The sequence below is a fragment of the Phyllobates terribilis genome, unplaced genomic scaffold, assembly GCF_046119375.1.
Source record: "Phyllobates terribilis strain yellow unplaced genomic scaffold, ASM4611937v1 Scaffold_11__3_contigs__length_659146591, whole genome shotgun sequence".
In the NCBI taxonomy this organism is placed as follows: Eukaryota; Metazoa; Chordata; class Amphibia; order Anura; family Dendrobatidae; genus Phyllobates; species Phyllobates terribilis.
This window is the reverse complement of record NW_027362771.1, coordinates 178,435,487-179,012,202: the sequence shown is the minus strand read 5'-3', so window position 1 is coordinate 179,012,202 and position 576,716 is coordinate 178,435,487. Positions and strand designations below refer to the sequence as shown.

General features: G+C 45.3%; 1 protein-coding gene across 3 annotated transcripts; it reads left to right on the top strand.

Annotated features, from left to right (window-relative positions):
• Window positions 1-229,485: 229,485 nt before the first annotated feature.
• Window positions 229,486-484,008, top strand: SLC38A4 (solute carrier family 38 member 4). 3 transcript variants are annotated; one of them, XM_073651848.1, is made up of 17 exons: window positions 229,594-229,612; window positions 424,626-424,720; window positions 427,818-428,045; window positions 428,932-429,025; window positions 429,472-429,587; window positions 432,165-432,238; window positions 433,082-433,174; window positions 435,320-435,401; window positions 437,986-438,068; window positions 438,223-438,281; window positions 440,792-441,055; window positions 450,297-450,376; window positions 452,150-452,250; window positions 455,740-455,864; window positions 473,768-473,912; window positions 475,030-475,127; window positions 476,922-484,008. In XM_073651848.1, the coding sequence occupies exons 3-17, from the start codon at window positions 427,927-427,929 to the stop codon at window positions 477,021-477,023; spliced, it is 1,635 nt and encodes a 544-aa protein (XP_073507949.1). In that variant the 5' UTR covers window positions 229,594-229,612; window positions 424,626-424,720; window positions 427,818-427,926; the 3' UTR covers window positions 477,024-484,008. The 3 variants fall into 3 exon arrangements, with proteins under 3 accessions (XP_073507950.1, XP_073507949.1, XP_073507951.1); XM_073651850.1 differs by lacking the exon at window positions 424,626-424,720 and adding an exon at window positions 382,043-382,107 and having other exon boundaries at window positions 229,596-229,612; XM_073651849.1 differs by lacking the exon at window positions 424,626-424,720 and having other exon boundaries at window positions 229,486-229,612.
• Window positions 484,009-576,716: the final 92,708 nt, after the last annotated feature.

The window sequence follows — 576,716 nt, the reverse complement described above, 5'->3', positions numbered from 1 at the left end:
ACCACCTTTGGATCAAGGCAACCTAACATGTCCGCCTGCATCTTCCTCACAGACCGGCAGTTTGCCGGGGACACCCTTATCAACCCCGTCTAAGCACAATAGCCAGCCCTCGGTCCCTCAGATGTGGACAAGTAAAAGACCATTTCCTCCTAGCCATGAGAAAGCTAAGAGGTTGAATTTCACCATCTGCAAGCTCTTGGCTACAGAAATGCTGCCTTTCCGCCTGGTGGACACAGAGGATTTTCGAGACCTTATGTCCGTCGCAGTGCCCCAGTACCAGATGCCCAGTCGGCACTACTTCTCAAAGAAAGGTGTGCCTGCGCTCCACCAGCATGTCGCACACAACATCACCGCTTCTTTGAGAAACTCTGTGTGTGACAGGGTGCATTTCACCACAGACACTTGGACGAGTAGGCATGGACAGGGGCGTTACATGTCGCTGACTGGGCACTGGGTAACTATGGTGACAGCAGGACAAGGGGCTGCTGTCCAAGTCTTGCCGTCCCCACGAGTTGTGCGTCAATCCTCTTTATGTCATTTTTCCTCCACTGCTTCTGCCTCCTCAACCTCCTCTCGGTCTTCCACCTGCACCCAAAGCCTGTCTGGTCATGCCACAAGCTTTCTAACTGCGCAGAAGGGATCCTGCACACCTCCTTACTATGCTGGCAGTAGGGCTCAACGTCATCAGGCGGTTTTTACATTGAAATGTCTGGGAAATGTGAGTCACACAGCTGAGGAGTTGTGGTCAGCTCTGGAGAACCAATTTCATGAATGGTTGTCTCCACTGGACCTGAAACCAGGGAAGGCCGTGTGCGACAATGCTGCAAACCTGGGTGCGGCCCTTCGCCGGGGCAATGTCACACACGTGCCTTGTATGGCTCAGGTGTTGAACCTGGTTGTCCAGCAATTTTTAGCACACTATCCCAGACTAGATGGCCTTCTGCAGAGGGCACGGTCGCTGTGTGCTCACTTCCGCCGTTCGCATCCCGCAGCTCAGCGACTTACATCTCTACAGAAGTCGTTGGGCCTGCCACTTCACCGGCTAAAATGCGATGTGCCTACCCGGTGGAATTCAACCCTGCACATGTTGCAGCGACTGTGGCAGCACCGACAAGCCCTGGTGCAATACGTTCTGACGTATAGCCTGGGCCAACGAGATTCAGAGGTGGGGCAAATCACGCTGGAGGAGTGGTCTCAGATCAGGGACCTATGCACCCTTCTGCACAGTTTTGAAATGGCGACGAAGATGTTTAGTGCTGACGATGCCATTATCAGCATGACTATTCCGGTGATTTACATGCTGGAGCACATGTTAAACAGAATTCGGAGTCAGGTGGTGGCACAAGAGGAGGTGGAGGAAGTAGAGGAGGAGGAGTTGTATGCGGAAGGGCTAACATCTGCAAGGTCCAGACGGTCGGCAGCACCAGGGCGGCAGGCATGTGAGGGTGGGGGAGATGATTTTACCAGGGCGCATGGTAGCAGCCAAACTAGTGAGGAAGGTGCAGGAGCCCAGGAAGAAGTGGAGGATGAACTGATGGAAGACTCATCAGATGAGGGAGACCTTGATCACATTTCTGTTGTGCGAGGTTGGGGGGAGAGGACAGAGGAAGGAAGCATGATTGTTACCTCGCCACCAACACAACAGGGACTTGGTGCTCCTGGATGCGCAACACACATGAGTGCCTTCTTGCTGCACTACCTGCAACATGACCCTCGAATTGTGAGAATTAGAAATAATCCTGACTACTGGGTTGCCACACTGTTAGATCCCCGGTACAAAAGTAAATTTGCAGAAATTATTCCTGCCATAGAAAGGGATGCACGCATGCAGGAGTATCAGCAGAGACTGTTGCAGAATCTTACATGTACTTTTCCACAAAATACCAGTGGTGCACGTAGTGAATCTCACAGTTCCAACTTGCCAACCGTGGTCTGTATGGAATTGTTCAATAAAGGGCCCAAAATTAAGATAACATAGATGGGAGAGGTCTCTATGAATAGGAATTCCTAAGTATTTGATACCCTGTGAGGGCCAGGCAAAGGGAAAGTTGGACTGGATGGAATCCTATATGGATTTAGGGAGGGAGACATCGAGGGCCTCAGACTTCGCTGCATTGATTTTAAAATTTTACCATGTAACAAAGTGATCTATTTCAGCCATAACAGCAGGGATGGATATATGTGATTGAGTGATATATACTAGGACATCATCAGCAAATAGAGAGCACTTGTACTCGGTGCCTCCCACCTCAATCCACCTAATATTGGGGTTATGGCGAATTGATGAGAGCAGGTGCTCCGTCACTAGGATGTATAAGAGAGGGGACAGAGGACATCCCTGCCTTGTCCCATTGGTGATTGTGAAAGGTGATGAAAATGTTCTGACGCACCCCCTGGGCCTTGGGACACCCGGAGCCGGACCCTTTTTGGTGGATGCTGGTGGTTGTAGTCTTCGTGGCGGCGATCCGGTTCCGTGGCTCAGGGCGGTCAAACCAGTGGCGGAACTATTTATGTGGTTTTGATGTTTAAATGTCCGACTACGCCACCCGTGGATTGCGGTCAGAGTGAACCGCCGCTACAGGGCAGACCGCTAAGGCTGGTGTTGTGGGTGCAGCAGAGCGTAGCATAACTCCCCACGGGAGGAGTATAGCCTCAGGGCAGTGTATGCGGAGGATGGGGGTGATGGTGCAGGGCAGCAGCAGTAACGACACGGAGTCAGTGATGCAGTTCAGGGCCTTTACTCACAGTTCTTATTATCCAGACCACGTCTGCAGGTAACGGCTGCCCACGTCGTACTGTGCTCACCAGGTGAGGGGCTCAGACAACTCCCAGATAACTTTGGAGCGCTTCACAGGACCCCCTTTGTGTGTCCTTTGTCTGGCCTTTCTTACCAACACTTCTGTCCGGCTGCCTCGGGCCTCCTCTTGGTAAACTTGGCGCCAGTTTCCCTGACCCTATGTGGTGCCTTCCTAGCGGGTGGAGCAAGGGGCTGCGCCACATAAAATGTCAGAGCCTCCGGTTTCTAGCTGAGGGTCGTTTCCTGCCTCCACTAGTTCGGGGACCGGTCTCCCCCCTTGGCCTGACCCCTCCACGCAGGTGGATTCGGGCGTGCGGTGGCGACTCGCCCGTCCGCACCCCTGGGATCCCTTCATTCCTCGTTCCTGGAGCCTTCTCCGCTCCTCTTCCTTCCTTCTCCCTCTTGCAGGCCTGGGCCTCTGTTACTAGGCCCGCCTCCGGAGCAGAGCTCATGCAGAGCCCCTGCTCCCTGCCACTTCTGCTCAGACTTCTCTGCACTGAACTAAGATGGTGCCCACCTTTTATACTCCCTTCTCAATGCACCCAGGAACTGCTTCCTCCCTGCTCCTGCACTGCAGGGTTCCCCTTCCTCAGTGTTCCCTCCCCCCACTCCAGCCAGGGACAGGGACTGTCGTGCCCATCTCAGGGGCATATTGGTCGCCCTGCCCCACGGCAATGTGGTGTAATGCATGCAGGTGTCGGGTCCTGATCCACACTCCATCCTTATCTGAGAGTGAGATATCACACCTCTGGGTGAGGTGCAATACGTCTGTAGCAACCGAGCCCTCGGTGCTACAGTTCCATTTATCTTCAGCCTAGGTGACGTATTGTGATACAGGGCCGTGATTTTGGCTATAAAAGGGTCCCCTAGACCCCTACCCCAAGCTTTTTAAGAGAATCATATATGGCGTGCCAGGAGACTCTATGGAATGCTTTCTCAGCATCCAACGAGAGTATCTACTTACATATTTTTAACTGCATCTAGCCCAGGAAATACTTTGTGCCTAGTAGCAGTGTCTGCTAGTCAGCGGATTATCCCGGCTGTTAAGCAAGCTACACCACCTGTAGTTTGGACACTTAATTTTTTCAAAGGAAATGCTTCGGGACCACGGGATACTTAGTGAAGAGCATCAGGAGGCACCCCAAGGCATAGGGGCTGGGACTGGCACTAGGATGCCTTGCGGTGGACAGCCGAGCTCGATCCTTATAAAAGCTTTTTAACTGCAGCAGCTTTAGTGGACGCTACTGGAGCTGGAATTACGCGGCTGCTGGCATGAGACTTGCCCTCCAATAGATCCTTGTAAATGGATTTAAAGTGTATTCATTCAAATTAGAGGGACAATTTAAATTAAAAAGCTTAGAGCTGCCTCCACCACAGGGGGGCTCTCTCGACCCACCAGCGGACAGGCACCAGTATTGGGAGAGGGGGGCTGGCCGTCAGGGTTCACCGCGGCTCTGGCACAAACCCGGCGACACGGAGGTGGCACGGGCAGGAGCGGACTGGCCGTCTCGGCTTCTCACTTTTTGGATTTTAGAAGGGCATGACATGCCTATATCTGTGTCTCCCCCTCCTTTTACTCCTCCACCTCTTTTCTTTTCGCATGACTATATGTACTTGTCACTTTTCCATGTGTTAGTTGTGTCTTCTGAGCAGTTTGTCAGCTTTTGGACACCTTTGAAGGTGTTTTCTATGTGTTTCTATGTGTTTTTGTTTGCCTGCCATTGGTTTTAACGGTGTTCGAAGGTGTTCGACGAACAGTTCGACGAACAGTTCGGCGAACACACGGGTGTTCGACGAACCGAACCGAACTCGAACACTACGGGGGTGGCTCAACACTAGTAATGACATGTTCCCATTAGATAGGAGAGGGTCTGCTATACAGTTATAGGGTATGCATTGAGTATAACGGATGCCAAAATTAAGGAAAAACCCCAGCAACAATTTAAACACACAGAGAGCTGGGTTAAAGTAACAACATGTTCCCATTAGAAAGGAGAGGGTCTGCTATACAGTTATTATAGGGTATGCAGTGATTCCAACTACTGCAAACATTTAGGAAAAACCCTACTAACAATTTTAAGACACACAAAGCTTGGCCACAGTAACTACAGTCATGGCCAAAAGTATTGAGAATGAGACAAATAGTAATTTTTCCAAAGTTTGCTGCTTCATTTTTTGTAATGGCAATTTGCATATACTCCTGAATGTCAAAGAGTGATCAGCTTAACAGCAATTACTGTACTTGCAAAGTCAATATTTGCTCAGAAAATGAACTTTAACCCCCAAAACACATTTCAACATCATTGCAGTCCTGCCTTAAAAGGAGCAGCTAACATTGTTTTAGTGATTGATCCATTAACACAGGTGTGGGTGTTGATGAGGACAGGGCTGGCGATCAATCAGTCATGATTAAGTAAGAATGACATCACTGGACACTTTAAAAGGAGGCTGGTTCTTGGTATCATTGTTCCTCTTCAGTTAACCATGGTTATCTCTAAAGAAACACGTGCAGCAATCATTGCACTGCACAAAAATGGCCTAACAGGGAAGAGTATCGCAGCTACAAAGATTGCACCTCAGTCAACAATCTATCGCATCATCAAGAACTTCAAGGAGAGAGCTTCCATTGCTGTCAAAAAGGCTCCAGGGCGCCCAAGAAAGACCAGCAAGCGCCAGGACTGTATCTTAAAACTGTTTCAGCTGCGGGATCGGACAACCAGCAGTGCCGAGCTTGCTCAGGAATGGCAGCAGGCTGGTGTGAGTGCTTCTGCACGCACTGTGAGGCGGAGACTCTTTGAGCAAGGGCTGGTTTCAAGGAGGGCAGCAAAGAAGCCACTTCTCTCCAGAAAAAACATCAGGGACCGACTGATATTCTGCAAAAGGTACAGAAAGTGGACTGCTGAGGACTGGGGCAAAGTCATTTTCTCTGATGAATCCCCTTTTCGATTGTTTGGGACATCTGGAAAACAGCTTATTCGGAGAAGAAGAGGTGAGCGCTACCACCAGTCTTGTCTCATGCCAACTGTAAAGCATCCTGAAACCATTCATGTGTGGGGTTGCTTCTCAGCCAAGGGAATCGGCTCACTCACAGTCTTGCCTAAAAACACAGCCATGAATAAAGAATGGTACCAGAATGTCCTCCAAGAGCAACTTCTCCCAACCGTCCAAGAGCAGTTTGGCGCCCAACAATGCCTTTTCCAGCATGATGGAGCACCTTGCCATAAAGCAAAGGTGATAACTAAATGGCTCATGGAACATAACATAGAGATTTTGGGTCCATGGCCTGGAAACTCTCCAGATCTTAATCCCATTGAGAACTTGTGGTCAATCATCAAGAGACGGGTGGACAAACAAAAACAAACAAATTCTGGCAAAATGCAAGCATTGATTATGCAAGAATGGACTGCTATCAGTCAGGATTTGGTCCAAAAGTTGATTGAGAGCATGCCAGGGAGAATTACAGAGGTCTTGAAGAAGAAGGGGCAACACTGCAAATATTGACTTGCTGCATTAACTCTATCTAACTGTCAATATAACCTATTGGTACTCATAATATGATTGCAATTATATTTCTGTATGTGATATAAACATCAGACAAACACTAATAAAAACCAGAGGCCAGCAGATCATGTGAAAATATAATTTTGGTGTCATTCTCAAAACTTTTGGCCATGACTGTAGTACGACATGTTCCCATTCGAAAGGAGAGGGTCTGCTATTCAGTTATAGGGTATGCAGTGAGTCCAACGGCTGCCAAAATTTAGGAAAAACCCCACTAACAATCTAAAGACACATAGAGGTGGGTAACAACATATTCCCATTAGAAAGGAGAGGGTCTGCTATACAGTTATTATAGGGTATGCAGTGATTCCAACTACTGCAAACATTTAGGAAAAACCCTACTAACAATTTTAAGACACACAAAGCTTGGCCACAGTAACTAGTACGACATGTTCCCATTCGAAAGGAGAGGGTCTGCTATTCAGTTATAGGGTATGCAGTGAGTCCAACGGCTGCCAAAATTTAGGAAAAACCCCACTAACAATCTAAACACACATAGAGCTGGGCCACAGTAACGACATGTTCCCATTAGAAAGGAGAGAATCTGCTATACAGTTATAGGGTATACAGTGATTCCAATGGCTGCCAAAATTTAGGAAAAACCCCAATAACAATCTAAAGACACATAGAGGTGGGTAACAACATATTCCCATTAGAAAGGAGCGGGTCTCCCATGCTGTTTGCCTATGCTGTGACTTCAATGGCTGTCAAAAATTTGGAGGCACTCCAATGCGCCTTGCAAGAGACGTAGAAGTCAGAGGGTCTCCTGAAAACAATGTTCCCATTATTAGGAAGTGTGTCTTCCATACTGTTTGCCTATGCAGTGAATGCAACGGCTGCCAAAAATTTGGAGGAACTCCAATGCCCCTTGCAAGAGACGTATAGGCCGGATGGCCTCCTGAAAAAATGCTCCCATTATTAGGAAGTGGGACTCTCCTACTGTTTGTATATGCAGTGAAGCAATGGCTGCCAAAAATTTGGAGAAACTCCAATGTCCCTTGCAAGAGATATGGTACATATGGTGGTGATATGGTGGTGGTGGATGAGGGTGCGGAGAAGGAGGAGGACAAGAGCAAATATACAAAATCAGGAAGCATATACCCATGTCTGAGTGTGAAGACAGAGGTGTATGGGAATAGAGTTAGACCTCCCAAAAAAAGACACTGTATTTGACTTTACGTTACGGTGCTATCATTGGGGGTGTTGAGAAGTCTGGCCAATTCCAGCCTTTGTTCATTTTTATAAGAGTCAACCTGTCAGCATTTTCAGTTGACAGGCGGATGCGCCTATTGGCTATAATTCCACTGTCGGCACTAAAAACCCACTCTAACAAAACGCTAGCGGCAGGGCAGCCCAGGACCTCCAAGGCATAGAGAGCAAGTCCATGCCACGTGTCCAGCTTGGACACCCAATAATTATAAGGTACAGAGGAATCACGGAGGACGTTGGTACGGTCGGCAAGGTACTCCCTCACCATCTTCCGAAACTTTTCCCTCCTTGTGAGAGTACCCCGCGCCTCAGGGCCTGTGCAATGGGAGGGTCTGAGAAAACTGTTCCAGAACTTTGACAGTGTTTCCTTGCCTCTGCTGTATTGCATTTTTGTCTCTCTCGCTTGTACTCCTTGGTTGTCCAATGAACTGTGACCTCTGCCACCAGCATTTTTAGATGGGAATTTTTTTAATAATTCTGTACAAAGGGCCTTCTGGTACTACCCCATTTTATTAGGCCTATCCTGCGCAGGAATAAGAGACAGAAAGTTCTACTTGTAGCAGGGGTCTAGAAGTGTTACAAACCAATAATGACTGCCACCCAAAATTTGGACAACGCGAGAGTCACTGGAAAGGCTGCATAACATAAACTCAGCCATGTGTACCAGACTGCAGAGGCAAAACTTCCGTGTCCTCACCTAGAGGACGACTGACCATGCTCTCCTCCTCATCTTCCTCCTCTTCCTCCTCCCCCATGTCCTCAGACCATCCTGTCACGGGTGTGTCAGAGGTGACAGACAGTCGCCCTGCAGTGGGTTGCAGGAGATCTCTACGTTTGGCATTGCAGACAGCTGCTAAGATTGGAAGCTGTCTTTAGGACCGAGCGTTTATCTCTCTCTTGCTAATTGGCTCTCTGGCCTGGGTGTAAATATACCTGGTGTGTCTGAGAGGGCGTCGCCGGCTATATTCATTTCTACTTGTGAAGCTTAGCAGAAGTACCTCGTCCTCTCTGGAGCTTGAGGCCGTGTGCACATTTGGAGTTCATCTAAAGCTAAGCCATTTTCCCCTGTTTTGTCTACCCTTGTTGTCTTTAGAGTTTTAGTGGAGGTTGACTAGTGCTCATCTCCTTCCGTCCCTAGCCGTAGCCTTACGCCAGGGAAAGTAGGATGAGGCACGCGAGCAGCAATAGCTGAGGAGGCTATATAGGGACGTTAGTTGAGACAGGGTGACGATAGACCAGATTAGGAGGTCTCCACTTCCCCCCTTCCCTAGTGTCTTGGCTCCCTCTCCCTTTTTCCTCTGTGTTGCACTAACACCTGGCGTGACATTATAACCGGCCAAGCACGTTGTGGAAAAAAAAAAAAACTGACATTTTGTTTAGTTTTTTTCTTTATGTGCTTTTGGGCGTGCACCTTTTTTTTTCCTTTCTCACTTAGTATGGGATCAGTTGCAGAGCTCGCAGAGCAGTTCCGCTGTCTGTCTCTGGAGGTGAATGAATTCCGCTGTGAGGTTCAGCAGCAGAATCAGCGGTTACAGGCCGCCAATGTAGGGGTCTCTGCAGGAAGGCCTGTCCAGCTTGAACCAAAGGTTGCACTCCCGGACTGGTTTTCAGGAGGTAGGGACAAGTTTTTTGTATTTAAAGAGGCATCCAAATTGTATTTCAAACTTCGTCCCTACTCCTCGGATAATGAGGAGCAACGGGTTGGTATTGTGATCTCTCTATTGCAGGGTGATCCTCAGTAGTGTTGAGCCACCCCCGTAGTGTTCGAGTTCGGTTCGGTTCGTCGAACACCCGTGTGTTCGCCGAACTGTTCGTCGAACTGTTCGTCGAACACCTTCGAACACCGTTAAAACCAATGGCAGGCAAACAAAAACACATAGAAACACATAGAAAACACCTTCAAAGGTGTCCAAAAGCTGACAAACTGCTCAGAAGACATAACTAACACATGGAAAAGTGACAAGTACATATAGTCATGCGAAAATAAAAGAGGTGGAGGAGTAAAAGGAGGGGGAGACACAGATATAGGCATGTCATGCCCTTCTAAAATCCAAAAAGTGAGAAGCCGACACGGCCAGTCCGCTCCTGCCCGTGCCACCTCCGTGTCGCCGGGTTTGTGCCAGAGCCGCGGTGAACCCTGACGGCCAGCCCCCCTCTCCCAATACTGGTGCCTGTCCGCTGGTGGGTCGAGCGAGCCCCCCTGTGGTGGAGGCAGCTCTAAGCTTTTTAATTTAAATTGTCTCTCTAATTTGAATGAATACACTTTAAATCCATTTACAAGGATCTATTGGAGGGCAAGTCTCATGCCAGCAGCCGCGGTAATTCCAGCTCCAGTAGCGTACACTAAAGCTGCTGCAGTTAAAAAGCTTTTATAAGGATCGAGCTCGGCTGTCCACCGCAAGGCATCCTACTGCCAGTCCCAGCCCCTATGCCTTGGGGTGCCTCCTGATGCTCTTCACTAAGTATCCCATGGTCCCGAAGCATTTCCTTTGAAAAAATTAAGTGTCTAAACTACAGGTGGTGTAGCTTGCTTAACAGCCGGGATAATCCGCTGACTAGCAGACACTGCTACTAGGCACAAAGTATTTCCTGGGCTAGATGCAGTTAAAAATTTGTAATTAGATACTCTCGTTGGATGCTGAGAAAGCATTCCATAGAGTCTCCTGGCACGCCATATATGATTCTCTTAAAGAGCTTGGGGTAGGGGTCTAGGGGACCCTTTTATAGCCAAAATCACGGCCCTGTATCGCAATACGTCACCTAGGCTGAAGATAAATGGAACTGTAGCACCCTGAGGGCTCGGTTGCTACAGACGTATTGCACCTCACCCAGACGTGTGATATCTCACTCTCAGGTAAGGATGGAGTGTGGATCAGGACCCGACACCTGCATGCATTACACCACATTGCCGTGGGGCAGGGCGACCAATATGCCCCTGAGATGGGCACGACAGTCCCTGTCCCTGGCTGGAGTGGGGGGAGGGAACACTGAGGAAGGTGAACCCTGTAGTGCAGGAGCAGGGAGGAAGCAGTTCCTGGGTGCATTGAGAAGGGAGTATAAAAGGTGGGCACCATCTTAGTTCAGTGCACAGAAGTCTGAGCAGAAGTGGCAGGGAGCAGGGGCTCTGCATGAGCTCTGCTCCGGAGGCGGGCCTAGTAACAGAGGCCCAGGCCTGCAAGAGGGAGAAGGAAGGAAGAGGAGCGGAGAAGGCTCCAGGAACGAGGAATGAAGGGATCCCAGGGGTGCGGACGGGCGAGTCGCCACCGCACGCCCGAATCCACCTGCGTGGAGGGGTCAGGCCAAAGGGGGAGACCGGTCCCCGAACTAGTGGAGGCAGGAAACGACCCTCAGCTAGAAACCGGAGGCTCTGACATTTTATGTGGCGCAGCCCCTTGCTCCACCCGCTAGGAAGGCACCACATAGGGTCAGGGAAACTGGCGCCAAGTTTACCAAGAGGAGGCCCGAGGCAGCCGGACAGAAGTGTTGGTAAGAAAGGCCAGACAAAGGACACACAAAGGGGGTCCTGTGAAGCGCTCCAAAGTTATCTGGGAGTTGTCTGAGCCCCTCACCTGGTGAGCACAGTACGACGTGGGCAGCCGTTACCTGCAGACGTGGTCTGGATAATAAGAACTGTGAGTAAAGGCCCTGAACTGCATCACTGACTCCGTGTCGTTACTGCTGCTGCCCTGCACCATCACCCCCATCCTCCGCATACACTGCCCTGAGGCTATACTCCTCCCGTGGGGAGTTATGCTACGCTCTGCTGCACCCACAACACCAGCCTTAGCGGTCTGCCCTGTAGCGGCGGTTCACTCTGACCGCAATCCACGGGTGGCGTAGTCGGACATTTAAACATCAAAACCACATAAATAGTTCCGCCACTGGTTTGACCGCCCTGAGCCACGGAACCGGATCGCCGACACGAAGACTACAACCACCAGCATCCACCAAAAAGGGTCCGGCTCCGGGTGTCCCAAGGCCCAGGGGGTGCGTCAGAACATTTTCATCACCTTTCACAATCACCAATGGGACAAGGCAGGGATGTCCTCTGTCCCCTCTCTTATACATCCTAGTGACGGAGCACCTGCTCTCATCAATTCGCCATAACCCCAATATTAGGTGGATTGAGGTGGGAGGCACCGAGTACAAGTGCTCTCTATTTGCTGATGATGTCCTAGTATATATCACTCAATCACATATATCCATCCCTGCTGTTATGGCTGAAATAGATCACTTTGTTACATGGTAAAATTTTAAAATCAATGCAGCGAAGTCTGAGGCCCTAGATGTCTCCCTCCCTAAATCCATATAGGATTCCATCCAGTCCAACTTTCCCTTTGCCTGGCCCTCACAGGGTATCAAATACTTAGGAATTCCTATTCATAGAGACCTCTCCCATCTATGTTATCTTAATTTTGGGCCCTTTATTGAACAATTCCATACAGACCACGGTTGGCAAGTTAGAACTGTAAGATTCACTACGTGAACCACTGGTGTTTTGTGGAAAAGCACATGTACACCGCGTTCCAAATTATTATGCAAAAAGTGTTTAGGAGTGATAAGGGAAGAATTTGTTTGTTTGTCAGTTAAACTCATTGATGGTGATGTGTGTCAGGGCTCTTTATATCACTGTAAGCAATTGCAGACACCTGTGTTAATTAGTTTGGCAGGTGTGTCCAATGAAAGGCAAGACTACTTAAGAAGGCTCTCTCACATTATTAAGCAGCCTACATTTTCTGCCAAAATGGGAAAGAAAAAGGATGTGTCGGCTGCTGAGAAGCAACAAATTGTGGAGTGTTTAGGTCAAGGCATGACTACAATCAACATTGTGCGATGATCAGGATGAAGTGTCTTGGCAATCAAGAAGTATGTAGCTGATTCACAGTACACACGTGTGCGTGCTGATAAGGGCAAATTGAGGACTCTTTCCTACAGGCAATTACGTCAGGTTGAAAGAGCAGCGGCAAAAAAGCCTTGTCATAGCAGCAGACAAGTTTTTGAAGCTGCTTGTGCCTCCAACGTCCCCCGAACAACAAGATGCAGGGTCCTTCAGAGGTTTGCAGCTGTGCATACGCCATCCTGTCGACCTCCTCTATCCACTTCACACAAGCAGAAACGGCTCCAGTGGGCCAAACATTACATGAAGACTGATTTCAAAACTGTTTTGTTCACGGATGAGTGCCGTGCAGCGCTCGATGGTCCAGATGAATGGAGTGGAGGATGGCTGGTTGATGGACACCCCACGCAAACACGGCTACAGCGCCAACAAGGAGGAGGTGGAGTAATGTTTTGGGCTGGAATCATGGGGAGAGAGATTGTCGGCCCCTTTAGGATCCCTGAAGGCGCTAAAGATGAACTCCATAATGTATGTGGATTTTCTCAAACAGCACTTCCTGCCATGGTTCAAGAAGAAGAACCGTGTATTTCACAGCAAGATCATTTTTCTGCATGATAATGCACCATCTCATGCTGCACATAAAACATCTGCATCTCTGGCTGATATGGGCATAAAAGGGGACAAACTTATGGTGTGACCCCCATGCTCCCCTGACCTCTACCCCATTCAGAACCTTTGGAGCATCATTAAAAGGAGTGTCTATGATGGCGGGAGGCAGTTCACATCTAAGCAACAGCTCTGGGAGGGTATTCTGTCCTCATGCAAAACAATTGAAGCAGAAACCATCCAAAACCTGACAAATTCAATGGACGAGAGAGTTCAGAAGCTCCTTTCGAACAAGGGGTCCTATGTGAAAATGTAACATCACCTAGAATAAAGTTTTGAGTTGAAAACTGTTTGATTTCAGTTTCTAACAACCTGCTAATGCTTATAATTTCAAAAATGACCATTTTTTTGGTCTTTATTAAAATGAAAAGGTTGATCGAAAAGTTTGGGGGATCTAAGAGTGTGGCAACCCAGTAGTCATGATTACTTCGAATTCTGACAATATGAGGGTCATGCTGCAGGTAGTGCAGCAAGAAGGCACTTATGTGTCTTGCGCATCTCGGAGCCCCAAAATTATTTTCCGGGCTAGATGCAGCTAAAAATTATTTTTAATTTTAAATCTGGTGAAGCTTATTATAGATGGCCTAATAGGATCAGTGCTGCACACTGCTACAAAGCCCAAATTATTTTCCAGTCAAGATACAGATAAACATGATTAGTAATTTGAAAGCTTAAAACGGTTGGTAGGGTGATTTTAACCAATCATCAAGCTTTTACTCTCCCCAGGATGACACAGGGGTAGAAAAGTCGTTTCGGATCCATGATTTGTTCATCTTTATGAACGTGAGTCTGTCTACATTATCAGTGGAGAGCCGCGTGCGCTTATCTGTCAGCACACCACCAGCAGCGCTGAACACACGTTCAGACAGAACGCTGGCTGCGGGGCATGACAAGATCTCCAAGGCATAAGTGGCTAGCTCCGGCCATTTATCCAGATTGGAAGCCCAAAAAGAGCAAGGGTCCAGTGACACAGTCATGGCTTCAATGTTTACTTGGAGATACTCCTGTACCATCGTCTCTAGGCGTTGACTATGTGTCAGACTTCTTGTCTCCTGTGGCCTTGCAAAGGATGGGCTAAAAAAGTGGTGAAATGATTCCGCAAAATTGATGTTACCAGCAGATACTGTGGTTCTGTTACGGTTTGAGTGCTGAACACTTGACGGTCCCACGGTTGGCAAGTTGGAACTGTGAGATTCACTACGTGCACCACTGGTATTTTGTGGAAAAGCACATGTAAGATTCTGCAACAGTCTCTGCTGATACTCCTGCATGCGTGCATCCCTTTCTATGGCAGGAATAATTTCTGCAAATTTACTTTTGTACCGGGGATCTAACAGTGTGGCAACCCAGTAGTCAGGATTATTTCTAATTCTCACAATTCGAGGGTCATGTTGCAGGTAGTGCAGCAAGAAGGCACTCATGTGTGTTGCGCATCCAGGAGCACCAAGTCCCTGTTGTATTGGTGGCGAGGTAACAATCATGCTTCCTTCCTCTGTCCTCTCCCCCCAACCTCGCACAACAGAAATGTGATCAAGGTCTCCCTCATCTGATGAGTCTTCCATCAGTTCGTCCTCCACTTCTTCCTGGGCTCCTGCACCTTCCTCACTAGTTTGGCTGCTACCATGCACCCTGGTAAAATCATCTCCCCCACCCTCACATGCCTGCCGCCTTGGTGCTGCCGACCGTCTGGACCTTGCAGATGTTAGCCCTTCCGCATACAACTCCTCCTCCTCTACTTCCTCCACCTCCTCTTGTGCCACCACCTGACTCCGAATTCTGTTTAACATGTGCTCCAGCATGTAAATCACCGGAATAGTCATGCTGAGAATGGCATCGTCAGCACTAAACATCTTCGTCGCCATTTCAAAACTGTGCAGAAGGGTGCATAGGTCCCTGATCTGAGACCACTCCTCCAGCGTGATTTGCCCCACCTCTGAATCTCGTTGGCCCAGGCTATACGTCAGAACGTATTGCACCAGGGCTTGTCGGTGCTGCCACAGTCGCTGCAACATGTGCAGAGTTGAATTCCACCGGGTAGGCACATCGCATTTTAGCCGGTGAAGTGGCAGGCCCAACGACTTCTGTAGAGATGTAAGTCGCTGAGCTGCGGGATGCGAACGGCGGAAGTGAGCACACAGCGACCGTGCCCTCTGCAGAAGGCCATCTAGTCTGGGATAGTGGGCTAAAAATTGCTGGACAACCAGGTTCAACACGTGAGCCATACAAGGCACGTGTGTGACATTGCCCCGGCGAAGGGCCGCACCCAGGTTTGCAGCATTGTCGCACACGGCCTTCCCTGGTTTCAGGTCCAGTGGAGACAACCATTCATGAAATTGGTTCTCCAGAGCTGACCACAACTCCTCAGCTGTGTGACTCACATTTCCCAGACATTTCAATGTAAAAACCGCCTGATGACGTTGAGCCCTACTGCCAGCATAGTAAGGAGGTGTGCAGGATCCCTTCTGCGCAGTTAGAAAGCTTGTGGCATGACCAGACAGGCTTTGGGTGCAGGTGGAAGACCGAGAGGAGGTTGAGGAGGCAGAAGCAGTGGAGGAACTTTGACATAAAGAGGATTGACGCACAACTCGTGGGGACGGCAAGACTTGGACAGCAGCCCCTTGTCCTGCTGTCACCATAGTTACCCAGTGCCCAGTCAGCGACATGTAACGCCCCTGTCCATGCCTACTCGTCCAAGTGTCTGTGGTGAAATGCACCCTGTCACACACAGAGTTTCTCAAAGAAGCGGTGATGTTGTGTGCGACATGCTGGTGGAGCGCAGGCACACCTTTCTTTGAGAAGTAGTGCCGACTGGGCATCTGGTACTGGGGCACTGCGACGGACATAAGGTCTCGAAATTCCTCTGTGTCCACCAGGCGGAAAGGCAGCATTTCTGTAGCCAAGAGCTTGCAGATGGTGAAATTCAACCTCTTAGCTTTCTCATGGCTAGGAGGAAATGGTCTTTTACTTGTCCACATCTGAGGGACCGAGGGCTGGCTATTGTGCTTAGACGGGGTTGATAAGGGTGTCCCCGGCAAACTGCCGGTCTGTGAGGAAGATGCAGGCGGACATGTTAGGTTGCCTTGATCCAAAGGTGGTGCTATCGATGTCGGACAGCGCTCAAGACCAGCTGGTGTTACCACCTCCAAAGAAAATGATGACCTGCCAATCACGCTGGCTGTTGCGGGTAAAGAGGTGGCAGGTCTGCGCCCCAAAACAGGTGTGACTGCTGTCCCCCCAGTCACAGAGGATGAAGAGGCCGCGGATGCACAAGATATGGCAGACGGTGGTTGGCCCGGCCGGCTAGACCGCATTGTAGCACACTGAGCTTCCCACTGCAACTTATGCTTCATGTCCATGTGCCGGTTCATGCATGAAGTACTCAAACTATGTATTTTTTGGCCTCTACTTAGCTTTTGCTGACAAATGTTACAGATAACACGAGTTGGGTCATCTTTATCGATCTGAAAAAATGCCCAGGCTATGCAAGGCTTAGCACCCATGCGACCTGAAGAGCCACCACGACTTGTGGTGAGAGGCAGAGTTGTGTTTGAGGATGCAGTTGTTGACGTGCTTCCAGTACTACGTCTCTGTCCAGGAATGCGCAACCTGACCTCGTCGTCACTAGCATCTTCCTCCACCTCCTCTGCTGACCTCATCTCTTGGCTGACTGTGGGTTGACAGTAAGTGGGATCTCCGACCTCATCATCATCACCCTGTGCGTTATCACACCCGTCGTCCTCAGAGCCAACCTGTTCCTGCTCTGACAAAAAACTAAAGTTGTCGCTCCAATCAGGTATTTGAGTCTTATCATCGTCTTCCTCATTGTCTCCACCAACAGGAGTTACAGTTTGGGAATGAGGGTCTACATTATGGTCAGAACCTTCTGCGTCTGGTCCTGGATCCGACTCATAAAGATTCTGGGCATCAGTGCAGATCATTTCCTCGTCTGGATTCACAGAAGCGCTGGAGTCGACCTCTGATTCCCAGGCTATAGTATGAGTAAACAGCTCTGCAGACTCAACCATCTGTTCTACCTCATACTCAGACGGGCAGCTGGAGATTTGGGAGCTGTGAGGAAGCAAGTGCGATTTGGGTGACACCTTTGAGGACTGGAGTATTTGTGATGTTGAAGTTGATGTGGAGGAGAGCCCACTTAAAGGAGCACTTGATATCCGTTGAAGCACCTGCTGTTTTTGTGCCTCATCTGGAATTTGTAGCGATTGGCGTGGCCGTAAGAAAGGGATCTTATCACATTGTCCGCTAAAAGAAGTAGACATTTTAGTTTGGCTGGAAGATGGTCTTTCTTCTGCACCTACCCCACGGACACAACCTTTTTTCCCCTTCCCAACACGCCTATTCCCCTTTCCACCAGCAGCAGGCCTTTTTCCACTCATTTTGGTGGTTAACTAATTCACAACTCTGGAGTTGTTTGCAGAAAAAAACAATGGATGGTAACCGAGCAGAGCTGAGTGGCCAAACTGTGGTATTAGGCCAAAACTATTGGCTGGGTTAGATGCAGAAAAAAATTATTTTTAATTTGCAACCTGATGGAGGTCAGTATAGATGGACTAATAGACCAAGTCCCACACACCGCTAGAAGCCCAAATATTTTTTCAGAGCTAGATGCAGAAAATTTTTTTATTCAATTTGCAACCTGATGGAGGTCAGTATAGATGGACTAATAGACCAAGTCCCACACACTGCTAGAAGCCCAAATATTTTTTCAGAGCTAGATGCAGAAAAAAATTATTTTTAATTTGCAACCTGATGGAGGTCAGTATAGATGGACTAATAGACCAAGTCCCACACACCGCTAGAAGCCCAAATATTTTTTCAGAGCTAGATGCAGAAAATTTTTTTATTCAATTTGCAACCTGATGGAGGTCAGTATAGATGGACTAATAGACCAAGTCCCACACACCGCTAGAAGCCCAAATATTTTTTCAGAGCTAGATGCAGAAAAAAATTATATTCAATTTGCAACCTGCTGGAGGTCAGTATAGAAGGACTAATAGAACAAGTCCCACACACTGCTAGAAGCCCAAATATTTTTTCAGAGCTAAATGAAGAAAAAAATTATTTTTAATTTGCAACCTGATGGAGGTCAGTATAGATGGACTAATAGACCAAGTCCCACACACTGCTAGAAGCCCAAATATTTTTTCAGAGCTAGATGCAGAAAAAAATTATATTCAGTTTGCAACCTGATGGAGGTCAGTATAGATGGACTAATAGAATGATGCTATGCCCAAAAGATTTTACTTCACTAGGTGCAGTAAAAAAATTGGTATTCTATACACAGGTGGTATATCTTGCAACACAGATAGGCTACTCCACTGACTAACACACTCTGCAATAGGCCAAAAAGGATTAGCTTTGCTAAATTCAGCCAAATGCTGTGAAAAAAACTTGCACAGCACTGGCACAGACCTGCCTGGCAAAAACTGATAGGAACTGATGTAACCTAGTCCTGAAAAGGACTCCAATTACAATTAGTCTTTACTCCCACAATCTATCTATTTAAGAGCACAGACCTGCTTGATAAAAGTCGTAGGAAATGCTGTAACCTAGTCCTTAAAAGGACTGCAATCACAACTATTCCCTACTCCCAAGCTATCTGTATATTTGTGCGAAAATTGGCTTGAAATTAACAAGGTATAGCGCACACAGCAACAGCGGTGCCGTCTAACACGCAGCTGCAGCAGTGAGAAAATGGTGGCGACGGGGAAAATGGCTTGGTCTTATAGGGCAAGGACATGTGACATACACTGCCAATCACACATGCCCTTGCTTGTGTGAAAAAAAGCACTTCGCTCCGTGTGTGCGCTGCTGATAGGCTGACAGATTGCACCTCCCCACTGCAAATGCGGGAAAGAGAAAAAAAAATGGAGATCTTCATTGTTCCTGCAGAGATCCATCCCCTGCCCCTCCCCCCGCCCCGCTGTACACTCAAACTGCTTATTAACATTAATTTTCATCATTACTGAGAAAAAATCCAGTTATGATTTTGGTGCACGAACAGTTATCGAACATAACCTCGAACAGCCGAATTTTTCTCAAATTGTTCGTGTTCGCCGACCGGCTCGAACACCGCCCAAAACAGCTCGAATTTGAGATTGGCGAACAGTTCGAGTAGAACAACGCTCATCTCTAATCCTCAGTCATGGGCGTTTTCGTTACCGCAGGACTCGGTTTGTCTCCAATCTGTAGAGGTTTTTTTTTTTTTTAGCTCTGGCCCTCATCTATGATGACCCTGACTGAGTCATCTTGGCTGAATCTAGGCTATGTCGCCTTCAGCAGGGGATTCGGTCAGTGGAAATGTACAGCTTGGAATTCCGTAGATGGGCAATGGATTCCAAATGGAATGACTCAGCTCTTAGAAGTCAATTTTGTGAGGGGCTTGCTGAAAGGTTGAAAGATGTCTTGGCTGTATATGAAACCTCTCAGTCCTTGGAGGCTGCCATGTCTTTGGCCATATTTCTGGGTAGACGCCTTTGTGATTGACTGGTGTGACCACCTTCACCCGGGCCTTCTTGTCGGGGTTGTGTACCTTTACCAGGGGAGCGGTCTGGGGGTGAACCAGTGCTGGGGGAGGTGGAGGAATCCATGCAGTTAGGGGTTGTCTCTACATGATACATCTCCCCAGAGATTCGCAAGAGAAAAGGTGTATGTTTTTTTGTGGAAATAAGGGACACTTTGTTGGGACCTGTCCTTCAATTCTTAAACAAAAGGAGACTCGATTAACTCTTGGTAATCTGGAGTTGGATAAACAAGGGGTGTATTTGTGGCCAAACTGCAGTTCCCGCTTTGTCCTGACAGAAGAGATGATGCTAGAGCGCAAAACCGAAAAAATTTCTGTTTGTTGAGAGTGGAGCCGGGGTCAGTATGGTTGATGCTGAGTTTGTGAAAACTCATGGTCTTGCTTGCTGTGCTTTAGCTGAGCCTATTCCCATCTTTGCTATTGACTCGGCGCCACTTGCACAGAAAGCATTTACTCAGATTGTACATAATGTAAATCTGAGGGTGGGGTCAGTTCATTGTGAAATCATCCCTTGCTATGTTCTGGACAATGTTCCTACTCCGATTGTTTTGGGTATCCCTTGGCTTGTTAAACATAATCCATTGGTGGATTGGCAAACCGGGGAGATTATTGAATGGGGAGATTACTGCCATGAGAACTTTCTAGATATTTCCATTGCTACTGTCTCTACTGATATATTGCCTGCTTTTCCATCTGGTTCTGAGAATGCTTTTTCTGAGAAGGGGTGTCAGGATTTGCCTCCTCATCGTGCTTATGACTGTCCTATTAACCTGACCCCCGGAGCTAAACTACCGAAGTCCAGACTGTATAATCTTTCTGGCCCTGAGAGACAAGCCATGAAGGATTTCATTGCGGAAAGTCTGGAGAATGGACATTTTAGACCCTCATCTTAGCCCATGGCAGCAGGGTTCTTCTTTGTGAAGAAAAAAAGATGGCGGTCTACGTCCCTTTTTAGATTTCGGGAATTAAATCAAATGACCATCCGTGATCCATACCCTCTTCCTCTGATTCCTAATTTGTTCAGCCAAGTTGTGGGAGCTAAGGTATTCTCCAAGTTGGATTTAAGGGGAGCCTACAATCTGGTTAGAATCAGAGAAGGGGAAGAATGGAAGACATCGTTCAATATCCTGGAAGGACATTTCGAGAGTCTGGTTAAGCCTTTTGGTTTGACCAATGCACCTGCGGTATTCCACCATTTCATAAATGATATTTTCCATCATTTGGTGGGGAGGTTTGTGGTGGTCTATCTGTACGATATTTTGGTTTATTCACCTGATTTTGAGACTCATTGGGGGCATGTTAAGCAGGTGCTCCAGATATTAAGGGATAACAAACTTTATGCCAAACTAGAAAAATGTGTTTTCGCTGTTCAGGAGGTGCAGTTTTTGGGGTACTTGTTGTCATCTTCAAGTTTTCAGATGGATCCGGAGAAGATCTGTGCAGTCCTTGACTGGGAACGTCCCGAGAACCTGAAGGCCCTACAACGTTTTCTGGACTTTACTAATTTTTACAGGAAATTCATCCAAAATTACTCTGTTGTAGTGAAACCACTTACTGACATGACTAAGAAGGGGTCTGATTTTTCCAAATGGTAAGATGCTTCTGTAGCGCCCCGAGGGTTCGGCCGCTACAGGGGTATTGCACCTCAGACCAGAGGTGTGATATTCCACTCCCAGGTAAGGATGGAGTATGGACCAGGGCTCAGTTAGCTGCATACAGCACACACACCCCATTTCCGAGGGACAGCTCAACGGTGCTCCCACTAGACATAAGTGCAGGCACGACCGACCATGTCCCTGCTGGAGTGGGGAGGGAGGGGTGGAACACCCAATGCTGTAGGGGCAAATAGGGGGCGGTTCCTGAGCGTAGGAAGGAGCCCATTGGTTGCTGGTCACCTGGGCTCATGGCTAGAGGGAGGTATAAAAGGTGGGCACCATCTTAGATCTAGGTTCGTTCTGTGGAGAGGAGAAGACAGGGAGCAGCAGCTCAGGCTGAGTGCTGCTCCAGAGGCAGGCCTAGGGAAGAGGCCGGGGCCTGAGAGGAGAAGGAGAAGTGGGCCTGGAGAAGAGGCCGAGGAGGAGGTGAAGGGGAGCTGAGATTCTGGCTCATCTCAGCTCCAAGAGAAAGGAACAGAAACAGAAAGGAACTGCAAAGAAGGAGAGAGAAACAGAAGGGCTCAGGAACAAGAAGGTGGAAGGGACCCTAAGAACCCACGAGAATCCAGGGTGCAGGGTCAGGCAGATTAAGGGTACCGGATCCCAAGTTGGTGGAGGAGAAACAACCCTCAGCCAAAGACCGGTCGTCGTGATCATATACTGGTGCGACACCTCATCAAACCTGCTAGGAAGGCACCATATAGGACAGCGGAGGATGGGGCCCACGTTTAACCGCACAGGTCCGCGGCAGCTGGACAAAAGTGGGTCACTGGTGAGGCAGGCCAGAGAAAGGATAAAAGGGGGTCCTGTGCCATGCTCCTGAACTGCCTGGGAGTTGACCGAGCCCCTCACCTGGTGGACGCAGCACGACTCAGGCGGTCACTGCTGGCCGAAGTGACCTGGAACAAACGAACTGTGAGTAAAGACCCTGGACTGTAACTTGTTGTCTGTGTGCTCCTTCGCGCCACCAGCACTATTAGCACCGGGACTCGCACTACCATCACTCCCACCATCCACTACACTGCCCTGGGGCTGCACTCTTCCCGTGGGGAGTCACATCACCTCAGCTGCACCCATCATCAGCCCCAGCGGACTGCCTTGCAGCGGCGGTTCCTAATAACCGCAATCCACGGGTGGCGTAGTCGGACATTATCTGAAGCACTTAGCAGACTACCATTGGCCTGACCACCCTGAGCCGCGGGACCGGGCCGCCACTACTACTACCCCCATCGTTCCCCTATCGCCCGGATCCGCGTGCCCCATGGCCCTGGGGGCGAGTCAGCTTTGGCGTAGTCGGCAGGATCATTACCAACCCGCCACAAGCGGGTATTGCGTGCCTGAAGAAAATTGCACATGTACCTTAAAAAGAAGTTTCCCGCCGTCTGGAGTCGTTTCCCGCCATCCGGAGCCGATTCCCGCCATCAGACGCCATCTTGGACCGTTTCCCGCCATCTTCATCCGTCTTTCCCGCCCTGGCAGAGCGGACGCCATTATGTGCGCACCAAAAGACAGCAGGAAGCCACCTCCCATCCTGGGCCAGGTCCCAGAATGGCGCCAAAGAAGGAGCCCGCCCCCACCAGCCATGAATGCAGCAGTGGAGATGTCCATCAACATGGGGGGGCTGCCCCTGAAAGTGATTGTCAGCAGAATGCCCCAGGACCACCCCCTCTGGGGGCGGAGAGAGAAGAAAACTGTGGGGCAGGGCGCAGTCTGGATCAGTCTGGCCAGGCCGCACCCGGAGATGGAGGGAGAAACCAGTTCCGGTACCCTGGCAAAGGGCCTGCTGCAAGCTACACCACCATGCAGCCTCACCGAGCTGTTAGCCCATCTCCCCAAGGAGGACCCCGAATATACACTGGCGGCGTTGGAAGAGCTGGACCGGAGGATGGTCCGGGCACAGCAGGATGTGATCGCCGGATGGAAGAAGGAAGTGGCCCGGCGGGCTGTGATCCTGCAGCCGAAGGCGCCATCGACGAGCAGCGCACCAGCCACCGAGGGCAGTGAAGGCCGAGTGGAGGCCGAGGACGACGCCGCGAAGGAGGCCGCGACAGCAGAAGCAGGTAACGGAGACGCCCCTGCACTGAATCCTGAGGCCGCCGACCTGCCCCTGCACCCCGTCACGGAGCCCAACGCACCGGGACCCGCCGTCGACACCGTGCCCCCGCCGCCATCAACCGGCCCCCAGGCCGTCGACGCTGCCGGTGAGCCCCGCCCCACGCCGTGCCCTCTGACCCCGGGCAGGCTCAGCCAACCACCATCGCAGGCCCGGCCGCAAGGCCCTGCGCCCCCGGGCGCCGCTGCCCCGACGGAACCCCCTGCACCTGCTGTACCGCCCTTGGGAGCAACCAGGAAACAACCAGCACGGGCCTGGTCGCAAGGTCACGTGCCCCCGGGCTCCGCCAACCCACCTGCGCCCCCTGCTGCTGCAGTACCACCCCTGGGCGCGGATCTCTTCGCCCAATACACCACTCCGGATGGGCTGCCTTTCATCTGGCCCCCCGAGTTTGTCAACCCCCGCTTCCGGAGGAGCCCGTCCGCAGAGGTCGAAGTACCCTCTGAGCCCCTCATACCTGCTCCGGCGCCTCAGGAAATCCCCCAGCTGCCATTGGAAGATGCCCAGTTTGAATGGGACCCCACAGGGGAGGACCTGATGGGGTTCACGAAAGAAACGCGAGCGGGCGCAGCTGAGCGGCGGGAGGCCTGCAGCCAACAGCTGGAGATGTTCGAGAAGGAGCAGCGAGAGCGGCGGGTGAAGCAAGAGAAGCTGCAGGTCCAGAGCGCGGAGCAGAAAATGAAGGCGCGACGAGATCCCCGAACTGTCCGCAGACCCCGAGTCACCGGGACTGTGGTGAAGTTCCAGATGGAGCGCGGCTGGGGCTTCATCCGAGACCCCGAGACCATCAGTGACGTGTTTGTGACAAGGAGAGATGTGGAGAGTCACCTACCGGAAGGCCATTGTGGGCGGGATCTATTCCCAGGCGACGTGGTGTCTTACACCCGACACCAAGGCGTGAAGGGGTGGTACGCCCTACACGTCCGCCGAGTAGTACAGGAGGAGGAACAGCACTACTCGGACTCTGAGTACCAGGAGGGCCCGGACGGGCCTGAAGATCCGTATGAGGAGGAAGAAGGAGCGTCACGAAGACACCGTTACCAGTGAACGGTCAAGTGGCATTGTAAATAGTTACCCGTAAGGGTGCAAAGGAACTGTGTGGGACTGTTTCAAATTGCGTGTGGTCCCCGTTGGGACTGATATAGGACTGTGTGAACGTTATGCCCTATCCCCTAAGTAACCTGGCTGAGGACTGAGAGCAGCCACCCCTCTTCCCCTACCAGGCTGAGGACTGTGAGCAGCCATTCCCCTATCCCCACCGGCCGAGGACTGGGAACAGCCAATCCCATGTATGTAGTTGCGCTTCTTAAAGCGCCCCCTACTGGTTTTATACAAGAACCGCAACATCTACCTCAAAGTTAAAATGGACTGTTGCACCTTTAAAAAGAAAGAACGCCTGGTCCCAAGTTGCACTGCCTCCAGGATCCAAGAATGTGCTTTACTTAAAAAAATGTTTTATGTGAAAAGGTTTTATATGCTGCTAAATAGTCATGTGAAAGTTTTCTATAATGTTTTATACAAAAGAGTTCCGGAAGTATTGAAAAAGTTTTCTATAATGTCTAGTGAAAAGAAAAGTGTGTCCCATAAAGGGAGTTGAACCGTAATGTCTGTTTCTAATGTAAAAAGTTATTGAAAAAGTCTTTGCATGTCCTGTAATCAACTGTTTTTGCTCTTTTCCAGCCCGCGGACGTGCTGTGCTTTACCAGGGGGGAATGTAGCGCCCCGAGGGTTCGGCCGCTACAGGGGTATTGCACCTCAGACCAGAGGTGTGATATTCCACTCCCAGGTAAGGATGGAGTATGGACCAGGGCTCAGTTAGCTGCATACAGCACACACACCCCATTTCCGAGGGACAGCTCAACGGTGCTCCCACTAGACATAAGTGCAGGCACGACCGACCATGTCCCTGCTGGAGTGGGGAGGGAGGGGTGGAACACCCAGTGCTGTAGGGGCAGATAGGGGGCGGTTCCTGAGCGTAGGAAGGAGCCCATTGGTTGCTGGTCACCTGGGCTCATGGCTAGAGGGAGGTATAAAAGGTGGGCACCATCTTAGATCTAGGTTCGTTCTGTGGAGAGGAGAAGACAGGGAGCAGCAGCTCAGGCTGAGTGCTGCTCCAGAGGCAGGCCTAGGGAAGATGCCGGGGCCTGAGAGGAGAAGGAGAAGTGGGCCTGGAGAAGAGGCCGAGGAGGAGGTGAAGGGGAGCTGAGATTCTGGCTCATCTCAGCTCCAAGAGAAAGGAACAGAAACAGAAAGGAACTGCAAAGAAGGAGAGAGAAACAGAAGGGCTCAGGAACAAGAAGGTGGAAGGGACCCTAAGAACCCACGAGAATCCAGGGTGCAGGGTCAGGCAGATTAAGGGTACCGGATCCCAAGTTGGTGGAGGAGAAACAACCCTCAGCCAAAGACCGGTCGTCGTGATCATATACTCGTGCGACACCTCATCAAACCTGCTAGGAAGGCACCATATAGGACAGCGGAGGACGGGGCCCACGTTTAACCGCACAGGTCCGCGGCAGCTGGACAAAAGTGGGTCACTGGTGAGGCAGGCCAGAGAAAGGATAAAAGGGGGTCCTGTGCCATGCTCCTGAACTGCCTGGGAGTTGACCAAGCCCCTCACCTGGTGGACGCAGCACGGCTCAGGCGGTCACTGCTGGCCGAAGTGACCTGGAACAAACGAAATGTGAGTAAAGACCCTGGACTGTAACTTTTTGTCTGTGTGCTCCTTCGCGCCACCAGCACTATTAGCACCGGGACTCGCACTACCATCACTCCCACCATCCACTACACTGCCCTGGGGCTGCACTCTTCCTGTGGGGAGTCACATCACCTCAGCTGCACCCATCATCAGCCCCAGTGGACTGCCTTGCAGCGGCGGTTCCTAATAACCGCAATCCACGGGTGGCGTAGTCGGACATTATCTGAAGCACTTAGCAGACTACCATTGGCCTGACCACCCTGAGCCGCGGGACCGGGCCGCCACTACTACTACCCCCATCGTTCCCCTATCGCCCGGATCCGCGTGCCCCACGGCCCAGGGGGCGAGTCACTTCCCTCCAGGCTTTTTCTTCCTTAACGAATCATTTTGCCACCTCACCTATACTCAGTCAACCCGCTGTTTCTCAACCCTTTATTGTGGAGGTCGATGCTTCAGATGTCGGGGTTGGGGCAGTGTTGTCTCAGGGTTCGTCCACTAGTAACTGGCGTCCATGCACCTTTTTTTCTAAAAAATTGTCTTCGGCTGAGAGAAATTATGATGTGGGTAATAGGGAACTTTTGGCGATCAAATTGGCGTTCGACGAATGGCGACACTGTCACGCTGTCTCTGTATACTGGAGGTAGGGGGCCTAAGCTGACCCTAAGCTGGGGCCCTGACTAATCCCTCAACCTGGAGGTACTGTTAAAGGTACAGAGGTCCAGGCCGCCAGCGTAACCCCTACCTCCTGAGGATCCCTGCACCTAAGTAATCTAGTCCTGAGAAGGACCCCGATCACAACAAAAGGGGACAAGTAATAATATGCCCACACACAGTACTTAGACGAACGAGACAGTACAAGGGAAAAACCAAAACCACCTTGCATACAAAAACTACACAACTACAACAGAGGGAACACCAACGGGAAAGGAGATAAATGATAAAGCGAGGAAGGGAAAAAACTCTCCGAATACACTTATCTCTGAAACTCCAAATACCACGATCCGCTCTGTTAGTCTGCATGAAATGCTTTCACTGACACTTCCCTAACAGCCCAGCAGGCATTTGAAGGAGTCTCACTACAGCAGCATTGATTGCAGCTGGGCGAGGCTGGACCTCGCCTAGCACAGAGAGAGAGAGAATTAACTCCCTCACTGCCGAAAAACACAAAGCACCAAAAAGTCAGCTGCGAGAAGTCAAGCTGTGTAATCGTGACGATCTTCGTGGCGACACACCCGTGACAGACACTGGTTGGAGGGGGCTGTCCATCCTATTACTGACCATAAGAACCTGTCATATCTCCAGTCAGCTAAATGACTCATGGCAGATGGTCCCTGTTTTTTTACTAGGTTCAATCTTGTTGTCACTTTTCGTCCAGGGGTCAAAAATGTCAAGGCTGATGCTTTGTTCCGGAGCTTCCCTGGCGGCGGTGACCATGAGAACCCTGCCCCGATATTACAGAAAGGGGTAGCCATTTCGGCTCTTTATCCTGAACTGGAGGGTGACGTGTTGGAGGCTCAGGGGGACGCTCCTGCCTCCTGCCCTTCAGGAAAGTTATTTGTACCATCTGATCTGCGCCGCAAAGTAATTAAGGAGCATCATAACTCTGTGCTTGCTGGGCATCCAGGTGGTAAGGCAACCACGGACCTCCTCTTTCGTCGTTTTTGGTGGCTGGGGTTGCATCGGGATGTAATTGAACACATAGCTGCTTGTAGTATTTGCGCGAGTTCTAAGGCTTCGCATACTTATCCGTCTGGTACTCTTCTTCCGCTACCTATCCCTAGTAGGCCAAAGACACACTTTTCCATGGATTTTATTACTGACCTACCAGTTTCTGCAGGCAAAACGGTGGCTTTGGTGGTAGTAGATAGGTTCAGTAAAATGATTCACTTTGCCGCATTACCTGAACTTCCCAATGCCAAGACACTTGCTCAGGTGTTCATAAATGAGATTGTGAAGCTTCACGGGGTTCCCTCCAATGTGGTGTCTGATCGGAGGACCCAGTTTGTTTCCAAGTTCTGGAAGGCATTCTGTTCTCGACTGGGGGTGCAGCGGTCCTTTTCCTCTGCCTTCCACCCTCAGTCAAATGGTCAGACCGAGTGTGTCAATCAGAACTTGGAGACATACCTTAGGTGTTTCGTCTCCAAAAATCAGGAGGATTGGGCATCCTACTTACTGCTGGCAGAATTTGCTGTCAATAATCATCGTCAAGAATCCACTGGCAGTTCACCGTTCTTTGGTTATCATCCACAGTTTGGTACCTTCAGTGGGGGAGGAGCTTCAGGAGTTCCTTAGGAGGAACGGTTTGCTTCGTCACTCTCCTTGGTAAGGCAGGATTTTCTGTGTAATTTAAAGACCATGGGAGACAGGTATAAACGTATGGCTGACGGAAAATGCTTGCCAGGTCCGGACTTCCATGTGAACGACTTTGTGTGGTTGCCTACCAGGAATATAAGATTGAAAGTTCCTTCTTTGAAGCTAGAACCTAGGTTTATTGGTCGCTATTAGAGATGAGCGTTGTTCTACTCGAACTGTTCACCAATCTCAAATTCGAGCTGTTTTGGGCGGTGTTCGAGCCGTTCGGCGAACACGAACGATTTGAGAAAAATTCGGCTGTTCGAGGTTATGTTCGATAACTGTTCGTGCACCAAAATCATAACTGGATTTTTTCTCAGTAATGATGAAAATTAATGTTAATACGCAGTTTGAGTGTACAGCGGGGTGGGGGGAGGGGCAGGGGATGGATCTCTGCAGGAATAATGAAGATCTCCATTTTTTTTTCTCTTTCCCGCATTTACAGTGGGGAGGTGCAATCTGTGAGCCTATCAGCAGCGCACACACGGAGCGAAGTGCTTTTTTTCACACAAGCAAGTGCATGTGTCATTGGCAGTGTATGTCACATGTCCTTGTCCTATAAGACCAAGCCATTTTCCCCGTCGCCACCATTTTCTCACTGCTGCAGCTGCGTGTTAGACGGCACCGCTGTTGCTGTGTGCGCTATACCTTGTTAATTTCAAGCCAATTTTCGCACAAATCTACAGATAGCTTGGGAGTAGGGAATAGTTGTGATTGCAGTCCTTTTAAGGACTAGGTTACAGCATTTCCTACGACTTTTATCAGGCAGGTCTGTGCTCTTAAATAGATAGGTTGTGGGAGTAAAGACTAATTGTAATTGGAGTCCTTTTCAGGACTAGGTTACATCAGTTCCTATCAGTTTTTGCCAGGCAGGTCTGTGCCAGTGCTGTGCAAGTTTTTTTCACAGCATTTGGCTGAATCTAGCAAAGCTAATCCTTTTTGGCCTATTGCAGAGTGTGTTAGTCAGTGGAGTAGCCTATCTGTGTTGCAAGATATACCACCTGTGTATAGAATACCAATTTTTTTACTGCACCTAGTGAAGTAAAATCTTTTGGGCATAGCATAATTCTATTAGTCCATCTATACTGACCTCCATCAGGTTGCAAATTGAATATAATTTTTTTCTGCATCTAGCTCTGAAAAAATATTTGGCCTTCTAGCAGTGTGTGGGACTTTCTCTATTAGTCCATCTATACTGACCTCCATCAGGTTGCAAACTGAATATATTTTTTTCTGCATCTACCTCTGAAAAAATATTGGGCTTCTAGCTGTGTGTGGGACTTGTTCTATTAATCCATCTATACAGACCTCCATCAGGTTGCAAACTGAATATAATTTTTTTCTGCATCTAGCTCTGAAAAAATATTTGGCCTTCTAGCAGTGTGTGGGACTTTCTCTATTAGTCCATCTATACTGACCTCCATCAGGTTGCAAACTGAATATAATTTTTTTCTGCATCTAGCTCTGAAAAAATATTTGGCCTTCTAGCAGTGTGTGGGACTTTCTCTATTAGTCCATCTATACTGACCTCCATCAGGTTGCAAACTGAATATTTTTTTTTCTGCATCTAGCTCTGAAAAAATATTTGGCCTTCTAGCAGTGTGTGGGACTTGTTCTATTAGTCCACCTATACTGACCTCTATCAGGTTGCAAATTCAAAATAATTTTTTGTCTGCATCTAGCTCTGAAAAAATGTTTGGCCTTCTAGCAGTGTGTGGGACTTTCTCTATTAGTCCATCTATACTGACCTCCATCAGGTTGCAAACTGAATATTTTTTTTTCTGCATCTACCTCTGAAAAAATATTTGGGCTTCTAGCTGTGTGTGGGACTTGATCTATTAGTCCATCTATACTGACCTCCATCAGGTTGCAAATTGAATATAAATTTTTTCTGCATCTAACCCAGCCAATAGTTTTGGCCTAATACCACAGTTTGGCCACTCAGCTCTGCTCGGTTCCCATCCATTGTTTTTTTGTGCAAACAACTCCAGAGTTGTGAATTAGTTAACCACCAAAATGAGTGGAAAAAGGCCTGCTGCTGGTGGAAAGGGGAATAGGCATGTTGGGAAGGGGAAAAAAGGTTGTGTCCGTGAGGTAGGTGTTAAAGCAACAGTAACATCTGCAGAAGAAAGACCATCTTCCAGCCAAACTAAAATGTCTACTTCTTTTAGCGGACAATGTGATAAGATCCCTTTCTTACGGCCACGCCAATCGCTACAAATTCCAGATGAGGCACAAAAACAGCAGGTGCTTCAACGGATATCAAGTGCGCCTTTAAGTGGGCTCTCCTCCACATCAACTTCAACATCACAAATACTCCAGTCCTCAAAGGTGTCACCCCAATCGCACTTGCTTCCTCACAGCTCCCAAATCTCCAGCTGCCCATCTGAGTATGAGGTAGAACAGATGGTTGAGTCTGCAGAGCTGTTTACTCATACTATAGCCTGGGAATCAGAGGTCGACTCCAGCGCTTCTGTGAATCCAGACGAGGAAATGATCTGCACTGATGCCCAGAATCTTTATGAGTCGGATCCAGGACCAGACGTAGAAGGTTCTGACCATAATGTAGACCCTCATTCCCAAACTGTAACTCCTGTTGGTGGAGACAATGAGGAAGACGATGATGAGACTCAAATACCTGATTGGAGCGACAACTTTAGTTTTTTGTCAGGGCAGGAACAGGTTGGCTCTGAGGACGACGGGTGTGATAACGCACAGGGTGATGATGATGAGGTTGGAGATCCCACTTACTGTCAACCCACAGTCAGCCAAGAGATGAGGTCAGCAGAGGAGGTGGAGGAAGATGCTAGTAACGACGAGGTCAGGTTGCGCCTTCCTGGACAGAGACGTAGTACTGGAAGCACGTCAACAACTGCATCCTCAAACACAACTCTGCCTCTCACCACAAGTCGTGGTGGCCCTTCAGGTCGCATGGGTGCTAAGCCTTGCATAGCCTGGGCATTTTTTCAGATCGATAAAGATGACCCAACTCGTGTTATCTGTAACATTTGTCAGCAAAAGCTAAGTAGAGGCCAAAAAATACATAGTTTGAGTACTTCATGCATGAACCGGCACATGCACATGAAGCATAAGTTGCAGTGGGAAGCTCAGTGTGCTACAATGCGGCCTAGCCGGCCGGGCCAACCACCGTCTGCCATATCTTGTGCATCCGCGGCCTCTTCATCCTCTGTGACTGGGGGGATAGCAGTCACACCTGTTTTGGGGCGCAGACCTGCCACCTCTTTACCCGCAACAGCCAGCGTGATTGGCAGGTCATCATTTTCTTTGGAGGTGGTAACACCAGCTGGTGTTGAGCGCTGTCCGACATCGATAGCACCACCTTTGGATCAAGGCAACCTAACATGTCCGCCTGCATCTTCCTCACAGACCGGCAGTTTGCCGGGGACACCCTTATCAACCCCGTCTAAGCACAATAGCCAGCCCTCGGTACCTCAGATGTGGACAAGTAAAAGACCATTTCCTCCTAGCCATGAGAAAGCTAAGAGGTTGAATTTCACCATCTGCAAGCTCTTGGCTACAGAAATGCTGCCTTTCCGCCTGGTGGACACAGAGGATTTTCGAGACCTTATGTCCGTCGCAGTGCCCCAGTACCAGATGCCCAGTCGGCACTACTTCTCAAAGAAAGGTGTGCCTGCGCTCCACCAGCATGTCGCACACAACATCACCGCTTCTTTGAGAAACTCTGTGCGTGACAGGGTGCATTTCACCACAGACACTTGGACGAGTAGGCATGGACAGGGGCGTTACATGTCGCTGACTGGGCACTGGGTAACTATGGTGACAGCAGGACAAGGGGCTGCTGTCCAAGTCTTGCCGTCCCCACGAGTTGTGCGTCAATCCTCTTTATGTCAAAGTTCCTCCACTGCTTCTGCCTCCTCAACCTCCTCTAGGTCTTCCACCTGCACCCAAAGCCTGTCTGGTCATGCCACAAGCTTTCTAACTGCGCAGAAGGGATCCTGCACACCTCCTTACTATGCTGGCAGTAGGACTCAACGTCATCAGGCGGTTTTTACTTTGAAATGTCTGGGAAATGTGAGTCACACAGCTGAGGAGTTGTGGTCAGCTCTGGAGAACCAATTTCATGAATGGTTGTCTCCACTGGACCTGAAAACAGGGAAGGCCGTGTGCGACAATGCTGCAAACCTGGGTGCGGCCCTTTGCCGGGGCAATGTCACACACGTGCCTTGTATGGCTCACGTGTTGAACCTGGTTGTCCAGCAATTTTTAGCCCACTATCCCAGACTAGATGGCCTTCTGCAGAGGGCACGGTCGCTGTGTGCTCACTTCCGCCGTTCGCATCCCGCAGCTCAGCGACTTACATCTCTACAGAAGTCGTTGGGCCTGCCACTTCACCGGCTAAAATGCGATTTGCCTACACGGTGGAATTCAACTCTGCACATGTTGCAGCGACTGTGGCAGCACCGACAAGCCCTGGTGCAATACATTTTGACGTATAGCCTGGGCCAATGAGATCCAGACGTGGGGCAAATCACGCTGGAGGAGTGGTCTCAGATCAGGGACCTATGCACCCTTCTGCACAGTTTTGAAATGGCGACGAAGATGTTTAGTGCTGACGATGCCATTATCAGCATGACTATTCCGGTGATTTACATGCTGGAGCACATGTTAAACAGAATTCGGAGTCAGGTGGTGGCACAAGAGGAGGTGGAGGAAGTAGAGGAGGAGGAGTTGTATGCGGAAGGGCTAACATCTGCAAGGTCCAAACGGTCGGCAGCACCAAGGCGGCAGGCATGTGAGGGTGGGGGAGATGGTTTTACCAGGGCGCATGGTAGCAGCCAAACTAGTGAGGAAGGTGCAGGAGCCCAGGAAGAAGTGGAGGACGAACTGATGGAAGACTCATCAGATGAGGAAGACCTTGATCACATTTCTGTTGTGCGAGGTTGGGGGGAGAGGACAGAGGAAGGAAGCATGATTGTTACCTCGCCACCAACACAACAGGGACTTGGTGCTCCTGGATGCGCAACACACATGAGTGCCTTCTTGCTGCACTACCTGCAACATGACCCTCGAATTGGGAGAATTAGAAATAATCCTGACTACTGGGTTGCCACACTGTTAGATCCCCGGTACAAAAGTAAATTTGCAGAAATTATTCCTGCCATAGAAAGGGATGCACGCATGCAGGAGTATCAGCAGAGAATGTTGCAGAATCTTACATGTGCTTTTCCACAAAACACCAGTGGTGCACGTAGTGAATCTCACAGTTCCAACTTGCCAACCGTGGGACCGTCAAGTGTTCAGCACTCAAACCATAACAGAACCACAGTATCTGCTGGTAACATCAATTTTGCGCAATCATTTCACCACTTTTTTAGCCCATCCTTTGCAAGGCCACAGGAGACAAGAAGTCTGACACATAGTCAACGCCTAGAGACGATGGTACAGGAGTATCTCCAAGTAAACATTGAAGCCATGACTGTGTCACTGGACCCTTGCTCTTTTTGGGCTTCCAATTTGGATAAATGGCCGGAGCTAGCCACTTACGCCTTGGAGATCTTGTCATGCCCCGCAGCCAGCGTTCTGTCTGAACGTGTGTTCAGTGCTGCTGGTGGTGTGCTGACAGATAAGCGCACGCGGCTCTCCACTGATAATGTAGACAGACTCATGTTCATAAAGATGAACAAATCATAGATCCGAAACGACTTTTCTACCCCTGTGTCATCCTGGGGAGAGTAAAAGATGGATGATTGGTTAAAATCACCCTACCAACCGTTTTAAGCTTTCAAATTACTAATCATGTTTATCTGTATCTTGGCTGGAAAATAATTTGGGCTTTGTAGCAGTGTGCAGCACTGATTCTATTAGGCCATCTATAATAAGCTCCACCAGATTTAAAATTACTAATCATGTTTATCTGTATCTTGGCTGGAAAATAATTTGGGCTTTGTAGCAGTGTGCAGCACTGATCCTATTAGGCCATCTATACTAAGCTCCACCAGATTTAAAATTAATAATATTTTTTAGCTGCATCTAGCCCGGAAAATAATTTTGGGGCTGCGAGATGCGCAAGACACATAAGTGCCTTCTTGCTGCACTACCTGCAACATGACCCTCATATTGTCAGAATTCGAAGTAATCATGACTACTGGGTTGCCACACTCTTAGATCCGCCAAACTTTTCGATCAACCTTTTCATTTTAATAAAGACCAAAAAAATGGTCATTTTTGAAATTATAAGCATTAGCAGGTTATTAGAAACTGAAATCAAACAGTTTTCAACTCAAAACTTTATTCTAGGTGATGTTACATTTTCACATAGGACCCCTTGTTCGAAAGGAGCTTCTGAACTCTCTCGTCCATTGAATTTGTCAGGTTTTGGATGGTTTCTGCTTCAATTGTTTTGCATGAGGACAGAATACCCTCCCAGAGCTGTTGCTTAGATGTGAACTGCCTCCCGCCATCATAGACACTCCTTTTGATGATGCTCCAGAGGTTCTGAATGGGGTAGAGGTCAGGGGAGCATGGGGGTCACACCATAAGTTTGTCCCCTTTTATGCCCATATCAGCCAGAGATGCAGATGTTTTATGTGCAGCATGAGATGGTGCATTATCATGCAAAAAAATGATCTTGCTGTGAAATACACGGTTCTTCTTTTTGAACCATGGCAGGAAGTGCTGTTTGAGAAAATCCACATACATTATGGAGTTCATCTTTAGCGCCTTCAGGGATCCTAAAGGGGCCGACAATCTCTCTCCCCATGATTCCAGCCCAAAACATTACTCCACCTCCTCCTTGTTGGCGCTGTAGCCGTGTTTGCGTGGGGTGTCCATCAACCAGCCATCTTCCACTCCATCCATCTGGACCATCGAGCGCTGCACGGCACTCATCCATGAACAAAACAGTTTTGAAATCAGTCTTCATGTAATGTTTGGCCCACTGGAGCCGTTTCTGCTTGTGTGAAGTGGATAGAGGAGGTCGACAGGATGGCGTATGCACAGCTGCAAACCTCTGAAGGACCCTGCATCTTGTTGTTCGTGGGACGTTGGAGGCACCAGCAGCTTCAAAAACTTGTCTGCTGCTATGACAAGGCTTTTTTGCCGCTGCTCTTTTAACCTGACGTAATTGCTTGTAGGAAAGAGTCCTCAATTTGCCCTTATCAGCACGCACACGTGTGTACTGTGAATCAGCTACATACTTCTTGATTGCCAAGACACTTCATCCTGATCATCGCACAATGTTGATTGTAGTCATGCCTTGACCTAAACACTCCACAATTTGTTGCTTCTCAGCAGCCGACACATCCTTTTTCTTTCCCATTTTGGCAGAAAATGTAGGCTGCTTAATAATGTGAGACAGCCTTCTTAAGTAGTCTTGCCTTTCATTGGACACACCTGCCAAACTAATTAGCACAGGTGTCTGCAATTGCTTACAGTGATATAAAGAGCCCTGACACACATCACCATCAATGAGTTTAACTGACAAACAAATTCTTCCCTTATCACTCCTAAACACTTTTTGCATAATAATTTGGAACACAGTGTACATGTGCTTTTCCACAAAACACCAGTGGTTCACGTAGTGAATCTTACAGTTCAAACTTGCCAACCGTGGTCTGTATGGAGTTGTTCAATAAAGGGCCCAAAATTAAGATAACATAGATGGGAGAGGTCTCTATGAATAGGAATTCCTAAGTATTTGATACCCTGTGAGGGCCAGGCAAAGGGAAAGTTGGACTGGATGGAATCCTATATGGATTTGGGGAGGGAGACATCGAGGGCCTCAGACTTCGTTGCATTGATTTTAAAATTTGACCATGTAACAAAGTGATCTATTTCAGCCATAACAGCATGGATGGATATATGTGATTGAGTGATATATACTAGGACATCATCAGCAAATAGAGAGCACTTGTACTCGGTGCCTCCCACCTCAATCCACCTAATATTGGGGTTATGGCGAATTGATGAGAGCAGGTGCTCCGTCACTAGGATGTATAAGAGAGGGGACAGAGAACATCCCTGCCTTGTCCCATTGGTGATTGTGAAAGGTGATGAAAATGTTCTGACGCGCCCCCTGGGCCTTGGGACACCCGGAGCCGGACCCTTTTTGGTGGATGCTGGTGGTTGTAGTCTCCGTGGCGGCGACCCGGTTCCGTGGCTCAGGGCGGTCAAACCAGTGGCGGAACTATTTATGTGGTTTTGATGTTTAAATGTCCGACTACGCCACCCGTGGATTGCGGTCAGAGTGAACCGCCGCTCCAGGGCAGACCGCTGAGGCTGGTGTTGTGGGTGCAGCAGAGCATAGCATAACTCCCCACGGGAGGAGTATAGCCTCAGGGCAGTGTATGCGGAGGATGGGGGTGATGGTGCAGGGCAGCAGCAGTAACGACACGGAGTCAGTGATGCAGTCCAGGGCCTTTACTCACAGTTCTTATTATCCAGACCACGTCTGCAGGTAACGGCTGCCCACGTCGTACTGTGCTCACCAGGTGAGGGGCTCAGACAACTCCCAGATAACTTTGGAACGCTTCACAGGACCCCCTTTGTGTGTCCTTTGTCTGGCCTTTCTTACCAACCCTTCTGTCCGGCTGCCTCGGGCCTCCTCTTGGTAAACTTGGCGCCAGTTTCCCTGACCCTATGTGGTGCCTTCCTAGCGGGTGTAGCGAGGGGCTGCACCACATAAAATGTCACAGCCTCCGGTTTCTAGCTGAGGGTCGTTTCCTGCCTCCACTAGTTTCGGGGACCGGTCTCCCCCTTTGGCCTGACCCCTCCTCGCAGGTGGATTCGGGCGTGCGGTGGCGACTCGCCCGTCCGCACCCCTGGGATCCCTTCATTCCTCGTTTCTGGAGCCTTCTCCGCTCCTCTTCCTTCCTTCTCCCTCTTCCAGGCCTGGGCCTCTGTTACTAGGCCCGCCTCCGGAGCAGAGCTCATGCAGAGCCCCTGCTCCCTGCCACTTCTGCTCAGACTTCTCTGCACAGAACTAAGCTGGTGCCCACCTTTTATACTCCCTTCTCAATGCACCCAGGAACTGCTTCCTCACTGCTCCTGCACTACAGGGTTCCCCTTCCTCAGTGTTCCCTCCCCCCACTCCAGCCAGGGACAGGGACTGTCGTGCCCATCTCAGGGGCATATTGGTCGCCCTGCCCCACGGCAATGTGGTGTAATGCATGCAGGTGTCGGGTCCTGATCCACACTCCATCCTTACCTGAGAGTGAGATATCACACCTCTGGGTGAGGTGCAATACCTCTGTAGCAACCGAGCCCTCAGGGTAATACAGTTCCATTTATCTTCAGCCTAGGTGACGTATTGCGATACAGGGCCGTGATTTTGGCTATAAAAGGGTCCCCTAGACCCCTACCCCAAGCTTTTTAAGAGAATCATATATGGCGTGCCAGGAGACTCTATGGAATGCTTTCTCAGCATCCAACGAGAGTATCTAATTACAAATTTTTAACTGCATCTAGCCCAGGAAATACTTTGTGCCTAGTAGCAGTGTCTGCTAGTCAGCGGATTATCCCGGCTGTTAAGCAAGCTACACCACCTGTAGTTTTGACACTTAATTTTTTCAAAGGAAATGCTTCGGGACCACGGGATACTCAGTGAAGAGCATCATGAGGCACCCCAAGGCATAGGGGCTGGGACTGGCAGTAGGATGCCTTGCGGTGGACAGCCGAGCTCGATCCTTATAAAAGCTTTTTAACTGCAGCAGCTTTAGTGGACGCTACTGGAGCTGGAATTACGCGGCTGCTGGCATGAGACTTGCCCTCCAATAGATCCTTGTAAATGGATTTAAAGTGTATTCATTCAAATTAGAGAGACAATTTAAATTAAAAAGCTTAGAGCTGCCTCCACCACAGGGGGGCTCGCTCGACCCACCAGCGGACAGGCACCAGTATTGGGAGAGGGGGGCTGGCCGTCAGGGTTCACCGCGGCTCTGGCACAAACCCGGCGACACGGAGGTGGCACGGGCAGGAGCGGACTGAACGTGTCGGCTTCTCACTTTTTGGATTTTAGAAGGGCATGACATGCCTATATCTGTGTCTCCCCCTCCTTTTACTCCTCCACCTCTTTTCTTTTCGCATGACTATATGTACTTGTCACTTTTCCATGTGTTAGTTGTGTCTTCAGAGCAGTTTGTCAGCTTTTGGACACCTTTGAAGGTGTTTTCTATGTGTTTCTATGTGTTTTTGTTTGCCTGCCATTGGTTTTAACGGTGTTCGAAGGTGTTCGACGAACAGTTCGACGAACAGTTCGGCGAACACACGGGTGTTCGACGAACCGAACCGAACTCGAACACTACGGGGGTGGCTCAACACTAGTCCCTATAAAATAACCGCCATCATTAACCCAGCAGCGTTTCGTCTTGAACTTCCTCAGGCCCTTAAGGTCCACAATGTGCTCCACAGGTTCTTACTCAAAAGGTATGTGGAACCTCATGAGCCCTCACCTCTTCCATCAACCCCAGTAATGCTTGATGGTAATCTGGAGTTCCAGATTTCGAGGATTGTAGATTCTCATCTCCAATGTCATTCTCTACAATACTTGGTTCACTGGAAAGGCTATGGTCCTGAGGAGAGGATGTGGGTTTCAGCGTCAGAGGTGAACACTCCCAGATTGGTTCACTCATTCCACATCTCTTTTCCTGAGAAACCCAGTCCTGAGAGTCCGAAGGCCACTCGTAGAGGGGTACTGTCACAGGTGTGTCAGAGGTGACAGACAGTCGCCCTGCAGTGGGTTGCAGGAGATCTCTACTTTTGGCATTGCAGACAGCTGCTTAGATAGGAGGCTGTATTTAGGACCGAGAGGCTACCTCTCTCTTGCTAATTGGCTCTCTGGCCTGGGTGTAAATATACCTGGTGTGTCTGAAAGGGCGTTGCCAGTTATATTCATTTCTACTTGTGAAGGTTAGCAGGAGAAGTACCTCGCCCTCTCTGGAGCTTGAGGCCGTGTGCACATTTGGAGTTCATCTAAAGCTAAGCCATTTTCCCCTGTTTTGTCTACCCTTGTTGTCTTTAGAGTTTTAGTGGAGGTTGACTAGTGTTAATCTCCTTCCATCCCTAGCCGTAGCCTTACGCCAGGGAAAGTAGGGTGAAGCACGCGAGTAGCGATAGCTTAGGAGGCTATATAGGGACAATATGTGTTGCACTAACACCTGGCGTGACACATCCACGCTCAACAGACGGTATGACAGCTGTGCATGTAGTACCGTCTATAGCGCAGGAAGCTAGCTCCTGTTCTTCCTCCTCCTCTTCCTCTTCCTCATTGTCACCCAATCCACGTTGGGATGAGATGAGGCTGGACTGTGTAGAATCACCCTGTATGTTTCCTTGCTCCATCTCATCGTGCTCCGCCTGCAATGCCTCCTCTTTAATTGTGAGCAGAGACCGTTTCAGAAGACAGAGAAGCAGGATTGTGATGCTAATTATGGTGTCATCGCCGCTCACCATGTTGGTGGAGTCCTCAAAGTTTTGCAGGATGGTACATATGTCTGACATCCATGTCCATTCCTGAGGTCTTATGTGTGGAGTCTGTACTGAATATCGACGGCCTTGTTGATGCTGGTAGTCAACAACTGCCCTCTTCTGCTTGCAAATCCTTCCCAACATCTGCAATGTAGAGTTCCAATTCGTGGGGACATCGCAGATCAGGCGGTGAACTGGAAGCTGCAAATGCTGCTGAAGCATGGCAAGGGCGGCAGAAGTTGTATCTGACTTTCTAAAATGGGTACACAGGTAGCGTACTTTGACAAGCAGATCAAATAGATCCAGGAAGGTTTTGAGAAGCCGCTGAACCACGAGGTTAAGCACATGGGCCAGGCATGATACGTGTGTGAGCTTGCCTCACCTTAGAGCCACCACTAGGTTCTGGCCATTATCAAACACGACCATGACTGGCTGTAGGGTCAGCGTTGTCAGCCACAGATCTGCTTGCTCTTTCAGATCTGTCCACAACTCTTCAGCGTTGTGCGGTTTGTCACCTAAGCATATTAGCTTCAGCACAGCCTGTTGCCGCTTGGCCGAGGCAGTGATGCAGTGCTTCCAGCTTGGGACTGATGTGGTCATTTCGGAGATGGAGGCTGAAGAGGAGGAGGAGGCTGAGGACGATGAGGTGCAGGAGCTGTAGAATATGGGGGCAACCCTGACTGACCGAGGGCCCGCAATCCTCGGCGTCGGGAGGATGCGTTCCATCTAGTGTTGAGCGAGCACTAAAATGCTCAGGTGCTCGAAGCTCAGGCCGAGCTCACCGTGATACTCGGGTGCTCGACCCGAGCAACGAGCCCAATGTTAGTCTATGGGAGACTCGAGCATTTTTGCGGTGGCACCCCCGGCAGTCTTTTAAAAGCCTAACAAGTGCCCAAAATGATAGTGACAGTGCTCAAATGACATGGGGACAGCATGGGGATCGCCCCAGGAAGCATTTCTGACCCCCTGGTCACTGCTGTCAACAACGTGGTCAGAGGTATTAAGCCACTTTTATAGGCTCACAATAAAACGTTCAAAAACGAAAGTGAAACTTTTTTCCTGTGAAATATGTTAAGGAACATCCTTTCCAGGGTAAAGACTTGTGTATAAGTTAAAATAAATGACCAAAAACAAAAATACTCCTCCACACCTTCGGCTATGTTCACAAGTAGCATTTATTATGCGTTTTTGCACTTTTGTATTGCTTTCAACTATGACAAATGCATTCACCGTGAAATGTCATTTTAACATTTTACAACCTTATCTGGCCATGTGCTGTGTGACACATGCATAAAGTGCTGAAAAGACAAGGGAACAGCATGGGGAAGACCCCTGGAAGCATCTCTGACTCCCAGGTCACTGTCTAAAAGTGTGCCCATCATAAGTGATCCTTACTAGTGTTGAGCCACCCCCGTAGTGTTCGAGTTCGGTTCGGTTCGTCGAACACCCGTGTGTTCGCCGAACTGTTCGTCGAACTGTTCGTCGAACACCTTCGAACACCGTTAAAACCAATGGCAGGCAAACAAAAACACATAGAAACACATACAAAACACCTTCAAAGGTGTCCAAAAGCTGACAAACTGCTCAGAAGACATAACTAACACATGGAAAAGTGACAAGTACATATAGTCATGCGAAAATAAAAGAGGTGGAGGAGTAAAAGGAGGGGGAGACACAGATATAGGCATGTCATGCCCTTCTAAAATCCAAAAAGTGAGAAGCCGACACGGCCAGTCTGCTCCTGCCCGTGCCACCTCCGTGTCGCCGGGTTTGTGCCAGAGCCGCGGTGAACCCTGACGGCCAGCCCCCCTCTCCCAATACTGGTGCCTGTCCGCTGGTGGGTCGAGCGAGCCCCCCTGTGGTGGAGGCAGCTCTAAGCTTTTTAATTTAAATTGTCTCTCTAATTTGAATGAATACACTTTAAATCCATTTACAAGGATCTATTGGAGGGCAAGTGTAGTGCCGGCGTCCCTGCCCTCTGCTAGGCAGGGACGCTGCTCCCCTCACCGCTCTGCTCCGTGCCCGGCATCCTCCCCCCGCTCTGCTGTCAGCGCGCGCTCCGTCCCGGCGTCCTCCTCCTGCTCTGCTCTCAGCGCGCGCTCCTTCCCGGCCCCTGTGCTTAGGGCGCGCGCGCGCTCCCCTCCTCTTAAAGGGGCCGCGCGCGCCGCCCTAAAGAGTCCCCGGCCAATGGCCGGAGGACTTCATCATATATAAGGCACCTCCTCCAAAATGGAGGTGCCCGAGCAATGTTGTTTGCACCTGTGTCTCACCTGTGCTTCAGCCCTCAGGTCCCGTTGCCAGTTACCTGCCAGTTACCTGCCAGTTACCTGCCAGTTACCTGCCTGATTCCTGCCTGAATACTTGTTACCTGTCTGCCAGTCTGAGGTCCGACGGTCTGCCTTACTACTCCTGTCAGTCTGTCTAAAGGACCAGCCTGCCCGCTCACCTGGGAGCGCATATCAGCTACCTGCCTGCTTGCCTGAGGTCCGACGGTCTGCCTTACTACTCCGGTCAGTCTGTCTATGGACCGGCTTGCCCGCTCACCTGGGAGCGCTTCTCCGTTATCTGCCTGCTTGCCAGCCCGGAGGCTCCGTTGTCACGTGCTGTGACCACCAGCTATCTCAGAGACTCTTGCCCGCTCACCTGGGAGCGCATCTCCGTTACCTGCCTGCTTGCCAGCCCAGAGGTCCCGTTGTCACGTGCGGTGACCACCAGCTATTCCAGAGACTCTTGCCCGCTCACCTGGGAGCGCTTCTCCGTTACCTACCTGCCTGCCAGCCCGGAGGTTCCGCCGTCACGTGCCGTGACCACCTGCTATTCCAGAGACTCTCGCTTGCTCACCTGGGAGCACACATCTACCATCTGCCTGCTAGCCTACCCGGAGGCTCTGCCATCACAGGTCGTACCTACCACTTACCCTGAGACTGCCCTGATCACTTGCCGTAACTCCCTGTCCGTTCACCCAGAGACTGCCACCCGCTCCCTTACAAGGGCCGCCCCCTTGTATAGTAGCTCAGAGGTTCCGCCTCCCGGACCCGTTACAGTTTGCTCGTGCCATGGAACCCGGTGGCACCCAAGCTCCCTCGCTCACGGACCTGTGTCATGAACTGTCCCGTCAAAGGTCCCAACAGGAGTCCATCCTGGGTCACCTGCAGAATGTCAATACTCGCCTGGACACTCTGACTGCACCACCTGCAGCCACTGCCAGTACCATGACTCGCAACCCGGCAGCTCCGCTACCCACTAATACCATGGTAACCTATCCCGGTCCCCGGCTGTCTGCACCTCCTCGCTTCGGAGGCGACTCCGTCCAGGCTCGGGGCTTCATAAATCAGTGCACCCTGCACTTTGAACTTTTGTCCCATCAGTTTAATTCCGACCGGGCCAAAATTGCCTTTATCATGTCCCATCTCACCGGGGAGGCCCTGGCCTGGCTAAATCCTCTATGGGAGAGAGGAGACCCCCTGGTGTCCAACTTGCCTGCTTTTCTCTCGGCTTTCCGGAAAGTCTTCGACGAACCCGGACGGAAGACCTCATCCGCATCCTCTCTGCTACGCCTCCGTCAGGAGGGTCTCACCGTGGGCCAATATGCCATACGGTTCCGCACCCTTGCCTCGGAGCTGGCCTGGGATAACGACGCTCTGGTATCCGTCTTCTGGGAGGGTCTGTCCGGTCGTATTAAAGATGAACTTGCTGGTCGGGACATTCCTACCTCTCTCGATGATCTAATAACCCTTGCCACCCGGATTGACCTACCGTTCCAGGAGCGTGCCAAAGAGGTCACCCGTGAGAGAAGGATTCCACGTTTAGCTCCTACTTTCCAGAAACCCGTCATTCCCTCCATCTCTCCCCAGGTACACTCTCCTGAGCCTATGCAGGTCGACCAGACCAAGATGGTCAAAACCCGTCAGGACTCACGCCGTGCCGAGGGGAGCTGCTTCTACTGTGGCAGTAAGGAGCACCGGATCCGTGCCTGCCCGGAGAGGTCGGGAAACGCCTGTGTCTAGGTTCGCTCAGAGAGGTCCACCTAGACAAGAATAAATCCTCTCCATCCCTGCTGTTGTCAGTTTCGATCATCTACGGGGAGAACCGTTATTTCGAACTAGCCCAACTTGACTCTGGAGCAGCCGGGAACCTTATTTCACAGTCCCTGGTTGAGAAATACCGCATCCCCACCAAACCTCTGGCTGTACCCTTGTCTGTCGCTGCCGTGGATGGGGGCCTCTTACCTCGCCCCATTCAACTCATCACCGAATCCATTACCCTGCAGGTGGGAATGCTGCATTCTGAAAGTATCTCCTTTCATGTTCTGCCTGGACTCTCTCACGCCCTCTTGCTAGGTCTGCCCTGGCTCCAGAGACATGCACCCGTGCTAGACTGGCAAACCGGAGAGGTCCTTCGCTGGGGACAAGACTGTCATAAAACCTGCCTGGTTCCCGTCCATCCCGTCCGTCCCTCTCCTACCCCAGCTAATCTACCTGGACTTCCGATTCCTTATTGGTCTTATGCAGATGTCTTTAATAAAAAGGAGGCAGAGACATTACCACCACATAGACCATACGACTGTCCCATCGATCTGCTACCCGGTACTACTCCTCCCCGTGGGCGTATCTATCCTTTATCCGCTGCTGAGACCCGGTCAATGTCCGAATATATTGAGGAGAATCTGGCCAGAGGATTCATCCGGAAATCTACCTCCCCGGCGGGAGCAGGCTTCTTTTTCGTCAAAAAGAAGGACGGCTCTCTCCGTCCCTGTATAGACTATAGAGGCCTAAACCTGATCACGGTGAAGAATAAGTACCCCCTTCCGCTCATTCCAGAATTATTTGATCGTCTGAGGGGGGCTAGGATCTTCACCAAACTGGACCTTCGTGGGGCGTACAACCTGGTTCGTATTCGTCAGGGGGATGAATGGAAGACGGCATTCAACACCCGGGACGGCCACTATGAATACCTGGTAATGCCTTTTGGTCTCTGTAACGCTCCTGCCGTCTTTCAAGAGTTGGTCAATGACATCTTCCGGGACCTTCTCTACTCCTGCGTAGTGGTGTACCTGGACGACATCTTGGTCTTCTCTCCGGATCTCCAGACTCACCGGAGGGACGTTCGTCAGGTCCTGCTCAGGCTAAGGCAGAACCATCTCTACGCTAAATTTGAGAAGTGCCTCTTTGAGCAGACCTCGCTTCCGTTTCTGGGCTACATTATCTCTCAGACCGGCCTACAAATGGATCCTGAGAAACTGTCTGCCATCGAGAAATGGCCCCGACCGGAGGGGTTGAAGGCCATTCAGCGATTCCTGGGCTTCGCCAACTACTACCGCCTCTTCATACCACACTTCTCTTCCCGGACGGCCCCAATTTCTGCGCTCACCCGTAAAGGTACTAATCCCAAAGAGTGGCCACCCGAAGCAGAGGAGGCCTTTCTTTCCCTTAAACAGGCCTTCTCTTCCGCCCCGGTGCTGCATCGCCCAGATGGCAACAAGCAGTTCTTCCTGGAAGTTGACGCCTCCTCCTCTGGAGCCGGAGCGGTACTTACTCAAAAATCATCTTCCGGGAGGATGGTAACTTGTGGCTTCTTCTCTAAACTCTTCTCCTCCTCTGAGCGCAACTATTCCATAGGAGACCGAGAGTTATTGGCCATCAAACTGGCATTGGAGGAGTGGCGTTACCTGCTCGAGGGGGCTCTTCACCCGGTAATAATTTACACTGACCACAAGAACTTGGCTTACCTCCAGCATGCCCAGAGACTTAACCCGCGCCAAGCCCGGTGGTCCTTGTTTTTTGCTCGTTTTGATTTTGTCCTTCATTTTCGCCCGGCTGACAAAAACGTCAAGGCGGACGCCTTGTCTCGATCCTTTCTGGTGTCTGATCTCGAGGAGGATCCGAAACATATCATCGATCCCGCCAGAGTAATGCAGGTGGCTCCCGTGAGTCTAAATCGTCTTCCTCCTGGTAAGACGTTCGTACCAGTACCTGATCGGGAGAAGATCCTACACTGGGGTCATTCGTCTAAACTAGCTGGCCACGCCGGTCAGAAAAAGACCCTCCAGCTTATTACCCGGCACTACTGGTGGCCTAACCTGCACAAGGATGTAATAGACTTTGTTTCTGCCTGTGTGTCCTGCGCCCGCAACAAAGTTCCGAGACACCTGCCGGCCGGCCGCCTCCTACCTCTGCCAGTACCTGCTGCCCCCTGGCAGCATATAGCGATGGACTTCATTACTGATCTGCCCGTCTCTGCCGGTTGTACGGTCATTTGGGTGGTCGCTGACCACTTCTCCAAGATGGCTCACTTCATTCCACTGCCAGGTCTTCCGTCTGCACCCGAGCTGGCTAAAGACTTTATCCGCCACATCTTCCGTCTTCATGGCCTGCCCCGTCACATCGTGTCGGATCGTGGGGTACAGTTCACTTCCCGTTTCTGGAGAGCCACTTGTAAATTGCTGGACGTCACCCTGGACTTCTCCTCCGCTTACCACCCACAGTCTAATGGTCAAGTGGAGCGGATCAATCAGAACCTGACCAGTTACCTTCGGCACTTCGTTAATGCCCACCATTCTGACTGGGTGGATCTCCTGCCATGGGCCGAATTCTTGTACAACAATCACGAGAGCGAGTCTTCCTCCAAATCCCCGTTTTTTGTAGTCTACGGTCAGCATCCTCGGATCCCGTTTCCCGTCTCCACCTCGGCGGACAATCCGGCTGCGGAATCTCTTGTTAACAAATTTTCCTCCATATGGGAGAGTACCCGGTCCGCACTCCTTCTGTCATCCGAGTGTATGAAAAGACACGCTGACAAAAAACGTCTGGACCCTCCTCAATTCCGCCCTGGGGATAAAGTCTGGCTCTCGTCCAAATATGTCCGGCTCAAGATCCCTTCCTATAAGTTAGGGCCTCGGTTCATCGGCCCACTGGAGGTCATCAGTCAGATCAACCCGGTGGCCTATAAATTGAAACTCCCGGCCAACTTACGGATCCCTAACTCCTTCCATGTGTCTCTCCTCAAACCTGTGGTGCTTAACTCTTTTTCCAAGTCTACAGGTACGCCTCCTGCTCCGGTTTCTGCTGAGGACGAGTTTGAGGTAGAGAACATTCTTGCCACCAAAAGGGTAAGAGGAAAGACCTTTTTCCTGGTAGATTGGAGGGGGTTTGGTCCTGAGGAGAGAACGTGGGAGCCCCGGGAGAACATCCATGCCCCTCTCATCCTAGCTAAATTTCTGTCTGGCCTAAAAAAGGGGGGGCCTAAAGGGGGGGGTACTGTAGTGCCGGCGTCCCTGCCCTTTGCTAGGCAGGGACGCTGCTCCCCTCACCGCTCTGCTCCGTGCCCGGCATCCTCCCCCCACTCTGCTGTCAGCGCGCGCTCCGTCCCGGCGTCCTCCTCCTGCTCTGCTCTCAGCGCGCGCTCCTTCCCGGCCCCTGTGCTTAGGGCGCGCGCGCGCTCCCCTCCTCTTAAAGGGGCCGCGCGCGCCGCCCTAAAGAGTCCCCGGCCAATGGCCGGAGGACTTCATCATATATAAGGCACCTCCTCCAAAATGGAGGTGCCCGAGCAATGTTGTTTGCACCTGTGTCTCACCTGTGCTTCAGCCCTCAGGTCCCGTTGCCAGTTACCTGCCAGTTACCTGCCAGTTACCTGCCAGTTACCTGCCTGATTCCTGCCTGAATACTTGTTACCTGTCTGCCAGTCTGAGGTCCGACGGTCTGCCTTACTACTCCTGTCAGTCTGTCTAAAGGACCAGCCTGCCCGCTCACCTGGGAGCGCATATCAGCTACCTGCCTGCTTGCCTGAGGTCCGACGGTCTGCCTTACTACTCCGGTCAGTCTGTCTATGGACCGGCTTGCCCGCTCACCTGGGAGCGCTTCTCCGTTATCTGCCTGCTTGCCAGCCCGGAGGCTCCGTTGTCACGTGCTGTGACCACCAGCTATCTCAGAGACTCTTGCCCGCTCACCTGGGAGCGCATCTCCGTTACCTGCCTGCTTGCCAGCCCGGAGGTCCCGTTGTCACGTGCGGTGACCACCAGCTATTCCAGAGACTCTTGCCCGCTCACCTGGGAGCGCTTCTCCGTTACCTACCTGCCTGCCAGCCCGGAGGTTCCGCCGTCACGTGCCGTGACCACCTGCTATTCCAGAGACTCTCGCTTGCTCACCTGGGAGCACACATCTACCATCTGCCTGCTAGCCTACCCGGAGGCTCTGCCATCACAGGTCGTACCTACCACTTACCCTGAGACTGCCCTGATCACTTGCCGTAACTCCCTGTCCGTTCACCCAGAGACTGCCACCCGCTCCCTTACAAGGGCCGCCCCCTTGTATAGTAGCTCAGAGGTTCCGCCTCCCGGACCCGTTACAGCAAGTCTCATGCCAGCAGCCGCGGTAATTCCAGCTCCAGTAGCGTCCACTAAAGCTGCTGCAGTTAAAAAGCTTTTATAAGGATCGAGCTCGGCTGTCCACCGCAAAGCATCCTACTGCCAGTCCCAGCCCCTATGCCTTGGGGTGCCTCCTGATGCTCTTCACTAAGTATCCCATGGTCCCGAAGCATTTCCTTTGAAAAAATTAAGTGTCTAAACTACAGGTGGTGCAGCTTGCTTAACAGCCGGGATAATCCGCTGACTAGCAGACACTGCTACTAGGCACAAAGTATTTCCTGGGCTAGATGCAGTTAAAAATTTGTAATTAGATACTCTCGTTGGATGCTGAGAAAGCATTCCATAGAGTCTCCTGGCACGCCATATATGATTCTCTTAAAAAGCTTGGGGTAGGGGTCTAGGGGACCCTTTTATAGCCAAAATCACGGCCCTGTATCGCAATACGTCACCTAGGCTGAAGATAAATGGAACTGTAGCACCCTGAGGGCTCGGTTGCTAAAGACGTATTGCACCTCACCCAGAGGTGTGATATCTCACTCTCAGGTAAGGATGGAGTGTGGATCAGGACCCGACACCTGCATGCATTACACCACATTGCCGTGGGGAAGGGCGACCAATATGCCCCTGAGATGGGCACGACAGTCCCTGTCCCTGGCTGGAGTGGGGGGAGGGAACACTGAGGAAGGGGAACCCTGTAGTGCAGGAGCAGGGAGGAAGCAGTTCCTGGGTGCATTGAGAAGGGAGTATAAAAGGTGGGCACCATCTTAGTTCAGTGCAGAGAAGTCTGAGCAGAAGTGGCAGGGAGCAGGGGCTCTGCATGAGCTCTGCTCCGGAGGCGGGCCTAGTAACAGAGGCCCAGGCCTGGAAGAGGGAGAAGGAAGGAAGAGGAGCGGAGAAGGCTCCAGGAACGAGGAATGAAGGGATCCCAGGGGTGCGGACGGGCGAGTCGCCACCGCACGCCCGAATCCACCTGCGTGGAGGGGTCAGGCCAAAGGGGGAGACCGGTCCCCGAACTAGTGGAGGCAGGAAACGACCCTCAGCTAGAAACCGGAGGCTCTGACATTTTATGTGGCGCAGCCCCTCGCTACACCCGCTAGGAAGGCACCACATAGGGTCAGGGAAACTGGCGCCAAGTTTACCAAGAGGAGGCCCGAGGCAGCCGGACAGAAGTGTTGGTAAGAAAGGCCAGACAAAGGACACACAAAGGGGGTCCTGTGAAGTGCTCCAAAGTTATCTGGGAGTTGTCTGAGCCCCTCACCTGGTGAGCACAGTACGACGTGGGCAGCCGTTACCTGCGGACGTGGTCTGGATAATAAGAACTGTGAGTAAAGGCCCTGAACTGCATCACTGACTCCGTGTCGTTACTGCTGCTGCCCTGCACCATCACCCCCATCCTCCGCATACACTGCCCTGAGGCTATACTCCTCCCGTGGGGAGTTATGCTACGCTCTGCTGCACCCACAACACCAGCCTCAGTGGTCTGCCCTGTAGCGGCGGTTCACTCTGACCGCAATCCACGGGTGGCGTAGTCGGACATTTAAACATGAAAACCACATAAATAGTTCCGCCACTGGTTTGACCGCCCTGAGCCACGGAACTGGGTCGCCGCCACGAAGACTACAACCACCAGCATCCACCAAAAAGGGTCCGGCTCCGGGTGTCCCAAGGCCCAGGGGGTGCGTCAGAACATTTTCATCACCTTTCACAATCACCAATGGGACAAGGCAGTGATGTCCTCTGTCCCCTCTCTTATACATCCTAGTGACGGAGCACCTGCTCTCATCAATTCGCCATAACCCCAATATTAGGTGGATTGAGGTGGGAGGCACCAAGTACAAGTGCTCTCTATTTGCTGATGATGTCCTAGTATATATCACTCAATCACATATATCCATCCATGCTGTTATGGCTGAAATAGATCACTTTGTTACATGGTAAAATTTTAAAATCAATGCAGCGAAGTCTGAGGCCCTCGATGTCTCCCTCCCCAAATCCATATAGGATTCCATCCAGTCCAACTTTCCCTTTGCCTGGCCCTCACAGGGTATCAAATACTTAGGAATTCCTATTCATAGAGACCTCTCCCATCTATGTTATCTTAATTTTGGGCCCTTTATTGAACAACTCCATACAGACCACGGTTGGCAAGTTAGAACTGTAAGATTCACTACGTGAACCACTGGTGTTTTGTGGAAAAGCACATGTACACTGCGTTCCAAATTATTATACAAAAAGTGTTTAGGAGTGATAAGGGAAGAATTTGTTTGTTTGTCAGTTAAACTCATTGATGGTGATGTGTGTCAGGGCTCTTTATATCACTGTAAGCAATTGCAGACACCTGTGCTAATTAGTTTGGCAGGTGTGTCCAATGAAAGGCAAGACTACTTAAGAAGGCTCTCTCACATTATTAAGCAGCCTACATTTTCTGCCAAAATGGGAAAGAAAAAGGATGTGTCGGCTGCTGAGAAGCAACAAATTGTGGAGTGTTTAGGTCAAGGCATGACTACAATCAACATTGTGCGATGATCAGGATGAAGTGTCTTGGCAATCAAGAAGTATGTAGCTGATTCACAGTACACACGTGTGCGTGCTGATAAGGGCAAATTGAGGACTCTTTCCTACAGGCAATTACGTCAGGTTGAAAGAGCAGCGGCAAAAAAGCCTTGTCATAGCAGCAGACAAGTTTTTGAAGCTGCTTGTGCCTCCAACGTCCCCCGAACAACAAGATGCAGGGTCCTTCAGAGGTTTGCAGCTGTGCATGCGCCATCCTGTCGACCTCCTCTATCCACTTCACACAAGCAGAAACGGCTCCAGTGGGCCAAACATTACATGAAGACTGATTTCAAAACTGTTTTGTTCACGGATGAGTGCCGTGCAGCGCTCGATGGTCCAGATGGATGGAGTGGAGGATGGCTGGTTGATGGACACCCCACGCAAACACGGCTACAGCGCCAACAAGGAGGAGGTGGAGTAATGTTTTGGGCTGGAATCATGGGGAGAGAGATTGTCGGCCCCTTTAGGATCCCTGAAGGCGCTAAAGATGAACTCCATAATGTATGTGGATTTTCTCAAACAGCACTTCCTGCCATGGTTCAAGAAGAAGAACCGTGTATTTCACAGAAAGATCATTTTTCTGCATGATAATGCACCATCTCATGCTGCACATAAAACATCTGCATCTCTGGCTGATATGGGCATAAAAGGGGACAAACTTATGGTGTGACCCCCATGCTCCCCTGACCTCTACCCCATTCAGAACCTTTGGAGCATCATTAAAAGGAGTGTCTATGATGGCGGGAGGCAGTTCACATCTAAGCAACAGCTCTGGGAGGGTATTCTGTCCTCATGCAAAACAATTGAAGCAGAAACCATCCAAAACCTGACAAATTCAATGGACGAGAGAGTTCAGAAGCTCCTTTCGAACAAGGGGTCCTATGTGAAAATGTAACATCACCTAGAATAAAGTTTTGAGTTGAAAACTGTTTGATTTCAGTTTCTAACAACCTGCTAATGCTTATAATTTCAAAAATGACCATTTTTTTGGTCTTTATTAAAATGAAAAGGTTGATCGAAAAGTTTGGGGGATCTAAGAGTGTGGCAACCCAGTAGTCATGATTACTTCGAATTCTGACAATATGAGGGGCATGCTGCAGGTAGTGCAGCAAGAAGGCACTTATGTGCCTTGCGCATCTCGGAGCCCCAAAATTATTTTCCGGGCTAGATGCAGCTAAAAATTATTTTTAATTTTAAATCTGGGGAAGCTTTAGTATAGATGGCCTAATAGGATCAGTGCTGCACACTGCTACAAAGCCCAAATTATTTTCCAGTCAAGATACAGATAAACATGATTAGTAATTTGAAAGCTTAAAACGGTTGGTAGGGTGATTTTAACCAATCATCAAGCTTTTACTCTCCCCAGGATGACACAGGGGTAGAAAAGTCGTTTCGGATCCATGATTTGTTCATCTTTATGAACGTGAGTCTGTCTACATTATCAGTGGAGAGCCGCGTGCGCTTATCTGTCAGCACACCACCAGCAGCGCTGAACACACGTTCAGACAGAACGCTGGCTGCGGGGCTTGACAAGATCTCCAAGGCGTAAGTGGCTAGCTCCGGCCATTTATCCAGATTGGAAGCCCAAAAAGAGCAAGGGTCCAGTGACACAGTCGTGGCTTCAATGTTTACTTGGAGATACACCTGTACCATCGTCTCTAGGCGTTGACTATGTGTCAGACTTCTTGTCTCCTGTGGCCTTGCAAAGGATGGGCTAAAAAAGTGGTGAAATGATTCCGCAAAATTGATGTTACCAGCAGATACTGTGGTTCTGTCACGGTTTGAGTGCTGAACACTTGACGGTCCCACGGTTGGCAAGTTGGAACTGTGAGATTCACTACGTGCACCACTGGTATTTTGTGGAAAAGCACATGTAAGATTCTGCAACAGTCTCTGCTGATACTCCTGCATGCGTGCATCCCTTTCTATGGCAGGAATAATTTCTGCAAATTTACTTTTGTACCGGGGATCTAACAGTGTGGCAACCCAGTAGTCAGGATTATTTCTAATTCTCACAATTCGAGGGTCATGTTGCTGGTAGTGCAGCAAGAAGGCACTCATGTGTGTTGCGCATCCAGGAGCACCAAGTCCCTGTTGTGTTGGTGGCGAGGTAACAATCATGCTTCCTTCCTCTGTCCTCTCCCCCCAACCTCGCACAACAGAAATGTGATCAAGGTCTCCCTCATCTGATGAGTCTTCCATCAGTTCGTCCTCCACTTCTTCCTGGGCTCCTGCACCTTCCTCACTAGTTTGGCTGCTACCATGCGCCCTGGTAAAACCATCTCCCCCACCCTCACATGCCTGCCGCCTTGGTGCTGCCGACCGTCTGGACCTTGCAGATGTTAGCCCTTCCGCATGCAACTCCTCCTCCTCTACTTCCTCCACCTCCTCTTGTGCCACCACCTGACTCCGAATTCTGTTTAACATGTGCTCCAGCATGTAAATCACCGGAATAGTCATGCTGATAATGGCATCGTCAGCACTAAACATCTTCGTCGCCATTTCAAAACTGTGCAGAAGGGTGCATAGGTCCCTGATCTGAGACCACTCCTCCAGCGTGATTTGCCCCACCTCTGAATCTCGTTGGCCCAGGCTATACGTCAGAACGTATTGCACCAGGGCTTGTCGGTGCTGCCACAGTCGCTGCAACATGTGCAGAGTTGAATTCCACCGGGTAGGCACATTGCATTTTAGCCGGTGAAGTGGCAGGCCCAACGACTTCTGAAGAGATGTAAGTCGCTGAGCTGCGGGATGCGAACGGCGGAAGTGAGCACACAGCGACCGTGCCCTCTGCAGAAGGCCATCTAGTCTGGGATAGTGGGCTAAAAATTGCTGGACAACCAGGTTCAACACGTGAGCCATACAAGGCACGTGTGTGACATTGCCCCGGCGAAGGGCCGCACCCAGGTTTGCAGCATTGTCGCACACGGCCTTCCCTGGTTTCAGGTCCAGTGGAGACAACCATTCATGAAATTGGTTCTCCAGAGCTGACCACAACTCCTCAGCTGTGTGACTCACATTTCCCAGACATTTCAATGTAAAAACCGCCTGATGACGTTGAGCCCTACTGCCAGCATAGTAAGGAGGTGTGCAGGATCCCTTCTGCGCAGTTAGAAAGCTTGTGGCATGACCAGACAGGCTTTGGGTGCAGGTGGAAGACCGAGAGGAGGTTGAGGAGGCAGAAGCAGTGGTGGAACTTTGACATAAAGAGGATTGACGCACAACTCGTGGGGACGGCAAGACTTGGACAGCAGCCCCTTGTCCTGCTGTCACCATAGTTACCCAGTGCCCAGTCAGCGACATGTAACGCCCCTGTCCATGCCTACTCGTCCAAGTGTCTGTGGTGAAATGCACCCTGTCACACACAGAGTTTCTCAAAGAAGCGGTGATGTTGTGTGCGACATGCTGGTGGAGCGCAGGCACACCTTTCTTTGAGAAGTAGTGCCGACTGGGCATCTGGTACTGGGGCACTGCGACGGACATAAGGTCTCGAAAATCCTCTGTGTCCACCAGGCGGAAAGGCAGCATTTGTGTAGCCAAGAGCTTGCAGATGGTGAAATTCAACCTCTTAGCTTTCTCATGGCTAGGAGGAAATGGTCTTTTACTTGTCCACATCTGAGGGACCGAGGGCTGGCTATTGTGCTTAGACGGGGTTGATAAGGATGTCCCCGGCAAACTGCCGGTCTGTATGGAAGATGCAGGCGGACATGTTAGGTTGCCTTGATCCAAAGGTGGTGCTATCGATGTCGGACAGCGCTCAAGACCAGCTGGTGTTACCACCTCCAAAGAAAATGATGACCTGCCAATCACGCTGGCTGTTGCGGGTAAAGAGGTGGCAGGTCTGCGCCCCAAAACAGGTGTGACTGCTGTCCCCCCAGTCACAGAGGATGAAGAGGCCGCGGATGCACAAGATATGGCAGACGGTGGTTGGCCCGGCCGGCTAGACCGCATTGTAGCACACTGAGCTTCCCACTGCAACTTATGCTTCATGTCCATGTGCCGGTTCATGCATGAAGTACTCAAACTATGTATTTTTTGGCCTCTACTTAGCTTTTGCTGACAAATGTTACAGATAACACGAGTTGGGTCATCTTTATCGATCTGAAAAAATGCCCAGGCTATGCAAGGCTTAGCACCCATGCGACCTGAAGAGCCACCACGACTTGTGGTGAGAGGCAGAGTTGTGTTTGAGGATGCAGTTGTTGACGTGCTTCCAGTACTACGTCTCTGTCCAGGAAGGCGCAACCTGACCTCGTCGTCACTAGCATCTTCCTCCACCTCCTCTGCTGACCTCATCTCTTGGCTGACTGTGGGTTGACAGTAAGTGGGATCTCCGACCTCATCATCATCACCCTGTGCGTTATCACACCCGTCATCCTCAGAGCCAACCTGTTCCTGCCCTGACAAAAAACTAAAGTTGTCGCTCCAATCAGGTATTTGAGTCTTATCATCGTCTTCCTCATTGTCTCCACCAACAGGAGTTACAGTTTGGGAATGAGGGTCTACATTATGGTCAGAACCTTATGCGTCTGGTCCTGGATCCGACTCATAAAGATTCTGGGCATCAGTGCAGATCATTTCCTCGTCTGGATTCACAGAAGCGCTGGAGTCGACCTCTGATTCCCAGGCTATAGTATGAGTAAACAGCTCTGCAGACTCAACCATCTGTTCTACCTCATACTCAGACGGGCAGCTGGAGATTTGGGAGCTGTGAGGAAGCAAGTGCGATTTGGGTGACACCTTTGAGGACTGGAGTATTTGTGATGTTGAAGTTGATGTGGAGGAGAGCCCACTTAAAGGAGCACTTGATATCCGTTGAAGCACCTGCTGTTTTTGTGCCTCATCTGGAATTTGTAGCGATTGGCGTGGCCGTAAGAAAGGGATCTTATCACATTGTCCGCTAAAAGAAGTAGACATTTTAGTTTGGCTGGAAGATGGTCTTTCTTCTGCACCTACCCCACGGACACAACCTTTTTTCCCCTTCCCAACACGCCTATTCCTCTTTCCACCAGCAGCAGGCCTTTTTCCACTCATTTTGGTGGTTAACTAATTCACAACTCTGGAGTTGTTTGCACAAAAAAACAATGGATGGTAACCGAGCAGAGCTGAGTGGCCAAACTGTGGTATTAGGCCAAAACTATTGGCTGGGTTAGATGCAGAAAAAAATTATTTTTAATTTGCAACCTGATGGAGGTCAGTATAGATGGACTAATAGACCAAGTCCCACACACCGCTAGAAGCCCAAATATTTTTTCAGAGCTAGATGCAGAAAATTTTTTTATTCAATTTGCAACCTGATGGAGGTCAGTATAGATGGACTAATAGACCAAGTCCCACACACTGCTAGAAGCCCAAATATTTTTTCAGAGCTAGATGCAGAAAAAAAATATTTTTAATTTGCAACCTGATGGAGGTCAGTATAGATGGACTAATAGACCAAGTCCCACACACTGCTAGAAGCCCAAATATTTTTTCAGAGCTAGATGCAGAAAAAAAATATTTTTAATTTGCAACCTGATGGAGGTCAGTATAGATGGACTAATAGAACAAGTCCCACACGCTGCTAGAAGCCCAAATATTTTTTCAGAGATAAATGAAGAAAAAAATTATTTTTAATTTGCAACCTGATGGAGGTCAGTATAGATGGACTAATAGACCAAGTCCCACACACTGCTAGAAGCCCAAATATTTTTTCAGAGCTAGATGCAGAAAAAAATTATTTTTAATTTGCAACCTGATGGAGGTCAGTATAGATGGACTAATAGACCAAGTCCCACACACCGCTAGAAGCCCAAATATTTTTTCAGAGCTAGATGCAGAAAAAAATTATATTCAATTTGCAACCTGCTGGAGGTCAGTATAGAAGGACTAATAGAACAAGTCCCACACACTGCTAGAAGCCCAAATATTTTTTCAGAGCTAAATGAAGAAAAAAATTATTTTTAATTTGCAACCTGATGGAGGTCAGTATAGATGGACTAATAGACCAAGTCCCACACACCGCTAGAAGCCCAAATATTTTTTCAGAGCTAGATGCAGAAAATTTTTTTATTCAATTTGCAACCTGATGGAGGTCAGTATAGATGGACTAATAGACCAAGTCCCACACACTGCTAGAAGCCCAAATATTTTTTCAGAGCTAGATGCAGAAAAAAATTATTTTTAATTTGCAACCTGATGGAGGTCAGTATAGATGGACTAATAGACCAAGTCCCACACACTGCTAGAAGCCCAAATATTTTTTCAGAGCTAGATGCAGAAAAAAATTATTTTTAATTTGCAACCTGATGGAGGTCAGTATAGATGGACTAATAGAACAAGTCCCACACGCTGCTAGAAGCCCAAATATTTTTTCAGAGATAAATGAAGAAAAAAAATATTTTTAATTTGCAACCTGATGGAGGTCAGTATAGATGGACTAATAGACCAAGTCCCACACACTGCTAGAAGCCCAAATATTTTTTCAGAGCTAGATGCAGAAAAAAATTATATTCAGTTTGCAACCTGATGGAGGTCAGTATAGATGGACTAATAGAATGATGCTATGCCCAAAAGATTTTACTTCACTAGGTGCAGTAAAAAAATTGGTATTCTATACACAGGTGGTATATCTTGCAACACAGATAGGCTACTCCACTGACTAACACACTCTGCAATAGGCCAAAAAGGATTAGCTTTGCTAGATTCAGCCAAATGCTGTGAAAAAAACTTGCACAGCACTGGCACAGACCTGCCTGGCAAAAACTGATAGGAACTGATGTAACCTAGTCCTGAAAAGGACTCCAATTACAATTAGTCTTTACTCCCACAATCTATCTATTTAAGAGCACAGACCTGCCTGATAAAAGTCGTAGGAAATGCTGTAACCTAGTCCTTAAAAGGACTGCAATCACAACTATTCCCTACTCCCAAGCTATCTGTATATTTGTGCGAAAATTGGCTTGAAATTAACAAGGTATAGCACACACAGCAACAGCGGTGCCGTCTAACACGCAGCTGCAGCAGTGAGAAAATGGTGGCGACGGGGAAAATGGCTTGGTCTTATAGGGCAAGGACATGTGACATACACTGCCAATCACACATGCCCTTGCTTGTGTGAAAAAAAGCACTTCGCTCCGTGTGTGCGCTGCTGATAGGCTGACAGATTGCACCTCCCCACTGCAAATGCGGGAAAGAGAAAAAAAAATGGAGATCTTCATTGTTCCTGCAGAGATCCATCCCCTGCCCCTCCCCCCGCCCCGCTGTACACTCAAACTGCGTATTAACATTAATTTTCATCATTACTGAGAAAAAATTCAGTTATGATTTTGGTGCACGAACAGTTATCGAACATAACCTCGAACAGCCGAATTTTTCTCAAATTGTTCGTGTTCGCCGACCGGCTCGAACACCGCCCAAAACAGCTCGAATTTGAGATTGGCGAACAGTTCGAGTAGAACAACGCTCATCTCTAATCCTTACCGCATCAGAAGATGCAGACTTGCAACTATCCTGATGCAAGTTCTAGTCCCAGGGCAGTGTTCAATTGTACCTCCCCCATTCCTTGCAATACAAGCTCAAGTATGCAGCCTGCCACCCACCCACCCCCAGGCTGCAATACCATACTGCTTGCTTGCTTGAACTTGAAATTGGGCCTTTTAGGCATGTGGAGGCGGAATCTGGCCACCATGTCATGGCTGTGTTGGCGTCCTGGAATCCATACTCAGTCCCCAGCCGCCCGGCGGCCGGGTGTCCACACACGGTCCCCAGCCGCCTGGGGGCAGCCGGGTGTCCATAAACGGTCCCCAGCCGCCCCTATTTCTCCTTGGAACATCCCCCCACACACTTTTCTTAGCCCGGCCTGCTTTAGGCAGCATTGGACGAGCCCACCAGAGAGCCAGACTCCTCCGGTGGGCCCTAACTTCTCCATCGGTGGAGTTGAGAGTGCCAAGGTGAGGAGCATGATGATGATGACAGAAGTTAGCATCTGCTATGTTTTCTTTTAATGCAAGTGTAAGTGTGCAGCCTGCCACCCACCCACCCCCAGACTGCAATTCCATACTGCTAGCTTGCACTTGAAATGGGGCCTTTTAGTTTGGAGGAGGCCGAAGCTGGCCACTACCTCATGGCGGCTTCGGCAGTAAGGTATCCATACTCAGTCCCCAGCCGCCCATATTTGTCCTGGTGTGCCTTATACATAAGATTAAGCGCGTATACCAAAACATTACCTGTGCCCTCCCCAGTGCATTTAGTGGGAAGGAGAGCCTATTCCGCTGTAGTGTGTGCATGCCAAACCCCTGTTCATGGTACATGCGAAGATGCCTCCGACCTTGCACCTGTCGTTGCAGACTTGCAACTATCCCCATTCAAGTCCTTGTCCCAGGGCAGTGTTCAATTGTACCTCTCCCATTCCTTGCAATGCAAGCGCAAGTATGCAGCCTGCCACCCACCCACCCCCAGGCTGCAATACCATACTGCTTGCTTGCTTGCACTTGAAATTGGGCCTTTTAGGCATGTGGAGGCGGAATCTGGCCACCACGCCATGGCTGTGTCAGCGGCCTGGTATCCATACTCGGTCCCCAGCCACCCCTATTTGTCACGGTAACCTTTCCCACACTTTTCTTAGCCTGGCCTGCTTTAGGGCAGCATTGGCCGAGCCCACCGGACTATCAGACTCCTCCGGTGGGCCCTGGCTTCTCCATCAGGGGAGTTGAGAGTGCCAAGGTGAGGAGCATGATGAGGATGATAGAAGTTAGCATCTGCTTTGTTTTGTTGTAATGCAAGCGCATGTATGTAGTAGCGGCTAGGCCTGAGGTGGTCAGCGTTTTGGCGCATATCCTACCTCCTCCGAGGATTGCTGGATGTTTTCCTGCTACTATCCAAGTTCTATGACTGCCGTTAAAACAAAGCTTCAGGTGATAAATGATGGATGAGGTAGTGGCAAAGGAGAAAGAGCAGGAGGAACAGGGACCATTCACATCAATATCAGGCCAGTCAACCAGATATGTCTTGTAGGATATGTTTCTGTAACATTAGGAGCGGTTCGGCTACACAGTTATAGGGCATACAGTGAGTGCAATGCCTACCAAAAATTTCGAGCCACTCCAATGCCCCTTGGAAATGACATGGAGGTCAGAGGGCGTTAACTAAACCTTTTTTTCCATTTAGAGCAACTGGGTCTCCCGTGCACTGTTGGCCTAAGCAGTGAATGGAAGGCTTTCCAAAAATTATGAGGAACTGCAATGCCCCTTACAAGAGCCATGTGTGGCACCCCAGGGGTCTGGTCACCACAGTAATAGAGATATTACGTCGGAGAGCAAGTGGGAGGTTTCTTGGTCAGGATCCCTTAAACATGCAACATCCTCCTGCCCCAATCCTGGGAGGGGAGAATTCTGCCCTTATAAACTGGATCTGGGGCGGGGTTGAGTGAGTCAGAGAACAGTCAGAGTCAGAGTGAGAGCAAGGGAAAGTAACAGCAAGGAGCTCTGTAGGAGCTAGTAGCTAAAGACCAGGGGCTGGAAGCTGAGCAGAGCTCGTCCTGGCAGAAGACAATAGGAACCGGACACAGGAGTCCGAAGCTGTGAGGACTTATATATCCAGCAGCAGAAACCAGCCGGCAGGGGATTTCAGGTCCTATGGCCATAGAAGCCCGGAGGCTCAGTCACAAGCAAGGGACCAGCACCGCCGTCGTGGAGCGGAGGCTAACAGAAGGCCCCAAGTCACCAGCCATACGGGTGAGCACTACACGGTACACTCAGGGACGTGGGCTACTTCTACCCGCTTACAGCAAGGTAGCCAGGAAGAGTGCAGACAGACGGGGAGGCCTACAACTCCACCTGGCCAGGGGAACTCCTGCTTGCTCACAGACTGACCAGGCCTCTTATGCTAGCCAGTACTCCCGGGAGGGTCTACCTTATAATCATCAGTAAAGACCCTGAACTGCACTGCAAAGACTCTGAGTCATTCCTGCTGCGCTGGTGCACCATCACCCCCATCATCCACACTCACTGCCCTGAGGCTATACTCCTCCCGAGGGGAGTTATCCCATTCTATGCTGCGCACACAACACTAGCCTCAGCGGTCTGCCTCGCAGCGGTGGTACTCCCTGACCGTAATCCACGGGTGGCGCAGTCAGACAATTAACCTCGAAACCTAAGAAAGACTGCCACTGGTTTGACCAGCCTGAGCCACGGGACCGGGTCACCGCCACGGAGACTACAGACCCCAGAGACCCGGCACCGGGTATCCTACACACGTGTACACACGGCCCAGGGGGCGCGTCACATGCAGTACAGCATATTACAAACATAAGTCTCATTATTGGGGAGTGGGTGTCCCATGGTATTTGCTTATGCTTTCCAAGCAAAAGCAGCCAAAAATTAGGACGGAGCAACTTGCAATGCCCCTTACAAGAGCCATGCAGTACAGCATATTACAAACATAAGTCCCATTATTGGGGAGTGGGTGTCCCATAGTATTTGCTTATGCCTTGCAAGCAAAAGCTGACAAAAATAAGGACGGAGGAACTTGCAATGCTGGCACCCTGGTGGTATAGTGGTGGTGGAGGCTGAGGATAAGGAGAAGAAGATTAAACAGCCGAAACGAGGAAGCGTATACCCATGTGTGGGTGTGAAGCGGTGCATGTGAATACACCTCCCGAAATAACACAGTGGATTTGACTTTATGTTACTCTGCTGTCATTTGGTGGTAATGAGAAGTCTGGCCCAATCCAGCCCTTGTTCATTTTGATAAGGGTCAGCTTGTCAGCATTGTCAGTTGACAGGCGAGTGCGCTTATCAGTTATAATTCCCCCAGCGGCACTAAAAACACACTCCGATAACACGCTAGTGGCAGGGCAGGCCAGGACCTCCAAGGCGTACAGAGCGAATTCATTCCAAGTGTCCAGCTTGGATACCCAATAATTAAAAGGCACAGAGGAATCACAGAGGACTCTGGTACGATCGGCAAGGTACTCCCTCACCATCTTTTGAAACTTTCCACTCCTTGCGAGAGTACCCCACGCCTCAGGGCCTGTAAGCTGGGCGGGTGTCAGAAATCTGTCCCAGAACATTGACAGTGTTCCCCTGCCTCTGCTGGATTGGAGTTGCATCTCTCTCGCCTGTACGCCTTGGTTGGGCAACGAACTGTGACCTCTGCCGCTAGCGTGTTCAGATGGGAATTTTTTTAAGAGTTCTGCAGCAAGGGCCTTCTGGTATTGCCCCATTTTTGTAGACCTCTCCACCTCAGGAATAAGAGAGTGAAAGTTCTCCTTGTAGCGGGGGTCTACAAGTGTCACCAACCAGTAATGACTGTCACCCAACATTTTGACAACGCGAGGGTCACGGTTAAGGCAGCGTAACATAAAGTCAGCCATGCGTGCCAGACTGGTAACGGGCAAGATTTCCGTGTCCTCACCAAGATGACGACTGACCATGCTCTCCTCCTCCTCCTCCTCCTCCTCCTCTTCCTCCTCCCCCCTGTCCTCAGGCCACCCACGCTGAACCGACGGTATGACACTTGTACAGGTACTACCGTCTACAACGCATGATAGCAGCTCCTGTTCTTCCTCCTCCTCCTCCTCCTTCTCCTCCTCTCCCTCATTGTCCCCCAATGCACGTTGGGATGAGATGAGGCTGGGCTGTGAGTAATCGCCCGCTACGGCTTCTTGATCCATCTCATCATACTCTGGCTGCAATGCCTCCTCTTTAATTCTCTGCAGAGAGCGTTGCAAAAGACAGACAAGTGGGATGCTGACACTAATGATGGCGTCATCGCCATTCACCATCTTGGTGGCCTCCTCAAAGTTTGTCAGGATGGTACATATGTCAGACATCCAGGTCCACTCCTGAGGTCTTATGTGTGGAGTCTGACCTGAATATCGACGGCCTTGTTGCAGCTGGTACTCCACAACTGCTCTCTTCTGCTCACAAATCCTTTGCAACATGTGGAGGGTAGAGTTCCAATGTGTGGGGACATCACACACCAGTCGGTGTGCCGGAAGCTGCAAACGCTGCTGCAACACAGCAAGGGCGGCGGAAGCTGTAGCCGACTTGCGAAAATGAGCTGACAGGCGGCGTACTTTCACGAGCAGATCTGGCAACTCGGGGTACTATTATGAAACCGCTGAACCATGAGGTTAAGCACATGAGCCAGGCATGGTACGTGTGTGATCTCACCTCGCCTCAGAGCCACCACCAGGTTACGGCCATTGTCACACACGACCATGCCGGGATGTAGGTTCAGCGGTCTCAGCCACAGATCTGCCTGCTCTTTCACAGCTGTCCACAACTCACAAGCAGTGTGAGGTTTATCACCTAAGCTTATGAGTTTCAGCACAGCCTGTTGCCGCTTGGCGGAGGCAGTACTGCAATGCTTCCAGCTGATGATGTGGTGATATCTGAGATGGAGGCTGAACATGAGGAGGAGGAGGAGGATGCGCAGGAGCTGTACACTGTGGGGGCAACTCTGACTGACATAGGGCCCGAAATCCTCCGTGTGGGGAGGATGTGTTCCGTCTCAAGGTCCGACTGGGTCCCGGCTTCCACTATGTTTACCCAGTGTGCCGTCAGAGAGATGTACCATCCCTGGCCACAAGCACTTGTCCACGTGTCCGTTGTCAGGTGGACTCTCCCAGTAACTGCGTTGTTGAGGGCACGGCAGATGCTTTGGGACACGTGCTTGTGTAGTGCGGGGATGCCACACCGGGCAAAATAGTGTCGGCTGGGGACCGAGTACCGAGGGATGGCCACCGCCATAAGATTGCGGAAGGATTCCGTCTCCACCAGCCTAAAAGGCAGCATTTCCAATGCAAGCAGTCGTGAAATGTGCGAATTTAGGAATGTGGCCTGTGGGGCGTTAGCTGCGAATTTCCGCTTTCGTTCAAAGGTCTGGGATATGGACAATTGAACGCTGCGGTGGGATGTGGACGTGGACGTTGATGCTGTTTCTTGAGAAACTGCCATAACAAATGAAGACTGAAAGGAGGGGGCATCTCTACATGCAGTATGGACAGGGGATTGCCTTGCACACACAACAGGGGGTTCTATTGCACGCACAACAGTGGAAGAAGCAGTGGTGACACCCGCTGACACTGGTCGTGGACCCTGGATTTCGCCCCACAAAGTCGGGTGGTTTGCTGCCATGCGCCTGATCATGCTGGTGGTGGTCAGGCTGGTAGTTTTGTCACCCCTGTTGATGCTGGCATGGCAGGTGAAACATATGGCCTTTTTGGGGTTATCAGCAGAGTCTTTAAAAAAGTTCCAGACTCTGGAAGACCTACCGCTTGTACTGGCAACGTCCCTCGTGTTGGTGTTACGGGGAACGGTTGCCTGCCTTCTGTCTGCGGCCACCACACTGCTTCTTCCTGCCTGTTGGGGTACTCTGCCTTCCTCCCCCTGTGTGCTGCTGGCCTCACTCTGCATGTCCTCCTTCCACGTTGGGTCAGTTACTAGATCATCCAACACCTCCTCCTCTTCCACTTGCGCACCACGATCCTCCTCCTCACTTCCTGGCAATTGTGTCTCGTCATCGTCCACCTCTTGTGACAGATTGCCAACGTCGACTTCCTGTGGCCGTGGCTGTTCAAATATTTGGGCATCACAACATGGGATCTCCTCTTCCACCACTTCAAGCGTATCAGGCGAGGGGCCCAAATATGGAAATGGACCAGTGAACAGCTCTTCAGAGTGTCCAAGTGTGGGATCACTTGCTGTCTGACGACACTCGGCATGGTGGGAGGAAGGAGCATCAGGGTGAGGAGGAGTATGCGGTCGAGACTCACGGCTACTAAGAGTTGACCGTGTGGAAGACAGACCGGAGGTGGTGGTGCCCAGGTAACTGGAAGTATTATCTGCTATCCAATTAATAACCTGTTCACACTGATCAGTTCTCAATACTGGTGTTGTTCTGTGCTTCCCTAGTAATTTGGTCAAGAAGTGGGAGCGAGAAGATGTGGCTGTTGGTTGTGGCACATTTTCACCTTGGCCACGGCCCCGTCCTCTGCACGAACCATCACCAGAACGTCCACTTCCACGTCCCTTGCCACGCGCCTTGCCCATTGTAAATGAAGTAAAATAGCTTACACTTGCACTATCAATGGAAAAAGGGTAATAAAGAGTAGATTAGAACCGTGGAAGAGGAAAACCACAGTTATTATTTACTGGGGTATACCACACTTTTTTAAATAGAGATATTTGCGGCTGAACAGTGAGCGACACACTCAAACTGCTTTTTTTTTAGATACCAAAGGCCCAAAACTGGATAGTACAGCGATTTGACCCGTGGAACTGCGAAACCACACTAGGATGTCGGGCCTACACAAGACTATTTTCAACAGATATATTTTTGCGTCACAACAGTCAGGAGACACTACTGTTTTTCTTTACGGAAAAAACTACCAAAACCTGAATAATAGAGATTTTTTACCGTGGGATGGCAAAACCACAGTTATTGTTTACTGGGGTATACCACACTTTTTTAAATAGAGATATTTGCGGCTGAACAGTGAGCGACACACTCAAACTGTTATTTTTTTTAGATACAAATGGCCCAAAATGGATAATACAGAGGTTTGAACCGTGGAAGTGCAAAACAACACTTCTGTTTCTCTAGCCTACACCAGACTATTTTCAACAGTTATATTTGTGTCTGAAAAATCAGAGACACGCTTTTTTTTTGGGGGGGGGGGGGACACACCAAAAGGTTAATAAGACGGGTATTTGTACAGTGTGAAGGAGGAAAAAAAAAGGAGGATTTAAATGAAAAAAAAAGGATTCTTCCTGGCCCCCGACACCTGGTGCTAAGTCCAGCAATTTCAGCAACAGGAGCACACAGGACGGTAATGCAGCATTTGCTGGTATAACCACTGTGTCTCCTATACAGCCTGCCTGCCTGGTATCTGGGATGGATATTAGTCCTGAAAAGGACTGTTTGTTTCTTCTGGCAGCCTTTACAAACCCTACACTAACTATTTCGCAGTTTATATTTCTCCCTAAATCAGCAGCGCTGTCCCTATACTGTCTAATCCGGAGCGACTGTGTCCAAGATGGCGGCGCCCCGTTTTAAATACTCGAGGTGACGCTGTGCGGCCAGCCAATCACTGTAATGCCCACAACCAACATGGCTGCAGCATTACAGTGACTGGCTGGCAATCCCTGCATGTTCATTGGCTCTGTAAAGAGCGCCAAACATGCAGGGCGGAGACCCGAGCTCCCGCCCGAGTAACCCGGAAATGCTCGGTGCTCGCCGAACATCCCGAGTAGCGTGATGCTCGGGCGAGTACCGAGCAGTGTCGAGCATGTTCGCTCAACACTAGTTCCATCCCAAGGTTGTGACTGGGTCCCGGCTTCCACTATATTAACCCAGTGTGCCGTCAGCGAGATGTACCGTCCCTGCCCACAAGCACTTGTCCACGTGTCCATAATTAGGTGGACTTTCCCAGTAACTGCGTTGTTGAGGGCACAGCTAATGTTGTGGGACACGTACTTGTGTAATGCGGGAACGGCACACCGGGAGAAAAAGTGGTGCCTGGGGACCGAGTACTGAGAGATGGCCACTGCCATCAGGTTGCGGAAAGCTTATGCCTCCATGAGCCTAAAAGGCAACATTTTGAGCGCAAGCAATAGCGAAATGTGTGAATTTAGTAGTGTGGCCTGTGGGACGTTGGCTGCATATTTGCGCTTCCATTTTAAGGACTGGGGTAAAGACAACTGAACGCTGCGCTGGGACAAGGACGTGCTTTCTGATGGTGCTACTTGAGAGTGTGCAACGACAGGTGCAGGGAGGGAGGCATCTTGGCATGCGCCATGGACAGGGGATTGGCTTGCACGCACAACAGGGGAAGAAGCGATGGTGTCATCCGCAAACATTGTTGCTTGACCCTGGGGTTCCGCCCACTTAGTCGGGTGCTTTGCTGCCATGTGTCTGATCATGCTGGTGGTGGTCAGGCTGCTAGTTTTGCTACCCCTGCTGATGCTGGCATGGAAGGTGGTGCAAATGGCCTTTTTGGGGTTATCTGCAGAGACTTTGAAAAATCTCGGGAAGACCTAACAGTTGTACTGGCAACACCGTCGTGTTGGCGTTATGAGGAACGCTTTCCCGCCTTGTGTCTGTGGCCACAACACTGCTTCTTCGTCTCCCTCCCCCTGTGTGCTGCTGTCCTCGCTCTGTATGTCCCCCTGCCAGGTTGGGTCAGTTACTATATCATCTACTACCTAGTCTTCCACTTCCGCTCCCTAGTCCTCCTCCTGACCTGACTTTCTAGCAATTGTGCCTCATCATCATCATCCACCTCTTGTGACAGAAATTTCACTTTCCCAGTGTCGGCTTCTTGTGACCGTGGCTGCTCCAATATTTGGGCATCGCTACACGCGTTCTCCTCTTGACTCGCTTGAAGCTGGCTGGGCGAGAGGCCTGAATCTACAAATGGAAAAGTGAACAGCTCTTCTGAGTGTCCAATTGTGTGATTCGTTGTCTACAGGCACTCGGCATGGTGGGAGGAAGGAGGATCAGGGTGAAGAATATGTGGTCCAGACTCACGGCTACTGAGACTTGACCGTGTGGAAGACAGGGTGGTGGTAGTGGTGGCTAAGTGACTGGAAGCATTATCTGCTAACCAACCAACAACCTTTTGACACTGTTCTGGGTTCAATAGTGGTGTACTGCTGTCCCCTAGTAATTGAGACAGGAAGATCGAGTGACAAGATGTGGGTGTTTGTTGTGGCACAATTTCAGCTTGCCCACGGCTATGTCCTCGGCTTCTGCATGCATCATCACCATCATGTCCACTTCCCCGTGCCTTGCCATGCACCTTGCCCATTTTAAATGGAGGACAATATTTTCCACGTTCACGAGAAATGGCTGATTTTGGAACGCAGTTATATGTGATACGTCTGACAGAGAACCACGATTTTAAGTAGCAGGCCTGTAATTTACTAATATTATTCTACATAGAGACCTAGTGTGAATAGCTTGACCGACACACTGCAACAGAATGGAAATGGAAGAAATGGCTGATTTTGGAACACTCTTAAAGGCGTTATGTCTGACAGAGAACCACAGTTTTAAATAGCAGGCCTGTAATTTACTAATACTATTCTTCACAGACATCTAGTGTGAATAGCTTGACCGACACACTGCAACAGAATGGAAAAGGAGTTCTTTTCCACATTCAGTTCAAATTTCTGGATTTTCATTGCTGAAATAAGGAACAGATCTGGCTTTGTTCTGCAATGAGAACAAGCAAATGGAGCAGAAAAATGGTGTTCTCTGGATTGCTTTTTAAGCAAATAATCAGGATTAAGATAAAAAAAATTGTCCTGGCCCCTGATATCTCAGGCTATGTCTACAAATATCTGTAATTATTACAGCAGCAGCAGACAGGACGTTCAATGGACCCCCATGTACTGTACCATACACTGCAGTTTGCCACATACACTGCCTGCCTGCCTAGCAGTCATTATATGCAGCTGGATTAGTCCTCAGAAGGACTGTTAGTTCAGATGGATATATATGTTGTGAAATACCTATACTAACAGGACATTCAATGGACCCTCTTGTGCTGTATCATGCACTGCAGTCTGTCACATACCCTGCCTGCCTGACTAACTCATGCTATCACCACTGAATATGCAGCTGGATTAGTCCTCAGAACGACTGTTAGTTCAAATGGATATGACGCGCCCCCTGGGCCGTGGGGTACTCGGCAGCTGGGCCTCTGGTTGCTGGGCCCGGTCCATGACCCAGGGCGGTTAGTAAAAAGGGGGATATCTATAAGGGATTTAAGTGTTCATGACGCCACCTGTGGAATGCGGCTAAGGGGTGCCGCCGCTGCGGAGCAGTCCTCTGGAGCTGATGTTACGGCAGCAGGGATGGTGTGGCTCTCCACAGGTAGAGCTAGCTCCAGGGCAGCGTGGGGGTGTAATGGATGGTGGTGCAGGGGAGAGATGGCAGGACGGTCCCGGAGGAAAGACGGACACTCACACGGGTGTAAGCTTCAGTACCCTTACTGGTGATGTTGCAGGCACGGTCCAGGGTATTCCAGGCGAAGGGCGCACTTTTGGACTCTCTCCAGTGAGTGGGTATAGGGCCTCCTGATCTGTTGCTTTATTCTCTAAGCTTCTGACCTGCCTGGAGCTAGGCCTAGCTTGGTTACTGTCTCTCTTTGCACCTGCTGACCTGGTGGCAGGGCCTTCTCTTTGGAGATCACTCTCCCTGGACGCTGGGACCTCCGTGACTCCTAGCCCTTGTACTGTAATCAGCATTTGGTGAACCTGGGACTTGTAGTCCTCCATGGGTTCTGGTGGTTCCTACTGGGTGTAAAGTGTCCCTGTAGGCGTGGATCCGGTGTCCGGTATATATATCGGGGTGAGCCTGGTATGCTCCTCTGCACCCTCACTACTTCTTCCTTCTCCTCTCGCCTTCGGCCCCCTCAAGGCCCTCACTAGTCCTTCACACGTGCTGTAGGCCTTGGCTCGCCTAAGCACAGCAGCCTGCGCGCTGCGTCTTCGCTGCTCTCTGAGCGTCAGCACGCTCTCTGCTCAACTCTGAGCTGTGTTCCTCTCTGTCTCTGAACACTGACACTATCTGAGCTGCCTGGCTCCACCCTCCCTATATATGTCCCTAACTGGTTCCCTCTGCTGGTCTGAGGTGGTAGTGTGGCGCCTCTGAGGATTCAGTCGCCACAGGGGTACTGCACCTCAGCTTGAGGTGTGGTATCTCCTCTTCCAGGTAAGGATGGAGCATCTCTCAGGACACCACTTCACCGCTCAAAACTACACCACTCCTGTCCTGTAGGGGGTCTAAATGTACCAGAGTGCTGCCCCAGCCCGCGATATAGGAGATGGGGGGGAACCAAGGATAGGGGGAACCATGTAGTGGGTGAGGGTGGAGGACACACTTTTAGGGTACACTTACTAATTCATATTTAATCTACGGCCATCTTAAATTCAAGGTCTTTGATTGTGATCTTCATCGGTGATTGTGGTCTCCATCTTTGATTCTGATCTTCATCAGTGATTGTGGTCACCCACCAGAGTGCAGTAATAGGCCTCATCCGACTGAAGACACACGGTCCTCGTACTCTGGCCTTGAGGCTAGGAGCGGGTCAGAGTTAACCTCTGCCTCTACCCGGTCAAGGTCCCTACCTAAGAAGGCCTGGAGGGGAGCAGAGGAGGCAAGCTCCACAGGCAAAAGGATCCCCGGGGGATATGGACAGAGCGGCATACGCCACCTGTATTTCTTATTCTGGCCTAGTCAGAGGGACTCCTGCTGCAACAGGGGTGACTGGCCCCCGACATCTGACTTTGCTACTTCACTTCTCAGTCAGAAAAGCCCGGAGGCTTAGTGGATCCAAGGAGGGATACGGATGGAGCGGCATACGCCACCTGTATCTCTCTACCTGCGTTCATCCAGTGGGACCTGGCATTACACCTAGTTCTAACCACACAAACCGTCAAGTGTAGACTTAGTGGGAGAACTCACCAAGGAGAGGAACACACACCAGAGGGGTCTCGACAGGTGCTCCTGATCTACCTGGAAAGTGCTGGACCCCCTTCCTGGTGGCCGCATTACGCTGCGAGGAGCAGAGGGAAGCTTTGCGGCTAAAGTTCATCTGAATGTGAGTAAAAACCCTGGATGACTTCACACCCCACTTCAGCCTGTTATTTCCTGCGCGGCACTGCACCCACCATCCTTTCTCACACTGCTCTGAGGCCCGCTCCGCCTGCGGGGAGCCGTTCCATCTCAGCTGCCTGTAACACCGGCCTCAGTGGACTGAAGCAGCGCTGGTGTCCATCACCGGGAACCGTAGGTGGCGTAATCGTAAAATTACCACTCAACCCTGAAAGCCCATTAAATCTTTTATGTGACCGCCCTGGGCACGGACCGGGTCCGGGCCACGACTGCCTCCCCCGCTACCCCTTACACCGACCCGGTTCCGAGTAACCCCATTTTCCAGGGAGGGCTGTGAGCGTCACACAACTTGGCGTAGTCGGCAGGATTGCATGCCCGCAGCAACGGAAGAGAATAACCCCCATATCCGACGGGTACTGTGCGCCTTTTCGCTAAAAGACTGTCGTTTTACACTTAACGTGGCGCTGCCCAAGAAGAACGGACGACATTATGTGCCAAAGCAACAGCAACCAAAGTCCTCCCATCGTGGGCCTGGCTCCCCAATGGCGCCAAAAGTGCAGACCGCCCCCTCCAGCAAAGACAGTCCGCGCAGTGGTGTCCGTCAAGACGGATGGGACGTCCCTGGGAGTGCCCGTCAGCCAGCTGCCCTGGAGCCGCCCTAAAAGAAGGAGGAGAAACAGAACACACCTTGCAGCCAAGATGGACGCAGCAGAAGAGAAGTCCTCCGAGGCCTCCGACACTGTTCCACAAGCTGCCACCTTCCTCGGCATGAAGGGAATACACCTGACCCTGGAGGAGGCCGAGTTCCTCCGAGGAGAAACCCAGGACCTGACCCAGAGCAACGAAGAGGCCCAGCGATTGGTCGCCACGGAGTGGAGAGAGGCGGTGCTACAAAGGATCAGGGCCCGCCGCCAGAGCTTGTCATGTCGGTCCATGGAGGTCGCAGCCCAGGCGGAGGAAGCCCAGGAGGCCATGCGCAACCCAGGAGCGGGTAAGGCGGAAACCCTTATCCCGGGCGCAGGACTCACGGTACCGCTCCTAAGTATCCTGACGCCACCCCTGTCCCCAGGCGCCATCGTATGGGAGCAGCTATCGGCTCTGGAGGCCGAGGCCCATGCCACCGCCGTCACCAGAGACCTGCTATGCCTCCTGGTTCCTGGTCTAGAAAGTCCTGAGTTTCAAGGGGAATCCACCTGCCCCAACCCGGACTGGTCTGCATTAGTAGGGGGTCTGCAGCAGATTCCACTTCTGCCGCTCCCTGCACCTCCAGTCACCTGCCCGGCGGCAGACGAGTATGTCTGGGACAACCGGGGGGCGACATGATGGGCTTCCCCCAGGAGACCCGGGCTCAAGCGCAGAGGAGGGAGGAGACGTGCCGTGAGCAACTCCTCCAATTTGACAAGGAGCGACGCCAGAAGGAGGTCCGCTGCGAGCGCCTGGAGGTGCATACCAAGGCTGCAAAGTCGCGGGCCCGCCAGGTGGAGGCCATCCGTCCAAGCCCCCGGGAGGAAGGCCTCATTGTGTGATTCCACCAGCAGGCCGGATGGGGCTTTATTCGCAGCCCACAGTTCCACCGAGATGCTTTTGTAAACTGGAGGGACGTCGAGCCGCGGCTGGAGCAAGGTCACCCAGACCGGAACCTCTACCCGGGCGACTTGGTGTCCTACACCCGTCACCACGGGAAGCGTGGGTGGTACGCCCTGGATGTCCACAGGGTGTTTAAGGAGGATACCCCCACTCACCTGCCCACAGAGGACCGGTCAGGCTCCGTCAGCAAAAATGAGCCTTTTCCCAGGTGGGGATACCACTTCTAAGCAGCCCCGGGAGATGCATCTCCCTGTTGAGTGAACTGTTTTTGGTTTTCTTTTCTACACCCGGATTTCAGTTTGAAGAGACATTCGTCCCTGCGGACACTAGCAGTAGACAGACTCCCTATTGTATATCGTTTTGCATCTATTTAGGTGCTCCCTATTGGTTTTATGCAAAAACCACTTCTACTTCTACCTCAGACCTCAGAAGTAAAACCTGTCGGGAGTGGCTCTCCTGGAGGTCCAACTCAGGATCGCCATGCCCTGCAGCCACCCCAGGGCCTTCATTGAGGGTTTGGAACAGGTCTCTCATGATGCTGAACTGACACTTTTCTACAATGTTTTCTACTGATCTGTCTACATGCATAATGTCCCTTTACTGTTTTTCTACATTTATACTATATTATATTTATATATATATCATGCAACGTTAAAGTGTCCTTACTTCCCATAAAGGGAAGATTGTTATTGCTATACAAAAATTTGAAATGTCCGTACCACTTTTTACTCTTTTGCAGCCCGCGGAAGTGCTGTGTTTCACCAGGGGGGAATGTGGCGCCCCTGAGGGTTCAGTCGCCACATGGGTACTGCACCGCAGCTTGAGGTGTGGTATCTCCTCTTCCAGGTAAGGATGGAGCATCTCTCAGGACACCACTTCACCACTCAACACTACACCACTCCTGCCCTGTAGGGGGTCTAAATGCACCAGGGTGCTGCCCTGGCCCGGGATATAGGAGATGGGGGGGAACCAAAGATAGGGGGAACCATGTAGTGGGTGAGGGTGGAGGACACACTTTTAGGGTACTCTTACTAATTCATATTTAATCTATCGCCATCTTAGGTTCAAGGTTTTTGATTGTGATCTTCATCAGTGATTGTGGTCTCCGTCTTTGATTGTGATCTTCATCAGTGGTTGTGGTCACCCACCAGAGTGCAGTAATAGGCCTCATCCGACTGAAGATACACGGTCCTCGTACTCTGGCCTTGAGGCGAGGAGCGGGTCAGAGTTAACCACTGCCTCTACCCGGTCAAGGTCCCTACCTAAGAAGGCCTGGAGGGGAGCAGAGGAGGCAAGCTCCAAAGGCAAAATGATCCTCAGGGGATATGGACGGAGCGGCATACGCCACCTGTATTTCTTATTCTGACCTAGTCAGAGGGACTCCTGCTGCAACAGTGGTGACCGGCCCACGATATCTGACTTTTTTACTCCACGTTCCAGTCAGAAAAGCCCGGAGGCTTAGTGGATACCAGGAGGGATACGGACGGAGCGGCATACGCAACCTATATCTCTCTACCTGCGTTCATCCAGTGGGACCCGGCCTTACATCTAGTTCTAACCACACAAACCGTCAAGTGTAGACTTAGTGGGAGAACTCACCAAGGAGAGGAACACACACCAGAGGGGTCTCAACAGGTGCTCCTGATCTACCTGGAAAGTGCTGGACCCCCTTCCCGGTGGCCGCAGTACGCCGCGAGGAGCAGAGGGAAGCTTTGCGGCTAAAGTTCATCTGAATGTGAGAAAAAACCCTGGTTGACTTCACACCCCTCTTCAGCCTGTTATTTCCTGCGCGCAACTGCACCCACCATCCTTTCTCACACTGCCCTGAGGCCCGCTCCGCCTGTGGGGAGCCGTTCCATCTCAGCTGCCTGTAACACCGGCCTCAGTGGACTGAAGCAGCACTGGTGTCCATCACCGGGAACCGTAGGTGGCGTAGTCGGAAAATTAGCACTCAACCCTGAAAGCCCATTAAATCTTTTATGTGACCGCCCTGGGCACGGACCGGGTCCGGGCCACGACTGCCTCCCCCGCTACCCCTTACACCGACCCAGCTCTGAGTAACCCCATTTCCCAGGGAGGGCTGTGAGCATCACACAACTTGGCGTAGTCGGCAGGATTGCGTGCCCGCAGCAACGGAAGAGAATAACCCCCATTGCCGACAGGTACTGTGCGCCTTTACACTAAAAGACTGTCGTTTTACACTTATCGTGGCGCCGACCAAGAAAGACGTACGCCATTATGTGCCAAAACAACAGCAACCAAAGTCCTCCCATCGTGGGCCTGGCTCCCCAATGGCGCCAAAAGTGCAGACCGCCCCCTCCAGCAAAGACAGTCCACGCAGTGGTGTCCGTCAAGACGGATGGGACGTCCCTGGGAGTGCCCGTCAGCCAGCCGCCCTGGAGCCGCCCTAAAAGAAGGAGGAGAAACAGAACACACCTTGCAGCCAAGATGGACGCAGCAGAAGAGAAGTCCTCCGAGGCCTCCGACGCTGTTCCACGAGCTGCCACCTTCCTCGGCATGAAGGGAATACACCTGACCCTGGAGGAGGCCGAGTTCCTCCGAGGAGAAACCCAGGACCTGACCCGGAGCAACGAAGAGGCCCAGCGATTGGTCGCCACGGAGTGGAGAGAGGCGGTGCTACAAAGGATCAGGGCCCGCCGCCAGAGCTTGTCATGTCGGTCCATGGAGGTCGCAACCCAGGCGGAGGAAGCCCAGGTGGCCGTGAGCAACCCAGGAGCGGGTAAGGCGGAAACCCTTATCCCGGGCGCGGGACTCACGGTACCGCTCCTAAGTATCCTGCCGGCACCCCTGTCCTCGGGCGCCATCATATGGGAGCAGCTATCGGCTCTGGAGGCCGAGGACCAAGCCACCGCCGTCACCGGAGACCTGCTATGCCTCCCGGCTCCTTGTCCAGAAAGTCCTGAGTTTCAAGGGGAATCCACCTGCCCCAACCCGGACTGGTCCGCATTAGTAGGGGGTCTGCAGCAGCTTCCACTTCTGCCACTCTCTGCACCTCTAGTCACCTGCCCGGCGGCAGACGAATATGTCTGGGACAACCAGGGGCGGCGACCTGATGGGCTTCCCCCAGGAGACCCGGGCTCAAGCGCAGAGGAGGGAGGAGACGTGCAGTGAGCAACTCCTCCAATTTGACAAGGAGCGACGCCAGAAGGAGGTCCGCTGCGAGCGCCTGGAGGTGCGTACCAAGGGTGCAAAGTCACGGGCCCGCCAGGCGGAGGCCACCCGTCCAAGCCCCCGGGAGGAAGGCCTCATTGTGCGATTCTACCAGGAGGCCGGATGGGGCTTCATTCGCAGCCCACAGTTCCACCGAGATGTTTTTGTAAACTGGAGGGACGTCGAGCCGCAGCTGGAGCAAGGTCACCCAGACCGGAACCTCTACCCGGGCGACTTGGTGTCCTACACCCATCACCACGGGGAGCGTGGGTGGCACGCCTTGGATGTCCACAGGGTGCTTAAGGAGGATACCCCCACTCACCTGCCCACAGAGGACCGGTCAGGCTCCGTCGGCAAAAATGAGCCTTTTCCCAGGTGGGGATACCGCTTCTAAGCAGCCCCGGGAGATGCATCTCCCTGTTGAGTGAACAGTTTTTGGTTTTCTTTTCTACACCCGGATTTCAGTTTGAAGAGACATTTGTCCCTGCAGACACTAGCAGTAGACAGACTCCCTATTGTATATAGTTTTGCATCTATTTAGGTGCTCCCTATTGGTTTTATGCAAAAAACGCTTCTAGTTCTACCTCAGACCTCAGAAGTAAAACCTGTCGGGAGTGGCTCTCCTGGAGGTCCAACTCAGGATCTCCATGCCCTGCAGCCACCTCAGGGCCTTCATTGAGGGTTTGGGACAGGTCCCTCATGCTGCTGAACTGACACTTTTCTGCAATGTTTTCTACTGATCTGTCTACATGCATAATGTCTCTTTACTGTTTTTCTACATTTATACTATATTATATTTATATATACAGTACAGACCAAAAGTTTGGACACAACCTCTCCTTTAAAGATTTTTCTGTATTTTCATGACTATGAAAATCGTACATTCACACTGAAGGCATCAAAACTATGAATTAACACATGTGGAATTATATAGTTAACAAAAAGGTGTGAAACAACTGAAAATATATCTTATATTCTAGGTTCTTCAAAGTTGTGGCTTTTGCTTTGATGACTGCTTTGCACACTCTGGGCATTCTCTTGATGAGCTTCAGGAGGTAGTCACCGGAAATGGTTTTCACTTCACAGGTGTGCCCTGTCAGGTTGAATAAGTGGGATTTCTTGCCTTATAAATGGGGTTGGGACCATCAGTTGTGTTGTGCAAAAGTCAGGTGGATACACAGCTGATAGTCCTACTGAATAAACTGTTAGAATTTGTATTATGGCAAGAAAAAAGCAGCTAAGTAAAGAAAAACGAGTGGCCATCATCACTTTAAGAAATGAAGGTCAGTCAGTGCGAAAAATTGGGAAAGCTTTCAAGTGTCCCCAAGTGCAGTTGCAAAACCCATCAAGCGCTACAAAGAAACTGGCTCACATGAGGACCGCCCCAGGAAAGGAAGACCAAGAGTCACCTCTTTCTGAGGATAAGTTTATCCGAGTCACCAGCCTCAAAAACCGCAGGTTAACAGCACCTCAGATTAGAGACCAGGTCAATGCCACACAGAGTTCTAGCAGCAGACACATCTCTTCAACAACTGTTAAGAGGAGACTTTGTGCAGCAGGCCTTCATGGTAAAATAGCTGCTAGGAAACCACTGCTAAGGACAGGCAACAAGCAGAAGAGACTTGTTTGGGCTAAAGAACACAAGGAATGGACATTAGACCAGTGGAAATCTGTGCTTTGGTCTGATGAGTCCAAATTTGAGATCTTTGGTTCCAACCACCGTGTCTTTGTGCGACGCAGAAAAGGTGATAGGATGGACTCTACATGCCTGGCTCCCACCGTGAAGCATGGAGGAGGAGGTGTGATGGTGTGGGGGTGCTTTACTGTATACTGGTGACACTGTTGGGGATTTATTCAAAATTGAAGGAATACTGAACCAGCATGGCTACCACAGCATCTTGCAGCGGCATGCTATTCCATCCGGTTTGCGTTTAGTTGGACCATCATTTATTTTTCAATAGGACAATGACCCCAAACACACCTCCAGGCTGTGTAAGGGCTATTTGACCAAGATCGAGAGTGATGGGGTGCTACGCCAGATGACCTGGCCTCCACAGTCACCAGACCTGAACCCAATTGAGATGGTTTGGGGTGAGCTGGACCGCAGAGTGAAGGCAAAAGGGCCAACAAGTGCTAAGCATCTCTGGGAACTCCTTCAAGATTGTTGGAAGACCATTTCCGGTGACTATCTCTTGAAGCTCATCAAGAGAATGCCAAGAGCGTGCAAAGCAGTCATCAAAGCAAAAGGTGGCTACGTTGAAGAACCTAGAATATAAGACATATTTTCAGTTGTTTCACACCTTATTGTTAAGTATATAACTCCACATGTGTTAATTCATAGTTTTGATGCCTTCAGTGTGAATGTACAATTTTCATAGTAATGAAAATACAGAAAAATCTTTAAATGAGAAGGTGTGTCAAAACTTTTGGTCTGTACTGTATATCATGCAACGTTAAAGTGTCCTTACTTCCCATAAAGGGAAGATTGTTATTGTTATACAAAAATTTGAAATGTCTGTACCACTTTTTACTCTTTTGCAGCCTGCGGACGGGCTGTGTTTCACCAGGGGGGAATGTGGCGCCCCTGAGGGTTCAGTCGCCACAGGGGTACTGCACCTCAGCTTGATGTGTGGTATCTCCTCTTCCAGGTAAGGATGGAGCATCTCTCAGGACACCACTTCACCACTCAACACTACACCACTCCTGTCCAGTAGGGGGTCTAAATGCACTAGGATGCTGCCCCGGCCCGGGATATAGGAGATGGGGGGAACCAAAGATAGGGGGAACCATGTAGTGGGTGAGGGTGGAGGACACACTTTTAGGGTACACTTACTAATTCATATTTAATCTACGGCCATCTTAGGTTCAAGGTCTTTGATTGTGATCTTCATCAGTGATTGTGGTCTCCGTCTTTGACTGTGATCTTCATCAGTGATTGTGGTCACCCACCAGAGTTCAGTACTAAGCCTCATCCGACTGAAGATACACGGTCCTCGTACTCTGGCGTTGAGGTGAGGAGCGTTTCAGAGCTAACCACTGCCTCTACCCGGTCAAGGTCCCTACCTAAGAAGGCTTGGAGGGTAGCAGAGGAGGCAAGCTCAACAGGCAAAAGGATCCCCGGGGTATACGGACGGACCAGCATACGCCACCTGTATTTCTTATTCTGGCCTAGTCAGAGGGACTCCTGCTGCAACAGGGGTGACTGGCCCCCGACATCTGACTTTGTTACTTCACGTCTCAGTCAGAAAAGCCCGGAGGCTTAGTGGATCCCAGTAGTGGAGTGTAGACTTAGTGGGAGAACTCACCAAGGAGAGGAACACACACCAGAGGGGTCTCGACCGGTGCTCCTGATCTACCTGGAAAGTGCTGGACCCCCTTCCCGGTGGCCGCAGTACGCCGCGAGGAGCAGAGGGAAGCTTTGCGGCTAAAGTTCATCTGAATGTGAGAAAAAACCCTGGTTGACTTCACACCCCTCTTCAGCCTGTTATTTCCTGCGCGCAACTGCACCCACCATCCTTTCTCACACTGCCCTGAGGCCCGCTCCGCCTGCGGGGAGCCGTTCCATCTCAGCTGCCTGTAACACCGGCCTCAGTGGACTGAAGCAGCGCTGGTGTCCATCACCGGGAAACATAGGTGGTGTAGTCGGAAAATTACCACTCAACCCTGAAAGCCCATTAAATCTTTTATGTGACCGCCCTGGGCACAGACCGGGTCCGGGCCACGACTGCCTCCCCCGCTACCCCTTACACCGACCCGGCTCCGAGTAACCCCATTTCCCAGGGAGGGGTGTGAGCGTCACACAGTAGGGTGGAGGTGTGTGAATGTGTGAGGGCCTCTTGTGGAGAAGTCCATCCATGCACCCTTCTGGGTTCTGTGGTACCAATGCGCAGTAGGGCGCCACATTCCCCCCTAGTAAAACTCAGTACTCCTGGACTGAAGCATTTTTTTGCAAAACAGGTTAACAATAACATTTCTTCCCTTTATGGGAGGCACTTTTCTTGAACGTTACAGGAAACTTTATAATACAATAATAACAACAAGTATAATAATAACAATAAAGTTACAGCAAGTCCCGTAACCTGATGTCCATTTCACCGATGAAGGAACATGAGAGACCTGTCTGAAAACCCTCAACGTAGGCCCTGGGCGTGGCTACAGGGCATAGGTGATCCAGGTGCTGGACCACGTCTTCGGCCACGCCAAACGGGTTTTTGTTCCGTGGTCACTTAAGGGGCACTCCAGGGAGTGCAACTATGTATAGGAACAGTTTTTGGGCTGCTCACAGTCCTCAGCCTACGAGTCCTTGTACCCTTACGTGTAACTAAATAAACACAGTTTATTTCAGTTTATACAATAAACATTATGCAATACCCTACTGGGTAACTATTTACACTGTCAGTGTTTCTCTATTTACTCTCTATACCTGACAGGGGTCTGGCCTTTTGTGCTACACGATGACCTACATAGTACTGGAATGCGTGTAGTGTGGATGCTTGCGCTATTTTCCGCTCTATGTGTTTGTGGACTGCAAGACTGCCTTAACCTCTCTACGCGACTGGCAAGTTCACTGGTTACTGGGCCTTCTGGCTCTGCTGCTACCGGTGATCCTTCTTCCAGGGATTCTTCCTGAGCAGGCTCTTCTGGGGCACTTACAGGTCTTACTTGCAGTGGAGGGTCTTCTGGCTGTTGGTAGAAGTGTAGCACAGGTATTATTACCGCTCCATCCAGTTGAGGCCAATCTGCCGGGAAATCTCCTATTCAGTATGTAGTACTTCTTCTTTAGGCTCCTCCAGTACAGTGAGAGGCACTTCCTCCTGGGGCTTCAGCGGACTTCGGCACAACTTCAGATGGTCTCTTGATACCGTTGCAGTTGTTCTTCCTCCGTCTTTGCTAATTAGACAGGTTTTACAATTATCGAATCTGGAATTCAACACAGTGTAAGGTTCCCTTTCCCACTGGTCGTCCAGCTTGTGGCTTCTTCTCTTTAGTTTCAGCACAACTTCTCCTGGTGTCAAGGGTTCGGCTGGTGCACTCTTGTTGTACTGTGCTTCCTGCTTATCTCTCACCCTATTTAGACTGTCTTCGGCACAGGCCTGTACTCTCTTGTACTGCTCCTGTCGGGTCACATCCCAGTCTTCAGTGGACATCTCCAAGCTCCAGGTCCATGGGCAACTTTCCGTGTCTTGCTCTCATGAGGTACGCTGGAGTACAATTGGTGGAACTCACAGGTATGTGATTGTACAGATCTACCAGGTCAGGTAGTTTGTCCGGCCACTGGTTTCTTTCTTCGAGAGGTAAGGTCTTCAAAAGGTCGATGACTATGTTATTCATCTTTTCACATATCCCATTGGTTTGGGGGTGGTACGGTGTAGTCCGGATCTTCTTACACCCGTACAGATGGCAAAATTCTTTGAACAGCTCGGCTTCAAAGGCGGGGCCTTGATCCGTCAGTACCTTATCCAGGTATCCATGGGGCCTGCAGAAGTAGGCTTGAAACGTCCTTGCTGCAGTTTCTGCTGTCAGATCCTTGACGGGGGCTACCACCAGGAACCGGGAGTAGTGATCCACCATGGTCAGGGCATACGAGTAGCCTGACATGCTGGGTGACAGCTTGACGTGATCCAGAGCGACGATCTCCAGGGGCTGGGTTGTCTTGATGGACTGCTGGGGTGCCTTCTGGCTGCTGTAGTCTTTTCTTCTGAGGCTACAGGGTCCACAATCCCAGCACCACCTCTCTATGGAACTCCGCATTCCAACCCAATAAAACCGATTCCTCAGGAGGGTTTCCAGCTTCTTCCAGCCAAAGTGCCCTGCTTGATCGTGGTAAGCCTCTAATACCATCTGGATGTCTGTCCTGGGCACTACAATCTGCCATACCATCTCATGGGTCCTTGGGTTGACATACCTTCGGCACAGCTTCTCTCTATAGATGAACAGCCGGCTTCCCTCATTCCACAGTTGCTTGGCTTGCGGAGAAGCGTCCTTCTCCAGGGAGGAACCTTCCTGGGTTATCAGTTCCTTGATACGACTGACAACCAGGTCGCTGTCCTGGGTCTCCTTCCAACTGTGGTGAGGTAAAGGGTTGAGTGTCTTACCACGATACCTCCTGGAGGTGCGCTGCTCGTGGACCATCCCATTTCTGTGGAAGGCAGGTAGCTCAATCTCTTCCAGGTCATCCACTTCTTCTTCAGGGTCCGACTGGTGAAGCATTCTGGATAGGGCATCGGCGTTGGAGTTCTTGTGGCCTGCCCGGTACTTGATGGTGAACTGATAGTTTGACAGCCGAGCCCTCCAACGCTGTTCCATGTCTCCCAACTTGGCTGTCTCTAGATGTGTCAAGGGGTTGTTGTCAGTGTAAGCCGTGAACTTACTGGAGGCCAAGTAGTGCTAGAATCGTTCAGTGATGGCCCAGATCAAGGCCAGGAGCTCCAACTTGAAGAAGCTATAGTTTTCTGGATTCCTCTCGGTCGGACGAAGCTTCCTGCTAGCATAGGCAATCACCTTATCCTTGCTATACCGCTTCTGACTCAACACAGCTCCTTGTCCCTCGTTGCTGGCATCAGTGTACAGCAGGAATGGTTGGCTGTAGTCAGGGTAGGCCAGGATTTCTTCGCCGGTCAGGATCTCTTTCATCACTGCAAAGGACTCAGCCTGCTCTTTACCCCACTGGAAGAGAGGGTTCTTGCCTCTTTGGGACTGTCCTACCAGGAGATCTTGCAAAGGTGCTGCCTTCTTGGTGTAGTCCTTCACAAATCTCCGGTAATACCCGATCAGTCCCAGGAACTGACGTTCCTCCTTGAGATTCTTCGGTTCCGGCCATTTCTGGATGGCAGTGACTTTCTCCGGGTCTGTTGCTACTCCTTCTGGACTGACGATGTGCCCCAGGTACTGAACCTTCCGTTTGAGCAGGTGGCACTTGGAAGGCTTCAATTTCATCCCATACCGGGACAACGACTCAAATACCTCCGCCAGGTGCTTCAAATGGTCCCCGTACGTCTTGAAGTACACTATCACGTCATCCAGGTATAGCAGCACGGTCTCGAAGTTACGGTGTCACAAACAGCACTCCATCAATCTCTGGAACGTTCCAGGGGCGTTGCAGAGTTCGAACGGCATACTATTGCTGCAGATTTTAATCTTCCCAACAGAACTGGATCAATGACCATGTCAACAGTGTCTTACTTAAATTACATGCAAAGAAAAGTCTAATGTCATGTTTACACTCGCAAAAAAGCATTGCCAGATTGACATGCTTCATTTTAATGCAAAATACAACTATTCTTCCAATCAAACATATAATAACTGTATCTGAGATGGAAAATCCAAGCAGAACCTCTAATTTAGATGTGTTCAGAGCCTCAAAAGTGTGAAATATGGTTTCTAAATTGCAGGATGTGCATTCGGTTCAATAACAACTCAGTTCTTACTTGATTCAGTTATTTTTTTACTTTGAGATTAATATAATTCCAGTGTGTGTGACATCATTTCTTTAGGATATGTTCCATGATGTCCTTTGTTATTTGACGGTTAACTGTGGTACATTTGGAATGTTATAAAATGTTAGAACTTGTGGCTTTACAAGCAAAATTCACTGTGGGATCACCAGGCAGGATTACAACATGAAAGGAGATGGCTGCTGTTTACATGCGATATGACTAAGTAATAGTGATGAGCGAGCATGCTCGCCACCGTTCAGTACTCGCCCGAGCATCTCAGTACTCGAGATGCTCGGAGCTCGCCGAGTACTTTCGAGATGCTCGGGCGGGAGCTCGGATCCCCGTCCTGCATGTCTGGCGCTATTTAGAGCACCAATCATGCAGGGATTGTCTGCCACTCACTGTAATGCCGCAGCCATGGTGGTTGTGGCATTACAGTGATTGCCCAAATCGATGGGAACAGTGCTCAAAGTGAAACATGAAAAGCCGGCAATTCATCAGCGGCATACACCGGTACCCGACAATTTAGAAAAGAAAGAATAGAGCATCACACATAGATTAGATAAATAGAAACATGTCAGTCACATATATAATAAGTACAGTGACAGTGTTGGTTACTGTACTTGTCATTTAGTGTTAAAATAAAGGATTTATTAAAAAAAAATAATAGTGTTTTCATGCACCCGTCTCTTTAAAAAAGCTGGCCGGCAATTCATCATCGGTACCCGACAATTTAGAACAGAAAGAATAGAGCATCACACATAGATTAGATAGATAGAAACATGTCAGTCACATATATAATAAGTACAGTGACAGTGTTGGTTACTGTACATGTCATTTATTGTTAAAATAAAGGATTTATTAAAAAAAAATTGGCGTGTGGTTCCCCATAATTTTAGTCTCTAGCGGAGGTTAAGCAGACAGCTGGGGCAGATGTTTGAAGCCTGGGAAGGGGATAATACCCACGGAGCTTCCCAGGCTACTAATATCAGCCCCCAGCTGAACACCTAGCCTTTACTAGCTATTAAAATGGGGGACCCACAAAAAAATGACGTGGGGTCCCCCCTATTTTAATAGCTAGCAAAGGCCAGGCAGACAGCTTGGGGCTGATATTAATAGCCCAGGAAGGGTGCCATGAATATTGGCCCCCTTCCAAGATAGAAACACCAGCCATCAGCCGCCCCAGAAATGGCGCATCCATAGGATGTACCAATTCTGGCACTTAGCCTCGCTCTTCCCACTGCCCTGTAGCGGTGGCAGTGGGGTAATAGGGTTGGGGTTGATGTCAGCTTATAACGCCAGCTGACATCAAACCCAGGTTAGTAATGGAGAGGCGTCTATAAGACACCCCCATTACTAACCCCATAGTCAAAGTTAAAAAAACACAAACACCCAGAATAAAGTCCTTTAATTGAAATAAAGACACATTCCTTTAATGTTCTAAATTAAACCTTACTTACTGTATCACCCATTGCAGCTGAAGCCAACGATCTCCTGCAATAAAAATAAAATAATAAACCAACCTCATCCTTACCTTTCCATGGTTCCCAGGAAAGCTTCTGCTCTGCTACATTGACATGACAGGCTGGAGCGCAGCAGAACGCTGCCATCCAGCTTGCCATGCTGCAGACACTGAGAAGCTTCTCAGTGAAGCTTCTCAGTGTCTGGCTGTGATGGCATCCAGATGAGCCGAGTTCATATCCAATGAACTCAGCTCACCTCATGCACGTCACTGACAGCGTGGGAGAATTCTCCTGCGCTCACCGCTTGAGCAGGAGAATTCTCCCACGCTAGGATGGCATTGAGATGGCAAGCTGGATCGCAGCAGAGCTGCCATCCAGCTTGTCATCCTTCAGAGACACTGCAGAGCGCAGGCATGCTTGCGCTCTGCAGTGTCTCTGAAGCGCTACCTACAGTGTCTCTGAAGTGCTGGATCACAGCAGAGCGCTACCATCCAGCTTGTCATTCTTCAGAGACACTGCTTCAAATGGTCCTCGTACGTCTTGGGGTACACTATCACGTCATCCAGGTATAGCAGCACGGTCTCGAAGATACGGTGTCCCAAACAGCACTCCATCAATCTCTGGAATGTTCCAGGGGCGTTGCAGAGTCCGAACGGCATACTATTGAACTCGCAGAGTCCCATTGGGGTAGTGAAGGCCGTCTTCTCCCGGTCCTCCTCAGCAACTGCTACTTGCCAGTACCCACTAGTGAGATCAAGGGTAGAGAAGTAATTTGCAGACTTTAATGCAGCCAGGGATTCCTCTATACGGGGCAAAGGGTATGCATCTTTATGTGTTATGCGATTTACCTGTCTGTAATCTACACACATTCTCATGCTTCCATCCTTTTTCCTGACCAGGACCAGGGGAGCTGACCAGGGGCTACAGCTATCTCTTATTACCCCTGCCTTCCTCATGTCATGCAACATTTCCTTTGCTTTCTGGTAGTGTGCTGGTGGGATTGGCCTGTAACGTTCTTTGATGGGTGAAAGGTCACCTGTGGGAATATGGTGTTGCACCCCTTTAATCCTCCCAAAATCAAGTGGGTGTTTGCTGAATACCTGCTAGTATTCCTGGATCACCCTGTATACCCCTTGTTTTTGATGGACTGGAGTGGCGTCAGTTCCAACATGGAGCTGTTGACACCAATCCTCCAACTGAGCTTCGGAGTCATTGTCCTCCACTGTATCTGGTGGGGTCAAGGATTCCACTGTGTGTATGGCGTTGTTATCCACAGTATACAACCTGGCAACAGTGGCATATCTTGGTAATTTAACTTCATCCTCCCCATAATTTAGGAGTCGTACGGGTACCCTCCCATTGCGTACATCAGCCACCCCTCTGGCAGTTAAGAGTGTTGGTCTGTGCTCCGAACTAATGGGCTCCACTATCGCCTGATAGTTCTGTCCTTTGAGACCTATTGCTGCTCTACACCAAATCAGCATTTCACTTATCGGGGAAATCACAATGGGTATCGGGTCTGTCATCCATACATTACCAATTTCACCACCTCATAGCTTTACCTGTTGCTGGTACATAAGGGCTCGGATCTCTTTCTGGAGCACCCTCCTCTGCCCTGGTTTGGCGGTGTCAGCAATCTGTTGGAGCAAAAACAACACTTCTCCCAAACAGTTAACGACAATATTTGCACCAAGTATCATATACAAGTCTGTATCACCAGGATTAGGCTCCACTACAATCAGTATATGGGTATATCTATGCGTTTGTTCTAAAGTATATAAATCAATGTAAATCAGGCTTACCCATATCTGTTCACTGTGATCGCGCCCCGACGCGCGTTTCGCGTGGTGGGCTTCCTCGGGGGGCGCTGTAGCTGCAGGGTGCTCAGGACAGTGGCCAGGGTTTTACTTAACTGGTGCACTTCAGAGCGTAGGCTGTCCAGCTCGCTAGGAGGCACTGTTTGCATCTTTGTTTCAGCCGTTAGTGAAGGAGCAGTGGGTGCTGCGGGCACTGGGGTGGCCCCACCCTGGTAACGCTGGATAGCAGTATCTGATGTTTCCAGGGGTTGCAGACCCTTTATAGCCATGTCCTTAAGGGTGTCAAAGGTGGCATCTGGATGATCCAAGGCCCACCACCGTACAGTTCTGCTCTCCTCCTGAGACCTCAACCCCCAGATGAACTGTTCCGTCAGCATTTTATTTTCATTTTGTATGCTGGCTGGACTAACCTGTTTCAGGGCCCGCAGGGCTTCCTGTAAGCACCAGGCATAGTCCTGGACACTGTCCTCAGGTTTCTGGACACAGTTGTAGAACCTCATCCGGAGATCTGTCTCAGTGCGGTTTTCAAACACAGTTTGCAGTCTCTTAAAGATGATGGATACTGATTCCTGGTCTGCGGCTGGCCAGGTTTCAACTTCCCGCTCTGCGGCACCAGTCAATTGTCCCAGCACAATAGCAGCTCTCTGCTTACCATAGAATACATGTCTAGCACACAGCATATTTTTCTCTTGAATCCGGACAGGGTGTCTGGTTTGCCATTATACTGGGGAATCCATTTTGCTCCAGGGTTATACGGCAGGGCCATGGGTATCAACGGGGTCACGATCCCTGCTGGTGGAGCGGCCGCTCCGGCCTGTGCAGCGCCGGGCACAGGTTGGGCATCTGGTGCGTTAACCGGTGCTCCGGCGGCTTGCTGGTCATCGGCCATTGTTGCGCCCCCCTAGTGAACCGGAGCCTACCTTCTTCACTTTCTTTTTCAGGTAGGCCGCAGCTCAGCGGGCGACGGTCTTCTTCCAGGACCTTGCGTCGCTCGTGTCTGACGTCAGATCGTCCTCTGGGTTCCTTCCAGGACCTGACGCTTCCTGGTTCGACGTCAGGGGCGGGGCGTGTCCTGGGTTTCGCGCGCTTCCAGCGGTTACGCCTCTCCGATTCCCGCGGTTATGCCCCTTTTCTTCCCGTGCGGCGACAGGAAAGATGGCGGACAATGGCGGGAAATCTCAGGAATGGCAGGAAACCTTCACCACAGTGAGTACTACAGTCTTTCTAAGGTGCACAGTACCCGGTGGCAATGGGCACGGAATCCTGTTTGTGACGCCAAAAGCTGACACGCCCCCTGGGCCGTGGGGTACTCGGCAGCCGGGCCTCCGGTTGCTGGGGGATATCACGGTGGCTGGTACGGTCCGTGAGCCAGGGCGGTCAGTAAAAAGGGGGATATCTATAACGGATTTAAGTGTTCGTGACGCCACCTGTGGAATGTGGCTAAGGGGTGCCGCCACTGCGGAGCAGTCCTCTGGAGCTGGTGTTTTGGCAGCAGGGATGGTGTGGCACTCCACAGGTAGAGCTAGCTCCAGGGCAGCGTGGGGGTGTAATGGATGGTGGTTCAGGGGAGAGATGGCAGGACGGTCCCGGAGGAAAGACGGACACTCAAACGGGGGTAAGGTTCAGTAACTTTACTGGTGATGTTGCAGGCACGGTCCAGGGTACTCCAGGCGAAGGGTGCACTTTTGGAGTCTCCCCAGTGAGCGGGTATAGGGCCTCCTGATCCGTTGCTTTATTCTCTAAGCTTCTGACCTGCCTGGAGCTAGGCCTAGCTTGGTTACTGTCTCTCTTTGCACCTGCTGACCTGGTGGTAGGGCCTTCTCTCTGGAGATCACTCTCCTTGGACGCTGGGACCTCCGTGACTCCTAGCCCTGGTACTGTAATCAGCGTTTGGTGAACCTGGGACCTGTAGTCCTCCAGGGGTTCCGGTGGTTCCTACTGGGTGTAAAGGGTCCCTGTAGGCGCGGACCCGGTGTCCGGTATATATATCGGGGTGAGCCTGGTATGCTCCTCTGCCCCCTCGCTACTTCTTCCTTCTCCTCTCACCTTCGGCCCACTCAAGGCCCTCACTAGGCCTCACACGAGCTGTAGGCCTTGGCTCGCCTAAGCACAGCAGCCAGCGCGCTGCCTCTTCACTGCTCTCTGAGCATCAGCACGCTCTCTGCTCAACTCTGAGCTGTGTTCCTCTCTGTCTCTGAACACTGACACTAACTGAGCTGCATGGCTCCACCCTCCCTATATATGTCCCTAACGGGCTCCCTCTGCTGGTCTGAGGTGGTAGGGTGGAGGTGTGTGAATGTGTGAAGGCCTCTTGTAGAGAAGTCCATCCATGTACCCTTCTGGGTTCTGTGGCACCAATGCGCAGCATGTTGTGGACTACCTATACTAACTATAAAGAAGCAAATCTCTCCCTGACTCAGCAGCACCTCTCTCTACTCTGCCTGTTTTCGGGTTAGACTGTGACGAGCATAGCGGCGCCAGGTCTTATAAAAACCTGATGATGCTGTGCAGCCAGCCAATCACTTTAATGCCCACAACCAACATGGCTACGGCATTACAGTGCAAGGCAGGCAATCCCTGCAAGTTTATTGGCTCTCTAAAGAGTGCCAAACATGCAGGGAGGGGACCCGAGTTCCCGCCCGAGCAACCTGGAAATACTTGCCAAGCGCCGAGCTTGTCGAGCACAGTGATGCTCGGGCGAGTAATGAGCGGTGTCGAGCACATTCGTTCATCACTAATCTTCACCTCTCCAAAAAGTTGGTATTTCTAATGCGTTTCTGTTTTTTTAAATTCATTTTTAAAAGACACAGGGCAGTGCACCAAAGCTAACAACAAGTACCACATACTATTTCTGTATAGTGCACATTTTCTACAAATTTCTGCATCCAGTTTTAGCAAAAGTAACAACATTTGCAAATCTGAATTCTGGCCTTCTTGCCATTTTTCTAAAAAGTGTCAAGGGATTAATATACAAATTGGATTAGAGCTGGAAGAAAATGATAGCGCAATAATGTCTTAACCGATTTAAAGATAGGAAGGGTGGGTGAGGGAATTGCTCTCCTGGCTCGGGTTGTGTGACCACAACCACAGAAATCACTTAGATTGGCTGATGTAGACCCAGTTGAAAGTATAATGCAATGTGGTGGGAGGAGATGGGGTTAATCCTGCACTGCTTATGCAGATAAAGGATGATGGATAGAGCTAACAAAGGACCCAATAAAATGCAGTTTATTTGCCGACACTTTTCTAAATATATACACCTTCAAGACTAAACCACAGGTCTACTTTCTAAATTTTTTATGTTAGTTCCACGTTTTACAATGTGGAATTTATAACTTATTTTTAGAATATTTTTAAAGGAATTATCGCTGTACAGTTTAAGATTGGTAAATGCTTCTTGATAATATTAATCATTTGATAATATCTGTTACTGTATTGGGTGAAAAAAATATAGGTTGGTTTCCTATCTATAAATTGGGACATTTTTTTACTTTTTTTTGTTGTGAGAAATAATTTTTTTGTTTTAGAGTCAACATGTTTTTTGCTTGTTTTAATGTTTGTGCAGAATAACCCCATTTTTGAAAACGAGTATCTATCATAGAACATTCATGTATATATTTGTCCTCGGTGGTACAATATCTCTTAGCTCTCACATATTCCCCCACTGGTAAATTTTGAACAACATGTTTAGGGTGTCAGCTGGTGGCATACAGAAAGGAATTACCAGCCGTTGGTTTTCTAAAGATTGATTCTCTTATTGTGAGCATCTCCAGATAAAAGAATATCCAAAAATGAAATGTGTGTGTAATGAAAAAAATGAGAGAACACAATATTGTCAGAATTATCATTAATGTATCTGATGAATTCTGGTACGGACGCCTCTCAGCCACGCCAAATTATGAGGACATAGTCTATGAATCGCCCATACCAAAAGAATAAAATTAAGGGAAGGTATGATCTGGAGAAAACTAGATACCAGGCAGCCCCCTCTTCACTCTTCCCATTGAAAACACATGAACGATCATGCAAACCAAACATCCATGTGCATAGTGCAGTTGGAGAAGCAAGTCAGCCTAATGGCTATATAAAGGGTAGGGGCACCTTTTAAACCCCACCTAATTTGAATTCCTTAGTAGGTCCAGATAAGCCTTTGTAAAATCGAAATATTTTTATGCTCACAAATTTTTTATTTTTTGTTGCAGTAAGTTCTGCTTGTATATATCTTTTCCATTGTAATGTTTTCTTCCCAGACAATTATAAAATTTCTAGTGTTTATTATTACATATTCAGATCTTTAAACAATGGTTACTTAGTAGTGATGAGCGAGCACTAAAATGCTCGGGTGCTCGAAGCTCGGGTCGAGCACAATGGAATACTCGGGTGCTCGACCCGAGCAACGAGCCCAATGTAAGTCTATGGGAAACTCAAGCATTTTTCTGGCGGTCCCCCCCCGGCGGTCTGCAGAAGGTCAAAAATTGCCCAAATCGATGGAAACAGTGCTCAATTAAACGTCAGGCAGGCAAAATATATAGGCAGACAGGTAGGCAGGGTATATAGGAGGGTGCATGAAAAACATAGCAGGGCACTTGGAACACACTAGTGCCCTCCGATTTTCATGCACTCTTCTCTTTAAAAAAGCCGGCAATTCAGAAGCGGCATACACCGGTACCCGACAATTTAGAACAGAAAGAATAGAGCATCACACATAGATTAGATAGATAGAAACATGTCAGTCACACATATAATAAGTACAGTGACAATGTTGGTTAGTGTACTTGTCATTTAGTGTTAAAATAAAGGATTTATTAAAAAAAAAATAATAGTGTTTTCATGCACCCGTCTCTTGCATGCCTGCGCTCTGCAGTGTCTCTGAAGGATGACAAGCTGGATGGCAGCGCTCTGCTGCGATCCAGCCTGTCATCCCAATGCCATCCCAGCGTGGGAGAATTCTCCTGCTCAAGCGGTGAGTGCAGGAGAATTCTCCCACGCTGTCAGTGGCGTGCATGAGGTGAGCTGACTTCATTGGACATGAACTCAGCTCATCTGGATGCCGTCACAGCCAGACACTGAGAAGTAGTGTTGAGCCACCCCCGTAGTGTTCGAGTTCGGTTCGGTTAGTCGAACACCCGTATGTTCGCCGAACTGTTCGTCGAACTGTTCGTCGAATACCTTCGAACATCATTAAAACCAATGGCAGGTAAACAAAAACACATAGAAACACATAGAAAACACCTTCAAAGGTGTCCAAAAGCTGACAAACTGCTCAGAAGACACAACTAACACATGGAAAAGTGACAAGTGCATATAGTCATGCGAAAAGAAAAGAGGTGGAGGAGTAAAAGGAGGGAGAGACACAGATTTAGGCATGTCATGCCCTTCTAAAACCAAAAAAGTGCAAAGCCGACACGGCCAGTCCGTTTCTGCCCGTGAGACCTCAGTGTCGCCGGCTTTGTGCCAGAGCCGCGGTGGACCCTGACGGCCAGCCCCCCTCTCCCAATACTGGTGCCTGTCCGCTGGTGGGTCGAGCGAGCCCCCCTGCGGTGGAGGCAGGTCTAATATTTTTAATTTAAATTGTCTCTCTAATTTGAATGAGTACACTTTAAATCCTTTAACAAGGATCTATTGGAGGGCAAGTCTCATGCCAGCAACCGCGTAATTCCAGCTCCAGTAGCGTCCACTAAAACTGCTGCAGTTAAAAAGTTTTTATAAGGATCGAGCTCGGCGGTCCATTGAAAGGCGTCCTACCGCCAGTCCCAGTCCCTATGCCTTGGGGTGCCTCCCCGATGCTCTTCACTGAGTGTCCCGGGGGCCCGAACCATTTCCTTTGAAAAAATTAAGTGTCCAAACTACAGGTGGTATAGCTTGCTTAACAGCTGGGATAATCCGCTGACTAGCAGACACTGCTACTAGGCACAAAGTATTTCCTGGGCTAGATACAGTTAAAAATTTGTAATTAGATACTCTCGTTGGATGCTGAGAAAGCATTCCATAGAGTCTCCTGGCACGCCATATATTATTCTCTTAAAAAGCTTGGGGTAGGGGTCTAGGGGACCCTTTTATAGCCAAAATCACGGCCCTGTATCGCAATACGTCACCTAGGCTGAAGATAAATGGAACATTTTCATCACCTTTCATAATCACCAATGGGACAAGGCAGGGATGTCCTCTGTCCCCTCTCTTATACATCCTAGTGATGGAGCACCTGCTCTCATCAATTCGCCATAACCCCAATATTAGGTGGATTGAGATGGGAGGCACCGAGTACAAGTGCTCTGCATTTGCTGATGATGTCCTAGTATATATCACTCAATCACATATATCCATCCCTGCTGTTATGGCTGAAATAGATCACTTTGTTACGTGGTCAAATTTTAAAATCAATGCAGCGAAGTCTGAGGCCCTCGATGTCTCCCTCCCCAAATCCATACAGGATTCCATCCAGTCCTACTTTCCCTTTGCCTGGCGCTCACAGGGTATCAAATACTTAGGAATTCCTATTCATAGAGACCTCTCCCGTCTATGTTATCTTAATTTTGGGCCCTTTATTGAACAACTCCATACAGACCACGGTTGACAAGTTAGAACTGTAAGATTCACTACGTGAACCACTGGTGTTTTGTGGAAAAGCACATGTACACTGTGTTCCAAATTATTATGCAAAAAATGTTTAGGAGTGATAAGGTAAGAATTTTTTTGTTTGTCAGTTAAACTCATTGATGGTGACGTGTGTCAGGGCTCTTTATATCACTGTAAGCATTTGCAGACACCTGTGCTAATTAGTTTGGCAGGTGTGTCCAATGAAAGGCAGGACTACTTAGGAAGGCTGTCCCACATTATTAAGCAGCCTACATTTTCTGCCAAAATGGGAAAGAAAAAGGATGTGTCGGCTGCTGAGAAGCAACAAATTGTGGAGTGTTTAGGTTAAGGCATGACTACAATCAACATTGCCAAGACACTTCATCCTGATCATCGCACAATCAAGAAGTATGTAGCTGATTCACAGTACACACGTGTGCGTGCTGATAAGGGAAAATTGAGGACTCTTTCCTACAGGCAATTACGTCAGGTTAAAAGAGCAGCGGCAAAAAAGCCTTGTCATAGCAGCAGACAAGTTTTTGAAGCTGCTGGTGCCTCCAACGTCCCCCGAACAACAAGATGCAGAGTCCTTCAGAGGTTTGCAGCTGTGCGTAAGCCATCCTGTCGACCTCCTCTATCCACTGCACACAAGCAGAAACGGCTCCAGTGGGCCAAACAATACATGAAGACTGACTTCAAAACTGTTTTGTTCACCGATGAGTGCCGTGCAATGCTCGATGGTCCAGATGGATGGAGTGGAGGATAGCTGGTTGATGGACACCCCATGCAAACACGACTACGGCGCCAACAAGGAGGAGGTGGAGTAATGTTTTGGGCTGGAATCATGGGGAGAGAGATTGTCGGCCCCTTTAGGATCCCTGAAGGGGTAAAGATGGACTCCATAATATATGTGGAATTTCTCAAACAGCACTTCCTGCCATGGTTCAAGAAGAAGAACCATGTATTCCGCAGCAAGATCATTTTCATGCATGATAATGGACCGTCTCATGCTGCACATAACACATCTGCATCTCTGGCTTATATGGGCATAAAAGGGGACAAACGTATGGTGTGACCCCCATGCTCCCCTGACCTCAACCCCATTCAGAACCTCTGGAGCATCATCAAAAAGAGTGTCTATGATGGCGGGAGGCAGTTCACATCTAAGCAACAGCTCTGGGAGGGTATTCTGTCCTCATGCAAAACAATTGAAGCAGAAACCATCCAAAACCTGACAAATTCAATGGACGAGAGAGTTCAGAAGCTCCTTTTCAACAAGGGGTCCTATGTGCAAATGTAACACATTTTGAGTTGAAAACTGTTTGATTTCAGTTTCTAATAACCTGCTAATGCTTATAATTTCAAAAATGACCATTTTTTTGTTCTTTATTAAAATGAAAAGGTTGATCGAAGAGTGTGGGGGATCTAAGAGTGTGGCAACCCAGTAGTCAGGATTACTTCGAATTCTGACAATCTGAGGGTCATGTTGCAGGTAGTGCACAAGAAGGCACTCATGTGTCTTGCGCATCTAGGAGCCCCAAAATTATTTTCCGGGCTACATGCAGCTAAAAATTATTATTGATTTGAAAGCTGGTGGAGCTTAGTATAGATAGCCTAATAGAATCAGTACTGCAAACTGCTACAAAGCCCAAATTATTTTCCAGCCAAGATACAGATTAACATGATTAGTAATTTTAAATCTGGTGGAGTTTAGTATAGATGGCCTAATAGAATCAGTACTGCACACTGCTACAAGGCCCAACTTATTTTCCAGCCAAGATACAGATAAACATGATTAGTAATTTTAAATCTGGTGGAGATTAGTATAGATGGCCTAATAGAATCAGTACTGCAAACTGCTACAAGGCCCAAATAATTTTTCAGCCAAGATACAGATAAACATGATTAGTAATTTTAAATCTGGTGGAGTTTAGTATAGATGGCCTAATAGAATCAGTACTGCACACTGCTAAAAGGCCCAACTTATTTTCCAGCCAAGATACAGATAAACATGATTAGTAATTTTAAATCTGGTGGAGTTTAGTATAGATGGCCTAATAGAATCAGTACTGCAAACTGCTACAAGGCCCAAATTATTTTCCAGCCAAGATACAGATAAACATGATTAGTAATTTTAAATCTGGTGGAGTTTAGTATAGATGGCCTAATAGAATCAGTACTGCACACTGCTACAAGGCCCAAATTATTTTCCAGCCAAGATACAGATAAACATGATTAGTAATTTGAAAGCTTAAAACGGTTGGTGTGGTGATTTTAACAAATCATCAAGCTTTTACTCTCCCCAGGATGACACAGGGGTATAAAAGTCGTTTCGGATCCATGATTTGTTCATCTTTATGAACGTGAGTCTGTCTACATTATCAGTGGAGAGCCGCGTGCGCTTATCTGTCAGCACACCACCAGCAGTGCTGAACACACGTTCAGACAGAATGCTGGTTGCGGGGCATGACAAGATCTCCAAGGCGTAAGTGGCGAGCTCCGGCCATTTATCCAGATTGGAAGCCCAAAAAGAGCAAGGGTCCAGTGACACAGTCATGGCTTCAATGTTTACTTGGAGATACTCCTCTACCATCGTCTCTAGGTGTTGACTATGTGTCAGACTTCTTGTCTTCTGTGGCCTTGCAAAGGATGGGCTAAAAAAGTGGTGAAACGATTCCGCAAAATTGATGTTACCAGCAGATACTGTGTTTCTGTTACGTTTTGAGTGCTGAACACTCGATGGTCCCATGGTTGGCAAGTTGGAACTGTGAGATTCACTACGTGCACCACTAGTGTTTTGTGGAAAAGCACATGTAAGATTCTGCAACAGTCTCTGCTGATACTCCTGCATGCGTGCATCTCTTTCTATGGCAGGAATAATTTCTGCAAATTTACTTTTGTACCGGGGATCTAAGAGTGTGGCAACCCAGTAGTCAGGATTATTTCTAATTCTCACAATTCGAGAGTCATGTTGCTGGTAGTGCAGCAAGAAGGCACTCATGTGTCTTGGGCATCCAGGAGCACCAAGTCCCTGTTGTGTTGGTGGCGAGGTAACAATCATGCTTCCTTCCTCTGCCCTCTCCCCCCAACCTCGCACAACAGAAATGTGATCAATGTCTCTCACATCTGATGAGTCTTCCATCAGTTCGTCCTCCACTTCTTCCTGGGCTCCTGCACCTTCCTCACTAGTTTTGCTGCTACCATGCGCCCTGGTAAAACCATCTCCCCCACCCTCACATGCCTGCCGCCTTGGTGCTGCCGACCGTCTGGACCTTGCAGATGTTAGCCCTTCCGCATACAAATCCTCCTCCTCTACTTCCTCCACCTCCTCTTGTGCCACCACCTGACTCCGAATTCTGTTTAACGTGTGCTCCAGCATGTAAATCACCGGAATAGTCATGCTGATCATGGCATCGTCAGCACTAAACATCTTCGTCGCCATTTCAAAACTGTGCAGAAGGGTGCATAGGTCCCTGATCTGAGACCACTCCTCCAGCATGATTTGCCCCACCTCTGAATCTCGTTGGCCCAGGCTATACGTCACAACGTATTGCACCAGGGCTTCACGGTGCAGCCACAGTCGCTGCAACATGTGCAGAGTTGAATTCCACCAGGTAGGCACATAGCATTTTAGCCGGTGAAGTGGCAGGCCCTACGACTTCTGTAGAGATGCAAGTCGCTGAGCTGCGGGATGCGAACGGCGGAAGGGAGCACACAGCGACCGTGCCCTCTGCAGAAGGCCATCTAGTCCGGGATAGTGGGCTAAAAATTGCTGGACAACCAGGTTCAACACGTGAGCCATACAAGGCACGTGTGTGACATTGCCCCGGTGAAGGGCCGCACCGAGGTTTGCTGCATTGCTGCACACGGCCTTCCCTGGTTTCAGGTCCAGTGGAGACAACCATTCATGAAACTGGTTCTCCAGAGCTGACCACAACTCCTCAGCTGTGTGACTCACATTTCCCAGACATTTCAAAGTAAAAACCACCTGATGACGTTGAGCCCTGCTGCCAGCATAGTAAGGAGGTGTGCAGGATCCCTTCTGCGCAGTTAGAAAGCTTGTGGCATGACCAGACAGGCTTTGGGTGCAGGTGGAGGACCGAGAGGAGGTTGAGGAGGCAGAAGCAGTGGAGGAACTTTGAGATAAAGAGGATTGACGCACAACTCGTGGGGACGGCAAGACTAGGACAGCAGCCCCTTGTCCTGCTGTCACCATAGTTACCCAGTGCCCAGTCAGCGACATGTAACGCCCCTGTCCATGCCTACTCGTCCAAGTGTCTGTGGTGAAATGCACCCTGTCACACACAGAGTTTCTCAAAGAAGCAGTGATGTTGTGTGCGACATGCTGATGGAGCGCAGGCACACCTTTCTTTGAGAAGTAGTGCCGACTGGGCATCTGGTACTGGGGCACTGCGACGGACTTAAGGTCTCGAAAATCCTCTGTGTCCACCAGGCAGAAAGGAAGCATTTCTGTAGCCAAGAGCTTGCAGATGGTGAAATTCAACCTCTTAGCTTTCTCATGGCTAGGAGGAAATGGCCTTTTACTTGTCCACATCTGAGGGACCGAGGGCTGGCTGTTGTGCTTAGACGGGGTGGAGAAGGGTGTCCCCGGCAAACTGCCGGTCTGTGAGGAAGATGCAGGCGGACATGTTAGGTTGCCTTGATCCAAAGGTGGTGTTATCGGTGTCGGACAGCGCTGAACAACAGCAGGTGTTTCCACCTCCAAAGAAAATGATGACCTGCCAATCACGCTGGCTGTTGCAGGTAAAGAGCTGGCAGGTCTGCGTCCCAAAACAGGTGTGACTGCTGTCCCCCCAGTCACAGAGGATGAAGAGGCCGCGGATGCACAAGGTGTGTCAGACGGTGGTTGGCCCAGCCGGCTAGGCCGCATTGTAGCACAGTGAGCTTCCCACTGCAACTTATGCTTCATATCCATGTGCCGGTTCATGCATGAAGTACTCAAACTATGCATTTTTTGGCCTCTACTTAGCTTTTGCTGACAAATGTTACAGATAACACGAGTTGGGTCATCTTTATCGATCTGAAAAAATGCCCAGGCTATGCAAGGCTTAGCACCCATGCGACCTGAAGAGCAACCACGACTTGTGGTCAGAGGCAGAGTTGTGTTTGAGGATGCAGTTGTTGACGTGCTTCCATTACTACGTCTCAGTCCAGGAAGGCGCAACCTGACCTCGTCGTCACTAGCATCCTCCTCCACCTCCTCTGCTGACATCATCTCTTGGCTGACTGTGGGTTGACAGTAAGTGGGATCTCCAACCTCGTCATCATCACCCTGTGTGTTATCACACCCGTCGTCCTCAAAGCCAACCTCTTCCTGCCCTGACAAAAAACTAAAGTTGTCGCTCCAATCAGGTATTTGAGTCTGATCATCATCTTCCTCATTGTCTCCACCAACAGGAGTTACAGTTTGGGAACGAGGGTCTACATTATGGTCAGAACCTTCGGCGTCTGGTCCTGGATCCGACTCATAAAGATTCTGGGCATCAGTGCAGATCATTTCCTCATCTGGATTCACAGAAGCTCTGGAGCCAATCTCTGATTCCCAGGCTATAGTATGAGTAAACAGCTCTGCAGACTCAACCATCTGTTCTACCCCATACTCAGACGGGCAGCTGGAGACTAGGGAGCTGTGAGGAAGCAAGTGCGATTGGGGTGACACCTCTGAGGACTGGAGTATTTGTGAAGTTGAAGTTGAGGTGGAGGAGAGCCCACTTAAAGGAGCACTTGATATCCGTTGAAACACCTGCTGTTTTTGTGCCTCATCTGGAATTTGTAGTGATAGGCGTGGCCGTAAGAAAGGGATCTTATCACATTGTCCGCTAAAAGAAGTAGACATCTTAGTTTGGCTGGAAGATGGTCTTTCTTCTGAAGATGTTACTGTTGCTTTAACACCTACCCCACGGACACAACCTTTTTTTCCCTTCCCAACACGCCTATTCCCCTTTCCACCTGCAGCAGGCCCTTTTCCACTCATTTTGGTGGTTAACTAATTCACAACTCTGGAGTTGTTTGCACAAAAAACAATGGATGGGTACCGAGCAGAGCTGAGTGGCCAAACTGTGGTATTAGCCCAAAAGTATTGGCTGGGTTAGATGCAGATAAAAATTATATTGAATTTGCAACCTGGTGGAGGTTAGTATAGATGGACTAATAGAACAAGTCCCACACACTGCTACAAGCCGAAATATTTTTTCAGAGCTAGATGCAGATAAAAATTATATTGAATTTGCAACCTGGTGGAGGTTAGTATAGATGGACTAATAGAACAAGTCCCATACACTGCTACAAGCCGAAATATTTTTTCAGAGCTAGATGCAGATAAAAATTATATTGAATTTGCAACCTGGTGGAGGTTAGCATAGATGAGCTAATAGAACAAGTCCCACACACTGCTACAAGCTGAAATATTTTTTCAGAGCTAGATGCAGATAAAAATTATTTTGAATTTGCAACCTGGTGGAGGTTAGTATAGATGTACTAATAGAACAAGTCCCACACACTGCTACAAGCTGAAATATTTTTTCAGAGCTAGATGCAGAAAAAAATTAAATTGAATTTGCAATCTGGTGGAGGTTAGTATAGATGGATTAATAGAACAAGTCCCACACACTGCTACAAGCCGAAATATTTTTTCAGAGATAGATGCAGAAAAAATTTATATTGAATTTGCAACCTGCTGGAGGTTAGTATAGATGGACTAATAGAACAAGTCCCACACACTGCTACAAGCCGAAATATTTTTTCAGGGCTAGATGCAGAAAAAAATTAGATTGAATTTGCAACCTGATGGTGGTTAGTATAGATGGACTAATAGAACATGTCCCACACACTGCTACAAGCCAAAATATTTTTCAGAGCTAGATACAGAAAAAAATTAGATTGAATTTGCAACCTGATGGAGGTTAGTATAGATGGACTAATAGAACAAGTCCCACACACTGCTACAAGCCGAAATATTTTTTCAGAGCTAGATGCAGAAAAAAATTAGATTGAATTTGCAACCTTTTGGAGGTTAGTATAGATGGCCTAATAGAACAAGTCCCACACACTGCTACAAGCCGAAATATTTTTTCAGAGCTAGATGCAGAAAAAAATGATATTGAATTTGCAACCTGATGGAGGTTAGTATAGATGGACTAAAAGAACAAGTCCCACACACTGCTACAAGCCAAAGCCCAAATATTTTTTCAGAGCTAGATGCAGATAAAAATTATTTTGAATTTGCAACCTGCTGGAGGTTAGTATAGATGGACTAATAGAACAAGTCCCACACACTGCTACAAGCCAAAATATTTTTTCAGAGCTTGATGCAGAAAAAAATTATATTAAATTTGCAACCTGATGGAGGTTAGTATAGATGGACTAATAGAACAAGTCTCACACACTGCTACAAGCCGAAATATTTTTTCAGAGCTAGATGCAGAAAAAAATTTGATTGAATTTGCAACCTGGTGGAGGTTAGCATAGATGGATTAATAGAACAAGTCCCACACACTGCTACAAGCTGAAATATTTTTTCAGAGCTAGATGCAGAAAAAAATGATATTGAATTTGCAACCTGATGGAGGTTAGTATAGATGGACTAATAGAACAAGTCCCACACACTGCTACAAGCCGAAGCCCAAATATTTTTTCAGAGCTAGATGCAGGTAAAAATTATTTTGAATTTGCAACCTGCTGGAGGTTAGTATAGATGGACTAATAGAACAAGTCCCACACACTGCTACAAGCCAAAATATTTTTTCAGAGCTAGATGCAGAAAAAAATTATATTGAATTTGCAACCTGCTGGAGGTTAGTATAGATGGACTAATAGAACAAGTCCCACACACTGCTACAAGCCGAAGCCCAAATATTTTTTCAGAGCTATATGCAGATAAAAATTATTTTGAATTTGCAACATGGTGGAGGTTAGTATAGATGGAATAATAGAATGATGCTATGCCCAAAAGGTTTTACTTCACTAGGTGCAGTAAAAACATTTGTATTCTATACACAGGTGGTGTAGCTTGCAACACACATAGGCTTCTCCACTGACTAACACACACTGCAAGAGGACAAAAAGGATTTGCTTTGCTAGATTTAGCCAAATGCTGTGAAAAAAAACTTGCACAGCACTGGCACAGACCTGCCTGGCAAAAAGTGATAGGAACTGATGTAACCTAGCCCTGAAAAGGACCGCAATTACAATTAGTCTTTACTCCCAACCTATCTATTTAAGAGCACAGACCTGCCTGATAAAAGTGATAGGAACTGATGTAACCTAGCCCTGAAAAGGACTGCAATCACAACTATTCCCTACTCCCAAGCTATCTGTAGATTTGTGCGAAAATTGGCTTCAAATTAACAAAGTATAGCGCACACAGCAACAGCGGTGCCGTCTAACACGCAGCTGCAGCAGTGAGAAAATGGTGGCGACGGGGAAAATGTCTGAGTCTTATAGGGCAAGGACATGTGACATACACTGCCAATGACACATGCCCTTGCTTGTGTGAAAAAAAGCAGTTCGCTCCGTGTGTGCGCTGCTGATAGGCTGACAGATTGCACCTCCCCACTGTAAATGCGGGAAAGAGAAAAAAAAAGGAGATCTTCATTATTTCTGCAGAGATCCATCCCCTGCCCCTCCCCCCGCCCCGCTGTACACTCAAACTGCATATTAACATTAATTTTCAGCATTACTGAGAAAAAATCCAGTTATGATTTTGGTGCACGAACAGTTATCGAACATAACCTCGAACAGCCGAATTATTTTCAAATCGTTCGGGTTCGCCAAATGGCTCGAACACCGCCCAAAACAGCTTGAATTTGAGATTCAAGTTCAAGTCGAACACCGCTCATCTCTACTGAGGAGCTTCACTGAGGAGCTTCTCAGTGTCTGCGGTATGGCAAGCTCGATAGCAGCGTTCTGCTGCACTCCAGCCTGTCATGTCAATGTAGCAGAGCTGAAGTAGTCCTGGGAACCATGGAAAGGTAAGGATGAGGTTGGTTTATTATTTTATTTTTATTGCAGGAGATCGTTGGCTTCAGCTGCAATGGGCTATACGGTAAGTAGGGTTTAATTTAGAGCATTAAAGGAATGTGTCTTTATTTCAATTAAAGGACTTTATTCTGGGTGTTTGTGTTTTTTTTAACTTTGAATATGGGGTTAGTAATGAGGGTGTCTTATAGACGCCTCTCCATTACTAACCTGGGCTTGATGTCAGCTGGCATTATAAGCTGACATCAACCCCAACCCTATTACCCCACTGCCACTGCTACAGGGCAGTGGGAAGAGCGAGGCTAAGTGCCAGAATTGGCACATCCTATGGATGCGCCATTTCTGGGGCGGCTGACGGCTGGTGTTTCTAGCCTGGGAGGGAGCCAATATTCATGGCACCCTTCCTGGGCTATTAATATCAGCCCCCAGCTGTCTGCCTAGCCTTTGCTAGCTATTAAAATAAGGGGGACCCCACGTCATTTTTTTTTGGGTCCCCCATTTTAATAGCTAGTAAAGGCTAGGTATTCAGCTGGGGGCTGATATTAGTAGCCTGGGAAGCTCCGTGGCTATTACCCCCTTCCCAGGCTTCAAACATCTGCCTCAACCATCTGCTTAACCTCCACTATAGACTAAAATTACGGGGAACCCCACGCCAATTTTTTTTTTAATAAATCCTTTATTTTAACACTAAATGACTAGTACAGTAACCAACACTGTCACTGTACTTATTATATATGTGACTGACATGTTTCTATCTATCTAATCTATGTGTGATGCTCTATTTTTTCTGTTCTAAATTGTCGGGTACCGGTGTATGCCGCTGATGAATTGCCGGCTTTTCATGTTTCACTGTGAGCACTGTTCCCATCGATTTGGGCAATCACTGTAATGCCACAACCACCATGGCTGCGGCATTACAGTGAGTGGCAGACAATCCCTGCATGATTGGTGCTCTAAATAGCGTCAGACATGCAGGACGGGGTCCCGAGCTCCCACCCGAGCATCTCGAAAGTTCTCGGCGAGCTCCGAGCATCTCGAGTACTGAGATGCTCGGGCGAGTACTGAGCAGTGGCGAGCTTGCTCGCTCATCACTATTACTTAGTCATATCGCATGTAAACAGCAGCCATCTCCTTTCATGTTGTAATCCAGCCTGGTGATCCCACAGTGAATTTTGCTTTTAAAGCCACAGGTTCTAACATTTTATAACATTCCAAATGTACCACAGTTAACCATCAAATAACAAAGGACATCATGGAACATATCCTAAAGAAATGATGTCACACACACTGGAATTATCTTAATCTCAAAGTAGAAAATAACTGAATTAAGTAAGAACTGAGTTGTTATTGAACCGAATGCACATCCTGCAATTTAGAAACCATATTTCACACTTTTGAGGCTTTAAACACATCTAAATTAGAGGTTCTGCTTGGATCTTTCATCTCAGAAACAGTTATTATATGTTTGATTGGAAGAATAGTTGTATTTTGCATTAAAATGAAGCATGTCAATCTGGCAATGCTTATTTTGCGAGTGTAAACATGACATTAGACTTTTCTTTGCATGTAATTTAAGTAAGACCCTGTTGACATGGTCATTGATCAAGTTCTGTTGGGAAGATTAAAGTCTGCAGCATTATTCTTCAGAAGCACTGGAACGGTAACAGAAACCTTGCAAACGACGAGTATACTAATGGCTCATTCCTTAAAGCATATTCAAATTCATACCATGTAAATATTTCCACATTTTTTCATGTTACACCCCCAAACTTAAATGCATTTTATTGGCATTTTATGTTATACACCAACTCAAATCAGCAAGTATTTGTGTAGTGTAAAGGAAATAATACATGGTATTAAATTATTTTAACAATATAAATCTGAAAATTGTGATGTGCTTCTGTATTCGGGCCCGTGTAGTCTGACACCCCCAAAATAAAACCTTGAGTGACTAATTGCCTCCAGAAGTCATATAATTAGTAAATTGAGTCCACCATTACGTAATTTATTCTCAGTATAACTTCTGTGAAGGCCTTAGAGGTTTGTTTGAGAAGATTAGGGTCAAAAACCATCATGAAAATCAAGGAATACATCAAAGATGTCAGGGATAAAGTTGTGAAGAAGAGTAAAGCAGGGCTAGAAATTTAAAAAAATAACCCAACCTTCTCAGACATGACCGTCCACCTAAATTGACATCCCAAGCAAAAAGAGCACTAATTAGAGAAAGTGCCAAGAGGTCCATGGTCACTTTGGAGGAGTTGCAGAAATCCACAGCTCAGTTGGGAAAATCTGTGCACAGGACCACTACTAGAGACAGACCCCAAAAAGTAATTGCAGCAAAAGGTGGTCCCTTAAAATGTTGACTCAGGGGGCTAAATACAAAAGCACCTCACAATTTTCAGATTTATATTTTTAAAATAGTTTAGAAAACCATGTATTATTTCTTTTACACTACACAAATAGTTGCTTTTTGTTGGTATATCACATAAAGTCCAAATAAAATGCATTTAAGTTCGTGTGTGTAATGTGAAAAATGTAGAAAAGTTCACGGGGTATCAATACGTTTTCAAGGTACTGTTGTTGTGTGTCCTTGAATTATTTTTTCTTCCCCTATGTAATTATCTATATTGATAGTGTGAAGTTCATATTATTTATCAAATGTCAATTTGACAGTTGCCCCACTCTTATTAAGCCATATCAAACTATCTAAGTCTGCCCCATAATTTTCCAAATGTCCCCACCATTATCAATCCATATCAGATTGTCCAAGTCCACCCCTTAATTTGATAATACCATTCTTTTTCATAGCATTATTTTTCATACACTTATGAACAAGTATATAACTACAATTAAAGAACAATATATAAGCACTCACACTGTTTTTATTTCTATTCTTGTGCCCCAAGCTTGCTAATTTTTTTCAGCTCTTCATCCACTTTAGATCCATTAGTGTTTTCCGGCCAATGTAACTTTAAAAAGCGGAGCTTCTGTATAAGTATTTTTATTCAGTTTGATATCTAAATACATATAGTTAAAAAGTTCACGGGGTAGGAAGACTTTTTCAAAGCTATATATATATATATATATATATATATATATATATATATATATACAGGGTGGGCCATTTATATGGATGCACCTAAATAAAATGGGAATTGTTGGTAATATCAACTTCCTGTTTGTGGCACATTAGAATATGGGAGGGGGAAAACTTTTCCAGATGGGTGGTGACCATGGTGGCCATTTTGAAGTCGGCCATTTTGAATCCAACTTTATTTTTTTCAATGGGAAGAGAGTCATGTGACACATCAAAATTATTGAGAATTTCATAAGAAAAACAATGGTGTGCTTGGTTTTAACTTAACTTTATTCTTTCATGAGTTATTTACAAGTTTATGACCACTTATAAAATGTTCAAAGTGCTGCCCATTGTGTTGGATTTTCAATGCAACCCTCTTCTCCCACTCTTGACACACTGATAGCAACACTGCAGAAGAAATGCTAGCACAGGCTTCCAGTATCCGTTGTTTCAGATGCTGCACATCTCATATCTTCACAGCATAGACAATTGCCTTCAGATGAACCCAAAGATAAAAGTCTAAGGGGGTCAGATCGGGAGACCTTGGTGGCCATTCAACTGGCCCATGACGACCAATCCACTTTGCAGGAAACTGTTCATGTAGGAATGCTCGGACCTGACACCCATAGTCTATCCACTGTGGGTTAGTGTCAGACCAATAGCGGTGGTTTTGTTTGTTAACTTCACCATTTACAAAAAAGTTTGCCTCATCACTGAACATAATGTTCTGTGTAAACTGAGGGTCCTGTTCCAATTTTTGTTTTGCCCATTCTGCAAATTCAGTGCACCGATCTGGGTCATCCTCGTTGAGATGCTGCAGCAGCTGGATTTTGTAAGGGTGCCGTTTGGGAGTAGCTAATATCCGCCGAAGGGATGTTCGACTGATGCCACTCTCCAGTGACATGCGGCGAGTGCTGCGCTGTGGGCTCTTGCTGAATAAAGCTAGGACAGCCACTAATGTTTCTTCACTAGTGACAGTTTTCTTGCGTCCACATTTTGGCAAATCCAACACTGAACCTCTTTCACGAAATTTGGCAAGCAGTTTGCTAACTGTAGCATGGGAGATGGGTGGTCTGGTAGGGTGTCTTGCATTGAAATCTGCTGCAATGACCTGGGTACTGCGTTCACCAGAAATCAACACAATTTCAATCCGCTCCTCACCTGTTAACCTCTGCGACATGTCAATGGCTGTAAACAAAGAGAAACTTGTAAATAACTCATGAAAGAATAAAGTTACGTTAAAACCAAGCACACCATTGTTTTTCTTATGAAATTCTCAATAGGTTTGAAGTGTGACATGAACCGCTTCCCAATGAAAAAAATAAAGTTGGATCCAAAATGGCCGACTTCAAAATGGCAGCCATGGTCACCACCCATCAAAGTTTTCCCCCTCCCATATACTAATGTGCCACAAACAGGAAGTTGATATCACCAATAGTGTTGAGTGAGCATGCTCGACACTGCTCGGTACTCGCCCGAGCATCTCACTACTCGGGATGTTCGGCGAGCACCAAGCATTTCCGGGTTACTCGGACAGGAGCTCGGGTCTCCACCCTGCATGTTTGGAGCTCTTTACAGAGCCAATGAACATGCAGGGATTGCCAGCCAGTCACTGTAATGCCGCAGTCATGTTGGTTGTGGGCACTACAGTGATTGGCTGGCCGCACAGCGTCACCTCGAGTATTTAAAACCGGGCGCCGCCATCTTGGACACAGTCGCTCCGGATCACACAGTGTAGGGAGAGTGCTGCTGAGCTAGGGAGAGATTAATACTGCGAAATAGGTAGTGTTGGGTCTCTAAAGCCTGCAAAATCAAACAAAGAGTCCTTCTTAGGACTAATATCCATCCCAGATATCAGGCAGGCAGGCAGGCTGTATAGGAGACACAGTGGTTATACCAACAAGCACTGCATTACAGTCCTGTGTGCTGCCGCTGCTCAAATTGCTAGACTTAGCCCCAGGTCTCAGGGGCCAGGAAAAATGCTTTTTTTTTCATCTAAATCCTCTTTTTTTTTTCCTCAGTCAGACTGTACAAATACCTATCTTATTAACCTTTTGGTATTTTTTCCCCAAAAACAAAAAAAATGAGTGTGTCTATGAGTGTTCAGAGACACAGATATATCTGTTTAAAAGAGTCTGGTTTCGGCCAGATAGCTAGAACTGTGGTTTTGCAGTTCCACGGTTCAAATCTCTGTATTATCCACTTTTTTGCCTTTTTTCTATAAAAAAAATATTTTGACTGTCTCGCTGACTGTTCAGACACAAATGTATCTATTTAACAAAGTCTGGTATACGCCAGGAAATTAGAACTGTGGTTTTCCTCTTCCACAATTCATATCTGGGTGTTATCCACCTTTTTGCCTTTTTTACATAAAAAAAAAACAGTTTGAGTGTCTCGCTGACTGTTCAGACACAAATATATCTGCTTAAAAGATTCTGGTGTAGGCCAGTGTACTAGAACTGAGGTTTTCCTCTTCCACTGTTCAAATCTGGGTGTAATCCACCTTTTTGCCTTTTTTACATAAAAAAAAACAGTTTCAGTGTCTCGCTGACTGTTCAGACACAAATATATCTGTTTAAAAGATTCTGCTTTAGGCCAGAAAAATAGAACTGTGGTTTTCCTCTTCCACTGTACAAATCTGGGTGAAATCCACCTTTTTGCATAAAAAAAAAAACAGTTTGAGTGTCTCGCTGACTGTTCAGACACAAATATATCTGTCGACGGTTTTAATGCCACAGGAAGTCGGGGTATTAAAACCATCTAGTTAAACTACTGTGACCTCCACGTCATTGCCAAGGGGCATTAAAACCGACTTGATAAACCACTCTGAACTCCACTTCTCTTCCAAGGAACATTAAAATCGTCTTGTTAAGCTACTGTGACCTCCACGTCTCTTCCAAGGGGCATTAAAACAGTCTTGTTAAACCACTCTGAACTCCACGTCTCTTCCAAGGGGCATTAAAACCGTCTTGTTAAGCTGCTGTGACCTTCACGTCTCTTCCAAGGGGCATTAAAACCATCTTGTTAAACCACTCTGGACTTCATGTCTCTTCCAAGGGGCATTAAAACAGTCTTGTTAAGCTACTGTGACCTCCATGTCTCTTCCAAGGGGCATTAAAACCGTCTTGTTAAGCTACTGAGATGGCCACATCTCTTCCAAGGGGCATTAAAACGGTCTTGTTAAACCACTTTGAATTCCACGTCTCTTCCAAGGGGCATTAATACCGTCTTGTTAAGCTACTGTGACCTCCACGTCTCTTCCAAGGGGCATTAAAACCGTCTTGTTAAACCACTCTGAACTCCACATCTCTTCCAAGGGGCATTAAAATCGTGTTGATAAACCACTCTGAACTCCATGTCTCTTCCAAGGGGCATTAAAACCGTCTTGTTAACCTACTGAGACCTCGACGTCTCTTCCAAGGGGCATTAAAACCGTCCTGTTAAACCACTCTGAATTCCACGTCTCTTCCAAGGGGCATTAAAACCGTCTTGTTAAGCTGCTGTGACCTTCACGTCTCTTCCAAGGGGCATTAAAACCATCTTGTTAAACCACTCTGGACTTCATGTCTCTTCCAAGGGGCATTAAAACAGTCTTGTTAAGCTACTGTGACCTCCATGTCTCTTCCAAGGGGCATTAAAACCGTCTTGTTAAGCTACTGAGATGGCCACATCTCTTCCAAGGGGCATTAAAACGGTCTTGTTAAACCACTTTGAATTCCACGTCTCTTCCAAGGGGCATTAATACCGTCTTGTTAAGCTACTGTGACCTCCACGTCTCTTCCAAGGGGCATTAAAACCGTCTTGTTAAACCACTCTGAACTCCACATCTCTTCCAAGGGGCATTAAAATCGTGTTGATAAACCACTCTGAACTCCATGTCTCTTCCAAGGGGCATTAAAACCGTCTTGTTAACCTACTGAGACCTCCACGTCTCTTCCAAGGGGCATTAAAACCGTCCTGTTAAACCACTCTGAATTCCACGTCTCTTCCAAGGGGCATTAAAATCGTCTTGTTAAGCTACTGTGACCTCCACGTCTCTACCAACGGTCATTGATATTGTCAAATGATTCCACTGGGACCTCCACCACTCTTCCAAGGGGCATTGATATTGTCTTTTTATTCCACTGGGACCTCCACCACTCTTCCAAGGGGCATTGATATTGTCTTTTTATTCCACTGGGACCTCCGCGTCTCTTCCAAGGGGCATTAAAACCATCTTGTTAAACCACTCTGAACTCCATGACTCTTCCAAGGGGCATTAATATCATCTTGTTAAGCTACTGTGAACTCCACGTCTCTTCCAAGGGACATTGATATTGTCTTTTTATTCCACTGGGACCTCCACCACTCTTCCAAGGGGCATTGATATTGTCATTTTATTCCACTGGGACCTCCACGTCTCTTCCAAGGGGCATTAAAACCGTCTTGTTAAGCTACTGTGACCTCCACCTCTCTTCCAAGGGGCATTAAAACCGTCTTGTTAAACTCCTCTTAACTCCACGTCTCTTCAAAGGGGCATTAAAATCATCTTGTTAAGCTACTGTGACCTCCACCACTCTTCCAAGGGGTATTGATATTATCTTTTTATTCCACTGGGACCTCCACCACTCTTCCAAGGGGCATTGATATTGTCTTTTTATTCCACTGGGACCTCCACCACTCTTAGAAGGGGCATTGATATTGTCTTTTTATTCCACTGGGACCTTCACGTCTCTTCCAAGGGGCATTAAAACCGTCTTGTTAAACCACTCTGAACTCCATGTCTCTTCCAAGGGGCTTTAAAACCGTCTTGTTAAGCTACTGTGACCTCCACGTCTTTTCCAAGGGGCATTAAAACTGTCTTGTTAAACCACTCTGAACTCCACGTCTCTTCCAAGGGGCATTAAAACCATCTTGTTAAGCTACTGTGAACTCCACGTCTGTTCCAAGGGACATTAAAACAGTCTTGTTAAGCTACTGTGACCTCCACGTCTCTTCCAAGGGGCATTAAAACCGTCTTGTTAAACCACTCTGAATTCCACGTCTCTTCCAAGGGGCATTAAAATCGTCTTGTTAAGCTACTGTGACCTCCACGTCTCTACCAAGGGTCATTGATATTGTCAAATGATTCCACTGGGACCTCCATAACTCTTCCAAGGGGCATTGATATTGTCTTTTTATTCCACTGGGACCTCCACCACTCTTCCAAGGGGCATTGATATTGTCTTTTTATTCCACTGGGACCTCCACGTCTCTTCCAAGGGGCATTAAAACTGTCTTGTTAAACCACTCTGAACTCCACGTCTCTTCCAAGGGGTATTAAAACTGTTTTGTTAAACCACTCTGAATTCCAAGTCTCTTCCAAGGGGCATTAAAATCGTCTTATTAAGCTACTGTGACCTCCACGTCTATTCCAAGAGTCATTGATATTGTCTTTTTATTCCACTGGGACCTCCACCACTCTTCAAAGGGCTATTGATATTGTCTTTTTATTCTACTGGGACCTCCATGTCTCTTTCAAGGGACATTAAAACCGTCTTGTTAAACCACTGTGAACTCCACATCTCTTCCAAGGGGCATTAAAACCGTCTTGTTAAGCTACTATGACATCCATGTCTCTTCCAAGGGGCATTAAAACCGTCTGGTTAGACCACCCTTAACTCCACATCTCTTCCAAGGGGCATTAAAACCGTCTTGTTATGCTACTGTGACCTCCAAGTCTCTTCCAAGGGGCATTAAAACCGTCTTGTTAACCTACTGTGACCTCCACTTCTCTTCCAAGGGGCATTAAAACCGTCCTGTTAAACCACTCTGAATTCCACGTCTCTTCCAAGGGGCATTAAAATCGTCTTGTTAAGCTACTGTGACCTCCACGTCTCTACCAATGGTCATTGATATTGTCAAATGATTCCACTGGGACCTCCACCACTCTTCCAAGGGGCATTGATATTGTCTTTTTATTCCACTGGGACCTCCACCACTCTTCCAAGGGGCATTGATATTGTCTTTTTATTCCACTGGGACCGCCGCGTCTCTTCCAAGGGGCATTAAAACCATCTTGTTAAACCACTCTGAACTCCATGACTCTTCCAAGGGGCAATAATATCATCTTGTTAAGCTACTGTGAACTCCACGTCTCTTCCAAGGGACATTGATATTGTCTTTTTATTCCACTGGGACCTCCACGACTCTTCCAAGGGGCATTGATATTGTCTTTTTATTCCACTGGGACCTCCACCACTCTTCCAAGGGGCATTGATATTGTCTTTTTATTCCACTGGGACCTCCACGTCTCTTCCAAGGGGCATTAAAACTGTCTTGTTAAACCACTCTGAACTCCACGTCTCTTCCAAGGGGTATTAAAACTGTTTTGTTAAACCATTCTGAATTCCAAGTCTCTTCCAAGGGGCATTAAAATCGTCTTATTAAGCTACTGTGACCTCCACGTCTATTCCAAGAGTCCTTGATATTGTCTTTTTATTCCATTGGGACCTCCACCACTCTTCAAAGGGCTATTGATATTGTCTTTTTATTCTACTGGGACCTCCATGTCTCTTTCAAGGGGCATTAAAACCGTCTTCTTAAACCACTCTGAACTCCACATCTCTTCCAAGGGGCATTAAAACCGTATTGTTAAGCTACTATGACATCCACGTCTCTTCCAAGGGGCATTAAAACCGTCTGGTTAGACCACCCTGAACTCCACATCTCTTCCAAGGGGCATTAAAACCATCTTGTTATGCTACTGTGACCTCCAAGTCTCTTCCAAGGGGCATTAAAACCGTCTTGTTAAACCACTCTGAACTCCTCATCTCTTACAAGGGACAATAAAAATGTCTTGTTAAGCTATTGTGACCTCCGCGTCTCTTCCAAGGGGCATTAAAACCGTCTTGTTAAACCACTCTGAACTCCACGTCTCTTCCAAGGGGCAATAAAATTGTCTTGTTAAGCTACTGTGAACTCCACGTCTCTTCCAACGGTCATTGATATTGTCTTTTTATTCCACTGGGACCTCCACCACTCTTACAAGGGGCATTGATATTGTCTTTTTTTTCGACTGGGACCTCCGCGTCTCTTCCAAGGGGCATTAAAACCGTCTTGTTAAACCACTCTGAACTGCACGTGTCTTCCAAGGGGCATTAAAACCATCTTGTTGAGTTAATGTGACCTCCACGTCTCTTCCAAGGGGCATTAAAACCGTCTTGTTAAACCACTCTGAACTCATCGTATCTTCCAAGGGGCATTAATATCATCTTGTTAAGCTACTGTGACCTCCACGTCTCTTCCAAGAGTCATTGATATTGTCTTTTTATTCCACTGGGACCTCCACCACTCTTCCAAGGGGCATTGATATTGTCTTTTTATTCAACTGGGACCTCCACGTCTCTTGCAAGGGGCATTAAAACTGTCTTGTTAAGCTACTGTGACCTCCACCTCTCTTCCAAGGGGCATTAAAACCGTCTTGTTAAACCACTCCTAACTCCACGTCTCTTCCAAGGGGCATGAAAATCATCTTGTTAAGCTGCTGTGACCTCCACCACTCTTCCAAGGTGTATTGACATTATCTTTTTATTCCACTGGGACCTCCACCACTTTTCCAAGGGGCATTGATATTGTCTTTTTATTCCACTGGGACCTCCACCACTCTTCCAAGGGGCATTGATATTGTCTTTTTATTCCACTGGGACCTCCACGTCTCTTCCAAGGGGCATTAAAACCGTCTTGTTAAACCAGTCTGAACTCCAAGTCTCTTCCAAGGGGCTTTAAAACCGTCTTGTTAAGCCACTGTGACCTCCACGTCTTTTCCAAGGGGCATTGATATTGTCTTTTTATTCCACTGGGACCTCCACGTCTCTTCCAAGGGGCATTAAAACTGTCTTGTTAAACCACTATGAACTCCACATCTCTTCCAAGGGGCATTAAAACCGTCTTGTTAAAGCACTCTGAACTCAACGTATCTTCCAAGGGGCATTAATATCATCTTGTTAATCTACTGTGACCTCCACGTCTCTTCCAAGGGTCATTGATATTGTCTTATTATTCCACTGGAACCTCCACCACTCTTCCAAGGGGCATTAATATTGTCTTTTTATTCCACTGGGACCTCCACGTCTCTTCCAAGGGGCATTAAAACCGTCTTGTTAAGCTACTATGACCTCCACCTCTCTTCCAAGGGGCATTAAAACCGTCTTGTTAAACCACTCTTAACTCCGCTTCTCTTCAAAAGGGCATTAAAATCATCTTGTTAAGCTACTGTGACCTCCACCACTCTTCCAAGGGGTATTGATATTATCTTTTTATTCCACTGGGACCTCCACCACTCTTCCAAGGGGCATTGAAATTGTTTTTTATTCCACTGGGACCTCCACCACTCTTCCAAGGGGCATTGATATTGTCTTTTTATTCCACTGGGACCTCCACGTCTCTTCCAAGGGGCATTAAAACCGTCTTGTTAAACCACTCTGAACTCCACGTCTCTTGAAAAGGGCATTAAAACTGTCTTGTTAAGCCACTCTGAATTCCAAGTCTCTTCCAAGGGGCATTAAAATCGTCTTATTAAGCTACTGTGACCTCCATATCTCTTCCAAGAATCATTGATATTGTCTTTTTATTCCACTGGGACCTCCACCACTCTTCCAGGGGGTATTGATATTGTCTTTTTATTCCACTGGGACTTCCACCACTCTTCCAAGGGGCATTGATATTGTCTTTTTATTCTACTGGGACCTCCATGTCTCTTCCAAGGGGCATTAAAACCATCTTGTTAAACCACTCTGAACTCCACATCTCTTCCAAGGGCATTAAAACCGTCTTGTTAAGCTACTATGACATCCACGTCTCTTCCAGGGGCATTAAAACCGTCTTGTTAGACCACCCTGAACTGCACATCTCTTCCAAGGGGCATTAAAACCATCTTGTTAAGCTACTGTGACCTCCACGTCTCTTCCAAGGGGCATTAAAACCATCTTGTTAAACCACTCTGAACTCCTCATCTCTTCCAAGGGACATTAAAAACGTCTTGTTAAGCTACTGTGACCTCCGTGTCTCTTCCAAGGGGCATTAAAACCGTCCTGTTAAACCACTCTGAACTCCACGTCTCTTCCAAGGGGCATTAAAATCGTCTTGTTAAGCTACTGTGACCCCCACGTCTCTTCCAAGGGTCATTGATATTGTATTTTTATTTCACTGGGACCTCCACCACTCTTCCAAGGGGCATTGATATTGTCTTTTTATTCAAGTATGACCTCCACGTCTCTTCCAAGGGGCATTAAAACCGTCTTGTTAAGCTACTGTGACCTCCACGTCTCTTCCAAGGGGCATTAAAATCGTCTTGTTAAACCACTCTGAACTCCGCGTCTCTTCCAAGGGGCATTAAAACCGTCTTTTTAAACCACTCTGAACTGCACGTGTCTTCCAAGGGGCATTAAAACCATCTTGTTAAGCTAATGTGACCTCCACGTCTCTTCCAAGGGGCATTAAAACCGTCTTTTTGAACCACTCTGAACTCAACGTATCTTCCAAGGGGCATTAATATCATCTTGTTAAGCTACTGTGACCTCCACGTCTCTTCCAAGGGGCATTGATATTGTCTTTTCATTCCACTGGGACCTCCACGTCTCTTCCAAGGGGCATTAAAACCGTCTTGTTAAGCTACTGTGACCTCCACCTCTCTTCCAAGGGGCATTAAAACCGTCTTGTTAAACCACTCCTAACTCCACGTCTCTTCCAACGGGCATTAAAATCGTCTTATTAAGCTACTGTGACCTCCATATCTCTTCCAAGAATCATTGATATTGTCTTTTTATTCCACTGGGACCTCCACCACTCTTCCAGGGGGTATTGATATTGTCTTTTTATTCCACTGGGACTTCCACCACTCTTCCAAGGGGCATTGATATTGTCTTTTTATTCTACTGGGACCTCCATGTCTCTTCCAAGGGGCATTAAAACCATCTTGTTAAACCACTCTGAACTCCACATCTCTTCCAAGGGCATTAAAACCGTCTTGTTAAGCTACTATGACATCCACGTCTCTTCCAGGGGCATTAAAACCGTCTTGTTAGACCACCCTGAACTGCACATCTCTTCCAAGGGGCATTAAAACCATCTTGTTAAGCTACTGTGACCTCCACGTCTCTTCCAAGGGGCATTAAAACCATCTTGTTAAACCACTCTGAACTCCTCATCTCTTCCAAGGGACATTAAAAACGTCTTGTTAAGCTACTGTGACCTCCGTGTCTCTTCCAAGGGGCATTAAAACCGTCCTGTTAAACCACTCTGAACTCCACGTCTCTTCCAAGGGGCATTAAAATCGTCTTGTTAAGCTACTGTGACCCCCACGTCTCTTCCAAGGGTCATTGATATTGTATTTTTATTTCACTGGGACCTCCACCACTCTTCCAAGGGGCATTGATATTGTCTTTTTATTCAAGTATGACCTCCACGTCTCTTCCAAGGGGCATTAAAACCGTCTTGTTAAGCTACTGTGACCTCCACGTCTCTTCCAAGGGGCATTAAAATCGTCTTGTTAAACCACTCTGAACTCCGCGTCTCTTCCAAGGGGCATTAAAACCGTCTTTTTAAACCACTCTGAACTGCACGTGTCTTCCAAGGGGCATTAAAACCATCTTGTTAAGCTAATGTGACCTCCACGTCTCTTCCAAGGGGCATTAAAACCGTCTTTTTGAACCACTCTGAACTCAACGTATCTTCCAAGGGGCATTAATATCATCTTGTTAAGCTACTGTGACCTCCACGTCTCTTCCAAGGGGCATTGATATTGTCTTTTCATTCCACTGGGACCTCCACGTCTCTTCCAAGGGGCATTAAAACCGTCTTGTTAAGCTACTGTGACCTCCACCTCTCTTCCAAGGGGCATTAAAACCGTCTTGTTAAACCACTCCTAACTCCACGTCTCTTCCAACGGGCATTAAAATCGTCTTATTAAGCTACTGTGACCTCCATATCTCTTCCAAGAATCATTGATATTGTCTTTTTATTCCACTGGGACCTCCACCACTCTTCCAGGGGGTATTGATATTGTCTTTTTATTCCACTGGGACTTCCACCACTCTTCCAAGGGGCATTGATATTGTCTTTTTATTCTACTGGGACCTCCATGTCTCTTCCAAGGGGCATTAAAACCATCTTGTTAAACCACTCTGAACTCCACATCTCTTCCAAGGGCATTAAAACCGTCTTGTTAAGCTACTATGACATCCACGTCTCTTCCAGGGGCATTAAAACCGTCTTGTTAGACCACCCTGAACTGCACATCTCTTCCAAGGGGCATTAAAACCATCTTGTTAAGCTACTGTGACCTCCACGTCTCTTCCAAGGGGCATTAAAACCATCTTGTTAAACCACTCTGAACTCCTCATCTCTTCCAAGGGACATTAAAAACGTCTTGTTAAGCTACTGTGACCTCCGTGTCTCTTCCAAGGGGCATTAAAACCGTCCTGTTAAACCACTCTGAACTCCACGTCTCTTCCAAGGGGCATTAAAATCGTCTTGTTAAGCTACTGTGACCCCCACGTCTCTTCCAAGGGTCATTGATATTGTATTTTTATTTCACTGGGACCTCCACCACTCTTCCAAGGGGCATTGATATTGTCTTTTTATTCAAGTATGACCTCCACGTCTCTTCCAAGGGGCATTAAAACCGTCTTGTTAAGCTACTGTGACCTCCACGTCTCTTCCAAGGGGCATTAAAATCGTCTTGTTAAACCACTCTGAACTCCGCGTCTCTTCCAAGGGGCATTAAAACCGTCTTTTTAAACCACTCTGAACTGCACGTGTCTTCCAAGGGGCATTAAAACCATCTTGTTAAGCTAATGTGACCTCCACGTCTCTTCCAAGGGGCATTAAAACCGTCTTTTTAAACCACTCTGAACTCAACGTATCTTCCAAGGGGCATTAATATCATCTTGTTAAGCTACTGTGACCTCCACGTCTCTTCCAAGGGGCATTGATATTGTCTTTTCATTCCACTGGGACCTCCACGTCTCTTCCAAGGGGCATTAAAACCGTCTTGTTAAGCTACTGTGACCTCCACCTCTCTTCCAAGGGGCATTAAAACCGTCTTGTTAAACCACTCCTAACTCCACGTCTCTTCCAAGGGGCATTAAAATCATCTTGTTAAGCTACTGTGACCTCCACCACTCTTCCAAGGTGTATTGATATTATCTTTTTATTCCACTGGGACCTCCACCACTCTTCCAAGGGGCATTGATATTGTCTTTTTATTCAACTAGGACCTCCACCACTCTTCCAAGGGGCATTGATATTGACTTTTTATTCCACTGGGACCTCCACGTCTCTTCCAAGGGGCATTAAAACCGTCTTGTTAAACCAGTCTGAACTCCACGTCTCTTCCAAGGGGCTTTAAAACCGTCTTGTTAAGCTACTGTGACCTCCACGTCTCTTCCAAGGGGCATTGATATTGTCTTTTTATTCCACTGGGACCTTCACGTTTCTTCCAAGGGGCATTAAAACCATCTTGTTAAACAACTCTGAACTCCACGTCTCTTCCAACGGGCATTAAAACCGTCTTGTTAAGCTACTATGACCTCCACGTCTCTTCCAAGGGGCATTAAAACCGTCTTGTTAAACCACTCTGAACTCCACGTCTCTTCCAAGGGGCATTAAAACCGTCTTGTTAAACCACTCTGAACTCAACGTATCTTCCAAGGGGCATTAATATCATCTTGTTAAGCTACTGTGACCTCCACGTCTCTTCCAAGGGTCATTGATATTGTCTTTTTATTCCACTAGGACCTCCACCACACTTCCAAGGGGCATTGATATTGTCTTTTTATTCCACTGGGACATCCACGTCTCTTCCAAGGGGCATTAAAACCGTCTTGTTAAGCTACTGTGACCTCCACCTCTCTTCCGTGGGGCATTAAAACCGTCTTGTTAAACCACTCTTAACTCCACGTCTCTTCCAAGGGGCATTAAAATCATCTTGTTAAGCTACTGTGACCTCCACCACTCTTCCAAGGGGTATTGATATTATCTTTTTATTTCACTGGGACCTCCACCACTCTTCCAAGGGGCATTGATATTGTCTTTTTATTCCACTGGTACCTCTACCACTCTTTCAAGGGGCATTGATATTGTTTTTTATTCCACTGGGACCTCCACGTCTCTTCCAAGGGGCATTAAAACCGTCTTGTTAAACCACTCTGAACTCCACGTCTCTTCCAAGGAGCTTTAAAACCGTCTTGTTAAGCTACTGTGACCTCCACGTCTTTTCCAAGGGGCATTAAAACTGTCTTGTTAACCCACTCAGAACTCCATGTCTCTTCCAAGGGTCATTAAAACCGTCTTGTTAATCTACTGTGATCTCCACGTCTTTTCCAAGGGGCATTAAAACCATCTTGTTAAACCACTCTGAACTCCACGTCTATTCCAAGGGGCATTAAAACTGTCTTGTTAAGCTACTGTCACCGCCACGTCTTTTCCAAGGGGCATTAAAACCGTCTTGTTAAACCACTCTGAACTGCACGTCTCTTCCAAGGGGCATTGAAACCGTCTTGTTAAACCACTCTGAACTCCACGTCTCTTGCAAGGGGCATTAAAACCGTCTTGTTAAGCTACTGTGACCTCCACATCTCTTCCAAGGGGCATTAAAACCATCTTGTTAAACCACTTTGAACTCCACAGCTCTTCCAAGGGGCATTAAAATGTTGTTTTTAATTACCTCTAACCTCCACGACTCTTCCAACAGGCATTGCATTTCCTCCTAATTTTAGTCAGCTTTTGCTTTTCAATGCATAGGCGAACACTAAGGGAGACCCACTCTCCAATAATGGGTAGAAGGTATTTAGTACGCTGTAATCCACGTCTGTTTCAAGGGGCATTGCAGTTCCTCATAATTTTTGGAAAGCCTTCCATTCACTGCTTAGGCTAACAGTGTACAGGAGACCCAGTTGCTATAAATGGAAAAAACGGTTTAGTTAAGGCCCTCTGACCTCCATGTCACCTCCAAGGGGCATTGGGTTGCCTCGAAATTTTTGGTAGGCATTGCACTCACTGTATTCCCTATAACTGTGTAGCCGAACCGCTCCTTTTGGTACAGAAACATATCCTACAAGACATGTGTGATTGACTGGCCTGATATTGATGTGAATGGTCCCTGTTCCTCCTGCTCTTTCTCCTTTGCCACCACCTCATCCATCATTCATCACCTGAAGCTTTGTTTTAACGGGAGTCATAGAACTGGGATAGTAGCAGGCAAACATCCAGCAATCCTCGGAGGAAGTAGGATATGTGCCAAAACGCTGACCACCTCAGGCCTAGCCGCTGCTACATACATGCGCTTGCATTCCAAGGAACAGAAAGCTAAGGAGATGTATGGCCTCATGATCAAGAATAATTTACTCATTGTGTAGGAGGCCGACCACTGCTGCTGTCTACTTTTTGAACTTTGTGTTGAAGCCTGATTGATCCAGGACCCGCAATCCTCTATGTCTGGAGGACATTTTGCATCCCAGTGTCCAACTGTGTCCCGGCTTCCACAATATTAACCCAGTGTGAAGGCGTCAGTGAGATGGACCATCCCTGGCCACATTCACTTGTCCACGTGTTTGTGGTTAGACTGTCCTTCCCACTAAATGCACTGGGGAGGGCACAGGTAATGTTTTGGCATGCGCGCTTGTGTATAAGGCGCACCGGGACAAACAGGGGCGGCTGGGGACCGAGAATGGACACCCGGCCGCCCTCTGGTGGCTGGGGACCGAATGTGGACAACCGGCCGCCGGGCGGCTGGGGACTGAGTATGAATACCAGGCCGTCGACGCAGCCATGACATGGTGGCCGGCGTCTGTCTCCACAAGCCTAAAAGGCCTAATTTCAAGTGCAAGCAAGCTAGCAGTATGGTATTGCAGCCTGGGGGTGGGTGGGTGGCAGGCTACACACTTACGCTTGCATTCCAAGAAAACAAAGCAGATGCTAACTTCTATCATCATCATCATGCTCCTCACCTTGGCACTCTCAACTCCCCTGATGGAGAAGCCAGGGCCCACCGGAGGAGTCTGGTTGTCTGGTGGGCTCGTCCAATGCTGCCCTAAAGCAGGCCAGGCTAAGCAAAGTGTGGGGAAGGTTCCCGGGATAGTGGAGACTGGGGACTGAGTATGGAGACCTTGCCGCCGACGCAGCCATGAGGTAGTGGCCAGCTTCGGCCTCCTCCAAACTAAAAGGCCCCATTTCAAGTGCAAGCTAGCAGTATAGTATTGCAGCCTGCGGGTGGGTGGGTGGTTGGCTGCATATTTGCGCTTGCATTGCAAGAAAAGGGAGAGGTACAATTGAACACTGCCCTGGGACAAGGACTTGCACGGGGATAGTTGCAAGTCTGCATCTTCTGATGCGGCAAGGATCACTTCTGATGGGCACACTTTTAGGCAGTGACCTGGGTGTCAGAGATGCTTCCAGGGGTCTTCCCCATGCTGATCCCATGTCTTTTCAGCACTGTATGCATGTGTCACACAGCACATGGCCAGATAAGGTTGTAAAATGTTAAAATGACATTTCCCGGTGAATGCATTTATCACGGTTGAAAGCAATACAAAAGTGCAAAAACGCATAAAAAATGCTACTTGTGAACATAGCCCAAGGTGTGAAGGAGTATTTTTGTTTTTGGTTATTTATTTTACCTTATACACAGGTCTTTACCCTGGAAAGGATGTTCCTTAACATATTTCACAGGAAAACCGTTTCAGTTTAGTTTTCAAATGTTTTATTGTGACCCAGTAAAAGTGGCTTAATACCTCTGACCACATTGTTGACAGCAGTGACCTGGGGGTCAGAAATGCTTCCTGGGGCAATGCCCATGCTGTCTCCATGTCATTTGAGCACTGTCACTATCGTTTTGGGCACTTTTTAGGCTTTCTACAGACTGCCGGGGGTGCCGCCGCAAAAATGCTCGGGTCTCCCATCGACTAACATTGGGCTTGTTGCTCGGGACGAGCACCCGAGTATCATGGTGAGCTCGGCCTGAGCTTCGAGCACCCGAGCATTTTAGTGCTCGCTCAACACTAATCACCAACCATTCCCATTTTATTTAGGTGTGTCCATATAAATGGCCCACCCGGTATATATACAGTTGTGCTCAAAAGTTTATATACCCTGGCAGAATTTTTCCTTTCTTGGCCTTGTTTCAGAGAACATGAATGATAACAAAAAAACTTTTTCTCCACTCATGGTTATTGGTTGGGTGAAACCATTTATTGTCAAACTACTGTGTTTTCTCTTTTTAAATCTTAATGACAACCAAAAACATTCAAATGACCCTGATCAAAAGTTCACATACCCTGCTGATTTTGGCCTGATAACATGCACAGAATTTGACTCAAATAGATTTGAATGCCTACTTAAGGTAACATCCTCACTTGTGACCTGTTTGCTTGTAATCAGTGTGTGTGCATAAAAGCTGAGTGAGTTTCTGGGATCCAGACAGATTCTTGCATCTTTCATCCAGCTACTGACGTTTCTGGATTGTGAGTCATGGGGAAAGCAAAAGAATTGTCAATGGATCTACGGGAAAAGTTAGTTGAACTATATAACACAGGAAAGGGATACAAAAAAAATCCAAGGAATTGATAATGCCAGTCAGCAGCGTTCAAATTGTGATTAAAAAATGGAAAATCAGGGGCTCTGTAAAAACCAAACCACGGTCAGGTAGACCAACAAAGATTTCAGCCACAACTGCCAGGAAAATTATTCGGGATGCAAAGAAAAACCCACAACTAACATCAGCTGAAATTCAGGACTCTCTGAAAACTAGCAGTGTGGCTGTATCAAGATGCACAATAAGGAGGCACTTGAAGAATAATGGGCTGCATGGTCGAGTCGCCAGAAGAAAGCCATTATTGCGCAAATGTCACAAAGTATCTTGCCTACAATACACCAAACAGCACAGAGACAAGCCTCAAAACTTCTGGAACAAAGTAATTTGGAGTGATGAGACCAAAATTGAACTTTTTGGCCACAACCATAAACAATACATTTGGAGAGAGTTCATCAAGGCCTATGATGAAAGGAACACCATTCCTACAGTAAAGCACGGAGCTGGATCACTGATGTTTTGGGGATGTGTGAGCTACAAAGGCACAGGAAACTTGGTAAAAGTTGAAGGAAAGATGAATGCAGCACGTTATCAGCAAATACTGGAGGCAAATTTGCACTCATCAGCACGGAAGCTGTGCATGGGACGTACTTGGACGTTCCAACATGACAACGATCCAAAACACAAGGCCAAGTCGACCTGTCATTGGCAGCAGAAGAACAAAGTGAAGGTTCTGGAGTGGCCATCTCAGTCTCCTGACCGCAATATTATTGAGCCAATCTGGGGAGATCTTAAGCACGCAGTTCATGCTAGACAGCCAAGGAATTTACAGGAACTGGAGGCTTTTTGCCAAGAAAAATGGGCAGCTTTACCATCTGAGAAAATAAAGAACCTCATCCAAAACTACCACAAAAGACTTCAAGTTGTCAGTGATGTTAGAGGGGGCAAAACACAGTATTAAGAACTGGGGTATGTGAACTTTTGATCAGGGTCATTTGGATGCTTTTGGTTGTCATTAAGATTTAAAAAGAGAAAACACAGTAGTTTGACAATAAATGGCTTCACCTAACCAATAACCATGAGTGGAGAAAAAGTTTTTTTGTTATCATTCATATTCTCTAAAACAAGGCCAAGAAAGGAAAAATTCTGCTGGGGTATGTAAACTTTTGAACACAACTGTATATGTATATACAGGGTGGGCCATTTATATGGATACACCTAAATTAAATGGGAATGGTTGGTGATATCAACTTCCTGTTTGTGGCACATTAGTATATGGGAGGGGGAAACCTTTTCCAGATGGGTGGTGACCATGGTGGCTATTTTGAAGTCGGCCATTTTGGATCCAATTTTATTTTTTTCAATGGGAAGAAGGTCATGTGACACATTAAACTTATTGAGAATTTCATAAGAAAAACAATGGTATGCTTGGTTTTAACGTAACTTTATTCTTTCATGAGTTTTTTCAAGTTTATGACCACTTATCAAATGTGTTCAAATTGCTGCCCATTGTGTTGGATTGTCAATGCAACCCTCTTCTCCCACTCTTGACACACTGATAGCAACACCGTAGAAGAAATGCTAGCACAGGCTTCCAGTATCCGTTGTTTCAGATGCTGCACATATCGTATCTTGATGGTATGGTGTGGTATATGGGGTACAAAGATAGTGGGGCCATTCTTCATCAGTGGAAACTTCAATGCCACTGGATATCTGAAATTGCTACATTCACGTTCCCTGAGTTTTTCCAACAAGATGGTGCATCACAACATTATGGGTGTCAGGTCCGAGCATTCCTACATGAACAGTTTCCTGGAAAGTGGATTGGTTGTCGTGGGCCAGTTGAATGGCCACCAAGGTCTCCCAATCTGACCTCCTTAGACTTTTATCTTTGGGGTCATCTGTAGGCAATTGTCTATGCTGTGAAGATACGAGATGTGCAACATCTGAAACAACGGATACTGGAAGCCTGTGCTAGCATTTCTTCTGCGGTGTTGCTATCAGTGTGTCAAGAGTGGGAGAAGAGGGTTGCATTGACAATCCAACACAATGGGCAGCACTTTGAACACATTTTATACGTGGTCATAAACTTGAAAAAAATTCGTGAAAGAATAAAGTTACGTTAAAACCAAGCACACCATTGTTTTTCTTATGAAATTCTCAATAATTTTGATGTGTCACACGACCCTCTTCCCATTGAAAAAAATAAAGTTGGATCCAAAATGGCCAACTTCAAAATGGCCGCCATAGTCACCACCAATCTGGAAAAGTTTTCCCCCTTCTATATTCTAATGTGCCACAAACAGGAAGTTGATATCACCAACCATTCCCATTTAATTTAGGTGTATCCATATACAGTGCCTACAAGTAGTATTCAACCCCCTGCAGATTTAGCTGGTTGACACATGCGGAATTAACTTGGCATTGTGACATTTGTACTGTAGATCAGCCTGGAAGTGGGAAATGCACTGCAGCAAATTTTGTTTTTTTTTGTTTTTTTGTTTTTTTTTTTAAACGTAAAAAGTTAATTCAGAGTGTCATTTATTATTCAACCCCTCAAACCACAAGAATTCTGTTTGGTCCCCCTAAAGTATTAAGAAGTAGTTCAGGCACCAAGAATAATGAGCTTCACATGTGTGGATTAAAGATCTCTTTTGCCAGCCTTTTCTGACTATTTAAGACCCTCCCCAAACTTGTGAACAGCACTCAGACATGGTCAACATGGGAAAGACAAAGGAGCATTCCAAGGCCATCAGAGACAAGATCGTGGAGGGTCACAAGGCTGGCAAGGGGTACAAAACCCTTTCCAAGGAGTTGGGCCTACCTGTCTCCACTGTTGGGAGCATCATCCGTAAGTGGAAGGCTTATGGAACTACTGTTAGCCTTCCACGGCCAGGACAGCCTTTGAAAGTGTCCTCCCGTGCCGAGGCCAGGCTTGTCCGAAGAGTCAAGGCTAACCCAAGGACAACAAGGAAGGAGCTCCGGGAAGATCTCATGGCAGTGGGGACATTGGTTTCAGTCAATACCATAAGTAATGTACTCCACCGCAATGGTCTCCGTTCCAGACGAGCCCGTAAGGTACCTTTACTTTCAAAGCGTCATGTCAAGGCTCGTCTACAGTTTGCTCATGATCACTTGGAGGACTCTGAGACAGACAGGTTCAAGGTTCTATGGTCTGATGAGACCAAGATCGAGATCTTTGGTGCCAACCACACACGTGACGTTTGGATGGCACTGCATATGACCCCAAGAATACCATCCCTACAGTCAAGCATGATGGTGGCAGCATCATGCTGTGGGGCTGTTTCTCTGCCAAGGGGCCTGGCCATCTGGTCCGCATCCATGGGAAGATGGATAGCACGGCCTACCTGGAGATTTTGGCCAAGAACCTCCGCTCCTCCATCAAGGATCTTAAGATGGGTCGTAATTTCATCTTCCAACAAGACAACGACCCAAAGCACACAGCCAAGAAAACCAAGGCCTGGTTCAAGAGGGAAAAAGTCAAGGTGTTGGAGTGGCCTAGTCAGTCTCCTGACCTTAACCCAATTGAAAACTTGTGGAAGGAGCTCAAGAATAAAGTCCACATGAGACACCCAAAGAACCTAGATAACTTGGAGAAGATCTGCATGGAGGAGTGGGCCAAGATAACTCCACAGACCTGTGCCGGCCTGATCAGGTCTTATAAAAGACGATTATTAGCTGTACTTGCAAACAAGGGTTATTCCACAAAATATTAAACATAGGGGTTGAATAATAATTGACCCACACTTTTATTTAAAATGTAATAAAATTCAACTGAGCAACATAACTTTTTGGTTTGTAAGATTTATGCTTCTGTTCATAAAACCTACTCTCGTTTGCAGTTTGAAGGCTCTAACTTATTTGCATCTTATCAAACCAGCTAAATCTGCAGGGGGTTGAATACTACTTGTAGGCACTGTAAATGGCCCACCCTGTATATATATATACAGTTGAAACCAGAAGTTTACATACACTATATAAAAAGACACATATGCATGATTTTCTCAATATCTGACATGAAATCAGAATATACCTTTCCCGTGGTAGGTCAATTAGGATTACCATAATTTTTATTATTTGCCAAATGCCAGAATAATTAGAGAGAGAGAATGTTTTAAGGCATTTTCATTACTTACTGCAAAGTCAAAAGTTTACATACGCTAAGATTACTATGCCTTTAAAAAATTCTGGACTGCCCATATGATGATGTCATGTGTTTGGAAGCTTCTGATAGGTTTTTTTTTGCAACATTTTAGTTAATTAGAGACACACCTGTGGATGTATTTTAATGCACACCTGAAACACACTGCTTCTTTGTGTAGCATCATGGGAAAGTCTAAAGAAATCAACCAAGATATCAGGAAGAAAATTGTGGACTTGCACAAGTCTGACTTATCCTTGGGTACAATTTCAAGATGCCTGAAGGTGTCTCGTTCATCTGTACAAACAATTATATGCAAGTACAAACAAGATGGGAATGTCCAGCCATCATACCGCTGAGGAAGGAGATGGGTTCTGTGTCCCAGAGATGAACATGCTTTGGTCCGACATGTGCATATCAACCCAAGGACAAAACTAAAAGACCTTGTCAAGATGATGGTGGAAGCTGGTAAGATTGTGTCAATATCCACAGTGAAATGAGTACTGTATCAACATGGGCTGAAAGGCCACTCTGCCAGGGAGAAGCCATTACTCCAAAAGAAACATAAAAAAGCCAGATTAATGTTTGCAAATGCACACAGGAACAAAGACCTTAATTCTTGGAGACATGTCCTATGGACTGATGAAACAAAAATGGAACTTTTTGGGCACAATGACCATCATTACATGTGGAACAAAAAGGGAGAAGCTTGGAAACCTAAGAACACCATCCCAACTGTGAAACACAGGGGTGGCAGCATCATGTTGTGGGGCTGTTTTGTTGTAGGAGGGACTGGTGAACTTCACAAAATAGATGGCATTATGAGAAAAGAAGATTCTCATAGGCAATACTGAAGCAACATCTCAAGACATCAGCCAGGAAGTTAAAGATTGGGCGGAAATGGGTCTTCCAAATGGACAATGACCTGAAGCATACTGCCAAAATGGTAACAAAGTGGCTTAAGGATAACAAAGTCAATGTTTTGGAGTGGCCATCACAAAGCCCTGATCTCAATCCTATTGAAAAATTATGGTCAAAGCTGAAAAGGCAGGTGCGAGCAAGGTGAACTACAAACCTGGATCAGCTACACCAGTTTTGTCAGGCAGAATGGGCCCAAATTTCAACCAACTATTGTGAGAAGCTTGTGGAAGGATATCCCAAACATTTGACCCAAGTAAATCAGTTTAAGGGCAATGGCACCAAATATTAATGAAATGTATGTAAACTTTTGACTTTGCAGTAAGTAATAAAAATGCCTTTAAATATTCTCTCTCTCTCATTATTCTGGCATTTGGCAAATATTAAAAATTATGGTAATCCTAATTGACCTAAAACGGGAAAGGTTTATTGTGATTTCATGTCAGATATTGAAAAAAACATGCATATGTGTCTTTATATATAGTGTATGTAAACTTCTGGTTTCAACTGTATATACATATATGCACAGTGCCTTGAAAAAGTATTCATACCCCATGAACTTTTCCACATTTTTTCACTTAAATGTATTTTATTGGGATTTTATGTGATATACCAACATAATGTAGCAAGTATTTGTGAAGTGTTAAGGAAATGATACGTGGTTTTCTAATTATTTAAAAAAATAAAAATTGTGACATGCATTTGTATTGAACCTTATTATTTAAGGCACCTTCACCTGATGGGAGGTGCCTGAGCAATGTGGTTAATCTGTTCAGAGCACGCTTGCTAGTTCTATGGTCCCCAGTTTGTTAGTACCTGCCAGTACTTGCTAGTTCCCGCTAGTGTGTGCCTGTACCTGCCTGTACCCACTTGTTCTTGCCTCGTTCCTGCCTGTCCTTACTTGTGCCTTTCCATGTACCTACCTGTGCCCACCTGTATTCCAGCCGTATCCACCTGAACCTGCCTGTGCCCACCTGTATACCAGCCATACCTGCCTGCATATGTCTTTGCTCACCTGTATACCAGCTGTTGCCACTAGCACCCGCCTGCTCCCACCTGTAAATTACCATTAACTATGATTGGGCACAGCGGCAGGGGAGAGGACTCAAGAGGTTCTACATATTTCTTGAGCAGAGACCTGTGGAACACTTCGTGGATTTTAAGAGCCCGAGGTAACTCAAGATGAAAAGCTGCAGGGTTAATGACGGCGGTTATTTTATAGGGGCCAATAAACCTAGGTCCCAGATTCCAGGAAGGAATCTTCAACTTGATATTCCTGGTAGACAACCACACAAAGTCAATCACACTTAGGTCTAGACCTGGCGAGCGTTTCCTAGCAGCCATACACTTTTACTTTTCTCCCAAGATCTTCAAATTACTCTGAACCCCCCGCGACACAGAAGAGGGTGACAAAGAAAAACATTCCTCCTCAGGAACTCCCGAAGCCCCTCCCCACTAAAAGTACCAAATTGTGGATGGAAAGAATAGTGACCTGCCGGTAGATTCTTGGCGATGATTATTAATAGCAAACTCGGCCAACGGAAAGTAAGATTCCGAATACTCCTGGTTTTTGGAGACAAAACACCTGAGGCAAGTCTCTAAATTCTGATTAATGCGCTGGGTCTGTCCATTCGACTGAGGATGGAATGCAGAGGAAAAGGACAGTTGCACCCCCAGTCGAGTACAGAAAGCTTTTCAGATCTGACACCACATCGGAGGGAACCCCGTGAAGCTTCATGATCTCATTAATAAAAACCCAAGCAAGAGTCTTGGCATTCGGAAGTGCCAGAAATGTGATGAAATTAACCATTTTACTGAACCTATCTACAACCACCGGAACCACAGTCTTGCCAGCAGATACTCGTAGGTTAGTAATAAAATCCATGGACAAGTGAGTACATGGCCTGCTAGGAATAGGCAGTGGAAGAAGAGGACCAGACTTTAGAATACTTTAGAATGCGCACAAATACTGCAAGCAGACATCTGTTCAAACACATCCCGATGCAACCCCGGCCACCAAAAATGACGAGAAACGAGGTCCGCAGTTGCCTTACCACCTGGATGACCAGCAAGCACCGATTTATGTTGTTCCATAATTACCTTACGGCGCAAATTAGATGGTACAAATAACCTCCCCGAATGGCAGGAGGAAGGGACTTTTCCCTGAGCTTCCAACACCTCACCCTCCAAGTCAGGGTACAGCGCCGAAATGACTACCCACTTCTGCAGAATTGAGGCAGTGTTCTCATGGTCACCACCACCAGGGAAGCTCCGGGACAAAGCATCAGCCTTGATGTTTTTAACCCATGGACAGAAAGTGACAACAAAATTGAACCTAGTAAAAAACAGGGACCACCTAGCTTGCATGGGATTGAAACGTTTAGCAGACTGAAGATATAACAGGTTCTTATGGTCTGTTATAACAGTAATAGGATGGACTGTCCCCTCCAACCAATGTCGCCATACTTCTAAGCCAATTTAATCGCCAAAAGCTCCCTATTGCCCACGTCATAATTTCTCTTAGCCGAAGATAATTTTTTGGAATAGAAAGCGAATGGACGCCATTTACCAGGGGACGGACCCTGAGATAACGCAGCCCCAACCCCTAATTCCGACACATCAACTTCTATGATAAAAGGTTGAGAAACATCAGGTTGACTGAGTATAGGTGCTGTGGAAAAATAACTCTTTAGGGAGGAAAAAGCTTGCTGGGCGGCATTCAACCATTTAGAAAAATCAGACACCTTCCTTGTCATGTCAGTAAGGGGTTTCACAATTACCAAATAATTTTGAATAAATTTCCGGTAAAAATTAGTAAAACCCAGAAAGCTCTGTAATGCCTTCAGGTTCTCGGGACAGTCCCAATCAAGTACAGCATGGAACTTCTCTGGATCTATTTGAAAACCTGAAGATGACAACAGGTACTCCAAAAACTGCACCTCCTGGACGGCCAAAACACATTTCTCTTAACATGCCCCCAATGTGTCTCAAAATCAGATGAGTAAACCAAAATATCACTCAGATAGACCACCACAAACCAGCCCACCAGATAAAATATAATTTATGAAATGCTGGAACACCGCATGTGCATTGGTCAGACTGAAAGACATAACCAGACTCTTGAAATGTCCCTCAGGGGTATTGAACGCCATTTTCCATTCATCCCCCACTCTGATTCAAACCAGGTTTTATGCCCCCCTTAAATCCAAGTTGGAGAATGCCTTAGCTCCCACAACCTGGTTGAATAATTCTGGATTCAGAGGAAGAGGGTATGAATATCGGATGGTAATTTGATTCAATTCCCGGAAATCTAAACAGGTATGGAGATCGCCATCTTTCTTCTTCACGAAGAATAACCCTGCCACCACAGGCGAAAATGAGGGTCTGATATGTCCCTTCTCCAGACTCTCAGCAATAAAATCCTTTATGGCTTGTTTCTCAGGGACAGAAAGATTGTACAGTCTGGACTTTGGTTGTTTAGCTCCGGGGGTCAGGTTAATAGGACAGTCATATGTACGATGAGGAGGCAAATCCTGAGATCCCTTCTCAGAAAATACATCCTCAAAACCAGACAAAAACGCTGGTAAGGTATCTGTAGAGACTGCAGAAAGGCAAATGTTTAACCAGTTCTCATGGCAGTAATCTCCGCATTAAACAATCTCTCTGGATTGCCAATCCACTATCGGATTATGTTTCACCAACCAGGTTAAACCCAGTACAATTGGAGTGGGAAGGCCCTCTGGGACATAACAAGGAATTGCCTCATAATGAAAAGACCCCACCCTCAGTCTTATATTTTGTACAATCTGAGTCAAAGCTTTTTGTGCAAGTGCTCCTGAGTCAATGGCATAAATAGGAATGGGCTTATCTAAAGTACAGCAAGCAAGCCCATGAGTTCTCACAAACCCAGGATCAACCGTGCTGACTCCAGCACTCCTGTCTACAAACACAGAAATTTTCTCAGTCCTGCTCTCTAGCACCACCTCTGCCATCAGGACAAACCAAGAACTGCAGGTTGAAGACAAACATACCCCTTAATTATCTAACTCCAGACTCCCAACGGTTAATTGGGTCTCTTTTTGCTTAGGAATCGAGGGACAACCCCCAATAAAATGTCCCTTCTTTCCACAAAAAAACCACATGTCCTTTTTCTTGAGGATCTTAGGGGAAACATACAACGCAGAAGCACCCCCTAATTGCATGGGTTCCTCTAACTCCACAAGTATTGGTTCACCCCCAGATCGTCCACCCCCAGGCAAAGGGGCATTACCCCAGAAAGAGGGCTCAGGAGAAGGTGGTCTTACCCACCTATCCCGCAGACGTCTATCCACATGTATAGCCAATGACATGGCAGTCTCCCAGGACCCTGGGGTTTCGTACACTGCCAAAGCATCTTTCAACCTTTCTGTAAGGCCTTGACAAAATTGGCTTCTAAGAGCTGGGTCATTCCATTTGGTATCGGATGCCCACCTATGGAATTCAGAGCTATAAGTCTCCACTGATCGATTCCTCTGCTGAAGGCGACGCAACCTGGATTCAGCCAAGGATATTTGGTCAGAATCATCATAGATAAGGGCTAAAGCCCCAAAAAACCTTCTACTAACTGGAGACAAATAGAACCCTGTGGCAGAGAAAAAGCCCAGGAATGAGGATCACCTTGCAACAGTGAGATCACAATCCCCACTTGCTGCTTCTCATCTCCAGAGGAGTAAGGTCGAAGTTTGAAATACAATTTACAAGCTTCTTTGAATACAAAAAACTTGTCACTACCTCCAGAAAACCTATCTTTGGGTTCTAGCTGGTCCGGCCTACCATCAGAGTCCCCAACAATAAGAGTCTGCAGAAGCTACCGTTGCTGAGCCTCAGATTGAAGGTCAGTCACCACTAGTAACAACCTCCACAGATGTTCTGCTAGTACAGATACTGGATCCATGAACCAGAGGAGGAAAAAAAAAACACCAATAAAAAAAAAAAACACGTGTCAGTTTTTTTTTATATATATGTACGGCCGGTGATAATGTCACACAAGGTGAGAGAAAAAAATAAGTGCACAACAACAGGACGAAGGGGGGGAACTCAAGCACTAGGAAAAGGGGTAGTGGAGACCCCTAGGCAGATCTGACAACACCCTAGATAGGGAAAGGATGGGGTGAGCACTAGTCAGCCCCCACTGCAACTAAAGAAAAACAGGTAAACAGACAAGGGAATACACTTGAGAAGACACCAGAGAGAGCACGCCAACTCTCCTCCAAGGGAACTCCAAGAAGACACTAGCCGACTACTAGTACTTCAAGCCTGGACAGAGGAAAATAGAGCTATCACCGGCGACTCTCTGGAGAGACTGAAAGTATTTAAACATCCAGCAAGATGGTGTCTGCAGAGTCAAGTGCAATGACCTTCTACAGCTGGATCCAGAACGACTGTCTGTCTCACCTGACATACCCGTGACACGCATATTTCAAAGTAATGCTGAATGTTTAGACTCCGATTCCATGAAATTAATAGTTACAATTATTAAAATAGGAAGATGTGGTGCAAAAAGTTTCTTGAAATCTAAAGCTTACAGTCCTATTATTAAATTGACTCTGACAGCACAGAATGACTATTCAACTAAGTGCCGGTGCTAGGTGCTCCATGGTGGGGCCAATCATTTATACACACCTTCCCACCTGCTTGTTTTCCATCCATCTCTTCTCTGGCCCTATGAAACCAGAGCCGTCAATCAAATAAGGGACGAGTATGGAGATAAAGGGAAAACAAATAGGTGGGAAGGTGTATATAAATGTTTGGCCCGCCATGAAGCACCGGGCGGCGGGACTAAGTTTGAACAGTCATTCTGTGCTGACAGAGTCCCTATAAACAAAAGAAATGCTGGCTGTATGACTTTAACCCATTTACAGCCCATGACGTATTAATATGCGTCTGTACCCTGGGACTTAAGAGCCTGACCCGTATTAGTACGTCATGGCGATCACGCGCGCACACAGACTGTGCGGGCGCGATCGCCGCTGGGTGTCAGCTGATTGTCACAGCTGACATCCGGTACTATGTGCAGGGAGCAGTCCCGCACCGCTCCCGGCACATTAACCCCTGCAATGCTGCGATCGAAGTCGATCGCAGCATTGCGGTGGCTAAGGGGAGGTGACCGCAATACTCACCTCCTCTTCCGGCCTCCAGCGCTGTCTGCCGCGGCTTCCCGGGTGTTGCCATGACGACCCGATGTCGTCATGACAACATCCGGGTCACCAGACTGCAGGAAAATTGTTTGCTCATGCGCAGTGCATGAGCAAACAATCGTCTCGCTGTGCAGCACTGACTGCCTGCATAGCACAGGGATGATCCTCCATCCCTATGCTATGCAGGCGATCAGAATAAAAAAAGTGAAAGTCCCAGAGTGGGACAAAGTAAAAAAGTGTAAAAACTCTCAGAAAGTGAAAAAAATAAATAAAAAAAATAGTAAAAATATTTAAAAAAATTAAAAAAATAATCCACCAAAAATAAAAATATAATGTACCCATCAATAAATATTATGAAAAAAAACAAAACAATAAAAGTACACATATTTGGTATTGCCGCGTCCGGAACGACCCGACCTATAAAACTGTCCCACTAGTTAACCCCTTCAGTGAACACGGTAAAAAAATAAAATAAAAAACAAAGCAAAAAACAATGCTTTATCATCATTCCGCCAAACAAAAAATGGAATAACACGCGATCAAAAAGACGAATATAAATAAAAATGGTATCGCTGAAAACATCACCTTGTTCCGCAAAAAACAAGCCACCATACAGCTCCATCATCCGAAAAATCAAAAAGTTATAGCTCTCAGAATAAAGCGATGCAAAAAAAATATTTTTTTTATAAAATGGCTTTTATTGTGTAAAAGCGCCAAAACATAGAAAAACGATATAAATGTGGTACCACTGTAAACGTACTGACCCGAAGAATAAAGCTACCTTATCAATTTTACCACACGCGGAGTAGAATAAAAAAATAATAAAAAAAACAATTCCTGAATTCTTGGTTTTTGTTTATTCTGCCTCACAAAAGCTGGACTAGAAAGTGATCAAAAAATGTCACGTGCCTGAAAATGGCACCAATAAAAACGTCAACTTGTCCCGCAAAAAACAAGCCATCACATGACTCTGTCGGCCAAAATATGGAAAAATTATAGCTCTCAAAATATGGCGATGCAAAGACTAGATTTTACAAAATATGTGTCTTTTAGTGTGTGACAGCTGTCAGTCATAAAAACCCGATATGATTCTGGTATCTCTGTAGTCGCATCGACCCAAAGAATAAAGTAATCTCATCACTTATACCACACGAGGATCGGCGTAAAAAATAAACGCTAGGGCTGGGGTTGGGGTTAGGGTTGTGCTAATGTTAGGGTTGGGGTCAGGGTTGCGCTAGGGTAGGGGTAGGGTTGTTGTTTTTTATGAAAAAAAAAATGACGACATGGCAACTAGTGTTGAACGCAAGTGCTCGCTACTTGAGTTTGCATCGGGTGCTCGGGTATGCATTAAGTATCGCGGGTGCTCGAGTCTCCGCCCCATATGCTTCGCAGCCAAAAAAAACTCGCGGGGATTGATTGCCTGCCATGCTCGAGCGATCCCCGCATGTTTTTCTTGGGGTATTTAATAACCGTGAAACATGTGGGCGGGGACTCGAGCATTTCACTTGAGCATCCGTCATACATGGTGCATACCTGAGTACCCGATGTAAACTCAAGTAGCGAGCACTTGCGCTCAAGACTAATGACAACTTATTCAATATGATGACCTAATGTCATCAAATTCTGTGTCGTACCTCTGGGTTTAAAATGTTCACTATAACCCTTGATAAAATCCTTGAGGGGTGTAGTTTCCAAAATGGGGACACTTGTGGGGGGTTTCAACCATTTAGGCACACCAGGGGCTCTTCAAACGCGACATGGCGTCCGCTCTCGATTCCAGCCAATTTTGCGTTCAAAAAGTCACACAGTGCTACTTCCCTTCTGAACTCTGCCGTGCGCCCAAACACTGTGTTTTCCCCACATATGGGGTATTGGCGTACTCAGGAGAAATTGCACAACAGTTTTTGGGGTCCATTTTCTCCTCTTACCCTTGTGAAAATAAAAAAATTGGGGCTAAAACATCATTGTTGTGGAAAAAGTTTGATTTTTTTATTTTCACAGCTCCATGTTATAAACTTCTGTAAAGGACTTGGGGGTTCAGGGTGCTCACCACACATCTACATAAGTTCCCTGAGGGGTCTAGTTTCCAAAATGGTGTCACTTGTGGGGGTTTCCACTGTTTAGGCACATCAGGGGCACATCCGCAAATTATTCAAGCAAATTTTACATTCAAAAAGTCAAATGGCGCTCCTTCACTTCCGAACCCTGCCGTGCACCCAAACAGTGGTTTTCCCCCAAATATGGGGTATCTGCTTACTCAGGAGAAATTGAACAACAAACTGCATGGTGCAATTTCTCCTGTTACCCTTATGAAAATGCAAAAGTGGGGGCTGAAAAACATTTTTGTGGGAAAAATGTGAAAATTTTATTTTTACGGCTCAAAGTTATAAACTTCTGTGAAGCACCTGGGGGTTCAATGTGCTCACCACACATCTAGATAAGTTCCCTGAAGGGTCTAGTTTCCAAAATGGTGTCACTTGTGGGGGGTTTCCACTCTTTAGGCACATCAGGGGCTCCCCAAATACAACATGGCGTCCGCTAATTATTCAAGCAAATTTTACATTCAAAAAGTCAAATGGCGCTCCTTCACTTCCGAACCCTGCCGTGCGCCCAAACAGTGGTTTTCCCCCACATATGGGGTATCTGCTTACTCAGGAGAAATTGAAAAACAAACTGCATGGTGCAATTTCTCCTGTTACCCTTATGAAAATGCAAAAGTGGGGGCTGAAAAACATTTTTGTGGGAAAAATGTGAAAATTTTATTTTTACGGCTCAATGTTATAAACTTCTGTGAAGCACCTGGGGGTTCAAGGTGCTCACCACACATCTAGATAAGTTCTCTGGGGGGTCTAGTTTCCAAAATGGTGTCACTTGTGGGGGGTTTCCACTGTTTAGGCACATCAGGGCCTCTCCAAACGCAACAAGGCGTCCGCTAATTATTCAAGCAAATTTTACATTCAAAAAGTCAAATGGCGCTCCTTCCCTTCCGAACCCTGCCGTGCACCCAAACAGTGGTTTTCCCCCACATATGGGGTATCTGCTTACTCAGGATAAATTGCACAACAAATTTAGTGGTCCATTTTTTCCTGTTACCCCTGCAAAAAATAAAAAAAATTGGGTCTAAAGTAACATTTTTGTGAAAAAAGTTAAATGTTCATTTTTTTCTTCCACATTCCAAAAATTCCTGTGAAGCACCTGAAGGGTTAATAAAGTTGTTGAATGTGGTTTTGAGCACCTTGAGGGGTGCAGTTTTTAGAATGGTGTCACTTTTGGGTATTTTCTATCATAAAGACCTCTCAAAGTGACTTTAAATATGATGTGGTCCCTAAAAAAATGGTTTTGTAAATTTTTTTGGAAAAATTAGAAATCGCTGGTCAACTTTTAACCCTTATAGCGCCCCAATAAAAAAAAATTTTGGTTCCAAAATTGTGCTGATGTAAAGTAGACATGTGGGAAATGTTATTTTTTAACTATTTTGTGTAACATATCTCTCTGATTTAAGAGCATAAAAATTCAAATTTTGAAAATTGCTAAATTTTCTAACTTTTCGCCAAATTTCCATTTTTTTCACAAATAAACGCAAGTGATATCAAATAAATTTTACCACAATCATGAAGTACAATATGTTACGAAAAAACAATCTCAGAATCAGGGGGATCCGTTGAAGCATTCCAGAGTAATTAGCTCATAAAGTGACAGTGGTCAGAATTGTAACCCTCGGGGGTAAAGGGGTTAACAATTACAGCGCAAATCTGTGTTTCGCTACTAGTTTATACACCATGATATGCACCAGGTATACAGTATATAGATATAATTTTTAACCCCCCTCCCAACATCCCAGGTAAATGCATTGCACAGTAGGAGGAGACTTCCCACAAACCACCGTACATGTATGGTGCGATGATGACACTGACTCACAAGCAGAGCTGGAACTATCATAAGCAGGTATCATAACTGATACTCTGCTGCAAAGGCCATGATATTGGTATATACAACAATCTAACCCCTTGGATACAATTGTCAATAGTGACAACTGTATTTAAATGGTTATTTGAAGGAAAGCGCTCTCTTTTTTATCCTATCAGCAGCCCACAATAATGGGGTGTCGGTAGTTGCCATGGCAACCCGAGGCCAAGTGATGGCCTTCAGGTCAACCAGCTATGGTGGCCTGTAATGCCCTGTAATAAGCAGGGTGACATTTCAATGTAAAACTGTCAGATTTAATATCCTGCAGTACTGAAGTATTGCAGGATGTTAGATCAGTGATCAAACAAGTAAAATATAAAGTTCCATATAGATACTAACAAAAAATTAAAGGTATAAAAATGTATCACAAATTCACAACCCATATGATATACACCATAAAAAATAAATAAGAAATGTAGCTTTTTCATTATACTCACATGCAAAAAAGGGAAAAAAAGTGATCAAAAAAGTCATAGAAAAAAATATTGAAAATGTTATCTTGTCCAGTCAACTTTAATTTTTTTCTATGTGCAGCCCATTTACCCACCTGAGTTTGTGACCCCTGATCTATGCAGTCTGGAAAACCAGTACTGCAGTGTAAATATCCCTGAAAATAATCATGACTAGCAAAATAGAAATATCTATTGCTACAGCTCTTTGTACATTGAAATGAGACTAGTGTTGAGCATTCCGATACTGAAATATCGGGTATCGGCCGATATTCGCGGTATCGGAATTCCGATACTTAATTCCGATACTTTTACAATATCGAATACCGGAATCGGAAGTTCCCATAATGCCTGCGCTCTGCAGTGTCTGTGAAGGATGACAAGCTGGATGGCAGCGCGATCCAGCCTGTCATCAGAATGCCATCCCAGCGGGGGAGAATTCTCCTGATTGTTTAAAAGCCGTCGCGCGGTAAAAAGCCGCCGGCTTTTAAACAATCACACATCCCCATACTGCTTCCCCGCAGCCTCCCACCCCGATTCTCCGCTCCCCTCGCCACCTCCCATCCCGATCGTAAGTTAAGACCGGGCGGGGAGTGCAGCACAAAGGAGCGGGGAGCGAAGGACCCGGGCGGGGAAGCCGGCAGTGAAAAGACTTCACCGCCGGCTTTCCCGTTCTGTGCTGCGCTTTCCCGCCGGTTATTTCAAATGAACAGCTGAGGTATCAGCTGATGCCGATCAGCTGTTCATTTGAAGTCGCCGCGGTGCCCTCAGAGGGTTCATGTGAGTTCATGCTTGACTGCATGAACTCACATGAACTTTCCTATGGCCGCACAGGTCAGCCTCACCTCCCAGACCATCAGACCGGTCATGATTAGTGTGTGTGTGGGTGTCTGTGCATGTGTGTGCGGGGTGTGTGTGCGATGTCTGCGTGTGTGTGCGGGGTGTCTGTGCGATGTTTGTGCGGGTGTGCGCTGGCTTCGCCCTATATTTGTGTCCAGTCAGGTACAGCAGGCAGGAACGGGCTGCCCCCAACCACCAGCAGCCTATTTGTACCTAGCCGGACACAACAATATAGGGAAGCCCTTTTTTTCTTAAATATTCCATGAATTTCATGAATTTAAAAAAAAAATACGTGGAGCTTCGCCCTATTTTTGTGTCCAGCCAGGTACAACTAGGCAGCTGGGGGCTGGAATCTGCAGCACAGGGAGACCCAAGCTTTCTGGGCCCCACCCGCTGCAAATTGCAGTCCGCAACCGCCCCGGAAAATGGCGCGTTCATAGAAGCGCCATCTTCTGGCGCTGTACCCAACTCATCCAGGGTCCTGGTGCGGTGGCTCACTGGGTAATAAAGGGGTTAAGGCCAGCTTGGCATTATCAGCTGGCCCTAAGCCCGAAATTCATGGGGTCACGCCAATATTAGACATGACTAGAGATGAGCGGTGTTCGACTAGAACTGTTCGCCAATCTCAAATTCGAGCTGTTTTGGGCGGTGTTCGAGTTGTTCGACGAACCCGAACGATTTGCAAAAAATTCGGCTGTTCGAGGTTATGTTCGATAACTGTTCGTGCACCAAAAGCGTGTCCTGCATGTCTGGCGCTATTTAGAGCACCAATCATGCAGGGATTGTCTGCCACTCACTGTAATGCCACAGCCATGGAGGTTGTGGCATTACAGTGATTGCCCAAATCGATGGGAACAGTGCTCACAGTGAAACATGAAAAGCCGGCAATTCAGCAGCGGCATACACCGGTACCCGACAATTTAGAACAGAAAGAATAGAGCATCACACATAGATTAGATAGATAGAAACATGTCAGTCACACATATAAGAAGTACAGTGATAGTGTTGCTTACTGTACTTGTCATTTAGCGTAAAGGATTTATCAAAAAAAATAATAGTGTTTTCATGCACCGTCTCTTTAAAAAAGCCGGCCGGCAATTCAGCAGCGGTACCCGACAATTTAGAATAGAAGGAATAGAGAATCACACATAGATTAGATAGATAGAAACATGTCAGTCACATATATATGAAGTACAGTGACAGTGTTGCTTACTGTACTTGTCATTTAGTGTAAAGGATTTATTAAAAAAAATAATAGTGTTTTCATGCACCGTCTCTTTAAGAAAGCCGGCCGGCAATTCAGCATCTGTACCCGACAATTTATAACAGACAGAATAGAGCTTCACACATAGATTAGATAGATAGAAACATGTCAGTCACATATATATGAAGTACAGTGATAGTGTTGGTTACTGTACTTGTCATTTAGTATTAAAATAAAGGATTTATTATTAAAAAAATTGGCGTGGGGTTCCCCTTAATTTTAGGCTCTAGCGGAGGTTAAGCAGACAGCTGGGGCAGATGTTTGAAGCCTGGGAAGGGGGTAATACCCACGGAGCTTCCCATGCTACTAATATCAGCCCCCAGCTGAATACATAGCCTTTACTAGCTATTAAAATGGGGGACCCCCCCCAAAAAAATGACGTGGGGTCCCCCCTAATTTAATAGCTAGCAAAGGCTAGGCAGACAGCTGGGGGCTGATATTAATAGCCCAGGAAGGGAGCCATGAATATTGGCCCCCTCCCAGGCTAGAAACACCAGCCGTCAGCCGCCCCAGAAATGGCGCATTCATAGGATGCGCCAATTCTGGCACTTAGCCTCGCTCTTCCACGCTGCCCTGGTGCGGTGGCAGGGGGTAATAGGGCTGGGGTTGATGTCAGCTTATAATGCCAGCTGACATCAAGCCCAGGTTAGTAATGAAGAGGCGTCTATAAGACACCCCCATTACTAACCCCATAGTCAAAGTTAAAAAAAACACAAACACCCAGAATAAAGTCCTTTAATTGAAATAAAGACACAATTCTTTATTGTTCTAAATTAAACCATACTTACCGTCACGCCCATTGTAGCTGAAGCCAACGATCTCCTGTAATAAAAATAAAATAATAAAGCAACCTCATCCTTACCTTTCCATGGTTCCCACGACAGCTCCAGCTCTGCTACATCGAGATGACAGGCTGGACCGCAGCAGAACGCTGCCATCCAGCCTGTCATCCCGCGGACACTGAGAAGAGCAGGCTTGCTTGCGCTCCACATTGTCTCTCTGTGACGGCATAAAGATGAGCCGAGGTCATGTCCAATGAACTCAGCTCACCTCATGCACGTCACTGACAGCGTGGGAGAATTCTCACGCTGAAGCGCTGAGTGCAGGAGAATTTTCCCACGCTGTCAGTGACGTGCATGAGGTGAGCCGAGTTCATTGGACATGACCTCGGCTCATCTGGATGCCGTCACAGTCAGACACTGAGGAGCACAAGCATGCCTGCGCTTCTCAGTGTCTGCGGGATGACAGGCTGGATGGCAGCGTTCTGCTGCGGTCCAGCCTGTCATCTCGATGTAGCAGAGCTGAAGCTGTCGTGGGAACCATGGAAAGGTAAGGATGAGGTTGCTTTATTATTTTTCTTTTATTGCAGGAGATCGTTGGCTTCAGCTGGAATGGGCGTGATGGTAAGTATGGTTTAATTTAGAACAATAAAGAATTGTGTGTTTATTTCAATTAAAGGACTTTATTCTGGGTGTTGTGTTTTTTTTAAATACTTTACTAGAAATTCATGGCGGTCATGTCTAATACTGGCGTGACCCCATGAATTTTGGGCTTGGGGCCAGCTGATAATACCAAGCTGGCCCTAACCCCTTTATTACCCAGTGAGCCACCGCACCAGGGCCATGGATGAGTTGGGTACAGCGCCAGAAGATGGCGCTTCTATGAACGCGCCATTTTCCGGGGTGGCTGCGGACTGCGATTTGCAGCGGGGGGGGGGCCCAGAAAGCTTGGGCCTCCCTGCGCTGCAGATTCCATCCCCCAGCTGCCTAGTTGTACCTGCCTGGACACAAAAATAGGGCGAAGCCCCAGGTATTTTTTTTTTAATTATTTCATGAAATTCATGAAATAATTAAGAAAAAAAGGGCTTCCCTATATTGTTGTGTCCGGCCAGGTACAAATAGTCAGCTGGTGGTTGGGGGCAGCCCGTTCCTGCCTGCTGTACCTGGCTGGACACAAATATAGTGCGAAGCCCCACTTCAATTTTTTTTAATTATTTCATGAAATTCATGAAATAATTAAGAAAAAAAGGCCTTCCCTATATTGTTGTGTCCGGCCAGGTACAAATAGGCAGCTGGTGGTTGGGGGCAGCCCATTCCTGCCTGCTGTACCTGGCTGGACACAAATATAGTGCGAAGCCCCACTTCAATTTTTTTAAATTATTTCAGGAAATTCATGAAATAATTAAAAAAAAATTGACGTGGGGCTTCGCACTATATTTGTGTCCAGTCAGGTGCAGCAGGCAGGAACGCGCTGCCCCCAACCACCAGCTGCCTATTTGTACCTGGCCGGACACAACAATATAGGGAAGCCCTTTTTTCTTAATTATTTCATGAAATAATTTAAAGAAAATTGACGTGGGGCTTCGCCCTGTTTTTGTGTCCAGCCAGGTACAACTAGGCAGCTGGGGGCTGGAATCCGCAGCGCAGGGAGACCCAAGCTTTCTGGGCCACCCCCGCTGCAAACTGGAGTCCGCAGCCACCCCGGAAAATGGCGCGTTCATAGAAGCGCCATCTTCTGGCGCTGTACCCAACTCATCCAGGGCCCTGATGCGGTGGCTCACTGGGTAATAAAGGGGTTAGGGCCAGCTTGGCATTATCAGCTGGCCCTAAGCCCAAAATTCATGGGGTCACGCCAATATTAGACATGACCACCATGAATTTCTAGTAAAGTATTTAAAAAAACACAACACCCAGAAAAAAGTCCTTTAATTGAAATAAACACACAATTCTTTATTGTTCTAAATTAAACCATACTTACAGTCACGCCCATTCCAGCTGAAGCCAACGATCTCCTGCAATAAAAGTAAAATAATAAAGCAACCTCATCCTTACATTTCCATGGCTCCCACGACAGCTTCAGCTCTGCTACATCGAGATGACAGGCTGGACCGCAGCAGAACGCTGCCATCCAGCCTGTCATCCCGCAGACACTGAGAAGCGCAGGCATACTTGCGCTCCTCAGTGTCTGGCTGTGACGGCATAAAGATGAGCCGAGGTCATGTCCAATGAACTCAGCTCACCTCATGCACGTCACTGACAGCGTGGGAAAATTCTCACGCTGAAGCGCTGAGTGCAGGAGAATTTTCCCACGCTGTCAGTGACGTGCATGAGGTGAGGTCATGTCCAATGAATTCAGCTCACCTCATGCACGTCACTGACAGCGTGGGAAAATTCTCCTGCACTCAGCGCTTCAGCGTGAGAATTTTCCCACGCTGTCAGTGACGTGCATGAGGTGAGCTGAGTTCATTGGACATGACCTCACCTCATGTATGTCACTGACAGCGTGGGAGAATTCTCACGCTGAAGCGCTGAGTGCAGGAGAATTTTCCCATGCTGTCAGTGACGTGCATGAGGTGAGCTGAGTTCATTGGACATGAGCTCACCTCATGCACGTCACTGACAGCGTGGGAAAATTCTCCTGCACTCAGCGCTTCAGCGTGAGAATTTTCCCACGCTGTCAGTGACGTGCATGAGGTGAGCTGAGTTCATTGGACATGACCTCGGCTCATCTTTATGCCGTCACAGCCAGACACTGAGGAGTGCAAGCAAGCCTGCGCTTCTCAGTGTCTGCGGGATGACAGGCTGGATGGCAGCGTTCTGCTGCGGTCCAGCCTGTCATCTCGATGTAGCAGAGCTGAAGCTGTCGTGGGAACCATGGAAAGGTAAGGATGAGGTTGCTTTATTATTTTTCTTTTATTGCAGGAGATCGTTGGCTTCAGCTGGAATGGGCGTGACTGTAAGTATGGTTTAATTTAGAACAATTAAGAATTGTGTGTTTATTTCAATTAAAGGACTTTATTCTGGGTGTTTGTGTTTTTCTTTAACTTTGACTATGGGGTTAGTAATGGGGGTGTCTTATAGACGCCTCTCCAAAACTCATCTGGGCTTGATGTCAGCTGGCATTATAAGCTGACATCAACCCCAGCCCTATTACCCCATCCTATGGATGCGCCATTTCTGGGGCGGCTGACGGCTGGTGTTTCTAGCCTGGGAGGGGGCCAATATTCATGGCACCCTTCCTGGGCTATTAAAATCAGCCCCCAGCTGTCTGCCTAGCCTTTGCTAGCTATTAAATTAGGGGGGACCCCACGTTATTTTTTTGGGGGGGTTCCCCCATTTTAATAGCTAGTAAAGGCTAGGTATTCAGCTGTGGGCTGATATTAGTAGCCTGGGAAGCTCCGTGGGTATTACCCCCTTCCCAGGCTTCAAACATTTGCCCCAGCTGTCTGCTTAACCTCCGCTAGAGCCTAAAATTAAGGGGAACCCCACGCCAATTTTTTTTAAAATAAATCCTTTATTTTAACACTAAATGACAAGTATAGTAATCAACACTGTCACTGTACTTCATATATATGTGACTGACATGTTTCTATCTATCTAATCTATGTGTGATTCTCTATTCCTTCTATTCTAAATTGTCGGGTACCGCTGCTGAATTGCCGGCCGGCTTTCTTAAAGAGACGGTGCATGAAAACACTATTATTTTTTTAAATAAATCCTTTACACTAAATGACAAGTACAGTAATCAGCACTGTCACTGTACTTCATATATATGTGACTGACATGTTTCTATCTATCTAATCTATGTGTGATTCTCTATTCCTTCTATTCTAAATTGTCGGGTACCGATGCTGAATTGCTGGCCGGCTTTTTTAAAGAGACGGTGCACGAAAACACTAATATTTTTTTTAATAAATCCTTTACACTAAATGACAAGTACAGTAAGCAACACTGTCACTGTACTTCATATATATGTGACTGACATGTTTCTATCTATCTAATCTATGTGTGATTCTCTATTCCTTCTATTCTAAATTGTCGGGTACAGATGCTGAATTGCCGGCCGGCTTTTTTAAAGAGACGGTGCACGAAAACACTAATATTTTTTTAAATAAATCCTTTACACTAAATGACAAGTACAGTAAGCAACACTGTCACTGTACTTCATATATATGTGACTGACATGTTTCTATCTATCTAATCTATGTGTGAAGCTCTATTCTGTCTGTTATAAATTGTCGGGTACAGATGCTGAATTGCCGGCCGGCTTTTTTAAAGAGACGGTGCACGAAAACACTAATATTTTTTTAAATAAATCCTTTACACTAAATGACAAGTTCTGTAAGCAACACTGTCACTGTACTTCATATATATGTGACTGACATGGTTCTATCTACCTAATCTATGTGTGATGCTCTATTCTTTCTGTTGTAAATTGTCGGGTACCGGTGTATGCGCTGATGAATTGCCGGCTTTTCATGTCATTCTACATTATTCTTAGTTGTTTTACTTCATGTAGAATTAACCTACAAGGAAAGAAAGGGTTTATTTTCATTCCGATATTTGTGTCCCATTGACTTGCATTGGTTTCCGGTATCGGAATCGGCGATATCCGATACTTTTTGGGTATCGGCCCGATCCAATCCGATACGATATTTCCTGATATCGGAAGGTATCGCTCAACACTAAATGAGACACATTAAAGGGAATCTGTTAACAGGCTTTTGCTATGTAATCTGAGGACATCACTAGGTAGGGTTTAACATACAGAATTTAACAATGTGTCACATGTCAAGCTCTGTGCTGTTATTTACCTATTCTGAAGGTTTTATCACCTTGTGATTATCATTGCCTGGACTACATCAACTACATCAGCGTATGCTTGCTAGTGATAAGTAGCTCACTGTGTAAAAACGAATGGGAATCACTGAAAGCAAAAGTGGATAAGTGACGATGAATATTGAAGAGCATCGGATCACACTCCAGGAAAGAAAGAGAATCAAATTTCAAAGGGATTCAGAAGATTACCACGAAAACAGGGTCTACAGGTGGAACGAACAGTCTACATGTCTACACAGAAAATAACCCAAACATGGTGATAAATATCTCTTCATATACTTTATGCCCCTCCAAACTCACAGTACTTCGTCATGGACTTTCCTTCTGCCCCAGTCCACCCTGCGACCGCTTTAGAGTGGAACAAGATCTCCAGCGCTTTTACCGCAGAGTGAGACTGAAGACCCACTTTGGACTGCAGCTGATACAACTTGGAACAGAGCTCCTCTCTCCGAGGGCGTTTCTGCACCGGACTTATCCATCACACAATTAGGATTTCCCAACACAAGTACCTTTAATCCTCCACAAACATACCATGCAGCAGAGGCATGCATTAACTTAATACAAAGGGACATTAGCAATTTTTTAACACAGTATGAGAGAGGCTCTTTCCCTACTAGCAACAACATAACTAAAATAGGCCATAGACTCACTTAACCACTTCGCGCCAGAGCCTGTTTTTGCCTTCGTGACCCGGCCAATTTTTTCAATTCTGACCACTGTCAATTTATGAAGTAATTACTCTGGAACGCTTCAACGGATCCCCCTGATTCTGAGACTGTTTTTTCGTGACATATTGTACTTCATGATAGTGGTAAAATTTCTTCGATATCTCTTGCGATTATTTGTGAAAAAATCGGAAATTTGGCGAAAATTTTGAAAATTTTGCAATTTTCAAACTTTGAATTTTCATGCCCTTAAATCAGAGAGATATGTCACACAAAATAGTTAATAAATAACATTTCCCACATGTCTACTTTACATCAGCACAATTTTGGAACCAAAATTTTTTTTGTTAGGAAGCTATAAGGGTTTAAAGTTGACCAGCGATTTCTCATTTTTCCAACAAAATTTACAAAAACATTTTTTTAGGGACCACATCATATTTGAAGTCACTTTGAGGGGTCTTTATGACAGAAAATACCCAAAAGTTACACCATTCTAAAAACTGCACCCCTCAAGGTGCTCAAAACCACATTCAAGAACTTTATTAACCCTTCAGGAATTTTTGGAATGTGGAAGAAAAAAATTAACATTTAACTTTTTTCACAAAAATGTTACTTTAGACCCAATTTTTTTTATTTTCGCAGGGGTATCAGGAAAAAATAGACCCCAAAATTTTTTGTGCAATTTCTCTTGAGCGCGCTTATACCCCATATGTGAGGGAAAACCACTGTTTGGGCGCACTGCAGGGTTCGGTAGGGAAGGAGCGCCATTAGACTTTTTGAATGTAAAATTTGTTTGAATAATTAGCAGATGCCATGTTGCGTTTGGAGAGCTCCTGATGTTCCTAAACAGTGGAAACCCCCCACAAGTGACACCATTTTGGAAACTAGACCTCTCAGGGAACTTATCTAGATGTGTGGTGAGCACCTTGAACCCCAAGGTGCTTCACAGAAGTTTATAATATTGAGCTGTAAAAATAAAATTTTCACATTTTTCCCACAAAAACGTTTTTCATCCCTTAATTTTGCATTGTCATAAGGGTAATAGGATAAATTGCACCATGAAATTTGTTGTGCAATTTCTCCTGAACACGCTGATACCCCATATGTGGAGGCAAACCACTGTTTGGGCGCACGGCAGGGTTTGAAGGGGAAGGAGCGCCATTTGACTTTTTGAATGTAAAATTTGTTTGAATAATTAGCGGACGCCATATTGCATTTGGGGAGCCCCTGATGTGCCTAAACAGTGGAAACCGCCCACAAGTGACACCATTTTGGAAACTAGACCACTTAGGGAACTTATCTAGATGTGTGGTGAGCACCTTGCACCCCCAGCTGCTTCACAGAAGTTTATAATATTGAGCCGTAAAAATAAAATTTTCACATTTTTTCCACAAAAAATGTTTTTCATTCCCTAATTTTGCATTATCATAAGGGTAACAGGAGAAATTGCACCATGAAATTTGTTGTGCAATTTCTCCTGAGTACGATGATACCCCATATGTGGGGGAAAACCACTGCTTTGGTGTACGGCAGGGTTTGGAAGAGAAAGGAGCGCTATGTTGGCTGGGATAGGTTGCAGACACCATGTCACATTTGAAGAGTCGCTGACATGCTGAAACAGCAAAAAAACCCACAAGTGACCCCATTTTGTAAACTACACCTCTCATGGAATTCATCTAGGGAAGTAGTGAGTATTTTTTAATTTTTAAATTTATACCATTGGGTAGTGAAAAAAGCATAATTATATTTTTACCACAAAAAAATGTTTTACCCTCAGATTTTACATTTTCACACAGGGCAATGGATAAAAAAGGTGCCAAAATGTGTCACACAATTTCTTCTAAAAGTGGCAATACCCCATATGTGGCTGTATCATACCGCTCATCCATACGGCGAGATCTGGGGGGGACGGAGTGCTATTTGACAATTGGAGAACAAATTATTGTAGAATAGGCATTTGGATTTGGGAGCACAAAATTTTCTGAATTTCTTTTGGGGGGCAAGGGCCATTTTGCTTTTCCAGAGCCTTTCTGCTACCAGTAACTTGGAAGTCCCTTATATTTTTAACAGATGACGGACCTGAGTGGGGACCAGCTTTTTTTGAGGACTGAGTTGAAGCTTTTATTGGGAACATTTTACGTAACATTTATCTGGCGCTCTAGGCTGAGCACTTACATCGGGGTTTCCATCTAAATTTCCAAATGATGTAATTCAGATGAAACCCCTGCGGGATCCATTCACTGTAATGAGGCAGCAGAGTTACTCTGGACTCCGTCTGGCCTCTGTTTAGCGGTGTCCTTTTTTTCAGAAGTGCACAAAACTGTGGCCAACCGCACTTTTATGCACGCCTAAAAAGTCTGACACCGTGGGATCACAGGCCAGACGGCATCCACAGTGGCCTATATCTGCCTCATTACAGGGAATCTTCCGTCATGGATTCCGTCTGAATCACGTATTTCAGAGATTTACACGGAAACTCTGGTGTAAGCGCTTAGCGCAGAGCGCAGGATAAATGTGGGCAGAGCCTTACCGCGATGTTTGGGAGACATAATAAACAAATCAGTAGCAGGTGAAGAATTGGTTTTATTTATTTTTTACGCCGTTCCTCATGTGATATAACTGATTAGATTACTTTATTCTTCGGGTCGGTGCGATTACAGAGATACCAGATTTATATCGGGTTTTTATGACTGACAGCTGTCACACACTAAGACGCTTTTTTTTGCAAAATCTAGTTTTTGCATCGCCATATTTTGAGAGCTATAATTTTTCCATATTTCGGTCGACAGAGTTATGTGACAGCTTGTTTTTTGCGGGACGAGTTGACATTTTTATTGGTACCATTTTGGGGTACGTGACGTGTTTTGATCGCTTTCTATTCCGTTTTTTGGGAGGTAAAATTAACAAAAAACAACAATTCAGGAATTGTTTTTTGAGGGTTTTTTTTATGCCGTTCTGCGTGTGGTAAAAGTGATCAGGCAGCGTTATTCTTCGGGTCAGTACGTTTACAGCGATACTTACTTACCCTGGGGGTCCTGAGCGCTGTGGGACCACCCACCGTTTTTAAACGTTGGCGCTGCACAGAGCCCAGGCAGCGCTGACGTTTATCTACAGTGGGCGGTCGGGAACCGGTTAAAAACAACAAGGCAATCACTATTAAACCAGCTGACAAAGGGGAAGCCATAGTAATTATGGACCATACCAACTACCTGGGCGAGATCACACGTCAACTCTTGAACACGACAACATACAGAGAAATCACACAGGACCCAGTTTTGAACATTAAAAGAAAAATCAATGAGGTTATCGCCAGACACTTTTCACTCAACACCATTGATCAAAAAACGGCAACCTTTTTAACCAATATCCAACCATTAACTCCAGTCTTTTATATATTACTAAAGATTCACAAGTCCTTGATGATCCCCCATGGCCGCCCGATCATAGCCTCCACAGACTCTATCCTGTCCTCCCTATCAGTATTCCTAGAAAAAATGCTTACCCCGCTAATCAAGAATTCACATTCCTTTGTCCTTGATACAGGCAACTTTCTTCAAATCATAAAAAGATTATCTGACATTCCACCAAACAGTATACTTGTAACATTAGATGTAAAAACCCGATATACATCAATTAAACATGAATTAGGTCTCACAGCAGTAAATGACATGTTGACTACCTCTAACCTGAGTGAAATTTCCGGACGATTCTGTATATGGAACTTCTGACATTAGTTCTCAATGAGAATTACTTTTTATTTGGTAACAAATTTTACCTACAGGTACGCGGGACTGCCATGGGGTCAAATGTAGCACCAGCATACGCCAACTGCTACATGGACGCATTTGAACATCAGCACGTCTATACAAGTGACCTCTTTAGCAGATACTCTAAGTGCTGGATTAGATTTATAGATGACGTGTTTTGCATCTGGACGGGCCCATCGGAAACACTTAACACCTTTTTTAGTGATCTAAAGACTATCCAACAAGAACTACAATTCACACTTAATTACGACAGGTGTAGGATCTCCTTTTTGGATACACTGGTTCAAAAGGATAAGAAAGGTAAACTGAGTACAGACTCACACACAAAACCAACGGACTGTAATAGCTTATTACATTATACGAGTTGCCATCCAAAATCCACAAAGAATAGCTTACCCTACTCTCAATTTGAACAAATTTTCAGAATAGTATCCAATAAGGATCTGCTACCAATTTGCCTAGACGAGATGACACACAAATTCACAGAGAGGAACTATTCTTTCCATTAATTTTTTAAATTTTATTTATTTATTTTTTAATTTCATTCATTTTTTTCATTTCATTTTTCCATGTTGTCATTCTTTCATGTACATTTTATTCATTGTTTTATTTCATTGAAATTCATTTTCATTTTTTCACATTATAGTATTTTTCATCATAAATGTTTTTATCCATATTAGTCATTTATTCTCATTCTCCAGACAATCAACCCTGTTATACTAACTCAGTGTTATTCCAATCAGGTCAGTCCTTATAATAGTCTCTCCTAGCCAGTTCCAATCTTTTTCCCAACACATTCTCTCTTTCCCCCCTCTTTTCCATCCTTTTCCCGATCTATTCCACCATCATTTTAATAGAGGAGGACCTCCTTCCCCTAAAAATACCAATATCAATACATCAACACACACTTGGTTCCTTATGGCTTTCATCTGCCCAAAAACTACCTATCGTTACTCACTCACGCATTATCTCATTGCCCCATACATCTCCATATTATATCTCCACACAATGTCTGGATCACAGGAGCGCTCACTTAGCCACCAGCGTGCTATTATCCTAGTGCACATGCGCAAACATTGCACCGCAACCAAGCCTCCCTGAGGCGTGCGTACCATCACTGCTCAAGCCTCAGTATGGGCTTTCACTTCCGGTGTGACCACACCGGAAGAAACCATTCTCCTGTGCTCATAACCACCACTGACACCGATGACAGCACACTGCAAAGAGAGCATCAAAACGGACCAAGATCACCACACCACTGCCCAGAAAGGTCAGTAGCCCTAGAGGCTCTTTCATAAATAATATATGAAACCATATTTATGCGCCTATCTTCCACAGAACTTACCATTTGAAGGAAGAATTTGCCATTCGCCCTAAACAAAAACCCTCACTGAGGAGCCTCCATAGGTCAGTACCTCTGAACCCACTATTACCCACCAGAGCGTTTACCTCCATTTTCCTAGGCACTTAATCCTGGCATATCTACCTTAGCCACAAGTATACCTATTGGTTAATCACCATACACAACTGCTCACTGAGATACCAGGGTATAATAGGTTTCCACTTTTTTGATCTACTACCCCACTGTCTCTCATCCATTCTTGCTGGAAAGAATTTCAGAATTTGTAATTTATATATGCAAATATGTATAAAGATATTTTATTAAGTATCATGTATTATATTGTATAGCAATTGTCTTTGTTTTTCCTTGTATAGTAATGCATATACATTTCTCTTGTAGCGATGTTTGAAAAAGACCTCTAAGTTGGTCGAAACGTCATGACGTATCGCTTTATATTCCATTATGTATATTAATCAATGGTGTGGTGAATATATATAAATTGGAATAAAGTTTTTTCACTTTTCATAATATCCACGAGTGCAGCTGATTTTCATATACTATAAAATAAGTACATACAGAGCCTGGTGTGGCCATGGGTAGCTTTCTCAGTTCTGCTGCATTGCTAAATCGATAAAATCTGATTGTGTCAGAACCCCTGCATCCAGTAATCTAAGTGATGCATCGTTGGATTCAGGGTATATTTGCCTACATCAGGCTGCTCTCAGATGAGGTGCCAAAACCTGCTGATAGATTCCCTTTAAGAACCTGAATGTGTTATATAATATTTATAATTAGTGTTGAACGAGCATGCTCGACACTGCTCGGTACTCGCCCGAGTATCACGCTACTCGGGATGTTCGGCGAGCACCGAGCATTTCCGGTTTACTCGGGCGGGAGCTCGGGTCTCCGCCCTGCATATTTGGCGCTCTTTACAGAGCCAATGAACATGCAGGGATTGCCAGTCAGTCACGGTAATGCCGCAGCCATGTTGGTTGTGGGCATTACACTGATTGGCTGGCCGCACAGCGTCACCTCGAGTAATAAAAACCGGGCGCCGCCATCTTGGACACAGACGGCTGGGATCAGACAGTGTAGGGACAGCGCTGCTAATTTAGGGAGAGATATATACTGCGAAATAGTTAGTGTAGGGTCTGTAAAGGCTGCCAGATCAAACAAACAGTCCTTCTCAGGACTAATATCCATCCCAGATATCAGGCAGGCAGGCTGTATAGGAGACGCAGTGGTTATACCAGCTGCATTACAGTCCTGTGTGCTCCTGTTGCTGAAATTGCTGGACTTAGCTCCAGGTCTCGGGGGCCAGGAAAAATCAATTTTCTTTCATCTAAATCCTCTTTTTTTCCCTCCTTCACACTGTACAAATACCCGTCTTATTAACCTTTTGGTGTTCCCAACCACCCCCCCACAAAAAAAAAGTGTGGCTCTGATTTTTCAGACACAAATATATCTGTTGAAAATAGTCTGGTGTAGGCTAGAGAAACAGAAGTGTGGTTTTGCAGTTCCACGGTTCAAACCTCTGTATTATCCACTTTTGGGCCATTTGTATCTAAAAAAAAACAGTTTGAGTGTGTCGATCACTGTTCAGCCGCAAATATATATATTTAAAAAAGTCTGGTATACACCAGTAAATTATAACTGTTGTTTTGCTGTTCCACGGTAAAAAATCTCTATTATCCTGCTTTTGGGATTTTTTGCCCTAAAAAAAACCTAATAGTGTCTCCCTGATTTTTCAGACACAAATATATCTCTTGAAAATAGACTGGTGTAGGCCAAAAAACAGAAGTGTGGTTTTGCAGTTCCACGGTTCAAACCTCTGTATTATCCTGCTTTTGCCATTTTTTGCCGTAAAGAAAAACAGTAATAGTGTCTCCTGATTGTTCAGACACAAATATATCTGTTGAAAATAGTCTGGTGTAGGCCCGAGAAATAGAAGTGTGGTTTTGCAGTTCCATGAGTCAAATCTCTGTATTATCCTTCTTTTGGTATTTTTTGCCGTAAAAAAAAACTAATAGTGTCTCCCTGAATTTTCAGACAAAAATATATCTGTTGAAAATAGTCTGGTGTAGGCCAGAAAACAGAAGTGTGGTTTTGCAGTTCCACGGTTCAAACCTCTGTATTATCCACTTTTGGGCCATTTGTATCTAAAAAAAACAGTTTGAGTGTGTCGCTCACTGTTCAGCCGCAAATATATCTATTTAAAATTGTCTGGTATACTCCAGTAAACAATAACTGTGGTTTTGCCTTTCCACGGTAAAAAATCTCTATTTTTCAGCCTTTGGTATTTTTTCCGTAAAGAAAAACAGTAATAGTTTCTCCCTGATTGTTTAGATTGTTTAAAAGAGTCGGGTGTAGGCCAGAGAAATAGAACTGTGGTTTTCCTCTTCCACGGTTCTAATCTACTTTTTATTACCCTTTTTCCATTGATAGTGCGAGTGTAAGTAATTTTACTTACTTTACAATGGACAAGGCGCGTGGCAAGGGACGTGGAAGTGGACGTTCTGGTGATGGTGCGTGCAGAGGACGGGGCCGTGGCCAAGGTGATAATGTGCCACAACCAACCGCCACATCTTCTCGCTCCCACTTCTTGACTGAATTACTAGGGAAGCACAGAACAACACCAGTATTGCGAACTGATCAGTGTGAACAGGTTATTAATTGGATAGCAGATAATACTTCCAGTTACCTGGGCACCACCACCTCCGGTCTGTCTTCCACACGGTCAACTCTTAGTAGCCATGAGTCTCGACCGCATACTCCTCCTCACCCTGATGTTCCTCCCACCATGCTGAGTGTCGTCAGACAGCAACTGATCCCAAACTTGGACACTCTGAAGAGCTGTTCACTGGTCCATTTCCAGATTTGTGCCCCTCGCCTGCTCCGCTTGAAGTGGTGGAAGAGGAGATCCCATGTAGCGATGCACAAATATTTGAACAGCCACAACCACAGGAAGTCGACGCTGGAAATTTGTCACAAGAGGTGGACGATGACGAGACACAATTGCCAGGAAGTGAGGAGGAGAATCGTGGTGCGCAAGTGGAAGAGGAGGAGGTGGTGGATGATCTAGTAACTGACCCAACGTGGCAGGAGGACATGCAGAGCGAGGCCAGCAGCACACAGGGTGAGGGAGGCAGAGTACCACAACAGGCAGGAAGAAGCAGTGTGGTGGCCGCACACAGAAGGTAGGCAACAGTTCCCCGTAACACCAACACGAGGGACGTTGCCAGTACAACCTGTAAGTCTTCCAGAGTCTGGAATTTTTTTAAAGACTCTACTGATAACCCCAAAAAGGCCATTTGTACCAAATGCCATGCCAGCATCAGCAGGAGTGACAAAACTACCAGCCTGACCACCACCAGCATGATCAGGCACATGGCAGCAAAGCACCTGACTTTGTGGGGTGAACCACAGGGTCCACGACCAGTGTCAGCGGGTGTCTCCACTGCTTCTTCCACTGTTGTGCGTGCAATAGAACCCCCTGTTGTATGTGCAAGGCAATCTACTGTCCATACTGCATGCAAAGATGCCCCCTCCTCTCAGTCTTCACTTGTTCTGGCAGTTTCTCAAGAAACAGCATCAACGTCCATGTCCACGTCCCACCGCAGCGTTCAATTGTCCATATCCCAGACGTTTGAATGAAAGCGGAAATTCGCAACCAATGCCCCACAGGCCACAGTCCTAAATTCGCACATTTCACGACTGCTTGTGTTGGAAATGCTGCCTTTTAGGCTGGTGGAGACGGAATCCTGCCGCAACCTTATGGCGGTGGCCGGCCCTCGGTACTCGGTCCCCAGCCGACACTATTTTGCCCGGTGTGCCATGCCCGCACTACACAAGCACGTGTCCAAAAACATCTGCCATGCCCTCAACAACGCAGTTACTGGGAGAGTCCACCTGACAACAGACACGTGGACAAGTGCTTGTGGCCAGGGACGGTACATCTCCCTGATGGCACACTGGGTAAACAAAGTGGAAGCCAGGACCCAGTCGGACCTTGGGACGGAACAAATCCTCCCCACACCGATAATTGCGGGCCCTATGTCAGTCAGAGTTGCCCCCACAGTGTACAGCTCCTGCGCATCATCCTCCTCCTCCTCCTCATGTTCAGCCTCCATCTCAGATATCACCACATCAGTTAAAAGCTGGAAGCACTGCAGTACTGCCTCCGCCAAGCGGCAACAGGCTGTGCTGAAACTCATAAGCTTAGGTGAGAAACCTCACACTGCTTGTGAGTTGTGGACAGCTGTGAAAGAGCAGGCAGATCTGTGGCTGACACCACTGAACCTACATACAGACATGCTCGTGTGTGACAATGGCCGTAACCTGGTGGAAGCTCTGAGGCGAGGCGAGATCACACACGTACCATGCCTGGCTCATGTGCTTAACCTCGTGGTTCAGCGGTTTCTTAAATCGTACCCCGAGTTGCCAGATCTGCTCGTCAAAGTACGCCGCCTGTCAGCTCATTTTCGCAAGTCGGCTACAGCTTCCTCCGCCCTTGCTGTGTTGCAGCAGCATTTGCAGCTTCCGGCACACCGACTGGTGTGTGATGTCCCCACACATTGGAACCTGGATGTCTGACATATGTACCATCATGACGCCATCATTAGCATCAGCATTCCACTTGTCTGTCTTTTGCAACGCTCTCTGCAGAAAATTAAAGAGGAGGCATTGCAGCCAGAGTATGATGAGATGGATCAAGAAGCCGTAGCAGTCGATTACACACAGCCCAGCCTCATCTCATCCCAACGTGCATTGGGGGACAATGAGGGAGAGGAGGAGGAGAAAGAACAGGAGCTTGAATCATGCACTGTAGACGGTAGTACCTGTACGTCATACCGTCGGTTCAGCGTGGGTGGCCTGAGGACAGGGGGGAGGAGGAGGAGGAGGAGGAGAGCATGGTCAGTTGTCATCTTGGTGAGGACACGAAAGTCTTGCCCGTTACCAGTCTGGCTCGAATGGCTGACTTTATGTTACGCTGCCTTAACCATGACCCTCGCGTTGTCAAAATGTTGGGTGACATTACTGGCTGGTGACACTTTTAGACCCCCGCTACAAGGAGAACTTTCACTCTCTTATTCCTGAGGTGGAGAGGTCTACAAAAATGGGGCAGTACCAGAAGGTCCTTGCTGCAGAACTGTTAAAAAAATTCCCATCTGAACACGCTAGCGGCAGAGGTCACAGTTCGCTGCCCAACCAAGGCGTGCATGTGAGAGAGACGCAACTCCAATCCAGCAGAGGCAGGGGAACACTGTCAACGTTCTGGGACAGTTTTCTCAGACCCTCCCTTCGGACAGACCCTGAGGCACGGAGTACTCTCACAAGGAGTGGAAAGTTTCAAAAGATGGTGAGGGAGTACCTTGCCGACCGTACCAGCATCCTCCGTGATTCCTCTGTGCCTTTTAATTATTGGGTATCCAAGCTGGACACTTGGAATGAACTCGCTCTGTACGCCTTGGAGGTCCTGGCCTGCCCTGCCGCTAGCGTGTTATCGGACCGTGTTTTTAGTGCCACTGGGGGAATTATAACTGATAAGCGCACTCGCCTGTCAACTGACAATGCTGACAAGCTGACCCTTATCAAAATGAACAAGGGCTGGGTTGGGCCAGACTTCTCATCACCACAAAATTACAGCAGAGTAACATAAAGTCAAATCCACTGTGTTATTTCGGGAGGTGTATTCACATGCACCGCTTCACACCCACACATGGGTATACGCTTCCTCATTTCGACTGTTTAATGTTCTTCTCCTTATCCTCAGCCTCCACCACCACCATACCACCAGGGTGACCGTGGTCCATGTTGCCCTTATTGAAAGTTCCTCCGTCCTTATTTTTGTCAGCTTTTGCTTGGAAGGCATAAGCAAAGACTGTGGGAAACCCACTCCCTAATAATGGGAATAATATTTTTAAGATGCTGTACTGTATGGCTCTTGTAAGGGGCATTCAAACCGTCTTGTTAAGCTACTGTAACCTCCACCACTTTTCCAAGGGGCATTAAAACCGTCTTGTTAAGCTACTGGAACCTCCACGTCTCTTCCAAGGGGCATTCAAACCGTCTTGTTAAGCTACTGGGAACACCACGTCTCTTCCAAGGGGCATTCAAACCGTCTTGTTAAGCTACTGGGACCTCCACGTCTCTTCCAAGGGGCATTCAAACCATCTTGTTAAGCTACTGTGACCTCCACCACTTTTCCAAGGGGCATTAAAACCGTCTTGTTAAGCTACTGGGACCTCCACGTCTCTTCTGAGGGGCATTAAAAGCATCTTGTTAAGCTACTGGGACCTCCACCACTATTCCAAGGGGCATTAAATCCATCTTGTTAAGCTACTGGGACCTCCACGTCTCTTATGAGGGGCATTAAAAGCGTCTTGTTAAACTACTGCGACCTCCACCACTTTTTCGAGGGGCATTAAAACCATCTTGTTAAGCTACTGGGATCTCCACGTCTCTTCCAAGGGGCATTCAAACCGTCTTGTTAAGCTACTGTAACCTCCACCACTTTTCCAAGGGGCATTAAAACCGTCTTGTTAAGCTACTGGAACCTCCACGTCTCTTCCAAGGGGCATTCAAACCGTCTTGTTAAGCTACTGGGACCTCCACGTCTCTTCCAAGGGGCATTCAAACCATCTTGTTAAGCTACTGTGACCTCCACCACTTTTCCAAGGGGCATTAAAACCGTCTTGTTAAGCTACTGGGACCTCCACGTCTCTTCTGAGGGGCATTAAAAGCATCTTGTTAAGCTACTGGGACCTCCACCACTATTCCAAGGGGCATTAAAACCATCTTGTTAAGCTACTGGGACCTCCACGTCTCTTATGAGGGGCATTAAAAGCGTCTTGTTAAACTACTGCGACCTCCACCACTTTTTCGAGGGGCATTAAAACCATCTTGTTAAGCTACTGGGATCTCCACGTCTCTTCCAAGGGGCATTCAAACCGTCTTGTTAAGCTACTGGGACCTCCACGTCTCTTCCAAGGGGCATTCAAACCGTCTTGTTAAGCTACTGCGACCTCCACCACTTTTCCTAGGGGCATTCAAACAGTCTTGTTAAGCTACTGGGACCTCCACGTCTCTTCCAAGGGACATTCAAACCGTCTTGTTAAGCTACTGCGACCTCCACCACTTTTCCAAGGGGCATTCAAACCATCTTGTTAAGCTACTGTGACCTCCACCACTTTTCTAAGTGGCATTAAAACCGTCTTGTTAAGCTACTGGGACCTCCATGTCTCTTCTGAGGGGCATTAAAAGCGTCTTGTTAAACCACTCTGAACTCCACAGCTCTTCCAAGGGGCATTGAAATGTTGTTCTTAATTAACTCTAACCTCCACGACTTTTCAAACGGGCTTTGCACTTCCTCCTAATTTTTGGCAGCTTTAGCCTGGAAGGCATAAGCAAAGACTATGGGAGACCCACTCCCCAATAATGGGAATAATGTTTGTAATATGCTGTACTGCATGGCTCTTGTAAGGGGCATTGCAAGTTCCTCCATCCTAATTTTTGGCAGCTTTTGCTTGGAAGGCATAAGCAAAGACTGTGGGAGACCCACTCCCCAATAATGGAAATAATATTTGTAATATGCTGTACTGCATGGCTCTTGTAAGGGGCATTGCAAGTTCCTCCGTCCTAATTTTTGGCAGCTTTTGCTTGGAAGGCATAAGCAAAGACTATGGGAGACCCACTCCCCAATAATGGGAATAATGTTTGTAATATGCTGTACTGCATGGCTCTTGTAAGGGGCATTGCAAGTTTCTCCATCCTAATTTTTGGCAGCTTTTGCTTGGAAGGCATAAGCAAAGGCTATGGGAGACCCACTCCCCAATAATGGGAATAATGTTTTTAAAATGCTGTACTGCATGGCTCTTGTAAGGGGCATTGCAAGTTCCTCCGTCCTAATTTTTGGCAGCTTTTGCTTGGAAGGCATAAGCAAAGACTGTGGGAGACCCACTCCCCAAAAATGGGAATAATATTTTTAAGATGCTGTACTGTATGGCTCTTGTAAGGGGCATTAAAACTGTCTTGTTAAGCTACTGTGACCTCCACCACTTTTCCAAGGGGCATTAAAACCGTCTTGTTAGGCTATGTGCCCACGTTGCGGACCTGAAGCATATTTTTTACGCTTCTCCCTGGCGGGAAAATCGCATGCGGATATTACATGCGGTTTTCCCGCCAGGTAGAAGCGTTTGTGAGGCGTCTTTGCATGCATTTCCGCATGCGGGTTATCAAGCACTTCTCCAAGCATCACTTGGAAAAGTGCTTGACAAGTTGTTCAGCATGGTAAAAAATAAAAAAATAAACTTTATACTCACCTTCTGATGCATTTTCTGCCCCGTCCGGAGGCTTGAGCGGCTCACGCTGTTGTGTGCAGGACCTGCGGTGACGTCATTGAGTCATGTGGTGGGTCACATGACTCAATGACGTGCCAGGTCCTTCAGACAACAGCGCGACGGAGGGAAAACATCAGAAGATAAGTATAAACTTTATTTTATTCTTTTTTTTACAGGTTCTTTGGTACCCAGGTCTGGATGAGAGTCTCCTCTCATCCAGACTTCGGTACCATCCGCACATTGATTCCGCTGCGCTTCCGCAAAATTAATGAACATGCTGCGGATTTTTGACCGCAGCATATACGCTGCGGAAAAATCCGCAGCATGGGCATTGACATTGCGGAATGCCATTGGGGACCATGGGGTGCGGATATACATGCGTTTTTCAAGCGTTTACGCTGCGGAAATTCCTCAGCATATACGCTTGAAAAACGCTACGTGGGCACACAGCCTTGAGCTACTGGGACCTCCACGTCTCTTCTGAGGGGCATTAAAAGCGTCTTGTTAAGCTACTGCGACCTCCACCACTTTTCCGAGGGGCATTATAACCGTCTTGTTAAGCTATTGTGACCTCCACCACTTTTCCAAGGGGCACTAAGACCATCTTGTTAAGCTACTGGGACCTCCACGTCTCTTTCAAGGGGCATTCAAACCGTCTTGTTAAGCTACTGGGACCTCCACGTCTCTTCTGAGGGGCATTAAAAGCGTCTTGTTAAGCTACTGCAACCTCCACCACTTTTCCAAGGGGCATTAAAAACATTTTGTTAAGCTACTGTGACCTCCACCACTTTTCCAAGGGGCATTAAAACCGTCTTGTTAAGCTACTGGGACCTCCAAGTCTCTTCTGAGGGGCATTAAAAGCATCTTGTTAAGCTACTGCGACCTCCACCACTTTTCCGAGGGGCATTAAAACCGTTTTGTTAAACTACTGGGACCTCCACGTCTCTTCCAAGGGGCATTCAAACCGTCTTGTTAAGCTATTGCGACCTCCACCACTTTTCTAAGGGGCATTCAAACCGTCTTGTTAAGCTACTGTGACCTCCACCACTTTTCCAAAGGCATTAAAACCGTCTTGTTAAGCTACTGGGACCTCCACGTCTCTTCCGAGGGGCATTAAAACAGTCTTGTTAAGCTACTGTGACTTCCAGGTCTCTTCAAAGGGGCATAAAGAGCATCTTCTTAAGCCAATCTGAACTCCACAGCTCTTCCAAGGAGCATTGAAATCTTGTTTTTAATTACCTCTAATCTCCATGACTCTTCCACCAGTCATTGCATTTCCTCCTAATTTTAGTTAGCTTTTGCTTTTCAATGCAAAGGCGAAAACTAAGGGAGACCCACTCCCCAATAATGGGTAGAAGGTTTTTAGTACGCTGTAATCCACGTCTGTTTCAAGGGGTATTGCAGTTCCTCATAATTTTTGGAAAGACTTCCATTCACTGCTTAGGCCAACAGTGTACAGGAGACCCAGTTGCTATAAATGGAAAAAACTGTTTAGTTAAGGCCCTCTGACCCCCATGTCATTTCCAAGGGGCATTGGAGTGCCTCGAAATATTTGGTTGGCATTGCACTCACTGTATGCCCTATAACTGTGTAGCCGAACCGCTCCTTTTGTTACAGAAACATATCCTACAAGACATATGTGGTTGACTGGCCTGATATTGATGTGAATGGTCCCTGTTCCTCCTGCTCTTTCTCCTTTTCCACCACCTCATCCATCATTTATCACCTGAAGCTTTGTTTTAATGGGAGTCATAAAACTGGGATAGTAGCAGGAAAACATCCAGCAATCCTCGGAGGAGGTAGGATATGAGCCAAAACGCTGACAACCTCAGGCCTAGCCGTTACTACATACATGCGCTTGCATTCCAAGAAAACAAAGCAGATGCTAACTTCTATCATCATCATCATGCTCCTCACCTTAGCACTCTCAACTCCCCTGATGGAGAAGCCAGGGCCCACCGGAGGAGTCTGGTTCTCTGGTGGGCTCGTCCAATGCTGCCCTAAAGCAGGCCGGGCTTAGAAAAGTGTGTGGGGGGAAGTTGACAGGAGAAATAGGGGCGGCTGGAGACCGTTTACGGACACCCGGCTGCCCCCAGGCGGCTGGGGACCGTGTGTGGACACCCGGCCGCGGGGCGGCTGGGGACCGAGTATGAACACCCGGCCGCCCTCTGGCGGCTGGGGACCGAGTGTGGACACCCGGCCGCTGGGCGGCAGGGGACTGAGTATGGATACCAGGCCGCCAACGCAGCCATGATGTGTTGGCCAGATTCCGCCTCCACATGCCTAAAAGGCCCAATTTCAAGTGCAAGCAAGCAGTATGGTATTGCAGACTGGGGGTGGGTGGGTGGCAGGCTGCATACTTGCGCTTGCATTGCAAGGAATGGGAGAGGTACAATTGAACACTGCCCTGGGACAAAGACTTGAACGGGGATAGTTGCAAGTCTGCAACGACAGGTGCAGAGTGGGAGGTATCTGCGCATGTACCATGAACAGGGGTTTGGCATGCACACAGTACAGTGGAATAGGCTGTCCTTCCCACTAAATGCACTGGGGAGGTCACAGGTAATGTTTTGGTATGCGCGCTTAATCTTATGTATAAGGCACACCGGGACATATAGGGGCGGCTGGGGAGTGAGTATGGATACCTCGCTGGCGAAGCAGCCATGAGGTAGTGGCCAGCTTCGGCCTCCTCCAAACTAAAAGGCCCCATTTCAAGTGCAAGCTAGCAGTATGGTATTGCAGTCTGGGGGTGGGTGGGTGGCAGGCTGCACACTTACGCTTGCATTCCAACAAACAAAGCAGATGCTAACTTCTATCATCATCATCATGCTCCTGACCTTGGCACTCTCAACTCCCCTGATGGAGAAGCTAGGGCCTACCGGAGGAGTCTGGTTCTCTGGTGGGCTCGTCCAATGCCGCCCTCAAACAGGCCAGGCTAAGAAAAGTGTGTGGGAAGGTGATAGGAGAAATAGGGGTGGCTGGGGACCGTTTATGGACACCCGGCCGCCCCCAGGCGGCTGGGGACCATGTGTGGACACCCGGCCGCGGGGCGGCTGGGGACCGAGTATGGACACGCGGCCGCCCTCTGGCGGCTGGGGACCGAGTGTGGACACCAGGCCGCCGGGCGGCTGGGGACTGAGTATGGATACCAGGCCGCCAACAAAGCCATGATGTGGTGGCCAGATTCCGCCTCCACATGCCTAAAAGGCCCAATTTCAAGTGCAAGCAAGCAGTATGGTATTGCAGCCTGGGGGTGGATGGGTGGCATGCTGCATACTTGCGCTTGCATTGCAAGGAATGGGGGATGTACAATTGAACACTGCTCTGGGAGAAGGACTTGCACGGGGATAGTTGCAAGTCTGCATCTTCTGATGCGGCAAGGATCACTTCTGATGGGCACACTTTAACCAGTGACCTGGGTGTCAGAGATGCTTCCAGGGGTCTTCCCCATGCTGTTCCCATGTCTTTTCAGCACTGTATGCATGTGTCACACAGCACATGGCCAGATAAGGTTGTAAAATGTTAAAATGACATTTCTCGGTGAATGCATTTGTCACGGTTGAAAGCAATACAAAAGGGCAAAAACGCATAAAAAATGCTACTTGGAGGTGTGGAGGAGTATTTTTTTGGGGTGTTATTTATTTTACCTTATACACAAGTGTTTACCCTGGAAAGGAACTTCCTTAACATACTTCAAAGGAAAGCAGTTTCAGTTTCGTTTTTGAACTTTTTATTGTGAGCCCTTAAAAGTGGCTTAATACCTCTGACCACGTTGTTGACAGCAGTGACCTCGGGGTCTGAAATGCTTCCTGGGGCGATCCCCATGCTGTCCCCATGTCATTTGAGCACTGTCACTATCGTTTTGGGCACTTGTTAGGCTTTTAAAAGACTGCCGGGGGTGCCGCCGCAAAAATGCTCGGGTCTCCCATAGACTAACCTTGGGCTCGTTGCTCGGGTCGAGCACCCGAGTATCATGGTGAGCTCAGCCCGAGCTTCGAGCACCCAAGCATTTTAGTGCTCGCTCAACACTATTTATAATGTAATGTGTAAAAAAATTTTTTTTATAAAAATAACTTGCTCCTTAACTTTTTACTTATTCATACTAGCAATTCTTGTAAACAGCTTATGTAATAAGTCCGTATTCTGTGCCAGAGATATCAGCAGGTGTTTGCATAGAACAACAGATTCTTGAAGTTTCTTCAATTATTCTTTAAAAATCCAGAGGTTACAGTAACCTAATGAGCTTGGCGTCAGTCCCCAGCAGGCATTACTGGCAATGCACTCTCACTTGTTGATAACACAGACTTGTCTAGAATTCTGTCCTCGCAATGAATTAACAAAGCTGTATTTTGAATAATAAACATTTCATAAGCACGTCTAAGAAGTTCAAGTATTATGCTGTCTAGAATACATATAATTATATTAATATAGCAGTCTAGGACATATATAATTATGTGGATTGCATTTAAACCGTAGATCAAAACAGTCGTAGCCCCAGGTGTACAAACTCCAATTATTTTCATTGTTACTAGGTCATCTAATGTTCTACTGTATTAAATCAGCAGTGGTCAATAAATGTGTAATATGAAAAAAGAGAGTCTATATCACATTAATGACTTGCTGCGCTGCCCTAGACTATAACTCCCAGCAGACATTGCTCCTCTCTGCATCATAGGGGAGGAGGCGCAGCAGCGGAAGGGACTGATTGGCCAAGCAGGCTGGAGAAGAAGGGTAGAGTGTAACATACCTGGCGGCTTCCTTGCATAGTGGTCCATCTCCCACTGTGCAAGAGCGCGCACTTGATTTCCAGTCCAGACTACCACTCTGGCTTCTTTCCATACTGTCTGCTTTGCTCTGTTCTGGCTGCTTAGGGCGAAGCCCGCCAAACTTCCTGTTTCTTGTAGCTGCTGCAGACACAACCCTAATGCATCCTCAGCCTATTGCTGTCTGTCACCTGGTATTTAAACCAGCTCCTCCTTGGAATCCATGCCTGAGCATCTTGTTCTGTCAGTTGGCTTCTAGTCACTGATGTGCGAGGTCCTGTCTATGTTTCCTGCCTTGTGGTATCAGTTCCCGTGTCTGAACTGTGTCCTGTCTGTGTACTCTAGCCAGCTGTCTTTCTGCCTTTCCTGGAGGCTGTAATTCCAGGCCCGTGTGAACACGCTCTTAGCCTGTTCCTTCTGCCCTCTAGGGGCCGCATACCTAGATCTGTTGTCTGTGTCTTTTCCTAGTGTCTGTTCCTGCCCTAACTATCTTCCAGCCTGTTTCCGTTTCTCTCTACGCCCATATCTTCCCTTTTTCTGCAGAGTCTGAACTCATACCTAACTCCTGCTTGTTGTCACTGTACTTCCGTTTGTGAGTTTGTGGTCCACTCGCTACTTCACTGCAAGTACCCTGTGGGTATCTGGTTCTGCCTTTTCCTTCCTGTCTGTTCCGTGTGGACAAAGCCCTGTCCCCTCTGCCCTGCCTTGCTCGCCGCTTCGGCGGTTTCTGCTTGCTCCGCCTTGCTCACCGCTCCGGCGGTTCTTGCCTGCTCTGCCTTGCTCACCGCTCCTGCGGATCTTGCCTGCTCTGCCTTGCTCACCGCTCCGGCGGTTCTTGCCTGCTCTGCCTTTGCACACTGCTCCGGCAGTCTCGCTCTGCTCTGACCCTTTGCTCACTGCTCTGGCAGTTTCGCTCTGCTCTGACCCTTTGCTCACTGCTCTGGCAGTCTCGCTCTGCTCTGACCCTTTGCTCACTGCTCCAGCAGTCTCGCTCTGCTCTGACCCTTTGCTCACTGCTCCGGCAGTCTCGCTCTGACCCTTTGATCACTGCTCCGGCAGTCTCGCTCTGACCCTTTGCTCACTGCTCCGGCAGTCTCGCTCTGCTCTGACCCTTTGCTCACTGCTCCGGCAGTCTCGCTCTGACCCTTTGCTCACTGCTCCGGCAGTCTCGCTCTGACCCTTTGCTCACTGCTCCGGCAGTCTCGCTCTGACCCTTTGCTCACTGCTCCGGCAGTCTCGCTCTTGTCTGACCCTTTGCTCACTGCTCCGGCAGTCTCGCTCTGCTCTGACCCTTTGCTCACTGCTCCGGCAGTCTTGCTCTGCTCTGACCCTTTGCTCACTGCTCCGGCAGTCTCGCTCTGCTCTGACCCTTTGCTCACTGCTCCGTACTGGGACCTATCCACTCTGTGCTCCAACCTGTCGTACCTGCCAGTACCTCCCTGCCTGCATACCAGTCGTGCTTACCAGCATCCACCTGCCTGCATACCGGCCGTACCGGCCGTACCTGTCAGTACCTCCCTGTTTGCATACCAGTCGTGCTTGCCAGCATCCACCCGTCTGTGTGCCAGCCTAACCTGCCTGTTCCTGTATTCCCCGGTTTGGGTCAACAGCCGTGTCCGGGGTCTGACCTGGAGTAGCACCTGGTCTCTCTGCTCGGTTCCTCCTTGGTGCACTGGCGTCGTATGCCGTCGTGCGACCTTGGATGCTTAGTTACACCCCTCCGGGCATTCACTCTCCGGTACGGTCCAGTGGAATCACTACATATACACGCACGCGCCAGTCAGTCCGGGCGCGTGCATTACAGCGAGCTAGCAGTAGAGAGAGATGTATCCAGTCCTCCATGTCAGACATGTGAGAGTCTGATGCTGGAAAGCAGGGGACAGAGGCACAGAGTGAGTGCTAATCGCCCAGACACACAGTGTGTGAGGGGAGAAGATAATCCTACAGCCGAACCACATCTGCAGACCTTCCGGGTTACCAGGATATGTCCACCACCGCCTGGCTTAACTAAGGGAACAAGTCTACAATCCATCCCTTGTATTTTCGGCATCCGGACACAGCAGCCCCAAGCTGGATCCTTGTATGACCCCAAAGCTGTTACATCAAGGAGTAGATATTGCTGGGACTTGTGGTTCTACTGTTGAGGAGTTAATAAGAGAACTGTTGCTGAGGAGATTTTGTTGCGATTGTATTACGTGTACCAATGACTAGTGATGAGCGAGTACAGTAATATTCGTAATCGCTATACTTATAACGAGTACTTTGGAATAATTGCGTATTCGTTCCGAATAGTGAGTACAATGTAAGTCAATGGGAAATGCGAGTAATTTTCTGCTGAACCCTACAAAGGGGTCTGAGGGCCTGAGGAAAAGGCTGAAATGGATGGGAAAGTGATGAAACAGAATGAGAAGAGCCTGGAGAATATGCCTGCAAGCATTTCTTACTCACATATGGTTTCTGGGAATAAGTTTGTTGCAGTATTACGCCACTTTTACAGACACACAAGAACAACTACCAAACCTAACCTAAATTGCATTTGCACTTTACAAGCACAGCTAGAACGCACCAGTAGGTATATTGATCTTTGACCTGAGAGGCCTTAGGTGGCTCCGTAACATGAGTTTTGGAGGGACAGCTGTTACTTAGACATTTGGGCAGTCCCTCCATCATTGACACTCAGATAGTGGAATACATATTCCATAGCAGTTTACAATGTGCCCATTGTAGCATTGGGCTTAACCCTCCTCCTCCTCCTTCTCCTCCTCCACCACCATGTGATACTGCAGCCCTAAATTCAAATGTTCAGAGGGCCTGCAGGAGGCAGGAAAGCTGAGTTTTGTGAGAGCCCTCGTATGGCCCTGTAACATACATTTTGAAGTGCCCTCCTCTAGAAATTTTGGAGGTCCCTCTTGTGTACATTTGAGAGTGCCCTCACTTATTCATATTGTAGGGCCCTCACTCTATTATTTAACTCATTTAAGGGCAGAGACTACAGAGAAAAAGGCCAAGAGACATGGAGTACTAGGAGGTAGCAGTGAGTGCGGCCTGCGATCCTCAGGTATGGCTGAACTCTGTGAACCAGAAAAATAAAGCTGCACTAGTCAACTGGATGACGATCTCAAATATATCACTTGTGTAAGTCAATGGACAAAGGATATATGGTGCCCCCACTCCAGGATGGGTTGGAGAAGCTTCTCCAAATGACTCAGAGATTTTGATTGTCAATATTCCCCAGATTATATAGCAAGAGAAGACTCCGGCAAAAACGCTTGAATTTGCCAAGTCACTGACTCATTTGCGACCTGCCCACCCGGTGGAACTCAACCTATCATATGTTGGCGAGGATTAGTGAACAGCAGAGGGCAGTAGCTGAATACCAGCTTCAACATGCCCGTCAGAATGAGAGTCAGCCACCATAAATAACAACTGTCGAGTGGATGTGGATCGCTGACATTTGTGAGGTTCTTGAGAACTTTGAGTACTGCACCAACCTCGTGAGCCGTCATCAGGCTATTATCAGCGTAACCATCCCGCTGCTGTATCTCTTAAAACAATCACTGCATAATCTCAAAGAGGAAGCTTTGAGTGCCCAGCATGTTGGTATGGAGCCAGATTTCCTAATGGGTGATACTACCCAGCCCAGAGGAGGGAGAGGACTTGTTTTTCTGTGCTACCGAGGGGACTCGTAATGCTACAGAGGGGACACCCAACCCAAGCTTCATGTCTATCCAGCCTGGATGAGCTGGAGAGGAGGAGGTGGAGGAGGAGAAGGAGGCGAGTCAGTGTGAGGAGAGGATGGGTACTGTTTCTACTATTGATGACATTTGCCTTTTTGCAGCTTGGCCCACATGGCACAGTTCATGTGTAAGTGTCTGTGGTAAGACCCTCGCGTGATACACACTTTATCCAACAATAATAATAATTTTTATTTATATAGCGCCAACATATTCCGCAGCACTTTACAAATAAGCGGGGATATGTACATACAATAAATTCAATACAAGATAAGACAGTTTAAAAAGTTACATAAGGAGTGAGGTCCCTGCTCGCAAGTTTACGTTCTACAATGAAATGGGTGGACACAATAGGTGAAAAGTGCTTGTTATTTCAGGTCTGGCAATTATAATAAGTAGGGATTTTCATATAAAGCTGCATGATCTGGTAATCAGCAAGTATGCTTAAATGCAATAATCAAGTATTGAGTGCAGTTATCATGCATGGAGGGTGTGGAGACAGATGAATAGTAGGGTGCAGATTCTGAATAATATTTAGAAGGAGGGAACAGGGGAAACTTAGTTTACTGAGTAGTTGAGGTGGTAGGCTTGTTTAAAGAGATGGGTTTTTAAAGAGCGCTTGAAGACGTAGGGGCTAGGCATCAGTCGGATAGTCTGGGGTAGAGCATTCCAGAGAACTGGTGCAGCATGAGAGAAGTCTTGGAGATGGAGGTGCGAGGTTCGGATTATAGGGGATGTTAGTCTTAGGTCATTTGTAGAATGGAGGGTACGTGTAGGGCGATAGACAGAGATGAGAGAGGAGATATAAGGCGGTGCAGAACTGTGGATAGCTTTGTGGGTGAGAGTGATGAGTTTATATTGGACCCTGTAGCGAATGGGCAACCAGTGTAATGACTGGCACAAGATGGAGGCATCGGTGAAGCGGCTGGACATAAATACGACCCTGGCTGCCGCATTCAGGACGGATTGGAGAGGAGAAAGTTTGGTAAGAGGGAGACCCATCAGAAGAGAGTTGCAGTAGTCCAGACAAGAGTGAATAAGAGCGACAGTAAGAGTTTTAGCAGTTTCAAAGGTGAGAAAAGGTCGGATTCTGGAGATGTTTTTAAGGTACAGGTGACAAGAGCGACCTATACTGGTTGGTCACTTTTCTCGATCCACGGTACAAGGAGAAATTTCCTTCTTTCCTTTTGGAGTCACCAAAGAGTTTCATGGAATCATTCAAGAGGGCCGTTGTAGATCAGTTGCTGAAAACATCACCCTCAGACAATGCTGGTGGCAGAGGTACTGGCTCTTTTCAACACCAAGGGGTAATGGGGAGAGACACGAACACCACGTCCAACAGAGGTGGGGGGAAAATGTGCACAAATTGGGCAATTTTCAATAAACTAGCACAAGAGCAAGGGCTATCTGTGCCTGTAACAATGCCAAGGAGGGATAAGTTTCAGAACATGGTCAAGGGGTACTTAAGTGTCCTTTCTGACGCTTGAGTTCCCTTTAATTATTGGGTGTCTAAGCTGAACACTTGGCCCGACCTCTCCTTACATGCCTTGAAAGTGCTGGCCTGCCCGGCTGCTAGTGTGGTCTCAGAGCATGTTTTCAGTTCCACTGGGGCAATCATCACTGATAGGCGCATACGCCTCTCCACGGAAAATGTAGACAGACTTACTCTGATTAAATTCAACAAGAACTGGATATCTCCACAGTTTGTAATCCTTCCAGATGACAGCAAGCCAACCTAAATTCACCAAAAATGCTAATGCATGCTACTGCTGATACCGTCACCCCCTTTCCATAAAAACCCGTTTCCTTCTTTCGTCAACCATGACTCAGCCCATAGGGCTAATTTTTACAAACCCTATGCACATTGTGCAGTGGACAAACCAGAACAGTATTCCTACTCCAGCCTAACTACTCTTTGTGATTTGAGGTTCTTGGGATGGTGGCTTCCTGCGTCAACCTTGACTCAGCCCAAAGGGCTAATTTTTACAAACCCTATGCACACTGTGCAGTGAACAAACCAGGACAGTATTCCTATTCCAGCCAAATTACTATTTGTGATTGGGGGCCCTTGGGATGGTGGCTGCCAAAATAGTGGGTAAAATGGCCTGGTGCGTGCTTGGTAGCAGGCAGTAGAAAATGTTTGGACTACAGCTTTGCATAGGGCACTAAACACTTTTTTAAGTGGACTAATGTGGACAGAAGGCAGGCTGTCACCCCAAAAACAGTGGGGAAAATGGCCTGGTGCGTGCTTGGCAGCAGGCAGTAGGAAATGTTTGTACTACTGCTTTGTGTAGGGCACTAAATGCTTTTTTAAGTGGACTAATGTGGACAGAAGGCAGGCTGTCACCCCAAAAACAGTGGGGAAAATGGGCTGGTGCGTGCTTCGTAGCAGGCATTCGGAAATGTATGGACTACTGCATTGTGTAGCGCACTAAACGCTTTTTTAACCCCTTCGCAACCCTGGGATTTTTCATTTTTGCATTTTCGTTTTTTGCTCCCCTTGTTCCCAGAGCCATAGCGTTTTTATTTTTTGGTCAATATGGCCGTGTGAGGGCTTACTTTTTGCGGGACGAGTTGTACTTTTCAATGCCATTACTAGTTTTACCATATCGTGTACGGGAAAACAGTAAAAAAATTCCAAGAGCGGTGAAATTGCAAAAAAACTGCAATACCACAGATGTTTTTTTACATTTTTTTTTACCACGTTCACTGAATGCTAAAACTGACCTGCCATTATTATTCTCCAGGTCATTATGAGTTTGTAGATACCAAACATGTATAGGTTCTTTTTTATGTAAGTGGTGAAAAAAAATTCCAAAGTTTGTTAAAAAAAAAATAAAATGGCGCCATTTTCCAAGATCCGTAGCGTCTCATGTTTTGGGATCTGGGGCCGGATTAGGGCTTATTTTTTGTGCACCAAGCTGAAGTTTTTATTGATACCATTTTGGGGTAGATCCGATGTTTCGCCCGTTATCGCATTTTATTGCAATGTTGCGGCGACCAAAAAAACGCAATTCTGGCGTTTAGAATTTTTTTCTCGTTACGCCGTTTACCGATCGGATTAATTCTTTTTTTATGTTGATAGATCGGGCGATTGTGAACACGGTGATACCAAATATGTGTATGTGTTTTTGTTTTTTTTTTATTATTTTATTTTGAATGGGGCGAAAGGGGGGTGATTTAAACTTTTATATTTTTTTATTTTTTTAATATTGTTAAAAACATTTTTTTTTCACTTTTTGCTTGCTTCTATAGTCTCCATAGGAGACTAGAAGTAGCACTTGTCTGATCGCCTCTGATACATACAGATGATCAGGAGATCACCTGTATGTAGCAGAAATGGTCCTGTGCTATGAGCGCCGACCACTAGGTGGCGCTCATAGTGACTAGCTCATGAGAACCACTGGAATCTGCTGCAGACCCAGGGTGGTCATGCCCACCCATCGGTGACTGGGTCACCGATGGGCGTGATAAGTGACGCGCTTCCGGCGTGGCGCTGTTAAATGACTCTGTCAGAGATTGACAGCGGCATTTAACATGTTAACAGCCGTGAGTGGATCGCGATTTCCATACACAGGAAGTGGAAACATCATTGTTCAACCAACCACTGGACTGCTGCAGCTTGTAATTGGCTGCAACAGTTGAGTGACTTTGAGAAAAGTATCATCAGAAAAACATGACATGCTGCTCAAGTCACATAACGGCTGCAACCAATCACAGGCCGCAGAGGTCTGGTGGCTGGTTGCATGGTGACATGTCTATTTCCTGTGAAGGTACGGACCATGGAGTGGCCTGTACTGCATCCAGGTGGGTTCCGGTAGGTGAGTATTTGATAGTTTGTTATATTTTATACATTCATGTCCGTGGCCAAGATTTTCTATTGCCTTATCAACCCCTTTAAGTAGATTAACTTGTTCTCAATATTATGACTTAAATTTTTATTGTGATGTTATAAATGCCAAAGATTTGCTTTAGTAAAACCAGGCAGCAAGTGTCCAATTTTCCCGCAGGACCACCACATGTGAAGATCAAAATAGGCTTCAATGAATTAAAGATGCACTCCTCCAATCAAAATTTTTATCTTCTTAATATATTGCAATCATCATATTATATAGCACTGTGTACTTACAATTGCTCATTTTGCCTTTGTACCCTGTAAATTCTTCTGTTTTCTCTGCTCTATGTAGAACCATGTAGTCTCTTTTCCCTGCATTTATCATTTCCCTTTTCAACTCCTGACCCAGCTGCTCCCTCCTCCCCCCTGCCAGGGTCTTTTGCAGTGATTCATGACTCATACAGGAAAAATTGACTTCCTGTTTCTACATAGAGCTTATGATTCAGCTAGTCAGTTTTTGATCACGTGATGTCATAGACCTAGTAAAGAGAAGAATTAACTGGGTATAAGGAAAAATTAGCAATTGTAAGTACACAGTGCTATATAATATGATCATTACAATATATTAAGAGGATAAAAAGTCCAGAGATGATCTATGCAATGAAAGAATTGAAAACTGGTTTTCTAAATCGAATCCTCTTTCTGCATTTTATGAAATATGAGCCAAAATAGTACTTAAGATTTTCTACAGTCTTATGAAAACACATTATGTCAAAATGATCATAGTTGTCCTATCGTTACAACAGAATATCATACCTAACAAAAGATATATAATGGAATTACTGTATCTTAAATTGACTGAACTACAGTAATATCCATTTGCAACAAGCACTATAAGTAGGACAAACCAAGAATGTTTATATGCTGCACTTGTTCAGTGTGAGACCAGATGGAATGGAAAGTCTTAGGTTTTGATAAATAAACATGTAGAGAAAAAGGCACAGGTCTTTAGCCTTACTCTAGACTGTTTATTTTCCAATATTTTTACTCTTTTCATCAAAAATATGTAGTATGATCCTTTTTGCGCCCTACTGTTATTTTTGTTTGCAGAAATAAAATAAAAAACAACATACTGACGCAATATAACAGATGTTAGGCAGCAAGAGGCTACCAATATGAGGTAAAAGATCAGTCGTAAAGTCTTGCAACATTGTTTGGTGGCTGTCTCCCAGAGTTAGTTATCTAACAAACATCTCATCTGTACAATCATTATTGTCCAGTGTTTATTTTCTTAACTTTTTAATACATTATATTTAAATTTCAAATCATTTGCAATTTTTATTATTTTAATTCCTTTGCGTTACCTGCCTTACTGCTTCTAAAGTATCACTTACATTGCCAGTGGCATCATGAATTCAAAGTTTTGTTAAAGATTATCAGGGGACATGAGGTGTTAGCTAGATAGACATACCGTCCAAATTTGTAGACAGCTCTGTTTGATCTTTGGATCTTTAAGGTAGAGAGTATGGCTTTCAACAACCATGTACAGTAGAGGTGAGTTAATCTTTTTAAATTTGAATGTGCTAGACTCACCAAATTTTTCTCCAAAATATGATTCACTGCAAGTCGATTCACGATGAATGTAAAGTACTTTCGTAAATGCCTCCAGTTGCCCTGAAAACATGTGTGTAGTAGTGATGACCGAGCATGCTCATTACTCGAGATTTACTAGCATGCTCGGGTGCTTTCCGAGTATCTTCAGCTTGCTCGAGTGTTATGTATGAGTGACTCCATGCTCATGATTTGAGACTGTTTGACAGCTTTAATACATGTGAGGAATGCCTGTTTCTTAGGCATTCTTCACATATATTAAAGCTGTCAAACAGCGCACGAAGTGACTAAAACATAACGGCCGAGCATGCTAAAGATACTTGGTGAGCACCCGAGCATGCTCGCCAAAAGGGTTAACAGAACATACTTGCTCATCACTAGTGTGTAGCACTCTAAAGGGTCCTGAGACTGAATTCTACCCCTTTGAATCTTTTTGATGCAAACAGTGCCTTTTTATGTCAAAATGACCTCACCATAACATAATTCACTGAAAAAGAGACTAAAAAAAGCAATAAAAACAGCACTAAAAGAGAGAAAAAGCAGCCATACTTGCAATACCATGTCCAGTCACAAATACACAAACAGGATGCAGTAGGTTTCCCGTGATAAAGGCAGGGGCAGCACAGGTGTAAAATACTGAAACAACCACTTACTAACCCACCAAACATCCGTGGGGTGTCGGCCTAGTATTCTGATTGCACACAAGCTTGCATAGGGTGTCATTCTCACCATTACGTGAGATGAACCTCTATCCGTATAACAGCCCATTACCAACGCCACTAGTATTACATCAGGCATGAGCCAAACAGGAAAAGGGGTAACGACTGCCAATGTCAACACCAAAGTTAATATATATCTTGTAGAGCAGTGAGATGGCAGAGATCCCATAAAAAACAGGGGATAGAACAAATTGGTGATAATAAATATTTATTATTCCAAACAACAAATAATGTAACAATACAATATGCAATGGAACTTGTGGCAATAGATAAACAGTATAACAAGGAGCAGCAGGAGATGTAAGGAATACCTACAGAAAGAGACATAATAATCCCTAACAGGGGTCTCCCACAATGAACATATGTATAAAAAAGTATATATACAATCAGTCAGAAGTGGAACCGGGGGCTGCAACCCTGGAGGGGCGTAACTAAGTATCTGCTCGATCCGACCAAGGTCGCACGACGGCATACGACGCCAGTGCACCAGGGAGGAACCGAGCAGAGGGACCAGGGTCTACTCCAGGTCAGACTCCGGACACGGCTGTTGACCCACACCGGGGAATACATGAACAGGCAGGCTAGAGCGCAGGCTGGGTAGGGTCCAGTACAGACTGGGAGACGAGTTCAGAGCCGCAGATGCGGTAATCAAACAAAGTAAACCGAAACCGCAGGTGCGGTAGACAAGGCTGAACAGAGCGAAACCACAGATGCGGTAGACAGAGCTGAGCAGAGCGAAACCGCAGACGCGGTAGACAGGGCTGAGCAGAGCGAAACCGCAGACGCGGTAGACAAGGCTGAGCAGAGCAAAGCCGCAGACGCGGTAGACAAGGCTGAGCAGAGCACAACCGCAGACGCGGTGGACAAAGCTGAGCAGAGCAAAACCACAGACGCGGTAGACAAGGCTGAGCAGAGCAGAACCGCAGACGCGGTAGACAAGGCTGAGCAGAGCGAAACCGCAGACGCGGTGGACAAAGCTGAGCAGAGCAAAACCGCAGACGCGGTAGGCAAGGCTGAGCAGAGCAGAACCGCAGACGCGGTGGACAAGGCTGAGCAGAGCAAAACCGCAGACGCGGTGGACAAGACTGAGCAGAGCAAAACCGCAGACGCGGTGGACAAGACTGAGCAGAGCAAAACCGCAGACCCGGTGGACAAGACTGAGCAGAGCAAAACCGCAGATGCGGTAGACAAGGCTGAGCAGAGCAAAACCGCAGATGCGGTGAACAAGGCTGAGCAAAGCGAAATCGCAGACGCGGTGGACAGGGCTGAGCAAAGCGAAACCGCAGACGCGGTGGACAAGTCTGAGCAGAGCGAAACCGCAGACACGGTGGACAGGGCTGAGCAGAGCGAAACCGCAGACGCGGTGGACAAGGCTGAGCGAGCGAAACCGCAGACGCGGTGGACAAGGCTGAGCAGAGCGAAACCACAGACGCGGTGGACAGGGCTGAGCAGAGCAAAACCGCAGACGCGGTGGACAGGGCTGAGCAGAGCGAAACCGCAGACGCGGTGGACAAGGCTGAGCGAGCGAAACCGCAGACGCGGTGGACAAGGCTGAGCAGAGCGAAACCGCAGACTCGGTGGACAGGGCTGAGCAGAGCAAAACCGCAGACGCGGTGGACAGGGCTGAGATAAATCGCCAAAAAGGTAAACAAAGACAAAGCAAAAAGGACAGAGCTCTGTTCACACACGGAACAGACAGGAAAAGAAAGGCAGAAACAAATACACACAAAGAAGTAGCGAAAGGACTTCAACTCACAAACAGAAGTACAATGACAACGAGTAGAAGTTAGGTGCAGGTTCAGACTCTACAGAAAAAGGGAGCAAACTGACATAAAGACAAAACAGGTAAGAAGCTAGGAGACAGTTCAGACAAGAACAGTTACTGCAACAAAATGCAGGAACGAGCCTAGGTAAAGCCAAATGCTGGTTCAGACACTGCAGAAAAAGGAACAAACAGACAAAGAAAAAACAGGTAGGAAGCTAGGAGACAGTTCAGACAAGAACAGTTACTGCAACAAAATGCAGGAACGAGCCTAGGTAAAGCCAAGTGCTGGTTCAGACACTGCAGAAAAAAGGAACAAACGGACATAAAGACAAAACAGGTAGGAAGCTAGGAGACAGTTCAGACAGGAACTGTACTGCAACAAATACAGGAGCGAGTCTGGGTATGCGGCCCCCAGAGGGCGAGACGAACAGGCTAGGAGCGTGTTCAGACAGGCCTGGAAATACAGCCTCAGGAAGGCAGACAGACAGCTGGCTGGAATGCACAGACAGGACACAGTTCAGACACGGGAACTGATACCGATAGGCAGGAAACATAGACGGGACCTGGCATGTCAGCGCCCAGAAGCCAACTGACAGAACACAATGCTCATGCATGGATTCCAGGGAGCAGCTGGGTTAAATAACAGGTGACAGACAGCAATAGGCTGAGGACGCATTAGGGGTGTGTCTGCAGCAGCTACAAGAATCAGGAAGTTCGGCGGGCGTCGCCCTAAACAGCAAGAGCAAAGCAAAGCAGACAACATGGAAAGAAGCCAAAGTGGCAGTCTGGACTGGAGATCAAGTGCGCGCTCTTGCACAGTGGGAGATGGACCACTATGCAAGGACGCCGCCATGTATGTTACAATAGGCTACATTGGCCAGTCAGACACCCAATCTCAGAAAACCGGAATAATTAATTCAGAATGAGTTATAGTTAGGCCACACATTAATGTGAATAATACAAGCCGATCAGTTTCTCAGTGGCCATAGCATATCCACCATACAGCACTGATAGTCTGTATCAAAACATATGTTCTATTCACGGCGAATGATCACAATTCAAAATACATTGGTGATGAAGTATTTACCTTGTGGCATGATGTAAGCGGTGTGAGAGACCCTGGGAGGGAGATGCAAAAGCGGCTCAACGCGCGTTTCGCCTGCGTCGCTTCGTCAGGAGACGTGGGGATATCTTGTATAGTTTAACATATTACATCAGGCAGGCTGCCAATACCATATGTGAACCCTGATGTAATAGTAGGAGCGTTGGTGATACTAGGATATCACTCAAGTATCTGGGTGCTCAAATGTGCCAATTACTTGGTGAGCATTAGGCAGAGCTCAATTTCAAACTTGAATCCCCGCCCTGCATGTTTGGCGCCTGTTACACAGCCAGTTAGCATGCAGGGATTGCCTGTGAGTCATTGCAATGGCGTAGCCATCTTGAATATATGAAGATGGCTACAGCATGAAGATATGAAGCTTTGCATGTGGATCACGTGGAGATGGAGGAAGACATGAGACAGGGAGATACTACTCAGTTTCATCTCATCTGCTCAGCGCAGATTGGGTAACAATAAGGAGGTGGAGGCTGAGGAAGAGGAGGAGGAACCAGCTTGCCAAATCTCACTCGCAGAGCTCTTTACTACAACAGAAGGAGCGGAAGAATGACGGACAACTTTGTTTAACCACTGAGTACAACAACCAGTGAAGTAAGGTGAGAAATATTCTTCAGAAGCACTGGGAAATTTTGAGAATTGATGCGCAGACTAAGCAAATAATAGGTGACCGCCCACTATTAACAGCCAGGAGAGCCCCTAATCTGGGGGACCATTTAACAAGAAGCCACTTTCTGAGACCTACTCAGAAATTAAAGGGAGGCATCTCCCTAAATGGGTCCTTCCCATGCGGAGAATGTAATATCTGCCAATTCATGTCACCGGTGAGAACTTCTTTCACCAATCCTTTTGACTCCACGTGCTTTGCTTTAAAATCATACATAAATTGCAAAACTGTTAAAGAAGTTGCCCACCATTTTTTAAAATGCCCCCCAATGTATTCAACCTGTGGAGAGAAGGTTGTTTGTAAATACCTTGGTTGTACTTTATTACCTGTGAGCGGTGCTATCGCTGACTTCTCACAGGCATCACGTGACTCCCGGCTGCAGCCGACTCTTGTTTCCCCTGATGTCATGTCAAGTCAGACGTGACTCAGTGATGCGCTCCCCGTGGTGGATGCTGGGCTGTGGGCAGGGTTTCCCTGGGAAAGCTTGGGTGCTCGTTGCAAGTTGAGTCGAGCAAATTGGAATGCTCGAGTGCCCGACCCGAGCAACAAGCCCAATGTAAATTTACAGGAAACTCAAGCATCTTTCCAGTGGGCCCCCCCCCCACCCGGAAGGTCTGCAGAGGGCCTAAAAATTGCCCAAATCTATGGGAGCAGTGCTCAAATGACACTGGAACAGCATGGGGAAGACCCCTGGAAGCATCTCTGACTCCCAGGTCATTGCTTTGAAAAATGTTGTCAGAGTATTATGCCACTTTTAATGGCTCATAAGAAAACATACAAAAACTAAACCAAAATGGATATTCCTGAAAAAAAATGTTAAGGAACATCCTTTCCAGGATAATGACTTGCATATAAGGCAAAAAAAATAACCTTCCCAAAAAATGCTTCTCCACACCTTTCATGTAGCGTTTTTGATGCGTTTTTGCTAGTGTTGAGCGAGTATGTTCTATTAACCCTTTCGCCGAGTATGTTCGGGCCGAGCTCCGAGTATTTATAGCTGCTCGGTGATATGGTTGAATTGCTCCCGTGTGCATGATTTGCAACTGTTTGACAGTTTTATTACATGTGAGGAATGTCTATTTCTTACACATCCTCACATATAATAAAACTGTCAAACAGTTGCAAATCATGCACACAGGAGCGATTTAACCTTATCACCGAGCAGCTATAAATACTCGGAGCTCGGCCCGAGCATACTCAGACAGAACATACTCGCTCAACACTAGTTTTTGCACTTTGGCATTGTTTTCAACGGTGAAAAATACCTTCACCGGTAGTGTTGAGCGATACCTTCCGATATCGGGAAATATCGGATCGGATTGGATCGGACCGATACCGAAAAAGTATCGGATATCGCCGATTCCGATGCCGGAAACCAATGCAAGTCAATGGGACAGAAATATCGGAATGAAAATAAACCCTTTCTTTCTTTGTAGGTTAATTCTACATGAAGGAAAACAACTAAGAATAATGTAGAATGTATTGGGGGAGGTGGGGGAGACAATAAAGGCATAGAGGTTTAGCCCAATCAAATGGAATAGCAGGAATTAATATTTTTTTTAAGATGTTCTGAGTTACGGAAATATTGACTATGTTAAGTATTTTTATATTTTGTCAGATATTTATGTTTCACTACTTCCATGCTCTTCACCTTCTTTTTTACTTCTCCCACACTTTCTCCTTCATCATCCTCAGCATCTTTTTCATCCACTTCTTCTTCACCTTCTTCATCTTCTTCTTCTTCACCTTCTTCGTATTATTCTTTTTTTTTACATTCTTCATATTCTACTTCTTCATCTTCTTCATATTCTTCTTCTTCATCATATTCTTATTTGTGACAGGCATTCCTGTAGTTGTTATCTATAAAAGGTTGGACATTACACCTTTCGTTCTGCCCGTCACAAAAGATTTACAACAGGATTTGTCCACGTTCAGTTTGGCCTGCAGCAGCAGGTCTTTTCCAGACGAGGAGGAACGGACTCACCCCCATACACTGCTTAGTCATCTTCTGCTTATAATTTAGATATTATCTTTTGCTCTGATTTTTAGTCTTATGCTTAATGTTCTTCCGCTTTTTGTTCTGCAGCTTCTTGTATTTCTGCTTCTTGGTTTTCTGTCTCTTGTTCGTCTGTATCTTGGTGCTTGTCTTCTCTTCTTTGTCCTCTTGGTCAACTTCTGCAGGGTCATCTTCTTGGTCTTCTTCGGGGTGGTCTTCAGGGTCGTCGTCTTCGGGGGTCGTCGTCTTCGGGGTCCTCGTCTTCTTCGGGTTGGTCTTCTGGGTCCTCGTCTTCGGGGTCCTCGTCTTCTTCGGGGTGGTCTTCAGGGTCCTCGTCTTCTTCGGGGTGGTCTTCAGGGTCCTCGTCTTCTTTGGGGTGGTCTTCAGGGTCCTCGTCTTCAGGGTCATCGTCTTCGGGGTCCTCGTCTTCTTCGGGTTGGTCTTCAGGGTCCTCGTCTTCAGGGTCCTCGTCAGGGAGATCCAGAGTGATTACCAAGAACCATTTCAAAAAGCTTGAACTTAGAAATGTAGCAGAAGGTACAAGAAGGCTGAGGAACTACCGAGGACCAGCTGACAGTACTGGAACCCGGATGGGTAGCAGAAGGTACCCATGTAAAAAAAAGTTTCAAGGCCGCGAGCCGGCCGCTGTTACCAAAACCAACAGTCCTACAGGGGGTGCTTGTCCTATTGGCACTATGGAACCAGCCTTCATTGCCAGATCCCGCAGCCCACATAGGAGTCACCTAAACTGCAGGCACCATAGAGTCGGCTAACCCGACCGCAACACGACAGGACAACGCATTGGAGGCAAAGTGACGTTGACACTACCCGGAAACAGCTGGCGTGCTGGAACCAGGCTGGGCAGGAGGGAGTACCCGTGCCAAAGACACTGCCGAGAACCAGCTGACGGTACTGGAACCCGGATGGGTAGTAGAAGGTACAAGAGCAAATGGAACTACCGAGGACCAGCTGACGGTACTGGAACCCGGATGGGTAGCAGAAGGTACAAGAGCCAATGGAACTGCCGAAGACCAGCTGACGGTACTGGAACTCGGTTACTAAGCAGGAGGTACCTGTGCCAGAAAGCACTACTAAGGACCAGCAGACGTTGGTGAACTTGGATACCGAGAAGGAGGCACCTAATCCAAAAGCACTGCCGAGAACCAGCTGACGGTACTGGAACATGGGTAGCAGAAGGTACCCATGTAAAAAAAAGTTTCAAGGCCGCGAGCTGGCCGCAGTTTCCAAAACCCACAGTCCTACAGGGCGTGCTTGTCCTATTGGCACTATGTAACCAGCCTTCATTGCCAGATCCCGCAGCCCACATAGGAGTCACCTAAACTGCAGGCACCATAGAGTCGGCTAACCCGACCGCAACACGACAGGACAACGCATTGGAGGCAAAGTGACGTTGACACTACCCGGAAACAGCTGGCGTGCTGGAACCAGGCTGGGCAGGAGGGAGTACCCATGCCAAAGACACTGCTAGGAAACAGCTGGCGGTGCTGGAACCCAGGGTAAATACTAAAAACAGAGTGGAGCCAGAGGCGTAATTGGAGCAACTTTAAAATCTGTGGTAGTGTGAATGTGGACAGAGCAGGAGAATTTGCCGAACACACAGCTGGGGAACAGCTGACGTTACTGAACCCCAATAACACTGGAGCAAGCGTTGACTGTGCAGACGGCACTTCTGAGCAGCAACTAGCGGTATTGGAGCCCAGGGTAAATACTAAAAACAGAGGAGCCAGAGGTGTAATTGGAGAAAGTTTTAAATCAGTAGTATAGTGGATGTGGACAAAGCTGGAGAATTTGCCGGACACACAGCTGGGGAACAGCTGACGTTACTGAACCCCAATAACACTGGAGCAAGCGTTGACTGTGCAGACGGCACTTCTGAGCAGCAACTAGCGGTATTGGAGCCCAGGGTAAATACTAAAAACAGAGGAGCCAGAGGTGTAATTAGAGCAAGTTTTAAATCAGTAGTACAGTGGATGTGGACAAAGCTGGAGAATTTGCCGGACACACAGCTGGGGAACAGCTGACGTTACTGAACCCCAATAACACTGCAGCAAGCGTTGACTGTGCAGACGGCACTTCTGAGCAGCAACTAGCGGTATTGGAGCCCAGGGTAAATACTAAAAATAGAGGAACCAGAGGTGTAATTGGAGCAACTTTAAAATCTGTAGTAGTGAGAATGTGGACAGAGCAGGAGAAATTGCCGTCCGCACAGCAGGGGAACAGCTGACGTTACTGAACCCCAATAACACGGCAGCAAGTGTTGACTTTGCAGATGGCACTTCCGAGCGCCAACTGGCGGTGTTGGAGCTCAGGGATAATACTGAAAACAGAGGAGCCAGAGGTGTAATTGGAGCAACTTTAAAATCTGTAGTAGTGAGAATGTGGACAGAGCAGGAGAAATTGCAGTCCGCACAGCAGGGGAACAGCTGACGTTACTGAACCCCAATAACACGGCAGCAAGTGTTGACTGTGCAGACGGCACTTCCGAGCGCCAACTGGCGGTGTTGGAGCTCAGGGATTACAGTTCAGGTGGTAGAAACATGAACACAACAGGAGACCTGGATACTGTTGCCAACCAATTATTTATTCTGGAAGAGGACTGGCAAATTCATGAGAGATCCAGGCCTTGTTCATTTTGAGAAAAGTAAGCCGGTCAACGTTATCAGAGGATAGTCGCATGCGACGGTCTGTTAGTACACCACCTGCGGCACTAAAGACGCGTTCCGATAATACACTAGCAGCAGAAAAAGCTAGCACCTCCAATGCATACTGACTAAGCTCTGGCCATGTATCCAGCTTACAGACCCAAAACTTGAAGGGAGAAGAGCCGTCTGGGAGTACACTAAGAGGGAAAGACATGTAGTCTGTCACCATCTGACGGAAACGTTGCCTCCTGCTGACTGGAGTCGTCTGTGATGGTGTAGACATTTGTGGCGGCGGGGACACAAAACTTTGCCACATTTCGGCCATACTAGTCTTGCCTTGTGCTGAGGCGCTGCTTCTGCTCCCTCTTTGTGCAGAGCTTCCTCCACTGCCTCGACGCACTGGGCTGCTTTGTAAAGCACTAGCAGCACTGCTCTCAGTTGGAATGGAGAACATGATGGAATGCACCAGTGTGTCTTGGTACTCCCGCATTTTACGCTCCCGGTTCAACGGTGTTATGAGGCTTTGTAAGTTGTCCCGGTAGCGAGGATCTAGGAGCTTGGACACCCAATAATCAGCCGTGTTGAGAATGTGGGTGATTCGGCGGTCGTTTCTCAGGCACTGCAGCATGAAATCAACCATATGCTGCAGACTGCCAACTGGCCAAGAAACGCTGTCCCCTTCTTGAGGCGTGATCTCTGCCTGCTCTGCATCACCCCACCCTCGCCCTAGATACTGACTACTAGAGCATTGTGTACCTCCCTCCTCTGGACAGATGTCTTCCTCATCCATTGACTCCTCCTCATCCTCCTCACAAAGTGTCCCCTGCCTAGGCCTTTGTGAGAAACCATGTTGCGCAGACTGTAGAGAAGCAGATGGCATTTGTGACTCCTCATCCTCCACCTCTTCCAAAACCTCGTCCCTTAGTGCTTGCAGTGTTTTTTCAAGCAGGCAGATAAGGGGGATAGTCATGCTGACTAGTGCATCATCTGCACTCGCCATCCGCGTGGAATAATCGAAGGCACGCAAAACATGGCAAATGTCCTTCATAGAGGCCCACTCAGTGGTGGTGAAGTGTGAACGGCCCGCACTGCGACTTGTTTGCGCCTGCTGCAGCTGGTACTCCGTTACTGCTGCCTGCTGATCACACAACCTCTCCAACATATGTAACGTTGAATTCCACCTGGTGGGTAGGTCACATATGATGCGATGTTCCGGAAGACGTAATCGGCGCTACAGAGCTGCAATGCGTGATCTTGCGTTGCTGGAACGCCGCAAGTGAGCGCACTCTATGCGGACCTTGTGAAGCAGTGCATCAAGATCCGGATAGTCCCTCAAAAAACTCTGCACGACCAAGTTGAGCACATGTGCCAGACATGGGATGTGAGTGAGGTTGCCTAGGCCCAGAGCTGCCACCAGATTTCGGCCATTGTCACACACTACCATGCCTGGCTGGAGATTCGCTGGCACAAACCACACGTCGCTCTGCTGCTTGATGGCATTCCAGAGCTCCTGCACTGTGTGGCTTCGATTCCCCAAATAAATTAATTTTAATACGGCCTGTTGACGTTTGGCCACGGCTGTGCTCATATCGGTCATCATAACAGGTAACCGTTCACGGGTCGATGTGGAGGTAGACCGTGATGGCTCCTGCAGCGCTGATTCAGAGGAACTGGAGTATGAGGAGGAGTCAATGTGTACAGACTGGATTCCTGCAATCCTTGGAGTTGGCAGAACACGTACAGCGCCACTCTCAAGATCTGCACCCGGCTCCACAACATTTACCCAATGGGCAGTGAGGGAAAGGTATCGTCCCTGTCCATGCTTACTGGTCCACGCATCGGTGGTCAGGTGGACCTTGCTACTGATGGCGTTTTGTAGCGCATGTTTAATTTTTCCCACCACATGATGTTGCAGGGCAGGGACGGCTTGCCTGCTGAAATAAAAGCGGCTGGGCACGTTGTATTGTGGGACTGCCAATGCCATAAAGTTACTGAATGTGTCAGTCTCCACCAGCCTGAATGATAGCATTTCAAGGGCCAGTAGTTTAGCAATGCCAGCTTTCAGAGCCTGTGCTCGGGGGTGGTTTGCCGAGTATGGGCGCCTTTTCTCCCATGCCTGTGCTAACGATGGCTGTAGACTGGCCTGGGAGTGTGAGGATGACTGGGAAAGTGGTGCTGTGGGTGGAATTACACTGTGTCTCTGTACAACAGTGCCAGAGATTCTTCCATGGCGATCCTGTGAGGAAGCCGAACCAGCTGTGTGTGAGCTGGAGGAAGAGGCTACAACACGAGCTGAAGAGGTGGTAGGTGGTGCTGTAGGTTGGCCTAGGTCTTCAGTGTGTTTTTGTAACTCCACCACGTGCTTGGTCCGCACATGTTTCCACATATTTGTGGTATTGAGGTTGCTGACACTTTTCCCTCTTTTCACCTTCTGATTACACAGCTTGCACAAAGCAAATGTCATCTGCAACTGTGTCAAAAAAAGACCAGGCACTGCAAGTCTTGGGAGCGCCCGCTTTGGATTTTGGAAGAGCCATGCTCCTAATGGGTGCCGAAGTGGAGGCTACAGGCAACCAAGTATGCCCCCTCCCTCTCCCTCCTTTTTGGGCTGTTCGGGGAATCTCTTCCTCAGAGCTGCTCCCACCACCTTCCTGTCCCTCACGCCATGATGGGTCAAGGACCTCATCATCTACACCACCCTCTTCAAACAACTGCTTCTCCTCGGTAGTCTCGACAGCACAGTACGCACCAGAAAGTGGCACCTGAGTCTCATCATCAGATGCGTACTGAGGTGTGCTGCTGACCATAGACACTGGCCCACCCGCCTCTTCAGATTCAGAGAGACAAAACGGTTGCGCATCACTGCATACTACCTCTTCTTCAAATTCTCGAATTCTGCTTGGCTGGCCCCCTCTTTCCAAGCCAAGAGATTCAGAGAACAGAAGTAGAGATGACTCCTGTCCAGGGCTCTCTGACTGCCTGGGCAATTTGGCAGGTGGTGAAGACACAGATGGGTGCTCTTCAGTGCTCAGGACCTGAGAGGATCTGGAACTAATTGAAGTCGATGCGTTAGCTGCCATCCATCCGACAACGGCTTCAATTTGGTCCTCCCGCAGCAGTGGGGTACGGCTAGCTCCTACAAAGCTGCGCATAAAGGACTGTTCCCTAGTAAAACTGGGGGATGCTGAGTCACTGGTGCCCGCAGCAGGCACAGAATCCCCACGTCCTCTCCCTGCAGGCACAGAATCCTCACGCCCTCTCCCTGCAGAAACTCCACGCCCACGCCCACGCCCACGACCACATGCCTTACTCCCTGCCTTCTTCATCTTGGTAGACTGATAAAGATAGGCAGAAAAGTACTAAGGGCTTAGTGTGCTTATTCCTGAACAGCTGCTAACAGGTATAAGAAACACTAATTTTATAATGTGTGGACTAGACTTTAATATGAGCTAATGTGGCCTACACAACTGTAAAGTGGAGTGTTTGGTGAACTTTATTTAGGTTTTTTTTGTCACAAAAGACACTGGATGTGCCTAAAGATGTAATACCGATAGTATCACAAACTTTTTGTAGCTATTACAATGTAGGAAGGTAACCTACAATGCAATAGATGAGGCTACAAAAAATAGGCTAATACTAATCTGGCTGGGGCTGCAGGGCCCAATGCTGCAGAAAGGCTCCTCTAACTACTCCTATATAGTGTGTTTGGAACCAATTTAGCTGAATACGGATGGAACCACCACACTAATAGGAGAAATCAGGAAAAATTATGAATTGGCAAAAAAGGACAATGTATGAGGCAGTGACACACAATGAGTGCACTACAACCAGACGTGGTTGAAGCACACACTACAGGGTGAGCTGCACTCACACACACAGACCTTGCAGAAAGCGGTGAACAGCACAGAGAACTGTACACTAGCGCTGCAAGGCACAGCGATTTATAAAGTAGCTTGGGTAAAGCAGAATAGACCAAATAGGTAGCTAAAACTGTCCCTCAGAACAACAGCGTCCTATCCCTAACTGAATTCACAGCAGAGTGAGCTCAAAATGGCGGCGGCGGCTTTTATAGTGCATCATGACATCATTTCAGCAGCCAATCACAGCCATGCCATTAGTTAAGATGCCTACATGCCTAACAGGATGTGCCCACACTTCTTAGGATCCTCATTGGCTGAATAAAATGTAACTGGCTCATTGCATTATGGGAACTTCCGATTCCGGTATACGATATTGCAAAAGTATCGGAATTAAGTATCGGAATTCCGATACCGCGAATATCGGCCGATACCCGATATTTCAGTATCGGAATGCTCAACACTATTCACCGGTAAATGTCATTTTAACATTTTACTACCTTATCTGGCCATGTGGTGTGTGAGACATGATCAGACACATCCTGTTTAATTTATGAAAGAGAGACTCTGAAATTCACAAAGCCTTTTTTTATAGGACAATCAGGAGACCCTTATTATTCTTAAAGGGCCAGCAGTCGATCCTCACTATTGTCAGAGGGACCTCAGCTGGCTATGCTTTGTTGTTCCCATTATTAAGAAGTGGATCTCCTATACTGTTATTGCTTATGCAGTGAGTGGCATGGCTGCTAAAAATTTTGACGCACTCTAATACCCATTTGAAGAGACATAGAGGGCCTCAGTAACAAAATGTTCCCATTATAAAGGAGCAGTTCCTCTATACAGTTATTGCATATGCAGTGACTGCAATGGCTGCCTAAATGTAGGAAAAACCCCAATACCAATTTAAAGACACACAGAGGAGGGCCTCAGTAACAAAATGTTCCCATTATAAAGGAGCGGTTCTGCTATACAGTTATTGCTGATGCTTTGTCCCGGAGCTTCCCTGGTGGTGGTGACCATGAGAATCCTGCCCCGATATTACAGAAGGGGGTAGTCATTTCGGCATTATATCCTGAACTGGAAGATGAGGTATTGGAGGCTCAGGGGGACGCTCCTGCATCCTGCCCCCCAGGAAGGTTATTTGTACCATCTAATCTGTGCTGCAAAGTAATTAAGGAACATCATAACTATGTGCTTGCTGGTCATCCAGGTGGTAAGGCAACCGTGGACCTCCTCTCTCGTCGTTTTTGGTGGCCGGGGTTGCATCGGGATGTGATTGAACACGTATCTGCTTGTAGTATTTGCGCGTTCTAAGGTTTCACATACCCCTCCGTCTGGAACTCTTCTTCTGCTACCTATTCCTAGTGGGCCATGGACACACTTGTCCATGGATACCCGTTTCTGCAGGCAAAACAGTGATTTTGGTGGTTGTAGATAGGTTCAGTAAAATGGTTCACTTCATCGCATTACCTGCACTTTCAAATGCCAAGACACTTGCTCAGGTGTTTATAAATGAGATAGTGAAGCTTCATGGGGTTCCCTCCGATCTGGTGACAGATCAGGGGACCCAGTTTGTTTCCAAGTTCTGGAAAGCATTCTGTTCTCGACTGGGGATGCAGCTGTCCTTCTCCTCTGCCTTCCACCCACAGTTGAATGGCGAGACTGAGTGTGTCAATCAGAATTTGGAGACCTACCTTAAGTGTTTCCTCTCCGAAAATCAGGAGGATTGGGCATCCTACTTGCCGCTGGCAGAATTTGCCATTAATAATCATCGTCAAGAATCCACTGGCAGGTCATCGTTCTTTGGTAAATACGGTTACAATCCCCAGTTTGGTACCTTTAGTGGGGAGGAGCTTCGGGAGTTCCTGAGAAGGAACATTTTGCTTTGTTGCTCGCCTCGGTGTCGCGGGGGGTGCTGAGTAATTTAAAGATTATGGGAGACAGGTATAAACGCATGGCTGACAGAAAACGCTTGCCAGGTCCGGACCTCAATGTGAATGACTTTGTGTGGTTGTCCACCAGGAATATTAAGTTGAAAGTCTCTTCCTGGAAGCTGGGACCTAGGTTTATTTGTACCTATAAAATAACTGCCGTCATTAACCGAGCAGCGTTTTGTCTTGAGCTTCCTCAAGCCCTTAAAGTTTACAATGTTTTCCACAAGTTCTTACTCAAGAAATATGTGTAACTTCTTGAGCCCTCACCTCTACCGATGCCCCCCAGTAATGGTTGATGGTAATCTGGAGTTTTAGTTTTCGAGGATTGTAGATTCTCATCTCTACAATACTTGGTGCACTGGAAGGATTATAGTCCAGAGGAGAGGATGTGGGTTTCAGCCTCAGAAGTGAACGCTCTCAGGTTGGTTCGTTCATTCCACACCTCTTATCCTGAGAAACCTGGTCCTGAATGTCTGAAGGCCACTCGTAGAGGGGGATTACTGTCACGGGTGTGTCAGATGTGACAGACAGTCGCCCAGCAGTTGGTTGCAAAAGGTCACTTTGTTTGGCATTACAGACACCTTCTTAGCTGTTTCACTCTAGGACTTAGCGGCTACCTCCCTCCTGCTCTAATTGACACCCTTGCCTGGGTGTTTAAATAGTTTCACTTTGCTACAGGGAAGTGCCAGTGATGTCTCCTTGTGAAAGATTGGAGCGAGTGCAGTCTGTTTACTTCCTCTCTGGTGCTAAGAGGATGTGTGCTTTATCTCTCTGAAGTCGGCTCAAGCTAAGTTATCATTCCCCCGTGTCAGTCTACCTTGTTGTCTTTATTTGTTAGTGGGGATCGACTAGTGCTCATCCCTCCCTTCCTTATCCAGGGTCAAGAGCTAGGGAAATACACAGATAGGTTCCTGTGCTGTGATTGGTGAAGATGGTAGGGGATACAGGGTGATATCAGATCAGCCTAGGAAGTCTCCACTCCCCCCTTTCCCTAGAGTCTGGGCTCCTTTCCCCTCTTCCCTTTGTGTTGCACTTAGTCTTTCCCACACCTTACGTGACAAAATGTAAGAAAAACCCCAATACCAATTTGAAGACACATAGAGGTGGGCCTCAGTAACAAAATGTTCCAATTATAAAAGAGCGGTTCTGCTATTCAGTTATTGCATATGCAGTGAATACAATGGTTATCTAAATTTTGGAAATACCCAATACCAATTTAAAGGCACATAGAGGTGGGCCTCAGTAACAAAATATTCCCATTATAAAGGAGCGGGTCTCCTATACTGTTCTTGTGTATGCAGTGATTGCAAGGGCTGACAAAAATTTGGAGGCACTCCAATGGAAGAGTCGTAGAGGAGGACCTCATGAAAAAAAGTTCCCATTATAAAGGAGCGGGTCTGCCATACTTGTAATGCCCATGCACTAAGTGCATGGGCTGAAAAACATTTACCCCTTGGGGGTATACATGAACATACTGTATAACAAACATTTCTTACGGGCATCACAAACACCCTTAAAAAAATGATGTGGGTGTTACATCACAGTCACCCTGGTGATATGGTGGTGGAGGATGAGGATGAGGAGAAGGAGAAGGAGGAGGACAACAGAAAATAGACAAAATCAGGAAGCGTATACCCATGTCTGGATGTGAAAAGGTGCATGGAAATAGAGCTCCCAAAAAAAAAGACACTTGATTTGAGTTTATGTTACGCTGCTATCATTTGGAGGTGTTGAGAAGTCTGGCCCAATCCAGTCCTTGTTCATTTTTTATAAGAGTCAGCCTGTCATCATATTCAGTTGACAGGCAGATGCACCTATCAGTTATAATTCCCCCGGCGGCACTAAAAACTCGCTCTGGCAAAACGCTAGCGACAGGACAGGCCAGGACCTCCAAGGCATAGAGAGCCATTTCATGCCATGTGTCCAGCTTGGATACCCAATAATTATAAGGCACAGAGGAATCACGGAGGACGCTGGTACGGTCAGCAAGGTACTCCATCAGCATCTTTGTAAAATTAACCCTCCTTGTGAGAGTACCCCGTACATCAGGGCCTGTGTGATGGGAGGGTCTGAGAAAACACTCCCAGACCTTTGACAGTGTTCCCCTGTTTCTGCTGGATCGTATTCGTGTCTCTCTCGCTTGTACCCTTGGCTGTCCAACGAACTGTGACCTCTGCCGCCAGTGTTTTCAGATGGGAATTTTTTGAATAATTTTGCAACAAGGGCCTTCTGGTACTTCTCCATTTTACTAGACCTTTCTGCTGCGGGAATGAGAGATAGAAAGTTCTGCTTGAAGCATACGTGTAGAAGTGTCGCAAACCAGTAATGATTGTCACCCAAAATTTGGACAATGCGAGGGTCACGGGAAAGGCAGCGTAACATAAACTCAGCAACGTGTGCCACACTGCTACCAGGCAAGACTTCCGTGTCCTCACCAACAGGACGACTGACCATGCTCTCCTCCTCATCCTCCTCCCTCTCCTCAGGCCATCCATGCTGAATAGATGGTATGACAGTTGTGTGCGTAGTACCATCTATAGCGCAGGAAACTAGCTCCTCTTCTTCCTTCTCCTCCTCCTCTCCCTCATTGTCACCCAATCCATGTTGGGATGAGATGAGACTGGGCTGTGTGGAATCACCCTATATGGTTCCTTGCTCCATCTCATCATGCTCCGTCTGCAATGCCTCCTCTTTAATTGTGAACAGCGATCGTTCCAGAAGACAGAGAAGCGGGATGGTGATGCTAATTATGGTGTTATCGCCGTTTACCATGGCAGGAGATCGACGCACAGGCGTGGGATTACAGCTCCGCAACTGCACAGCACAGGACACTGTGACGTGCAGGGGAGTGGGGTACTATTATAATGAAGACAGGAGGTGGGGATTCTTTCTGGCCCAGGGACCTGAAGGGATCATTAACATAAAGATAAAATATAAGATTTTGACGCGTCCCCTGGGCCGTGGGGTACCCAGTGCTGGGCCGGTAGATGCTGGGGGTTGTAGTCACTGTGGCGGTGACCCAGGGCGGTCAATCCAAGGGGAATTTATATGTATAGGTGTGAATGTCCGACTACGCCACCTGTGGAATGCGGCCAATGGAGACCGCAGCTGCGGAACAGTCCTCTGAAGCTGGTGGTTTTGCAGCAAAGGTGGTATAACTCCCCACAGGAAGAGTTAGCTTCAGGGCAGTGTGTGGATGATGGTGGTTGTGCAGGGTGTCAGTAATAACCACAGAGTCAGTATAGTGCAGTCCCAGGGTCTTTACTGATGACAATTAGACAAACCTGGACTGGAGTACTGGCTAGAAGTAAGAGTCCGGTCAGCCTGGAAGCAAACATAGAGTCCTCCTTGCCAGATGGAGTTGTAGGCCAGCCCTTCTCACTATACTCCTTGGCTTTACTGCTTGTAGCTGTGTTGTAGCCCATGTCCCTGAATGTGACGTTCTGTGCTCACCCGTACGGCTGGCAGCTCGGCCTTGTGCATGCGTCGCTCCTCCGTGGCGGTGGTGGCCCCTCTGTGCTGCTGAGCCTCCTGGCGTCTGATGGGGCCAGGAGACCTGCAATCTCCTGCCCTACGGTATCTGCTGCTGGGCCTGCAGTGCCCCCACAGCCTCGGACTCCGGTGTCCGGTTCTCTGTGTAATTCAGCTAGGACGAGCTTCCTCAGCTCCAGTCCCTAGCTCCTCTCTCCTCGACATCCTAAACTCGACTCCTAACACTGAGACTAACTAACCCTGCCCCCAGATCCCAGTTGCCAAGGGGAGGGGACTCCCCTTGCTGGTCTGGAGTCAGGAAAGTGTTGCATGTGTAGTGTACCTGACTAAAAGGACCCCTGCTTGCTTCCAGACATGGCATTACCTCTTTTTAGGGAGGCAAAGCCACTGTGGCAACCGGACCCCTGGGGTGCCACATTCCCCCCTAGTTAATTTCAGTACTCCCGGACTGAGAATATTTTTCCAAAAGTAACAAATAACAACAACAAGGCATATAGAAAATTATAAATATTACAGTCTTTAACAGGTTACAGCATAATCTGCAACCAGGTGTCCATTCCACTGAGCAAGGTGCAATTTGAGGGACCCGTCTGAAAACCCTCAACATAGGCCCTGGGGTGGCTGCAGGGCATAGATGATCCAGGTGTTGGACCACGTATTTGGCCCCCGGGCTTTTGTTCGGTGGTCTTTTAATGTAGCACACAACAAGAAGGGGCACTTTAACAAGTGCAACTATTTACAATGGAGAGTTCTTTGGTTATTCACCGTCCATAACCTACAAGTCTCTGTACCCCTGTCGGGTAACTGGATAAACACACATATAAAACTTTTCAAATTTGGCAATGTCTCTGGCATACCCTTACGGGTAACTATATACAGCATACATTTTAATACTCTTATACTTTAAATTCTTTAGTTTCTCCAACGGGCAGGGAGCTGACCTTTTGTACTCCTGGTCGATCTACGTAGTTCATTGGTAGTTACTGCTCTACCCTGGTCCCTTGTGTCTACCCCTGGTGTGGTGGGCTCAGTGTGGACTACACTACGGGCAGTTTGAGGTAGCACTGGTAGGTTGGGCAATTTCCTACGAATTCTTTGGCTCACCATGGGTACGACAGGTTCACTATTAGCAGAGGGTAGATTCTCCTGGTCTGCTGATGGTGAGGCTTCTGTCTCTGGGGCCAACTGTTCTTCCAACTCTTCTGGGACTTCTGCAGCTTCCAGTGAGGCCGCTTGGAGAAAGGTAATGACTGGTACTACAATTGCATTGTTTACCTGTGTCCACGACCGGGGAAATTCTCAGAGTACTGTTTGGACCACTTCCTCCACTTCTTCTGTGGGCTGAGGGTTGTCTTGATTTTCTTTAGTGTGTTTCAACTGCTCAGGACATATCTTCAAGTGGTCTCTTGAGACTGCCGCTGAAGTTTCTCCTCCATCTTTGCTGATGAGGCACACTTTGGTGTTATCGTAACTCGAGGGTAGGATGGTGTACGGCTCTACCTCCCACTGATCATCTAGTTTGTGGAGTCGTCTCTTTCTCTTAAGGACTTGTTCTCCAGGTAACAAGAGGACAGCAGGTGCGTGTTGATTAGAAGTTTTCTCTTGCTTTTGTCTTGCCTGGGACAAGCTTCTTTCAACACTCTCTTGCACTTTGTGGTATTGTTGCTGCCGCTCGGTATCCCAATCCGCATCTGGTGAGGTTGTCTCTGGTGTTAGGACTCCCATGTCCAAGTCGATGGGCAGCTTACCAGGTCTTACCCTCATCAGATAAGCGGGTGTACAATTGGTGGAGTTCACCGGGATGTGATTATATAGATCCACCAGATCTGGCAACTTCTCTGGCCACAGGCTGCGTTCTTCCAGGGGCAACATCTTCAACCGTTCTATCACCACCTGGTTCATCTTCTCACACAACCCGTTGGTTTGGGGGTGATACGGCGTTGTCATGATTTTCTTGCAGCCGTACAGGTTGCAGAATTCCTGGAACACCTCCGCTTCGAAGGCTGGACCTTGGTCAGTAAGCACACGGTCAGGGTAATCGTGCGGGCGACAGAAGTGCTGTTGGAAAGCTTTGGCTGCTGTCTTAGCCGTCTGGTCTTTCACTGGCACTACTACCAGGAACCGGGAGTAGTGGTCTACGATGGTGAGAGCGTAGACATAGCCTGACCTGCTTGGGGCTAGCTTCATGTGGTCCAAGGCTACCAGTTCAAGTGGCTGTTTGGTGATGATGGGCTGCAGTGGAGCCCTCTGGCTGTCACGGTCTTTTCGTCTCAGGTTGCATGGTCCGCATTCTCGACACCATCTCTCGATTGCTTTCCTCATGCCAGCCCAGTAGAACCGCTCACGTAGCAGGACTTCCAACTTCTTCCATCCGAAGTGTCCTGCTCCATCGTGGTACGCTTCTAAGACCACTGACGCATCCTGCCTCGGGACTACCACCTGCCAGACCAGTTCATGTGTCCGGGGGTTGATACTCCTTCGACACAGCTTCCCTTCATAGATGAACAGCTTGCCCTTCTCCTTCCACAACTGTTTGGTGTCCCCTGGAGCATCTGGATCAGGGTGCGAGTCAGCTTGCGTCAGCAATAGTGTTGAGTAGTGTTGAGCCACCCCCGTAGTGTTCGAGTTCGGTTCGGTTCGTCGAACACCCGTGTGTTCACCGAACTGTTCGTCACACTGTTCGTCGAACACCATCGAACACCGTTAAAACCAATGGCAGGCAAACAAAAACACATAGAAACACATAGAAAACACCTTCAAAGGTGTCCAAAAGCTGACAAACTGCTCAGAAGACATAACTAACACATGGGAAAGTGACAAGTACATATAGTCATGCGAAAAGGAAAGAGGTGGAGGAGTAAAAGGAGGGGGAGACACAGATATAGGCATGTCATGCCCTTCTAAAATCCCAAAAGTGAGAAGCCGACACGGCCAGTCCGTTCCTGCCTGTGCCACCTCCGTGTCGCCGGGTTTGTGCCAGAGCCACGGTGGACCCTGATGGCCAGCCCCCTTCTCCCAATACTGGTGTCTGTCCGCTGGTGGGTCGAGCGAGCCCCCCTGTGGTGGAGGCAGCTCTAAGCTTTTTAATTTAAATTGTCTCTCTAATTTGAATGAATACACTTTAAATCCTTTTACAATGATCTATTGGAGGGCAAGTCTCATGCCAGCAGCCGCGTAATTCCAGCTCCAGTAGCGTCCACTAAAGCTGCTGCAGTTAAAAAGCTTTTATAAGGATCGAGCTCGGCTGTCCACCGCAAGGCATCCTACTGCCAGTCCCAGCCCCTATGCCTTGGGGTGCCTCCTGATGCTCTTCACTGAGTATCCCGTGGTCCCGAAGCATTTCCTTTGAAAAAATTAAGTGTCCAAACTACAGGTGGTGTAGCTTGCTTAACAGCCGGGATAATCCGCTGACTAGCAGACACTGCTACTAGGCACAAAGTATTTCCTGGGCTAGATGCAGTTAAAAATTTGTAATTAGATACTCTCGTTGGATGCTGAGAAAGCATTCCATAGAGTCTCCTGGCACGCCATATATTGTTCTCTTAAAAAGCTTGGGGTAGGGGTCTAGGGGACCCTTTTATAGCCCAAATCATGGCCCTGTATCGCAATACGTCACCTAGGCTGAAGATAAATGGAACTGTAGCACCCTGAGGGCTCGGTTGATACAGAGGTATTGCACCTCACCCAGAGGTGTGATATCTCACTCTCAGGAAAGGATGGAGTGTGGATCAGGACCCGACACCTGCATGCATTACACCACATTGCCATGGGGCAGGGCGACCAATATGCCCCTGAGATGGGCACGACAGTCCCTGTCCCTGGCTGGAGTGGGGGGAGGGAACACTGAGGAAGGGGAACCCTGTAGTGCAGGAGCAGGGAGGAAGCAGTTCCTGGGTGCATTGAGAAGGGAGTATAAAAGTTGGGCACCATCTTAGTTCAGTGCAGAGAAGTCTGAGCAGAAGTGACAGAGAGCAGGGGCTCTGCATGAGCTCTGCTCCGGAGGTGGGCCCAGTAACAGAGGCCCAGGCCTGGAAGAGGGAGAAGGAAGGAAGAGGAGCGGAGAAGGCTCCAGGAACGAGGAACGAAGGGATCCCAGGGGTGCGGACGGGCGAGTCGCCACCACACGCCCGAATCCACCTGCGTGGAGGGGTCAGGCCAAAGGGGGAGACCGGTCCCCGAAACTAGTGGAGGCGGGAAACGACCCTCAGCTAGAAAACGGAGACTGTGACATTTTATGTGGCGCAGCCCCTCGCTACACCCGCTAGGAAGGCACCACATAGGGTCAGGGAAACTGGCGCCAAGTTTACCAAGAGGAGGCCCGAGGCAGCCAGACAGAAGGGTTGGTAAGAAAGGCCAGACAAAGGACTCACAAAGGGGGTCCTGTGAAGCGCTCCAAAGTTATCTGGGAGTTGTCTGAGCCCCTCACCTGGTGAACACAGTACGACGTGGGCAGCCGTTACCTGCAGAAGTGGTCTGGATAATAAGAACTGTGAGTAAAGGCCCTGGACTGCATCACTAACTCCGTGTCGTTACTGCTGCTGCCCTGCACCATCACCCCCATCCTCCGCGGTCTGCCCTGCAGCGGCGGTTCACGCTGACCGCAATCCACGGGTGGCGTAGTCGGATGTTTAAACATCAAAACCACATAAATAGTTCCGCCACTGGTTTGACCGCCCTGAGCCACGGAACCGGGTCGCCGCCACGGAGACTACAACCACCAGCATCCACCAAAAAGGGTCCGGCTCTGGGTGTCCCAAGGCCCAGGGGGCGCGTCAGAACATTTTCATCACCTTTCATAATCACCAATGGGACAAGGCAGGGATGTCCTCTGTCCCCTCTCTTATACATCCTAGTGACGGAGCACCTGCTCTCATCAATTTGCCATAACCCCAATATTAGGTGGATTGAGGTGGGAGGCACCGAGTACAAGTGCTCTCTATTTGCTGATGATGTCCTAGTATATATCACTCAATCACATATATCCATCCCTGCTGTTATGGTTGAAATAGATCACTTTGTTACATGGTCAAATTTTAAAATCAATGCAGCGAAGTCTGAGGCCCTCGATGTCTCCCTCCCTAAATCCATACAGGATTCCATCCAGTCCAACTTTCCCTTTGCCTGGCCCTCACAGGGTATCAAATACTTAGCAATTCCTATTCATAGAGACCTCTCCCGTCTATGTTATCTTAATTTTGGGCCCTTTATTGAACAACTCCATACAGACCACGTTTGGCAAGTTAGAACTGTAAGATTCACTACGTGAACCACTGGTGTTTTGTGGAAAAGCACATGTACACTGTGTTCCAAATTATTATGCAAAAAGTGTTTAGGAGTGATAAGGGAAGAATTTGTTTGTTTGTCAGTTAAACTCATTGATGGTGATGTGTGTCAGGGCTCTTTATATCACTGTAAGCAATTGCAGACACCTGTGCTAATTAGTTTGGCAGGTGTGTCCAATGAAAGGCAAGACTACTTAAGAAGTCTGTCCCACATTATTAAGCAGCCTACATTTTCTGCCAAAATGGGAAAGAAAAAGGATGTGTCGGCTGCTGAAAAGCAACAAATTGTGGAGTGTTTAGGTCAAGGCATGACTACAATCAACATTGTGCGATGATCAGGATGAAGTGTCTTGGCAATCAAGAAGTATGTAGCTGATTCACAGTACACACGTGTGCGTGCTAATAAGGGAAAATTGAGGACTCTTTCCTACAGGCAATTACGTCAGGTTAAAAGAGCAGCGGCAAAAAAGCCTTGTCATAGCAGCAGACAAGTTTTTGAAGCTGCTGGTGCTTCCAACGTCCCCCGAACAACAAGATGCAGGGTCCTTCAGAGGTTTGCAGCTGTGCGTAAGCCATCCTGTCGACCTCCTCTGTCCACTGTACACAAGCAGAAACGGCTCCAGTGGGCCAAACAATACATGAAGACTGACTTCAAAACTATTTTGTTCACCGATGAGTGCCGTGCAACGCTCGATGGTCCAGATGGATGGAGTGGAGGATGGCTGGTTGATGGACACCCCTTGCAAACACGGCTACGGCGCTAACAAGGAGGAGGTGGAGTAATGTTTTGGGCTGGAATCATAGGGAGAGAGATTGTTGGCCCCTTTAGGATCCCTGAAAGGGTAAAGATGAACTCCATAATGTATGTGGAGTTTCTCAAACAGCACTTCCTGCCATGCTTCAAGAAGAAGAACCGTGTATTCCGCAGCAAGATCATTTTCATGCATGATAATGCACCGTCTCATGCTGCACATAACACATCTGCATCTCTGGCTGATATGGGCAGAAAAGTGGACAAACTTATGGTGTGACCCCCATGCTCCCCTGACCTCAACCCCATTGAGAACCTCTGGAGCATCATCAAAAGGAGTGTCTATGATGGCAGGAGGCAGTTCACATCTAAGCAACAGCTCTGGGAGGGTATTCTGTCCTCATGCAAAACAATTGAAGCAGAAACCATCCAAAACCTGACAAATTCAATGGACGAGAGAGTTCAGAAGCTCCTTTCGAACAAGGGGTCCTATGTGCAAATGTAACATCACCTAGAATAAAGTTTTGAGTTGAAAACTGTTTGATTTCAGTTTCTAATAACCTGCTAATGCTTATAATTTCAAAAATGACCATTTTTTTGTTCTTTATTAAAATGAAAAGGTTGATCGAAGAGTGTGAGGGATCTAAGAGTGTGGCAACCCAGTAGTAAGGATTATTTCGAATTCTGACAATCTGAGGGTCATGTTGCAGGTAGTGCAGCAAGAAGGCACTCGTGTCTAGCGCATCTAGGAACCCCAAAATTATTTTCCAGCCAAGATACAGATAAACATGATTAGTAATTTTAAATCTGGTGGAGTTTAGTATAGATAGCCTAATAGAACCAGTACTGCACACTGCTACAAGGCCCAAATTATTTTCCAGCCAAGATACACATAAACATGATTAATAATTTTAAATCTGGTGGAGTTTAGCATAGATGGCCTAATAGAATCATTACTGCACACTGCTACAAGGCCCAAATTATTTTCCAGCCAAGATACAGATAAACATGATTAGTAATTTGAAAGCTTAAAACGGTTGGTGAGGAGATTTTAACAAATCATCAAGCTTTTACTCTCCCCAGGATGACACAGTGGTAGAAAAGTCGTTTCGGATCCATGATTTGTTCATCTTTATGAACGTAAGTCTGTCTACATTATCAGTGGAGAGCTGCGTGCGCTTATCTGTCAGCACACCACCAGCAGCTGTGAACACACGTTCAGACAGAACGCTGGCTGCGGGGTATGACAAGATCTCCAAGGCGTAAGTGGCGAGCTCCGGCCATTTATCCAGATTGGAAGCCCAAATAGAGAAAGCGTCCAGTGACACAGTCATGGCTTCAATGTTTTCTTGGAGATACTCCTGTACCATCGTCTCTAGGCGTTGACTATGTGTCAGACTTCTTGTCTCCTGTGGCATTGCAAAGGATGGGCTAAAAAAGTGGGGAAATGATTCCGCAAAATTGATGTTAGCAGCAGATACTGTGTTTCTGTTACGTTTAGAGTGCTGAACACTTGACTGTCCCACGGTTGGCAAGTTGGAACTGTGAGATTCACTACGTGCACCACTAGTGTTTTGTGGAAAAGCACATGTAAGATTCTGCAACAGTCTCTGCTGATACTCCTGCATGCGTGCATCTCTTTCAATGGCAGGAATAATTTCTGCAAATTTACTTTTGTACCGGGGATCTAACAGTGTGGCAACCCAGTAGTCAGGATTATTTCTAATTCTCACAATTCAAGGGTCATGTTGCAGGTAGTGCAGCAAGAAGGCACTCATGTGTCTTGCGCATCCAGGAGCACCAAGTCCCTGTTGTGTTGGTGGCGAGGTAACAATCATGCTTCCTTCCTCTGCCCTCTCCCCCCAACCTCGCACAACAGAAATGTGATCAAGGTCTCACTCATCTGATGAGTCTTCCATCAGTTCGTCCTCCACTTCTTCCTGGGCTCCTGCACCTTCCTCACTAGTTTGGCTGCTACCATGCGCCCTGGTAAAACCATCTCCCCCTCCCTCACATGCCTGCCGCCTTTGTGCTGCCGACCGTCTGGACCTTGCAGATGTTAGCCCTTCCGCATACAACTCCTCCTCCTCTGCTTCCTCCACCTCCTCTTGTGCCACCACCTGACTCCGAATTCTGTTTAACATGTGCTCCAGCATGTAAATCACCGGAATAGTCATGGTGATAATGGCATCGTCAGCACTAAACATCTTCGTCGCCATTTCAAAACTGTGCAGAAGGGTGCATAGGCCCCTGATCTGAGACCACTCCTCCAGCGTGATTTGCCCCACCTCTGGATCTCGTTGGCCCAGGCTATACGTCAGAACGTATTCCACCAGGCCTTGTCGGTGCTGCCACAGTCGCTGCAACATGTGCAGAGTTGAATTCCACAGGGTAGGCACATCGCATTTTAGCTGGTGATGTGGCAGGCCCAACGACTTCTGTAGAGATGTAAGTCGCTGAGCTGCGGGATACAAACAGCGGAAGTGAGCACACAGCGACAGTGCCCTCTGCAGAAGGCCATCTAGTTCGGGATAGTGGGCTAAAAATTGCTGGACAACCAGGTTCAACACGTGAGCCATACAAGGCACGTGTGTGACATTGCCCCGGCGAAGGGCCGCACTCAGGTTTGCAGCATTGTCGCACACGGCCTTCCCTGGTTTCAGGTCCAGTGGAGACAACCATTCAGGAAACTGGTTCTCCAGAGCTGACCACAACTCCTCACCTGTGTGACTCACATTTCCCAGACATTTCAAAGTAAAAATTGCCTGATGACGTTGAGCCCTGCCGCCAGCATAGTAAGGAGGTGTGCAGGATCCCGTCTGCGCAGTTAGAAAGCTTGTGGCATGACCAGACAGGCTTTGGGTGCAGGTGGAGGACCGAGAGGAGGTTGAGGAGGCAGAAGCAGTGGAGGAACTTCAAGATAAAGAGGATTGACGCACAACTCGTGGGGACGGCAAGACTTGGACAGCACCCCCTTGTCCTGCTGTCACCATAGTTACCCAGTGCCCAGTCAGCGACATGTAACGCCCCTGTCCATGCCTACTTGTTCAAATGTCTGTGGTGAAATGTACCCTGTCACACACAGAGTTTCTCAAAGAAGCGGTGATGTTGTGTGCGACATGCTGGTGGAGCGCAGGCACACCTTTCTTTGAGAAGTAGTGCCCACTGGGCATCTGGTACTGGGGCACTGCGATGGACATAAGGTCTCGAAAATCCTCTGTGTCCACCAGGCAGAAAGGCAGCATTTCTGTAGCCAAGAGCTTGCAGATGGTGAAATTCAACCTCTTAGCTTTCTCATGGCTAGGAGGAAATGGTCTTTTACTTGTCCACATCTGAGGGACCGAGGGCTGGCTGTTGTGCTTAGACGGGGTTGAGAAGGGTGTCCCCGGCAAACTGCCGGTCTGTGAGGAAGATGCAGGCGGACATGTTAGGTTGCCTTGATCCAAAGGTGGTGCTATCGATGTCGGACAGCGCTGAACACCAGCTGGTGTTTCCACCTCCAAAGAAAATGATGACCTGCCAATCACGCGGGCTGTTGCGGATAAGAGGTGGCAGGTCTGCGTCCCAAAACAGGTGTGACTGCTGTCCCCTCAGTCACAGAGGATGAAGAGGCCGCGGATGCACAAGATGTGGCAGACGGTGGTTGGCCCGGCCGGCTAGGCCGCATTGTAGCACAGTGAGCTTCCCACTGCAACTTATGCTTCATATCCATGTTCCGGTGTAACATACCTGGTGGCGTCCTTGCATAGTGGTCCATCTCCCACTGTGCAAGAGCGCGCACTTGATCTCCAGTCCAGACTGCCACTTTGGCTTCTTTCCATGTTGTCTGCTTTGCTTTGCTCTTGCTGTTTAGGGCGACGCCCGCCGAACTTCCTGATTCTTGTAGCTGCTGCAGACACACCCCTAATGCGTCCTCAGCCTATTGCTGTCTGTCACCTGGTATTTAACCCAGCTGCTCCCTGGAATCCATGCCTGAGCATTGTGTTCTGTCAGTTGGCTTCTGGTCCCTGACATGCCAGGTCCCGTCTATGTTTCCTGCCTATCGGTATCAGTTCCCGTGTCTGAAGTGTGTCCTGTCTGTGCATTCTAGCCAGCTGTATGTCTGCCTTCTTGAGGCTGTATTTCCAGGCCTGTCTGAACACGCTCCTAGCCTGTTCGTCTCGCCCTCTGGGGGCCGCATACCCAGACTCGCTCCTGTTTTGTTGCAGTAACTGTTCTTGTCTGAACTGTTTTGTCTTTATGTCCGTTTGTTCCCTTTTTCTGCAGTGTCTGAACCAGCACTTGGCTTTACCTAGGCTCATTCTTGCATTTTGTTGCAGTAACTGTTCTTGTCTGAACTGTCTCCTAGTTTCTTATCTGTTTTGTCTTTATGTCCGTTTGATCCCTTTTTCTGCAGTGTCTGAACCAGCACTTGGCTTTACCTAGGCTCGTTCTTGCATTTTTGTTGCAGTAACTGTTCTTGTCTGAACTGTCTCCTACTTTTTTATCAGTTTTGCCTTTATGTCCGTTTGCTCCCTTTTTCTGTAGTGTCTGAACCTGCACCTAACTCCTTCTCGCTGTCGCTGTACTTCCGTTTGTGAGTTGGAGTCCTCTCGCTACTTCTTTGCAAGTATCAAATGCTTATCTGGTTCTGCCTTTCTTTCTGTTCCGTGTGAACAGAGCCCTGTCCCCTTTGCTTTGTCTTTGTTTACCTCTTCGGTGATTTATCTCAGCCCTGTCCACCGCGTCTGCGGTTTTGCTCTGCTCAGACTTGTTCACCGCGTCTGCGGTTCTGCTCTGCTCAGCCTTGTCTACCGCGTCTGCGGTTCTGCTCTGCTCAGCCTTGTCTACAGCGTCTGAGGTTTTGCTCTGCTCAGCCTTGTCCACCGCGTCTGCGGTTCTGCTCTGCTCCGCCTTGTCCACCGCATCTGCGGTTCTGCTCTTCTCAGCCTTGTCTACCGCGTCTGCGGTTCTGCTCTGCTCAGCTTTGTCTACCGCGTCTGTGGTTCTGCTGTGCTCAGCCTTGTCCACCGCGTCTGCGGTTTTGCTCTTCTCAGCCTTGTCTACCGCGTCTGCGGTTCTGCTCTGCTCAGCCTTGTCTACCGCGTCTGTGGTTTTGCTCTGCTCAGCTTTGTCCACCGCGTCTGCGGTTTTGCTCTTCTCAGCCTTGTCTACCGCGTCTGCGGTTCTGCTCTGCTCAGCCCTGTCTACCGCGTCTGCGGTTTCGCTCTGCTCAGCCCTGTCTACCGCATCTGCGGTTTTGCTCTGCTCAGCCTTGTCTACCGCACCTGCGGTTTCGCTTTACTTTGTTTGATTACCGCAACTGCGGCTCTGAATTCATCTCCCAGTCTGTACTGTACCCTACCCAGCCTGCGCCCTAGCCTGCCTGTTCCTGTATTCCCCGGTGTGGGTCAACAGCCGTGTCCGGAGTCTGACCTGGAGTAGACCCTGGTCACTCTGCTCGGTTCCTCCCTGGTGCACTGGCGTCGTATGCCGTCGTGCGACCTTGGTCGGATCGAGCAGATACTTAGTTACGCCCCTCCAGGCACTCTCTGGTTCATGGCACAGTGGAACCTCTAAACACGCACATGCCAGTCTGTCCGGGCGTGTGCACTACAGCCGGTTCATGCATGAAGTACTCAAACTATGTATTTTTTGGCCTCTACTTAGCTTTTGCTGACAAATGTTACAGATAACACGAGTTGGGTCATCTTTATCGATCTGAAAAAATGCCCAGGCTATGCAAGGCTTAGCACCCATGCGACCTGAAGAGCCACCACGACTTGTGGTCAAAGGCAGAGTTGTGTTTGAGGATACAGTTGGTGACGTGCTTCCAGTACTATGTCTCTGTCCAGGAAGGCGCAACCTGACCTCGTCGTCACTAGCATCCTCCTCCACCTCCTCTGCTGACCTCATCGACTGGCTGACTGTGGGTTGACAGTAAGTGGTATCTCCAACCTCGTCATCATCACCCTGTGTGTTATCACACCCGTCGTCCTCAGAGCCAACCTCTTCCTGCCCTGACAAAAAACTAAAGTTGTCGCTCCAATCAGGTATTTGAGTCTCATCATCGTCTTCCTCATTGTCTCCACCAACAGGAGTTACAGTTTGGGAACTTGGGTCGACATTATGGTCAGAACCTTCTGCGTCTGGTCCTGGATCCGACTCATAAAGATTCTGGGCATCATTGCAGATCATTTCCTCGTCTGGATTCACAGAAGCTCTGGAGCCGACCTCTGATTCCCAGGCTATAGTATGAGTAAACAGCTCTGCAGACTCAACCATCTGTTCTACCCCATACTCAGACGGGCAGCTGGAGACTTGAGAGCTGTGAGGAAGCAAGTGCGATTGGGGTGACACCTCTGAGGACTGGAGTATTTGTGATGTTGAAGTTGAGGTGGAGGAGAGCCCACTTAAAGGAGCACTTGATATCCGTTGAAGCACCTGCTGTTTTTGTGCCTCATCTGGAATTTGCAGCGATTGGCGTGGCCGTAAGAAAGGGATCTTATCACATTGTCCGCTAAAAGAAGTAGACATCTTAGTTTGGCTGGAAGATGGTCTTTCTTCTGCAGATGTTACTGTTGCTTTAACACCTACCCCACGGACACAACCTTTTTTTCCCTTCCCGACACGCCTATTCCCCTTTCCACCAGCAGCACGCCTTTTTTCACTCATTTTGGTGGTTAACTAATTCACAACTCTGGAGTTGTTTGCACAAAAAACAATGGATGGGAACCGAGCAGAGCTGAGTGGCCAAACTGTGGTATTAGCCGAAAAGTATTGGCTGGGTTAGATGCAGATAAAAATTATTTTGAATTTGCAACCTGGTGGAGGTTAGTATAGATGCACTAATAGAACAAGTCCCACACACTGCTACAAGCCTAAATATTTTTTCAGAGCTAGATGCAGAAAAAAATTATATTGAATTTGCAACCTGGTGGAGGTTAGTATAGATGGACTAATAGAACAAGTCCCACACACTGCTTCAAGCCGAAATATTTTTTCAGAGCTAGATGCAGATAAAAATTATTTTGAATTTGCAACCTGGTGGAGTTTAGTATAGATGGATTAATAGAACAAGTCGCACACACTGCTACAAGCCGAAGCCCAAATATTTTTTCAGAGTTAGATGCAGATAAAAATTATATTGAATTTGCAACCTGGTGGAGGTTAGTATAGATGGACTAATAGAACAAGTCCCACACACTGCTACAAGCCGAAATATTTTTTCAGAGCTAGATGCAGAAAAAACTTATATTGAATTTGCAACCTGGTGGAGGTTAGTATAGATGGACTAATAGAACAAGTCCCACACACTGCTACAAGCCGAAATATTTTTTCAGAGCTAGATGCAGAAAAAAATTATATTGAATTTGCAACCAGGTGGAGGTTAGTATAGATGGACTAATAGAACAAGTCCCACACACTGCTACAAGCCGAAATATTTTTTCAGAGCTAGATGCAGATAAAAATTATTTTGAATTTGCAACCTGGTGGAGGTTAGTATAGATGGACTAGTAGAACAAGTCCAACACACTGCTACAAGCCGAAATATTTTTTCAGAGCTAGATGCAGATAAAAATTATATTGAATTTGCAACCTGGTGGAGGCGAGTATAGATGGACTAATAGAACAAGTCCCACACACTGCTACAAGCCCAAATATTTTTTCAGAGCTAGATGCAGAAAAAAATTATATTGAATTTGCAACCTGGTGGAGGTTAGTATAGATGGACTAATAGAACAAGTCCCACACACTGCTACAAGCCCAAATATTTTTTCAGAGCTAGATGCAGAAAAAAATTATATTGAATTTGCAACCTGGTGGAGGTTAGTATAGATGGACTAATAGAACAAGTCCCACACACTGCTACAAGCCGAAATATTTTTTCAGAGCTAGATGCAGAAAAATATTATATTGAATTTGCAACCTGGTGGAGGTTAGTATAGATGGACTAATAGAACAAGTCCCACACACTGCTACAAGCCGAAATATTTTTTCAGAGCTAGATGCAGATAAAAATTATATTAAATTTGCAACCTGGTGGAGGTTAGTATAGATGGACTAATAGAACAAGTCCCACACACTGCTACAAGCCAAAATATTTTTTCAGAGCTAGATGCAGATAAAAATTATTTTGAATTTGCAACTTGGTGGAGGTTAGTATAGATGGACTGATAGAACAAGTCCCACACACTGCTACAAGCCGAAATATTTTTTCAGAGCTAGATGCAGATAAAAATTATATTGAATTTGCAACCTGGTGGAGGTTAGTATAGATGGACTAATAGAACAAGTCCCACAAACTGCTACAAGCCGAAATATTTTTTCAGAGCTAGATGCAGATAAAAATTATTTTGAATTTGCAACCTGGTGGAGGTTAGTATAGATGGACTAATAGAACAAGTCCCACACACTGCTACAAGCCAAAGCCGAAATATTTTTTCAGAGCTAGATGCAGATAAAAATTATATTGAATTTGCAACCTGGTGGAGATTAGTATAGATGGACTAATAGAACAAGTCCCACACACTGCTACAAGCCCAAATATTTTTTCAGAGCTAGATGCAGAAAAAATTATATTGAATTTGCAACCTGGTGGAGGTTAGTATAGATGGACTAATAGAACAAGTCCCACACACTGCTACAAGCCGAAATATTTTTTCAGAGCTAGATGCAGAAAAAAATTATATTGAATTTGCAACCTGGTGGAGGTTAGTATAGATGGACTAATAGAACAAGTCCCACACACTGCTACAAGCCGAAATATTTTTTCAGAGCTAGATGCAGAAAAATATTATTTTGAATTTGCAACCTGGTGGAGGTTAGTATAGATGGACTAATAGAACAAGTCCCACACACTGCTACAAGCCGAAATATTTTTTCAGAGCTAGGTGCAGATAAAAATTATTTTGAATTTGCAACCTGGTGGAGGTTAGTATAGATGGACTAATAGAACAAGTCCCACACACTGCTACAAGCCAAAGCCCAAATATTTTTTCAGAGCTAGATGCATATAAAAATTATATTGAATTTGCAACCTGGTGGAGATTAGTATAGATGGACTAATAGAACAAGTCCCACACACTGCTACAAGCCCAAATATTTTTTCAGAGCTAGATGCAGAAAAAAATTATATTGAATTTGCAACCTGGTGGAGGTTAGTATACATGGACTAATAGAACAAGTCCCACACACTGCTACAAGCCGAAATATTTTTTCAGAGCTAGATGCAGAAAAAAATTATATTGAATTTGCAACCTGGTGGAGGTTAGTATAGATGGACTAATAGAACAAGTCCCACACACTGCTACAAGCCAAAATATTTTTTTCAGAGCTAGATGCAGATAAAGATTATTTTGAATTTGCAACCTAGTGGAGGTTAGTATCGATGGACTAATAGAACAAGTCCCACACACTGCTACAAGCCGAAGCGCAAATATTTTTTCAGAGCTAGATGCAGATAAAAATTATATTGAATTTGCAACCTGGTGGAGGTTAGTATAGACGGACTAATAGAACAAGTCCCACACACTGCTACAAGCCCAAATATTTTTTCAGAGCTAGATGCAGAAAAAAATTATATTGAATTTGCAACCTGGTGGAGGTTAGTATAGATGGACTAATAGAACAAGTCCCACACACTGCTACAAGCCAAAATATTTTTTCAGAGCTAGATGCAGATAAAGATTATTTTGAATTTGCAACCTAGTGGAGGTTAGTATCGATGGACTAATAGAACAAGTCCCACACACTGCTACAAGCCGAAGCGCAAATATTTTTTCAGAGCTAGATGCAGATAAAAATTATATTGAATTTGCAACCTGGTGGAGGTTAGTATAGACGGACTAATAGAACAAGTCCCACACACTGCTACAAGCCCAAATATTTTTTCAGAGCTAGATGCAGAAAAAAATTATATTGAATTTGCAACCTGGTGGAGGTTAGTATAGATGGGCTAATAGAACAAGTCCCACACACTGCTACAAGCTGAAATATTTTTTCAGAGCAAGATGCAGAAAAAAATTATATTGAATTTGCAACCTGGTGGAGGTTAGTATAGATGGACTAATAGAATGATGCTATGCCCAAAAGGTTTTACTTCACTAGGTGCAGTAAAAAAATTGGTATTCTGTACACAGGTGGTGTAGCTTGCAACACAGATAGGCTACTCCACTGACTAACACACACTGCAAGAGGCCAAAAAGGATTTGCTTTGCTAGATTTAGCCAAATGCTGTGAAGAAAACTTGCACAGCACTAAAACAGACCTGCCTGGCAAAAAGTGATAGAAACTGATGTAACCTAGCCCTTAAAAGGACTGCAATTACAATTAGTCTTTACTCCCAACCTATCTATTTAAGAGCACAGACCTGCCTGATAAAAGTCGTAGGAAATGATGTAACCTAGTCCTTAAAAGGACTGCAATCACAACTATTCCCTACTCCCAATCTATCTGTAGATTTGTGCGAAAATTGGCTTGAAATTAACAAAGTATAGCGCACACAGCAACAGTGGTGCCGTCTAACACGAAGCTGCAGCAGTGAGAAAATGGTGGCGACGGGGAAAATGGCTGGGTCTTATAGGGCAAGGACATGTGACATACACTGCCAATGACACTTGCTCTTGCTTGTGTGAAAAAAAGCAGTTCGCTCCGTGTGTGTGCTGCTGATAGATTGCACCTCCCCACTGTAAATGCGGGAAAGAGAAAAAAAAATGGAGATCTTCATTATTTCTGCAGAGATCCATCCCCTGCCCCTCCCCCCGCCCCGCTGTACACTCAAACTGCGTATTAACATTAATTTTCAGCATTACTGGGAAAAAAATCCAGTTATGATTTTGGTGCACGAACAGTTATCGAACATAACCTCGAACAGCCGAATTTTTTTCAAATTGTTCGTCTTCGCCGAATGGCTCGAACACCGCCCAAAACAGCTCGAATTTGAGATTGGCGAACAGTTCGAGTCGAACACCGCTCATCTCTAGTCAGCAACTCCTTGACTAGGCGGACAGCTGGGTCACTATCCTATGTCTCTGCCCTTCCATGGTGGGGAAATGGGTTGAACGTCGCCTCTCTGTTGGCGGAGCACCTGTTCTTTACACAATGGGAGCACTGGGTCACCCCATGACAGTGGAAAGCGGGGATCTCTATCTCCTCCAGCTCTTCCGGGTCTTCCACTCCATCTGGCAAGTTGGGCATCCTGGACAGCGCATCAGCGTTTGCATTCTTGTGCCCCGCCCGATTCTTGATGGTGAACTCATAGTTAGACAGTCGGGCCATCCATCGCTGTTCCAGGGCACCAAGCTTCGCAGTCTCCAGGTGCGTCAGCGGGTTATTGTCCGTGAAGACGGTAAATTTGGAGAAGGCGAGATAGTGTTTGAAGCGCTCTGTCACAGCCCAGACTACGGCGAGGAACTCCAACTTGAGGGAACTGTAGTTATCGGGGTTCCTTTCCGTGGGCCGGAGCTTCCTGCTGGCATAGGCAATCACTCTATCTCTGCCCTGCTGTATCTGGGACAGCACCGCTCCCAATCCTACATTGCTCGCGTCTGTATGGAGTACGAAGGGTTGGCCATAGTCGGGGTAGGCCAGAACTTTGTCTCCCGAGAGAGCCACCTTCAGTCGGGTGAAGGATTCGTCTTCTGGCTTATCCCATTTGAACGGAGGCTTCGGGTTTTTGGCCTTCCTGGACTGGCCTACTAGGAGGTCCTGCATGGGTGCCGCTATCTTGTGAAGCCTTTGATAAACCTTCAGTAGTAGCCTACCAACCCGAGGAACTGCCACATTTCCTTGATAGTGGAGGGTCTTGGCCAGTCCTTGATTACGGTGACCTTTTCAGGGTCTGGTGCTACACCTTCGGCGCTTACCACATGACCTAGGTACTGTACTTTGGGCTTCAACAGGTGGCATTTGGATGGCTAGACCTTCAGGCCAAACCCAGCTAGGGCTTCAACCACCTCTGCCAGGTGCTTCAGGTGGTCTTCAAAGGACTTGGAGTAGACAATGACGTCATCCAGGTACAGCAGGACAGTCTCGAAGTTCTTGTGTCCCAGACAGCACTCCATCAACCGCTGGAAGGTTCCTGGGGCATTGCAGAGCCCGAATGGCATGCAGTTGAACTCGCTGAGGCCCATCGGCGTTGTAAATGCGGTCTTTTCTTTATCCGCCTCTGCTATGGGAACCTGCCAATACCCGCTGGTGAGATCCAAAGTAGAGAAATAATTAGTAGATCTTAATGCAGCTAGGGACCCCTCAATTCTGGGTAACGGGTAGGCATCCTTATGTGTAATGTAGTTAATTTGCCTGTAAACACACATTCTCATTGTACCATCCTTTTTCCTGACAAGAACTAATGGAGCTGCCCAGGGGCTACAACTATCTCTTATCACCCCAGCCTCCTTCATCTCCCGTAACATCCCTTTGGCACATTGATAGTGAGCTGGGGGTACAGTCGATACCGCTCTTTAATGGGTGGATGATCTCCCGTGGGGATATGGTGTTGTACCCCTTTTACCTTCCCGAAGTCTAATGGGTGTTTGCTGAAGACCCGCTCATACTCCTGGACCACCTGGTATACTCCATGTTTTTGGTGCTGAGGGGTGGAGTCAGTGCCCACGTGTAGCTTCTGACACCAGTACTCCATCTGTCCCTTGGAGCCATTATCCTCCGCCGGTTTGGATGGAGGTAAGGGTTCCACTGTCTTTATAGAGTTATTACTGACGGTGAATAATTTGGCAAGGGTAGCATATCGGGGCAAATGAACCTCTTTCTCCCCACAATTCAGGATACGGACTGGCACTCTCCCATGGCGGACATCAACCACCCCCCTGGCTGTCAAAATAGTGGGCCTACTGTCAGAGTATACAGGCTCTACCAGGGCCTGGTAATCTCGACCCCTGAGACTGATTGCTGCCCGACACCATATCAACATTTCACTTCTAGGGGGCATGGCAACTGGGAATGGGTCACTCATCCTGACACTGCCAATTTCACCACCAGACAGTTCTACCTGTTGTCTTCTCATCAGGGCTCTGATTTCTCTCTGCAAAACCCGCTGCTGACTGGAACTGGCAGTCTCCGCAACCTGCTGTAACAAGACAATAATTTCTGAAAGACAATTTTCAATGACATTAGTGCCTAAGGTTATCATGGGATGACTTTTTCGGCGATCAATGTCAACAATTATCATTCCTTGTGATGGCAACTCTACTCTGCCTATCTTTATGGTCACTTCTTTATACCCCACCTGAGGCAAGGGCTGACCATTGCTGGCATAGATGCTAAGATGTTCATCTGGACGACGGGTAATGTCCGAATCAGTCCAGTATCGTTTATAAAGAATGTATGGCATAGTGGTCACCTGGGATCCAGTGTCCAGCAACGCGCTCATTGGGATGCCATCAAGCACGACAGGTAGGACCGGCCGTCCTCACATGTACTTATCTCGCCAGCTTTGTAGGCCTGGTGGTCTTACTCCTGGGGGTTGGCCCTCTGCCCCAGGTTTTGCTCATTTAAATTACAGTACCTTGTATAGTGTACTGCCTTGTGACAGCGGCGGCAGATGGGTTGTCCGTCCTGGTCGTAGCGATCACTGTTCCTCCCTCTGATTGGTGGAATCCTTTTCTGTCGTCGCCACGGGACATCATCTGGACTGGAAGCCAGCTCGATCTTTTCCTGGGGAGACACTTGCAGGGCCTGCACGGTTTTGGTTAACGCGGCCACGCTTTTGGTCAGCTCTTGGACCTGAAGGCGCAGGTCGGCAGACGGGTCATTGTTCAGCGTCTGCACGTCAGCCTCCACAGGTGTTGGGGAAAAGGATGCCACCTCCTGGTGGTAGGTGATAGCTGGGTGACGGTGGGATGCAGCGCCTCCTTGTGTTGATTCCCGCAGCACCCTGATGGCTCTGTCTTTAAATTGCGCAAAGTCCAGATCAGGGTTTTGCAGAGCCATAATGCGCAGCTGTGTCCTGTGAGCGCTGGACAGGAGCCCCTCAATAAACTGCTCAGTTAGCAATCTGTTCTCATCTCGCACACTGTCGGGGTCTACTTGTTTGATGGCCCGCAGCACCTCCTGCAAGTTTAAAGCATAGTTCCGTACACTGTCCTGCACCCTTTGTTTGCACCCGTAAAACTTAATTTTTATTTCAACTGCAGTGCGGGTGTCAAAGGTGTCCTTTAGTCGGGCCAATATTTCCTTCACAGTACCTTTGTCTCTGCCCGGCCAGGACTTCACTTCTCTCTGGGCTGCACCGATTAACTGACCTATGAGGATGCTGACTTTCTGCTCCTCAGACAGGGGGTACACTTTAAACAAGCTGCGCAGTCTTTCTTCAAAGTCACTCAGGGTGTGTGACTCCCCTGAGTACTGGGGCAGCCACGCCACTCCCGGTATGTATGGCATTGATAATGGCATTACGGTGGCAGCGGCCGCGCCTGCGGCTGAACTTTCCTCTATGTTGCCCGTCTTCCTCCCCCCTAGTGAACCGTGGCCTACCTCCTTTTACTTTGCTCCTGGTAGGCCGCAGTTCCGCCGGTGACGGTCTGTAATTCAGCTAGGACGAGCTTCCTCAGCTCCAGTCCCTAGCTCCTCTCTCCTCGACATCCTAAACTCGACTCCTAACACTGAGACTAACTAACCCCGCCCCCAGATCCCAGTTGCCAAGTGGAGGGGACTCCACTTGCTGGTCTGGAGCCAGGAAAGTGTTGCATGTGTAGTGTACCTGACTAAAAGGACCCCTGCTTGCTTCCAGACATGGCATTACCTCTTTTTAGGGAGGCAAAGCCACTCTGGCAACCGGACCCCTGGGGTGCCACAATTTCACAAAACTAGACCATTAATATGAGGCATACAGGTAGTACTAGATTAACATTTCTATCACCTGTATGCCCATATTAATAGGTTAGATATGTCCCAGGGGGTGACAGATTCCCTTTAAGCTTATGTGGAGGCAAACCAGATGAGGAGTACAAAGACAAGTGTGTCTTGTCTATAGCCAACCATTGTGGTGGAAGTGCTGTGGTTTGGGGCTGCATGAGTGCTGCTTGCTATAGGGACCTACAGTTCATTGAAGAAACCATGAATGCCAACATGAGCTGTGACCTACTGAAGCAGAGCATGATTCCCTCCCTTTGGAAAGTGGGCCGCAGGGCAGTATTCCAACATGATAACGACCCAAAACACACTTCCAAAAGGACCACTGCCTTGCTAAAGAAACTAAATGTAAAGATGAAGGACTGGCCAAGCATGTCCATTACCTTGGCCAGTCTGTGAGACATCCTCAAACGGAAGGTGGAGGAGCGCAAGGTCTCTAACATCCACCAGCTTCGTGATGTCGTCATGCAGGAGTGGAAAAGGATTCCAATGGCAATATTTGAAGCTCTAGTGAACTCCATGCCCAAGAGAGTTAAGGCAATGCTTGAAAATAATGGTGATCACACAAAATATTGACAGTTTCGGCACAATTTGGCCTTTTTCACTTATAGGTGTACTCACTTTTTCGCCAGCGGTTTAGACTGTAATGGCTGTATGTTGAGTTATTTAGAGTGCACACCAAATTTACACTGTTATACAAGCTCAACACTGACTACTTTATGTTGTATCAAAGTGTCATATCTTCCGTGTTGTCCTATGAAAACATATAATAAAATATTTACAGAAATGTGAGGGGTGTACTCACTTTTGTGATATACTATATGCAGTGGAACCTATAGGGTATAAACACAAGGCACAATGATAATGATATTCAAATGAAACAAAAGTTTGCAAATGAGTACAATATAATTGGAACAAAACAGTCAACGCATTGAATAAAGTGCTGAGATGCAAATCACACAAAGTGTTTGTATATGTATCACTATTTAGGGGGCATGAAAGAGGTATATACATACATGATGTGGCAACCAAAAAGCTCACTCTAATTCAATGAATCATACAAAATATGTGTATAAACCCATAATGGCCAATCGATAATAGGGATACCATAGCACACTGAAGTTATGCTGGTAGCATGGAGGGTGTCAAACACATATATAATGATAAGTCATAATACGAACAAGGATATGTTGGTATACCTTAAGAGGGTTCCAGCAAGGAGTGTGGCGCCCACCCTGATGTGCTTTTTAGTAAGTGCCTTCGTCATCTTAGGGTAACCAATCTAAAAATGCCAGCTCAGCTCCAATGACGTAAGCCTTACAGTTGCATCACCTACTATTATAAATGCTATCTGTGCTCTCTGTGTAAGGTATATAGTTTTAGGAATTCTTAGCTTTGTTTCTTACAATATTGACATGTTTCTTTATGTTTTTTCAGATATGCCTCATTCTTGCCTTAACAAAGCGGACAATTTTTGCTACATATCTGGAGTAATCATTTTTGCATTACAAAGGCGAAACTTGACTTTTATGATAAGGAAAGCCTACAACCAGTATTTTAGCTGCAGAATAGGAGATCAGGGGGGATTTGGGCTCCACACATATGCTGCAATAGATATGCATCACATCTTACTCAGGGGTTGCATGGGAAGAGGTAATCTATACCTTTTGATGTCCCAATGATCTGTAGAGAGCCAACTGATCACACTACTAATTGTTATTTCGGCAAGATGCCCCCCATAAGGAAAGGAGTTTCAAGGAAGAAGAAGTGGACTTTACAGTATCCAAGCATTTCATCTGCAATACGCCCAGTACCACATACAGAAGTACTACTGGTTCCAAAAGCATCAGAAACATTTTTAAACAAGTCAAGTGAGAAAGAAAGAGTTTGTATCATGAAGCATCTTCCTCTCATGACTCAGACAATCTGTCAGCAACCTCAACTGAACCACACCTTATAACAAAAAGTAAACTGAATGATCTTGTTAGAGATTTGGATCTGCCCAAGAGTAAGGCTGAGCTCTTAGGTTCTAGACTACAGCAGTGGAATCTCCTAGCGGGCGATGTTTGGATTTCTTTGTTCTGTAACCGTGATAAATATCTTGTCTAATACTTTTTATGGAGGGCAGTCTTGTGGCATGCAACAATATCAACAGCTTAATGGAAGCTCTGAAGATAAATCATAATCCAGAGGAATGGAGGCTCTTTTTCGATTTGTTCATAACAAGCCTAAAAGCCGTCTTGCTGCATAATGGCAATGTGCTACATTCAATTCCAGTGGATATGGAGGCCACATGAAAGAAACCGCTAACAACATGAAACAACTGTTGAGGTGCCTGAACTATGAACAACATTTGTGGCCCCTATGTGGTGACTTAAAGGTGGTTGCCCTTTTACTTGGTCTCCAGGGTGGATACACAAAGTACTGCTGCTTTCTGTATGAGTGAGATAGTTGTGCAAGAGAATATCACTACAATCGAAAGAGACTGGCCTCACCAACATTCACTTCAGCCTGGGAGTAAAAATGTCCTGCATCCAGCACTTGTTGACCCACATAAAATTTTGTTACCACAATTGCATATCAAGTTGTGCCTATTGAAGACTATGGATAAAAATGCAATAAGATTCAAGTATTTCATAATTGATACATTTCCAAGGTTGAGTAAAGCAAAGGAAAAGGAAAGAGTCTTTATTGGACCTCAGATTCGTAAGTTTCTTAATGATGAGGAGTTTCTCCATTTGTTGCAGGGCAAGGAAAAGACTGCATAGGTAGCTTTTGTGTTAGTGGTAACTAATTTTTGGAGAAACTCAAGAGGAGATAACTATGAAGAGTTGGTGGAAAATATCATCAAAACATATAGACATGTTTTAGTTATTTGAATTGTTGCCAAGTTTCCTCTAAATAAATATCAGAAAATTGCCATCACAAAATATTCTACATCTTTATATTTGCAAAAATAATAATGTTTTAAAGTATTTAAACTTTTATTCATTAATTATATGTAGTAGTAACAGGAAAACTCATTAATCTAGAAACAAGAGCAAACTAAAAATTGTCATTGTCAGATTTGAATTTATGAAATCAAAATCATTGGGAAATAGCTAATTTAATAACTGAACCTGACAACTTTTGAAAATATGTTGAATAGTGTTACAGGAGTATGCTTGAATTTTGTGAGCTTGTTAGAACAAGTTTCTCTTTCAGAAATATTTGTAAAGGCAGACTTCAAGTTAGGGACTGGATTTTCTACACCTATGGCAATGTGACTAAATTAAAAAAAGGATTGATTAAGAGGTTTGCCCAAAAGTTTTGTCTATATAGTTTACTATCTCACCTACTCCATGGACCCGTCACACTGTGCTGAACTGAAGTTACACAAATAACTGAGCTAATTAACACATACAATAGTTTTTCATGTTTTTTTTTTATACATCTTTGATACAACAGCAACTGTTTTATACTATAAGGAACATTGTTAAATATTATAGCTGGATATATTCAATCTACCAAAGTGGTATTTTTGCTAGGCACCTCAAATATGAATATTGAATCTGCTCTTCCTACAACCTCAAGACAACCAATATACAGGGTGGGTCATTTATATGGATACACCTAAGTTAAATGGCAATGGTTGGTGATATCAACTTCCTTTTTGTGGCACATTAGTATATGGGAGGGGGAAAACTTTTCCAGATAGGTGGTGACCATGGTGGCCATTTTGAAGTTGGCCATTTTGGATCCAACTTTATTTTTTTTCAATGGGAAGAGGGTCATGTGACTCATCAAACTTATTGAGAATTTCATAAGAAAAACAATGGTGTGCTTGGTTTTAACGTAACTTTATTCTTTCATGAGTTTTTTACAAGTTTATGACCACTTATAAAATGTGTTCAAAGTGCTGCCCATTGTGTTGGATTGTCAATGCAAACCTCTTCTCCCACTCTTGACATACTGATCGCAACACAGAAGAAATGCTAGCACAGGCTTCCAGTATCCGTTGTTTCAGATGCTGCACATCTCGTATCTTCACAGCATAGACAATTGTTTTCAGATGACCCCGAAGATAAAAGTCTAAGGGGGTCAGATCGGGAGACTTTGGTGGCCATTCAACTGGCCCACGACGACCAATCCACTTTCCAGGAAACTGTTCATGTAGGAATGCTCGGACCTGACACCCATAATGTGGTGGTGCACCATCTTGTTGGAAAAACTCAGGGAACATGCCATCTTCAGTGCATAAAGAGGGCAACACACCATCATGTAGCAATTTCAGATATCCAGTGGCATTGAGGTTTCCATTGATGAAGAATGGCCCCACTATCTTTGTACCCCATATACCACACCATACCATCAAGATACGAGATGTGCAGCATCTGAAACAACGGATACTGGAAGCCTGTGCTAGCATTTCTTCTGCAGTGTTGCTATCAGTGTGTCAAGAGTGGGAGAAGAGGGTTGCATTGACAATCCAACACAATGGGCAGCACTTTGAACACATTTTATAAGTGGTCATAAACTTGTAAAAAAACTCATGAAAGAATAAAGTTACGTTAAAACCAAGCACACCATTGTTTTTCTTATGAAATTCTCAATAAGTTTGATGTGTCACATCACCCTGTCTTCCCATTTAAAAAAATAAAGTTGGATCCAAAATGGCCAACTTCAAAATGTCCGCCATGGTTACCACCCATCTGGAAAAGTTTTCCCCCTCCCATATACTAATGTGCCACAAACAGGAAGTTGATATCACCAACCATTCCCATTTAATTTAGGTGTATCCATATAAATGGCCCACCCTGTAGTATAATGCTCTTCATCTACTTCCTACATTACTGCAACATCTGTGGCCACCCATCTAACACTCTAGAGGTCTTCCAATCCACTGTACCTCTCTTCTTCTTCCTCCTCTGTCCCTACCTCTGCTAATTTACAAGCAACCCAATCAAGAAAGAATCGACTTCAAAATATTAACAATGACAGAACTGATTCTATCTCTTGTGTGAATGTTAAATTTGTACTAGTAAACTATGTATAGTATGTGATAGTATTTGTTTACTTTGTTGTAAACCTGACAAATCTTCTTTGATAACATAAAGTACTGCATAGGATAATGGAGATTTATAATTGGTCATGATGATTATTATAAATTCCTGTATTAGCAGGTTTTTGTTAGGAATCGCGATTCTGTGCTTCCAACTGGGAATGGAGCAGGTCCGGTGCTACGCTACTCCGGTCGCTGGCGCCGCCATTGTCCTGACCCTGGAGGTGGAGCACTACACATGCATTGAGACTGTCCCAATGTTATGGAGGATCGCGTTGTAGGATGTGTGAGGACGCGGGATGCCGTGTCTCTCACTGATTTCTCCAGTGGCCAGGCAACGCAGGACGCGGCTTTGTCTGGCACAAAGCAGTGGTGGAATTATGTTTATTCTGCTGTGCAAGCTAGCAGGGAGTGGCTGTCTGGGGATGATTGAGAGGTATTCAACATCTGATCATTAGGCGGGTTATTTAATCAAGCTCCCTGCTCAGTGCTTTGCTGTTTATTGCAATTCCTATGTGTTGTAGTGTTGAGTGGTGCTATCATTAGTATTGCTATCTTTTTAGGGGTTTTCTCATTTTCTCTACTGGTTTCACGTCCTGGGGTTCTTGCAGAGGTACTCACCTGGTTCTTGACTAGGCACCAGCCGCATCACAGGCGCCAGCTGTCTGGCGACAGTGGGCCTGGGAAGGGCTCTGCCAAAGTCCCCCTTTCATTTACTGGGAGCTGGGTGAATAGTACTCCCAGCCATCTGTGGCTGTGCCTTGCTGGTTTGGTGCCAGTCTGCACATAACAGTTTTATAGAATAGACAGATCATCCATTCATACATCATTGCTGTAGATTGATCACCCTGCTTTAGAAACAGTAAGCAGCATTTGCTTATAATTTAACTCTATGTATAATAATATGAACTCTACAGCTTAGGTTAGGACAACTATTTCCTGTGGCCTGTATACTGCTGTGTTCTCTATGCACAGCTTGTGGCTATTTATACAGATGAGCACAGAGAGAAATGACTATGTGAAAAAACATATACCATATACAACAAGTCACAGATAAAAGACAGAACATCTGTCATATCTAAAGGTTTTGAAGGTGAAAATTAGAAAGTGAAGCTGAAGCAACGGGACCAAAAAGTGTGCAACTATTAAGATCATGACCTAGTGGTCTAATGCTAAGGCCAAAACATTCACTGATTTCACAGTCAACATACAATATTTACCATGATTGAGAAAACAAGTTTTCCTGTAGCTAAGAGAATTTTAAGCACTTGGCAGCGTTCTACGACATTTCTGGAAATCTTTGGTGGTTGATCATAACAAGAGTGTCATATAAACAACAATAGTTGTACATGACAATATATAGAGACACTTATATAAAGGTATTAAAACATTTTGTGGCCTATGTAAATAACTTACTTTGTGAAACGTTCTCATTTTATTTTATGAATGATATTCCCTTATACTAATATCTCTAGTATGTGTGGTCAAGTAAATGCAGTGTTACATACAAGTTAACAAATAGCTAGACATATATAACTAAAGGAGATAAAAATATGCCACAGCATTGTTATGTGATGTGGGGTGGTAGCCGTAAGCGAGGTACTCTTCTTTCACGGCCTGGCATGCTACACGAAGATGGTGGTCCTGGCTGAGTGTGTGGGCTTCATCTATGGGGGTACTACACCCTTACAGGCCACATGATGCTGGTGACTTTGGCTGGCCAGGACCAGGTGTTGAGGGGTTCAATGAGGGAGACCACCACTTAAAAATAAGCAGTCTTTTTCTTAACAGTAACTTGGTGGGAACTATTGTAGTGGGGCGGGGTTCACACTGTGCGGTAATGAGGCAGTGACCCAAGGAAAGTTCAACTTAAATGTCTTTATTTACAAGAACTCACAATTAAATGCAAATGATGTCCTCCGGCTGGGTGGTCCAAACACTCCGCGTAAAATGGTTGCTGTGGGTGACGGCAGCGCCATTTTGCTCTGACGTGCACCAGCTACATTGCCTTCACAGGCTTGTGTTATGCCTTCACACAGGCTTGCAGTGCACAGAGTCTCCTGCTCTGCAGCTAGCAAACAAACCACTGACACACCTAAACCTTTGCTGAAGGTTTTTAAATGAAAACTGTGACCATGAGCAACTTGTAAGACCTGGGCTGGAGGAAGTGATCAACCCCACTACCATCCTGTAGAACACTCCAAAAATAAAAGCCCATTTTGGGTCTTCTTAATCTGACTTGGTCAAATAGCTTGACCAAGTTCAAACGTACTTTTATTTTGCACTGAAACCACGTCTGTGTCTGTGATTGTGTGGCACCCCAGGAGTCCGGTTGCCACAGTGGCATTGTCTCCCTCACAAGAGGTGATGCCATGCCTGGAAGCAAGCAGGGGTCCCCTAATCAGGTTTTGCTAGCATGCAACACTTTCCTGGCTCCTCCCCTTAGCAACTGGGATCTGGAGGCGGGGTTAGTTAGTGTGAAGAGAACAGACAGGAGTTGAAGTCAGGACGTCGACGAAGAAAGACCTAGGGAGTGGAGCAGCACGGCAGTTCACCCCAGACGGAAGCGCAGAAGAACCGGACACTGGAGTCCGAGGTTGTGGGGCATCGAAGGCCCAGCAAGACGCCCGGAGGCTCAGCAGCACGATGGGGCCCAGCACCGCCACGTGGGAGCGACACTCCAGGAAGGCCCGAGCTGCCTGCCATATGGGTGAGCACAAAGACGTTTTACTCAGGGACGGGGGCCGCAGCATAGCTATACGCAGCAGGGTCAAAGAAGTAGCACAAAGGGAAGGCCTACAACTCCACCTGGCTAGGTGGATCCCCCAACTTGCTTCCAGGCCGCCCGGACCTCTGCTACCAGCTAGTACCCGTGAACCAGTCTGCCTAACCACCGCAAGTAAAGATAAGAGGAAACCGCCATTAAGTTGTGGACTGATTATTAACTGCGCCATCCTCTGCACTACACCATAACAGCAACGTCTACACTGCCCTGGAGCTAAGCTCTACCTGTGGAGAGCTAAACCAACTCTTCTGCATTAACAACAGCTCCAGAGGACCTGCTCCGCAGCGGTGGCTCCCTTTAGCCGCATACCACAGGTGGCGTCACGAACTGTATATAAGAACTTTAATTCCCCTGTAAATATCCCCTTTTTACTGACCGCCCTGGGTCACAGACCGGGTCACCGCCACTGTGACATCTCCCCTAGCAATGACCGGCCCAGCACCGAGTACCCCACGGCCCAGGGGGCGCGTCAATTACAATGCACTCCAGCGGGTTCAATAACCTTCTATGTGCATCCTGGGGGATACATGCCATCCCTCGCGTCTGATCCCCCTCACTGCCTCACATATCCCCCCCTCTGTTCAACCTTGTGGGGTTGAACACCTGTCACCATACAGGGTGCCCGTGACAGGGCATCCGCATTTCCCTGTGACTTCCCAGCTCGATGTTCCACTGAGAAACTAAAATTTTGCAGTGACAGGAACCATTTGGTGAACCGAGCATTCCTCTCATTGGCATTTCTCATCCAGACCAGGGGTGAATGGTCCGTTACCAAACGAAACTGTCGCCTGAGCAAATAATAGCGTAGGGACTCCAAGGTCCCCTTAATGACCAAGCACTCCTTCTCCAATATGCTATAATATTTCTCTGTCGGGTTAAGTTTCCTGCTCAAGTAGGTGACTGGGTGTTCATCTCCGTTCACCTCTTGCATTCATCTCTTGGGGCTGGTGAGGACAGGCTGTCTGCACAATGCAAAGTTCATGACCGACTTCTTTCCCTTTAAGAGATTGGTCAGGGGAGCCGATCTCCCAGCAAAATTAGGTATAAACCGTTGGTACTACTCAATAATGCCAATGAACGCTTTCACCTGTTTAGTAGTCAAAGGCCTTAGAATTGCCTCAATCGTGTTTATTTGCGGTTTGATAACCCCACGGCCAATCATGTACCCCAAGTGCCGGGCTTCCTAAAGTCATACTGCACATATTTTTGGGTTCGCTGTCAAACCTGTGGCTTTGAGCAAATCCACTACTGCTTGTACCTGGGACGAGTGGGTATGCCGATTGGTACTAAAGATGATAATATCATCTAAATACACTGACACATACTTCTGAGGAGGCTCTAATACTATGTCCATCAATCTCTGGAATGTGGCCGGGGCCCCATGTAATCCAAAAGGCAAGACGACATAGTGATAGAGACCCTCCGGCGTTATAAAGGTAGTCTTTTCTTTCGCCGACTCTGTCAGAGGCACCTGCCAGTAACCCTTGGTCAGATCGAGTGCAGTGAAGTACTTGGTCTGTCCCAGTCTCTCAATCAGCTCATCCACCCGGGGCATTGGAGAAAGGTCAAACTTTGACACCTCATTCAACTTTCGGAAGTCATTACAAAATCGTAACAATCCGTCCGGCTTCAGAATAAGCACAATGATGCTAGCCCACTCACTCCTGGATTCCTCAATGACTCCTAACTGGAGCATATGTTTTACCTCAGCCGCGATGGCTTGCCTCCTTGATTCGCACACTTACCAAGGCTCGGTACCAATGTCATGTCAGATCACAGATGTACGGCGAGGCAGTTCTGAGAATACGTCCGTATTCTGTTGCACCAACTTCCAAGCCTCCCATCACTGCTGTTTAGTGGGAGCGTCGCTTATCTTTTCCTCTCCCCGGCCTCCTCCAGGGCTGATGTCGGAGGGTCCGCAGACGATACAACCAGATTCGCATCGGTAATCATACATTCCCCGTCTTTCCAGGCTTTAAGCAGATTGACATGATATATTTGTTTGGGTTTCCTCTTCCTGGGTTGGTACACTCTGTAATTTAACTCCCCCACCTTTTCCCGGACTTCATATGGCCCTTGCCACTTGGCCATGAGCTTACTCTCTATGATGGGCACTAAGACTAATACCCGATCCCCTTCTTTAAAGGACCTAACGGTGGCCTTTCTATTATATGCTCGGCTTTGCGCTGTCTAGGCATCAAGGTGTTCTTTTACTATAGGCATGACTGCCGCGATTAGGTCCTGCATACTTGCCACACTCTTATGCAGAGTAGGCTCCTGTTCCCATGTCTCTTTGACTATGTGAAGCATCCCCCTGGGATGCCTGCCATACAGTAGCTCAAAGGGTGAGAACCCCGTGGAAGTCTGTGGTACCTCGCGGACGGCAAACATTAAATAGGGCAGTAACATGTCTTAATCCCTCCCATACTTGAAAAAACACTTTTTTCAACATAGATTTAAGAGTCTTGTTAAATCTCTGAACTAAACCATCGGTCTGTGAGTGGTACACCGACGTGCGCAACTGTTTAATTTTAAGCAGTTTACAGAGTTCTTTTGTCAACTTGGACATAAAGGGAGTCCCCTGATATGTAAGGATCCCCTTAGGTGGCCCAAGGCGACAGAACATGCCAAACAAATCCCTGGGGGATACATACCGTCCCTCGCATATGATCCGCCTCACACTATGTACAATAGATAGTGGGTGCAATACTTCACAAATGTTTTCTTTACAATACAGAGCTTTTTCAAACACAATCTCTCTACCTCTTCCAAGTTTTCATGTTTCTGCCTCAAGGTCCTTTGTCTTCACCACAACCCAACACAGTGCTCCTCTAAGGGGAACTAGTTTGCCAATATGGCCGGTAAATGAATCAAGTATAGGCAATGTGCATAAATACACAAAAAGTCACTTCATAATATATATTTGTACTTATACAGTAGGGCCAATCAATATGGTAAAACACCAAAATATGGTAAACCACCAAAATAGTCAACAAATCATATAAAAATAAGTGCAAATCTTTATTGAATCATGTTAAAATAGTGGGACAAACAGATAAGCCAAGAATACTGGCATTATACTCCAGCAGATATGTATAAATAACAACATATGCATGTCCATTAATATGCCAAGGTAGGGAAACATAAATAGACAGTAACATAGTACAAGGGAGGTGTGACGAATGCACCAGAGAGATCCCACCGCTGCCCCCACATGTGAAGGATCCCCACCTTGCCTCCTGCCTGACCTCACTATTGCGTCATACGGATCATGGATCCGCACTTTACACCAATGTGATGTTCCGCACCCCCTCGGGGACACATAAGGTCAGACTGGTACAGTTCTACACAGACACCCCCTGTCCTCACGGTTCCAGGAAGGTACCGGGGGTGAGAAGAGGTGGCCCACTTAGTCATTGATGTGGCACCACACTCGCTCACACCCCTGACAGGGTGAGAGGCCCCTCTCACTGACTTCAGTGAAACAGAACCTTTTCAGCCCAGTAGAGCTGCCCCCAGTACCTATTAGACATAAGCCCCGGTCCGTAATGGGAATTATATTAGGCCAGAAACCAGCCCTGGTAGCATGTGAGTTGAACCGAACAACGGACGTGTGGATTCATGGATTGAGATAAAAGAGCAGCCCAAGATTAAATTATATATTTAATCGACTTAAGGGCACACTAGACAATACGCTATGTACACAAGGGTTATACATACATAATGGTCAGAGATGCAAACACAATAGTAGTGATACAAAAGTATTCAGATATTAAGAGTACTTTACCAGTCAGATTAAAGGCCTGGCTTGCCGGGGAGGGCCTACCACATCACATGGGAGGTTTGTGATTCCTTCTGTTGTGCGACTTCTCTCACACGATGTGTCGTCGTAACCTTCCAGGAACAAAGCTATAGGCCAAGAGCTTTTTTGATTGGATCAGGTCCCAATGATGTTAACCCTTTGCTATCTTCTATATGCCGTGATCTATAGTGATCGCGGCATATAGAAGATAGTGAGAGGAGAGGGGGTCGTCAACTTACCTCTCCGACGGCCCCATGATATCTTCCAGGACCTTCCGTTGTTGTGGCAGCTGGAGGTCACATGACCGCCTCCAGATCTGCCATATATGGTGTCCTGCTAGGCTTAGCCTGCAGCTGAAGCCTGGCAGGAGACACTGACTGTGAAACAGTCAGCAAAGATGTCATGTAATGTAATACATGTCTATTACATTGCATGACATCAGTGATTAGAAAAATAAAAATTAATGTCCCATACAGGGACTAAGTAAAAATGTAACAAAAAAGTCAAAAAAATGTTTTCAAACTGTTAAAAAAAATCACAAAATAAATAAAAATAAATAAATAAAATATTAAACCAATAAATCCGTATATTTATGCAAAAACAAAAAAAGTACACATATTTGGTATTGTGGCGTCCGAAACAACCCGATCTATAAAACTGTCACACTAATTAACTCCTTCTGTGCACACCGTAATAAAAATAAATAAAAAACGCAGCAAAAAACTATGCTTTTTCATCATATTGCCAAACAAAAAGTGGAAAAAAATGCGATCAAAAAGCAAAATGGAAATAAAAATGGTACAGCTGAAAACGTCATCTTGTTCTGCAAAAAAAAAGCCGCCATACAGCTCCATCAGCCAAAAAATAAAAAAGTTATAGCGCTCAGAATAAAGCGATGCAAAAAAAATATTTTTTCTATAAAATTGTTTTATTGTGAAAAAGTGCCAAAACATAAAAAAAAATACAGTAAGTGTAGTATCGCTGTAAATGTACTGACCTGAAGAATAATGCTGCCTTATCACTTTTACCACACGCAGAACGGCATAAAAAAAAAAACTCAAAAAACAATTCCTGAATTGTTGGTTTTTGTTAATTTTACCTCCCAAAAAATGGAATAGAAAGCAATCAAAAAATGCCACGCACCCAAAAATGGTACCAATAAAAATGTCAACTCGTCCCGCAAAAAACAAGTTGTCACATGACTCTGTCCGCTAAAATATGGAAAAATTATAGCTCTCAAAATATGGCGATGCAAAAACTAGATTTTGCAAAAAAAAGCGTCTCTTAGTGTGTGACATCTGTCAGTCATAAAAACCCGATATAAATCTGGTATCTCTGTAATCGCACCGACCCAAAGAATAAAGTAATCTCATCACTTATACCGCACGAGGAACAGCGTAAAAAATAAATAAAACCAATTCTTCACCTGCTACTGATTTGTTTATTATGTCTCCCAAAGATCGCAGTAAGGCTCTGCTCACATTTATCCTGTGCTCTGCACTGAGCAATTACACCAGAGTTTCCATGTAAATCTCTGAAATACGTGATTCAGACGGAACCCATGACGGAAGATTCCCTGTAATGAGGCAGATATAGGCCACTGTGGATGCCATCTAGCCTGTGATCCCACAGTGTCAGTTTTTTTAGGCGTGCATAAAAGTGCGGTTGGCCAAAGTTTTGTGCACTTCTGAAAAAAAGGACACCGCTAAACAGAGGCCAGACGGAGTCCAGAGTAACTCTGCTGCCTCATTACAGTGAATGGATCCCGCAGGGGTTTCATCTGAATTACATCACTTGGAAATTTAGATGGAAACCCCGATGCAAGTGCTCAGCCTAGAGCGCCGGATAAATGTTACGTAAAATGTTCGCAATAAAACCTTCAACTCAGTCCTCAAAAAAAACTAGTCCCCACTCAGGTCCGGCATCTGTTAAAAATATTCCAAGTTACTGGTAGCAGAAAGGCTCTGGAAAAGCGAAATGGCCCTTGCCCCCCAAAAGAAATTCAGAAAATTTTCTGCTCGCAAATACAAATGCCTATTCTACAATAATTTGTTCTCCAATTGTCAAATAGCGCTCCGTCCCTCCCAGATCTTGCCGTATGGCTAAGCGGTACGATACAGCCACATATGGGGTATTGCCACTTTTAGAAGAAATTGTGTGACACATTTCGGCACCATTTTTACCCATTGCCCTGTGTGAAAATGTAAAATCTGAGGGTAAAACTTTTTTTTGTGGTAAAAATATAATTATGTTTTTTTCACTGCCCAATGGTATAAATTTAAAAATTAAAAAATACTCACTACTTCCCTAGATGAATTCCTTGAGAGGTTTCTGCTGTTTTGGCATGTCAGCGACTCTTCAAATGTGACATGGTGTCTGCAACCTATCCCAGCCAACATAGCGCTCCTTTCTCTTCCGAACCCTGCCGTACACCAAAGCAGTGGTTTTCCCCCACATATGGGGCATCGGCATGTTCAAGAGAAATTGCACAATAAATTTCATGGTGCAATTTCTCCTGTTATCCTTATGATAATGCAAAATTAGGGAATGAAAATCATTTTTTGTGGGAAAAATGTGAAAATGTTATTTTTACGGCTCAATATTTTAAACTTCTGTGAAGCACCTGGGGGTGCAAGGTGCTCACCACACATCTAGATAAGTTCCATAAGGGGTCTAGTTTCCAAAATTGTGTCACTTGTGGGGGGTTTCCACTGTTTAGGCACATTAGGGGCTCCCCAAATGCGACATGGCGTCTGCTAATTATTCAAACTAATTTTACATTCAAAAAGTCAAATGGCGCTCCTTCCCTTTCAAACCCTGCTGTGCGCCCAAACAGTGGTTTGCCTCCACATATGGGGTATCGGCGTGTTCAGGAGAAATTGCACAACAAATTTCATGGTGCAATTTATCCTATTACCCTTATGATAATGCAAAATTAAGGGATGAAAAACGTTTTTGTGGAAAAAATGTGAAAATTTTATTTTTACAGCTCAATATTATAAACTTCTGTGAAGCACCTTGGGGTTCAAGGTGCTCACCACACATCTAGATAAGTTCCCTAAGGGGTCTAGTTTCCAAAATGGTGTCACTTGTGGGGGGTTTCCACTGTTTAGGCACATCAGGGGCTCTCCAAACGCAACATGGCGTCTGCTAATTATTCAAACAAATTTTACATTCAAAAAGTCTAATGGTGCTCCTTCCCTTCCAAACCCTGCAGTGTGCCCAAACAGTGGTTTTCCCCCACATATGGGGTATCAGCGCGCTCATGAGAAATTGCACTAAAAATTGTGTATTCCATTTTTTCCTGTTACCCTTGTGAAAATAAAAAAATTGGGTCTAAAGTAACATTTTTGTGAAAAAAAGTTAAATGTTCATTGTTTGCTTCCACATTCCAAAAATTCCCATGAAACACCTGATGGGTTAATAAACTTCTTGAATGTGGTTTTGAGCACCTTGAGGGGAGCAGTTTTTAGAATGGTGTCACTTTTGGGTATTTTCTGTCATAAAGGCCCCTCAAAGTCACTTCAAATAAGATGTGGTCCCTAAAAAAATGTTTTTGTAAATTTTGTTGGAAAAATGAGAAATCGCTGGTCAACTTTTGACCCTTATAGCTTCCTAACAAAAAAAAATTTTGGTTCCCAAACTGTGCTGATGTAAAGTAGACATGTGGGAAATGTTATTTTTTAACTATTTTGTGTGACATATCTCTCTGACTTAAGGGCATGAAAATTCAAAGTTTGAAAATTGCAAAATTTTCAAAATTTTCGCCAAATTTCCAATTTTTTCACAAATAAACGCAAGTGATATCGAAGAAATTTTACCACTATCATGAAGTACAATATGTCACAAAAAAACAATCTCAGAATCAAGGGAATCTGTTGAAGCGTTCCAGGGTAATTACTTCATAAACTGGCAGTGGTCAGAATTGAAAAAATTGGCCCGGTCACGAAGGAAAAAACAGGCTCTGGCGCGAAGTGGTTAACATCGCCGAGCCGGAAGCGATGCATTAGCCCCGCCCATCGGTGATTGCGGGTTACCGATGCATGGGCATGACAACCTGGGGTCTGCAACAGACCCCTGTGGTTGTCAGGTCTCGCTAGCTATGAGCGCCACCTAGTGGTCGGCGCTCATAGCACATGAGCATTTCTGCTTCACAGAGGCTATCTGCTCATCGCCTCTATGTAGCAGAGGTGATCGGACAACTGCTGCTTCTAGTCTCCTATGGAGACTATTGAAGCATGCAGAAAGTGGAAAAAAATGTTTTTTAAAATATGAAAAAAAAATATATATATATATAAAGTTTAAATCACCCCCCTTTCGCCACATTCAAAATAAAATAATTAAAAAAAAAAAACACATACACATATTTGGTATCGCCGCGTTCATAATCGCTCGATCTATCAATATAAAAGAATAATTAATCCGATCGGTAAATGGCGAAACGAGAAAAAAATTCTAAACTCCAGAATTATGTTTTTTTGGTCATCGCAACATTGAAATAAAATGCAATAACGGGTGATCAAAACTTCACATCTGCCCCAAAATAGTATCAATAAAAATGTCATCTTGACACGCAAAAAATAAGCCCTCACTTGGCCCCTGATATCGAAAAATGGAGACGCTATGGGGCTTGGAAAATGGGCCCTTTTTTAATTTTTTTTTTAGCAAACTTTGGATTCTTTTTTCACCACTTAAATAAAAGAGAACCTATACATGTTTGGTGTCTACAAACTTGTAATGATCTGGAGAATAATAATGGCAGATCAGTTTTAGCATTCAGTGAACATGGTAAAAAAAAAAAAAACAACAACATAGGAATTGCTTTTTTTTTGCAATTTCACCTCACTTGGAATTCTTTTCCTGTTTTCCAGTACACGATATGGTAAAACCAGTGATGGCGTTTAAAAGTACAACTTATCCCGCAAAAAATAAGCCCTCACATGGCCATATTGAAAATAAAAAGGCTATGGCTCTGGAAAGAAGGGGAGCAAAAAATGAAAATGCAAAAAAGGAAAAATGCTCTGGTCATTAAGGGGTTAAATAATTGTAAGTATAAACAGAGTAAGGAGATGCTGGCCTCGCCCCCCAGAGTCCGGAGAGGAGGAACAACAGAAGAACTGAACACCAGCAGTGAAGACAAGTAACGCCTGAACTGCAGAAGTCAATGCAGACAATGCGAGTGAAAGACAGGGCATAGCCCTGGCCTCCCAGAATAATAGGACAGCTCCCCCTAATCGGGATGGCTCCCCCTAATCAGGACATTCTTGATGAATCCGGAACGTTTAAGAGCTATGGATGAGTTACAGTTCAAAAAATATAAGATGTTCTGCAATACCTTGCAGCGTCCACTACATATTAAATGGAGCTGTGCAAATGGGGGTGCCTGGTGTCAGACCTCTACTGATCTGATATTGACATCTTGTGACCCGATAGCCCCAGTAAACCTTCATTCTTTTCAAAACTATAATAACTGTCAAAATAAATGATAATATAACTGTAAATAATTGTTAATAATAGGCAATAATTGGGACACACCAAATGAATTCAGATTTTTCATTCCTACAAAAGTATTGAGACCTACACATTACACCTGCAGGAGCTTTTATTCCAAGAAAACAGCTTCCATTATTTTTGGAAGGCTTTCTAGATATTTTGGAGTTTGTGAGATTTTTTGATAGAGGAACATTTATGACAGAAGACATTTCATGAATTGACTTGTCACAATAGTGGCATCCTATTTCAGTACCACACTCAAATTCAGTGAGCTCTTTAGAATGAGGCATAGTTTCACAAATGGCAGACTGTATGGCGAGGGGCTCAATTTTATACACGTGACTTATGACAGTGGAGCTAAATGACAAAACCGGGATCCAATGATTAAGAGGTATGTCTCAATACTTTTATCGATATAGCGTATTTGTGAAGACACAACACACTAATATCTATCTATCTTGGGTTCATTTGCATGGAAAATTAAATTTGTTAACTTCACTGTGTTTGGTTTGTGTGAAAATTCCTGAATCCTGTAAAGATTGGAAAATTTCAATATTTTATCTGTAAAGTTTTGATACTTCGATGACTCTGGAATTAACGACATGAAATATATGGCAGTTTATTACATAATTTGTTTACTAGGAATAAATATAATATTTGGAGGACATTTACAATACTAAGTTTCTTAAGTAAGGAGCAATGGATAGTGTTTGCAAATGTCTACGATTACAGGAGGGTTCCTTTAAAAGTAGGTTCAGCCTTCTGTGAAATGTGATGCTGAGAGGCAGACCCTTTTCCCATCAGCAAAAAAAGCAAATCAGTAAATGTATGAAGGTTCTGCAGACACAGGCAGCTGAATCTTCTGTGGACTTTACAGAACAAGGTGGGTGCTCTCCATGAATTCAGTGCAGATTGTGGTTATGATTTCCTAGCACTATAATTTATAGGGAAAGCTCATTACTATAGATACATTTAAAGTAATCCTTCTTGGTTTAATTTAATTTTTTTCTGCACAAGAGGAAATATATGCACTCACAGAGAAGGCTAAGCATATTTTCTGTGTTCTTATTTTTAGCTCTTTTTATAGTGACTTGTAGTTCTGCAGCAAGACCTTGGTGACACGGATGTGATCGTAAAATCTGGATTAATGCTTTATGTTTCCAATTTCAAGGTCTTTTTGTGTACACTGCAATGCACTTGTTGAACCTAGACATGTATGCAGAGGAATAGCATACAGGATTGTTGGAGTAACCACAGGAGCTGGGGGTTTGGGCACTATAGTTACACAGGCTGTAATAATTCATATTCCACTGGCATCTTTATGGTCAGTCATCATTATATTTTACATGTGACCCAGATTATATGTCCTGGATGCAACTTTCTACTGCAAGCAGCCATGGCGCTGAGGATTAGAGTATGCCCTAGAAATTAGGCAGCCCTTACTGCTGACACTTTTGCCCTAGTTGATACTATGATCACCAGGGATACTTTGCTGCCACACTGTTATATTACATCTAGGAATATCACATATGGTACCATCCAATAGAGTTGGTGTCCTGACAATCTCCAACTATTAATTTAATGCAGATGGATTTTATTTGTTCACTTAAATATTTTATATATTTGCTTTATTTATTTATTTTTTTAAATACGTTAAAGGAAATATAACACACATAGAGATATTGAAGATCTGAACATTGAACATTTTCACTTCATCATCATCATAGTTACAAAATAGGTTTACCTGCTGTCAAATTGTGATTTACAGTCCACGCACACTTTTAATATCATGAGATAACTCACCAAATAGCGCAGCCATATTAGTCAGTAAACACATCAGTTGTTTATTACTGAGATGGAAGTAAAACATACTTTTGGGGCATTTATTTAGAATGTTCTCTTAGTGTTTTTACCATAAGAAGTTGTATTCCTGTATTTGCTCATAGCAGCACTTTCTAATACAAATAGCACTATTGAGAACTTATAGGGGTTGTCCACTACTTGGACAACCCCTTCTCAATCATTATGTTCCTCCCAGTAAAATACTAACATATATACTCGCCTCTGGTGGCAGCGCTGTTCCAGGGGGCAGTCACAGCTCACACTTACTCTGGAAGACAATCATGTCTGTAGGAGAGGAAGGTGATGCTAGCAGTGATTGGCTGCAGGGAGAGCCAGTACCAACACCACTGGAACAACCATGGCAGTGGTGTTATTATTTTACTGGGGGGAAACATAGGGATTCAGAAGGGGTTGTCTGAGTAGTGGACAACCCCTTTAAGCCCACTATTGAACAATTGTAAGCTCCTATGCTCTATGTTGTGGAAATTCTGCCATAAATTGATAATAGTAGGATCTATATTTTCCACCTAAGAAGTTTTAGTAGAAGCCCCCATAAATCGTAAATCTAAAATCAACATTGCATAGTGATACTAATCTCCAAATGATAATTCCCTCCATACACAACAGCACTGGAGCAGTGTTCATTCATGGTTCTGTGGATGTAGCCTTGCATGCCATTTAGAGATGTGGAATAATCTCAATGGAATGAACGTATGTGTGGACTAGCATCTGTTCCATGAAATGACATAGAAATGCTGATATACAATTCTATTAGACTGCTCAAGACAAGTCAGAATCATGGGATATGCAGATAACATTTTTTCAACAAACACGCAAGAAAAATATCACAATGCGGAATATTAACACAACAAAAGCCACCAAACCTGTATAGTTAAATTAGTTGGGTGTCGAATTACAGTGTTCTGCATCAGAAAATCTTGACAAATTGTGGTATGTTTGTCATTTTAAGAAATGCTACATATGCACATGGTCTATTAACTATTTAAAATGAAAATGTTTTCATATCTGAAGAGTAATAGAACCTAGAAAACTTAAAGTAGTTTACCCCTTCCAGAAAAGCTTTATAGGGATAAAATAAACTGCTCTTTACTCAACATCCCCTGGTCCAGTTTCTGTCGCTGCTCCCGATGTCCGGTATTGGCTGCAGCTCTGACATCACCTCAAAGGTGCGGCAGCCAATCAGTGAGTTCAGCATCTCTAAAGGGGGCTTTCTGTCTGCACAGGCAGAGCCACTGAACTCAGTGACCAGCTGCGGTGTTGTGGACGTAACCGGGTTCAGCGCCAGAGACTCATTGCTGGACCCAGAGACAATGAGTAAAGCTGTGTGACCACTATGCGTTTTTTAAGCTTTTCCGCAGCGGCAATTCCGCCGCAGAAACGCTTAAAAACGCATGTTAGAAGGCCTGCCATGTTCCCCAATGATAATCCGCATGTGCTGTGCACATGCTGCGGAAATTTCCGCTGCGGATTATCATTGCGGAAAAAAACGCAGCACTACCAATTATTTTGCGTATTCTCGGCGCTTAATATCCGCATGACTACATGTGCACATGCGGATATTAATTGATTCAATGTGCGGATGGTACCCAGGTCTGGAGTAGAGGAGACTCTCATCCAGACCCGAGTACCATAGTACCTGTAAAAAAAAAAGAATTTAAAATAAAAAAATACATTATTCTCACCTTCTGATGGCCCACGGTCTCCTTAGTGATGCGTCCTGGCTCCCCAGCAGCTCGCGATGGTCTAAAAGGACCTTCCATGACGTCATTTAGTCATGTGACATGACTGTCACATGACTAAATGACGTCATGGAAGGTCCTTTTACACCACCGCGAGACACCGGGGAGACCGGACGCATCGGATAACAAGACCGGGGGCCATCGGAAGGTGAGTATTATGTATTTTTTTTTTTTTTTACAATTTTTATTCTTTTTTTTAACTAACTTGGTCACACTGTATAAAATCCATGCCAGTTGCATGGATTTATATAGTGTGAACAAGTTGTCAAGCACTTTCCAAGTGATACTAAAATTGCTTGGAAAAGTGCTTGTCAACCCGCATGCGAAATCGCATGTGCAAAACGCGTGACAAACGCTTGTCCCTGGCTGAAAAAACGCATGTACAATCCGCATGCATTTTTTCTGCCAGGGAGATGCACAAACGCTCAGGAAAAATCCGGAGCATTTCTGCATCATGGGCACATAGCCTAAAGAGCATTTTTTTCATTTAAAGAAACTGTAGTAGGGGATGATGATTTTCTGAATAGGGACAACCTCTTTAAGTATAAATTTGCCTAAAGCTATGGTATGGTACACTGTTTATATTATATTTTTCAGTAATTGTAAATTACTAATGATGATTTGTAATTATGATTCATCAACCAATCACCAGTCAATAAAATCAAGTAACTATTCATTTCTTGGGAGACATTATAACCATCTGGCAACAGAGCTGTTTAAAGTTCAAATGGGAAAGGTATATTACCAAAGTCTGGAATATGTGCTTTATCCAATGCTCGACAGATGATATCATTAGTGGTAATCCCTTTTCCAACAGAAGTGTATGGAGACTTTTAGAAAACAGCCACATTTTAAAGAAGTTGTCCACTACTTTATATGAACCCCCCCAATGTATCCCCCCGGGGCCTAGAAGTGTTTTTGTAAATACTTTGCAGTACCTTTTCTGCCTCTGAGCGGCGCTATCGCTGGCCACTCAGAGGCATCACGTGACCCGTCACTGATGTCACGTCAAGTGAGGCGTGACATCAGTGACGCGCTCCCCGCGGTGGATGCTGGGCTGTGTGCGGGGTTACCCCGTGTGTCACACTCAGCATCCACCGCGCATTTTCCCAGTGAATGAGGAGAGGGAGAGCGCGCTGTGGATGCTGGGTGTGACGTGCTGGGTAACCGCGCCCACAACCCAGCAGCCACCGGTGGAACGCGGAAGAGGGACCCCCAGCCAGGGGTCATGTGCTGCCTGTGAGCGGCCAGTGATAGCGCCACTCACAGGCAGAAAAGGCACCACAAGGTATTTAGAGAAACACTTATGGGCCCTGGGGGAATACATTGGGGGATCATATAAAGTAGAGGACAACCCCTTTAATGTTGTATAACTGGTGACAGGTTTTATTTGTGTAAACATTTTGTGTGCTGCTTATCTTTTAATTACAAAGTAATGGAAATGTGTGCATCCATGTTTTTCTTCATTCTACAGCCTTGAATACTAGCTGTTCTTATCACAATTACGCTCTCAGTCTAGCGGATATGCTATTTTTTTATAAAAGAAAAAGGTACTTGCATATATTCATCAGTGTATGCACTCACTTTAATTAGTCTCACACAGTCCTGAAAAATATGCTAAATATACTGATTGTTTTAACTTCTTTTTGGTATAAGAAAAGACAAAAAGGATCTTGAATTTACAAACATGCAAATATATGCCTATGCACTTAACGCATAGAATGAAGAAATATATGGAGCATCAGTAAAATGTCACATGGGTAGCATCCGCATGCAATCCGTGTTTTTCACGTCTTGCACTGGCCTTTTTTTTATCCTTGGTACTATTTTGCACAACACACTGCCCTTGAAAAAACATGGACATGTGAATAGCACCATAGATTATAATGGGTACATCTTATATCCGTGAACAACACAGATAGAACACGCATTTGCAACACCGACATCTGAATGAAGTGTAACAGATATATGTCGGAACACAATTTTTTTTTTCATTGTAATTTAACATAGGCTAGCATGCTGTTTAATACAAATGAGAAACAATGGCAGGACTAGGCCATTGTTAAATTGGTTGTCTCATGATGACTATACTTCACAATTTGGAAAAAAAATCAATGTAAGCGGTTGTTGTTTTTTTCTTGACAGTGCTGCTCATGCATACTCAAAGTGGCTGTGATACTTTCTTATCACCTGTTTTAAAGAGGCGTATCCTCTTAAAGTTTGATAAACCATGTGTCTCTCTCCCTTGTTACTCCATAAAAAAACCCTAGCATCCCTGACTGTCACACTAAACCACGTGTGGCCTATAATACAGATAAATGTTATTTTCAGCCGCTGATATTTATTTTTTTAGCCTTAAGGAAAATACAGCCATAGCTGACAATGTGTATTTTGAAATAGTTCAGCTAAACACCCTCAGGCTTCATGTGACTTCTGGCATACACATTGTGATATGTCAATCATAGTAGTCTTGTTAACTACTTACTATTATACTAATCCAGCCAATAAACTTCTGTTGCTGGCTAGTCATGCAGTATGGTTCCACTTTTATAATAGGATGTGTACGGATGTACTAATTATATGTTTTACGTTACAAAGAATGTCTATTATACTTCACACAGCTCATACTGCTTGGATAAATGACAGACAACATAGAATTGAGTCAGTGTCAGTGTTTTATTGGGCTGAGCTCCCACAGTCCACATTAATGTTTTCATCCAAGGGGCAGCATTAATGTCCACAGTGGGACAGCCTCACCTTGCCTCCTAACCTAGAGCAGCTCAGAAGGGCTTGGAATGTTGTTTGTAGAACTCAAGAATGGAGGAGGAGCGGTGCACATCTCCACCGTCCTGTCTTGCAAAAAAAAAAAATTGTACCAAATGCTGAACATAGGTGTAAACATTTATGGATACATTAAACATACGTAATATTTGTATACAAAGGTATACTTCTTTAATTGCTATACAAAATATTTACAGTATTTGTAAATTACTGTTACACTAAGACTTTGAAGAGACATCTAATAGAAAATCAGTTATCGATCATGCTACCTTTACATTCTGTTTGTAGTAATAGTGTCCTTTTATGTGGTTCTGTATCAAATACACTAAGTTAAGCACTCGGTGCTTGGTACATCGGCAACTGATGATATATCACTGTAAAGGTAAACTCAATTAAGTCATAGGGCGGGGGATATAAACATAGTTACCAGAGATGAGTGAGCACTGCTCATTACTCAAGGTGCTTGGACACACTCGTTATTTTGCAGAGCATCGGGGGTATTGGAGCTCAATGCTCAAGTCCCTGTTTGCAGCAGTTAGACAGTCAATCATCATGCGGGGATTGCCTGCTATACACAGTAATGCAGTAGCTATATTGGCTACTCACATTACTGTGATTGGCCAGCCACATCACATCATCAGGTCTATCTAAAACCCGGGGACTTGGATCTTGGCGCACTGACCCCTGAAATCAGGATAAAATGAATATTCACTGCTTCCCCCTCCCATCTCTTGGTGCCGTGAGATGGGAGGGGGAAGCAGTGAATATTAAGCATATTTACATCTGCTTAACTGGCAGATGAGTTATTTAAAATCAAATAAACACACAAAAGTCATTTTTTTTAGAAAAAACTCCCCGACAATTCCCCTCATTTACTTATTTATCAGAAAGTAAAGGTTCCGAGCAGGTCAAACGTAGTCCGTGGCACCATAATCACCGCTCCGAGATCCGCAGCATATGAAGCCTCATTCACAGAACGAAGCTTGATATGTTGTAGCAGCTGCTGTCAGTTCTCATGCTGAGGGTAGTGCGAGAGTCGGCTGCTGTGACGAGCGGTAACATCAGGAAGGTTACCGCCAGTCGCAGACACTGTGTGACAGTGTGGGAAACAGTGTCTGTAACCAGCAGTAACCATACTGACATCACCACCGGACACAGACACTGCTGGTTATCGCAAAGCGCTGCGAGATCCGACAGTGTGTGCTGATGTGACAGACTATTAAGCCCCGTTTTCTGAACGTGGCTCCATATGCTGGAATTTTGGATAGGGTTTGTCGTGGGACATCAATGTGTATTACAGCGGATCCATTGGACTATGACGGATCGGCGTGGGATGTTTTTGAGGAAATAAATTGGTGAAAGGGGGTGTCTGGATTTTTTTTGTTAAAATAAAGGACTTTTTTGTGTATGTGAAATAAGGGGTTAATAGGCACCAGTCTCCAGAATATTGTGGCTGGCTGGTAGGCTTAGCTGTAACAGGAATTTCCCGGTGGTGCAAAAGGGCCTCACAGCTTCCGGGAGACCTGGTGGCTGTGAGCTCCGGTAGAGTTCACATCCATTGGGTCTTCCAGCAGCTGTGAGGCCTGGAAACTTTAAGGGAGCCTTTGCAGAAGACTTTAAAGGGGTATTCCCATCTCCAAGATCCTATCCCAATATATGGTAGGTGTAATAATATTAGCAAATACCTCCAATTAGAAATGTAGCATAGTTTTTCTGATTCACTATTTCTCTTTCCTCATGTGCAGGCATTGCAGGACCTTGGTATTCATGGTAACAATCACTGATATAGTGACTGTTAGTCAGCTAGGTGCTAGTAGTCATAAGCATGGATACCTAAGGTCGTTCAATGCCTGCACATGAGGAAAGAGACATAGCAAATCAGACAATTATACTATATTTCTAATTGGAGGAATTTGCTAATATTATTATTAATACACCTACTACATATTGGGATAGGATTTTGAAGATGGGAATACCAATTTAAGGTTACTGGAGTTCCCAGCTGCTGGGACACTTGGAAGCTATGAACTAAGATTACTAGAGTTCACAGTCTCCAGGTGTTCCTGTCAGGCAAGGAGTGTGAAAGATTAAGTGCAACACAAAAGGAATGGGGATAGGGAGCCCAGACTCTAGGGAAAGGGGGACCTCCTAGGCTGATCTGATGTCACCCTGTCTCCACTAACGTTCCTATATAGGTTCGTCACCAATCACCGCATGTGAAATTAAACCCTGTATTTCCATAGCACTTGACCCTGGATAGGGAAGGGGGGATGAACACTAGTCAATCCCCACTAGCGACTAAAGACAACAAGGGAGACAAACATAGGGGAAAGTAGCTTAGTTTTAGCCGACTTCAAAGAGATAACTCCAAGCGTCCTCCTAGCACCACAGAGGAAGATAGCAGTCTGAGAGCTCAAAGCATTCACAAGGAAACATGTGAGTATCACTGGCACCTTTGTGCTGCAAAGTGAAACTATTTAAACACCCAGGCCAGGGTGTCAATTAGCAGGAAGGAGGTAGCCGCTGGGTCCTAAAGTGAAACAGCTAAAAAGGTGTCTGTAATGCCAAACGAAAAGATCTTCTCCAACCAACTGCAGGGCAACTGTCTGTCACATCTGACACACCTGTGACAGTTCCAGCAGCTAGGAACTACAGTAACCTTAAAGTATCCCTTAAAGGCTCCCTTAAGGTTACCGGGCCTGACAGTCACTGGGTCATGCAAAACGCAGTCCGGCAATCTGCGTGATGCGGCGGAATCGCTGTAGTACGTTAGACTGCTGGACTGACAAGGTGGTAGCACAATCCGGCCCAGGCGGTTGTGAACTAATGTAGCCTCACTGACGTCATTGAGGTTACATCAGTTCATAGCCGGCCGGTTTCGCAGAGCAATGTGCCAGGCAATGGTGGCTGCAAAAGCCTATAGAGTGTCGTTACCGCGCTCCATATGCTTCAGACGAAGTGGGACATTGTGGGATCATTGGACTACTTCGGAAATGCATGGGATTTGTTTTTTTTTTTAATAAATGGGAGAACGAGGGCATTTGTCGGGTAGTGTGTGTTTTTTTCCTTTTTCTTATTGGCTTAGTAATTGTGGTGTCTGACAGACACCTTTCCATTATTAACTCTAGGGGTTGATGCCAGATGTGCTTTTTTGACAAATAACAGCTGTCATCAACCCCAAATCCCATTACCCTGATTGCCACTGCATTAGGGCAATCAGGAAGAGCTTAGACAGGGCGGCAGAATTGGCACATCTAAAGTGATGTGCCAGTTCTGGGGCGGCTGCGGGCTGTTTATTTTTAGGCTGGAAAGGGGCAAATAACCATGGACCTTACCAGCCTGATAATATCAGCCTGCAGCTTTCTGCTTTGCCTTAGCTGGTTATCAAAAATAGGGGGGAACCCAAGTCATTTTTTTTTTATTTATTAATTTATAGCTAAAACCGACAGGGAAATATGGTGAGAGGTGGCCTTTTTTTCTTGTTTTCATTATTTTGCCTTATATACAAGTCATTATACAGGAAAGAATGTTTCCTAACATTTTTTCCTGTAAAATCCATTTTGTCTTCAGTTTTGTATGCGTTATTTCAGTCCGTAAAAGTGGTGTAATACTCTGACAACATTGTTCCCAGCAACGATCTGGGAGTCAGAGATATGTCCAGGGTTCTTCCCCATGCTGTTCCCATTCCATTTCAGTGGCATTTCCATCCATTTCAGCGATTTTCCTGCACTCCCAGACCTTCTGGTAGGGTCTGCCAGAAAAATTTACGGTCGTTTAAAATTTAAAAAAAAAATCTTGGCCTGGTACAGGTGTCCTAACTTTTTTGTTCTAAAAATTGAGTATTGTCATCGATACAGCTTAAGCTGCTTTGTGTGAAATTACGGTGGTGTGAAATTTAAAAAAAAACGCTTGGCCTGCTACAGATGACCACATTTTTTTCCCAAAAATTTACTATTGTCATCCATACCGTTTAACCTGCTTTATGTGAAATTATGGTGGTTTGAAATTAAAAAAAAAAAACGCTTGGCCTGCTACAGGTGGCCACATTTTTTGTTCCAAAAATTAACTATTGTCATCCATACAGCTTAACCTGCTTGGTGTGAAATTACGGTGGTTTGAAAGTTTAAAAAAAACTTGGCCTGCTACAGGTGAACACTTTTTTTTTTTTTTTAATTTAGTTTCATTTAATCAAGGAAACTTGGTTTCTAGAGACCTAGCAATTAGACTTCCTGTCCCACTTTGGAGGGAGACACGGAATACCGCTTCTGAAGCCACGCCAGTGCAAACAGGTGGTCGGTTGGATAGCAGATAATGCTTCCAGCATGCTTGCCAGCACCACCCAGTCTTCCACATAGAATCATAGAATCATAGAATGGTAGAGTTGGAAGGGACCTCCTGGGTCATCTGGTCCAACCCCCTGCTCAAAGCAGGATTTACTAAATCATCTCAGACAGATGTTTGTCCAGCCTCTGTTTGAAGACGTCCATTGAAGGGGAACTCACCACCTCTCGTGGCAGCCTGTTCCACTCATTAATCACCCTAACTGTCAAAAAGTTTTTTCTAATATCTAATCTGTGTCTCCTCCCATTTAGTTTCATCCCATTGCTTCTAGTCTTTCCTTGTGCAAATGAGAATAAAGATGATCCTTCTACAATGTGACAGCCCTTGACATATTTGTAGACAGCTATTAAGTCTCCTCTCAGTCTTCTTTTTTGCAAGCTAAACATTCCCAAATCCTGCAACCGTTCCTCATAGGACATGGTTTGCAGACCAGTCACCATTCTGGTCGCTCTTCTCTGAACTTGCTCCAGTTTGTCTATGTCTTTTTTAAAATATGGTGCCCAAAACTGTACACAGTATTCCAGATGAGGTCTGACCAAAGAGGAGTAAAGACCGATAATGACTTCACGTGATCTAGACTGTATGCTTCTGTTAATACATCCCAGAATTGTATTTGCCTTTTTTGCTGCTGCATCACACTGTTGACTCATGTTCAGTCTATGATCTATTAGTATACCTAAGTCTTTTTCACATGTACTGTTGCTTAGCTCTATTCCACCCATTCTGTATATGCTTTTTTCATTTTTATTGCCCAGATGTAGTACTTTGCATTTTTCCCTGTTAAAAACCATTCTGTTGGTTGCTGCCCACTGCTCCAGTTTATTTAGGTCTTTTTGAATCCTCTCTCTCTCTTCTCTAGTATTAGCTATCCCTCCTAGCTTTGTGTCATCAGCAAATTTAATCAGTTTACCCTCAATTCCTTCACCTAAATCATTGATAAAGATGTTGAACAATACAGGTCCCAGGACGGAGCCCTGTGGTACCCCACTTGAGACATTCATCCAGCTGGATGTGAAGCCATTTACAACCACCCTTTGAGTCCGATCACTAAGCCAGTTATGAATCCACCTAACAGTTGCCTGGTCCATTGCATACTTGGTCATTTTTTCAATAAGGATGGTGTGAGATACTTTGTCAAATGCTTTGCTGAAGTCAAGATATACTATATCTACAGCATTTCCCTGATCCACCCAGTCAGTGATTCTGTCATAGAAGGAAATTAAGTTAGTCTGACATGACTTGTTAGTTACAAACCCATGCTGACTCTGGTTAATCACTTCATTCTTATCCATGTACTTACATACATGTTGTTTAATAATTTGTTCAAAGATCTTTCCTGGTATAGAAGTCAGACTCACCGGCCTATAGTTCCCTGGGTCCACCTTCTTCCCCTTTTTGAAGATAGGAACAACATTTGCTCTTCTCCAGTCTTCTGGGACTTCTCCTGTTCTCCAAGAATTTTCAATGATTATGGAGAGTGGTTCTAAAATTTCTTCTACGATCTCCTTCAGTACTCTGGGGTGTAATTCATCTGGACCTGGAGACTTGAACTCATTTATGTTAGCTAAATATTCCCTCACAATCTTTCTGTTTACAGATAACTTGGATTCCTCTATTCCTTTAAAAGGACAGTGAAGATCAGTTGATGTTACATTTTCTTTCTGAGAGAAAACAGATGCAAAATAGGAATTAAAAAGTTCGGCCTTCTCAACATCCTCTCTTACCATTTCTCCATTTTCATCCTGTAAAAATCCTATAGCATCTTTGACTTTTCTTTTACTTTTGACATACCCCCAAAATCCCTTTTTATTGCTTTTGACATCTCTTGCAAGCCTTAATTCATTGTCAGCTTTAGCTAACCTGATACGTGCCCTGCAGGATCTGCAGACTGCATTATAATCTTCTTAGATATGCCTCCCTCTTTCCATTTAATAAACATTTCTTTCTTTCTTTTTAGCATGTGTTTAAGTTCTGTGTTCATCCATCCTGGTTTCCTTAAATGCTTCCCATTCTTCCTACTTTTCGGGATTGTTAACGATTGTGCTTTGAGAATCTCATTTTTAAAAACTTCCCATCCTTCCTGGACATTTTTGTCCTTAAGGACATCCAGCCATTGGATCCCTCCTATTCTCTTTCTGAGTCTCTTAAAATCTGCCTTTCTAAAATCTAACCTTGAAATTTGAGTCTTCACATGTCTTCCTCCTCTAGTTATCCAAAATTCTATAATAGCATGATCGCTGCCTCCTAGGGTCCCAGCCACCTTTACCTCCTCAACCATTTCCTCCCTGTTTATAAGGATTAGATCCAAAGTAGCAGATCCCCTTGTTTTCTCCCCTACCTTTTGGAAGATAAAGTTGTCAGCAAGAGAGGATAAGAATTTGCTTGACCTGTTAGTTTTACTTGAGAGAGATTCCCAACAAATGTCTGGATAGTTGAAATCTCCCATGACCACTACGTCATATTTTTTGGAGAACTTGGTCATTTGATACATAAAGAGTTCATCCATATCTTCAGCTTGCCCAGGTGGCCTGTAGTAAATGCCTACAATGGTGTCCTTTCCGTTGTTCTCTCCTTGTATTCTTACCCAAACAGTTTCCACAGAACTCCCAGTCTCTGAAGCTTCAATCTCTGTGCAGATATACGCTTTTCTAACATACAATGCAACACCTCCTCCTCGTTTATCAAGTCTGTTTCTTGCAAATAAGTTGTATCCTTTCAGCCTTTTATTCCAATCATGTGTATCGTCCCACCAAGTTTCAGTGATTCCAATGACATCATATTCCTTTTCCTGCATTAGTAGTTCCAATTCTCCTTGTTTGTTGCCCATGCTTTGTGCATTTGTATAAAAACATTTTAGTTTGTGATTGGTTTCTCTTCCTCCCATATTTTTATTATTTAAATTGTTTTGTCTTTGTTCTTCCTTTCCACTTCCAGTAGCAGAGATCTCAATAGTATTTGTCAGCTGTATGGCTTTTTCTGGCCTTTTGCTTCCCTTCCCACATGGTTCTAGTTTAAAGCTCTTCTGATGAGTGTAGCAAGGCGACACTGCCTGGTGAGGCAGGCCAGAGAAAGGATTAAAGGGGGTCCTGTGCCATGCTCCTGAACTGCTTGGAAGTTGACCGAGCCCCACACCTGGTGAACGCAGCACGGCTCGGGCGGTCACTGCTGACAGAAGTGACCCGGAACAAATGAACTGTGAGTAAAGACCCTGGACTGTAACTTGTTGTCTGTGTGCTCCTTCGCGCCTCCAGCACTACCGGTACTGGGACTCTCACCACCATCACTCCCACCATCCACTACACCGCCCTGGGGCCGCACTCTTCCCGTGGGGAGTCACACCATCCCAGCTGCATTCATCATCAGCCCCAGCGGACTGCCTTGCAGCGGCGGTTCCTAATAACCGCAATCCACGGGTGGCGTAGTCGGACATTATCTGAAGCACGTAGCAGACTACCATTGGTCTGACCACCCTGAGCCGTGGGACCGGGCCGCCACTACTACCCTCAACGTCTCCCTATCGCCCGGATCTGCGTGCCCCACGGCCCAGGGGGCGAGTCACTTCCATTCAGCACTTTTTGTATCCATTTCAACATTTTCACTGACCCCCAGACCTCCTTGTAGGGTCTGCCAGAAAAATGCTCGGATTTCCCATTAACTCCCATTATACTCATTACTTAAAACGAGCATCCGAGCATTAGGAACTGCTTGGTTCGAAGTAACGAGCATCCAAGCATTTTAGTGCTCGCTCACCTCTAGAAGTGGACAGTGTCAAAGTAACCAAGTGATGCCCACTGTGCCATTGGCCCACATGAGTCTTAGAAGCAGGAGAATTAACTCATTGGTCACAGTCCTCAACTAAATCAGTTACTGCAAATAACCCTGTACTATTAGGAATAGGGTTGAGCGAACCCGAACCAGAAAGTTCGGGGTTCATACCGGACACCTGTGTCCGGTGCCAAACCCCAAACCTGGACTTTTTAATGTACGTCCGGTTTCCTGTTTGGGTTTGCCAGTCTAATAAAGCTTGTTGCAAGGCTGTAGTGCAGTCAATCAATAAGCTTTTAGACTGTGGGCAATTCCAGAGCCATCACAGCTATGCTAAGTATTGGCATGGCTGTGATTGGCCGGACAGCATGTGACCCGACCTGTATAAAGGCCGGATCACGAGTGCCGCTGCCATTATGCTCTTGTTAGTGTAGTGATAGGACACAGCTGGAGTGATGGAGAGATTATGACTGTGACGCGCCCCCTGGGCCTGTGCTGCTGCTGCTGTGCAGGGGGAATACCCCGAGCCGGATCGCTGGGGGTTGTAGTTCTCCGTGGCGGTGACCCGGTCCGTGCCCAGGGTGGTCAAACCAGTGGCAGTCTATTTGTATTGGAATAAGTGTCCGACTACGCCACCCGTGGATTGCGGTCAGTGGGGACCGCCGCTGCGCTGCCGACCGCTGAGGCTGATGTTGGTTGCGCAGCCGAGTATGGGATAACTCCCCACGGGAGGAGTATTGCCTCAGAGCAGCTAATGTGAGAGATGATGGGAGTGATGGTGTGAGTGTCCCAGTACTAATGGTGCTGGTGCGGCAAGGAATCACAGAGACGTGTGGTGCAGTTCAGGGTCTTTACTGATGGTACAAGGCAGACCCTCCCGGGAGTACTGGCTAGTATAAGGGGCCTGGTCAGTCTGCGAGCAAGCAGGAGTTCCCCTGGCCAGGTGGAGTTGTAGGCCTCCCCGTTTATCTGCACTCTTCCTGGCTACCTTGCTGTCAGCGGTTACAAGTAGCCCACGTCCCTGAGTATACCGTGTGGTGCTCACCCGTATGGCTGGTGACTTGGGGCCTTCTGTTAGCCTCCGCTCCTGGATGGCGGCGCTGGTCCCTTCTCTGTGACTGAGCCTCCGGGCTTCTATGGCCAGAGGACCTGGAATCCCCTGCCGGCTGGTTTCTGCTGCTGGGTGTATATCAGTCCCCACAGCCTCGGACTCCTGTGTCCGGCCTTAGTATCTTCGTCCAGGGCGAACTCTGCTCAGCTCCAGCCCCTGGACTTCTGCTACTGCTCCTACAGAGCTCCTGTTCTTGCTTTCCCTGTGTCTGGAACCGTCTGCAGCTCCACTCTGACTCCATCTCTGACTGCTCTAATCCCGCCCCAGACCCAGTTTATAAGGGCAGATTCCTCCCCTCCCAGGTCTGGGTGGGCCGTGTTGCATGTTTAGGGCTCCTGACCAGAGAAACCTCCCACTTGCTCTCAGACATAATATCTCTATTACTGTGGCAACCAGACCCCTGGGGTGTCACATTCCCCCCTAGTAAATTTTAGTACTCCGGGACTAAACACATTTTTTTTTTTAAAGAAACATAAATACAAGGTATAACAATAACAAGACAACATATTTACAAGAAGCTTTAGTCTGTAGAGGTCACGGCGTTTCCGTGACCGGGTGTCCATATCACCCAAGGTGAAGTTTATGAAACAAAGGGGGTGTCCATGTCACCCAACAAGGCGAAGTCTTGGCACAGAATAGGGGACCTGTCCAAAACAAACCCCTTGCGTTGTCCTTGGGCGTGGCTGCAAGGGTAGACTAACTACTTTGGGCCGCAAGGAGGCCACGCCAGACAGGTTTTCTCTTCCGCGGCCGTCTTCGCAAGAGGCACCAAGGTGCAACTATCTACAAAACTGTTCCGGTTATCCAGTGTCCATAACCTGTTAGTCCAAATAAATCTGCAGGGTAACTGAGAAACATAATTAGTAACAGGCAACAAACATAAACCATAAACATTTTTCAATAAACAGTCAACTTTACAGTGCATTGGTTTAGATTCTCCAGCGAGCGGGCATCTGACTTCTAGTGACTCTAGTGGACCTACGGAGCTCACTAACTGGTTCTGCACTACAGGGTGTAGGAGGTGTTATGGGCAAGCTGGGCAGCTTTCTGCGCACTCTTTGGCTCACTAGGGGCACGGCAGGCTCACTACTAGCAGAGGGTTGATCCTCCTGTACTGCTGGTGTGGACTCTTCTGCCTCTTGGGCCGGCTGCTCTTCCAGCTCTACCGGTTCCTCTGTAGGCACTTGCGGGGCTGGCTGGAGAAAGGTGAGGACGGGTTCCACGACAGCGCCGTTTACTTGTGTCCAAGACCGGGGGAATTCTCCGAGTACGGTACTGATCATTTCTTCCCTTTCCTCTGCGGGTTGAGGGTTTTCTTGATCTTCTTCAGGGCTTTGCAGCTGCTCGGGACACGTCTTCAGGTGGTCTCTGGAGACAATGGCTGTGGTTTCTCCTCCATCCTTACTGATTATGCAGATTTTTGGGTTCTCATGGCTTGATGGCAGTACGGTGTACGGGTCCTTCTCCCACTGGTCGTCCAACTTGTGGAGCCGCCTCTTCCTCTTCAAGACCTGCTCTCCAGGTACCAGGGGAACAGCGGGAGCATACTGGTTATAAGCCTTCTCTTGCCTTTCTCTAGCTTGAGACAGACTTCGCTCGACGCTCTCCTGTGCTTTCCGATACTGCTGCTGCCGTTCTGTATCCCAGTCTGCCTCTGGCGAGGTGTCCTCAGGCGTCAGGACTCCCATATCCAGGTCAATAGGCAGCTTACCAGGTCTTGCTCTCATTAGGTAAGCCGGGGTACAGTTGGTGGAACCTACAGGGATGTGGTTATACAGGTCCACCAGATCGGGCAGTTTCTCAGGCCACAGACTGCGTTCTTCCAGGGGCAATGTTTTTAGCAGATCTATCACCACCTGGTTCATCTTCTCGCAGAGCCCATTGGTTTGAGGGTGATAGGGCGTTGTTCTTATCTTCTTGCAGCCATACAGGTTGCAGAACTCCTGGAAGACCTCCGCTTCAAAGGCTGGTCCTTGTTCTGTCAGCACTTGGTCCGGGTACCCGTGTGGACGGCAGAAGTGCTGCTGGAAGGCTCTAGCTGCTGTTTGAGCCGTTAAGTCCTTGACCGGGACCACCACCAGGAACCGGGAGTAATGATCTACGATTGTGAGGGCGTAGACATACCCAGATCTGCTTGGAGCCAGTTTCACATGGTCCAGGGCTACCAGTTCCAGTGGCTGTCTGGTGATGATGGGCTGCAGGGGAGTCTTCTGGCTGGCACGGTCTTTTCTTCTCAGGTGGCACGGGCCACAGTCTCTGCACCACCTCTCGATGGCTCCTCTCATGCCTACCCAGTAGAACCGTTCACGCAACAAGAACTCCAGCTTCTTCCATCCGAAATGCCCTGCTCCGTTGTTGTATGCCTCCAGAACCATAGCCGCGTCTCGTCTTGGGACCACTACCTGCCAGGTCAACTCATGCGTTCGAGAGTTAACCATTCTCTGGCACAGCTTCTCCCTGTAGAGGAACAGCTTACTTTTCTCCTTCCACAGTTGCTTGGTCTCCTCCGGAGCATCTGGGTCAAGACGGGCATCGGCCTGGGTCAGCATTTCCTTCACCAAATGGACTGCGGGATCACTGTCTTGCGTCTCCGCCCAGTTGTAGTGGGGCAAGGGATTGAACGTCACGGAGCGCCTGTCCTTCACGTGGTGGGAATACAGGGTAATCCCATGACGGTGGAACGCAGGGAGCTCAACTTCTTCCAGATCTTCTGGATCTTCCCCTACGTCCGGTAAGTTCGGCATTCTAGACAGGGCATCCGCGTTGGCATTTGAGCGTCCTGCCCGGTATTTGATGGTGAATTCAAAGTTGGACAGGCGGGCCATCCATCTCTGTTCCAGGGCACCGAGCCTTGCAGTGTCCAGGTGTGTCAACGGGTTGTTATCCGTGTACACGGTGAATTTGGAGGAGGCAAGGTAATGCTTGAAACGTTCGGTCACTGCCCACACTACTGCCAGGAACTCCAGCTTGAATGAGCTATAATTCTCAGGGTTCCTCTCCGTGGGCCGTAGCTTTCAGCTGGCGTAAGCGATTACCCGTTCTTTCCCTTGCTGGATCTGGGACAGTACGGCTCCTAGCCCGATGTTGCTTGCGTCCGTGTGGAGGATAAAGGGCTGGCTGTAGTCTGGATATGCCAGGATTTCATCCCCCGTGAGGGCCATCATCAGCTGGCAAAAGGACTCCTCTTCCAGCTTTTCCCACCTGAAGGGCGGCTTCTGGTTTTTGGCTTTCCGAGATTGACCTATCAGGAGGTCCTGCATAGGAGCTGCCATTTTGGTGAAACCAGGAATGAATCTTCGGTAGTAGCCTACCAACCCGAGGAACTGCCGCACTTCCTTTATGCTGGAGGGTCTTGGCCAGTCCTTAATCACGGTGATCTTATCAGGGTCAGGAGCCACTCCGCCAGCACTCACCACGTGTCCCAGGTATTGCACCTTTGTTTTCAGGAGGTGACACTTGGAGGGTTTCACCTTTAGGCCGTAGTTTGCCAGAGCCTCGAACACTTCTGCCAGGTGTTTCAGGTGGTCCTCGTAGGTCTTGGAATAGACGATGACATCGTCCAGGTATAACAGGACCGTCTCGAAGTTCCGGTGTCCCAGACAGCATTCCATCAACCGTTGGAAGGTTCCTGGTGCGTTGCAGAGCCCGAACGGCATGCAGTTAAATTCACTGAGACCCATCGGGGTGGTGAATGCGGTCTTCTCTCGGTCCGCCTCTGCTACAGGAACCTGCCAGTACCCGCTAGTGAGATCCAAAGTAGAGAAGAAGTTAGCAGATTTTAATGCAGCTAAGGACTCTTCTATCCTTGGTAACGGGTACGCATCTTTGTGTGTGATACGGTTGACCTTCCTGTAGTCTACACACATTCTCATGGTGTTGTCTTTCTTTTTCACTAAGACTAGTGGAGCTGCCCAGGGGCTACAGCTGTCCCTGATTACCCCAGCCTCCTTCATGTCTCTAAGCATCCCCTTGGCGTGTTGGTAGTGTGCCGGGGGTACGGGTCGGTATCTCTCCTTTATGGGAGGATGGTCTCCCGTGGGGATGTGGTGTTCTACCCCCTTTACTCGCCCGAAGTCTAGCGGGTGTTTGCTAAACACTCTCTCGTACTCTCGAACCACCCGATAGACTCCCTGTTTCTGGTGTGAGGGAGTGGAGTCAGTACCCAAATGCAGTTGCTGACACCAGTCCTCCATTGGTTTCTTAGAGCCGTTACCTTCCTCTGGTTGAGATGGAGGCAAGGGTTCCACGGCCTGTACAGAATTCTGGTTTATGGTGAAAAATTTGTCTAGCGTGGCATACCGGGGCAGGTGTACTTCTCTCTCCCCGATATTTATGATGCGAACGGGCACCCTCCCATGGCGTACATCGACCACCCCCCGTGCTGTCAAAATGGTGGGCCTACTGTCTGAGTAGACGGGTTCTACCATTGCTTGGTAGTCTCTACCTCTTAAACCAATAGCTGCCCGGCACCAAATCATCATCTCACTTTTTGGGGGCATGGCAATAGGGAACGGGTCACACATTCTCACGCTACCTATCTCACCACCAGATAGTTCCACCTGTTGCCGCTTCATCAGTGCCCGGATCTCTTTTTGGAGCACACGCTGCTGGCCGGAACTGGCGTTCTTGGCAACCTGCTGTAAAATGAGAATCACCTCTGCAAGACAATTTTCAATCACATTAGTTCCCAAGGTTATTCTAGGGTGACTCTCATGATGGTCTATGTCCACTATTATCAGTCCTTGTGCCGCCAGTTCGACTTTACCGATCTTAATGGTCACCTCTTTGAATCCCACCTGCGGCACGGGCTGACCATTGCTGGCGATGATACTCAGGTCGTCATCTGGGTAGCGGGTTATGTCCGAGTCATTCCAGTACTGCTTGAAGAGCACGTACGGGATGGTGGTGACCTGTGACCCGGTGTCTAGTAGGGCACTCATAGGAATGCCATCCAGTACCACAGGCAAGATTGGACGTCCCCCTACGTATTTATCACGCCATTTTGATGGGCCTGATGGTCTTATGCCTGGGGGTTGGCCCTCTACCCCAGGTTGTGCCCGTTTAAATGACAGTACCTTGCCACATGTCCGGGTTGATTGCAGCGGCGGCAGATGGGTCGTCCGTCCTCGTTGTATCTGTCGCTGGGTCTTCCTCTGGCCGGTGGGGTCCTCCTCAGTCGGCGCCACGGGACGTCCTCCGGTCCGGATGCCAGCTGGATCTTTCCTGGAGAAGAGACCTGTAAAGACTGCACAGTTCTGGTTAGCGCGGCAACGCTCTTAGTCAGCTCTTGGACCTGATGGTGCAGGTCTGTAGCCGGGTCACTGTTTAAAGCCTGCGCATCAGCTCCCACAGGCCCTGCAGACAAGGGCGCCGTCTCCTGGTGGTAAGTGATAGCAGGGCGCCTGTGGGTCACAGCGCCACCTGGTGCCGGTTCTCGGAGCACCCGGATGGCTCTGTCCTTGAACTGTGCAAAGTCCAGGTCAGGGTCCTGTAAGGCCATTGCCCGCAACTGGGTTCGGTGGGCATTGCACAGTAGACCCTCAATAAATTGTTCAGTCAACAGCTTATCTTCATTTCCCACGCTGTCAGGGTCTGCCTGCTTAATGGCTCTCAGGGCCTCTTGTAGGTTTAGAGCATAGTCTCTTATACTCTCATGTGCCCGTTGTTTGCACCCATAAAATCTTAGTTTTATTTCGGCTGAGGTGCGGGTGTCAAATGTGTCTTTCAGCCGGGTTAGTATGTCTCTGACAGTCCTCTTCTTCCCAGGTGGCCAGGACTTTACCTCCCTTTGGGCTGCCCCGATTAATTGGGCCACCAGGATGCTCACTTTTTGCTCTTCTGTGAGGGGGTACACCTGGAAGAGGCTATCCAGTCTTTCTCTAAAGTCATTTAGGGTATGTGACTCCCCTGAGTACTGGGGTAGCCAGGTTGCCCCCGGGATATAGGGCATGGTGAATGGCATGACTGCTGCAGCGGTTGCGCTGGCGGTGGCTGTGGCAGTGGAGCTCCCCTCGGTGTCCGGCATCCTCCTCCCCCCTAGTGGACCGTGGCCTATCTTGCGATGCTCTTCTTCCGTAGGCCGCGGCTCCGCAGTCGATCGTCGGGGTTGAGGACCTGGCGTCGCGCTCCGATGACGTCAGCGTCGCTCTTCCTCCCTTCCAGGACCTTGCGCAGCGTCAGAGCGTGGGGCGGAGCTTCGGATCTCGCGCGCTTTCGGCGTCCACGCCCCTCTTCTTCCCGTGCGGCGTCCCGAAGATGGCGTCCGAAGGCGGGAAGCAGCTGCGGATGGCGGGAAGAACGCAGAAGACGGCGGGAAACGGTCCAAGATGGCGTCTGATGGCGGGAATCGGCTCCGGACGGCGGGAAATTTCACCACAGGTAAGTATAAAAGTCTCTTTTTCAGGCACGCAGTACCCGGTGGTTGCGGGCACGAAATCCTGCCGACTACGCCAAAGTTGACGCGCCCCCTGGGCCTGTGCTGCTGCTGCTGTGCAGGGGGAATACCCGGAGCCGGATCGCTGGGGGTTGTAGTTCTCCGTGGCGGTGACCCGGTCCGTGCCCAGGGTGGTCAAACCAGTGGCAGTCTATTTGTATTGGAATAAGTGTCCGACTACGCCACCCGTGGATTGCGGTCAGTGGGGACCGCCGCTGCGCTGCCGACCGCTGAGGCTGATGTTGGTTGCGCAGCCGAGTATGGGATAACTCCCCACGGGAGGAGTATTGCCTCAGGGCAGCTAATGTGAGAGATGATGGGAGTGATGGTGTGAGCGTCCCAGTACTAATGGTGCTGGTGCGGCAAGGAATCACAGAGACGTGTGGTGCAGTTCAGGGTCTTTACTGATGGTACAAGGCAGACCCTCCCGGGAGTACTGGCTAGTATAAGGGGCCTGGTCAGTCTGCGAGCAAGCAGGAGTTCCCCTGGCCAGGTGGAGTTGTAGGCCTCCCCGTTTATCTGCACTCTTCCTGGCTACCTTGCTGTCAGCGGTTACAAGTAGCCCACGTCCCTGAGTATACCGTGTGGTGCTCACCCGTATGGCTGGTGACTTGGGGCCTTCTGTTAGCCTCCGCTCCTGGATGGCGGCGCTGGTCCCTTCTCTGTGACTGAGCCTCCGGGCTTCTATGGCCAGAGGACCTGGAATCCCCTGCCGGCTGGTTTCTGCTGCTGGGTGTATATCAGTCCCCACAGCCTCGGACTCCTGTGTCCGGCCTTAGTATCTTCGTCCAGGGCGAACTCTGCTCAGCCCCAGCCCCTGGACTTCTGCTACTGCTCCTACAGAGCTCCTGTTCTTGCTTTCCCTGTGTCTGGAACCGTCTGCAGCTCCACTCTGACTCCGTCTCTGACTGCTCTAATCCCACCCCAGACCCAGTTTATAAGGGCAGATTCCTCCCCTCCCAGGTCTGGGTGGGCCGTGTTGCATGTTTAGGGCTCCTGACCAGAGAAACCTCCCACTTGCTCTCAGACATAATATCTCTATTACTGTGGCAACCAGACCCCTGGGGTGTCACAACTGCGTACTTTGCAAACATGCTTTGCATACTCTGCAACCCCTAAATTGGCTATTTCTGTGGTAAAAGCTGCTGTGTGTACTCTGCAAACCCATCTGTGAGAGTACTGTGCTAAAATCCACTGTGTGTACTCTACACCCTCCACCTGTGGGAGTACTCTCCTTAAAGCCACTGTTTGTACTCTGCAAATCCGTTTGTGAAAGTACTGTGCTAAAAGCCTGTGTGTGTACTCTGCCCCCTCCACCTGTGGGAGTACTGTGCCTTTAAGCTGCTGTGTGAACTTTGCACCATCCGCCTGTGGGAGTACTGTGTATTAAGCTGCTGTGTGTACTCTGCACTCTCCACCGGTGGGAGAATTGCCCTTTAAGCCACTGTGCGTACTCTGAAAACCTGTCTGTGAAAGTACTGTGCTAAAAGCCACTGTGTGTACTCTGCCCCCTCCACCTGTGGGAGTACTGTGCCTTTAAGCTGCTGTGTGAACTTTGCACCATCCGCCTGTGGGAGTAATGTCCTTTAAGCCACTGTGTGTACTCTGCAAACCTGTCTGTGAGAGTACTGTGCCAAAAGTCACAGTGTTTTCTTTGCCCCTTCCGCCTGTGGGAGTACTGTGCTTTTAAGCAGCTGTATGTGTACACTGCACCCTCCGCCTGTGGGACTACTGCCCTTTAAGCCACTGTGTGTACCCTGAAAACCTGTCTGTGAGAATATTGTCCTTTAAGCTGCTGTGTGTTTTCTAGTAGTCTGAGATCTAAATAATTGGAATCAGCCGTCTCATTGCCATTAGTAGGCCAAATAAATAATTATTCAGGACCGGTGTGTGTTTTCTACTAGTTTTGCTAGTAAATATAGCAGCCTCGTAGCCATTTCTAGTCCTCAAAAATACATTTTCTGGACTTTTGTATAGTTTTTATTAGTCTGAGAAATAAATAATTGGCATCAGCCATCTCATTTCCATTTACAGGCCAAAGAAATAATTTTTCAGAACCGCTGTGTGCTTTCTATGTTTTCTAGCAGTGTTCCAAATAAATGAATCTACTCTTTCGCCATCTCTTTGCAAGTAGTGTTTAGAAAATCAACTTTCAAAAATGAGGAGAGCATCAAATAAGGGACGTGGCCATGGCTGTGGCCGTGGTGGTGTAGCTGCTGCTGATGGTGGAGGTGTAGCTTATTCAGGGAGAGGAAGTGTTTGTTCTATACCTGCTACGTGCCCAAATACAACACCTTCCTCTTGTGCACACAGGCAACAGTATGTTATGCGTCCTTTCATAGGCCCTAATACCACTGCATGAACGGTGAGGCCACATGATGTTGAAAAGGTGTTAGATTGGATGGCTGAGAGTGGCTCCACTTCCTTCACATTATCTTCCACCCGGTCCACTGCAGAAAGTGCACAGTTGGTACCTGAGGACCATACCAAGCAGTCTGAGTCCCAAGTCATGTTATGTTCTGCTACCAGAGCTAAGGAAAGAGAGGAGATCTGTCCCTACTATAGGACTCAGCTGAATCCCTACGATGTAACAGGGAACCTGATCCTGCGATCAGACGTGCTAAAGTCCTAAGCTAGTCTGTACGAAGACCTATAGATGTGGGGGAGGAATCCCTACAAGTACTAAGGACTGGGAGGTATTTGGGACACCTCCTAACAGAAATAGTAGCAGACAGACGAACAAACAAAATATAAAGAACATAGAGGTCCGTAGACCAAGCAAACTAACAGAGCAAGACACAGAGCACAGGCTAGCTAGAAAGTAGATATACAATGAAGTCCAGCAAAGCCAGAAGGGCGGAGCAGGATTAAATAGGCCAACAAGGTCATGTGACCAGCAAAGGAAAAAAAACCTAACAGCAAGGTTCTAACAGTACCCCCCCTTCTAAGAGGATCCTCCGGATCCCCTAGGACCAGGCTTATCAGGAAATCTCCTGTGAAACGCTCTGATAAGTCTGGACGCGGAAACATCATCTGACCTCACCCAAGAGTTATCCTCGGGTCCGAAACCTTTCCAGGCCACAAGATACTGCAAACTACCTCTATACCGTCTAGAGTCAAGGATGCGAGAAATTTCATATTCCCCGTCCTCCACCACCGGAGGAACAGAGGCAGAGGCGTCACCATCCGACACAACAGCTTTTTTTAACAGAGAGACATGAAAGACCGGATTAATTCTCCAGGAGGTAGGAACCTCCAACCTAACAGCAGATTGGTTGACATCCTGAAGCACCTTAAAGGGCCCTACAAACTTGGGACCCAATTTCTTAGAAGGAATCCTCAACCGCAGATTCCTAGAGGACAACCAAACCATGTCACCAACAGCGAACAAAACCTCCTGTCGTTTCCTATCAAAGTAGTCTTTAGATTTTCTGTTGGCCTCCTGAAGATTACCACGCACATCCGTCCAAACTCTTTCCAAATCACCGGAAAAATTCTCCTCCTCAGGCACGGCAGATCCCAACTTGGAGAACGACCCAAACGACGGATGTCTCCCAGAACAACAAAAAAAAGGCGAACAACCAGCAGAAGAAGATGTATGATTGTTCAGAGCAAATTCGGCAAGTGGCAGAAACTCAGACCACCCCTCTTGATTGTCTGCCACAAAACAACGCAAGAACTGCTCAACATCCTGGTTTTTCCTTTCTGTCTGGCCATTAGATTCAGGATGATATCCGGACGAAAACGACAAATGAATTCCCAACCTGTCACAAAAGGCACGCCAAAAACGAGCCACGAACTGAGGACCCCTATCAGAAACAATGTCAGTAGGAACGCCATGAAGTCTGACAATTTCCTTGACAAAGGCCTTAGCGAGAGTTTTAGCGCAGGGCAGTTTGATGAAGGGAACCAAGTGACACATCTTGCTAAAACGGTCCACGACCACCCAGATGACAGTAAAACCCTCAGAGGGGGGAAGGTCAGTTATAAAGTCCATAGCCAAATGTGTCCAAGGAGCACTGGGGACCTCCAAAGGACAAAGCAACCCCGCAGCAGGAGTATGTGAGGACTTAGATCTAGCACATACAGTACATTGGCGTACCCACTTAATGACTTCCTTCTGCCATCCAGGCCACCAAAAACTGCGACCCACCAGTCTCTTGGTCTCAGAGATTCCGGGATGACCTGCCAACCGAGATTCGTGACACTCAACAAACAAATCTCTCCTAAAGGTCCCAGGCACAAACAACCTCCCATGAGGAGTGTTAGATGGGGCATTCTCCTGAGCTTTAAGAATCTCATCTTCCAAAACGGAGTCTAAAGCAGCTATCACAACACCTTCTTGTAAAATGTTTTCCTCTTTCTCAGCACCGACTATGGGAGAAAAACTGCGAGACAAGGCATCCGCCTTAACATTCTTAGTACCAGGGATGTAAGTAACGGAGAAATTAAACCGCGAGAAAAACAGTGCCCACCTAGCCTGACGGGCATTCAGGCGCTTGGCAGCGTCAAGATATATCAGATTTTTATGATCCGTAAGAACCTGAACGGGAAATTCCGCACCTTCCAAGAAGTGGCGCCAGTGTTCAAATGCGAGTTTAATAGCCAATAATTCCCGATTACCAATATCGTAATTCAATTCAGTCTCCGAAAAATTTTTTGAAAAAAAGGCACAGGGATGTAATCCATCCCCGTTATCCTGAGACAATACTGCGCCAACCCCCACAGAGGAAGCATCAACCTCAACCAAAAACGGCCTAGTAACATCAGGCTGCATAAGGATGGGAGCAGAGGTGAACCTCTCCTTGAGATACACAAAAGCTTCAATGGCCTCAGAAGACCACTGAACCGCATCAGCACCTTTCCTGGTGAGATCAGTCAGAGGTTTGACAATACTAGAAAAATTTTTTATGAATTTTCTATAGTAATTGGCGAAACCCAAAAACCTCTGTATCGATTTCAAACCAATAGGCCTAGGCCATTCCTGCACAGCCTGAACCTTAACCGGATCCATCTGAAAACCTTTGCTGGAGATAATGTAGCCCAAAAAACTAATTCTCTGTACAGCGAACTCACATTTCTCCAGCTTAGCAAAAAGCGAATTGTCCATTAATAACTGTAATACCTCACGCACGCTCCGCCAATGAGACTCCAGATCTGGCGAATAAATCAAAATGTCATCCAAATACACAACCACATTTTTACCGATCAAAGGTCTAAGGATGTCATTAATCAGATTCTGAAAAAATGCAGGAGCATTAGTAAGACCAAAAGGCATAACCAGATTCTCAAAATGACCCACAGGAGTGTTAAAAGCAGTCTTCCATTCATCACCCTCCTTCATGCGCAACAGATTGTATGCCCCCTTAAGGTCAATTTTAGAGAACCACTTGGCCCCCAATAACTGGTTAAACAGATCAGGAATCAATGGCAGTGGGTAAGGATTGCGTACCGTAATTTTGTTAATCTCACGAAAATCCAGACAAGGACGTAAACCGCCGTCCTTTTTTTTTACAAAAAAAAATCCAACCGCCACAGGAGACTTAGAGGGCCTAATGTGACCGGCGGCCAAACTTGTCTGTATGTATTCCTCCAAAGCCTTCCTCTCAGGAATAGTAAGGTTAAATAAACGACTTTTAGGAAGAGTCGCTCCAGGGACAAATTCAATAGAACAATCATAGTCTCTATGGGGAGGCAAAACCTGCGAATCTTTCTCAGAAAAAACTCTCCAAAAATCCTGAATAGGAACAGGTAATTCTCCCCTATCCAAAGCTGCAATACGCCCGTTACAACACTTGTCATAACATTTATGGCTCCAGGATTTAATTTCACTGGTAGACCAATCCAGTACAGGATTGTGAAATTTTAACCAGGGCAAACCCAATATTACTGGAGAAGGCAAGTTATTCAACACTACCAAATCCAATTTCTCATGGTGAACACCATTAATAGTGAGAGGAAATTCACAGACCTTGAGAGTAATATTCTTCAAAGGGGAACCATCCACAGAAACCACAGCAATGGGGGATGATAAAGGTTCAGGTTTTAAATTGAGTTTTTCCACGAATCCCCCATCAATTACATTCAGTGTAGACCCGCAATCAACAAACACCCGAAATTCCATTAATTTTTCCTGAGCAATCGTGGAAGCAGCTAAAAATACACCCTTGGAATTTAAACAGGCAATACGGGCGTGACTGACCATTTTTTTTTTTTCTTTCTTCATACGAAGCTCACAGCCTTTAATCAAATGACCAGATTTTCCGCAATAGAAACACAAGCCTTTCGAAAAACGACGGTCTTTTTCTTGAGAGCGAGGTGCCACCGATCCAATCTCCATCGGTTCACCACTGTTAGTACACACATTCTCATAACCAGAAACTGACATAGCAGAGGATTTGCTCTCATTAACCCTAGCACGCAGTCTTCTATCCACCCGTATAGCTAATTGCATAGCCTGTTGCAAATCCTCAGGTGTAGGATAAGCAATTAGCAGGTCTTTAACCCTTTCACTGAGCCCAGCAAGAAATAGACTTTTCAGAGCAGAATCGTTCCACCCTGTTTGAGTGGACCAACGACGAAAATGTGTACAATATTTTTCGACATTACCTGATCCTTGTTTTAAACGTCTCAACTCAGTCTCAGCTGATGCGACATGGTCAGGATCATCATATAATAGTCCTAAAGCAGAAAAAAAACTATCCACTGATCTGAAGCATGTATCACTAGGTTGCAAAGAAAAGGCCCACTCCTGAGGCTCTTTGCGCAAAAGTGACATTATGAACCCTACGCGCTGGGATTCATCCCCAGAGGACTTGGGTCTCAAACGAAAATACAATAAGCAAGCATTTTTAAATGAAAAAAATTCTCGATGTTCACCAAAAAATAAATCCGGCAAATATACCTTAGGCTCCAAGAAATGTGCTCCAGAACAGTTACTCACGTGCTGACGGAGCTCGGCCACTTCCAGAGAGAGTCCCTGCAGGTGTTTAGCCAAATCCTGAACCGACACCATGATGGAACAAAAAAAATCTTTCCTTAGAGAATTTGCTGGCTGGACTTACTGTTATGTTCTGCTACCAGAGCTAAGGAAAGAGAGGAGATCTGTCCCTACTATAGGACTCAGCTGAATCCCTACGATGTAACAGGGAACCTGATCCTGCGATCAGACCTGCTAAAGTCCTAAGCTAGTCTGTATGAAGACCTATAGATGTGGGGGAGGAATCCCTACAAGTACTAAGGACTGGGAGGAATATGGGACACCTCCTAACAGAAATAGTAGCAGACAGACGAACAAACAAAATATAAAGAACATAGAGGTCCGTAGACCAAGCAAACTAACAGAGCAAGACACAGAGCACAGGCTAGCTAGAAAGTAGATATACAATGAAGTCCAGCAAAGCCAGAAGGGCGGAGCAGGATTAAATAGGCCAACAAGGTCATGTGACCAGCAAAGGAAAAAAAACCTAACAGCAAGGTTCTAACAAGTCATGCATCAGTCTCTTTTGCTTTTTGATGACTACACTGGCTGGGATTCCTGGCCCATCCACGTGGCAAGGGATGGGGAAATGGACATGATGGTGATGGTGCATGCAGAGGCCGAGGCCGTGGACAAGCTGAAATTGTGCCAAAACAAACACCCAACCTTCCTATCCCAATTACTAAGGGACTTCAGCACACCATTATTCAACCCAGAGCAATGTCAAAAGGTTGTTGGTTGGATAGCACATAATGCTTCCAGTCACTTTGCCACCACCATGACCACTCTGTCTTCCACACGGTCAAGTCTCAGTAGCGGTGAGTCTGCACCGCATATTCCTCACCCTTATCCTCCTTCCTTCCACCATGCCGAGTGCCTGGAGACAACTGATCCCACACTTGGATACTTCCAAGAGCTGTTCACTTTTCCATTTATAGATTCGGGCCTCTCGCCCGGCCAGCTTCAAGCTGGGCAAGAGGAGAACGCGTTTAGCGATGCTCAAATATTTGAGCAGCCACGGTCACACTAAGACACTGGTGGGATGTGCAATTACTGTCGCAAGAGGTGGATGATGATGAGACACAATTTCCAGAAAGTCAGGAGGAGGACCAGGGTGCAGAAGTAGAAGACGAGGTGGTGGACAATGAAGTCACTGACCCAACCTGGCAAGGTGACATGCAGAGCAAGGACAGCTGCATGCAGGGGGAGGGAGGCATAGCACCACAACAGGCAGAAACAAGCAGTGTGGTGGCCACAGACACAAGGCGGGCAACCGTTCCCCAGAACACCAACACGATGGAAGTTGCTAGTACAATTGTTAGGTCTTCCCGAGTCTGGTTGTTTTTTAAAGACTCTGCAGATAACCCTAAAATGGCCATTTGCAAGATTTGCCAGGCCAGCATCAGCAGGGGTAGCAAAACTAGCAGCCTGACCACCACCAGCATGATCAGGCACATGACAGCAAAGTATCCGACTAAGTGGGCCAAACCCCAGGGTCCAGAAACAGTGTCTGCGGGTGACACCACTGCTTGTTTCGCTATGGTGCGTGCACGCCAATCCCCTATCCATGTGAAGATGTCTCCTGCCCTGCACCTGTCATTGCACACTCTCAACTAACACCATCAGCAACCACGCCAACGTCCTTGTCCCAGCGCAGTGTTCAGTTGTTGCTACCCCAGTCCTTGGAACGCAAGAGCAAATACACAGCCAACGCTCCATAGGCCACACTACTAAACTCACTCATTTTGCATATGCTTGCGCTCAAAATGTTGCCTTTTAGGCTCGTGGAAATTGAATCTTTCTGCAACCTGATGGCGGTGGCTGTCCCTCGGTACTTGGTCCCCAGCCGCCACTATTTCTCCTGGTGTGCCGTCCCAGCATTACACAAGCACGTGTCCCAGAACATTTGCCATGCCCTCAACAATGCAGTTACTGGGACAGTCCACCTAACCACGGACACATGGACAAGTGTTTGTGGGCAGGGACGGTACATCTCACTGAAGGCACACTGGGTTAATATAATGGAAGCCGAGACCCAGTCGGACCTTGGGACAGAACAGGTCCTCCCGATGCCGAGAATTGCGGGCCCTGGGTCAATCAGGGTTGCCCCCACATTCTACAGCTCCTGCACCTCCTCCTCCTCAGCCTCCATCTCTGAAATGACCACATCAGTCACAAGCTGTAAGCACTGCAGCACTGCCTCGGCCTAGCGGCAACAGGCTGTGCTGAAGCTAATATGCTTAGGTGACAAACTGCATGCCACTGAAGAGTTGTGGATAGCTCTGAAAGAGAAGTCAGATCTGTGGTTGATACCGCGGAACCTACAGCCAGGCATGGTCTTGTGTGACAATGGTCAGAACCTGGTGGCAGCTCGGAAGCGAGGCGAGCTCACACACGTACCATGCCTGATCCATGTGCTTAACCTCATGGTTCAGCTGTTTCTCAAAACCTATCCAGATGTGTCAGATCTGCTTGTCAATGTACGCTTCGTGTGTGCCCATTTTAGAAAGTCAGCTACAGCTTCCACCGCCCTTGCCGTGCTTCAGCAGTGTTTGCAGCTTCCAGCTCACCGACTGGTGTGAGATGTCCCCACGCGTTGGAACTCAATGTTGCAGATTTGGGGAAGGATTTGTGAGCAGCAGAGGGCAGTTATTGACCAACATCAACATGACAGTCTGTATTTAGGTCAGCCTCCACACATAAGACTTCAGGAGTTGGCATATAAGACATCTGTGTCATCCTCCAAAACTTTGAGGACTCCACCAAGATGGTGAGCGGCGATGATGCCATAATTAGCGTCACCATCCCGCTTCTCTGTCTTCTGAAATGCTCGCTGCTCACAATCAAAGAGGAGGCATTGCAGGCGGAGCACGATGAGATGGAGCAAGGAAGCATACAGGGTGATTCCATACTGCCAAGCCTCATCTCATCCCGATGTGTATTGGGTGACAATGAGGAAGAGGAGGAGGAAGAACAGGAGCTAGTTTCCTGCACTATAGACGATAGTACCCGCACAACTGTCATAGGGTCTGTTCAGTGTGGATGGCCTGAGGAGAGGGAAGAGGAGGAGGATGAGGAGGAGAGCATGGTCAGTCGTCCTCTTGGTGAGGACACGGAAATATTTCCTGTTAGCCGTCTGGCACACATGGCTGAGTTTATTTTTACGCTGCCTTTCTCTTGACCTTCGCGTTCTCCAAATTTTGAGTGCCAGTCATTATTGGTTGGTGACACTTCTAGACCCAAGCTACAAGGAGAACTTTCTGTCTCTTATTCCCACAGCGGACAGGTCTGCTAAAATAGGGCAGTACCAGAAGGCCCTTGTTGCGGAATTATTAAAAAATAACTCCCATCTAAAATTACTGGCGGCAGAGGTCAGAGTTCCTTGGTCAACCAAGGAGTACAGGTGAGAGAGACACAAATCCAATCCAGCAGAGGCAGGGGAACACTGTCAAACTTCTGGAACAGTTTTCTCAGACCATCACACGGCACAAATCCTGATGCGCAGGGTAGTCTCACAAGGAGGGAAAAGTTTGGGAAGATGCTGAAGGAGTACCTTGCCAACCGTACTAAAGTCCTCCGTGATTCCTCTGTGTCTTATAATTATTGGGTATCCAAGCTGGACACGTGGCATGAACTGGCTCTCTACGCCTTGGAGGTCCTGGCCTGCCCTGCCGCAAGCGTTTTGTCAGAGTGGGTTTTAAGTGCCGCTGGTGGAATTATAACTGATAGTCGCATCCACCTGTCAACTGAAAATGCTGACAGGCTGACTCTTATAAAAATGAACAGGGACTGTATTGGGCCAGACTTCTCAACACCACCGAATGAAAGCAGCGTAATATAAACTCAAATCCAGTGAGTCCTCCTTTTTGTGGGAGGTCTATTCCCATGCACCTCTTCACACCCAGACATGCGTATACTCTTCCTGATTATGGCTATTTGCTGTTGTCCTTCTCCTCATCCTCATCCTCCACCACCATATCACCATGGTGATCATCATGCAACACCCACATAATTTTTTTTAACGGTTTATGATGCCCATAGGATATGTTTGTTATACAATATGTTTATGTAAACCCCCCAGGTGTAAATGTTTGTCAGCCCATTCACTTAGTACATGGGCATCACAAGTATAGGAGACCTGCTCCTTTCTAATGGGAACATTTTTTTAATGAGGCCTTCCTCTACGTCTCTTCCAAGGGGCATTGGAATGCGTCCAAATTTTTAGCAGCCCTTCCATTCACTGCATAGGCAATAACAGTATGGGAGACCCACTTCCTAATAATGGGAACATATCTTTCATGAGGCCCTCCTCTAAGTCTCTCCCAAGGTGCATTGGAGTGCCTCCAAATTTTTGGCAGCCGTTGCAGTCACAGTATACCAATAACTGTATAGCAGAACCACTCCTTTCTAATGAAAACATGTTGTTGTTACGGAGGCCCTCCTCTATGTGTATTTAAATTGGTATTGGGGTATTTCCCACATTTAGGCAGCCGTTGCAGTCACTGCATACGCAATAACTGTATATATAAAAAGACATTTTTTGCTCTGTCTCTCTTGCAACATTCTGTAACCTTGAGTGCAGATTTGTACACAAATCTGATATAATGTTCTTAAAAGATTGGGACTTGGAGGAAACTGGTACAGATGTTCTTGCCTGCTTGCCACCCTCCTCTGCTAGCTGACTGGCTAAAGTTCTATCTACTGTAGCATTACCGAAGCCAACATTACTCAAATTTAAGTAATTGGATTGTACACACTCATTAAGGATGACAGAGATGTCAGAATTTGATTTGTCCGATGGTGTTTCATACCTTAATCGACTGAAGTAGAAGGGAGAATATCTTTGCGTTCTAACTTTTCTTATAATCCTTGAATAGGTAACCGCCGGTTCATCCCATAATTCATCCTCATAGTAGGGTGAAATATTGCATGTGCTTGAGTGTCTGCTATCAGGTTTCCTAAAGTCTGTCCTGCGATATGGGCAACGCACAGTGACAAGCAGAGGATTTCTACACTTCATTGTAGAATCTGAACATCTAAAAACGAGTTCCATATATGTACTTTTCTTTCGACGACTTTCGTAAAATCTCCTTTAAATTACAATTAAACCTTACATTTTCCATTTCAAGAGTGTTCTAAGTAAGATCATCTGACAATGTTCTGTTATCATTGAAGATTTGGTCCAAGTCAGACCTACAAATCTCTTTGTGGATTGTTCTTGTAGCACATTCAGGGTCTTTAATATTTCTAGTTACAGCAACATTACCATGATTTGTCTTGCTGTTGTGTAACACAGGTGCTGGAATGCAGTGCATGGAGACAGAAGGCAGGAACAGTCAGGGATTGATAAAACCACTTTATATGTATAACAACTATTATGCAAGGGGGTTAGTAACAGGGATAATAAACAGCAACTTGGAAAAACAATAAGAAATAGTTTAACTGAATAACGGTAAAGTTCTTTGCAAAAGTGTGATGCACATAGTCGTGGGAGTCACCATGTGTATTCTCTTTGTATGGGCCTAGCGGGGGTCACCGGTTCTTCGCGCTAGGCCACAAGTCTCTTCTGGATAAAGTCTATCAGATCCCGTTTAGCCTCCCACGCACCAATCGGCCCCCACACAACCTAAAATCCTAATCCCAACTGCCCCCGGTACCATAAGTGAGAGTTGGAAGTGACGGCCCTGTTTGCTTGCGCGATTTCTCCGTTGTTGCTAGCACGTCTCTCCTGTCGCAGTCCTCTCTCAGCTCTTCTCGGCTTGACCGTCGATGGTAGTCTCCCACGCTTGGGATAAGGGGATCCAGACCTCGGCTTTTGACAGACGGCGTCGGGTCCCAGGAACTTACTCAGTGTGTGGCGCAGGTCCTAACTCTGACCAACATGCGCAGGGCTCAGGGCACTTCTGTGAGGAGTCTGGTGCCTCTCAGGCGGTGTCCGACTCTGGTGCAACCCACGCCTCCGGCTGAGGCCTGTCTCGCTGGGCTCTGCGGTCCCTCTGGAGTATGTGTGCGCTACTCTGCAGCCTGGTGCAAAATCTGCCTGTGTCTTGACGCGTTGGACTTTTATATCCAGGAAATTCTTCCTGGGGGTCACCTGATCAGGTCCACCATCTGAATTTGCTCTCACTTCAACTCTTCTAGCGCAACTTGTTTACGCTTGATTTCACCTGGCCAGCAGATGGCAATCTTTCCTCATCTCTTGCACATCCTGCACGAATTCTCCTGAGGGTTCATGGCCCTCTACTACAGTTGTATTCACAATCCTTTAGATGTTGTAACATATTTTCAGCAGTTTCATATAGACCACTATTTCAGTTCCTGAAGATGTTTCACTTCCTCTGGTAATAATCTGGGAGGCTCATGAGTATCTTACTGGAAATCTTTTTGATGTGAGAGAGATTCTGTATATATTCAATATCATCATCCGAATTTTCAGACCAGCGATCATACTGTTCTTTTTACTTATACTTCCTGTATTTACTATAAAGCAAATATCAGTAAGTTTTGGAGATGCATTCTGCTCAATGCTGTCAGATACATCTTCAAAAGACGGTGATATTAAGCGGTTATCTTGAGGAGACATCACTTCTTCAAGGATCTCTGGTTCAACAATGTTTTCATTTATGAAATCTTCTGATGATGAACTATCACTATCTATTATAGGTCATTCTGATGTTATATCACAGTTCTCCATTATAGTTTCTTCTGCTACTACAGCACAATTCTCCATTGTAAATTCTTCAGGCTAAACATTGCAATTGTCCATTGTAGATTCTTCAGCCTCAATATTGTAGTTCTCCACTGCAGGTTCTTCTGCTTCAACAATGCAATTCTCCACTGCAGGTTCTTCAGCAATTAGCTGCAATACTGGTTTTCCATGCAGTTGCCAGATGGTTGGCAACGGGACTGATACTCTGATAGGGGAAAAGATTTGGCCTTGCTGCGATGGGCTCTAAAAAAATTTTCTGGCAAGATACTTAAACCTAGCAGCCCTTGTACCCTACGCCTCACCTCTAGACAGGCTTGACACTCTCTAACTGCCAACTGCCAACTCCCCCTGGTCACCATAGTGACTAACTATAGAGTATGTTGATCAGATATCCTCCAATACAGTCTGTTGCCGACCCTTATACCAACGCCTGCTGAACTCCAGTGGTATTACAGTGCAACAATTTACATTTAGTTTAATTGAGTGACACCAGGTAATACATCAAAGCATAAATGATTCCACAGACTCCTATGAATGCAGAAATGTTTGTAATGTCTCCTTTTGGGTCATTCATTACATATAGCAAAACCGCTCCTTTCTAATGGGAACATGTTGTTAAGGAAGGTCCAACTCTATATGTCTTTAAATTGGTATTGGGGTATTTCCCAAATTTAGGCAGCCGTTGTAGTCACTGCATACGCAATAACTGTATAGAAGAACAGTTCCTTTCTAATGGGAAGATGTCGTTACTGAGGCCCAACACTATGTGTCTTCAAATTGGTTTTGGGGTATTTCCCAAATTTAGGCAGCCCTTGCAGTCACTGCATGGGCATTACCACTATAGGAGACCCACTCCTTTATAATAGAAGCATTTTTTTTACTGAGGCCCTCCTCTATGTCTCTTCAAAGGGGTGTTGGCGTGCGTCCAAATTTTTGGCAGCCCTTGCAGTCACTGCATACGCAATAACAGTATAGGAGACCTACTCTTTAATAATGGAAACAACAAAGCATAGCCGGCTGATGGCCCTCTAACAATAGTAAAGGGCCGACTGCTGGCACTTTAAGAATAGTAAGGGTGGGCTGATGGACTTATAAAAATAGGCTTTGTGACTTTCAGAGTCCCTCCTTCATAGATGAAACAGGATGTGTCTGATCATGTCTCGCATACCACATGGGAAGATAAGGTAGTAAAATGTTAAAATGACATTTACTGGTAAATGTATTTTTCACTTTTGAAAGCAATGCAGAAGTGCAAAAACGCTTCCAAAACTCTGCATCTGAACATAGCCCAAGGTGTGGAGGATCATTTTTGTTTTTGTTTATTTATTTTGCTTTATATACAAGTCATTACCCTGGAAAGGATGTTCCTTAACATTTTTCCCAGGAAAATCCATTTTGGTTTTGTTTTTGTATGTTTTATTGTCAGTTCGCAAAAGTGGCGTAATACTCTGCAACATTGTTGACAGCAGTGACCTGGGAGTCAGAGATGCTTCCAGGGGTCTTCCCCATGCTGTTCCCATGTCATTTGAGCACTGTTTCCATCGATTTCAACAATTTTTAGGCCCTCTGCAGACCTCCGGGGGGCCGCCGGAAAAATGCTCAAGTTTCCCATAGACTTACATTGGGCTCATTGCTCGGATCGAGCACTCGTGCATTCCAATTTGCTCAACTCGAGAAACGAGTACCCGAGCATTTTAGTGCTCGCTCATCACTAGAAGCGAGGCATAAATGTTCTGAACCTGAGCACCTGTATGACGAGGCATCTGAATTCAAAAGCACGAGGTTCAGTTGAGTACACGCCTTAAAAGCATGACAGATCTGAGCCTTATCTTACTCTCTCTTCTGCTGCAGTCTCGGCCTCTTCCTCCCACTCATGATCAACAGGGCATCTGCTTCCCCGCAAAAAGAGGATGGACAGCAGCACCACCACCAGTGTCACCGAGCATCTTTACACCGTCACATGAAAGTGTTCAGCTTTCCATCTCCCAAATCCTCGAGAGAAAGAGGACATACCCTGTAGTCACCCACGTTTGACGATCCTGAATGACAGCATTTCCAAATTACTGGCCTTTGAAATGCTGGTGTTTCGGGCTGGTGGAGATGGACAGTTTTAAAAAACTGATGTCGGTGGCTGTCCCGCAGTATGTTGTTCCCAGCTGTCATTTTCCAGGCGGGCCATCCCTGCCCTGCAAAAACATGTTGCGGACCCAATCAAGTGTGCACTGTGCAACGCCATCAGTGGCAAGGTCCACATAACCACCGATATGTGGACCAGTAAGCATGGCAAAGGACATTACATCTACGTAACTTCCCAGTGGGTAAATGTAGTGGTGGCTGGGACAGAGGCGGGAGGCGTTCTAGCTCATGTCCTACCACATAGTATTGCTGGACATTTATCTGTCCAGATTTCCTCCTCCCCTTACTTCTCTTCCTTTACCGCCTCCTCATCCAGTCACAGAAAGACCTGCACCACCAACTTCAGGACAGCCATTGGGAAACAACAGCAGGCTGTTCTTAAACTCCTGTTTGTTTGACAAATCCCACAATGCGCAGGAGCTGTGGACTAGGCTCAAACAGCAGACAGATGTGTGATTGGTGCCTGTGAACCTCAAGCCCGGCCTGATGGTGTGCAATAATGGCCAAAATCTTATATCAGCTCTGGGCATAGCCGGTTTGATGCACATCCCTTGCCTGGTGCATGTGCTAAACTTGGTGGTGCAGAGCTTCCTGAAAAACTACCCATATATGTCGGAGCTGCTGCTGAAAGTGCAAGCAGTATGTGTGCATTTTTGTCATTCTCACCCTGCTGCTGCTCGCCTGTCTGCGCTGTAGCACCACACCTGCCTTCCCAGTCACTAGCAGATATGTGACATACCAACACGGTGGAACTCCACCTTGCATATGCTGGAGAAACTGTGCGAGCAGCAACAGGCAATAGTGGAGTTTCAGTTGCTGCACGGCTGAGTTGCTCTGCAGAACACCACTTCACCACCAACTAAGCCTGCATGCAGGACTTGGGTGCCGTGCTGTGCTCCTTCGGATATTCCACCAATATGGCCAGTGACGCACCCCCTGGGCCATATTCTTTTAGGGGGAATATCCGGAGCCGGATCAGATGGGGGTTATAGTCTTCCGAGTGGCTGTGACCCGGTCCGTGCCCAGGGTGTCAAACTCAGTTGTATGTGGCAGTCCTACAGATGTTATTAAGTTCTTTATTGTCGACTACGCCACCCGTTGTATTGCGGTCACTATGGCCGCCGCTGCAGCAGGGTCCGCTGAGGCTGATGGTATAGGTGCAGCTTGTGATGGTATAACCCCCAACGGGTGGGGTATAGCCTCAGGGGGTCAGGTGCAGAGGATGGGGGTTGTGGTGGTGCAGCATAGATGTTAAAGGAAGACAGAGTCGGGTTATGCAGTTAAGGGTATTTACTCACTGCTGATGTTCCGGTCACTCTAGCTTCAAGTGACCTCCCGAGCCGTGCTGCATCCACCAGGTCCTGGATCCAGCCAACCCCCAAGCGAGTCCGGAGCGTGACCCTGAGCTCTCCTTCTGTCCTTTCTCTGGCCGTCCCCACTATTGATCCACCCAGGTCCAGCTCCCTCGGGCCTTCTGTTGGGAGACCCTTGGCCTTGGGTTCCCTGACCCTCCACGTGGTATGCCTTCGTGGTGGATATGGTGGGTGGCCGTGGCAGACGCTGCCCACGGCCTCCGGTCTCTGGCTGGGGTGTGTTTTTGCCCCCACCAGCTTGGGTTCCGGTACCCTGATGCCGACTCTTCACCCGTGGATTGGATTTGGGGTCTTAGAGTCCTCTCTTCTGCTTCCCCCTCTGGGTCTCTCTTTCTTTCTCCTCTCTCTCTCTCTTGGGCTTCTCTGCTCCTCCTCTGCTTCTTACTCTGACAGACTGACCCTGTTCTTAGTTGGTGCCCACCTTATATACACCCTCTATGTGTGAGCTCAGGTGACCAGCACCCAATGAGCTCCTATCTTTACCCAGGCTGCTCCCCCTATCTGCCCCTACACTACTTGGGATGTACCACCCCCCTCCCACTCCAGCCAGGAACAGACTCGGTCGTACCTGCACATTTCTAAGTGGGAGTACCGTCGGCCTGCTCCTCGGAAATGGGATGTGTGTAGTGCATGCAGCCTACCGAGCTCAGTTCCACACTCCATCCTTACCCGGGAGTGGAATATCACACCTCTGGGTTGAGGTGCAATACCCCTGTAGCAGCCGAATCCTCAGGGTGCTACACCAGCACTGATAAAGCCATCATCAGCGTTATTATATCACTTATATGCTTGCTGGAAAAAACAATTCAGGTCATGATGAATGAGGTGGGGGCACAGGAGGAAGAGGAGCTGGAGTAGCAGAGCTAATTCACACTGTTATCAGGCCTGTCGTCCAGACATAGTTCGGAGGGTAGGTTACTGTCCCAACATCGGCCAGGTACCCAGCCAGGGGACAGTTTGTGAGGATAATGATGAGAAAGAGGAGGAGTCGGGGGAGGAGGAACAACTGTGTTCACTGCAGGATGGTACTCAGATCAGCTCAGAGGCATCACTGGAGCATGGCTGGGGTGGTACAGAGGACCCAGACAATATACCTCCCTCCGAGGACAGTTTGTCCTTGTCTCTGGTCAGCCAGGCACACATGCTGCAATACCTGTGGAATGACTGCCAGTATTGTTACCATTGCTGATTACTGGGTGGCCACCCTAATGGATCCCCGCTACAAGGACAATGTACCATGATTACTTCCGTCACTACAGAGGGATCGCAAAATGCATGAATACAAGCACATGCTGGTAAAAAAACTACTAATGGCTTTCCCACCTGATAGCGGGAGCTCAGTGGAACAACAAGGCAGAGGCGGAGGAGGAAGTCACCAATGCAGCTGGGGCACAGCCAGCATCTCGAAAGCCAGGGTTAGCATGGCTGAAATGTGATAAAACTTTATGAACATGCCACAACATCTAGCACCACCGTCTGATACATTCCGTTTTAGCAGGAGGCAGCGTTACAACAACATGGTGGAAGAGTACGTGTCCACACGTATCCACGTACCACCGGATGGGTCTGCCCCACTTAACTTCTTGGTCTCCAAATTGGACACCTGTCTTGAGCTTGCACTTTATGCCTTGGATGTGCTGGCCTGCTGGCCCTGCAGCAAATGTACTGTCAAAATGTGTGCTTAGCATGGCAGGAGGTGTCATCACAGACAGGCGCATCTGACAAGCCCAGGGGATGGGGGATGACTCGGTTACCCGGGCCTTTAGCCTTAAGGAGGTCGCGGTGGTCGGCTCCCGGGCCCGTACTCTGGGGTCTCTCTTTAAAAAGGCGTTGATAGATATTAAGTTTATAAAAGTTCGTGACGCCACCTATGGTTTCTGATGATATTCACCAGCGCTGCGCAGTCCACTGAGGCTGATGATAAGGCAGCTTGATGGTATAGCTCCCCACAGGTGGAGCTGGGCCTCAGGGCAGTATAAGAACGGGGATGCAGGACAAGGAGACTCAGCCGAGTCGGAGCAAGAACGGGGACGGACACAAAAGTCACTTCAGTACCTTTTACTGATGGAAATTCAGGCACTCCCCGGAGCACTGTAGGGTGAAGGATGTATGTCCGGATCCTCCCCAATGAGCAGGTTTTGGGCCTCCTGGTTCTTGCTGCTGCGTATTAAGTTTCTGACCTGCCTGGAGCTAGGCCTAACTTTGTCTCTGTCCTGGCTGACCTTGTGGTAGGGCCTTCTCTTGGAGTGCACGCTCCCGACCTACGGGGCCTATGTGTCTCCTGGCTCTGGTACGTATCAGCACTTTAGCGATCCTGGGACTTGTAGTTCTCCAGGGATTCCGGTTTATCTTACTGGGTCGTGGAGATCCCGGCAAGCTTCGGACCCGGTGCCCGGTAACTGCTTCTTCGGGGTGAGCTAGATAAGCTCCTCTGCCCCCCTATGAACTAACTCTCTCTACTCGGACCCTCAATAGGCTACTCACACTAACGGCAGCTTGCCGCGCTTCACCGATCTTGTGGCGCCGGCACACCTAAAGCTCACCTCTCTGAGCTACACCGAGTCTTGATCTGGATAAGCTCCACTGCAGGATAGCAATTGCAGGAGCTAGAACAGGCTTTTGTCCTCTGAGGTAACTCCTCTCAGGCTGTACTGGACTCACTGTTAAACCAGACTGAACTAGACTCTGACTCCAACTTAGACTGACTGCTGCCTGGCTCCACCTTCCCTTATATATCTCACTAACGGGCTCCCTCTGGTGGTCTGAGGTGGAAGGTGAAGATGTGTGAATGGTTATGGGGGCCTCTTGTGGAGGAATCCATCAATACACCCTTCTAGGATCTGTGATACCAAGCACAGCTGGGCTTCACATTCCCCCCTAGTTAAACTCAGCACTCCCGGGATGAAGTACATTTTATAAAAAACAGTAACAGTAGGTAATATAAGCAATACTAAAACAATCTTCCCTTTATGGGAGGCACGAATCTTAAACGTTGCATAATAAAGCAAAGCAGAGTGTCCTCAGAATCCAAGTCTCTTGTGGTGAGGTTCCCATACAGGATGTCCATCTCACAAGGTAGAGTACTTTGGTTTTTGAGGGACCTGTCCTAAACCCTCTACGTAGGCCCTGGGGTGGCTGCAGGGCATGAAGATCCCGAGTTGGACCTCCAAGAGAGCCACTCCATACAGGTTTTTCTTCTGAGGTCACCTATAAAGGGCACTCCAGGGAGCGCAATTATATACAATAAAAGTTTTTGGGCTGCACACAGTCCTCAGCCACGCAGTTCATTATGTGGGCATAAAGAATTAATAGGAAAAAGCACAAATTGATAAGCATGCATGAGATATGCCGGAGTGCAATTGGTGGAACTGACTGGTATATGATTGTACAGATCCACTAGGTCTGGTAGTAGGTCTGGCCACTGGTTCCTCTCCTCAAGTGGTATGGTCTTTAGCAGGTCGATGATGATGTTGTTCATCTTTTCGCAGAGACCGTTGGTTTGTGGATGGTAAGGTGTAGTTCTTATCTTTTTACACCCGTAGAGATGGCAGAACTCCTTGAACAACTCAGCCTCAAAGGCCGGGCCTTGGTCCATCAGCACGTGCTCAGGGTAGCCATGGGGTCTGCAGAAATACGCTTGGAACGTTTTTGCTGCTGTCTCTGCCGTCAGGTCTTTGACGGGGGCGACCACCAGAAAACGTGAGTAGTGATCTACCATGGTCAGAGCATAGGAGTACCCTAACCTGCTGGGGGAGAGCTTGACATGGTCCAGGGCCGCGATCTCCAGGGGCCGAGTCATCTTGATGGGCTGCAGGGGTGCCTTCTGGCTGCTGAAGTCTTTCCTTCTTAGGCCGCAGGGTCCACAGTCCCGGCACCACCTTTCAATGGAGCTGCGCATTCCTACCCAGTAGAATCGACACTTCAGCTGGGTCTCTAGCTTTTTCCAGCCAAAGTGCCCCGCCTGATCGTGGTAAGCTTCTAATACCATCTGGATGTCTGTCTTCGGGACCACTATCTGCCATACCATGTCAAGAGTTTTTGGATTAACGTACCTCCGGCACAGCTTCTCACGGTAGATAAACAGCCGGCTTCTCTCGTTCCACAGCTGCTTTGCTTGCAGAGACGCATCTTTCTCCAGGGAGGCACCTTCTTGGGTTATCAGCTGTTTGATGAGGCTGACAACCGGATCGCTGTCCTGGGTCTCTTTCCAGCTGTGGTGAGGAAGGGGGTTTAACGTCTTTTCACTCGGCTTCCTGGAGGCTCGTTGCTCATGGATCATCCCACTCCCGTGAAAGGCAGGAAGCTCTATCTCTTCCAGGTCATCCACTTCTTCTTCCATGTCTGACTGGTGAGGCATCCTAGACAGGGCATCGGCGTTGGTGTTCTTGCGGCTTGCCCGGTATTTGATTGTAAATTGGTAGTTTGACAGCCGAGCCATCCATTGTTGTTCCAGAGCCCCCAACTTAGCTGTTTCAAGATGGGTCAAGGGGTTGTTATCAGTAAAGGCAGTGAACTTGCTGGAGGCCAGATAGTGCTTGAACCGTTCAGTGATGGCCCAGACCAAGGCCAGGAACTCCAACTTGAAGCTGCTATAGTTCTCTGGGTTCCTCTCAGTCGGACGGAGCTTCCTGCTTGCGTATGCGATGACTTTCTCTTGCCCATTCTGCTTCTGACTTAAGACAGTGCCCAGGCCTTCGTTGCTGGCATCCTTATACAGCAGGAACGGTTGGCTGTAGCCAGGGTAGGCTAGGATCTCATCACCTGTCAGGATCTCCTTCATCTCCTGAAACGACTCTGCTTGCTCTTTACCCCTGTGGAATGGAGGGTTTTTGCCTTTGGGGGACTGCCCTACCAGGAGGTCTTGCAGAGGAGCTGCTTTCTTTGTGTAGTCCTTTACGAACCTCCGGTAGTATCCTACTAGTCCCAAGAACTGACGCACCTCCTTGAGGTTCTTCAGCTCCGGCCACTTCTGGATGGCTGTGACTTTCTCCGGGTCTGGTGCTACGCCTTCCAGACTGACAATGTGTCCCAGGTACTGTACCTTCTTCTTGAGCAGGTGGCACTTTGAGGGCTTCAACTTCATCCCGTACCGGGACAGTGACTCAAATACCTCTGCCAGGTGTTTCAAGTGGTCCTCGCACATTCTGGAGTACACAATTACGTCATCCAGGTAAAGTAACACAGTCTCGAAGTTGCGGTGTCCCAGGCAGCACTCCATCAATCTCTGGAACATTCCGGGGGCATTGCAGAGTCCAAACAGCATGCTGTTGAACTCGCAGAGTCCAATCGGGGTGGTGAAGGCCGTCTTCTCTCGATCCTCCTCAGCCACAGCTACTTGCCAGTACCCACTAGTGAGGTCAAGGGTGGAAAAGTAATTTGCAGACTTTAAGGCAGCTAGGGACTCCTCTATGCGTGGTAAAGGGTATGCATCCTTATGTGTAATGCGATTTACTTGACGGTAATCTACACACATTCTCATGCTCCCGTCCTTTTTCCTAACCAGCATTAGGGGAGCTGCACAGGGACTACAACTATCCCTTATCACTCCCGCCTTCCTCATGCCATGCAGCATTTCTTTTGCCTTCTGGTAGTGAGCTGGGGGTATAGGCCTATAACGTTCTTTGATTGGGGAATGGTTGCCTGTGGGGATATGATGTTGAAGCCCCTTAATCCTCCCGAAGTCTAGTGGATGTTTACTGAACACCTGCGAGTATTCTTGAACCACCCGGTGTATACCCTGTTTTTGATGGGCAGGAGTGGTGTCTGTCCCAACATGGAGCTGTTGACACCAATCCTCCACCTGGGTTGCAGGGTCATTATCCTCTACTTCATCTGGTGAGGTTAAGGACACCGCCTCATGGATGCAGTTATTATTGACAGCATGTAATTTGGCAACAGTGGCATAACGTGGCAGGTTGACCTCATCTTCCCCTAGGTTAAGAAGACGGATAGGCACCCTCCCATTACGTACATCTACCACTCCCCTGGCGGTTAAGCGTGGGTCTGTGCTCGGAGCAAAGGGGTTCTACTACTGCCTGGTAGCTCTGTCCTCTAAGACCTATGGCAGCTCTACACCAGATGAGCATTTCACTCATTGGGGGGATGACAATGGGTACAGGGTCTGTCCCCGGACAAACTGTTCCTTCAGCATTTTGTTCTCATTCTCAACGCTGGTTGGACTAACCTGGTTCAGAGCCCGCAGGGCCCCTTGAACACGCCAGGCGTAGTCCCGAACATTGTCTTCTGGTTGTTGGGAACAGCTGTAAAACCTCATCCGGAGGTCCGCCTCAGTAAGGTCCTCAAAGACAGTCTGTAGTTTTTGGAATATTGCGGACACTGACTCCTGGTCTGCTCGTCGGACATCTTAGCGCCCCCCTAGTTAACCGTGGCCTACCTTTTGAAGCTAATCAAGAGAATGCCAAGAGTGTGCAAAGCAATCATCAAAGCAAAAGGTGGCTACTTTGAAGAACCTAGAATATAAGACATATTTTCAGTTGTTTCACACTTTTTTGTTAAGTATATAATTCCACATGTGTTAATTCATAGTTTTGATGCCTTCAGTGTGAATGTACAATTTTCATAGTCATGAAAATACAGAAAAATCTTTAAATGAGAAGGTGTGTCCAAACTTTTGGTCTGTACTGTATATAAAAAAAAACAGTGTTGGTTTAGTCCTCCCTTGCATCTTCAACCCATACCAACACATCCAGCTCTTCCTCCACTTGGGCCTGTTAATCCTGGTTCAAGATTCTTATTTTTTATTTCTCCTTATCCTAGGGACCGGACACAGCAGTAGTGAGGGACAGTATTAGACTTTGCGTGTGCGCAGTTTTACGAAGACACTCTATGTGTATTCTGTACCTGTGTCTGTCATAGTACCGAGCATAACCAAAAGTTTTTATAATTTTCAACTGTGTCGGTGGGAGTGATGTGAGTGTAAATATATTTTTCTACTCTTAGGCAACCATGTCTGTGATAGTACTGTGCCAAAAGCTGCTGTGTGTATTCTTTAACACATATCTGTGGGAGTACTTTGCGAAACGCCGCTAAGGCAAGAGCATTTGGAGGCATCCCAAGGCAAAGGGCTGAGACTAGCAGTAACCGGCCTCGCGGCGGACCACCAGCTGTATCCAGAATCAAACTACAAGCTTTTTATCTGCGGCTGCTTGTATGCTACTGGAAGTGAAATTTTGGAGCTGTGTGAAAACATGCTCTGTCTGTGAAATTTTTAATAAGATTATGTGAGGGTACCATGGACCATGTTATGTGGGTGAAATATTTAACCCCTTTCTGACGTGGGGCGTAATAATACGTATCTGCGCCCTGGGCCTATTGGACCCGATATGTATTATTACGCCCTGGCGATCGCGCCCGCACAAAGGCTGTGCTGGCACGATCACCGCCGGGTGTAAGCTGATTGTCACAGCTGACACCTGGTACTATGTGCTAGGAGTGGTGCCGCACCACTCCCAGCACATTAACCCTCAAAATGCTGCGATCAAAGTCAATCGCAGCATTTCCGGTGTCCCGCGCTGTGTATGCCGGGTCCGGATAGTTGCTATAGTAACTCGATGTTGTCATGACGACATCCGGGTCACCAGGCATCAGCATGTTAGATAGATTGTGCTTAGTGCACAATCTACCCAACTTGTGTGTGCAGGGGCTGCAGCCTGCAGAAAATAGGGGATGATGCTTCATCCATATGCTGTGCAAGCAATCAGCCTGCAAAAAATGAAAGCCCCATATAGGGACAAAGTGTAAAAGTAAAAAAAAAAAGTCCCAGAAAGTGAAAAAAAATTTGAAAAAATATTAAAATATATATATATATATATATATATATATATATATATATATATATATATATATATACTGTACCTATAAATAAATATTATAATGAAAAAAACAATAAAGATTCACATATTTGGCATCGCCACGTCCGTAACTGTCCCACTAGTTAACCCCTTTAGTGAACATGGTAAAAAAATAAATAAAAAACAAAGCAAAAACAATGCTTTAGCATCATACCGCCAAACAAAAAATGGAAAAAAACGCGATCAAAAAGACAAATGTAAATAAAAATGGTATCGCTAAAAACATCATATTGTGCTACAAGAAACAAGCTGCCATGCAGCTCCATCAGCTGAAAAATAAAAAAGTTATAACTCTCAGAATAAAGAGATGCAAAAAAAATATTTTTTTCTATAAAATAATTTTTATTGTGTAAAAGCGGCAAAACATAAAGGAATGATAGACATGTGGTACCTCTGTAAACATACCGACCCGAAGATTAAAGCTGCCTTATCCATTTTACCACAAGCGGAACGGCATAAAAAAAAAAAAACAATTCCTGAATTGTTGGTTTGTGTTTATTCTGTCTCCCAAAAATCGGAATAGAAAGCGATCACAAAATGTCATGTGCCCGAAAATGTTACCAAGAAAATCATCAACTTGTCCCGCAAAAACAAGCCCTTACATGACTCTGTCAGCAGAAATATGGAAAAATTATAACTCTCAAAATATGGTGATGCAAAAACTAGTCTTTGCAAAAAAAAAGGGTTTTTAGTGTGACAGCTGTCAATCATAAAAACCCGATATAAATCTAATATTACTGTAATTGCACTAACCCGAAGAATAAAGTCATCTAATCACTTATACCGCACGAGGAACGGCGCAAAAAATAAACTCTACGTTTAGTGTTGTGCTAGGGTTAGGGTTGTGCTAGGGTTAGGGTTGTGTTAGGGTTAGGGTTGTGCTGGGGTTAGGGTTGTGCTAGGGTTAGGGTTGTGCTAGGGTTAGAGTTGTGCTAGGGTTAGGGTTAGGATTGTGCTAGGGTTAGGGTTAGGGTTGTGCTAGGATTAGGGCTGTGCTAGGGTTAGGGTTAAGGTTGTGCTAGGGTTGGGGTTAGGGTTGTATTAGGGTTGGGGTTGTTTTAGGGTTGGGGTTAGTGTTGTGCTAGGATTGGGATTCTATTAGGGTTGGGGTTAGGGTTGTGTTGGGGTTTGGATTTTTTCAAAAGTAACGAAAACAATGACAAATCTGGCTACTAGTGATGAGCGCAAGTACTCTCTGCTTGAGTTTGCATCAGGGTATGCACTAAATATTGCAGGTGCTCGAGTGACATGCTCGAGTCTTCGCCCCATATATTTTGTGGCTGTTATGCAGGCCTACAATTTAAAGCCGTGGTTCTCTGTCAGACATATCACCTAAAAGACTTAAAAAATCATACATTTCTTCCATTTTCATTCCATTGCAGTGTGTTGTTGAAGCTATTCACACAACTTCTCCGTGTAGAATAATATTAGTAAATTACTGGCCAGCTATTTAAAATCATGGTTCTCTGTCAGACGTATCACATATAACTGCGTTCCAAAATCAGCCATTTCTCGTGAACGTTTAAAATATTGTTCTCCATTTAAAATGGGCAAGATGCGTGGCAAGGGAAGGGGAAGTGAACGTGATGGTGATGGTGCATGCAGAGGCCGTGGGCAAGGTGAAATTGTGACACAACAAACACCCACATCTTGTCGCTCAACCTTCCTGTCCCAATTACTAGGGGATGGCAGAGTACCACTGTTGAACACAGAGCAGTGTCAAAAGGTTGTTGGTTGGATAGCTGATAATGCTTCCAGTCACTTGGCGACCACCACCTCCACCCTGTCTTCCACACGGTCAAGTCTCAGTAGCCATGAATCTGAACCGCATATTCCTCACCCTGATCCTCCTTCCTCCCACCATGCCAAGTGCCCGGAGACAACTGATCCCACACTTGGACACTCAGAAGAGCTGTTCACTTTTCCATTTGTAGATTGGGCCTCTCGCACGGCCAGCTTCAAGCGAGTCAAGAGGAGAATCCGTGTAGCGATGCCCAAATATTAGAGCAGCCACAGACACACGAAGGCGACGGTGGTAAAGTGCAACTACTGTCGCAAGAGGTGGATGATGATGAGACACAATTACCAGAAAGTCAGGAGGAGGACCAGGGTGCGGAAGTGGAAGACGAGGTGGTGGATGACATAGTAACTGATCCAACCTGGCAGGGAGACAAACAGAGCGAGGACAGCAGCACACAGGGGGAGGGAGGCGTAGCACCACAACAGGCCGGAAAAAGCAGTGTGATAGCCGCAGACAGAAGGCAGGAAAGCGTTCCTCGTAATGCCAACACGACGGAAGCTGCCAGTACAACTGTTAGGTCTTCCCGAGTCTGGTTATTTGTTAAAGACTCTGCAGATAACCCCAAAAAGGCCATTTGCACCACCTGCCAGGCCAGCATTAGCAGGGGTAGAAACACTAGCAGCCTGACCACCACCAGCATGATCAGGCACATGGCAGCAAAGAACCCGACTAAGTGGGCCGAATGCCAGGGTCCAGCAACAGTGTCTGCGGGTGACACCACTGCTTGTTCCGCTGTTGTGCGTGCATGGCAATCCCGTGTCCATGGCGCATGCCAAGATGCCTCCTGCCCTGCACCTGTCATTGAACACTCTCAAATAGCACCATCATCAAGCACGTCCACGTCCTTGTCCCAGTGCAGCGTTCAGTTTTCCTTATCCCAATCTTTGAAACGCAAACGCAAATACGCAGCCAACACCCCACAGGCCACAATACTAAATTCACACATTGCGCTTGAAATGTTGCCTTTTAGGCTCATGGAGACAGAAGCTTTCTGCAACCTGATGGCGGCAGCCGTCCTTCAGTACTCAATCCCCAGCTGCCACTATTTCTCCCGGTGTGCTGTCCCCGCATTACACGAGCATGTATCCTACACCATTAGGCATGCCCTCAACAATGCAGTTACTGGGAAAGTCCACCTAACCATGGACACGTGGACAAGTGCTTGTGGGCAGGGAAGGTACATCTCGCTGATGGCACACTGGGTTAATATAGTGGAAGCTGGGACACAGTCAGACCTTGAGATAGAACACGTCCTTCTGATGCCGAGGATTGCGGGCTCTGGGTCAATCAGGGTTGCTCCCACATTCTACAGCTACTTCACCTCCTCCTTCTTCTCTTCAGCCTCCATCTCCGAATTGACCACATCAGCCGCAAGCTGGAAGCACTGCAGCACTGCCTCGGCCAAGCTGCAACAGGCTGTGTTGAAGCTAATATGCTTAGGTGACAACGCTGAAGAGTTGTGGACAGCTCTGAAAGAGCAGGCAGATCTGTGGCTGACACCGCTGACCCTAAAGCCAGGAATGGTTGTGAGTGACAATGTCCGGAATCTGGTGGCGGCTCTGAGGCAAGGCGAGCTCACACACGTATCATGCCTGGCCCATGTGCTTAACCTCGTGGTTCAGCGGTTTCTCAAAACCTACCCAGATCTGCCAGATCTGCTTGTCAGAGTACGCCGCCTGTGTGCCCATTTTAGAAAGTCAGCTACAGCTTCGGCCGCCCTTGCCGTGCTTCAGCAGCATTTGCAGCTTCCAGCTCACCGACTGATCTGCGATGTCCCCACGCGTTGGAACTCTAAATTGGGAAGGATTTGTGAGCAGAAGAGGGCAATTGTTGACTACCAGGATCAATAAGGCCGTTGGTATTCAGGTCAGACTCCACACATAAAACCTTAGCAGTGGACATGGATGTCAGACATATGTACCATCCTCCAAAACTTTGAGGACTCCACCAAGATGGTGAGCGGCGATGACGCCATAATTAGCGTCAACAGTGCACTTCTCTATCTTCTGAAACGCTCTCGGCTCACAATTAAAGAGGAGACATTGCAGACGGAGAACGATGAGATGGAGCAAGGAACCATACAGGGTGATTCCACACAGCCCAGCCTCATCTCATCCCAACGTGGATTGGTTGAAAATGAGGAAGAGGAGGAGGAAGAACAAGAGCTCATTTTCTGTGCTATAGACAGTACTACCTGCACAACTGTCACAGCGTCTGTTCAGCGTGGATGACCTAAGGGAGGAGGAAGATGAGGAGGAGAGCATGGTCAGTCGCCCTCTTGGTGAGGACAAGGGAGTCTTGCCTCTTTGCAGTGTGGCACACATGGCTGAATTTATGTTACGCTGCCTTTCCCGTGACCCTCACGTCCAAATTTTGGGTGACAGTCATTATTGGTTGGTGACACTTCTGGACCCACACTACAAGGAGAACTTTCTATCTCTTATTCCCGCGCAGGATAGGCCTAATAGAATGGGGCAGTACGAGAAGGCCCTTGTTGCGGAATTATTAAAAAAAATTCCCATCTGAAAACGCTGGCGGAAGAGGCCACAGTTCGTTGGACAAACAAGGAGTACAGGCCAGAGAGACACAAATGCAATCCAGCAGAGGCAGAGGAACACTGTCAAAGTTCTGGGACAGTTTTCTCAGACCCTCCTATCGCACAAGCCCTGATGCGCGGGGAACTCTCCCAAGGAGGGAAAAGTTGGTGAAGATGCTGAGAGAGTACCTTGCCAACTGTCCTATCGTCCTCCGTGATTCCTCTGTGCCTTATAATTATTGGATATTCAAGCTGGACATGTGGCATGAACTAGCTCTATAATGTCTTGGAGGTCCTGGCCTGCCCTGCTGCCAACGTTTTGTCAGAGCGGGTTTTTAGTGCCTCTGGTGGAATTATAACAGATAGGCGCATCCGCCTGTCAGCAGAAAATGCTGACAGGCTAACTCTTATAAAAATGAACAAGGGCTGGATTGGGCTAGACTTCTCAACAGCACCGAATGATAGCAGCGTAAAAAACTCAAATACAGTGATTTTTTTTGGAGGTCTAACTCTATTCTCATGCACCTCTGTCTTCACACCCAGACAAGGGTATACACTACCTGATTTTGTCTATTTGCTCTTGTCCTCCTCTTTCTCTGCATCCTCATCCTCCACCACCATATCACCACCATATCTACCATATCAACATATCTACGTCTCTTGCAAGGGACATTGGAGTTCCTCCAAATTTTTGGCAGCCGTTGCTTCACTGCATAGGCAAAAAGTATGGGAGACCCACTTCCTGATAATGGGAACATTATTTCAGGAGGCCCTCCGACCTCTATGTCTCTTTGCAAGGGGCATTGGAGTTCCTCCAAATTTTTGGTAGCCGTTGCTTCACTGCAAAAGCAAACAGTATGGGAGACCTACTTCCTAATAATGGGAACATTGTTTTCAGGAGGCCCTCCGACCTCTATGTCTCTTGCAAGGGGCATTGGAGTTCCTACAAATTTTTAACATTCGTTGCTTCACTGCATAGGCAAACAGTATGGGAGACCCACTTCCTAATAATGGGAACATTGTTTTCAGGAGGCCCTCCAACCTCTACGTTTCTTGCAAGGGGCATTGGAGTTCCTCCATATTTTTGGCAGCCGTTGCTTCACTGCATAGTCAAACAGTATGGGAGACCCACTTCCTAATAATGGGAACATTGTTTTCAGGAGGCCCTCAGACCTCTGCGTCTCTTGCAAGGGGCATTGGATTGCCTCCATATTTTTGACAAACAGTATGGGGAACCCTCTCCTTTCCAATGGGAACATGTCGTACTCATTACTGTAGCCCAGATCTATGTGTCTTTTAATTGTTAGTAGGGTTTTTCCTAAATTTTGGCAGCCGTTGGACTCACTGCATACTCTATAACTAAATAGCAAACCCTCTACTTTCTAATGGGAACATGTCGTTACTGTATCCCAGCTCTATGTGTCCTAAAATTGTTAATAGAGTTGTTTATAAAATTTGGCACCGTTGCAATCATTGCATACCCTATAACTGAATAGCAGACACTCACCTTTGTAATGGTAACATGTTGTACTCATTACTGTGGCCCAGCTCTATGTGTCTTTAAATTGTTAGTGGGGTTTTTCTTAAATTGTGGCAGCCGTTGCTTCACTGCACTGGCAAACAGTATGGGAGACCCACTTCCTAATAATTGGAACATTGTTTTCAGGAGGCCCTCCGACCTCTACGTCTCTTGCAAAGGGCATTGGAGTTTCTCCACATTTTTGGCAGCCATTGCTTCACTGCATAGGCAAACAGTATGGGAGACCCACTTCCTAATAATGGGAACATTGTTTTCAAGAGGCCCTCCAACCTCTACGTCTCTTGCAAGGGGCATTGGAGTTCCTCCAAATTTTTGACATTTGTTGCTTCACTGCATAGGCAAACAGTATGGGAGACCCACTTCCTAATAATGGGAACATTGTTTTCAGGAGGCCCTCCGACCTCTACGTCTCTTTGCAAGGGGTATTGGAGTTCCTCCAAATTTTTGGCACCGGTTGCTTCACTGCATAGGCAAACAGTATGGGAGACCCACTTCCTAATAATGGGAACATTGTTTCAGGAGGCCCTCAGACCTCTACGTCTCTTGCAAGGGGCATTGGAGTGCCTCCATATTTTTGACAAACAGTATGGGAGACCATCTCCTTTCTAATGGGAATATATCATTACTGAGGCCCACCTCTATATGTTTTTAAATTGTTAGTGGAATTTTTCCTAAATGTTGGCATCCGTTGGACTGCATACCCTATAACTGAATAGCAGACCCTCTCCTTTCTAATGGTAACATGTCGTACTCATTACTGTAGCCCAGATCTATGTGTCTTTTAATTGTTAGTGGGGTTTTTCCTAAATTTTGGCAGCCGTTGGACTCACTGCATACCCTATAACTGAATAGCAGACACTCACCTTTGTAATGGTACGTTACATGTTGTACTCATTACTGTGGCCCAGCTCTATGTGTCTTTAAATTGTTAGTGGGGTTTTTCTTAAATTGTGGCAGCCGTTGCTTCACTGCACAGGCAAACAGTATGGGAGACCCACTTCCTAATAATGGGAACATTGTTTTCAGGAGGCCCTCCGACCTCTACGTCTCTTGCAAAGGGTATTGGAGTTTCTCCACATTTTTGGAAGCCATTGCTTCACTGCATAGGCAAACAGTATGGGAGACCCACTTCCTAATAATGGGAACATTGTTTTCAAGAGGCCCTCCAACCTCTACGTCTCTTGCAAGGGGCATTGGAGTTCCTCCAAATTTTTTACATTTGTTGCTTTACTGCATAGGCAAACAGTATGGGAGACCCACTTCCTAATAATGGGAACATTGTTTTCAGGAGGCCCTCCGACCTCTACATCTCTTTGCAAGGGGCATTGGAGTTCCTCCAAATTTTTGGCACCGGTTGCTTCACTGCATAGGCAAACAGTATGGGAGACCCACTTCCTAATAATGGGAACATTGTTTTGTCATATTTTTGACAAACAGTATGGGAGACCATCTCCTTTCTAATGGGAATATATCATTACTGAGGCCCACCTCTATATGTTTTTAAATTGTTAGTGGAATTTTTCCTAAATGTTGGCATCCGTTGGACTGCATACCCTATAACTGAATAGCAGACCCTCTCCTTTCAAATGGGAACATGTCGTACTCATTACTGTAGCCCAGCTCTATGTGTCTTTTAATTGTTAGTGGGGTTTTTCCTAAATTTTGGCAGCCGTTGGACTCACTGCATACCCTATAACTAAAAAGCAAACCCTCTTCTTTCTAATGGGAACATGTCATTACTGTGGCCCAGCTCTATGTGTCTTTAAATTGTTAGTGGTTTTTTTTCTAAATTCTGGCAGTCATTGGACTCACTGCATACCCTATAACTGAATAGCAGACCCTCTCCTTTCTAATGGTAACATGTTGTACTTGTTACTGTGGCCCAGCTCTATGTGTCTTTAAATTGTTAGTAGGCTTTTTCCTAAATTTTGGCAGCCGTTGCAATCATTACATACCCTATGACTGAATAGCAGACACTCTCCTTTCTAATGGTAACATGTTGTACTCGTTACTGTGGCCCAGCTCTATGTGTCTTTAAATTGTTAGTGGGGTTTTTCTTAAATTTTGGCAGCCGTTGGACGCACTGCATACCCTATAACTGAATAGCAGACCCTCTCCTTTCTAATGGGAACATGTCATTATTGTGGCACAGCTCTATGTGTCTTTAAATTGTTATTGGGGTTTTTCCTAAATTTTGGCAGCCGTTAGACTCACTGCATACCCTATAACTAAATAGCATACCCTCTTCTTTCTAATGGGAACATGTCGTACTCGTTACTGTGGCCCAGCTCTGTGTGTCTTTAAATTGTTAGTAGGGTTTTTCCTAAATTTTGGCAGCCATTGCACTTACTGCATACCCTATAACTGAATAGCAGACCATCTCCTTTCTAATGGGAACATGTCGTACTCATTACTGTGGCCCAGCTCTATGTGTCTTTAATTTGTTAGTGGGTTATTCCCTGAATTTTGGCAGCCGTTGGACTTGCTACATAGCCTATAACTGAATAGCAGACCCTCTCCTTTCTAATAAGAACATATCGTTACTGTGGCCCAGCCAGGGCCAGCTCCAGGTTTTTGTGAGCCCTGGGCGAAAGAGTCTCAGTTGGCCCCTTTAACACATACCACGATTCATGATGCACAGATACCGCAGAGAAAGATTTATATAGTACAATGCTGAAGATTTTACTTCTTACATTACATGAGTGATAGCTATTGTAAATTCTACAATAGCTCAGAAACCGGCGAATCCTCACAGCGCACAGTGATGACTGGACAGTATAGTTCTCCATACAGTATTATGGGCCCCATATATTGCTCCATACAGAATAACAGACCCCATATAATGCTCCCTGCAGAATACTGGTCCCCATATAACGCTCCATACGGGATACTGGTCCCCATATAACTCTCCATAAAGGATACTGGCCCCCATATAACGCTCCATAGAGGATTCTGGCCCCCTTATAACGCTCCATACAGGATGCTGGCCCCCATATAATGCTCCATGCAGGCTGTTCCCCCACATAATGCCCCATGCAGGATGTCACTTCGCCCCCATATAATGATCCATGCTGGATGTCACTTCCACCCCCCCATATAATGCCCCATGCAAGGTGTCACTTCTCCCCCACATATAATGCCCCATGCAGGATGTAACTTCTCCCCCCCATATAATGCCCCATGCAGGATGTCACTCCCCCTATATAATGCCCCATGCAGGATGTCACCCCCCCTATATAATGCCCCATGCAGGATGTCACCCCTCCCCCCCATATAATGCCCAATGGAGGATGTCACTCCCCCCCTATATAATGCCCCATGCAGGATGTCACCTCTCCCCCCCCATATAATGCTCCATGAAGGATGTCACCCGCCCTATATAATGCACCATGCAGGATGTCACCTCTCTCCCCCATATAATGCCCCATGCAGGATGTCACCTCTCCCACCCATATAATGCCCCATTCAGGATGTCACCTCCCCCCATATAATGCCCCATGCAGGATGTCACCTCTCCCCCATGTAATGATCCATGCAGGATGTCACCTCTCCCCCCCATATAATGCCGCATGCAGGATGTCAACTTCCCCCCATATAATGCCCCATGCAGGATGTCACCTCTCCCCCCATATAATGCCCCATGCAGGATGTTACCCCCCTCCATATAATGCCCCATGCAGGATGTCACCTCTCGCCCCATGCAAGATGTCACCTCTCCCCCCATATAATGCCCCATGCAGGATGTCTCCCCCCGATATAATGCCCCATGCAGGATGTCACCCCCACCCATATAATGCCCCATGCAGGATGTCACCTCCCCCCATATTAATGCCCCATGCAGGATGTCACCCCCCCATATAATGCCCCATGCCGGATGTCACCTCTCCCCACGATATAATGCCCCATGCAAGATGTCACTTGTTCCCCCCCCCCCCATATAATGCCCCATGCCTCCATACAAATAAAAAAAAATCAAATACTCACCTCACTTCTCCTCACCTGCTGCTGCTCCGGACTCCTCACTCGCTTCGCTGTCTTCCCGCTCTGCACTGTGACGGCTTAGGGGAGGGCGGGGTGTAAATACGTCACCGCGCCCTCTGACCTGAGCCATCACAGTGCAGCAGCCGCGGAAGATGGAGGACCTGCTGCGGAGGCACGGGGAGGGGTAAGTATTGTGTCGCCGGCTGCTGCGGCACTGAGCAAGCGGGGGAGATGGCTCTGGCGCTGGCACCAGCACCGCACCGCTCACGGATCCCATAGCGCGCAGGGGTGCCCGACGGTGAGTGGGCCACCCCGCCTGCTCAGGGCCCCGGCACTTGCCCAGGTGCACCGGGTGCTGATGTCGTGGCTAGGCCCAGCTCTATGTGTCTTTAAATTGTTAGTGGGTTTTTTCCTAAATTTTGGCAGCCGTTGGACTCACTGCATACCCTATAACTGAATAGCAGACCCTCTCCTTTCTTATGGGAACATGTCGTTATTGTGGCCCAGTTCTATGTGTCTTTAAATTGTTAGTGGGGTTTTTCCTAAATTTTGGCAGCTGTTGAACTCACTGCATACCCTATAACTGAATAGCAGACCCTCTCCTTTCTAATGGGAACATGACATACTCATTACTGTGGCCCAGCTCTATGTGTCGTTAAATTATTAGTGGGCTTTTTCCTAAATTTTGTCAGCTGTTGGACTCACTGCATACCCTATAACTGAATAGCAGAACCTCTCCTTTCTAATGGGAACATGTCATTACTATGGCCCAGCTCTATGTGTCTTTAAATTGTTTGTGGGATTTTTCCTAAATTTTGGCAGCCGTTGGACTCACTGCATACTCTATAACCGAATTTCAGACCCTCTCCTTTCTAATGAGAACATGTCATTACTGTTGCCCAGCTCTATGTGTCAGTAAATTGTTAGTATGGTTTTTCCTAAATTTTGACAGCCATTGGACTCACTGCATACCCTATAACTGAATAGCAGACCCTCTCCTTTCTAATGGGAACATGTCATTATTGTGGCCCAGTTCTATGTGTCTTTAAATTGTTAGTTGGGTTTTTTCTAAATTTTGGCAGCCGTTGGACTCACTGCATACCCTATAACAGAGTTTCAGACCCTCTCCTTTCTAATGAGAACATGTCATTACTGTTGCCCAGCTCTATGTGTCAGTAAATTGTTAGTATGGTTTTTCCTAAATTTTGACAGCCGTTGGACTCACTGCATACCCTATAACTGAATAGCAGACCCTCTCCTTTCTAATGGGAACATGTCATTACTGTGGCCCTGCTCTATGTGTCTTTAAATTGTTAGTACGGTTTTTCCTAATTTTTGGCAGCTGTTGGACTCACTGCATACCCTATAACTGAATAGCAGACCCTCTCCTTTCTAATGGGAACATGTCATTATTGTGGCCCAGTTCTATGTGTCTTTAAATTGTGAGTGGGGTTTTTCCTAAATTTTGGCAGCCGTTGGACTCACTGCATACCCTATAACTGAATAGCAGACCCTCTCCTTTCTAATGGGAACATGTCATTATTGTGGCCCAGTTCTATGTGTCTTTAAATTGTTTCTGGGATTTTTCCTAAATTTTGGCAGCCGTTGGACTCACTGCATACCCTATAACTGAATTTCAGACCCTCTCCTTTCTAATGAGAACATGTCATTACTGTTGCCCAGCTCTATGTGTCTGTTAATTGTTAGTACGGTTTTTCTTAAATTTTGACAGCCGTTGGACTCACTGCATACCCTATAATTGAATAGCAGACCCTCTCCTTTCTAATGGGAACATGTCGTACTTGTTACTATGGCCCAGCTCGATGTGTCTTTAAATTGTTAGTATGGTTTTTCCTAAATTTTGGCAGCTGTTGCACTTACTGCATACCCTATAACTGAATAGCAGACCCTCTCCTATGTAATGGGAACATGTGCTTACTGTGGCCAAGCTCTATGTGTCTTTAAATTGGTAGTGGACTTTTTCCTAAATTTTGGCAGCCCTTGCAGTCCCACTTTATAATAGGAACATTTTTTTTACTGAGACCCTCCTCTATGTCTCTTCAAAGGGGTATTGAGTTGCATCCAAATTTTTTGCAGTTCTTGCAGTCACTACATACGCAATAACAGTATAGGAGACCCTCTCGTTAATAATGGGAACAACAAAGCATAGCCGGCTGATGGCTCTCTAACATTAGCGATGGCCGACTGCTGACCCTTTACGAATAGTAAGGGCCGCCTGATGGCCCTATAAAAAGCCCTATAAGGCTTTGTGACTTTCAGAGTCCCTCCATCATAAATGAAACAGGATGTGTCTGATGATGTGTCACACACCACGTTGCCAGATAAGGTTGTAAAATGTTAAAATGATATTTCCTGGTGAATGCATTTGTCTTGGTTGAAAGCAATGCAAAAGTGCAAAAACGCATCAAAAAGTATACGCGTGAACATAGTGACGCACCCCCTGGGCCGTGGCGTACTCGGTAGCCGGGCTAGTCAATGCTGGGGGTGTCACGGTGGCGGTGACCCGGTCCGTGACCCAGGGCGGTCAATTAAAGGGGAAATGAAGTAAAAGGAATAAAGTTTCTATAGATAATGTTCGTGACGCCACCTGTGGTATGCGGCTATATGGAGCCGCCGCTGCAGTGCAGATCCTCTGGAGCTGATGGTGACGCGGCAGAGTTGGTCCAGCTCTCCACAGGCAGAGCTTATCTCCAGGGCAGGATGTAGAGATACTATAGGGTAGATGTTGTTGGTGCAGTGTAATGCAGGTGATGGCGCAGATAATAACTCTAGGACATAGTGGGGGTGCAGTCTTCAGATTTACTCACAGTTGTCAGACTCCAGGTTACCTGCGCGAGGGTAACCTCCCACGCCGTCCTGTGTACACCAAGGAAGGGGTTCAGCAATCTCCCAGGTATCTCAAGAATACTTAACGGGACCCCATTCTGTGTGCCTTCCTCGGTCGTCTTCCTGCGCTGGCTCTCACCCTCCTGCCCTGTGCCTCGCAACCAGTGTCCCAAGCTGGTAGTCTCGAATTTTGGCGGGCTACGTACAGTCCCCTGAATCCTATGCGGCCACCTTTTTAGCGATATAGTTGCAGTAGTGAGCAGGTGCACCCTGAAAGTACAGTAGCCTCCGGTTCCTAGCTGAGCCTAGTTGTTCTCGACTAGCTAGGGTCCGGTCCCCTTTGCGGCCTGATCCCTCCACGTCCTTGTAGATTCGGGCGCACGGGTGGCTTCCGCACTCGCCGTGCCCCTGGGATCCCCTCTGTTCCTGGAGCCTTCCCTCTGCTCCCGTCCTCTTCCAGCCTGTCCTCCTGAGCCTCTCAGTCTAGGTCCGCTCCTCTCTCTCTCCTCCTGAGTAGAGCTCCTACAGATCTCCTGCTCCCACTCTTTCTCCTCTCAGACTGAACTGAACTCTTCCAAGATGGTTCCCTTTTTGTACTCGTACTCAAAGTGCTCCCCTGTGCTCCTTCCTCCACCCACACCCACTACATTGTTCCCCCTGTGTCGGTTTCCCCCAATTCTAACCAGGGAGAGGGCTCAGCAGTGCATCTTGCCCCGCCTGCTGGTCTGGAATGGTGTAGTGTTGGATGCAGGTGGGTGGGTCCCGGGCAGTACTCCCTCCTTACCTGAGAGTGGGGTACCACACCTCTGGGTGAGATGCAGTACCTCTGCGGCGACTGAACCCGCAGGGGCGCCACAATATCCCAAGGTGTGGAGGAGCATTTTTGTTTTTGTATATTTATTTTGCCTTATATACAAGTCATTACCCTGAAAGGATGTTCCTTAACATATTTCCCAGGAAAATCCATTTTGGTTTCGCTTTTGTATGTTTTATTGTGTGTCCATAAAAGTGGCGTAATACCTCTGACAACATTGTTGACAGCATTGACCTGGGAGTCAGAAATGCTTCCAGGGGTCTTCCCCATGCTGTTTCCATGTCATTTGAGCACTGTTCCCATCGATTTGGGCAATTTTTAGGCCCTCTGCAGACCGCTGGGGGTAGCCACCGGAAAATGATTGAGTTTCCCATAGGCTTACATTGGGCTCGTTACTCGGAACGAGCACTCGAGTATTCCAATTTGCTCGACTCGAACGAGTACCCGAGCATTTTAGTGCTCGCTCATCACTAATAATCAGCTTCTGTGGGGGAAATGTGTAAACATGCTCTGTGGGTGAAAGTTGTAAGCTGCTAATGTAGGGGTACTGTGTTCCATGTTCTCTGGGTGAAATTTGTAAATGGACTGGAAGTAGCAAGCCTCAGTCTCTGTGAATGCACTGTTCTAATTTTTATGTTATTAATTTACTTTCTATTTTACCATGATTGCTATGGTGAAAGATTAAAACCACTACTATGGCCATACAGGTGATAGAAAAGTAAATCTATACTTACCTGTATGGCCCATAGCAGAGGTCGGATTCCAGCTAAATGTTTTTATAAAGTTTCTTCTACAGAGGCTTGGTGTCCGGGGGACGCTAAGCAAACCCCTCCTATCTGCTTATTATGCAGCTAAATCCCTGCCTCTGGGCTAAATTATTATCTTCCCCCCTCCCCAGCACGTGACAGGGCCCTGTGACTGCTCTGTGACGTGCCCTGCTGTCTCACCTCCCACGCATGTGACGCGCCCCCTGGGCCAGTGCTGTTTGGGGGATACCCGGAGCCGGATCAGATGGGGGTTGTAGTCTCCGAGTGGCGGCGACCCGGTCCGTGCCCAGGGTGTCAAACTCAGTGTGTGGCAGTCTTGATAGATGTTATTGATGTTCTTAGTGTCGACTACGCCACCCGTTGATTTGCGGTCAAAAGGCCGCCGCTGCAGAAGGGTCCGCTGAGGCTGGTGGTATGTGTGCAGCTGTGGTAGTATAACCCCCAACGGGAGGGGTATAGCCTCAGGGGGTCAGATGTAGAGGATGGTGGTTGTGAAGGTGCAGGATGATCAAGCAAGAAGACTCAGAGTCGGGCTGTGCAGTTCAGGGGTTTTTACTTACGGGTGTTCTTATGGTCACTCTGGCCTGAAGCGACCACCCGAGCCGTGCTGCGTCCACCAGGTCCTGGACTCGGCCAACCCCCAAGCAATTCTGGAGCGTGGTCCTGAGCTCCCTTTCTGACTGTCCTTTCTACTGGCCGTTCCCACCAGGGGTCCACTTATGTCCGGCTCCCTCGGGTCTCTTGTTGGTCAAGCCTCCTCTGGGCTCCCTGACCCTATGCTTGGTATGCCTTTCTAGTGGATTTGGTGAGGGTCGTGGCAGATCCTGCCCACGACCTCCGGTTCCTGGCTAAGGTGTGCTTTTCTCTCTGCCAGCTTGGGATACGGTACCCTGGGTGCCAACCCTTCACCCTGCCGTTTGTATTCTGGGGTCTTGGGGTTCCTTCTTCTTCTCTCTGGGTCCTTCTGACTCCTCTCTCTCTCTCAGACTTGGCCTTGGAGCTGGGCCCAGCCGGAACCACAACTCCCTGCCAGCCCTTCTGGCTGAACTTCTCTGCTCTGCTCCTCAGGCTAAACTCTGACAGACTGACCCTGTTCTAAGATGGTGCCCACCTTATATACTCCCTCTATGTGTGAGCTCAGGTGACCAGCACCCAATGAGCTCCTAGCCTTACCCAGACTGCTCCCCCTATCTGCCCCTACACTACTGGGATGTTCCACCCCCCTCCCACTCCAGCCAGGGACAGACACTGTCGTACCTGCACATATACTGGTGGGAGTACCGTCGATCTGTCCCCCGGAAATGGGATGTATGTAGTGTATGCAGCTAACTGAGCTCAGTTCCACACTCCATCCTTACCCGGGAGTGGAATACCACACCTCTGGCTTGAGGTGCAATACCCCTGTAGCAGCCGAATCCTCAGGGTGCTACATTCCCCCCTGGTAAATCACAGCACGTCCTCGGGCTGTAAAAGAATAAACATCCATAAACATACAATTTTTTTCATAACAACATAAACATATAAAACATTATCATCAGTAAACTTTTCACATAAATATTTTTGTTCTTCCGGCCACGGTGCAACTTGTGACCGGGTAAAGTGCGACAGTCTCTTCTGGAAAGAAAAACACAGCTTTCCTATAAAACTAGTAGGGGGCGCCTTAAAAAGCGCAACTATATACAAGGGGAAATATGGCCGCTCTCAGTCCTCGGCCAGGTATTAGGAAAGGAATGACCGCTCTCAGTCCTCGGTCAGTGGGAATAGGGACACTCGGGTTTCAGTTCAATTTGCTGGTCCCAACGGGGACTATATTTTAACTAGCAGCAATAACAGTTCTTATACCCTGACGGGTAACTATGTACAGTCTCTTTACCGTACTTTAATGACGGCGTACTCCTGCTCCTCCTTCAGACCCGTCAGGATCCTCTTGCTCCTCTTCACACCGTAGCTCCTCCTCCGTCAGCCGGTGTACATGGAGGGCGTAGGGTCCTTTGGCACACTTGTGCCGGGTGAACGTGACCTCGTCCCCTACATATAGGTCACGACCTCTGTGTCCCTCCAGCAGATGGGACTCCACGTCTCTTCTGGTCACAAAGACGTCGCCGGGGGTGTGGTGATCCCTGATGAAGCCCCACCCGTGCTGCAATTGAAACTTAATCACAGTCCCGGTGGTACGGGGACCATGAGCTGCACGGGGGTCTCTCCTGGTCCTGCTCTTCTGCCCTGCGCTCTGTTCCTGCAGCCGCTGCTCACGGACCCGCCTCTCTCTCCGTTCTTGCTCGAAGACTGCCAACTGCTGGCGGCAGCACTCCGCACGCTCAGCTGCGGCTGCCCGAGTTTCCTGAGTGAACCCCATGAGGTCTCCTCCGGTGGGGTCCCACTCGAACTGCGCTTCTTCCAGCGGGAGCGGGGTCCTCTTAACGGGCTTCGGAGCCGGAATCAGGGGCTCGCACAGGGGCCTTGCTTTTTGGAGTTCCAGTTGGTAATACTCCTGTGGCCATATAAAGGGCTGCCCATCCGGGCACGTATGCTGGGCAAATAGGTCTTCACCCAGGTGTGGCACTCTAGATGTTGAGGGCGCGGTGGTGGAAGCGGCGCCCGGGTTCGCCAGGCCTTGCGACCAGGCCTGGGGTACCCTGAACGTAAAGGGCACCGTGAAGACGGCGGCGCCCGGGGTTACTTGGCCCAGCGACCAGGCCGGTGGTGTTTCCTGCTTTGCCGCGCTCAGGGTTGAGGCGCGTGACGTCACAGGGGTCGCGGCCGCGGCTTCTGCTTGAGGCCTTGTCTGGAGCGGTGACGATGCAGCGACGGGCACCGCAGGGGGAATTTCGGGCTCTGCGACGGGGAGCTGGGGCAGGCACGCGGTTTCTCGGCTCGGGGTAGTGACGTCCCCTTTACCTGCCTCCATCTGTTCAGCTCCCTCTTCGGCGCCGTCTCCGGCCTTCACTCCTCCTGCACCATCCTCAGAGGCGGTCTGTCTCCTCGTCTCGGGTGGCGTGCTTCGCTGGCGGGTTCTTGCCTGCAGGGCCATCTCTCGGCTCCACTCCGTCAGCGTCTCTCGCTGCACCTGGGCCATCCTCCATGCGAGGCGCTCCAGCGCGGTCTGCGCACACTCCCGGTCTCGGGGGAGCTGTGCCAGGATCTCCACTAAGCCTAGTGGGGTTGTTGCTTGCAGCAGGCTCCTGACCACAGGGTCGGTGCTGCCTGACTCTCCTTCCATCTCCGGGTACGACTTCTCCGGAGTCCTCTCCAGACTTCTTGTCTCCGGGTGCGCTCTCTCCAGACTCCTCCAGGCTGCACCCATCTTCGCTCTCTTGTTCTGTCTCCGCCCACATTGAAGGTGGTCCCGGGGCAACTTTGTGATTGTCAGTTCCAGGGGCAGTTCTCTCACGCTGATGGACATCTCTAGCATCACAGTCTCCGTTGGTGGGGGCGGTTTCCGCTTTTGGCGCCATTCCTTGACCTGGCCCACGATGGGAGGTGACCTCTTGCCACCCTCTGGCACGCCCATAATGGTGTCTGCTCTTCCAAGGCGGGAAATCTTCTGGAAATGGCGGGAATCGTCTCCCAGTGGCGGGAAACTCCGTGGATGGCGGGAAAAAGCTGCAGATGGCGGGCAACCGGCGGGAAACGATCCGTGATGGCGTCCCATGGCGGGGACCCTCTGGAACCGGCGGGAGACTTCTTCTTGAGGTAAATTTGAACTTTTCTTCAGGCACGCAGTACCCGGTGGTTGCGGGCACGAAATCCTGCCGACTACGCCAAAGTTGACGCGCCCCCTGGGCCAGTGCTGTTTGGGGGATACCCGGAGCCGGATCAGATGGGGGTTGTAGTCTCCGAGTGGCGGCGACCCGGTCCGTGCCCAGGGTGTCAAACTCAGTGTGTGGCAGTCTTGATAGATGTTATTGATGTTCTTAGTGTCGACTACGCCACCCGTTGATTTGCGGTCAAAAGGCCGCCGCTGCAGAAGGGTCCGCTGAGGCTGGTGGTATGTGTGCAGCTGTGGTAGTATAACCCCCAACGGGAGGGGTATAGCCTCAGGGGGTCAGATGTAGAGGATGGTGGTTGTGAAGGTGCAGGATGATCAAGCAAGAAGACTCAGAGTCGGGCTGTGCAGTTCAGGGGTTTTTACTTACGGGTGTTCTTATGGTCACTCTGGCCTGAAGCGACCACCCGAGCCGTGCTGCGTCCACCAGGTCCTGGACTCGGCCAACCCCCAAGCAATTCTGGAGCGTGGTCCTGAGCTCCCTTTCTGACTGTCCTTTCTACTGGCCGTTCCCACCAGGGGTCCACTTATGTCCGGCTCCCTTGGGTCTCTTGTTGGTCAAGCCTCCTCTGGGCTCCCTGACCCTATGCTTGGTATGCCTTTCTAGTGGATTTGGTGAGGGTCGTGGCAGATCCTGCCCACGACCTCCGGTTCCTGGCTAAGGTGTGCTTTTCTCTCTGCCAGCTTGGGATCCGGTACCCTGGGTGCCAACCCTTCACCCTGCCGTTTGTATTCTGGGGTCTTGGGGTTCCTTCTTCTTCTCTCTGGGTCCTTCTGACTCCTCTCTCTCTCTCAGACTTGGCCTTGGAGCTGGGCCCAGCCGGAACCACAACTCCCTGTCAGCCCTTCTGGCTGAGCTTCTCTGCTCTGCTCCTCAGGCTAAACTCTGACAGACTGACCCGGTTCTAAGATGGTGCCCACCTTATATACTCCCTCTATGTGTGAGCTCAGGTGACCAGCACCCAATGAGCTCCTAGCCTTACCCAGACTGCTCCCCCTATCTGCCCCTACACTACTGGGATGTTCCACCCCCCTCCCACTCCAGCCAGGGACAGACACTGTCGTACCTGCACATATACTGGTGGGAGTACCGTCGATCTGTCCCCCGGAAATGGGATGTATGTAGTGTATGCAGCTAACTGAGCTCAGTTCCACACTCCATCCTTACCCGGGAGTGGAATACCACACCTCTGGCTTGAGGTGCAATACCCCTGTAGCAGCCGAATCCTCAGGGTGCTACACATGCGCAAAGTGCCGCTCCCATGGAGCGCGCTTTGTTTCTCCTCTGCCCTCACTGTGCCGCAGCCCTTGTATTGGGAGCGGCACTGTGCACATGCGCATCGAGGGATACAGCAGGGCAGGTCACAGAGCAGTCACAGGGCCCTGTGACGTGTCGGGGAGGGGGGGGAGATGATAATTTAGCCCAGAGGCGGGGATTTAGCTGCATAATAAGCAGATAGGAGGGGTTTGCTTGGCATCCCCCGGACGCCAAGCATCTGGAGAAGAAGCTTTTTAAAAGAAGATTTCTCTAATCAGACCACTGCTATTGGCCATACGAGTAAGTATAGATTTACTTTTCTATCACCTGTATGGCCATAATAGTAGTCTGATATCACCCACGTGGGTGACAGATTCCCTTTAAGTCATTTTCGTATCCACATTCCTTCCTTTTGCAGCTCCCTAGCCCTGAATATGTCCATTTTACAGCCATTTTAAAGCACCGAGGTTTGGGTCCACATTGACTTCTACTGGGTTCGGGTCCATGGTCAAGTTCGAGGTCAAGGACCCGAACCGAACTTTTTACTGTATGTTCGTCGAACTCGGCGAACTCAAACATCCACGGGTTCGCTCATCTCTAATTACACTGTGTTCCAAATTATTATGCAAATAATATTTTCTCAGATTTTCCCAAATTACCTATATGAATTGCAGTCATTGTAATTTTCCAGTCAAATAACTATTAGGGTATGTGCACACGATGCAGAAATGCTTAGGATTTTTTCCTGAGCGTTTCTGCATCTCTCTGGCAAGAAAAAACGCATGCGGATTGTACATGCGGTTTCCTGCCAGGGACATGCGGAAATGAAGCGGTCTTCACTTTCATTTCCGCATGCGGGTTGACAAGCGCTTCCCAAGCGATTTTAGCATCACTTGGAAAGTGCTTGTCAACTTTACACTATATAAATCCATGCAACCGGCATGGATTTATATAGTGTGTGAATGTCAAAAAATAAAAAATAAATATATACTTTACCCTCTGATGGCCCCCGGTGTCCTGCTTCGCTCGGTCCCGGCTGCCGGCAGTGAAGACTTTAGGACCTTCCGACGTCAGCGTCACGTGACCCGTCACTTGACTCTGACGTCAGCGAAGGTCCTTCTTCATTCAACCCCGAAGTGCCGAGAACCAAGCAGGAGCGCTGCGCGGGCCGTCAGAAGGTGAGAATATATATATTTTTTATTTTATTCTTTTTTTTTTAATGGTACCTGGGTCTGGATGAGAGTCCTCTCATCCACACCCGGGTACCATCCGCACATTAGACCGCATGAAAAGCGCATCAACATATACAGTGATGCGGATTCCATGCGGTCTAATGCAAGTCAATGGCGACAAAAGAGCAGCGTTTCCGCAAAATTAATTGACATGCTGCGAATTTTTGACCGCAGCGTTTACGCTGCGGAAAAATCTGCATCATTGGCACAGCACATGCGGATTTCAATTGGGGAACATTGCTTCCCTTCTACCATGCGTTTTTCATGCGTTTCCGCGGCGTTTACGCAACTGCAAAAACGCCGCGGAAACGCATTAAATACGCATTGTGTGAACTCAGCCTTAGAGTACAATTGAAAGGTTTTTGTACAAACTGCCTATGATTACAGTATATTTTTAAAAAAATAAAAAACTCAAACTGCACTCAAAATGCATGTTCCAAATTATTATGCACAGCAGAGTTTTCAACCTTTTCATTTTAATAAAGAACAAAAAAATGGTCATTTTTGAAATTATAAGCATTAGCAGGTTATTACAAACTGAAATCAAACAGTTTTCAACTCAAAACTTTATTCTAGGTGATGTTACATTTGCACATAGGACCACTTGTTCGAAAGGAGCTTCTGAACTCTCTCGTCCATTGAATTTGTCAGGTTTTGGATGGTTTCTGCTTCAATTGTTTTGCATGAGGACAGAATACCCTCCCAGAGCTGTTGCTTAGATGTGAACTGCCTCCCGCCATCATAGACACTCCTTTTGATGATGCTCCAGAGGTTCTCAATGGGGTTGAGGTCAGGGGAGCATGGGTGCCACACCATAAGTTTGTCCCCTTTTATGCCCATAGCAGCCAGAGATGTTGTACATATTGTACAGTAGCATGTGAATGTTTGGGCACCCATGGTCAAAATTACTTAAAGGGAACCTGTCATGTCCTAGTTGCTATGTACACTGCCCCCATTGCTTTGTTAGTGATGCAATGTGCATCAGTAACAAGCTTTTTTCATTAAAATTGGTGGTAGTATAATGATTTTATAACTTTATATACATTTTGTCCTTCCTGCTCATATTCAGTCATAGGGGTGTGATTCTCTCATTCAGTCAGGGGCGGGCGCCACATTCAGTCACTGCTGGCTTCGCCCATGTATTTGAATATTGCTCCCGGCAAGGTTGCGTCTAGATCGAAGGTGGTTTTTTATGCTCCTCACTTTAGCCACTCCGATCTAGAGGCTCCACTGCTGAGTAGACTAGATCGGAGTTGCTGGAGTGAAGGCCTCATTAATCCCCTCCAATGTAGACAGTTCAGCACTGACACCACTAAATCGGAGAAAGGGAACCTGTCATATAAAAACATATTTCTGTAATATAAAAAATTATTCATAGCTCTGATAGTTCAGTTTTGATAAAATTCTAATTTTCCTGTATGTCCAGAAGCCTCAGCCAGTTACGGAGCGCAGCCGATAGAATCATCATAATTGACATCACAAAAGTGGCGTAAATTATAACAGCAGTGTTCTCCAGTGACCTAGACATTCCTGTAATAATTTGTCACTTCTGTGTTGTACATTATGGTGACTGTTGGGGGCGCTGTTTTACGCCTCTCCCCGTGGAGCTCCGCCCACTCTTCACAATGTCAGTGCTGCGGGCAGTACTGTGGACAAATGGGAAGAGTCACATTCTGGCAAAACTGAACAATCAGCGATAAGGGGAATTTTTTGATATTACATAAAGCGACAATAAAAATGTTTCATTAATCAGGAAAAAAAGAATTTTGCCCAAATCCATAAAATATATAATAGTGTAAAAATACATTACTTATATAACGGAGTAAAAAAATCATGTTTGACTTGTGATGTTTGCTCCATTAAAAACATGAGCAATTGCATAATAAAAGCATAAGAAAAACATTAAAAAGCCAGTAGAGGCGACTAGACAGCAGTGAGTATGAGGATCCTGGAATCTACTCCGATCTAGTGGTGTCAGTGCTGAACTGTCTACATCGGAGGGGATTACTGAGGACCTCACTCCAGCAACTCCAATCTAGTCTCCTCAGCAGTGAAGCCTCTAGATCGGAGTGGCTAAAGTGAGGAGCACAAAAAAATCACCTCCGATCTAGATGCAACCTTGCCGGGAGCAGTGTTCAAATACATGGGCGACGCCAGCAGTGACTGAATGAGAGAATCACACCCCTATGACTGAATACGAGCAGGTAGGACAAAGTATATAAAATGTTATAACATCATTATACCACCACCGATAGTAATGTAAAAAGCTTGTTAGTGATGCACATTGCATCACTAGCAAAGCAATGGGGGCAGTGTACATAGCAACTAGGACGCGACAGGTTCCCTTTAATCTGAACAGTTAAGCAAGTTGAAGATGAAATGATCTCTAAAAGGTCTAAAGTCATTTGTCATTTTTTACATTTTAAATGGGCCAATGTAAAAGTTTTTAGAACCCCTTGAGATTTGTGTGTTTAGATAAGTTTGACCAAGGTTTCAGTCCTTAATTAACTAACTAATCTTGTGCCAAAAGACAACAGATATGTATTCTTCTGAGCAACTTCCTAGCACTCTGAAAATGAAAATGGTGGAGGCCCACAAAGCAGGAGAAGGCTATAAGAAATGTAATTAAGAAATGGCAGTAAACAGGAATACTGGAGTTCAAGATAGGGTCTGGAAGACCAAGCAAAATTTCAGTGAGAGCTGATCGTAGGATTGCTAGAAATGCAAATCAGAACCCCGCTTGACTGCAAGCGGGGTTTCTGACTGCAAAAGACCTTCAGAAAGATTTAGCTGACTCTAGAGTTGTGGTACATTTTTCTGCTGTTTAGAAACACCTGCACAAATATGAACACAATGGCTCAGGCTACCTACATTAGCAGTGCTGCTCAGCTCAGATTGGTTGCAGCAGTGATGTATGCTGTGGTTGTGACATCACAACTACAAGCAAATCAGAAAAAAACAGAGAAGGCAGAGACCTGGCACTGAGGGTGTGATTGATAATTTTCTCTATGAAACCCATAAATAATGTATTTAAAATATATAAAAAACATAATGCTGAGGCCGTGTTTACATGTAGTATAAATGCTGCTTTTTTTCTACTGCTTTTTTCTGCACATTTTCTGCAGGTGTCCTCACCATACAACGCAATAACAAGCTTCTCTGATTATTGCGTGTTTGCTGCGTTTCTTTTATGCGTGTTCCCGCTTATTTGATGCGTTTTTGGTGCAGATGTGAAGCAGAGCTTTTTTTAATAGTAACAGAAAATTTATTTAAAATTCTGCATTTAAAAATGTGTTTTTTCTTTATGCGTTTTTTTTCAGAAGAAGCCTATAAGAAAAAATGCACCAAAACTTCAGAGTTCAGCAGTGTCTTTAGACCACAGAGAGCAGAGATGTCATGGAATCACATCCACTTTGCTTGGACATTCAGACCGTGTTCACATGCAGCGTAAATGCTGCGTTTTTTCCGATGTTCTTTTGCACAGAAATTCTGCTGCGTTTTACTGTCCAAGCAAAGTGGATGTGATTTCATGAGAAGACGCTGCTGAACTGTGCAGTTTTGGTGCTTTTTTTTCCTCGTCTTCTATTTGGAGCATAAAAAAACATGTAAAAAAGCAGTTATTTATTAAGAATCAACGCTTTTTCTGTGCAATAAAAACCCATTAAAAACATGGCTTCACATCTGCACCAGAAATGCATCAAATAAGGGGGGAAAGGCATAAAAAATGCAGCAATAATCAGAGAAGATTATTATTGTGTAGTTTGATGTTGATCCTACAATGAATACAAAATACACAGTATTTCTGCAACGTGTGAACACAGCCTTACAGCCATCATAAAGCCAGATGTCACATAATGAAGCTACATAAACATGAGAAAGTTCTAGCGGCTTCAACCGTGAATGAAGGAATAAAAAATAAATCCGCAGGTCCCAACTAGAAATTAGCAGGACGCACAGATGATGTGTGCCATCCCTTGTTAATCAAAGGCTGTGCCAGGGACGCCAAAAGGTAAGAAATTCGCGGCCTCTTGTCCAGCTGTCAGGTACCACTGACCTGCACGCTGGACCAAAGACCCGTGAATTCATCTGCTCATCTCTAGTCCCAACTGTCCGGGATACAGTGGACAGTCCCGGATTTGGGTCTACACCCTGCAGTCTTGGGCATCTGCTGAATTTCCCTCACTACCTCTGCTACTCCAACAACTCATCCTGCAAGGGTGGAAAGAAACGGTAAATGGAAGTAGATTGTGGTGTGGTGAGGGGCGTGGCCAAAATTTGCCAAGGCATGCGTAGCACACGACATGATCTATCCCTCTTTTTGTTCAAAAGTTGGGAGCTATGCATATACTGTATACACATATATATATATATATATATATATATATATATATATATATATATATATATATACACCGTATTTTCCGGAGTATAAGAGGACTGGGTGTATAAGACGACCCACATCTTTTCCAGTTAAAATATAGAGTTTGGGATATACTCGCCGTATAAGACTACCACTCTTCTGGTCAGCTGTCCCTGCCTGCCCAGCCCTCCCTGTCTCCAAGACTATCAGAGCGGTAGCACATCCCTCTGGCCCGCCTTTGTATCCTATTACCGGTACCTCCTTCTCTGCCTCTCTGATCTCGCTCCTGAGGACTGCAGTGACGAGGTGAGGGGGCGCCTCACCGGGAAAGTGTAAGTGAAGGAAGCTGCAGGGGTCCGGGAAGCCCGGGGTATAGAAAAAAGAGAAAGAGCGGTGCTGTGCCCAGAAAAACACGCCTCTTTATCTCTTCTGCCCGCCCTTGTATTAACTCCTTCTCTGCCTCTCAGATCTTGCTCCTGAGGACTGCAGTGAAGCGGCGTAGGCGCGCATGTGCCTTTCTCTTTTTTCCATACCCCGGGCTTCCCGGATGCCTGCAGCTTGCTTCACTTACACTTTCCCGGTGAGGCGCCCCCTCACCTCGTCACTGCAGTCCTCAGGAGCGAGATCAGAGAGGCAGAGAAGAAGGTACCAGTAATAGGATACAAGGGAGGGCCAGAGGGATGTGCTACCGCTCTGATAGTCTTGGAGACAGGGAGGGCTTATAAATTACCATACTTATATTCCCTATAAGATGACACCCGGCGTATAAGACGACTCCTGACTTTTGAGAAGATTTTCAGGGGTTAAAAAGTCATCTTATATGCCGGAAAATCCGGTACATATATATAGATATATATATATATATATATATATATATATATATATATATATATATAGGTGCATCTCAGTGAATTAGAATATCATCAAAAAGTTAATTTGTTTCAGTTCTTCAATACAAAAAGTGAAACTCATATACTATATAGAGTCATTACAAACAGAGTGATCTATTTCAAGTGTTATTTCTGTTAATGTTGATAATTATGGCTTACAATCAATGAACACACAAAAGTCATTATCTCAGTAAATTAGAATACTTTGTAACAACAGCTTGAAAAATGTTTTTAAAATGCGAAATGCTGACCTACTGAAATGTATGTTCAATAAATGCACTCAATACTTGGTCTGGGCTCTTTTTGCATCAATTACTGCATCAATGCGGTGTGGCATGAAGGCGATCACCCTGTGGCACTGCTGAGGTGTTATGGAAGCCCAGGTTGCTTTGATAGCAGCCTTCAGCTCGTCTGCATTGTTGGCTCTGGTGTCTCTCATCTTCCTCTTGACAATACCCCATAGATTCTCTATGGGGTTAAGGTCAGGTGAGTTTGCTGACCAATCAAGCACAGTGATACTGTTGTTTTTAAACCAGGTATTGGTACTTTTGGCTGTGTGGACAGGTGCCAAGTCCTGCTGGAGAATGAAATTTCCATCTCCAAAAAGCTTGTCAGCAGAGGGAAGCATGAAGTGCTCTAAAATCTCCTTGTAGACGACTGCGCTGACTTTGGTCTTGATAAAACACAGTGGACCTACACCAAAACATGACATGGCTCCCCAAACCATCACTGATTGTGGAAACTTCACACTAGACCTCAAGCAGCTTGGATTGCGTGCCTCTCCACTCTTCCTCCAGACTCTGGGACCTTGATTTCCAAATGAAAATTGGAACTCTGGGACCTTGTGGAGTGTGTCAATGACTGCCTTCTGGACATCTGTCAAGTCAGCAGTCTTCCCCATGATTGTGGAGCCTACTGAAACAGACTAAGGGACCTTATTAAACGCTTAGGAAGCCTTTGCAGGTGTTTTTTGTTGATTATTTTAATTTACTGAGATAATGACTTTTGTGTTTTCATTGGCCGTAATCCATAATCATCAACATTAACAGAAATAAACACTTGCAATCGATTTCTCTGTTTGTAATGACTCTACATAATATATGAGTTTCACTTTTTGGATTGAAGAACTGAAATAAATTAACTTTTTGATGATATTCTAATTTTGTGAGCTGCACCTGTATGTGTATATATATGTATATATATATATATATATATATATATATATATATATATATATATATATATATATATTACACACACACGGTCAAAATTGTTGATACCCCTTGTCTACTCATGTAATGAAAGAAAAACCCACAATGGTCACAGGAATAGCTTGAATCTGACAAAAGTAATAATAAAATAAAAATCTTTGAAAATTCTCAAATGAAAGTCAGACATTGCTTTTCAACCCTGCTTCCACAGAATTTTTTTTAAAAATGAAACTCATGAAATAGGCCTGAACAGAAATTATGGTACTCTTAACTTAATATTTTGTTGAACAACCTTTTGAGGCAATCGCTGCAATCAAATGATTTCTGTAACTGTCAATGAGACTTCTGCACCTCTCGAAAGGTATTTTGGCCCACTCCTCATGAGCAAATTGCTCCAGTTGTCTCGTGTTTGAGGGTTGCCTTTTCCAGACGGCATGTTTCAGCTCTTTCCAAAGATGCTCAATAGGATTTAGGTCAGGGCTCATAAAAGGCCACTTCAGAATAGTCCAATGTTTTCTTAGCCATTCTTGGGTGTTTTTAGCTGTGTGTTTTGGGTCATTATCCTGTTGCAAGACCCCTGACCTGCGACTGAGACCAAGCTTTCTGACACTGGGCAGCACATTTCTTTCTTGAATCCCTTGATAGTCTTGAGATTTCATTGTACCCTGCACAGATTCAAGACACCCTGTGCCAGATGCAGCAAAGCAGCACCAGAACATAACAGAGCCTCCTCCATGCCTCCATGTTTCAGAGTAGGGACAGTGTTCTTTTCTTGATATGCTTAATTTTTCCATCTATGAACATAGAACTAATGTGACTTGTCAAAAACTTCAATTTTTGTCTCATCTGTCCATAGGACATTCTCCCAGAAGCTTTGTGGCATGTCAACATGTAGTTTGGCAAATTCCAGTCTGTTTTTTTTATGATTTTTTTTCAACAATGGTGTTCTCCTTGGTCGTCTCCCATGAAGTCCACTTTGGATCAAACAACAACGGATGGTGCGATCTGACACTGATGTTCCTTGAGCTTGAAGTTCACCTTTAATCTCTTTAGAAGTTATCCTGGGCTCTTTTGTTAACATTCGTATTATCCGTTTTTTTGATTTGTCATAAATTTTCCTCCTGCGGCCACGTCCAGGGAGGTAGGCTACAGTCGCATGGATCATAAATTTCTGAATAATATGTGAAACTGTAGTCACAGGAACATCAAGCTGCCTGGAGATGATCTTATCACCTTTACCTTTAACATGCTTGTCTATAATTTTCTTTCTAATCTCCTGAGACCACTCTTTCATTTGCTTCCTCTGGTCCATGTTGAGTGTGGTACACACCATGTCACCAATCAGCACAGTGAGTATCTGTAGCCCTATATACAGGCCCACTGACTGATTACAAGATTATAGACACCTGTGATGCTAATTAGTGGACCCAACTTGATTTAACATGTCCCTTTTGTCACATTATTTTCAGGGGTACCATCATTTCTGTCCAGGCCTATTTCATGAGTTTAATTTTTTTTTTTAATTCTGTGGAAGCAGGGTTTGAAAAGCAATGTCTGACTTTCATTTGTTCATTTTCATAGATTTTTAATTTATTATTTCTTTTGTCAGATTCAAGTTATTTCTGTGACCATTGAGGGTTTTTCTTTCATTAAACGAGGGGTACCAACAATTTTGACCGTGTGTGTGTATATATATATATATATATATATATATATATATATATATATATATATACACTGTAGGAATCAACACCCTCATCAGTAGGCAGCATTCACACAGTCACTGGATTCTTGTGTCAAGGCAATTTGACATTTATTTACATACGTTGAACAGCACCAAAAACAATACCATAAACACAAAATCCCTAGCCTTATCCAGGTGCTAACTAAACGAAATAGACCCTGGCTACTCATACACATCTGAGCTAGTCCCAGTTTAGTCAAACAAAACGGCTATTGTCCATAGCAACCACTGATACTTTCAGTTTGGTGCAAACACCCCAGTGCAGACTGGTTTCAGAGAGACTTTGTTTTCTCTCTCCCCAGCTCTAACACAGCCCACTCTGCTCAGCTTTCCCAGCTCACTGAGATAGAGCAAACTGAAGACATGTCCTGGTTCTTAGTCAAAGCTAGCCAGGTGCATTTAATCAAGAACTGAAGTGCTAGGATTTAATCCCGTCTTACCTGGCTTTCCTACAATACATATATATTTACATATACACATACAAAGCACCAACATGTGTCACAATATTTTATAATCAAGCTGAGCATTTATAGAAAGATTATTTAATGTTTCAAAGCAGAGAATTTTACATCAGGTTTAAGGGTCTAAGAGGGGACGTTTCTCCTTGTGGAGAGTGACAAGCCAAGCTTGACTTGTCAGGGTGAAGAGACTTAAAAGCCATGCATGCTCCTTTGGGAAATTAAATATGCAAATTGTGTCTTCAGAGAGGAAGACAACTAAAACTCTAGAGCCACCTATTGGAAACAGCGAGCCTTAAATTCATCATCGACTCTTTAACGAGTCTTGCAATATGACTTAAGATAAAAGGCAGATTCAAGTCATATTGCAAGTAGTGATGAGCGAGCACTAAAATGCTTGGGTACTCGTTGTTCATGTCAAGCAAATTGGAATGCTCGAGTGCTCGGACCGCGTAACGAGCCCAAATTAAGTCTATGAGAAACTCGAGCATTTTTCCGGCGGCCCCCTCCAGCGGTCTGCAGAGGGCCTAAAAATTGCCCACATGGATGGGAACAGTGCTCAAATGACATGGGAACAGTATGGGGAAGACCCGGAAGACCCCTGGAAGCAATTTTGACTCCCAGTTCACTGCTGTCAGCACCATTGTCAGAGGTATTACGCCACTTTTACGGACTCACAATAAAACATACAAAAATGAAACCAAAATGGATTTTCCTGGGAGATAAGTTAAGGAACATCCTTTCCAGGGTAATGACTTGTATATAAAACAAAATAAATAACCAAAAACAAAATGCTTCTCCTCACTTTGGGCTATGTTCACACGTAGTGTTTTTGATGCGTTTTTGCACTTTTGCATTGCTTTCAATGGTGAAAAAACATTTACCAGTAAATGTAATTTTAACATTTTGCTACCTTGTCTGGCCATGTGGTGTGTGACACATCATCAGATACATCCTATTTCATTTATGATGGAGGGACTCCGAGAGTCACAAAGACTATTTTTATAGGGCCATCAGGTGGCCCTTACTATTCTTAAAGAGCTAGCAGTCGGCTATGCTTTGTTGTTCCCATTATTAACGAGTGGGTCTCCTATACTGTTATTGCGTTGTGTTAATGCCCCTTGCAAGAGACATAGAGGTCGGAGGGCCTCCTGCAAAAAATACTCCCATTATTAGGAAGTGTGTCTCCCATACTGTTTGCCTATGCAGTGAAGCAACGGCTGCCAAAAATTTGGAGGAATTCCAATGTCCCTTGCAAGAGACCTAGATATGTTGATATGGTACATATGGTGGTGATATGGTGGTGGGGGATGAGGATGCGGAGAAGGAGGAGGACAATGAGGACAAGAGCAAATAAACAAAATCAGGAAGCGTATACCCATGTCTGGGTGTGAAGAGTGAAGACAGAGGTGCATGGGAATAGAGTTAGACCTCCCAAAAAAACCCCACTGTATTTGATTTGATGTTACGCTGCTATCACTCGGTGGTGTTGCTTATTTTTATAAGAGTCAGCCTGTCAGCATTTTCAGTTGACAGACGTATGCACCTATCAGTTATAATTCCACTGGCGGCACTAAAAATCTGCCCTGACAAAACGCTAGCAGCAGGGCAGGCCAGGACCTCCAAGGCATAGAGAGCCAGTTCATGCCATGTGTCCAGTTTGGATACCCAATAATTATAAGGCACAGAGGAATCACGGAGGACGTTGGTACAGTTGGCAAGGTACTCCCTCAGCATCTTCCGCAACTTTTCCCTCCTTGAGAGAGTACCAGGGCTTGTGCGATGGGAGGGTCTGAGAAAACTGTCCCAGAATTTTGACAGTGTTCCTCTGCCTCTTCTCGATTGTATTTGTGTCTCTCTCGCCTGTACTCCTGACCTCTGCCGCCAGTAATTTCAGATGGGAATTTTTTTAATAATTCCACAACAAGGGCCTTCTCATACTGCACCATTTTATTAGGCCTGTCCTGCAAGGGAATAAGAGACAGAGAGTTCTCCTTGTAGCGTGGGTCTAGAAGTGTCACCAACCAATGATGACTGTCATGGGAAAGGCAGCGTAACATAAACTCAGCCATGTGTGCCATACTGCAAAGAGGTAAGACTTATGTGTCCTCACCAAGAGGATAACTGACCATGCTCTCCTCCTCATCCTCCTCTTCCTCCTCCTCCCTGTCCTCTGGCCATCCACTCTGAACAGACGGTTTGACAGTTGTGCCGGTAGTACCGTCTATAGCGCAGGAAACAAGCTCCTGTTCTTCCTCCTCCTCCTCTTCCTTATTGTCACCCAATCCACGTTGGGATGAGATAAGGCTGGGCTGTGTGGAATCACCCTGTATGGTTCCTTGCTCCATCTCATCATGCTCCACCTGCAATGCATCCTCTTTAATTGTAAGCAGAGAGTGTTTCAGAAGACAGAGAAGCGGGATGGTTGTTATGTTCTGCTACCAGAGCTAAGGAAAGAGAGGAGATCAGTCCCTACGATAGAACTCAGCTTTATCCCTACGATGTAACAGGGGACCTGATCCTGCGATCAGACCTGCTAAAGTCCTAAGCTAGTCTGTACGGAGACCTATAGATGTGGGGAAGGAATCCCTACAAGTACTAAGGACTGGGAGGAAAATGGGACACCTCCTAACAGAAATAGTAGCAGACAGACAAACAAACAAAATATATAGAACACTGAGGTCCGTAGACCAAGCAAACTAACAGAGTTAGATACAGAGCACAGGCTAGCTAGAAAGTAGTTATACAATGAAGTCCAGCAAAGCCAGAAGGGCGGAGCAGGATTAAATAGGCCAACAAGGTCATGTGACCAGCAAAGGAAAAAACCTAAGAGCAAGGTTCTAACAGTACCCCCCCTTCTAAGAGGATCCTCCGGATCCCCTAGGACCAGGCTTATCAGGAAATCTCCTGTGAAACGCTCTGATAAGTCTGGACGCGGAAACATCATCTGACCTCACCCAAGAGTTATCCTCGGGTCCGAAACCTTTCCAGGCCACAAGATACTGCAAACTACCTCTATACCGTCTAGAGTTAAGGATGCGAGAAATTTCATATTCCCCGTCCTCCACCACCGGAGGAACAGAGGCAGAGGCGTCACCATCCGACACAACAGCTTTTTTTAACAGAGAGACATGAAATACCGGATTAATTCTCCAGGAGGTAGGAACCTCCAACCTAACAGCAGATTGGTTGACAACCTGAAGCACCTTAAAGGGCCCTACAAACTTGGGACCCAATTTCTTAGAAGGAATCCTCAACCGCAGATTCCTAGAGGACAACCAAACCATGTCACCAACAGCGAACAAAACCTCCTGTCGTTTCCTATCAAAGTAGTCTTTAGATTTTCTGTTGGCCTCCTGAAGATTACCACGCACATCCGTCCAAACTCTCTCCAAATCACCGGAAAAATTCTCCTCCTCAGGCACGGCAGATCCCAACTTGGAGAACGACCCAAACGACGGATGTCTCCCAGAACAACAAAAAAAAGGCGAACAACCAGCAGAAGAAGATGTATGATTGTTCAGAGCAAATTCAGCAAGTGGCAGAAACTCAGACCACCCCTCTTGATTGTCTGCCACAAAACAACGCAAGAACTGCTCAACATCCTGGTTTTTCCTTTCTGTCTGGCCATTAGATTCAGGATGATATCCGGACGAGAACGACAAATGAACTCCCAACCTGTCACAAAAGGCACGCCAAAAACGAGCCACGAACTGAGGACCCCTATCAGAAACAATGTCAGTAGGAACGCCATGAAGTCTGACAATTTCCTTGACAAAGGCCTTAGCGAGAGTTTTAGCGCAGGGCAGTTTGACGAAGGGAACCAAGTGACACATCTTGCTAAAACGGTCCACGACCACCCAGATGACAGTAAAACCCTCAGAGGGGGGAAGGTCAGTTATTAAGTCCATAGCCAAATGTGTCCAGGGAGCACTGGGAACCTCCAAAGGACAAAGCAACCCCGCAGCAGGAGTATGTGAGGACTTAGATCTAGCACATATAGTACATTGACGCACCCACTTAATGACTTCCTTCTGCCATCCAGGCCACCAAAAACTGCGACCCACCAGTCTCTTGGTCTCAGAGATTCCGGGATGACCTGCCAACCGAGATTCGTGACACTCAACAAACAAATCTCTCCTAAAGGTCCCAGGCACAAACAACCTCCCATGAGGAGTGTTAGATGGGGCATTCTCCTGTGCTTTAAGAATCTCATCTTCCAAAACGGAGTCCAAAGCAGCTATCACAACACCTTCTTGTAAAATGTTCTCCTCTTTCTCAGCACCGACTATGGGAGAAAAACTGCGAGACAAGGCATCCGCCTTAAAATTCTTAGTACCAGGGATGTAAGTAACGGAGAAATTAAACCGCGAGAAAAACAGTGCCCACCTAGCCTGACGGGCATTCAGGCACTTGGCAGCATCAAGATATATCAGATTTTTATGATCCGTAAGAACCTGAACGGGAAATTCCGCACCTTCCAAGAAGTGGCGCCAGTGTTCAAATGCGAGTTTAATAGCCAATAATTCCTGATTACCAATATCGTAATTCAGTTCAGTCTCCGAAAATTTTTTTGAAAAAAAGGCACAGGGATGTAATCCATCCCCGTTATCCTGAGACAATACTGCGCCAACCCCCACAGAGGAAGCATCAACCTCAACCAAAAACGGCTTAGTCACATCAGGCTGCATAAGGATGGGAGCAGAGGTGAACCTCTCCTTGAGATACACAAAAGCTTCAATAGCCTCAGAAGACCATTGAACCGCATCAGCACCTTTCCTGGTGAGATCGGTCAGAGGTTTGACAATACTAGAAAAATTTTTTATGAATTTTCTGTAATAATTGGCGAAACCTAAAAACCTCTGTATCGATTTCAAACCAATAGGCCTAGGCCATTCCTGTACAGCTTGAACTTTAACCGGGTCCATCTCAAAACCTTCGCTGGAGATAATGTAACCCAAAAAACTAATTCTCTGTACAGCGAACTCACATTTCTCCAGCTTAGCAAAAAGCGAATTGTCCATTAACAACTGTAATACCTCACGTACGCCCCCCAATGAGACTCCAGATCCGGCGAATAAATCAAAATGTCATCCAAATACACAACCACATTTTTGCCGATCAAAGGTCTAAGGATGTCATTAATAAGATTCTGAAAAAATGCAGGAGCATTAGTAAGACCAAAAGGCATAACCAGATTCTCAAAATGACCCACAGGAGTGTTAAAAGCAGTCTTCCATTCGCCACCCTCCTTCATGCGCAACAGATTGTATGCCCACTTAAGGTCAATTTTAGAGAACCACTTGGCCCCCATTAACTGGTTAAACAGATCAGGAATCAATGGCAGTGGGTAAGGATTGCGTACAGTAATTTTGTTAATCTCACGAAAATCCAGACAAGGACGTAAACCGCCGTCCTTTTTTTTTACAAAAAAAAATCCAACCGCCACAGGAGACTTAGAGGGCCTAATGTGACCGGCGGCCAAACTTGTCTGTATGTATTCCTCCAAAGCCTTCCTCTCAGGAATAGTAAGGTTAAATAAACGACTTTTAGGAAGAGTCGCTCCAGGGACAAATTCAATAGAACAATCATAGTCTCTATGGGGAGGCAAAACCTGCGATTCCTTCTCAGAAAAAACTCTCCAAAAATCCTGAATAGGAACAGGCAATTCTCCCCTATCCAAAGCTGCAATACGCCCGTTACAACACTTGTCATAACATTTATGGCTCCAGGATTTAATTTCACTGGTAGACCAATCCAGTACAGGATTGTGAAATTTTAACCAGGGCAATCCCAATATTACTGGAGAAGGCAAGTTATTCAAAACTACCAAATCCAATTTCTCATGGTGAACACCATTAATAGTGGGAGGAGATTCACAGACCTTGAGAGTAATATTCTTCAAAGGGGAACCATTCACAGAAACCACAGCAATGGGGGATGATAAAGGTTCGGGTTTTAAATTGAGTCTTTCCAAGAATCCCCCATCAATTACATTCAGAGTAGACCCACAATCAACAAACACCCGAAATTCCATTAATTTTTCCTGAGCAATCGTGGAAGCAGCTAAAAATACACCCTTGGAATTTAAACAGGCAATACGGGCATGACTGACCATTTTTTTTTCTTTCTTCATACGAAGCTCACAGCCTTTAATCAAATGACCAGATTTTCCGCAATAGAAACACAAGCCTTCAAAAAATCTACGGTCTTTTTCTTGAGAGCGAGGTGCCACCGATCCAATCTCCATCGGTTCACCACTGTTAGTACACACATTCTCATAACCAGAAACTGACATAGCAGAGGATTTGCTCTCATTAACCCTTGCACGCAGTCTCCTATCCACCCGTATAGCTAATTGCATAGCCTGTTGCAAATCTTCAGGTGTAGGATAAGCAATTAGCAGGTCTTTAACCCTTTCATTGAGCCCAGCAAGAAATAGACTTTTCAGAGCAGAATCGTTCCACCCTGTTTGAGTAGACCAACGAAGGAAATGAGTACAATATTTTTCCACATTACCTGATCCCTGTTTCAAACGTCTCAACTCAGTCTCAGCTGATGCAACACGGTCAGGATCATCATATAATAGTCCCAAAGCAGAAAAAAAACTATCCACTGATCTGAAGCATGTATCACTAGGTTGCAAAGAAAAGGCCCACTCCTGAGGCTCTTTGCGCAAAAGTGACATTATGAACCCTATGCGCTGGGATTCATCCCCAGAGGACTTGGGTCTCAAACGAAAATACAATAAGCAAGCATTTTTAAATGAAAAAAATTCTCGGTGTTCACCAAAAAATAAATCCGGCAAACATACCTTAGGCTCCAAGAAATGTGCTCCAGAACAGTTACTCACGTGCTGATGGAGCTCGGCCACCTCCAGAGAGAGTCCCTGCAGGCGATGAGCTAAATCCTGAACCGACACCATGATGGAACAGAAAAATCTTTCCTTAGAGAATTTGCAGGCTGGACTTACTGTTATGTTCTGCTACCAGAGCTAAGGAAAGAGAGGAGATCAGTCCCTACGATAGAACTCAGCTTTATCCCTACGATGTAACAGGGGACCTGATCCTGCGATCAGACCTGCTAAAGTCCTAAGCTAGTCTGTACGGAGACCTATAGATGTGGGGAAGGAATCCCTACAAGTACTAAGGACTGGGAGGAAAATGGGACACCTCCTAACAGAAATAGTAGCAGACAGACAAACAAACAAAATATATAGAACACTGAGGTCCGTAGACCAAGCAAACTAACAGAGTTAGATACAGAGCACAGGCTAGCTAGAAAGTAGTTATACAATGAAGTCCAGCAAAGCCAGAAGGGCGGAGCAGGATTAAATAGGCCAACAAGGTCATGTGACCAGCAAAGGAAAAAACCTAAGAGCAAGGTTCTAACAATGGTGATGCTAATTATGGTGTCATCGCCGCTCACCATCTTGGTGGAGTCCTCAAAGTTTTGGAGGATGGTACATATGTCTGTCATCCATGTCCACTCCTGAGGTCTTATGTGTGGAGTCTGACCTGAATACCGACGGCCTTGTTAATGCCGGTAGTCAACAACTGCCCTCGTCTGATCACAAATCCTCCCCAACATCTGCAATGTAGAGTTCCAACGTGTGGGGACATCGCAGATCAGTCGGTGAGCTGGAAGCTGCAAATGCTGATGAAGCACGGCAAGGGCGGCGGAAGCTGTAGCTGACTTTCTAAAATGGGCGCACAGGCGGTGTACTTTGACAAGCAGATCCAACAGATCTGGGTAGGTTTTGAGAAACCGCTGAATCACGAGGTTAAGCACATGGGCCAGGCATGGCATATGTGTGAGCTCACCTCTCCTCAGAGCCACGCAGGGACAAGAACGTGGATGTGCTTGCTGATGGTGCTTGTTGAGAGTGTGCAACAACAGGTACAGGGCGGGAGGCATCTTGGCATGTGCCATGGACAGGGGATTGGTGTGCATGCACAACAGCGGAACAAGCAGTGTCACCTGCAGACACTGTTGCTGGACCCTGGGGTTCGGCCCACTTAGTCGGGTGCTTTGCTGCCATGTGCCTGATCATGCTGGTGGTGGTCAGGCTGCTAGTTTTTCTACCCCTGCTGATGTTGGCCTAGCAGGTGGTGCAAATGGCCTTTTTGGGGTTATCTGCAGAGTCTTTAAAAAATAACCGGACTCGGGAAGAACTAACAGTTGTACTGGCAACTTCCGTCGTGTTGGCGTTAAGAGGAACGCTTCCCGCCTTGTGTCTGCGGCCACCACGCTGCTTCTTCCTGCCTGTTGTGGTGCTATGCCTCCCTCCCCCTGTTTGCTGCTGTCCTCGCTCTGTATGTACCCCTGCCAGGTTGGGTCAGTTACTATATCATCCACCACCTTGTCCGCCACTTCTGCACCCTGGTCCTCCTCCTGACTTTCTGGCATTTGTGCCTCATCATCTTTGTGTGATAGTGGCTGCTGCAATATTTGGGCATTGCTACACGCCTTCTCCTCTTGACTCGCTTGTAGCTGGTCGGGCGAGAGGCCCGAATCTACAAATGGAAAAGTGAACAACTCTTTTAAATGTCCAAGTGTGGGATCAGTTGTCTCCGGGCACTCGGCATGATGGGAGGAAGGAGGATCAGGGCTCAGGGTGAGGAATGTGCGGTCCAGACTCACGGCCACTGAGACTTGACCGTGTGGAAGACAGGGTGGTGGTGGTGGCTAAGCGACTGGAAGCATTATCTGCTATCCAACCAATAACCTTTTGACACTGCTCTGTGTTCAATAGTGGTGTTTTGCGGTCCCCTATTAATTGGAATCAGGAAAGTCGAGCAACAAGATGTGGGTGTTTGTTGTGGCACAATTTCAGCTTGCCCACGGCCACGTCCTCGGTCTCTGCCTCTGCATGCACCATCACCATCACGTCCACTTTCCCATCCCTTGCCACTCACCTTGCCCATTTTTAATGGAGGACAATATTTTCCATGTTCAAGAGAAATGGCTGATTTTGAAACGCAGTTATATGTGATACGTCTGACAGAGAACCACAATTTTAAATAGTAGGCCTGTAATTTGCTAATATTATCCTTCACAGACACCTAGTGTGAATAGCTTGACTGACACACTGCAACAGAATGGAAAAGGAGGCCAATATTTTTTAAATATTGTAGAAATTTCTGGATTTTTATCGCTGAAATATAGAACAGATCTGGCTTTATTCTGCAGTGAGAACAAGCAAATGGAGAAGAAAAATGTACTCTGGATTGCTTTTTAAGCAAGCAAATAACCAGGATTAAGATAAAAAAAAAAATTTCCTTTGCCCTTGATATCTGGGGCTATGTCTACAAATATCCGTAAGAACAGCATCTGCAGGAACGTTCAATGGACCCTCTTGCACTATATGCACTGCAGTCTGCCACACACACTGCCTGCCTGCCTAATTCCTGCTATCACAACTGAATATATGCAGCTGGATTAGTCCTCAGAAGGACTGTTAATTCAGATGGATATATATATATATATATATATATATACACAGTACAGACCAAAAGTTTGGACACACCTTCTCATTTAAAGATTTTTCTGTATTTTCATGACTATGAAAATTGTACATTCACACTGAAGGCATCAAAACTATGAATTAACACATGTGGAATTATATACTTAACAAAAAAGAGTTCCCAGAGATGCTTAGCACTTGTTGGCCCTTTTGCCTTCACACTGCTGTCCAGCTCACCCCAAACCATCTCGATTGGGTTCAGGTCTGGTGACTGTGGAGGCCAGGTCATCTGGTGTAGCACCCCATCACTTTCCTTCTTGGTCAAATAGCCCTTACACAGCCTGGAGGTGTGTTTGGGGTCATTGCCCTGTTGAAAAATAAATGATTGTCCAACTAAACGCAAACCGGATGGAATAGCATGCCGCTGCAAGATCCTGTGGTAGCCATGCTGGTTCAGTATGCCTTCAATTTTGAATAAATCCCCAACAGTGTCACCAGCAAAGCACCCGCACACCATCACACCTCCTCCTCCATGCCTCACGGTGGGAACCAGGCATGTAGAGTCCATCCGTTTACCTTTTCTGCGTTGCACAAGGACACGGTGGTTGGAACCAAAGATCTCAAATTTGGACTCATCAGACCAAAGCACAGATTTCCACTGGTCTAATGTCCATTCCTTGTGTTCTTTAGCCCAAACAAGTCTCTTCTGCTTGTTTCCTGTCCTTAGCAGTGGTTTCCTAGCAGCTATTTTACCATGAAGGCCTGCTGCACAAAGTCTCCTCTTAACAGTTGTTGTAGAGATGTGTCTGCTGATAGAACTCTGTGTGGCATTGACCTGGTCTCTAATCTGAGCTGCTGTTAACCTGCGATTTTTGAGGCTGGTGACTTGGATAAACTTATCCTCAGAAGCAGAGGTGACTCTTGGTCTTCCTTTCCTGGAGCGGTCCTCATGTGAGCCAGTTTCTTTGTAGCGCTTGATGGTTTTTGCAACTGCACTTGGGGACACTTTCAAAGTTTTCCCAATTTTTCGGACTGACTGACCTTCATTTCTTAAAGTAATGATGGCCACTCGTTTTTCTTTACTTAGCTGCTTTTTTCTTGCCATAATACAAATTCTAACAGTCTATTCAGTAGGACTATCAGCTGTGTATCCACCAGACTTCTGCACAACACAACTGATGGTCCCAACCTCATTTATAAGGCAAGAAATCCCACTTATTAAACCTGACAGGGCACACCTGTGAAGTGAAAACCATTTCCGGTGACTACCTCTTGAAGCTCATCAAGAGAATGACAAGAGTGTGCAAAGCAGTCATCAAAGCAAAAGGTGGCTACTTTGAAGAACCTAGAATATAAGACATATTTTCAGTTGTTTCACACTTTTTTTGTTAAGTATATAATTCCACATGTGTTAATTCATAGTTTTGATGCCTTCAGTGTGAATGTACAATTTTCATAGTTATGAGAATACAGAAAAATCTTTAAATGAGAAGGTGTGTCCAAACTTTTGGTCTTCACTGTATATATATACATTATACTGTATATATGTTGTGGAATACCTATACTAACAGGATGTTCAATGGACCCTCTTGTGCTGTATCATGCACTGCAGTCTGCCACATACACTGCCTGCCTGCCTAACTTCTGCTAACACCACTGAATGTATGCAGCTGGATTAGTCCTCAGAAGGAATGTTAGTTCAGTTGGCTATATATATATATATATATATATATATATATATATATATATATATATGTTGTGGAATACCCATACTAACTATGAAGAAGCAAATCTCTCCCTGACGCAGCAGCACCTCTCCCTACTCTGCCTGAGTAGGCTGTGAAGAGCATGGCAGCGCCCTGTCTTATATACACCTGATGGTGCTGTGCGGCCAGCCAATCACTGTAATGCCACAACCAATATGGCTACGGCATTACAGTGCATGTTCATTGCTTCTCTAAAGAATGCCAAACATGCAGGGAGGGGACCTGAGTTCTCGCCCGAGTAACCCGGAAATACTCACAGAGCGCCGAGCTTGTCGAGCACAGTGATGCTCGGGCGAGTACTGAGCAGCGGCGAGCACGTTTGCTCATCACTTATTGCAAGGTTCGTTAATGAGTCGCTTTTAGGATTGCTGTTTCCAATAGGTGGCACTAGCGTTCTAGTCCTCTTCCTATCTGAAGGTACAATTTGCACATCAGATTCAAAGATGATGTGTAGTCACTTATTAAAGTTTTCAGAATGTATGCTAATTTCAGCACTTTGTTGTTGTATCTGAGTGGTATTCTGCTCTGTAGAAACATCTGGAAGGAAAAGGAGGGAGATTATATTAAAGAAATTAACATGGATTTAAAAAGTATTTGTTCAAACATGCATTAATACTGGTCACACAATTCTACAAACAGCACCGAAATTAGTGTCAATTCTCTGTAGATACTGTATTTGCTTCACCTCTATGTGTATGAGTGAGAACTTAAGATTAGCGCGATAAAAATTTAATTTGAGTCCAATTTTATGAAATGTGCAAATCATGTAGAATTTGTACACTTTGCGGTTCGATTCTCATAAGTTGCCCAAAAAAATACCAGCTGACTTTACACATTGCAGTATATTGCATTATCCACAGAATGCTGTCATGACCTCAAGCGCAACCATGCCCCATTATGCGTTTCAGCTATCACATCACATGGTAAAGCGTAGCCAATCAGGACAAACTATAGCCTGTATAAAAGCGTAAGGCTATGGCCTTACTATCAGTATTTGGTCAGTATTCGGTCAATATTTTTTCTCAGGAGTGGGAGCCAAAACCAGGTGAGGAACAATCAGAGAAAAGGTGTAATAGAAACAAATACACCAATTCCGCATTTATCACCACTCCTGGATTTGGCTCCCACTCCTGAGAAAAAATACTGACCGAATACTGACCAAATACTGATAGTGGGGCCGTGGCCTAAGCAAGGAATGCAACAACCAATTTAGGATGATTTATAATAGTGAGAGTACATCAAAGCTTACAGCTCAAGCATATAGAAAAGAAGAGAAAATTCTCAAACATAAGACAAATACTTCAGTCAATAATGTGTTATACAACTGCAGCAGTGAAAAAGAGAAGTGTAGTAGTCTGAGTAATGCAGAGATTCAATTGATAGGAAAGGTGCCAGCAGCAGTGACAGACAGTGTAATTGATCAGTGATATGATGTAGCTGGTATTTGTCCTGCTGCATTTAAATTATCATTAAATATTTTTTCTTCATTCATAGTGCACTAAAAAGCGGCAGCAAGGCAGCACAATTTTTTTTTTTTACAGAAAATAATCTGAAGTCAGTGTCCGTCACAAACAGTGTGCTTGCTAATCACAAGTAACTGTAATGAGTTTCTGCATTTCTCATCCAATCGTTTTGTGAAGGGAGAATAATTGTTTGCTTTTTAAGTACAAAAGAAAATTACCCAAAACCCAGACATATAACTGCAGCTGTCTACTTCAAAAATGTTTGTGCTGCAAGCAATTTTTGGTGCTCATAAGCTTTACTAGTCAAATTTTACATCTGTATATGCCACACCAATACAACACCCTGTTGAAGCTGTTGGCCTTTTGGATCTGTACCTACCTAGCATTTCTTATTTCATCATTTTTGGGGAGGAAGTGAGTTTGTTAAAATATAGAAAAAAATGTTTGAAAAAATTAGACATTTAAAGTACCACGGGAGCAGTGCTTTAAATGTAATTACCCTGTCTCCTGTCTCATACTCACATGCTGACTTCATAGTTTTCCAGAGTTGCTCCCGTTGGTCTCCGGCGAAAAGTGACCTGCCGGCAACTCCAGTATTTCATTGAGCAGCGCGGAGGTCACTTTTCAATGCAAGTCTATGAGAGACTCATTCTGGCTCTCATAGACTTGCACTGAGAACCTGTGACGTAGCTTCTGACTTCCGGCCAGTCAGAAGCTGCACTCATAAGATGGCGTTGCTGGACTGGAGAGACACCAAAAAACAGTGAAGACGCTGGAGGATGAGAATATGACTGGGGGCGATCAGCACTGTGATCAGCACCAGCAGGGGATAATGATGAGTGTAGTAGTCTGCTCCCACTGTCTCCACCTGTAAAAATAAGAATAAAATTAAAAAATCCTTATACTCACCTGTCCTAAGTGTCCTCCACTGTAATCCATGCGACCGCTCACGCCGAGGAGCTTGGGAGAATGACTCCTGCAGCAGTCTGCACTGAACAATTACCGTATATCAGGGTTTTCATCTAAGTCTACGAATTACATTACTCAGATGAAACCTGGAGACATCTATTTATTATAGTGAGGCAGCAGAGTTACTTTGTACTCCATCTGGCCTCTGTTTGTCCACAAAACTGTGGCTGACCGCGCTTTTGTGCACGCCTAAAATGACGGCCACTGTGGGATCTTAGGCCAAACAGCGTCCACAGTATCTCCATCTGACCTGATTATAGGGCATCTTTCGCTGGGAGTTACATGTAAATCATGTATTTCAAAGATTTACATGGAAACCAAGCCTTACTGCTATCTTTGGGAGGCAGAATGAACAAATCAGTAGTAGGTCATTAATTGGTTTTATTTATTTTTTTGCACCATTCCTCGTGCGGTATAAGTGATTAGAGAACTTTATTCTTCGGATCGGTGCGATTACAGCAATATCAGATTTATATCAGGTTTTTATGTTTGGCAGCAGTCACACACTAAAAGACACTTTTTTTTACAAAACAAAGTTTTTGCATCCCCAAATTTTGAGAGCTATAATTTTTCTATATTTCTACTGACAGAGTCATATGAGGGCTTGTTTTTTGCAGGAAGTGTTGACGTTTTTATTGGTACCATTTTCATTCACATCATGTTTTTTGATCGCTTTGTATTCTAATTTCTGGGAAAAGAACAAAAACCAGCAATTCAGGAATTCACCGTGTGGTAAAAGTGATAAGGGAATTTCATTCATCAGGTCTATATGATTACAGTGATACCACATTTATATCATTATTTTATGTTTTGGCGCTGTTACACAATAAAAACTTTTTTGCATCACTTTACTCAGAGAGCTATATCTTTTTATTTTTGCATTGTTGGAGCTGCATGGCAGCGTTTTTTTGCAGGACAAGATGATGTTTTCAACTATAACATTTTTATTTACAAATGACTTTTTGATTGCGTTTTATTCCACTTTTTTTTTTTTTACATTGTCCACTGAAGAGGTTAAGTAGTGGACAGTTTTATAGGTCAGGTCATTCCGGATGTGACAATACCACATATGTGTACTTTTTTATTTTAGTTTTTTACATAATTGTATGTATTTATTGGATTAATATGTTTTCTTTTGCTCTTTATTTTGTGTTTTTTTTAAAAACTTTTTTTAAAAACTTTTTTACCTTGTCAACTTTCCATCAAAGGGGTTAAATGCCTGTGATTAGCACTAGCATCGATCGTGGTTGTTGCCCCAGGTAAGTCAGCTCTCATATAGTGCTGACACCCACTTTTGATCACGCCATCGCTTGGGGTGAGTCTGTGCGATCGTCACATAGTAAATGTACGCCAGATGTCGTGAATAGTTTAAATGCTCCAAAATCCCTGCTAGAATTCTCTCCTCCAGCATAGCAGTTCTCTTTTATTTAGGTGCAATTCATCTGCAGAATACAAATTATACTCCAATAAGAAGTTAGCCCAGTGCTGTAGGAACCCAAATCTTTCTGCTCTCCATCAAAACTAAAACCATGAGTTTAACTCCCTAAGCTTCCACTTTTTCTCCTGTGATGCACAAAGTCACCTTGTAGCGTTATTCTTTAAAATTATCTTTAAGGATCCTCCACCTACCACATATTCTGTCATTGATTCCCACATAAATCATTACCAGCTCCCTGCAGTAATTTATCAACCTGTTCCACTACATGCGAAACCCTTGCATAAGTGAGACAGTAAACCATTCTGTTGAGGCAGTCTTGGCAATGATTTGTTCTATCCCAAATATAGAATCCCCAATGACTATCAACTGTCTATCCGTACCTACAGCTGTCTTTCCAGGTGTTAGGTAGAGCAGTATCCACTAGGAGTGCCATTTCTGAGACTGACACCTTTGCATCATCATTAAATTTTGCAATTTTGCTTGGGAGTACAGACACAGGAGTGGCCTTCCTTTCCACTCCCTCTTACTACATTAACCCAGCTACTTGACTGCTGACTCACTCATTCCTCCACAATCATAGTCTACTCCACTAATTGCTTGCTTGCTCAGTGAGCAACATGCTCCTCTCAAGATTGTCAGTCACCCTCAGCGCTGCATTTTGCTTCTCCAGATCTCTAAGGCTATGTGCCCATGATGAGTTTGATGAGTTTTTAACGCTGTGTATTTTTGCTTCATCAAAAATGCAGCATCTTACAGTTCACACATAGTGGATAGGATTTATAGAAATCTCATGCCCACTATGCTTTTCTTTATACACAGCGTAAATTGACCTGCAGTGCGTGTTTCATATCTGCAACATGTCAATTTCTATTGCGGGTACGCTGAGTTTTATGTGCAGATTTTTCTCATAAACTTGCATCAGGTGCTTAGGTGTGCGACATGCACAGGTAAAAACTGCAAAAGCATTTTTTGTGCATTTCTGCAGTGAAAACGCATCGAAAACTCATATACTCCACACATGACTGTATCAATAAAGTTCTGTCAAAGCAAAATACCAGGAAGTTTTTTTAAAAAAGCAGCTTTGTTTAACCCTTTTCACCTTCCTGACCAGGCCACTTTTTTCAATTCTGACCAGTGTCTCTTTATGAGGTAATAACTCTGGAATGTTTCAATATATTCCAGTGATCCTGAGATTGTTTTTCCATGACATATAGTACTTCATGTTAGTGGTAAATTTTGGTCGATATGATTTGCGTTTATGAAAATATTGAAAAATAAGACAAAAAATGTGAAAATTTTTCAATTTTCAAACTTTGAATTTTTATGCCCTTAAACCAGATAGTTATATCACAAAAAACAGTTAATGAATAACATTTACCATATGTCTACTTTACAGCAGCATCATTTTTTAAACATATTTTTTTTTGTTAGGAAGTTAGAAGCGTTAAAAGTTATTAGGATTTTGTCATTTTTCCAAAAAAATTTACAAAACCATTTTTTTAGGAACCGCATGACATTTCAAGTGACTTTGTGGAGCCTATGTGACACAAAATACCCTTAAGTGACACAATTGTAAAAACTGAGCCCCTCAAATTACTCAAAACCACATTCAATAAGTTTATTAACCCTTTAGGTAATTTAGAGGAATTAAAGCAATGTGGAAGGAAAAAATGAACATTAGGTTTTTTCCCACATAAAATTTGTTGAACAATTTTTCCTGAGTACACTGATACCCCATATGTTGAGGAAGACTACTGTTTGGGTGCACAGCAGGGCTCAGAAGGAAAGGAACATGATTCGACTATTGGAGTGCAAAATTGGCTGGAATAGATGGCAGACGCCATGTTGTGTTTGCAGAGCCACTGATGTACCTAAAGAGTGGAAATCCCCCACAGTTGACCCCATTTTGGAAACTACCCCCTTCAAGGAATTTATCTAGAGGTGTGGTAAGCATCCTGAACCCAAAGGTGCTTCACAGAATTTTATAACGTTGAGCTGTGAAAATAAAAAAATCACATTTATCACACAAAAATGTTGCTTTACCCCCAAATTTTTCATTTTCACAATGGTAACAGGCAAGTATGGACTATACAATTTGTTGGACAATTTCTTCTGAGTATGGCAATACCCAATATGTGGTGGAAAACTGTTTTGGTGCATGGCACGGCTCTAAAGGGAAGGGACGCCATTTGGCTGAAATAGATTGCAGACACCATGTCCCATTTGAACAGCCCCTGACATGCCAAAACAGCAGAAACCCCCACAAGTGACCCCATTTTGGAATCTACACCTCTCGAGGAAATCATTTAGGGGAGTAATGAGCATTTTTAACCCTCAGGTGATTCATAGAATAGTATAACAATGGGCTGAATAATTGACAAATTAGCATGTTTTCCACTAAAATGTTGCTTTGCCTCCAAGTTTCCAATTTTCAAATGAGGTAATAGGAGAAAACTAACTGTACAATTTGTCCACAAGTTTTCCTGAGTGCAGCAATATCCCAAATGTGGTCAAAAACCACTTTTGAGACACAGTGCAAAGCTCAGAAGAGAAGCAACGCTATATTGGAGAACATATTTTGCTGGAATGGTTTGAGGGTGCCAAGTCACATTGGCAGAGCTCTTGACATACCGGAAAATAAAGCCCACGGAAGGAAACCCCCTCATTGCAAACTACTCCCAATGAATTCATCTAGGTGTGCAGTGATCATATTGACACCACAGGTGTGTCACAGAATTTTAAATCATTGCAGTAAAGAAAAAAAAATCAAATTTTTACCACAAAAAAATAGTTTTAGCCCCAAATTTTATATTTCCACAAGGGAAAATGGGTAACAGTGGCACCAAAATTTTCACACAATTTTTGTTTGCAATATCCCACATGTCTGTACAGTACTGCTTAGCCACAAGATGAGACTGGAGGAAAGGAGTGCTATTTGACTCTTGGATAACTAATTTTCGTAGAATAGTTTGCCGACTCCATATACAGAGCCCCTGAGTGCCAAAAGAGCAGAACCCCCCTCAAGTGACCCCTTTTTTAAAGAACACTCCTCTGCAAATTTATCTACAGATGTACTGATGATTTTGATTCCCAGAAACTAGCAACAATAGATGTTGAGTGAAAACTGCAAATCTGCCATTCTATTGCGCATTACATTGTAGTGCCCATTTCATTGTAGTGCCCACTAATGATGAGCGAGCATTATCGCTACTGCTCGGTGCATGTTTTGCGCTCTTTAGAGAGCCAATGAACATGCAGGGATTGCCTGCCATGCACTGTAATGCCGTTGCCTTGTTGGTTGTGGGCATTACAGTGATTGGCTGGCCGCACAGCGTCATCAGTAGTGTTGAGCCACCCCCATAGTGTTCGAGTTCGGTTCGGTTCGTCGAACACACGTGTGTTCGCCGAACTGTTCGTCGAACTGTTCGTCGAACACCTTCGAACACCGTTAAAACCAATGGCAGGCAAACAAAAACACATAGAAACACATAGAAAACACCTTCAAAGGTGTCCAAAAGCTGACAAACTGCTCAGAAGACATAACTATCACATGGAAAAGTGACAAGTACATATAGTCATGCGAAAAGAAAAGAGGTGGAGGAGTAAAAGGAGGGGGAGACACAGATATAGGAATGTCATGCCCTTCTAAAATCCAAAAAGTGAGAAGCCGACACGGCCAGTTCGTTCCTGCCCGTGCCACCTCCGTGTCGCCGGGTTTGTGCCAGAGCCGTGGTGGACCCTGACGGCCAGCCCCCCTCTCCAAATACTGGTGCCTGTCCGCTGGTGGGTCGAGCGAGCCCACCTGTGGTGGAGGCAGCTCTAAGCTTTTAAATTTAAATTGTCTCTCTAATTTGAATGAATACACTTTAAATCCTTTTACAAGGATCTATTGGAGGGCAAGTCTCATGCCAGCAGCCGCTTAATTCCAGCTCCAGTAGCGTCCACTAAAGCTGCTGCAGTTAAAAAGCTTTTATAAGGATCGAGCTCAGCTGTCCACCGCAAGGCGTCCTACCGCCAGTCCCAGCCACTATGCCTTGGGGTGCCTCCTGATGCTCTTCACTGAGTATCCCGTGGTCCCGAAGCATTTCCTTTGAAAAAATTAAGTGTCCAAACTACAGGTGGTGTAGCTTGCTTAACAGCCGGGATAATCCGCTGACTAGCAGACACTGCTACTGGCACAAAGTATTTCCTGGGATAGATGCAGTTAAAAATTTGTAATTAGATACTCTCGTTGGATGCTGAGAAAGCATTCCATAGAGTCTCCTGGCACGCCATATATTATTCTCTTAAAAAGCTTGGGGTAGGGGTCTAGGGGACCCTTTTATAGCCAAAATCACGGCCCTGTATCGCAATACGTCACCTAGGCTGAAGATAAATGGAACTGAAGCACCCTGAGGGCTCGGTTGCTACAGACGTATTGCACCTCACCCAGAGGTGTGATATCTCACTCTCAGGTAAGGATGGAGTGTGGATCAGGACCCGACACCTGCATGCATTACACCACATTGCCGTGGGGCAGGGCGACCAATATGCCCCTGAGATGGGCACGACAGTCCTTTTCCCTGGCTGGAGTGGGGGGAGGGAACACTGAGGAAGGGGAACCCTGTAGTGCAGGAGCAGGGAGGAAGCAGTTCCTGGGTGCATTGAGAAGGGAGTATAAAAGGTGGGCACCATCTTAGTTCAGTGCAGAGAAGTCTGAGCAGAAGTGACAGGGAGCAGGGGCTCTGCATGAGCTCCGCTCCGGAGGCGGGCCTAGTAACAGAGGCCCAGGCCTGAAAGAGGGAGAAGGAAGGAAGAAGAGCGGAGAAGGCTCCAGGAACGAGGAACGAAGGGATCCCAGGGGTGCGGACGGGTGAGTCGCCACCGCACGCACGAATCCACCTGCGTGAAGGGGTCAGGCCAAAGGGGGAGACCGGTCCCCGAAACTAGTGGAGGCGGGAAACGACCCTCAGCTAGAAACCGGAGGCTGTGACATTTTATGTGGCGCAGCCCCTCGCTAAACCCGCTAGGAAGGCACCACATAGGGTCAGGGAAACTGGCGCCAAGTTTACCAAGAGGCCCGAGGCAGCCGGACAGAAGGGTTGGTAAGAAAGGCCAGACAAAGGACACACAAAGGGGTTCCTGTGAAGCGCTCCAAAGTTATCTGGGAGTTGTCTGAGCCCCTCACCTGGTGAGCACAGTACGACGTGGGCAGCCGTTACCTGCAGAAGTGGTCTGGATAATAAGAACTGTGAGTAAAGGCCCTGAACTGCATCACTGACTCCGTGTCGTTACTGCTGCTGCCCTGCACCATCACCCCTATCCTCCGCATACACTGCCCTGAGGCTATACTCCTCCCGTGGGGAGTTATGCTACGCTCTGCTGCACCCACAACACCAGCCTCAGCGGTCTGCCCTGCAGCGGCGGTTCACTCTGACCGCAATCCATGGGTGGCGTAGTCGGACATTTAAATATCAAAACCACATAAATAGTTCCTCCACTGGTTTGACCGCCCTGAGCCACGGAACCGGGTCGCCGCCACGGAGACTACAACCACCAGCATCCACCAAAAAGGGTCCGGCTCCGGGTGTCTCAAGGCCCAGGGGGCGCGTCAGAACATTTTCATCACCTTTCATAATCACCAATGGGACAAGGCAGGGATGTCCTCTGTCCCCTCTCTTATACATCCTAGTGACGAAGCACCTGCTCTCATCAATTCGCCATAACCCCAATATTAGGTGGATTGAGGTGGGAGGCACCGGGTACAAGTGCTCTCTATTTGCTGATGATGTCCTAGTATATATCACTCAATCACATATATTCATCCCTGCTGTTATGGCTGAAATAGATCACTTTGTTACATGGTCAAATTTTAAAATCAATGCATCGAAGTCTGAGGCCCTCGATGTCTCCCTCCCCAAATCCATACAGGATTCCATCCAGTCCAACTTTCCCTTTGCCTGGCCCTCACAGGGTATCAAATACTTAGGAATTCGTATTCATAGAGACCTCTCCCGTCTATGTTATCTTAATTTTGGGCCCTTTATTGAACAACTCCATACAGACCATGTTTGGCAAGTTAGAACTGTAAGATTCACTACGTGAACCACTGGTGTTTTGTGGAAAAGCACATGTACACTGTGTTCCAAATTATTATGCAAAAAGTGTTTAGGAGTGATAAGGGAAGAATTTGTTTGTTTGTCAGTTAAACTCATTGATGGTGATGTGTGTCAGGGCTCTTTATATCACTGTAAGCAATTGCAGACACCTGTGCTAATTAGTTTGGCAGGTGTGTCCAATGAAAGTCAAGACTACTTAACCGGTTCCCGACCGCCCACTGTAGATAAACGTCCGCGCTGCTTGGGCTCTGTGCAGCGCCGACGTTTAAAAATGGTGGGTGGTCTCGCAGTGCTCAGGACCCCCAGGGTCCTGCAAGCACTGCGATTCCGGTGCAGAGCGTTAGCTCTGAGAGGGTACATCATCGGGACCTGATTAGATCAGGTCCCAGTGATGTTAACCCTTTGCTGTCTTCTATATGCTGTGATCTATAGTGATCGCGGCATATAGGAGACAGCAGGAAGAGAGGGGGTCGTCTTACTTACCTCCGAAGACCTCCGTTTCGTTTGAGGACCAGGGGTTGCTATGGCAGCTGGAGGTCACATGACCGCCTCCAGCTCTGCCATATATGGTGTCCTTCCTGTCTGGCTTCAGCCTGTATGTAGCTGATGCCAGACAGGAAACTGACTGAAACAGTCAGTGAAGATCTCATGTAATGTAATATATGTCTATTACATTACATGAGATCAGTGATCAGAAAAATAAAAATTAATGTCCCATACAGGGACTAAGTAAAAATGTAAAAAAAAAGTTTTTAAACTATTAAAAAAAAAATCACAAAATAAATAAAAATAAATAAATAAAATATTAAACCAATAAATCCGTATATTATTACAAAACCAAAAAAAGTACACATATTTGGTATCGCCGCGTCCGAAACAACCCGAGCTATAAAACTGTCACACTAATTAACTCCTTCTGTGCACACCGTAATAAAAATAAATAAAAAACGGAGCAAAAAAATATGCTTTTTCATCATATCGCCAAACAAAAAGTGGAAAAAAATGCGATCAAAAAGCAGAATAGAAATAAAAATGGTACCACTGAAAACTTCATCTTGTTACGCAAAAAAAAGCCGCCATACAGCTCCATCAGCCGAAAAATAAAAAAGTTATAGCGCTCAGAATAAAGCAATGCAAAAAAAATATTTTTTTTTCTATAAAATTGTTTTATTGTGTAAAAGCGCCAAAACATAAAAAAAATACAGTAAGTGTAGTATCGCTGTAAACGTACTGACCCGAAGAATAACGCTGCCTGATCACTTTTACCACACGCAGAACGGCATAAAAAAACCCTCAAAAAACAATTCCTGAAGTGTTTGTTTTTGTTAACTTTACCTCCCAAAAAACGGAATAGAAAGCGATCAAAAAATGTCACGTACCCAAAAATGGTTCCAATAAAAATGTCAACTCGTCCCGCAAAAAACAAGCCGTCACATGACTCTATCGGCCGAAATATGGAAAAATTATAGCTCTCAAAATATGGTGATGCAAAAACTAGATTTTGCAAAAAAAACGTATTTTAGTGTGTGACAGCTGTCAGGCAAAAAAACCCGATATAAATCTGGTATCTCTGTAATCGCACCGACCCGAAGAATAAAGTAATCTAATCAGTTATATCACACTAGGAACGGCGTAAAAAAATAAATAAAACAAATATTATTCACCTGCTACTGATTTGTTTATTAGGTCTCCCAAAGATCCCAGTAAAGCTCTGCTCACATTTATCCTGTGCTCTGCGCTGAGCACTTACACCAGAGTTTCCGTGTAAATCTCTGAAATACGTGATTCAGCCAGAACCCATGATGGAAGATTCCCTGTAATGAGGCAGATATAGGCCACTGTGGACGCCGTCTAGCCTGGGATCCCACGGTGTCATTTGTTTTAGGCGTGCATAAAAGTGCGGTTGGCCACAGTTTTGTGCACTTCTGAAAAAAAGGACACCGCTAAACAGAGGCCAGACGGAGTCCAGAGTAACTCTGCTGCCTCATTATAGTGAATGGATCCTGCAGGGGTTTCATCTGAATTACATCACTTGGAAATTTAGATGGAAACCCCGATGTAAGTGCTCAGCCTAGAGCGCCGGATAAATGTTACGTAAAATGTTCCCAATAAAAGCTTCAACTCAGTCCTCAAAAAAAGCTAGTCCCCACTCAGGTCCATCATCTGTTAAAAATATAAGGGACTTCCAAATTACTGGTAGCAGAAAGGCTCTGGAAAAGCAAAATGGTCCTTGCCCCCCAAAAGAAATTCAGAAAATTTTGTGCTCCCAAATCCAAATGCCTATTCTACAATAATTTGTTCTCCAATTGTCAAATAGCACTCCTTCCCCCTCAAATCTCACCGTATGGCTAAGTGGTACGATACAGCCACATATGGGGTATTGCCACTTTTAGAAGAAATTGTGTGACACATTTCGGCACCATTTTTACCCATTGCCCTGTGTGAAAATGTAAAATCTGAGGGTAAAACATTTTTTTGTGGTAAAAATATAATTATGCTTTTTTCACTGCCCAATGGTATAAATTTAAAAATTAAAAAATGCTCACTACTTCCCTAGATGAATTCCTTGAGAGGTGTAGTTTACAAAATGGGGTCACTTGTGGGGGTTTCTGCTGTTTTGGCATGTCAGCGACTCTTCAAATGTGACATGGTGTCTGCTGCCTATCCCAGCCAACATAGCGCTTCTTTCTCTTCCGAACCCTGCCGTACACCAAAGCAGTGGTTTTCCCCCACATATGGGGTATCGGCGTACTCAGTAGAAATTGTACAACAAATTTCATGGTGCAATTTATCCTGTTATCCTTATGATAATGCAAAATTAGGGAATGAAAAACATTTTTTATGGGAAAAATGTGAAAATTTTATTTTTATGGCTCAATATTATAAACTTCTGTGAAGCAGCTGGGGGTGCAAGGTGCTCACCACACATCTAGATAAGTTCCCTAAGGGGTCTAGTTTCCAAAATGGTGGCACTTGTGGGGGGTTACCACTGTTTAGGCACATTAGGGGCTCCCCAAACGCAGCATGGCGTCTGCTAATTATTCAAACAAATTTTACATTCAAAAAGTCAAATGGCGCTCCTTCCCTTTCAAACCCTGCCATGTGCCCAAACAGTAATTTGCCTCCACATATGGGGTATCGGCGTGTTCAGGAGAAATTTCACAACAAATTTCATGGTGCAATTTATCCTGTTACCCTTATGATAATACAAAATTAGGGAATGAAAAACATTTTTTGAGGGAAAAATGTGAAAATTTTATTTTTACGGCTCAATATTATAAACTTCTGTGAAGCAGCTGGGGGTGCAAGGTGCTCACCACACATCTAGATAAGTTCCCTAAGGGGTCTAGTTTCCAAAATGGTGGCACTTGTGGGGGGTTTCCACTGTTTAGGCACATCAGGAACTCTCCAAACGCAACATAGCGTCTGCTAATTATTCCGACAAATTTTACATTCAAAAAGTCTAATGGCGCTCCTTCCCTTCCGAACCCTGCCGTGCGCCCAAACAGTGGTTTTCCCTCACATATGGGATATCAGCACGCTCAAGAGAAATTGCACAAAAAAATTTGGGGTCCATTTTTTCATGTTACCCCTGTGAAAATAAAAAAAATTGGGTCTAAAGTAACATTTTTGTGAAAAAAGTTAAATGTTAATTTTTTTCTTCCACATTCCAAAAATTCCTGTGAAGCACCTGAAGGGTTAATAAAGTTCTTGAATGTGGTTTTGAGCACCTTGAGGGGTGCAGTTTTTAGAATGGTGTCACTTTTGGGTATTTTCTGTCATAAAGACCCCTCAAAGTGACTTCAAATATGATGTGGTCCCTAAAAAAATGTTTTTGTAAATTTTGTTGGAAAAATGAGAAATCGCTGGTCAACTTTTAACCCTTATAGCTCCCTAACAAAAAAAAATTTTGGTTCCAAAATTGTGCTGATGTAAAGTAGACATGTGGGAAATGTTATTTATTAACTCTTTTGTTTGACATATCTCTCTGATTTAAGGGCATGAAAATTCAAAGTTTGAAAATTGCAAAATTTTCTAAATTTTTGCCAAATTTCCGATTTTTTCACAAATAAACACAAGTTATATCGAAGAAATTTTACCACTATCATGAAGTACAATATGTCATGAAAAAACAGTCTCAGAATCAGGGGAATACGTTGAAGCATTCCAGAGTAATTACTTCATAAAGTGACAGTGGTCAGAATTGAAAAAATTGGCCCGGTCACGAAGGCAAAAACAGGCTCTGGCGCGAAGTGGTTAAGAAAGCTGTCCCACATTATTAAGCAGCCTACATTTTCTGCCAAAATGGGAAAGAAAAAGGATGTGTCGGCTGCTGAGAAGCAACAAATTGTGGAGTGTTTAGGTCAAGGCATGACTACAATCAACATTGTGCGATGATCAGGATGAAGTGTCTTGGCAATCAAGATGTATGTAGCTGGTTCACAGTACACACGTGTGCGTGCTGATAAGGGCAAATTGAGGACTCTTTCCTACAGGCAATTACGTCAGGTTAAAAGAGCAGCGGCAAAAAAGCCTTGTCATAGCAGCAGACAAGTTTTTGAAGCTGCTTGTGCCTCCAACGTCCCCCGAACAGCAAGATGCAGGGTCCTTCAGAGGTTTGCAGCTGTGCGTACGCCATCCTGTTGACCTCCTCTATCCACTGCACACAAGCAGAAACGGCTCCAGTGGGCCAAACAATACATGAAGACTGACTTCAAAACTGTTTTGTTCACGGATGAGTGCCGTGCAACGCTCGATGGTCCATATGGATGGAGTGGAGGATGGCTGGTTGATGGACACCCCACGCAAACACGGCTACAGCGCCAACAAGGAGGAGGTGGAGTAATGTTTTGGGCTGGAATCATGGGGAGAGAGATTGTCGGCCCCTTTAGGATCCCTGAAGGGGTAAAGATGAACTCCATAATGTATGTGGAGTTTCTCAAACAGCACTTCCTGCCATGGTTCAAGAAGAAGAACCGTGTATTCCACAGCAACATCATTTTCATGCATGATAATGCACCGTCTCATGCTGGACATAACACATCTGCATCTCTGGCTGATATGGGCATAAAAGGGGACAAACTTATGGTGTGACCCCCATGCTCCCCTGACCTCTACCCCAATCAGAACCTCTGGAGCATCATCAAAAGGAGTGTCTATGATGGCGGGAGGCAGTTCACATCTAAGCAACCGCTCTGGGAGGGTATTCTGTCCTCATGCAAAACAATTGAAGCAGAAACCATGCAAAACCTGACAAATTCAATGGACGAGAGAGTTCAGAAGCTCCTTTCGAGCAAGGGGTCCTATGTGCAAATGTAACATAACTTAGAATAAAGTTTTGAGTTGAAAACTGTTTGATTTCAGTTTCTAATAACCTGCTAATGCTTATAATTTCAAAAATGACCATTTTTTTGGTCTTTATTAAAATGAAAAGGTTGATCGAAGAGTGTGGGGGATCTAAGAGTGTGGCAACCGAGTAGTCAGGATTACTTCGAATTCTGACAATCTGAGGGTCATGTTGCAGGTAGTGCAGCAAGAAGGCACTTATGTGTCTTGCGCATCTCGGAGCCCCAAAATTATTTTCCGGGCTAGATGCAGCTAAAAATTATTATTAATTTTAAATCTGGTGGAGCTTAGTATAGATGACCTAATAGAATCAGTACTGCACACTGCTACAAAGCCCAAATTATTTTCCAGCCAAGATACAGATAAACATGATTAGTAATTTTAAATCTGGTGGAGTTTAGTATAGATGGCCTAATAGAATCAGTACTGCACACTGCTACAAAGCCCAAATTATTTTCCAGCCAAGATACAGATAAACATGATTAGTAATTTGAAAGCTTAAAACGGTTGGTGAGGTGATTTTAACCAATAATCCAGCTTTTACTCTCCCCAGGATGACACAGGGGTAGAAAAGTCATTTCGGATCCATGATTTGTTCATCTTTATGAACGTGAGTCTGTCTACATTATCAGTGGAGAGCCGCGTGCGCTTATCTGTCAGCACACCACCAGCAGCGCTGAACACACGTTCAGACAGAACGCTGGCTGCGGGGCATGACAAGATCTCCAAGGCGTAAGTGGCGAGCTCCGGCCATTTATCCAGATTGGAAGCCCAAAAAGAGCAAGGGTCCAGTGACACAGTCATGGCTTCAATGTTTACTTGAAGATACTCCTGTACCATCGTCTCTAGGCGTTGACTATGTGTCAGACTTCTTGTCTCCTGTGGCCTTGCAAAGGATGGGCTAAAAAAGTGGTGAAATGATTCCGCAAAATTGATGTTACCAGCAGATACTGTGGTTCTGTTACGGTTTGAGTGCTAAACACTCGACGGTCCCACGGTTGGCAAGTTGGAACTGTGAGATTCACTACGTGCACCACTGGTGTTTTGTGGAAAAGCACATGTAAGATTCTGCAACAGTCTCTGCTGATACTCCTGCATGCGTGCATCCCTTTCTATGGCAGGAATAATTTCTGCAAATTTACTTTTGTACCGGGGATCTAACAGTGTGGCAACCCAGTAGTCAGGATTATTTCTAATTCTCACAATTCGAGGGTCATGTTGCAGGTAGTGCTGCAAGAAGGCACTCATGTGTCTTGCGCATCCAGGAGTACCAAGTCCCTGTTGTGTTGGTGGTGAGGTAACAATCATGCTTCCTTCCTCTGTCCTCTCCCTCCAACCTCGCACAACAGAAATGTGATCAAGGTCTCCCTCATCTGATGAGTCTTCCATCAGTTCGTCCTCCACTTCTTCCTGGGCTCCTGCACCTTCCTCACTAGTTTGGCTGCTACCATGCGCCCTGGTAAAACCATCTCCCCCACCCTCACATGCCTGCCGCCTTGGTGCTGCCGACCGTCTGGACCTTGCAGATGTTAGCCCTTCCGCATACAACTCCTCCTCCTCTACTTCCTCCACCTCCTCTTGTGCCACCACCTGACTCCGAATTCTGTTTAACATGTGCTCCAGCATGTAAATCACCGGAATAGTCATGCTGATAATGGCATCGTCAGCACTAAACATCTTCGTCGCCATTTCAAAACTGTGCAGAAGGGTGCATAGGTCCCTGATCTGAGACCACTCCTCCAGCGTGATTTTCCCCACCTCTGGATCTCGTTGGCCCAGGCTATACGTCAGAACGTATTGCACCAGTTCTGGTCGGTGCTGCCACAGTCGCTGCAACATGTGCAGAGTTGAATTCCACATCACATTTTAGCCGGTGAAGTGGCAGGCCCAACGACTTCTGTAGAGATGTAGGTCGCTGAGCTGCGGGATTCGAACGGCGGAAGTGAGCACACAGCGACCGTGCCCTCTGCAGAAGGCCATCTAGTCCGGGATAGTGGGCTAAAAATTGCTGGACAACCAGGTTCAACACGTGAGCCATACAAGGCACGTGTGTGACATTGCCCCGGCGAAGGGCCGTACCCAGGTTTGCAGCATTGTCGCACACGGCCTTCCCTGGTTTCAGGTCCAGTGGAGACAACCATTCATGAAATTGGTTCTCCAGAGCTGACCACAACTCCTCAGCTGTGTGACTCACATTTCCCAGACATTTCAAAATAAAAACCACCTGATGACGTTGAGCCCTACTGCCAGCATAGTAAGGAGGTGTGCAGGATCCCTTCTGCGCAGTTAGAAAGCTTGTGGCATGACCAGACAGGCTTTGGGTGCAGGTGGAGGACCCAGAGGTGGTTGAGGAGGCAGAAGCAGTGGAGGAACTTTGAGATAAAGAGGATTGACGCACAACTCGTGGGGATGGCAAGACTTGGACAGCAGCCCCTTGTCCTGCTGTCACCATAGTTACCCAGTGCCCAGTCAGCGACATGTAACGCCCCTGTCCATGCCTACTCGTCCAAGTGTCTGTGGTGAAATGTACCCTGTCACACACAGAGTTTCTCAAAGAAGCGGTGATGTTATGTGCGACATGCTGGTGTAGCACAGGCACACCTTTCTTTGAGAAGTAGTGCCGACTGGGCATCTGGTACTGGGGTACTGCGACGGACATAAGGTCTCGAAAATCCTCTGTGTCCACCAGGCGGAAAGGCAGCATTTCTGTAGCCAAGAGCTTGCAGATGGTGAAATTCAACCTCTTAGCTTTCTCATGGCTAGGAGGAAATGGTCTTTTACTTGTCCACATCTGAGGGACCGAGGGCTGGCTGTTGTGCTTAGACGGGGTTGATAAGTGTGTCCCCGGTAAACTGCCGGTCTGTGAGGAAGATGCAGGCGGACATGTTAGGTTGCCTTGATCCAAAGGTGGTGCTGTCGATGTCGGACAGCGCTCAACACCAGCTGGTGTTACCACCTCCAAAGAAAATGATGACCTGCCAATCACGCTGGCTGTTGCGGGTAAAGAGGTTGCAGGTCTGCGTCCCAAAACAGGTGTGACTGCTGTCCCCCCAGTCACAGAGGATGAAGAGGCCGCAGATGCACAAGATGGGGCAGACGGTGGTTGGCCCGGCCGGCTAGGCCGCATTGTAGCACAGTGAGCTTCCCACTGCAACTTATGCTTCATGTCCATGTGCCGGTTCATGCATGAAGTACTCAAACTATGAATTTTTTGGCCTCTACTTAGCTTTTGTTGACAAATGTTACAGATAACACGAGTTGGGTCATCTTTATCGATCTGAAAAAATGCCCAGGCTATGCAAGGCTTAGCACCCATGCGACCTGAAGAGCCACCACGACTTGTGGTCAGAGGCAGAGTTTTGTTTGAGGATGCAGTTGTTGACGTGCTTCCAGTACTACATCTCTGTCCAGGAAGGCGCAACCTGACCTCGTCGTCACTAGCATCCTCCTCCACCTCCTCTGCTGACCTCATCTCTTGGCTGACTGTGGGTTGACAGTAAGTGGGATCTCCAACCTCATCATCATCATCCTGTGTGTTATCACACCCGTCGTCCTCAGAGCCAACCTGTTCCTGCCCTGACAAAAAGCTAAAGTTGTCGCTCCAATCAGGTATTTGAGTCTCATCATCGTCTTCCTCATTGTCTCCACCAACAGGAGTTACAGTTTGGGAATGAGGGTCTACATTATGGTCAGAACCTTCTGCGTCTGGTCCTGGATCCGACTCATAAAGATTCTGGGCATCAGTGCAGATCATTTCCTCGTCTGGATTCACAGAAGCGCTGGAGCCGACTTCTGATTCCCAGGCTATAGTATGAGTAAACAGCTCTGCAGACTCAACCATCTGTTCTACCTCATACTCAGATGGGCAGCTGGAGATTTGGGAGCTGTGAGGAAGCAAGTGCGATTGGGGTGACACCTCTGAGGACTGGAGTATTTGTGATGTTGAAGTTGAGGTGGAGGAGAGCCCACTTAAAGGAGCACTTGATATCCGTTGAAGCACCTTCTGTTTTTGTGCCTCATCTGGAATTTGTAGCGATTGGCGTGGCCGTAAGAAAGGGATCTTATCACATTGTCCGCTAAAAGAAGTAGACAATTTAGTTTGGCTGGAAGATGGTCTTTCTTCTGCAGATGTTATTGTTGCTTTAACACCTACCCCACGGACACAACCTTTTTTCCCCTTCCCAACATGCCTATTCCCCTTTCCACCAGCAGCAGGCCTTTTTCCACTCATTTTGGTGGTTAACTAATTCACAACTCTGGAGTTGTTTGCACAAAAAAACAATGGATGGGAACCGAGCAGAGCTGAGTGGCCAAACTGTGGTATTAGGCCAAAACTATTGTCTGGGTTAGATGCAGAAAAAAATTATATTCAATTTGCAACCTGATGGAGGTCAGTATAGATGGACTAATAGAACAAGTCCCACACACTGCTAGAAGGCCAAATATTTTTTCAGAGCTAGATGCAGATAAAAATTATTTTTAATTTGCAACCTGATGGAGGTCAGTATAGATGGACTAATAGAACAAGTCCCACACACTGCTAGATGCAGATAAAAATTATTTTTAATTTGCAACCTGATGGAGGTCAGTATAGATGGACTAATAGAACAAGTCCCACACACTGCTAGAAGGCCAAATATTTTTTCAGAGCTAGATGCAGATAAAAATTATTTTTAATTTGCAGCCTGATGGAGGTCAGTATAGATGGACTAATTGAACAAGTCCCACACACTGCTAGAAGGCCAAATATTTTTTCAGAGCTAGATGCAGAAAAAAATTATATTCAATTTGCAACCTGATGGAGGTCAGTATAGATGGACTAATAGAACAAGTCCCACACACTGCTAGAAGGCCAAATATTTTTCCAGAGCTAGATGCAGATAAAAATTATTTTTAATTTGCAACCTGATTTAAGTCAGTATAGATGGACTAATAGAATGATGCTATGCCCAAAAGGTTTTACTTCACTAGGTGCAGTAAAAAAATTGGTATTGTATACACAGGTGGTGTAGCTTGCAACACAGATCGGCTACTCCACTGACTAACACACTCTGCAATAGGCCAAAAAGGATTAGCTTTGCTAGATTTAGCCAAATGCTGTGAAAAAAACTTGCACAGCACTGGCACAGACCTGCCTGGCAAAAACAGATAGGAACTGATCTAACTTAGTCCTGAAAAGGACTGCAATTACAATTAGTCTTTACTCCCAACCTATCTATTTAAGAGCACAGATCTGTCTGATAAAAGTCGTAGGAAATGCTGTAACCTAGTCCTTAAAAGGACTGCAATCACAACTATTCCCTACTCCCAAGCTATCTGTAGATTTGTGCGAAAATTGGCTTTAAATTAACAAGGTATAGCGCACACAGCAACAGCGGTGCCGTCTAACACGCAGCTGCAGTAGTGAGAAAATGGTGGCGACGGGGAAAATGGCTGGGTCTTATAGGGCAAGGACATGTGACATACACTGCCAATGACACATGCCCTTGCTTGTGTGAAAAAAAGCACTTCGCTCCGTGTGTGCGCTGCTGATAGGCTGACAGACTGCACCTCCCCACTTTAAATGCGGGAAAGAGAAAAAAAAATGGAGATCTTCATTATTCCTGCAGTGATCCATTACATTACACATATTCATCTTAACAAACAGTCCTTCTGAGGACTAATCCATCTGCAGAGATATCAGGCAGGCAGGGTGTATAGGCAGGCAGTGTATATAGCAGACTGCAGTACATATAGCACAAGAGGCTCCATTCCAATTCTGCCTTCTGCTGTTGTTAGATATTTCTATACAAAGGCCCAGGTCTCAGGGGCCAGGAATACTTTTCTTTGGATCATAATCCTCATTATTTGCTTAAAAAGCAATCCAGAGAACACGGTTTTTCTGCGTCATTTGCTTGTGTAGGGAGAGGTGCTGCTGCGTCAGGGACAGATTTGCTTGTGTATTAGGTAGTGTAGGGAGAAAAACCGTACATTTCACATATCCATCTTAACAAACAGTCCTTCTGAGGACTAATCCATCTGCAGAGATATCAGGCAGGCAGGGTGTATAGGCAGGCAGTGTATATAGCAGACTGCAGTGCATATAGCACAAGAGGCTCCATTCATATTCTGCCTTCTGCTGCTGTTAGATATTTCTATACAAAGGCCCAGGTCTCAGGGGCCAGGAATACTTTTTTTTGGACCTTAATCCTCATTATTTGCTTAAAAAACAATCCAGAGAATACCGTTTTTTCTGTGCCATTTGCTTGTTGGCACTGCAGAATATAGCCATGTCCTTTCCATATTAGAGCGCTAGAAATCCAGGTATTTAAAACTGCGTTTTCTCCGTCAAACAGATCACATATACGTTGTCAGAAAATACTGTCGTTTCTGGCCTCCATTAAAAATTTCCTTTAGTGTGTCAGAGAAGCCATTCGCCGCAGTTTGCTGTTCAAACTACTTACCTACAGGCCAGGTATTTAAAACTGTGTTTTCTCCGTCACACGGATCACATATACGTTGTCAGAAAATACTGCCGTTTCTGGCCTCCATCAAAAATTTCCTTTAGTGTGTCAGTGAAGCCATTCGCTGCAGTTTGCTGTTCAAACTACTTACCTACAGGCCAGGTATTTAAAACTCTGCTTTCTCCGTCACACGGATCACATATACGTTGTCAGAAAATACTGCCGTTTCTGGCCTCCATTAAAAATTTCCTTTAGTGTGTCAGTGAAGCCATTCGCCGCAGTTTGCTGTTCAAACTACTTACCTACAGGCCAGGTATTTAAAACTCTGTTTTCTCCGTCTCACGGATCACATATACGTGGTCAGAAAATAAGTGGTCGGTGCTCATAGCAAGTAAGCAAATCTCCTACATACAGGCGATTTGCTCATCGCCTGTATATAACAGAGCCGATCAGGCAACTGCAACTTCTAGTCTTCTGTGAATCATGCAAAAAGTAAAAAAACACATGTTTTTAAAAATATAAAAAAAATAAAAAATATTTAAAAGTTTAACTCACCCCCCTTTCTCCCCATTTGAAATAAAACAATAAAAAAACCACATACACATATTTGGTATCGCCACGTTCAGAATTGCTCAATCTATCAATATAAAAAAAGAATTAATCCGATCGGTAAATGGCGTAACAATAAAAAAAAATTCTAAACACCAGAATTAAGTTTTTTTGGTCGTCGCAACATTGCAATAAAATGTAATAACAGGAGATCAAAACATCGGATCTACCCTAAAATGGTATCAATAAAAATGTCAGCTCAGTGTGCAAAAAGTAAGCCCTCACCCGGCCCCAGATCCCGAAAAATGGAGATGCTACGGGTATCGGAAAATAGCGCCTTTTTTTTTTTTTTTTTTTTTTTTTAGCAAACTTTGGAATTTTTTTTCACCACTTAAATAAAAAAAGAACCTATACATGTTTGGTGTCTACAAACTCGTAATGATCAGGAGAATAATAAAGGCAGGTCAGTTTTAGCATTCAGTGAGCGTGGTAATTGCACTTTTTTTAAATTTCTCTGCTCTTGGATTTTTTTATCCCATTTTACAGTGCACTATTTGGTAAAACCAGTGATGTCATTCAAAAGTACAACTTGTCCCACAAAAAAAAGCCCTCACACGGCCATATTGACCAAAAAAAAAAGTTATGGCTCTGGGAACAAGGGGAGTAAAAAACGAAAAAGCAAAAATGGAAAATGGTCATGAAGGGGTTAAAAAAGGCGGTTCATGCTCGGAAACCCTCCAATGGTGCTGAATTACAATTTTGCAAAGATGAGTGGGCCAAAATTCCTCCAAAGCGTTGTAAAAGACTCATTGCCAGGTATTGCAAACACTTGATTGCAGTTGTTGCTGCTAAGGGTGGCCCAACCAGTTATTAGGTTTAAGGGGCAATCACTTTTTCACACAGGGCCCTTTAGGTTTGGATTTCTTTTTCCCTTAATAATAAAAACCTTCATTTAAAAACTGCATTTTGTGTTTACTTGTGTTATCTTTGTCTAATTTTTAATATTTATATTTGTTTTGTGATTTGACACATTTAAGTGTGACAAACATGGAAAAGAATAAGAAATCATAAAGGGGGTAAAAACTTTTTTACACCACTGTACATGGCAAACTACTGTATATGGCAAACTATGCACAGAAGGAAACTTTCAATCCTGCTATCCATGATCGAATCAAACTAACTCCACTTCACTTGTTTCTAAATGATTTATTGATCAAGCCTCATAATGAGCAAGCCCAGACTGAGTCCTGTGGTTTAATATGAGCAATTGAGAACAATTAATTCCTTCCCTTCTTAATTGGGCACACAGCACGCACAGCACGTAGGAAAAAGATGATTTAAATAGTTGTAATAATTATAGCAGTAGTTATCTTAGGCTGTTTCTGATTTCCGTGCCTTTATGTCAACATGTGGATTAGATCCATAAGCATTTAATAGTAATAATCCATAGTTTTTCCATGCAGTATCTGCACAAATAATGAATTTTCTGAGGATTTTAAAATCATGTTCATTGTTCTGCATGAATTTTTACTACTTCATATGTATAGTGAATAAAATAAATTTTCCATTTACTTGCATTAGGAGCCTGCTTCAGAAAGTAGCTACCTATATAAATATGAAATACAGCGAAATTACAAAATTAGTTGACTAGACCACAGTATATCGACAGAGCAGAACTTGAATGAAAATATTAGTGATGAGCGGACCCATGGATCTTTAGGTTCTTCTAGTTTGACAAAGCTACAGTAAAAAGTTTGGTTCAGGACCAAACTTGACACGCAACTTGACCCTGAACCCAAACCCAATAGAAGTCAATGGGGACCCAAACTTCTGTGCTTTAAAATGGTTGTAAAATGGTGATAGTAAGGGCTAGGGGGCTGCAAAAAGAAGCCAAATGGGGGTAAGAGCAGGATATTGCCCAGCAAACAAATGTGGACATGAAATTGACTTAAAATAACATAGAATAAAAAAAAAAGTAAAAATTATAATCTTGAACCAGGAGGCGGAGGTCTAAATGGAGCTGGGGGTTGAGTAGGAAGTGGTGGTGTATCTGTATTTTTTGGGTTGAAAACAATGAGGAGAGCATCAAATAGGAGATGTGGTCATGTTGCTTGTGGTGATGATGTAGCTGCTGCAGGGAGAGAGAGGGCATGTTCAATCTGTGTCTGCTATGCACCCAAATAATCCCCTTCCTCTGCTGCAAGCAGGCGACAGTACGTTTTCTGTGTAATTTCGTACCGTTGGATGAATGGTGAGGCCAGAACAAGTAGAGGTGGTGTTAGATTGGTTGGTTGATAGTGCCTTTAGTCCCTTTGCTTTGTCTTCCACCCGGTCCCCTGCTGAAAGCACAGATTTGGCACCTGTGGCTCATGGGCATCTGTTTTCCACCTCACCCCCTTGCAAATCAGGCGAGCAGTCTGAGCCCCAAGTCATGCAGCAGTCACTTCTGCTTTTTGATGATTCTGCTGACTGTGGTTCTGTGGGCCATCCACATGGCCCTGCCCCACAATTCTAAGTGATTGAGTGCGCTGATGCCCAACCACTTGTTCTGTTGGAGGATGAGTACGTGGGAGGTGTAGTGCAAACGGTCAGCGGACCACCGCAGTACATCTCTCAGGATCCTGGTGACAACACACAGGTTCAAACTGCTGCAGCTTTCCGCTGTGTGTACACTGACAAGGATAGCATGGGTGAAGACTGGATGGGACATCATGCCGGAGATTATTATCATTATTTATTTTTACAGCACCATTGATTTCATGGTGCTGTACATGAGGAGGGGTTACATACAAAACACAAATAGAAATTACAATGAACAAACTAATAGTGACAGACAGGTAGAGAGGGGAGAGGACCCTACCCTTGCGGCCTTACATTCTACAGGATAATGGGGAAGGAGACAGTAGATTCAGGGGTTGCAACAGCTCTGGTGTTGGTGAGGTGACAGCGGGGTCATTGCAGGCTGTAAGCTGTTCTTAAGACATGGGTTTTAAAGTTCCTCTTGAAAGTTCCAAAAATAATGCAAATGCAGATGTGTTGGGGCACAGAATTCTACAGAATGGGGGATACTTGGGAGAAGTCTTGCAGGCGATTGGATGAGGAATGTACGATTGTGGAGGAGAGAAGGAGGTGTTGGGAGGACCAGAGATTTAGTGGTGGAAGATTAGTTCAGAGATATATGGGAGAGACAGCTTATGTACGGCTTTGTAGGTCAGTGTTATTATCTTGAATCAAATTGCAGAGGGGAGAAGCAAAGGAGTAACAAGGAGAGAAGTGGATTAGTAGGGCAGCAGAGTTCAGACAGACTGGAGAGATGTGATGATGCAATGGGGGATGATGAGGTCCTAGACCCCATATGGAGTCCGTCCGAGTGACGTGGGCAGTTCGGTGGAAGAGATGGTGGTCACACTGCCCTTGCTGGACAGCAAATGATGGAACAGGGTGCCAAAGCACTGAGGTCAGCCCCTAGCCATTAAGTCGGCTGCTAATGCGCATCGTGGCCAACTCCTAGCCTTTTCTCTGTCCATGTTGCCATCTCATCCTACTTTACTTCCTCTACCATGTCTTCATCTGGTCAGAAAGTGCGGGGCGTCTGTGCGTGCTTTTGCCGTTCTGACCCTGCTGCTGTTCGGCTGTCTAGGACCCTACCCTTACAGCCTTACATTCTACAGGATAATGGGGAAGGAGACAGTAGATTCAGGGGTTGCAACAGCTCTGCCGTTGGTGAGGTGGCAGCAGGGTCATTGCAGGCCATAAGCTATTCTGAAGACATAGGTTTTCAAGTTCTGCTTGAAAGTTCTGAATGTGTGGGATAATCGAATGTGGGGATACTCGGGAGAAGTAACCTACAATTGTGGAGGAAAGAAGGAGGTCTTGGGAGGACCAGAGATTACGTGGTGGGAGATATCAGAAGATAAGTTCATAAATATATGGGTGAAACAGATTATGGACAGCTTTGTAGGTCAGTGTTACTAGCTTGAAGTGGATTCATTGTGGAATTTCGAGACAATGGAGGAATTTGCAGAGGGCAGAGCGGAGGAGTAGCGAGGACAGAATTAGATTAGTAGGGCAGCAAAGTTACGGACAGACTGGAGAGATGTGATGATGCAATGGGGGATGATGAGGTCCTAGACCCCACATGGAGTCAAGGCCATCCGCGTAACTTGGGCAGTTCGGAGGAAGAAGTGGTGGTCACGCTGCCCCAGCTGCACAGCAAAAGCACTGAGACTAGCCCCTAGCCTTTAAGTTGGCTGCTACTGTGCAGCGTGGCCGGACCCTAGCTTTTTCTCTGTTCATGTTGCCTCCTCCTCTAACTCAGCTTCCTCCACCATCTCCTCATCCAGTCAGAAAGTGTGGGCAGTGTGTGCGTGCTTGATGTTCTCACTCTGCTTCTGCTCGCGTGTCTGCGGTGCAGCCTCACTTCTGCCTTCCTGCTCCCCACCTCATATGCAACGTACCCACAATGTGGAACTCCATCTTGCATATGCTGGAGAAACCATGCGAGCTGCAGCAGGCGATAGTGGAGCTTTTTATAAATAATTATCTGGTATTGCTATGGGGAGCAATATTGCACCTATGCATTTGTTGAGTATTATCACCTGGTTCAGAGAAAAATTTGTTCATATCAATCCATTGTAGTTAAAACAAGTAGAAATGATTCATATGTTTCATGAGAGCCATTAGGTGATTGCTATTCCTATTACACATAAATTAGAGGTATTGAAATGGGTACTGTCCAGTCTTTGCAAGACTTGTGCTGTAAGTTAAACCCTGTCACACTAAGCGAGATCGCTAGCGAGATCGCTTCTGAGTCACAAGTTTTGTGACGCAACAGCGACCTCAGCAGCGATCTCGCTACATTTGACACGTAGCAGCTACCAGGCCCCTGCTGTGAGATCGCTGGTCGTGTCGAAATGGCATGGACCATTTTTTGATCGTTGAGGTCCCGCTGGGTAGCATGCATCGGTGTGTTTGACACCTTGCCAACGACCTCATTGGCGACTCAGAACTGAGAAGTCGTCCCTCATCGAGGTCTGAATCGTCAGAGTAGCTGCTATGTGACAGGGTCCCAACGACCGCCGACATCATTATACAGGTCGCCTTAAAAATGACACAGATATGTCAGAGCTGCGGCTGAAAGTACGGACCGCCTGTGCATGCTTTCGGTGTTCTCACCCTGATCCTGCTTGCCTGTCTGCGCTGCAGCTTCACTTCTGCCTTTCTCTCACTGCCTCATATGCGACATACCCACAAGGGGGAACTTCACCTTGCATATGCTGGAAAGACTGTGCCAGCAGCACACGATAGTGGAGTTTAAGCTGCAGCACGCACGGCTGAGCAGCTCTGTGCAACAACACCACTTCACAACCAACGAGTGGGCCTCCATGCGGGACATGTGTGCCGTGTTGTACTCCACAAACATGGCCTTCTCTGATGACGCCATCATCACCGTTAATATTCCACTTCTATGCATCCTAGAAAAACACAACTTCAGTTGATGATGGATGAGGTTGCGACACAGGAGGAAGGGGAGGAGAAACAGGAACCATTCACAACATTATCAGGCTAGGCACTCACACGTCTTGGATGGGTTCCTGTACCAAAAGCGGCTAGGTACACAAATGTCCAGTCGGGGTACAGTTTTGGAGGAGAATGAGGAACAACCGTTTTCACAGCAGGGTGACACTCAAACAAACTCACGGGCATCACTGGAGCATGGCTGGGAGGATGCAGAGGATACAGACAATACAGAGGACCCAGAAGATACACATCCCACCAAGGAAAACTTGTCGTTGCCTCTGGGCAGCCTGGCACACTTGAGGCAATACATGCTACTGTGCCTACGCAACGACAGCCGATTTGCTCGGATTGATACAAGTGCTGATTACTGGGTGGTCACCCTGATGGATCACCGCTACAAGCATAATGTGCCATCCTTACTTCTGTCACTAAAGCGAGATTGGAAAATGTAGTAAACAAGCACACAGTGGAAAACACACTACTGACGGTGTCCTCACCTGACAGCGGGGGCTTAGTGGAAGCAGAAGGCAGAGGAGAAGGAAGTCGCCAATGCAGCTGGTGCACTGGCAGCATCTTGGAAGGGATGGTTAGCATGGCAGAACATGGCAGAAATATAGAAAACCTTACTCAGCACTTCACAAAATCTAGCATCCCCATCTGATATGGTCCCTATTTTGGTACAGTACAAACAGATGTTTTTTGTACAGTACAAACAGAGGCTTTTTGGCACAGTACTCCAAGAGGCTTCTTGGTAAAGTATAAACAACAGCTTTTTGGTACAGTACACATACAGGCCTTTTGGTAAAGTACGAACAGAGGTTTTTTGGCACAGTCCACACAGAGGCTTTTTGGTACAATATTCCCAGAGGCTTTTTGGTACAGTGCAAACAGAGGCTTTTTGGCCCCCAAATAGTAAAGACACGGCTGCATACTAGAATTTTTTTTTAGACACATCACCCTCAAAAATATATTTTTTTTAAATTCTACTCGTTTAGACACAGCGATACAATAAAATGTTTTTTTCTGCCCACAAATGGGGAAGAGTCCAACATTTTCTCAATACACTACTCAAAAAAACACTGGTGCAGAGTAGAAATTTTTTTTAGCTACTACTGACAAAAAGACAGCTGAGGAGTATAAAAATTAGTTTGAAACACTACTCATATTAACATAGCAGTACAATAGAATCATTTTTTAGGCCCAAAAATTGGAAAGAGATGGCTGCAGAGTAGAATTTTTAAAAGAAACACTACTCCTAAAACCACAGCTGCAGAGTAGAACATCTTTTTAGAAACACTGCTCTTATACACACAGCAGTACCATAAAATTAATTTGACAAAGAGACGAATGCTGAGATTTATTCATTTGCTTCACTACTAGAAAAGACAGCAGTACAGAAAAACTATTTGATTGGCCTACAAATGGCAAAGAGACAGCATCTGAGATTTATTTATTTATTTATTTATTTATTTGCTACACTACTAGAAAAGGCACAGCGGTACAGAAAAATTATTTGTTTGGCCTACAGTGGCAACGAGATGGCTGATTATTTATTTCCCAGACTACTATAACCTCTTAGTGACGGAGCTAATTTTGACCACATTTTTAAAATCTGACCAATGTCATTTTATTTGGCAAGAACACTTCAACAGATTCCAGTGATTCTAAAAAAATTCAGTGACATATTGTACTTCATGTTAATGATAAAATTTGGTCTATATGATTTGCATATATTTATGAAAATATCAAAAATGTTACAAAAAAATTAAAAACTTTGCAATTTTCAAACTTTTCATTTTTATGCCCTTAAACCAGATAGTTATATCACGCAAAATAGTTAATAAATAACTTTTCTCACATGTCTACTTTACAATAGTACAATTTTTGAAACATAATTTTTTTTTGTTAGATTAGAAGGGTTCAAATTTGATCAGCAATTTCTCATTTTTCCTATAAAATTTACAAAACCATTTTTTTAGGGACTGCATCACATTTGAAGTGACTTTGAGGGGCCTATATTACAGAAAATACCCAAAAGTGACGCCATTATAAAAACTACACCCCTCAAGATGCTCATAACTACATTCAAGAAGTTTATTCACCTTTCAGGTGCTTCACAGGAATTAATGGAATGTGGAAGGAAAAAATTTACATTTCATTTTTTTTCACAAAAATCTTTATTTTAGGCCCCAATTTTTTATTTTTACAAGGCTAACAGGAGAAAATGGACCCCAAAATTTGTTGTGCAATTTCTCCTGAGTATGCCGATACACCACATGTGGTGGAAAACTACTGTTTGGGCAAGACTCAGAAGCGAAGGAGCGCCTTTTGGCTTTTTTACTCCATGTCGTGTTTAGAGAGCCCCTGATGTGCCTAAACAGTGGAACCCCCCCCCAAGTGATCCCATTTTAGAAACTACACCCCTCAAGAATTTTATCCAGGGTTATAGTGGGCATTTTGAACCCACAGGTACGACACAGAGTTTGATAACATTAAGTTGTCATATTGAAAAAGTTCTTTTTTTTCACAAAAATCTTGCTTTAGCACCACCAAATTTCTCACTTTTGCAAGAGGTAACACCAAAACTTGGACCTTACAATTTGTTAGCCACTTTTTTTATGAGCATGGAGATACCCCACAGGTAGTCAAAAAGTTCTGTTTGGACAAATGGCAGGACTCGGAACAGAAGAAGCAGTATTTGAATTTTGGAACACAAATTGTCTGAAATATATTGCGAGCAATATTTCACATTTGCAGGGATCCCAAGGTGCCCAAACAGCAGAAACACCCCCACAAATGACACCATTTTGGAAACTAGACCCCTCAAGGATTTTATCCAGGGATATGGTAAGGATTTTTAACCCAAAGGTACACAGACTTTGATAACATTAGGACGTGCACTTACCCGAGCACCCGATGCAGATTCGAGTAGCGAGCACTTGTGCTCAACACCAGTCATCTTATCGTCATAATTTTTTTTAAGCCTAAGTCCAACCCTAACCACAGCTCTAACCCTTAGCCCAACCTCAACCCTAAGCCCAATCCTAACGGCAACAAAATGAAAGAAATAAAAAGTATAAAATAAAAAATATATAATTTAAGGGAATGATACAGGTGGAGGGGTGACATACTAATTATTGGCTTTTGATCACTGTGATAGACCCTATTACAGTGATCAAAATTAACCAATAGGAAAAAAAAACTGCTGTTGCCGAATGCCATCCGGCAGATCTCGGCAGGCACACTGCACATGCGCCTGCCATTATTTTTTCTTTCGAGAGGACGATGCGGAGGCCCGGGGGATGGAGCTGGAGGTCCAGGGGATGGCAGAGGTGCTGGGGGAGCGCGGGGACATAATTTCTCTCTCGTCTGACATGTATATCATGTCAGAAGGGCAGAATAGAGAGAAATTATTTTTTTCCCTGTGATCGGGGATCTAAAAATCCGGCCCTGATTGTGCTCTTCAGGGTCTCAGCTACCCCAGGTAGCTGAGGCCCCAGAGATTTTTGGACTCTAGGGGGTGCTATACCCTTGTTCTAGATTGCCATTTTAAAATGACAATGAGGGAATAAGTCCCCTTAATGACCGCCATTTTAATGCGTATTGGCGGTCGTTAACGGGATAAAACACACACCAGTTTAGAAAAATTATTTCTTTGGCCTGCAAATGGCAATGAGATGGCTGATGCCAATTATTTAATTCCCAGACTACTAAAAAAAACACTCCGGTCCAGAAAAATTATTTCTTTGCCCTAGAAATGACAACAAGACGGCTGATGCCAATTATTTATTCCAAGACTACTATAAAACACACACCAGCTTAAAAGTACAGAAATCCCACAGGCAGGATGGGGGGGCAGAGTACACACCGCCTTAAAGGCACAGTACTCCCACAGGCGGGGGAGCAGAGTATACACAGCAGCTTAAAGGCACAGTACTCAAACAGTCAGAGAGTGCAGAGTACACATAGAGGCTTAAAGGCACAGTACTCCCACAGGCGGGGGTTGCAGAGTACACACAGCAGCTTTTTTGGCACAGTACTCCCACAGATATGGGTTGCAGAGTGCACAAAGCGTCTTTTAGCACAGTACTCCCTCAAATATGGGTTGCAGAGTACACACAGCAACTTTTTTAAGGGTGCGCAGTCAGAATCTGTCCCTCACTCCAGCTGCATCCTATCCCTACACTAATGAGAACAGAATGGCAGTGGCACTCATGATACGACCTTTATACATATATGGCATAACTATGATGGCTCCAGAATTGTCCATAGTCTAAAAGATTGTAGGTTGGCTGCTCTGCAGCCTTTAAAAAAGCTTTATTAGACCGGCAAACCCGAACAGGAAACCGGATGTAAATGAAAAAGTCCAGGTTTGGAGTTCGGTACCGGCCACTAGAAGTCTGGTACGGATCCCAAACTTTCTGAGTTCACTTATACCTACAAATTATATTTTTGTACACAGCATAACATATTTAGAAGCTATAGTAGAGCTTTTTGGACCATCTTCTGAGGACTCATGATGAACAGTAAGTTAAAGTGTATCATGGTATATTTCTTGATGTTACTGCAAGAGATCACGTATATTCGTTAGCCAGTACTTGAAAAATGTCCCTTTGGAATTTGTACAATTTTGTTCGATTTTTGTTCTCAGACTTTTTAATGGTGCCATAGCTTGGATTTAAATTTTGTGTATTTTTTAATACATAACCCAATTTACAGTATGTTGGTACTAATATGTAATGATATGTAATGAAATTCAAGACCTATACCCTACCTTTTTCCAAATTTTACACTTTGTACAATTTTGATAAAAAAAATATAGTCCATGTAAAATCTATTTCTATAATATGGAAACAAAGTAAACATGAGATGAAACTTAGTGTTGCTTATTATACTATAAGACTAGCTAATTAGGGATCTAATCACATAATAAAATTAAGAAGTTAACTTTTATATATTGCATGTTCCATCTACAATAACATTGTATGAGCAATTTACCATACTATATCTGAAAATACATTCAGGTCAGGCCATTCTTTATACACAAGTCAGTAATACTGGAATGAATATCATGTGCATTTTTGCAATCACTTTGTTAGCTAAGTCACATGTGGCAATCTATTTTTTGCTGAAACAGAGCTTATTTATTCATATAGGCTTTTTGCATCTCTCACTTTTTCCTAGATGGGGCACCTGGTCTTTGGCACAGGTGTTTTTAGTCCTTATGCACAAATAGGTATTGGGGATCCATAGTAGACAAAACTCAAATATGATGCTAATGACTTTTAATGGGGCCATACATGTAAATATATGAAAATACACTAGTATACACAATCTATTGTGAAGTCCACATAAGAAGAATTGCAGCATGCTTCTACCAATACCATTTATATAATCAAGTTCTACCATATAAATCCTGAATCTCATGTATAAGTAAGCAGACTGCAATATTATATGTAATACATTTCTGTGCATAAAGCTTTAAAATGTGTTGTGTAAGAATGCATATAAAAAATTGCTAAATTCACAAAAGTTTATTTAGATTATACAATTAGCTAATATAAAAGGTCCCAGTTTATACAAGTTAGAGTTTATTTTTAATTATGAAGCTATAGTTTTATATTTGATAAAGAGCAATCATAGGTCCACCTGTGTAATACATTGATGGCCACGTGATGAACTGTTTCGCAGGGCCAAACTAACAGCTAATCTTAATTCTGCTCAATATTACTTTTACAATTGAAACACATCTTTAAGCTACGTTTCCATGGAACATATTTATTGCAGATCTCCATCAGCGGTACTTACTGCTGTGGAGATCATTACAAAAAAGGTGCAGGGAAGCTGCACATTTTACCCTTTGCAGTGGGGACATAGTACTGTATATAGACGGCTATGTAGCCATCATACTGTATATAGGGAGCAGTGGGGCCATTATATTGTGTTTAGGAGGCTGTGATGACCATTATACTATGTATAGAGGGATTGTTGGCATAACATACTGACCAAAGGAGGTCTATAGTGGACATCATACTATGTATAGGGAGATGGGGTTCTACCATACTGTATAAATGGAGCTGTTTTGTCTACCATACTGTTTATATGGAGGCATACCAAGCATCTATCTCTAACAGAAATAACCAGAGCTTAACTATAGACACTGCTCAATCCTTGACAGTGGCATGTAAATGGAACGATTGTTGGTGCACACACGCACTGGCTTCCATCTGCCACCCCCATGATGCAATCACAGGGCACCAGTGGGCCTACCGAAGGCTAACGTTGCTTACATGTTACTACTGTTGGGAAGCCCAGACACACACTGGGCTTCAGAACATCATAGGAGACCACAATTTACACTTTCCAATATTCTGCATTAGGACTTGTTCACACCAGCGTATACATCGGACGAGTGCTATCCGATTTTTATCAGATAGCACTCGGACCAATGTTATTCAATGGGGTAGTGCTGGAGCACGATTTTTTTCACTGACAGAATCTGTCATTGAAAAAAATCACAGCATGCTATGATTTCACTTTGAAATTAGATGCCACTCACCCATGTAAATCTATGTTTTGTCACACTTCGGGCACTTGTTTCATGACTGCTCCATATCAGATTTGTATACAGACAATCAAATGACCAGACAGGTGCAGAGAGTTTTGAAAACAGCTGAATCCCTACAGTATCCTGACCCTATTATCAAAATCTTTTTTTTGGAGGAAAAAATAAAGTTGACAAAGTTTTTATAAAAAATGGTAGTATGCAAAAGTGCCTTTTGTATAATGTTCAGTTTCAATGGTGGTGGCTTTATTTTTCTTCTGACTATGCAATGTTACTCCTTAAAGGGGTTCTCTGGGTCATTTATAGGATTTCATACTGACAATAAAATGTGTAATAATTCTAACATTGTGTAACGTACTGTTATGATTCAACTGTTTTCACACTTCGGGCACTTGTTTCATGACTACTTCATATGAGATTTGCATCCAGACAATCAAATGACCAGACAAGCGCAGAGAGTGTGAAAACAGCTGAATCAGTATCCTGACCCTATTAACAAAATCCATTTTTTGGAGGGGAAAAATAAAGTTGACAAAGTTTTCATGAAAAATGGTAAAATGCAAAAGTGCCTTTTGTATAGTGTTCAGTTTTTGTCAACACAACATGCTGTTTGATGAGTTAAGCAAAATTAAAAGGATTTGAAATTATGAGATTATGAAATCTCCAAGCCATATAATTTTCCTGGTTTTGTTCCTGTATCTGACTATGCAGTAAGCTCAGTTCTGTTCCTGTTCATATATAGTAAGTTTGGTTCCTTTCCTGTATCTATGTAGTAAGCTTGGTTCTGTTTCCGTATCTATGTAGTAAGCTTAGTTCTGGTATTGTATCTATATAGGAAACTTGGTACTTTTACCATATTTGTACATATCTTTGTGAACCTGAACTGTAGAGTCTAATGTATCAAATCCAGTTCATTGTGAATTTAGTTTAGTGGACTATTAGATTTGTATTTGGGTTGCTGAGACATACAGCTAGTTTTAAGGATATTAGAGTCTTATATCATTTAACTACACTGCGCCATCTACAACCAATGCAAAAAAAATACAATTATATAACTATAATAATGTTCGTCCGAACAATCATCCTGTTACAAACAGCTTGATAAAGTATCTAGGACTGCACACGTGTGCAATCCCAATACGAAAACACCAGCCACTGATTTTTTAAAGCCATGTTACCTCTGCTGCTTGTTACTGCTGCTACTTTAAGCAAGCTAAAGGTGGGCTGCTATAGCTCATGGGCCAGTGCTCTATAATTTCCCCCAGACTAAAATTTGCCAACCAATCCATGGTCCTGAGCAAGGGATTTTCCTCAGGATTTTCATTACACTGATATACTCTAAAGGGGCATGTACAAAAGAACTGAAGAAGTAGAACTGGCAACTTATGTAAGTAAAGTAAAAATTTATTTTTCACTTTTGACTCTGTAAAATCATACTGTATGTGGGGGAATGTACTGTGGGGGCATCATATTGTGGGTGGGGGAATGTACTGTGAAAACATCATACTGTGTGTGGGGGAATGTACTGTGGGGGCATCATATTGTGGGTGGGGGAATGTACTGTGAAAACATCATACTGTGTGTGGGGGAATGTACAGTGAATGCATTGCATTTTGTGAGGAGGTCATGAAAGCTGTACCGTAGTGTGGGAACACTAATGGGCTTAGGAGGAGCATTATTTATGTGTGGATGCATATAAAGAACTGGGCAAGGTTAGGGAAGTGACTTAACATAAAATAGTCTCTGTTTTATGTGTCCCTCGTTCCTGCCTTTCAAAGTTGGGAAATATGTACTCGGAACAAGATATTATATAATGTATATTGCACAATGCTGTACCTCATGGGAAAAATATAATGTAACGATAATATATAGCATAATATAAAGCATACACTTGTAAAGGTAATTGTCCTTTCAGCTAGATGTACCAGTTGCAATCAGTGGCAGTTATTACCTTTTAATATGTCTATAAAATATAACCCCTTATTGTGTATTGAAATCTACTATAAAAATCAGTTAGTCACCACAAAGTTTCTAACGATAAAGTGAACCTGACACAATGAAAATGCCGTCCAATCTGCAGACATCATGTAATAGAGTAGGGGGAGCTGAGCAGATTGATATATAGTTTTGTGAGAAAAGATTTAGTATAACCTGTGTTTTAATCATTTAACCCCTTACTTACCGGGGACGTATTAGTACGCATATTTGCGTGCCCCGGGTTCAGTGAGGGCTGCTGCGCTGAGCCCTCACTGAACGGAGCACATGTCAGCTGATTCTTACAGCTGACATGTGCCCGCAACAGCCGCGGGTGGAATCGCGATCCACCCGCGGCTGTTAACATGTTAAATGCCGCTGTCAATCTCCGACAGCAGCATTTAACGCGCGCTTCCGGGTAGCGCGTCATAAGCCCCGCCCACCGGCGACCACGTCACGTGATCGCGGGTCGCCGATGGGCGTGCATGACAACCCAGGGTTTGCAGCAGACGCCTGTGGTTGTCGTGATCTTGTCGCTATGAGCGCCACCTAGTGGTCGGCGCTCATAGCACAGGACGATTTCTGCTGCATGCAGGGGACCTGCTCGTCCCCTGTATGTAGCAGAGGCGATCGGATAGTTGCTGCTTCTATAGTCTCCTATGGAGACTATAGAAGCATGCAAAAAGTAAAAAAAAAAAGTTTTTAAAAATATAAAAAAAAATAAAAAAATATAAAAGTTTAAATCACCCCCCTTTCGCCCCATTCAAAATAAAATATATAAAAAAAAAAACCCACATACACATATTTGGTATCGCCGCGTTCAGAATCGCCCGATCTATCAATGTAAAAAAAGAATTAATCCGATCGGTAAACGGCGTAACGAGAAAAAAATTCTAAACGCCAGAATTACTTTTTTTGGTCGCCGCAAAATTGCAATAAAATGCAATAACGGGCGATCAAAACATCGGATCTACCCCAAATGTTATCAATAAAAACGTTTGCCCGGTGCGCAAAAAATAAGCCATCAACCAGCCTCAAATCATGAAAAATGGAGACGCTACGGGTCTTAGAAAATGGCGCTATTTTTTTATTTATTTTTTTACCAAATTTTGGAATTTTTTTTCACCACTTAAATATAAAAGAACCTATACATGTTTGGTGTCTATGAACTCGTAATGACCTGTAGAATAAGAAGGGCAGGTTAGTTTTAGCATTCAGTGAACTTGGTAAAAAAAAAAAATAAAAAACAACTGTGGTATTGCACTTTTTTTGCAATTTTACCGCACTTGGAATTTTTTTCCTGTTTTACTGTACAGGATATGGTAAAACTAGTAATGGCGTTGAAAAGTACAACTCGTCCCGCAAAAAATAAGCCCTCACATGGCCATATTGACGAAAAAATAAAAACGCTATGGCTCTGGGAACAAGGGGAGCAAAAAGGAAAATGCAAAAACGGAAAATGCTCCGGGGCTTAAGGGGTTAAACCTTGGTCTATTCTGGGACTTTTGGCCCAGGGAGCGGTCCTATCAGTGACTGACAGCTATCTCAGTATACACACTAATTCCACTACTTGCTATTGGTGTTTGTTGGAGTTGAGGTCCAGGCCCAGCCCTGGCCATTTAGTGAACTCTACACAAGCTCATCAAACCAGGCTTTTATGGACCTTGCTTTGTGCGCATGGGCACATATATGCTAGAACAGAAAAGGGCCTTCACCAAATAGTTGCCACAAAGAAGTGTGCTTAAAATTGTCTCAAATATCCTTGTATAATGTAATATTATTATTACCCTTTACTGGAAATAAGGGGGTAAGTTCAAAAACTGAAAACACTGGTCAACATGATTTTTTTCACAAGAACATTTATTGGCAATTCTAGAAGGAATTCACCGCCTGAATTCAAATATTATGTTCAAATTTTTTCATCAGGTACCGATTTTTTTGCAAAATTCACTAAACCGACTCATATAAATAATGAATAGACATAAAAGTAATTTTAATATACACTGGCCCTGGGTTCCTCCTAATGCAGGACAATGCCAGACCTCATGTGGCTGGAGTGTGTCAGCAGTTCCTGCAAGATGAAGGCATTGAAGCTATGGACTGGCCTGCCCATTCCCCAGACCTGAATCCAATTGAGCACATCTGGGACATCATGTCTCGCTCCATCCACCAGCGTCACGTTGCACCACAGACTGTCCAGGAGTTGGCGGATGCTTTAGTCCAGTTCTGGGAGGAGATCCCACAGGAGACCATCCGCAACCTCATCAGGAGCATGCCCAGGCATTGTAGGGAGGTCATAAAGGCACGTGGAGGCTACACACAATACTGAGCCTCATTTTGACTTGTTTTAAGGACATTACATCAAAGTTGGATCAGCCTGTAGTGTGTTTTTCCACTTTAATTTTGGGGGTGACTCCAAATCCAGGCCTCCATTGGTTAATAAATTTGATTTCCATTGATGATTTTTGTGTGATTTTGTTGTCAGCACATTCAACTTTGTACAGAGCAAAGTATTCAATGAGAATATTTAATTCATTCAGATCTAGGATGTGTTATTTGAGTATTCCCTTTATTTTTTTGAGCAGTGTATAAATGTTAATAGTTTTTATTAATATACATGATTAAAAACAGGAAGGGAAGGGATAATGAAGAGAAAAACTCAGGGATAAGCAATAGTCTCAGAATATTAATGTATGTTGTATGGCATATAGATGACAATGAATGGTTAATCTTGAATATATGTTAAAGTGAATAAGTACAACAAATGAGTGTAGCAACAACTAATCTATGTAAAATACAGATAAATAAATAATAAATTAGATCACAATGGATATATAAATAGAAGTGCTATACCAGATACATGATATGCAAAAATAAATATATAGACAAGAATACTCCTTGAGAAAGCCATCTGGCGAAACGACTTTGGAGGTTATGGGGCTTTGAATATATGGTATTTATTATTGTCTATATATTTATTTTTGCATATTATGTATCTGGTATAGCACTTCTATTTATATATCTGACTCTGTGAAGTGATCCTATTTTCGCAGCAAGTTGTTCATCAGAACCTCACTTCTTATCTCAAGAAGATCTGAACAACCTTATCCATGATTTAGACTTGTCTAAACAACAATCTTCTAAGTTCTAGGCTCAAAGCATGGAATCTACTCTGCGAAGACGTGAGAATATGCAGGTATTGTAGCTGTGAGAGTGATTATAAAACAATTTCTCTGAAGAAAAAAAACTTTTTTGTAAAGTTTGTTCTTCTACGGAGGTCCTTAGACATCAACAACAGGCAGATGAGTGGCGATTGTTTTGCATAATGGTAATAACCGCCTGTCAATACTTGTTGCATATGCTGCTGATATGAAAGAGACATAAGAAAATATGAAACTGCTATTCTAAAAAAATTTAGTAAGAAAAATAAAATGAATATCTGTGGAGATTTGAAGATGATTGATTTATTGCTTGGATTGCAACTTGAGTACTCTAAATTCTGCTGTTTCTTATGTGAATGGGATGGTATTGATAGGACGTCTCACTATATTCAAAAACAATGACCTAAACGTGAATCTCTTGTTTCTGGATAAAAAAATGGGTTAAATGTACCTTTAGTGAATCCTAAAAAGTATATTTACCTCCACACCATATTCAACTAGGATTGATGAAACAATTCATAAAAGCACGTGATTATACATTTGAAATCTAGATTTCCCAAAGTTATTGAAGCAAAACTGAAAGAAGGCATTTTTATAGGGCTACAAATAAGATCAGTGATGGACAATGAACAATTTCAGGAATTGTTAAATCCACTGCAAAAAAAAGCTGCCTTGCTGTCCTTCAAAAGTGTCTCCTCTTCTTTTATTGGAAATCGTAAAGCAGAAATCTATGGTGATATAGTGAGTGATCTTGTGAAATCACACCAAGCTATGGGATGCAACATGTCCTTAAATCTTCATTTCTTGGACTTCCACCTGGACTACTTCCCAGAAAATTAGTGCTGTCAGTAAACACTAGGGATCAGCTAACCCGAACTGGAAAGTTCAGGGTCCATACCGGACTTCTAGTGTCCGGTACCGGACCCCGAACACTAACTACTCTGCTGTGAGGCCTGGAAACCTTAAGGGAGTCATTAAGGGAGACTTTAAGGTTACTGGAGTTTCCAGCTGCTGGAATACCTGGAGGCTGTGAATTAAGGTTACCTTGGGTGTGTATTTTACTGTACTTGTTAATAAATATATAAATTAAAAAACATGTGGTGTCCCCTCTATATTTAATACCCAGCTGAGGGAAAGCAGACAGCTAAGGGCTGGTGTTTTTATTCTGGGAAGAGACAATATCCATAATGCTTCCAGGCTATTAATGTCAGATCACAGCTGTCTGCATAGCCTTTACTGGTTATTAAAATGGGGAGAACTCCCCAAAAAAGGACATGGGGTCCCCCCTATTTTTAATAACCAGCAAAGGCTAAGCAGACAGCTTTGGGTTGATATTAATAGGCTGGGAAGGGGCCATGGATATTGGCCCCCTCCCAGACTAATAACACCAGCCCTCAGCCATCTCAGAAATGGTGCATCCATTACTAACCTTTGGGCTTGATGTCAGCGTGCATTACACAGCTGACATCAACTCCAAAACCATTACCCGCTTACCAATGCATCAGGGCAACCATGAAGAGCTGAGGCTAAGCGCCAGAATTGGCGTATCTACTGATCTGCTGAGTGCTGGTGTTGTTAGTCATGGATATTGTCCCCTTCCCAGCCTATTAATATCAGCCCGCATCTGTCTGTTTAACGATTGCTGGTTATTAAAAATAACCCCACGTCATTTTTTTTTGGGGGGTGTCCCTCTTTTTAATAACCAGTAACGGCTACGCAGACAGTTGTGAGCTGATATTAAGAGCCTGGGAAGCTCCATGTTTATTGTCCTCTTTCCAGAATAACAACTCCAGCCCCCAGCTGTCTGCTTTCCCTCAGTTGGATGTTAAAAATAAGGGGGACTCCACACAATTTTTTTATTTTATTTCTTTATTTGTTAGCTAAATACATGTACTGTAAGCTACACATGCACTGCATTAATTATATATCTCTCTGACATATTTCTTACTGCTCATAGACGCCAGCTGGTGAATACTCTCATCAACATTGCCTGCTCTTGCTGCTATCAGCGAGATCAGGCGTACAATGATGAGAGTAGTAGTCATCAGCTTATGCCTGACCGGCGGTAACCTTTTCACCGCCGGTCATAGCCGTTGGCTCTCACACTGTCCAGTGTGGGAACTCAGAGCGGTCCACAATATCCAGTGGCTGTGACCAGCGGTGACTTCAGTAAAGTTACCGTGGGTCAGAGCTGGTGTTTCCCACACTGTCACACAGATGACAGAGTGGGAAACGCCAGATGTTCAGACCCCCTATTCACTTGAATGTGGTTCGGGATCAAGTTCAGGTACTGTTCTAGTACCCGAGCCAAACTTTTTTATAAAGTTTGGCTGAACCCGATGGACCCAAACATCAACTGGTCAGTTTATACCTAGTGAACAGCATGGGGAGTGATTTCATCAGCAGATTTCTACAATGGAATGGAGGTACCAAGGCAAGTGGAGCTCCAGTATGCTGGCTGACCATTGCTGGATCATTAAGAGAAACATCCCGGATGCAAAATATTCCCGTAAATCATCATCAAACATTTTCTAGGTAAGCAGTATTTTGTGGGTCACAAAAAAACCCTGCCTAATGGAACAAATCTGAAAGCACATTCAAATTTAGCACAAAAAATATATTTATATCCAGTTAATTTTGTTTTTGTGAAAGAAAAAAAACATTTTTTTGTCAACCAGTGAAATCAGAGGCATACCAAGATAACTTCTACTCTAAATGTTAAAATAGGCACTATGCAGTCAGATACTGCAGGCTAGGTTCTCTGGTCATCTACCAAACCTAGATTTATCCATCTGACAGTTAGTAGAAGGTGATTCATCATTCTAGTTTCCACTGCTCTAGACTTTAAAGGGGTTTTCCCACAAACAAAAGTTCATTTTAAAAATTGTCTGTGTCCGACCGTGTACGGAACATACCACATCTCCTGGGCAGGGGGGGAAGCAAAAGACAATACAGACATTACAGCAGGGGATCACAGAGGATTCATTTTGTGAGGTAAAATATTGTTTAAAAACAGGCAGTGAAATGTTTTACCTCACAAAATGAATCCTCTGCCATCCCCTGCTGTAATGTCTGTATTGTCTTTTGCCTCCTCCCCTGCCCAGGAGATGTGGTATGATCAGACCATGTTCCATACATGGTCAGACACAGCTAATTATTAAAATAAACTTTTGTTCATGGGAAAACCCCTTTAACGGTGGTGTGTTTTAGGCTGTGTGCCCACTATGCGATTTTTAAGCGTTTCGGCAGAGGCAATTCCGCTGCAGAAACGCTTAAAAAACGGATGGTAGAAGACCTGCCATGTTCCCCAATGATAATCCGCATGTGCTGTGCACATGCTGCGGAAATTTCCGCTGCGGATTATCATTGCAGAAAAAAAAGCAGCACTACCAATTATTCTGCGGAATCGCAGTATTTTCACCGCCATTGACTTGCATTGAATCGCTTAATATCCGCATCACTACACACTGACGTCGGCGGTCGCGTGACCTGTCACATGACTAAATGACGTCATGGAAGGTCCTTTTACACAACCGCGAGACACCGGGGAAACCGAACGCAGCAGAGAAAACACCGGCGGCCATCAGAGGGTGAGTATAATGGTTTTCTTTTGATATTTTACCATTTTTAATCGTTTTTTCTACTATACTTGGTCATACTATAAAATCCATGCCGGTTGCATGGATTTATATAGTGTGACCAAGTTGTCAAGCACTTTCCAAGTGATGCTAAAATCGCTTGGAAATCGCTTGACAACCCGCATGCGGAAATGCCTGTTAAGAACGCTTCACATCCGCATGTCCCTGGCAGGAAAAACGCATGTACAATCCGCATGCGTTTTTTTCTGCCAGGGAGATGCAGAAACGCTCAGGAAAAAATCCGGAGCATTTCTGGATCGTGGGCACTTAGCTTTACACTTTGGCCAATGTTTGGCATTGGCTAAAGCCATGAAACCCCATTTCATGACACTCCATATAGTACATGTATGTAATTTAAAAAGTATTTCTGGTTTTATCCAAAAATATACTTTACGTTTCCATTCCCCAACATTTCATCCATCAAGATACGTGTAATTCAGAGACCAGGTAAATAGATAACTTGTCCGAGTTTTTACCTAACAAGAGGATACAATTACAGTTATATGTAAAAGTTTGGGCACCCCTATTAATCTTAAGCTTAATGTTTTATAAAAATTGGTGTTTTTGCAACAGCTATTTCAGTTTGATATATGTAATAACTGTTTGACACAGTAATGTTTCTGCCTTGAAATGAGGTTTATTGTGCTAACAGAAAATGAGCAATCTGCATTCAAACAAAATTTGACAGGTGCATAAGTATGGGCACCCTTATCATTTTCTTGTTTTAAATACTCCTACCTACTTTTTACTGACTTACTAAAGCACTTTTTTTGGTTTTGTAACCTCATTGAGCTTTGAACTTCATAGCCAGGTGTATGCAATCATGAGAAAAGCTACTTAAAGTGGCCACTTGCAAGTTGTTCTCCTGTTTGAATCTCCTCTCAAGAGTGCCATCATGGGCACCTCAAAACAACTGTCAAATGATCTGAAAACAAAGATTATTTAACATAGTTGTTCAGGGGAAGGATACAAAAAGCTGTCTCAGAGATTTAACCTGTCAGTTTCCACTTTGAGGATCATAGTAAGGAAATGGAAGAACACAGGGACAGTTCTTGTTAAGGCCAGAAGTGGCAGGCCAAGAAAAACATCAGTAAGGCAGAGAAGAAGAATGGTGAGATCAGTCAAGGACAATCCTCAGACCACCTCCAGAGAGCTGCAGCATCAACTTGCTGCAGATGGTGTCACTGTGCATCGGTCAACTATACAACGCATTTTTCACAAGGAGAAGCTGTATGGGAGAGTGATGCGAAAGAAGCTGTTTCTGCAAGCACGCCACAAACAGAGTCGGCTGAGGTATGCAAAAGAACATTTGGAGAAGCCAATTTCTTTTTGGAAGAAGGTCCTGTGGACTGATGAAACCAAGATTGAGTTGTTTGGTCATACAAAAAGGCGTTATGCATGGCGGCAAAAAAACACAGCATTCCAAGAAAAACACTTGCTACCCACAGTAAAATTTGGTGGAGGTTCCATCATGCTTTGGGGCAGTGTGGCCAATGCCGGCACCAGGAATCTTGTTAAAATTGAGGGACGCATGGATTCCACTCAGTATCAGCAGATTCTTGACAATAATGTTCAAGAATCAGTGAGAAAGTTGAAGTTACGCAGGGGATGGATCTTTCAGCAAGACAATGATCCAAAACACCACTCCAAATCTACTCAGGCATTCATGCAGAGGAACAATTACAATGTTCTGGAATGGCCATCCCAGTCCCCAGACCTGAATATCATTGAACATCTGTGGGATCATTTGAAGAGGGCTGTCCATGCTCGGCGACCATCAAACTTAACTGAACTGGAATTGTTTTGTAAAGAGGAATGGTCAAAAATACCTTCATCCAGGAACTCATTAAAAGCTACAGGAAGTGAATAGAGGCTGTTATTTTTGCAAAAGGAAGATCTACTAAATATTAATGTCACTTTTCTGGTGAGGTGCCCATACTTATGCACCTGTCAAATTTTGTTTGAATGCAGATTGTACATTTTCTGTTAATACAATAAACCTCATTTCAAGGCAGAAACATTACTGTGTCCAACAGTTATTACATATATCAAACTGAAATAGCTGTTGCAAAAACACCAATTTTTATAAAACAATAAGCTTAAGATTAATAGGGGTGCCCAAACTTTTTCATATAACTGTATATGTAAGAGTTTGGTGCTGTCCAATAGTGAGGAAATAAAACATATTATATATTAGAAAGTTGTAGATCATTTCCTTGATACTAAAAATGAGATATACAATAGAATTGGCAATTGTGTGATAGCCTTATCAGCTAAAAGTAATTTTCAGGTTAGTGCACTGCTACCTATTTTGTGCTTGTGCTGCAGAAAAAAAAATCAGAGAAGGAAAACACCATATGTCTCCGTGCACTAGAAAAAAGTAAGTCAGATGCAAGCAGGAACATACATTGTTTTATAATATTGTATTTTGATCATATCTTTGTCAGAAAATACTTCAAAATTAGGTGATATTCTTATATTACAAATGTCTTGAAGTGCTGTGCCTCAGGATGCACAATTAATATACTTAATATTGTTTTTACTATATTTTTCCTTTGATGGAAACCCTTAGAGAGGCTGCTACTTCCAAGGAGCCAGCTGTCAAGTTGGTGTTTCAGTTCCATCGGAGGAGTATTATCATCATGTGTACAATTCAAAGTAGTTACACATATGAGAATATTATTGCATAGCCCGACCCTGGACAGTGACTGTGATAGAAAATGTATCACCCCCTGGCTAGGTACCACTTACATCACACTGTACACCCCTATACAGCACTTCGATGTGGGTTGTGAATGCAGATGGAGTGGCCGACACCAGTTTGATGAAGCAGTAGCAGCTGAGTCAAATGTGCAAGTTAGTGTAGCAGGAGCCGCTCTCTACTATACTGCTGAATCACAGGACACAAGACAGAGTAGAGTGACATTGGACAAAACGGCATCCTTTTTGCTACCCACCACCCACTTGGTACCGCCTATATCACTCTGTACATTCCTGTACAATGCTTCAACGTGGGTGCTAACTGTGAGTAAAGCAGGAGCTTCTCTCCACTACACTGATAAGTGTGTGGCACGTCCTCTAATGTATAAACAATTAGGTGTAAAGTCTCCTTCTATTGGCCTACATATATGAATTGTTTATAACGTCATCATGAGGTCATCCAACCACAAGGTGGCAGTACAAACCGACATTGGACATGCTAAGGCATACATATTTCGGAGTTTGAGCTGAGTTTCATTTTACTGTGATCTGATTCTCTTGCATGAGAGAATCGTATCACGGGTGTGGAGAAGACAGAGAACTTAATTTCTCCATCTTCTCCATTGTCAGTGTCTGCATAAAATCGGTCTGCACTCGGATGACATACACGTGCAGTAGAATCTTTCACAGTCACCCATGGACTTGTATGGGTGCGTGTGATCCAATTTGCATATCCAATCACAGCTTTTTTTTCTGGTTGGAGAACTACAAGTTCCATTGACTCTAAACAAGGCTGCTGAGCGGAGCAGGGGCTGCATTTTAAGTGCGGGGCTGCAGATAAGTGTATAGTTTACCCCTTTACAACCTATGACATATATATATATTATAGGCCGCCTCTCCCTTTTTGGTTCAGGCTTTGGCGATGAGCCCACACCTTTTCACGCATATGACAGCTGATTTCATCAGCTGACATGTGCCCCTAATAGCCGCTGGTGGAATCGTGATCCACCCGTGGCTGTCAACATATTAAATGCCGCTGTCAATCTCTGACAGCGGCATTTAACATGATCTCACCAGAAACGCATCATTACCTCCGCCCATTGGTACGCCCGTCACATGATCCCGGGCCACCGATGGGTTGGCATGACAACCCGAGGTCTGCAGGAGACCCCTGTGGTTGTTATTGCCAAACTGCTGTGAGCACCGCCCAGTGGCCAGCACTCATAGCAGATGAGCATTTTTATTACATGTAACACAAGTGATCAGAAGATCACAGCCTCAAGTCTCCTATGAAGACTATTGAAGCATCTAAAAGGTAAAAAAAAAGGTTTTTGCAAATATAAAAATAAATTGAAAAATATAAAAGTTCAAATCACCCCCCCTTTCGCCCTACTCAAAATTAAACAATGAAAAAAAAAATACACATATTTGGTATCGCCGCATTCAGAAAACCCGATCTATGAAAATATAAAAAGAATTAAAACGCCAGAATTATGTTTTTTCGGTCTCCTCAACATTGAAATAAAATGCAATAACGAGCGATCAAAACATTGTATGTACTGTATCACAAAATAGTATCAATAAAAATGTCAACTCGGCGCGCAAAAAATAAGCCCTCACACGGCTCTAGATCCCAAAAAATGGAGACGCTACGGGTCTTGGAAAATGGTGACTTATTTTTTTTTTTACAAACATTGGATTTTTTTCACAACATAAATAAAAAAGAACCTCTTTGGTATCTACAAACTCGTTATGACCTGAAGAATCATAATGGCAGGTTAGCTTTAGCATTTAGTGAACAGAGTAAAAAAGAAAAAATAAAGTAGAATTGCACTTTTTTTGCAATTTTACCTCACTTGGAATTTTTTTCATCGTTTTCTAGTACATTATATGGTAAAATCAATGGTGTTGTTCAAAAGTACAACTCATCTGCAAAACTAAAGCCTTCACTTGGCTATATTGGTGGAGAAATAAAAAAAAATATGGCTCTGGGAACAAGAAAAGCAAAAAACGAAAACGCAAAAATGTTAAGGAGGTGAAGGGGTTAAAAACAATATCATAGTTTAACATAAGAGCATAGTTTGGTGTTTTCTTTACTAGTTTTCCATTGCTTTCTGCTTGTATCTGTACTGTCTATCCCCATTTGATATGTGCTCTATGGACAATGCTACCAGGTGTGCATCTTGTGAGATGTATGCATGCCTTGAACAGCCATTTGAAGGTGAATATATCTGCGCTCGATGACAGCATGTTACATGTTTGGAAGCCAAGGTAGTGGATCTAAATATGCAGCTTGCAACACTCAGGAGCATTGTAAACCTGGAGAGGAGTTTAGAGCTCATTGAGCATGCTCTGGCTGGGGCCAGTGATATGGAGGAGTGTCGAAGTGGGGAAGATCAGGACCCAGAAGTAGGTAGCTGGGCAACAGTTAGAAGAAGGGGTAGGGGGAAAGTGCCAAGGAGACCAGTCCTGGTTTGGCACGACCCAGTAAATGTGCTGTGATGACACAGCATTTATTCTTAATTAGGCCAGACATATTTTTCAGTAGGTCAGGAGACACAAACTATTGTTCATATGAGCCTGAACATTGATGTTTGCTAAAATGTAGAGTACCCATTGTATCAGTCCATGTAGCTTGTTAACCTGCAAACATTGACGGACAAACTATGCAGATTGATTGAATACTCGAACAATGAGAGTTGACCTCATCCCAGCTACCCCCTGACCTGTGGATAGTGGCCTGAAGGACAGATGTGGGTAACAAGGAACCTCTATCCTTTTGCAGAGAGACTTTACAGAACTGCAGCCATGGCACCATGTCTCCAACCAGAGGAATACAGATTAAAGACACTCTACAGGACACCAGCTGAAGGGACCACGGCCCCAGCTGGAGAAATACAGAGCTGATCCATTGACCATCACTGAACCCATGGAGACGTTCGGAGAAGCCAGGTTGGGACTATCCGGTCACCTGGCCCCGTGGAGTTGTTCAGAAAAGGCATGTTGGCACAATCAGGTCACCTGGCTATGTACCTCAATGGACTATCAGTTTCCTAAGCTTGTCATTACGTCCTCTCTGTGGGTGCCTGCCAAAAGCGATAAGCCACTAGTGGAGGTAGTCGGCCCTGGAAGCCCCAAAGTCACTGCTGCTCTAATGCCAGCGAGCCAGCAGAAGGGTGAGACTCTATTTTGCACCATTTTGTGTATTTGCTGGGAATGTTCTATATGTTATTGTCTGTTGGTGGTTCAATAAAATATTGCCACACTGTTTTACCCTCACGCTTTGTTGTCTGAGTCATATTATTCCCACGGAAAAGGAGTGCGGGCGTTTATTGGGATGAGCTTTGGTCCATGCAGTCTTTCTAAAGACAGCCGGGCCAGTGGACGAGAGCACCCACTGATCCTCCTGTCTCCACAAATGCCTTTTTGGTTGATATTAGGATTGCAAGCCCAGAACTTTGATCACTACAGCAGGACATTGCTCCTATCAACCAGGAAAACGACTCTTGTAAGAAGAAGGGAAATAGGAGTGCATCAAAGACCAGACAGATGTTGGTGTTAGGGGACTCTATAATTAGGCGGACAAACAGGGTCATCTGCCGCCAAGACCTTGAATACCGAACAGTGTATTGTCTGCCGTGTGCTCGGGTTCGGCATATTGCGGACCTTATAGACAGATTACTGGGTGGGACTGGGGCAAACCCAGCGGTCATGGTACACATTGATACCAATGACAAAGTTAAAGGGAGGTAGAAGGTCCTTAAAAATGATTTCAGAAAATTAGGAGAGAAGCTGAAGGCCAGGCATTCCAAGGTGGTGTTTCTAAAAATACTGCCTGTTCCACGAGCGTCACTAGACAGACAGCAGGAGCTTAGGGAGATAAATAAGTGTGCAGAAAGGAAGGGTTTGGGTTCATAGAGAACTGGGCCGACTTTACTGTCGGCTACAGGCTCTCCGATAGGGACGGGCTGCACTTGAATGGGGAGGGTGCAGCTGTGCTGGGGGAAAAAATGGTCAAATAAATGGAGGAGGTTTTAACCCTCCATCACATACAATATCGGTTCTAACGAGTTCACATACAATGTGACTGTCAGGCGCAGGCTAGAAAAATACCTATAATATCTAATGTTTGCAATTTCAGTGCTCTAAAAGTGATCAGTGACCTTCATAGGGATGTAATAAAAGAGACTACACATACTCAGGTGAAAAAAAAAACCATTTACTTAACATAAAACTAATAACTCTGAAATACAAACATTTCAAAACTCCCGCCAAATAGTCCCTAGTTCGACTCTGTCAAAAAACTCTCAAAAAAGAAAATTTATGGAAACAAATTTAATTTTAAGGTACCTTAAGTACTATTAAACACATATTCAATCAAAATTAGATCCTGAAGTTTCCCCAGAAAAATTACACTTGCAGAGCAAAGAGCAAGAATTACACATCATTTTTGCATGTGTCAGGCAGATTGCATTATGACATTTGTGACATTCATAATTAGAAAGCCTTCTGATTCCGCTTTCCGTGGTGCAGGTGGTGCATCTCCTTCTTTTGGGAGGTGGTGCAGGTGGTGAATTTTCACTATCATCTTCTGGGCGGAATCTTTTGAGCTGAACTTGAAGGCGAGAGGGGATACCGATTGTTTTCATACTTCTCCTGCGTAGCTCTCCAAGCACTAGTTCATGGGCCAATTTTTTCAGATAGAATCGTCTACGGAGTGGTTCAAGCTTGTTTTCAAGGTAAATGTCTTGTGAATTTATACCACCCAAATTCAACATAGCAAAAAATATGACCATTGGCCAGCGTTTGGTGTTTCTGCTGACGTTGAAAGTTGAGCACATCTGATCAGCTGTATCAACACCCCCTTTGGTTGCATTATAAAATGTAATTATCTCTGGGTTTTTTTGTGCCTCAGTCCCAGGATCGATGGCATCATCATCATGAAGTGTTGATAGAAGAAGTACAATTTTTTTTGCTTGTGGTACATAGGAAACCAAAACCTTTCCATTATGGAATGCAAACATACTGCTGTACTGTTGTCTCCCTTTCACACTTACAAACTGTGTAGGCAATTCTTTTTTATTTTTTCTTACAGTTTCGACATATGAAAGCTTCTGCATTTTCAGATAATCAATCAGATCACAATTTGAAAACTAATTGTCAGCTGTTATATTGCGACCCGATCCAAATAAGGGCTCAGCCAGTCTTTTTACAACATCACTGGGTTTGTTGCTGACACAGTAAGGACCTTCTGGTTCTTTTCCTGCATAAACTTCCAGGTTGTAAGTGTAGGTCTACTGGCATCAACAAGGGCATACATTTTTATTCCATATTTGTTAGGCTTTGATGGAATATATTGACGAAAGGCACATTTAAAACGAAAACCAGGGAGCATTTCGTCAATAGTGAGATTCTCCCCAGGGCAATAGCTTTTTTTACAGTTTTCAACAAATTTTTGGAATATATCACGAATTGGAGCAAGTCGGTCATGTGTTTTACGTTCGGTTCGGGTAGTTCTGTCGTCAAACCGAAGGCAACGAATTAGAAGCTTGAATCTGTTTATGGACATAACAAGGCCAAATTTTTCAACTCCATCCCCAACTTTACTCCAAAGTTCCTCCAAACTTTGTCTATTTGCCCTATAAGCTCCTGCAAGGTATAATAATCCAAAGAAAGCACGCAGTTCTATTTAATCTGTGGCCTTGATGGTTCTGTTGCAGATGAACTTGTCCTTTATAATGTCTATATATTGATTGGTATATGTGACAATAGAGTCCAGAATGTCATCTGTGAATAAACTATTCCAGCATTCAACTGCAGTTTTTGCATTACTTGCAGTTCCTATAACTGCAGGAAGGTGAGTAATAATGTTTTGAGGTTCCCTACACTTTTTCTGGAGTGGCTTCTTGTTCCATTGGGTTTTTTTTATCTTTTCCCATATAATAAAATTCTACATATTCATCCTCATCACTGTCACCATCTTGCTCTGTTTCAGAATCCACTTCACATCTACCTCATCATGAGAATCAATCTCACTTTCCTCTCCTAAATCCTCATTCAGTGTGGGGTCTGTGTCTGTATCATCTAACAGCATGTTTGTTACTTCCTCAACATCAAGGTTTTTTGATAAATTTTACATTTTCCTCTCCATTTCAACAGATAATCTGAAGCAAGAGAATGAATATGTGTTAGGGAACTACTGTATATGCCTGAGCAGCACACTTTCTTTCTAATCTGCCTTATTTCTATGAAATATCCTCACACTTTGTGCTATACATTCATAAAACAAGCTAAATAAACAATTGTCATGAATAAAAACATAAAATACCAACCTTATTGAGTGTGACGTGTTCACATACAATGAGCCTGAGAGATTAGCGCAGTTATATCTGTCCTCCTGAAGCTCTGCAATCCAACTGTGGTATGAGGTTTCACAGAGCTGCTAGAGACAGGAGACTACCTGGAGGGAGGGGATTTCCTCACAATCTGGTGAGGAAGGAGAAATGAAAGTAAAAGAGATGTGCCTGTCAGGCCTATTGTATGTGACAGAGGGTTAAACTAAGATCTGAGGTGTTGGGGGGTAGTTGTACTAATAAGGGGATAGATAGAGTAGACAGAGACAGTGAGACAGTAGGGGTCAATGTGGATTTAGGGGGGTTGGGATATGTAAGGAAAGTAGGGAGGTGACCAAGAGTAATAAATGTGCTAATAGTATTAAATGTCTGCTGTCAAATGTAGAAAGTCTTGCAAACAAAATGAATTAATTAGAGACTCTTATGTCGGCCACAGATTTCGATGTGGTGGGCATTATAGAAACCTGGTTAGAGGAAAGCCATGACTGAGTGACAAATGTAGAGGGTTACACTACATTTAGAAAGGACAGGAAAGACAAAAAAGGTGGAGGAGTGTGTATTTTCATTAAATCCAACTTAAAGGGGTTGTCCACTACTTTAGATTACCCCCCTAATGTATTCCCCCGGTGCCCCTAAGCATTTTTGTAAATACCTTTCGTTGCAGATAATGCCTGTGAGCGGCGCTATCACTGGCCGCTCACAGGCATCACGTGACCCCCAGCTGCAGCCGGCTCTGTCATACGCTGATGTCACAACAAGTGCTAGCAGCAGCCGGAGGTCTTTGTCTTCCTGGTTCCACAGTGGAAGCCAGCCTGTGGGCGGGGTTACCCCCGTGTCACACCCGGAATCCACCACGAGCTCTGCCTCTCCCCATTCATTGGGAAAGCGAGTGGTGGATGCTGGGTGTGACGCGGGGGGTAACCCCGCCCACAACCCAGCAGCCACCGCGGGGACCCCAGCGCTGAGTCACGCCTCTCTTGTCGTGACGTCAGCGCAGGGTCATATGATGCCTGTCAGCGACCATCGATAGCGCCGCTCACATACATTATCTGCTGCGGAACGTATTTGCAAAAAGGGGCCCCAGGGGGATACATTGGGGGAATAATATAAAGTAATGGACAACTTTTTTAAGATCTGTTCTCAATGACAACATTGGGGGGAGCTGGGACAATGTAGAGTCAGTATGGGTAAATGTATATGGGGATGGCAATAATGGAAAGCTGCTAATTGGAGTTTTCTACAAGCCTCCTAATATAGCTGAACAGGTAGAGGATGAAATGCTGCAACTAATTAAATAAATATTTAGATTTGAGAGTCCTCAGTGGTTGATACCTTTTAATAGCTAACTGAAAAGATAGTAACAAGTTGCAAGCTTTTGAGACTACTCAAGCCTGTTCATCAGGCGTAGTATAACACAAAATCTGAAGAGTGACATATTTATACACAGTAGGACACAGAAATAATGCAATAGATGAGACAGGTGACATAAAACAGAGCTATTACTATGGGAGAGAGACAAAGAGTTCTGACTGTAAATATTTTAGCAGTTCATAGATAAAGTGTGTGAAAGTTTTATTGTCCTGTGACTGAGGTCTGGTCCAGGGTTGTGATGACCCCACAGTTTTGAGGACCAGATTTCTTAGTTGATGTAGAATGACATAAATCCATGCGACACATTCATTCCTGCTCTGAAGTTGTCAAAGGTCACCATGAGTTTATATTCCCAAACTTTTCTGTCTCTCTGAGATTTGAAATTACCTTTTAATACCAATAATTTCATGTCTGTGATGCTGTGATCAGGGAAACAAAAATGCTTGGCCACAGGTAGAGCTATTCTTTTTTATTTTATTGTGTGGCCACATCTACCTGTAGACTGGGATCATGTCATGGTAACTGGAAATACCGAACATACATGGGGCATGTTTAAGGATATACTACTAGAATCCTGATGAAAACTTATACCCTCTGGTAATAAAATGTCCAGAAATAAAAAGAAACCATTATGCATAAATAAGACAGTATGAAGTTTAATAAGACAAAAACATGGCATTCAAAATCATGAAGGTAAAGAATACAGAAATAGCATTTCAGAAGTATAAAGATCTCAATAAGAAATGTAAAAAATAAAGTAAGCTAGCAAAGTTATTTACAGAGAAACAAATCGCCAACGACAATGCCAAAAAGAAAAAATGGATGGTTAAGGGCCCCTTAAAAGATAATAACAAGATAATTACAGAGTACAAAGAAAAGGGTGAGATATTAAACAGGCACTTTTCATCCATGTTCATCAATGAACTGACTGCTCCGAGGATCATTCAACAAGGCAAAAATCAAAGTTCACCACCTGATATAACTAGTTTAACACAAGAATAAGTACGCCTGAGTCTGTGCAAATTAAATATTGATAAATCCCCCAGCCCAGATCGCATTCATCCAAGCATTTTGAAGGAATTGAGCTCAGTAATTGACAGACCAATGTATCTCATATTCTTAGATGCTGTCGTAACAGGATTGGTACCACAGGAATGAATGGAGGCTGGCTCATAAAGTACTTTTTTTTTATTCAAGGAAGTTAAAAAGGTGGATCCAGGCAACTACCACCCGGAAAGTCTGACATCAGTAGTGTGCAAGGTTTTTGAGTGCATTATAAGAGATGACCTTCAGAAATATATTGCAGAGAATAATTTAATAATTGACAACCAACATGGATTCATGAAAGATAAGTTGTGTCTAACCAACATATTGGGTTTCTTTGAGGAGGTCAGTGCAAATCTGGATGTTGGTAATGCAGCTGATGTGATTTATCTGGACTTTGCGAAATGTATTTGATACTGTACCACCAGGGGTGGATTAAGAGTAGCAAGGGCCCCGGGCAGTTTAGAAGGCGCGCCCCCCCCACACACACACACACACACACACCTGATGTATCACGTGACATGTCACATGATCCCCTGTGATAGATCATGTGATAGTTCACGTGAAATTAATTTGGCACAATATTAATTATAATAATTTTTTTTAGGCTGTGTGCCCACTACGCGTTTTTTAAGCTTTTCCGCAGCGGCAATTCCGCTGCAGAAATGCTTAAAAAACGCTTGGTAGAAGGCCTGCCACGTTCCCCAATGATAATCCGCATGTGCTGTGCACATGCTGCGGAAATTTCCGCTGCGGATTATCATTGCGGAAAAATCTGCAGCACTAACAATTATTTTGCAGAAGCGCGGCGTTGGCTTGCATTGGAACACATGGAATCCACATCACTGCATCTGTACGTGCAGAATCCATGCGTTTCAATGTGCGGATGGTACCCGGGTTTGGAGAAGAGGAGACTCTCCTCTGGACCCGGGTACCATAGAACCTGTAAAAAAAGAATAAAATAAAAAATAAATATTATACTTACCTTCTGATGGCCCCCGGTGTCTTTATCCGTTGCGTCCTGGCTTGCCGGCAGCTCGCGATGGTGTGAAAAGGACCTGCCGTGACGTCATTTAGTCATGTGACGGGTCACGCAACCGCTGACGTCGGCAGGCCATCAGAAGGTAAGTATATATTTATTATTAACCCGCATGCGGAAATGCATGTGAAGGACGCTTCACATCAGCATGTCCCTGTCAGGAAAAACGCATGTACAATCAGCATGTGCAATCAGCATGTACAATCCGAATGTACAATCCGCATGTACAATCCGCATGCTTTTTTTCTGCCAGGGAGATGCAGAAATGCTCAAAAAAATCCGGATCATTTCTGCATCGTGGGCACATAGTCTTACATTAATTGTATGACTCAATATTGAGCACACGTAGCCATCTATACACAGCAGGAGGCCGCACGTAGCCATCTATACACAGCAGGAGGCCGCACGTAGCCATCTATACACGGCAGGAGGCCACACGTAGCCATCTATACACGGCAGGAGGACGCACGTAGCCATCCATACACAGCGGGAGGCCGCACGGCGCCATCTATACACAGCGGGAGGCCTCACGTAGCCATCAATACACAGCGGGAGGCCGCACGGAGCCATCTATACACAGCGGGAGGCCGCACATAGCCATCTATACACAGCGGGAGGCTGCACGGAGCCACCTATACACAGCGGGAGGCCGCACGGCGCCATCTATACACAGCGGGAGGCCGCACGTAGCCATCTATACACAGCGGGAGGCCGCCTGGCACCATCTATACACAGCGGGAGGCCACACGGAGCCATCTATACACAGCGGGAGGCCGCACATAGCCATCTATACACAGCGGGAGGCCGCACGGAGCCATCTATACACAGCGGGAGGCCGCACGGAGCCATCTATACATAGCGGGAGGCCGCACATAGCCATCTATACACAGCAGGGAGCCGCATGGTGCCATCAATACACAGCGGGAGGCCGCACGGCGCCCCCCCCAGAGACAGCGGGAGGCTGCACGTAGCCATCTATACACAGCAGGGAGCCGCACGGTGCCATCTATACACAGCGGGAGGCCGCACGTAGCCATCTATACTCAGCGGGAGGCCGCACGGCGCCATCTATACACAGCGGGAGGCCGCACGGAGCCATCTATACACAGCGGGAGGCCGCACGGTGCCATCTATACTCAGCAGGGAGCCGCACGGTGCCATCTATACACAGCGGGAGGCCGCACGGAGCCATCTATACACAGCGGGAGGCCGCACGGAGCCATCTACACACAGCGGGAGGCCGCACGGAGCCATCTATACACAGCGGGAGGCCGCACAGAGGCATCTCTACACAGCGGGAGGCCGCACGGAGCCATCTATACACAGTGGGAAGCCGCACGGCGCCATCTATACACAGCGGGAGGCCACACGGTGCCATCTATACACAACAGGGAGCCGCATGGTGCCATCTATACACAGCGGGAAGCCGCAAGGAGCCCCACCCCCAAAGACAGCAGTAGGCCGCACGGTGCCATCTATACTCAGCAAGAGGCCACACGCAGTCACGCACGCAGTCACGCACACACACACACAAACATATACAGTCATATACATACACGATAAACACATTTGAAACACAAAAATACATATAAACAGACATCACACAATGATATCTGCCTGCACACACATACATACATACACAGACACACACACACGCGCACACACACACACGCACACACACACACACTCACCATCCCCCGGCTCGGCTCCAGTCCTCCTGGCTCCTGCTCCTCTCCGGTGGTAAGTAGCAGTGCAGGCCGGGCACGCACTGCGTGACGTCACAGCTAGGAGACATGGCCGCGCACAGGGCCGTGTCTCCTAGCAGTGACGCGGCCGGGCCAGCACAGGGAAGTTAACTGCTGCAGTGCTGGCCCGGCCAAAGAAAAAGCAGAGGCCGAGCACCGCTGCTGGGGGAGCGGTCCGGGGGCCCTCCCCGCCACTGTCTGCCGGTATGTGCCTCGGGGCCGCACATATAATGAGAGCAATCCGGCCATAGACACCCCGGAGCCCCGGGCCCCCTGGAGACCCGAGGCCCCGGGCGGTAGCCCGGATTGCCCTCATTATAATCCGCCTATGTGTACCACATAGTGGCCTTATACTGAAGCTACAGAAGCAGGGACTAGGGAAAACTATATGCAGATGGGTAAGGAATTGTCTGAAAGACAAGAAAATAAGAGTCAACGTAAATGGTACATTCTCTAAATGGAATATAGTCAGCAGTGGGGTACTGCATTGATTTGTACTAGGACCGATCATTTTTAACCTCTTTACTAATGACCTTGTGGATGGAATTGTTACGGGTATGTCAGATGTGACAGACAGTCTCCTTGCAGTTGGTTGCAGAAGATCTCTTTGTTTGGCTATAAGACGCCTTCTTAGATCTGTATCACTCTAGGTCCCAGCAACTACCTCCCTATTGCTAATTGACACCCAGGCCTGGGTGTTTAAATACTTTCTGTTTGCTACAGTGAGGTGCCATTGTTATTCACATGTTACCTTGTGAAGGCTTGGAGCTATTGCAGTCTGTTTACTTCCTCTCTGGTGTCTTGGAGGATGTTTGGTGTAATCTCTCTGAAGTCGGCTCAAGCTAAGTTACTTTCCCCAGTGGTTGTCTCCCTTGTTGTCTTTAGTTGTTAGTGGGGACTGACTAGTGTTCACCCCCCCCCCTTCCCTATCCAGGGCCAAGCTCTAGGGAAATACAGGGTTTAGGTTCCTGTGTGACGATTAGTCAGGAACCATTATAGGGACGTTAGGGGAGACAGGGTGATATCAGATCAGCCTAGGAGGTCTCCACTCCTCGTTTCCCTAGTGTCTGGGCTCCCTTCACCTCTTCCCTTTGTGATGCACTTAGTCTTTCCTACACCTTGCGTGACAGGAATTGAGAGTAAAGTGTCAGTCTTTGCTGACGACACCAAACTATGTAGGATATTAAAATCTGACCTTGAGATTACAATATTACAAAACATCTGGATAAGATGTCTGATTTGTCAAACATTTGGTAAATGAGATTTAATGTTGATAAATGTAGAGTAATGCACATAGGATGGAGTAATACTGTTGCTGCATATATATTAAATGGAAGTATACTCCGGACTACAGAATAGGAGAAGGAGTTGGGTATTCTGGTTACAAGTAAGCTGAGCTGCAGTACTGAATGTCAAGCAGAAGCCGCAAAAGCAAACAAGATTTTAGGGTGTATAAAAAAAAAAGAGATAAAATCCCGAGATCCCAATGTATTGGTACCTCTTTATAAGTCATATGTGAGGCCACATCTAGAATATGGGATCCAGTTCTGGGCTCCACATTTTAAAAAGGATATTCAGAAGTTAGAGTCAGTTCAAAGGCGGGCAACTAGATTATTACAAGGAATGGAAGGCCTCTCATATGATGAGTGGTTGGAAAAGTTGGACTTGTTTAGCTTAGAAAAAAGACGCTTCAGAGGAGATCTCATTTATATATATAAATATATGTGTGGTCAGTGCAAAGGACTTGCACATGACTTATTCCTTCTAAAGACCAAACTAAGGACCAGGGGGCACTGATTATGGGTGGAAGTAAGGCGATTCATGTCACTAAATAGGAAAGGGTTCTTCACAGTTAGAGCAGTCAGAATGTGTAATGCCCTGCCACAAGAGATAGTAATGGCAGACACTATAACAGCTTTTAAAAAAGGACTGGATGATTTCCTCAGTACACATAACATTGTGGGTTACAGTTATTTTAGTGACAAAGCGTATAATTGTTGGAGAAAGGTTGAACCTGTCTTTTTTCAACTAATGTAACTATGTTTAACATTGTAACTATAATTACCACCATTACACTTTTCTACAGTCCTAATGTAGAAACACTGTATATAAAATATACTGTATGTAAATCTCAACTCACTCATAAAATTTCACAGAAAAGATGAAACATGAACTGTTTAGTCTCATGAGGAGCAAGGATACATGTTTCTTTTATGAGACACAAGTATAATAATTAGCGTTTGATAGATTGGGGACTACTACAGATTTTGCAAAGGGTCCCAAGATCTTAAAGTTATGCCCCTGCGTTCTCCGATAGAGAATGACAAAGGTAATGGGGAATATTTATGAAAACTGTTTAAATGATAAACTGTTTATGTTACATATAGCAACCGATCACAACAAAGCTTTTATATTCCCACAACAGTTTAAGAAATGAAAGATGACCTCTGCTTTGTTGATATAAGTAACAAAGATAATTTTCATAAATGAGGTCCACTATTCCTTGCATTGCTCATAGTGATTACTTGCAAAGTGAAAGCTCTACTGGTAGTGGAAATTGGGACTTTTATCCCTAACGGTCTATTGTAAAGAAGTGTTACCATTTCTGAATGATTTGTTCAGTGAAAGTTGGCAATGAAATGATTAATTACTGATTGATCTACGCTTTGATATGTTAACTTGGACATAGGCTTCTGCTCTGATCTGTGGCCGGACCTGAGAATGGACACGGATTCAAATAGTGCCATGTCCACTTAAATGTGCACACTTTTTGGTGCACACAAGTGGCGCATAAGCATGTTACTGACAGTCTGAACATGAGGTAAAAGACTTGAGGGTTACTTCCACATTTGGTTGGATCCAGTTGGAGGAAGCACGTTAGGTGGACAGCACTGCTGGAGTAAATCGATTCTCAACAATGATCATAATAAGATTCATTCACTCATTCATTGTTCATTCACAATGTGTTTCAATGTTGTATTGGCATCTTTATTAAGTGAAAAAAAATAAAAGTTTTTCACTTGATAAATATGCCAGTATGGCGTTGAAATGTGTAGTGAATATAAAATCTTATTATCTTCATTGTTGAAGAATTGTTTTACTCCAGCAGCGCAGTCCATCTAACGTGCTTCATCCAACTGGATCCAATATCTCCTGGAGGATTTATCCACCAGCCACGGGGCAGCAGCAGCTATTTTTCCTCATGCCTACATAGCAGTTTTGTCACAACTCCACTAGATGAGCGTTAACCAAGCACTAAACCACTCTCACTCCCTAGGTTATCACCCTATTGTGTGCTCTTTTCCCCACATCTAGATTTCTTCCATATTTGATTGGCACAGTGTCTTGTACAGCAGAACAGTACAACAGTTGAAGCAAATATACATGACGTACTGGTAAGTCCTATGCCCGTTGCTGACTTTGATGCGGGCTCGCACGCTGAGCCCACATCTTCTCCAGTTGATGATAGCTGAAGTATTCAGCCATCATCTGCCTCTTACAGCCGTGGGTGGAGTTATATGCAACTGTCAATCTCTGACTGCGGCATTAACACACACCAACAGGGGAGCATATCATTCCACACGCCCATCAGTGCACCCGTGATGAGTTCATGGGGAGCCAAAAGGTTGCCATGATAGTCAGGGTTCTGCTGAAGACCTTTTTGTGTCTGTCATGATGGTACACCGGTGATGACCAGCCCGTGGATGGCATTCAAAGGAGACCGTGGTTTCTACTATATACAGTGCCTTTAAAAAGTATTCATACACCATGAACTTTTCTACCTTTTTTCACATTACACCCATAAACTTAAATGTATTTTATTTGGATTTTATGTGATATACCAACACAAAGTCGCAAGTATTTGTAAAGTGTAAAGGAAATTATACATAGTTATCTAAATATTTTAAAAATATAAATCTGAAAATTTTGCTGTGCATTTGCTTTCAGCCACCCTGAATCAATACTTTGTAAGACCACCTCTTATTGCAATTACTGCTGAAAGTCTTTTGGAATATGTCTGTAGGGGTCAGCAGGATTGGATTTCATAAATAAAATATAACTTTTAATATTTCAGATTAAAATGAGGATAGCCAATACCTCGCAACAACGTATACAGACATTAAAGTGATAAATTGAACTCGTGCTAAATTAAAACATGGTTGTATCTTATCTTATTTGCTATTCTCATTTTAATCTGAAATATTAAAAGTGTTTTTTTTTATGAATTCTGATCCTCCCGATCCCTACTTAGATTGATTGGATCATTGTAACCCTAGTGGGCATTTTGCTTATCAGGGGTATGTCTCTACCAGCTTTTCACATCTTGTGGCTGAAATTTTGTCCATTCTTTGCAAACTTGCTCTAACTCAGTGAGATTGGATGGAGAGCATCTGTGAACAGAAATTTTCAAGTCTTGTCACAGATTCTCAATAGGATTTATGTCTGGATTGTGACTGGACCATTCAAACGCATGAATATGCTTTAATCTAAACCATTCCATTGTAGCTCTGGCAGTATGTTTAGGGTCATTGTCCTGCTGGAAGGTGAACTTTCTCCCCAGTCTCAAGTCTTTTGCAGCCTCTAACAGGGTTTCCTCCAGGATTGACCTGTATTTAGCTCCATCCACCTTCCCATCAACTCTAACCAGCTTCCCTGTTCCTGCTGAAGAAAAGCATCTGCACAGCATAATGCTACCACCACCATGTTTGATGATGGGGATGGCGTTTTCAGGGTGATGTGCAATATTGGTTTTCCACCACATATAGCGTTTTGCATTTAGTCAAAAAAATTCTGCTTTGGTTTCATCTGACCAGAGCACTTTCTTCCACATGCTAACTGTATTCCATACATGGGTTTTTGCAAATTGCAAATGAGAATTCTTATGGCTTGCTTTCAAAACTGGCTTTCTTCTTCCCACTCTTCCATATAGGCCAGGTTTATGGAGTATATCACAAACAGTTGCCCTGTGGACAGATTCTCCCACCCGAGCTGTGAATCTCTGCAGCTCATCCAGAGTGACCATGGCCATCTTGGCTGCTTCTCTAATTAGTGCTCTCCTTGATTGGGAGGTCAGTTCAGGTGGATCATGTATCATTTCTTTTACACTTCACAAATACTTGCTACTTTGTGTTGATATAGCTCATAAAATCCCAATAAAATACATTTAAATTTGTGGATGTAACCTGAAAAAATGTGGAAAAGTTTGCGAGGTATGACTACTTTTTCAAGGCACTGTACAGCAATGCTGTGGCATTGCTGTATGTAGTACAAGAGATCAAACAATCCCAGCTTTAAGTCACCTGAAAAGACTAACAAACATAATGAAAAATATAAAAAAATATATAAAAGTTCAAATCACCCATCTTTTTCCCCATTAAAAAATAAGAAATAAAAAAAAATGTAAAATCCACATATTTGGCATCGCTTCATTCGTAAAATTCCTATCTATGAAAATATAAAATAAATTAATCCGATCAGTAAACGACATAAAGGAAAAAAAAAATCAAAACTAAAGAAATGCAGTTTTTTTGGCCGCCGCAAATACACAATAAAATGTAATAAGAGACGATCAAAGCATATCTACCCCAAAGTGATATCAGTAAAACCATCTACTGGAGGCACAGAAAACAAATACTCACACAGACCCATATTCGACAGTTGAAAATGCTACAACTCTCGGAATATATTGACATAAGTGAATTTTGTTATTTTTTTTACAAATTTCTGATTTTTTTCACCACTAAATAAAAAAAGAACTATGTTCCTGAGGAAGCCACACTTTTGGTGGCAATATGCGAGGGGGGTTTTCCCGCTGTCTTCTCAACAATAATTACATAGGTTCTTTTATTATTCCTCTTTCTAATTAATGTTTTGGTAGGATTGTCTTCAGATTGAGCTGACAGTATATAATGTTGTCTTTACTTGCATTTGACCATATGATCTTTTTCCCTAACTGCTCAATTCTTGTAATTTTTATATTGCCGTGCTGGCATATTCATAATGATTATTGCATTTACTATTGATAACCTGTGTTTCATGTTACTAGATAGGGCATATTACAGCTCTAATAAGGGCTTGTCTGGTTAGGCTTTCATAGCCTTTGGACTTTTTTAAGCATTTCTAATTGTATTTTTTGGTTTACATTTCAATAAATATGCAAATTGCCTCTTCAGAGAAAAAGAGGACTTGTACTCTATAGCGCCACCTATTGGAAGCAGCAATCCTACAAGTCACAATCAACCCTTTAACGAGTCGTGCAATATGACTTAGGATAAAAGCCAAATCAGAATCTCAATTTGCAGACATGGTGTTTCGGGCTGTTGGCCCTCGTCAGTGCAAAGTATGAGATCTGATTTGGCTAGGTGAGAGGCTCTGGACTGAGGTCTAAGGGTTAATGTTTCTCCTTATGGAGAGTGACACACCAGCTCTGACTCTTCAAGGTAAGGAGGCGAATAAGCCTCCTTACCTTGACTTGCCAGAGCTGGTGTGTCACTCTCCATTTCAATAAAGAATTATTTATAGGTGATCCCTTGTTTTTTCTCTGTTACTACTTGAATAATACTTCAAAGACCATTTTCTTGAAAAGTAGCCCACAGATTTTGTAATTACAGGAATGATTCTTTACATCTGCTTACTTCAGTTCTCTGTGCCGGACTCCATTTAAAGAGAATCTATCATGTTTATGCTGAGGAGTTCTGGAGAGGGACAGAAGCGCACACAAAATAGAGCAAAACCGTCTAGTAAGGGATAGGTATAAGCGATGGTAGCACTCACCTAAGGGTGTTGTGTGCAGTCACAACCCTATAAGGGTGTGGAAAGCCGCTGCTGCTGCCCCATGGCTGGAGGAAATGGTTCCTCCAGAGGTATCATGGCAAAAATGGAAGCTGGCACGTTTAGGTGGGCTGTGCTGCCGGAATTAATTGCCTTGGGATTCCAAAATGTTTTTTATTAATACCAACGCGTTTCTGATGTGAACCGGCACCTTTCTCAAGATGTAAAAACCTTGAGAAAGGTTACTTGGTTTTTATAGTCTGAGAAAGGTGCCGGTCTGGTGCAGAAAAGCATTGGTATTAATAAAAACAGTTTTGGAATCTCAATTCTCTTCATTCCCTTAGCATAGCCCGCCTAAATGTGCCAGCTTCCATTTTTGCCACCAGGCTTTTGCTGTTTCATCTGAGCAGAATAAAATAGAAGTGGAAACTCTGATTCTAATGCTGAGTCACTTATTGGACCTCTTGCTGTACTTTTAATAAAACACTTTTATCTGCTTCACCTCTGTTAGTCCCACTCAATGATGAGCTCTTGCTATATAATCCATAGTGTAGATGAGCTCCAACGATTCCCATTTTCTGCCTATGCACAGTTTAGTGGAGTTAGACAGAGTTCATCACTGAGAAGACTAGCAGAGTTGCATTAGACAAAACAGTGATTTATCAAAACTATAGTAAAAAGTAGAGATAATCAAGAATTTGATTTGAATTTGATGCAAATCAAATTAAAGTCAAATTTTAGGATATTAATAGGTCGCATGATCTAAAACAATTTGAAATTCAATTTGCCAACTGCCTTGTTAAACATTGCAGACCTCTCACTGTATAAACACTATATAGAGGAAAACACAGTAGCTCATACGAATGCACCTGAAACCCCAGAAATATACCTGGACCATGAACAATAACCCCATTTGACATCTCCTTTAGAAACTAATACAGGAAGGAAATAAAACTTTGTAAAGAAAGGGCGGGTATTAGTCTTACCAATACTCCCCCTTATACAACATTCTGCACTTAAAATGTTGTCCTATAAATAAAAAGTACATTTTTCAGTTGGATCCTGCAAAATATTTTTAATTGAAATAGCGTAAAAATGCGGTTGTGTAGATATTACAGACATACTTGTTGTGGTGCCCATGGTGCTCTTTTGATTCTCTTTAGTCCTTCTAATGCATTCAGTACCGGAATCACTTCATTACTCATACATGAGGATCCAAGTGGTGGGACCATCTGACTCATTAGATATGTTTTGCATTATCTAATATAGAAATGTCAAATGTAGTTATAAACCAAACTCTCTATGTATATACAGTATGCATTCAATTGCGAAAAATACAAAACAAAATACATATAGTATAATATATTTATGTCCTATGCACCATTTTAGAAATCTAAATAGGTATACATTTTTTGCACAATTGCAAATAGTTTTCAGATGACAACATATATAAGTATCTGTGAACAGTGTGTTAATGTCACATATAAGCCTGTGGATAAAAGCTAAACATAGAAAAACTATGATAAATATGATGCTCACAATATTTGTAAGTTCAAAAGACTATTTTGTCTTTCTTTTATTTTGTCAGTATAAAAGGAGAAATGCAAAACAGGCGGCTGTACGTCAACATGTTTGAAAAACAGGCTGGAAGAGGTGATTTTAGTCAAATATGTACTATGGCACAGTGGCGTTACACACCTTCAGAAGTCAAACATCAAAGTTCAGGAAAGAAATGAGCACATAAGTAGCCGCCACTAATTTTCATTAAAAAATGTTTTGTCAAAATAGTTTGTAGGGTCACAGAGAAACCTTGATAGGCAGAAGTAGTTTCTTTCAACTTTGTTGATTCTTGTTTTTATATAAAGAGTACATTTTGTTTAATAAACTACTAATAAATTAAAAACACTATTTTTTTGTTCTGCCATTTTTCTATTGTTCATATAAATATTGAGGATAATTTATTGCTATAGAGCAGATTTAGAACTAGAGGCTTTGTTTCAAGAAATAGCAATTGAAGGATAATGTAGATAAGTGTAAGGTCATGCACTTGGGCCAAGAACAAACGAAATGTATAATTATGTACTAAATAGTAAAGCAGTAGGTAAAACCTCTACTGTAAAAGATTTGGGCATATTTGTGATGTCCCCTTACTGCCAGGCAGTTGTTAATAAGGTAAACAAGATAAAAAAGGCATAGATGCTTAACAACATAGTTTTGTTTCTGTACAAGTCACAAGTGCTGCCACATTTACAATACCGTGTACAATGTGTGGCTCCAGTGTAAAAGAAGGACATAGTTGACTTAAAGCAGGTCCATAGAAGAACAACCAAAGTTATTATGGGAATGGGTGATCTGCGCTACCAAGACGGGTTATTAAAGTTTGAGTTATTCAGTTTGGAAAACAATGAATTAGGGGGAATCTTGTTACAGTGTATACATTTATGAAGTGACAGTGCAGAGACATTTCCAATGATCCTTTTACAACTAGGCCTGCAATGTTGATAATCACTAGTGATGAGTGAGCTTGCTCGCAACTGCTAGGTACTCGCCCGAGCATCTCACTGCTCGGATGTCCTGGATGCTCAGGTGGAAGCTTGAGTCCTCGCCCCGCAAGGGACGGCATATCCTGCCTTTCAGCAGCACTGCTTCCATACTTACACAGCACATGCAATCCGTGTTTGATAAAGGCCTGAGTGTATAAGGCTGAAACTTTACATTTACCTTGGATTGCTTCATGAAATAATGAAATAAAGATATTTTTTTGCATCAATTTTGTGCTGAATTTTGAGTGCCGAGTACTCTGCTACAATTGCCAGCAAGTCAGGAGGAGGCGCCAGGGTGTGCATGTGGAAGACGAAGTAGTGGACAATGAAGTCACTGACCCAACCTGGCAAAGTTATGTGCATAATGTGGACAGCAGCACAGAGGGGGAGGGAGGCATAGCACCACAACAGGCAGGAACAAGCAGTGGGGTGGCCACAGACACAAGTTGGGCAACTGTTTCCTAGAACACCAACATGTGGGAAGTTGCCAGTCCAACTGTTAGGTCTTCACGAGTCTGGCTCTTTTTTAAAGGCTGTCAAGTTAATCCCAAAAAGGTCATTTGCAACATCTGCTGTGCCAGCATCAGCAGGGGGCAGCAAAACTACCAGACTGACCACCACCAGCATGCTCAGGCACATGACAGCAAAGAACCAGACTAGTTAGGCCGAACACCAGGGTCCAGAAACAGTGTCCGCAGGTGACACCACTGCCTGTTCCTCTGTTATGTGTGCAAACCAATCCCCTGTCCATGGCACAGGTGAAGATGCCTCCCACCCTGCACCTGTAGTTGCACGCTTGCAACAACCACCATAAGCAACCACATCCCTGTCCCAGCACAGTGTTCAGTTGTCCCTACCCCAGTCTTTTGAACTCAAGCGCAAATGTGCAGCCAACCAGCCACAGGCCATAATACTAAACTGCCGCATTTCTCGAATGCTTGCACTTGAAATGTTGCCTTTTAGGCTTGTGGAGGTGGAATCTTTCCGCAGCCTCATGGCGGTGGCGTCCCTCGGTACTCAGTCCCCAGTCGCCACTATTTCACCCGGTGTGCCTTCCTCAAGCACATGTCCCAGAACATTACCCGTGCCCTCACCAATGCAGTTACTGGGAAGGTCCCCTAACCACGGACATGTGAACAAGTGCTTGTGGCCAGGGATGGTACATCTCACTGATGGCACACTGGGTTAATATAGTGGAAGCCGGTACCCAGTCGGACCCTGGGATGGAACACGTCCTCCCGACATGGAGGATTGCGGGCCCTGGGTCAATCAGGGTTTCCCCTACATTCTACAGCTCCTGCACCTCCTCCTCCTATTCAGCCTTCATCTCTGAAATGACCACATCAGTCGGAAGCTGGAAGCAAGATGGTGAGTGGCGATGATGCCATAATTAGCGTCACCATCCCGCTTCTCTGTCTACTGAAATGCTCACTGCTCACAATTAAGGAGGAGGTATTGCAGGTGGAGCATGATGAAGCAAGGAACTATACAGGGTGATGCCACACAGCCTCATCTCATATCAATGCAGATTGGGTGATAATGAAGAGGAGGAAGAGGAGGAGGAACAGGAACTGTTTTCCTGAAGACAGTAATACCCACACAACAGTCGTTTGTTCAGCGTAGATGGCTTGAGGAGAGGGAGAATGAGGAAGAGGACCAGGAGGAGGAGGAGGAGATCATGGACAGACATCCTATTGGTCAGGACAGGGAAGTCTTGGCTGTTGGCAGTCTGGCACACATGGCCAGACTTCAATTGAAAAAAGCCTTGGACAGGCTGAAACGTCTTTTTGTGAGTTGTGGAATAAACCAACTAATTATCAACACGTGGGTACCGGGATTTTCTTTTCCTATAGACATTGTTTTCCACGTGCACCACTCTAGCTACACGGAGTGCCGACTATTCCTTCTTTATAGTGGCACACATGGCTGACTTTAAGTTCCACGGCCTTTCCCGTGACTCTCACGTTGTGCGCATTTTGGCCAACAGTAATTACTGATTGGTCACACTGAACCCTTGCTACAAGGAGAATTTTCTATCTCTGCTCCCCCTGTCGGAGAGGTCTAATAAAATGTTGCAGTACCAGAAGGCCCTTGTTAAAGGTCTGGGACAGTTTTCTCAGACCCTCCCAGCACTCGGGCCCTGATGCACAGGTTACTCTGACAAGGAGGAAAAAGTTTTGGAAGACGTTGAAGGAGTACCTTACCGACTGTACCAATGTCCTACGTGATTCCTCTGTGCCTTATAACTATTGGGTATCCCAGCTGGACACATGGCATGAACTGGCTCTCTACGCCTTGGTGGTCCTGGCCTGCCCTGCCACTAGCGTTTTGTCAGAGCAGGTTTTTAGCGCCGCCGGTGATATTATAACTGATAGGAGCATCCACATGTCAACTGAAAATGCTGACAGGCTGACTCATCAAAATGAACAAGGACTGGATTGGGCCAGGCTTCTCAACACCACCGGATGATAGCAGACAAACATAAAATCAAATCCAGTGTTTTTTTAGGGGGGGGGTCTATTCCCATGCACCTCATCACACCTAGACATAGGTATACGCTTCCTGAGTTTGTCTATTTATGTCATTCTCCTCTTTCTCCTTCTCCTCCACTACCATACCAACAGGGTGCCCATCATGCAACACCCACATCATTTTTTTAAGGGTGTTTATGATGCCCATAGAACATTTTTTAGAGGCCTACCTCTAACATTCTGTATGTTATACAGTATGTTCATGTATACCCGCCAGGGGTAAATGTTTATCAGTCTATACACTTAGTGCATGGGCATTACCAGTATCGGAGACCCACTTCTTAATAATGAGAAGATTTTTTTTAATGAGGACCTCCTCTATGTCTCCTCAAAAGTGTATTGGAGTGTGTCCTAATTTTTCGCAGCCCTTGCAGTCACTGCATGGGCATTACCACTATAGGAGACGCACTCCTTAATAATGGGAACAATTTTTTTACTGAGGCCCTCCTCTACGTCTCTTCAAAGGGGTATTAAAGTGTGTCCAAATTTTTGGCAGCCCTTGTAGTCACTGCATACGCAATAACAGTATAGGAGACCTAGTCTTTAATAATGGGAGCAACAAAGCATAGGCGGCTGATGACCCCTAACAATAGTGAGGGGCGACTGCTGTCCCTTTAAGAATAGTAAGGGCCGCCTGTTGGCCCTATAAAAATAGTCTTTGTGACTGTCAGAGTCCCTCCTTCATAAATGAAACAGGATCTGTCTGATGATGTCTCACACACCACATGGCAAGATAAGGTAGTAAAATGTTAAAATGACATTTATCGGTGAATGTATTTTTCACAATTGAAAGCAATGAAAAGTGCAAAAACGCATCAAAAATGCTACGTGTGAACATAGCCCAAGGTGTGGAGGAGCATTTTTGTTTTTGTATACTTATTTTACCTTATATACAAGTCATTACCCTGGAAAGGATGTTCCTTAACATTTTTGCCAGGAAAATCCATTTTGGGTTTGTTTTTGTATGTTTTATTGTGAGTCCGTAAAAGTGGTGTAATACCTTTGACAACATTGTTGACAGCAGTGACCTGGGAGTCAAAGATGCTTCCAGGGGTCTGCTCCATACTGTTCCCATGTCATTTGAGCATTGTTCCCACCGATTTGGGCAACTTTTAGGCCCTCTACAGACCGCCGGGAGGTGCCGCCGGAAAAATGCTCGAGTTTCCCATAGACTCACATTAGGCTCGTTGCTCGGATCGAACACTCGAGCATTCCAATTTGCTTAACCCAAGCAACGACTACCCGAGCATTTTAGTGCTTGCTCATCACTACTGATAATCACAGATGTTTATATACTGTAAGGGTCTGATTCTTTATAATTCTTTATTGGAAGGGTCTGATTTTGTGCTGTAAGGCAGAGTCTATGGAACACTCTGATACATAATGTTGTGATGGTTAATTCACTAAGAAAGTTCAAGTAGGGCCTAGATGCCTTTCTTGAAAAACATATTATATAATGCAAACCTCTCACTTCTATACCCAAAACTTCTCTTGTGCTGTACCAGTTTTCTGGAATGCACTACACCGAAAAATCTGATTAATTCCTAGCCCCCACATTTTTAAGCTAAATTTAAAAACACATCTCTGTAGGCAATCTTATCTCCTCACTTCACCAATCTAACTCTCCCCTGTTCTCCCTCCCAATTTTTCCTCAGAATTTAGTCCCTCTTATTCATCTGTCACCACATCCACCATGCACCCAATAGCACTTGGTAACTGTACTTAGATAGATACTGGCTGATGACCAGCTCATGCAGTTTATGACTGACCAGTGAAAACATGTCCTGGTTTTAATCATAGCTATCCAAGTGTACCTAGCCATGACCTGTAGTGCTAGGATTTAACCCTAACAATCATGGCCGAAAGTGCTGGCACCCTTGAAATTGTTCCAGAAAATGTAGTATTTCTCCCAGTAAATTATTGCAATTACACGTGTTTTGTTAAACACATGTTTATTTCTTTTGAGTGTATTAGAAAAAACGCAAAAAAAACAGGGAAAAAAGGAAAATTTGACATAATTTCTCACAAAACCCTAAAAATAAGCCCAACAAAATTGCAATCAATCGCTTCCTATAACCATCAACAAGCTTCTTACACCTCTCAACTGGAATTTTGGACCACTCTTCTGTTGCAAACTGCTTCAGGTCTCTCATATTGCAAGTGTGCATTCTCCCAACAGCAATTTTAATTTGATTTACAAGTATGTTTAGCGTCATTGTCCTGCTGGAAGACCCATGACCTAGGAAACAAACACAGTTTTCTGACACTAGGCATTACATTGCAACCCAAAATCCTTTGGTAATCCTCAGATTTCATGATGCCTGTAGCGTCGGCGTCCCTGCCTCCTGCTAGGCAGGGACGCCGTTCCCCTCACCTCTCCACTCCGTGCCCGGCGTCTTCCTCCCGCTCTGCTGGCAGCGCGCGCTGCTTCCCGGCCTCTGTGCTTAGGGCGCACACGCGTGCGCTCCCCCTCTCTTAAAGGGGCCGCGTGCGCCGTCCTAAGGAGTCCCCGGCCAATGGCTGGAGGACCTCACCATATATAAGGCACCTCCTCCAAAATGGAGGTGCCCGAGCAATGTTGTTGCAAAGCCTTTCAACTCTGCTTCAGCCCTCAGGTCCCGTTACCAGTTACCTGCCAGTCACCTGCCAGATTCCTTCTTGATACCTGCCTGATACCTGGCTGATATCTGCTTACCTGCTTGCTATCCTGTGGTCCGACAGTCTGCCTACCAGCACCTGCCAGTCTGTCTATGGATCAGTCCGCCTGCGGACCAGGAAGTACCTGCCAGATACCTGCCTGATACCTGCCTGCCTGTCCAGAGACTCTTACTCGCTCACCTGGGAGCGCTCACCTGCTACCTGCCTGCTAGCCTACCTGGAGGCTTACCCGTCACTTGCTGTGACCACCTGCCTGTCCAGAGACTCTTGCCCGCTCACCTGGGAGCGCTCACCTGCTACCTGCCTGCTAGACTACCTGGAGGCTTAGCCGTCACTTGCTGTGACCACCTGCCTGTCCAGAGACTCTTGCCCGCTCACCTGGGAGCGCTCACCTGCTACCTGCCTGCTAGCCTACCTGGAGGCTCTGCCGTCACTTGCCGTGACCACCTGCCTGTCCAGAGACTCTTGCCCGCTCACCTGGGAGCGCTCACCTGCTACCTGCCTGCTAGCCTATCTAGAGACTCTTTCCCTGCTGTCACTTGCCGTGACCACCTGCCCGTCTAGAGACTCTTTCCCTGCTGTCACTTGCCGTGACCACCTGCCCGTCTAGAGACTCTTACCATGCTGTCACTTGTCGTGACCATCCGCCTGTCAAGAAACTGTCCCCGTCACTTGCCGTGACCTCCTGCCCTTCTACCCAGAGACTGTCCCTGTCACTTGCCGTGACTACCTGCCCGCCTTCCCTGGGAGCCACCTGCTTCCTTACAAGGACTGCCCCTTTGTATAGTTGCTCAGAGGTTCCACCTCCCAGACCCGATACAGTTTGCTCGGGCCATGGAACCCGGTGGCACCCAAGCTCCCTCGCTCTCGGACCTATGCCATGAACTGTCCCGTCAGAGGTCCCAACAGGAGTCCATCCTGAGCCACCTGCGTAGTGTTAACTCCCGCCTGGACACACTGACTACATCTTCGGGACCGGCTTCCAGTCGCACGACTCCTACCCCGGAGTCCTACCCAGGGATCAGCTTTGATGTTTTTGTCAGCCGGGCGAAAATGAAGAATGAAATTAAAGCGGGCGAAGAACAAGGACCACCGGGCTTGGCGCGGGTTAAGTCTCTGGGCACTCTGGAGGTAAGCCAAGTTCTTGTGGTCCGTGTAAATTATTACCGGGTGAAGAGCCCCCTCGAGCAGGTAACGCCACTCCTCCAGTGCCAGCTTAATGGCCAACAATTCTCGGTCTCCTATAGAATAATTGTGCTCCGAAGAGAAGAGTTTGGAGAAGAAGCCGCAAGTTACCATTCTTCCGGAAGACGACTTTTGGGTAAGTACTGCTCCGGCTCCGGAGGAGGAAGCCTAGACTTCTAGAAAGAATTGTTTGTTGCCGTCCAGACGATGCAGCACAGGGGCGGAGGAAAAAGCTCGTTTTAAGGAAAGGAAGGCCTCCTCTGCTTCGGGCTGCCATTCTCTGGGATTAGCGCCCTTACGGGTGAGCGCCGAGATAGGGGCAGTCCGGGAAGAGAAGTGCGGAATGAAGAGGCGGTAGTAGTTGGTGAAGCCTAGGAACCGCTGAATAGCCTTCAACCCCTCTGGTCGGGGCCACTTCTCGATGGCAGTTTCTCAGGGTCCATTTGTAGGCCGATCTGAGAGATTATGTAGCCCAGAAACGGAAGCGAGGTCTGCTCAAAGAGGCAGTTCTCATATTTAGCGTAGAGGTGGTTCTGCCTGAGCCTGAGCAGGACCTGACGAACATCCCTCCGGTGAGTGAGAAGATCCGGAGAGAAGACCAAGATGTCGTCCAGGTACACCACTACGCAGGAGTAGAGAAGGTCCCGGAAGATGTCATTGACCAACTATTGAAAGACGGCGGGAGCGTTACAGAGACCGAAGGGCATTACAAGATGTTCATAGTGGCCGTCCCGGGTGTTGAATGCCGTCTTCCATTCATCCCCCTGACGGATACGGACCAGGTTATATGCCCCACGGAGGTCCAGCTTGGTGAAGATTCTAGCCCCCCTCAGACGGTCAAATAATTCCGGAATGAGCGGAAGGGGGTATTTATTCTTCACCGTGATCTGGTTAAGGCCTCTATAGTCTATACAGGGACGGAGTGAGCCGTCCTTCTTTTTGACGAAGAAGAAGCCTGCTCCCGCCGGGGAGGTCGATTTCTGGATAAATCCCCGGGCCAGATTCTCCTCAATATATTCAGACATGGACCGGGTCTCAGCAGCGGACAAAGGGTAAATACGCCCACGGGGAGGAGTAGCGCCAGGCATCAGATCGATTGGGCAGTCGTATGGTCTATGAGGGGGTAATGTCTCTGCCTACTTTTTATTAAAGACGTCCGCATAAGACCAATAGGGTACCGGAAGACCAGGTAGATTGGCTGGGGTAGGAGAAGGACGGACAGGATGGACGGGAACTAAACAAGTCTTATGGCAGTCCTGTCCCCAGCGAAGGACTTCTCCGGTCTGCCAATCAAGCACGGGTGCATGTTTCTGAAGCCAAGGTAGGCCTAGCAAGAGGGCGTGAGAGAGTCCAGGCAGAACATGAAAGAAGATGCTCTCAGAGTGCAGCATTCCCACCTGCAGGGTTATGGATTCGGTGATGAGTTGGATGGGATGTGGTAAGAGGCCCCCATCTACGGCAGCGACAGATAAGGGTACAGCTAGGGGTTTGGTGGGAATGCGGTATTTCTCTACCAGGGACTGAGAAATGAGATTTCCGGCAGCTCCAGAGTCAAGTTGGGCTAGTTCAAAATAACGGTTCTCCCCGCAGATGATAGAGACCGACAGCAACAGAGATGGAGAGGGTTTACTCTTATCTAGGACGACCTCTCTGAGCGATCCTAGACACAGGCGTTTCCTGACCTCTCCGGGCAGGAACGGATCCGGTGCTCCTTACTGCCACAGTAGAAGCAGCTCCCCTCGGCACGGCGTAATTCTTGACGGGTCTTGACCATCTTGGTCTGGTCGACCTGCATAGGCTCGGGTGAGTGCGCCGGAGGAGTAACGGAGGAAGTGACGGATCTCTGGAAGGTAGGGGCAAGGCGTGGAAACCTCCTCTCACGGGTGACCTCTTTGGCGCGCTCCTGGAACCGGATGTCAATCCGGGTGGCAAGAGTTATTAAGTCGTCGAGAGTGGTAGGAATGTCCCGACCGGCGAGTTCATCTTTATTACGGCCGGACAGACCCGCCCAAAAGACTGACACCAGGTCGTCGTTATCCCAGGCCAGCTCCGAAGCAAGGGTACGGAACCGTATGGCATATTGGCCCACGGTGAGATTTCCTTGACGGAGGCGTAGCAGAGATGATGCGGATGAGGTCTTCCGTCCTGGTTCGTCGAAGACTTTCCGGAAAGCCGTGAGAAAGGCTGGCAGATTGGACACCAGGGGGTCTCCTCTCTCCCATAGAGGATTTAGCCAAGCCAGTGCCTCTCCCCTGAGATGGGACATGATGAAGGCTACTTTGGCTCGGTCGGTGGAAAACTGGTGTGCCAACAGTTCGAATTGCAGAGTGCACTGGTTAATGAAGCCCCGTGCCTGGCTGGGATCTCTGCCAAAACGAGGAGGACCGGAGAGGCGGGGACCGGGAAGAGATGCCATGGTGTTGATGGGCTGTGGCGGTGCCGGAGTAGTAAGTGTGCGTGTGGAGGCAGCTCCCGAAGAGGTAGACAATGTGTCCAGGCGGGAGTTAACACTACGCAGGTGACTCAGGATGGACTCCTGTTGGGACCTCTGACAGGAAAGTTCATGACATAAGTCCGAGAGCGAGGGAGCTTGGGTGCCACCGGGTTCCATGGCCCGTGCAAACTGTAATGGGTCTGGGAGGTGGAACCTCTGGGCAACGCTACAAAGGGGCAGTCCTTCTAAGGAAGCGGGTGGCTCCCAGGGTAGGCTGGCAGGTAGTCACGGCAAGTGACGGGGACAATCTCTGGGTAGAAGGGCAGGAGGTCACAGCAAGTGACGGGGACAGTCTCTGGGTAGAAGGGCAGGAGGTCACGGCAAGTGACGGGGACAGTCTCTGGGTAGAAGGGCAGGAGGTCACGGCAAGTGACGGGGACAGTCTCTTGACAGGCGGGTGGTCACGGCAAGTGACGGCTAAGCCTCCAGATAGGCTAGCAGGCAGGTAGCAGGTGGACGCTCCCAGGTGAGCGGGTAAGAGTCTCTGGACAGGCAGGTGGTCACAGCACGTGACGGCAGAGCCTCCAGGTAGGCTAGCAGGCAGGTAGCAGGCGGACGCTCCCAGGTGAGCGGGTAAGAGTCTCTGGACAGGCAGGTGGTCACAGCACGTGACGGCAGAGCCTCCAGGTAGGCTAGCAGGCAGGTAGCAGGCGGACGCTCCCAGGTGAGCGGGTAAGAGTCTCTAGACAGGCATGTGGTCACAGCACGTGACGGCAGAGCCTCCAGGTAGGCTAGCAGGCAGGTAGCAGGCGGACGCTCCCAGGTGAGCGGGTAAGAGTCTCTGGACAGGCAGGTGGTCACAGCTCGTGACGGCAGAGCCTCCAGGTAGGCTAGCAGGCAGGTAGCAGATGAGCGCTCCCAGGTGAGCGGGCAAACAGATCCATAGACAGACTGGCAGGGCTGGTAGGCAGACTGTCGGACCGCAGGAATGTAAGGAGATAGACAAGTATCAGGCAGGTATCAAGCAGGAATCTGGCAGGTAATTGGCAGGTAACTGGCAGGTATCTGGTAACGGGACCTGAGGGCTGAAGCAGAGTGATAGGCTATGCAACAGCATTGCTCGGGCACCTCCATTTTGGAGGAAGTGCCTTATATATGGTGAGGTCCTCCGGCCATTGGCCGGGGACCCCTTAGGACGGCGCGCGCGCCCCCTTTAAGAGAGGAGAAGCGCGCCCTAAGCACAGTGGCCGGGAAGCAGCGCGCGCTGCCAGCAGAGTGGGAGGAAGACGCCAGGCATGGAGCGGAGAGGTGAGGGGAACAGCGTCCCTGCCTAGCAGGAGGCAGGGACACCGACGCTACACTGCCCTTCTACCCAGAGACTGTCCCTGTCACTTGCCGTGACTACCTGCCCGCCTTCCCTGGGAGCCACCCGCTTCCTTACAAGGACTGCCCCTTTGTATAGTTGCTCAGAGGTTCCACCTCCCAGACCCGTTACAATGCCTTGCACACAGTCAAGGCACAAAGTGCCAGAGGCAGCAAAGCAATCCCAAAATATCTTTAACCTCCACAGTATTTGACTGTAGGTAATGTGTAGAGATGAGCGTTGTTCTACTCGAACTGTTCGCCAATCTCAAATTCGAGCTGTTTTGGGCGGTGTTCGAGCCGTTCGGCGAACACGAACAATTTGAGAAAAATTCGGCTGTTCGAGGTTATGTTCGATAACTGTTCGTGCACCAAAATCATAACTGGATTTTTTCTCAGTAATGATGAAAATTAATGTTAATACGCAGTTTGAGTGTACAGCGGGGTGGGGGGAGGGGCAGGGGATGGATCTCTGCAGGAACAATGAAGATCTCCATTTTTTTTTCTCTTTCCCGCATTTACAGTGGGGAGGTGCAATCTGTCAGCCTATCAGCAACGCACACACGGAGCGAAGTGCTTTTTTTCACACAAGCATGGGCATGTGTCATTGGCAGTGTATGTCACATGTCCTTGCCCTATAAGACCAAGCCATTTTCCCCGTCGCCACCATTTTCTCACTGCTGCAGCTGCGTGTTAGACGGCACCGCTGTTGCTGTGTGCGCTATACCTTGTTAATTTCAAGCCAATTTTCGCACAAATATACAGATAGCTTGGGAGTAGGGAATAGTTGTGATTGCAGTCCTTTTAAGGACTAGGTTACAGCATTTCCTACGACTTTTATCAGGCAGGTCTGTGCTCTTAAATAGATAGGTTGTGGGAGTAAAGACTAATTGTAATTGGAGTCCTTTTCAGGACTAGGTTACATCAGTTCCTATCAGTTTTTGCCAGGCAGGTCTGTGCCAGTGCTGTGCAAGTTTTTTTCACAGCATTTGGCTGAATCTAGCAAAGCTAATCCTTTTTGGCCTATTGCAGAGTGTGTTAGTCAGTGGAGTAGCCTATCTGTGTTGCAAGATATACCACCTGTGTATAGAATACCAATTTTTTTACTGCACCTAGTGAAGTAAAATCTTTTGGGCATAGCATCATTCTATTAGTCCATCTATACTGACCTCCATCAGGTTGCAAACTGAATCTAATTTTTTTCTGCATCTAGCTCTGAAAAAATATTTGGCCTTCTAGCAGTGTGTGGGACTTGTTCTATTAGTCCACCTATACTGACCTCCATCAGGTTGCAAACTGAATATATTTTTTTCTGCATCTACCTCTGAAAAAATATTGGGCTTTTAGCTGTGTGTGGGACTTGTTGTATTAGTCCATCTATACTGACCTCCATCAGGTTGCAAACTGAATATATTTTTTTCTGCATCTACCTCTGAAAAAATATTGGGCTTCTAGCTGTGTGTGGGTCTTGTTCTATTAATCCATCTATACAGACCTCCATCAGGTTGCAAACTGAATATAATTTTTTTCTGCATCTAGCTCTGAAAAAATATTTGGCCTTCTAGTAGTGTGTGGGACTTTCTCTGTTAGTCCATCTATACTGACCTCCATCAGGTTGCAAACTGAATATATTTTTTTCTGCATCTACCTCTGAAAAAATATTGGGCTTCTAGCTGTGTGTGGGTCTTGTTCTATTAATCCATCTATACAGACCTCCATCAGGTTGCAAACTGAATATAATTTTTTTCTGCATCTACCTCTGAAAAAATATTGGGCTTCTAGCTGTGTGTGGAACTTGTTGTATTAGTCCATCTATACTGACCTCCATCAGGTTGCAAATTGAATATAATTTTTTTCTGCATCTAACCCAGCCAATAGTTTTGGCCTAATACCACAGTTTGGCCACTCAGCTCTGCTCGGTTACCATCCATTGTTTTTTTGTGCAAACAACTCCAGAGTTGTGAATTAGTTAACCACCAAAATGAGTGGAAAAAGGCCTGCTGCTGGTGGAAAGGGGAATAGGCGTGTTGGGAAGGGGAAAAAAGGTTGTGTTCGTGGGGTAGGTGTTAAAGCAACAGTAACATCTGCAGAAGAAAGACCATCTTCCAGCCAAACTAAAATGTCTACTTCTTTTAGCGGACAATGTGATAAGATCCCTTTCTTACGGCCACGCCAATCGCTACAAATTCCAGATGAGGCACAAAAACAGCAGGTGCTTCAACGGATATCAAGTGCTCCTTTAAGTGGGCTCTCCTCCACATCAACTTCAACATCACAAATACTCCAGTCCTCAAAGGTGTCACCCAAATCGCACTTGCTTCCTCACAGCTCCCAAATCTCCAGCTGCCCGTCTGAGTATGAGGTAGAACAGATGGTTGAGTCTGCAGAGCTGTTTACTCATACTATAGCCTGGGAATCAGAGGTCGACTCCAGCGCTTCTGTGAATCCAGACGAGGAAATGATCTGCACTGATGCCCAGAATCTTTATGAGTCGGATCCAGGACCAGACGCAGAAGGTTCTGACCATAATGTAGACCCTCATTCCCAAACTGTAACTCCTGTTGGTGGAGACAATGAGGAAGACGATGATAAGACTCAAATACCTGATTGGAGCGACAACTTTAGTTTTTTGTCAGGGCAGGAACAGGTTGGCTCTGAGGACGACGGGTGTGATAACACACAGGGTGATGATGATGAGGTTGGAGATCCCACTTACTGTCAACCCACAGTCAGCCAAGAGATGAGGCCAGCAGAGGAGGTGGAGGAAGATGCTAGTGACGACGAGGTCAGGTTGCGCCTTCCTGGACAGAGACGTAGTACTGGAAGCACGTCAACAACTGCATCCTCAAACACAACTCTGCCTCTCACCACAAGTCGTGGTGGCTCTTCAGGTCGCATGGGTGCTAAGCCTTGCATAGCCTGGGCATTTTTTCAGATCGATAAAGATGACCCAACTCGTGTTATCTGTAACATTTGTCAGCAAAAGCTAAGTAGAGGCCAAAAAATACATAGTTTGAGTACTTCATGCATGAACCGGCACATGGACATGAAGCATAAGTTGCAGTGGGAAGCTCAGTGTGCTACAATGCGGCCTAGCCGGCCGGGCCAACCACCGTCTGCCATATCTTGTGCATCCGCGGCCTCTTCATCCTCTGTGACTGGGGGGACAGCAGTCACACCTGTTTTGGGGCGAAGACCTGCCACCTCTTTACCCGCAACAGCCAGCGTGATTGGCAGGTCATCATTTTCTTTGGAGGTGGTAACACCAGCTGGTGTTGAGCGCTGTCCGACATCGATAGCACCACCTTTGGATCAAGGCAACCTAACATGTCCGCCTGCATCTTCCTCACAGACCGGCAGTTTGCCGGGGACACCCTTATCAACCCCGTCTAAGCACAATAGCCAGCCCTCGGTCCCTCAGATGTGGACAAGTAAAAGACCATTTCCTCCTAGCCATGAGAAAGCTAAGAGGTTGAATTTCACCATCTGCAAGCTCTTGGCTACAGAATTGCTGCCTTTCCGCCTGGTGGACACAGAGGATTTTCGAGACCTTATGTCCGTCGCAGTGCCCCAGTACCAGATGCCCAGTCGGCACTACTTCTCAAAGAAAGGTGTGCCTGCGCTCCACCAGCATGTCGCACACAACATCACCGCTTCTTTGAGAAACTCTGTGTGTGACAGGGTGCATTTCACCACAGACACTTGGACGAGTAGGCATGGACAGGGGCGTTACATGTCGCTGACTGGGCACTGGGTAACTATGGTGACAGCAGGACAAGGGGCTGCTGTCCAAGTCTTGCCGTCCCCACGAGTTGTGCGTCAATCCTCTTTATCTCAAAGTTCCTCCACTGCTTCTGCCTCCTCAACCTCCTCTCGGTCTTCCACCTGCACCCAAAGCCTGTCTGGTCATGCCACAAGCTTTCTAACTGCGCAGAAGGGATCCTGCACACCTCCTTACTATGCTGGCAGTAGGGCTCAACGTCATCAGGCGGTTTTTACTTTGAAATGTCTGGGAAATGTGAGTCACACAGCTGAGGAGTTGTGGTCAGCTCTGGAGAACCAATTTCATTAATGGCTGTCTCCACTGGACCTGAAACCAGGGAAGGCCGTGTGCGACAATGCTGCAAACCTGGGTGCGGCCCTTCGCCGGAGCAATGTCACACACGTGCCTTGTATGGCTCACGTGTTGAACCTGGTTGTCCAGCAATTTTTAGCCCACTATCCCAGACTAGATGGCCTTCTGCAGAGGGCACGGTCGCTGTGTGCTCACTTCCGCCGTTCGCATCCCACAGCTCAGCGACTTACATCTCTACAGAAGTCGTTGGGCCTGCCACTTCACCGGCTAAAATGCGATGTGCCTACCCGGTGGAATTCAACTCTGCACATGTTGCAGCGACTGTGGCAGCACCGACAAGCCCTGGTGCAATACGTTCTGACGTATAGCCTGGGCCAACGAGATCCAGAGGTGGGGCAAATCACGCTGGAGGAGTGGTCTCAGATCAGGGACCTATGCACCCTTCTGCACAGTTTTGAAATGGCGACGAAGATGTTTAGTGCTGATGATGCCATTATCAGCATGACTATTCCGGTGATTTACATGCTGGAGCACATGTTAAACAGAATTCGGAGTCAGGTGGTGGCACAAGAGGAGGTGGAGGAAGTAGAGGAGGAGGAGTTGTATGCGGAAGGGCTAACATCTGCAAGGTCCAGACGGTCGGCAGCACCAAGGCGGCAGGCATGTGAGGGTGGGGGAGATGGTTTTACCAGGGCGCATGGTAGCAGCCAAACTAGTGAGGAAGGTGCAGGAGCCCAGGAAGAAGTGGAGGACGAACTGATGGAAGACTCATCAGATGAGGGAGACCTTGATCACATTTCTGTTGTGCAAGGTTGGGGGGAGAGGACAGAGGAAGGAAGCATGATTGTTACCTCGCCACCAACACAACAGGGACTTGGTGCTCCTGGATGCGCAACACATATGAGTGCCTTCTTGCTGCACTACCTGCAACATGACCCTCGAATTGTGAGAATTAGAAATAATCCTGACTACTGGGTTGCCACACTGTTAGATCCCCGGTACAAAAGTAAATTTGCCGAAATTATTCCTGCCATAGAAAGGGATGCACGCATGCAGGAGTATCAGCAGAGACTGTTGCAGAATCTTACATGTGCTTTTCCACAAAACACCAGTGGTGCACGTAGTGAATCTCACAGTTCCAACTTGCCAACCGTGGGACCGTCAAGTGTTCAGCACTCAAACCGTAACAGAACCACAGTATCTGCTGGTAACATCAATTTTGCGGAATCATTTCACCACTTTTTTAGCCCATCCTTTGCAAGGCCACAGGAGACAAGAAGTCTGACACATAGTCAACGCCTAGAGACGATGGTACAGGAGTATCTCCAAGTAAACATTGAAGCCACGACTGTGTCACTGGACCCTTGCTCTTTTTGGGCTTCCAATCTGGATAAATGGCCGGAGCTAGCCACTTACGCCTTGGAGATCTTGTCATGCCCCGCAGCCAGCGTTCTGTCTGAACGTGTGTTCAGCGCTGCTGGTGGTGTGCTGACAGATAAGCGCACGCGGCTCTCCACTGATAATGTAGACAGACTCACGTTCATAAAGATGAACAAATCATGGATCCGAAACGACTTTTCTACCCCTGTGTCATCCTGGGGAGAGTAAAAGCTTGATGATTGGTTAAAATCACCCTACCAACCGTTTTAAGCTTTCAAATTACTAATCATGTTTATCTGTATCTTGACTGGAAAATAATTTGGGCTTTGTAGCAGTGTGCAGCACTGATCCTATTAGGCCATCTATAATAAGCTCCACCAGATTTAAAATTAAAAATAATTTTTAGCTGCATCTAGCCCGGAAAATAATTTTGGGGCTCCGAGATGCGCAAGACACATAAGTGCCTTCTTGCTGCACTACCTGCAGCATGACCCTCATATTGTCAGAATTCGAAGTAATCATGACTACTGGGTTGCCACACTCTTAGATCCCCCAAACTTTTCGATCAACCTTTTCATTTTAATAAAGACCAAAAAAATGGTCATTTTTGAAATTATAAGCATTAGCAGGTTGTTAGAAACTGAAATCAAACAGTTTTCAACTCAAAACTTTATTCTAGGTGATGTTACATTTTCACATAGGACCCCTTGTTCGAAAGGAGCTTCTGAACTCTCTCGTCCATTGAATTTGTCAGGTTTTGGATGGTTTCTGCTTCAATTGTTTTGCATGAGGACAGAATACCCTCCCAGAGCTGTTGCTTAGATGTGAACTGCCTCCCGCCATCATAGACACTCCTTTTAATGATGCTCCAAAGGTTCTGAATGGGGTAGAGGTCAGGGGAGCATGGGGGTCACACCATAAGTTTGTCCCCTTTTATGCCCATATCAGCCAGAGATGCAGATGTTTTATGTGCAGCATGAGATGGTGCATTATCATGCAGAAAAATGATCTTGCTATGAAATACACGGTTCTTCTTCTTGAACCATGGCAGGAAGTGCTGTTTGAGAAAATCCACATACATTATGGAGTTCATCTTTAGCGCCTTCAGGGATCCCAAAGGGGCCGACAATCTCTCTCCCCATGATTCCAGCCCAAAACATTACTCCACCTCCTCCTTGTTGGCGCTGTAGCCGTGTTTGCGTGGGGTGTCCATCAACCAGCCATCCTCCACTCCATCCATCTGGACCATCGAGCGCTGCACGGCACTCATCCGTGAACAAAACAGTTTTGAAATCAGTCTTCATGTAATGTTTGGCCCACTGGAGCCGTTTCTGCTTGTGTGAAGTGGATAGAGGAGGTCGACAGGATGGCGTATGCACAGCTGCAAACCTCTGAAGGACCCTGCATCTTGTTGTTCGGGGGATGTTGGAGGCACAAGCAGCGTCAAAAACTTGTCTGCTGCTATGACAAGGCTTTTTTGCCGCTGCTCTTTCAACCTGACGTAATTGCCTGTAGGAAAGAGTCCTCAATTTGCCCTTATCAGCACGCACACGTGTGTACTGTGAATCAGCTACATACTTCTTGATTGCCAAGACACTTCATCCTGATCATCGCACAATGTTGATTGTAGTCATGCCTTGACCTAAACACTCCACAATTTGTTGCTTCTCAGCAGCCGACACATCCTTTTTCTTTCCCATTTTGGCAGAAAATGTAGGCTGCTTAATAATGTGAGAGAGCCTTCTTAAGTAGTCTTGCCTTTCATTGGACACACCTGCCAAACTAATTAGCACAGGTGTCTGCAATTGCTTACAGTGATATAAAGAGCCCTGACACACATCACCATCAATGAGTTTAACTGACAAACAAACAAATTCTTCCCTTATCACTCCTAAACACTTTTTGCATAATAATTTGGAACGCAGTGTACATGTGCTTTTCCACAAAACACCAGTGGTTCACGTAGTGAATCTTACAGTTCTAACTTGCCAACCGTGGTCTGTATGGAATTGTTCAATAAAGGGCCCAAAATTAAGATAACATAGATGGGAGAGGTCTCTATGAATAGGAATTCCTAAGTATTTGATACCCTGTGAGGGCCAGGCAAAGGGAAAGTTGGACTGGATGGAATCCTATATGGATTTGGGGAGGGAGACATCGAGGGCCTCAGACTTCGCTGCATTGATTTTAAAATTTTACCATGTAACAAAGTGATCTATTTCAGCCATAACAGCAGGGATGGATATATGTGATTGAGTGATATATACTAGGACATCATCAGCAAATAGAGAGCACTTGTACTCGGTGCCTCCCACCTCAATCCACCTAATATTGGGGTTATGGCGAATTGATGAGAGCAGGTGCTCCATCACTAGGATGTATAAGAGAGGGGACAGAGGACATCCCTGCCTTGTCCCATTGGTGATTGTGAAAGGTGATGAAAATGTTCTGACGCACCCCCTGGGCCTTGGGACACCCGGAGCCGGACCCTTTTTGGTGGATGCTGGTGGTTGTAGTCTTCGTGGCGGCGACCCGGTTCCGTGGCTCAGGGCGGTCAAACCAGTGGCGGAACTATTTATGTGGTTTTGATGTTTAAATGTCCGACTACGCCACCCGTGGATTGCGGTCAGAGTGAACCGCCGCTACAGGGCAGACCGCTGAGGCTGGTGTTGTGGGTGCAGCAGAGCGTAGCATAACTCCCCACGGGAGGAGTATAGCCTCAGGGCAGTGTATGCGGAGGATGGGGGTGATGGTGCAGGGCAGCAGCAGTAACGACACGGAGTCAGTGATGCAGTCCAGGGCCTTTACTCACAGTTCTTATTATCCAGACCACGTCTGCAGGTAACGGCTGCCCACGTCGTACTGTGCTCACCAGGTGAGGGGCTCAGACAACTCCCAGATAACTTTGGAGCACTTCACAGGACCCCCTTTGTGTGTCCTTTGTCTGGCCTTTCTTACCAACACTTCTGTCCGGCTGCCTCGGGCCTCCTCTTGGTAAACTTGGCGCCAGTTTCCCTGACCCTATGTGGTGCCTTCCTAGCGGGTGTAGCGAGGGGCTGCGCCACATAAAATGTCAGAGCCTCCGGTTTCTAGCTGAGGGTCGTTTCCTGCCTCCACTAGTTCGGGGACCGGTCTCCCCCTTTGGCCTGACCCCTCCACGCAGGTGGATTCGGGCGTGCGGTGGCGAGTCGCCCGTCCGCACCCCTGGGATCCCTTCATTCCTCGTTCCTGGAGCCTTCTCCGCTCCTCTTCCTTCCTTCTCCCTCTTCCAGGCCTGGGCCTCTGTTACTAGGCCCGCCTCCGGAGCAGAGCTCATGCAGAGCCCCTGCTCCCTGCCACTTCTGCTCAGACTTCTCTGCACTGAACTAAGATGGTGCCCACCTTTTATACTCCCTTCTCAATGCACCCAGGAACTGCTTCCTCCCTGCTCCTGCACTACAGGGTTCCCCTTCCTCAGTGTTCCCTCCCCCCACTCCAGCCAGGGACAGGGACTGTTGTGCCCATCTCAGGGGCATATTGGTCGCCCTGCCCCACGGCAATGTGGTGTAATGCATGCAGGTGTCGGGTCCTGATCCACACTCCATCCTTACCTGAGAGTGAGATATCACACCTCTGGGTGAGGTGCAATACGTCTGTAGCAACCGAGCCCTCAGGGTGCTACAGTTCCATTTATCTTCAGCCTAGGTGACGTATTGCGATACAGGGCCGTGATTTTGGCTATAAAAGGGTCCCCTAGACCCCTACCCCAAGCTTTTTAAGAGAATCCTATATGGCGTGCCAGGAGACTCTATGGAATGCTTTCTCAGCATCCAACGAGAGTATCTAATTACAAATTTTTAACTGCATCTAGCCCAGGAAATACTTTGTGCCTAGTAGCAGTGTCTGCTAGTCAGCGGATTATCCCGGCTGTTAAGCAAGCTACACCACCTGTAGTTTAGACACTTAATTTTTTCAAAGGAAATGCTTCGGGACCATGGGATACTTAGTGAAGAGCATCAGGAGGCACCCCAAGGCATAGGGGCTGGGACTGGCAGTAGGATGCCTTGCGGTGGACAGCCGAGCTCGATCCTTATAAAAGCTTTTTAACTGCAGCAGCTTTAGTGGATGCTACTGGAGCTGGAATTACCGCGGCTGCTGGCATGAGACTTGCCCTCCAATAGATCCTTGTAAATGGATTTAAAGTGTATTCATTCAAATTAGAGAGACAATTTAAATTAAAAAGCTTAGAGCTGCCTCCACCACAGGGGGGCTCGCTCGACCCACCAGCGGACAGGCACCAGTATTGGGAGAGGGGGGCTGGCCGTCAGGGTTCACCGCGGCTCTGGCACAAACCCGGCGACACGGAGGTGGCACGGGCAGGAGCGGACTGGCCGTGTCGGCTTCTCACTTTTTGGATTTTAGAAGGGCATGACATGCCTATATCTGTGTCTCCCCCTCCTTTTACTCCTCCACCTCTTTTATTTTCGCATGACTATATGTACTTGTCACTTTTCCATGTGTTAGTTATGTCTTCTGAGCAGTTTGTCAGCTTTTGGACACCTTTGAAGGTGTTTTCTATGTGTTTCTATGTGTTTTTGTTTGCCTGCCATTGGTTTTAACGGTGTTCGAAGGTGTTCGACGAACAGTTCGGCGAACACACAGGTGTTCGACGAACCGAACCGAACTCGAACACTACGGGGGTGGCTCAACACTAGTAATGTGTTCTTTTCTCTGTAAGCATCATTCCATTTTTCAGCAAACAGTAGAATAATGTACTTTATCAAAAAGCTCTATCTTGGTCTCAACTGTCCACAAGACACTTTCCCAGAAGGATTTTGGCTTACTCACGTATATTTTGGCAAAATGAAGTCTAGCGTTTTTATGTCTCTGTGTCAGCAATGGTCTCCTGCCATAGACTTTCATTTCATTTCATTCAAATGTTGACGGATAGTTTGCACTGACACTGATGCACCCTGATCCTGCAGGAAAGCTTGAATTTCTTTGGAACTTGATTGGGGTTGCTTATCCATCATCCCTACTATCCTGCATTGCAATCTTTCATCAATTTTTCTCTGCCGTCCACGGCAGGGAGATTAGCTACAGTGCCATGGGTTGTAAACTTCTTAATTATGTTGCGCACCATGGACAAAGGAACATCAAGATCTCTGGAGATGGACTTGTAATCTTGAAATTGTTGATATTGTTCAACAATTTTGGTTTTCAATCCCTCAGACAGTTCTCTTCTCCTCTTTCTGTTCTCCATGCTAAGTGTGGCACACACAGACACACAGTGCAAAGATTGAGTCAACTTCTCTCCTTTTAATCTAGTTTCAGGTGTGATTTTCATATTGCCCACAGCTGTTATTTGCCACAGGTGAGTTTGAATGAGCATCACATGGTTGAAACAAAGTTGTTTAATCACAATTTTGGAAAGGTACCAACAATTTTGTCTGGCCCATTTTGTGGGTTTTGTGTGAAATTATGACCAATTTGCCTTTTTACGTTTTTTTGTGTTGTTCCAATACACACAATGGAAATAAACATGTGTATAACAAAACATGAGTAATTGCAATAATTTTCTGGGAGAAATACTTCATTTTCTGGAAAACTTTCAAGGATGTTAACACTTTTGGCCATCTATATATATAATTGTCTTATCCCATCTGTCTGTCTGTCTGTCTGTCTGTCCAGGAAATCCCGCGTCGCTCATTGGTCCGGCAGCGGCCAATCAGCGCCGCGGGATTTCTGAAAAAAGATGGCGGCCGTTAGCGGCTCATCTGCCGGTCAGCGGCGATGCAGCGGGGAGATGAGCGGCGCTAGCAGCACAACTACCCCGACCGGCGCCGCTGACCTCCATGCGGCTAACGTCAGAAGATCAGCGGCTTGGCCCGCTGGTCTCCCGACAGCAAGTGTGAACGGAGGACCGGGGAGCGGCGCCGCCGGTCGGGAAGCTTCTGCTGCGAGTAGCCGCTCATCTCCTGGCTTCTCACAGCAGAAGGAGCCGCACAGGCAGCGCCGCTCCCCTGTCCTCGCTAATACAGAGCCGCAAAAGCAGCGCCGCTCCCGGGCCCACACTAATACGACGCTGATTGGTCGCGGTGGCCGGCCGCGACAAATCAGCGAGATGGGCGGCAAATTTAAACGCCGCTCTGCTGATTGGTCGCGGTGGCCGACCGCGACCAATCAGCGAGATGGGCGGCAAATTTAAACGCCGCTGTGCTGATTGGTCGCGGTGGCCGGCCGCGACCAATCAGCGAGATGGGCGGCAAATTTAAACGCCGCTCTGCTGATTGGTCGTGGTGGCCGGCCGACCGCGACCAATCAGCGAGATGGGCAGCAGATTTAAACGCCGCTCTGCTGATTGGTTGCGGTGGCCATGACCAATCAGCGAGATGGGCGGCAAATTTAAACGCCGCTCTGCTGATTAATCGCGGCCGGCCACCGCGACCAATCAGCGAGATGGGCGGCAAATTTAAACGTCGCTCTGCTGATTGGTCGCGGTGGCCGGCCGCGACCAATCAGCGAGATGGGCAGCAAATTTAAACGCCGCTCTGCTGATTAATCGCGGCCGGCCACCGCGACCAATCAGCGAGATGTCCGGCAAATTTAAACGCCACTCTGCTGATTAATCGCGGCCGGCCACCGCGACCAATCAGCGAGATGGGCGGCAAATTTAGACGCCGCTCTGCTGATTGGTCGCGGCCGGCCACAGGGACCAATCAGCGATATAGGCTGCAAATTTAAACGCCGCTCTGCTGATTGGTCGCGGTGGCCGACCGCGACCAATCAGCGAGATGGGCGGCAAATTTAAACGCCGCTCTGCTCATTGGTCGCGGTGGCAGGCCGCGACCAATCAGCGAGATTGGCGCTAAATTTAAACACCGCTGTGCTGACTGGTCGCGGCCGCCGGCGACCGCGACCAATCAGCGAGATTGGCGCCAAATTTAATCACCGCTCTGCTGATTGGTCGCGGACGCCAGACGCGACCAATCAGCGAGATTTTCGCCAAATTTAAACAACGCTCTGCTGATTGGTCGCGGCTGCCAGCCGCGGCCAATCATCGAGATTGGCGCCAAATTTAAACAACGCTCTGCTGATTGGTCGCGTCTAGCGTCAGCGACCAATCAGCGAGATTGGCGCCAAATTTAAACAACGCTCTGCTTATTGGTTGCGGTCGCCGGCCGTGACCAATGAGCAGTATTGGCGCCAAATTTAAACCCCGCTCTGCTGATTGGTCGCGACCGCCGGCCGCGACCAATCAGCGATTTTGGTGCCAAATTTAAACAACGCTCTGCTGATTGGTCGCGGTGGCCGGCCGCGACCAATCAGCAATTTTGGTGACAAATTTAAACAACGCTCTGCTGATTGGTCGCGGCCGGCGACCGCGAGCAATCAGCAGTATTGGCGCCAAATTTAAACACCGCTCTGCTGATTGGTCGCGGTCGCCGGCCGCGACCAATCAGCAGTATTGGCGCCAAATTTAAACCTCGCTCTGCTGATTAGTCGCAACCACCGGCCGTGACCAATCAGCGATATTGGTGCCAAATTTAAACACCGCTTCTCTGATTGGTCGTGGTGGCCGGCCGCGACCAATCAGCGATATTGGCGCCATATTTAAACACCCCTCTGCTCATTGGTCGCGGTTACCGGTCACGAATAACCAGCATTGTTGGCGACAAATTTAAACACCGCTCTGCTGATTAGTCGCAGCCGTGACCAATCACCATTATTGGCGCCAAATTTAAATAACGCTCTGCTGATTGGTCGCGATCGCCGGCCGCAAACAATCAACATTATTGCCGCCAAATTTAAACCCCGCTCTGCTGATTGGTCGCGTTCGCTGGCCACGACCAATCAGCATTATTGGCGCCAAATTTAAACCCCACTCTGCTGATTAGTCGCGACCGCCGGCCGTGACCAATAATCGATATAGGCGCCAAATTTTAACACCGCTTTGCTAATTGGTCGCGGTTGCCGGCCTCGACCAATCTGCTATTTTGGCGCCAAATTTAAATACCGCTCTGCTGATAGTGCCCGGTCGGCCACATACCTATTCTAGAATACCCGATGCGTTAGAATCGGGCCACCATCTAGTGACTGTATATTTATTACAGGGTATGGGGCATTGATCTAGATGGCTACGCTGATTGTGGAGGCAGGGAGGAATTTCATCGGAGTACTTGGGTACGCTCGTTACCTGATCGAGTATCACAGGTGCTTGAGTGCCATGCTTGAGCTTCTGCCCTGCATGTTTCGTGACTTTTAGACAGCCAATAAACATGCGAGGGAATGCCTGCTATACACGGTAATGCCGCAGCCATGTTGACTACTGGTATTACTGTGGTTGGCCTGCCGCATTGTGTCATCTAATATATACTTACCTTGTAATGTCTTCACATCCTGTTCCATCCAGATGTGTCCGGATCCCAGAATTCCAAGCATCAGAAGTTTGCCAACCGCCATATTGGGACACCCAAGTGATGGGTGTCTCAATATGGAAACCGCTGGTGGTACCAGCCTCTTGCGCAGTACCACCAGCGGAACACCATCGCACCACACACACACACACACTGTATACGACATACGCACCACACACACTGTATACGCCGTATGCACCACCACACACACACTCTGTATATGCAGTACGCACAACACACACAATGTATACGCCGTACGCACCCCCACACATACATACTGTATACGCCGTACGCACCACACACACCCACACTGTATTCGCCATACGCTCCACACACACACACACACACACTGTATACGCCATACGCACCACACACACACACTGTATACGCCATACGCACCACACACACACTGTATACACCGTACGCACCACACACACTGCATACGTCGTACACACCACACACACTGTATACGCCATACGCACCACCACACACATTCTCTGTATACGCCATACGCACCACACACACTGTATACGCTGTACGCACCACCACACACATACTGTATACGCCGTATGCACCACACACACACTGTATACGCTGTACGCACCACCACACACATACTGTATACGCCGTATGCACCACACACACACTGTATACGCCGTACGCACCACACACACACACTGTATACGCCGTACGCACCACACACAAACACTGTATACGCTGTATGCACACACACACACTGTATACGCCGTATGCACCACACATACACACACACTCAATACGCCATACGCACCACACACACGCTATACGCCATACGCACCACCACACACACTCTGTATACACCGTATGCACCATACACACTGTATACGCCGCACGCACCACCACACTGTATACGCCGTACACACCACACACACACACTGTATACGCCGCACACACCACACACACGCTGTATATGCCATACGCACCACCACACACACACACTCTGTATACGCCGTACGCACCACACACTCTATACACCATACACACCACCACACACACACTGTATACGCCGTACACACCACCACACACACACTGTATACACCATATCCACCACTCACACACACACACACACTATACGCCGTAAGCACCACACACACACTCTGTATACGCCGTACACACCACACACACACTGTATACGCCATACGCAGCCTCTTGCTCGGTACCACCAGCGGAACACTGTCGCAAACACGCCATACACGCCGCATACGCCGCCGCCGGGATCAGCCGAATGATTCACTGACCGCCGCCATCTTTGCACAGGAGGAGTGCATGCGCAGTTTTAATGTGACCGCCGCTATCTGCCTGCACAAAGATGGAGGCGGTATGATTTACTGCTCGGGTAGACAGCTCAAACGAGAGAACACATGAGAGAAGAAGACAGCACATGGGTGGAGAGAGAGAGCAGACAAAGGGGAGAGCACATGGGGTACACAGGTCAAAGAAGAGATCACATGAGAGGAGAAGACTTTAGATGGGGGAGAGAGAAAGCGCACAGGGGGGAGAGAGACAGAGCACAGGGGGGTGACAGCTCAAATGGGACAGCACATGAGGGGAGAACACAGCACAGGAAGGAGAGAGACAGCAGACAACGGGGATAGCACATGGGGTAGGCAGGTCAAAGAAGAGAGCACAGACAGGAGAAGTCAACACATTGGGGAAAGAGAGAGTGGATAGGTGGGTGAGCACATGGGGAGGAAGAGATTCTCAAAGCTGCAAAGCCTGCCCCCATCGTGACATTACCGCCCTCCCGATACGATAGCATCTGGCCTCCATCTAGTTGAGTGCTATATAAGACCCAGTGAAGCGATGCTCCTCACACTGTCCTCTGGAAGCAGTACAGAGAGAGTTATTATAGGAGGGAGAGCTTATTTTAGAGCAGGAATATAGGCAGGGTTTAATATTTCTATTGCAGTTCTTGTATACAGCTGCTACACCATTAAAAGAAAAGTCCTTTTAAGGGCTACATATTGTCTTTTCTCTATTAAAACTGCTGTTACTGCATTCAATTTTGGGATAGCTGGTGGAGGATTAGTACATATCACAAACCATTTCAAAACATTCCAGACTGAAGTTTTGTTCTAGACGTCTTCCTCTCACTGGATGCCTGGCCCTTCTCAGTTAAGGACCCCAGAACAATAAAAAACACAGTCCATAATCATTTCTTAAAATTCCCACAGCATAGGTGCTTCTTAGTAAGGACACTGGAAACAACAGGGTGTCCATAAAAATCACAGTTCATGTTTTTTTTATGCACCAGGGCCTGCAATCCAGCAGAAAAAAAACGCAACAGGGGCAACAAAACAAAAAATTAAATTAAAAAAGTTAAGCTGACTCAGCTGTTACAGGCTAACCTGGCCTCGAGGATGTTACTGCAGAATCCTCATTTTGGAACTCACACAGACCTTTGTTCGGCCATGATAGTGTTAACGCTGAACCCTCAACAACAGCTCTTAAGTTTCAATGGCAAATGTCTCCTTGAGACCCGATTGGTCTCCAGCCATTTCAGGACAAGGAGTATTTCTGAACTTAACCCCACCCCACCTAATAGCGATGGCTTGAGTAAAGAATTTGGGGTTTCCCGGGACGTCTTCACTCCTTTTCAGATTCACTCTAATCTTCTGCGTCGAAGGTGGAGGGTGAAATCCTCCCTATTTCTGGCCCTTCAGCCCACTGCGGCGTCATCTGAGGCAAGTTCCCGCAGACGAGCCAACTTCATGTTGGTGGCACCGGGTTGAGGTCTAACTTCCGGAGGTCTTGTCTGGGTAGCTGTACGTGACTCACTCCATGTTCTAGTGAATGCAGAGCCCTGTTGCATCCCTGCTTCAGATCGCAGACCAGGACCGCGTTGCCACCCAGGACCGCATACACTGCCTCTCTTCTTCCTGCCACTGATTTATTTCCCGAAGCCACCTGTCCCTTCTGCGGGCCTTTTCCTCTTCCCGCTGCTTATTCAAATTCTCCATGTCCTGGGCCATGCACGAGTGCTCCACATCCAACTTCATAAATTGCACGGTCTCCCAAGGACACTGGCTGTGGAGTCTTTGGGGTAAATATTCTCTTTAGATTAGTGCGGCTGTTTTGCACCACGTCTGTGATTCCTTCCTCCCGGATGAATCCGAAACCACGGATAATGTCAAATCTCACAACTGTGCAATCAGAGCACTGCTCCTCAAATTCTGCTGCATTTATTCCGCCCTATACAAAATTCATGTATCTTGCACAGCCTCCCTCTGCCTTTTCCCAGTTCCTGCCAGGCCTAGCGCATGGCCTCTCCGGTATGGGACAACTTTGAGCTGGGGGCCCGGTGACCTTGGATGGCAGTAGTTCTAGGCCTAGGTGGGCCAGCAGCTCCCCGCTCATCACCGAACCACCACCGATGTACCTGTAGGGGGCGGGGGTCCTCCCAAAACTTTGCTGCCTTCAACCCCTTTTGGATATCAGCTTACCCCTCACGGGATACTTGGGATATGGAGCAATTATGGACTCACCACGGCACTGTTCATCCACTTTCTACACCTCCATCCAGGCCTCTTTTGCCCATTCCGATCATCCCAGCAGTAGACGTGGTACTCGGGGACTAAGAGTACCGCCCGCAAGCTCACTTCACAGCCTCGTCCTACCGCCGTCTGAGCTTTTGCTGTTGCCGCTGCGACAACGGATCACGTCCTCCAGCTCCAGTGCACTGTTCCCGTCCCACCGACAGTCCAAATAATGCACCTCCTCAAGCACTCTCGTGCTCACACTGATGCTGCTCACCACTCTTCTCCTCACAGCAGATTGGTGCCGGCTTCTGCGTGGTCTTTTTCCATTCTTTCCACCTTTCCAGGGGCTGTACTTCTGATGCGCTCATTGCGTCAGTCATCGGTCATGGCGACTCCGCCTTCGACCACTCCTCCTGCCTTCGCTGTCTTCCACCCAATGGGCTGTGCCTCACACTGTGCCAGGCCCTCCTCAGATACGCACCTCTCACTCCTGGCTGGATCCTGGCTGCAGGGTACATCCTCCTTATGGTCGACACCCCTGTGGGCTAAACACATTTGTGTGCTCTCTGACACCGTCCACTACCACAATAGGCAGTCTTTCTCCTTCTTTTCAACAAAATCGTCACCATCTTAGAATCCATATTTCTAGCCGCTATCTTGGGCCGCATGTATCCTGGCGCTCTCACTTCTGCGCCACAGGTATCCTCTTCCCTGAATTCTTCATGCGAGGAACCTAGATCCTTGGATCGCAAGCGAAAATACCCACCCACAGGCACAAACACTATATGGGCACATTTCCAGACTGCTTGCCCTGGAAATGTTACCTTTTAGGCTTGTGGACACCGAGGCTTTCTGCAATCTCATGGCGGCAGCCATTCCTCGGTACTCTGTCCACAGCCGTCACTATTTTTCCGGGTGTGTGTCCCCGACTTACACCAGCACGTGTCCCATAACATCACCCATGCCCTGACCAACACAGTTACTGGGAAGGTCCACTTAACGACCAACACGTGAAGTGCTACTCCAGGAATGCTACATTTCAATGATTGCACACTGGGTTAACCTTGTAGAGGCCAGAAGCAAGACGGACCCTAGGACGGCACACGTGCTACTGACGCCAAGGATTGCAGGGCCTAGTTGCATCAGGGTTTCCTCCTGATCCTACACCAGTTCCTGTACCCCCTCTTACTCATTCTCCATCATATCAACAGGGTCATCATGTGGCCCTCACTCATAATTTTTAGTGGGTCATCAGGCGGCCCTCGGTCAAAGTTTTTAGAGGTCCATCAGGTGGCCCTCACTCAAAATTTTTAGGGGTTCATCAGGTGGCCCTCAAGCAGTGCCTCATTCTAATTTATGGCAGCCATAGCACTTAGTGCATAGGCTTTATGACGAGTCAAGGAGTCCCACTACCTAACAATTTTAACAGAATGTGTATGAGGCCCTCCTTTATGTCTAATACAGGGTGTATCAAAGTCCCCCTTCCTTGTAATTTTTGGCAGTTCTTGCATTGTCCGCATAGGCTTTGTGGGTTTCAGAGTCCCTCCTTCATAAATGAAACAGGATTTTATTAAACAGTAATTTTATTTCCCCCTCTACTATGTCATCTACTGTAGTCATATGCGACAGAGAATTACGGTGAGAGATCGCCTGGCTATTAAGGGGTGGACGAGGCGAGTTTTTTTTTTTTCTCTTTTTAATTTTGCCTTATATAAAAATCATTATACAGGAAAGAATGTTTCCTAACATTTTTTCCTTTAACATCCATTTAATCTTTGGTTTTGTATGTTTTATTGTCAGTCCGTAAAAGTGGCATAATACGCTGACAACATTGTTCCTGGGAGTCAGAGATGCATCCAGGAGTCTTCCCCATGCTGTTCCCATTCCATTTGAGCGCTGTTTCCATCCATTTCTGCGATTTCTGTGTCCACCCCCCAGGCCTCTTGTTAGGGTCTTCAAAAAAAATTCTTGAGTTTCTCATTGACCTCCATTATGCTCGATTTGAGTAACGAGCACTCGAGCATTTTAGTGCTCGCCCAACGCTAGTTATATGTAAAAGTCTCTACAGAAAAAGAGCAGTTCAGTCCACAAACATTAAGAAAAAGCTTTACAATATAAAGCAACTCCATAGGGCTTCATCCACATAAAACCCACATAACATAATTTTACTAATGCAGGTGAAACTATGACAGTCAGAAGCCAAATCTCAATTCGTAAGTTGCAGGTGCATATTTTTAGCTCCCTTCGTCATAAACTTACTGTTATGTGAAGAGCTGAACTTGTGTGTGATACATTGCAAGGGAAATTGCATTTCTTTATTTTAAATGTGATATATAGTATAAACCAGTAATTTGTCTTCATAGCATCCATATATTGTCAATGCATATTTTAAAATAGAGAGCATAACTCCATAAATTATATGTAGGAAGAGGATACTGCTGATGCCATCTGATATACAGGACTTTTAATTACATTACATGCTTGTGAAGTACAGTAGGCTCAGTAGAAGCATGGTATATCCCCAGGAATCATTTGAAGTTTTGACAGTAGGATACAGATTACTTGTTTGTATGACTGTCCTGAATACACACCATAAATAGATTTCTCATTTTAGACACAGAGTTCTTATACATTGTGAGCCAGAACAAACAAGATAAAAATTCAAGCTGTTAAATATAGAACAGTAAATCACATAGTAGTAGAAAAGTGGTACTTACAGCTAACTGTTAACAGCAATCTACATAGTAATGATTTATTACTTTCAGGTTTAGATTTTGATTATTAAAGTCCTAGCTAAATATAATGGCCTACAACTAGGTCACCTACACCCTACACCTGCATACATTTTTTTCCATCCCCGCAGACTTTTTTGTTTATTTTTGAGTTCTTAGAGGTGCTTCTCATCAGTGACAGTTTATTCCTTGCACTGAGCAAAACACTAGAAACTTAAATTAAACCATTCTCTAGAGAGTTGCATATACAAACTCCCAAAACCCTGTACCAAGTGCTGAACTACAGGAGAAGAAAAGGATTGCACACACTATACTGTTTAAAATATTACAAAAATAAATAAGTGGTGGTTGTTGAGGGTGGGGTATCTCTGCTGTGATCTCTGGTGTCCTCTCACTATCCAGATTCACCATAAGATGGCTGCTGCATTCCCTGCTTCTGCTTTTATACAGGCTATGATTGTCCCTCCTGACTGGCTCTGCTGTAGCATGTGAAGTGAAAGCTGTAAGACATTATGGGGAAGCTCGCTGGGCTGCACCCGAGATCATGTGATCAAACCGTGTGCAGCACGGTGGCTCATTGGTTAGCACTGCAGCGTTGCAGCGCTGGGGTCCTGGCTTCAAATCCTACCAAGGACAACATCTGCAAGGAGTTTGTATGTTCTCCCCGTGTTTGTGTGGGTTTCCTCTGAGTTCTCCAGTTTCCTCCCACACTCCGAAGACATACTGATAGGGAATGTAGATTGTGACCCCCAATGGGAACAGTACCGATAATGTCTGTATATTGTCTGAATTGTAAAGCGATGCGGAATATGTTGGCGCTATATAAATAAAAAAAAGAAGAAGATTATTTTGGCTGATGCAACTTTTTCAGTTTTTAAAATAGCAGTGGCCATTTTAGGCAATACACTTCAAGCAAATGGCAAATTGTTTTTATTCGGCAGGTTTAACAAATTCCTAAAAAATTTACAAAGATTCTATTTGCATCTAATCAATTAACCAATCTCTAGCTATGACCATCTCTCCTGACTGCCACATACACAGTTACACATGGCACTGCCAAGGGCTCCTGTGCTCTGTATGAGAAAGTCACTGCCAGTCACCTCTAACAATGGCTTATCTCTGCATTGAACAAAAGGATTGGCCATTAAAATTAGACAAGATTTATCTTTCTCTCACTTGACATTATCTTTTGGGAGAGAGCTGAGAGGCCTCCATATACATTGGATAGTTGTCGAATCCTTCTGATTTTGGCAGGTTCAGACAACTTTTATCTAATATGTTAGAAGCCAATTACCACTTTTCAGTCTCTCTCTGGTGGCAAACCTCTTCACTCAGCTTACATACACCTTCTTGTGTATACATTTTCTAGCCCCTTATAGGTGGCTAATCATTGTCTTTTTGGCAGATCTTTGCTCACAATAAGCCTGCCTCCTTGCCTCTCCTCTCTCCCTCGCATTGGGAGAAATCCTTGTTCTCTGTATACAAGAACCGTGCTCTCTCGCAGGTTTAGTGATTTCTCTCACTCCGAAAAAAACTACACTGAAAACAGCACAGGCTAAAACTTCCTATCTATGCCTCTCTATCTCTCAATACCCCTATCAATATCACAAACTGTATGTGCTGGAAAAAAGAGGTGAAAATCAGACAAAATATGGCCAAGGCAGTCAATTAGTGGTTGCTAATTGGCTGGAGCAGTCACCAGATGCCCTCTGCCAAAGAAAAATAATGTGTTGTCCAAGTAGTTGACAACCCCTTTAAGCAAGACTGTACAACTTATATAGAGGTATAATCTACATATAGAATTGAGTTACTGAGATTTCTAATCTTTATTGGGGGAAACCCCATTTCTTATTACAGGTTTATTTGACTGGTACATTAGATATACTATATTATGTATATTGATGCTGAGTTACAGAGGTGTCCAACGTTTATTAAGGGAAAAGCCCATTTCTAAAAGGTTTATTTTACTGCTCGTGTTGCTTTAAAGCTCTACATGTTCTATTTGTTAGAAATATTTCCATAGAAACCTGCAAAAAGACACAGTGATTTTTTTATTTTTTATTGCTGATTAATTTTTGAAGTCTGCCAACAGTACTGACTGGATAGCACCATGAACTAACAATTCACAGTACTGGCATTGATGTACTAGAACAGCAAATATCATTCTGTTATTCAGTGTGCGATGACTACGCAAGTGTCCATGTGAACCATATCTCAGATGTGAGAAGACTGAATATGGGTCCTGTGCTGTATGTAATTGTAATACATTTTATAACAGCACAGAATGCAGATTCCTTATATGACAAATTGGCTGCAAGCAAAGCGAGTTATTAAAATAATATTTTAGTTCTAGTCTAGTATTTGGAAATTTCATATAAAATATTTGGAATATGTCTAAAAGCGCTAAAGGCAATGAAAACACAAGGTATGATGTTAATAAAGTATATGTCAATTTAGGAAATACTTATATTACCCTTAAAATAGCAATTCTGGAACATCTTTGCTTAGAATTCTGCATTGTGCGGTATCTGGCACTTGTCCTAGAAATGTACAAATAAATTGTCATTTTCAGTGTTACCAACTCCTTTATCAATAGGGTATGTTCTTTTATAGTCTGACTCTGTCCAATCAAGGCTATCTGTGTAAGGACACGACCCATTGACAAAGGGAATGGTAGCACCCAACTAGTAATTTATTCAAACATTTCCAAGTCAAAAACAGATAATCGATACAGGGCTAAGAAAAGATTCTCCACAGTTGTTATTTCATGGGAAATACAAATATTTGCTGAAGACTAGTGTTGAGCCACCCTCATAGTGTTCGGGTTCGGTTCGGTTCGTCGAACACCGGGATGTTCGAGGAACTGTTCGTCGAACACCTTAGAACACCGTCGAACACCGTTAAAACCAATGGCAGGCAAACAAAAACACATAGAAAACACCTTCAAAGGTGTCCAAAAGCTGACAAACTGCTCAGAAGACACTCTCTTTAAAAAAGCCGGCATACACCGGTACCCGACAATTTAGACAAGAAGGAATAGAGCATCACACATAGATTAGATAGATAGAAACATGTCAGTCACACATATAAGAAGCACAGTGACAGTGTTGGTTACTGCACTTGTCATTTAGTGTAAAGGATTTATTAAAAAAAATATTAGTGTTTTCATGCACCGTCTCTTTAAAAAAGCCGGCCGGCAATTCAGCAGCGGTACCCGACAATTTAGAACAGAAAGAATAGAGCTTCACACATAGATTAGATAGATAGAAACATGTCAGTCACATATATAATAAGTACAGTGACAGTGTTGCTTACTGTACTTGTCATTTAGTGTAAAGGATTTATTTAAAAAAATAATAGTGTTTTCATGCACTGTCTCTTTAAAAAAGCCAGCCGGAAATTCAGCATCTGTACTCGACAATTTAGAACAGAAAGAATAGAGAATCACACATAGATTAGATAGATAGAAACATGTCAGTCAGATATATAATAAGTACAGTGATAGTGTTGGTTACTGTACTTGTCATTTAGTGTTAAAATAAAGGATTTATTAAAAAAAAAAATTAGCGTGGGGTTCCCCGTAATTTTAGTCTCTAGCGGTGGTTAAGCAGACGGCTGGGGCAGATGTTTGAAGCCTGGGAAGGGGGTAATACCCACGGAGCTTCCCAGGCTACTAATATCAGCCCCCAGCTGAATACCTAGCCTTTACTAGCTATTAAAATGGGGGACCCACCAAAAAAATGACGTGGGGTCCCCCCTAATTTAATAGCTAGCAAAGGCTAGGCAGACAGCTGGGGGCTGATATTAATAGCCCAGGAAGGGTGCCATGAATATTGGCCCCCTCCCAGGCTAGAAACACCAGCCATCAGCCGCCCCAGAAATGGCGCATCCATAGGATGCGCCAATTCTGGCACTTAGCCTCGCTCTTCCCACTGCCCTGTAGCGGTGGCAGTGGGGTAATAGGGTTGGGGTTGATGTCAGCTTATAATGCCAGCTGACATCAAGCCCAGGTTAGTAATGGAGAGGCGTCTATAAGACACCCCCATTACTAACCCCATAGTGAAAGTTAAAAGAAAACACAACACCCAGAATAAAGTCCTTTAATTGAAATAAACACACAATTCTTTATTGTTCTAAATTAAACCATACTTACCATCACGCCCATTCCAGTTGAAGCCAACGATCTCCTGCAATAAAAGAAAAATAATAAAGCAACCTCATCCTTACCTTTCGATGGTTCCCAGGACAGCTCCAGCTCTGCTACATCGAGATGACAGGCTGGACCGCAGCAGAACGCTGCCATCCAGCCTGTCAACCCACAGACACTGAGAAGAGCAGGCTTGCTTTGCTCCTCAGTGTCTCGCTGTGACGGCATCCAGATGAGCCGAGGTCATGTCCAATGAACTCGGCTCACCTCATGCACGTCACTGACAGCGTGGGAAAATTCTCCTGCACTCAGCGCTTCAGCGTGAGAATTTTCCCACGCTGTCAGTGACGTGCATGAGGTGAGTTCATGTCCAATAATCTCAGCTCACCTCATGCACGTCACTGACAGCGTGGGAAAATTCTCCTGCACTCAGCGCTTCAGCGTGAGAATTTTCCCACGCTGTCAGTGACGTGCATGAGGTGAGTTCATGTCCAATGATCTCAGCTCACCTCATGCACGTCACTTCCAGCGTGGGAGAATTCTCACGCTGAAGCGCTGAGTGCAGGAGAATTCTCCCACGCTGTCAGTGACGTGCATGAGGTGAGCTCATGTCCAATGAACTCAGCTCACCTCATGCACGTCACTGACAGCGTGGGAGAATTCTCCTGCACTCAGCGCTTCAGCGTGAGAATTTTCCCACGCTGTCAGTGACGTGCATGAGGTGAGTTCATGTCCAATGATCTCAGCTCACCTCATGCACGTCACTTACAGCGTGGGAGAATTCTCACGCTGAAGCGCTGAGTGCAGGAGAATTTTCCCACGCTGTCAGTGACGTGCATGAGGTGAGCTGAGTTCATTGGACATGAGCTCACCTCATGCACGTCACTGACAGCGTGGGAGAATTCTCCTGCACTCAGCGCTTCAGCGTGAGAATTTTCCCACGCTGTCAGTGACGTGCATGAGGTGAGCCGAGTTCATTGGACATGACCTCGGCTCATCTGGATGCCGTCACAGCGAGACACTGAGGAGCGCAAGCATGCCAGCGCTTCTCAGTGCCTGCGGGATGACAGGCTGGATGGCTCTTTTATTTCAGGAGATCGTTGGCTTCAGCTGGAATGGGCGTGACGGTAAGTATGGTTTAATTTAGAACAATAAAGAATTGTGTGTTTATTTCAATTAAAGGACTTTATTCTGGGTGTTGTGTTTTTTTTAAATACTTTACTAGAAATTCATGGCGGTCATGTCTAATACTGGCGTGACCCCATGAATTTTGGGCTTAGGGCCAGCTGATAATACCAAGCTGGCCCTAACCCCTTTATTACCCAGTGAGCCACCGCACCAGGGCCCTGGATGAGTTGGGTACAGCGCCAGAAGATGGCGCTTCTATGAACGCGCCATTTTCCGGGGTGGCTGCGGACTGCAATTTGCAGCGGGGGGGGGGGCCCAGAAAGCTTGGGCCTCCCTGCGCTGCAGATTCCAGCCCCCAGCTGCCTAGTTGTACCTGGCTGGACACAAATATAGTGCGAAGCCCCACGTCAATTTTTTTTAATTATTTAAGGAAATTCATGAAATAATTAAGAAAAAAAGGCCTTCCCTATATTGTTGTGTCCGGCCAGGTACAAATAGGCAGCTGGTGGTTGGGGGCAGCCCGTTCCTGCCTGCTGTACCTGGCTGGACACAAATATAGTGCGAAGCCCCACTTCAATTTTTTTTAATTATTTAAGGAAATTCATGAAATAATTAAGAAAAAAAGGCCTTCCCTATATTGTTGTGTCCGGCCAGGTACAAATAGGCAGCTGGTGGTTGGGGGCAGCCCGTTCCTGCCTGCTGTACCTGGCTGGACACAAATATAGTGCGAAGCCCCACTTCAATTTTTTTTAAATTACTTCAGGAAATTCATGAAATAATTAAAACAAAATTGACGTGGGGCTTCGCACTATACTTGTGTCCAGTCAGGTGCAGCAGCCAGGAACGGGCTGCCCCCAACCACCGGCTGCCTATTTGTACCTGGCCGGACACAACAATATAGGGAAGACCTTTTTTTTTTAATTATTTCATGAAATAATTAAAAAAAAATTGAGGTGGGGCTTCGCACTATATTTGGGTCCAGCCAGGTACAGCAGGCAGGACCGGGCTGCCCCCAACCAACAGCTGCCTATTTGTACCTGGCCGGACACAACAATGTAGGGAAGCCCTTTTTTTCTTAATTATTTCATGAAATAATTTAAAGAAAATTGACGTGGGGCTTCGCCCTGTTTTTGTGTCCAGCCAGGTACAACTAGGCAGCTGGGGGCTGGAATCCGCAGCGCAGGGAGAACCAAGCTTTCTGGGCCACCCCCGCTGCAAATTGCAGTCCGCAGCCACCCCGGAAAATGGCGCGTTCATAGAAGCGCCATCTTCTGGCGCTGTACCCAACTCATCCAGGGCCCTGGTGCGGTGGCTCACTGGGTAATAAAGGGGTTAGGGCCAGCTTGGCATTATCAGCTGGCCCTAAGCCCGAAATTCATGGGGTCACGCCAATATTAGACATGACCACCATGAATTTCTAGTAAAGTATTTAAAAAAAACACAACACCCAGAATAAAGTCATTTAATTGAAATAAACACACAATTCTTTATTGTTCTAAATTAAACCATACTTACCGTCACGCCCATTCCAGCTGAAGCCAACGATCTCCTGAAATAAAAGAAAAATAATAAACCAACATCATCCTTACCTTTCCATGGTTCCCATGACAGCTTCAGCTCTGCTACATCGAGATGACAGGCTGTACCGCAGCAGAACGCTGCCATCCAGCCTGTCATTCCGAAGACACTGAGAAGCGCAGGCTTGCTTGCGCTCCACAGTGTCTCTCTGTGAGGGCATCCAGATGAGCCGAGTTAATGTCCAATGAACTCGGCTCACCTCATGCACGTCACTGACAGCGTGGGAAAATTCTCCTGCACTCAGCGCTTCAGCGTGGGAGAATTCTCACGCTGAAGCGCTGAGTGCAGGAGAATTTTCCCACGCTGTCAGTGACGTGCATGAGGTGAACTGAGTTCATTGGACATGAGCTCACCTCATGCACGTCACTGACAGCGTGGGAGAATTCTCCTGCACTCAGCGCTTCAGCGTGAGAATTTTCCCACGCTGTCAGTGACGTGCATGAGGTGTGCCGAGTTCATTGGACATGAACTCGGCTCATCTGGATGCCGTCACAGAGAGACGCTGAGGAGCGCAAGCAAGCCTGCGCTTCTCAGTGTCTGCGGGATGACAGGCTGGATGGCAGCTTTCTGCTGTGGTCCAGCCTGTCATCTCGATGTAGCAGAGCTGAAGTTGTCGTGGGAACCATGGAAAGGTAAGGATTATGTTGCTTTATTATTTTTCTTTTATTGCAGGGGATCGTTGGCTTCAGCTGGAATGGGCATGATTGTAAGTATGGTTTAATTTAGAACAATAAAGAATTGTGTCTTTATTTCAATTAAAGGACTTTATTCTGGGTGTTTGTGGTTTTTTTTAACTTTGACTACGGGGTTAGTAATGGGGGTGTCTTATAGACGCCTCTCCATTACTAACCTGGGCTTGATGTCAGCTGGCATTATAAGCTGACATCAACCCCAGCCCTATTACCCCACTGCCACCGCTACAGGGCAGTGGGAAGAGCGAGGCTAAGTGCCAGAATTGGCGCATCCTATGGATGCGCCATTTCTGGGGCGGCTGACAGCTGGTGTTTCTAGCCTGGGAGGGGGCCAATATTCATGGCACCCTTCCTGGGCTATTAATATCAGCCCCCAGCTGTCTGCCTAGCCTTTGCTAGCTAATAAAATAGGGGGGACCCCACGTCATTTTTTTGGTGGGTCCCCCATTTTAATAGCTAGTAAAGGCTAGGTATTCAGCTGGGGGCTGATATTAGTAGCCTGGGAAGCTCCGTGGGTATTACCCCCTTCCCAGGCTTCAAACATCTGCCCCAGCCGTCTGCTTCACCTCCGCTAGAACCTAAAATTAAGGGGAACCCCACGCCAATTTTTTTTTAAATAAATCCTTCATTTTAACACTAAATGACAAGTACAGTAATCAACACTATCACTGTACTTATTATATATGTGACTGACATGTTTCTATCTATCTAATCTATGTGTGATGCTCTATTCCTTCCATTCTAAATTGTCGGGTACCGCTGCTGAATTGCCGGCCGGCTTTTTTAAAGAGACAGTGCATGAAAACACTATTATTTTTTTAAATAAATCCTTTACACTAAATGACAAGTACAGTAAGCAACACTGTCACTGTACTTCATATATATGTGACTGACATGTTTCTATCTATCTATCTAATCTATGTGTGAAGCTCTATTCTTTCGGTTCTAAATTGTCGGGTACCGGTGTACGCCGCTGCTGAATTGCCGGCTTTTCATGTTTCACTGTGATCACAGTTCCCATCGATTTGGGCAATCACTCTAATGCCACAACCACCATGGCTGTGGCATTACAGTGAGTGGCAGACAATCCCTGCATGATTGGTGCTCTAAATAGCGCCAGACATGCAGGACACGCTTTTGGTGCACGAACAGTTATCGAACATAACCTCGAACAGCCGAATTTTTTGCAAATCGTTCGGGTTCGTCGAACAACTCGAACACCGCCCAAAACAGCTCGAATTTGAGACTGGCGAACAGTTCTAGTCGAACACCGCTCATCTCTACTGAAGACAAGTCAGGAGACCTGAGAGGTCCTCTGAAACCTTGGTAATAAAATACATTTTAATTGTAGGTGATATTTTTAGAATTTTTTTTGTTTGGTGTATGCAAAAAATTTGATGAAATCAGCAAGAATTATGTCATAGACCCCTGTTTGACTTATCACCTTCGGTGAACTGAATGAGAATTTTGATCAAAATATTTCTGGCATCGGGTATTGTTTTTATTTTTATTTTCTTTTGTACAAATTTTATGTTTTTCTGATGGGTCAAATCCATAGACTGAGACCTGTAAGTCAGACAATTTAGAAACTTTATATGAAGCATCTCAACATTAATGAATGCCCTGCTGATAGTCATTCTTTAAACATTTCAAATGGAACACTAAATTCAGTAAAAAAAAAAAAATTTTTTGGACTGGCTTAGACCCACAGTTACTATGTAATTTATTGGCCAGAACAAATTTTATGCTGAAAGCTGCCTTTTGTAGGCAATTGGCAAACTAAAAAAAAGTTCAGGGAAGGGAATGGGGGGCATGTTTGTCATGTGCTAGGCAAAATCTCCAAATTTAAAACTAGAAAATGGTGAAGCTCTTGCAGTACATATTTTTTATTTTCTCAATTTTTAATAAATTTGATGCAAATCACACCATTTTTTTTAGACTGTCAAGAGAAACGTTATTCTTAAAACACTCTGGCTTTTTTTTTAATTTCATGCCTGGAGTGGAATCACTAATGTATGCTCCCTGCCTGTAGTAGAATACTTACCAGCCACCATCTCCTGCTGTTTTAGGTGCTGCTCCGGTCCTTTTTTGCTAGTTGTGACATGCTGGATCGCTCCAATGTTTCCTGTGCGAACTGGAAGTCACTAGGGATAAGCGGACACATGGATGTCCGGGCTCGGCGGTTTTAAAGTCCTGTTCTGGACACAAACTTGAACCCGGACCCCGAACCCCATATAAGTCAATTGGGACCCGAACTACAGTGCTGTAAAATGGTCGGTGTAAGGGCTAGGGGCTGTAAAAGGATGCAAAATGTGGGTAAGAGCAGGGCAATTGTCCTGTAAACAAACGTGAATAGGGAAATGACTTAAAAGGGTTCTTTCACCATATGGTAAAATAGGTAAAATGTTAAAATAGGAAGTAAATTAATAAAAAAATGTTAACAGTGCCCCCACAGAGACTGAAGCTTGCTACCACCAGTCCAGTTAAAAATTTCACTGACACAGCATGGGGCAGAATACCCCACAGAAGCTGACAAAAAGTTTCACCCACAGGCCATGGGACAGAGTACCCCAACAAAAGAAGCATACAAATTTTACCCACAGAGCATGGGGCACAGTAGCCCCCCACAAAAACTGATAAAAATTTCACCCACAGAGCATGTTTTCATATTCCACCACTGCTCCAAAGTTTCAGCTCAAGCAGTGTACATTACTGCAGCCACTGATGAAAAGCTGTTAGTATGATTTTTGTTCGTGCTAGCGGTCCGCCACGAGGCTTGCTACCGACAATCCAGTTCAAAATTTCACTCACTGTGCATGGGGCAGAGTACCCCCACAGAATCCTATAAAAAATGTCACCAACAGGGCATGTTTTCACAGTTCACCCACAGAGCCAACTTCAGTAGCATACAGTAGAGCAGCCGCAGATAAAAATCTTGTAGTTTGTTTCTCGGTTAACGTGGCGGTCTGCTGCGACTCTTGCTACCGGCAGTCCCAGCCACTTTGCCTTGGGACACCTTCAGATTGCTGTTGCCTAAGGGTCCGAAGTGTTTTATTGGAAAGAATGGACTAAATTGCTCCAAATCAATTTGCAGGAGTAGGACTAATCAACAATTACCAGAAATGTTTAGATGCAGTTATAGTTGCACAGGGGGGTCTCACTGGATACTGAAAACAAAGGTTCACATATTTTTGCCATTTACTGGAGTGAGACATTGGATCATTTTCCTCTTTTAAAAAATGACAAAGTCTAATATTTTAGGCTCATTCATTATATTTGGTTCCTTGCATCTACCGTTAGGATTTATGGCAAAATCTAATGTAGTTTTATTTCAAATTCACTCAAAAATAAAGAAAATTCTTAAGAGTTCACAAACTTTCAATCACCACTGTATATATTATAACAGAATGAAACATAAAACGTTGATAACATTTGAGAGGTTGTCAAAATAATAATGGAAAGAAAAATGTTTCTTTCAATTGTTTTTTGTTACTATGGACTTGAACTTCACATTTTGTTTTGTTCCAGAACAAGACTATTTAAGTCCCTGTATAATTAATTTTGCATATGAGTAGGTTAACAAGTGTACAGTAATGTAGAAAGGCAAACTACCGGTTATCATTCTCTGCTTCAGTACACAGATCCAGTTTTTTTTAAGAAGATGCACACAGCCAATGTCATTGAGTACACATTGACTGGCGTAATCAGGTTTTATCTACAAAATCTGACGCAACTTGGATAGGTTTGGTCCTTCATGTTAGGTTTGATTGGTTTAGAACTTACACTCCCTCTTGTCTTTAAATATTACACAGCTGTATGACACTGGAAAACTCTTCATCATTGTAACTGGCCAAAACAAAGATTTTCAAAATCGGTTCCATAGAAAGTATGCAAAGTGGACTTTGAGGTATAATTCTAATTTTTATCACCTTTCACTGATTGTTAGTTTAGTTATTTGTTATATTTTTAACTAAGTCTCACAGAACAATATTGAAATATATTTTATACTGATTTATTTCACAATTTGTATTTACTTGAAAAGCAGACTACAGATAATTAATTTTTTTGGAGAATTCTCAATACTCAATATTTAATTCTGCTTTTTCAAATGCAATGTATGACTTTCTTTTAAAATTGCTACTTACAGGAAATTAGATTTCTGAATATATTTCTCAGAACTTTGTATAAGTTGGTTAGTTTTATATATAAATATCTTTATATTTATCTAGGATTTTCTTCTCACTATGAATTTGGACTCAAATATGTTATAATTTTTCAATCATTACCATCATAGATTAATATATATTTATATATATATATATATATATGTATATATATATATATACTATATATTTATATATATATAATTCTCAGGGATTAGTTTAGTAAATTAAAATAAAAAAGCACCTTGCTCCGTTTCCATATACAATCAGATTTATATACGGTATGTGGTATAATGACATGATCTATTGTATTTTTCTTAATTATCAAAAATAATTTCTAAATGTTTGTGTACTTTTAAGAGGGTATAAATGAGTCTAAAAATTATCAAGTCAGTTTTCGATATTTAAATAGATACAATATTTTATCAGCATTCCGATTTTTTCAATGAAAAAAAACTGTGATTTGTTTACCCTAGGGACACAATTTTTCAATTCTCCAATAGTCTTTTTGAAAGTTTTGTATTGAGGAGCTGAAATGTTTTATTCTATGGGTGAATAAAACACATTTATTTCCGCTAGAAGAATTGAAGTTCTTTTTTTTTTTTACTTTACCTGCATAGATATATTTTGTCAGACCCATATAATAATTTCTTAGGTAACAGTAATTAGCGATTAAGAAATGTCACAGTGTATTTAATATGTAACAATCCAGCAATTCGGCCATTGATCTACAAGGTCCACCTCAAGTAGACTCATTATATAACCAGTTATTGTGACACAAAGAAGGGAATTGACTCGGCAATATCATATAATTAAAATGGGAAACTCCTGTGTGAACTCGATCTGACATCCAAAGCCCCAAGTGTATGGTGGTGCTCAGCTAACCAGTCCCACATGGGGAAAAGGCATTATAGTGTCTCCATTAAAGTCCAGTGAAGAAGAAAGTGGCACTCACCAATGTCTATAAAAAGTTTTTATTTCAAATCTTCCTTAAGAAATGGCCGTCGTCTGCTCTGCTGCACCTTCCGCCCTCCCCCTCTTCCCACTCCCTCTGCCACAGAGATGGTTTTATGGAAGATTTGAAACAAACAAAAATTTTTTATGGACATTGAACTTTCTTCTTCACTGGACACTATATAACCAGTTATCCAAAATGGATTTATACTACATCTAGCCGTATATATGCTATTAAAGAGGTTTTTTTTTTATCTATGGACACATTAGATGTATACACCACAACTTTCTACATGTACGCAAAACGTACCCCAAATATAGTTTGAACCTACCCTTAAAAGCATTGCCTGGCACAGGCAGTATAAGTCCCAGTGCATGAAGTATATTACCCTCTTGCTCTCCAATAGTAAATCATAGTAAACACCCTTTTGTTTCTGCACTATGCCAGCAATAATAGAATGCAGTAATTTTCATCAGACCTTTACATGTAATATGTAATAGACAGTAGAAAGCTGCTTTTCTGGTGATGGTCAGCCAATTTTGTTTATATAAAATAATGGCAGATAGATAGATAGATAGATAGATAGATAGATAATTAAATAAAATAGAGTCAGCACTCCATTTCAAAAAGTGAAAAAACTACTTTTTAATAGCCCACTTTTTTTCGCCTCACACCTAGAGCCAAAACATTGCTAATATGAGCCATTAAAAAAAAATTTTTGCACTTTTTGAAATGGTGTGCTGCCTCCATTTTCTTTGATTATACACAGAGCTTGGTGCTTGCTTGGGAGTCTTTGCATCCAAAACCATATGGTTGGTGCTGTTTCTATTTTTTTCTTTAGATAGATAGATAGATAGATAGATAGATAGATAGATAGATAGATAAAGACCGTGTTGTGAGGTCGAAACGTTGCACCACTAGGTGCTGGATTAAAGTCCACAATTTTTCCTTGAACTGGAGTGCTGCCTGATTTTTTTCCATTTATATATTTTGCGTTGGACAACCGCATTACTCAGGAAGTATTGCACCCAAAATCTGCTCAAGTTTGTGCTGCTATCTGTTTTTCTATTTAGATAGCTAGATATGAGATAGATAGATATATAGATAGATATAGAATAGAATAGAATATAATATACATCACCTGCTGGTAAAATGGGGGGAGTGCAAGGTCAAACAGGAGGCAGTTACCACCTCCTATAGTAATATGTAAAAAGAACTGACCAGCACATCCTAAATGTGAACAGGTACAAGCTGCAGAAACTGCATAAGATATATAAAAAGAAAACGCAGCAGCACTCCATTATGGCCAAGATACATAAAGACAATAAAACCATTTGATTTAAACTGTGTTATTACACAATGAGCTTTACTTACAAAAAATGGAGGTTCTTAGCGCATAAATTGGCCAATTCATGTGTGCCCATTAACCGTTGCAAGGTGATCTCCCATCTGAGGGGTACTACTCTGCCTACATGCCTCTCTTGGGCTTCAAGCCTATAACTCTGGACAGAACATGTCACTTCTGGGCTGAAACACCTACAATTTAAATGGGCTGGTAGAATAGAATATACATCACCTGCTGGTTTGACCTTGCACTCCCCCCATTTAACCAGCAGGTGATGTATATTCTATTCTACCAGCAGTTTTATTGTCTTTAGATAGATAGATAGATAGATAGATAGATAGATAGATAGATAGATAGATAGATAGATAGATAGATAGATAGATAGATAGATAGATAGATAGATAGATAGATGTTTCAATTCTGGTGAAAAGTCAAAAAAGACCTGGAAAATCTTTCAGGTTCAATATGAGTACGCACGTTCAATTAGTAATCAATGCTTATCTGAGGGGTTTCTAATGGCTTCTTTATGTTTTATTTGCAGTACAAAGTGTTCTGAAAACTGACACATTGCGTGCGAACCCTTAATAAGAACGATAGTGTTTGCTTTGAAGAAAGGTGCGCATCAATTCATTAACTGCTGACTGCTTAAAATGGACCGCATGGAACTGCAAAGAGTCAACACTGATCCTGATGATGACAGCAACAGTGGAGAGAGCATTGGAGATGGATATTGTAAAGATATGGATGCTGAGAAAGTTACTATAAGCAGGTAAGTTGTGGGAAGCGTTACGCCTAAACAATTCACACATGTCTTAACAGTGTTATGAGGATAAAAGTCCAATATTCATTAACTGTCACAAGTGAGAATATGGTTAAAGCTAATCATTCATGTATATGGTGTCCAGTTGTCACATTAAACTTTTTAATGTCATGTGTCAATAATGTGCAATTTGAAGTAGTACAGATATAAAGCCACTGTATAATTGACCCTGTGCTTTTTGCTAACTAAAGCTTGTTTGCCTCAGTATATTTTCAGTATTTCTCCATCTCATTAGTGGTCTTTTCATTTCCCATGTACTCAAGATCATTGGGGTTGTTCTCATGTATGAACATATAAAGGTATTAGGCATTGGGCACAATAAACAATTGTTGCTATAGCTAAAGCGAACGTATTTTCACTTGCAAAAACTAGATTACATAGAAGATATAGAGGTTTGATGTTGTATCAACATTATACTGTAAAAGATTTAGATAAGATTCAACATGTTCTGAGTGACATGATATAACAAGTAGAAAGTGATAACTGGATGGATTGGGGCTTAGGAAACAAATCATGTGTACTATCAAGTTTCAGAAATTTGCCAGAAGCAATGCTGTTTTAAGAATATAGTGGTGTAGTATGCTCCAATATCTTACTCAGCCGCACAGAAATAATTTATTAGTCCTATGAAACTGAAGAATACTCAATTTTTATAGCTTTACTTTTCAATGTCCGTGGAATAGTCACTTAATGAAAAGATATTCACACATAGAAATTTGTAATTATTTGGCTTAAAAATAAGGATCATTATTGTCATGCGTTTAAGAATGTTTAATAGTCTGTGTAGAATTCGTAAGCAAGTCTAGATGGTTATATTTCACCATTTTTAAAACAGCCAATATGTAAATGAAGAAGATGCCGAAAGTCAAAAGTTTCTAACTAACGGAATGGGTGGAAATAAGAAATTAGATGACTACACAGAAGAGCATGTGAGTATTGTTTTTTTTGGTCTTCAAAAAAAAAAACACATATCTGAATCCTTCTATTTTGCATTATTTTTACGTATTAAACCTTTTATTCTACTGCCGTTTGCCTGGTCTCAAATAATCTAGCACTTTCTAACTATCTGCATATATCATTTAACCAACACAAGTCTAGAACTAAACTGTCAGTCTCATATTGCCCTTGTGAAACATCGTCCTTAACCCCACGACCTTATCATCTATGTTGCTTTGACACAGCAAGTCAATGGAAGGCTGTGTCAATAAATTTGAATTCTGTATAATGATTAACTTATGCCTGCACATCGGCTCTACACACATCATAGGAAAAAAATTATCGGATTATTGAGAAATCCGTGACCTCTTAGCAGAAAATAAGTTCACGAAATTTGAATTCCAGTAATTAAAAAAAATCACTTTACTTCTCCCAAAAGCATCCTGGAACCACTTCCTTTGGAATGTCAGTGTTCAATCTAGGCAATGCCATCATGGGCAGTGGAATTCTTGGCCTTTCCTATGCCATGGCCAATACAGGCATCGTGTTGTTTGTGTAAGTACTTCTATCTATCAAATCAAAATACTAAAATGAATCACATCAATGTAAGAACAACAATGTAACATATTAGACATGGATACATTTATGTTACACCTGTTTAAATATATATCAACCCACAAACCAAAGGTCTTTTCCTCTAACATGTCTTGCCAACCGGGCAATTACATATGCTAATTCCAAACCAATTTGAGAGCACAAACTTACATGGTAGAAACCTTGAGCCATTACTTCCAGAATTTCACAGATTTTGGATTTGGGAAACCACTTGTAGATGATTCTCTAGTTCCTCTGGGTACGTCATGTAAAAAACTTGCTAAAATTATCCTCCAAGCATGTTTCAAACCCAGTGAACTCAAGGTAAATTTATTAGCTGGGATCTGGCAGCCCATGCACTTACAAGAAGAAACATACTATGGGTAATATGATCTACTAAAAGAAGCATTGCACAATGCTGTTGGCTCATCAAGCTCAAATTGACTTTTTTACATTCAGATGTTTGGCTAAACAGAGCCTTGTTTGAACAAAGATAATGTATAATTCATGTCTTTAAAGTACACATAAGAATGAATGATTGCAATGTATGTGTTTAGAGAAGAAAGAACTGTATCTACCTTACACTTCTAATGTAAATATTAGCATTCTAGCATTTATAATGATATTGCATAGTATAATAAAACTCTGATCAATAGTATTCATACAGTAATGACAGTCCATATTGCTGCCTTTGGTGCCTATGGACGATGATGTCCAGCTGAAGGTTGACGTCCTTCTCCATTGGTAATGTTAAAGTAAACCTATCAAGTCCGCCAAAGCTAGGTTTTCTCAAAGATAAATAAAATAAAAAAAAAAAGGGTCAATTTAGCTCACCACTCCTATGTTAGCGATAGGTATCCCAGGAAACTTCCAGTATAGACAGTCTGTGGGCTGGGTGTGGTGCACGGAGTATGCACTGGTCTGGCTTTCTGGTCAAATAGACTTCAAGGGTCCAAAACAGGATGTTCTTCAGCACCAAATGAGAGTAGGTAAAACTTAGCCTTTAATCATATAGGAAAAAAAATTGGCAGAATGTACACATATTAAAAAGAAAACCCATAATGCTTACACGTTTCAGAAGAAAGGAGTGCAGGGGGATACACACACGGAGTGTGCTTTGCTCTCTTCTCTCCCCTGTACAGAGGTAAAAATGTCCTTTGACTTACATTTATATATTATAGGGACAGGACATGTGACTATTTGCTCATGGTGATTATGCTGCTCTTTTTTGATTAAACCTTGTTTATATGCACATTTGATTCATATAGTGCAGCATTTTTGTCCACTTTACCTTAGTTTCATATAACGGACACTCTCCATGTCATAGTCACACTCCGTGTGATGTTTTGCTTCTTTTTAATGTTTTTACGCCATTGTGTATCGATTTTTTGTTGTTATATGTGTATGTATGTGTATCTATTGTCTCCGCAGACTTTCTGTTGTCTGATATTCAGTAACGTTTTTTCTATTTTTCTAATTATTGGGCTACTATCGTTGTTTTGAGCTTTGCACTCCTTTCTTCTGTTATATGTTAACGATGGCCCCTATACAATCCGACTAGTAGAATGCAATAACATTGTTACACCATATACTACTTAGTGACATTCCTAAAGTCTGATTCTAATTATTTTCTCTTACACGTTTCAGGTAGAAAAACCCTTAATTACAGCTGATCATAGCAATGATTTAGGGTTTCTCTACCTGAAACGCAAAAGTATTATGTGTTTTCTTATTTAACATATGTACAGTCTCTCAATGTTTAATCCTATATGATTAAAGGCTAACTTTTAACTACTTTCCTTTGGTGCTGGAGAGCATCTCCTTTTGGACCATTGAGAGCTAGGTTTTCCCTCACACGAGTCAATGGTTGAGTACACTGACCTGGCCCTGTATCTAAATACCCTGACCATGAAAGGTGCTAACAAGCATTGATCCTTGTTAGTACCCTTCCTGGCACCTACCTACTAGGGCACATGCCCTGCTATCCCCTATCTGTACTCCTGAGGTCTATCATAGAGGATAGATACTGAGCTCAAACTATATAGTTTTGTTACAGGAAGAGTTACCAATCACTGTGTATGGGAGTGAGCCAAGCAAGAGAGCCTTTACACCTGCATGGCCACCTGCCCTTTTACTCTCCACCTCAATTTTCCAGACAACAGACACCATACCAGATGGCACAGGCATCAGATAACCTTTACTTTAGAGACAGGTGACTATACTCTAAATACTGCGGTATAAAATTGTAATACCCTTTTGAATCCAAAGTTTGAATTTTGAGCTATCAGACAAGGGCACATGTGGCATATTTGTCGGACATTCATTTTATTTCCATCCACCTGAATTGGGTTGTTTCTCAGCATGTCTATGGATTTCTGTAAAATACCATTCAGTTGGATAGAATAATGCTGGCACTGGTCAACACAGAGCAAATATAGTATATTTTTTTATATTATTAATTTTTTTCTTTAAAGATTCTAAAAATGCTAAACCTTACATAAAACATGGCAAACAAAACATGCGTTCTGTTATCTTTAGGGTTCTTCTGCTTGCTGTTGCCATTTTATCCCTGTATTCTGTACATCTTTTATTAAAGACAGCAAAGGAAGGAGGTAAGGCAGTTTACATTTGTAAAGGTATCTAATGAAAGCATTCAATTGCAATGTAATTTTACGCCTACTCCAAGCGGGGGTAGTTTTTTTTCTTGTGTTCCTGCCATGGTATATACTTATCAACATATGTTAATCATAATTGAGACTGCATCACAGCTTCCCTAGAATAATATTGTATATATACACAGCAGGTGAAATAAGTATTGAACACGTCACCAATTTTTTAAGCAAATATATTTCTGGTTTATGGTGAAATTGTGTTCTTTCCAATTCCGGATTATGGCCCCAATAATGCTCACTGGATCCTTCAGTAGCTTCAAAATTCTTCTGTAACCAATTCCATCAGTATGTTTTGCAATAATAAGGTTTCAAACGTTTTGAGACAGATCAAACATCATGAGATGTTTCTTATGTGGCACCTTGGTATTGAGACACCTTTTTATAGGCCATCAGTTTAACCAACTTATATTATTTTTCACTAAGTGGCAGGATTGCTTTCTAAATAATAGATTTCAGCTGGTGTCATGAGTTTTCATGGATTTTTGAATCTCTCTTTCTTCATGTGTTCAATACTTTTTCTCTGTTATTTCTCATTATTACACGTAACTTAATTTATGGCCATCTGTGGTTTGAGTGCTTTGCCTGTGTAGATTGGATAAGTTATTACCGACATCTGGTGAGAATTTCATGTCAATAGCACCTTTAGAAATATATTTACGTAGAAAATTGGTGACATGTTCAATACTTCTTTCACCTGCTGTATTTCAACATTGCATTAGGTGCAAATTTGTGGTCTCACATTTTCAAAGTCTCAAAAAAGATAAATGTATATATTTTTAACAGGTTCATTAATTTATGAAAAATTGGGTGAAAAAGCTTTTGGGTGGCCTGGAAAACTTGCTGCTTTCATATCCATCACAATGCAGAACATAGGGGGTGAGTTCATAATCACATTCCTTATTGATACTTGTATTTTACTCTTATATTTTCACTATAAATAAAAGGCAAAAAAACCCTGAGGCTGTTTCGAAATATATCAATGGGAATTCTGTAATTCTTATTAACAGGTGGACTACTGATATGCATAATGTAAGGAAAGAGTGTAGGAAGACATAATTACTATTTTTCACTAGACTACATACAAGAATGAAATGTTATTATTTTTTAAAGGTAATTTTTCCTCCATTCAAACAGTCAATGTGTGTCCCAAAGATTTGACCCAAATAAAGTTATTTTGATATAAGATGTATCCCATGCACCACTCCGTGTCCCGTGCAGACTTGATATTGCCCCTCCACTAGGTTGTAAAAATTGCACATACTCTAAGAATCCAAGAATCCAAGGCACCGGGCATCTTCCTTCCACATAAATGATTTTCATTGACACCAGTGTACACAAAGGAAAATAGCAAAGTTTCAGCCATGCAGGGCCTTTGTCAAGCCAAGAAAAAAAAAGTGCATAGTAAAATAACTCAAGACAGGAAGTATTACCATACTATAAATACTTTCTGTCTTTTTTTTCTTGGCATGACAAAGGCCCTGCATGGCTGAAACGTTGCTATTTTCCTTTGTGTACACTGGTGTCAATGAAAATCATTTTTGTGGAAGAAAGATGCCCAGTGCCTTGGATTCTTGGAGTATGTCCAAATAAATTTATTGATGCAAAAAACATTCTGATTGCAGGTCCAAGGCTATTGGAAGTTCATGGCTACCTACGTCTGGCACCTATGAGTTCTGAAATGCTTTTTTAATATAAGAAGGCAACAATACTAAAATGTCACTTGGCACAGGTCTTTTACTTTTGAGTGGGGGCATCTTGAATGGCTAGCTGTGGACTATGTCCTCTCTTTCTCTTATGTATCATCTCTCAAAATAGTCAGCTCCCATTGACATTAAAGGGGTTGTCTAGGCTTAGGGTATAAGTCTGCAGTCATTTTACATAGTGCACGCTGTTAGGATTCTCCAATGCCGGCGCTGGGAGCTAGTAGTCATGTGATCACGAATATGCGATTTGCATACTTCCGGACACATTTCAACTAGACGTATCTGTTTTCTCAATCCACTTGTATTGAAGGAGGCCACGCATGTCTAGTTGGCACATGACTACATGTATACAAATCGTGTACTTGCAGTCACACACCCGTCCACTTCCAGCGCTGGCACTGGAGAATCCTGATAGCTCAAGCACAGCATGCTGTGAAGATTCACAGGTCTGCAGTCACATAGAGTGACTGCAAACTTGAACCCCTTTAACAGATTAATAATTTATGTTGTGTAGTGACTCATTTATATAATTAGATGTTTTATCACTTAGTTTCAAGCTTTTACTTTTAAAGCATACATTTTTCATGCAGAAAACACTCTCATTTACTGACACATCTGCCAGTTCTTATTTTTAGATTCTCGGTATAATTCATTTATCATTTCTATCAGATGGCAAAAACTTAAACTATCTCTTAATAGTCCGATAGTATTTTTTTCCTCTTCAGCTTCTGGTTTAAAGTAAACACAGCATACAACTCCTTATGTGGTAAATCCTAAGCTTATAGCAATATGACCTCATGAGAAATTTATGAATGCCCAGAATAGGGTGACATCACAGTAAAGAAAGCATAGCATGAATTGAATCTATTAAAATCCTCCTAAAGACATTTCTCATAGATTCTTCATCATCATACTTTACTTGGATTTTAGCTCAGAGGCACAGACATTTTTTCACAATTGTGATTTAAGTGACTTGTCTCTTAAAGTAATATAAATTAACCACAAAAATGTAAAAGAAAGCTAAAATGAAAGACTTTACAATATTGTATGTGATTATATGGGTTTTTCTGCAATTTCTTTGTTGGCTCCTGGTTATAATAAAAATTGACAAAGCACATAGTTTTTTTTTAATCCTAAATACATTTCTTATAGTACTCACTGTGCATGCTGCAAGGATTCAGATGTCTGCAGTCGCACATAGTTACTGCAGACTTTTAGCAAAAGACCGAACTATCCCTTAAGATAGTAACTATAGAAGAACTATACTATAGATAATATAACAGGCTACTTATTTCATCTTTGTTTTACTTTTTTTCAGCAATGTCAAGTTATTTATTTATTGTTAAATATGAACTCCCGGAAGTTATAAGAACTTTCATGAAACTGGAAGAAAATTCTGGGTATGTGGCCATGGTTATTGTAGTCCTTTTTTGTGCTGAGCTTATGTTGTGAACTATCATATTTTGTGTTTTATAAGAAGCAATTCTTAAAAAGAAAAAGTATTGATAAAAAATGTACATTTCATCGTCTGGAGGTAGCTTCCTATGAACGAGGAGAATTGTGACCCTTCCTGATCACACTATGCAACAGCACATCTCTCTCTGTTCTATCCCGACACTGATCAGTCTGATAGGTGCAGGGCCGGAGGGAAACTATCAGATTGTGCACATCATTAAAGCTGCATGGATGCTGCTTTTTTTGAATATGTGAAGGTTCTTTCAGGCAAGGTGATCTGTCACATGCCTGGAAATTGCTTCAAAACATTGTAGTGTGTACACAGTCTGAAGCAGAAAGGTGTGTCGGTGTGTGTTGTAGCAGAGCTATGTGTGTGTTTATGTAGCAGAGCTGTGTGTGTTGATGTAGTAGAGCTGTGTGTAGCAGAATTGTTTGTGTATGTAGGAGAGTTGTGCATGTACAGTACAGACCAAAAGTTTGGATACACCTTCTCATTTAAAGATTTTTCTGTATTTTCATGACTATGAAAATTGTACATTCACACTGAAGGCATCAAAACTATGAATTAACACATGTGGAATTATATACTTAACAAAAAAGTGTGAAACAACTGAAAATATGTCTTATATTCTAGGTTCTTCAAAGTAGCCATCTTTTGCTTTGATGACTGCTTTGCACACTCTTGGCATTCTCTTGATGAGCTTCAAGAGGTAGTCACCAGAAATGGTCTTCCAACAATCCTGAAGGAGCTCCCAGACATGCTTAGCACTTGTTGGCCCTTTTGCCTTCACTCTGTGGTCCAGCTCAACCCAAACCATCTCGATTGGGTTCAGGTCTGGAGAATGTGGAGGCCAGGTCATCTGGCGTAGCACCCCATCAATCTCCTTCTTGGTCAAATAGCCATTGCACAGCCTGGAGGTGTGTTTGGGGTCATTGTCCTGTTGAAAAGTAAATGATGGTCCAACTAAACGCAAACCGGATGGAATAGCATGCCGCTGCAAGATGCTGTGGTAGCCATGCTGGTTCAGTATGCCTTCAATTTTGAATAAATCCCCAACAGTGTCACCAGCAAAGCATCCCCACACCATCACACCTCCTCCTCCATGCTTCACGGTGGGAACCAGGCATGTAGAGTCCATCCGTTCACCTTTTCTGCGTCGCACAAAGACACGGTGGTTGGAACCAAAGATCTCAAATTTGGACTCATCAGACCAAAGCACAGATTTCCACTGGTCTAATGTCCATTCCTTGTGTTCTTTAGCCCAAACAAGTCTCTTCTGCTTGTTGCCTGTCGTTAGCAGTGGTTTCCTAGCAGCTATTTTACCGTGAAGGCCTGCTGCACAAAGTCTCCTCTTAACAGTTGTTGAAGAGATGTGTCTGCTGCTAGAACTCTGTGTGGCATTGACCTGGTCTCTAATCTGAGCTGCTGTTAACCTGCAATTTCTGAGGCTGGTGACTCGGATAAACTTATCCTCAGAAGCAGAGGTGACTCTTGGTCTTCCTTTCCTGGGGCAGTCCTCATGTGAGCCAGTTTCTTTGTAGCGCTTGATGGTTTTTGCAACTGTACTTGGGGACACTTTCAAAGTTTGCCCAATTTTTCGGACTGACTGACGTTCATTTCTTAAAGTAATGATGGCCACTCATTTTTCTTTACTTAGCTGCTTTTTTCTTGCCATAATACAAATTCTAACAGTCTATTCAGTAGAACTATCAGATGTGTATCCACCTGACTTCTGCACAACACAACTGATGGTCCCAACCCCATTTATAAGGCAAGAAATCCCACTTATTAAACCTGACAGGGCACACCTGTGAAGTGAAAACCATTTCCAGTGACTACCTCTTGAAGCTCATCAAGAGAATGCCAAGAGTGTGCAAAGCAGTCATCAAAGCAAAAGGTGGCTACTTTTAAGAGCCTAGAATATAAGACATATTTTCAGTTGTTTCACACTTTTTTGTTAAGTATACAATTCCACATGTGTTAATTCATAATTTTGATGCCTTCAGTGTGAATGTACAATTTTCAAAGTCCTGAAAATACAGAAAAATCTTTAAATGAGAAGGTGTGTCCAAACTTTTGGTCTGTACTGTATATGTAGCTGAGCTTGGTGTGTGTATTTTTCACAGCTGTGTATGTGTGTAGCAAAACTATGTATGTGTATATACTGTAGAGCTGAGTGTGATTACTGTAGATGCAGCAGTGTTGTATATATATGCGCTGCAGAGTTGTATATATATGCGCTGCAAAGTGTACATAATGTGCATGCTGTGTAGCTATATGTGTATAATCCGCATAATGAAAAGAAATACTAACAATAGATGTATTACCTCCCCATTGTATCCTAGGGCATTAAAATTTGTGATATTGACCATCCACTCCTTTACCCCAAAAAAGTTGTAATTAGTAGGGAATATGCTTTTCCTATTCCATGCTATCTGGGCCTATGATGCTTCTTATAGTAACATGCATTCTATAGATTAAAATACAGTACTCATTTCTTACTGACAAATTATATTTTCCCTGTGCAGGGAATGGTACCTGAATGGCAACTATATGGTGATATTTGTGTCTATTGGAATTATTCTTCCTTTGTCTCTTCTGAAGAATTTAGGTAATTTAAAACTTTTCTCTCACAATATATAGAACGGGTAGCATACTGTACAAAGTAATTGATGATTTAGGACTAAGTGGTGTGTGCCTAGTCTTAGCTAATATTAATTTTATCCTGTCTAAGTAATTCATTAAATGTATTATTACTACAACAGGTTATCTTGGGTACACAAGTGGATTTTCTTTGTCTTGCATGGTCTTCTTCGTCAGTGTGGTAAGAATTTTTATCCAATTTTGCATAAAGTTCGGACTTTTTATTGTACTGAGAATAATAAATATCCTTGGTAACTTACCTAAAATTGTATAATTCTTAAAGCCTACCACATTTTTGCATTTTGACTTTTAAATTCAGTAAAACACACTGTAATGAAACAACGTTTCATCTAAGCATACATTAGGAAGGCTGCAGAATTTTCCCTTACCAAAGTCAAATGGTCTATGTATAGTAGATGTTTAGTAACTACTTACTGTTGTAGGTTGCAGTTTAGAATCAGTGGACAGGTTGTGACTGCGTCTGAACAAACAGAGCTTTGGGGTAGATTACAAGGGGCAGAACAGCAACCTGAGTCTCTGGATAAACCAGAGTTAGGTTTTAAAATAACCATAGAGTTAGTAGATAATCAGCGACTAAGTATTACTAGAGCATTACTAGAAATGGTCATTCACGATTATCCACCTACGAAAAACCAAAATGCCAGGAAAAATATCACTGCTATTTTCCATTGTCCCCGTGGATGTGCTGCTAATAACATGATATTCTATGAGAACAGAACTAATTATGGCATTAGTGATCATTCTGCCCCCAACATTGCTCATCAGTCCGTGAAAGTAGACTGGTAAATGAACAAAGATTCACCTGTTTCTCAATCAGTGCTTGTTAAGGTGTATTTCACAAGCCAAAATCGTCATGTCTAAATGCACCACTAAACTACACATATACAGTTGTTGCATGGCTGAAATTCTCTTTCGACTCTCTAGGGTTGGATTGGAAGGAACAGGTAATACAATTGAGTATGTCAGTATGTCTATATGATCCAAAGAACATTAAAGAAATGTTTAAGCATAAGCCTGGAATGGTTCTCCTAACTTTTAGAATCTGCTCACATCTGGATTGATGGCTCCTTTTGAAATCTCAATTCTATCAAGTTTATCATAAAAAAATACCAGAGTTATTTTATTCCAGTAAAATGACCCGATGGACCACAATATATGTCAATTAGGTCCATCGGGCACTTTGCAATGGTTCTACATCCATATCAGGGAATATAAAAACAGAAATAAAAATAAATATTAGACTTAGGCTTTCTTCACATGTCATGTTTCCAGTACATGTGGCATCCTTTTTTTTTTCACATTGAAACATGTCCATTTTTTTCCGTCAGCACTGATGACAAGGGCAAATACAAGTCTATAGGTCCATAAAAACACTTACACCATCCGTCTTCTGTATGTGCGCTGTACGTGTTTAACATTGTAAAATATAGCTTTTAATTCTTTCTTTATCCATACCGGAAAAACACTGGTGAGTCTGATGGTAAAAACGGACACACTGATGATACAGTGATAGTAAAAACGGACACACTGATGACACACTGATGACACATGAATGGTAAAAATGGACACATGGATAGTAAAAATAGACGCACTGATGACATACTGATGGAGATCACTGATAGGAAACAGTGAAGACACCAGTACCGTTTTTTCACGTACTACACATGTTTAAACATGGACATGTGAAGGAGGCCTTATATGAAGTAGCTTTACTTGTCTTATGTAAAGCCACACTCAGATTTAGGACAGATTTTAGTTTTTTTTTTCGTGCACAAAAAAACTGGCCGATTTTCATCAGTATTTTTGATCAGATTTTCATCAGTGTTTGGTCAGTGTGATCAGTTTTTTCCAACATGGTTTCATCAGTTTTTCAACTATGCAAAATATTAAACAGTTGGAGGTTTCCCAAGCTTCTCCTAGCAAACAGTGAAAAACAGACAGCAAACAGATGGCACCTGAGTTCTGTCCTTTTTTTCACAGACTCTTGACGATTTTGATCCGTGCCTCGGATCAATAGCGAACATGTCTTAGTGTTTGTGTGAAAAGCTCCATAGTCTATGATGGGCATGTGTTCTGTCAGAGAAAAACATATAGAAGTTGTATGTGAAAAACTGTAATCTTAAAGGGGTTGACCGGCCTTAGGCTACAAGTTTGCAGTCACGCTGTGCGCTGTGAGGATTCTCCGATGCCGATTTTCATACGTGAGATTATGTGCCAACTAGATGGGTGCGACTTCAATCAATGCAAGTGAATTGAGCGAGGCCAGACACAATCTAGTCGGAATATGGCCGGAAGTATACAAAATGCATACTTGCGGTCACATGACTGCCCGCTCCCGATACCGACACAAGAGAATCCTCACAGTGCGCAGTGCACGCAATGTGAGGATTCCAAAATCTGCAGTCACTGCAGATTGCAGCCTAAGGCCAGACAACACCTTTAATGAGCTCTTACAGGAACTGATATCAAAAGTGACAAACTCCTTAGCATTTAGCTTGGCTGTGCTACTTCCGTGTAATTCAAAGACTATCGTAAATCGCAGTTACATGTAATTAATATGTGACAAGGTATGCAAAGTATTAACAATTAAGTCCAATAATATTCCTGACATCACAGCCAAATTTTAGTTCAGCTAAAAATCATTAACTACTCTCTAATTGTTTATTATAGGTCATCTATAAAAAGACTCAGATTCCCTGCCCATTACCGATGTTGGACCAGCATTCTGGAAATGTAACCAATAGCACTTATCACTTAGCCCCTGTTATGATGCATAACTACACCCTTACTTCTGGTGTGAACTTTATGATGGATTATAATCAAGAAGGGACAGGACTGAATGACCACAAAGATAATAACCAGGGAAGTGGAGTGGAGTTTGAAGCCCGCACAGATGACAAATGCCAGGCCAAATATTTTGTGTTCAATTCACAGGTAGGCTCATAGTATTACACCACAAGGAAACATCACGTTGCATTTACATCCTTTTAGAATAACATAACATGTACATAGCTATCTGTTCTTATCGTTATTTATTTCTCATATTATTCGTGTTCTGTATCTACATTGTTTGTATAATGGTCAAAGGGGTGGACATATCATTGGTGCAGCCTGTGCAGCCGCAAAGGGGCCCAAGAGGTGAGGGAGCCACTTCTACCTCTACAGCTGGTGGAATTGTGCATTATGATGAGCCATTGGACAGCAAAGGGCCCTTATATTGTTCTTACACAGGGGCCCTCTTCTGTCTGTGTCCGCTATTGAATGTTCAATATAACTCAATACGACTTTCTTAAAGTGAATCTCCAGTTTTACCTGCACACAAAAAACACACACTTGCCTAAAGTGGATCTCCATTTGTACTCATGTTTTGATATATGATAAAAATTTATCACAATATAGGTGAAGGTTGAAGAACCTCTTGAACAAATCTACCCACACACACACACACACACACGCACCTCAGCTTTTAGATACCCAATTAATGTTTATAATAGTGCCATAGGATTGAATAGGACAGTATAGGCCTTGAAACTGCAAAGCTTAGATCAGATATTCAAGTAAATGCATCTTAAAGAGGTTTTCTAGGATAAATCTATATTTGAGCACAGCCTAGTATAGGACTAAAATAACAGCTGTTAAGATGGCCATACACATTATAGTTTAACTGACAGCTATCGCACCCAACTACCCCATACATAGGAAGAAAAAAAATCTGTTACACCATAGTTTTATAAATTTTGTTTTTACAGAGTTGTTTGTATGGTAAAAATGACCTGGCAATACAATTCTCCTGCTCAGTATGATTATGGCAATGCCAAACTTGTATAGATTTTTTATCTTTTTATTTAAGTGGTGAAAAAACAATCAGAAGCTTGCAATAAAAAAAAAAATTTAGTTTGTTACCCATTTTTTCTTTGATTGAGATTTGTGAGGGCTTGTTTTTTGTGTGGTGAGCTGACCGTTTTATTGCTAACAATTTGGAGTGCACACAACGTTTTAATCAGTTTTTAGTGTAATTTTTTTAGGGTGGTGTAGTGAGTTTACCGTATGGGGTTAATTAACTTTATATTTTGATAGGCTGCGTTTGCTTCGGATGCAGTAAAACTAAGTATAATTATTTTTTAGTTTCTTTATTTTTAATAGAGGAAAAGTGGGTGATTCACATATTTATATATAAAGTTTTCTATTTTTAATAACTTTTCTATATTTTTTTTAGTTCCCTCTGTGGACTTAAACCTGCACTAAGGCTGTGTGCACACGATGCGTTTTTAATGCGTTTCCGCAGCGTTTTTGCAGCTGCGGAAACGCATTAAAAACGCATGGTAGAAGGGCAGCAATGTTCCCCAATGATAATCCGCATGTGTTGTGCCCATGCTGCGGATTTTTCCGCAGCGTTTATGCTGCGCTCAAAAATCCGCAGCATGTCCATTAATTTTGCGGAAACGCGGCATTTTCGCCGCCATTGACTTGCATTAGGCCGCATGGATTACGCATCACTGTATATGTAGATGCGTAATCCAAGAGTTCTAATGTGCGGATGGTACCAGGGTGTGGAGGAGAGGAGGGTCTCCTCCACACCCAGGTACCGTTCAAAAATCTGTAAAAAAAGAACAAAATAAAAAATAAATGTATACTTACCTTCTGTCGGCCCGTGCACCGCTCCTGCTTGGTTCCCGGCACTTTGCAGTGAGTTGAAGGACCTGCGCTGACGTCAGATTCATGTGACGGGTCACGTGACGCCGACGTCGGCGTCGGCAGGTCTTTCAATTCAATGTTGCCGGCAAGGGAGAACGGAGTGGGCGGGACACCGGGGGCCATCGGAGGGTAAGTATACATTATTTTTTATTTTTACCACTCTCTCGGGTCACACTATATAAATCCATGCTGTTTGCATGGATTTATATAGTGTGGCCTAGTTGTCACAAGCACTTTCCAAGTGATGCTAATCGCTTGGAAAGCGCTTGTCAATCTGCATGCGGAAATGTCAGTGGGTAACCGCTCCATTTCCGCATGTCCCTGGCAGGAAAACGCATATACACTCCGCATGCGTTTTTTTCTGCCAGGGAGATGCAGAAACGCTCAGGAAAAAATCCTGAGCATTTCTGCATCGTGTGCACATAGCCTAAGACTATAGCTGAGCTTCAAAGGAGTACCAAGAGGGCAGCAAAATGGGCATTCAGCAAGCCCCAGGATGATTGGGGGGAGGGCGATTGTAGCCGGCAATCATGTCATTGTCAAAGATTGACAGTGGCTTCAAAATGGTTCATAACAGCTCGACAAATGCTGGCTATCTAGCAGTAGCTGGCATCTACTCCATATGGAGGGAGACCATCTCCTGAGCCCTCTTCACACATGCTGACCCCACCACTTATGCATAGTACTGTGAAAAAGTTTTAGGGAATTGTGGAAAAAATACTGTAGAGGAGGAATGCTTTTCAAAATAGAAGTGTTAATAGTTTATTTTTATCAGTTAACAAAATGGAAAGATCTTCTTTGGATGTACAGTACAGACCAAAAGTTTGGACACAACTTCTCATTTAAAGATTTTTCTGTATTTTCATGACTATGAAAATTGTACATTCACACTGAAGGCATCAAAACTATGAATTAACACATGTGGAATTATATACTTAACAAAAAAGTGTGAAACAACTGAAAATATGTCTTATATTCTAGGTTCTTCAAAGTAGCCACCTTTTGCTTTGATGACTGCTTTGCACACTCTTGGCATTCTCTTGATGAGCTTCAAGAGGTAGTCACCAGAAATGGTTTTCACTTCACAGGTGTGCCCTGTCAGGTTTAATAAGTGGGATTTCTTGCCTTATAAATGGGGTTGGGACCATCAGTTGTGTTGTGCAGAAGTCAAGTGGATACACAGCTGATAGTCCTACTGAATAGACTGTTAGAATTTGTATTATGGCAAGAAAAAAGCAGCTAAGTAAAGAAAAATGAGTGGCCATCATTACTTTAAGAAATGAAGGTCAGTCAGTCTGAAAAATTGGGCAAACTTTGAAAGTGTCCCCAAGTGCAGTTGCAAAAACCATCAAGCGCTACAAAGAAACTGGCTCACATGAGGACCGCCCCAGGAAAGGAAGACCAAGAGTCACCTCTGCTTCTGAGGATAAGTTTATCCGAGTCACCAGCCTCAGAAATTGCAGGTTAACAGCAGCTCAGATTAGAGACCAGGTCAATGCCACACAGAGTTCTAGCAGCAGACACATCTCTTCAACAACTGTTAAGAGGAGACTGTGCAGCGGGCCTTCATGGTAAAATAGCTGCTAGGAAACCACTGCTAAGGACGGGCAACAAGCAGAAGAGACTTGTTTGCGCTAAAGAACACAATGAATGGACATTAGACCAGTGGAAATCTGTGCTTTGGTCTGATGAGTCCAAATTTGAGATCTTTGGTTCCAACCACCGTGTCTTTGTGCGATGCAGAAAAGGTGAACGGATGGACTCTACATGCCTGGTTCCCACCGTGAAGCATGGAGGAGGAGGTGTGATGGTGTGGGGGTGCTTTGCTGGTGACACTGTTGGGGATTTATTCAAAATTGAAGGCATACTGAACCAACATGGCTACCACAGCATCTTGCAGCGGCATGCTATTCCATCCGGTTTGCGTTTAGTTGCACCATCATTTATTTTTCAACAGGACAAAGACCCCAAACACACCTCCAGGCTGTGTAAGGGCTATTTGACCAAGAGGGAGAGTGATGGGGTGCTACGCCAGATGACCTGGCCTCCACAGTCACCAGACCTGAACCCAATCGAGATGGTTTGGGGTGAGCTGAACCGCAGAATGAAGGCAAAAGGGCCAACAAGTGCTAAGCATCTCTGGGAACCCCTTCAAGATTGTTGGAAGACCATTTCCGGTGACTACCTCTTGAAGCTCATCAAGAGAATGCCAAGAGTGTGCAAAGCAGTCATCAAAGCAAAAGGTGGCTACTTTGTAGAACCTAGAATATGAGACATATTTTCAGTTGTTTCACACTTTTTTGTTAAGTATATAATTCCACATGTGTTAATTCATAGTTTTGATGCCTTCAGTGTGAATGTACAATTTGCATAGTCATGAAAATACAGAAAAATCTTTAAATGAGAAGGTGTGTACAAACTTTTGGTCTGTACTGTATATCTGTGAAAATCCTTCTGTCTCTTCACATAATTCCAGACAGACTCAATAATATTAAGATTTGGGCTCTATGGAGGCCATATCATCACTTCTAGGACTCCTTTTCTTCATTACACTGTAGATCGTTCTTAATGACATTGGCTGTAGGTGTGGGGTTGTTGTCCTGCTGCAGAATACATTTGGAGCCAATCAGATACCTCCATGATGGTATTATATGTTGGATATGGATCTGCCTGTATTTCTGAGCATTGAGAACACCAAATAAAATGGGCAATATTGAGGACTATACACTTAATGGTCAGCCAAGGAAACTTAGTGACACAGATGAAAGACACATCATGGTTACTTCCTTTCAAAATCGGAATATGTCGAGCAGTGCTATTAGCTCAGAACTGTGTAAATGAAAACTGGAATGACAATAAATGCAAGAGGGTTTTATGCGGATTACAAAAGAAAGAGTAAAATGGGATTTGCTCACCTGTGGGGGTTGTGAAAATCACAACCCCTTTGTTAGCTTGTAAGCAAAGAGGGCTGCTGCAGATCCACCAAACAGACAGTAAGCAAACTTGGAGATAAAGGTGGATGTAAAACTGCGCTGCCGAAAACACAATGTACAATAGGAGACCAGATGCGGTATGGACGCGGTTTTATTTGTCAATGCGTTTCGAGGTGATCATGCAGGCACTCATTATTGTACGGCTCTTCAGCCCTTCAGCGAGCATGGTGCTTTCTGTTACAGACTAATATTTCACATTTTAAATCATCTATCCAGAACAACTGCTGCCATTTTTCTGTATCTCAGTTCATGTTTTTGAGCATAGTTGAGTTGCTTGGCCTTGTATCCATGTATGTTTTTTTAGCTGGAAGAAATATAAAGTCCTTAAAGACCACTTCTGGCCAGAATTCTTTGACCAGTAAATGGGTGTAATTGTGTACCACTGGTTGCTGCCAGTTCCGAGCTGATAGTAAGCAAACTTGGAGATGAAAGTGGATGTAAAACTGTGCTGCCGAAAATCAAGTATACTGTATAATAGTAGACCAGATGCAGTATGGATGCGGTTTTATTTGTGAACGCATTGCGAGGTGATCATACCTTTTCATCAGAATAAAACCACAATGATAGCTATCATTTTTTGTCCTGATGAAGAGGTATGATCACCTTGAAACAAGTTGACAAATAAAACCGCTTCCATACTGCATCTGGTCTACTATTATATATTCGATTTTCGGCAGCAAAGTTTTACATCCACTTTCATCTCCAAGTTTGCTTACTATCAGCTCAGAACTGGCAGCAACCAGTGATACACAATTACACCCATTTACTGGGCAAAGAATTCTGGCCAGAAGTGGTCTTCATGGACTTTATAGTCTTTATATTTCTTCCAGCCAAAAAAACATACATGGATACAAGGCCAAGCAACTCAACTATGCTCAAAAACATGAACTGAGATACAGAAAAATGGCAGCAGTTGTTCTGGATAGATGATTTAAAATGTGAAATATTTGGCTGTAACAGAAAGCACCATGTTCGCTGAAGGGCTGGAGAGCCGTACAATAATGAGTGCCTGCAGACAACACTGAAGTATGGTGAGGGTTTCTTACAAATTTGTGGATGCATTCAGCAAATGGAGTTGTGGATTTGTCAAGATTAATAGTGTCCTAAATTCTAAGAAATACAGGCAGATACTTATCATCATGCAGTACCATCATGGAGATGTCTGATTGTCTCCAAATTTAGTTTGCAAGCAGGACAATGACCCCAAACATACAACCAATGTCATTAAGCACTATCTTCAGCGTAAAGAAGAACAAGGTGTCCTGGAAGTGATGATATGGCCACCGTAGACCCCTAATCTCAACATCATCAAATCTGTCTTGGATTACATGAAGAGACAGAAGGATCTGTAAAACCCTACTACATAAACAGAAGATCTGTGGTTAGTTCTCCAAGATTTTTAGAATGAACCAACTGCTGCGTTCTTTCAAAAACTGTGTACACTTGTATCTAGAATTGATCCTCTTTTGAAGGCAAAGAGTGGTCACACCAAATAAAGATATTAGATCTCTCTTTTGTTCATTCACTTTGCATTTTGTTAATTGCTAATAATAAACTATTAATATTTGCACTAAGAGGTTAAATATAAAATATGGTACTGTAAATACAAAATAACTCACTATTATATATTTACAGTACTGTGCAAACATTTTAGGCAGGTGTGAAAAAAACATAATTATCACAATGTTTCAAAAAATAAAAGTATTAATAGTTTATTTGTATCAATTTACAAAATAATACCATATAAATATATATATATTTGTATGTATGTACAGTATGTATATATACATATACACATATACTGTATATATATATACATATATACAGTACAGACCAAAAGTTTGGACACACCTTCTCATTTAAAGATTTTTCTGTATTTTCATGACTATGAAAATTGTACATTCACACTGAAGGCATCAAAACTATGAATTAACACATGTGGAATTATATACTTAACAAAAAAGTGTGAAACAGCTGAAAATATGTCTTATATTCTAGGTTCTTCAAAGTAGCCACCTTTTGCTTTGATGACTGCTTTGCACACTTTTGGCATTCTCTTGATGAGCTTCAAGAGGTAGTCACCGGAAATGGGCTTCCAACAATCTTGAAGGAGTTCCCAGAGATGCTTAGCACTTGTTGGCCCTTTTGCCTTCACTGTGCGGTCCAGCTCACCCCAAACCATCTCAATTGGGTTCAGGTCTGGTGACTGTGGAGGCCAGGTCATCTGGCGTAGCACCAAATCACTCTCCTTCTTGGTCAAATAGCCCTTACACAGCCTGGAGGTGTGTTTGGGGTCCTTGTCCTGTTGAAAAATAAATGATGGTCCAACTAAACGCAAACCGGATGGAATAGCATGCCACTGCAAGATGCTGTGGTAGCCATGCTGGTTCAGTATGCCTTCAATTTTGAATAAATCCCCAACAGTGTCACCAGCAAAGCACCCCCACACCATCACACCTCCTCCTCCATGCTTTACGGTGGGAACCAGGCATGTAGAGTCCATCCGTTCACCTTTTCTGTGTCGCACAAAGACATTGTGTTTGGAACCAAAGATCTCAAATTTGGACTCATCAGACCAAAGCGCAGATTTCCACTGGTCTAACGTCCATTCCTTGTGTTCTTTAGCCCAAACAAGTCTCTTCTGCTTGTTGCCTGTCCTTAGCAGTGGTTTCCTAGCAGCTATTTTACCATGAAGGCCTGCTGCTCAAAGTCTCCTCTTAACAGTTGTTGAAGAGATGTATCTGTTGTTAGAACTCTGTGTGGCATTGACCTGGTCTCTAATCTGTGCTGCTGTTAACCTGCGATTTCTGAGGCTGGTGACTCGGAGAAACTTATCCTCAGAAGCAGAGGTGACTCTTGGTTTTCCTTTCCTGGGGCGGTCCTCATGTGAGCCAGTTTCTTTGTAGAGCTTGATGGTTTTCGCATCTGCACTTGTGGACACTTTCAAAGTTTTCCCAATTTTTCGGACTGACTGACCTTCATTTCTTAAAGTAATCATGGCCACTCGTTTTTCTTTACTTAGCTGCTTTTTCTTGCCATAATACAAATTCTAACAGTCTATTCAGTAGGACTATCAGCTGTGTATCCACCTGACTTCTGCACAACACAACTGATGGTCCCAACTCCATTTATAAGGCAAGAAATCCCACTTATTAAACCTGACAGGGCACACCTGTGAAGTGAAAACCATTTCCGGTGACTACCTCTTGAAGCTCATCAAGAGAATGCCAAGAGTGTGCAAAGCAGTCGTCAAAGCAAAAGGTGGCTACTTTGAAGAACCTAGAATATAGAGTTTGTATGTTCTCCCCGTGTTTGTGTGGGTTTCCTCCGGGTTCTCCGGTTTCCTCACACACGCCAAAGACATACTGATAGGGAATGCAGATTGTGAGCCCCAATGGGGACAGTAATGATAGTGTATGTAAAGTGCTGTGGAATTAATGGCACTAGATAAGTGAGTAAAATAAATAATAATTATTGGTAGGACATAGATCTAGTTTTTCTGAATCCATGTTCAGAAGTTTAACCCTTTCATGACATGCACCATATATACACAGCACATGTCAGAAGCGGGTGCATGGAACGGGCTTATCTTGTTAAATTCCACTGTCAATCTCAGACAGCGGCATTTAACACGCGCCGATGTGACGTGATCACGGGTTGCCAATGGGTTGTCATGACAGCCGGGGGTCAGCTGATGACCCCCGTGATTGTCCTTTCCGGTGACTACCTCTTGAAGCTCATCAAGAGAATGCCAAGAGTGTGCAAAGCAGTCATCAAAGCAAAAGGTGGCTACTATGAATAACCTAGAATATAAGACATATTTTCAGTTGTTTCACACTTTTTTGTTAAGTATATAATTCCACATGTCTTAATTCATAGTTCTGATGCCTTCAGTGTGCATGTACAATTTTCATAGTCATGAAAATACAGAAAAATCTTTAAATGAGAAGGTGTGTCCAAACTTTTGGTCTGTACTGTATATGTATATATATACACACACACACATACACGCTTGTGTATATACTGTGTGTATTATAGTACAGCACTAAATATTGGATGTCAACCTGTGTGTATTTTGAAGACCATAACCTCAGGGGGCTGTATTTGTTTTCACTCTGAAATATATATAGTTGCTATATGGAAGCAGTGATTCTATATATGTACTGTCTATATAGCATGCTATGCAGACGTTGTAAACAAACCTAGCCACACTGCAGCCATGGACCTTCAGATCAGCTCCATTTTTGACTTGGATTATGTTACCATCTTAGAGCACATTTAGTACTGTTGCATAAGACATATTCACATACAGTAATAATGAATCTCTTCAAAAAATCCATTTTGACTATCTAATGAAATGTATTTTTTCAGCTAGCTTATTGAAATGCCATTGCACTTACATTATGAAAATATGATATTTGCAGAATTATTTAAACATTGGAGCACTTTGCTTCTGGAAAATAACTGGCTGGCTTTATATCTTTCAGACGGCTTATGCTATTCCAATATTGGCCTTTGCTTTTGTGTGCCATCCAGAGGTCTTACCGATCTACAGTGAGCTCAAAAGGTAGGAGGTTGACAAGTGGTTAATAAATCCTGTAGGAAAACATAAAATGTGATGAATATTAGGTCTAATCCATGTGGGTTAAAAAGGAGAATTGCAAGAAATGAAAAAAAACCTCATTATTCTGCATTAAAAGGAGTTTGTCAGCGGGTTTTTGCTATGTAGTCTGAGCGCACTATAATGTAGGAGCAAAGACCCTGATTACAGTGATGTGTCACATACAGGGCTGTGTTTTGCTGTTTCAACATAATCAGTGTTTTATGAGCAGGAGATTATCACTACAGAACAACTGGCCTCGTGCATTGTAGTCCAACCACTCACCCAGAAATGATTAGCAGCTCTCTGCTACTACATTGATCACAGAAGCAGCGGTGTGTGTGAGGTTATACACAGCTCAACAACTGAGCTCTGCTAGATCTACAGCAGAGAAAACTGTGACTCCATAATGGCTGCTGCACCCAGTAAATTAAGTTAAAAAAAACACAGCATGCCAATTCTTTCAGAGTTTTTACTGCAGTGTTTTCCCATTGAAAAATGGCTTAGCACCAAAAAGCATCAAAAAAGCATAAAAAAGTGTAAAAAAAAAGCATCAAAAACATATGAACTATCCACTGTGTTTTCTGACCATAGCCTTTATTTTTCATGCAGAAAAAAATGCATAAAAAAAGCTACATGTGAAAAGTCCCTAATAGTTCAAGAAGTCCGTTTTAGGCTATGTTCACACACATTGTGTTTTTTTTCTGCTGTAAATCTGCTGCTAACTTTTCTCTGGCAGGAAGACAGCTGCGTTAAAAATGCAGGTTTTGGTGTGTTTTTTGGTGCATTTTTGCTGGATTTTTGCTGCATTTTTTTGACCACCCATTACTTCCTATGGGTGAAAAAACGCTGCAAATATGCAGCAAAAACGCAGGTGCGTTTTCTGCTGCAGAAACTCTGAAAGAAGTGACATGCTCTATTTTCCAAATACGCAGGCAAGACAGAAAATACGCAGGAAACAAAAAGCAACATGTGTGAACAGAGAACTCTGGTTTCTCATAGACTTTGCTGGTACTGCTAGACGCAGCTGAAAATTTGCATAAAATTCTGCTGCAAAATACGCTGCCAAACACAACGTGTGTGAACATAGCCTTAGTGTACAATTAAGGCTATTTTTGCTTGGTATTTGTATTTAGTAACAATCTAAAATAGTATCTTTACTGGCAGGTCCTCCCTATACACACTTGTGGGGAGACCTGTCACTCAGGGAGCGCGGGGTGGGGAGCCTCTTGGACTAGTCACCCGAATGACAGATTCCCCAGCCGGTCTTAAAGTGTAGTTTTCCCCGAAATGTACAGTGTTTGAGAGTAAAATATATCTGCTGTCAATGATGGACCAGAGCCATACTTTGATTTAGAGTCCTGCTCCATCTTGATTCACCATTTAGGTTCCCTTTAAACATTAGAAAGAAATGTTCAATCTAGAAGATAGAAGAAAATATATTAATGTACTGTAAATTATCAGGATATTGGTGTAAGATGTAGTAGTACAATTGGCAAAGTATACAAGTGAATATCGAGTATTATAAATTTGAAAACATAAAATGAATATTATTACATAGAAGCCATAGAAGACATATTATACTTAGTACAAAAAAAGTAATGGAGTATACAGGGTAGGATAAGAGCAGCAGTATTCTAGGGAATGATGGACAGAGTGATTCTCTTTGCATTTTCTAATTAGCTTATTCCAGTAATGTCTCATGATAGCCTGACATGCATTTTAATTATCTCCTTGTAGCCGTTCCCGAAGGAAAATGCAGAATGTCTCCAATTTGTCAATAGCTGCAATGCTGGCAATGTATCTGTTAGCTGCACTTTTTGGTTATCTTACATTTTATGGTAAGTAGAAAAACTAATATGTTACTTAATTATAAATTGTCGGGGAAACCCTGTTTATAAAATATATCATCTTACATTCAGTCATCAAACATTCAATTTGAAGGGTTGTTCCAACCCCATAATTTATTTACAATCAGTTTCCAGTGGTATGGTATAACAAAATGAGTTATACTATACAAATGCTTTTCTTGTGCCCCACCGGTCTCTGTTTACCCACAACATGTGACCATTGCAGACAGTTACTGACAGCAGCAGTGCTGTCGACATGTCACTGCTACAGCTAGTGATTGGTTGCAGCATACAAGTCGTGTGTGAACAGAGACTGGTAAAGGACAAGGAAAGTGTCAGCACCAGAGTGGCAGGGGATTGGTACAGTGAATATTACTCCTTTTGCTGGTAAAATAACAATACTTGTCATCTTGTTTTTTTATTGGTGACACTAGAAGAGTATATGGAAAAAACTTGAATTTCCTACTAAGTCAATTGTAAAAAAATAATCTTTGTTCAAACTGCCTTTATAGATGGATAGATAGATAGATAGATAGATAGATAGATAGATAGATAGATAGATAGAACATTTATCAGTGGTCAATTTACTTTATATACTAGCCATATGAAAATGCTGACAATACTTTCAATTTCTCCGTATCATGCAAAATAACATCAGGAATTGAGATTATCATAACCTCAGCACCATGTTGAGCCAATGCTCATCTATAAATCCTGGTGCCCACATCCTCCTAGAGCAACAAGAACATTTGCAGCTATGCACTTTGGCACCACTTGGGTGCGCCACATAAGTAGAATCAGGTTAAACTTAAGAAACAAAGTTTAGATTACTCTGCTACAGTTTATTTTGCTTGGCATTGTATGTCTATGGACAGTTTTAAAATCATCTTATTTTACTGTTCTTCATGGATCAATTATTAAGTTTCACAGTTTATACTAAAATATAATTTCATTCACCTTTGGTTGAAGAACTTAAATATCAGGAATTTTTATATAGAGTTTATTGCTCATATCATTTTCACGTGAGAAACCAAAAATAACAGATCTTTCAGATTTTTTCATAGGATCTAAGGGGTAACGTTTTACCTTGTGGAGAGTGACAAGCCAGGCCTGGCATGTCAGAGTGAAAAGACTTATATGCCATGCAATGCTCCTCTGGGAAATTAATTATGTATATTAAAACTTCAGAGAGGAAGAGGACTAGAGCTCTAGTGCCACTTATTGGAAGTGGGAATCCTAAAAGTCAATATCGACCCTTGCCATATGACTTAGGATAAAAGACAAACCATAATCTCAATTTGTCACGGGGTTTCGAGGTATTACCCCTCATCAGTGCAAAGTTTGAGATCTGATTTGGCTAGGTGAGAGTCTTAAAGGGGAGCTCCTAACTCCCTATCTATTTGATGCTATAAACTAAGCTATTTTCTAATATACTTGCTTAAAAAATTCCCTACCATTCCCTAACTACGCTGTCTAAGAGCTATTGTATTTTTTTTCTCTACTTCCCGTGTGATGATGATTCAATTGAATATCCCAGTGCATGCTGGAATGCTCAAACGGAGCATCATCAGAGCAACGGGCAGAGGCTGCCGCTCTCTCTGCCCCCTCCATGAAGCAAAGCGTCATCAGTAACACTCGTTTCAGGGGCAGTGCTGTCCCTGCTGTTGCTCTGTCTCCCCTGTGCAATGTACATACAGCGCTGCCTCCCCTGTGTGTGCTCTGTTGTCTGCTTAGATGAATAGTAATAAGTCAGGGACAAAATGGTGTCCCTATTCACGGCCGAGACCAGTGACGTCACTTGGGGGGCGGAGCTAGTCTCCTGCATCGCCATGTATAGTGACACAGTGTTTCAGGGTATTGCCCCTTGTCAGTGAAAAGTCTGACAAGGGGTAAAACCCCAAAATACTGTGCCTGCGAATTGAGATTCTGGTTTGGATTTTATCCTAAGTCATATGGCAAGGCTCGTTAAAGGGTCGATATTGACTTTTAGGATTGTTACTTCCAATAGGTGGCACTAGAGTGCAAGTCCTTTTCCTCTCTGAAAAGGCAATTTGCAGACTTTTTCATACAAAGGAAAGAGACAGCAAGCTAATCCATATACAAAATACAAAACTCAGACAAAGCAAATATTTTAATATCCATTTATGTACCATTTAATAACAATAATCGCTATTAATATAGCACCAACATATTCCGCAGCACTTTCCAATTCAAAGCGAGCTCTTTACAATTCAACAATCTAAGGAATAAATGTCACATTGATCATTCTTCCTAATAGGAAAATTGGTATATTTTGTACAATAAGCCTGCAGTGCTATTAATTATTAAACTGGAACGTAACGTTGCAGAGCCAAAATGTCCAGGTCTTGTTTAATAGGTAATAGGACTCTTCCAGTACCTGGCAGTGGAATGGATCACTTTCCACTCTACTATTAGTTCAGTGTAGCTGCAGCTGGTCACTTCAGGACACAGAAATTTCAACATATCATTGCTCAATAAAGCATTTACTCTATGCCCCCTTACTTTGGACAGTTAGCACTCTCTGAGTCCATACCACTAGTTCAGTATTGAACCCCTGAGTTTCAAACCACATGTATTACATTTTAAGAAAATACTGATATAATTATAGTTTGCCCTTTGACCCTCTAGTTTTTTATGCTTTTTTTAACAGAAATCTGAGATAAAAATTAAAAGAAAAAGAGAATAAGAAGAAAAGAAAAAAAACTTATGCACTGTTGTATTTCCCTAGCCCTAAATCTAACTTGAGTCCTATCCCTAACTCCAGATTTAGCCCTAACCCTAGCTCTAGCCAAAAAAAAGTGACATGTTGGTGCAGCTCAATGCACTGGATCATGTAACAGTTGGTGCAAGGGACTCTGAAATTTTCTGCCCACATAAAATTTGGCATCCCGGGCAACCGCCAATGTGCCCCCACCCCTACAAATTGCACCACTGGCTCTATATCCTTCATTTAAGATTTTTGAATAGGCACTCATGAACTCAAAACACTTTTGTTCCCTGCTGTTCTGAAATCCAGACAGACAGCCAATAGTTTCATGCCTATAATTAATGGAAGGAGCACACATTCTAGCTGTAAGTAGAAATTATACCTCAGAGCGATGTCAATGAACCTAGGGAGAACCATCTTATGATTTCATAATGTATATCGTTAATCACAGAGTTACCAAAGTTTGTAAACTTTCTCAAACAATTTCTAACTTTGTCTTTAAAATGATGTAACCTCATGCTAAAAGAAAGAATTGCACATCCATTGGAAAGAGTGTTTGCTTTTAGCAGTAATAATAACTCAGGAAACATTTGTATATTTTTTATCTGAGATTCGGCTCCTAAAAACAGACAAGGATAAAGAAAGATACATTATATCTTATCTAAATAAGCCTCCATAATGGGAAAAAAACACTAGAAGTCAATTAGTTATTATTTTCTAATCTTTTTTTATGTTTCCATAAAATCTTGCAGGTGAAGTTCAAGATGAATTGCTTCACACTTACACAAAAGTGTATAAATTTGATTCCCTTCTTCTTTGTGTTCGCGTGGCTGTGCTTGTGGCTGTTACCTTGACAGTACCAATTGTATTATTTCCTGTAAGTATTTCTTTACACCTAAAGTTTTTTTTTTAAAAGGTTTATATTATGTTATGTTGTGTAAATATATGTAGGCGTTTATTAGATTTGTGCCTGTAGCTGCCACCAGTTTGGACCTTGAACAACAAGTGGCATACATTTTTATGAACTGAGCTCCAGAACCCGACAATGCATATCACTTTGCATCCAGGCTCGGACTGGCCCACGGGAGAACAGGTGAATCCCCCGGTAGGCCCCTGTGCAGGAGTGAGTCACTTACCCCCAACATGAGTTAGCCCAATACATTTGATTCTAAACTATTTAGCATATATCGTTATATAAAAGCAGAGGAAAATTTGTGAATGAGGGTAATGTAATATCTGCATGTAACTGAACAGTGACCCCCTCTCAGAGTCAATGTTACAGCTTAGTAGTTAGCACTGCAGCCTTGCAGCGCTGGGGTCCTGGGTTCAAATCCCACCAAGACATCTAGAAGGAGTTTGTATGTTCTCCTCGTGTTTGTGTGGGTTTCCTCCAGGTTCTCCGATTTCCTCCCACACTCCAAAGACATACTGATAGGGAATGTAGATTGTGAGCCCCAATGGGGACAGTAATGATAGTGTATGTAAAGTGCTGTGGAATTAATGGCACTAGATAAGTGAGTAAAATAAATAATAATTACTGGTAGGACATAAATCTAGTTTTTCTGAATCCATGTTCAGAAGTTTAACCCTTTCATGACATGCACCATATATACACAGCACATGTCAGAAGCGGGTGTATGGAACGGGCTCACACAGCGAGCCCGTCCCATACCCGGAAGGTGATGGCTGAGTATTACAGCTAGGACCTGCCCCTAAAAAGTGTGGATGGAGCAATGTTAACTTGTTATCTTGTTAAATTCCACTGTCAATCTCAGACAGCGGCATTTAACACGCGCCGATGTGACGTGATCGCGGGTTGCCAATGGGTTGTCATGACAGCCGGGGGTAAGCTGATGACCCCCGTGCTTGTCATTACAGAGCTCCTTTCAAACCCTGCCTGTGGCAGGGTTTCAAAATAGACTGTCATTTCTGCTATGTGCAATGATGCTGTTGCATCTTCAAGTCCCCTAAGGGGGCTAACAAGATCAGTAAAAAGTAAAAAAAAAAAGTTTTAAAAAATATGAAAAAAATAAAAATAAATAAAAGTTCAAATCATTCCCATTTCCCCCCATTGAAAATAAAGATAGATATATATATATATATATATATATATATATATATATATATAATAAACTACATATACACATATATACACATATATGGTATCGGCCCGCTCAGAAAATTTTGATCTATCAAAATATAAAAACAATTAAAAAAATCGATAAACGCCGTACACAGAAAAAATTCAAGAACGCCAAAATAACGTTTTTTTGGTCTCTGCAATTCCACAAAAAATGCTGTAACAAGCGATTATAAAGTCACATCTATTCACAAATTGTACTAATAAAAACGTAATCTCATTCTGCAAGAAACAAGCCTCCACACAGCTCTATCATTGAAAAATAAAAATGTTATAGGTCTCAAAATATGGTGACACAAGCCCCAAATTTTTTTTTGCAAACTTCAAATTTTTTTTTCACCACTAAAATAATAAAAAAACCTGGTCATGTTTGGTATCAGCATAATCGTATTGAGGCGGAGAATCATATTGGATGGTCTTTTTTACTGCAAAATGTACACTGTAAAAACAGTTCCCAAAAAACAATGTCAGACTTGTGTCACAATTTCACTTGGAATTTTTTTCCTGTTTTTGAGTACACTATGTAGTAAAATTGATAGTGTCTTTCAAAAGTACAACTCGTTACAGAAAAAAAAAGCCCTTATATGCCTATGTGGACAGAAAAATAAAAGAGTTATGGCTTTGGGAAGAAGGGGAGGAAAAAAACGGAAAACGCAAAAACAGAAATTGTCGTGAAGGGGTTAAAAGTAGAACATGATCTGGGGTGAATAAACCTTGTTTAAAGTGACATTTTAAATGAATATTGCCATTCTAAAAGAATAAAATATTAATGTAAGCGATCAGGTATAGCATGTAACTGTAGGAAATCTCTAGTATAAGCTTCCTTATCTATAGCGCCCTCTAGTGTCATGTTCATAGTTTTCATGTAGTAAAAGCTAGAGATGAATATTCTTAGCAATAGCTTTCACTGGACACTTGGCTGTGAAGATTTAGGGCAGCTGTTGGCTTCTTATGGCAGTATTACTTTCCATGTGCTCTAAATATAATCTTCTTCCCACAAAATGTTAAAAATGTTTTCTCGGAGACACTGCTGTAACGTCTTAGTTGCAGAGCTGTGTGCTAAACCAATTAATTACAAGTCTTATTATATTAGTTATGTCATTTATTATTTATCATTAAGAATTTGTTGGAGTCAAATGCATAACTGTAACCGAAGCCTTTAAAGTGACCTATCGTTCAGACTGCAATAAATGCAAGAGAACATGTTTTACCTGTCACTCGGGATAAATCTTGTCAGCAAGTAGGAGACATTAACGCTAAAGAATGTAAAATAGCTCAAAGGCAGTTCACAAAATACATTCCAAGGTGGGGGGATTGTCTCTATAGAAATACTAATTAATAGAGCTTCTATTACATCTATAGACTAAAAGATCTGATAACTTAAAGGGGAGAACTGTAAGCCACAAATTCCCCAAATAGATAGAAAATGGAAATTTTGACATTCAGTTGTGGGCGATCTCACTTGTTTATTCCGCCTGGGGCAGAAAATGAGAATCTTTTCCCAAGCATCAGACCCTGTATTTATCAATCTCAGCTCACCAAGGTCATATGTCACCTCCTCATGAATACCTAGGGGAGAATGCAGTAAAATATGGATTTCATAGTATTCTTCTGTGAATATTGGCCTCTCACTTGAGTTGGGATTTTTGGATGGTCATCTCAAAGATTTCACTATATACAATACATATGTATTTAGGGTCCAGAGGATGATGGCTCTCAGGGGTGAGGTGTAGCAAAGCACAATGTGGTGTGATTTTTTTTTTTGTTATCTAGCTCTTCTATTTGGGTTCTCCTTTGTACAGAAACAATATATAATATATGTCACTCCATCCTTTTGATTGGTGATCAATAAACATTGTGATGCTGAATGAATTATTATTTTTACTATTATTATTAATTTATAGACTGCTTAGCTTTAGGGCACTGTACAAGTGACAGACTGGAAGACTCTGGCCACGAGGGCTTACAGGGGAGGGGAAGAAGACAGTAGGTGGGGGCAGAAACTGCTGCTTTGGTAATGTGGTGGCGGCAGAGTTGTTGCCGGTTGTAGGCATTACCAGAGATGAGTCTTCAAAAAATGGGGAGAGTCTGATTGATTGATGTAACAAGTTCCATAGTATGGAGAATGCATGGGAGAATTCTTGGAGACAATTGTGTGACGAATAGACAAAGAGAGGTAAAAATTAGATCTCATGGGGAATTGAAATTATATGTGGGGTGGTGGCTGGAGATTAGTTTGGAGATGTATGCAGGGGACAGGTTATGGACGGTCTTGTAAGTCATTGCTAGTAGTCTACACTGAATTCTCAGGGTAATGAGTAGCCGGTAGTGTTGAGCGAGTATGTTCTGTTCCGAGTATGCTCGGGCCGAGCTCCAAGTATTTACAGCTGCTCGGTGATAAGGTTAAATCGCTCCCGTGTGCATGATTTGCAACTGTTTGACAGCTTTATTACATGTGAGGAATGTGTAAGAAATAGACATTCCTCACATGTAATAAAGCTGTCAAACAGTTGCAAATCATGCACACGAGAGCATACTCGGCAAAAGGGTTAATAGAACATACTCGCTCAACACTAGTAGCTGGTAAAGAGAATGCCAAGTGGAGAAGCAGAAGAGTAAAGGGGGGGTGTTCGGACAGCAGAGTTAAGGATTGATTGGAGGGGTGCAACACTGCGAGGTGTAAGGTCACAGGTAGGGAGAGATAATAAGGGCATGCACTAACAATACTATATTTTACTATACCTCTGCTTTCAGCTATTGCAATCACCAGTATAATATTACTATATTAATATCAAAGATATGCAGTATAAGGATTTGCAACAATTTTTTTGCAGAGATCGTAAAAATAATGGTCAAAATCATGGGACGTTGGGAACCCCAGAAGTGCTGTCTTCTGACAGATGGTTACATCCATTGTAACTGCTCCATCAGAGAGACAAGATCAGTCAGCACCCCCCTGAATAGTACTAGTCCTTACTCCACAGTACCACGAAAGTAAGGTCTATGAATGTAAAGATTTATATGTCACTCCTTCAACCAATCAAATACTGCCCTGTACTGTACTAAACTGTTGCTAAATGGTAACCGCTGTAATGATGTTACTGTTCAGCAACAGCTAAAGAAAGTAGAAAGCTCTGCTGGATTAGCAGAAAGAAGAGGGTCGTTTGACACCGTTCTGTATGTTGGGATCCCACAAAAATTAAACATCCGACTTTTCTAAAAAGTTGGACCATTTCAGGGAACATCAAGGATCCTTCTAATCAGTTTTCTTACTAGATGGTATTTAAAAAAAATCCCCAATCCAAGGCTGTCCACTGTTTTATTAAATAAAAAGGGCAGCCCCAGAATGGTGATAGGTACTTTTTAAGGCCATTTACACTGAATGATTTTCGTAAACAAGAATTCCTATGAACACTCATTTCCCAATAATCAGGCTACAGATCACCAGGTGAACGCACAAAATGCTCATTTGTAGGGTGATATGATCTTTTGTGCTACACAAAATATCATCATTCATGCATAAACAGGACTCATGCTGCTGAGAACAATGGCAGCCTATGCATACAGAATGATCTATTACAGATTGTTCAGTACACATCTGAAGTCCGGGGCCCCCCATGTAGATGGCTCTTACCTGACCAGCAAGCATGTTGCCAGTTGGCAGTAGTTTGTTACTGCACATTGTGCAATGTAAGTGCTTGGTATCTACAGCACAGAACAAACTCTAAAACTTGGTCATAGTCCTAAGTTGATTAATTCAGCTCATTGTGCATATATTTTAGAAGATTCAAACTTTGATTGAGGGTTTTTTGGGTACAAAATATATTGTACTGTGACGAGGCCCCTTTGGTAACCAAACGTTATATCAGTGAATCAGATTTAGGGTCTAACACTGGAACAATATTTATACCTATTTATAGTAAATTAGGCGATGTATTTAGCTCATGGAATGTGCCCTTTTGTACTTTATGTATGTGTGTCGATATTTATGTGTGTACATATACACATACAACTTTTCCACGAGTATGCAAATTGCCTCTCCAGTGCCACCTTTTAGGGGTTGTTACCTTATAAGTCAATGTCAAGCATGTAATGAGCCTACTTACATGACGTAGAGTATTCAGAGTCTTGTGAAGAAGATAAAGACCTTCATCTGCAGTCAACTGTCCCCACCCTCCTAAATGAGCAGTAACTGTCACATAATTTGCTATGTACTGACCAAGCCAGTATCTCATCATTCATTCATTCATTCATTCATTCAACAATCTACCCAGTTAATTATTATATTGAAGCATACTGTAGGTAAATTTGTGAATGAGAGTAATGGAATATTTGCATGTAGCTGAGCTGGAGGCCCACAGAGTCAATGTTACTGGTGGGCACTTGGCACTCCAGTCTGTCTGTCTGTATACATTTCTGCATGTTTATTAGTATCCGTATCTGTACCGATATTGTGTATCTACATTTATTGATTTGTCTTCAGCCCTGAACTTGCACTTTGCTACCTCAACCAAAAGGCCTCCTCCACATGTCCCATGATCACTTGTTACACCAGTTACATAATGGTTGCGTAAGTGAGTTCTAGAAAACTGTCTCATATAATTTGTGTAGGTAAATATTATCTTAATAGATTTCAAGGTTGTTTTTTAGAATACTAGTGCAGGGGCGGCTCCAGGTTTTTTTGGGCCCTGGCCGAAAGAGTCTCAGTGGGCCACTTTAACACATACCACGATTCATGATGCACAGATACCACAGAGAAATATATATATATATAGTACAATGCAAAGATTTCACTTCTTACATTACATGAGATATATCTATTGTAAATTCCACAATAGCTCAGAAACCGGTGAATCGCTCCACACAGTATACTGGCCCCCATAAAATGCTCCATACAGGATACTGGCCCCCATAAAATGCTCCATACGGAATACTGGCCCCCATATAAAGCTCCATACGGAATACTGGCCCCCATATAACGCTCCATACAGAATACTGGCCCCATATAATGCTCCGTACAGAATACTGGCCCCCATATAACGCTCCGTACAGGATACTGGCCCCCATATATCGCTCAATACAGGATACTGGCCCTCATATAATGCTCCATACAGACAGTTCCCCCCACATAATGCCCTATGCAGGCTGTTCCCCTCTTATAAAGCCCCATGCAGGCTGTTCCCCCCCTTATAATGCCCCATGCAGAATGTCACCCTACATATAATGCCCCATGCGGGATGTCACTTCTCTCCTCCATATAATTCCCCATGCAAGATGTCACCCCCCAAATAATGCCCCATGCAGGATATCACCCCCCATATAATACCCCATGCAGGATGTCACTTCTCCCCCCCATATAATGCCCCATGCAGGATGTCCCTTTCCCCCCAATATAATGCCCCATGCAGGATGTCCCTTCCCCCCCATATAATGCCCCATGCAGGATGTCACCTCCCCCCCATATAATGCCCTATGCAGGCTGTTCCCCCCTTATAATGCCCCATACAGGCTGTTCCCCCCTTATAATGCCCCATACAGGCTGTCCCCCCCTTATAATGCCCCATGAAGGATGTCACCACCCCATATAATGCCCCATGCAGGATGTCACCCCCCCATATAATGCCCCATGCAGGATGTCACCCCCCCATATAATGCCCCATGCAGGATGTCACTTCTCCCCCCCATATAATGCCCCATGCAGGATACCCCCCCATATAATGCCCCATGCAGGATTTCCCCCCCCCCCATATAATGCCCCATGCAGGATGTCCCTTTCCCCCCCATATAATTCCCCATGCAGGATGTCCCTTTCCCCCACCATTTAATGCCCCATGCAAGTTGTCACCCCCCCATATAATGCCCCATGCAGGATGTCCCTTTCCCCCACCATATAATGCCCCATGCAGGATGTCACCCCCCCTCTTTATAATGCCCCATGCAGGATGTCACCCCCCCACTATAATGTCCCATTTAGGATGTCACCCCCCATATAATGCCCCATGCAGGATGTCACCTGCCTTTCCATATAATGCCCCATGCAGGATGTCACCCCCCCATATAATGCCCCATGCAGGATGTCACCCCCCCATATAATGCCCCATGCAGGATGTCACCCCCCCATATAATGCCCCATGCAGGATGTCACCCCGTTATAATGCCCCATGCAGGATGCCACCTCTCCTCTCATATAATGCCCCATGCAGGATGTCACCCCCCATATAATGGCCCATGCAGGATGTCACCCACCCATATAATACCCCATGCAGGATGTCACCCCCCATATAATGCCCCATGCAGGATGTCACCCCCATATAATGCCCCATGCAGGATGTCACCTGCCCCCCCATATAATGCCCCATGCAGGATGTCATCCCCCATATAATGCCCCATGCAGGAAGTCACCCCCCCATATAATATTCCATGCAGGATGCCCCCCATATAATACCCCATGCAGGATGTCACCGCCCCATATAATGCCCCATGCAGGATGTCACCCCCCATATAATGCCCCATGCAGGATGTCCCCCCCATATAATGCCCCATGCAGTATGTCACCCCCCCCATATAATGCCCCATGCAGGATGTCACCCCCTATATAATGCCCCATGCAGGATGTCACCCCCCCATATAATGCCGCATGCAGGATGCCACCTCTCCTCTCATATAATGCCCCATGCAGGATGTCACCCCCCCATATAATGCCCCATACAGGATGTCACCCCCCATATAATGGCCCATGCAGGATGTCACCCCCCATATAATGCCCCATGCAGGATATCACCCCCCCATATAATGCCCCATGCAGGATGTCACCCCCCATATAATGCCCCAAGCAGGATGTCACCCCCCATATAATTCCCCATGCAGGATGCCACCTCTCCTCTCATTTAATGCCCCATGCAGGATGTCACCCCCCCCATATAATGCCCCATGCAGGATGTCACCCCCATATAATGCCCCATGCAGGATGTCACCTGCCCCCCCATATAATGCCCCATGCAGGATATCACCCCCCCATATAATGCCCCATGCAGGATGTCACCCCCCATATAATTCCCCATGCAGGAAGTCACCCCCCCATATAATACTCCATGCAGGATGCCCCCCCATATAATACCCCATGCAGGATGTCACCCCCCATATAATGCCCCATGCAGGATGTCACCTGCCCCCCCTTATAATGCCCCGTGCAGGATATCACCCCCCATATAATGCCCCATGCAGGATGTCACCCCCCATATAATGCCCCATGCAGGAAGTCACTCCCCCATATAATGCCCCATGCAGGATGTCACCCCCCCATATAATGGCCCATGCAGGATGTCACCCCCCCCATATAATGCCCCATGCAGGATGTCACCCCCTATATAATGCCCCATGCAGGATGTCACCCCCCATATAATGCCCCAAGCAGGATGTCACCCCCCATATAATTCCCCATGCAGGATGCCACCTCTCCTCTCATTTAATGCCCCATGCAGGATGTCACCCCCCCATATAATGCCCCATGCAGGATGTCACCCCCATATAATGCCCCATGCAGGATGTCACCTGCCCCCCCATATAATGCCCCATGCAGGATGTCACCCCCCATATAATTCCCCATGCAGGAAGTCACCCCCCCATATAATACTCCATGCAGGATGCCCCCCCATATAATACCCCATGCAGGATGTCATCCCCCATATAATTCCCCATGCAGGAAGTCACCCCCCCATATAATACTCCATGCAGGATGCCCCCCCATATAATGCCCCATGCAGGATGTCACCCCCCATATAATGCCCCATGCAGTATGTCACCCCCCCATATAATGCCCCATGCAGGATGTCCCCCCCATATAATGCCCCATGCAGGATGTCACCCCCCATATAATGCCCCATGCAGGATGTCACCCCCTATATAATGCCCCATGCAGGATGTCACCCCCATATAATGCCGCATGCAGGATGTCACACCCCATACAATGCCCCATGCAGGATGTCACTCCCCCATATAATGCCCCATGCAGGATGTCACCCCCCCCATATAATGGCCCATGCAGGATGTCACCCCCCATATAATGCCCCAGGCCTCCATACATTAAAAAAAAAAAATCAAATACTCACCTCACTCCTCCTCACCTGCTGCCGCTGCTCCGGACTCCATCGTCGCCGGCGTCGTCCCGCTCTGCGCTGCCTGTGATGGCTCAGGGGAGAGCGCGGTGGAAAGACGTCACTGCACCCTCTGACCTGAGACGTCACAGGCAGCGCACAGCAGGAAGACAGCGGATCTGCAGAGGCACAGGGAGAGGTAATTATCCGGCTGCCGGGGCCCTAAGCAAGCGGGGGAGAAGGGCGGACGCTGGCACCGCTCTCCTCCGCCATAGCCCGGCGGGTTCTCCGACCGTGAGTGGGCCCCCCGCCTGCTCAGGGCCCCGGTACTTGCCCGGATGCGCCGGGTGCTGACGCCGGCCCTATACTAGTGAAATCTTGATGATTAGTTGTGACTACCGTGTTTATATTATTTTTTGCTCCAAAAGATTGGTTAGAGCTTATTTTCAGGGGATGTCTTATTTTTTTCATGAACAGCAATCCACATTTATTCTTGAACAAAAAAAATAACATTCATATAAATATAATCATGTCATCACACACTGTACATACATACCAGCCTGTCTTCTCTTCAGTTTCCCTAGACTCCTGCAGTTAAAGGACTTTTGGTGACATCATGGTCACATGACCTTGATGTCACCAAATGTTCTGATGCAGTTTTAACCTGGGGTTCCGTAAGAGAGTGGGTGCCCTGTGCAATTGACCGGTTCCCCTCCCCCCAACGCAGGTACTAATTGTAACTGGGGCTTATTTTTAGAGTAGGGCTTATATTTCAAGCATACTCCAAAAATCTTGCAAAATCATGCTAGTGCTTAATTTCGGGGTAGTTCTTATTCTTGGGGAAACATAGTTTTATGGTACATCCTGAAATGAAATTTTCAGAAGAGAACGGAAAGGATCTGTCAGACAAACAGGAAACAGGTGGCCTAATATTTCACATTGTGTTAATAAGATTAATATTTGTGATAGTAAGTTATGACCATGTTTTTCTAGTATACTGTTACATGGTATAGCACAACCCATCAGTGCCCACATTATTGCTAATGGCACAGTTACTTAATATGATATACTATTAGTAATGTACATGTATTAATGTAGCATTAACAATGCGTGTAGATGAATACTTCATCTTTATTGTACAGCTATGTTCTTCATTTAAAATACAATGCTCATTGATCATCAGGAGCTACAATACATTGGGGCAGATGTGCTCTACAGGCAAAATTCCGACAAAAATTTGGGAAAAAAAGAAAAGGGGAGGCTAAGTGGAGCCTTAACATCTATCAATATATTAATCACATTTTTTGGCACATTTTTAACCAATAGGTGATGCAAGTTTGAGAAAATATGTCAAATCTATCACATATGCTACTAAAAAAAGTGGGGATTCTGTATTAAGACCATGCAAGCGTGGATGGTTTAAGATGGGATAAGGCTTCTCTAGTAGTGTTGAGCCACCCCCGTAGTGTTCGGGTTCGGTTCGGTTCGTCGAACACCGGGATGTTCGAGGAACTGTTCGTCGAACTGTTCGTCGAACACCTTAGAACACCGTCGAACACCGTTAAAACCAATGGCAGGCAAACAAAAACACATAGAAACACATAGAAAACACCTTCAAAGGTGTCCAAAAGCTGACAAACTGCTCAGAAGACGCTTTCTTTAAAAAAGCCGGCCGGCAATTCAGCAGCGGCATACACCGGTACCCGACAATTTAGACAAGAAGGAATAGAGCCTCACACATAGATTAGATAGATAGAAACATGTCAGTCACATATATATGAAGTACAGTGACAGTGTTGCTTACTGTACTTGTCATTTAGTGTAAAGGATTTATTAAAAAATATAATAGTGTTTTCATGCACTGTCTCTTTAAAAAAGCCGGCCGGCAATTCAGCATCTGTACCCGACAATTTATAACAGACAGAATAGAGCTTCACACATAGATTAGATAGATAGAAACATGTCAGTCACATATATATGAAGTACAGTGACAATGTTGCTTACTGTACTTGTCATTTAGTGTAAAGGATTTATTAAAAAAAATAATAGTGTTTTCATGCACCGTCTCTTTAAGAAAGCCGGCCGGCAATTCAGCATCTGTACCCGACAATTTATAACAGACAGAATAGAGCTTCACACAGATTAGATAGATAGAAACATGTCAGTCACATATATATGAAGTACAGTGATAGTGTTGGTTACTGTACTTGTCATTTAGTATTAAAATAAAGGATTTATTATTAAAAAAAATTGGCGTGGGGTTCCCCTTAATTTTAGTCTCTAGCGGAGGTTAAGCAGACAGCTGGGGCAGATGTTTGAAGCCTGGGAAGGGGGTAATACCCACGGAGCTTCCCAGGCTACTAATATGAGCCCCCAGCTGAATACATAGCCTTTACTAGCTATTAAAATGGGGGACCCCCCCAAAAAAATGACGTGGGGTTCCCCCTAATTTAATAGCTAGCAAAGGCTAGGCAGACAGCTGGGGGCTGATATTAATAGCCCAGGAAGGGAGCCATGAATATTGGCCCCCTCCCAGGCTAGAAACACCAGCCGTCAGCCGCCCCAGAAATGGCGCATTCATAGGATGCGCCAATTCTGGCACTTAGCCTCGCTCTTCCACGCTGCCCTGGTGCGGTGGCAGGGGGTAATAGGGCTGGGGTTGATGTCAGCTTATAATGCCAGCTGACATCAAGCCCAGGTTAGTAATGGAGAGGCGTCTATAAGACACCCCCATTACTAACCCCATAGTCAAAGTTAAAAGAAAACACAAACACCCAGAATAAAATCCTTTAATTGAAATAAAGACACAATCCTTTATTGTTCTAAATTAAACCATACTTACCATCACGCCCATTCCAGCTGAAGCCAACGATCTCCTGCAATAAAAGAAAAATAATAAAGCAACATCATCCTTACCTTTCCATGGTTCCCACGACAGCTTCAGCTCTGCTACATCGAGATGACAGGCTGGACCGCAGCAGAACGCTGCCATCCAGCCTGTCATCCCGCAGACACTGAGAAGCGCAGGCTGGGGCTTCGCACTATATTTGTGTCCAGCCAGGTACAGCAGGCAGGAACGGGCTGCCCCCAACCACCAGCTGCCTATTTGTACCTGGCCGGACACAACAATATAGGGAAGGCCTTTTTTTCTTAATTATTTCATGAATTTCATGAAATAATTAAAAAAAAAATACGTGGGGCTTCGCCCTATTTTTGTGTCCAGCCAGGTACAACTAGGCAGCTGGGGGCTGGAATCTGCAGCGCAGGGAGGCCCAAGCTTTCTGGGCCCCCCCCCCCGCTGCAAATTGCAGTCCGCAGCCACCCCGGAAAATGGCGCGTTCATAGAAGCGCCATCTTCTGGCGCTGTACCCAACTCATCCAGGGCCCTGGTGCGGTGGCTCACTGGGTAATAAAGGGGTTAGGGCCAGCTTGGTATTATCAGCTGGCCCCAAGCCCAAAATTCATGGGGTCACGCCAGTATTAGACATGATCGCCATGAATTTCTAGTAAAGTATTTAAAAAAAACACAACACCCAGAATAAAGTCCTTTAATTGAAATAAACACACAATTCTTTATTGTTCTAAATTAAACTATACTTACCATCACGCCCATTCCAGCTGAAGCCAACGATCTCCTGCAATAAAAGAAAAATAATAAACCAACCTCATCCTTACCTTTCCATGGTTCCCACGACAGCTTCAGCTCTGCTACATCGAGATGACAGGCTGGACCGCAGCAGAACGCTGCCATCCAGCCTGTCATGCCGCAGACACTGAGAAGAGCAGGCATGCTTGCGCTCCTCAGTGTCTCGCTGTGACGGCATCCAGATGAGCCGAGGTCATGTCCAATGAACTCGGCTCACCTCATGCCCGTCACTGACAGCGTGGGAAAATTCTCACGCTGAAGTGCTGAGTGCAGGAGAATTCTCCCACGCTGTCAGTGACGTGCATGAGGTGAGCTCATGTCCAATGAACTCAGCTCACCTCATGCACCTCACTGACAGCGTGGGAAAATTCTCCTGCACTCAGCGCTTCAGCGTGAGAATTCTCCCACGCTGTAAGTGACGTGCATGAGGTGAGCCGAGTTCATTGGACATGAACTCGTCTCATCTTTATGCCGTCACAGAGAGACAATGTGGAGCGCAAGCAAGCCTGCTCTTCTCAGTGTCTGCGGGATGACAGGCTGGATGGCGGCGTTCTGCTGCGGTCCAGCCTGTCATCTCGATGTAGCAGAGCTGAAGCTGTCGTGGGAACCATGGAAAGGTAAGGATGAGGTTGCTTTATTATTTTATTTTTATTACAGGAGATCGTTGGCTTCAGCTGGAATGGGCGTGACGGTAAGTATGGTTTAATTTAGAACAATAAAGAATTGTGTCTTTATTTCAATTAAAGGACTTTATTCTGGGTGTTTGTGTTTTTTTTAACTTTGACTATGGGGTTAGTAATGGGGGTGTCTTATAGACGCCTCTCCATTACTAACCTGGGCTTGATGTCAGCTGGCATTATAAGCTGACATCAACCCCAGCCCTATTACCCCCTGCCACCGCACCAGGGCAGCGTGGAAGAGCGAGGCTAAGTGCCAGAATTGGCGCATCCTATGAATGCGCCATTTCTGGGGCGGCTGACGGCTGGTGTTTCTAGCCTGGGAGGGGGCCAATATTCATGGCTCCCTTCCTGGGCTATTAATATCAGCCCCCAGCTGTCTGCCTAGCCTTTGCTAGCTATTAAATTAGGGGGGACCCCACGTCATTTTTTTGGGGGGGGTCCCCCATTTTAATAGCTAGTAAAGGCTATGTATTCAGCTGGGGGCTGATATTAGTAGCCTGGGAAGCTCCGTGGGTATTACCCCCTTCCCAGGCTTCAAACATCTGCCCCAGCTGTCTGCTTAACCTCCGCTAGAGCCTAAAATTAAGGGGAACCCCACGCCAATTTTTTTAATAATAAATCCTTTATTTTAATACTAAATGACAAGTACAGTAACCAACACTATCACTGTACTTCATATATATGTGACTGACATGTTTCTATCTATCTAATCTATGTGTGAAGCTCTATTCTGTCTGTTATAAATTGTCGGGTACAGATGCTGAATTGCCGGCCGGCTTTCTTAAAGAGACGGTGCATGAAAACACTATTATTTTTTTGGATAAATCCTTTACGCTAAATGACAAGTACAGTAAGCAGCACTTTCACTGTACTTCGTATATATGTGGCTGACATGTTTATATCTATCTAATCTATGTGTGAAGCTCTATTCTTTCTGTTCTAAATTGTCGGGTACCGGTGTATGCCGCTGCTGAATTGCCGGCTTTTCGTGTTTCACTGTGAGCACAGTTCCCATCGATTTGGGCAATCACTGTAATGCCACAACCACCATGGCTGTGGCATTACAGTGAGTGGCAGACAATCCCTGCATGATTGGTGCTCTAAATAGCGCCAGACATGCAGGACACGCTTTTGGTGCACGAACAGTTATCGAACATAACCTCGAACAGCCGAATTTTTTGCAAATCGTTCGGGTTCGTCGAACAACTCGAACACCGCCCAAAACAGCTCGAATTTGAGATTGGCGAACAGTTCTAGTCGAACACCGCTCATCTCTATTCTCTAGTAATAGGAGTATGGAAATAGAATTGTCCAAATTGTATAGCGGCATCTGTTTTCTTCCTATCCAAAAAAATAAATTCCACTCTTCTCCTACCCATTTAAATAGTTTAAAAAACAGCACTTTGAATGCTACCCTATATTCATGACCCATTCACTTGAAAGAGCAATTTTTGACAAATAAACATAAAACAATGTCGGTCTGCAAAAAAAAAAACAGATATGGAAACATGCCCATAAAGTATAATACATGCGTGTTCTATCCATTAAAAACAGAGAAAACACGTACGTCTGAATGAGGCTTTAGCTAGGGTACACATTACTATTAGGATTGCTCTGTAGATGAAGAGACCACAGGAATATAAGCGGTCAGTGGTAGGAAATGAAATTTCCTGCCTATAACAGTACTACTCTATGCTCAGCTAACAGGCTGCAGGAATGTAATTTTCTCTAAGGCCACGGCCCCACTATCAGTATTTGGTCAGTATTTTTTCTCAGGAGTGGGAGACAAAACCAGGAGTGGGTGATAAATGCAGAATTGGTGACTTGTTTCTATTATACCTTTTCTCTGATTGTTCCTCACCTGGTTTTGGCTCCCACTCCCGAGAAAAAATACTGACCGAATACTGATAGAGGGGCTGTGGCCCTACATTCACTATTAAAAAGTACTCTGGGTATGTGCACATGATGAGTATTTGCAGCAGATTTTTCTGTAACAAAAATCACAGTGTTGGCAGGAAAAAGCTGGGTAAAATGCACGCATTTCTGGTGCGTTTTTGATGCTTTGTGACTTGTATTTTTTTCCCTTTCATTTCTATGGGTGAAAAACGCAGCAAAAACGCTGAAAGAACTGACATGCTGCAGTTTAAAAAAAATGCTTTGATGGTTCAAATCTGCTAGTAAAAAATAAGCAACACATACAGGACATTTCAGAAATCTCATTAACTTTGCTGGTATTGTAAAACACTGACGTTTTCTTTCAAAGAGCAAAAACGAGCTGAAAAAAATACATAAAAGACGCAGCATGTGAACAAGCCTTGAAAGTTCATTAATATTTTCATCACTACAATGCACCAGACATAGAAGCAAGATTGCCAAAGCATTTACAATTCCAAGATTTACATTACTAAACAGGTTTCTTCAGTTCTGTGAATAAATAGCGCGTTGCACATACAGCAGTTTCACGTAATAATCCAGTAGAAATTAATTAGAGATTACAGGTAACAACATCTTCCTGTCCGCACCCATAACATTTTGTTCAGAGGCATTTAATCTATCACACGCCACTTGTGAACTCTCACCCACTTCCTCGGCTATTGCAGCACGTCTTGCTTAGTTCATCCTATTCATTCATTGTGGAGATGTGGATAAGAATGTTACGTGTGCTCGGGAAATATTTCGGAGAACGTGCTGTTAATGTTTTACACACAGAGGTACATACAAAATGACTTTAACAAACTGTCCTATTTTTGATGGCTCCATTAGCCATATTCATATTTATACTCCATAATTATTACCTCGGTGATCAGTGAGGTGGTTTTCCTTTGACTTTTTTTAATTATTGTTTTACAAACCTTTCTATCATTCTTCCCTCAAGTTATGTGCACTGGAAATGACAGAGTTAAAAAAAATACTTGTACTTGGTCTCCTTGACCTGCAACTTGCTTAACTTCCAGGGAACAGTGCTTTCTACATTTCTTAAAGAGGTTGTCCATCGCTTTATTATGATGACCTATCCTTAGGATAGCTCATCAATGTCTGATCGGTTGGGGACCCCAACCGATCAGACATTGATGACCTATCCTAAGAATAGGTCATCAATGATAAAATAGTCGACAACCTCTTTAATATTTGAAACTTCTGTTCAAGACACATTAGGGAATTTAATTTTGGCGGGTCCACATAATGTTATACAAAATGTGTTCCAAACCTTGAGAGCGATCCTAGTAAGCTGGAGGACTACTTGGCCATGAAAGGCTCATCAGCGAAACGTTATGCTAGTTAGGCAAATTGTGGCCTTGGGCAAAATTCAAAGTGGAGCCACAGATCCTGAAATGCTCCACCAACAACAGCATGAAGGTCAATTCAGTACATTAAAACTAATATTATCACGTGGAAGAAAAGAGGACACGTTCTGTAATAGGTATTGTTATGGCTATTTACATGCTGGAAAGACAAGTCACCAGACCGGTCCTTCAATGGCCTTCATTGAATAGCACTGTCGATGTGCTCGTTTCTCTTGCTGTGTACAGTATTATACAAAGGTGCTCACTGACAGACAGATCATTGGACTGGTGCATAATGTAATCGACTAAAGCTAGATTCACACACCGTATAGCAGCCATATTTTTACTGCTGGTACAGCGTAAACTCACCAGTCATATGGCTTTTCCTGGATGGTAACACAGTTTGTACTCTGTTCCGACTGGCGCTGTGCAACATCAGGACTACATGGGCAGCACATGGCCATTGTATGCTATGTCCTACCACCGAAAGAGGGCTGTCAGGACACAGTACAACATTGGCAGTGTGGCGCCTGGGCAAGAGCAGAAGGACAATTGGTAGAGGTGCGCTCCTGATTTCTGTAATGAGCAGGGCTGCACCAACCACATTCTTGATGACTCCACTGAGTCTGAAGGCTGAAGTGTCAGCTGTCAGCCACTCACTTCATGGATCGCTTTATGGTCCCATTTGTGGAAGGGGGCCCCGGGTCAAGTGCCCAATTTGCCTTTGCCCCTAACATGGACCCTGACTGCAGTCACAGCTCGCTGAAATAAAGCATAGTAGCCATTATCACCTTGCTGCTGAGTGGTTCTTCATATAACATCTCTGCTAAAGTGTAACTGTGCAAAACGACATGGATTTATTTATATATGATTTCTTCTAATGCAGCAATATTTCACATGTGAGACTGCCATTTAAAAATTCCTCTTTGTTTTCCAGGTCCGTACTTCATTAACCACACTGCTGTTTCCTGGAAGACCATTCAGCTTACTGCGGCATTTCCTGATAGCATTGGTTCTCCTAGCCTTTAACAATACTCTGGTTATTTTTGTGCCTACTATTAAGGATATCTTTGGATTCATAGGTTGGTTATTACTAGTGTAATAGCTTATATGTTTTATACTACAAATTTTGGTAAAGTATAGGGCTAACAAGTTAGGCATTGAAGGGACATTCTAGAATGCTTGCTCAGCAACTTTCGCAAATCCTATATATATGAATTGGGAGAGGCTTTTATGCACAACCACCTCTCTACTCCCCGTGGCGTGAGACACAGCCATGTTTTTGAGATATATGGGGGTATGCTCTGGGTATAGTTGAGTAAAAAATATGTTGAGATTATTAGTGCAAAACTAGTGCAAAATGAGAGATTAATGGAACCTGTTATAATCAGAGGAATGAAAAGTTCAAAGGCATAACATGAAGGGTCATTCTACAAAGACAAGTTATCTCCTACCCATTGTAAAGCGGATAACTTACTGATCACTAGTGGTCTGACTCTTGGTAATTTTCAGTCCTGTCTATAATTAAGTGGAGGTGCACATGCTCAACGTCTGCTCCATTCATTATCTATGGGACTGCCATTGTACTCGGTTTCTCAGGCAGTTCTTTAGACAATGAAAGGAGCACAGGTGCGCAAGCTCAATCTCCACTCCATTCAGATGGGGCTGTGCAGAGCCCCATTCTCTAGGTTCTAGAATCCCATTCTCAGGATAACTAAAGGCCCCAGCAGTTAGATCCCTAGCAGTCATCAAGTTGTCCTCAATCCTTTGAGTAGGGTATGATCTGTTATTTTGGGAATACCTCCTTAAGACTCCTGGGACTGAAAGCAAAATGTCGTACTCGTTACTGTGGCCCTGCTCTATGTGTCTTTAAATTGTTAGTGGGCTTTTTCCCAAATTTTGGCGCCATTGCAGTCACAGCATGGGTATCACCACTATAGGAGACCCACTCCTTTATAATGGGAACATTTTTTTTACTGAGACCCTCCTATGTGCCAACAGGACTATCATAAAAATTACAACTAATCTTTTAAGAGAATATTGAAAGGCCAGTAAACTAAAGAATATCTGCTAAACCCAAGTCATTAATTCAAAATACCATGTTGTAATATACTGTTTATTTTATCAGTAAAGTGAACCATGATTAATTATCAGCTATTGCAATTTTGAATGCCGAACAATTTCTTTTCTTTTCCACAGGTGCGTCAGCAGCAACCATGTTGATCTTCATTCTCCCTGCAGCTTTTTATTTACGAATAGTGAAAAAAGAACCTTTCCGATCGCCACAAAAAATTGGGGTAAGACTAAGAAATCAGTTTATCATTCCTTAATAATGAAGTATTGGTAGTATTATATCCAGTTATTATACAGACATCACATAATCATTACTCTATGCATATACTACTACTTTATGACCAGTAGAGGGAGCAGCATTACTTAAAAGGTGAAAAAAGTCTGAACATTTATTGTGATGCAGATCTATGGCTTTTGAACTGCAATCATTCTGGTAGTTTGTAAATAATAGCGATAAGTGTGTCCAGAATGGTGACTGACCCTTGATGCAAAATCGTAGCAGAACCCTCAGCTTACTATGGGACCCACTAATATTAGTGTCTTGTTATGTGAAAGATGGCCTGTAGGACCCGTTCAGGCGCAGGGTCTGGGTGCATCTCCTACATCTGCAACCCCTTAAGTGACATACAAACTAAACTCTTTGTCACATGATATATTGTTTGTGTAAAACTTCTAATCCTTGATTAACCGCACTAAACAAGGTGCCCCTAGAGTAGTTAGAGAGTGATGTCTCCCTGTATCCTTACCACATGGTTTCTATCAAACTCGATTACGTATAGATTGGGATGGCACACGGTAAACATTGGCTGATAAGCATGTTCTTTCCAGTGATATGACTTCCGATTTCATAACATTTGCACAAATGTACAATGTCTTATCAGACTTTTCTCATGCCAGTTAGTGTTCAAACTTGTTAATATTGTGATACACACCCAAGGAATGTACAGACAGCCTACCAGGGATTACTCATTGCTCCGGGAACATGGAGAAGATGTGTCCATGTGAATCTACACAATAGAGGGTGCTATGGTTCAACAATATTATTATATGTGAAGTACACATATATTCTCATAGCACTGTAAATATTACTGTGCTTTATTAATATAGTGCTAGCATATTCTACATACACATTATATGGCTATTCTATATTACTTATAGTACTGTATATATTACTGTACTTTATTAATATAGTGTCAGCATATTCTACATTCACACTATATGGCTATTCTATATTACTTATAGTACTGTATATATTACTGTACTTTATTAATATAGTGTCAGCATATTCTACATACACACTATATGGCTATTCTATATTACTTATAGTACTGTATATATTACTGTACTTTATTAATATAGTGTCAGCATATTCTACAGTCAAGGCTAGCACTACATGGCTATTTTTTATTATTACTTATATTACTGTAAATATTACTGTACTTTATTAATATAGTGCCAACATATTGTACATTCACACTATATGGCTATTCTATATTATTTATAGTATTGCATATATTACTGTACTTTATTAATATAGTGTCAGAATGTTCTACATTCACATTATATGGCTATTTTATATTATTACTTATAGTACTGTATATATTACTGTACTTTGTTAATATAGTGCCAGCATATTCTACATTCACATTACATGGCTATTCTGTAATATTATTCTTGCATTACTGTATATATAACTGTACTTTATTAATATGGTACTAGCATATTCTACAGTCAAGGATAGCATTATACAGCTATTATATTATTAATATGGTACTAGCATATTCTACAGTCAAGGATAGCATTATACAGCTATTATAAACTATTGTTACTTATAGTACTGTGTATATTACTGTACTTTATTATAGGGGTTGTCTTGGCTTAAGCTACATGTCTGGTGCTGACAGTATAGTGCCAGCATATTCTACAGTCAAGGATAGCAGTTTGTACTTGAACAGAAAAAGCCTATGGTAAATGCTGATAATAAATTAATTGTGACATCTATTTATTTAACCCCACAGGCTTTTATTTTTCTTGTGGTCGGTTTTATATTCATGATCGGAAGCATGTCGCTTATTATATCTGACTGGATCCACAACCCACCCTCCTCCAAACACCATTAGCCCTTGAGAGGCGCAAGGGATGCTCTATGTCAGTCGTTAGCTGGATGCCAGTGTGGATGACTGGAAGACAAGAAGCTAGATCAATCCAAAGACTGTTGCTGGTACCAACATATGGAATATAAAACTTTTTATACTAGGCTTTATTATTTATGCATTAACTCATACAAGTGTTGATATTGGAAATCATAAAATTGAGTAGGCGTTCTCTGACTGGTCTGAAAGTGCCATAACTGTATTCACACTGTGTTTTTAGAATATGCTCACTTTGGGAAATTAGTGTAATGGATCTTGTACAGTTTATTGATTGTAGAACCTTTAGGCGTAGATAGCTGTAATACTATATTCCTTCCATAGTAGATAATCTGTTATATCAAAACTTTACTTACAGGAGGAGTATCTTAAGAGTTTTTTCCACTTTACCAAAACTGGTTCTAAATTATTTTATATATGTAAAATAACAAACATAGCTCACTCACTCATTGGCTCTCTATCGGTGCTCCAGTCTCTGTATTGGCTGCAGAGGTGACGTTATGTCGTCAGTGCACATCTCCATTGCAGCCAATCACAGAGCATCATGCCAGCCTACATCAGCAGAGCCACTGAGCTCAGTGACTGGCTGCAGTGCTGATGTGCACTATAGTGGTGACATCACTGCTGCAGCCAATACACAAAAGCCAGAGCAAAGGTAGAGAGAAAGCACTGGACCCGGGGTGGGAGAGTACATGCTGTTTGTCTTATTTTACATTTGTAGAAGAGTTTGGCAACCAGTTTTTGCAAAAGTGGAAAACCTCTTTAAGCCTTGACAGGCGCCATTACTCAAGAGACACTCCTTTCCTATATTATACGCTACCATGTTCTTTATATTCTTCAGACATACATAATGCTAAATATTCCAAAGGTATGGAGTTATACCTTAAAGGGTTATTAGAAAAAGACAATTTAACCCCAGTGCTAACCATAAGATAGGGGATAAATTGGTGATTGCTGGGGATCTGCATGGGCCCTCGATAATCTCGAGATGTTGGTTCTGTAACCCTAAAATTGGGGCTCTGTAGACCCATCTGGAATGGAGTGGAGGTGTGCATTTTTTGCCTCTGCTCCATTCATTGTCAATGGGACTTATGGAAATAACCGAGTATAGGACTTTGCTCTCTCCGGCAGTCCTATATACAGTACAATGAATGGAATGGAGGTCTCTCCACTCAAGAAGAGGCTGCAGAGTATCTCCACTCTATTTAAGATGGGGCTGCAGAGCCCCAATCTCAGGATCGCTGTGCATAGGGGATAACTTGTTTTTTGGAGAATATCCCTTTAAATAAGAATGATGAGCACACAATTAGTCATGCTTCATTAATAAACAATAAATCCAATGCTAGTATTTTTGCAAAGTGAATGTTCACCTTTAAGCACCATGGTATTTTTAGATCCAGCTAATCAGAATGTTATAATACACTCTAAATAGCAATCAGACCTCTGTTTTCTGTGGGGTACAGAACTTCAAATGCACAGAATAAAAATAGAGTTAATAATTAAGATGTCACTAACTGCAACCAACTCTGAGATGGGAGGTTACTGCAAACCTTTTCATTATTCAGTTTATTATATTTAAAGTAAGCATTATTCTTTTATGCTTCCACTGAATTTGCTGCAGGCAACCACATTTCATTAATGAACTCTGCATATATGAAGAATATTGGGAGTTTTGTACCAAAATGGCACATGGTATAACACAGCCAATCAGCAAGGACTATCATAGCCTGTATAAAAGCAGAAGCAGGAAATGAAGCAGTCATATTTAAGAAGAATCTGGCTAGTGACATCAACAGCTTAGTGATAGTGATTGGGAGAGAAAGCTATAAAACACTGAAGAAACTGTACCGATAGTGTGCGTGACAGCACAGCAGTTAGAGTTTCATACATCTTGTTCATGATAAGTCAGTGTTGATGAGTGTAGGAAGAGCCTGCAGTAAGAGCAGAGGGAAGCACAAATCAAATTTTGCAGCCAAATTCAGCAAAACTGGTAGATTTGAATATTAACAGATTCACTCATCACTGCTATATATTACGAAAAGAAAAAGCACAGAATTCTGGACCTATTTAAATAAAAAAAAGTCTAAATAAGTTTGGTTTACAGGTAGACTTTTACTTTAAAGTTCCGTTAGTTGAAGACTATTTGGTAGGTACATACTTTAATCTTCACTTAAAATATATTTTTCTCTACTTCAGAGACTATTAAAAGATTTTATTTAGGGAATTAGGGTTTCAGTAAAGCTGCCACTGGTAGTGCAATTTTAGCCAATAACAGATCCCTACAGATCCAGTCTGGGTATCAGAAGTACTATGCTCTGTCCCCCAACTACAAAAAAGGTAACATTCTTTTTCTAAGATAATAATAATAAGCAAATTTGTCCTATGCTTTTCTCAGGGCCCATTTAAAGGGAATCTGTCATCAGGTTTTTGTCACCTGAGAGCAGCATAATATAGAGGCAGAGAGCCTAATTCCAGTGCTATGTCACTTACTGGGCTGCATTCTGTAGTTTTGATAAATTCACTGTTTTATCAGCAGTAGATTAATGTTTTTGAGGCAGTAGGTGTATAAACAAACTTGAGGTACGGTTATGGGGACACCTTCGCCCTGAGTTTTGCTAACCTATATGTCGGCCACTTTGGCGAACATTACATATATAACCAACACCCATGGTCCAAAAACATTGTCTTATACATGTAGATGGGATGAATTATCAAATGATATTTGAGCATTTATTAAATATCTCAATCAAAATTATTAAGAGTCTAAACAGTAACACACTCTTTACAGGAACACACTCTCATTTTAGTATAGAATAGCTTTCTATTGAAGATGGTGTGGTTGAAACTAAAACACACTTTAAAGGGAATCTATCACCAGGTTTTTGCTACATAATCTGAGAGCAGCATATTGTAGGGGCCTTGATTCCAGCGATGTATCACTTACTGGGCTGCTTAGTGTAGTTTTTATAAAATCATGGTTTTATCAGCAGGAGATAATCATGGACTATTAAACCTTCTGCCATCTAGTCTAACACATCCCCACCACTGATTGGCAGCTTTATGCCTATGCACAGTGTACATAGTAAGCTGCCAATCAAACTGCTAGATCTGCAGCAGATAAAACTGGAATCAAGGTCGTCTCTGCCCCTACATCATGCAGTGCTGGTGACAGATGCCCTTTAATGCTTGAAGTTTTAGGGGGTGTTGTTTAGACTATGTTCTTGTGCCTGTCTGAAAAGATAGCCACTGCCAGAAAGGAGTACAAATGGAGTCCAAATGTGCATGCTTTCAACTCTGTTTCATTATTCTTAATGGCTCCGTCTAGGTTTCTACCCAAGTCCATTCAAACAGAACCTCCCAACAGAAGCAACAATGTATGCGCTGAATGCAATGTGACACTTGTTTAAGGAGTCTGTCTCAGTGACAGTTTCATTTTTAACAATCAATATTTCTTAAACAAGCAGAATGTAAAAGTCCTATTGATGTTACTATATCTTCTATTACCCAACATGTGTAATGTTCTCTTGAATTAGCATTCGACACTTTAAACAATGCTTTGTCAGCAGCTACAGTGCATTATTTTATAAGGTACTTAAAATATAGATTAGGTAAAACATGCACCTTCATGTTTACATCAGTCCATTGCAATAATATTGATACACATAATACCATTGATTTACTACAGTTTCAAGCAGGATTCATATTGTGTTTCTTTATTGAATACTGCAATAATCTTTGGTGCTTGGGGTTTAGTTTGTAATTATTTATCTCTGATCAAAACCCCTTCATTGTATGGCCACGTCTTCCAGAATGACTGAATGACAAGTATTACGAGCACTAATGATCAGAAGATGATTTATTCTGATTCAACAATTAGTTCTACTCATGCTCTATATTCATCCTAATATGTACAATCATTATTTCTGGAACCTAGAAATCTTTTTATGAAATGGATGCTGTTTGCACAACCTACCAAGTACATAGAATTTCCAATACGATTAAAAGTAGTTTTTTAGGCTTTATATTTATAGTATAGCAAAATAAAGTACAATATTCTGTAAAAGAGACAATATTGAGAGTTATGTTTGATGAATATAAATATATATACTTTTAGATTTTAGTCTAAATATTATGTTAATATGCTGAAGATAAGCTTTTATTAGTTGCTTTCATTGTGTTAAGCTTAATTACAGTGCATTAAGGAATATTTCACCAATTTAAAGAAACAACAGATGAATTGCATTTCATAATAAAGTGCATTTTTGCTGTGAAATCATCTTGTACATACCAGTAAAACAAGTCCTGCAGTATTGCTTTCAGCAAGGAGTGCCCCCATCTTCTTCACAAAACCATATCATAGGGCTCTGGTAAACTTTCTATTCTGCAGTATTTCTGTACTGTATTTTATTTGAAGTTCATTATTGTTCACATACAATAGATTGCTTTCAGTAAGACAGTTTAAAGGGATCCCGTCTTTAATTGCTGTCAGTAAGACAGTTTAAAGAGATCCCATCTGTAAGATCCAAATACACATTAGATGAAAGTTGGCCACACCGATTCTCATGGGACTGGCCAACCACCTAATGTATGAGGGCCTCCCGATTCTCTCATCACCTGTCATGGGAAAGAACAATCTGGCCATTGCAATTTCAATGATCGATCCTTTTGTTTTCAGGGAAAGTAAGCCACTTCCAGAGGTGTCTGGCAACATAGTTATCCTCCTTCTCTATTAAAAACAAATGAATGCTCAGACAAACCAAACGCTGATGTGTATAGGGCAGACGGGAGAGAAGTCAGTCTGCTGAACGAAGGTTTGACCATCAGTTATCCCATGTGTATGGCCAGCTTTACTCATGATTAATTGTTAACGGATCAGAATAACTTCCACCAATAGATGGCCCTAGAGAGCCAGCCCTCCTCCTTCAAGGAGAACTAATTTGCATAGTGATCCCATGGTGGCCTAAAACAAGCTGTTGTACTCACTAGAAGTGATATATAACAACGTGGGAAACATGGTTTTAATTTTTGTAAAAACTGTAGAATCAGATTAAATTAATATTCCAAGTATAGGAATAGGTTATTTTTCCTACAAACAAAATCTGTGTGGTCTAATTCTACAGTCAAGAGTTTATTGCATGCACAAAATAGAATATTTTTTAATCTAGATAATGCATAGTTAATTTTTTAGAAGCATTAGAGCAATAAAAAAAATTGTTACAAAATGCTCATGTCTTTAAGAAGCCTTAGTTTGCATGCAGTAATGATTTCAGGTCCTTGCTCAATTTTAAAGTTACAGTCTGCTTAAATGTAAATTTTATCTGATATCAGACTCTGTACTTCCCACATGTAGAAGCAGCAGTAAGCGGGGGCACGTTCTTCTTCAGTCAGTCTACTGTTCACAAAATGTATCTCATGGCCATCCTAACGTATCGTCTGCTCAGAATGATGTTATTAGTCTTTGTAAATGCTCTGAAAACACCAATGTGAACTTATTTTACAGATATAATGGACCTTATTATCTCTTATGTAACTGTCTAACCATGTTATATGACACTTGTTCTCAGAAAATACCTCATATAACGGTTTCAAGCATCCCGTCAAATATATGTCAAGACAATCTTTATGTACTGTAAAATCCCGGAATTAGTCAAAATGCCATTGAATACATTCTGTTATTGGTTTTCTTTGTATATATTTCTTTATTTAGGCAATATTGTATAGTGTATGTCTAACTTTGCCTCTGCTTTCATTCAGCGCTGTTCACATCAAGTTAATAGCCTCCGACTGTTGTATACGCCGGGCAGACACCAACATATACCTCCCATGGAGGAGTGTGATGTATCCTACTGAGTATGAATACAGTGGTCTACATTAATGACAGGGACCCATTATAAAATGGTACAATATGCAGTATTCATTTATTATTGAATACCCTAAATTATACTGTTCCATATTGTACCTTTGTTTGGCAGTATAGTGAAATATACCAGCCTGATGTAGCCCAAATGGACTTTCTTTCATCCTTTATTAAGTCAAAGGGGTCATCAAAGACTAAATACCCTATACAGATTGAACTCATTTCAGCCAAACCCACTGTTTTCAACGCGTTCAGCCGACAGTCTAATGTGTCTGGGGACCTTTAATTAATTAATTGTCAGAGAAGTTAAGAAGCTGGTATGTCCAATTTCGGATTGCCAATCCTTTTGTACTCTTGGACAGAACATTCATAGAGAACGCAGAAGCACTCTGCCAAATGAGTGCTCTTGTGTGTGAGAACCAGCCAAGATGGCTGCCAGCCGAATGATTAGCCGAGCCATCGTTTGACCACCAGCCACCTAAAGTTTAAGGGAGAACTATTATATTTAGGATAGATCATCCATATCAGACCACTGGGTGCTTCACACTTGTTAAATCGATCAACTAATACCTGGTCTTGATTCTGCCAGAACTACATAGAGCATGGAGTCGTAATAACACGCTGCCTCATTGCCACTAGAAGCTAAGCTGCAGTACCCAAGACCAGCCACAACACAGTGTATGTGCCATATAATTTGTTCTTCAGGTGGCCATTTGACCTGGGTAAAGTTGATTGGTGGGGGTGATGAGTATCCGACCCACATTGATCTGATATTGATAACCTATCTATATCTGAGTCCATGCCTATCCTTTTAATGAAATCCTATGGCCGTGCTTAGCTTGTACATCAGGTATACACACACAACATGGAGGCCATTAGATTAATGTGAACACTGCAACTAACTTAAAATTACATTAAAATATCTACAGACATTATATTGATATCTTTAAAAAGAAAATCTTGATGGATTTTTACAAATTGGAATTGCGATGTTTTGCTATATTAGTTTGTATGAAACTATAGTTTAACATGGATTTTTTATAGTAAGAAAACATAAACATGTATAGAATAAAAAATAACAATTTTTGAACAAAAAAAGATGTGTCTTTGTGTTTATCTGTACACCCAAAATGGAATAAATACTTATGTATCTCAGGAAATAACACCAATTATGTCACAAATTCCATAGGAAAGGAATGTGAGTACATCAGTTTTTTATGTATCTCAATGGAAAAAAAGTGGATATTTCTATTAATTTCCATCATTTTGTAATTTGTTTTCATATCCATAATGTTTTTTTTGGTTATTCTGAAATCTATTTTAAGCTTCCAAATTACTCACAACTTCCTATGCTATGAGTAAAAGGAGTAGTTTTTTTCCTATGCTCAGAAGTAATGCAATAGGGGTTTTAACCAGGCTGTTAATGTTTAAGTACGCTAAAAATGCATCAGACATGTAGAACAATGCAGACAGAATTGAATATTAACAAATTACAATTTTAATATAAAAAAAATCAAACATTGGTAACTGTGAATCTTCAGAGACTGCTGAAGATACAAGCAAATACATAGATCCAAACTACTTCGGGATGAATTAATCAATTTTGCTCGTGGCTGCATTGCCATAAATTGTGAAAAATTTATAAAAGTGTCATGCAACTTTTGATAAATTTGGCATATCTTTAGATACAACTCTTCTTGGCATAAATCATTTTCCACTTTTTATTCCAACACAATCAATTACGATCATATGTATGTCTGAAAAGATGGACACTGCTGCAAAAAAGCGCAAATAGAGTCTATTTGAAGTAAGTTTTGCTCCATCAAGGGCACATCTGAAACCTGCATTCACAGCCAGAAGATATGAAAGCACAGTTGAACCTAGCGTGAATCTAACCTATGAAGCACAATTTCAAGCAAGGGCCAAATATCACTGCAAAGTTTAAATATATGGAAACTGCTGCAAGAGAGTGAAAATGGAGTCCATTAGAATTAAGTTATGGCTCCAGCAAGGGCATATCTGAAATCTGCTATCACAGCCAGAATACACAAAAGCATGGCAGAACCTAGCATAAATCCAACCTATGAAGAACATTATCAGGTAAGGGCCAAATAGCACGGCAAAGTTTAATTAGGGCACCGTGCATACTTATTGGCCCCAGAACCCACCCTGCAATTGTTCTGCTGACTGGTTCCAGCCATTGATCAGCAAGATCTAATTAACAAGAATAAAATACTGACTAGGCCTGGACGGCTATCATGCGGCGTAGCAGAAGAGCGGACCCTTCATTCATTTATTAGAAAGACGGCATCACTTAGAGTGTCAGAGCAGTTACACCGGATAGCAGAGGCAGACGACACAGGACTGGTATGTAATAATACTATTTCATCAAACCTTGTGTTGTTGCGGTACGTCACTTAAAGAGGTCCGGTCACAAGGTCAAAATTAAACAATTATTGCTATTTTTTTTCTGCTGCTCCCCTGAGCATTTTTTTATCCGTCATATAATTCCAGAGATATGAGCCTTGTGATTTAGTGCTGATTTTTATGGTCTCTATCAAAGGGACATTACAAGATTATCTGAATGAGTGTCTCTAGGTTGCTCTGCATTATTACCTTGTGAGCAATGTCTCTTTAGTAAAGACCACAAAAATTTAAGGTGGATTATGGTGGATTTAAAAAAAAAAAAAGCTGTGTACTCGGGAGAGTAGCGGGTATGAAATAAGAGCAAAAACTGCTTACTTTTGTCCTGGTGACAGTTCCTCTTTAAATGTCACCTGTCATGTGAAAAAATGCTATTAACCTACAGATATGGGTTTAATCTGCAGGTTAATAGCATTGTGAACACTTACACCCCTGCTGCCGGGGCTACGTCCCATTAGCGTTCTGGTTTCAGTCATGGCAGAAAGCTTATCATTGGGGTTGGCTGTGAGTCAGTGCAGGGGACGTGGTTACAGCTGCTGCTATCTATACACAGAGCGGTGACTAAACCCGTGCCGGCGCCACCCCCATGACTGACGCCGGAACGCTACCGGGAAGAATAAAGTTCATTTCCTCCTGGCAATGACTTTGACCATAAAACACATCTAATGACCAAAGATTTCAGGATCCATATGCAGAATTGCAACATAATCAAAGTGTATGTAGCCACAACATGCATGTTGCAAAAAAAAAAAACTCCAGAAGGTTTGCATATTTTGATTTCTTGCAACTTACAGGTTGTAAAAATTTTTATTATGGTGTGGTCTATCACTGTGATACAACTCAACTTTTACTTCAACTTTTGAGGGCAATTCATTGAAAAAGACATCAAATGCCTTAAACATTACAAGAAAAAAAAGGTCATACTTACCAATACTTGGTCACAATATTAAGATATTGCAAGAAGGAGCAGGCCCCCATGATAAAACGCAGACGTAGCACAGGAGCGACCTTTATTATGATGGGTATTCCAGCCATGGCTGCCATGTAGGCCCTGTCTTAACCCCTTCACAATATGCGCACATATCGTGTCTCTCGTGTCTGAGCCCGCATCTTTCCCAGAACATGACAGCTGATCTGTCATGTGCCTCTAGCAGCCACGGGTGAAATCGTGATCTTCCCGCGGCTGTTAATATGTTGAATGCCGCTGTCAATGTTTGACAAAGGCATTTGACATGGCCGTGCCAGAAGAATGTCACAAACCACACCCATCGGCGCACTGTCACATGATCACAGGCCGCCTATGGGTTTCCATGACAACTTGGGGTCTGCAGGAGTCCCCTGTGATTGTCTTAGCCAATCTACTATGAGCGCCACCCAGCGGTCGGCATTCATAGCAGATGAGCCTTTTTGTTAGCACAAGCGATCAGATGATCACAGGTTCTAGTCTCCCATGGAGACTATTGAAGCAAGTGAAAAGTAGAAAAATGTTTTTAAAAATATAAAAAAATATAAAAGTTCAAATCACCCCCCTTTTGTCCCATTGAAATAAAACAATAAAAAAATACAGATATTTGGTATCACCGCGTTCAGAATCACCCGATCTATCATTATATAAAAAATATTAATCCAATCAGTAAACGGTGTATGAGGAAAAATATCAAGACGGCAGAATTAAGTTTTTTTTGTCGCCACAACATTGCAATAAAATGCAATAACGGGCGATCAAAACATCGTATCTATCCCAAAATGGTATCAAATAAAATATCAGCTCGGCGCACAAAAAATAAGCTCCTACACAACCCTAGATCCTGAAAAATGGACACGCTACGGGTCTGGAAAATGGCGACATTTTTTATTTTTATTTTTTTAAACAAACATTGGATTTTTTTTTTCCATTATTTAAATAAAAAAGAACCTATACATGTTTGGTGTCTACAGACTCGTAATGACCTGGAGAATCATAATGGCAGGTCAATTTTATCATTTAGTGAACATGGTAAAAAAAAAAACAACTGTGGAATTGCACGTTTTTTGTAATTTCACCACACTTCGATTTTTTTTCCCATTTTCTAGTATATGATATGGTAAAACCAATGGTGTCTTTCAAAACTACAACTTGTCCCGCAAAAAACAAGCCTTCACACGACCATATTGACCAAAAAATAAAAAAGTTATGGCGCTAGGAAAAAGGTGAGCAAAAAATGAAAGTGCAAAAATGGAAAATGTCTGCAGCGTGAAGGGGTTAAATTGAAGACATTTACTTCAAAAAATTGTATTTTTATATTAAAATAGTGTTTATAAAATGGCATATTAAAATTGGAATCATAGTTGTAAAGTTACAGAAGACATTAGTTTATCATGTTCAATCTAATATGTTGATCAAGCGCAAGGCAAAAACCCCATGAGGCAGATGATAGTTGCCACATATTAGAAGGAAAATTCCTTCTCGACTCCGCATATGGCATTCAGACTAGTTCCCTTGATCAGCATCATATCTCAGAATCTAGAACCCATAAACTGTAATGTATGTTTTAAGACAGGTATCCAGGCCCGCCTTAAAAATTTAGGGTATGTGCACATATTGAGTATTTTGATGCAGAAACTTTTGCACCTTTTCTGCGTCTCTTGGCAGGATAAAAGCAGCTGTAAAATGTGCATTTTTGCCATGGTTTTGATGTGTTTTCGATGTGGTTTTCCAAGCGTTTTTGACCTGCGCTTTTCCAGCATATTTTGACAGCAACTAATGCTATAGAGATATATAATATATATATAATAGATAGATACGGACAGACAGATAAATAAACATATAGACAGACATATTGACATACAGACAGACATATAGACAGAGCGACAGACACATAGATATATAATTACACAGCCCTCCAACATATAGTAAAATTGCACCCCGTGGAGCTTATTGGACAGCTTCTTATGATTAAATAAATGAAAAAAACAATGTGGGGTCCCCCCCATTTTTGGTAACTAGCAAAACTAGCAAAGGTAATGTAGACAGCTGTGTAATGATATTATCAGACTTCGCAGTTGACCTGGTGCATTCACATTTGGGGTAATGGAGCTTGGGGTTGATGTCAACTGTGAATTGTCCAAGAACACAGCTAGCCATTACCCCCATTACTAACCCAGTACACACACAATAAAAAAATCTTTATTTAAATAAACACTACCCCACACTTTCCCTGGTTCACTATTTTTTTTTTTTTTTTAAAAGTACCTATGCAGGTATGCGGTAGTCCTCCGAATGCAACATAGTCCACAAATGGAAATCTGAAAAACATAAAAAGAGAGAGATAAATATAAACTAGACACTGTCTCTCGTTCACCAATTTATTAGAAAGAATAGTTTTCATGCAGGTCCACCGTAGATCACCAAATCCGACGTAGTCCAGAGTATAGAGTGAGCAGGAACGTCTGAAGATCAGTGACGTTACTGACATCACTGCTCTGCCAAGGTGCCGGCTCATGCTGCGCCCCGTGAGGCCAGGGGATTGTGAAGAGCAGTAATGTTACTGACAGCACCGCTATTCAGATCCGCCGCCAGAGTTTGAGGTTATTTTTAGTGAAATATTATAAGATAGCATTTCTTCGAAATCCCTCAGAGATTTTGCCCATAGTAGAGGTTACATGTACTGGCCTATAGTTTCCAGACTCAGATTTTCTCCCCTTTTTTAATATTGGCACCACATGAGCTATGGACCGGTGCTGAGGAACAGACCCTGTTATTATGGAATCTCTGAATATTAGAAATAGTGGATTTGTTTATCATTGTACTTAATATTGTACTTAATTCTTACAGTACCATGGGGTCAATACCATGAGGGCCCAGGGATTTGTCTACTTTAGTGTTTTAGAGCAGCAGGTGTGACGCTGAGTCACTTTTTCACGGCCAAGCCGTGAGACGGAATACTCAGGGAGTCTAAAGTCAAAAGCCAGGAGGGTACGTCATAAACAGAGAGAAGAGACAAAGGCATAGTCAGGTAACGTTCTGTTGGTCAGAATACCAAGAGGAAAGTGAATCAGAGCAGAAGGGGTTAAACAGACGGATGGTCAGAACGAGGTCCAAGGTCAGGCATCAATTCACAGAACATAAGGCGCAGAGAACAAAACCTCACACAAGCTGAACATATGTCTGGCAGAGGTCTGGAGAAACAGCTCAGTTAAGTAGACTGGCAATCACCTGGGATAATGAACACCTGGAGATAGCCAGCACCTTCCAGTCTCAGATTGGACAGCCGAGTTGTCAATCAACACACTGGCAGCTTCAGCATGCCCCTGTACCAGATTGGACAACCGAGCCGTCAAACAAAGTACTGACAGCTTCAACATGCCCCTGTACCAGATTGGATGGCTAAGCTGTCAGTAACTGCATCCCAGACACACCATGTCAGGTGGAACCGTGACAGAAGGTTAATCACGTGACACTAAATGGAGAATTGCTAGTATCCCTGATCATGTCATCTGTTATGGTATTTTCTAGTGTAACTACAATAGAGTAGGCATTCAATAGATTGGTCTTTCCTCATCCTCTTCCTTCATTTCACTCTGAATTATTTAAGGTGGCCAACACTATCATTTTTTTTTAGTTTTTTTACTGTTAATATAGTTGAATACTTTTGGATTATTTTTACTTTCTTTTGCAACAATATCGTATTTTGTGGATTATAGGATGCACCGGACCATAAGATGCACCTCAAATTTTGGAGAGGAAAATAGGAAAAAATGTTTTAAGAAATTGGTGGTGCATTTTAGAGTCTGCTTTTACGGTAGCTTATCGAGGGGTGGCTGTGTTGGAGCAGGGTCCCAGGAGGCAGGGTCACTGCTGCAGGAAACTGACAGCGGTGGCAGAATTGGGGCGATGCAGTGGACCCCTGGCTGGGAGGAGGGGGTGTGAGGTGGTGTGAGGTGGCACATGCACAGATTGAAATTTTGGGAGATGAGATCTTCGAAGATGATATTTTTATTATTTACATGAGTATGCACACAGATATATTGCTTACTTTATACATCCATTTCAGCTGTTAGCTTTGCCTTTGCTGCATCAAACCATTGATTCCTGACACTTTTTTGAGGGGGAAGACTACACAACTTCTAGTGAGGATAATATTTAAACCCCTGACTGAGTTTGCCCTACTTCTAAGACTAGACACTTACTAATTCCATTTATTTTTCTATTCAGAATCACTTACTGTAGATTCTGTTATTTATACTGTATACAGAATGTTGCAAATTCAAGTTCTTGTATGTGTAAACTAGACGTACACTAATTTACACTAAGATTATATTCAATCCACAGCTGTTGTAGTCACTTTTATACAAGGTCCTAAAATAGGATTCCTTAGTCATTATGCCAACTGTGTCAGAACTATTAGTTCCATTACAGGTCTATCTTTCTATAGAGGGCACTTTACTTATCCCTGTTATAGGATATGTTAAGTCATAATATTTTTAAATTCAGTTTGTGTCTAAATAGGCTAATCCAGCCAAGATCACCAGTGTAATATAATCTAATGGTTAGTTTATCTATTCCCAGTAAAAAAAAAAAAATCTGGACTCTCTCAACATGATAGCAAAATGAAATCTAAGATCAAAGCTCTATAAATAAAGCCACATTTACACGCACAGATTTCTGTCCAATCATACCAATCTTACGGATTCTAATTTGGTCTGAGTTAACCATTTACACAAACAATTATTTTTGTCTTTTTCATCCATTGTAATCGTCCTAAAATAAAAACTAATTAATTAATTCATTTGTAATCCAGCCTGAAGAAGGAGCCTCTGTGCTCTGAATGCTTGCATATATATTTTTTCTGGTTAGCCAATAAAGGTGTCACTCTGAGAATACATTTGTCAGTTTTTGGCATAAAAGTATTTACATTGATTTTTCTGGTTAACACAGTACCACAATATAAGTTTGTATTCTACATTACCATTGTTAAGGACACACTGGCAGTTATAGGTTCATGTCATACAATTGTATATGGTGCTGACCTGACATTACAATTGATTACTATACTAAGCTTGGTGCTGTACTCATGTACTGATTGTGTTTCTGGTGTTGTATTCCAGCACTGATGGTGGTTCTGGTAATGTATTCCTATACTGATAGTTGTTCTAGTTATGTATTCCTGTACTGCTGGGGGTTCTGGTGATGTATTCCCATACTGATGGGGGTTCTAGTGATGTAGTCATGTACTGGTGATTCTGGTGATACATTTCTGTTCTGATGTGGGTTGGGATGCTGTGTTACTGTACTTGTGGGGGTTCTGGCGATATATTTCTATGCTTTTATTGGTTCTGTGCACATGTAACAATCCATAACTTTTAAGATTTCATGATACATGGTTATGTAAATAAAGTATTGTGCCATCTAACAAGTTAAGGGTTACTATATTTGTATTTATGTCAGGGCTTAGAATCATTGAAGGGGTAATTCCGGTTTGTGATTAAAGTCTGCAGTTTCTCTGTGACTGCAGACTTTAGAATAATCAAAGTACACACTTTATGCTGTCAGCATTCTCTGGTGCCAACGGTAAGAGCAGGAGTTCATGCAGAATTTGCATACATGCAGTCATGTTGACAAGACATGTGCTGTCTTGCTCAATTCATTTGTATTAGGGGAGGTTCAAAACGTCTAGTCGGAATGTGGCTGGAAGTATGCAAATGGCATACTTGTGGTCACATGATCCCCCTCTCTCACTGCCAACACTGAAGAATACTGACAGGATGCAGTGCACGCACTGTAAGGAATCAGAAGTCTGCAGTCACATAGAGTGCAGACTTTTATCACAAACTTGGACAACCCCTTTAATATTACAATATTAAGCAGGGTAGCATGCTATGGTAGATTGACTCACTTGGTTGCACATAGAGGTAAACACAGGAACACTGTCTCTTTAAATCTTCTGCTGGGTTTATTAAGAGTACTGCATAAACCACGGCAATGTTATAAAAAAAACACGGCCTTCCCGGCCTAACAGAAAAACAAAACATAATGTATGGCACAGTCCTTGTTGCTATGGGTAATCGCCCGCTTCGGGAACAAGCAACACTAGGTTTATCTTTCCTTCAAATTACAAGACCACTTCAGAGCTTTCACCTTCAGGCCCAACCCACACCAAATGCTCCAAAAGGCTGGGATTTTATCCTCTGACCTCCCCCCTATCTGCAGGTGTTTAATCACCCTAGCACTAAAGATGGCTGATTAACCCTTCATCACTTTGTGTGCTGGAACATTTTTCCTATGTTTATATTACTAAAGCTAACAATCTCATTGCTGCATATCTAACCTCCAGTACTTTGCCAGTGACTTTGTCACAATGCTCAATCCTAACAGCGTGTAATATACTCACTGTCAGGGTTTGGCTCTGAGTGCTGTTTCTAGCAGTCATCACAAAACTCGCATATGCGATTTTCATACTTACGGTCACATGACAACTAGCTTCTCTTTCAGCTTCTCTCAATGAGGCAAGTGCAGTATTTTTTCACAGAACTTTGAGAAAATTAGGAAGTGCACACGACTGTAAGTGTGCAAATCGCATATGAGTGGTGACATGACGATAACTCTTTCTTGCCCCCGGTTCTGGAAAACCTATATCCACCTCAGGTCTGCCCCGCCTGCTGAAGCCAGACTTTTTTTAAATGATTAGGTCTATGTTGGACTAATATCAGAAAAAGTAGGTTTTTAGTCAGATATTTTTCATAATTAACCTGAAAAATATGTTATATTAATTATAGTATTATGCCAATATTTATGAATTATTCATGGTAACTTTCAAAAATGATAATATGTCCCTTTTATATTATAACAATAATGCATGCTGTGACATTTTATCTCAAGATTCTGTGCATCTTTAGGCTAAGCTCAGCATTATTGTTATCAGTGTGAGAAACAGAAACCTCAACATCACACATTTTCATGTTCCCACAACAGTGTGTGAGCTACTAATATAAATAAGAAGTTTGCCAAGGTATAACTTTGAAAGTGTCATTTTATTACTCAGGCTTAATTGCTGCAGCTATATATATATATACAGTACAGACCAAAAGTTTGGACACACCTTCTCATTTAAAGATTTTTCTGTATTTTCTTGACTATGAAAATTGTACATTCACACTGAAGGCATCAAAACTATGAATTAACACATGTGGAATTATATACTTAACAAAAAAGTGTGAAACAACTGAAAATATGTCTTATATTCTAGGTCATTCAAAGTAGCCACCTTTTGCTTTAATGACTGCTTTGCACACTCTTGGCATTCTCTTGATGAGCTTCAAGAGGTAGTCACCGGAAATGGTTTTCACTTCACAGGTGTGCCCTGTCAGGTTTAATAAGTGGGATTTCTTGCCTTATAAATGGGGTTGGGACCATCAGTTGTGTTGTGCAGAAGTCCGGTGGATACACAGCTAATAGTCCTACTGAATAGACTGTTAGAATTTGTATTATGGCAAGAAAAAAGCAGCTAAGTAAAGAAAAATGAGTGGCCATCATTACTTTAAGAAATGAAGGTCAGTCAGTTCGAAAAATTGGGCAAACTTTGAAAGTGTCCCCAAGTGCAGTTGCAAAAACCATCAAGCACTACAAAGAAACTGGCTCACGTGAGGACCGTCCCAGGAAAGGAAGACCAAGAGTCACCTCTGCTTCTGAGGATAAGTTTATCCGAGTCACCAGCCTCAGAAATTGCAGGTTAACAGCAGCTCAGATTAGAGACCAGGTCAATGCCACATAGAGTTCTAGCAGCAGACACATCTCTTTAACAACTGTTAAGAGGAGACTTTGTGCAGCAGGTCTTCATGGTAAAATAGCTGCTAGGAAACCACTGCTAAGGACAGGCAACAAGCAGAAGAGACTTGTTTGGGCTAAAGAACACAAGGAATGGACATTAGACCAGTGGAAATCTGTGCTTTGGTCTGATGAGTCCAAATTTGAGATCTTTGGTTCCAACCACCGTGTCTTTGTGCGACGCAGAAAAGGTGAACGGATGGACTCTACATGCCTGGTTCCCACCGTGAAGCATGGAGGAGGAGGTGTGATGATGTGGGGGTGCTTTGCTGGTGACACTGTTGGGGATTTATTCAAAATTGAAGGCATACTGAACCAGCATGGCTACCACAGCATCTTGCAGCGGCATGCTATTCCATCCGGTTTGCGTTTAATTGGACCATCATTTATTTTTCAACAGGACAATGACCCCAAACACACCTCCAGGTTGTGTAAGGGCTATTTGACGAAGAAGGAGAGTTATGGGGTGCTATGCCAGATGGCTTGGCCTCCACAGTGACCAGACCTGAACTCAATCAAGATGGTTTGGGGTGAGCTGGACCGCAGAGTGAAGGCAAAAGGGCCAACAAGTGCTAAGCATCTCTGAGAACTCCTTCAAGAATGTTGGAAGACCATTTCCGGTGACTACTTCTTGAAGCTCATCAAGAGAATGCCAAGAGTGTGCAAAGCAGTCATTAAAGCAAAAGGTGGCTACTTTGAAGAACCTAGAATATAAGACATATTTTCAGTTGTTTCACACTTTTTTGTTAAGTATATAATTCCACATGTGTTAATTCATAGTTTTGATGCCTTCAGTGTGAATGTACAATTTTCATAGTCTTGAAAATACAGAAAAATCTTTAAGTGGAAGGCGTGTCCAAACTTTTGGTCTGTACTGTATATATATATAATCTACAGTACATATGAATGCAGAGTATCCATGAACCACTCACAATACCAAATATAAAATCAATAATATTTTAGTTAGACATATTTAAAAACATGTATTATACACAAAATGACATGTGTGAGGATTGGATGTGGTCGTGGTGGTCCCTACAACTGTGTGGTCACTATGGGTAAGCTATAAACTCTTTTAAATCTGCTTTAAATGGATTAGGCTGATTGATTGGGCTCTACTTTAGACAAACATACTATATTATATGGCACCCATTGTTTCATTGTAAACAGAGCAGACTTTGTATACGTTATAAGTCTTACTGGATTTACCATCACTTTTTTTCTTCTTTACTTGATTTTCTCTCTTTGTCCAAACCTCACACATGAGTCATTTTGTGCATGATACATGTTAAATATGTCTAAATAAAATATTATTGATTTTATATTTGGTCTTGTGAGTAGTTCATGGATACTCTGTATTCATATGTAGGTAATATATTGATCAATCCCCTTCATATAACATTTCTAATAACAGTTAATGGGGAAACAGGTGCTGATATGTCTCCATTATATGTTTTTTTGAATATTTGTATGAGCTATATATATATATATATATATATATATATATATATATATATATATATATGTGTGTGTAAATACATTAGTGGATGAAAGTGTTGGCACCCTTGAAATTGTTCCAGGAAATTAAGTATTTCTCCCAGAAAATTATTGCAATCACACATGTTTTGTTATGTGCATGTTTATTTCCTTTGTGTGTATTGGAACAACACAAAAAAACAGAGAAAAAAAAGCAAATTGGACATCATTTCACACAAAACCCCAAAAATGGGCCGGACAAAATTGTTGGCACCTTTCCAAAATTGTGGGTGAACAACTTTGTTTCAAGCATGTGATGCTCATTCAACCTCACCTTTGGCAAGTAACAAGTGTGGACAATTCGAGAATCACACCTGAAACCAGATAAAAAGGGGAGAAGTTGACTCAATCTTTGCATTGTGTGTCTGTATGTGCCACACTAAGCATGGAAAACAGAACGAGGAAAAGAGAATTGTCTGAGGACTTGAGAATCAAAATTGTTGAAAAATATCAACAATCTCAAAGGTACAAGTCCATCTACAGAGATCTTGATGTTCCTTTGTCCCCGGTGCGCAACATAATCAAGAAGTTTACAACCCATGGCACTGTAGCTAATCCCCCTGGACATGGACTGCAGAGAAAACTTGATGAAAGGTTCTAAGGTTGATAGTCTGGATGGTGGATAAGCAGCCCCAATCAAGTTCTAAAGAAATTCAAGCTGTCTTGCAGGCTCAGTGTGCTTCAGTGTCAGTGCAAACTATCCATCGCCATTTGAATAAAATGAAATGCGACATGCTAACATGAGACCCAGGAGGACCCCATTTCTGACACAGAGACATAAAAAAGCTAGACTGCAGTTTGTCAAAATGTACGTGAGTAAGCCAAATGAATGTAAATTGAAATCCAATTTGAACACCTGTGGAAAGATCTTAAAATTGTTGTTGGGAGAGTGGTCCCAAATTCTGGTTGAGAGGTGTAAGAAGCTTGCTGATGGTTATAGGAAGTAATTGATTGCAGTTATTTATTCCAAAGAGTGAGCAATCAAATGTTAAAAAGATGAAGGTGCCAACAATTTTGTCTGGCTCATTTTTGAGTTTTTTATGAAAATATGTCCAATTTGCCTTTTTTTACTTTTTTTGTGTTGTTCCAATACACACTAATGAAATAATCCTGTGTATAATAAAATGTGTAATTGCAATACTTTTCTGAAGGAAATACATTTTCTGGAACAATTTCAAGAGTGCCAACAACTTTTGGCCATATCTGTATATATGGATATATAGATATCCATGCAAAAATGGAGGCAGCACACAGAGTAGAAAAAAGTGATAAGGTTTAATAGCCCATGTGGCCATTTTTTTCAGTGTGTCAGTGAAGCAATTGACACCAGTTTGCTGTTCAAAATAGTTACCTACAGGCCAGGTATTTAAAACAGTGTTTTTTCCGTCACACAGATCACATATACGTTTTCAGAAAATACTGCCATTTCTGACCTCAATTAAAAATTTATTTCAGTGTGTCAGTGAAGCAATTGACACCAGTTTGCTGTTCAAAATAGTTACCTACAGGCCAGGTATTTAAAACTGTGGTTTGTCCGTCACACGGATCACCTATAAGTTCGCTCCAAATTCAGTCATTTTTAGTAAGGGTGGAAGATATTGTCCTCCATTTAAAATGGGCAAGGCACGTGGAAAGGGAAGGGGAACTGGACGTGATGGTGATAATGGTACATGCAGAGGCCGAGGCCGTGGGCAAGCTGAAATTGTGCCACAACAAACACCCACATCTTCTCGCTCGACATTCCTGTCCCAATTAATAGGGGACCTCAGAACACCAGTATTGAACACCGAGCAGTGTGAAAAGGTTATTGGTTGGATAGCAGATAATGCTTCCAGTCACTTAGCCACCAACACCACCACCTTGTCTTCCACACGGTCAAGTTTTCAAGTCTCAGTAGCTGTGAGTCTGGACCGCATATTCCTCACCATGAACCTCCTTCCTCCCACCATGCCGAGTGCCCAGAGACAACTGATCCCACACTTGGACACTCCGAAGAGCTGTTCACTTTTCCATTTATAGACTCGGGCCTCTCATCCGGTCCACTTGAAGCGGGGCAAGAGGAGATCGCATGTAGCGATGCCCAAATATTTAAGCAGCCACGGTCACATGAAGGCGACGGTGGGAAAGTGTCACAAGAGGTGGAAGTTGATGAGACACAAATGCCAGAAAGTCAGGAGGAGGACTAGAGTGCGGAAGTGGAAGACGAGGTGGTGGATAATATAGGAACTGACCCAACCTGGCAGGAGGACATGCAGAGCGAGGACAGCAGCACACAGGGGGAGGGAGGCAGAGCACCACAACAGGCAGGAAGAAGCAGTGTGGTGGCCGCAGACAGAAGGCAGGCAACCGTTCCCCTTAACACCCACATGAAGGAAGTTGCCAGTACAACTGTTAGGTCTTCCCGAGTCTGGTTGTTTTTTAAAGACTCTGCCGATAACCCCAAAAAGGCCATTTGCACCACCTGCCAGGCCAACATCAGCAGGGGTGGCAAAACGACCTGCCTGACCACCACCAGCATGATCAGGCACATGGCAGCAAAGCACCCGACTTTGTGGGCCGAACCCCAGGGTTCATGCACAGTGTCTGCGGGTGGCACCACTGCTTCTTCCGCTGTTGTGCATGCAAGCCAATCCCCTGTCCATGGTGCATGCGAAGATGCCTCCTGCCTTGCATCTGTCATTGCACACTCTCAAGTAGCAGCATCAGGAAGCACGTCCACGTCCTTGTCCCAGTGCAGCGTTCAGTTGTCCATACCCCAGTCCTTGGAACGCAAGCGGAAGTACGCTGCCAACGCCCCACAGACCACACTACTAAATTCCCACATTTCACAACTGCTTGCGCTAGAAATGTTGCCTTTTAGGCTCGTGGAGAAGGGAGCATTCCGCAGCGGCTGTTCCTTGGTACTCGGTCCCCAGCTGCCACTATTTCTCCCGGTGTGCTGTCCCCGCATTACACAAGCACGTGTAGCAAAACATTAGCCGTGCCTCAAAAACGCAGTTACCGGGAAAGTCCACCTAACCACAGACACGTGGACAAGTGCTTGTGGGCAGGGACGGTACATCTCACTGACGGCACACTGGGTTAACATAGTGGAAGCCGGGACCCAGTCGGACCTTGGGACGGAACACATCCTCCTGAGGCCAAGGATTGCGGGCCCTAGGTCAATCAGGGTTGCCCCCACAGTCTACAGATCCTGCACCTCATCCTCCTCAGCCTCCTCCTCCTCTTCAGTCTCCATCTCCGAAATGACCACATCAGTCGCAAGCTGGAAGCACTGCAGCACTGCCTCGGCCAAGCGGCAACAGGCTGTGCTGAAGCTAATAAGCTTAGGTGACAAACCGAACAATGACCAAGAGTTGCGGACAGCTCTGAAAGAGCAGGCAGATCTGTCGCACACATGGTCATGTGTGACAATAGCCGGAACCTGGTGGCGGCCCATGTGCTTAACCTCGTGGTTCAGCGGTTTCTCAAATCCTACCCGGAGCTGCTGGATCTGTTTGTTAAAGTACACCGCCTGTGTGCGCATTTTAGAAAGTCATCTACAGCTTCCGCCGCCCTTGCCGTGTTTCAACAGCGTTTGCAGTTTCCGGTTCACAGACTGGTATGTGATGTCCCCATGCGTTGAAACTCTACACTGCAGATGTTGGGAAAGATTTGTGAGCTGAATAGGGCAGTTGTTGAGTACCAGCATCAACAAGACCGTCGTTATCCAGTTCAGACTCCACACATAAGACCTCAGGAGTGGACATGGATGTCAGACATATGCACCATCCTCCAAAACTTTGAGGACTCCACCAAGATGGTGAGCGGCGATGACGCCATAATTAGCGTCACCATCCCGCTTCTCTGTGTTCTGAAACGCTGTCTGCTCACAATCAAAGAGGATGCATTGCAGGCGGAGCACGATGAGATGGAGCAAGGAACTATACAGGGTGATTACACACAGCCCAGCCTCATCTCATCACAATGTGGATTGGGTGACAATGAAGAACAGGAGGAGGAGGAGGAGGAAGAACAGGAGCTAGTTTCATGCGCTATGGATGGTACTACCTGCACAACTGTCATACCGTCTGTTCAGCGTTGATGGCCAGAGGATATAGAGGAGGAGGAGGAGAGCATGGTCAGTCATCCTCTTGTTGAGGACACGGAAGTCTTGCCTGTTAGCAGTCTGGCACGCATGGCTGAGTTTATGTGACGCTGCCTTTCCCATGACCCTCGCTTTCTCAAAATTTTGGGTGTCAGTTATTACTTATTGGTGACACTTCTAGACCCACGCTACAAGGAGAACTTTATATCTCTTATTCCTGAGGCGGACAGGTCTACAAAAATGGGGCAATAAGAGAAGGCCCTTGTTGTGGAACTATTAAAAAAATTCCCATCTGAAAAAGCTGGCGGCAGAGGTCACAGTTCGTTGGACAACCAAGGAGTACAGGCGAGGGAGACACAAATGCAATCCAGCAGAGGCAGGGGAACACTGTCAAAGTTCTGGGAGAATTTTCTCAGTCCCTCCCATCGCACAGGCCCTGAGGTGCGGGGTACTCTCACAAGTAGTGCAAAGTTTGGGAAGATGCTGAAAGAGTACCTTGCCGACCGTACCAACGTCCTCCGTGATTCCTCTGTGCCTTATAATTATTGGGTATCCTAGCTGGATATGTGGAATGAACTGTCTCTCTACACCTTGGAGGACCTGGGCTGCCCTGCTGCTAGCGTTTTATCAGAGCGGGTTTTTAGTGCCGCTGGTGGAATTATAACTGATAAGCGCATCTGCCTGTCAACTGAAAATGCTGACAGGCTGACTCATAAAAATGAACAAGGGCTGGATTGGGACAGACTTCTTAACACCACCGAATGATAGCAGCGTAACATAAACTCAAATCCAGTGTCTTTTTTTGGGAGGTGCATTCCCATGCACCTTTTCACACCCACACATGGGTATACACTTCCTGATTTTGCCTATTTGCTCTTGTCCTCCTCCTTCTCCTCATCCTCATCCTCCACCACCATATCACCAGGGTGACCATGGTCCGTGATGCAACAACCACATCATTTTTTTAAAGGGTGTTTATGATGCCCGTAAAAAAAAATGTATACAGTAGGTTCATGCATACCCCCCAGGGGTAAATGTTTGTCAGCCCATACACTTAGTGCATAGGCATTACAAGTATAGGAGACCCGCTCCTTTCTAATGGGAACATTTTTTTATGAGGCCCTCTAAGTCTCTACCAAGGGGCATTGGAGTGCCTCCCAATTTTTGGCAGCCCTTGCATTCACTGCATAGGCCAACACTATGGGAGACCCTCTCCTTTCTAATAGGATATTGTCATTACTGTGGCCCTGCTCTATGTGTCTTTAAATTCTTAGTGGGGTTTTGCCTGAATTTGGTCAGCCATTGGACTCACTGCATACCCTATAACTGTATAGCAGACCCTCTCCTTTCTAATGAGAACATGTCATACTTGTTACTGTGGCCCTGCTCTATGTGTCTTTAAATTCTTAGTGGGGATTTCCTAAATTTGGTCAGCTGTTGGACTCACTGCATACCCGATAACTGTATAGCAGACTCTCTCCTTTCTAATGGGAATTTGTCGTTACTGTGACCCTGCTCTATGTGTCTTTAAATTGTTAGTGGGGTTTTTCCTAAATTTGGTCAGCCGTTGGACTCACTGCATACCCTATAACTGTATGGCAGACTTTCTACTTTCTAATGGGAATTTGTCGTTACTGTGGCCCTGCTCTATGTGTCTTTAAATTCTTAGAGGGGTTTTTCCTAAAATTGGTCAGCCATTGGACTCACTGCATACCCTATAACTGTATAGCAGACCCTCTCCTTTCTAATGGGAACATGTCATACTTGTTACTGTGGCCCTGGTCTATGTGTCTTTAAATTCTTAGTGGGGTTTTTCCTAAAATTGGTCAGCCGTTGGACTCACTGCATACCCTATAACTGTATAGCAGACTCTCTCCTTTCTAATGGGAATTTGTCATTACTATGGCCCTGCTCTATGTGTCTTTAAATTGTTAATGGGGTTTTTCCTAAAATTAGTCAACCGATGGACTCACTGCATACCCTATAACTCTATAGCAGACCCTCTCCTTTCTAATAGGAACATGTCGTACTTGTTACTGTGGCCCTGCTCTATGTGTCTTTAAATTGTTAGTGGGGTTTTTCCTAAAATTGGTCAGCCGTTGGACTCACTGCATACCCTTTAACTGTATAGCAGACTCTCTCCTTTCTAATGGGAATTTGTCGTTACTGTGGCCCTGCTCTATGTGTATGTAAATTGTTAGTGGGGTTTTTCCTAAAATTGGTCAGCCGTTGGACTCACTGCATACCCTATAACTGTATAGCAGACCCCCTCCTTTCTAATGGGAACATGTCATACTTGTTACTGTGGCCCTGGTCTATGTGTCTTTAAATTCTTAGTGGGGTTTTTCCTAAAATTGGTCAGCCGTTGGACTCACTGCATACCCTATAACTGTATAGCAGACTCTCTCCTTTCTAATGGGAATTTGTCATTACTATGGCCCTGCTCTATGTGTCTTTAAATTGTTAGTGGGGTTTTTCCTAAAATTAGTCAACCGATGGACTCACTGCATACCCTATAACTCTATAGCAGACCCTCTCCTTTCTAATAGGAACATGTCGTACTTGTTACTGTGGCCCTGCTCTATGTGTCTTTAAATTGTTAGTGGGGTTTTTCCTAAAATTGGTCAGCCGTTGGACTCACTGCATACCCTTTAACTGTATAGCAGACTCTCTCCTTTCTAATGGGAATTTGTCATTACTGTGGCCCTGCTCTATGTGTCTGTAAATTGTTAGTGGGGTTTTTCCTAAAATTGGTCAGCCGTTGGACTCACTGCATACCCTATAACTGTATAGCAGACCCCCTCCTTTCTAATGGGAACATGTCGTACTCGTTACTGTGGCCCTGCTCTATGTGTCTTTAAATTGTCAGTGGGATTTTTCCCAAATTTGGGCAGCCCTTGCAGTCACAGCATGGGCATTACCACTATAGGAGACCCGCTTCTTTATAATAGAAATATTTTTTTTTTACTGAGACCCTCCTCTATGTCTCTTCAAAGGGGTATTGGGTTGCGTCCGAATTTTTAGCAGCCCTTGCAGTCACTGTATATGCAATATCAGTATAGGAGACCCACTCATTAATAATGGGAACAACAAAGCATAGCCGGCTGATGGCTCTCTAACAATAGCAAGGGCTGACTGCTGGCCTTTTAAGAATAGTAAGGACCGCCTGATGGCCCTATAAAAATAGGCTTTGTGACTTTCAGAGTCCCTCCATCATAAATGAAACAGGATGTGTCTGATGATGTGTCACACACCACATTGCCAGATAAAGTTGTAAAATGTTAAAATGACATTTCCCAGTGAATGCATTTGTCTTAAAAAATAACGTAAAAAAAAAACAAAACAGTAGGATCTTTCTTTGGTAATCTTTCTTTAGTATAAAAAACAGAGTCACCAATGTAACCTCAATGTAATCACATTGTTCAGCTCCTGCACCTCCTCCTCCATCTCCGAAATGACCACATCAGTCACAAGCTGAAAGCACTGCAGCACTGCATTGGCCAAGCGGCAACAGTCGTGTGTGACAATGGGCAGAACCTGGTGACGGAGAAATGACAGCCGGAGTAGATACGGCTTCCCTCTATGCCAGTCCTTTTACCGAGCTAAAGAATATGACTGTGGTGAGAAGCTGTTTCAGATTGAAAAACATTGTGCCCACCAGAGGATTAGATTTTGAGGGCTCACCTTTCTCCCCCGCTCAAGAGCCCCATAGCAGCTGCAAAGTTATCACTATCATGAACTCTCCTGGTGTAGAAGCCAGGGCACACCAGAGGATTCTCTGGTGGCACCGTCTAACCCTGCCGAGAAGCAGTCCTGGCTAAGAAAAGTGTGTGGGAAGGTTCCCGGACACTCTATGGCTGCTTTTTTGCTGAGGAGGAAACACACGCAAACACAGGAAGAACATACAAAGTCCTTGCAGATGTTGTCCTTGCTGGGATTTGAACCCAGGATTCCAGCACTGCAAGGCTTCAGTGCTAACCACTGATCCAATGTGCTGCCGTTCACTCTCTAATATCTAACAGGCTGGAGAAACTTGCACCTACTGCTATTCTTTCTTCAGCTCCTTTGTGAGAAACTAATGTATTTGGGCAGCCACTCAGTCTACCAAATAAAATTCCTGAGAAGGAAATTGGGGATGGCTTCGCTACTGGTACAGTGCTAATACCATGGCGTCGTACCATAGTTTACTAGAAATATTCCAGGCTGGTAGGAAGCAAGCAAATTTCCACAGAAAAGTACCAGCAGTTTTGTTCAGGGACCCGTGCTTGTAGAAGGCGGAGACAACACGGGGAGAAATAGTGACGGCTGGGGACCGAGTATGGACACGTGGCATGAAGCATGAGGTTTTGAAAAGCTTCCGCCTCCACGAGCCTAAAAGGCCACATTTCAAGTGCAAGCAGCTGCCCAAAATTCTGGCAGTTTAGTATTGTCGCTTGTGGATCGGTGGGTGTTTGGCTGGCTGCATACTTGCGCTTGCATTCCAAGTAACAGAAAACTAAGCAGATGGTGGCCTCTATCATCATCATGGCCTCACCTTGGCACTATGAACTCTCTTGAAGGAGAAGCCAGGGTCCACCGAAGTAGCCGGTTTTCTGGTGGGTCCGTCCAACCCTGCCGAGAAGCAGTCCTGGCTAAGAAAAGTGTGTGGAAAGGTTCCCGGACACTCTATGGCTCCTTTCTTAATGTGGATCGGCCATGCTTATGCATGTTATTTCTCAAACCGCATTACAGATCAGGCCATTGTCCAACTCTGTATTCAAGAAATTAAATGCGCAAAGAAAGATGTGTGTGTGTGTCAAAGCACCACTGACAAGGGCGAGTTGATGTTGGACGGCTGTTCTGCAACAAGCTGCATTACAGGACTTCCTGTGAGAAATGACATCCAGGGTAGATAGGGTTTCCCTCTATGCCAGTCCTTTCACCGAGCTAAATACAACTGTCAACAAAAAAAAGTTGTTGACTGGCTCCGTACCGTCCCTGGCCACATTCACCTGTCCACATGTTTGTGGTTAGGCGGGATGAGGTTATGAAAAGCTTCCGCCTCCATAAGCCTAAAAGGCCACATTTCAAGTGAAAGCAGCTTTAGAGGACTTCCTAGGAGAAATGACAGCTGGGTAGATATGGTTTCCCAAGTCCTTTCACTAAACTAAAGAATATGGCTGTGATGAAATACAACTCAGCAAAAAAAGCTGTGGACTGGCGCGCCGTACCATATTCACCTGTCCACGTGTTTGTAGTTAGGCTGTCCTTCCCAGTAAGTGCACTGGGGAGGGCACGGGTAATGTTGTGGGACCCGTGCTTGTGGGAGGCGGAGACAACACTGGGACAAATACACTGTGTTCCAAATTATTATGAAATAATATTTTCTCAGATTTTCCCAAATTACCTATATGAATTGCAGTCATTGTAATTTTCCAGTCAAATAACTATTAGAGTACAATTGAAAGGTTTTTGTACAAACTGCCTATGATAACAGTATATTTTTAAAAAAATAAAAAACTCAAACTGCACTCAAAATGCATGTTCCAAATTATTATGCACAGCAGAGTTTTCAACCTTTTCATTTTAATAAAGAACAAAAAAATGGTCATTATTGAAATTATAAGCATTAGCAGGTTATTACAAACTGAAATCAAACAGTTTTCAACTCAAAACTTTATTCTAGGTGATGTTACATTTGCACATAGGACCGCTTGTTCGAAAGGAGCTTCTGAACTCTCTCGTCCATTGAATTTGTCAGGTTTTGGATGGTTTCTGCTTCAATTGTTTTGCATGAGAACAGAATACCCTCCCAGAGCTGTTGCTTAGATGTGAACTGCCTCCCGCCATCATAGACACTCCTTTTGATGATGCTCCAGAGGTTCTCAATGGGGTTAAGGTCAGGGGAGCATGGGTGCCACACCATAAATTGGTCCCCTTTTATGCCCATAGCAGCCAGAGATGCAGATGTGTTATGTGCAGCATGAGACGGGGCATTATCATGCATGAAAATGATCTTGCTGCGGAATGCACGGTTCTTCTTCTTGAACCATGGAAGGAAGTGCTGTTTGAGAAACTCAACATACATTATGGAGTTCACCTTTACCCCTTCAGGGATCCTAAAAGGGCCGACAATCTCTCTCCCCATGATTCCAGCCCAAAACATTACTCGACCTCCTCCTTGTTAGCGCCGTAGCCGTGTTTGCATGGGGTGTCCATCAACCAGCCATCCTCCACTCCATGCTGTACATAACACATCTGCATCTCTGGCTGCTATGGGCATAAAAGGGGACAAACTTATGGTGTGGCACCCATGCTCCCCTGACCTCAACCCCATTGAGAACCTCTGGAGCATCATCAAAAGGAGTGTCTATGATGGCGGGAGGCAGTTCACATCTAAGCAACAGCTCTGGGAGGGTATTCTGTCCTCATGCAAAACAATTAAAGCAGAAACCATCCAAAACCTGACAAATTCAATGGACGAGAGAGTTCAGAAGCTCATTTCGAACAAGGGGTCCTATGTGCAAATGTAACATCACCTAGAATAAAGTTTTGAGTTGAAAACTGTTTAATTTCAGTTTGTAATAACCTGCTAATGCTTATAATTTCAAAAATGACCATTTTTTTGCTCTTTATTAAAATGAAAAGGTTGAAAACTCTGCTGTGCATAATAATTTGGAACATGCATTTTGAGTGCAGTTTGAGTTTTTTATTTTTTTAAAAATATACTGTTATCATAGGCAGTTTGTACAAAAACCTTTCAATTGTACTCTAATAGTTATTTGACTGGAAAATTACAATGACTGCAATTCATATAGGTAATTTGGGAAAATCTGAGAAAATATTATTTGCATAATAATTTGGAACACAGTGTAGTGACAGCTGGGGACCAAGTATGGATACCCGGTCACCGCTGCCATAAGATTGTGGACAGCTTCCGCCTCCATGAGCCTAAAAGGCCACATTTCAAGTGCAAGCAGCTGTCAAAAATTTTGCAGTATAGTATTGCAGCTTGTGGGTGGGTGGGTGGCTGGCTGCATACTTGTGCTTGTGTGGCACCCTGCTGTTCACAGGTACCACAGGAGCCAAAAGGGTGCATGGACGGACTTCTCCACAAGAGGCCCTCATTACATACAAACACCTCCACCCTTCCACCTCATACCACCAGAGGGAGCCCGTTAGGGATATATATGGAGGGTGGAGCCAGGCAGGTCAGTCAGTCAGAAGTCTCTAAGTCTGAGAGAGAGCGTGCTGACGCTGAGAGCAGCGAAGACGCAGCACGTCTGCTGCTGTATTGAGGGCCCCGAGTGTGGCCGGAGACAAAGAGGAGAGGAGAGAAGAGATGAGGGGGCAGAGGAGCATCATAGGCTCACCCCGAGTATACAAACCAGACACCGGGTCAGCGCCTACAGGGTCCCTTTAATACCCAGTTGGGATCACCGGCATACCAGGAGGACTACAAGTCCCTGGCAGACCTGAAGCTAAACCCATTACAGGACCAGGAACCACAAAGGCCCCGGCGCCCAGGGATAGTGGTTGCCAGCGGAAGGTTCTACTACCAAGCGACAGCTGAAGAGAGCAACACGACACAGAAGCTAGGCCCAGTTGCAGGCTGGCCAGGAGCTTAGAGAGAGGGAAACATGGACCAGGAGGCCTTATACCCGCTCACTGGGGAGAAGTCCTGAAGTGCACCCTTCCTACTGAGTACCCTGGACCGTACCTGACATCCGCACCAGTAAAGGTATTGAAGCGAATCCCCTGTCTCTGTCAGTTACTCCTGCTGCGCCATCCTGACTGCACTACAAGCCCCAGCATCACCACCTACCATCAAACTCTACACTGCCCTGAGGCTTGCTCCACCTGTGGGGAGCTGTTCCATCCTAGCTGTCCTATCAACTGCCTCAGAGGTCTGCAGCAGCGCTGGTACAAATTACCAGAAACCACAGGTGGCGTCATGATCAAACTACAAATCCCATATAAACTATCCCCTTTTTGTTGACCGCCCTGGGCCACGGACCGGGCCAGCCACTGTGACATATTCCCCCCAGCATCCATAGGCCCGGACACCGAGTACCCCACTTCCCTGGGGGCGCGTCACTTGCATTCCAAGGAATGGGGCAGGGACAACTGAATGCTGCACTGGCACAAGGATGTGGATGGTGATTGTTGCAAGTCTGCAACGACAGGTGCATGGCAGGAGGCATCTTCGCATGCACCAAAGATCACTTATGATGGGCACACTTTTAGGCAGTGACCTGGGAGTCAGAGATGCTTCCAGAGGTCTTCCCCATGCTGTTCCCATGTCTTTTCAGCACTGTATGCATGTGTCACACAGCACATGGCCAGATAAGGTTGTAAAATGTTAAAATGACATTTCGCAGTGAATACATTTGTCTTGGTTGAAAGCAATGCAAAAGTGCAAAAACGCATAAAAAACGCTACATGTGTACATAGCTCAAGGTGTGGAGGAGTATTTTTGTTTTTGGTTATTTATTCTGCCTTATATACAAGTCATTACCCTGGAAAAGATGTTCCTTAACATATTTCCCAGGAAAATCCATTTTGGTTTCTTTTTTGTATGTTTTATTGCAAGACTCTAAAAGTTGCGTAATACTCTGACAACGTTGTTGACAGCAGTGACGTGGGAGTCAGAAATGCTTCCAGGGGTCTTCCCCATGCTGTTCCCATGTCATTTCAGCACTGTTCCCATCGATTTGGGCAATTTTTAGGCCCTCTGCAGACCGCCGGGGGGAGCTGCCTGAAAAATGCTCGAGTTTCCCATAGACTTACATTGAGCTCATTGCTCTCGGGTCGAGCACCCGAGTATTCCAATTTGCTTGACCCGAGCAACGAGTACCCGAGCATTTTAGTGCTTGCTCATCACTACATATAACAAGATTGCAGTCTTTCTCCTGTATGAAGCCATCTCCTGCCCCCAATGATGTTCTCTTGGCTTCATCTATTAATCGAATTACATCACTTTCTGTCTCAGTGAACATAAAGTTTAGTGTTCTAAATATGGGTAAGAAAAGCACTTATGACATCCAAGGAAATATTTTCAAAATATTCCCGCCTTCTCCTGTACAGTTCAATATGAAAGCAATCAAATATTCAAACGTTCATGTGACACCTACCATTAAAAACAAAAAAGAAATATCGCGAAATATCCAGTGACTTTAAAAATTCTACACACCCCTGTTAAACTGTCATGCTTCTGTCATGTAAAAAAAATCATATTATCATTTCAAAACCTTTCCACCTTAAAATGTCATCCGTAATCTGTACAACTCAATTAAGAAACAAACAGAATTCATTTTGAGGATGGGGGGGGGGTAAAAATAAAAAAAATAAAATAATGTGATTGCATATGTGTGAACACCCTCTTAAAATTCAGGATACGGTTGTGTTCAGAATTAGCCAATCTTATTTATACTCATATTAAATAATAGTAAGTACACAGCTGCTATCATTTCCAGTGTTTCTGATTAACCCCAAATAAAGTTTAGTTGTTCTAGTAGGATTTTACTGACATTTTATTAGCTGCATTTTATAGCAAAAGCCATGGTCTGTAAATAGCTTACAACACAGCAATTGGATCTCATTGGAGAAAGTTATCAGTCAGGAGAAGGGTATAAAAAAATTCCAAGACATTAGATAAAATAGAACATCACAAAGATGGTGATTAACAAGTGGGTTAAATTTGGCACAACAGTGACATTACCTAGAACTGGATGTCCCTCAAAAAATGTATGAAATCACAAGAAAATAATTGGGCCAGGAGGCTGCCAAAATGCCTACAGCAACATAAAAGGAGCTGCAGCAATTTCTGGTAAGTACTGGTTGCGCAATACATGTGAAACCAATAACCTGTATTCAACATATATCTGGCCTGTGGCAACACAGAAGTCTTTACATACAAAGAAAAAAATTCAAACCCAGTTATGTTTTGCCAAAACCTACATCAAGTCTGCAAAAGTATGTAGGAATACATATTATGGTCTGATGAGACCAAGGTTGAACTTTTTGTTTAAAATTTCAAACTTGAATTTGATGGTAAAGCCAACATTGGACATCGCCAAAAGAATACCATAAATATCATACCATTGTGAAGCATGAAAGAGGTAGCATTATGCTTTGGGGCTGTTTTTTTAGCCAAGGTGGAAGGAATTATTCTTTTAACAAAAATAAAAAGTATCATGTCAATTCTATGGCACATTTCCCATTATCAAATAGCAGCAAAACACACATTTTGCTGTGATTTTTTTAGGCAATTTTTGCAGCAGAAATATGCCAAAAAAACACAATATTGCTACATTCATATTTAAAAATGCATCAAAAACTATGCTGAAAATGGATGTCAAAATCAGCATCAAAACCAAAATTCTTTTATAAAACCATGCCGGAAAACACATAATTTTAATAGAGTTTTTTAGCCAGAAAAATCCCCATATAAAAATTCCATATGAACATATCCTAAAAGTTTTGCAAGTTATTTCCCACTTGCCCTGTTCAGGACTAGGCATTTCATATTGCCATAAAAACACTTGCTTGGTTGTATTACACTAGAGCAGTATTACATACAAAATTAAATCTTTCCTGTGCTCAGATCTGACAACAACGGATCTGCTCATATATCTGCAACCAGGGGACCTCTCCCTGCACTAATTGAAAGCACCTGATTGGTCAAAGAAAGCATCTGTCACAAGTTAAATCAGTGACAGGTTCTGCTTTCGATCCAATTGAGTGAATCCATTCATAAAGAGGGCATGCCCACCACTTCCTTAACATCTTCTCTATGTTACCAACAAGCAGTGCACTGCTGCTGGAGGAGAATATTAAAAAGACAGTTTTTTTCTTGAACTAATTGCACCCCCTAACATTTAAACCTGGAAATTACCCAAGTCAACTGTCTACTCTCACCTACCTCTTCTCCTGGCCCTGGTCCCAACAGATCTAACTGCGGTTGTTGCAGGCAATAGAGAATGGGACAGGGAGGCTTCACCCATGAACTCTGCAAAACCAAAAACCTGAGCTGGACTAGAAGCTGGTATTCGTCCAAAGTGTAAGAGCATGTTCACACTATAGCCATTTTACAAGCTCCCCCCTTCCTTTCTGAGCTATTTATTCCATCTACATAGCTTCCTATGGATGGTTGTTTAATTTGTCACCCTATCCTGCTCTGCCCTTATTCACATTGTTGTCTGACACATAGTAAGGTTTTAATACAACACTAGCTAGGACTGTCCTGTTGAGTACACCGTGACGTGGTGAGATGGCTTTTATGCTTTTTTGGTCAAAATAGCATTAACTAAGTACCCTATGTTATTTACATGAACCATTGCTATTTACTCATCTACTTGTTATAAGGTCTATGCTCTTCTTTTTTTTTTTTTTTTTCACCCATGAACTCAGACCTGGTATAAATTGGGATGGTTTTTTGTAAGGCATTATATTTTAGAACAATTTTAAAGTCGTAGCTGTAAATTATACATGTGAAAGCACTAAGATGTATGCAAACATTGAATATGTGAAATTCAAACTACATTACTGTTATATAGTGTTACACACACGCCGCTAGGTTCAGATAGGGCGAGACGGGTTTCATGAATTCGTTGGAATCCTTGGGGAACCATTACTCAGGGAGACCATAGGCTGCAGCTTCTCTCAGGCACACAATAGATTCAGTTGCTGACCAGACACATCTGACAAGAGTCTTTTTCAACAGTTTAACAGTGGAATTTAATCTGAAGCACGGCCAGTGCAATTCAGGGATATTACAGCAACAATCTTCATTACAGTACAGTCTCACAAAGCAGGCACAGTAACGTCAGTCTGTTCAGTAGCATAATTCAGTACAGATTAGATCTCTTAGCAGCACATTTCTATGCATACACAACCATAGGCTTTTCCTTCACAAGGACTCACTAGTACACAGCATTCTTTATCCTGCATGGAGATAGAAGGGGGGAGGGTGTGATGAGGGAGATGATCACTGTGACACAATTCCTTCCGGTCCTTATCTTCCTGCCCGATAATACTCTGCACTGTTGGTTCAGGGAGTTTATCTGACCTGTCTTTAGTTTCTGTCCTGATCTGAAACCTGTTCAGCTGCCTTCTGTCAGATACAGATAACACACCACCTCTCTCTTTGGCTTCAGCCAGACTACAATAACAAGCTTCCCACAATCCCCCTGGGGCTCTGCTAAAACACTCCCTGTCTCCTGTGACTGTGTTAACCCCTCTAGTTGCTGGATGCTTTTGAAGCAACAGCACTACTTCTGCATGTCACAATAGACTATACTTATTAAATGAAAGTAGTAGTTAGCGTACAAATTGGCCAATTCACGTGTGCCAATTAGCCACGACTGGAGGAACCTTAACCATTTTTATCAGACATGCCTCTTACAGGCCAAAGGCCTACACATTTAAAGGACAAATAAGATCCAGCCTTAATTAAAAACAGTCTTAAGCCTCATTCAGACATCTATGTAACATGGTTTGCATATGAACGAACTGGCTACGGGCCTACTATCCTGAATTTGACAGCCTCATATATTCCTATGATGATGTCATGTTTGGGTCTGGAGACGTGCTGCCAGTCCGTTCATCTTGGTTCATACACGGACCATGTTGCACAGAGTTGTTCAGTGCACAGTAAAATAATGGATAAATATATACTGGAAGTTTCACTTTCAAGATAATTACCCCCCAGTCATTTTCTGCAGACACTTACTTAGAATGCCAATGTTATCTTCTTGCATATGTCACATAGTGTTCTTGGCAGTAAAATAAAACTGTTCTTCAACCACAAGGAATTAAATGATGCACAAAAAACTGCCAAATGTATTTAACAGCTAAAAGACATACACAGTATTTTTTGGACCATAAGATGCACCTAGGTTTTAGAGGAGGAAAATAGAAAAAAATTGAAGCAAAAAATGTGGTCATTATGCACTGTTATGGGGGAGGGGGTCTGCTGCTGACATTATTAAAGGGGTAATGTTTCCCAATTCTGTACTAATATCCCCCATCCTGGTATATATGGCCCCCCTTCCTGTTATACGTGGCCCCCCATCCGCATTCTGGTATATATGGTCCCCCATCCTGGTATGCATGGCACCCCCATCCCCATCCTGGTATGCATGGCACCCCAACCCCATCCTGGTATGTATGGCACTCCCAGTCCCATCCTGGTATGCATTGCACCCCCATCCCCATCCTGGTATGCATGGTGCCCCCATCCCCATCCTGGTATGCATGGCACCCTCAGCCCCATCCTGGTATGAATGGCACCCTCAGCCCCATCCAGGTATGCATTGCACCCCCATCCCCATCCCCATCCTGATATGCATGGAATCATCATAACATCCTGGTATGCATGGCACCATTCCCATCCTGGTATGCATGGCACTATGCCCATCCTGGTGTGCATGGCACCCCCATCTTGGTCCTGGTATGCATGGCACCCCTATCCCCATTCTGGCATGCATGGCATCCCCATCCTGGTATGCATGGCACCCTCATTCCCATCCTGGTATGCATGGCACCCCCATCCTGTTATGCATGGCACCCCCATCCTGGTATGCATTGCCCCTCATCTCCATCATGTTGCACACATAAAAAAAATAAAGGATTCTACTCACCTTCCCTCTGCTCCGGCGCTACGTCCTGTTCTGGTGCCAGCAGCTGATCTCAGCATGTGAGCAGCGCATGATGTCACTGCCATGCACCCCCACACGATGAGATCAGCTGCCGGAAGATTCATTGTACCCCATGCCCGGACTATGGGCGTGGGGAGTAGTGAATATTCATTCTCCTTAATAGCGTGTCTATGGATCAGTCCGCCCGCGGACCAGGAAGCACCTGCCAGATACCTGCCTGCCTGCCAGCCTGTCCAGAGACTCTTACCCGCTCACCTGGGAGCGCTCACCTGCTACCCGCCAGCTAGCCTACCTGGAGGCTTAGCCGTCACTTGCCATGACCACCAGCCTGTCGAGAGACTCTTACCCTGCTGTCACTTGCCGTGACCTCCCGTCTGTCTAGAGACTCTTATCCTGCTGTCACTTGCCGTGACCCCCCGCCTGTCAAGAGACTGTCCCCGTCACTTGCCGTGACCTCCTGCCCTTCTACCCAGAGACTGTCCCTGTCACTTGACGTGACTGCCTGCCTGCTTTCCCTGGGAGCCACCCGCTTCCTTACAAGGACTGCCCCTTTGTATAGTAGCTCAGAGGTTCCACCTCCCAGATCCGTTACAGTTTGCTCGGGCCATGGAACCCGGTGGCACCCAAACTCCCTCGCTCTCGGACCTATGCCATGAACTGTCCCGTCAGAGGTCCCTACAGGAGTCCATCCTGAGCCACCTGCGTAGTGTTAACTCCTGCTTGGACACACTGACTACCTCTTCGGGATCGGCTTCCAGTCGCACGACTCCTACCCCGGCAGCGTCGCTGCCCACCAATACCATGGCATCCCTTCCCGGTCCCCGCCTTTCTGCCCCGCCTCGTTTTAGTGGAAATCCCGGTCAGGCACGGGGCTTCATTAACCAGTGCACCCTGCACTTCGAACTTTTGGCATACCAGTTCACCACTGACCGAGCCAAGGTGGCCTTCATCATGTCCCATCTCACTGGGGAGGCACTGGCTTGGCTAAATCCTCTATGGGAGAGAGGAGACCCCCTGGTATCCAACCTGCCAGCCTTTCTCACGGCCTTCCGGAAAGTCTTCGACGAACCAGGACGAAAGACCTCATCCGCCTCATCTCTGCTACGCCTCCGTCAAGAGAGCCTCACCGTGGGCCAATATGCCATACGGTTCCGTACCCTTGCTTCCGAGCTTGCCTGGGATAATGAGGCACTGGTTTCCGTCTTCTGGGAGGGCCTGTCCAGCCGGATTAAAGATAAACTTGCTGGTCGGGACATTCCTACCACTCTCGATGATTTAGTGACACTTGCCACCCGGATTGACATCCGGTTCCAGGAGCGCACCAAAGAGGCCACCCGTGAGAGGAGCTTTCCACGCCTTGCTCCTACTTTTCTGAATCCCGTCTCTTCCTCTGTGACTCCCCGGGCGCACTCGCCAGAGCCCATGCAGGTCGACCAAACCAAGATGGTCAAAACCCGTCAAGAGTCTCGCCGTGCCGAGGGGAGCTGTTTCTACTGCGGTAGTAAGGAGCACCGGATCCGTTCCTGCCCGGAGAGGTCGGGAAACGCCTGTGTCTAGGATCGCTCAGAGAGGTCGTCCTAGACAAAAATAAATACTCTCCTTCTCTGATGCTGTCGGTCTCTATCATCTGCGGGGAGAACCGTTACTTTGAACTTGCTCAACTTGATTCTGGAGCTGCCGGAAATCTCATTTCTCAGTCCCTGGTAGAGAAATACCGCATTCCCACCAAACCTCTGGCTGTACCCTTATCTGTCGCCTCCCTGGATGGGGGTCTCTTACCGCATCCCATCCAACTCATCACCGAATCCATAACTCTGCAGGTGGGAATGCTGCACTCTGAGAGCATCTTCTTCCATGTTCTGCCTGGACTCTCTCACGCCCTCTTGCTAGGCCTACCTTGGCTCCAGAGACATGCACCCGTGTTTGATTGGCAGACCGGAGAAGTCCTTCGCTGAGGGCAGGACTGCCATAAGACTTGTTTAGTTCCCGTTCATCCTGCCCATCCTTCTCCTACCCGAGCCAATCTACCCGGCCTACCGGTTCCCTATTGGTCTTATGCGGACGTCTTTAACAAAAGAGAAGCAGAGACATTACCCCCTCATAGACTATACGATTGCCCAATCGACCTGATACCCGGCGCTACTCCTCCCCGTGGGCGTATTTACCCTTTGTCCGCTGCTGAAACCCGGTCCATGTCTGAATATATCGAGGAGAATCTGGCCCGGGGATTTATCCGGAAATCTACCTCCCCGGCGGGAGCAGGCTTCTTCTTCGTCAAAAAGAAAGACGGCTCACTCCGTCCCTGTATAGACTATAGAGGCCTTAACCAGATCACAGTGAAAAATAAATACCCCCTTCCGCTCATTCCTGAATTATTTGACCGTCTGAGGGGTGCTAGAATCTTCATCAAGCTGGATCTCCATGGGGCGTATAACCTGGTCCGTATCCGTCAGGGGGATGAATGGAAGATGGCATTCAACACCCGGGACGGCCACTATGAATACCTCGTAATGCCCTTCGGTCTCTGTAATGCTCCCGCCGTCTTTCAAGAGTTGGTCAATGATATCTTCCGTGACCTTCTCTACTCCTGCGTGGTGGTGTACCTGGACGACATCTTGGTCTTCTCTCCGGATCTTCCCACACACCGGAGGGACGTTCGTCAGGTCCTGCTCAGGCTCAGGCAGAACCACCTCTACGCAAAATATGAGAAGTGCCTCTTTGAGCAGACCTCGCTTCCGTTTCTGGGCTACATAATCTCTCAGACCGGCCTACGAATGGATCCTGAGAAACTGTCTGCCATCCAGAAGTGGCCCCGACCGGAGGGGTTGAAGGCTATTCAGCGGCTCCTGGGCTTCGCCAACTACTACCGCCTCTTCATTCCGCACTTCTCTTCCCGGACTGCCCCTATCTCTGCGCTCACCCGTAAGGGCGCTAATCCCAAAGAATGGCCGCCCGAAGCAGAGGAGGCCTTCTTTTCCTTGAAACAAGCTTTCTCCTCCGCCCCTGTGCTGACGGCAGCAAACAATTCTTCCTAGAAGTAGACGCTTCCTCCTCCGGAGCCGGAGCGGTACTCACCCAAAAGTCGTCTTCCGGAAGAATGGTAATCTGCGGCTTCTTCTCCAAACTCTTCTCCTCTTCTGAGCGCAATTATTCTATAGGAGACCGAGAATTATTAGCCATTAAGCTGGCACTGGAGGAGTGGCGTTACCTGCTCGAGGGGGCTCTTCACCCGGTAATAATTTACACGGATCACAAGAACTTGGCTTACCTCCAGAGTGCCCAGAGACTTAACCCGCGCCAAGCCCGGTGGTCCTTGTCCTTCGCCCGCTTTGATTTCATTCTTCATTTTCGCCCGGCAGACAAAAACATCAAAGCTGATGCCTTGTCCCGATTATTTTTGGTCTCTGATCTAGAGGAGGAGCCTAAGCACATCATCGACCCCGCCAAAGTAATGCAGGTGGCCCCTGTGAATCTAGATCGTCTTCCACCTGGTAAGACGTTCGTAACAGTACCTGATCGTGAGAAGGTCCTACACTAGGGACATTAGTCTAAGCTAGCTGGCCATGCTGGTCAGAAAAAGATCCTCCAGCTTATTACCCGGCATTACTGGTGGCCTACCCTGCACAAGGATATAATAGACTTTGTTTCAGCCTGTGCGTCCTGCACCCGCAACAAGGTTCCTAGACACCTGCCAGCCGGCCGCCTCCTGCCTCTTCCTGTACCTGCTGCCCCTTGGCAGCATATAGCCATGGACTTTATAACGGACCTCCCTGTCTCTGCCGGTTGTACGGTCATTTGGGTGGTTGCTGACCGCTTTTCTAAGATGGCTCACTTCATTCCCCTGCCGGGTCTCCCGTCTGCATCTGAGTTGGCTAAAGACTTTATCCATCATATTTTCCGTCTTCATGGTCTTCCTCTCCACATCGTATCCGATCGAGGAGTTCAGTTCACCTCACGCTTCTGGCGAGCCATGTGTAAATTGCTGGGGGTCACCTTGGACTTCTCTTCTGCTTATCACCCACAGTCCAAAGGTCAAGTAGAGCGGATCAACCAAATTTTAACCAGTTACCTCCGGCACTTTGTTAATGCTCACCATTCCGACTGGGTGGATCTTTTACCGTGGGCCGAATTTTCCTACAATAATCACGAGAGCGAATCTTCCTCCAAATCCCCGTTTTTTATAGTCTACGGTCAGCATCCTCGGATCCCGTTTCCCGTCTCCACCTCAGTGGACAATCCGGCTGCGGAATCTCTTGTTAGCGAATTTTCCTCCATTTGGGAAAGTACTAGATCCGCACTTCTTCAGTCATCCGAGCGGATGAAAAAACAGGCTGACAAAAGACGTCTGGATCCACCACAATTCCGTCCTGGAGATAAAGTCTGGCTCTGGTCCAAATATGTTCGGCTCAAGATTCCTTCCTACAAGTTAGGGCCTCGGTTCATCGGCCCACTGGAAGTTATCAAACAAATCAACCCGGTGGCCTATAAATTGAAACTCCCGGCCAACTTGCGGATCCCTAACTCCTTCCATGTATCTCTACTCAAACCCGTTGTGCTTAACTCTTTTTCCAAGTCTACGCTTCCTGCTCCGGGTTCCGCTGAAAACGAGTTTGAGGTAGAGAACATTCTGGCCACCAAAAGCGTAAAAGGAAAGACCTTTTTTCTAGTGGATTGGAAGAGGTTTTGTCCTGAGGAGAGAACGTGGGAGCCCCGGGAGAACATCCATGCCCCTCTCATCCTTGATAAATTTCTCTTTGGCCTAAAAAAGGGGGGGCCTAAAGGGGGGGGGTACTGTAGCGTCGGCGTCCCTGCCTCCTGCTAGGCAGGGACGCCGTTCCCCTCACCTCTCCGCTCCGTGCCCGGCGTCCTCCTCCCGCTCTGCTGGCAGCGCGCGCTGCTTCCCGGCCACTGTGCTTAGGGCGCGCGCGCTCCCTCTCTCTTAAAGGGGCCGCGCGCGCCGTCCTAAGGAGTCCCCGGCCAATGGCCGGAGGATCTCACCATATATAAGGCACCTCCTCCAAAATGGAGGTGCCCGAGCAATGTTGTTGCAAAGCCTTTCAACTCTGCTTCAGCCCTCAGGTCCCGTTGCCAGCTTGTTTTCCAGTGCTGTCTACCTGCTTGCAATCCTGCAGTCCGACAGTCTGCCTACCAGCATCTGCCAGTCTGTCTATGGATCAGTCCGCCTGCGGACCAGGAAGTACCTGCCAGATACCTGCCTGATACCTGTCTACCTGCTTGCAATCCTGCGGTCCGACAGTCTGCCTACCAGTATCTGCCAGTCTGTCTATGGATCAGTCCGCCCGCGGACCAGGAAGCACCTGCCAGATACCTGCCTGATACCAGCCTGTTACCTGCCTGCCTGCCAGCCTGTCCAGAGACTCTTACCCGCTCACCTGGGAGCGCTCACCTGCTACCCGTCTGCTAGCCTACCTGGAGGCTTAGCCGTCACTTGCTGTGACCACCAGCCTGTCCAGAGACTCTTATCCTGCTGTCACTTGCCGTGACCACCTGCCTGTCAAGAGACTCTTACCCTGCTGTCACTTGCCGTGACCTCCCGCCTGTCTAGAGACTCTTATCCTGCTGTCACTTGCCGTGACCCCCCGCCTGTCAAGAGACTGTCCCCGTCACTTGCCGTGACCTCCTGCCCTTCTACCCAGAGACTGTCCCTGTCACTTTACGTGACTGCCTGCCTGCTTTCCCTGGGAGCCACCCGCTTCCTTACAAGGACTTCCCCTTTGTATAGTAGCTCAGAGGTTCCACCTCCCAGATCCGTTACACCTAGCCTGCTATATACAGTATAAGACTTTAATGTTAATTCTTGGGAATTCCCTCTTCCCCTTTTTTATATACCTCCATTTTTTTCAGATGAACTAATAAACATTGATTTTAATTAACTTTCCCTTGATGTTCTGCTGGATCCACCTTTTCTGCATGTTTCTGGTTGTTGCCGACACAGTCTTTCACCTGTGAACCGCCCAAGGGATTTGTCCTCAACATGCATCTGCTTTAATGGTAAGCTGGATTTTTTCACATTATCCTCCCAATATACAGTATGAGTCCCTGCATAACCTTCTATATACAGTATGAACCCCACATAGGCTCCTCTATACAGTGTACGACTCCACATAGCCTTCTATTTACAGTATGAGCCCCCATATAGCCTCCTATATACAGTGTGAGCCCACACAAAGCCTCGTATATACAGTATGAGCCCCAAACTAGCCTCCTATATACAGTGTAATCCCCCATAGCCACCTATATACAGGCACACATCCCATACACATATATGTGTACTATATATATATATAAACACATACTCACCACGCTTCCGTTCTCCCGGCACTCTGCTCTGGTCTTTGGGGATCTATTTCTTCTTGTGGCTAGGAATTCAAACATATTTACAATTAAAACAGTTACAGCACGAACCTGTTTGCAAGATAAAGGCAGGACCCATTGATAAAACCAACATCGACTAAATAGTTATCGTCTATCCATAAAAGTTTAGAATACAGTCACATCCGTGTCTGAACATACTGCTGCAACCCCTGCCCTGGTTGCTAGGTGGCGCTGCACTAACACTACAATTACTGCAGGATGTCAGCTGTGTGTGGGTGTTTATCATTTAGTTTGCTGAGACTAGTTCTCCTTTTCCTGTCCACTTGTGTTTTGCTGTAGTGAGCTGGTAGGTAATTAGCCCTCGGCTTGGAGCCATGGGCTGGGTTCCCTTCTATATAAATCCAGACAGTCAGTTATTAGTCAGTTTCAGCTAGACCTAGACTCTCTGACCTGCCTCCTGTGTACAGTTTTGTATTTCCTGTGTTCTACCTCCAGCTTGTATTTCGACCACCCGCTTGTCTCCTGATTTTGTTCTTGATGTGACTTCTCGGCAGGGTCATTGATAGAGTCAGAAAAGATGAGAAGCCCAAGCCCCAAGACATATGTTTTGCCAAAATAGCCCCGCCCCCGGAAAAAAATGAATACCACTGATAACACTGAGATAATTCTCTGAGTACTGATTATGCAGTAGATATGATCTGCAGTCCTATGTAATGTAGAACAGGCAAGAAAGCTTGTAAAAGAACTTCAACATGACGTTTCAAGGATGGAGCGAGACTGCCATCTACTGGCCAGATACAGTCAAGCGGAACCAAAATATGCAAGGGAAGTTGCAGGGAGAGCAGGTTCAGACGCTGGACCCGATCAGGTGACTTCCAGGAAGGAGTTCCGGGAGATAAGAGGCCAGCGCGCCAAACCTGAGGGGTCTTTGGCGCCAAGCAGCAGAAAGGAGCAGACATGCTCCCTGCGTCCTGAGAAACCCCGCGTGACAGGCCAAATCCAGAGGCCTGAGAGGTGCTCCAGCCGGGCACCGGTAAATGAGCTCCGGATTCCTCACAGTTGTGACCCGAGTGCTGTGCCTGCTGAGGAGACTATGAACCTGATCGCGGTGCTGAGTGAGTTCGTGGAACCCGACGTCGCCCGCCGACAGACGAGGCCTGGACCCCCCTATCCAAGGCTCGAGAGACTGCCTCCAACAGCCAAGCAGAGAGGAATTGAGAGGCGGTTGCCCCAGGAAAAGTCACGCCAGCGGAGGCAGAGGAGCTGCATACGTGAGCAGGGCCGTCACTTCCATGTTCACCCACGGTACCGGGGACAATTGGGTTTAGGTACTCAGGTTGGGAGGGGAATGGTTGGGGCTAAAGTAGCACAACGTGATTTAATTGAATTTATCCTGAAGAGACTCACAGCCTAGCGGGAATAACCGGTGACCCCCGCTAGGGCCAAATGCACAGTTAAAGAACTTGCGTGGGGTCTCCCAAACCTGAGGGCATCACCTTACTTTGAGAGACTGCGCCTTACTTTGAGAAATTTCATATTTTTCTGATATTTCAAACCACTGTTCATTACCCTTGTTGCTAATCCCTTGTTTCAGTATACCTGTTGTATAAAACTGTTTACAATCATCTCTGACTGTTCTCGCCTTGTGTCTCTGTTCGTTGCATTCCGGCACCTGCATTACATTTGGAGTAGTCAGCAGGATGCAACATTCAGATGCAGAGATGGCGGATCAGTCTGTGGCTGGGTCCGGCCGGAGCCATAAACCCCTGGGGGCTATGCTCAGCCATCTTCCCAAGTTTACAGGGGATGGCATGTCACTGTGGGACTGGGCAGAACGACTGAGAAGTATGCTACGTATGTATCCCCTTGACCCTCTAGCCCAGGCGGAGCTGGCCCTCCTAACCCTTGATGGAGAGGCCCGGCAGACTGTGATGTACCGCCCACCTGGGGACCGTGACACCGTGGATAAAGTGATAAAAATTCTAGAGGACATGCGCGGTGACACTACAGATTTGGGACACTTGCGCTTACGGTTGTTTCAGCGGGTCCAAGGGGAAAGTGAGACAGTAAATCATTATGTTAATGCATTACAGGAAGTGACGGCCCATATCACTAAGAAAACTCGAGATGGGAACCGAGGACTGGGACCATTGGATGAGGTGTTGCGTGACCAACTGATTGCTGGCTTGAAAGACCCTTCCCTGAGGCAGATCCTAAAGGAGTGGCTGCGATTGAGCTCTGATATGGGCTTCCAGGAGGTAGGGGCTGAAGCTAGAGTCCTGGAGAGAGAAGTTCCTGTTCTCAAAGCCACAGTTAGAAGTCATGAGGCAATTGCTCCTGGATTCACCAACCAAGAGCCTGATTGGGCACGGGAAATACATCAGGAAATTCGAGACATTCGGGGTGAGCTGAATGCTATTAGGAAGACTCCTACTGCCCCCTTGCCGACGGACCGTACTGCTCAACGCGGACGGAGACCAGAACGAGAAAGACGTTCCTATCCGGCCCCAGCACGACATGTACCCGACCTATCGGCAGAACGAGGACCGGAGTGCTGGACCTGCGGAGGTAGGGGGCATATCTCCAAAGACTGTCCCAACCGAGAAAGGAGGAGGAGGGGACAGCCGTTAAACTAAAATGCCCCACGGTTGTGGAGCATACCGTGGGGTCTCGAGCTTCGGAGAGTAGAAGAAGGAGCTCTGAAGACATTGTCTCCGAGAGGCCCATTATCTGGGCTGAATTCAATGGGCAGCGGATCCGCTGTTTGATGGACACCGGGTCTCAAGTGACCACTATGCCTGAGACGTACTTCCAAAGTCACTTTCCTGAAGTCGCTCGTTCCTGCCGGGAACCCACTGTGAAACTGGTGGTGGCTAATCAACTACCTATCCCAGTAGCGGGAGTAGTATGGATGTCCGTGCGGGCATGTGGAAAGGACCTCGGTCGAAAAGGGATCGTACTGACCACAGGGCCCGGAGGCGATGAGCCCATTGTAACCCTGGGCATGAATGTGCTGAAAGAAGTCGGACAGTTCCTGGCTGAGGGCTGTAGCAAAAACAACTGGACCCGCGCCACTCGAGCCCCTGCTAACAAGAGAGTGTTCCAGCACCTCGTGCGGGTCAGTCAGATTCAAAAGTTGCCCACTACCTCTCAGTACCTTGGTAAGGTATCGATACCGCCCGAAGCCACAATGACACTGCCGGTGGGACAGACTGTACTCACTTTGCCGGTGCTGGCACATGTGTCCTTAGAGGGCGTGGACATTCAAATTGAACCAATGGAGGGAGAAGAAGCGCCCTCTGGACTCCTGATTGCTCGAACTCTGGCCACCGTGCGGCACGGTCGAGTACCCGTGCGCTGCATCAATTTAAGTGGCACCAGTTTACAGTTGTTGCCCCGACAAGAGGTGGCGCGAGTGTGCATAATGCCAGAGGCCCTTACTAGAGCTGACGCTATAGGGCTGGCACCTGTGGAAGGAAAGCCATGGACCCTAGAGGTGTCCCTCAATAGCCAGGAACATGGAAGAGAACCGTTGGCTGGACGTCACCTCCTGGAAGAAATGGAGGCTAACCTGACTGAGTTTTCTGCCGGACAAGTAAGGCAGATCGAACAACTTCTACAGCAATATCAGGGAGTGTTTGCACAGCATGAAGATGATTTCGGGTGCACTCGGGACATTCAGCACGAAATACCCACCGGAAATACTGCTCCCATCCGAGAGAGATATCGGCAGATCTCGCCTCAAATGTACCAGGAGGTGAAAGAGCTGTTGGCCCACATGTTGCGGAACGGTGTGATCCGTGAAAGCCAGAGCCTCTGGGCGGCTCCGATCGTGCTGGTCCGAAAGAAGGATGGTACCCTGAGATTCTGCGTAGACTATCGAAAGCTGAATGCCTGTACAGTACGGGACTCCTATCCACTCCCCCGAATCGAAGAGTCTCTATCTGCACTAGGGAGCGCCAAATTGTTCTCCTCCCTCGACCAGGCCAGTGGCTATTGGCAGGTCCCAGTAGCTGAGAAGGATCTCCCGAAGACAGCTTTTGTTCTCCCTATGGGCCTGTTTGAGTTCAATCGAATGCCGTTCGGACTAACAAATGCACCAGGAACCTTCCAACGGCTGATGGAGAGATGTTTGGGGGACCTCAACTTTGAAGACACTTTAATATATCTGGATGATATAATTATCTATTCCGCTACGTTTGAGGATCATCTCCGCCGATTGGAACAAGTGTTAGAACGGCTACAAAGGCACGGCCTGAAAATTAAGGCTCGTAAGTGTCGTCTCTTCAAACGAGAAATTGAATATCTGGGGCACACTGTGTGCAGTGCAGGGGTGCACCCCACTGCGGAGAAAGTAGCTGCCGTGCAGAAGTGGCCCACGCCCGCCAATCTAAGGGAACTAAGGGCGTTCCTGGGGCTTGCTGGATACTACCGCTGATTCATTAAAGACTTCGCTCAATGAATTGCTGAGAGGAACGGCCGGGGGAGCCAAGCGGCAGCCCATTCAGTGGGGCCCACGACAAGAAGAGGCATTCCGAGCATTGAAAATGGCGCTAACAGATGCCCCAATTCTGGCCTACGCTGACTTTTCGCAGCCTTTCATGTTGTACACTGATGGAAGCTTGCATGGGCTGGGAGCAGTGCTGGCTCAAGTACAAGGAGGGAAAGAGCGAGTGATCGCGTATGCCAGCAGGTCACTCCGAGATACGGAGAAGAATCCGGACAACTACAGTTCGTTTAAGCTGGAGCTACTGGCACTGGTGTACGCCATGACCGAGAAATTTGCTGAGTACTTGTCAGGGTCAGAAGTGCAAGTGCGGACAGATAACAACCCTTTGGCCCACTTGGAGAACGCCAAACTGGGCGCGTTAGAACAGCGGTGGGTCGCAAGGATGTCCAAATTCCAGTATAAAATCGCCTATCGGTCCAAGGCCCTGAACACACATGCAGATGCCCTGTCCCGGGTCACTCAGGCGCTTCACTTCCAACTACCCTACAAATCCTGGGCCAGTGGGAGAGGCTCCTCCTGAAGGACGGCTTGCTATGCCGAAGAATCCAGCGGCCTCGAGAGTTTGATGTTACCTGGCAAGTGGTAGTTCCAGGAGCGCTAGTAACACAGCTAGCCCAAGAAGCTCATAGAAGAGGTGATCACTTCGGAGTAGAAAAGACCTTCCGGTGGTTGCAATGGCTGGTGTATTGGCCTCAACAGCGGCAAGAAGTCGAGGGGGTCTGCCGAACATGTCGCCAGTGTGAGTTGAACAAGCCCCCGCAGCAAAGAGCTCCCAATCAGAGCATCCGAACTTCTGCCCCCTTGGAAGTCTTGATGATTGACTACCTGATGGTAGGAACTTCATACAACGGTTATGGACACTGTTTAGTCATGACTGATCACTTCACCAAGTTCGCAGTAGTGACGCCCACTAAAGATCAGACGGCAGAAGCCGCAGTCAAGGCCATCTGTCAAGATTTCACCCGGATTTACGGGTGCCCGAAGTGAATACATTCTGACCAGGGAACCTGCTTCCAAGGACGAGTGATGGATGAGCTATACCGCATCTATGGGACCGACCGTTCCCGGACAACGCCCTACCACCCGCAAGGGAACGGTGCATGCGAGCGCTTTAACCGAACCCTGTTGCAAATGTTGCGAACACTGGAAGCGGACAAAAATATGAAGTGGCCCGAATTTGTGTCCGAGCTGGTGTGGGTGTATAATAATCGAGTTCATGCAACCATGGCTACACCCCCTACATGTTGCTGTTTGGAAGAAGTGGCCGAGAAATCACCGAACTGGAGCTAGACTCAGAAGACCCCGGCCCGGGCAGTAGCCCAAGTACCTGGATTCGAGAACACCAGCGTCGACTCCATACCGTGAGAAGACTGGTTGCTCAGAAGTTTCAGGAAGTAGAGCATGCAGTTCGGCCCCCGACCACAGGTGGATCGCTTCAGCCAGGAGACCGAGTGCTGGTGAGGGCTAAACGATTTGGGAGTAAGCTGGACCATCGTTGGGAGGCAATACCATATCGAGTGGTGAAGAAGGTTCACCCAGACAACCCCGTCTACGAGGTTAGGCCCGAAGGGGATGATGCCGCGACATCCAGGGTGTTGCACCGTAATATGTTGCGACCTTGCTCCTCTGAAGCAGAAGTCTGTAATGGGGTTGGGCCCTCAGACGTGTTGGCTGAAGTGCCACATACAGGAACCTTGGGGGATGAAGAAGGATGGGCCACAATGCAGTTGGGCCCATCAGAACCGTTGGTGCCACTCCCGAGTGGAACTCAGAATGAGTCGGGAAATGATTTGCAATCCCCAGTAGTTGATTCCTCGGATCTGCCGGAGAAGAAGAGAAGAGCCCCGCAAAACTGAGCGGGCTAATGCCGGAATTCCTACTAACCGGTATGCTCAGGAAGAGTTTATCTGGTCTCGAATCCAACAGAAAACGCAGGAGTGTGCCCAACTCCTGTCTGAGCTTGCACTGCCTGGAAGGAGACATCAATTCTGCGAGAAGTCCACTCGCCCGAGGACTGGCGAGCAAAAAGGAGGGAGGAATGTAGAACAGGCAAGAAAGCTTGTAAAAGAACTTCAACATGACGTTTCAAGGAGGGAGCGAGACTGCCATCTACTGGCCAGATACAGTCAAGCGGAACCAAAATATGCAAGGGAAGTTGCAGGGAGAGCAGGTTCAGACGCTGGACCCGATCAGGTGACTTCCAGGAAGGAGTTCCGGGAGATAAGAGGCCAGCGCGCCAAACCTGAGGGGTCTTTGGCGCCAAGCAGCAGAAAGGAGCAGACGTGCTCCCTGCGTCCTGAGAAACCCCGCGTGACAGGCCAAATCCAGAGGCCTGAGAGGTGCTCCAGCCGGGCACCGGTAAATGAGCTCCGGATCCCTCACAGTTGTGACCCGAGTGCTGTGCCTGCTGAGGAGACTAGGAACCTGATCGCGGTGCTGAGTGAGTTTGCGGAACCCGACGTCGCCCACCGACAGACGAGGCCTGGACCCCCCTATCCAAGGCTCGAGAGACTGCCTCCAACGGCCAAGCAGAGAGGAGTTGAGAGACGGTTGCCCCAGGAAAAGTCACGCCAGCGGAGGCAGAGGAGCTGCATACGTGAGCAGGGCCGTCACTTCCACTGTTCACCCACGGTACCGGGGACAATTGGGTTTAGGTACTCAGGTTGGGAGGGGAATGGTTGGGGCTAAAGTAGCACAACGTGATTTAATTGAATATTTCCGGAAGAGACTCACGGCCTAGCGGGAATAACCAGTGACCCCCGCTAGGGCCAAATGCACAGTTAAAGAACTTGCGTGGTGTCTCCCAAACCTGAGGGCATCACCTCACTTTGAGAGACTGCGCCTTACTTTGAGAAATTTCGTATTTTTCTGATATTTCAAACCACTGTTCATTACCCTTGTTGCTAATCCCTTGTTTCAGTATACCTGTTGTATAAAACTGTTTACAATCATCTCTGACTGTTCTCGCCTTGTGTCTCTGTGCGTTGCATTCCGGCACCTGCATTACAGTAACACCACAGTTAACACATAGTTATATCTCTCCTAGACCTGCAGACCTCTCTGTCCTAAGAGAGTTATCACTGTATTATCTGTGACGTTATCTAAGGTTGGTGGACTGTGCTGTCACGTTCCTACCCCTGAAGAAATGAATCGCGTGATGTGTATTATGTCCTGTGTCTTTGTTTATGTATTTATTGTCATGTGAATTGTAATGTATCGTGATATAGAGTGTGATAAGTAATGTACAGTATAGGGTATATAAAGTAAGGAATAAAGAATAGTATAAGGTAGATAGTTTAGGAATAGATAGTTGACTGCAGTTCAGGGTAAGATAGAATTAATGTTTGGGATTAGCACATAGTTGGAAGGAATAGTGCAAGTGACTGCTTCCTGAAGTTAAGGAGTTGGAGTTTACAGTGTAGTGAGCAGTGCTGCCGTTGGGGGGATCCACAGTAAAAGGAGTGCCACAGCTTAATGCACACATGTCAAACTCTGACCCGTGGGCCAAATCTGGACCTCAGGGTGATTATATTTGGCCCATAACGCCAGGGATTATGTGGGGCCCATTATACTGTATAGTGGATTATTTGGTGCCCATTATACTATATAGAGGACTATGTGGGGCCCATTATACTGTATAGAGGACTATGTGGGGCCCATTGTACTGTATAGAGGACAATGTGGGGCCCATTGTACTGTATGGAGGACTCTGTGGGGCCCATTATACTGTATAAAGGACTATGTGGGGCTCATTATACTGTATAGAGGACTATGTGGGGCCCATTATACTGTATAGAGGACTAAGTGAGGCCCATTATACTATATAGAGGACTAGGTGGGTCCCATTATATTGTATGGAGGACTATGTGGGGTCCATTATACTGTATAGAGGACTATGTGGGGCCCATTATTCTGTATAGAGGACTATGTGGGGCCCATTATTCTGTATAGAGGACTATGTGGGTCCCATTATTCTGTATGGAGGACTATGTGGGGCCCATTATTCTGTATAGAGGACTATATGGGCCCATTATACTGTATAGAGGACTAGGTCTATTAGTTAAAATGTACTTTCATGGCACAACCCCTTTAAAGGGGGTTCCAACGAACGAAAGTTGATTTTAATCAATAGATCTTAGAATAATAATAAATTCCACAATTGGATGGGTATAAATAAAATGTTCCTGTGCTGAGATAATCTTATAAATGTGCCCCTGCTGTGTACTGTGTAATGGCGGTGTCTGACCGTACAGGAACATGGTCTGATCATAACACATCTCCTAGGCAGGGGAGGCAACAACAGAGTATACAGACATTACAGCAGGAGATCACAGCTGATTCTGTTTGTGAGGTAAAAAAATTCACTGTCTGTTTTTAAACAATGTTTTACTTCAAAGAATCAGCTGCAATCCCATGCTGAAATGTCTGTATACTTTTTTGCTTCCTTCCCTGCCCAGGAGCTGTGGCATGATCAGACCATGTTCCGTACACGATCAGACACAGTCATTGATTAAAGGGAATCTGTCACCCCCTGACACTTATATGACCTACTAATATGGGCATACAGGTGATAAAACTGTAAATCTATTCATACCTGTATGCCTCATATTAGAGGTCTGTTGCTGTGACATTTCTTTTTATTCATTCTGGTTTCTGATGCATTCCAGTCCCTGAGCCTGGAAGAAATCCCCGCCTCCTGTGTGAATTATAATGTTTCCCCTCTCCCCTGCACATCACAGTGCCTGTGAAATGCACTTGCGGTGGCCAAATTCCGCGCCTGCGCACTTCACTTTTTACAGAAGGCGCACTTCTTCCTACCGTCTTTGGTTATTGTACAGCAGGGATCTTGTGCAAAGGTGCCGGCGAGTCACTGTGACTGCCTGGCGCCTGCGCACAAGATCGCTGCTCTACAATGAACGTATACGGTAGGAAGAAGTGCGCCTTCTGTAAAAAGTGAAGTGCGCAGGCGCGGAATTTGGCCGCCACAACTGCACTTCACAGGCACTGTGACGTGCAGTGACGTCCTATTTTTTATTTTTTTTCCTGCAATTGAGTTCAGATGAGTGTCTCTCTTGAACTGCACTTGATAGGCTTTCTAAAAAATATTATTTTAACTTTAACTTTTTCTTTGAACTTTGTGTTGTGCCCTTTCTTTCTTATTTTTTCTTAAAGGAAATCTATCAGTAGGCTCAACCCTCCTAAACCACCTATATGGACATGTAGGACAAAGGAGACTGAATAAAATGATACTTTGATATCTGCGATCCAATGTCTTATTCTAGAGAAATCCTCATTTTTCTTATATGTAAATGAGCTGTTTAGGACTATGGGCCAGACACTGATCTGCATGAGAATCTGTCTCCAGAGATTGTTTTAAAAGGGGGAGTTCCCTGTTTGAACCAAGCAATGACTGACACTTTGCTCTGATAATCACACACAGCTTTGCAGTGAGATCAGAACTAACACAACAAAGCAGAGAAAACACAGTACAGCAGAGCTAGGAAAGAACAGCAGAGCAGAAATTAAGTTTGTTTCCTTACAAATATTTGCAGCAGCAGTTGTCCCCTTGGAGCTCTGCTGCAGAGCTATGTCTGATTATAACCAACACAGTGCAGAAGAGTTGAATTTTGCCTCATTACAAACACAACAAGCACATTTGGTGTAGTCCTCTCACAGTGCTGTCAGCTCTGCTGTACTGCTCTTCCCCCTAACTGGCTACCTGTGAGATGGAAGCTGAAGAACTGTGAGAGGACTGCAGCTGCAAATGTTTATGTAATAAGACAAAGTTCAATTCTGCTGTACTGTGTTATCTCTGCTGTACTGTGTTAGTTCTGATCTCACAGCAGAGCTGTGTGTGATTATCAGAGAAAATTGATAGTCATTACTTGGTTCACAAGGGTAACTCCCCCTTTAATTAATAATCATCTTTGGATTCAGATTCTCATGCAGATCAGTGTCTGGTCCATAGATCTTAACAGCTGATTTACATATAAGAAAAACATGGATTTCTCTGGAACAAGACATCGGATTGTATATATCAAGGTATCATTATATTCAACTTTCTATGGCCTGCATTCCCATATAAACCACCCAGGAGCATTGATACTACTGTCAGTTTTTAAAAATTACAAATAAATCAACAACGGTGTGTTACTAGTTAGGGGGGTGTCCCTACTCTATTTGACACTGTCCAATCAGGGCTGGCAGCACCAAACTTTATAGGGACACACCCCTTTAACAAGAAGAATTTTAACAACAAATTGTCAATGTATTTTTTTACTTATAACCTTACTAAACAAATATCAGAGTCTTCAGCACATTTAAGAATATTAGTTAAATAAATGTGTTATGTCTTATATATCATTATTTTCTTGAAATACTGACTGGTATGTCTAAAGGGGCTTTTGCAATCTGTTCCAGGAATGATTTCTGTGTATTTAACTTACAAATTAATAGACCTTTGACTCCTGCCTGAATTCTGGTTACTAACATGTAAAAAGGAGTGATAATTTGCCTCCAATGCCAGTGATTCTTCACGTGTCAATAAGCTTGCACATACTGTGACTGTAGATGTGCAATACATGAAAACAAGGTTGTTATCTGGAACAAATAATGTATCCATGTAAAAGTCTTGACAACACATTTACGTCATGCTTCTCTAGCCAACCCGTAAACAATGTAATTCTAGATTGGTTTTTCCTACTTTTTTTTTTACATAAACAATATGTTTGATTATTTTCTTTAGAATCCTCTGATCTGCAAATGTTTCATGAAAATTTATTGAATTTCCAGCTGGTGTATTTTTAACGTGGGATCTGGTCTATTAAATTATAATATTCATTTTTATTCAGATATAGCTAATAGTGTTGAGCGAGTATGTTCTGTCCGAGTATGCTCGGGCCGAGCTCCGAGTATTTATAGCTGCTCGGTGATATGGTTGAATCGCTCCCGTGTGCATGATTTGCAACTGTTTGACAGTTTTATTACATGTGATGAATGAGTAAGAAATAGACATTCCTCACATGTAATAAAGCTGTCAAACAGTTGCAAATCATGCACACGGGAGGGATTCAAGCATATCACCGAGCAGCTATAAATACTCGAAGCTCGGCCCGAGCATACTCGGCGAAAGGGTTAATAGAATATACTCGCTCAACACTAATAGCTAACAATCAGAAATGCTAGCCTCAATTTTTTAAAAAAAGTAAAAATAGTGGCAAATTCCCCTTGGGCTCTTTCCAGGGATTAGCTGCCAGCCGGTGTCAGAGTAGAGTCATTTAGCTGGGTCACAACCGGAAAGAGTAAATACTTCATTAAATCAGAAAAAAGGGACATGGTCAGCGTGATCAGATATAGCCAAAGTGAAAACCAGGAGTCAAATTCAGAATCGTTAGGCAAACTGAGGGTTAACGCAGTCCAAAATCAGCAATTCCCAGGTAAATCAAGCAGCAGAGTATCAGCTGAACAGACCAGTGTCAGAATACACTAAGCTACTGGGGTTTAAATAAGGAGTGGCCCAAATTCACAGCAGAGAATCAATCTCAACTGATCAGTACTTAGCAGCAGCACATATTCCCTGGCTGGTCAGCACAATAAGGCCTAGCTATACTAATGTTTAACTGGACTGTGTTTGCATCAGCCAGCACCATCCACAGTGTAAGTGTGGCGCCTTCTAATGTGGAGGTTGTATGACAGGGTACAGACACAGATGTAACACTAGGCTTGTCTCTCACCTTTGGGTCAGCATATCCATATAGTGGCCCAGCACAGTTGGCATTCACTTGTGAAAGAAGTCTTTCCTAACCTGGCCCAGAGCACTGCTGTTAGGAGGGCGGTTGCAGACAACTTTAATATAATGGAACGCAACCGACCCCGGGGTCCGCGATGCAGCCTAGTGGACTGCTGCCGAACACTTTCCGGGTGGAAAGGAAAGCAACCAACTTAAATGTAAAACCCTTCCGTGTTTCTGCACACTGGAACGGGTATAGCAAATCGCACTATCTCCGTTAGCAGCACGAGAGATAGGCGGAGAAAAACTATCTGTAGTCCTGTTACAGCACAGGGACTACAGTGGCGGCGCTAGGATGCATGTGTGACTACGCTGATGGGTACACGTGCCTCCAGCCTGCGTGCTACCGGACTGAAGGGTACTACTCCACGTGGCTGACAGGCGATAGCCGTGGATAAGACGTCTACAGGCTGCTCAGGGTGTTAGGCGACCCCTTTAGCAGAGCCAGACTGCTAGACGAAACTACCTGCCTCTATGGAACTAGGCTGCCTTTATGGAACTAGCCTGCCTGACAGAAACTACTCGTGGAGCACAGTCGTCCACACAATTGCATCACTGCTCAATGATCAGAGCGTGCCGCCATGTTTGTGGGCGGGCCTTTTAAAGACTAAGCCCTGCCCACCGACGCGCCATTGGTGACGCCACCCGTGGACCAATCAGGCGGTGCCAGGTCACCGAGTCAGGTGGGTGCCAAACCACCAATCACGATCCGCCAGGTCATGGGCATGCTCAGTGCGGCGAATCCTGGACTTAGACTCCAAACGCCCTGTCTCCCTCTGCCACCCATGCTTAACATTGCTAGGTACCAATACACAGGAGACAATATGTTTGTCTCGTGGACCAGCTAGGCGTTGGGGCTGATGATGATGCTGAGCAGCATTATCCCTGGCTGGACTGAAATGGGAAACCAGAGAAGGTCCTGGACCCATTTCTAATCCAGCCACAGACCAACGCCTAACAACTGCACTCTGACTTGCACATTCTGTAGAAAGTGTAAAGACAATACAAGATAGTATATATAAACTTAGTTTAACCTTTTCATGACATATGACATACAGATACGCCACATGTTGTGTCCCTGACATTGCTTGCGAGCCCCCATTTTTCAGCCATCATTTGGGACTAACAACTGTGGGTGGAAAAGAGCTCCAGTCACGGCTGTTAACCTGTTAAATACCGCTGTCAGACTCTGACAATGGCATTCAACACACGCTGGCAGTGAGGGCGTGTTATTTCATGACGTGACGCGATTTCAGGGTGCCGATGGGTTGCTATGACAGCTAGGGGTCTGCTGAAGACCTCCATGATTATCATGATGATTCTCCTGTGAAATCCAGCGTTTAGCTTGCCTTCACAGTAGATTGTGATTTTTGCAGTGCATAGCAGTGCTGATGCACTGCTATGTATAGTGCAAATAATATGATGATTGCAGGTTCAAATCTCCTTGGGGGACTTACAATTAGAGATAAAAGTGACAAAATATTTTTAAAAATATGAAAAAAATAAAACAATACGAAGTTCAAATCACCCCCCTTTTGCCCCATTAAAAATAAAACAGTTAAGAAAAAAAAAAAGATACACATGTTTGGTATCGCAGCATTCGTAAAAGTCTATCAAAATATAAAATAAATTAATCCAATCGGTAAATGGAAAAATAAGAGAAAAATCGAGTTGCCAGATTATGTTTTTTTGGCCATCGCAACAATGCAGTAAAATGCAATAAGAGGCCATCAAAACATTGTATCTACCCCTAAATGGTATCAGTAAAAATGTCGCTACAGGGCGCAAAAACAAGCATTCACATAGCCCTAAATCCCGAAACCTGAAAATGTTACGGGTCTCGGAAAATGGAGATATATGTCCCCATCTTCCCACACCTCCCTGGCGGAAGATAGTAGAGATTGGAGAAGGAACTTCAGGAGAACGCACCAGTTACCTTTACTGCAAAGTCCAGACTCCCACGGAGTAAAGGACCTATGTTAATGTGACTATAATGTCGCCACCAGACCTTTCCCTTCCAACCTCATAAAGTGCACAAAAATTGGGGGGTTGGCATCATCAGTGCAATTTCTTCTTTGTGTATATAGACGGCCCCTGACTGGCCAATCAGTGGGAATCTGCTTAACAGGACACATATCTAGTTTGGCCTGCCCTAAAAGATCATTTCAATGAGCTCCAGCTTCTATATACATTTAGAGGAGGGATTTCAAAACTCCATGCCCCAACACATCATGTTTTCAGGATTTACTTAGTATTACACAGGAGATGGAATTATTACTAAGGCATCAGAAACTGCCACAGATTCTCTCACTTGTGCAATACTAAGGAAACCCTGAAAGCATGATGTGTTGGGGGCCATGAGGACAGTTTTAGGAAACACTGATTTTAAGGGAGGTAAGCCTCTTAGAATATCTAAGCGTTATTATTAATTATTACTCAGAAAAAAGGAGAGAGGCACTTTTTGCAATAACTAGATGGCAAGACAGTGATTACTCTGGAACACTCTTTATGTGCTTTGGCTGCCTATTTGTGCAAACTTAGTTGAAATAATTTATTCTATCTTGCTGGGATTCTAACCACAGAAACTTTTAAAATAGGAATACCTATTATTGCTACTAAGCAGACGATATACACTGTGTGCAGAATTATTAGGCAAGTTGTATTTTAGAGGATTATTTTTATTATTGATCAACAACTATGTTCTCAATCAACCCAAAAGACTCTTAAATATCCAAGCTTAATATTTTTGGAAGTTGGAGTGTTTTTTTTTTAGATTTGGCTATGTTAAGAGGATATCTGTTTGTGCAGGTAACTATTACTGTGCAGAATTATTAGGCAACTTAATAAAAACCAAATATAATCCCATCTCACTTATTAATTTTCACCAGGTAAACCAATATCAGTGCACAAATATTAGAAATAAACATTTCTGACATGCAAAAACAAAAACCAAAAAAATTAGTGATCAATATAGCCACCTTTCTTTATGATGACACTCAACAGCCTTCCATCCATAGATTCTGTCAGTTGCTTGATCTGTTTTCGATTAACATTGCGTGCAGCAGCCACCACAGCCTCCCAGACACTGTTCCGAGAGGTGTACTGTTTTCCCTCCCTGTAGATCTCACATTTTATGATGGACCACAGGTTCTCTGTGGGGTTCAGATCAGGTGAACAAGGGGGCCATGTCATTATTTTTTCTTATTTTAGACCTTTACTGGCCAGCCACGCTGTGGAGTAGTTAGATGCATGTGATGGAGCATTGTCCTGCATGAAAATCATGTTTTTCTTGAACGATACCGACTTCTTCCTGTAGCACTGCTTGAAGAAGTTGTCTTCCAGAAACTGGCAGTAGGTCTGGGAGTTGAGCTTCACTTCATCCTCAAGCCGAAAAGGTCCCACAAGTTCATCTTTGATGATACCAGCCCATACCAGTACCCCACCTCCACCTTGCTGGCGTCTGAGTCGGAGTGGAGCACTCTGCCCTTTACAGATCCAGCCTCTGGCCCATCCATCTGGCCCATCAAGAGTCACTCTCATTTCATCAGTCCATAAAACCTTTGAAAAATCAGTCTTAAGATATTTCTTGGCCCATTCTTGACGTTTTATCTTATGTTTCTTGTTCAAAGGTGGTCGTTTTTCAGCCTTCCTTACCTTGGCCATGTCCCTGAGTATCGCACACCTTGTGCTTTTTGATACTCCAGTAACGTTGCAGCTCTGAAATATGGCAAAACTGGTGGCGAATGGCATCTTGGCAGCTTCAAGCTTGATTTTCCTCAATTCATGGGCAGTTATTTTGCGCCTTTTTTGGCCAACACGCTTCTTGTGACCCTGTTGGCTATTTGCCATGAAACACTTGATTGTTCGGTGATCACGCTTCAAAAGTTTGGAAATTTCAAAACTGGTGCAACCCTCTGCAAGACATCTCACAGTTTTGGACTTTTCAGAGCCCGTCAAATCTCTCTTCTGACCCATTTTGCCAAAGGAAAGGAAGTTGCCTAATAATTAAGCACACCTTATCTAGGGTGTTGATATCATTAGTCAACACCCCTCCTCATTACAGAGATGCACATCACCAGATTTACTTAATTGGTAGTTGGCTCTCAAGCCTATGCTGCTTGGAGTAGGACAACATGTATAAAAAGTATCATGTGATCAAAATACTCATTTGCCTAATAATTCTGCACGCGGTGTACATCTCACTCCTCACCACTGAAATTGCAACACCAAGAAGAAAAAGTCATGGAAAGTCACAGAATTGATAGATATTACATATGATATGCAAATAATGAAAAATTGAAACAAAAATTTCAAAACATTTTGATGTATTTAGTATCAAGTCTGAGAGCCACACCCAGAAATACACACACTTACACAACTTATCATGGTATCAATGAGGTTAATAATGGTTGTCGGAATAATGTTCTATCTTGTTGAATGCACTTTGGCTCACAAATCATAAAGATTAACTGCTGGCAGCTCCTTTTGCACTTGTTGATCAATGATGTGCCAGATGTGTTGCCTCCCTTTCATGTTATGGGAGAGTAGTTAAGAGACACGGCATGCCAAGGTTTAGGCTACACTAGCTGCTTAAAGTAACCACTTAAAGCACCACTATAGCATATAGCATAAGTTTCCTGCCCCTTGACTTATACTTACCAGCTGCCTTTATCTTTTATCATCGTCGCTCCAGTCAGTCTCTAGCAGTTTGAGACCTGCCGGATCGCTACAGAGTGTGCTGGAGCGATCCGGAAGTCACAAATTAATGTATGTCTATGAAAGCCAGAACAAGACTCTAATAGACTTGCATTGAGAGCTTGTGACCATTTCCTCTGACTTTCGGTCATTCAGAACTTGCAGTCACAAAATGGCGGCATGGGACCGAAGTGGCGCTGGGAAAAGCTGAAGACGGTAGTTGGATAGTATAAGCTTAAGGTAAGGGAACTTAGATTAGTAGCACCACTCCGGAGTTGAAATAAAATAAATGCTGCAGTTGTGCTTAAATAAACTCATTTATATCAGGCCAAAGCAAGTGTTTCCTTGTGTGTTTCTGCACATGGTGCTTACACTCGCGAGCATGCTCACTACTGCTCGGTACTCACCCGAGCGTCTCACTGCTCACGATGCTCGGCGCTTTACAAGTATTTCTGGGGTTGTTCGGCGGGAGCTCGGGTCTCCTCCCTGCATGTTTGGCGCTCTTTAGAGAGCCAATGAACATGCAGGGATTGTCTGCACATACTGTAATGCCGCAGCCATGTTGGCTGGCCGCACAGCGTCATCAGGTCTATATCAGACCTGGCGCCGCCATGCTCGTCACAGTCTACTCCGGAATCAGGCAGTGTAAAAAGAGGTGCTGCTGAGCTAGGGAGAGATTTGCTTGTTTCTTAGTTAGTGTAGGTATACCAAAACTATATTAGAGACACATATCCATCTCAACTAACAGTCCTTCTGAGGACTAATCCAGCTGCATAGATATCAGTGCAAGGCAGGCAGTGTATGTGGCAGACTGCAGTGCATATAGCAAGAGGGTCCATTACAGGTCTGTCTGCTGCTCGTGCTTTTACAGATATTTGTAGAAATAGCCCCAGGTATCAGGCTAAGAATTTTTTGGGGGATCTTAATCCTGATTATTTGCTTAAAAATCAATTCAGAGAACACAGTTTTTCTGCTCCATTTGCTTGTTGGCACTGCAGAATACAGCAAGATACTTTCCATATTACAGCGCTAAAAATCCATCTATTTAAAACTGTGGTTTGTCTGTCACACAGATCACATATAAGTGCGCTGAAAATTCTGCCATTTCTGGCCTCCATTTAAATTTTGTTGCAGTGTGTTAGCGAAGTTATTGACACCAGTTCGCTGTTAAAAACAGTTGCCTACAGGCCAGCTATTTAAAACTATGGTTTGTCCGTCACACGGATCACATAGAAGTGTGCTCAAAATTCTGCCATTTCTGGCCTCCATTTAAATTTTGTTGCAGTGTATTAGCGAAGTTATTGACACCAGTTCGCTGTTAAAAATAGTTACCTACAGGCCAGCTATTTAAAACTGTGGTTTTCTGTCACACGTATCACATATCAGTTCGCTCCAAATTCAGCCATTTCTGGCCTCCATTTAAATTTTGTTGCAGTGTGTCAGTGAAGTTATTGACACCAGGTCACTGTGAAAAATAGTAACCTACAGGCCAGCTATTTAAAACTGTGGTTTTCCGTCACACGTATCATATATAAGTTCACTCCAAATTCAGCCATTTCTGGCCTCTATTTAAATTTTGTTGCAGTGTGTCAGTGAAGTTATTGACACCAGGTCGCTGTTAAAAATAGTAACCTACAGGTCAACTATTTAAAACTGTGGTGCTCCGTCACACGTATCACACATCACTGCGGTTCAAATCCAGCCATTTGTAGTGAATGTGGAAAATAATATCCTCCATTTAAAATGGGCAAGGTGCGTGGCAAGGGACGGGAAGTGGACGTGATGGTGATGATGGTGCATGCAGAGGACGAGGCCGAGTTCGTGGGCAAGCTGAAATTGTGCCACAACAAACACCCACATCTTCTCGCTCGACCTTCCTGTCCCAATTAATAGGGGACCGCAGAACACCACTATTGAACACAGAGCAGTGTGAAAAGGTTATTGGTTGGATACCAGATAATGCTTCCAGTCACTTAGCCACCACCACCACCACCACCCTGTCTTCCACACGGTCAAGTCTCAGTAGCAGAGAGTCTGGACTGCATATTCCTCCCCCTGATCCTCCTTCCTCCCACCATGCCGTGTGCTCGGAGACAATTGATCCCACACTTGGACATTCCGAAGAGCTGTTCACTTTTCCATTTATAGATTCAGGCCTCTAGCCCAGTCCACTTGAAGCGGGGCAAGAGGAGATTGCATGTAGCGAGGCCCAAATATTTGAGCAGCCATGGTCACACAAAGGCGACGGTGGGAAACTATCACAAGAGGTGGATGATGATGAGACACTATTGCCAGAAAGTCAGGAGGAGGACCAGGGTGCGGAAGTGGAAGATGAGGTGGTGGACGATGAAGTCACTTACCCAACCTGGCAAGGTGACATGCAGAGCAAGGACATCAGCACACAGGGGGAGGGAGGTGGAGCACCACAGCAGGCAAGAACAAGCAGTGCGGTGGCTGCAGACAGAAGGCGGGCAACCGTTTCCCGTAACATCAACACAAATGAAGTTGCCAGTACAAATGTTAGGTCTTCCCGAGTCTGGTTGTTTTTCAAGACTCTGCCGATAACCCCAAAAAGGCCATTTGCACCATCTGCCAGGCCAGCATCAGCAGGGGTAGCAAAACTACCAGCCTGACCACCACCAGCATGATCAGGCACATGGCAGCAAAGCACCTGACTAAGTGGGCCGAACCCCAGGGTCCAGCAACAGTGTCTGCAGATGACACCACTGCTTATTCCGCTGTTGTGCGTGCACGCCAATCCCCTGTCCATGGAGCATGCCAAGATGCTTCCCGCCCTGCACCGGTCATTGAACACTCTCAACTAGCACCATCAGCAAGCATGTCCACGTCCTTGTCCCAGCGCAACGTTCAATTGTCCTTACCCCAGTCTTTGGAATGCAAGCGCAAATAAGCAGCTAACGCCCCACAGGCCACACTACTAAATTCATACATTTTGTGAATGCTTGCACTCAAACTGTTGCCTTTTAAGCTCGTGGAGATGGAAGCTTTACGCAACCTCATGGTGGCGGCCGTCCCTTGGTATTCGGTCCCTAGCCACCACTATTTCTCCCGGTGTGCCGTCCCCGCATTACATGAGCACGTGTCCCAAAACATTAGCCGTGACCTCAACAAAACAGTTACTGGGAAAGTCCACCTAACCACGGACACGTGGACAAGTGCTTGTGGGCAGGAACGGTACATCTCGCTGACGTCACACTGGGTTAACATAGTGGAAGCTGGGACCCAGTCGGACCTTGGGACGGAACACGATCCTCCCAACGCCGAGGATTGTGTGCCCTGGGTCAATCAGGGTTGACCCAACATTCTACAGCTCATGCACCTCCTCAACCTCTTCAGCATCCATCTCTGAAATGACCACATCAGTCGCAAGCTGAAAGCACTGCAGCACTGCCTCAGCCAAGCAGCAACAGGCTGTGCTGAAGCTAATATGCTTAGGTGACCAACCACACAATGCTAAAGAGTTGTGGACAGCTCTGGAAGAGCAGGCAGATCTGTGGCTGACACCGCTGAACCTACAGCCAGGCATGGTCGTGTGTGACAATGGCCGGAACCTGGTGGCAGCTCTGAGGCGAGGCGAGCTCACACATGTACCATGCCTAGGCCATGTGCTTAACCTCGTGGTTCAGCAGTTTCTCAAAACATACCCGGATCTGTCCAATCTGCTTCTCAAAGTTCACCACCTGTGTGCCATTTTAGAAAGTCACCTACAGCTTCCACCGCTTTTGCTGTGCTTCAGTAGCGTTTGCAGCTTCCAGCTCACCAACTGGTGTGTGATGTCCCCGCGCGTTGGAAATCTACATTGCAGATGTTGGGAAGGATTTGTGAGCAGGAGAGGGCAGTTCTTGACTACCAGCATTAACAAGGCCATCGGTATTCAAGTCAGACTACACACATAAAACCTCAGGAGTGGAGTTGGATGTCAGACATCTGTACCATCCTCCAAAACTTTGAGGTCTCCACCAAGATGGTGAGTGGCGATGACACCATAATTAGCATCACCATCCCACTTCTCTGTCTTCTGAAACGCACTCTGCTCTCAATTAAAGAGGATGCATTGCAGGCAGAGCACGATGAGATGGAGCAAGGAACCATACAGGGTGATTACACACAGCCCAGCCTCATCTCATCCCAACGTGGATTGGGTAACAATGAGGAAGAGGAGGAGGAAGAACAGGAGCTAGCTTCCTGCACTATAGACAGTACTACTTGCACAACTGCCATACCATCTGTTCAGCGTGGATGGCCTGAGGACAGGGAGGAGGAGGAAGAGGAGGAGGAGAGCATGGTCAGTCGTCCTCTTGGTGAGGACACAGAAGTCTTGCATCTTTGCAGTCAGGCACACATGGCTGAGTTTATGTTACGCTGCCTTTCCCCTGACCCTCGCGTTGTCCATATTTTGGGTGACAGTCATTACTGGTTGATGACTCTTCTAGACCCACGCTTCAGGGAGAACTTTATGTATCTTATTCCTTTGCAGGACAGGCCTAATAAAATGGGGCAGTATGAGAAAGCCCTTGTTGCGGAATTAGTGAAATAATTCCCATCTGAAAACGCTGGTGGCAGAGGTCACAGTTCGTTGGAAAACCAAGGAGTACAGGCGCAAGAGCCACAAATGCAATCCAGCACAGACAGGGAAACACTGTCAAACTTCCGGGGCAGTTTTCTCAGACCCTCGCATCGCACAGGCCCTGAGGTGGGGGGTATTCCCACAAGGAGTGCAAAGTTTCGGAAGATGGTGAGGGAGTACCTAGCCGTACCAACGTCCTCCGTGATTCCTCTGTGCCTTATAATTATTGGGTATCCAAGCTGGACACGTGGCATGAACTGACTCTCTATGCTTTGGAGGTCCTGGCGGTGGAATTATAACCGATAGGCACATTCGCTTGTCAACTGAAAATGCTGAAAGGCTGATTCTTATAAAAATGAACAAGGGCAGGATTGGGCCAGACTTCTCAACACCACTTAATGATAGCAGCGTAACATAAACTCAAATACAGTGTCTTTTTTGGGGGAGGTCTAACTCTATCGCACCATGCACCTTCACACCAAGACATGGGTATACGCTTCCTGATTTTGTCTGTTTGCTCTTGTCCTCCGCCTTCTCCGCATCCTCATCCTCATCTTCCACCACCATATCACCACATGTACCATATCAAAATATCTACATCTCTTGCAAGGGGCATTGGAGTTCCTCCAAATTTTTGGCAGCCGTTGTTTCACTGCATAGGCAAACACTATGGTAGACCCACTTCCTAATAATGGGAACATTGTTTTTAGGAGGCTCTCTGACCTCTACGTCTCTTGCAAAGGGCATTGGAGCGCCTCCAAATTTTTGGCAGCCGTTGCTTCACTGCATAGGCAAACACTATGGGAGACCCACTTCCTAATAATGGGAACATTGTTTTTAGGAGGCTCTCTGACCTCTACGTCTCTTGCAAAGGGCATTGGAGTGCCTCCAAATTTTTGGCAGCCGTTGCTTCACTGCATAGACAAACACGATGGGAGACCCACTTCCTAATAATGGGAACATTGTTTTCAGGAGCCTCTCTGACCTCTACGTCTTTTGCAAGGGGCATTGGAGTGCCTCCAAATTTTTGGCAGCCATTGTTTCACTGCATAGGAAAACACTATGGGAGACCCACTTCCTAATAATGGGAACATTGTATTTAGGAGGTTCTCTGACCTCTACATCTCTTGCAAGGGTCATTGTAGTGCCTCCACATTTTTTGCAGCCCTTGCAGTCACTGCATATGCAATAACAGTATAGGAGACCCACTCGTTAATAATGGGAACAACAAAGCATAGCCGGCTGATGGCTCTCTAACAATAGCAAGGGTCGACTGCTGGCCCTTTAAGAATAGTAAGGGCCGCCTGATGGCCCTATTAAAATAGGCTTTGTGACTTTCAATCTCCCTCCATCATAGATGAAACAGGATGTGTCTGATGATGTGTCAGACACCACATGGCAAGATAAGGTTGTAAAATGTTAAAATGACATTTCCCGGTGAATGCATTTGTCTTGGTTGAAAGCAATGCAAAAGTGCAAAAACGCATAAAAAACGCTACGTGTGAACATAGCCCAAGGTGTGGAGGAGCATTTTTGTTTTTGGTTATTTATTTTGCCTTTTATACAAGTCATTACCCTGGAAAGGATGTTCCTTAACATATTTCCCAGGAAAATCCATTTTGGTTTAGTTTTTGCATGTTTTATTGTGAGTCCGTAAAAGTGGCATCATACCTCTGACAACGTTGTTGACAGCAGTGACCTGGGAGTCAGAAATGCTTCCAGGGGTCTTCCCCATGCTGTTCCCATGTCATTTGAGCACTGTTCACGTCGATTTGGACAATTTTTAAGCCCTCTGCAGACCGCCGGGGGGAGCCGCCTGAAAAATGCTCGAGTTTCCCATAGACTTGCATTGGTATCGTTACTCAGACCGAGCACTCGAGCATTTCAATTTGCTCAACCCGAGCAACGAGTACCAGAGCATTTTAGTGCTCGCTCATCACTATTCAACATGTTTTGAAAATTTTGTTTCCATTTTCTAGTATTTGCATAAAATTAATGTGTTTGTCGATTCTGTGCTTCCCACAATTCCATACATTATCCTTCTTGGTTTTGCAATTTCAATGTTGACGAGCAGTTGCATACATAGAAATCACAGGGCCCTATAACAAAAGTTCTAAATGCCCTCCCCCTCCAAAAAAAAAATATATTTTATGTATACGGTTGGGTCAAGAAATATTTCGCCAGTGGCACAGATTTTGGCATGTTAGCTGTTTATCAAAACATATTCAAGATATAGTTATATAATCAATATGGGCTTAAACTGCAGATTCTGAGCTTTAATTTGAGAGTATTTACATCCTAATTGGAGTTTAGGAATTACTACTCTTTAATTTGTAGGTGATTCTTATTAAAGGGATCAAAAGTAATTGGACAGTTATCTCAAAAGCTGTTTAAAGCCCTGCATGGTCTATTCTCTCGTTAATCCATCATCAATTAAGCAGGTAAAAGATATAGAGAAGATTCCAGGTGTGGCATTTGCATTTGGAAGCTGTTGCTGTGAACCCGCAACATGCTGTCAAAGGAGCTCTCAATGGAAAAGAAACAGACCATCATTAGGCTGAAAAGAAAGAAGAAATCCATCAGATAGCAGAAATGTTAGCAGTGGCCAGATCAACAGTTTGGTACATTTTGCATAAAAAAGAGTGCACTGATTAGCTTAGGAACTTAAAAAAGGCCTGGACATCTACGAAAGGCAACAGTGGTGAATGATCGCAGAATTCTTTCAATGGTAAATAAAAATCCCTTCAAAACATCCACCCAAGTGAAAAGCACTCTTCGTGAAGTAGGTGTTTCAATATCTAATTCTACCATAAAGAGAAAACTTAATGAGAGCAAATAAGAGAGTTCACCACAAGGTGCAAACCATTGTGCAGCCTTAAAAATAGAAAGGCCAGATTACACTTTGGCAAAAAAAATCTAAAGAAGCCAGCCCAGTTCTGGAAAAGCATTGTTTGGACAGATGAAACTAAGATCAACCTCTACCAGAATGATGGGAAGGAGAAGGTATAGATAATGCTTGGAACCGCTCCTGATCCCAAGCGCACCACGTCCTCTGTAAAATATGGTGGAGGTAGTGTGATGGCATAGGCACGCATGGCTTCCAATGGCACTGGGTCACTAGTATTTATTGATGATGTGTCTGAAGACAGAAACAGCCAGATAAATTCTGAGGAGTACATGGCTATAAAAAAAAACATCACAGAAAAAAAATAACGAAGTGGATTAATCGGCAATGGTTTAGTCAATCACCAGATTTCAATCTTATCGAGCATGCATTTCACATGCTTAAGACAAAAGTTAAGGAAGGAAGACCAACAAAAAAGCAGCTACTGAAGGCAGCTGCAGTAAAGGCCTGGCAATGCATCACAATGGAAGAAACCCAGCATTTGGTGACGTCCATACAGAAGCTTCCAGACTTCAGGCAGCCATTGCACGCAAATGATTATTTACAAATTATTCAAAATAAACATTTTAATTATGGTAAAGTTAATTTGTTCAATTGCTTTTGCCCCTGAGATGAGGAAGCTTTGTAGAAAAATGGTTGCCATTCCTAAATGTTTTAGAGGCTAATTTTTTAATTAAGCCTGAAAGTCTTCACTTCAGTTGCATCTCAGCTGTTTCATTTTAAATCCAAAATAGTGGCATGCAGAGCCCAAATCACAAAAATTCAGTCACTGTTCAAATGTTTCTGGACCTAACTGTATACAATATGGTGGCTTAGTGATTAGCACTTGCAGCGCTGGGGTCCTGGGTTCAAATCCCACCAAAGACAACATCTGCAAGGAGTTTGTACTGTATGTTCTCCATATGCTGTGGAATTGATGGCGCTATATAAGTGAGTAAAATAAATAAATAAATATATATATATATGTATATATACAGTACAGACCTAAAGTTTGGACACACCTTCTCATTTTAAGATTTTTCTGTATTTTCAGGAGTATGAAAATTGTACATTCACACTGAAGGCATCAAAACTATGAATTAACACATGTGGAATTATATACTTAACAAAAAAGTGTGAAACAACTGAAAATATGTCTTATATTCTAGGTTCTTCAAAGTAGCCACCTTTTGCTTTGATGACTGCTTTGCACACTCTTGGCATTCTCTTGATGAGCTTCAAGAGGTAGTCACCGGAAAAGGTTTTCACTTCACAGGTGTGCCCTGTCAGGTTTAATAAGTGGGATTTCTTGCCTTATAAATGGGGTTGGGACCATCAGTTGTGTTGTGCAGAATTCTGGTGGATACACAGCTGATAGTCCTACTGAATAGACTGTTAGAATTTGTATTATAGCAAGAAAAAAGCAGCTACATAAAGAAAAACAAGTGGCCATCAATACTTTAAGAAATGAAAGTCAGTCAGTGCGAAAAATTGGGCAAACTTTGAAAGTGTCCCAAAGTGCAGTTGCAAAAACCATCAAGCGCTACAAAGAAACTGGCTCACATGAGGACCGCCCCAGGAAAGGAAGACCAAGAGACACCTCTGCTTCTGAGGATAAGTTTATCCGAGTCACCAGCCTCAGAAATCAAAGGTTAACAGCAGCTCAGATTAGAGACCAGGTCAATGCCACACAGAGTTCTAGCAGCAGACACATCTCTTCAACAACTGTTAAGAGGAGAATTTGTGCAGCAGGCCTTCATGGTAAAATAGCTGCTAGGAAACCACTGCTAAGGACAGGCAACAAGCAGAAGAGACTTGTTTGGGCTAAAAAACACAAGGAATGGACAATAGACCAGTGGAAATCTGTGCTTTGGTCTGATGAGTCCAAATTTGAGATCTTTGGTTCCAACCACTGTGTCTTTGTGCGACGCAGAAAAGGTGAACGGATGGACTCAACATGCCTGGTTCCTACCGTGAAGTATGGAGGAGGAGGTGTGATGGTGTGGGGGTGCTTTGCTGGTGACACTGTTGGGGATTTATTCAAAATTGAAGGCATACTGAACCAGCATGACTACCACAGCATCTTGCAGTGGCATGCTATTCCATCCGATTTGCGTTTAGTTGGACCATCATTTATTTTTCAACAGGACAATGACCCCAAACACACCTCCAGGCTGTGTAAGGGCTATTTGACCAAGCAGGAGAGTGATGGGGTGCTACGCCAGATGACCTGGCCTCCACAGTCACCAGACCTGAACCCAATCGAGATGGTTTGGGGTGAGCTGGACCTCAGAGTGAAGGCAAAAGGGCCAACAAGTGCTAAGCATCTCTGGGAACTCCTTCAAGATTGTTGGAAGACCATTTCCGGTGACTACCTCTTGAAGCTCATCAAGAGAATGCCAAGAGTATGCAAAGCAGTCATCAAAGCAAAAGGTGGCTACTTTGAAGAACCTAGATTTTAAGACATATTTTCAGTTGTTTCACACTTTTTTGTTAAGTATATAATTCCACATGTGTTAATTCATAGTTTTGATGCCTTCAGTGTGAATGTACAATTTTCATACTCATGAAAATACAGAAAAATCTTTAAATGAGAAGGTATGTCCAAACTTTTGGTCTGTACTGTATATATATAGGTGCTGAGAAGGTTAATAGGACCAGTATGGGTTCAGGTTTTTAGGAACGACTAGAAGAGATTGGTGGGACTAGTAATTTTTACCCTTCAATCCAACAGGTGCAGATATTAAAAGGGCAGCAAAGCTCCTCATAAGTGTCTGGGAGTAGAGGTGGATATTTGTGTCTCTGGTATATGTTGGTTAGTCTCTGCCAGGGGCTGGAAGAGCAGAATTGAGATTTAAACTGGTGAACTTGTACCTTTTATCCTTTTATGGGACTGTTTATTGTTATGCTATACATTTTTGCTGGAGAAAAGACTGCTTTACTCTCTGTTGAAAATTCATCGACTTCCTGTTTGCACAAGAAACAGAAGATTTTTTTCACACTGCACCCGCAAACTTAAATGTATTTTATTGGGATTTTATGTGATACACCAATGTTAAGCAGCAAGTATTTGAGAACTATGAAAGAACTGATACATTGTTTACTAAATATTTAAAAAGTATAAATCTGAAAAATTTGATGTGCATTTATATTCAGCCCACCGAGTCTCTACCAGCTTTGTACATCTAGAGCACACATGTCAAATCTGGTCCGAAGGGGGATTATACTTGGCCCGCGATGCCGGCCACCCCCTTATTATACTGTATGGAAGACTATGTGGGCCCATTTTTCTGAATGTTGGACTATGTGGGGCCCATTATTTTGTATGGAGGACTATGTGGGGCCCACTATACTGTACGGAGGACTATGTTGGGCCCATTATACAGTATGGAGGACTATGTTGGGCCCATTATACAATATGGATGATTATGTGTTGCCTATTATGCTGTGTGGAGGGCTGTTAATAGATATCAAGGTTGGCCCATGACTTTGTCCAAGTTTTTCATTTTGGGCCTCTCTGTGTTTGAGTTTGACATTCCTGATCTAGTGGCTGAATTTTTTTGCCATTTTCTTTGCAAAATAGCTCTAGCTCAGTGAGATTGGTTGGAGAGTGTCTGTGAACAGCAATTGTCAAGTCTTGCCACAAATTCTCAATGAGATTTAAGTCTAGACTTTGACTGGGCCATTCAAACACATCAATATGCTTTAATAAAAGCTATTTCATTGTAGCTCTGGCAGTATTTTTAGGGTCATTGTCCTGCTGGAAGATGAACCTACGCCCCAGTCTCATGTCTTTTGCAGCCTATAAAAAGCTTTCCTCCATTTTTGCCCTGTATTTAGCTCCCATCAACTCTGATCAGCATCCTTGTCCCTGCGGAAGAAAAACATTGCCACAGAATAATGCTGCCACCACCATGTTTGACACTGGGGATGGTGTTTTCATGGTGATGTTCAGTGGTAGTTTTCCACCACACATACTATTTTGCATTTAGCCCAAAAAGTTCTACTTTGGTCTCATCTGACTTTAGCAACTTCTTTCACATGCTAGCTGTATCCCCTATCTGGCATGTGGAAGAAGGTGTTCTGTTCAGATGAGACCAAAGTAAAACATAGTACTAGCTAGCACTGCCGTCTTAACCAGTCAGGGATACTTTTTCTGAGCATGACCAGTAGTTTTTTAAAAAGTCCACATGTTGCAGTCAGCTCACAGATCTTTTCTAATTTTTATCTTTTTCTGTATAACTTGCATAGAGTTTTATTAAATCACATTTGATCTTGAACATATATGTCTATGGCATATTGGTAATGCTATTATGATACGTCTATGACATGTTAGTTCTAAGAATTGTATTTATTAGTGGAAATATATGACTGTTTTATAGGTTGTAGTGGGTTGTGCACTCTTATACTACCATGACAAAGACCTAGATTTACACTACGGGTCGAAATGTTGCTGCTCTTTCTGTATTTCTAATGCCATAATAAAGCAAGTTGATCAGCATTGGATGCTGAAGCCACCTTTTACTTGGATTTTGCTTGGGAAAAAGGGATCATCCCACATATGGCATTCGTGCATCTACATGGTATTGAAGCTTGATGCTGTCTCAACATCACTATGATGAGTCAACTCAGTCATAACAATTAGTCATTAGTCATGCAAATCACATCACCAAGACATGGGAATATCCCCCCCACTGTTCAGAAGTTCAGAAATAAGATGAATAGTTGAATAGTACAACATAAAAAAACATGTATAAGTTTATATCTCAAAAAGTCTTTACAAATTCATTAAAAAGTTAGTTTTTCCTACTTATCAACAGGATATCTACAAATTTAGCCTTATAGAAATCCCTACGCACATTTTTTGTGATGTACAGTGCCTTGAGAAAGTATTCATACCCTGTGAATTTTTCCACATTTTTCCACATTACACCCACAAAATTAACAGAAATACCTTCATCCAGGATCCAGGAAATCATTAAAAGCTACAGGAAGTGACTAGAGGCTGTTATTTTTGCAAAAGGAGGATCTACTAAATATTAATGTCACTTTTCTGGTGAGGTGCCCATACTTATGCACCTGTCAAATTTTGTTTGAATGCAGATTGCACATTTTCTGTTAGTACAATAAACCTCATTTCAAGGCAGAAACATTACTATGTCCAACAGTTATTACATATATCAAACTGAAATAGCTGTTTCAAAAACACCAATTTTTATAAAACATTAAGCTTAAGATTAATAGGGGTGCCCAAACTTTTTCATATAACTGTATATATTGTAAGGTAGCACTAGTCATCATAATGGGGGATACTCGCTGCATCGGGTAAATGAAAGCACACCAGCAATGTCCTTCCGGTATTTCACAATGCTGCAGTTTATTGCACTTCATAAACCACAGTTCACCGGGTCCAACTCAGTGGCACGCCGGCACACCTATATATATAATGTTCACGAGCCAAGTGGCAGACCGGCCCACTTGCTCCAGGTACTGCCTTCAGCAAGGTAACAACATAGCAATGTCCATATTAATGTCCATATAACACAGTGTATTACCTTTGCCGGGTTTAGCTGCTGCAGTCCATTAGGCTTGCCACCACTGTGGCTTTGCGGCTTCCCAGGTAGGGGTCTCCAGCCATCGTTCCCTCAAAGGCCACTGACATCCACACAGGATCCAGGCTCTGCCTTTCAGGACTCTTCATCAAGCCTCTGCCATCCAAGGCCACTAGCATCCACACAGGATCCAGTCTCGACCTTTCAGGCACCAGGCTTCACTCGGCCTCACTAGGCCTCACACGGTCGGTGTCCCACACACACGGGAACAGGCCTTACGCCTCTCTCACAGAACACACCTGTCTCCCATCAAGCAGGGTTTATATATGCATCCTGTGCACACACACACACACACACACTGACAGGACCTTGCTGATGTCACAGTCATGTGATCAGACAGACATTCTGTGCGCGCAGGACCTGTGCTATGTCACAGTCATGTGACCAGTCACCTGAGGGGGAAGGTACATGGTCAGGTAAAACACATCCTGGACCATTACCGTAATGCCAGCAAGTCGCTGCATTACAATATATATATATATACTGCACAGTATCACTTCTCCAGTCCTTTATGCTGGGTGAAATTTTTAGTATATGGATTATTCTGTACATGTACTCTGCACAGAAGCACTTCTCCTGTCCTGTTGATGGAGAGGTGGCATTGTACTTTGGGAGGGTCATTATTGGTGAGTTTTTTATTTTCTATGTCTGCGATCCTATGAGAAAAGAAAAATGAATTCTGAAGGACCTGTTTAAAAAGCTTATCCCAAGCTTAGACATTATCCACTATCATTGGGATAGGGGATTACTTTCTGATTGCAGGGGTCTGACTGCTAGGACCCCCCAGTTATCCTGAGAATAAGGGTTCTGCGGAGCCCCATGTGAATGGAGCAATAGCACATCCACTCCATTTACTATGACAATTCAAACATTTACTTTAAGAAAGTGATGAGGGGCAAACTTTTGTTCAACCTTGGATTGCATCTTGATAGGAAGGGGAAGGTGCGAGAGTATGTTGGCTAGTGGAGATTGTGTGTCAGGTCTTCTTTTTTGTTTGTTTCTTGTTGCAGTTCGGCCCTGGTACAGTCTTCCATTAAATGGGTTAGACTATAAGTGCTGAACATTCATTTTATTCCAGTGGAAAAAACAGCTTCCAGGGACCAGTGGCCCCACTTACCTTTAACACAAGAACTGGACAGTAAAATCCACCATATGTCAAGCCATCATTTCCATATTTGCTGGAAAGTCAACTGGGGATATGGAATGCTGACAAAATAACATTTTTAGGTCATCATAAAGGATTTGATTAATAACAAATGAGAAAATTCTGAATAATCGGGGAATTAATGTACGGGTTTACACTGAGCTCAGATTAAATTCAACATGATATTCTACTTTCGGTATATAGATAATATGGGTTAAACATTTCTGCTTTGCTTTACATTTAATCATAGTTTTGATAAAAAAATATTTAATTATTGGTTAAAATATTAACTTAATAGATTTCTACAAGGCAAAGAATATGAGGTTTTGTTCATTCTCATTTTACTGTAAATTCCCACAATGGAACATCTGAGCATAATAATGTCCAATAAATTTCAGAGAGATAATGTTGTTAATTCCTAGTAAAATACATGCTTAAACTATCAAGTATTAATGTGAACAAAAAATATTCCCAACCAACTAGAGAAATATAAAATTATCAAAAAAAACAAGGTACAAACAATTCTAGCTATAGAACCTATAGAACTCTGGCCAAAAAATACCTCCAATTAAACCAAATATATGTATGTATATGTGAGCGACACACAAATGTAGCTTAACATGCATGCTTAAATTATTCAGGTTTTGTAGTAGGGTCATAGTATATTCCCATAGTAGGACAATTATCTAAACAGTAGCCAGATTTAACAAAAAATTATCCCTCCAGTAAAAACTAAATCTCACTTATTATACATTGCCCTAATAAAATGAATCAATAAATAAAAATCAACCCAAAATAGTGGCAATAAAAATTTCAACCTGTCCCCCAAAAAATAAACTCACATACAGCTATATCATATGGAAAAATATTATGGGTCTCAGCACGCAACTTCACAAATACATAATTTTTCCATTAAAAGTTTTTGTTCTGCAAAAATACTAAAACTTAAAAAAATAATATGTTTTGGATATTTCAGTATTAATATCAACCTGCAGGACAAAGTTAACACTTTATATAGTGTGGTAAACAGCATTAAAAAAATCACAAAAAAATGCTGAATTTCTGAAGGGTCACAATTTTTATTAAAAACAAAAAAAGTATTATTGCAATTTTCACAGTGGCAACTGGGATTTTTAGATTCATACCTCCTGTCCTTTCTGGGAGAGTTTTCAATAGTTTACTTATCATCACAGGTTTACAATGATGGGTAATGTCTGATAACACATGATCCACGATTCACAATACATACAAAAGATAGGGTCAGAGTCTGTTTATTGTGGTTAATGTAATGTGAATTTCCTGAAACGATGGGAATAGTGTGAATATTGCAAGATTATATTTTTATTTTTAATACTTTTAATATGAAAAAGAAAACCTTATTAACCTTCTGCCATGTAAAAAAAAATACATATACACAAAAACTTGATTTAAAGAGTAGTTAATTTTCTGACGACATATTCCCTTCCCTGTCTTTTCAGACAACGATTGTGTTCAAGAATGTTGGGCAAAATCTTATGGACAAGGCTAGAAGAAACACTGTTGCCTAATGATGACTCTCATAAAACGTTTGCTTTGCCTGGATATATGTAAATGTCGCTAAAGGCCCCGTCACACTTAGCGACGCTGCAACGATCCCGACAACGATACGACCTGTCAGGGATCGTTGCTGCGTCGCTATGTGGTCGCTGGTGAGCTGTCAAACAGGCAGGCTCACCAACGATCAGGGGAGCAGCAACATCGTGGAAAGAATCTTTCCACGATGTCCTGCTCCTGGTTACCAGCCTGCTGAAGCAGGAGCAGGCTGGTAACTATGGTAAACATCGGGTTACTAGGGGCACACGCGCTCCTAGTAACCCGTTGTTTATCATGGTTACCACTCTGCTACAGTGAGCGGGAGGTTACCGCTCACTTTAGCAGGCTCCTAACCATGATAAACAGCGGGTTACTAAGTGCGCGTGTGCCCCTAGTAACCCGATGTTTACCATAGTTACCAGCCTGATCGCTGCTCCCGCTGGTCACACACAGCGATGTGTGCTGACCAGCGGGAGGGCAACGACCAAAAAATGGTCCAGGACACTCTGCAGCGATCAGCGACCTCACAGCAGGGGCCTGATTGTTGCAAAGTGTCACACATAGCGACATCGCTGGTGAGGTCACTGTTGCGTCACCAAAACCGTGAGCGATCTCGCTATGTGAGACGGGGGCTTTAGAGTGGCATTTACATTTATCAGCTGTGTTGTCATTATTGATATAAAGTCATGATGGATGTAGTGTTCTTGTTCATTTACCTGGACAAATATAATAATGATCCCTCAGAAACTATCAGTTTTGCAAATCTCCTGTTTGTAAAGGCCAGAGACAAGACCTTGTAAATATCACTGATAAATCAGAGACAGAGTAGAGAAAACGCTTCCATTATGTTATTTAATGCTAATTATGTTATTTAATGCTAATTAAGTAATCAGTAAAATCCTTTGAGTCTATTTGTGCACTGTCAGCAAGGCGATGAGATTATTGTACATTATCTAGGTGCTGGTCTATGGGCTTTGTGAGCTTTTTTTCCCTAAATAAAAATCAATATGAGGACAGATAAGCCTTAATTATTATGCAATGTAAAACAATACATATATTATGTACTTTAAGAACTATTGTTTAGCAATAAGTATGAGGTTGAACTTTTGATGACAATTTCCAGATATCACATACTACATAAGAATGTCTACAGATAAGAAAATCATCATAAACAAAGGGTGAACCTTACATCAAAGTGTCAAAGGGCATAATGACTCCTAACTGTTATGTGTTTGTGCATGCGTGTCAAAAAAAGAAAATTGTCAAAAAAGGTTTGCTTTTTCCTGAATTTATTTTCTGCGTGCGTTTTTTTTTCATCTTTTCTTTAGGATGTACAGTTTTGCTTTCAAACATGTATCTAGGGAAGTTCCAGTGCACAATATTGTAATCAGACAATAGGTATACTTAGTTAGGGGCTTTAAAGGGGTTTGTTTTCTTATTGTGTGTGAAGTGGAACCCCACCCACTACAAAAAAAGAAATAGAATGGCATTCCCTTTAACATACATTATGTAGTGGCCTTGATGGCTAGCGCAGAAGACAAAGGGATGTCAGTGTACACAGTAGTCAATTGAAGATCTTTGTGATACGGAGTCACAGACGAAGCAGCTAGCTTGATGGTGTCAGTAGACTTATTAAAGGCCACAGTTTAGCTAGAACTGAAGTAGTTGACCAACAATTGTGACATTTGGCTTACAGTTGCAACAATTTGCTGATACCTATGACAATATATTGACATTTCCTAAAGAAGCAGTTACTTTACTCTTCAACAGTCTCTGTATCTTTATCTCAACAGCAAGGCATACACTTTAACTGGTCAGCAATCTCTTGTATTAGCTTGTCTGGAACTATGCACTCACCTGTGTACTATCCTGTATAGTTGCCAGGTTACAATCCTTCACAAACAGCCATTAGTCTCCTAGCCACCTCTGGGCTAACGTTCATCTTCTCACTCATGCTTCAGCTTCGAGGTTCCTCTGGTGTGGCTGCTGCTTTACCCCCACAGGAAATTATCAATTTGCTTTGTACAAGCAGATACACTCCTTACAGTTGGAAATAAGCCTCTATGCTCTACACTACTTCGGAAATCCTCACGGTCTACTAATGTCCACTTCTCTTTTGTACAAGTGGGCTGGTCTCATCCACTGGGGACAGAACTCACACATGACAGCTCATGTTATAACAGTTTCTTTCTCCCTGTAACCTTAACTTAGTAGTGGGATGGTGCAACCTAATAGAGAGTGCTTAATCCCACTGCTAATGACTCTGACTCTGACATTTCTATGGCGTATACCTCTACCTGTACCTGTCTGTGCTATCTGTAAGCTGGACTTCTACTAGCAGGAAAATTCTGGCATTTATACTTTGAGATGCTACATGGGATGTAAGGTTGCCTTCTGGCCCTTCACTATCTCATGACACAGCCATTTTCCCTGCCAAACAAGTGCATAATATCTTTAAAGACACATTGCAAAATCACCACCCAATACTGGTGGTATCTCTGACTCCCTATCTGCTAAGCAAATACACCTTTGGTAGAGTTCGGAGACAACAAGAGCAGATAGGCTCTTATCTGGTAATCCGGTAAATTATTATTGTAGGATATCAGAGATCTACTCACCTTCTGGGGTTGTAAAGCCCACAAGGCAAATTAAGCTTCTGCAGCACCCCCAGGACAAAGGAAATTAAAATTAAAATTCTTCAGGCTTCACGTCTGTTGAATCGTTGAATATTGGAAATCTCCCAGCAAGCGCAGATCACCACTCCCATCCTCCTGACCTCAACCAAAGACACCCTGAAAGAAGCGTATTTTTGACCTTGAAGTGTAGCTCTCTGTTTACACCAGTTATTAGCTTATCACAATCTCACATCTTCCATACGGTCAAACATTCATCAGTTGCAAATCTGTTGTGTTACACAAATGGAAAAGTTATTTAATTTTTATCAATAAAGCATTGCCAAATAATTGACATTATTCATATTATTCAGGAACAGATGCTGCATTACTGTAAGATACATTACCATAGCAGCATAATATTGCAGGACATACTATTACAAGATTTTGCATTACAAAGACACCTGCATAGCAATAATGTTCGTATATTAAATAAATAGCTATTCCATAGGGAAATTTCTATACTTTAGTGCCACCTCATTTTCTCCAGAATATATTCAAAAAAGAATATATATTTAACATCCAACTGAAATGAAAAAGCTACAAAGTGATTCACAATCATTGCAGGTATTACACATGAAATAACTGGATACACAACTACTCATTTCAAGTCAGTAATTTGAAGAGACTTTGGCAAAAACTGCAGTCTGGATATGTTTTATTAGTTTTGGACATTTTTTTACAGGAAAAATATATGTCAGCCAGTACATAGAAAAATAATCAAAAATTGAGAGTCCTCAGTAGTTGATCCCTTTTAATGGCTAACCAAAAAGAAGATAACAAATCAAAAGCTTTCTCAAGATTACCGTACTCGGGGCTCTTCATCAGGAATAGAATGCTTAATGAAGAGACCGGAGTAGTCCCAAAAGCTTATTTGTTATTATCTTTTTAGTTGGCCATTAAAAGGTATCAACCACTGAGGACTCTCAATTTTGCACATTTTTAACAATTCATTGTTACATTTCAAACTCTGTCAGGTTGTTTGGGGACAGCACTTGAACAACTATTTTCAATCTTTAGCATCAATAGGATTGAGTTCTGTACTTGACTTGGCCGCTTGATAGCCAAATAATATTTAGAATTTTAAGTATGGTTTAGGTGGTGAGTTGTGACTGACCTATGCTAGATTTTAATGGCCAAATTGCTCTGTGAGGTCTTTGTTACCTGTCATTCTGTAAATCATGAAGTGCTTATGAAAGTTATGGTATGTACAATTGTGCTCAAAAGTTTACATACCCTGGCAGAATTTTTCCATTCTTGGCCTTGTTTCAGAGAATATGAATGATAACAAAAAAACTTTTTCTCCACTCATGGTTATTGGTTGGGTGAAGCCATTTATTGTCAAACTACTGTGTTTTTTCTTTTTAAATCTTAATGACAGCCAAAAACATCCAAATGACCCTTATCAAAGTTCACATACCCTGGTGATTTTGGCCTGATAACATGCACAGAATTTGACACAAATGGGTTTGAATGGCTACTAAAGGTAACATCTTCACCTGTGAAATGTTTGCTTGTAATCAGTGTGTGTGCAGCTGAGTGAGTTTCTGGGATCCAGACAGATTCTTGCATCTTTCATCCAGCCACTGATGTTTCTGTATTGTGAGTCATGGGGAAAGCAAAAGAATTGTCAAAGAAGCTACGGGAAAAGGTAGTAGAGCTGTATAACACAGGAAAGGGATACAAAAAAATATCCAAGGAATTGATAATGTCAGTCAGCAGCATTCAAACTGTGATTAACAAATGTAAAATTAGGGGCTCAGGTAGACCAACAAATTTCGGCCACAACTGCCAGGAAACTTGTTCGGGATGCAAAGAAAAACCCACAAATAACATCAGCTGAAATTCAGGACTCTCTGAAAACTAGCGGTGTGGCTGTTTCAAGATGCACAATAAGGAGGCACTTGAAGACAAATGGGCTGCATGGTCGAGTCGCCAGAAGAAAGCCATTACTGCACAAATGCCACAAAGTGTCTCACCTACAATACGTCAAACAGCACAGAGACAAGCCTCAAAACTTCTGGAACAAGGTAATTTGGAGTGATGAGACAAAAATTGAACTTTTTGGCCACAACCATAAACGTTACATTTGGAGAGATGTCAACAAGGCCTATGATGAAAGGAACACCATTCCTACAGTAAAGCACGGAGGTGGATCGCTGATGTTTTGGGGATGTGTGAGCTAAAAGGCACAGGAAACTTGGTAAAAGTTGAAGGAAAGATGAATGCAGCATGTTATCAGCAAATACAGGAGGAAAATTTGCACTCATTAGCCTGGAAGTTGCGCATGAGACGTACTTGGACGTTCCAGCATGACAACGATCCAAAACACAAGGCCAAATTGACCTGTCAATGGCTATAGCAGAACAAAGTGAAGGTTCTGGAGTGGCCATCTCAGTCTCCTGACCTCAATATCATTGAGCCAGTCTGGGGAGATCTCAAGCATGCAGTTTATGCTAGACAGCCCAGGAATTTACAGGAACTGGAGGCTTTTTGCCAAGAAGAATGGGCAGCTTTACCATCTGAGAAAATAAAGAACCTCATCCACAACTACCACAAAAGACTTCAAGCTGTCATTGATGTTAGAGGGGGTAATACATGGTATTAAGAACTGAGGTATGTGAACTTTTGATCGAGGTCATTTGGATGTTTTTGGTTGTCATTAAGATTTAAAAAGAGAAACCACAGTAGTTTGATAATAAATGGCTTCACCCAACCAATAACCATGAGTGAAGAAAGTTTAATTGGTATAATTCATATTCTCTGAAACAAGGCCAAGAAAGGAAAAATGCTGCCGGGGTATGTAAACTTTTGAGCGCAACTGTATATTCTCTACCTATTTAGTTCTTGAAAGCCCAGCTCTTTCAAAGTGGTCATATTGTATCTAAGCTCACAATCACTAATCTCTTCCCTGCATGATTACTTACAACTATAGCAAATATTTCAGTAATGCTATTTATGTAACATTACATAAAGAGTTATTACTCTCCTCTATTGTACTGGCAGGATATACCATCACTTTTTGATTGTTGGGGACTGACCTTTGCACACCTTGAAAAAGAATGGTTTACTGTTCTTATTTAATGCTGTGTCTGCTTCATTGCCTTTCACTGCACAGTGGCGCTCTGCCAACCTGGTATGTAGACAACTGCAGCATGGCTCCAGGCATGATTACTATGCAGCATCTCATATACATACAACGGGTAGTGATGAGCGAACATGTTCGCAACTGTTCGGTGCTCGCCCAAGCATCTCACTGCTCGACATGCTCGGTGCTCGTCAAGTATTTCCGGGGTTGCTCGGTGGGAGCTCGGGTCTCCTCCCTGCATGGTTGGGTCTCTTTACAGAGCCAATGAACATGCAGAGATTGCCTGACACTCACTTTAATGCCGAAGCCATGTTGGTTGTGGCATTACAGTGATTGGCTGGCCGCACAGCGTCATCAGGTCTATATCAGACCTGTCACCGCCATGCTCGTCACAGTCACTCCGGAATCAGACAGTGTAGGGAGAGGTGCTGCTGAGCTAGGGAGAGATTTTCTTCTTTCTAGTTAGTGTAAATGTACCAAACTATATTAGAGACACATATCCATCTCAACAAACAGTCCTTCTGAGGACTAATCCATCTGCAGAGATATCAGGCATGCAGTGTATATAGGCAGGCAGGCAGTGTATATAGCAGACTGCAGTGCACATTGCACAAGAGGCTCCATTCCAGTTTTGTCTGCTGCTGCTGCTGTTAGATATTTCTAGAAATAGGCCCACGTCTCAGGGGCCAGGAATAATTTTTTTGGATCTTATTCCTCATTATTTGCTTAAAAAGCAATCCAGAGAACACAGTTTTTCTGCACCATTTGCTTGTTGGCACTGCAGAATACAGCAAGGTCCTTTCCATATTACAGCGCTGAAGATCCAGCTATTTAAAACTGTGGTTTGTCCGTCACAAGGATCTCATGTAATTGTGCTGATAATACTGCCATTTCTGACCTCCATTAAAAAGTTGTTTCAGTGTGTCAGTGAAGCAATTGACACCAGATTGCTGTTCAAAATAGTTACCTACAGGCCAGGTATTTAAAACTGTGTTTTCTCCGTCACACGGATCACATATACATTTTCAGAAAATACTGCCATTTCTGACCTCAATTAAAAATTTGTTTCAGTGTGTCAGTGAAGCAATTGACACCAGTTTGCTGTTCAAAATAGTTACCTACAGGCCAGGTATTTAAAACTGTGGTTTTAAACGGATCACATATAAGTTCGCTCCAAATTCAGTCATTTGTTGTGAGCATTGAAGATATTGTCCTCCATTTAAAATGGGCAAGGCACTTGGCAAGGGACAGGGAACTGGACTTGATGGTGAGGATGGTGCATGCAGAGGCCGAGGCCGTGGGCAAGCTGAAATTGTGCCACAACAAACACCCACATCTTCTCGCTTGACCTTCCTGTCCCAATTAATAGGGGACCGCAGAACACCACTATTGAACACAGAGCAGTGTGAAAAGGTATTAGTTGGATAGCAGATAATGCTTCCAGTCACTTAGCCACCACCACCACCACCACCACCTTGTCTTCCACACGGTCAAGTCTCAGTAGCTGTGAGTCTGGACCGGATATTCCTCACCCTGAACTTCCTTCCTCCCACCATGCCGAGTGCCCAGAAACAACTGATCCCACACTTGGACACTCCGAAGAGCTGTTCACTTTCCCATTTATAGATTCTGGCCTCTCGCCCGCTCCAATTGAAATGGGGCAAGAGGAGATCGCATCTAGCAATGCCCAAATATTTGAGCAGCCACGGTCACATGAAGGCGACGGTGGGAAAGTGTCACAAGAGGTGGACGATGATGAGACACAATTGCCAGAAAGTCAGGAGGAGGACCAGAGCGCGGAAGTGGAAGACAAGGTGGTGGATGATATAGTAACTGACTCAACCTGGCAGGAGGACACGCAGAGCGAGTAGAGCAGCACACAGGGGGAGGTAGGCAGAGCACCCTAACAGGAAGAAGCAGTGTGGTGGCTGCAGAAAGAAGGCAGGCAACCGTTCCCCGTAACACCAACACAAAGGAAGTTGCCAGTACAACTGTTAGGGCTTTGCACCACCTGCAGGCCAGCATCAGCAGGGGTGGCAAAATGACCAGCCTGACCACCACCAGCATGATCAGGCACATGGCATCAAAGCACCCAACTTTGTGGGCTGAACCCCAAGGGTACAGAAACAGTGTCTGCGGGTGGCACCATTGCTTCTTCCGCTGTTGTGCATGCAATTCAATCCCCTGTCCATGGTGCATGCGAAGATGCCTCCTGCCCTGCACCTGTCGTTGCACACTCTCAAGTAGCAGCATCAGGAGGCACGTCCACATCCTAAAACCAGTGCAGCGTTCAGTTGTCCATACCCCACTCCTTGAAACGCAAGCGCAAATACACAGCCAACACCCACAGGCCACAGTACTAAATTCTCACATTTCACGACTGCTTGCGCTTGAAATGTTGCCTTTTAGGCTCGTGGAGACGGAAGCATTCCGCAACCTGATGGCGGTGGCCATCCCTCGGTACTCGGTCCCCAGCCGCCACTATTTCTCCAGGTGTGCTATCCCCACATTACACAAGCACGTGTCCCAAAACATTAGCAGTACCCTCAACAACGCAGTTACCGGGAAAGTCCACCTAACCACGTACACGTGGACAAGTGCTTGTGGGCAAGGACGGTACATGTCGCTGACGGCACACTGGGTTAACACAGTGGAAGCCGGGACCCAGGTGGACCTTGGGATGGAACACGTCCTCCCGACGCCAAGTATTGCGGGCCCTAGGTCAATCAGGGTTGCTCCCATAGTCTACAGCTCCTACACCTCATCCTCCTTAGCCTCCTCCTCCTCTTCAGCCTCCATATCTGAAATGACCACATCAGTCACAAGCTGGAAGCACTGCATCACTGCCTCGGCCAAGCGGCAAGAGGCTGTGCTGAAGCTAATATGCTTAGGTGACAAAAAGCACAATGCTGAAGAGTTGTGGACAGCTCTGAAAGAGCAGGCAGATCTGTGGCTAACACCGCTGAACCTACAGCGAAGCATGGTCGTGTGTGACAATGGCCGGAACCTGGTGGCGGCTCTGAGCTGAGGCAAGCTCACACACGTACCATGCCTGGCCCATGTGCTTAACCTTGTGGTTCAACGGTTTCTCAAATCCTACCCGGAGCTGCCGGATCTGCTTGTTAAAGTACGCCACCTGTGTGCCCATTTTAGAAAGTCACCTACAGCTTCCGCCGCCCTTGCCATATTTCAGCAGCGTTTGCAGCTTTCGGCTCACAGACTGGTATGTGATGTCCTCACGCATTGAAACTCTACACTGCAGATGTTAGGAAGGATTTGTGAGCAGAAGAGGGCAGTTGTTGAGTACTGGCATCAACAAGACTGTCGGTATCCAGTTCAGACTCCACACATAAGACCTCAGGAGTGGACATGGATGTCAGACATATGTACCATCCTCAAAAACTTTGAGGATTCCACCAAGATGGTGAGCGACGATGACGCCATAATTAGCGTCACCATCTCGCTTCTCTGTCTTCTGAAACGCTTTCTGCTCACAATCAAAGAGGATGCATTGCAAGCAGAGCACGATGAGATGGAGCAAGGAACCATACAGGGTGATTACACACAGCCCAGCTTCATCTCATTCTAACGTAGATTGGGTGACAATGAAGAAGAGGAGGAGGAAGAACAGGAGCTAGTTTCATGCGCTATAGACGGTACTACCTGCACAACTGTCATAACGTCTGTTCAGCGTGGATGGACAGAGTACAGAGAGGAGGAGGAGAGCATGGTCAGTCATCCTCTTGGTGAGGACACGGAAGTCTTGCCTGTTAGCAGTCTGGCACGCGTGGCTGAGTTTATGTTATGCTGCCTTTCCCATGACCCTCGCGTTCTCAAAATTTTGGGTGACAGTCATTACTGGTTGGTGACACTTCTAGACCCACGCTACAAGGAGAACTTTATATCTCTTATTCCTGAGGCGGACAGGTCTGCAAAAATGGGACAGTACCAGAAGGCCCTTGTTGCGGAACTATTAAAAAAATTTCCATCTTAAAATGCTGGCGGCAGAGGTCACAGTTCGTTGGACAACCAAGGAGTACAGGTGAGAGAGACACAAAGGCAATCCAGCAGAGGCAGGGGAACACTGTCAAAGTTCTGGGACAGTTTTCGCAGACCCTCCCACCGCACATGCCCTGAGGTGCGGGGTACTGTCACAAGGAGTGCAAAGTTTGGGAAGATGCTGAGAGAGTACCTTGCCGACCGTACTATCGTCCTCCGTGATTCCTCTGTGCTTTTTAATTATTGGGTATCCAAGCTGGACACGTGGAATGAACTGGCTCTCTATGCCTTGGAGGTCCTGGGCTGCCCTGTCGCTAGCGTTTTATCAGAGCGGGTTTTTAGTGCCGCTGGTGGAATTATAACTGATAAGCGCATCCGCCTGTCAACTGAAAATGCTGACAGGCTGACTCTTATAAAAATGAACAAGGGATTGGGCCAGACTTCTCAACACCACCGAATGTTAGCAGCGTAACATAAACTCAAATCCAGTGTCTTTTTTTGGGAGGTGTATTCCCATGCACCTCTTCACACTCACACATGGGTATACGCTTCCTGATTTGGGCTATTTGCTCTTGTCCTCCTCCTTCTCCTCATCCTCATCCTCCACCACCATATCACCAGGGTGACCATGGTCCGTGATGCAATACCCACATCAATTTTTTAAAGGGTGTTTATGATGCCTTTAAAAAAATGTTTTTATACAGTATGTTCATGTATACCCCCCAGGGGTAAATGTTTGTCAGTCCATACACTTAGTGCATCGGCATTACAAGTATAGGGACCCTCTCCATTTTAATGGGAACATTTTTTTATGAGGCCCTCTAAGTCTCTTCCAAGGGGCATTGGAGTTCCTCCCAATTTTTGGCAGACCTTGCATTCACTGAATAGGCCAACACTTTGGGAGACCCTCTGCTTTCTAATGTGAATTTGTCATTACTGTGGCCCTGCTCTATGTGTCTTTAAATTCTTAGTAGTGTTTTTCCTAAAATTGGTCAGCCGTTGGACTCACTGCATACCCTATAACTGTATAGCAGACTCTCTCCTTTCTAATGGGAATTTGTCATTACTGTGGCCCTGCTCTATGTGTCTTTAAATTCTTAGTGGGGTTTTTGCTAAAATTGGTAAGCTGTTGGACTCACTGCATACCCTATAACTGTATAGCTCTATGTGTCTTTAAATTGTTAGTAGGGTTTTTCCTAAATTTCAGCAGCCGTTGGACTCATTGCATCTATAATATAATTGGCTAAGCGTACCTCTGTCTGAAGCCTTTGTAGACTACGCATGCGCGTCGCGCAGTCTGGCTCCAGACAGAAGAACGTTTGGAGCAGTTACAGGTAAGAGGAGTGTATGTCGCTGGAGATCGCGGTATTCATAGACACTGAACGTATACCGCGATCTCCGGCACCATACTTATAAACTTACCTGACCGGGAGGAGCATTGCCGCGGCGCCTCTCTCTTCGCCGGAGACCGGGGCAGGAGTAAGGCGTCGGATCGGCGCATGCGCATAGCGCTATCCGGCGCCATTTTACTGAAGACACATTTGCAGTGTATCTTCAGCAAAATGGCGCCGGACAGCGCAGTGCTCCGGCGCCGCACTCCTCCCCCGGCCTCCGGCAGAACAGGACTCAGCAGCGCTGGAGCACAGAGAAGAAAGGTGAGTATAACTGTTTATTTTTTTGTATGTGTGTACAGCATGAAAGGGATGAGGGGGCCACACATACCAGGATTGTGGGGTGAGGGGACCATGCATACCAGGATTGGGGGGTGAGGGGTACCATACATACCAAGATAGGGATGAGGGGCACCATACATACCAAGATAGGGATGAGGGATACCGTGTATACCAGGATTGGGGATGAGGGGCCCATGCATACCAGGATAGGGATGAGGAGTGCCTTGCCTACCAGGATGGGGGTGAGGGAGCCATGCATACCAGGATTGAAGATGAGGGGTACCATGCATACCAGGATTGGGGATGAGGGGTGCCATGCATACCAGGATTGGGGATGAGGGGTGCCATGCATACCGGTATTGGGGGTGAGGGGTACCACGCATACTGGGATTGGGGATGAGGAGTGCTACCCATCCCGCGATTGGGGATGAGGGGTGCCATGCATACCGGGATAGGAGATGAGGGGTGCCACGTATACCGGGACTGGGGATGAGGAGTGCCACGCATAACGGGATTAGGGATGAGGGGTGCCACGCATACCGGGATTGGGGATGAGGGGTGCCACGCATACTGGGATTGGGGGTGAGGGATGCAACGCATACCGGGATTGGGGGTGAGGATTGTTAGTGAGGTTTTTCCTAAATTTTGGCAGCCGTTGGACTCACTGCATACCCTAAAACTGTATAGCAGACCCTCTTCTTTCTAGTGGGAACATGTCGTTACTGTGGCCCAGCTCTATGTGTCTCTAAATTGTTATTGTTTTATTTTCTAAATTTTGGCAGACATTGGACTCACTGCACACCCTATAACTGTGTAGCAGACTTGCTCCTTTCTAATGGGAACATGTCGTTACTGAGGCCCAGCTCTCTGTGTCTTTAAATTGTTAGTAGGGTTTTTCCTAAATTTTGGCAGCCGTTGGACTCACTGCATACCCTATAACTGTATAGCAGACCGTCTCCTTTCTAGTGGGATCATGTCATTACTGTGGCCCAGGTGTATGTGTTTTAAATTGTTAGTGGGGGTTTTACTAAATTTTGTCAGCCATTGGACTCACTGCATTCTCTATAACTGGATAGCAGACCCATTCCGTTCTAATGGGAACATGTCATTACTGTGGCCCAGCTCTATGTGTCCTTAAATTATTAGTAGGGTTTTTCCTAAATTTTGGCAGCCGTTGGACTCACTGCATATGATATAACTGTATAGTAGACCCTCTCCTTTCTAATGGGAACATGTCGTTACTGTGGCCCAGCTCTGTCTGTCTTTAAATTGTTAGTAGGGTTTTTCCAAACTTTTGGCAGCCGTTGGACTCACTGCATACCCAATAACTGTATAGCAGACCAGCTCCTTTCTAATGGGAACATGTCGTTACTGAGGCCCAGCTCTATGTGTCTTTAAATTGTTATTAGGGTTTTGATAAATTTTGGCAGCCGTTGGACTCACTGCATACCGTACAACTGTATAGCAGACCCTCTCCTCTCTAATATGAACATGTCATTACTGTGCCCCAGCTCTAGGTGTCTATCAATTGTTAGTAGGGTTTTTCTTAAATTTTGACAGCTGTTGGATTCACTGCATACCCTATAACTAAATAACAGACCCTCTTCTTTCTAATAGAAACATGTTGTTACTGTGGCCCAGCTCTATGTGTCTTTCAACTGTTAGTAGAGTTTTTCCTAAGAGTTGGCAGCTGTTGGATTCCATGCATACCATATTACTATATAATAGACCATCTCCTTTCTAGTGGGAACATGTCATTACTGTGGCCCAGTTCTATGTGTCTTCAAATTGTTATTGTTTTTTTTTCTAAATTTTGGCAGCCGTTCGACTCACTGCATACCCTTTAACAGTATAGCAGACCCTTTCCTTTCAAATAGGAACATGTCGGACTTGTTACTGTGGCCCTGCTCTATGTGTCTTTAATTTCTTAGTGGGGTTTTTCCTAAAATTGGTTGGCCGTTGGACTCACTGCATACCCTATAACTGTATAGTAGACTCTCTCCTTTCTAATGGGAATTTGTCGTTACTGTGGCCCTGCTCTATGTGTCTTTCAATTCTTAGTGGGTTTATCCTAAAATTGGTCAGCCGTTGGACTCACTATATGCTCTATAACTCTATAGCAGACTCTCTCCTTTCTAATGGGAACATGTCTGACTTGTTACTGTGGCCCTGCTCTATGTGTCTTTAAATTCTTAGTGGGGTTTTTCCTAAAATTACTGAGCCGTTGGACTCACTGCATACCCTATAACTGTATAGCAGACTCTCTCCTTTCTAATGGGAATTTGTCGTTATTGTGGTCCTACTCTATGTGTCTTTAAATTCTTAGTGAGGTTTTTCCTAAAATTGGTCAGCCGTTGGACTCACTGCATAACCTATAACTGTATAGCAGACCCTCTCCTTTCTAATGGGAACATGTCGGACTTGTTACTGTGGCCCTGCTCTATGTGTCTTTAAATTCTTAGTGGGGTTTTTCCTAAAACTGGTCAGCTGTTGGACTCACTGCATACCCTATAACAGTATAGTAGACTTTCTCCTTTCTAATGGGAATTTGTCATTACTGTGGCCCTGCTCTATGTGTCTTTAAATTCTTAGTGGGATTTTTCCTAAAATTGGTCAGCCGTTGGACTCACTGCATACCCTATAACTGTATAGCAGACTCTCTCCTTGCTAATGGGAATTTGTTGTTACTGTGGCCCTGCTCTATGTGTCTTTAAATTCTTAGTTGGGTTTTTCCTTAAATTGGTCAGCCGTTGGACTCACTGCATACCCTAAAACTGTATAGCAAACTCTCTCCTTTCTAGTGGGAATTTGTCATTACTGTGGCCCTGCTCTATGTGTCTTTAAATTCTTAGTGGGGTTTTTCCTAAAATTGGTCAGCCGTTGGACTCACTGCATACCATATAACTGTATAGCAGACTCTCTCCTTTGTAATGGGAATTTGTCGTTACTGTGGCCCTGCTCTATGTGTCTTTAAATTCTTAGTGGGGTTTTTCCCAAATTTTGGCAGCCCTTGCAGTCACAGCATGGACATTACCACTATAGGAGACCCGCTCCTTTTTAATGGGAACATTTTTTTTAACTGAGACCCTCTTCTATGTCTCTTCAAAGGGGTATTGGGTTGCATCCATATTTTTGGCAGCCCTTGCAGTCACTGCTTACGCAATAACAGTATAGGAGACCCACTTGTTAATAATGGGAACAACAAAGCATAGCCGGCTGATGGCTCTCTAACAATAGCGAGGGCCGACTGCTGGCCTTTTAAGAATAGTAAAGGCAGTTTGATGGCCCTATAAAAATAGGCTTTATGACTTTCAGAGTCCCTCCATCATAAATAAAACAGGATGTGTCTGATGATGTGTCACACACAACATTGCCAGATAAGGTTGTAAAATGTTAAAATGACATTTCCCGGTGAATGCATTTGTCTTAAAAAATAACGTAAAAAAACCCCAAAACATTAGGATCTTTCTTTAGTATAAAAAACAGCGTCGGCAATTTAACCTCAATGTAATTATGTGTCACCCTGGCCTGGATGCCACAAAATGTATTAAAGCTGTGTCTGAGAGCAAGGGGGAGGTTCTCTAGTCAGGGGAACATTAGCATGCAGTACCTCCTGTCTCAGGCCAGTAGGGGGAGCAGGCTGCCCCTATAAAAGCTGGTGCTGGGGGCAGGGTTAGGGAGAACTTGATGGCCTGTCTCAGGACTGAGACTTGTCCCAGAGCAGAGCAGGGACAGAAAGTTGTATTGCACCCTAAGAGGAAGTGTGGCAGGAGAAGAGCCACAAGCCAGAGACAAGAGACGAAGAGAGCCTGTCTTGGCAGAGAAAGAACTTAATTTACCAGACTTTGGTGTCTGAGGCTGGAAGGATTCCACATTCTCCAGCAGATAACCAGTTCGCAGGGGACTCTATATTCCTTGGCCTAAGAAGCCTGGAGGCCCTGCCACAACAGAAGGGATCAGTAAAGCCGTACAAGGCTGGGAGCAGAAAGGAACCCACGTCGCAGGCCATACAGGCGAGAATACACGGAAAGCTCGGAAACGTGGGCTGTTACCCTATAACGAGGAGATAGCCAGAAGGAGCACAGAAAGCACGGTAGGCCTACACCCTCACCCTGACCAGGGCCAATTTCCCCGTTGCTCTCAGACATCCAGGTCCCCTCCTAGCTGGGACTGTTTATGGGTCAGTTTACCTGTTCTAGTAAAGACCCTGGACTGCAACCTGTTGTCTGCGTGATCCTTGCTCCTCCAGCACTATCAGCACTGGGACTCTCACTACCATCACTCCCAACATCCACTACACTGCCCTGGGGCCGCACTCTTCCCGTGGGGAGTCACACCATCCCAGCTGCATACATCATCAGCCCCAGCGGTCTGCCTTGCAGCGGCGGTTCCTAATGACCGCAAATCCACGGGTGGCGTAGTCGGACATAATCAATAGCACATAACGGACTACCACTGGCCTGACCACCCTGAGCCACGGAACCGGGTTGCCACTACTACCCCCATCGTTCCCTATTGCCCGGATCCGAGTGCCCCACGGCCCAGTGGGTGAGTCAGCTTTGGCGTAGTCGGCAGGATTTCGTGCCCGCAACCACCGGGTACTGCGTGCCTGAAAAAGACTTTTGTAACTTACTTGTGGCGAAGTTTCCCGCCGTCCGAAGTCGTTTCCCGCCATCCGGAGCCGATTCCCGCCATCAGACGCCATCTTGGACCGTTTCCCGCCGTCTTCTGCCGTCTTCCCGCCATCCGCAGCTGTTTCCCGCCATCGGACGCCATCTTCAGGACGCCGCGCGGGAAGAAGAGGGGCGTGGACGCCGAAAGCGCGCGAGACCCAAAGCTCCACCCCACGCACCGACGCTGCGCAAGGTCCTGGAAGGGAGAGAGAGCGGCGCTGACGTCATCAGAACGCGACGCCAGGTCCTCGTCCATAGCAGCAGCAGCGGAGCCGCGGCCTACAGAAGAGGATCGTCGGAAGGTAGGCCACGCTTGACTAGGGGGGAGGAAGATGTCGGACACAGAGGCCCCCACTACCACCAATGCAGCTGCAGCAGCGGTGATGCCCTTTTCCCTGCCCTACATCCCTGGAGCGGCCTGGCTGCCCAAGTACTCAGAGGAGCCCCATGCCCTAACTGACTTTAAGGAAAGGCTATACAGTTTGTTCCAGGTTTACCCCCTGACAGAGGAACAGAAGGTCAGCATACTAACGGGGCAGTTAACTGGCGCAGCCCAAAGGGAGGTAAAATCATGGCCCACTGAGGAGAAAAGGACTGTGAAGGGTATTCTGGCCCGGCTGCGGGGTACCTTTGACACACGTACCTCCGCTGAGATTAAAATGAGGTTCTATGGATGTAAGCAGCGGGCACAGGACAGCATCAGAGACTATGCCCTAAATCTGCAGGAAGCCTTGAGGGCTATTCAACAAACTGACCCTGGCAGTGTGCAGGAAACGGATAAACTGCTAACAGAACAATTCATAGAAGGTATGCTGTCCAGCGCCCACAGGGCCCAGCTGCGCCTCATGTTCTTTCAGAACCCCGACCTGACCTTTGCCCAATTTAAGGACAGGGCCATAAGGGTGCTCCGTGAATCTGCAACCAGTGGCGCTATAAACCCCCGGCGCCCTGCTCTCACCTACCACCAGGAGGGGACGCCCTCCTCTATGGACCCCGTGGGGGCTGATGCACAAGCCCTGAACCAAGCCCCGTCGAAAGATATGCACCACCAAGTCCAGGAGCTGACCAGGAGCGTCGCGGCGTTGACCAGGACCGTCCAGGCGTTGCAAGTGGACCCGTCAAGACCCATCGAGCCGGCTTCAAGTCTGGAGAATGTCCCGTGGCGTCGATAGAGGAGGATCCCGTCGTTCCGAGGGAGGCCCACAGACCGCTACGCAGAGGATGGACAGCCCATTTGCCGTCGATGCCACCAGCCCGGACACATTTCCAGGTACTGTAATTTAAACGGGTCCAACCTGGGGCAGAGGGCCAACCCCCAGGCATAAGATCACCAGGCCCTTACAATTGGCGTAATAAGTAGTGTTGAGCCACCCCCGTAGTGTTCGAGTTCGGTTCGGTTCGTCGAACACCCGTGTGTTCGCCGAACTGTTCGTCGAACTGTTCGTCGAACACCTTCGAACACCGTTAAAACCAATGGCAGGCAAACAAAAACACATAGAAACACATAGAAAACACCTTCAAAGGTGTCCAAAAGCTGACAAACTGCTCAGAAGACACAACTAACACATGGAAAAGTGACAAGTACATATAGTCATGCGAAAAGAAAAGAGGTGGAGGAGTAAAAGGAGGGGGAGACACAGATATAGGCATGTCATGCCCTTCTAAAATCCAAAAAGTGAGAAGCCGACACGTTCAGTCCGCTCCTGCCCGTGCCACCTCCGCATCGCCGGGTTTGTGCCAGAGCCGCGGTGAACCCTGACGGCCAGCCCCCCTCTCCCAATACTGGTGCCTGTCCGCTGGTGGGTCGAGTGAGCCCCCCTGTGGTGGAGGCAGCTCTAAGCTTTTTAATTTAAATTGTCTCTCTAATTTGAATGAATACACTTTAAATCCATTTACAAGGATCTATTGGAGGGCAAGTCTCATGCCAGCAACCGCGTAATTCCAGCTCCAGTAGCGTCCACTAAAGCTGCTGCAGTTAAAAAGCTTTTATAAGGATCGAGCTCGGCTGTCCACCGCAAGGCATCCTACTGCCAGTCCCAGCCCCTATGCCTTGGGGTGCCTCCTGATGCTCTTCACTGAGTATCCCGTGGTCCCGAAGCATTTCCTTTGAAAAAATTAAGTGTCCAAACTACAGGTGGTGTAGCTTGCTTAACAGCCGGGATAATCCGCTGACTAGCAGACACTGCTACTAGGCACAAAGTATTTCCTGGGCTAGATGCAGTTAAAAATTTGTAATTAGATACTCTCGTTGGATGCTGAGAAAGCATTCCATAGAGTCTCCTGGCACGCCATATATGATTCTCTTAAAAAGCTTGGGGTAGGGGTCTAGGGGACCCTTTTATAGCCAAAATCACGGCCCTGTATCGCAATACGTCACCTAGGCTGAAGATAAATGGAACTGTAGCACCCTGAGGGCTCGGTTGCTACAGAGGTATTGCACCTCACCCAGAGGTGTGATATCTCACTCTCAGGTAAGGATGTAGTGTGGATCAGGACCCGACACCTGCATGCATTACACCACATTGCCGTGGGGCAGGGCGACCAATATGCCCCTGAGATGGGCACGACAGTCCCTGTCCCTGGCTGGAGTGGGGGTAGGGAACACTGAGGAAGGGGAAGCCTGTAGTGCAGGAGCAGGGAGGAAGCAGTTCCTGGGTGCATTGAGAAGGGAGTATAAAAGGTGGGCACCATCTTAGTTCAGTGCAGAGAAGTCTGAGCAGAAGTGGCAGGGAGCAGGGGCTCTGCATGAGCTCTGCTCCGGAGGCGGGCCAAGTAACAGAGGCCCATGCCTGGAAGAGGGAGAAGGAAGGAAGAGGAGCGGAGAAGGCTCCAGGAACGAGGAACGAAGGGATCCCAGGGGTGCGGACGGGCGAGTCGCCACCGCACTCCCGAATCCACCTGCGTGGAGGGGTCAGGCCAAAGGGGGAGACCGGTCCCCGAAACTAGTGGAGGCAGGAAACGACCCTCAGCTAGAAACAGGAGGCTGTGACATTTTATGTGGCGCAGCCCCTCGCTACACCCGCTAGGAAGGCACCACATAGGGTCAGGGAAACTGGCGCCAAGTTTACCAAGAGGAGGCCCGAGGCAGCCGGACAGAAGGGTTGGTAAGAAAGGCCAGACAAAGGACACACAAAGGGGGTCCTGTGAAGCGCTCCAAAGTTATCTGGGAGTTGTCTGAGCCCCTCACCTGGTGAGCACAGTACGACGTGGGCAGCCGTTACCTGCAGACGTGGTCTGGATAATAAGAACTGTGAGTAAAGGCCCTGGACTGCATCACTGACTCCGTGTCGTTACTGCTGCTGCCCTGCACCATCACCCCCATCCTCCGCATACACTGCCCTGAGGCTATACTCCTCCCGTGGGGAGTTATGCTACGCTCTGCTGCACCCACAACACCAGCCTCAGCGGTCTGCCCTGGAGCGGCGGTTCACTCTGACCGCAATCCACGGGTGGCGTAGTCGGACATTTAAACATCAAAACCACATAAATAGTTCCGCCACTGGTTTGACCGCCCTGAGCCACGGAACCGGGTCGCTGCCACGGAGACTACAACCACCAGCATCCACCAAAAAGGGTCCGGCTCCGGGTGTCCCAAGGCCCAGGGGGCGCGTCAGAACATTTTCATCACCTTTCACAATCACCAATGGGACAAGGCAGGGATGTTCTCTGTCCCCTCTCTTATACATCCTAGTGACGGAGCACCTGCTCTCATCAATTCGCCATAACCCCAATATTAGGTGGATTGAGGTGGGAGGCACCGAGTACAAGTGCTCTCTATTTGCTGATGATGTCCAAGTATATATCACTCAATCACATATATCCATCCATGCTGTTATGGCTGAAATAGATCACTTTGTTACATGGTCAAATTTTAAAATCAATGCAGCGAAGTCTGAGGCCCTCGGTGTCTCCCTCCCCAAATCCATATAGGATTCCATTCAGTCCAACTTTCCCTTTGCCTGGCCCTCACAGGGTATCAAATACTTAGGAATTCCTATTCATAGAGACCTCTCCCATCTATGTTATCTTAATTTTGGGCCCTTTATTGAACAACTCCATACAGACAGTTAGAACTGTAAGATTCACTACGTGAACCACTGGTGTTTTGTGGAAAAGCACATGTACACTGTGTTCCAAATTATTATGCAAAAAGTGTTTAGGAGTGATAAGGGAAGAATTTGTTTGTTTGTCAGTTAAACTCATTGATGGTGATGTGTGTCAGGGCTCTTTATATCACTGTAAGCAATTGCAGACACCTGTGCTAAATAGTTTGGCAGGTGTGTCCAATGAAAGGCAAGACTACTTAAGAAGGCTGTCTCACATTATTAAGCAGCCTACATTTTCTGCCAAAATGGGAAAGAAAAAGGATGTGTCGGCTGCTGAGAAGCAACAAATTGTGGAGTGTTTAGGTCAAGGCATGACTACAATCAACATTGTGCGATGATCAGGATGAAGTGTCTTGGCAATCAAGAAGTATGTAGCTGATTCACAGTACACACGTGTGCGTGCTGATAAGGGCAAATTGAGGACTCTTTCCTACAGGCAATTACGTCAGGTTGAAAGAGCAGCGGCAAAAAAGCCTTGTCATAGCAGCAGACAAGTTTTTGAAGCTGCTGGTGCCTCCAACGTCCCCCGAACAACAAGATGCAGGGTCCTTCAGAGGTTTGCAGCTGTGCATACGCCATCCTGTCGACCTCCTCTATCCACTTCACACAAGCAGAAACGGCTCCAGTGGGCCAAACATTACATGAAGACTGATTTCAAAACTGTTTTGTTCACGGATGAGTGCCGTGCAGCGCTCAATGGTCCAGATGGATGGAGTGGAGGATGGCTGGTTGATGGACACCCCACGCAAACACGGCTACAGCGCCAACAAGGAGGAGGTGGAGTAATGTTTTGGGCTGGAATCATGGGGAGAGAGATTGTCGGCCCCTTTAGGATCCCTGAAGGCGCTAAAGATGAACTCCATAATGTATGTGGATTTTCTCAAACAGCACTTCCTGCCATGGTTCAAGAAGAAGAACCATGTATTTCACAGCAAGATCATTTTTTTGCATGATAATGCACCATCTCATGCTGCACATAAAACATCTGCATCTCTGGCTGATATGGGCATAAAAGGGGACACACTTATGGTGTGACCCCCATGCTCCCCTGACCTCTACCCCATTCAGAACCTTTGGAGCATCATTAAAAGGAGTGTCTATGATGGCGGGAGGCAGTTCACATCTAAGCAACAGCTCTGGGAGGGTATTCTGTCCTCATGCAAAACAATTGAAGCAGAAACCATCCAAAACCTGACAAATTCAATGGACGAGAGAGTTCAGAAGCTCCTTTCGAACAAGGGGTCCTATGTGAAAATGTAACATCACCTAGAATAAAGTTTTGAGTTGAAAACTGTTTGATTTCAGTTTCTAACAACCTGCTAATGCTTATAATTTCAAAAATGACCATTTTTTTGGTCTTTATTAAAATGAAAAGGTTGATCGAAAAGTTTGGGGGATCTAAGAGTGTGGCAACCCAGTAGTCATGATTACTTCGAATTCTGACAATATGAGGGTCATGCTGCAGGTAGTGCAGCAAGAAGGCACTTATGTGTCTTGCGCATCTCGGAGCCCCAAAATTATTTTCCGGGCTAGATGCAGCTAAAAATTATTATTAATTTTAAATCTGGTGAAGCTTTAGTATAGATGGCCTAATAGGATCAGTGCTGCACACTGCTACAAAGCCCAAATTATTTTCCAGTCAAGATACAGATAAACATGATTAGTAATTTGAAAGCTTAAAACGGTTGGTAGGGTGATTTTAAACAATCATCAAGCTTTTACTCTCCCCAGGATGACACAGGGGTAGAAAAGTCGTTTCGGATCCATGATTTGTTCATCTTTATGAACGTGAGTCTGTCTACATTATCAGTGGAGAGCCGCGTGCGCTTATCTGTCAGCACACCACCAGCAGCGCTGAACACACGTTCAGACAGAACGCTGGCTGCGGGGCATGACAAGATCTCCAAGGCGTAAGTGGCTAGCTCCGGCCATTTATCCAGATTGGAAGCCCAAAAAGAGCAAGGGTCCAGTGACACAGTCATGGCTTCAATGTTTACTTGGAGATACTCCTGTACCATCGTCTCTAGGCGTTGACTATGTGTCAGACTTCTTGTCTCCTGTGGCCTTGCAAAGGATGGGCTAAAAAAGTGGTGAAATGATTCCGCAAAATTGATGTTACCAGCAGATACTGTGGTTCTGTTACGGTTTGAGTGCTGAACACTTGACAGTCCCACGGTTGGCAAGTTGGAACTGTGAGATTCACTACGTGCACCACTGGTATTTTGTGGAAAAGCACATGTAAGATTCTGCAACAGTCTCTGCTGATACTCCTGCATGCGTGCATCCCTTTCTATGGCAGGAATAATTTCTGCAAATTTACTTTTGTACCGGGGATCTAACAGTGTGGCAACCCAGTAGTCAGGATTATTTCTAATTCTCACAATTCGAGGGTCATGTTGCAGGTAGTGCAGCAAGAAGGCACTCATGTGTGTTGCGCATCCAGGAGCACCAAGTCCCTGTTGTGTTGGTGGCGAGGTAACAATCATGCTTCCTTCCTCTGTCCTCTCCCCCCAACCTCGCACAACAGAAATGTGATCAAGGTCTCCCTCATCTGATGAGTCTTCCATCAGTTCGTCCTCCACTTCTTCCTGGGCTCCTGCACCTTCCTCACTAGTTTGGCTGCTACCATGCGCCCTGGTAAAACCATCTCCCCCACCCTCACATGCCTGCCGCCTTGGTGCTGCCGACCGTCTGGACCTTGCAGATGTTAGCCCTTCCGCATACAACTCCTCCTCCTCTACTTCCTCCACCTCCTCTTGTGCCACCACCTGACTCCGAATTCTGTTTAACATGTGCTCCAGAATGTAAATCACCGGAATAGTCATGCTGATAATGGCATCGTCAGCACTAAACATCTTCGTCGCCATTTCAAAACTGTGCAGAAGGGTGCATAGGTCCCTGATCTGAGACCACTCCTCCAGCGTGATTTGCCCCACCTCTGGATCTCGTTGGCCCAGGCTATACGTCAGAACGTATTGCACCAGGGCTTGTCGGTGCTGCCACAGTCGCTGCAACATGTGCAGAGTTGAATTCCACTGGGTAGGCACATCGCATTTTAGCCGGTGAAGTGGCAGGCCCAACGACTTCTGTAGAGATGTAAGTCGCTGAGCTGCGGGATGCGAACGGCGGAAGTGAGCACACAGCGACCGTGCCCTCTGCAGAAGGCCATCTAGTCTGGGATAGTGGGCTAAAAATTGCTGGACAACCAGGTTCAACACGTGAGCCATACAAGGCACGTGTGTGACATTGCCCCGGCGAAGGGCCGCACCCAGGTTTGCAGCATTGTCGCACACGGCCTTCCCTGGTTTCAGGTCCAGTGGAGACAACCATTCATGAAATTGGTTCTCCAGAGCTGACCACAACTCCTCAGCTGTGTGACTCACATTTCCCAGACATTTCAATGTAAAAACCGCCTGATGACGTTGAGCCCTACTGCCAGCATAGTAAGGAGGTGTGCAGGATCCCTTCTGCGCAGTTAGAAAGCTTGTGGCATGACCAGACAGGCTTTGGGTGCAGGTGGAAGACCGAGAGGAGGTTGAGGAGGCAGAAGCAGTGGAGGAACTTTGACATAAAGAGGATTGACGCACAACTCGTGGGGACGGCAAGACTTGGACAGCAGCCCCTTGTCCTGCTGTCACCATAGTTACCCAGTGCCCAGTCAGCGACATGTAATGCCCCTGTCCATGCCTACTCGTCCAAATGTCTGTGGTGAAATGCACCCTGTCACACACAGAGTTTCTCAAAGAAGCGGTGATGTTTTGTGCGACATGCTGGTGGAGCGCAGGCACACCTTTCATAGAATCATAGAATCATAGAATCATAGAATGGAAGAGTTGGAAGGGACCTCCTGGGTCATCTGGTCCAACCCCCTGCTCAAAGCAGGATTCACTAGATCATCTCAGACAGATGTCTGTCCAGCCTCTGTTTGAAGACGTCCATTGAAGGGGAACTCACCACCTCTCGTGGCAGCCTGTT

Bases quoted from the DNA above. Each gene is read 5' to 3' on its own strand.
- SLC38A4 (XM_073651849.1), top strand. From the start codon at position 427,927: ATGGACCGCATGGAACTGCAAAGAGTCAACACTGATCCTGATGATGAC. The intron at 432,239-433,081 runs GTAAGGCAGTTT...TATTTTTAACAG, and splicing joins AAAGACAGCAAAGGAAGGAG to GTTCATTAATTTATGAAAAA. The intron at 433,175-435,319 runs GTGAGTTCATAA...ACTTTTTTTCAG, and splicing joins CACAATGCAGAACATAGGGG to CAATGTCAAGTTATTTATTT.